This window comes from Pleurodeles waltl, chromosome 5, assembly GCF_031143425.1.
Source record: "Pleurodeles waltl isolate 20211129_DDA chromosome 5, aPleWal1.hap1.20221129, whole genome shotgun sequence".
Classification (NCBI taxonomy): Eukaryota; Metazoa; Chordata; class Amphibia; order Caudata; family Salamandridae; genus Pleurodeles; species Pleurodeles waltl.
In genome coordinates, this window is record NC_090444.1 from 50,747,272 (window position 1) to 51,323,987 (window position 576,716).

Sequence of the window (576,716 nt, forward strand, 5' to 3'; positions counted from 1 at the left end):
CCAGCCTTCCTCCACCGTTCAGCTCATCCTGAATACCCCATACCCATGGGTTGGAGAGAAATCACCCTCCCTCCTAATACTAGGCCAATCACAGCAGGAGTCACACTTAGGGCCTGATTATGACCCTGGTGGAGGTGTTTACTTCATCACAAACAGATATCCGTTTCGCTGTATTGTGATCGTCATTAAATATTATAGGATCATAATACAGTAGATGGGCTATCACCTCCACCAGGGTCATAATCAGGCCCCAAGTGTGACTCCCACTGTGATTGGCCTAGTATTAGGAGGTTGCACAGTCTCCTAACTCGTTTCTGATTGCTCTTGGAAGTACTCCTTCAACCCAGTCAATTACTTTCACCACCCAGGCCCGGTCTGGACAATACTACCTGGCAACATGGTGTCATTGGGATCTGGGTGAGGAGAGGGTAGGTAGTTTGCCACAAGAAGGGCTCACAAGGAAATAACAATGAAGGGGAGCCTAGCAGGCTTCCTAACACTTTGGAAGAGGAGGCACCCCATCACGTACACGTTGATCAGAGTAGCACCCAGGCAACCCAAGCACAACGCCTAACACCTGTTGATCTGGGTCGCACCGGGCTGTTCCAGTCACACACAATGAAGAGTTATAAATTCTGTGCCTTCCTGAAAATGAAGCACACCACCTGGTAGGTGTTGATACGGGTCTCACCAGACAGTTAAAGTTCAGCAATGCCACACGAGGTAGAATGAGGCACTACTATGGGTGTACCCTCACTTTCGAGGGTCGCCCCCTGTGAAATGGACACTGGACTCAGCAGACAGCATGTCACACGAGAAAGATGTGGCACGTTTGATGAAGCAGGGCATGTGGGGTCCTGCAACCAATGAATCCGCACACCATCAACAAGATGCTTATGAGTATTGAAGCCCCACGATGTGGGGAACGCACTCTTTTGATGCGAGCAATGCTCTTGGGCATCCAGGCAATCCAGTCTCCAGGCACAGTTCTTAGTTCCACGCTCATGCCACACTTTCAGTTGGGATTCAGATGATGATGTGGGCACTTATGAAGGCACTGCTCTCCATGTGTCACAAGTAGTCAGTGTGGGTCCCTCACATGACATCTTTGATGTCCCTGAGACCTCCACAAGAGAATAGGGGGCAAGCAAACAAGCCCCTGGAAAGCACACTTCAGGGTGCCACACAGCAGCAGGTAGCCTGGCCAGGCAAGGGTGCACAATCTTTTCCAATGGCAGTAATCCTCCTTGTGCACAATAGATTCCTCTGTCAGTGTGCACTGTGTGGAGTGGACCAGGTTCTCCGGTCCTACATCCCAGTGTATCTCCGCACTGCTGAAGTATGGCACCAGTAGTTATACTGTAACGTGCCTTTGAAGTTGGGTGGTTCAGATGTTCTCCATTGGAACCATAGAGATCTCCCTAAATGTTAAGTCCCATCTGCATTGGGACCGTGGAATGCAGATCTTAATCTTTAGTGGGGCAATGATCTGGCTCCCAGAGGCCAAGTGTCAAAAACTACTCCCTCTAATTTTTGCAGCCTGGCCCTCAAATTGTAGGGGTCTGTCATTCCAATTGCATATCTTGTGTTTATAGCTGTCGCTGGGGAATGCACAGACATTCTTCCCCAGCCTCCAGTTTGGATTAGAGCCAAGTAGGTGGCACCACAGTTGGTAACCTCATTAACCTTGTTGAAATAACGACATCAAGCAACTCTGCAAATGAACAGACCCAAAACAAAGGCTCTACTCTTGACGTGCTAACTACCGGAATTGATCTTGCATCTCTTTAATCCATCATGCCCATAGACTGGTCAGACCACCACCTAATACTGTTCAGTTTCAAGGCTCACTGCAGATCCTACCCAGCCCCATCCAATAAGCACAAGTACTGGTCAGGCAATATCAAACAAGTTCCACTAAAGGAGCTGGAATCCAGGATCAGCTCCCAATTACATTCTCAATCTCTCCGTAGATGTCCTTACTGCCCAATATAACTCAGCAAAGACAGATGTACTTGACCAAGTTGCCCTGCTCAAACTAAAGAGAACTAGAAACACCCAATCTAGATTCTGGTTCAACTCAGACCTAAACTTAGAAAACATTGAGAGGAGGCAACTAAGACTGACCAAAAGGCTACGAAGACAGAGCGCCCTCACCTAAACACCTCTCACTCCTCAGATTGGAATGGCTCTCCTACAAGAAACACATCTTTAGGGAAAAAGCTGCTCCCTTTGGTAATCAATTGACCGCGCGAAGAACAGACCGAGGGAGATCTTCAACTTAATAAAACAACAAACGACTCTTACCTTCCAACATGAAAGAATAGCCACCAGTGAATGCAGTAAAGAAATAGCCAACTTTTTCACTGAAAAAGTTGTGAAAATTGAAAATTTTCTTATTCATGATACAAGTCTGACATTCCAGCCTCCCTGCTCCATTGACACATTTCATCATGGAAACTCCCACCGAAGATTTGACTACAGACCGGAGTGGCCCACAAAAAACTAAAGAAAATATCAACCTCCTCCAACTGCAAAGCAATGCTAGGTGGACAGATTTCAACCCTATAACAGAAGGAGATGTCTTTGAGATAATTAAAAACTTGAAGCCCACATCACATACTATCGATCCCCTCCCCACCACCCTCGTACAGAACCTCAGCCACATAATTCCTCTGTTTTAAACTAAAACCCAAAAAACCTCTATCTCATCAGGCTGTGTACCTGATTTCCTCCAACTAGGCCAAATCACACCCATTCTCAAAAACCAGGGGTGGGCCCCAACGACCTTAGTAACCTCAGACCACTCACCGACCTTCCTGTCCTAGCTAAAGTGATCGAGAAGTGCAACCTGTTACAACTCAACCAACACATAGATGAATTCAACCTCCAGAATACTTTCCTATCAGGATTCAGGAAAGGCTGTAGCACAAAAAACTGTTTTGCTCAATATATCTGATGACATTCTCAAAACCTTAGATGAAGGTGACTCCTGCCTACCAATCCTACTCGACTTATCAATGGCATTCTACACAGTAAATCATTCAGTTTTTCTTGACACCCTCAAGAATCACACTGGTATCAATGGCACAGTCCTGAGTTGGTTCATGTCCTATCTGCAACATTACACTCAAAAATACCCCTTGCAGTTATTCAAACCAAATGGGATTCAAATATCACGTATATGCTGACAATACACATCTGACATCTGAACGTCACACTAAATAAGATACAAACCTGGTTAACTACCAATCACTTTATACTGAATCCCACGAAGACTGAACTACTAAATATGGCGACAGAACAAGGATCTCTGGAATGCAGAACAATTAATCTGCAATACATTGAAGAACAGGACTGAAGTATGGAGGCAGACCTATGAACTCTGAAATACAGGACTAAGAATCTATGATACAATGAAGAACAGGACTAGAAGTATGGAGGCAGAAAAAGGAGCTCTCGAATACAGGACATGGAACAGGCAATACAAAGAAGAACAGGACTGGACACATGGAGGCAGAACAACAAACTCTGGAATCAGGCGCGGCCCGTCCTTTAGGGTGGAGGGGCCAAGCCCCCCCTCACCTTTTGCCACTCATGAAGAGTGTCTGTCAGGCTGAGCAAAGGTCAGCCTGACAGACACTCTTCATGTTCAGGTCATGCAGCCAGGAGCAGACATGCACGATTTGCGCAGACTCCTGGCTGCCTGAGCTGAATTTTGCTGGGCTGAGGAGATCACAGCTTCTAAGGACGGGACCTCCTCGGCTCAGCAAAGGTGCCTCGAGGCCCTCCCCTGGGTGACGAGGAAAGTATCACCCATTGACTTCGACCTAGGCGCTTCAGGTTCAAGCCCTGAAGTGCCCAGGGCGAGTGTCAATCAGTGCCACTTCGTCACAGAGTAGGGTGTGGTCAGAAGTCTCACTGACCCGTTCCCACTCTGTGACGAGGCTGGGACTGCTGCCTTCCCTCATTGGCTGAGGGAAGGCAGCAGTCCCAACCCTCCTGGGACCTCCAAGGCTGAAGGTAAGTATATGTGTGTGTGTGTGATGTTTTAAAATGAATGTTTGGTGCGTGCGTGCATGTTTGATTGTTATGAGTGTTGTTAATGGATGTGCGTGCAGGCGTGCGTGTGTAAAAGAATGAGTGTGTGTGATCTTTTAAAATTACTGTTTGGTGGGTGCGTGCATGTTTGAATGTTATGAGTGTTAATGGATGTGCGTGCGTGCGTGCATGTGTGAAAGAATGAGTGTGTGTGTGTGTGCGTGTGTGTGTGTGTGATGTTTTAAAATGAATGTTTGGTGAGTGCGTGCATGTTTGAATGTTCTGAGTGTTGTTAATGGATGTGCGTGCATGTGTGTGTGAAAGAATGAGTATGTGTGAGCTTTTAAAATGAATGTTTGGTGCATGCGTGCATTTTTTAATGTTATGAGTGTTGTTAATGGATGTGCGTGCATGCGTGTGTGTGTGTGTGTGAAAGAATGCGTGTGTGTGTGTGTGCTTCCCACCCGCCCCCCACCCTCGAAATCTACAATACAATGTAGAAAAGGACTGGAAGTATGTCCAAACCCATCAGCACCTTTAGGATACATTTGCTGACTGGACCTTTGTAACCTGAGTGATAGGTCTGTTTCTAGGCCCGTGATAGCTCTCTAAGTTGAGGGATATCCCTACTCTCTGCAGGTTCAGCATCAACTTTCATTTCTAAACTCTGCGTCCTACAAGTAGCTGTTCATTGATAAAGGCAGCAGCTGTGCTGAGACTGGGACTTGAATATCTGACAGAGAGAGCTTGCTTCCTGCTGAGGGGATACCACTCAGGGAGAGGGTGTTAGCATATTATGGGAGCACCTGAAGCCAAAATTGTGGAAGACAGGACTGGACCTGAAATCCAGAGCAAGTTAGAGCAGGCTGTGTTCTGAAGATTGGACTGCAATAGGTTAATGCCTTGGAAAGATTAAACTAAATGCTTGGCACAAAGGGAATACATGAACCAATGAAATAGCTAATACAGTACACAATAAAAAATATACAGGTAGAAAACAATAGACTAATTATCATAAAAAGCTTGTCTGCTCATGGAGAATGTTCTCTTTGTAATGGAAAAGAAATCATAATAAGGTACGGAACATGTATTCTTAAAGAGTCTTGAGAGACATCTAGCAACTCCTATAAAAGGGAAGTGCTCAGTATGTTTCTGTGTATCAGGCACCAAGCCCTGGAACTCACTAACACCTTCTGGTAATAATAAACACTTTCTTAACACAAACACAACCGAGGACAAAGTGAACAGGGCAAGGGGAGCAATATAGAGGGACAGGCTCCAGGTAAGGGAAAAATATAATTTAAAAAAACAACTCCTGTATACACATCAGTCTCTTAATTGAAAATAAAAAAGGAAGAAAAAGTCTGTGCCTGTATGGCAAAGAATCCTGACCACATGCAGAAAGAAGGGGCGGCAGAAAAGCAAGAACAAACCAAATACAGGTGACTTGAATGTTTTGTGCAGCACCATATGGAAAGACGGAAAGTCCATGCAATAACACAGAAGATACCATGTGAATGAATAAAGATATAACATGAACAGTACAAGAAATAATGAGACCTAATATATGGTGAACACCCAAGGAACAGAATAAGAGCAAGAAGTAAGAAAAGAGAAAAATAAATCACTAGTGAACTGTTAGACTTGGCATCCTTGGTGTGGTTTCCCCTACCTTTTGCCTGTTTCCCAGGTTGTTGATGTATGCTGGACTCTGTGTTTGCTGTTTATGTTACTCTGGGCACTTTACCACTGCTATCCAGTGATAAAGTGCAAGTACTCCTATGTAAAATGTATGTGTAATTGACTTTCCATGATTGGCATATTTGATTTACTAGTAAGTTCCTAGTACAGTGCACTAGAGGTGCCCAGGGCCTGTAAATCAAATGCTACTAGTGGGCCTGCAGCACTGGTTGTGCCACTCACATAAGTAGCCCTGTAACCATGTCTCAGACTTGCCACCGTAGTGTCTGTGTGTGCAGATTGTAGACTGCCAATTCGACTTGGCAAGTGTACCAACTTGCAGGCCTAAACCTTCACTTTTTGTACATGCAAGGCACCCCTAAGGTAGGCCCTAGGCAGCCCCATGGGCAGGGTAAAGTGTATGTGAAAGGTGGGACAAGCACTTATGTGTTTTACATGTCCTAACGGGGTAATACTGCCAAATTTGTTTTTCACTATTGCAAGGCCTATCTCTCTTATAGGTTAACATGGGGGCTGCCTTTAAATATTATTAAAGCGCAAATTCCCTTTGGGAGAAGACAGAAATGTGGAGTTTAGAGTCTCTGAACTCACAATTTAAGAATACATCTTTTAGTGAAGTTGTTTTTTAGATTGTGTGTTTGAAAATGCCACTTGTAGAAAGTAGGCATTTTCTTGCTTAAACCATTCTGTGACCCTGCTTGTTTGTGGATTCCTTGTCTGGGTCAGTTTGACATATGGGCTGTTTGCACCTCTCTCTAGACAGTGACACAAAGGGAGCTGGGGTGTAGCCTGCATATCCTGATGAGCCATCTGCGCAGGGAGGGAGGGGAGGAGTGGTCACTTACATTTGAAAGGACTGTGACTGCCCTCATACAATGCAGTCTCCAACCCAATGGTGTGTGCCTGGGGCCTGGCCTGGGCAAGGCAGGAGTTTGAAAACAACAGAGAGCTTCTCTTTGAAGTAAGCCTACTTCAAAGGCAGAAAGGGGTATAAGAAGAGCACCCAAAACCCCTGAAAATTAGATCACTTCTGGAATCAAGAGGAAACTCTGCCAAGGAGAAGAGCTGAAGAACTGAGGAGAAGTGCTGCCTGTGCTTTGTTGGGCTATCCTGCAGTTGCTGCTTCTGCCTGTGAAAGGGGACAAAGACTGGACTTTGTTGTGCATTACTGCTTGAGAAAAAGAAACGCTCTACCAGCATCACGGCAGGAAGATCGACGCAACGCGGCTGGAGAAACGTTGTGCAACATCCACTAACGAAGGCTTATAATGATGTAAAAACCATGCAGCGCGGTTTACTGATACCGTGCAACTGGATTTTCCACGCATTGTCCCTGGGCGTCAAAGTCAACCCGACTCTGCACGGATTCGAGGTGCCCCACCCGGAAATCAATGCATCGCTCTCTTGCGGGAGAAAAACTACGCATCGCCAATCCGAACGGAGAAGGAAACAATGCACAGCCTCTCTTGCGAGTAAGGAATCGATGCATTGCTACCCTTTTCCAATGCACGCTCGCCTGTGCTGCTTTATTTTTTACGCTAACTAGATACTTTGTGTAACAACACCATTCTCACTGTTTTCTAAAGATTAAGACTCTTATTCTTTTGAAAATTCATAACTTGACTTGTGTATGTTGGATTTTTGTCGTTGTGGTCTTATTTTGTTTAGATACAAATGACTTATTTTCCTAAGCCTGTGTTGTGTAATTTTATAATGTTTTCACTGAGTTACTGTGTGTGGTGGTACAAAAATACTTCATACATTGCTTCTGAAGCTAAGCCAGCCTGCTCATACCAATCTACCAAGGGGATAAGTGGGGGTTAGCTGAGGGTGATTCTTCTTTACCCTGACTGGAGTGAGGGTCCTTGCTTGGACAGGGGTAACCTGATTGCCAACCAAAGACCCCATTTCTAACATGAACTATTCCAGAAAACACAAAACTAGTGGTATTGTTGTGGAGGCCACAATATAGACTTCAATATTCTGGGTCTCCTAGTGGTCTCATGAGATAGCAAATATCAAGCAAACTATCCTCCCAATCTAGGCAAAGATAAGACGAGAGTCTAAGCAAACAGAAGAAAGAAAAAACAAACCCACCAATCAGGTTATAAGTAACCATAATGTCAAAACCTGTTTTAATGCATGGAGAAACTTTCCAGCAAAACTCACTAAGTATAGTGATGGTGAGAACCAGTGGGAGAATTTGAGGTTCACCTGATGGATAGGCACCAAATTGATACAATATCAGTCCATCTATGTTATCCATCTTCGTAGTGAGAAACCTACTCGTAAGAAATAATGTAATAAAGCATGTCGTGCATAAACATACACTTTCAGTAGTTGATAATCTTGTCACAAATCTACACTCAAAATGCCAAACTGTAATAAATGTGTACTCTATTCACAAACAACATAACACACATACTACTATTAACTCATATAATAATGCTCCATGTACGAGCATTGGTGGACTCGAATAAGTTTAATTTCCACCAAAGTGTCAGAGTATTCAAGAAACTGTGCCATGCCCACCTGAAGTCCAACCCGTTCACAAAGTGACGTCCATACAAAAGTAAAGGGGAGAAAAAATGGACCAGATTATAACCTGTATTAGTAACATTCCACATTACTTACAATGCAGACTTGTCTGGATCTAGTGAGGAAAGAAAGTGGCAGCCATTTTGAAAGAGAGTCAACCAAAGAGCCCTAAGCCAAAATGTAATGGACTGGTGCAGAAACTGGACACAAATTGTACATAAGTGCAAAATCACTGTCAAACATTATCAAAAGGTTCCAACAGCCCTACATGGGTAAATACATAGATTTGACACAACAAAAGCAGAAAGTAAGGATGTATTTGTCAAATGTCCAAGCAAAGTCGGTGCTAAACACACATTAACAAGCAAACGTTGTACTTAAAACTACATAACGACAAGGAACCTGTGATACAAAGAAGAACAGGACTGGATGTATGGAGGTACAACAAGGAGCTCTGGAATATAGCACTAGGAACAGCAACAGATGTAGTACAGCGTCAAAGAGCCAGGAATGCAAAGAGATTAACTGTACAAGCAAGACAACTACTCACAAATCAAGAAATAACGAATGTACAAAGCTCACAGAGAGTCTCACTGGCCACAAAATTGTGCCAATACTGAGTGCTGACATCATTGGCATGGCTGCCAAGTTTAATGGAATGAACATGAGTACAAGTTCCAGGATTTAAAGACAAAACCTGTACTTGAACAAGGACCTGGGATTCTTAGCAGTGCTGGATTGGAGGATTCAATTGGCAGCCCTGGTGCAGGGAGCGAGAGTGCCAAGGGAGACAGCCTTGAGGTAGTATTCAGACAGGTGCCGGGAATCAAAGCTCCACCGAGAGAGGGGATACTGCACTGGGGCTTAGAGAAGCAAAGATTAAAGAAGCCTGAAGGCACAACAAAAGAAACCAGAAGTGGAGTGTGTACGGTCCAAGAACTACAATAACAATCAGGCTCCCTCCAGAACATCGTCTTGGTAAAGAACCGAAATTCATCAGTTTGGTGATGCGAACACCAAGACTGGAAGGAGAAAAAGTAAAGTGGTGACCAAGTGAAGGAATCCTGACAGATAATCCATGACTGCACATCTACTGGTAATGGGTAGGGGGAAGGTAGGAATCATAAATTAGATGGAAGATAGATGAGAAGGAAAATGAAAAAAGGTATCTGTTCATGTTGAAAATAGTACATACTAGAATATTGAACAGAGGAAAGCCCATAAACATCTGGGGAAACAGGAACTTGTCTGCTGCACCAAAAGTATTGAAATATTTCACACTAGCCCTTCAGAACTGCCTGTAAAATCTTTGGCTATTTTCCCAGTTAGTAGTAAAAATGGTGATGTAAAATTCAAAGTGTGGTCCAATTTTCTTGGGAAGGAGTGACTCTCCTATCTTATCTGGGAAAGGTCTGCTTCAGCATGCAACTATTGATGTTTTACATTATTTAATGACAGTCCACATAGAACTTCCAGGACCAACTTTAGTCTTATGATTATCTATATAAATTGAGCCATGAAAAACATGATGTGGCCTTATTCTTTTAAACATGTCCGCAAGGAGGACCAAAGAGCTGCAACCCACCAGACCTTACTCAGAAATGCTGGACAATGGCTTGCTCAGTGTCATGCACAGTTTGGGTCAATGCGTCGATATATCAATACATAACAATGCATAACCATGCATCAAAAGGGCAATACATTCAGGTTATTCCTAGTAAGGCTTTTGCTACATAGGGGGTCATTCTGACCTCGGCGGTAAAAGGCGCTTACCGCCGGTCAGAAGACCGCCATAACACCGCCGCGGCCGCGGTAAACCGCCAGGGTCATTCTGACCTGCAACTTGCAAACTGCCAAAAACCCGACATCCACAAAACTCCGCCATACCAAAGGTCAGCGAAAAAATGGCGATGACCAAACCTCCACCGTCACGCCAACAGAAATACGGCCACACTATCACGACACGCGAATCCACGCGGCGGTCTTTCAAACGCGGTATTCCATTGGCGGTAAATACACACACACATAGAAAACTCAACCACATTGGCCACATTTTGAAACACACACACCTGATACACATACTAACACCACTCCCACACACCCAACACAATATAAAACACACACCCACATCACCCACAAACCCCTACGACCCGAAATTATTGACGAAGGCTAGAGAGAGAGCAAAGAATAGACAATCCCACAACACAGAGGCACACAACACCATCACCCACACAGAATCCACTCACCAAACACCACCCACCACACACCACCACACGCACCACACTCATCACCACAAACGCACCCCACACCTCATCCACACCACCCCATGGCACCCCAAAGACACCCCAGGTTCAGTGACGCAGAACTCAGGGTCATGGTGGAGGAAATAGTCCGTGTAGAGCCCCAGCTCTTCGGGGCACAGGTGCAGCATACCACAATTGCCAGGAAGATGGAGCTATGGCAAAGGATAGTGGACAGGGTCAACGCGGTGGGACAGCATCCACGCAATCGGGATGACATAAGGAAGCGCTGGAACGACTTACGGGGGAAGGTGCATTCCATGGTATCAAGGCACAACATTGCGGTGCAGAAGACTGGCGGCGGACCCCCACCTACGCCCCAAGAATTCACAGCATGGGAGGAGGAAGTCTTGCACATCCTGCATCCTGAGGGCCTCGCAGGAGTAGGCGGAGGAATGGACTCTGGTAAGTCAAATCTTCACTACTTCATTCCCCCACCCCACCTGCATGCCAAATCATACCCCCACCCTCACCCCCACCCCCATCACACCAACTCCTTGCAAATGGCTCACCATCACAACCCACCCATCCCAACACCAAGCCCTGCATGCGACCACAAAGCATGGACACCCATCACCAAAGCATGCCCACTGCACACACACATCACCCCCACAAGCCACCCTCACAAAAGCCCCCACAAGGGAATGCCTGCACTTGGGTACATGGACACCCACCCATCACACGAAATGCCACACACAGAAGCAATAACCATACCTTTATACCCCTGCAGGACCTGAACGCCACCACACCGCCACGGAGGGTACAGAGATGTCCATCCCACCCCCAGAAGAGGCCCCCAGCGATGACAGCAGCTCTGTCTCCCTGGACCCAGATGACCAGCCCGGCCCATCGGGGACCTCTGGACAGTCGGTTCCCCACAGACAGCCACAGGCTACACCAGACCCAACCCCCTCTGGGAACACCAGCAAAAGCTCCCACCCAGCGGGCCCATGCCTCTGTCTCCAGGACATGTCAATCAGCGGTGTGTCCACCACTGCAGGGCACCCAGGTTGACCCACCACCCCAACAACAACAGGGACCTGGGGGCAGTGGTAGTGGGCACACCGTCCAGGGGACAGAGGCCCAGGAACACAGGGGAACTGGGAGGGCTGCTGTGCGACAGGAGGGGGACAGGCCCAGGGAACCCACTCTCCAAGAGGCCCTCTCCTCCATCATGGGAGCGTACCACCACTCCCACGATGGCGACGGTACTGGCCAGGTTCCAGGAGATCCAGGCACTGCAGGAGGAACGGTACATGGGGTTCAGAGAGGAACTGAGGAACATCGGTTCCGCAATGGGGACCATCGTCGTGGCCCTTAACCAGATAGTCACCACATTGCGGGACCATGTGGCACCCCAAAGGGCCCCTGTCACTAGCCCAGGCCAGGAACAGCCTACCACCTCCGCCGGCGCTAGTGGACAGGAGGCCCCCACACAACAACAGGCCACCAGAACCCCACCTCCTGCAGAAGAAGAACCACCCCGCAAGCGGATACTGAGATCTCACAAGAAGACAGAGTAGGATTGCAAGACCCCCGCCAGCATAAGATACCCCCTGATGTCATCCCACTGTCCCACATTGTCACCCTGTCCAACCTTTAACTGCCCCTGCACCATCCTTCCACAGGCATATGGACAATGCACCTGTGTGTCTGAGAACTGGACTCTGCTATGGACATTACTCCACCCCCACCCATCACCCTTTTACAATCATGTACCTATATGTAGCACTTAAAATAAATCACTTATTGCACTTAAAATAACAGGAGTCTGCTTGTATTCTTAACAAATGTATTACACATAACGGTGCAATAATGTCCAGTTACTTTGTGATGACAACATACCAATTTCAATAAGCTTTAGTCCATGGGCAAACAAAGCAGAAGTCACGCAGTGGGTCATACAGCTCTGAAAAGGGAAGGGAAAGTCACAAATCAGTTAACAGGAACTGGGGGGAAACACAGACAGTAGAGACGCATGAGGCCTTAAGTAAATGTAATATGGCGTGGGTGATTCTTACCTGTGTGCTACTGAAAATATTGTTGTATGACTGTATCCCTGTTATCCGTGTCGTCCCCGTCGTCTTCCTCCTCTTCACTCTCGACAGGCTCCACAGCTGCTACAACACCACCATCTGGACCATCCTCCTGCAGAAAAGGCACCTGGCGTCGCAAAGCAAGATTGTGAAGCATACAGCAGGCCACGATTATATGGCACACCTTCTTTGGTGAGTACATTAGGGATCCACCTGTCATATGCAGGCACCTAAACCTGGCCTTCAGGAGGCCGAAGGTCCTTTCTATGATCCTCCTAGTTCGCCAATGGGCCTCATTGTACCAATCCTCTGCCCTGGTCCGGGGATTCCTCACTGGGGTCAGTAGCCACGACAGGTTGGGGTAACCAGAGTCACCAATAAGCCACACACGGTGTCTCTGTAGCTGTTCCATCACATAAGGGATGCTGCTATTTCGCATGACATACGCGTCATGCACTGACCCAGGGAACTTTGCATTTACATGGGAGATGTACTGGTCAGCCAAACAGACCACCTGGACATTCATCGAATGATAACTTTTACTGTTTCTGTACACCTGCTCACTTTCTTTGGGGGGAACCAAAGCCACATGCGTCCCATCAATGGCACCAATGATGTTGGGGATATGTCCAAGGGCATACAAATCACCCTTCACTGTAGCCAAATCGCCCACCTCAGGGAAAATAATGTAGCTCCGCATGTATTTCATCAGGGCAGACAAGACTCTGGACAAAACCTTTGAAAACATAGGCTGAGACATCCCAGATGACATGCCCACTGTTGTCTGAAAAGACCCACTTGCCAATAAATGGAGTACTGACAGAACCTGCACCAGAGGGGGAATCCCTGTGGGTTGGCGGATGGGGGACATCAGGTCTGGCTCCAGCTGGGCACATAGTTCATGTATAGTTGCTCTGTCAAGCCTGTATGTAAGTATGATATGTCGTTCTTCCATTGTCGACAGGTCCACCAGCGGTCGGTACACGGGAGGATTCATCCTTCTCCTCGCAAGTCCCAGCGGACGGTGCCTAGGAAGGACAACATGGAGCACAGAGTCAACCAACCCACAGGTTCGTTCACACAGCTTGCACAGTACACGAATCGCTATTCATTGAAAGGCTTGTATGAGTGGCAATGCAAGGCCTAGGCCTGTGTGACGCAGTAGAAATTATGCCATGTGGGCCCTTGAAATGGCGGCTGCCTGACCTGTGAAGTGTGACAGTGGGATGTGAGGTCAATGCGCTGGCGTGGCACACCGTGGCGGTAGGCGGTCGAAGACCGCGGTGCTAAGCCGCATTGGTTAACATTGAACCCTATGGGTTTCAGTAGGCAATGATGATGTGTGCCGGCGGTCGCGGTACACACCGCGGCGGTACGCACCGCCGCGGGCTTGACCGCCATTTTCTAACTGATTAATCACTCGAGACCTGATCATCCACAGGAGAGGACCTATACTATAGTGCTGCTGTGACCTCGGTCTGGGAGATACAATGGCTGCTGCGACTGGGGAAAGGGCCCCTGCCTTCACTTCTGAAGAATTGGAGAAACTTGTTGATGGGGTCCTCCCCCAGTATGCGCTACTCTACGGTCCTCCAGACCAACAGGTTAGTACACAGGGTGCACGTTGAATGGGCTATGCCTGTGTTGAGTGGGGTGTATGTAAGATGGTGGGGAGGGGAGCGAATGAGGAGTGCAACGCACAAAAGATGAGAGCATGTGCCACATGGAAAGGTTGGGGAGGGGGGGGCCACTCACATTGACCAGGCAGAAAAGTAATGAGATTTCCTTTACCACCCTGTACATGTCACATAGGTCAGCGCCCATCAGAAGATCGACATTTGGCGTGCCATCGCCAAGGACATCCGGGCCCTGGGGGTCCACAACAGACGGGGCACCCACTGCCGAAAGAGGTGGGAGGACATCCGCCGCGGGACCAGAAAGACCGCCGAGTCTCTGCTGGGGATGGCCTCCCAACGTAGGAGGGGTGCCAGCCGCCAATTGACCCCCCTGATGTCCCGGATCCTGTCGGTGGCCTACCCCGATTTGGATGGGCGCGTGAGGACATCACAGCAGACACAAGGTGGTGAGTATCAGCACATTCTGCTATCTTTGCGCGCAGTGAAGGTGACTGGGTGGGGGAGGAGGGCTGTGGCTATCTCTAGGCCAGGGCGCATTCTGTAGGCTAGGCCCCTCCGTTAGGCATGGCCCTGTGCCCCCGCCCCCCACCTCTGTAGGGTGCCAAGTACAGCTATCCATGGTCCGGCCTCACCCATGTGTGCATTTGTCGTCCATAGACCTGTAGGCCTAGTCACAATAATTGAGTAGTGTACCCCGATTGCGCGGCCTAGTGCAGGGGGCTTCTGTGTCTGTCCTCTCCGACAACGGTGTTGCCAATGCATGCACTCAACCTGTCTTCATTTCTCCCCCCCCATTTTCTTTGTCTTCCTGTTCATGCGTGCATTAGCGTCATCAGGCGGAGGAGAAGTGGCATCGGCGCACGAGGGAGCTGCATCTCACATGGCCCCGGAGGGCCATGCAACAGACTCCGAGTACACCAGTGAGACGAAGGGCGAGTGGAGCTCCACAACGGGGACCCGTGGAGACGTCAGCGACACTGACACGTCCTCGGAAGGGAGCTCCCTTGCGGTGGCGGCAACATCCATGCCCACCGCCACAACAGGTACAGCCGCCACCCAGCGCACCAGCGCCGCCCTCCCAGCAGCCCCTCAGCCTTCGCTCCGTGCCCGCTCGCCCAGGAAGGCCGGCATCTCCTTCGCTCCAGGCACCTCAGGCCCTGCCCCAGTTACCCCTGCTGCCCTCAGCGAGGAGGTCATTGACCTCCTGAGGACGCTCATTGTTGGGCAGTCTACCCTTTTGAATGCCATCCAGGGTGTAGAAAGGGAGGTGCATCGGAGCAATGCATACCTGGAGGGCATTCATTCGGGTCAGGCTGCCCATCAGCGATCGTTCAACGCTCTGGCCTCAGCACTGACGGCAGCCATTGTCCCTGTCTCCAGCCTCCCTCTTCTGACTCCCTCCACCCAGTCCCAGTCTCCTGTTCCTCTGCCTATCCCATCCACACCATCAGACCAGCCTGCACACACCTCTACACCCAAGGGCAGCTCATCCAGACATAAGCACCACAGATCCCACAAGCATTCACCCAAGCAACATCCAGATGCAGACATGCCAACAGTCACTACCACCTCTGTGTCCCCCACCTCCTCATCTCCCTCCTTGTGACGTCTCCACTCACACCTGCATGCACACCACCATCAGCCAGTACTTCCATCACCAGCACACCCTCCATTACAGTCCGCACACGTGCAGTCACCACCGCCACTGCCATTTACACGTCCCCTGTGTCCTCTCCCAGTGTGTCTGTCACCCCCTCTTCCAAACCACACAAACGCAGGCAGCCACCCACCCAACAGCCATCCACCTCAGGACAGCCTCCGTCACAAGCACCTGCACCCAAAGACAGCACACTTGACTCTCCTACAACCACATCCTCTTCCTCCACTCCCATACCACTACACCTACCCGTCCCTGTCCTTCCAAAGTGCTTTTCCTTTCCAACCTTGACCTCGTTCCAACCACTGACCCACCCCCTCCATCTGGTAAGAGTATAAAAAGCACCTCAGCCACCACCAGCCCTGCATCTACTATGACCATAGTGCAGGGCTATTGGAGTCCCCCAGCTCCTAGGGCAGGAACATCGGCCAGCAGCAAGGGGCCAGCCAGCCCACCCCCTGGGAAGAGGACAAAAAAAAATAAGGGCCGGCGCGACAAGCCTGAGACGGCTGCCACCAAGGACAGTAGCCTTGCCCCGTCACCTGCCACATCATCAAAGGGAGGCAAGGGCCACAGAGCTTCAGCGAAGGAGGGCAAGGGCAGCAGGGCGGAGAAGTCAGGCAGCAGGCGAGCTGCCCAGGAGGGCCCCACCAGCCCCATTCCGGTTGTGACGGACGACACCCACGGGCCCAGGACTCCATCACAGGAGGGCCCCGCGACCGCAACGTCGGATGGCGAGTGAGCGGGAAGTCTTGGCCAGGTCTGGCTCCCTAGAAACACAGGACAAGCACCGCTGAACAGGGCCCGCCGTGAGAAGCATCGATGAACAGGGCCCCGCCGTGAGAAGAACCGCTGAACAGGGGCCCGCCGTGAGAAGAACCGCTGAACAGGGGCCCGCTGTGACAAGCATGGCTGAACAGGGGCCCGCCGTGACAAGAACCGCTGAACAGGGGCCTGCCGTGACAAGAAACGCTGAACAGGGGCCCGCCGTGACAAGAACCGCTGAACAGGGGCCCGCCGTGAGAAGAACCGCTGAACAGGTGCCCCCGTGACAAGAACCGCTGAACAGGGCCCCGCCGTGAGAACCGCTGAACAGGGGCCCGCCGTGAGAAGAACCGCTGAACAGGGGCCCGCCGTGACAAGCACCGCTGAACAGGGGCCCGCCGTGACAAGAACCGCTGAACAGGGGCCCGCCGTGACAAGAACCGCTGAACAGGGCCCCGCCGTGACAAGAACCGCTGAACAGGGCCCCGCCGTGAGAAGCACCGATGAACAGGGCCCCGCCGTGAGAAGAACCGCTGAACAGGGGCCCGCCGTGAGAAGAACCGCTGAACAGGGGCCCGCCTCGACAAGCACCGCTGAACAGGGGCCCACCGTGACAAGAACCGCTGAACAGGGGCCCGCCGTGACAAGCACCGCTCCGCTGTGCCCTTCCTGTCAAGCACCGCTCCGCTGGGCCCTTCTTGTCAAGCACCGCTCCGCTGGGCCCTTCATCTCAAGCACCGCTCCGCTGGGCCCTTCCTGTCAAGCACCACTCCGCTGGGCCCTTCCTGTCAAGCACCGCTCTGCTGGCCACCGCCGTCTCAAGCACCGCTCCGCTGGGCCCTTCCTGTCAAGCACCGCTCCGCTGGGCCCTTCCTGTCAAGCACCGCTCCGCTGGGCCCTTCATCTCAAGCACCGCTCCGCTGGGCCCTTCCTGTCAAGCACCGCTCCGCTGGGCCCTTCCTGTCAAGCACCGCTCCGCTGGCCACCGCCGTCTCAAGCACCGCTCCGCTGGGCAACCCACCCACTGTAGAGACTTGTGAGACTGTGGCTTTGCACTTCCCAGGATGGTACAGTGGGCAAGCCACCCACTGTAGAGACTTGTGAGACTGTGGCTTTGCACTCCCCAGGATGGCACAGTGTGCAAGCCACCCACTGTAGAGACTTGAGAGACTGTGGCTTTGCACTCCCCAGGATGGCACAGTGGTCATGGAGGCCCCTCGTGGATCTGGCGTCGTGGACTCATGTGGCTGAGGTGCCCCCCCTTCCCTTCCCCCTGAGGTGCCTGTAGTTTTATCATCTGATGCCCCAGCAGTGTTCTCTCCAATGGTATCTGGTCTCCTGTGTGGGCTTTGCCCCTGTGTTTGTGCACATTGGCCCACGGACTATGGAACTTTGACAGAATGGGCAGGACTTATTGCCTATGTATATATTTTTAACTATGTTCATTCCTTATTTTGTATCTTTCATATTGCATATTTCCCATGACTTCAATGGAGCTATATTATACATATATTTTAAAGATCATTGTATTTGTGTCTTTGCATTATCCCGATGGGTTTGGGGGGTGTCACTCTGACTTTTTGCTCTGCATTGGTGTGTAGGTATTTGGGGTGGGGGGGTGGGTGTATGGCGTATGTGTGTGCCCGTAAGCTTTCCTCCTCCCCCCTCCCCTGTGTCGTAGGTGCAGTACTCACCGTTGTCCTCTGCGCCGGCGTTCGTACTCGTGGTAGATGAGCAGGTAGACAATAGCTGGTAGGATGTTTAATTCGGGTTCCATGCTGTCCTCCGTCCTCGTGGCGTGTGTATAGGTGAGCGTTTTCCCGTTCGTAGTCTGTTTCCGCCGTGTTTTTATCGGCGGGGCTCCCGCCCCGGAAAAGGTGGCGGATTGGTGAGTTGTGATAGGGTGGGCGGTACATTGTCTGCCGCCTGCCTGTTGGCGGTGACCACCGCGCTGTTTGTCTGTCCCGCCGTGGCGGTCGGAGTGTTAAAGTGGCGGCCTGTGTTGGCGGTTCCCGCCAGGGTCAGAATCCCATTTTTTTGACCGCCTGCCTGTTGGCGGGTTGGCCGCCGCTTTATCACCGACCGTCAGGGTTGGAATGACCCCCATAGTGTCCTTGGGACATATAAGCTGTACACAGTCTTCCATCACATACAGGTAGTAACTTTATTCAATACTTCGTACCACAGCTGTAACAATTACTAAGCGCTCCAAGTTGTCACTGTTTCTTATTTTATGGCATTCAGAGAGTATATGTTGGGTTACCTCACCTGTCATTGTCCATATTTTTTGTGAAAATTACAGTGGGTAAACAAAATATAAAAGCTACAGTCTCTCCAAGATTGAGCAAGGGACTTCCAGTAACCATACCATCAATTCCCACTTAAAAAATAACACTAGAAAATCTGGGTTTTGTCGGCTTTTGAGGTTATCTTGCAGGTACTGGAGAGAGGACACGGGAGGCATGGTAAGCTGCTAATCAGAGCGTTTGGGGGATCAAGATGGGGACATTGCCAGGGCCCTAAAAGAATGGGCCCAGGTGCAGTTGCCCTCCTTGACAATGCCTGTGAACACCTGATCACAGGCAAAGGAAACAATGTTTGCTTGGGGACCCCAGCCTGTTTTCGCAGACCTGCTCCCAACTTTCGATTCATCAGTAAACATACGTGAATGCTCTGGTGACTGCGCAATGACTGACTTTATTTTCCCATTCAAACCTCTTGAGACATTTTAAAACAGGGATATCTGCTATTGCACCTGTTGTTGTTGGAAGAAGGTACAATAACCAACAAAAGAGATAAGTTGCCAGGAAAATGGTGAAGGCTGTGACATGGACAGTCATTAAACCATGAATGGCTGATGCCTGTGTTCAGTGGGGTCAGTTTTCCTTCCTTCCCCACCTGTAAAAACCCATAAATCCCAGACACAAGTGAAGCAGAGATTCAGATACCGCTGTATATGCCATGATGAAGCCTTCAGGCCCCATCTTGCTCCTTGCTGATTACCTTTAGCTCTGTATAGTGCTTCCAGTAAAGGGACAGGTCTCTCTTGTATGTGAGTATACAGTGTTTGGCCCTTTAGGTCTCCCAGTATCTCTTTGGAGATTTTGTTTCTTTTTCTAGATTACCTGAAATAATTGTCTTGGGTTCAGACCAGGGTCTAGGGTGGGGTGTTGGGGGGCAGTAGGGCAAGCCTTTACAAAGTACCCGCTTGCCTCTTCCAATGCCGGTTTTCTATTGGAAAAACATTTTATTGTTATTCATGGTAATGTAAAACTTGCAAACTATGGCCTATTTCAAGTCTCTTGGATAGGTGTGAAATCTGTAGGTTTGGTGGCTGTTATCAGGCTACCTGTGACACTCCCTTTATAGCAACCTCCCTTAACACAGTACTTAGAAGTATACATATGTGTGTGATACTTGTGTGTGTGTCTGTGTGAGCATATTCCATGAAAAAATCAAAGGTTAGGGATAACTTAAGGTTATGAAAGCTGTATTTATTCTTTCTATTCTAACTTAATTTAAACACAAACATTAGAAATTCAGAAGTTATAGTGATAACTGAAATTTATAATTCATGAAGGATATGTCACGCACTTTCAAGTACACAGTTACTCAAACTTACAATTCTAATTTACGCACCTCCTTCAAATTACTTTAAAATGTGGACCTATGTATACAGTATTAACCAAATCACTCGCCAAACTACATTAACTATAACTCGTCACTCTACCATGTACTCTGTTCTGACAAATCATTTCATTTGAGATGTCATAAGCGTTGTTATGAAATCTATGATTTCACATGATATAAGTGATGCAATATGTGAGGGTATAACCAGTGCATAGAGAACGTACAAGGTATGGTTAATGTACACAATGTTGCTCTGGCACTAAACAGTACAAATGAAAGTTATTTTCCCTGGTGTGTGTCAGGTGAATATTACAGAACATTTCTATTTATAGTTCCATTAAAGACTATGTCGAGGTAGCACCAATGAACTCTTCAATTGACATATCTTACAGTAAAATGTATTATTTTTTTGTCTGAGATAGGACAAACTATTCAGCAATTGATAGGCACACAAGACATGTATAAACAGCAGCCTAGCAGAAAATATAATTCACAACTGAGCTAAACACACATCTCCACAATTAAAATGCTACATGTGACATTTTCCATGAGAGTGTATCTTTTAAGCTATATTTATCACTCCCAAGTTATCACTACAGAGAGAAAGTAGGGTCATTTAGATGGACCCCCTGACCCTCCACCTCATAGTATATGAATAAATACTACCAAATGGTGCATTATGGAACAACATATCTGAAATATCTTTGCAAATTAGGTAAGGTTTTTGGATATTGTTCTGAAAAGATCACATGGAATATTTAATGCTTCAACATGAATAGGGATGTAACAAGGTCTAGTGACTTTCCACAAGGTTCCAGTGTCACCATCGCAGAACTGTCAAATTCAGCTCACAATGAACTGTCTCCGTTCTCAGGGCTCCCTGACTTATTCTTTGATCAGTGGGTTCTAAAAAAGAGACAAGAGCATAACATCTTGCAGATAGGAAGGTGGAAGAAGGAATTTGGGCTTAGAATAAGGGAGCAAAAAAGAGGCAAATAAAAAAGACAGACATGGAAAAGAAAGAGAAAAACTCAGGGGAAAGGTGGGAAAATAGAACAGATCTGGGACATAGTAAAGAGCAGTCAAAAAAGAGAGGCACGGGGAAAGGACACAGGGAGTGTTTAGGGACAGAAAGTGTGGCATCGAAAGGTAGAAGGGGATTAGTGAAGAAGCTGCAGTAAAAGAGAAATGAGGCCCAGAAACCAATGACACAAAGCTGAGAGAAGTAGGGCGGTGAGAGGAAAGAGGGCAAGCATCAAAAAGATAAAAGAAAGGAAGAAGAGTGGAAAGAGAAAGGGAGCAATGAAGAAAACAGAGGAGAGAGACACAAAGAAAGGAACTAAAGAAGGGAAAATAAAAGTAGAGAAAAACAAAGAAAAGAAAAAGAAGACAAATATGGGCAGATATGAAAGGAAAATAACAGACACGGAGGAGAGAGGACAAGGCTGTAATGTGAAAGAAAGGAGAAACTTTAGCGGCTAGACTTCATAGCAGTATAAATACATAAGTCACTGTTCCACACTGTACCAACTAGAATTTATTTCTGTGCCTTTCTTGTGTCTCACACACACAGGCATCTGCAGTAATCACATTACCCAACACAGGTTTCACATTTCCCACCAATTAGTTTTTTTTTTTTTTTTTTTTTTTTTAACCTTAAGGAATAGGGCCAGATATATCGAGCATTTTTCTGGTTGGAAACAGGCTGAGTTGCAGAACCAGGGCATTTCGGACTTGAAAACATGCTTTTTGGTGTGTATTAGCCCAAAGTGTGATTTGATAACATGTTATTTGGAATTGCGAATACATACAGATTCGGTATTTGAAAGAGTAGCCTTTCGGGCGTCCCTTCTAAATACTGCATGGGATGTGTAAAGGTTTTGCAACCAAATTACGGTCACAAAACAGTCACGCATTACCACCAACTCAAAGTTGGTGGTAACCCACTCGCAAATGAGAAGGGGTCCCCTTTGGACCCCTTCCCCTTGTGAATGTTAAATAAAACTTTTTTAAGAACAGGCAGTGGTGCCTACTTTTAGAAAATAAAAATTAACCTTTTCATTTTTTCTTTTCAAATGCATCACGTTTTCCTTTAAGGAATGCATTTGTGATTGCGTATTTTGAAGGGAACTGTTTAGAGCCTAATACTGAATCAGTATGGTTTTACTGTTTTGTGACTGAATTCTGGTCCCAAAACAGTAATACTTTACCACCAATTTAAAACTGGTGGTACCCCATTTGCAAAGGGGAAGAGGTCCCACAGACCACTGCCTACGCTTAGAAAATAAAAATTCAATTTTCATTTAAATCTTTTTATTTTTAAATGCATCACATTTTTCTTTAACTGTGATGGCTATGTTTCCTAATCTGTTGTAAAGTGCGACCTACCTCATTATTATTAATGGGGTAGGTCAATTTGCAACCCAAATGGAAACACCAAATAAAACTCAATAAGTTTCATACATTAGGCACACATGCACAAAATAGAAAAAGTTACGCTACCAAGCAATCTTCATTACAATTCTTGCTTAAGCATTTGACCCTCACTGGTAATGCAGCCACGGACCACAAGGAGGCCACAGTTTGTAGAATTCTACTCTAGCCTGATGCATGGTGTGCTATGGTATGAGTGAGATATGTTATAAGTCTAGTATGTTATATTACAGATAGTTTCTTCACACCATGTTTCTCAATGTTGGTGGATGCATAAACACACTATGGCCCTCATTACAACCCTGGCGGTGTTAAAGTGGCGGTAATACCGCCAACAGACCGGTGGTAAAAAAAATGGGATCACGACCATGGCGGAAACCGCCAACACAGACAGCCGTTTTAACACTCCGACCGCCACGGCGGTAGCAACAAACACCGCAGCGGTAACCGCCAACAGACAGACGGAAGACAATGTACCGCCCACACTATTACAAGGCACCAATCCGCCAGCTTTTCCGGGGCGGTACCAACACCATCAAAAGCACGGCAGAAACAGTACACAGAAGGGAAACCACTCCCCTCTCGACACCCAAGGAAGAACTAGGATGCCATGGAGCCCGAATTGCAGATCCTACCCATGTTACTGTATCTATTAATGCACCACGAAGTGGAATGAAGGCGGTGGCGGCGACAACAGTGAGTACTAAACCTAGCACACAGGGGAGGGGAGGAGGGAAAAGGGAGTGACACACACACGCGACACGCAACACCCTCACCCCCACCCACAACAACATACACACACACACATCCAATAACATCACAGATACACCCCGTCACCCCCTGGAAGAACGCAAGGACCAAACGAAATGAGTTTAACTAGTGTAATATTCGAACAATCAGATAGATCAAGAGAACAGCAAATAATCAGTATACACAAATATTTACAGCAAGTACACAAGTCCGTACACTGTCCCATGAAATGTCTGTGGACCAGTGGTCCCAAAAAGCATGGTCGAAGCCCACACATGACACCTGCCTCAAAACGGAGAGAACACTGCAGGGGCATTAGGTCGGAAAAAAAAAACAGGCACCTCAGGGGGAAGGGGGGTGCACCTCAGCCGGATGATGGTATGACGCCACTGCTCCTCGAGGGGGCTCCAAGCCCACTGCCTGGTCCTGGAGAGTGCAAAGCCACAGTCTGTCAAGCCTCTCAAGTGGGTGGTTTGCCAATCAGCTTGGTCCTGGGGAGTGCAAATCCACAGTCTCACAAGTCTCTCAAGTGGGTGGTTTGTCCACTGCTTGGTCCTGGGGAGTGCAAAGCCACAGTCTCCCAAATGGATGCCTTTCTCCACTGGTTCTGGAGGGGTCTTTGTGCCCAAAGTGCTTCATCCTGCCAAGGTCTGGGTGAGTGGATTGCTTTCTCCCCTGGTTCTGGAGGGGTCTTTGTGCCCAGAGTGCTTCATCATGCCCAGGACTGGGTGAGTGGATGTATCTCTCCACTGGTTCTGGAGTGGGCTTTGTGCCCAGAGAGCTTCATCCTGCCAAGGATTGGGTGAGTTGATGCCTTTCTCCACTGGTTCTGGAGGGGGTCTTTGTGCCCAGAGTGCTTCATCCTGCCGAGGATTGGGTGAGTGGATGCCTTTCTCCATTGGTTCTGGAGGGGGCTTTGTGCCCAGTCTGATTCATCCTGCCAAGGTTTGGGTGAGTGGATGTATCTCTCCACTGGTTCTGGAGGGGGCTTTGTGCCCAGAGTGCTTCATCCTGCCAAGGACTGGGTGAGTGGATGCCTTTCTCCACTGGTTCTGTAGGGGGCTTTGTCCCCAGAGCGCTTCATCCTGCGAAGTATTGGGTGAGTAGATGCCTTTCTCCACTGTTTTTGGAGGGGGCTTTGTGCCCAGTGATGCTGCACCTGGGATGTGGCAGTTTACTTCGTCTCACCTGGGTGTCTCAGCCACGTGATGTACCTGGAACAGGTAGCATGATACTCCATGGAGGCAGAGCCACATGCCATCCTGCGGCGACTTAGGCTGCCAATTGCTGGTTCGTGTCAATACTGGAGGTGGTGTCTCAAGTGGAATGTCCAGGACGTCACCTGCAGACTCTGACGGCTGCACACTGGGGATGGGGCTGATGTCCGACAGAGTGGCATCGGCTGTGCACCAGGCGGTGCTGATGGTGGGGCAGGTGGCGGTGTCTGTGGCGGAGATGCTGCCAGTGCTGGCCGTAGTGCAAGTGTCTGTTGTGGTGGAGGGAGACACCATACCATCTCAGGCAGCCTCAGATGGCTGATCCTTGGGGAGGATGCTGCAGACTGACGTTGTGGCAGCGGCGGTGCAAGTGGCAGTGCAGGTGGCGGTGCAGGTGGCGGCGCAGGTGGCGGTGCAGGTGGCGGTCAAAGAGGCGGTGGTGACTGTGGTGCATGTGGCTGCCATCCCATATAATATGGTGGTCACAAGCCCCTCACAAGGAGACATCGTGCCCAGAGGTGATGTGCCCTTTGGCTTGTGGCCCTTCCCCATCTTGACAGTCACTGTAGGGACCTTGGCACTGTCCACTCAGTGTTTGGGCGAGGCCTTGCTGGGTGGGTGGTGGGCCTGTCCCCTGCTGGAAGCCAGCCCCTTTTTGACCTTTGCAGGTGGTGGAATAGGGTGGTCCTTCTTTTCTGTATGTGGCTCACTGGCAGCTCTGACGGGTGCCCCCTTAGACCGTACTGGATTAGCAGGGACCACAGCGGATGCAGATTTGGTGGCTGAGGTGCTGGGCTGGCATCTAGACATCCTGGCCCTAGGAGAAGGATGGGGGGGGGAGGTGTAGGGAAGAGGTTAATGTTTGCTGGGAAAACTGGGACGGAAAGATGGAGGGGGTGTGGGAGTGGAGGAAGAGGTAGTGGTTGTAGGAGGTGTACGTCTGCTGAGTTTGGGTGAAGGTGCATGGGTTGGAGGCTGTTGTGAGGTGGATGGCTGTTGAATGGGTGTGTGCCTGCATTTGTGTACTTTGGGAGGAGGGCTTACAGACACACTGGGAGAGGACACAGGGGACATGTGAATAGTAGTGGGGGTGGTGATTGCACGTGAGCGGTGTGTAGTGATGGGCGTGCTGGTGATGGAGGCAGTGGCTGATGATGTAGTGCATGCAGGTGTGAGTGGAGACGAGAATGGGAGGGAGGTGGAGGACATGGAGGAGGGGGACACAGTGGAGGAAGTAAATGTTGGTATGTGTGCATGGGTATGGTGCTTGTGTGAGTGTCTGTCGGATGTGTGGTGCGTATGTTTGCCTGAGACACTTTTGTGTGTTGATGTGTGTGCATGTTGGTCTGATGGTGTGCTTGGGATAGGCTGGGGTAGAGGGGACAGGGGCTGGGTAGTGGAAGTTGCAGGGGGAGGCTGGACAAAGGGACAATGGCTGCCATCAGTGCTGAGGCCAGAGCCTGAAATGCTCTCTGTTGGCCCCCTACGTCAGAATGAATGCCCTCCAGGTATGCATTTGTTTGCTGCAAATGCCTCTCGACTCCCTGGATGGCATTCAGAATGGTTGACTGCCCAACAGTGAGGGATCCCAAGAGGTCAAAAGCCTCCTCACTGAGGGCAGCAGGGCTAACTCGGGCAGGGCCTGAGGTGCCTGGGGTGAAGGAGATGCCCACCCTCCTGGGTGAGCGGGCACAGGCAACTCGCTGAGGGGCTACTGGGAGGGCGATGCTGGTATGGGAGGTGGCGGCTGTACCTGCAGCTGGGGTGGGCACAGAGGTGTCCGCACCACCAGGGAGCTTCCATCAGAGGAGGTATCAGAGTCTGTGTTGTCCGCTCCAGTCCCCGCCGTGGTGCTCCCCTCGCCCTCCATCCCACTGGTCCCCTCTGTGTCGGTGGACTCTGCCTCTTGGGTCCTGTGGGATGCAGCTCCCTCTGTCACCGGTGCCCCTGCTCCTCCGCCACATGATGCTAATGCACACAAGGACAGGATAACATAACAAGAAAGTGGGGAGAGAGACAAAGGATACACTGGGTCAATGACTGCACCAACATCCCCACTGGCGTACACAGCACCCTCACACACAGGGAACAGGCCTACACAATATGCATTGCACTACCAGTGATATGGCTAGTCACCCAGGCATGATGAGAAGCACACACTGCCAACTGCAGCACACCTGGAACTCACGGAGCCCTGTCTAAAAGTGACTACTAACAAGCTAGGTTACCTGTATTTGCCATGCAACCATTACCCTTCAGAGGACCCATGCTGCAATGTCAGGCCTGGCCTTAGGGGCACCCACTAACACACAACCACCAGTCAGAAACCACCCCACCAACACAAACATTTGTAATGATACCCACTGTACTCACCCCCTTGTGGCTGCTGTGATTCCCTCAAGCGCCCATCCAGCTCAGGGTACACCACCACCAGTATGCGGGCCATCAGGGGGGTCAGGGTGTGACGGGCACCCCTTCCTCATTGGGAGGCCATCCCTAGCTGGGCCTCCATGGTCTTCCATGCCCAGCGTCTCAGGTCCTCCCACCGTTTCCGACAGTGGGTGCTCCGCCTGCCGTAGACCCCGAGGGTCCACACATCCTTGGCAATGGCATGCCATAATCCCTTCTTTTGATGGGCGCTGACCTGCAGAGGCAATAAAGACAGGAGTACACCATTAAACTAACAGTCCAGGCTGTCACACACATGGCCCACTATACCCGTTTCCATCACCATTGGCACACACATTTCCCAGCGCACGACATGTACACCACTGACAGATAATTCCCCCTTTACACAATGTCTTCACACACATCTCCATGCATCCATGCCACATGTATCATGCCCACAGTGTACTTACCTGTTGGTCTGGAGGCCCATACAGCAGTCCATACTGGGGTAGGACTCCATCCACCAGTCGCTCCAACTCCTCCGATGTGAAGGCTGGGGCCCTTTCCCTAGTCACATGAGCCATGTTTGGTTCCAGACACAAGTCACAGCAGCACATGCAGTGTAGGTGTTCTCTAGAAAAAAGTGAGGAATGATTTAGAAAATGTCGGTCACATCTGCAGTGGTGTACACTGTCAGCGCCGGCATACATACCCATTGGCCACTGTCTCCATAGGGCCCAATATTATCCACCGAGGAATTGACCGCCATGACGCCCAATGTCGGCGGAATGACCTCACTTCCACCTGTCCCTTCACACAGGACAAGCAGTCGCCATTTCAAGGGGGGTACAGGCCTATCGATAATTGCTGCATCACAGGATAAATAGGCACATACTTTGAAATTTACACTGTCCCAATACATAATTGCACGATGTGGACTGCTGTTGTTGTTTAGATGTTCAAATTGTGACAGCCTACTCACTCTTGTGTCCCTTAGATACCTACCGCTGTGAATAAATAGGAGATGGAGACATACTCCTGTGTACAGATCCCTGGGGGACTTAACTACACTCGAGGACAGGCACATTATACTCACCTATAGAGTGGACATGGCCACAATCACAAAGCTGTGTGCCCAGTTAGAGCCTGATTTGATATCAGCTATCCGTCATCCCACTGGGATCCCCCCTCTTGTGCAAATTCTATCATTGCTCCATTTCCTGGCAACTAGTTCTTTCCAAGTGACAGTGGGCTTGGCAGCAGGAATGTCACAGCCAATGTTCTCAATCGTGCTGGCAGGAGTCTTGTCTGCCCTGATAAAACACATGTGCAGCTACATTGCTTTCCCCAGGTGCAAGATTTGGCCACTGTGAAGGCCGAATTCTATGCAATGGGAGATATCCCCAATATTATTGGGGCGATTGATGGGACACATATTGCGTTTGTCCCCCCTGCCAGAAGGAACAGGGGTACAGGAATCATAAAAGTTTCCACTCCATGAATGTGCAGATGGTGGGCCTGGTGGACCAGTACATCTCCCATGTCAATGCTAAATATCCTGGGTCGGTGCATGATGCCTTTGTCCTGATGAATAGCAGCATCCCAAATGTGATGGCACAACTACAGAGGCACAGGGTGTGGCTTAAAGGTGAGCCTTGGTCCCCACCAGGTGTATGTTAGTGTATGCCTCTGATGTTAATCTAATAGGATAGTGTGTGGCTCAATGTTGTCCCCCAATGCCTGCAGGTGACTCTGGCCACCCAAACATAGCTACCCACGATAGTGGCTGCTGACCCCGGTGAGGAATGCTAGGACAATGGCTTAAGAACCTTATAATGAGGCACATGGGCGAACCAGAATGATCATTAAGAGGACCTTTTGCCTCCTGGAGGCCAGGTTCAGGTGCCTCCATCTGACAGGTGGATTCCTGTGCCGCTCACCCAAGAAGTTCTGCCAGATAGTAGTGGCATGCTGATGTTGCACAACCTGGCCCTCAGACGCCATATATCTTTTCTGCAGGAGGAGGTGATTGGAGATGCCCCTGTGGAAGCAGTGGACCCTGAGGACAGTCAGGAGGAGGAGGCAGAGGACGAGGATGTGGACAACAGAACATCAGTTATCCATCAGTACTTCCAATGACACACAGGTGAGACAGTGCAACCTCACATTTCCATGACTAGTGGTGTATTCTGTGTGGCAGTGGCATGCTGGCATTACCCACTTGTTACCTCGACTTACTGTAACCTATGGATTATCATTTTACAGATGTTGGTGATATGACAACAATGTCCTGATGTGATCACTACAGCCAGCTACAGGTTATTCTTTCTATGCTCTCACAATGTACAGTTCATTTACAGTGGATGTACCTGTTTCCATTATTACAAATTTTCAATACATGAAAGACTAGTAGTCGAGTTTTTTCCAAGGGTGTTTATTGTAGTGCTAAGAATTAGAGGGGGAAGTGTAATGGAATGGGGTGATGATGAAGGAAAGCCCAGGGTATTGTTCCAGTCTGTTTGTAGCACAGGTGCAGTGTCCAAGGGGCCATAGGAAAGGAAGCAATGGCAGTTCAAGGTGGACAAGGGGACTGAGTGGGACACAAGGGGGACAATCAGGAGAGTCTCATTTCCTGGCGGTGGTCTTGGCAAGTGTCAATGGCTTCTGTCTGGGTTGCAGGGAACGTTTGTGGGGTGGTTCACATTCTGCAGGGGCAGGGATGCTGGTGGCCTGTGGGTCCTGTGGTGGGGCCTCCTGGCCACTTGCGGCAGCAGAAGTTGAGGGCTGTTCAGTTGACTGGCTAGTGGTAGGGGCCAGCTGGTGTGCTGTTGCCTCCCTCATAATGTTGGCCATGTCTGCCATCACCCCTTCTATGGAGATCAGGGTGTTGTTAATGGCCTGCAAGACCTCCCTGATCCACTGATACTGCCCCTCCTGCAGCAACAGTTCTCCTGCACGTTGTCAAGGATCTGGTCCATCGTCTCCTGGGAATGTTGGTAGGCTCCCAGGATCTGGGAGAATGCCTCCTGGAGAGTCGGTTCCCTGCTCCTGTCCTCCCCCTGGTGAACAGCAGTCCTCCCAGTTTCCCTGTTGCCCTGTGCCCCTGTCCCCTGAACAGTGTGCCCACTGGCCTCAGGTCCCTGATTGTCTTGGGTATGAGGTGTGGCCTGGGGTCCCTGTTCAGGTGGGCACACTGCTGATTGATGTGTCCTGGGGACAGAGGTTTGAGTACGCTGGGTGGGTGCTTTGGTGTTGGTTCCTGGTGGGGGAGGCTCTGTGGTGGTCTGTGAATGGGCCTGGTTGTCCAGTGGTCCCTGATGGGCCAGGTAATTGATCCAGAAGTCCAGAGTTACTGTCATCATTGGGGGCCTTTTCTGTTGGGGGACTGGATAGTGGTGGCACCTCCTCTCCAATGTTATTGGCTGGGGTACCTGTGGGGATGTAAGTGATGTGTTATGCTTCAAGTGTATGACATTTGTACTTCCCTAGCTTCCCTAGGTTGGTGTTGCCCTGCCAGCTTTTGCTTTTGTGTGGTTTTGTATTGTGGGATTGTTAGTTTCCCCATACTGTGCATGCTTTAGTGATGGGTCTCCATGCAGGGATGGGAGGGGTGTCCATGCATTGGTATGGAATGCAGGGCTTGGCATTGGGGTTAGTGAGATTTGTATGTGCAGCTTGTGGGATGGAGTGGAGTGATGGGAGTGAGGGTGAGGGTGTGAGATGGCATGCAGGTAATGGGAGAGTGATAGGTAGTAAATGTTGACTTACCAGTGTCCAGTCCTCCGGCTACTCCAGCGAGTCCCTCAGGATGCAGTATTGCCAGTACTTGCTCCTCCTATGCTGGGAGCTGTGGGGGAGGAGGTGGGGGTCCACCGCCAGTCCTCTGTATGGCGAGCTAGTATGTTGCTGCTATGGAACGTACCTTCCCACTTAGGTCCTTCCACCTCTTCCTGATGTCATCCTTTGGTCTTGGGTGCTATCCCACGGTGTTGACCCTGTCCAAGATTCTCCACCATAGCTCCATCTTCCTTGCAATGGATATCTGCTGTACCTGTGCTCTAAAGAGCTGTGGCTCTACCCTGCCAATTTCCTCCACCATGACCCTTAACTCCTCCTCAGTGAAAAGGGGGTGCCTTTGTGGTGCCATGGGTGTTGTATGATGTGTGTTGGTGAGCTTGTGTTCGGTAATGTGGGGTGTGAGATGTGGAGGGCATGAGGGATGTATGGGTGTAAGTGGTGTGTGCCTAGTTATCTCTGTGCTCTTCTTCTCAGTCTCCTGGTGGCAATTGTTGTTCGTAAGGGGTTGTGGGAAATGTGGGTGGGTGTTTTATAGTGGTGTGGGTGTAGTGTGTGTATAAATGTCAGGTGTGTGTTTTTAGTATTGGCCAATGTTGTGTTGTTTTGTTTGTGGGTGTCCATTCTGTGCGCAGCAGTATGTACCGCCAATGGTTTACCGCTGTTGAATGTCCGCTGTGGTGATTTGTGGGTCATAATGTGGTGGGTGCTGTTTTGTTGGTGTAACAGTATGGGTTTTGGGACCGCCACTTTATCACTGACCTTTGGGCTGGCGGATGTGTGTATGTGGCTGTATTTTGTGGGATTGGTGTGTGTGTCATAATATGGTGAACAGATATCCGCCACTGCAGCTGTATGTTGGCGGCCGTCAGCATGGCAGTAACTGGGATTTTCCGCCAATGTCATAATGAGGGCCATAATGTTTTAATTAAAGACTTTAACCCCTTCTGTGCCGCGGACGTAGTGGTTACGTCCTGCGGCACAGTGCTGCTGTGCCGAGGACGTAACCACTACGTCCTCGGCACACAGCCCAAAGGGAGCGCTCTCACTCCCTCTGTGTGCTTCCCCCCACCCCCCCAAAGTCAGGGATGGAAGGGGAAGCCCTTCCCCTCCCACCCCCGACCCCCCAACCCCCCCTGTGACGTCAGTGTGCGAGTGCGCGCTGATTAGTCACAGGGTCTCCCCCATCGCGCTGGAAGCAGAGCTTTTGCATTTCTCTTTCAATCCCATGGGGGAGGCCCCGAGAGGCTTCAAAGGGAAGGAAATGTATTTCTTTCCCTTTGAAGTCTCTCACAGGGTTTCAAAAGCCGGATTGCTTGCAATCCGGCTTTTGAAACCCCACTAGACACCAGGGTTTTTTTTTTAATGAAATTGTCAAAAGGGAGCGACCCCTTGGGCAATGGTCGCTCCCAGGGGGGGCATTTTTTTGGGAAGGCAGAAACCTCTAGGCACCAGGGATCATTTCTTTTTTTTTTTCTTTTTGTTATGTTTTCTTTTTTTTTTTGGTGGGGAGCGACCCCTTAGGCAAGGGTCGCTCCCCTAGGGGGCAAATTATATTTAGGCCAATCTGCCCCCAAGGGGGGCAGAAACCATTAGACGCCAGGGAGTTTTTATTTTTGCGTGAATTTCACGCAAGGGTCGCTCCCTGGGGGGGGGATTATTTTAGGCCATTTCTATTTTGATTCGGCTGATCTGCCCCCAAGGGGGGCAGAAACCACTAGGCACCAGGGATTTTTTTGTTTTTTTGTTTTACAGATGGGGAGTGACCCCTTGGACAAGGGTCGCTCCCCTGGAGGGGCAAAATGTATTTAGGCCATTTCTGCCCGCTTTTGGGGCAGATCGGCCGATTTTAGGTCAATCTGCCCCCAAGGGGGGCAGAAAACACTAGGCACCAGGGATCTTTTTTTTGCGCCGTCACGCAAGGGGAGCGACCTTGTAGGCAAGGGTCGCTCCCTGGGGGGGGGTAGGGGGGGCAACATTATTTTAGGCCATCTCTGCCCCCCCTGGGGGCAGATCGGCCTATTGGTATTAGGCCGATCTACCCCCAGGGGGGGCAGAAACCTCTAGGCGCCAGGGCAAATTTTTTTTGTGTGGTTTTTTTTTTTTTTTTTTTTTTTTTAGAGATGGGGAGCGACCCATCAGTCAAGGGTCGCTCCGCTGGGGGGAAAACGGTATTTAGACCATTTCTGCCCCCCTTGGGGGCAGATTGGTCGATTTTAGGTCAATCTGCCCCAAGGGGGTAGAAACCACTAGGCACCGGGGATTTGTTTTTTGGCACCAATGTCACGCAGGGGGAGCGACCCCGTAGGCAAGGGTCGCTCCCGGGGGGGTTGGGGGTTCGGGGGGGAAATTTATTTTAGGCCATTTCTGCCCCCCCTGGGGGCAGATCGGCCTATTATTAGGCCGATCTGCGACCAGGGGGGGGCAGAAACCTCTAGGCGCCAGGGCAAATTTTTTTTGTGTGTTTTTTTTTTGTATGTTTGTTTTTTTAGAGATGGGGAGCGACCCATCAGTCAAGGGTCGCTCCCCTGGGGGGCAAACTGTATTTAGAGCATTTCTGCCCCCTTTGGGGGCAGATTGGTCGATTTTAGGTCAATCTGCCCCCAAGGGGGCAGAAACCACTAGGCACCGGGGATTTGTTTTTTGGCGCCAATGTCACGCAGGGGGAGCGACCCCGTAGGCGAGGGTCGCTCCTGGTGGGGGGGTGGGGGTTGGGGATGCAAATTTATTTTAGGCCATTTCTGCCCCCCCTGGGGGCAGATCGGCCTATTATTAGGCCGATCTGCGACCAGGGGGGGGCAGAAACCTCTAGGCGCCAGGGCAAATTTTTTTTGTGTGTTTTTTTTTTTGTATGTTTGTTTTTTTAGAGATGGGGAGCGACCCATCAGTCAAGGGTCGCTCCCCTGGGGGGCAAACTGTATTTAGTCCATTTCTGCCCCCCTTGGGGGCAGATTGGTCGTTTTAGGTCAATCTGCCCCCAAGGGGGCAGAAACCACTAGGCACCAGGGATTTGTTTTTTGGCGCCAATGTCACACAGGGGGAGCGACCCCGTAGGCGAGGGTCGCTCTTGGTGGGGGGTGGGGGTTGGGGATGCAAATTTATTTTAGGCCATTTCTGCCCCCCCTGGGGGCAGATCGGCCTATTATTAGGCCGATCTGCCACCGGGTGGGGCAGAAACCTGTAGGCGCCAGGGCAAATTTTTTTTGTGTGTTTTTTTTGTTTTTGTTTGTTTTTTTAGAGATGGGAAGCGACCCATCAGACAAGGGTCGCTCCCCTGGGGGGCAAACTGTATTTAGAGCATTTCTGCCCCCCTGGGGGGCAGATTGGTCGATTTTAGGTCAATCTGCCCCCAAGGGGCCAGAAACCACTAGGCACCGGGGATTTGTTTTTTGGCGCCAATGTCACGCAGGGGGAGCGACCCCCTAGGCAAGGGTCTCTCCTGGTGGGGGGGTGGGGGTTGGGGATGAAAATTTATTTTAGGCCATTTCTGCCCCCCCTGGTAGCAGATCGGCCTATTATTAGGCCGATCTGCCACCGGGTGGGGCAGAAACCTCTAGGCGCCAGGGCAAATTTTTTTTGTGTGTTTTTTTTTTTTGTTTTGTTTTTTTAGAGATGGGGAGCGACCCATCAGTCAAGGGTCGCTCCCCTGGGGGGCAAACTGTATTTAGAGCATTTCTACCCCCTTGGGGGCAGATTGATCGATTTTAGGTCAATCTGCCCCAAGGGGGCAGAAACCACTAGGCACCGGGGATTTGTTTTTTGGCACCAATGTCACGCAGGGGGAGCGACCCCGTAGGCAAGGGTCTCTCCTGGTGGGGGGGTGGGGGTTGGGGATGCAAATTTATTTTCGGCCATTTCTGCCCCCTCTGGTAGCAGATCGGCCTATTATTAGGCCGATCTGCCACCGGGTGGGGCAGAAACCTCTAGGCGCCAGGGCAAATTTTTTTTGTGTGTTTTTTTTTTTTGTTTTGTTTTTTTAGAGATGGGGAGCGACCCATCAGTCAAGGGTCGCTCCCCTGGGGGGCAAACTGTATTTAGAGCATTTCTACCCCCTTGGGGGCAGATTGATCGATTTTAGGTCAATCTGCCCCAAGGGGGCAGAAACCACTAGGCACCGGGGATTTGTTTTTTGGCACCAATGTCACGCAGGGGGAGCGACCCCGTAGGCAAGGGTTGCTCCCGGGGGGGTTGGGGGTTCGGGAGGCAAATTTATTTTAGGCCATTTCTGCCCCCCCTGGGGGCAGATCGGCCTATTATTAGGCCGATCTGCCCCCACGGGGGCAGAAACCTGTAGGCGCCAGGGCAAATTTTTTTTGTGTGTTTTTTGTTTTGTTTTTGTTTTTTTTAGAGATGGGGAGCGACCCATCAGACAAGGGTCGCTCCCCTGGGGGGCAAACTGTATTTAGAGCATTTCTGCCCCCCTTGGGGGCAGATTGGTCGATTTTAGGTCAATCTGCCCCCAAGGGGGCAGAAACCACTAGGCACCGGGGATTTGTTTTTTGGCGCCAATGTCACGCAGGGGGAGCGACCCCGTAGGCGAGGGTCGCTCCTGGTGGGGGGGTGGGGGTTGGGGATGCAAATTTATTTTAGGCCATTTCTGCCCCCCCTGGGGGCAGATCGGCCTATTATTAGGCCGATCTGCGACCAGGGGGGGGCAGAAACCTCTAGGCGCCAGGGCAAATTTTTTTTGTCTGTTTTTTTTTTTGTATGTTTGTTTTTTTAGAGATGGGGAGCGACCCATCAGTCAAGGGTCGCTCCCCTGGGGGGCAAACTGTATTTAGTCCATTTCTGCCCCCCTTGGGGGCAGATTGGTCGTTTTAGGTCAATCTGCCCCCAAGGGGGCAGAAACCACTAGGCACCAGGGATTTGTTTTTTGGCGCCAATGTCACATAGGGGGAGCGACCCCGTAGGCGAGGGTCGCTCCTGGTGGGGGGTGGGGGTTGGGGATGCAAATTTATTTTAGGCCATTTCTGCCCCCCCTGGGGGCAGATCGGCCTATTATTAGGCCGATCTGCCACCGGGTGGGGCAGAAACCTGTAGGCGCCAGGGCAAATTTTTTTTGTGTGTTTTTTTTGTTTTTGTTTGTTTTTTTAGAGATGGGGAGCGACCCATCAGGCAAGGGTCGCTCCCCTGGGGGGCAAACTGTATTTAGAGCATTTCTGCCCCCCTTGGGGGCAGATTGGTCGATTTTAGGTCAATCTGCCCCCATGGGGGCAGAAACCACTAGGCACCGGGGATTTGTTTTTTTTGGCGCCAATGTCACGCAGGGGGAGCGACCCCGTAGGTGAGGGTCGCTCCTGGTGGGGGGGTGGGAGTTGGGGATGCAAATTTATTTTAGGCCATTTCTGCCCCCCCTGGGGGCAGATCGGCCTATTATTAGGCCGATCTGCCACCGGGGGGGGGTAGAAACCGCTAGGCGCCAGGGCACATTTTTTTTGTGTGTTTTTTTTTTTTGTATGTTTGTTTTTTTAGAGATGGGGAGCGACCCATCAGGCAAGGGTCGCTCCCCTGGGGGCCAAACTGTATTTAGACCATTTCTGTCCCCCTTGGGGGCAGATTGGTCGATTTTAGGTCAATCTGCCCCCAAGGGGGTAGAAACCACTAGGCACCGGGGATTTGTTTTTTTGGCGCCAATGTCACGTAGGGGGAGCGACCCCATAGACGAGGGTCGCTCCTGGTGGGGGGGTGGGGGTTGGGGATGCACATTTATTTTAGGCCATTTCCGCCCCCCCTGGGGGCAGATCGGCCTATTATTAGGCCGATCTGCCACCAGGGGGGGGGGCAGAAACCTCTAGGCGCCAGGGCAAATTTTTTTTGTGTGTTTTTTTTGGGTATGTTTGTTTTTTTAGAGATGGGGAGCGACCCATCAGGCAAGGGTCGCTCCCCTGGGGGGCAAACTGTATTTAGAGCATTTCTGCCCCCCTTGGGGGCAGATTGGTCGATTTTAGGTCAATCTGCCCCCAAGGGGGCAGAAACCACTAGGCACCGGGGATTTGTTTTTTGGCGCCAATGTCACGCAGGGGGAGCGACCCCGTAGGCTAGGGTCGCTCCTGGTGGGGGAGTGGGGGTTGGGGATGCAAATTTATTTTAGGCCATTTCTGCCCCCCCTGGGGGCAGATCGGCCTATTATTAGGCCGATCTGCCACCAGGGGGGGGCAGAAACCTCTAGGCGCCAGGGCACATTTTTTGTCTGTTTTTTTTTTTTGTATGTTTGTTTTTTTAAAGATGGGGAGCGACCCATCAGGCAAGGGTCGCTCCCCTGGGGGGAAAACTGTATTTAGACCATTTCTGCCCCCCTTGGGGGCAGATTGGTCGTTTTAGGTCAATCTGCCCCCAAGGGGGCAGAAACCACTAGGCACCAGGGATTTGTTTTTTGGCGCCAATGTCACGCAGGGGGAGTGACCCCGTAGGCGAGGGTCGTTCCTGGTGGGGGGGTGGGGGTTGGGGATGCAAATTTATTTTAGGCCATTTCTGCCCCCCCTGGGGGCAGATCGGCCTATTATTAGGCCGATCTGCCACCAGGGGGGGGCAGAAACCTCTAGACACCAGGGCAAAATTTTTTTGTGTGTTTTTTTTTTGTATGTTTGTTTTTTTAGAAATGGGGAGCGACCCATCAGGCAAGGGTCGCTCCCCTGGGGGGCAAACTGTATTTAGACCATTTCTGCCCCCCTTGGGGGCAGATTGGTCGATTTTAGGTCAATCTGCCCCCATGGGGGCAGAAACCACTAGGCACCGGGGATTTGTTTTTTTGGCGCCAATGTCACGCAGGGGGAGCGACCCCGTAGGTGAGGGTCACTCCTGGCGGGGGGGTGGGGGTTGGGGATGCAAATTTATTTTAGGCCATTTCTGCCCCCCCTGGGGGCAGATCGGCCTATTATTAGGCCGATCTGCCACCGGGGGGGGGGCAGAAACCTCTAGGCGCCAGGGCACATTTTTTTTGTGTGTTTTTTTTTTGTATGTTTGTTTTTTTAGAGATGGGGAGCGAACCATCAGGCAAGGGTCGCTCCCCTGGGGGGCAAACTGTATTTAGACCATTTCTGTCCCCCTTGGGGGCAGATTGGTCGATTTTAGGTCAATCTGCCCCCAAGGGGGTAGAAACCACTAGGCACCGGGGATTTGTTTTTTTGGCGCCAATGTCACGTAGGGGGAGCGACCCCATAGACGAGGGTCGCTCCTGGCGGGGGGGGTGGGGGTTGGGGATGCACATTTATTTTAGGCCATTTCTGCCCCCCCTGGGGGCAGATGGGCCTATTATTAGGCCGATCTGCCACCAGGGGGGGCAGAAACCTCTAGGCGCCAGGGCAAAATTTTTTTGTGTGTTTTTTTTTTGTATGTTTGTTTTTTTAGAGATGGGGAGCGACCCATCAGGCAAGGATCGCTCCCCTGGGGGGCAAACTGTATTTAGACCATTTCTGCCCCCCTTGGGGGCAGATTGGTCTATTTTAGGTCAATCTGCCCCAAGGGGGCAGAAACCACTAGGCACCGGGGATTTGTTTTTTGGCGCCAATGTCACGCAGGGGGAGCGACCCCGTAGGCAAGGGTCGCTCCTGGGCAGGAGGGGTTTGGGGGGGTGGGGGGGTCAAATTTATTTTAGGGCATTTCTCCCCCCCCCCCCCCCCCCCCGGGGCCGGCTGAGCTAGAGGCCAAAATCCACAGGTAGGCACTTTGCAAAAAACACCTCTGTTTTCTGTGAAAAAATATGTTGTGTCCACGTTGTGTTTTGGGCCATTTCCTTTCGTGGGCGCTAGGCCTACCCACACTAGTGAGGTACCATTTTTATGGAGAGACTTAGGGGAACGTTGGGTGGAAGGAAATTTGTGGCTCCTCTCAGATTCCAGAACTTTCTGTCACCGAAATGAGAGGAAAAAGTGTTTTTGGGCCAAATTTTGAAGTTTGCAAAGGATTCTGGGTAACAGAACCTGGTCAGAGTCCCGCAAGTCACCCCATCTTGGATTCCCCTAGGTCTCTAGTTTTCAAAAATGCGCTGGTTTGCTAGGTTTCCCCAGGTGCCGGCTGAGCTAGAGGCCAAAATCCACAGGTAGGCACTGTTTTCTATGAAAAAATGTGATGTGTCCACGTTGTGTTTTGGGCCATTTCCTGTCGCGAGCACTAGGCCTACCCACACAAGTGAGGTATCATTTTTATCGGGAGACGTGGGGGAACGCTGGGTGGAAGGAAATTTGTGGCTCCTCTCAGATTCCAGAACTTTCTGCCACAGAAATGTGAGGAACATGTGTTTTTTTAGCCAAATTTTGAGGTTTGCAAAGGATTCTGGGTAACAGAACCTGGTCCGAACCACACAAGTCACCCCATCTTGGATTCCCCTAGGTCTCTAGTTTTCAGAAATGCACAGGTTTGGTAGGTTTCCCTAGGTGGCGACTGAGCTAGAGGCCAAAAGCTACAGGTAGGCACTTTGCAAAAAACACCTCTGTTTTCCTTAAAAAATTTGTTTGTGTCCACGTTGCGCTTTGGGGCGTTTCCTGTCGCGGGCGCTAGGCCTACCCACACAAGTGAGGTATCATTTTTATCGGGAGACGTGGGGGAACGCTGGGTGGAAGGAAATTTGTGGCTCCTCTCAGATTCCAGAACTTTCTGCCACAGAAATGTGAGGAACATGTGTTTTTTTAGCCAAATTTTGAGGTTTGCAAAGGATTCTGGGTAACAGAACCTGGTCCGAGCCACACAAGTCACCCCATCTTGGATTCCCTTAGGTCTCTAGTCTTCAGAAATGCACAGGTTTGGTAGGTTTCCCTAGGTGGCGGCAGAGCTACAGGCCAAAATCTACAGGTAGGCACTTTGCAAAAAACACCTCTGTTTTCCTTCAAAAATTTGGCTGTGTCCACGTTGCGCTTTGGGGCGTTTCCTGTCGCGGGTGCTAGGCCTACCCACACAAGTGAGGTATCATTTTTATCGGGAGACGTGGGGGAACGCTGGGTGGAAGGAAATTTGTGGCTCCTCTCAGATTTCAGAACTTTCTGCCACATAAATGTGAGGAACATGTGTTTTTTTAGCCAAATTTTGAGGTTTGCAAAGGATTCTGGGTAATAGAACCTGGTCCGAGTCACACAAGTCACCCCATCTTGGATTCCCCTAGGTCTCTAGTTTTCAGAAATGCACAGGTATGGTAGGATTCCCTAGGTGGCGACTGAGCTACAGGCCAAAATCTACAGGTAGGCACTTTGCAAAAAACATCTCTGTTTTCCTTCAAAAATTTGGATGTGTCCATGTTGTGCTTTGGGGCGTTTCCTGTCGCAGGCGCTAGGCCTACCCACGCAAGTGAGGTATCATTTTTATCGGGAGACATGGGGGAACGCTGGGTGGAAGGATACTTGTGGCTCCTCCCAGATTCCAGAACTTTCTGCCACAGAAATGTGAGGAACATGTGTTTTTTTAGCCAAATTTTGAGGTTTGCAAAGGATTCTGGGTAACAGAACCTGGTCCGAGCCACACAAGTAACCCCATCTTGGATTCCCCTAGGTCTCTAGTTTTCAGAAATGCACAGGTTTGGTAGGTTTCCCTAGGTGGCGGCTGAGCTACAGGCCAAAATCTACAGGTAGGCACTTTGCAAAAAACACCTCTGTTTTCCTTCAAAAATTTGGCTGTGTCCACGTTGCGCTTTGGGGCGTTTCCTGTCGCGGACGCTAGGCCTACCCACACAAGTGAGGTATCATTTTTATCGGCAGACGTGGGGGAACGCTGGGTGGAAGGAAATTTGTGGCTCCTCTCAGATTCTAGAACTTTCTGCCACAGAAATGTGAGGAACATGTGTTTTTTTAGCCAAATTTTGAGGTTTGCAAAGGATTCTGGGTAATAGAACCTGGTCCTAGCCACACAAGTCACCCCATCTTGGATTCCTCTAGGTCTCTAGTTTTCAGAAATGCACAGGTTTGGTAGGTTTCCCTAGGTGGCGGCTGAGCTACAGGTCAAAATCTACAGGTAGGCACTTTGCAAAAAACACCTCTGTTTTCCTTCAAAAATTTGGCTGTGTCCACGTTGCGCTTTGGGGCGTTTCCTGTCGCGGACGCTAGGCCTACCCACACAAGTGAGGTATCATTTTTATCGGGAGACGTGGGGGAACGCTGGGTGGAAGGAAATTTGTGGCTCCTCTCAGATTCTAGAACTTTCTGCCACAGAAATGTGAGGAACATGTGTTTTTTTAGCCAAATTTTGAGGTTTGCGAAGGATTCTGGGTAACAGAACCTGGTCCGAGCCACACAAGTCACCCCATCTTGGATTCCCCTAGGTCTCTAGTTTTCAGAAATGCACAGGTTTGGTAGGTTTCCCTAGGTGGCGGCTGAGCTACAGGCCAAAATCTAGAGGTAGGCACTTTGCAAAAAACACCTCTGTTTTCCTTCAAAAATTTGGCTGTGTCCACGTTGCGCTTTGGGGCGTTTCCTGTTGCGGGCGCTAGGCCTACCCACACAAGTGAGGTATCATTTTTATCGGGAGACGTGGGGGAACGCTGGGTGGAAGGAAATTTGTGGCTCCTCTCAGATTCCAGAACTTTCTGCCACAGAAATGTGAGGAACATGTGTTTTTTTAGCCAAATTTTGAGATTTGCAAAGGATTCTGGGTAACAGAACCTGGTCCCAGCCACACAAGTCACCCCATCTTGGATTCCCCTAGGTCTCTAGTTTTCAGAAATGCACAGGTTTGGTAGGTTTCCCTAGGTGGCGGCTGAGCTACAGGCCAAAATCTACAGGTAGGCACTTTGCAAAAAACACCTCTGTTTTCCTTCAAAAATTTGGCTGTGTCCACGTTGCGCTTTGGGGCGTTTCCTGTCGCGGGCGCTAGGCCTACCCACACAAGTGAGGTATCATTTTTATCGGGAGACGTGGGGGAACTCTGGGTGGAAGGAAATTTGTGGCTCCTCTCAGATTCTAGAACTTTCTGCCACAGAAATGTGAGGGACATGTGTTTTTTTAGCCAAATTTTGAGGTTTGCAAAGGATTCTGGGTAACATAACCTGGTCCGAGCCACACAAGTCACCCCATCTTGGATTCCCCTAGGTCTCTAGTTTTCAGAAATGCACAGGTTTGGTAGGTTTCCCTAGGTGGCGGCTGAGCTACAGGCCAAAATCTACAGGTAGGCACTTTGCAAAAAACACCTCTGTTTTCCTTCAAAAATGTGGCTGTGTCCACGTTGTGCTTTGGGGCGTTTCCTGTCGCGGGCTCTAGGCCTACCCACACAAGTGAGGTATCATTTTTATCAGGAGACGTGGGGGAACGCTGGGTGGAAGGAAATTTGTGGCTCCTCTCAGATTCTAGAACTTTCTGCCACAGAAATGTGAGGAACATGTGTTTTTTTAGCCAAATTTTGAGGTTTGCAAAGGATTCTGGGTAACATAACCTGGTCCGAGCCACACAAGCCACCCCATCTTGGATTCCCCTAGGTCTCTAGTTTTCAGAAATGCACAGGTTTGGTAGGTTTCCCTAGGTGGCGGCTGAGCTACAGGCCAAAATCTACAGGTAGGCACTTTGCAAAAAACACCTCTGTTTTCATTCAAAAATGTGGCTGTGTCCACGTTGCGCTTTGGGGCGTTTCCTGTCGCGGGCTCTAGGCCTACCCACACAAGTGAGGTATCATTTTTATCGGGAGACGTGGGGGAACGCTGGGTGGAAGGAAATTTGTGGCTCCTCTCAGATTCTAGAATTTTCTGCCACAGAAATGTGAGGAACATGTGTTTTTGTTAGCCAAATTTTGAGGTTTGCAAAGGATTCTGGGTAACAGAACCTGGTCCGAGCCACACAAGTCACCCCATCTTGGATTCCCCTAGGTCTCTAGTTTTCAGAAATGCACAGGTTTGGTAGGTTTCCCTAGGTGGCGGCTGAGCTAGAGGCCAAAATCTACAGGTAGGCACTTTGCTAAAAACAGGTCTGTTTTCTGTGATGTGTCCACGTTGTGTTTTGGGGCATATCCTGTCGCGGGCGCTAGGCCTACCCACACAAGTGAGGTATCATTTTTATCGGGAGACGTGGGGGAACGCTGGGTGGAAGTAAATTTGTGGCTCCTCTCAGATTCCAGAACTTTCTGCCACAGAAATGTGAGGAACATGTGTTTTTTTAGCCAAATTTTGAGGTTTGCAAAGGATTCTGGGTAACAGAACCTGGTCTGAGTCACACAAGTCACCCCATCTTGGATTCCCCTAGGTCTTTAGTTTTCAGAAATGCACAGGTTTGGTAGGTTTCCCTAGGTGGCGGCTGAGCTACAGGCCAAAATCTACAGGTAGGCACTTTGCAAAAAACACCTCTGTTTTCCTTCAAAAATTTGGCTGTGTCCACGTTGCGCTTTGGGGCATTTCCTGTCGCGGGCGCTAGGCCTACCCACACAAGTGAGGTATCATTTTTATCGGGAGACGTGGGGGAACGCTGGGTGGAAGGAAATTTGTGGCTCCTCTCAGATTCCAGAACTTTCTGCCACAGAAATGTGAGGAACATGTATTTTTTTAGCCAAATTTTGAGGTTTGCAAAGGATTCTGGGTAACAGAACCTGGTCCCAGCCACACAAGTCACCCCATCTTGGATTCCCCTAGGTCTCTAGTTTTCAGAAATGCACCGGTTTGGTAGGTTTCCCTAGGTGGCGGCTGAGCTAGAGGCCAAAATCTACAGGTAGGCACTTTGCTAAAAACAGGTCTGTTTTCTGTGATGTGTCCACGTTGTGTTTTGGGGCATATCCTGTCGCGGGCGCTAGGCCTACCCAGACAAGTGAGGTATCATTTTTATCGGGAGACTTGGGGGAACATAGAATAGCAAAACAAGTGTTATTGCCCCTTGTCTTTCTCTACATTGTTCCCTTCCAAATGTAAGACAGTGTGTAAAAAAGACGTCTATTAGAGAAATGCCCCGTAATTCACATGCTAGTATGGGCACCCCGGAATTCAGAGATGTGCAAATAACCACTGCTTCTCAACACCTTATCTTGTGCCCATTTTGGAAATACAAAGGTTTTCTTGATAGCTATTTTTTACTCTTTATATTTCAGCAAATGAATTGCTGTATACCCGGCATAGAATGAAAACCCACTGCAGGGTGCAGGTCATTTATTGGCTCTGGGTACCTAGAGTTCTTGATGAACCTACAAGCCCTATATATCCCCGCAACCATAAGAGTCCAGCAGACGTAACGGTATATTGCTTTCGAAAATCTGACATTGCAGGAAAAAGTTACAGAGTAAAACTTAGAGAAAAATTGATGTTTTTTTCACCTCAATTTCAATATTTTTCTTTTTCGGTTGTTATTTTCTGTAGGAAACCCTTGTAGGATCTACACAAATTACCCCTTGCTGAATTCAGACTTTTGTCTACTTTTCAGAAATGTTGCGGTTCCTGGGATCCAGCGTTGGTTTCATGCCCATTTCTGTCACTTACTGGAAGGAGGCTGAAAGCACAAAAAATCGTAAAAATGGGGTATGTCCCAGTAAAATGCCAAAATTGTGTTGAAAAATTGGGTTTTCTGATTCAAGTCTGCCTGTTCCTGAAAGCTGGGAAGCTGGTGATTTTATCACCGCAAACCCTTTGTTGATGCCCTTTTCAGGGAAAAAACCACAAGCCTTCTTCTGCAGCCCATTTTTCCATTTAAAAAAAAAAAAAAAAAAAAATCACAGTTTTTTGGCTAATTTCTTGGCCTCCTTCTGGGGAACTGTAGTGCTTTTCCTCTTATTTAGTTTCTAAGCACTAACATAACACAACAGAAATGCACTTCTGAGGTCAAAGAAGACTTTTATTGTTATTATATGAATGACGAATTAGTAGCTTTCAAGTCCGCGTTAATCAAACAAAATATATCAGTTTGCAATATACACAGCAGGTTATATTTATAAGATATTGAATGCAAAGCAAAACAAATACTTCACCGTGTAGGAACTATTCACAGCTTCATCTTTCTAAGGTCTGCAAGCTGAGGACCCCTGTCAGCCGCAAGAAAGAGAGATTCATCTACCCACACGGGATTGCTGGCAGCCTGCGCCAAGCTCCAGCACGAGGTCCGGCAGATTCGAATCTGACTCTCTGCAGCCTGTTACATTCGTTACAAAGGTGTGCCCCCTCCTCTCAGACCTGGGAAACTGAGCAAGCCTTTTGGAGACTGGCCAGGTCTCCAAGACTACTCCTGTTCCCAAGCTCAAGCGAGGAAAAACAACGCCCATGTACCCTCTCTTATCAGGTCTAGTCTACTGTGAGAGCAAAACATCTTGGTTCATCTGGTGCAAAAACACAGCTTGGAAAAATACAGCTTGGATTCTCAACTGCAATGTCTAACTCCACGTTAAAGGCAATGGGCAGCTAACCTAAATATCAAATGCAATGTCATGTTAAAGGCAATAGGCAGCTAACCTAAATATCAAATGCAATGTCTAGTGTCATGTCAAAGCCAATAGGCATCTAAGCTGAATACAAAATGCAATGTCTTATATCATGTCAAAGCCCATAGGCAGCTGAGCTGAATACAAAATGCAATGTATAATATCATGTCAAAGCCAATAGGCAGCTGAGCTGAATACAAAATGCAATGTATAATATCATGTCAAAGCCAATAGGCAGCGGAGCTGAATATCATGTCAAAGCCAATAGGCAGTTAAGCTGAATACAAAATGCAATATATAAATCATGTCAAAGCCCATAGGCAGAATATCTAATAGCATGTCAAAGTCAATAGGCAGCTAAATTGAATACATCATGTCAAAGTCAATAGGCATGCAATGTCAAAGCCAATAGGCGGCTAGACTGGATACAGCATGTCAAAGCCAATAGGCAGAATACAGAATGTAATGGCTAATGCAATGTCAAAGCCCATAGGCGGCTCAACTGAATACAGAAAGTAATGGCTAATGCCATGTCAAAGCCAATAGGCAGAATACAGAATGTAATGACTAATGCAATGTCAAAGCCCATAGGCGGCTCAACTGAATACAGAAAGTAATGGCTAATGCCATGTCAAAGCCAATAGGCGGCTAAACTGAACAAAACATACAATGTGCTACTGGTGAACATTGAGCAACTAATATGCGCAGTGGTGAAACACAAAGTAATTGGTCAAAACAAACTCCATCAAATAGCAGGACAGGAACCCACAAAGTCTGGGTACCTCTGGAATCCCTAGGATGTTGGAAAAAAAGGACGCAAATTTGGCGTTGGTAGCTTACGTGAACAAAAAGTTATGAGGGCCTAAGCGCGAACTGCTCCAAATAGCCAAAAAAAGGCTCGGCACAGGAGGGGGAAAAGGCCTGGCAGCGAAGGGGTTAAAAAATAATTATAACTATGAAATTTCAAAGGTTTATGTAGTTTAAATGTGCTGGGTAGTAGGTTAGTATAATAAAATCTCCTAACTAAGGCTTACTTATAAAATTGCTTTTGGTGAATTTCATGGGTTTTAGAAGTTGGTAATTTTTTTAACATGTGTCCCTGTCTTATTAATTGCATTGTATATATATCTATATATATATATATATATATATATATATATATATATATATATATATATATATATATGTACATATATATATATATATATATCTCAAAGTTAATATTATAGCGACTGTGGCCCATATTTATACTGTTTGACGCACAACTGCGCCAACGCAGTTGTGCGTCAAAAATTTTACCGCCGGCTAACGCCATTCCAACCCGCCATGCGGGCGCCTTATTTATGGAATGACGTTAGCTGGCGCTGCGGACTGGTGTGCGTCAAAAAAAATTACTCCCACCAGGCAGCGCCGGCGTATGGGAAAAAGGGGGTTGTGCATCAAAAAATGGGGCAAGTCAGGTCTGAGGCAAAATTCAGGCCTCAAACTGGATTTGCGCCATTTTTTTTTACGCCCAACCTCCATTGACATGACTCCTGTCTTAACAAAGACAGGAGTCATGCCCCTTCCCAATGGCCATGCCCAGGGGACTTATGTCCCCTGGGCATGGTCATTGGGCATAGTGGCATGTAGGGGGCCCAAATCAGGCCCCCAATGCCACAAAAAAATTCTGAAAAAAATACTTACCCGAACTTACCTTTACTTCCCTGGGATGGGTCCCTCCATCCTTGGGTGTCCTCCTGGGGTGGGCAAGGGTGGCAGGGGGTGTCCCTGGGGGCAGGGGAGGGCACCTCTGGGCTCCTTCCGAGCCCACAGGTCACTTAACGCCTGCCCTGACCCAGGCGTTAAAAAACGGCGCCCATCAGGCTGTGCGTCGTTTTTCAAGGCCCACCCCCACCTGTGCGTCAAAATGACGTCAGAGTATAAATATGGGGCACAGGCCTTAAAGTCATTTTTTGGAAGGGAATGCCTACCTTGCATATAATTAACGCAAGGCTGGTTCCCCCTTCCAAAAAATGATGCACATGGTGGAATTTTGACGCCCGTGAGGTCAGACGTCAAAGTATAAATATGGGGCAGGGTTTGCGCCAATTGTGCGTCAAAATTTTTGACGCACATTCGGCGCAAACAGAGTATAAATATGCCCCTGTGTGTTTTTGGGTTTGTAAGTCTTGTTATGTTTTTATTGAAAATAAAATTGTGTTTGGAAGGACGGGTGGGGTTGTGTAGTATGAATGTGCACTATATTTGTTTAATTTTGGATTTTCATTTTTATTCAGAAAACATAGATAACTAAAAGTGTACAAAGACTTTGATGAGTTTTACTCTGTTATATCATCTCAAAATGATGTGTAAAGCAGTAAACAATTATATTTTGAAACACTAATATAAGTAATCAATAACAACAAAATATACATTATCATTTATATGTTTTCTGAATTATATTTGTTTTATGTGTTGTCTGGTGTGTGGCTGTCCTGACTTTTTGTTGTATTGTCACTAGCAAGAATTTGTCTAATGGTAGATGTCTTTGTCATAGTACATTTATATTTTAGCTTTGTCTTAATATTATAATAAAGTTGACATTTTTTCTATTCATTAGTATTATTTATATTTATTGTTATTTATATGAATGTAGGAGGGTTCCTCTTCTTACTTAATCATTACAATTAAGGGCCTGATTCAGATCTTGTTGAACTTGTAACTCCATCACAACAGTGATGGCTATCCCGTCCGCTGAAATATAAATCCCCTTCTATCCTATGCTCTCCATTGGGGTTTATATTTCGCCAGATAGGATATCAGGCCCTAAGTTAGTAATCCGTGCTACTATATATCACCCAAAGAACACCAACAGGATTATTACAACTTTGGAGGAGGTGTTAATCCGTCCCAAATGTGACGGATATACCACCAGCCGTATTACGAGTTCCATAGGATATAATGGACTCGTAATACAGCTGGTGGTATATCCGTCACTTTACCGCCACTTTTGGGACGGATTAACACCTCCTCCAAAGTTGTAATAACCCGCCAAATGTGATAGGGTTTTATTTTGCAATACATCTACACACTGGCAGTAGCATGGTGTACCACTCCAACCAATCGTTGTTTTGCTGACCATGCCCTTCAGTTTTGCCATACCCACGTGCATTTAAATGTTGGCCCTGCTCCTCATAGGAACAGTCCAGCCCAAACTGCCAAGCCACGTCCTACCACAGAAGTAAAACAACCCAGGACTCGGTTCCCCCTAGGTATGGGCTCACCAGCCAGGTACAGCTTGTTTCAGGTGACATAGTTAACACTTGACCAATGTCTGGGCATGCCCATGCCAGTTAGGGTGGGATATCAACCACAAAAAAGGTGATGGAAACTTCTTGCAATAAGTATAATCACTGGAAACAGCTCAGGGTAGCACTCAAACATATTGTTTTGCTCAGCATGCCAACTCTGTTTGGAAACAGCAATATCCAAATTAGTCTTGAACCTGCTACTCATGAGAACAATCCAGCCCAAGCTATTAACCTAGGTGTTCCCTGATCCAGAACACAAGCAACTCAGCATTGCTTTCACTGTAATTTAGGGCTCCTCAGCTGGGTACAGTTTGGTTACTGTGACACTGTGAGCAATGGAGCCATGTCTGTGCTTAGCCATGCCACCTAGGGCGAGACATAAAACTCAGAGAAGGTGACGGTAGTCTGCTTACAATACATGAAACCCCTGGCAATAGGTCAGGGTAGCACTTTAATCCATTGTTCTTTTGCTGCTCCTTACTTATGGTCCATCAGGGTGAAGAAAGACATATGTTTTAGTTCTTCATCAAACACTGCCAACAACCACAAATCAAATGTAAAGAGAAAAGTCCTATTTTAATACTGTTCTTTTTTAACAATGAACTCTACATAAAATCCAAATCTAATTCATAATAACTAACTACATTTTGTACCTAAATCTTGCTGTTGGTCTTGCAATGTGTTTTGGTTCCTTAATATTGTCCATTTTCTGATACTAAATGAAATGGCATCATTTGATTTATATTTTACAAACTGTAGTATATCTCTTATTGCTCGATTTAAAAGTCCATTTTCTACTTCGAAAGTGTGTGGCAACATTTTTAGTGTATATATATATATATATATATATATATATATATATATATATATATATATATACTGTTTACATAATTCTACAATTATTGGTCTACATTTTCAGGCTAGTGGAAAATATATTTGAAAAGCAATATGTGTTGCAGCTGAGTTGTGCTTGTTAGTTTTCATATTATTACTTTATTTTATGAGTAAACTTACAGCCTGATTTAGATTTTGGCGGATGGGTTACTCTGTCACAACCATGACGGATAGCCTGTCTGTTGTAATCTTAATACCATAGGAAATAATGGGATTTCGATTTTGTCCGACAGGGTATCCATCACCGTTCTGACGGATCAACTTATCTACCAATATTTAAATCAGGCCCATAGTCTGTATTTCACATGTTGTTTCTACAAATCACCCAGTACGTAACATATAAATGTTGGTCTTCCTTTGTAATCCTGTTCTCTATTGATTATACATGGTCACCTGACCTTAACGGTCACTGAAACATTTGTAGATAGACTATAGTATTGTTAAAGTCTGTGGTTTAGTCTATTTGCTCTATAATGTGCTTCTTTATTACTGTTTGGGCTATGTTAGTAGCCCGATGATACATATAACCAAGCACAAACTTTCTTTTACACTTGTAATATCTTCAATAGTATCTAAATGGACAGTGTTTTAGGCCACTACATTCATGTTTCACTTTCCTACATCCAGTCAGTGTTTCTTGATGGTTTGTGGTACTCTTCAAAGAAGAGGGTTCTTGTGTGGATCATTAAACACAGTTATATCTTTTAGACTAAAAAGTATGCAAAGAAACATGGAATTGGGCATTAAAGAAACATGGAATTGGGCATTATTTAGGGTTGCCAAAGGTGGAACCCCCATAAGCGGCTGCACTCAACATGCAGTCTGCAAAAGAAAATGTATTCTTGGCTCTGAAGTGAGCCTATCTGCACTTCTCAGTTTAAGCAAAGCCTTGGTCACAACAAGTGATGCCATTTACCATGTACACAGCTTACTGTGAAATGGACAAACTATACAAAATAGAAAAAATATTCTTAGACAACCTTATGATATATGTTGCAACAATTAGAACTGATCACTATAAAATAAATACACTGGCCAACAATAATAGCCCATTGTGTACAGGCTAAAGTAGTAACATAACTACAAAATCAATTCTGTTGTATACATATGTTTCATTATATTTTTGTGGTAATAGTATATTATAAAAAATCTATTCATATTATTCAAAAACAACTCTAGTACTTTTGCCTCAACCTAATTCTTTATTGCACATACATCTTAATTATTGCATCCATACCTTTTATCTTATTTCTTTATCTTTCATCAATGAATTGCCTGTGGTATACCACAACCCAGCCCCAGAAGTCCATGTACCTAGGGTATATTTATACTCTGTTTGTGCTCAATTAGTGTAATTTATTTTACGCTAATTCAGCGTAAACTTAACTCCATATTTATACTTTGGCGCTAGACCCGTCTAGCGCCAAAGTTTTGGAGTTAGTGTCATTTTTTTGATGCAGGAATCTACCTTGCATCAATGAGATGCAAGGTAGTCGTTCCCATCCAAAGAATGTCTCTATGACCTTAGCGCCATATTTACCCCGTGCTAAAATCACGCACAGGGAGGCAGACCTAAATAATGGCGTTAAGCTTGCTCAGCACCATTATTTAATGCCTAGGTCAGGGCAGGTGTTAGAGGACCTGTAGACACATTTCCATGGTGGAACACCATGGAATGGGCCCACAGGTGCCCATGCTAAGCCCTAGGGCCACCCCACCCACACCAGAGGGACACCACGGGATTGGGGACCCATCCCAGGTAAGTCCCGGTGAGTATTTTTAATAATAACTTGGGACCCCCTGCATGGGACTGGGCTCTATGGCCATGCCCAGGGGACGTTGGTCCCCTGGGCATGGCCATTAAGGTGGTGGGCATGACTCCTGCCTTTTCTAAGACAGGAGTCATTTTTGTGGGGGTTGGGCGCCAGGAAATGGCACTAGGCTGGTTAGAGGCATTTTTTGCCTCTAAACAGACTAGCGCCATTTCTTGATGCGCACCCTCCCTCTTCCCTACCGCCACCCCCACCTGGCTAGCATTGTTTTTCTCGACGCTAGCCGGGTCTTACTGCCAGCTTGCATCATTCCAAAAATATGACCCCTGGCCGGTGTCTTGGAATGGTGCAAGCCGGTGGTAAACTCTTTGACGCAAAACTGCATTAGTGCAGTTTTGCATATAAAAGTATAAATATGGGCCCATGTTTCATGTGGTAATTTTGTCCAATCCGTTCATTCTGTTCAGAATCAAATATGATTCTGCCTCCTCATTATTCCTTTTTACTATTACAATGGGATAAACCTAATTCCTAGGGGTGGGTGGAACTCACAGAATGTCACTTAGTGGAATTCAGCATAGTCACTCTGTGGGCAGAATTAGGCATGTTATGCTACTCACATTGATTTTCAGCGCTGGGAGCTTGTTCCGCAATGATTTTTTAGCACCTTGGGGGTATGTCAGAGTCAGAGGGCTCTACTTCTCAAGGTAATGTTGCTTCTGCTGGAGTATATTTTCTACTCCAGCAGCAGCTTTCTGTGTACCTGTAGGGTAGCACTCTCTATGTATAATTTTGGACATGGACATTTGAGAATGTAGACTCTGTGATCAGGTTTTCAAGTCAAATGGCCTTTAATATGTAACTGTTTGTTAATATATGGATTGGCACACTACTAGCACTCTCCCCAAATCAACATACTCTATATTTCTGGCATTTGGTAAACCCTTTAACCATGTCTGCTTTTCAATTTTATGTTACTTTTGATCAGTTTGTTCCTCATTGATCTAGCTCTCCAATAAGTGTTCTATGCTCTCCTGTCGATTTTATTACAAATCAATGGATCACTCTTGAGTAAGTGCCAACATTTGTTCAAAGTTACTCTTAAAGCTCCTTGTTTTCTACAATATAGGGTAATAAATCTCATACTGGTATCTTGCACTTTGGTTTCCCGATTATTATTCAGAGCTTGTTCTCTTTTTTATCTCAGCTACTCTATTTTGAGCTGTAATCAATATTTGCTTGTTCTATATCCTTGCTTTAAATCTTCCCAACAGATATTTTTCCAAGGTTTCATCCTCTTCCTGCAAACTACAAATCATTTTATAATTTTATCACTAAGGGGTTCACCATATGGTATGCTGGTCTTAAGAGGTTCAAGGTGGAAACTGTTAGTGTGCAGGGTGCCGTTACCTGCATTAGGTTTCCCATACAAGGTTTATGTTTGTTTGTTACCCTTGTTTCACCACTAGCCTAACATCCAAGAACTCTACCCCTTCTCTATTGCTTTTGTTGGTAAACTGCAGGTTGAGTTCACAAATTACTTTGCCAATTCTCACTTTCCTTTCAGATCACAAAAGTGTCATCTATAAAATGAACCTACACAGTAATGTGTTTGCTTCATATTTCTTTATCTGAACCTTAGAGTACCTGTTCCTCCCACCAGCCCATAGACAAATTAACCTAGCTGAGGGTGAAACAGGTACCCATCACTTTCTTCTTTTTTGTTTGTACAACAAGTCGTTGAACGTAAAGATATTTTTCTTCAACCACTAATATAACATCCCTAGTAGTATTTCCATATGTCTCAGGCACTTGATGAGTCTAGATCTCAAATAATAAATAACTGCCCTCATTCCATCCTCATGGTGTAAACTAGTATACTGAGGAGATACATCCAAGGTCATCCAAAGCATCTCATCATCCCATCTCACATCAAATATACATTTCAGAAAATCAGATGTATCCTTTATGTGTAAAGTTAAGTGTGACACATAAGGTCTGAGAAAGTAGTCTAGATATGTTGAGGTTTTTTCAAATTTCCCTTCTTGGGCTGCAATTATGGGCCTGCCTAAGGGTGTTTCTTAAAATATTTTGATTTTACTTTTAAATAGTATGCTTTATCAATCTTTTTATAACACCTCACATTTAAGTATCTCTTTTACACGATTAGGAAACTAGAAATGCTCTTCCAAGTAAAAAGTGGTAAAATGCATGCTGAAAAGCTATCACAAAAAGTTGATGTTATTCCACTGGATTCAAACTTAACATAAGAATTTTAAACTCCAAAGAGTCCCTAAACACAACAAAGTAAGTTAATAAAAAGTCACCAGATAAGACATATACAAACATATATTTAAATAATTATAACAAATATTACAACTACACTCTACATTTATTCATCAAAGATGCAGGAACCTCCACTTCAAGAAGACAAAAGTAAAAAGGGCAAATGAAAATCAAGGCACAAACAACTACAATCCAAAGAACAAGAAAGACAAACTCAAAAGTTAATATTATGACTATAGCATACAATTAAAATGTATTGTACAATGACATGTATAGAAATATTTTTAAAAAGAATAAACTCAACGTTAAAAATAAAATGTAATAATAAAATCACTTAACTAAAAAGTATATTCTTGTCACCAGACTTCAACAAATGTTAGCTTTCACCAAACTCAGAACAAACTCAGAACAGAAAACATTCTTGCAACATCCAAAATATAAGTAGAAATTTGTAACTATAATATAAAAAGGTTAAGATACATTTTAATGCATATAATATGCAAAAGAAAATGAATACGTATTTTTTGTTCGGAAAATCCTAAAAGAGGTAGCTTTTAAAACATTATAGTGCATATATGTATAGTAAAGAAAGCACAACCAATGAAATAATACTGGAAATACACCAACGAATATTAAAACACATGCTAAGACAGAGCTACCTCTAAAAATGTCATCATGCAGAGGAACTTATGAACCTGGCGAGAAAGACCGTCCCACCGGCGGTAACTACCGCCAACAGGCTGGCGGTCCTGACTGCCATATAATGAAGCACATGAGAATCAGCCAGTGGCCGAGCCACTCATCGCCATTTTGGTATCGCCGTCGATGACGGCGGAGGCTATGTTTAGCCGTGCGGAAAGGCCCTACCCACCCACCATATAATGAAACACCACACCACCATCAGTTCCGGGTTGGGAACCACCACCACGTAAAGCTTGGCAGAAATGACCCATATAAAGGGAAACACTCACCGGAGGCACACAGAACACACCAACGCCGACCTGGAGTGAGAGTTGGAAATAATTCCAGTGCTTCTCCTTGCCATATTTCTCCAGGACCTTGACCGCTGATGAAGATGACGATGGTGAGTACCACAGCCTAGCACACATGGGAGGAAAGGGCACAATTACACACCCACCCCACCCACACAGTAACGCACACCCAACCCCTCCCACCACCCGAAGCCATACATACCCTAACAAAATGTACTTACCAGGCATAAGACAACAAATACATGCACCAAAGCACACACATGTGCACACCCCCACAGTCAAACGCTGCACAACAGGTCAATGTTGCACCAACGTCTGCTGGGCACTAAAATGTATTTTAAACAAATAATTATTAATGTCCAGACAAGGGCTTAGGCCAGCCCACATTGAAGTCCTGGAGGACAAATATAGCCCACACTTGACTCCTATGATGAAACAATCCTCCAATCCTCCACTTAGAAGGGGCATCAATGGAGCAGCCAGGCACCTCAGGGATCAGGAGCAGGGGGTGGCAGGGGTGGGGACTCAGGTTTGGAAGGGGGGCTCTTGGGCTTAGGTTTTGGAGGTGGAGAGGATTTGGGCTTGCCCTTGGAAGGAAGAGGAGTGGGCATGGACCCGGGGGTGGCAGAGGGACCTTCTTCCTTCCTGGGGAAGAGGCACGGGAATGGGAAGAGTGGACTGGGGAGGACTTTGAAGATGGAGGAGTGGATTTGGGGAGGCCAAGGGAACATTTAAGGACAAGACGGGGTGGGCCAGTGGGTTCAAACAGGTCAACACAGGAAAGGAAAAGATTTTTAGGTGCAGCCGGAGGGGTTCTGGAGACAGGTTTGGGAGTGGAGATTGGGGGGGGTGGTGGTACGAGGTGCATGTGTGCTGGACATGGATGCAGGTGCCTGTTTAGTATGCTTATGTTTGGTGGATGTGTGTGGAGTGGATGAGTATGCACGTTTATTTGTTTTGGGAGGAGGGGGTGGACACAGTGGGAGAAGACAGGCTGCCAGTGTATATGGATGTTGGGTGGTTGTCTGCAGGTCTGGTGACTGTGCTGCAAGCGTCTGTGAATGTAGTCTTGGTGAGTGCAGGTGTGGTGTCTGGGGTGCATGAATGGATGTCAGCTGTTGTGGCAACTGCAAGAATGGGGGCAGCAGCAGTGACTGAGGGTGCAGTGCATGTGGCTGTGCTTGGTGAGGTGACTGACAGGGAGGAGGTGGAGGGCGACACAGTGGGGGAGGTGGATGTTGGTGTGTCTGCTTTGGTATGTTGGGTGTGTGCCTGCATGTGATGGGACATGTGTTGCATGTGTTTCTCTTTGTGCTTCTTGTGTGTTGATTTGGGTGCATGGCTGTATGTATGTGTGCTTGGGATGGGTGAAGGGAGTGGGGTGCTGGATGGGGTAGAGATGGTGGGAGACGGGACGGAAAGACCAGGGACACTGGCTGCCATCAAAGAGGAGGCCAGAGCCTGAAAAGATCTCTGTAGGCCAGACATGGCACCGTGAATGCCTTTCAGGTAGGCATTGCATTGGTGCATCTCAGATGCCAGCCCCTGGATGCCATTCACAATGGTTGTCTGACCTACAGAAATGTTTCTCAGGAAGTCAATAGCCTCCTCAGAGAGGGCAGGAGGGCTGACTCAGGTAGGGGAAGAGGTGCCTGGGGCGAAGGAGACGCCCACCCTCCTGGGTGAGCGGGTACTGGCAACTCAGTGGGTAGCTACTGGGAGGGCGGTGATGGTATGGGTGGCAGAAAATGGCAAAGAATGGGTGGGCCCAGTAGGGTCTGCCACCACCAGGGAGCTGCCATCGGAGGAGGTGTCAGAGTCCCTACCTCCAGTGCTAGTTGCCTCCCCGTGGTACTCCTCTCGCCCTCCAACCCACTGGTCTCCTCAGCCTCGATGGACTGTGCCTCCTAGGTCCCGTGGGCTGCAGCATCCCCACTCGCCGTTGCCTGAGCTCCCTCCCCAGATAATGCTAAACCACACAAGGACACAAGAGGACAAGGGGGGACAAAACAAGAAAGAAGTGGGTCAATTCCAGGAAAAATATATATGTTGGGACACATACACTGCCACCCATCTCAGGCACTAACCCTCAGCAGACACAATATATGATATGAATGTGCCCCTGACTGGTAGGCATGATCCCACAGTACACTACAGTACCATCCTGGCCTTCTACTCTGCTACACTTTGCAATGGAAACCACTGAGAGATGATGCCAAGACATCAAATCTGCAAATCCATGAGGCTAAATTAAAACCAATACTCCGGGGGACCCCTCACAGGCCTACATTCCCAGCCATCTCTACCTAAGGATACTATCCCATGGATGTAGGGGGGGGCAGGACTGCAGGGACACACCTGTTTTTGGGCCTGGCACCACAATAAGTGCACCCCATAGCATCTAACTACACTCATCATAGTAGCATCACAACAATGTTGGTACTCATCCCTTTGTGGCTGCTGTGCTGCTTTCAAGCGCCCATCCAAATATGGATAGGCCACTGCCAAAATGCAGGCCATTTGGGGGTCAGGGTCTGACGGGCACCCCTACCTCGTTGGGTGGACGTTTCTAACTGTGCCTCCCCGGTCTTCCGGGCCCAGCGCCTCAGGTCCTCCCACTGCTTCCTGCAGTGGGTGCTCCACCGGTATAAGAACCCCAGGGTCTGCAATTCCTTGGCGATGGATTCCCACAATCCTTTCTTCTGATGGGCACCGACCTGCATGGGACGCAGAGTAAAGAAGGAGATGTCAGTGTGGGTGCGCCATACACAAATGCCATGCCAGTTCAACCTGACATAGCCCATGGAGACATACATTTAGACAATATCCAAACCAAAAATTGGCAGACACACTGCGGTTAAGCATTCACACAGCCAACAAAAATGCGCACAAGCATTTGCCACATTCACACACATTCAAGGAGGACAAATACCAACTCACCTGGTCCTCTGGTTGCCCATATAGCTTTGCATACAGGGGTAGGACCCTGTCCACCAGCTTCTCCAGCTCCTCCGTGATGAAAACCAGAGTCAGGACAAAGCAGCACACGCAGTGAAGTTCTTCCCTACTTGAAGTGCAGGAGCCAACTGACAAGGGCATAGCAAAATGGCGGTATGTACCGGGGCAGTGTGCACCGTCACCGCTGGTGGTGATCATGATTGGCCCTGCTTCACCATTGGCAAAAATGTTATCCAATGATCAGTCGCATGGTGGTGAACACCTCCTACCACCATGATGACAAACGCCAGCAGAATGAGGTCACTTCCTACACCACACTACCTGTAGGGCAGGAGGCTGCCATTTTGCATCCACATTGCCTTCATTGTCTATGCCTTCATAGTCTGGCCGGGGTCCTAGTCTATGGCTCCATTCCCTCTCCCCTTCATCAAATACTGTTATAATTACTGGTCCTCATCATAGAATCAAGTGTGCCTACACTGTGATGCAATATAACATACACACCTCACTACACATTACCCTGACAGGATTACAACGTTCTTTGTGTCTGTGTGAGGGACAATTGTGACGCATGTACAACATAAATAGAGGAACCTTGTTATGGAAGCGTATGTCCCAACTCAATGTGTCTCTCTTACTCCCCATAGATACAGACCCATGTGGCGAGGGAGGGCCCTATCTGTTTACAGACCCCTTGTAGATCTGGCCATCATGAAGGAACGTCACATCATCATCATTAACCACCTTAATCGAGCCACAATCCGGCAACTCTGTGCACAAATGGAGCCTGATCTGATGCCAGGTAATAGGAATCCCCATGCCATACCTACAACTGTGCAGGTTCTATCTGTGCTACATTTCTTGGCCACAGGCTCATTCCAAGTGACAGTGGGCATGGCAGCCGGTGTATCTCAGCCAATGTTCAGCCACACCCTGTCTAATTTTTTGAATTAATTCGTGCAACACCTGCAAAGGTATGTCCAGTTTCCCCAAAGGGCTGATCTCACCACCATCAAATCAGAGTTCTATGCTTTTGCAAATATCCTCTATGTGATAGATGCCATTAATGGTACCCACATAGCCCTCATACCCCCAAGAGTAAATGAACAGGTGTTTAGAAATCGTAAAAACTTTCACTCAATTAATGTCCAATTGGTGAGTCCTGCTGATTAGTACATTTCTCATGTCAGTGCAAGGTTCCCAGGATCAGTCCACGATTCCTTTGCCCCGAGAAACAGCAGTGTGTCACACATGATGGGACAACCACAGAGGGACGGAGCTTGGCTCATAGGTGAGTGTGTATGATACTCCATTAGTGTCATACGTGACAGACAGGCTGCATGCAAGTAGAAAGTGTGTGTTTTAACCCCATTTCACCCACTTTTCCAGGGGATTCTGGCTACCCAAACATGCAGTGACTCCTGACACCTGTGAGAAATGTCAGGACAGATGCAGAAATCCATTATAATGAGGCACATGGTCACACTAGGAAGGTGATTGAGCGGACCATTGGACTCTTGAAGGCAAGATTTTGTTGTCTGCATCTCTCTGGAGGATCCCTCTACTATGGCCCTGACAAGGTGTGTCAGATAGCGGTGACCTGCTGCATGCTGCACAACTTGGCTGTGAGGAAAGCTATCCCATTTCTGGAAGAGAAGGATGCTGTCCATCCACCCCTGCCACCTCAGAGGATGGTTGAGAGTAATGGCGAAGAAGAGGGGGAAGACATCAACCCCAGAACCCAGCTGATCTGGCTATACTTCCAGTGACTCTCAGGTACATTTTCTATTATGCAAATGGGTTGACTGCATTGTTTCAGAGTGACTTATGTACCAAGTACCAACACAGTGCTGTGTGTCCTTTGGTAGGTTTCACTAAGGTGTTTTTGGAGAACCACCCGTGGGGCACATTCCTGTATTGTAATGTGTGTAATGTTACTGAGGACACCTCATAGGTACCTGTTTGCAGCATTGATAGTGGTTAGAATCATCATTACTCAGACATGGTACTTGTCTGGAATAGGTCTGTGTGCTTCATTATGAGATACAGTGTTGTTTAGGCAGGGGCACACTATTCTTCTTGCAAGTTGCCATGTGTCTACACTCTGGTGATGGATGCAGAAAGCACTTTTCAGGTGCCAATCTACATCACTGTATGATAGAAACTGTGCTATGTCATATTTTGATAATATTATTGAGGACCTACGTGATACTTGTGCACTCTCCCCCATGTTGCAATTGGTGAATCGTGTGTGTCTGTACATCAGAAATGGAAATTGTGAAGTATTGTGTTTGAACAGTGCAGTACTGATATGTTGCATTTACCTTGCAAACAAATGCTGCTGTGGTGTCCGTTGACAGTGATGTGGCAACTTTATTAATGAAGAAACAGATGTGTGTTACAGCAATGGAATGTACAGTGTGACATACTTCAAACACTACAGTCTGTTACACCCCCTCCTGCAATAAAAGCAGCATGATGATGGAAACTAACTAATACATACACATTAACATTTGATTGCTTATATTAAATAGGGACAGATATTTTGTGTGTGCAAGTGTATTTATTTGAAGATAAAACATACATGAGTGATGGGACAGTGGAAGGGAGTGGGCACATGGTGAACAATATACTCAGATACATTTCCACAGCTGTAGGTAGCACAGAGGCCGGGTCCATGGGGCCATAGGAAGATGATGAGAAGGCAGTGGCATGTCAACAAGGTAGCTCAAAGGCACACAAGGGAGACAGTTTGGGGCAGAGTCACTTCCTGGCGGTGGGCTTGGTCTTGGCTGGTGTTTCACTGGGATGTCTTTGTCTGCGGCTACGTTTGCAAGGGGAACCTGGGCTGCAGGGGAAGGGGTGCTGGTGTCCTATGAGTCCTCTGGCAGAGCCACCAGTCCATTAGCTGCAGCAGATGTAGATGGCAGGGCAGTGCCCTGGCTAGAGGAAGCGGCCTGGAGGTGGGTGGATGTTGGTCTGGCGCTACAGCACCCCTGCAATGGAGGCCATGGTAGCATTGAGCTGTTTCCATTGCTCTATGGCCTCCTGGTGGTGTGCTACCTGCAGCCTCTGATTCTCCTCCAACGTGGCCAGGATCTGGGCCATCCTGTCCTGAGAATGGTGGTATCTCCCAGGACCTCAGCAATGGCCTCCTGGGCAGCAGCATCCCTCCTTGGGTCACCCCCTGGACCACTGATATCCTCACACTGGCCCTAGCACCCTGTGCCTGTGTCCCCTGCACAGGTATGGCAGTCCCACTTGCACTGGGCCCTTTATCATCCTGCCTGGTGGTGAGTAAAGACTCGGGCCCCTGTACAGGTGGGCAGACAATCTGTGGCCTGGTGACACTGGTGTGGGGGTGTTGGGCCTGAGCTGATGGTGGAGGCTGAGAGGTAGGAATGTCAGTTGTATCCTGAGTGGGGCTTCTAGTGGTTGACTGTCCAGGACTGTGGGATGGCCCAGGGATTTCCTCTGTGTCCAGAAATCCCTCAGTACTCTCCTGAGTGGGGTCTTCATCTTCAGGTGGCGGACTGTCACTCCTTGACTTCTCCATCCGGGTGGCATGGGTGGTGGTGGCTGTGTGTGAGGGAATAGAGATGTGGGTGTCCTGCACTTTCTTGTACATAATGATGTCTGTTTTTGTATAGTGGCAGTGCTGTATGGGATATGGCATTGGCAGTACTGTCCCTTGGTCTCATAGGGGTAGTTTGGGTATTTGTCTGGAGGTTGATTGCATTTGTCTTGCATGTCTCCTGTCTATTGCTCCCTATACAGTCATTGCCATAACCCTTGCAGCACTGGTCACCAGTAATTGGTGGTTATATTCCCATGTAGTATTTTTGATGCATTTAGTGAGGGGGTGGTGATGCGTTCTGGGTGTTGTAGTGCTCCTGAAATTACATGCATGGGTTGGTGACTGTGCACAGGGGGGTGAATAGTGATTTGTATTGGGGGTTGTGGGTATGAAGGAAACATGGATAGGAGTATCTGGGTGCTGTGGGCTGGGTAGGGGATGGAGGCCTGGTGGTAGTGAGAGGGATAGGGTTTAACATGCATTACAGGTGTGGTGACTGTTAGGGTATTGTAGTTGACTTACCCGAGTCCAGTCCTTCAGGGAGCCCAGTGAGGACCTCAGGATGCAGGATAGCCAAGGCCCTTTCCTCCCAGTCGGTCTATTCGGGGGTAGGAGGTGGGGTACCACCGCCAGTCTTCTGCACCATGATGTTGTGTCATGATACCATGGAATTGCACCTTCCCATGCAGGTCATTCCATCTCTTCCTGATGTCATCCCTTGTGCATGGATGGTTTCCCACAGCATTGACCTTGTTGACTATCCTCTGCAATAGCTCCATCTTCTTGGCCAAGGGCATCTGCTGAACCTGTGCTCCGAATAGCTGTGGCTCGACCCTGAGTATTTCGTCCACCATGGTCCTTAGCTCCCTTTCGGTGAAGCGGGGTTGCTTAGTGGTGCCATGGTGTGTGTTGTATGTGTTGTGCTGAGTTCGTAACCGTGATGTTGTGTGGTTGGATGTGTGTTTTGTGATGGTGGGTGTGCAGTGTTTGAGTTTCGGTGGTGGTTTTGATTGTGTGACTTGTGTGATGGTTAGTTCAGTGTATGCATGTTGAGATGTCAATATCTGTCGTTCTATTGGCATTGCAAAGGATTCTGGGGTGTGTATGTGTGTGTTTCATAGTGGTGTGGGTGGGTGTGTAAGGTGTGTGGCTGTGTGTCGGGTGTGTGCTTTTCAAATTTGCCAATGTGTGCTTTTGTTGTTGGCGGGTCCCATTGCTGACTGCGGCGGTCCATACTGCCAATGGTCGCTCAACATTCACTGTCCGCCGTGCTGATTTGTGCATCATTATTTGGTGGGTGGGGAGTTTGTATGCGTGGCGGTGGTGGGGTGATGTGTACTGCGTTTCTGCCATCGTTGGCCCTGGCGGTGGGTGGAGGTTGTCAATTTTTTGTCGGTCTGTCTTTTTGGCATCATTATACGGCGGTATGCAATCCGCTGCCACTGGCGGTCATTTGTTGGCCTTCAGCACGGCGGTCGGCGGTGTTTGCCGCCAAGGTCATAATAAGGGCCTAAATCATCCCCCTAATATTACAGAAATAGAAGGAACAAATGTTCTACATGACTCAAAAGTGGCTAGAGCCAACAGGAACGATACTTATAAATAGAATTCCAAATGTTTCAGAACAAACAGGCCAACTCCCTGGAATACGAAACTTGAAAAGATTAATTGCCGAACCATGCAACAGTAAAGGAAACGCCAATAGCACGTAAACACTGTGAAGGAATAGACATATTCAGCCCCACATAAAAAAGACACCAGCAGTTTATAAATGTTAACACCATATAACACATGAATGATGGACAGCATGGATGATGGGTGGCATATTTAAGTTGTGTCTTTCAATATTCAGTCACATATACACAATAGAGGGCTAGTAGCTAAATGCAGATACCCCATTAGATTATGCACGTTTACCTAACAAACTAAGTACAACTGACTAACACAAATGAGACAAATAACTTTCAAGGGCATCCCTAAAATAATCAACATGAATTTTAAACATCCAATGATTTCCACTATGTTAAAACCTACATACAAACTTCAATTCAGGGGTGCTACTATCCCTTTAACAAGCATGGCGCAAGGGTGCCTTTATTTGCGCTAGGCAACACATAATGTGACAGCGCTAGGAGGCAGCAGAAATGCACCATATCTTATTAAATGTGGTGCATTTCTGCTGTCTCCATTTCATACAATGCAGTGCAGCAAGTTGTCTTGTTGTGTTTCTTGAAATGTTAGTATATCTGTCCCTACTAGTTTTAGCATACACCCCTGTAATAAAAGTCATAAAGCATTATGATATTCAATTTTAATCCCCTATTAAGTGTGAATCAAAACTAGCTCCCCTTATGGATTATTTTAAGATACTCAGGTGGGCCACCTGCACTAATCAGGACACAGATGCCAACCCAAGTATCACAATTCCATAGTGGAATGTCTATGACAGCACTATGTGAAACGAAGAGAAGACAACTAACACAGTGAAAAGGTTGTACGATTCCCTCCAAGGAACAATTGGAAGCCACCCTGTACACAAATATTTTCTAGAAATACTTAAAAAGAACAAAGGGACCAGAAAATAAAAAAAATAATAATCCCTGACCCAAATTAACACATAAATAGCTAAACAAACTGAAGACAGGCATCAGATCCTAGCATGCAAAGTATTAATACTTTCTAACAATAAAGGCCTATCATACCTAGTTTCAGTAACAAAAACCCTACTTAAAAAATATCACACTAAAGAACAACTTTGTTTTAATTTCCCAAAAAAGAAAACACATGCTAATACTTTTTATCGCTAAGTAATATTAAAACAACTTCTATGTATCAATCTAAAAATAAAATTAACATTTAATTCATTTATTCATGTTGATAATTAAAAATTGTATTAAGAAAAGTAATCAAACATTTCTTTCACCTATAACAATATGAAGGATAATTATACAGGGTAAAATAACACACATGACATCAACAAATTAATATTGCCCACCGGAAAATATACGCCTCAGATTTACCATGACTTCACATCTGGTTTGCATTACTTTTGTTGCCAAACCGACGCAAAGTATACTGGTAAAATTCACCATCCAAGGCAAATCGAGTGTGCTTTGGATTGTAATGCACTGCACTGCAATACTTTGCACTAGGGGGACGATCCATGGGTGGTGATGGGCGTTCCTGGGCAACCACCTTTGAGCTCTGACACAAAACCCTAACTTCAAAAAATTGTAGACATAGTAATAAATATTTAAAAAATTATACATTTTAAAATAAACATGGTAAAAATGTTAAACTGTATTTGTTTGTTGAACACGTTCAGAATTCATATAGATAGATAGTTAGATAAATAGATAGATAGATAGATAGATAGATAGATAGATAGATAGATAGATAGATAGATAGATAGATAGATAGATAGATAGATAGATAGATTGCAAACTACTGATTAAACAAATACTAATAATTTATATTATGGTACCGCCTAAGGAGTTATACTATATAACAACCAAAAGTAATATGCTAAATTACTTTTAGGTTGCCCAGACGAAATTCAGAGCATGACCTTTATTATGCATGGATCTGAATATGTGTTGGCTAAAATGTAAAGAGACTCCATAAATTCTCAATCTTTGGAGCCGACTTTTAAATCACTGACCGAATAATTGAAATCGTGGGTTACAAAGGGCTACTATGATAACCATTAATAAGCAGATCATTTGATAGAATTGACTAGAGAATGTTGCATTATATTGTAGAGAGTGATGTGTTAATAAGCAAACAAATGAACTGCTGAAAATAGCAATTCTTAATAGCAATTTTAGGAAAGTTGAGTATTATGCAGTAATGGCTCATCGTCGGCTCTGCATGTTCCAACGCTAACAATAGAGCTTTGAGCTCAGCCAGCTGTGCCGTACAATCTCCCAAGGTTTTAGTATAAGTATGTCGGGGGCAGAACATGTCCCCCTCCATCGCGCCACTCACCACCGCACATGCAGCAGAATACTGCTGTTTAGTCCCCACCGCTGGCTGTGCAGAGCCATCAGTATACATGACCACCTGGTACTGGTCAATAGGCAATGTGCCAGCAGGAACTGGGTATTCTATTTCATATTGTAGAAATTCTTGAGTCGGCAGTTTTGGGTCAAATACGTAATCTACATCAGAGGCTGTTAAAGACGTAGCCCATTGTATCCATCGCGGGTGTAAAGCTTTTGAATTAGGAACACTCGCTTTAGTAACAGCCTCTAGGGCCGGTACTGGGGAAACGACAATGATGCGTTGTCCCTGGGCAAGCGGTCTTTCTTTAATCACAGCCATCTGTACTGCAGTGAGTATTTTTTCGGTTTGTGCAAAGCGTTGTTCTGCAGAAGAATACAAGTGAGACTTGTATGCTATCGGGACTGTCTCACCTTCATTAAAAGTGACATACGTAAAACCCAGAGCCCCAGGTATTACCCTGATGACTAAATGTGTCTTATTGTCCCGTGTATGTAAGTGTTTTACTGATAAAAGATCAGCCTGTAATTCTCGTAATATTTGTGTATGCTCAGTCGTCCAAAATCTACTTGAAAAATTCGGACGAATCAATTCGTACAGGGGTTTTATACGCATAGCATATTCAGGAATGTACGTTCTGCCAAAATTCAGAAACCCCAACAATGACTGGAGTTTCCGAACCGTATTTGGAGGCTGCAATAGAGCACACTTCTCCAGAAAATGTGGTGCTAAGCTCTTGCCCTCACTTGATAACTCATATCCCAGGAAAATGACACTGAGGAAGGCAATGTTTGATTTTTTTAAATTAAATCTGTATCCTATATCTGCAAACCCCACAACAATGCGCGATACACACCTTAGATGCTGTAGAATCTCATCGTCCGTAAGATATATGTCATCAACATATGATAACGCTTCAGGGTCCAACTCGTGCAGTATTTCTGTCACACGAGCCGAAAACAGTCCTGGGCTGTTTTTATACCCCTGAGGCAAACGACAAAATTTTTTCTGGGAGCCAAACGCACTGAAACTGGTATAGTCCCGACTTTCGGGTGCTATATTTTGGCAGAAAAACCCATTCGAGATATCCAAAGTAGTTTTGTATTTTTTACGCACTATATTGTTCATAAGCGCTGCACTATGTGAATTTTGTATCGCATATGTGCGTGTATGACTATTCAAATGTCTGTAATCCACCACTATCCTATATGAATGGTCCGGTTTAGAAACTGGAAATAAGGGATTATTCATCGGCGAGACACAGGGCTGAATTACACCCTGGTACTCTAATTCTATCAGAATTTGCCTAACCGATGCCCTAGCCTCAAATTTGATAGGATACTGCGGTTGTGGCTGAGGTTCGCCCTTTACTGGAATTACGTGATACGGTGATTGTTTATCCCACCCCACGTTATTTCTATACAAGGCGGGGGCTTGTGCCAGAGCCCACAATTTACTATAGGACTCCGCCAGTTCTCTTGGAACAAGTGGTGAGAAGGAAGGTATAAAAACATCCTCTCCAACCGAACAGTCGCGAACAAAGTCAGGTGGCCAATCCTGTTCGGCCAGTAGAACATCATATGATTTTACCATATGACCCCAAACCTCTCTCACTTCTCTTCTCTGAGGAGCCCTGAAAGGAACGAGATTGGCGTGTATCAGTATTTTGATATCTATCAGGCGTTTTCAAATTATCCCTATTCCTGAGATTATACCTATTCTGCGGGGTCTCCGGTTGCGGAGACTGTCCCTCATTTTGTTTAGGTTGCTGTTTCTTTTCCCAGCGCTTTTTTGTACCCTCAGATTGCTGTTGTTTAGCATTATCTTTACTATTTTTACTCTGCAACTGAGGTTTTTGCGGTCTAGCCCCTAGGCTATCGCGACCGATACTAGAATAGGTTTCTGCTATTATTCTCGGAAGTTCCCGCTCTTGATTAATCTGTGGAACATCCCGAAGACGCATTCGCACTGCTAGCGCTACTGCCTCTCCTTTGAGATTACTCAAAATAATATAAGAAACTGTGGCAAAATTGCCTAACAACTGCATACCCAAATCCAAGGCTGGTGCAGCTCCATATTCATCTTGAATTTGTTTAATTACGTCCGGTAAATTAGCTAATGTCGGCGTACCATGTGCCGTTGTGTAGAGCGCGGCAAAAACCGTGCCCCATGTATTACAAAGGTCCATCGGAGGAACCATCCCATACGGCAAACACATCGTTAATATTCTATGTTTATCCTAAGGGCCCGTATGGGGAAACACTGCTTCCAGCGTATTAATTTTTTGCGCCAGCCAAAATGGAGTTTCCTCTCGCTTAGCTGGTATCTTACCCATAACTGAATGCACAGTGGCCGGATTAATACCCGGAACCATTGCCTGTGGGTGCGCTGGAGCAGCTCGCGCTGCATTTGTATTCATGCTTTGCATTACAAACTGAACTAACCTTCTATATATATTTGTTAACTCTCCATATAAACGACGGACATCAACCACTGCCAAATTACCAACCGCAGGATATGGTGTATAAGTGGCCAATAAAGGCCAGGTCGGACCATCATTACTTAAGGGACCTAGCCTAACTTGTGCCACTGTGTGTGGGAGGGCGCCATCAAGCCAATTATGGTGTTTTTGATAAGAGAGAGGTATCTCTAAATATGCATATGCCCTGTATTGTCCAGGGGCATTCGCAACTGTATATTCATGAAACGTATTCGTACCCCCATCAACTGCTGGAAAAACGACCCAAGAATAAAAAAGTTCTGTTCTATAGGCTGCATGGGCATCTACCACAAAAGTGACCGGACCCCCTTGGACAGTTAGTCCATTTGCCAGCAAGTGTCCTGTGAGTGGGTGACGCATATTGATAGCTATATTAACTACAACAGGGTTCGCCATTTGTCCAAACTAGCCCGAGATCCAAAAAGGGCCAACCAATATCGGGATTTTTTTCCTTTCAAAGTTCAAGCTTGAACAACCAACCACTTTCGTGGTGGCGGAAACCCTCAGCCCACGGACGTCTCAGTTTACGGAACCGAGGAGTCAAATTATATATGAGATCGAGAGAGTCAGTCAGACCTAAACATTAGAGCCAGACCAAACGTTGGCGGCGCCATGTCGCGTTGGCTCTCATTATCTGAAATGAGACTACTGGATTTCTAGGCGGCAGGATCTATAACGGTGTGGGGGACAGAGTCGGACCCACGTGTAAAGAAATATGTCACCCTAAATCCGGTTTTGCTCCGGCTAACTAGCAGTGCCTCATTTCTCCCATGGGGAAGAGATGATTGGGCAGCCGAGCGCATGACATCTTTGGAACTTCTCAGGGAAGTCGTGGTGACTCAGATCCAGACAAACTCTCTCATTTACAATATGATCTCATATACAAATGACAAAGACAGTATAAGTTTTATACAATGCTTTAATAAAACGACTGTATTTTAGAGAATAAGGCATGAGCCGCGATAACCAGAACCATACAACACAGTAGGATTGAAATAGTTACCAGGAGAGTAAAACATAAAAATAAAGCAATCATTGTATATTAGAATTTCTACTCTCCCTCTGCTTAATTTATTTAGAGCACAGCATGTTAAGTGTCTAACTTGCCTATCTGTATCACTGCGGAGACATTAGTCTTCATACCTGAGCAAAGGCCTGTGATCTTGGTTCAGCATCTGCAACGAGGCAATCGGCATCTAGTTGTGGTTCCCTGGTAGGAATCTCCCTCTAGCGTGTATTGGGACAGAGAAGTTATTTTATAACCTATATGTCAAAGTGATCACCAAATACGCAGAAATACCAAGTCTAAACCTCAACCACGTCTATCGGCAATGTACCAGACTATATCCTTGACTGAAGCACAGAGTGAGTGTGTTATGAAGAACATCAGTGCTGAAGTATGCAAAACAGTGTGATATGAATAAAAAACAACACCGTAGAACTGGCTATCTGAAAATAACAGTACTTAGAAAAATAAAAGCACGCAGAGCAAAGTGCACAGAGGCTCTAGGCTACTAGCAAATTAAATAAAATACATCCAGGGCAAAATGCACAAAGGCCTAATGCCCAAAGCTAACACATAAAACCAACCATACTACATGGGCATACACTTCCCACGTAGGGCAACAAAAGCATAGGTCAATACCTATCTCCAGCTACAAAATGGTAACTCCGAATATGGTCATGTTTGGTATCAAACATGTTGGAATCATACCCCAAGGCTTCTGCAAGCAATGGTTGTATAATTCCATGTACTCTGGGGGCTCCTTACACGACCCCCAGTATTGCCATATCAGCCTTCTGAGGTTTTCCAGGCAACCCCAGCCACTGCCACTTCACAGACAGCTTTCTGCCCTCCTGCCGCTTGAACAGCTCAAGCCCTGGAAGCCAGAACACAGGATTTCCTTTGGGAGTGGGATGTTACACCCTCTCCCTTTGAAAATAGCTCCTCCAGAGGGTCTCTGGGTTTTGCCATCTTGGAAACAAGTTTGGCAGGGAACTCTGGGAGCACCTGAGTGGCCAAGCCAGACAGGTGACATTAGAGCCCCCTCCTGATGGGTGCTTATTTGGTTAGGTGACCAATCCCCCTTTCGGGCTATTTAGGGTCTTTCTCTTGGGTGGTTCCCCAGATTCCGCTTGCAAGACTCCAGCAGCGTTCCTCTGCAGCCTCTACTTTGAATTCTGGCTGAAGAATATGTAACCAGTTGCTCCAGGACCCGACAAGCTGCAACAAAGAAGCAAGACTGCAACATTGTATCTCTGGCTCCTGCCTGCAACTGCAACATTTTCCCGGTTGTGCATCCTCTGAAGACAGCCCGTCAACAGTCTGCACAAGAAAAAAGAAGGAATCTCCCTGGTGTGAAGGAGTCACTACCCTGCATCAGCGGGCACCAACTGCAATGACGACTGGCTGCATGGATTCCCTCTCCTGACAAGCTGCATAGATCCTGCAACATGGGTGGTGGACTAAAGTGGTCCTGACGGTCCTGTCTTTGAAATGTCTAACTTTGGTGGAGGTGAGCCCTTGTCTTCTCACGTAGGACAGTACCACCATGTCCATTGCCATTTGCAGCTGCCAAGGCTTGTTGGCATCCTTTCCACTGGATGTTCAGGCATCTTGAAGCTCCAGCCCCCAGCACTCCTTCCTGCCACGCACAGCTTCCTGAGTGATTCTCCTGCGGCGTGGGATCCATTTTTATAGTGCTGCATGGGCTCCTTCTTCGATTTCTGTGTCCAATCCTCTGGGACTCCTGTGGGTGCTGCCTTTGCTTCTATTGGCTCTCTGAGTTGCTGAGAGTCCCCTCTGACTCACTATCCTGGATAGAGTCCACCTGGGCGTTGGTGGTCCCCGGCAGCACCACTTTCCACCAACTACGAGTTTTGCGTGTACTAAGGCTTGTTGGTGGAATCGAAAGAAGACACAAATCCAACTGCAATCCTCCTTCCAGCTTGGGACATCACTTGCATCCTTCAGGAACTTGACTTCAACTTCTGGGGTGCAGCAGTGATTCTTCATCCTCACCGTTGACTTACTTCTTGCACCTTGAGTCTGGTGGATATGGGCTCATGCCCTTCCTAAACTCTCCTGCGCTTCTGGACTTGGTCCCCTTCTTCCACAAGTCCTCTAGTCCAGGAATCCACTGTTGTTGTCTTGCAGTCTCTTCTGGTCGGTGCATTCTTCTCCTTTTCTTCTAAGTGGGTGCTCTAGGGAAACTTCACTGTTTTACTCCTGCTTTCCCAATCCCTGGGGGTGTTGTGGTACTTACCTTTGGGTTTTCCTAGTACTCCCAGCTACCCTCTACACACTCCACTTACCTAGTTGGGGGACCAACTTTCGCATTCCATTTTTTATTGTATGGCTTGTGCTCCCCCTAGGCCAATTATTCCCTAAGTGATTTTCACTATATTGCACTGTTTTCTAACTGTCCTATGCCTATTTCTGAATACTAGTTGTAGGAGGCTGGCCTGGCTTGTAGTGGGTACCAAGGGTACTTACACTCTGTACCAGGTCCAGTTATCCCTTATTAGTGTAGAAGAGGTGTTTCTAGCAGCTTAGGCTGATAGAAGGTAGCTATAGCAGAGCAGCTTAGGCTGAACTAGGTGACATGCAAAGCTCCTACTGTACCACTGGTGTCATATGCACAATATCATAAGAAAACACAATACACAGATATACTAAAAATAAAGGTACTTTATTTTTATGACAATATGCCAAAAGTATCTCAGTGAGTCCCTCAGTATGAGGATGCCAAATATACACAAGATATATGTACACAATACCAAAAATATGCAGTAATAGCAAAAGGAAGTAATGCAAGCAGTGTAAAGTTACAATAGATTGCAATAGGAGCACATAGGTATAGGGGCAACACAAACCATATACTCCAAAAGTGGAATGCGAACCACGAATGGACCCCAAACCTATGTGAGCTTGTAGAGGGTCGCTGGGACTGTAAGAAAACAGTGAGGGTTAGAAAAATAGCCCACCCCAAGACCCTGTAAGGTAGGTGTAAAGTGCACCTACAACCCCCAGAGAGCACAGAAGTCGTGATAGGGGGATTCTGCAAGGAAAATCAAAACCAGCAATGCAACAACAGTGGATTTCCGGACCTGAGTACCTGTAAGACAAGGGGACCAAGTCCAAGAGTCGCGACAGTGTCGAAAGTGGGCAGATGCCCAGGAAATGCCAGCTGAGGGTGCAAAGGAGCTGCCACCGGATGGAAGAAGCTTGGTGTTTTGCAAGAACGAAGAGGACTAGGAACTTCCCCTTTGGAGGGTGGATGTCCCACGTCGTGAAGAAGCTTGCAGAGGTGTTCCCACGCAGAAAGACCACAAACAAACCTTGCTAGCTGAAAGGGTCGGGGTTAGGGTTTTTGGATGCTGCTGTGGCCCAGGAGGGACCAGGATGTCGCCACTTGGATGAGGAGACAGAGGGGGCACCCAGCAAGTCAGGGAGCCCTCACAGAAGAAGGCAGTACCCGCAGAAGTACCGGAACAAGCACCTAGAAGAGGAGTGAACAGGAGTCCACCCGAAGTCAGAAAAGGGAGTCCCACGACGCCGGAGGACAACTCAGAAGGTTGTGCACTGCAGGTTAGAGAGTCGGGGACCCAGGCTTGGCTGTGCACGAAGGAAATCCTAGAAGAATGCACAGGAGCCAGAGCAGCTGCAAATCACACAGTACCCAGCAATGCAGTCTAGCGTGGGGCGGCAAGGATTTACCTCCACCAAACTTGGACTGAAGAATCACTGGACTGTGGGAGTCACTTGGACAGAGTTGCTGAGTTCCAGGGACCACGCTCGTCGTGCTGAGAGGGGACCCAGAGGACCGGTGATGCAGTCTTTTGTTGCCTGCGGTTCAGGGGGAAGATTCCGTCGACCCACAGGAGACTTCTTCAGAGCTCCTGGTGCAAGAAAGGAGGCAGGCTACCCCCAGAGCATGCACCACCAGGAAACAGGCGAGAAAGCCGGCAGGATGAAGCGTTACAAGGTTGCAGTAGTTGTCTTTGCTACTTTGTTGCGGTTTTGAAGGCGTCCTGAGCAGTCAGCGGTCGATCCTTTGGCAGAAGGTGAAGAGGGAGATGCAGAGGAACTCTGATGAGATCTTGCATTCGGTATCTGAAGAATTCCCCAAAGCAGAGACCCTAAATAGCCAGAAAAGGAGGTTTGGCTACCTAGGAAGGAGGATAGGCTAGTAAGAAAGGCAAGAGACTATTAGAGGGAGTCTCTGATGTCACCTGCTTGCCCTGGCCACTCAGAGCAGTCCAGTGTGCCAGCACACCTCTGAATCCAAGATGGAAGAGGTCTGGGGCACGCTGGAGGAGCTCTGGGCACCTCCCCTGTGAGGTGCAGGTCATGGGAGTGGTCACTCCCCTTTCCTTTGTCCAGTTTCGCACCAGAGCAGGGCTGGGGGATCCCTAAACCGGTGTTGACTGGCTTATGCAGAGATGGGCACCATCTGTGCCCATCAAAGCGTTTCCAGAGGCTGGGGGAGGCTACTCCTCCCCAGCCCTGACACCTTTTTCCAAAGGGAGAGGATGTAACGCCCTCTCTCTGAGGAAGTCCTTTGTTCTGCCTTCCTGGGCCAGGCCTGGCTGGACCCCAGGAGGGCAGAAACCTGTCTGAGGGGTTGGCAGCAGCAGCAGCTCCAGTGAAACCCCGGGAAAGGCAGTTTGGCAGTACCCAGATCTGTGCTAGAGACTCGGGGGATCATGGAATTGTCTCCCCAATGCCAGAATGGCATTGGGGTGACAATTTCATGATCTTACACATGTTACATGGCCATGTTCGGAGTTCCCATTGTGACGCTATACATAGATAGTGACCTATGTATAGTGCACGTGTGAAATGGTGTCCCCGCACTCACAAAGTCCGGGGAATTTGCCCTGAACGATGTGGGGGCACCTTGGCTAGTGCCAGGGTGCCCACACACTAAGTAACTTTGCACCCAACCTTCACCAGGTGAAGGTTAGACATATAGGTGACTTAAAAGTTACTTATGTGCAGTGTAAAATGGCTGTGAAATAATGTGGGCATTATTTCACTCAAGCTGCAGTGGCAGGCCTATGTACGAATTGTCAGAGCTCCCTATGGGTGGCAAAAGAAATGCTGCAGCCCATAGGGATCTCCTGGAACCCCAATACCCTGGGTACCTCAGTACCATATACTAGGGAATTATAAGGGTGTTCCAGTATGCCAATGTGAATTGGTGAAATTGGTCACTAGCCTGTTAGTGACAATTTGGAAAGCAGAGAGAGCATAACCACTGAGGTTCTGGTTAGCAGAGCCTCCGTGAGACAGTTAGTCATCACACAGGGAACACCTACAGGGCACACTTATGAGCACTGGGGCCCTGGCAGGGTCCCAGTGACACATACACTAAAACAACATACATACAGTGAAATATGGGGTTAACATGCCAGGCAAGATGGTACTTTCATTCACAACCCCCCTTCCCCCCTCCCAAACGAAGGACAATAAGACTAGCCATGACCTGATGAGTCTTCATTGTCTACGTGGAAATATCTGGAGAGTCCATCTGCATTGGAGTGGGTACTCCCAGGTCTATGTTCCACTGTATAGTCCATTCCCTGTAGAGATATGGACCACCTCAACAATTTAGGGTTTTCACCTTTCATTTGTTTTAGCCAAAGTAGAGGTTTGTGGTCTGTCTGAACAATGAAGTGAGTGCCAAACAGGTATGGCCTCAACTTCTTCAGTGCCCAGACCACAGCAAAGGCCTCCCTCTCTATGGCAGACCAACGCTTTTCTCTAGGGGTCAACTTCCTGCTGATAAAACCAACAGGTTGATCCTGGCCCTCAGAATTGAGTTGTGATAAGACTGCCCCTACCCCTAATTCAGATGCATCAGTTTGAACAATGAATTTCTTGGAGTAACATGGGCTTTTTAGGACAGGTGCAGTGCATATGGCCTGTTTGAGCTCCTCAAAAGCTTTCTGACAGCTAGCTGTCCACAATACCTTTTTAGGCATCTTCTTGGAAGTGAGATCATTAAGTGGGGCTGCAATGGAGCCATAGTCTTTAATGAATCTCCTGTAAAACCCAGTGAGGCCTAGGAGGGCTCTCACCTGGGTCTGTGTTGTAGGGGGAACCCAATCCATGATTGTCTGGATTTTCCCCTGAAGTGGTGCAATCTGTTCTCCACCTACCAGGTGTCCCAGATAAACCACTTCCCCCTGCCCTATCTGGCACTTTGAAGCCTTGATAGTGAGGCCTGCCTTTTGCAGGGCCTCCAAAACCTTCAACAGGTGGACCAGGTGATCATCCCAGGTGGAGCTAAAGACAGTTATATCGTCCAGGTATGCTGCACTAAAAGCCTCCAACCTTTGCAGGACTGTATTCACCAACCTCTGAAAAGTGGCAGGTGCATTTCTCAAACCAAAGGGCATTATTGTGAATTGGTAGTGCCCTCCAATAGTCGAAAATGCAGTTTTTTCTTTAGCATCCTCTGATAACTTGATCTTCTAATACCCTGCAGTCAAATCAAAGGTGCTTAGATACTTGGCAGATGCCAGTGTATCTATGAGCTCATCTGCCCTGAGTATAGGGTGAGCATCAGTTTTTGTTACCTGGTTGAGACCTCTGTCATCTACATAAAACCTCATCTCCCTTTTTCCATCTTTTGAGTGAGGCTTTGGTACAAGTACCACAGGAGAGGCCCATGGGCTTTCAGAATGTTCAACCACTCCTAGTTCAAGCATTTTCTGAACTTTTTGTTTTATGCAGTCCCTGACATGGTCAGGCTGCCTATAGATTTTACTTTTGACAGGCATGCTGTCTCCAGTATCTATTGTGTGCTCACACCAAGATGTGGTGCCTGGCACAGTTAAAAAGAGTTCAGAAAACTGACCTAGGAGATTTATGCAGTTGTCTTTTTGCTCAGCAGTAAGACAGTCTGCTAAAACTACACCTTCCACTAGAGCATCCTGTTCTGTGGAAGAGAAGAGATCAGGGAGAGGGTCACTCCCTTCTTCCTGTCCTTCATCTGTTGCCATGAGCAGGGTGAGATCAGCCCTGTCATAGCAGGGTTTTAGGCGATTGACATGGAGCACCCTAAGGGGACTCCTGGCAGTGCCCAGGTCAACCAGGTAGGTGACCTCCCCCTTTTTTTCAACAATGAGATGGGGTCCACTCCATTTGTCTTGGAGTGCTCTTGTTGCCACAGGCTCCAATACCCACACCTTCTGTCCTGGTTGGTACTGAATCAGAACAGCCTTCTGGTCATGCCATTGCTTTTGGAGCTCTTGGCTGGCCTGAAGGCTTTTACTGGCCTTTTTCATGTACTCCACCATTCTGGATCTTAGGCCAAGTACATAGTCCACTATATCTTGCTTAGGAGCTTTTAAAGTTGTTCCCAACCCTCCTTCACAAGTGTTAGAGGACCTCTTACATGGTGCCCAAATAGTAATTCAAAGGGGCTGAAGCCCACTCCTTTCTGGGGTACCTCCCTATAAGCAAAATGGAGGCAAGGTAACAGGACATCCCATCTCCTCCTGAGATTTTCAGGGAGTCCCATTATAATTCCTTTGAGAGTTTTATTAAACCTAGCTACCAGTCCATTTGTTTGTGGATGATAAGGTGTGGTGAATGTGTATGTTACACCACATTCCTTCCACATAGCCTTCAAGTATGCAGACATAAAGTTGCTACCCCTGTCTGATACAACCTCTTTTGGGAAGCCCACCCTGGAAAAGATTCCCAGGAGGGCTTTTGCCACTGCAGGTGCTGTAGTGGTCCTTAGAGGAATAGCTTCAGGATATCTTGTGGCATGGTCCTCTACCACCAAGATAAACCTATTGCCTGAAGCAGTAGGAGGGTCAAGGGGCCAACTATGTCAACCCCTACCCTTTCAAAGGGAAACCCAACCAAGTGGCATAAGGGGAGCCTTTGGAGTGCCACCAGTCTTGCCACTGGCTTGGCAGGTCACACAAGACTTACAAAAATCTTTTGTGTCCTCTGACATCCTAGGCCAGTGAAACAGGGGGACAAGCCTTTCCCATGTTTTAATCTGACCCAAATGTCCAGCCAAAGGAATGTCATGTGCCAGAGTTAGGAGGAACTCTCTGTACTGCAGGGGAATGACCAATCTCCTGGCTGCTCCAGGTTTTGGGTCCCTTGCCTCTGTGTACAAGAGGTTGTCCTCCCAGTAAACTCTATGTGAGTCACTGACATCCCCATTTTGCTGTTTGACAGCTTGCTGTCTGAGACCCTCTAATGTGGGACAGGATTGCTGTGCCACACTCAGCTCTTCCCTGGCAGGCCCCCCTCCACCCAAAAGCTCAGCAGTGTCTGCTGCCAGCTCATCTGGTGAAGGTTCTGCACAGGGAGGAAATTCTTCTTCCTCAGAAGTAGAATCATCTGTAGAGGGAGGGATAGTGGGTAGGGATTTACCCTTGCTACCCCTAGCTTTAGGGAGCACTTGGTCCATTGTTCCAGGATCCAAGTCACCCTGTCCTTTTTGCTTTTTGGCCTGAGCCCTTGTCAAAGCAAAAATATGCCCAGGAATGCCCAGCATTGCTGCATGAGCCTCCAACTCCACTTCTGCCCTAGCTGATGTCTCTAAATCATTTCCTAGTAGACAGTCTACAGGTAAATCTGAAACAACCACAACTTTCTTTGGACCAGTAACCCCCCCAGTTGAGATTCACAACAGCCATAGGGTGGCTAAGAGTGTTGTTATGAGAGTCTGTCACTTGGTACTGGTGACCAAGTAGGTGTTGTTCAGGGTGTACCAGTTTCTCTATTACCATGGTAACACTGGCACCTGTGTCCCTGTAGGCCTGAACCTCAACACCAATGATTAGGGGAAGTTGCTTGTACTTATCCATATTAAGGGGACACGCAACCAAGGTGGCCAAATCAATGGCACCTTCAGAGACTAGCACAGCCTCTGTGGTCTCCTAACAAAACCAACCCCAACTAAATTACCAAAAGTGAGCCCAGCTACTCCCTTGGATTGGCTATTAGTAGGTTTGCTCCCACCACCACTGCTATTATTAGGGGCTCTAGAGGTTGCAGTAGGGGTTGTGGTAGTGGGAGGTTTGGTGCTTTTCTTTGGACAACTGGCATCAGTTGTCCAATGGCCTTTTACTTTACATAAATAGCACCAAGGCTTTTTAACTTGATTAGAACAGGATTTGGACCCCCCCCATCAGAGTGTTTTTGTGGGCCTGATTAAGACTCAGTTTTAGATTTGTCCCCACCCTTGTCTGAAGACATACCATCCTTCTTCTTGCCATCCTTGTCACCCACTGTATGAACTTTTCTGTTCACTCTTGTTCTGACCCATTTGTCTACCTTCTTTCCCAATTCTTGGGGAGAGGTCAGATCTGAGTCCACTAGATATTGGTGTAGCAAATCAACACACAGTTATTCAGAATATGCTCTCTCAGGATTAGATTGTACAGGCTTTCATAGTCAGAAACTTTACTGCCATGTAACCACCCCTCCAAGGCCTTCACTGAATAATCAACAAAGTCTACCCAGTCTTGTGAGGACTCTTTTCTGGTTTCTCTTAACTTAAACCTGTATTGTTCAGTGGTTAAGCCAAATCCATCCAAGAGTGCATCCTTCAAAACTGCAAAATTATTGGCATCACTTTCTCTAACAGTAAGGAGCCTATCCCTACCCTTTCCTTTGAAAGATAGCCATAGGATAGCAGCCCACTGCCTTTGAGGGACCCCCTGTACCATACAGGCCCTCTCAAGTGCAGAAAACCACTTGCTAATGTCATCCCCCCCTTGTAAGGGAGAACTATCTTGTGCAGATTCCTGGAATCATGCTCTCTCACAGGATTATTATCAGGAATACTGCTGCTTCCACCATGGGGTCCAAACCCCAACCTCTGTCTCTCCTTCTCCAGATCTAGGGATTCCCTGTCTAGAGCCAGCTGTTGCTGTTTAAGCTTCAGTCTGGTCTCTTCCACTCTCAACTTATTGAGTTCCCTTTCTAACAATTTGTCTTGAAGGTCTGTGGGTTGGGAATGCTTGGACACAGAAGAAATATTGGATTCAGCAGAGGGAGACCTGCCTCTAACAGATTGCACTCTAACAACCTGGCCTTCAGGAACAAAACCATCCCTACTATGATGGGAGCTTCTATTACTACCAGCATTGCTAGGTGGTCTGCTAAGGGGCAGATTAGGAAGAGAACCCTGTACCACTCCCACAAGGGGCTCCCCTGAGTCTGAGTGTGAGCTATCTACTAACTTTTCTGATGAAGTGCCACCCTGGGCCTTATCATTCTCTATGAGCATGTTAGACAGAAATTCTCTAGAAGGGTTCTTTCCTACCACTAAACCTTTATCAATGCAGAGACTCCTTAGACTCTTAAAGTTAAAATTGTCATATGTTGTATTGACCATTTTAAGAGAAGTTCCTACATCAGACATGATAGGAGAAGGTTTAGGGACAGAGAGAAGAGAGAAAAAGTTTCAGGACTTTTTAAAGAACAGGAAAAAAAAAAGGTTTTCAAACTTTTTCAAACTTTTTGAAAGTTTTAGGAGTACTTTTCAGCACTTAGCAGAAAGTGTAAGAGAAGAAAAGCAAAACTTTTTGGTTAGGTGTACATACACGGAACTTGTTTTGTATATTTTTCTCTTATGAAAAGTACAATATGACAAAGTGGTAAGTAGTTACAAGTACTTATCCCATCGCTGCTGCCAATGTAGGAGGCTGGCCTGGCTTGTAGTGGGTACCAAGGGGTACTTACACTCTGTACCAGGTCCTGTTTTCCCTTATTAATGTAGAAGAGGTGTTTCTAGCAGCTTAGGCTGATAGAAGGTAGCTATATCAGAGCAGCTTATGCTGAACTAGGAGACATGCAAAGCTCCTACTATACCACTGGTGTCATATGCACAATATCATAAGAAAACACAATACACAGATATACTAAAAATAAAGGTACTTTATTTTTATGACAATATGCCAAAAGTACCTCAGTGAGTACCCTCAGTATGAGGATGCCAAATAAACACAAGATATATGTACACAATACCAAAAATGTGCAGTAATAGCAAAAGGAAGTAATGCAAGCAGTGTACAGTTGCAATAGATTGCAATAGGAGCACATAGGTTTAGGGACAACACAAACCATATACTCCAAAAGTGGAATGCAAACCACAAATGGACCCCAAACCTATGTGAGCTTGTAGAGGGTCGCTGGGACTGTAAGAAAACAGTGAGGGTTAGAAAAATAGCCCACCCCAAGACCCTGTAAGGTAGGTGTAAAGTGCACCTACAACCCCCAGGGAGCACAGAAGTCATGATAGGGGGATTCTGCAAGGAAAACCAACACCAGCAATGCAACAACAGTGGATTTCCGGACCTGAGTACCTGTAAGACAAGGGGACCAAGTCCAAGAGTCACGACAGTGTCGAGAGTGGGCAGGTGCCCAGGAAAGGCCAGCTGAGGGTGCAAAGGAGCTGCCACCGGATGGAAGAAGCTTGGTGTTTAGCAAGAACGCAGAGGACTAGGAACTTCCCCTTTGGAGGATGGATGTCCCACGTCGTGAAGAAGCTTGCAAATGTGTTCCCACGCAGAAAGACTGCAAACAAGCCTTGCTAGCTGCAAGGGTCGCGTTTAGGGTTTTTGGATGCTGCTGTGGCCCAGGAGGGACCAGGATGTCGCCACTTGGATGAGGAGACAGAGGGGGCAACCAGCAAGTCCCGGAGCCCTCACAGAAGCAGGCAGCACCTGCAGAAGTACCAAAACAGGCACTTAGAAGAGGAGTGAACTGGAGTCCACTCAAAGTCAGAAAAGGGAGTCCCACGATGCCGGAGGACAACTCAGAAGGTTGTGCACTGCAGGTTAGAGTGTCGGGGACCTAGGCTTGGCTGTGCATGAAGGAAATCCTGGAAGAGTGCACCGGAGCTGGAGCAGCTGCAAATCACGCGGTACCCAGCAATGCAGTCTAGCGTGGGGAGGCAAGGACTTACCTCCACCAACCTTGGACTGAAGAATCACTGGGCTGTGGGAGTCACTTGGACAGAGTTTCTGAGTTCCAGGGACCACGCTCGTCGTGCTGAGAGGGGACCCAGAGGACCGGTGATGCAGTTCTTTTGTTGCCTGTGGTTGCAGGGGGAAGATTCCGTCGACCCACGGGAGATTTCTTCAGAGCTCCTGGTGCAAGAAAGGAGGCAGGCTACCCCCAGAGCATGCACCACCAGGAAACAGGCGAGAAAGCCGGCAGGATGAAGCGATACAAGGTTGCAGTAGTCGTCTTTGCTACTTTGTTGCGGTTTTGCAGGCGTCCTGAGCAGTCAGCGGTCGATCCTTTGGCAGAAGGTGAAGAGGGAGATGCAGCGGAACTCTGGTGAGCTCTTGCATTCGGTATCTGAAGAATTCCCCAAAGCAGAGAACCTAAATAGCCAGAAAAGGAGGTTTGGCTACCTAGGAAGGAGGATAGGCTAGTAAGAAAGGCAAGAGCCTATCAGAAGGAGTCTCTGATGTCACCTGCTGGCCCTGGCCACTCAGAGCATTCCAGTGTGCCAGCACACCTTTGAATCCAAAATGGCAGAGGTCCGGGGCACGCTGGAGGAGCTCTTGGCACCTCCCCTGGGAGGTGCAAGTCAGGGGAGTGGTCACTCCCATTCCCTTTGTCCAGTTTCGCGCCAGAGCAGGGCTGGGGGATCCCTGAACCGGTGTAGACTGGCTTATGCAGAGATGGGCACCAACTGTGCCCATCGAAGCATTTTCAGAGGCTGGGGGAGGCTACTCCTCCCCAGCCCTGACACCCTTTTCCAAAGGGAGAGGGTGTAACGCCCTCTCTCTGAGGAAGTCCTTTGTTTTGCCTTCCTGGGCCAGGCCTGGCTGGACCCCAGGAGGGCAGAAACCTGTCTGAGGGGTTGGCAGGAGCAGCAGCTGCAGTGAAACCCCGGGAAAGGCAGTTTGGCAGTACCCGGGTCTGTGCTAGAGACTCGGGGATCATGGAATTGTCTCCCCAATGCCAGAATGGCATTGGGTTGACAATTCCATGATCTTAGACATGTTACATGGCCATGTTCATAGTTACCATTGTGACGCTATACATAGGTAGTGACCTATATATAGTGCACGTGTGAAATGGTGTCCCCGCACTCACAAAGTCCGGGGAATTTGCCCTGAACGATGTGGGGGCACCTTGGCTAGTGCCAGGGTGCCCACACACTAAGTAACTTTGCACCCAACCTTCACCAGGTGAAGGTTAGACATATAGGCGACTTATAAGTTACTTATGTGCAGTGTAAAATGTCTGTGAAATAATGTGGGAATTATTTCACTCAGGCTGCAGTGGCAGGCCTGTCTACGAATTGTCAGAGCTCCCTATGGGTGGCAAAAGAAATGCTGCAGCCCATAGGGATCTCCTGGAACCCCAATACCCTGGGTACCTCAGTACCATATACTAGGGAATTATAAGGGTGTTCCAGTATGCCAATGTGAATTGGTGAAATTGGTCACTAGCCTGTTAGTGACAATTTGGAAAGCAGAGAGAGCATAACCACTGAGGTTCTGGTTAGCACAGCCTCAGTGAGACAGTTAGTCATCACACAGGGAACACATACAGGGCACACTTATGAGCACTGGGGCCCTGGCTGGCAGGGTCCCAGTGACACATACACTAAAACAACATATATACAGTGAAATATGGGGGTAACGTGCCAGGCAAGATGGTACTTTCCTACACTAGTTATATAATTTGTGTATTACATACCTCCTAAGGGAGTATAGCCTCTATGGTATTTTTAGGTATTTGTGTCACCAAAATAAAGTACCTTCATTTCATGTGTGTGAGTACTAAGTGTGACTACAGTGGTATTGCATGAACTTTGCATCTCTCTTAGATAAGCTTTGGCTGTTCATCCACAGCTACCTCTAGAGCACCTGGCTTCTAGACACCGACTTTACTACACTAATAAGGGGATACTTGGACCTGGTATAAGGTGTAAGTACCACAAGTACCCACCACACACCAGGCCATCTTCCTACATTCATTTATTCCATACTTTACATAATTGTATTATATTTTCATTTGACATTTATTGACATGTTTTATATTTTTGTAACGTTTTGCACATTTTTAATTCATTTTATAAACATTTTTATTTTAAGTGCCATTGCTTTCAATAGGGAGGCAGTCATTTTTTTTTTTTTTCATTTAGCACCATTTTTTTAATGATGACATTTTTTAGTTCTATCTATCTATCTATCTATCTATCTATCTATCTATCTATCTATCTATCTATCTATCTATATATCTATATATACTTATATATATATGCCAGGTGTTGGAGAGAGCAGGTACTTCAGTGCCAGTGGAATGCACAATGAGTCTGCTGTGAAAGAGTGATTGAGTACTGAAGTGTAGGCTGTGCAGATGGCTATGCGTTCTTTAGCCATGGCAAAGGTCCCTACCATATGGGGTTCAAATCGTAGAGGACTGCATCAGAGTTGTAAATCAGGCAGTGGTGGATGAAGAACCAGGGATGCTAGGTGAGAGTGGAGCATGGTCCAGATATCCACTGACCTACTGGGTACAAATTACAGACTTATTTTAGATTAGCTGCCTAGAGCACCCCCAATATTGCCATTAAAGCCTTCTGAGGTTTTCCAGGCAGCCCAAGCTGCTGCCACCTCACAGACAGGTTTCTGCCCTGCTGTTGCTTGAGCAGCTCAAGCCCAGGAAGACAGAAAAAAGGATTTCCTTTGGGAGAGGAGTTCTACACCCTCTCACTATGGAAAAGGGTGTTACAGGCTTGGGAGGGGTAGCCTCCCCAAGCCACTTGTATGCTTTGAGGGGCACATTTGGTGCCCTTCTTGCATGAACCAGTCTACACTGTTTCAAAGACCCCTGCTCTGGAGCAAAATAGGACAAAGGAAAGGGGAGTGACCACTCCCCTGTCTATCACCACCTTTGGCCAGTGGCAAGAGAGGTTGCACTCCAAAGGCCCCATTAGTTCTACTGCCAGTGCTTGGGGTACCCTTTGAAAGGGTAGGGGTTGATATTGTTGGCCTCCCTAAAGCCTCCCACAGCTTCTGGAAACAGATTTATTCTGGTGGTGGTGGACCATGTCACCAGATATCCAGAAACCGTACCTCTGATGACCACTACAGCTCCTGTCATGGACAGAGCACTCCTTGGAATCTTTTCCAGGGTGGGCTTCCCAAAAAAGGTAGTATCACACAGAGGTAGCAACTTCATGTCTGCATACTTAAAGGCTATATGGAAAGACTGTGGTGTAACTTATAAGTTCACGACCCCTGACCATCCCCAAACAAATGGGTTGGTTGAGAGGTTTAACAAAACCCTCAAAGGCATAATTGTAGGACTCTCTGAAAAACTCAGGAGGAGATGGGATGCCCCAATTCCATGCCTCCTTTTTGCCTACTGGGAGGTACTTCAGAAAGGATTCCTCTACAGCCCCTTTGAGCTCCTCTTTGGTCACTCTGTTAGGGTTCCATTTGCACTTGTGAAGGAGGGATGGGAAAAACCTCTCAAACCCCCTAAACAAGACACAGTGGATTATGTACGTCTCCTAAGATCAAGGATTGCTGAGCACATGAAGAAAGCCAGTAAAAACCGTCAGGCCAGCCAAGAACTACAAAAACACTGGCATGACCAGAAGGGTGTCCTAACTGTGTATCAACCAGGACAGAAAGGGTGGGTCCTGGAGACTGTGGCTCCCAAGAGCCTCCAGGACAAATGGAGTGGAATACACATCATAGTGGAGAAGAAGGGTGAGGTTCATTTATTTAGTAGACCTTAGAACTCCAAGAAGTTCCCTCAGGATACTTCATGTGAACCGCCTAAAGCCCTACTATGACAGGGCTCACTTAACCCTGCTCATGGCCACTGATGAAGGACAGGAAGAAGAGAGAGACCCTCTCCCTGGCCTCTTCTCAAATTCTGAAGCTGATGGCTCCGTTGAGGGAGTAGTCTTAGCAGGTTGCCTTTCTTAGTCTGAAAAGAAAGACTGCAAAAATCTCTTAGGGCAGTTCTCAGAACTGTTTTCCCTTACACCTGGACAAACCACATGGTGTGAACACACCATAGACACAGGGGACAGTTTACTTGTAAAGTGTAAAATCTACAGACAACCTGACCATGTAAGGAACTGCATCAAAGCAGAAGTGCAAAAGATGCGAGACTAGGAATCATTGAGCACACTGACAGCCCCTGGGCTAGCTCAGTGGGCTTGGTCTGAAAGCCCCACTCTCAAAATGGGAAAAGAGAGAGGAGGTTTTCTGTGGACTACTGAGGGCTCAATAAAGTAACCAAGACTGATGCTCAGCCTATCCCCAGGGCAGATGAGCTCATAGATATACTGACATCTGCCAAGTATCCTAGCACTTTTGACCTTACTACTGGCTATTGGCAGGGGCGAGATTTCATCACTTTGGTACTGTAAACACGAAGACTGGGGGTGAAACAATGACTTGGGATTGGTGTGTGTCAGAAGAGGCTAAACCTACCCATTCACACTAATGCACTTTGGTTTGAAAAGTGCACCTACCACTTTTAAGAGGTTGGTGAACACAGTCCTCCAAGGTTTTGAAGCCTATAGTGCAACATATCTAGATGATATAGCTGTCTTTAGCTCCACCTGGGATGATCACTTGGTCCACCTCTGGAATGTTTTGGAGGATCTCTAAAAAGCAGGCCTCACTATCAAGGCTCCAAAGTGCCAGATAGGGCAGCGGAAAGTGGTTTATCTAGGCCACCTGCTAGGAGGAGAACAGATTCAGCCACTACAGGGGAAGATCCAAACTATTTTACATTGGACTCCCTGTACAGCACAAACCCAGGTAAGAGCCTTCTTAGGCCTCACTGGGTACCACAGGAGGTTCATTAAGAACTATGGCTCCAATTTTACCCCTCTTAATGACCTCACATCTAAGAAAATGTCTAAAAAGGTATTGTGGACAGCCAGCTGTCAGAAAGCTTTTGAGGAACTCAGACAGGCCATGTGCTCTGCACCTGTTCTAAAAAGCCTTAACTACTCCATGAAGTTCATAGTACAAACTGATGCTTCAGAGGTAGGGGTTGGGGCACTTCTCTCTATGGGTGCAGCCCATAGGAAACCCCTGGTACCCCAATGCCCTAGGTACCTATGTACCATATACTAGAGACTTACATAGGGGCACCAGTTGTGCCAAATGGGAGAGAGAGCATAATCACTGGGGTCCTGGTTAGCAGGATCCCAGTGAACACAGTCAAACACACTGACATCAGGCAGAAAAGGGGATAACCATCCCAAGAAAGAGGGTACTTTCCTACACAAGCCCCCCCCAAACGAAGGAGAAGAAAGCTAACCTTGTTCAGATGAGTCTTCATTGTCTAAGTGGAAATATCTGGAGAGTCCATCTGCATTGGAGTGGCTACTGCCAGGTCTTTGTTCCTCTGTGTATTCCATCCCCTGTAGGGAAATAGACCACCTCAACAATGTTGGCTTTCTACTTTCATCTGTTTAAGAGAGGTTTGTGGTCTGTCTGAACAATGAAGTGAGTACCAAAGAGGTATAGTCTAAACTTCTTCAAGACTCAGACCATGTTCAGAGTTACTGTTAGGTAGCTGGACATAGGTAGTAACCTATTTCCAGTACACGCATAAAATGGTGTTCCTGCACTCACGATGTCTGAGAAAATAGTGCTGGAGTTTGTGGGGGCACCTCTACTAGTTGGCTAAGAGGGCCTGCCATAGGGGTGACGTGTAGTGACCTTGTGCAGTGAACTTGCAGTGAAAGGGTGCATGCACCTTTTTACGCAGGCTGCATGGCAGGCCTGCAGAACACTTTGCAAGGGCTCCCTATGGGTGGCATGGTGTATGCTGCAGCCCATAGGTATCCCCTGGTACTCCAATGCCCTGGGTACCTGGGTACCGTATACTAGGGACTTATATAGGGGCACCAGTGTGCCAAATGTGGTATAAAATACAGTTCCAACCACCATGTTTAAAAGGAGAGAGCAGAACCACTGGGGTCCTGGTTAGCAGGATCCCAGTGAACACAGTCAAACACACTGAGAAACAGGCCAAAAGTGTGGGTAACCATACTAGAAAGAAGCTAGTTTCCTACAGTCTTTCCTTATGGGTTAAGGATCAGTAGGTGCAGTATAGGTTGTTTATCCATTTTCCTGCCAATCATTTATCTGTCCTGTTAATCTAAGAGTGTAATTGTATTTTTCTGGCCTGATTATTTTGTGTTTGAATTTTTGGAGAACTTCCTGATTGCTGTAATTTTATCTTTTGTCCTGTTGTATTTTTACTTGTTTTTTTCTGATGGGAAGAAATGTGTTGTAACCTGATGTTGTTATAATACATCCTCTGCATGGTTAGGTATTGCCCTGCTGCTCAGCTAGTGTGTGTGATGTTGATGAGGGCTGGGGTAGGGAGGGTGATCAATAGGATGCTGCTCCTGGTGGAGCATTCATCCCTTTTACTTATTAACTTGTAATTTAAGAGACTTCGGCCCATATTTATGAAAAGTTTGCGCGGCCTTTGCGTCATTTTTTTATGCAAAAGTGGCACAAACACAAAATATAATTATATTTTGTACGTTTGCGCCACTTTTGCCTCAAAGAATTATACAAAACCGGCGCAAACTTTTCATAAATATAGGCCTTCATGTTAATAATACTACATCTTTTAACTACATGACTGGCAACCTTACTTTCTGCCTACAAGAGAGGTATTTTGATTTACAACAGTAAATCAAGAAATTAGAGTACAGAGCTCAAGGAGAGTCTCAGTAACATGATTGTGACAGCTCTGAGCGCTGACTTCATTTGCATTACTGCCAAGTGTAATGGAATAAACATGATTTCAAGTTCCAGGAATCGAAGTCGAAACCTGTACTGGAGCAGCATGTCCTGCAAGTACCTGGGATTCTTGGCAGGGCTGCACAGGGAAGATGTAATTGGCAGCTGTGGTGAGGGGAGAGAGATTGCCAAGAGAGGCAGCCATGTGTAAGTAATCAGAGAGGTGCTGGAATGAGAGCTCCACCTCGAGAGGGGAGGCTGCACTGGGGCTTGGAGAAGCAAAGACTAAAGAAACCGTAAGCCACAGCAACACAAACAATGAAACAATGAAGGAGCGTGGAGCAGAGCTCAATCGGAAAACCATCTATGGATCAGTCCGTGCATCTGTGCAGTCCAGGAACCATGGTAACAATCAGGGCTCGGGTCCAGGAGGTCTTCTTGGCAAGGGCGAGATTTCATCATTTTGGTACTGGAAGCGCCAAGACTGGCGGTGAGACAATGACTTAGGATTGGTGTGTGTCAGGCAGTCTTGTGCTGGAAACTGAGGTGAGGGGAGGAGCTCACTTTGCTTGCTCGGTGCCGTCCACAATATGGTCCAACCTGCTCTAGGTATCGATGCATTGTAATCCATGCGCATGTTTGAGGGCAGTACAGTAAGTGTGCATCACTGTTCTGTAATAAAGCTATTGCACATATGAGCAGTACACTGTCTTCTGTCGCATACACGCAATACCCTTACTCAGTGCTTCATTTCAGAGCTGTAATGATTTCTAGGTGCTGTAATTTTCTATTGTTATCCTATTTTATGGTATCCACTGAGAGTGCATGTCGTATTACCTTGCCTAGCACTGGCCAAATTTTGTGAACATTGTATTGTATTTAAAAGCTACAGTCCCGCCAAGATTCAGTAAAGAACTTGCAGTAATCATACCTTCCATTCCGACTTATAAAATAACACTAAAACAATCTATGCTTCATCAACTTTTGAGGTTATCCGGCAAGCCCTGGAGGGAGGCCACGGGAGGCTTGATAAGGTACTAATCAGGCAATGAATTGGGATGTTCTTTGTCGGGGGGATTGCTGGACCCTAAGAGAGTGGGGCCTGGGGCACTGCCCTCCTTTCCCATGCCTGTGAACATTGTAAACGGCCACACCCAGCACTGTAAATGACTACACGGAGACTGTGCTTACTTGCAAACACGCGTGGAACTGCGTCACCCGCAGTTCCTTCTTTATTTATACCCTCGTGCTCCGTGCCCCTCCCAGGCACGCAGAGCACGTTAGACACACAGGGAGAGCCCGCGTGGCTCTCCGTTAACTCTTTACATCCCCCCCATGTTTTACTCCACATGGGTACTGGAATTAACGAAAACTTAACCCAAAATTAACACATAACGGAATAGAGTCACTTAGTGATCGTTCTTAAGAAAACACACGTGAACAGTCCACCACAACGAAAACACTGTCCTTATGAAACAGCCGGAGATCTCCCCTCGGTATCCTATTATGATCACATGGCAACGAAACTCCAACTATGAGCACCCTATATTCCAGACGAAGTCTTTCAACTGACTACTCGGTACAGGATTGGGACGTAAATCATCTCTGTTGCTTCTTGTGCCCAAGCTTTCCTGCCCCGGGGCACAAACAGGTCGAGTTTGTTCAGTCAGCACTGGCCTCCTGACACTTTCCATCTCATTAGCCACCACTGATGACCCGCCGGGAACATCATCAAACTCTCCTTCTTCATCCGTCGGTGCCCTCCGTCCAGCTTTCTTAAAATGCGACACATTTCGTGTCACCCTTTGTCTTCCTCTTGCTGCAGTAATCATGGACCCCTTCACACCAATAACCTCCCATACCTCAGGTTCAAACGGAGTTATAAACTTTCCTCCTCCTCTCTGACATTTCACCACCACTTGGTCTCCTTCTTGAAACCCTCGATACTTTGCTCGTCGTTGGGCACTCGCCCTCTGATTAGTAGCTCGCCGTCGGTTTTGAGTGGCTTTAACATCCAACACAGGAGGTTTCCATTTAGGACCTGATGGAATACAGTCACGTGGAGATACTTTGAACATCAAAGAGGAGGGAGCATAACCAGTGGTACTATGGGGCGTTTGACGATAAGCACTCAGGAATTGGTATAGACACTGTTCGCTATCTTCCTTTTTCTCTACTCCAATTCGAAGAGCCCTGTTCAAAGTTCGCATGAACCTTTCCACGTCTCCATTTGCCTGAGGCCTGTAAGGCGTTATCTTCCGATGACGAATTGCCAAACCCTCAAGGTATAACCGAAACTCTTGGCCTTGGAATGGGGGACCATTATCCGTTCGAATTTCATCTGGCAAACCAAACAAAGCAAATGTCTTTTGTAGAACTGGCCGCACATTCTCAAACGCCGTCGACGACACCACCTCAACCACCGGGAATTTAGTATAGGAGTCGATCAGAACAGCAGTTAACCTCCCATCTGGAAAACTTCCGAAGTCCATGCTTACTTTAGCCCATGGTTTCAGAGTAGCCGGCTCGGTTATCACTGGACAATTCGGAGGTTCCACTGACGTGATGATACAGGAGTGACACCGTCCTACCATCTCATCAACCTGGCTGTCCATACCTGGGAACCATACCTTGGCACGTAATCTCGCTTTGGTTTTAGCAGCCCCTTGATGTCCTTGATGTGCCAGCTCAATCACTCTAGACCAGAGACTTTGTGGAAGTACAATCCTTCTTCCCCTTAGAACCAATCCTTCATTATCAGTAGATAGTTCATCTCGCACTTTCCATATGCTTTGCATGGCCACTTTCTGTTCAGGGCGAGACGCATGTGTTTTTTCTAGGAAATATTTCCACTTTTTGTGGCTCAATGCGTCTTTGACATGGCCCAATATGATATCTTCCTGCGTGGCACTTACAATCTCTGGTACGAGAAGGGCGTTAGGACACGCCGACTGCACGACCATGCTTACAAAGACTTCCGTACTCTCCTCATCTTGTTCTTGTTGCGCATTCGACACCTGCGAACAAGGGTGGCGAGACAAATAGTCTGCCGGATTGTTCGCCCCTGGCCGGTAAACGACAGTGAACCTATAAGGCTGAAGGAGAACGGTCCACCGCTCAATCCTCGGAGGTGCAAGACGCGGGCAACCAGCGAACAACGGAACTAAAGGTTTGTGGTCAGTCACTACTTGAAATTCGTGCCCATACAAGTACAAGTGAAAATGGCGGCATGCCCACCGGATGGCTAGAGCCTCACGCTCAATTTGCGCATACCTAGTTTCAACGGCCGACAACGCTCGGCTGGCATACGCGACCGGGACCCATTCCTGATACCTCTGTTCTTGCAAGAGGACGGCTCCAAGCCCAATGGGGCTCGCATCTACCACTACTTCGGTCTTTCTGCTGGGGTTGAAATAAGCCATAGTTGCCTTGTCTAGCAACGCCTCCTTAACATCCATGAAGGCCTGTTGTGCCTCGGGAGTCCAGTCCCAACGGTGTTGCCCTTTTGTTAGCCGCCGGAGAGGTTCAGACATGGTGGCTAGATGTGGTATAAACCTTCCGCAATACGTGGCCATCCCTAGGAAACTGCGAACCTCTGTGGAATTTTGCGGAACAGCAGCCTGACGGATAGCCTCAGCCTTCCGTGGGTCCACTTGCAGGCCTTCTTTCGAAAATACATAACCGAAGAACTCTACCGAATTTTGGTAAAAGGCACACTTCTTCTTGTGAAGCGTTAGTCCTGCTTCAGACAGCCGCTTCAACGTTGCACGGAGATGACAATGATGCTCCTCTCTCGTCTTGGAGTGTATTAGGATGTCATCACTCAAGTTGATTACTCCTGGTAATCCTGACAAGGTTTCCCTAATCGCATTTTGAAACACCTCCGCCGCAGAGGACACTCCAAAGCTCAGTCTCTTATATCTTCTCAGCCCCACATGTGTCGAAAATGTGGTAATATTCCTGCTTTCCGGGTCTAGCTCTAGCTGATGATACCCCGCATTGAGATCTAGCTTGGAGAACCACTGTGCCCCATTTAGATCTGCAATGATGTCGTCCATGGTGGGCGTGATGTGTCTCTCCCTTCGAATAGCCTTATTTGGCAGGCGCATATCAACACAGAGGCGAATCGCTCCTGGCTGCTTGGGTTTTGGCGCAATCACCAGCGGCGACATCCACGGCGTAGGCCCATCCACCTTCTCTATGACCCCTTGGTCTTCCAACAGCTGCAGCTCTTTCTCAACGACAGGTCTCAGATGAAAGGGTACCCGACGATGTCTTAATGCCACCGGAGCCACGTTGGGATCTAAGTGCAACTTGATGCGTTTTCCTTTCAACCGGCCTAACCCCTCAAATAGCTGCGGAAACTCGTTGAGAAGGCGTTCCACTTGAGTATCATACACTTGTCGTGCAAAAAATACTAGTCCCAACTCTTCTGCCGTGTGACATCCTAGCAGAGTGCCACGATCCCCCGCCACCACATAGAACTTGGTTTCTGTTGATTTGTCCCCACTGCTTACAGCCACCTGCACGGTTCCCTTGAGGGGAAGAGGGTCTCGCCCTCCATAATTGTATATCTTAGTAGCTGTCGGGGTCAGTGGCGGGGCAGGTACTAGTTTGTGGAAGAGTGTTTCATCCATGACATTGACCGACGCTCCTGTGTCAATGAGTACGGATACAAGCATGCCATTAACATGAACGTCACTCATGGGCGGCGGTCTCATTTTCCGTGTCTTACCCCCCGTGAAAGATATTACAAATATGTCCTCTTCTTCATCTTCCTCGAAGACCGGGCCACTCGCCGTCGCCTGGTCTCTCACCTCCTCCGTGTTTTTGGATACAGCTCTAACATTTGTATCCCGTCCCTTCTGCTCTCCTGGCTTATTCCTCCTAGACCTACACACTTTGGCAAAATGATTTGACTTGCCACACCGATTGCAGGACTGTCCTTTTGCCGGGCATCCCATGTTCGGCCGGTGTTCATACCCACAGCTTCCACAGGCCCTGTCACTGGGTCTGGCAGTGCTTGTCTTACGCTGCGCTGCTGGACGTGTTTGAATCGCATCCACTTGTTCCTCTTTCACCTGGACTACACGAGACGATGACGCAGCAGCTAGTGACTGACCTCTTACTGCCGCCATCGCATCCGCAAGAATCTTGCAAGAATCAGAATGTCATCGAGGGACATGCCCTGCTGTCGCAAAATCAGCTTCCTCAAAGCATTAGACCGGCACCCTTGAATGACTTGCGCTCGGATCTCCTCTTGTTGGTTGAGACCTGTGCACGAGCTCGCCAGCTTTCTCAACCTCGCGTAGAACATATCCATCGACTCGAGTTCAGTCTGCTGGGCCTGTCGCAGTTTAAACCGTTCATAATCCGAATTAAGTTCAGGGTCGAAGTGCCTGTTCAGAGCAGTTACCGCTGCGTCAAAATCAGCCTTGTCTCCTGTGTCAGGAAGCGAGTCAAAGAGCTCCTGTAGTTCATCTCCACCCATCAACAGCATTACCGACCTCCGCACTTCCCCATCCGTTTCCCTGGTTGCACGAAAGTAGTTTTCTAACCTGTTCATCCACAAGCGCCACCTGGGTGCAGCGGTAGCCGGGTCAATCAGTTGGCTAAACGGTGGTAACGAAACGATCGAGGAGTGAGCCCTGTTGTTCAACTGTGCTGGGAGCTGGGGGTTCCCTGGTGGCGGTGGAGGATTGGCATCATCTTGTGGTGGGGCGCTCATCTTTGCCCCTTCTCACTCCTGTGATGTACACGAGGTGCTGCTGTCTTTCCTTTTTTTTTCCTTCACTGTCTCTTGGTGCAGCTTCTCCCCCTTCACCCCCTTTTCTTGCACTTTTGCCTGTGTGGAGGTCTTCGTTTTCCCTTTTTTTTCCTTTAATTTATTGAGCTTTGTTTTTCCGTTTTTTTTTTTTGGCCCCCTAGCCTCGGGGAAAACGCACGTGCACCGCGCGTCGCTTCTTTCCTCTTTTTTTTTGACCCCCTAGCCTCGGGGGAAGACGCGCGTGCAGCACGCGTCGCTCCTTTCACTTTTGATGATTTTTTTCAGGCCCTCCGGCCTCGCGGGAGACACGCCGCGCGCCCGGCTGCCCTGCCGCAGCACAGCGGCGCTTAGCAGCCGCGCGCCTGGCCAGGGAAGCACGCGTCTGCTTCAGCTGCTCTCGGGCAGCGAGGGACGCCCGGGGGTGGAGTGCTGGAGCTCCACGTAGTCCTTCTCACGTGGGGGCGGGGCGCGGGGCGCGGCTCACCGTCTTTGGGCTTCCCGGTCGGGAGACCGGCTACAGTTACTCCTGCGCTCGCCGCGAGACAGTCTCGCGCCACCAGCCTCTTTCGTGGTTTTTTTTTCCTCGGCCACCGGCCCGGCACCAGGATCGCGGCAGCCGACACTGCACCGCACTCCTCCCGGTACGTTCTCTTCAGCTTAGCATCGACACGCTCCTGTCGTGAAGCATGTACATCCCGCTCGTCGCCAATGTAAACGGCCACACCCAGCACTGTAAAAGACTACACGGAGACTGTGCTTACTTGCAAACACGCGTGGAACTGCGTCACCCGCAGTTCCTTCTTTATTTATACCCTCGTGCTCCGTGCCCCTCCCGGGCACGCAGAGCACGTTAGACACACAGGGAGAGCCCGCGTGGCTCTCCGTTAACTCTTTACAAACATCACCGACCACAAGCAAGGTACTGCTTGCATGTAGATCCCAGGCTGTTTTTGCAGAACTGCTCCCAACAAGTCAGTAAACATAATTGTATACTTTGGTGATTGAGTATTCACTGACTTGTTTTCTCGTCTAAATCTGTTGAGCAACTTTAAATCAGGGATATCTGATATTGTTGTAGTCTACAAGGGGAGGAGGAGGGTGCAGTCGCTGAAGAAAACTCATTGGTTGAGGCGCATTGTCAGGAAAAAGCTGGAGGCTGTGACATGGACAGTTATTAAACCATGATTGGCTGATGCCTGTGTTCATCAGCACCAGGTTCCCCTCCTTTCCGTCTGTAATAATCCATAAATCCCAGACACAAGTGCAGCAGAGATTTAGATACCACTGTCCGTGCCATGATGGAGACTTCAGGTGCCATTTTGCTCCTTTCTGCCTTCCTTTGGCTCTGCACTGCCTTTCCAGAGGAGGAAGATGGCCCTGATGTGGGTGAGTGTGCAGTGTTAGTGACTCTCTGCATCTATTTGGATGTTCTGTTACTTTCTCTAGATTCCCAGAAATAATTATCTTGTAATCAGTCATGTGTTTGTGTGTGTGTATGTGTGTGTGTGCGATTGATGCAAAGTCATATGTCATCAATAAAATCAACAAACACGAATTGGCTCATAAAGACTGGATTCTAAAAATGTGCAAAATGTAAAGCTTGTGAATATGGGGTGAACAAAAAAGTATGAGCTGTATAACGATAAACAACAGAAAATTAAATAATGGATTACATGTGAAATAGACTACGTTTTCTATGTCCTACAATGTACTTGTATCAAAAATGATGTAGGCAGCACAACAAACAAAGCAAAACTCAGAATTCTCCAACGTATATATGCCACAAAGAGGAAAAAATGAGAGTGGAGATCACGGTGGTTTAAAATTAAGAAGAACAGAGTTTGTACTAATTACAGTTATGAGAAATGAGGCTCCTTTCGGTGACAATTTAGATGCAGAATTACATGCTCATTCATAAGACAGCAGTGCTAATATATGAAATGAAGATCTTTCTCCTTCCTTCTTGGTATTCAGGCTCATGAGATTAATGCACATAAAATAAGACGAGCCTGGTTAGAAGAACTGAGAGTAACTGATGTATTTTAATATCTTGGAACTCAAATTTGAAAAGAGATTTGACATGCATTTTACTTTTTAAATCACTTTAGTATTCTAGGACACAGATTCTGAAAGGTGGCACACAGCAGAGAACAGCAGCCAAAAAAGCAGCGCTGCGTGACAATGGATAGCGCCATACTGACACAAATATGGCACTTTCCTCCCCTCTCCCTAGTGCCTGCACTGATTTCAGCTGTCGCGCCTCACACACACACCTTTGCACCATTTTGCTAGGGTGTGTGTGTGTGTGAGTCTAGCATAGGTTTTGCTAAAAATGTGTATTTATGAGGATGCAAAGGACTAAAAAACATTTTTTTTTTAAATGTCACCACGATTCGTGGCAGACCGGTGAATTTTTTGTTTTTGTTTAAAGAGTAATCCTGAAGCCCCCATATGGGCCATTGCTTATATAATGCGGGTAGCCACTCGCCCCTTCCCAGCAAGGCCCAAGGACCACCACCTCCTATTTTAAGAGAAAGGAGTAATTCCAACTGTATATCAATCAAAATTACTTGTTCGGGATTTGCTGATTTTAGTAAAACCGGGACAGACCGGAGTTTTCTCTTATTATTTTTAGTTATTTTCTTTCGTAAGCACTGGCCATTTCTGCTGAATGGGTGTTAAGTTGTTTTCCAAGTTCACAACTTGGCCAGATCACACAGTTTAATTCAAGTGGGTGAAGCCGGGAGTAAGATGTTGGATCCAAAGCACGCGCGTCAATCCTTTGGCCACACTGAGTTTCAGGAGTCACGGGCTCAATGGTTGTTAATGTTTGCAAGTATTCCCAAACATGCCCCTCTTTAGTGATGACACCCCCTCCAGCCCCAACCGCTCCATCGCCCACCCACCGCCCACTGTACCTTCAGCAGGTGTCGGTACAGGATCTCAGGGCCTCAGCTGGAGCAGATGTTCTTGCCGGCGGAAGGCACGGATGAGGAGGACGAGGGGGCGGGCAGACGGAGGGACTGGAGGGTGGGCTGGTGCTCCCCCTTGTCAGCGCCGCTGGCCAGGGTGACCCCTTAGCCTGGGACATACCCCGATGTGTTCGCAATCTGGAAATCCTGCAGTTTACACAATTGGCGCTCAAAATGTAATACAAATACACCGACCTCTAGTGCCCCCTCCTGCCGTTTCTACAAACATCCAGGTCAGTAGCAGTTTTCACAAGTCTAAAAACCTTATAACTATGTGACCAATGAAACAGCGAGGCAAAAAAACTTCCCAGACATATCCAGTAAATAAAAGGAGCGAACCTAATAAACATCTCAGCATGACCAATAAAATGACAGAGCCCAGAATCATCTCATGCGTGACCAATAAAAGGAGCGAGCCTAAAACCCTTCCCACTTATAATCAACAAACGGGCCGAGCTTAAAAACTTTCCCACGTATAATCAACAAAAGGAGCGAACTTGAAAACTTTCACACATATAATCAAAAAAGGACGAGCCAAAAATCTTTCCCACATATAATCAACAAAAGGAGAGAACCAAAAAAATACAAATACGATCATAAAAAGGACCGAAACTTAAAACTCTCCCATCCATGAACATAAAAACTCTAAAGGGATCCCACTTAAAATCCCTCCCACACATACTCAACAAAAAGGAAGCTAGCTTAGAAACCTGTCCACGTGTGATCAAGGAAAGGCGCAAGCCAAAAGTCTATCCATTAAGAGGGACAAAACAACAAGGCCCATTTTTATACTTTTTGACACAAAACTGTGCAAACGGCTTGCGTCATTCTCAGGCGCATGCTGGGTGCCATATTTATAGAATGGCACAAGCCGGCGCAAAGTCTGGGCTAGCGCTGGAAAAAACGACGCTAGCCGGGTGGGGGTGGCGGTAGGGAAGAAGGAGGTTGTGCGTCATAAAATGCAGCTAGGCTGGATAGCGGCAAAAAAAATGCAGTTAACCAGCCTAGCGGCATTTCCAGATGCTTAACCATACAAAAAATGACTCCTGTCTTAGACAGGAGTCATGCCCACCACCCCAATGGCCATGCCCAGGGGGACAGTAGTCCCCCTGGGTATGGCCATTACACCCTGTGCAAGGCAGGGGACCCCATGTGAGTGCCCCCAATGGCATTAAAAAAAAAGTAGAAAAGAATACTTACCAAAATGTACCTGGGATGGGGTCCCCTATCCTCTGGTGTCCCTCTGGTGTGGGTGGAAGTGTCCCTGGGTCTTGGAGTGGGCACCTGTGGGCCCATTCCATAGTGTTTGACCATGGAAATGGGTCCACAGGTACCTTAACACCTGACCCAGGCATTAAATAATGATGCTAAGCAATCTTAGCATCATTATTTAGGTCCACCTCTCACCCATGTGTCATTATAGCACAGGGGCTAAACACAGCGCTAAGGGCTTAGCGCCATTTTTTGGACGGGAACGCCTACCTTGCATCTCATTGACGCAAGGTGGGTTTGTGTATCCAAACAATGATGCTAACTCTAATATTTTGACGCTAGACGGGTCTAGCGTCAAAATATAAATATGGAGTTAAGTTTGTGCTGTTTTAGCGTAAAAACAAAATGATGCTAAAACAGTGCCAACAGAGTATAAATATGCCCCCTGCAGTATTGTGTCTTGCCTGAGGCTAAAAAACCCTTCAACTGACACTGGATAGAGAGAGGGAGAGCCAAAGGTGGGAGGTGGGAGGAGAGAAGTAGAGAGGGAGAGAGAGAGGGAGGGGTTGATAGAGAAATCATTGAAATTGAGAAATTTCACTTTAACAAGGGGCCCCTTAAAAGATGGGGGCCCTGGCGGGGTTACACACTTTCCTTATATCTTAACATGTTTTTGCCAGGCATAATGTATGCAAAGTGGGCGTTCCCCCGTTAGGGGCGCCAAAAAAATGGCGCAAGGAAATCTTTGAGATTTCCTTGTGCCATTTTTACGGCACTTTGAACGCCTGCTAAAAGGGGGCTTCCATTCTTTATAATGGGATCCTATGTACTCTGCAGGAGTAGCGGCAACATGGCGCTACTCCTGCAGAGTACATCAATAACGTCATAAATAATGATGCTATTTCCCCCTACCGTGCGTCATGGTGCGCTGTATTGTAAATTCAGCGCACACATGATGGCGGTAGGGGGTGCTAAGTGGTGCAGGGAAAGTGGGGCTGCACATAAATTTGGCCAGAAGTTTCTATGCGCTAGAAAACATTCATTATTAAAAAATTCATATCTCAATTTACCCTTATCCGATTTCTATCATTTTGGTGTCATTTTAAAGATAAAAATGCTGTATTTGTATAAATTGGTGTTGGATTTTTATTGTGTTTTACTTATTCAATGTTTCGTGATTTTTAAATGCTTTATACACCTGTCTCCTAAGTTAAGCCTTGTCGTTCATTGCCAAGCCACCAAATGTTGAGCAGGGATTCATTTCTAGAGATCTGACTGGACTTATGGGGGTTAGTGGCCTATTGCTAAGTGTAGGTACTTACCTGCCCTTGCCAGTAATGCACTTTCCAACAATGCATCCCCCTGGCTGTGGGGGCGCTGCTCCCTGGGGATGCCTACTGCCTCGAAGTGATATGTTTTGGCTCGGTTTGGCTCAGCCTATAAAGCGTTGCGCCGGATCACACAGAGGAGGGGTCAGAGATCAGCGCTGCGCAATCAATTATCAGTTTAAGTGTTAATAATTTGTTCTGGAAAATATGTATTCATTTCCTTCCCCTAATCCTATGCATCAAAGTGCACACCCACACTGTGACCTTTTAGGCTCTGAGGTAGCTGCTGCCTCTGGGGAGTGTTAGTGTTAAACCAGCTGGAAGTAAGGGCCTCGAAGCGCTGCAGAAGATGTGTGGCTCAGGGCTTGTCATCTCCCGTTGTTATCAGTGCGGACAGTTGACGCAATAGCGCATCGGCTGCAACAGCAGCGTTCAGTCTCAGAATAGAATATATATATATATTTGGTGGAGCAGGTGCATATATTAGATAACAAACCCCTTCTTGCTGGAGGAATGAGGGGTGCTTCTGGACTCCAGCTGATGACCTGGCACACCAGGATAGGGGACTAAAAATGTACAGACATCACTGACACAACAGCATCATGGAACAGGGGCCCTCTCATGCCAGCACAGAAAGATCCCGGCTTCCAGTACCCGGGATATAACACCCTGTTTCATTGCATCCCTGGCTCAAGACATATAGGTTCATAACATCTCCCGATATAACACCCTGGTTCATTGCATCCCTGGCTCAGGACATCCTGGTTCATAAGATCTCTCGATATAACACCCTGGTTTATTGCATCCCTGGCTTAGGACATCCCGGTTCATATCATCTCCCGATATAACACCCTGGTTCATTTCATCCCTGGCTCTGGACATCCCGGTTCATAACATCTCTGGAGATAACAACCCGGTTCATTGCATCCCTGGCTCAGGACATCCTGGTTTATAACATCTCCCGATATAACACCCTGGTTTATTGCATCCCTGGCTTAGGACATCCCGGTTCATATCATCTCCCGATATAACACCCTGGTTCATTTCATCCCTGGCTCAGGACGTCCCGGTTCATAACATCTCTGGAGATAACAACCCGGTTCATTGCATCCCTGGCTCAGGAAATCCCGGTTCATAACATCTATGGATATAACACCCTGGTTCATTGCATCCCTGGCTCAGGACATCCCGGTTCATAACATCTCCCTATATAACACCCAGGTTCATTGCATCCCTGGCTCAGGACATCCCGGTTCATAACATCTCTGGAGATAACAACCCGGTTCATTGCATCCCTGGCTCAGGACATCCCGGTTCATAACATCTCCCGTTATAACAACCCGGTTCATTGCATCCCTGGCTCAGGACATCCCAGTTCATAACTTCTCTGGATATAACACCCTGGTTCATTGCATCCCTGGCTCAGGACATCCCGGTTCATAACTTCTCTGGATATAACACCCTGGTTCATTGCATCCCTGGCTCAGGACATCCCGGTTCATAACATCTATGGATATAACACCCTGGTTCATTGCATCCCTGGCTCAGGACATCCCAGTTCATAACATCTCTGGATATAACACCCCGGTTCATTACGCCACTGCCTCATTAATATCCCAGGGTCACAATATCCCGGTCCCAGGTCATAACATCCCGGGTGATAACATCCCGGGTCACTAAATCACAGACTCATAACAACCCGGATGATAACATCCCAGCTTATAACACCCTGGCTCATGACATCCCAGCTCATTACAACCTGGCGCATAACCAGGACCGGCTTTTGGGCGGTGCGAGCGGTGCGACCGCACCAGGCGCTGACCTCCGGGAGGCGCTGTGTTTAGCAATAACTTCAGAAAATTGCTATTTAAAAGCACCTATTGAAAAGTTCCTTGTGCGTTTAGCCTTCAAGAAACAATTGAAATGTCAGATGCCTCTTGTGATTAATGTTCCTGCTAGAGAGAGAGATGGGAGTTTTGCCTGTTGGCAGCTTTGACTCAACATAAAGTAGCAAAGAGGGTTAATAAGCCTGCTGCAAAATTTAAGAAAAGTGGTGCTGCACACAGTGCAGCGCCACTTTTCTTGCACCCCTAACGCCACCATGTGTGCATCATATCTAAAATACGATGCACCATAGCGGTAGTTAGGGGACTAGCGTCAGAAATGTTTACGCTAGTCTGCATTTTGCAGGATTAGCATAAACATTTTTGACGCTAATCTTGCAAAGCACCCAGAGGCCCATTGTAACCAATGGAAGCCTCCCTTTAATGCCTGCTCTGACTAGGTGTTAAAAGAGCCGGAAACAAATGACGCAAAGAAATCTGAAAGATTTCTTTGCATCATTTTTTGGCCTTCCTAACAGGGGGATACCCCCTTTGCATACATTATGCCTCATGCAAGCATAATGTAGCGCAGAGGGTTACAAAGTGGCGCAATGCATGCATTGCGCCCCTTTGTAAATATGGCGCAGGATTTTTGGCCTTCTAACACTACATTAGTGTAATAAATTGACACTAATGTGGTGTTAGAATGCCACTAGGGGTTCTTAAATATGCCCCTATTGCAGTGCTTAATTTGTGCTTGATGCTTCTGGTGCAGACCACCACCACATATTTTTGAGGGCCAGCGCTTATTTTTCTGCCTCAAGCATTTACTGCGAGAAAAAGACACATATGGGACAGATGGAAGAAGAGAAAAACGAAAAAGCGTCACAATGGGAAAAAGCAGAAATCCGCAAGAGTGAGCTGAAGGGGCAGAGAGAGCCTGTAAATGGATTGAAGAGGCCCGAGATGGCTTCAGGACTACGCTGCCTCTGTATTCCGTGTTCACAAATATATATTTGCAGCAGACTCGTGTTTAAGAGGAGGGCTTTGAGCACCGGCACCTTTTTATTTACAAATTAAGTGCTGCCCTATGGGGCATATTTGAAAAAATTGGCGCTGCACACAGTGCTGCACCTCTTTTCTAGTGCCCATTAGCACCCCCCCAACGCCACCATGTGTGTGTCATATTTAAAACATGGTGCACCATGGCGGTAGTTAGAGGACTAGCATCATAATTCTTTACGCTAGTCCGGCACTTTGCAGGATTAGCATAATTATTTTTTTACGCTAACCCTGCAAAGCACCCAGAGGCCCGTTGTAACCAATGGGAGTCTCCTTTTAATGCCTGATCTGAGTAGGCGTTAAAAGTGCCGGAAAACAATGAGGCAAAGAAATCTGACAGATTTCTTTGTGACATTTTTTTGACCCCCCTCACGGAGAGATGCCCCCTTTGCATACATTATGTCTGGCGCAGCCATAATGTAGCACAGAGGGTCACAAAGTGGCACAATACATGTATTACGCCTCTTTCTAAATATGGTGCAGCATTTTTGGCCTTCTAACACCACATTAGTGTAAAAAAATTACACTAATGTGGCATTAAAATGGCACTAGAGGCTCTTAAATATGCCCCTATGGCAGTGCTTAATTTGTGCTGCTAGTTTCCGGTGTGGAGCACCAGCACTTATTTTTGAGGGCCGGCTCTTATTTTTCTGCCTCAAAAATTTGCTGCACATATAGGAAAGACGGAGGAAGAGAAAAACCAAAAAGAATCACAATGGGGAAAAGCAGAAATCCGCAAGAGTGAGCTGAAGGGGCAGGGAGCGCCTGCAAATGGATTGAAGAGGCCCGAGATGGCTTCAGGATTACGCTGCCTCTGTATTCCGTGTTCACACATTTAATTGAAGCAGCCGCATGTTTAAGAGGAGGGTTTTGGGCACCGGCACCTTTTTATTTACAAATTAAGCACTGCCCTATGGGGCATATTTGAAAAAAGTGACGCTGCACAGGGCTGTGCCACTTTTTTTGTGCCCCTTAGCTCACCCCCAATGCCACCATGTGTGAGTCATATTTAAAATATGGCACACCATGGCGGTAGTTAGGGGACTAGAATTACAATTTTTCATGCTAGTCCGGCGCTTCGCAGGATTAGCAACAAAAACGCTAATCCTGCAAAGTACCCAGAGGCCCATTGTAACCAATGGAAGCCTCCTTTTGATGCCTGCTCTGAGCAGGCGTTAAAAGTGCCCAAAAAAAAATTATGCAAAGAAATCTGTCAGATTTCTTTGTTCCATTTGTTTGGCCCCCCTAATGGGGGGACGGCCCCTTTACATACATTATTTCTGGTGCCGGCATAATGTAGAGCAAAGGGTTACAAAGTGGCACAGCGTTTTTGGCCTTCTAACGCCACATTAGCCTAAATTTATTTTACAATAATGTGGTGTTAGACTGGCACTAGGAGCTCTTAAATATTCCCCTATGGGACATATGTGAAAAAAATTGCGCTGCACACAGTGCTGCACCACTTTTCTCGCGCCCCTTAGTGCTCCCCTAACGCCACCATTTGTGCACTGTATTTAAAATACCGCACCACATGGTGGTAGTTAGAGGACTAGTGTCAGAATTTTTTACGCCAGTCTAGCATTTTGCAGGATTAGCTTAAAAAATGTTGATGCTAATCCTGCAAAGCACCCAGAGGCCCATTGTAACCAACAGAAGCCTCCTTTTAATGCCTGATCTGAGCAGGCGTTAAAAGTGCAGGAAAAAAATGACGCAAAGAAACCTGTCTGATTTTTTTGTGCCATCTTTTCGCCCCCCCTAATGGGAGAATGCCACCTTTGCATACATTATGCCTGGCGCAGGCATAACGTAGCGCAAAGGGAAAGAAGGTGGTGCAATGCATGCATTGTGCCACTTTGTAAATATGGCATGGCATTTTTGGCCTTCTAACGCCACATTAGCATAAGAAAAACTACGCTAATGTGGCGTTAGAATGACTCTAGGGGCTCTTAAATATGCCCCTATATTTTAAGTGGCTAGCTGAGTGGATTAGTAAAGCCAGCCTTTACAAGTGCTTTAAAACACATGAATGTACAGTATGTGAAAGGGGAGCGATAGAGAGATGAGGGGCATATTTGCCCAGTGTAGTGAGTGAAACCGAGGAGAAGGTCATGGGGTGGGGGGGCACCACAATAAACTGTTGCACAGGACGCCACCAGTCCTAAAGCTGGCCCTGCGCATAACATCCCGGCTAATAATACCTTGGCTCATAACATCCCAGCTCATAACACCCTGGCTCATAACATCCCAGCTCATAACATCCTGGCTCATAACATCCCGGCTCATAACAACCCGGCTCATAACATCCCGGGTGGTAACATCCCACCTTACTACATCACAGGCTCAAAGCATTCCGGCAGAAGAACAACCAAGTTCTTAACATCTCTGGCTCTTAAACACCCCCTGTTCATTATCATCCCTGGCTCATTAACATCAGTGGTTCATTATCATCCCTGGCTCATTATCATCCTTGGCTCATTAACATCAGTGGCTCATTATCATCCCTGGGTCATCATCATCCCTGGCTCATTCTCATCCCTGGCTCATTAACATCAGTGGCTCATTCTCATCCCTGGCTCATTCTCATCCCTGGCTCATTAAAATCAGTGTCTCATTATTATCCCTGGCTCATTAACATCAGTGGCTTGTTAACATCAGTGGCTCACTATCATCCCTGGCTCATTAACATCAGTAGCTCATTAACATCCCAGTCACAAAAACAGTCCGGCTCAACCATAACCCAGGTAATAATACCTCGGATTATAAGAACCGCTGTTAATTACATTACTGGCTCACAACACTTTCGCTCATGAACACCCCTGGCTCAAAAAATCCCAGGCCCAGAACATACCTGGCTCATAACATCCCTGTTTTTAACATCTCATGTTATAACATCCCTGGTTATAACTCCTCAGTTCATTACTGGTTGATAACATCCTAGCTTATAACACTGGTTTATAACACCCTAGTTCATTACATCAGTGGCTGATAATGTCCCGTGTTGTAATATTTCAGGTTATAACATCCCGATTTATAACATCTCATGTTATGACATCCCAGGTTATAACTTCCCAGGGTTTCTCCCTGGTTCATCGCATCCATAACACATGACCGGTTTAAAGTATAACACCCCAGTTTTTATCATGCCTGGCTGATTCACAACCAGGAACAGTAACATCTTGGCCATATCATAACCAAGTTATAATATCTCGGCTCTAGGCCTCCTGGCTCTGAACAACCTGGCTCATAACATCCTGGCTCATAACACCCCGGCTCATAACATCCTGGCTCATAACAACCTGACTCATAAGAACCTGGTTCATAACTTCCTGGCTCATAACATCCTGACTCATAACACACTGGCTCATAACAACCCGGCTCATAACACACTGGCTCATAACAACCCGGCTAATAACTCCCCGGCTCATAACAACCCTGGCTCATAACACACTGGCTCATAACAACCCGGCTAATAACATCCCGGCTCATAACACCCCAGCTCATAACACCCTGGCTCATAATAAACCAGCTCATAACATTCCGGCTCATAACACCCTGGCAATAACAACCCGGCTCATAACAACCCAGCACATAACACCCCAGCTCATAAGAACCTGCCTCATAACATCCCAGCTCATAACACTCTGGCTCATAACATCCCGGCTCATAACACCCTTGGTCATAACAACGCGGGTCATAACAACCCGGCACATAACACCCCAGCTCATAAGAACCTGGCTCATAAGAACCCGGCTCATAATATCCTGGCTCATAACAGCCTGGCTCATAACAACCCGCTCATAACTGACCCGACTCATAACATCCCGGCTCATAACATCCTGGGTCCTAACATCCCGGCTCAAAATAACCTGGCTCATAAGAACCTGGCTTATAAGAACCTGGCTCATAACATCCCAGCTCATAACAACCTGGCTCATAAGAACCTGGCTCAATAACACACCGGGTCATAACATGCCTGTATTATTAACATACCGTTTCATTGATACTACAACTCATTAACTGTTCATTAACTTTATCACATATTAGCATTCCGGCTACAAATATCCCATATTATTATTAATGTTATTTTCTTGTTGATATTTTTATTATTGTTGTTGTTATAATATCACAAAGTGCACAACTGTATTTCACACTGTAAATATTAGTAAGGGAGGTGTTCCCCTCGCACTGTGGAGTTAACGGGACACCTTGGTTTCCTGTCCTCTCTAAATTACATGATGGCCCCCACTGAGCAGTGAAATAAGCCCTGTATATTTCTGAGGTGGGGTGAAGGGGTTGAAGCTGGCCACAGCCATTAACCCCTTCGTTGCCAGGCCTTTTCCTCCTCCTGTGCCAAGACTTATTTTGGCTATTTGAGATAGTTTGCACTTAGATCCCAATAAGGTTCAGATAAAGGCAGTAACATTTCCTGAGGCTCAAGTAATAATGTGCACTTGGTTGGGAGCATCTGCTTCCAAAAACAACTTTTAAACTAATATGGAAGCAGCAGGGGTGTACTTTTTCAAAACAAGGTGGCTGATTATGTTTAAGAAGTGATGACAATCTGAAATCAAAAAGCCTTATTTTTCATGATTTTGATATGTCTAGTCAGGTCTGAATGAAATAGGTGATAGTTTGAGTAGAAACTTGGGAGAACCTGGAACTTACTTTTCCTGCCTGTTTTTTCAAATTCAGGGCAATTAAACCAGAGCTCATTCACTAATTGTAAAAAAAAAAGCAGGAGATGTAGCCTAGTGGCTGGACTTTCTCACTTCCTGCACTGGAGTAAAAATGTGTGGTTCTGGCAAATAACTTGTGACCGGAGTTACAATTCACGATCACAACCCTTGTAATTCACAAAATCACAAGGTGTGCAATTGCTGAAGAGGGTTTTGAAACGTATAAAACTAAAAAAAAATATTTTTACCAGTCAGAAATGATTTTCCACTCATGGCAAACCACATCTAGAAGAGTGTGTGAAAGGGGGATCCTTCTCCAATTTGAAAGACACATTGGGGTGTATCAATGTGTTATTACTGCAACTGACACCATTCATCAGATAAGGGCGCTGCAAAGGGGTAGGTGTCTTATTCAGCTTCCCCTTCCTTTCTGAATCAGGTCCAACCATGTTAAAGAAGAACCTATCCCTTCAATGGACACCAGCTGCTTTAAAAAAAGATCTTTCCTGTTTTGAAAAGCAGATATAAGGACAATGGTATTTTGTTCCTTGCCGTCTATCATCCCTGCATTTGCACAGATATACAGGGAATCAAACATGACAATCTATATAATTAATATTCATTAGGCAGGTCATTTTGTGACCCCCTACAATTCACCAATTTGTAATGCAACTCGTTAGTATATAGGCTGCATCCCATTACATACTCACACCCAAAGTGATGCCCTCTGGGTTACACTCAGCACTCTATTTTTTTTATTATATGCCTGAACATACATGTGTACTTAGAGATTTTTATTCAGTGTCTTCGGAGTACGGAGGTGTTGATTTTAGAAATTTTGCTGGTTATGCTGCTGTTTGTTTGTGGCAGAGGGGATACAGTTCTTTGGCGGGCAGGGGTACTGAGAACAAGGTGCTGTGTTGATAAAGATAAAGGGGTGCGTGGACGGACAAGTGCACTCTTTTAATAAAGGCTGTGAGGGCTGGCCTGTCAAGAAGAGGGGGGTCTGACTGCCAGTGATCGGTTGGAGTTGGGTGAGAGTCAGACACCGGGCTGAAGCAGATAATGTTGAACTGAAGGCCAACGACCCTGGGTTGATGAGCAGAGAGTTCAGGGGGAGAAGGACTGGATGACGATGCAGAGCAGGGGTTTATGATGGGGGGCAATCTAATGATCGGCAGATCCTTCAGGAGAGGGCGTTAGACCCAGGGTTTATGACCACAACTCAGGAAGATTGGAAAAGAAGGGGTTCAGATGGGGGGGGGCAACTGGGAGAGTGGTGCTGGTACAGGAGGTGGTGGAAGATGATGTAGCTGGGGTGGTGGGTCCATCACCACCAGGGATCTTCCATCAGAGGAAGAATCAGAGTCAGTAGTATCAGCTCCTGCCTCCCCCGTGGTGCTCCCCTCGCCTTCCAACCCACGGGTCCCCTCAGCACTGGTGATCTCTGCCTCCTGGGACCCCACTCGCCGGTGCCCCTACTCCTTCACCTGATGATGCTGATGCACACAAAGACAGGATGAGAAAAGGAGAGAGGGTGGTGGAGAAAGAAAGGGAGCACAGTGTCAATTTCAGCAAAAACAGCACATATGACATACACATCACAATGACTCACTGGGACTGTGCATTATGAACCACAATACCAAACCATTGCCCGGTAACAACAGCAGAAATGAACTCAAATACTACCAACTACACACCTACTGTGACTCACTAAGCCATTTCTGCCATGGTATGCCAGCTACTTGCCCAGAAAAAATGCACATACCACTCTATATTGCTAAGCAGGACTCTACAAGATTAGCTAAACAGGTAAAGCCTGTGGTAAAGCCACTGACTAGAACCGTGCATCCATACAACATAGAAAGGCCTCAAGAAAGAATTCCACACAGTGTGTACTCACCCCCTTGTGGCTGCTGTGCTGCCCTCAACCGACCATCCAACTCCGGATTGGCCACCACCAGTATGCGGGCCATTAGTGGGGTCAGGCTTCGACAGGCATCCCTCCCTCATTAGGAGGACATCCCCAGCTGGGCCTCCGCGGTCATCCGGGCCCAGCGCCACAGATCCTTCCTTCTCTTTCTGCAGTTGGTGCTCCGCCGGATATGTACCCCCAGGGTCTGCACGTCCTTGGCGATGGCACACCATACCCTTTCTTCTGATGGGCGCTGACCTGCATAGGAAACATAGAGGAAAGGACACCATGAACTCCACACTACATTCTGTTACAGCAATGGCCTACATACTGCACAGATCCCACATAAACCTCACACATTACTCGTACGTCTACGTACACATTACATGCAGCAAAAATACACTCACCAAATGACACACTGCCTGCACACACATACATCTACATACAGCCAGGTCGCATCCAAAGTATACAAAAGGGCTCACCTGTTGATCAGGAGGCTGATTTACCTGTACATACAAAGGTAGGACCCCATCCACAAGCCTCTGGAGTTCCTCAGATGTGAAGGCTGGGGCTTCATCCCCTGTAGCATGGGCCATCGCGGGTTCCAGACACAGGACACAGCAGCATGTGCAGTGGATGTGTTGATGTGTTGAGAGTCAGGAATCAAGCGAAGTGGGATAGAGAAACTGGCGGTCACGTCCACACAGGTGAACACCATCACCTTCGGCGGTGATCATCATTGGTTCCTGTGCTCCGTAGACCTCCATGTTAACCAATGAGGAGTTGCATGGCGGGTCAAACCGCCTACCGCCATGACGCCAAACTCTGGAGGAGTGAGATCACTTCCACCTGTCCCTGCATACAGGACAGGCGGCTGTCATTTCCTGATGCTGGTACTGATGGCGGTCAATTTAATGTGCGTCATAGGTACGGATTGTAGACACCAAGGCACTTCCAGTCCGCCACATACTTTGGTTTGGTTGTAGACTCTGGCACTCACATTAGATCTCATACTAGTGCACTGCTTGCAGATAAGTAGTTGACAGAACATTTCAAATGGGATGCTACTAATCACAACACACAACTCCGACTACATCTGGGAGACACAATGGCAAATGAAAAGTATTGGTATTTTTGAGATAGTCCGTTTTCATGTAGGGGACACCAGTGCAAATTCCAATCATTGTTTGTGTAAATTGGATGTGACTGCTCTATGTACTGTGATATTGTGTGTCCATCCTTCCTGTAGTCACATACTTCTGATGTTTGGTTTACTTAGTTACCAACCACTACGGAGGAGGCAAGCACCCGTGTACTGACCCCTAGTCGACTTGGCTACACTGGAGGTATGGCACATTATTATGACCTATTATTTGGACAGAGACACAATTACTGAACTGTGTCAATAATTGGAGCCTGATTTGATTCCTGCTATTCGTAGCACTACAGCAACACCCCCAGCAGTACAGGTACTGTCAGGGCTGCACTTCCTGGCTAGTGGTTCTTTCCAGGTGGCTGTGGGATTGGCTGCACAAATGTCACAGCCAATGTTTTCACATGTGCTGAGTAGAGTTTTGGTTGCCTTGCTGAAACACATGAGCAGCTATATCTCATTCCCCCACAATGATGATCTGCCCATTGTGAAGGCTGCATTCTGCACCATGGGACACATACCACATTGAATTGGAGCCATTGACAAGACCTATATTGCCTTGGTCCCTCCGAGGACAAATGAGCAGGTCGAAAGAAATAGGAAGAGTTACCATTCAATAAATGTCCAGATGGTGTGCCTTGCAGATCAAAACATCTCCCACATTATTACCAAGTTTCCTGGATCTGTGCATGATGCCTATGTATTGAGGAACAGCAGCATCCCGCAGGTGATCGCACCACTACAGGGAGAGAGAGTGTGGCTCATAGGTGAGCTTGAGGTTTTACCCAATGTATGTCACTGTATGCCACCTGAAGTTGTAGTCTGTGCTGTTGTACATGAGTAATGTGTGTATCTCACTACTTCCAGGTGACTCCGACTATCAAAACCAATCCTGGCTGTTGACACCAGTGAGGAATCCGAGGACAGGGACAGGATATCGGTACAATGAAGCACATGGTCGTACCAAAAGGGTAATTGACAGGACTTTTGAGCTACTGAAAGCCAGGTTCCAGTGCCTCCATGTATCTGGTGGATCCCTACTCTACGCCCCTGGGAAGGTCTGCCACATAGTGGTGGCCTGCTGCATGCTGCACAATTTGGCCCTCAGACGACATGTGCCATTCCTACAGTAGGAGGGGGGAGACAATGCACCTGTATCAGCTGAGGACACTGAAGAGAGTGATGAGGATGGGGAAGAGGAGGATGTGGACAACAGGACACATCTGATACAGCAGTACTTCCAATAACACTCAGGTAAGACTGTACTTCTGTTCATATCTCCATTACTGTACTTCTGTCCATACCTCCATTACAGTTAAGTGATGTGTGGCTGCTGTGTTGTGCCAAGCACAAATGTGTGCATTATGTGACCTGACACTGTTCCATCTGTGGTCAGTCATCCCAGTGTTATGGTGATGCTGTACAAGCTTATTCAGCCCATGCAATGTGTCAGTAGTTTAGCTTTCTCAAATATATGCCCACTGCAAACTGTGTCCTCATCCAATAAAGTATGTAGCATATGTTGCTAGGAATGTCAACTGACTTACAATGTGCTTACACAACCGATCTGTGACTTAATTTTCCCTGACAGTGTGGCCCAGACTAGGTGGTCCAGAGGAGAGATTGGCATGCAGACAACATGGCATTGCTAATAATGTGGTATCTTGTGTGAGGGCCTGAAATGAGTTGTTTCTCCTCACTTATGGTGTTATGAGTCAATTGCTGTACACATTACTGAGTAGAAGTGACCAGCTGAATGTAGGCTGTTATGTTACAGGGGCTCATGTTGCTCTACTTCCTTTACCTCTCAGTTTACTGTCACTAATGGTTTCCATTTTTGCAGATGTTGGTGCGGTCACAATTGTGAAGTAATGAGATGACTGCTGACTGCTTTCACACCCTTTAGTGGATGGTGACTTGTGGCATTCTCACACACTGTTTATGTGTACCCCAAACTGACTGTCCATTGGATGGATTCACGTTATACATGACATTTGCACGGGATATTACAGGTCAAGACATTGCCTATTGTTGTAATTTAAGCACAAAAACTTCAGTTGTGTTCAAGTGTGTTTATTGAAGTGACAAAAAGGAAGGGATAGTGCAATAGAGTGGTGTGATGGTGGACAAAAACTTCAGTGTAGTGGCCCAGTTGGTTTGTAGCACAGGTACAGTATCCATGGGACCATAGGAAAAGGAGCAATGGCAGTCCTAAGTGAACAAGGTGTCTCAGTGGCACACAAGGGAGATATTCAAGAGGGGCTCATTTCTTGGCAGTGGTTTGGGTCTTGGCTCCAGTCTCTGGTTTCTGTCTGGGTCGCAGGGAACGTGGTGGTTCTTCTGCTGCAGATGGAGAGGTACTGGTGGCCTGTGAGTCGTGTGGCAGGTGTTCCTGTCCACTAGCTGCAGCAGATGTGGATGGCTGGCGTGTACACAGGCTAGTGGAAGGGGCCTGCTGGTGTGTTGTGTACTCATGTATGATGTTCACTATGTCACCCAGCACCCCTACAATGGAGGCCATATTGGAATTTAAGCTCTGCAACTGCTGCTTGACCTCCTGGTGGTGTACTCCTTGCAGCTGCTGGTTCTCCTGCAAGATGGTCATCACCTGGCCCACCCTGTCCTGGAATGTCTAGTAGGCTCCCAGGACACGTGCCTCCTGGGCAGTCGGTTCCCTGAGTTGAGCCTCCCCTTGGTGCACATCTAACCTCCCACTGGCCCTGCCTCCCTGTGCTTGTGTCTCCTGAACTGTGTGCCCACTCCCACTGACACCAGGATATTCTTCGTCTTGCCTATGTGATGTTGACTTGGTCCCTGTACAGGTGGGCACACTGTTGAATGATGTGTCGTGGGGACAGACGTTTGGGGACATTGGGTGGCTGCCGTGGTATTGGAGCCCGATGGGGTGGGGGCCTGTGGTGGACTGGGTGTTGGCTGTGGTGTCTGACTGACCAGTGGTCCCAGATGGACCAGGGAGATCATCCAGATCGTGACATCCAGAGTTGCTGTCATCACTGAGGGCTTCTTCTGGTGCAGGATTGGGTTGCTGTGGCACATGCTAGCCGCTGACATTGGCTGGGGTACCTGTGGACATGTATAAGATTTGTTACAGTCATTGTCAGTTACATATTCAGTATTTCTGGCTTTCCCTATGGGATGGGTGTTGTCCTTCTACCTTTGGTTAGTGTATGGTGCTGGATTGTGGGATTGGTAGTGCTACATGGTGCCCATGCATTACTGTTGTGTGTGCAGGCAGAGCTGAGAGGGGTGTGCTTGCAGTGGGTAGGGCATGCAGGGGTTCACAGTTGAGGGTGGTTATGAGGGTGGTTCTCTGGGATGGAGTGGGGTGAAGGGAGTCAGGGTGAGGGGGTAACATGCCATGCAGGTATCGGTGGTGTTGAAGTGGTAATGGAGACTTACCAGTGTCCAGCCCTCCAGTGACTCCAGTGAGGCCCTCAGGATGCAGTATTGCCAAGACTTTCTTCTCCCATGCTGTCAACTGTGTGGGAGGAGGTGGGGGTCCACCGTCAGTCTTCATTATAGCAAACGTGGTACCTTGAGGCCACTGCACACACCTTCCCCTGTAGGTCGGTCCACCTCTTTCGAATGCCATCCCTTGTGCGTGGATAGGTTTCCATGGAGTTCACCTAGTCCACGATCCTCTACCATAGCTCAATCTTCCTGGCAATGCATATATGCTGGACCTGTGCACTGAACAGCTGTGGCTCTAACCTGATGATTTCTTCCACCATCACCCACAACTCCTCATCAGTGAAATGGGGGTTCTTTTGTAGGGACATGCCTATTGTGTAGTGTGTGTGTTGTGAAGAGGGTGTTAGGTGTTGAGGTATGGTGTGTGGTGTGTGATGCATGATGGTTGTATAGGTGGTTGTGGTGTGTGTGTGCAGTTCTGTCAATGTATGCGCTGGCTACGTGTAGCAGAATTGTCGAGTTTGCCAAGATTTGTGGGTTGTGTGGGGGAGTGTTTTATAGTGCTGTTGGTGGGTGTGTATGGTGTGTGTATATGTGTCAGGTGTGGGTTTTTGCAATCTGCCCTATGTTGGCTTCTGTTGGTGTGGAGTGGGCAAAGCGACTGTGGCGGTCCGCACCACCAATGGCTAACTGCCGTTGAGTGTCCGCTGTGGTGATTCATGGTTCATAATTTGGAGGGCAGTGTGTTGCTGGCGTAGCATTTTCCACATTCATTTTTCCAAAGCGATCTTGAACAGCGATAGCACCCAAACCACTGGAAGGATTTACACCAAATTTGTCAGAAAGGTAGCTCTTGGTCCAGAAGGAACACTTTTTGCTATTTGGTGTAAATCCGCTCAGTAATTTGGAGAAATTGAAGGAAATACAAATTAGTATACATAGGGATGCAAAGGATACGGGATGTCTCTCGATCTCGTGCTGAGATCTGATTGGTTGCCAACACTTCAACAAGGAAGTGTTGGCAGCCATGTTGGGACTTGGATTCAGCTGAGTCCCCACCAAAAAAGAATTTAAAAAAACAAAAGGGGCCAGGGAATGGACACCCTGACCCCTTAGCTCTGGTGCTGAACACAAAGGGACCCCCCAGGACTGAAAAGCATTTTACAAAACGTTTTGCCACGATTCATGGATCTGGTGAACATTTTTTTTTAAAACAAAGTGTGGGCTCCCGTGCTTCATAATCCTGAAGCCTCCGGGTAGACCAAGTCCCGGGGGCATTGCTCATATAATGTGGGAGAGGCCACCCGGTCCCTAAGGAACCTGTGTACCACCACCCCGGGGCTAAAAACAAAAGTAATGTGCGGGGCCGTCCGCCCCTTCTGCAGAACCGAGGACCACAACCTCCCCTAGCTTGAATTTAGTTATGTGCGGGGGTGTGCAACCTCCTCCGCAGCCTGGGGACCATCACCTCCCTGGGGCTTAAATCTGATTATATGCTGGGGGCCGTGTGCAGCCTCGCAGCTCCAGAGACCATCTACTCTCTGAGGCTGTTAACAAAAGTAATGCAGGGGTCACCCAGCCCTTTGCAGCCCTGAGGACCACCACCTCCCCGTGGTTTGAATCTAATTATATGTGGTGGGGGTTGTGCAGCCTCCTTCCAGCTCTAGGGACTGCCATGTTCCTGGGGCTTGAATCTACCTATATACGGGGGGCCACAGAGCCCCCCACAGCCCCAGGGACCATCACCTCCCCAGGGGTATTAACAAATTACATGTGGGGGGTCGTGTGCCCCCCCCAACCCTCTCGCAGCCCCGGAGACCATCACCTCCCTGTGGCAGATTTCAAACAAAGAGATCAGGGGTCCATGTCAGACCCCCTGCAGCCCGGTTACCACGACCTTCCTGAGGCTATGAATGTTGGAGGGGAGCTGTGTGGCCCCCCTCATGAAGCCACTAATGGCCCTAGGGGCAGTCACTGCAAGGGCCGTTTCCTGCTATGTCTAGGGCGACTCAGCCCTGGGACATAGCTGTTTGCAGAGGCTTGGTAGCAGCTTTGAAACTATTGCCAAGCCACAGCAAACACTCCTCTCCAATGAAGGGAGAACTGTTAAACAGCTCTCCCTTCATTGGAGTGGACTTTCCTCTGTCTGCCTGCTGGCAGAGATACAGGCAGACAGACAGAGAAATCAATTGCTATCTCTGTGACAGCAATGCTGGCTCCCACAGGAGGTGGGGAGTCAGCTGGGACCGTGGGGACCTTGAGGCTTCCCCTACTGTTGCCAACTTTGTGTCTTGGTATGGCTGGGCCCCGGGGGATGAGTCACTGGGGTAAGACTAGCCCCACTGAAGGGGGGGGGCACATGGCCCCCTACCCAAAAAAACATAGGCTGGGTCCTAAAGGATGGGGTCCTTGAGGCCGAGATTGGCTTTGGGAGGGAAGCTCCTCCCCTAAAAAACCAGGCCCTGGGAGATTGGGGCCGCAGGGCTGAGCGCCTAGGGAGAGGGCCATGATCGACCTGGGGAAGGGGTCTGCGCGGTCACCCTCCTAAAAAAAAAATGTTTAGGCCAGGCTCAGGGACAGGGGGTCCCCGGGTCCAAGAATGGCCCTGGGAGGGGGCCATGCACCCCCCTTCTACCAAAAAAAATTAGGCTGGGTCTCAGGGGATGGAGTCCCCTGGGTCGAGATCAGCCTGCAGAGGGGAGGACATGCAGGGTTTGGTTGGTCTAGGGGTTGGTCGCATACATGGTTTTTGGAAATGCAATAAGTGCATGTAAGAAGCTGGCCTGGTGTGTAGTGGGTACCTATGGTACTTACACCTTATACCAGGTCCAGGTATGCCCTTATTAGTGAAGTTTGGTCAGTGTCTAGAAGCCAGGCTCTCTAGAGGTAACTGTGGATCAGCAGCAAAGGCTTATCTAGGAGACATGCAAAGCTCATGCAATATCACTGCAGTCACACACAGTACTTGCACACATGAAAGAATACAGTCAGTGTTACAAAAATAAAGGTACTTTATTTTGGTGACATAAATACCAAAAATACCATAGAGGATGTACTCCCTTTGGAGGTAAGTAATACACAAGTTATGTACACTAGTATGCAGAAATAGACATAAAAACAGTTAGAAAACAGTACAAATCGTGAAAGTCCCAAAAGATAGAAATGGCCCTCGTGGGAGCAGAAACCATATACTAAGAAAGTGGAATGCGAAAGTCGGTCCCCCACCTAGGTAAGTGGTGTGTGTTGAGGGGAACTGGGAGTACTAGGAGAGCCCAAAGGTAAGTACCACAACGCCACCCAGCAACCAGGAAAGCAGGAGTAAAACACTGAAGAACACCCACTTAGAAGAAAAGGAGAAGAATGCAAAGACCAGAAAAGACTACAAGACACCAACAGTGGATTCCTGGACAAGAGGACCTGTGGAAGAAGGAGACCAAGTCCAAGAAGAACAGCAGAGTTCAGGAAGGGCAGGAGCCCCTACCCACCAGACTGAAGGCGGAAGAAGTAAGTCGATGGTGATGAAGGAGAGTCGCTACTGGACCCCAGAAGATGGAGTTGAGTTCCAGAAGGATACAAGTGATGTTCCACGCTGGAAGGAGGATTGCAGTCTGGTTTGCGTCTTCTGATTCCACCAACAAGCCTTGGTACATGCAAAAATTGTGGTTTGGAAAATGGTGCTGCGGGGGACCAGGAAGGCCCAGGAGGACTCTGCCAGGAGGAGGAGTCAGAGCATACTCTCAGCAACACAGAGAGCCCACAGAAGCAGATGCAGCACCCTCAGGAATCCCATAGGATGGGGACACAGAAGTCGAAGAAGGAGCCCATGCAGCATGCCACAATTCAGTGGTTCCAGTCTCAAAGTCCCACTCTCAAAATGGAAAAAGAGAGATGAGGTTTCGTGTTGACTATAGAGTGCTCAATACAGTAACCAAGACTGATGCTCATCCTATCCCCAGGGCAGATGAGCTCATAGATATACTGGCATCTGCCAGGTATCTTAGCATTTTTTACCTTACTGTTGGCTATTGGCAGATTAAGTTGTCAGAAGAAGCTAAACCTAAAACTGCATTTTCAACCATTGGAGGACACTACCAATTCACAGTAATGCCATCTGATCTGACAAATGCATCTTCCACTTTTCAGAGGTTGGTGAATACAGTCCTCCAAGGTCTGGAAGCCTTTAGTTTATAAAGGCTTCAAAGTTCCTGATAGGACAGGAAAAGGTTATGTATCTGGGACACCTAGTAGATGGGGAACAGATTCAGCCACTCCAGGGGAAGATCCAAACCATTTTGAATTGGGCTCCCCCTACAACACAAACCCAGGTCCCAACCTTCTTGGGCCTCACAGGATATTACAAGAGGTTCATTAAGAACTATGGGTCCATTGTAGCCCCTCCTAATGACTTCATATCTAAGAACATGCCTAACAAGTTATTATGGACAGAAGGCTGTCAAAAAGATTATGAGGAACGCAAATAAGCCATGTGCTCTGCACCTGTTCTAAAAAGCCCTAACTACTCCAATAATTTTGTAGTACAAACTGATGTGTCAGAGGTAGGGGTTAGGGCAGTTATCTCACAACTCAATACAGAGGGCCAGGATCAACCAGTAGCTTTCATTAGCAGAAGGTTGACCCCCAGAAAAAAGTGATGGTCAACTACAGAGATGGAGGCTTTTGCTGTGGTCTGGGCCTTGAAGATGTTGAGACCATGCCTCTTTGGTACTCACTTCATTGTTTAGACAGATCACAAACCTCTCTTATGGCTTAAACAGATGAAAGGAGAAAACCCTAAATTGTTGAGGTGGTCCATTTCCCTACAGCGTATGGACTTTACAGTGGAACGTAGACCTGGGAGTAACCACTCCAGTGCAGATGGACTCTCCAGATATTTCCACTTAGACAATGAAGACTCATCTGGGCAAGGGTAGCCTTCTTGTCCTTCATTTTGGGGGGGGGAGGAATTTGTAGGAAATACCCTCTTTCTTGGCATGGTTACCCCCATTTTCTGCCTGATGTCAGTGTGTTTCACTGTGTTCACTGGGATCCTGCTACTCAGGACCCCAGTGATTATGCCCTGTCTCCCACAATCAGCACACTGGAGCCCCATTATAAGTCCCTCGTATATGATATCTGGGTACCCAGGGCATTGGGGTTCCAGGGGATCCCTATGGGCTGCAGCATATCTTTTGCAACCCATAGGGAGCCCAAGAAAAGGGTTCTGCAGGACTGCCATTGCAGCCTGCGTGCAAAGGTGCAAGCACCCTTCCACTGCCAGTTTATACTGCACCAGGGGCCAGATGTAGCAAAGGTTTTTACCCATTCTGTGTCTATGGGAAAAAATGTTTGTACATATAGCCCCCAGGTCACTTATAAGTCACCCTTATGGCAGGCCTCCTAGCCCATAGAGCAGGGTGCACAGTACCTGTGTGTGAGGGCACCCCTGCACTAGCAGAGGTGCCCCAACAAACTCTAGGCCCATTTTCTCACACTTTGTGAGTGCAGGGATGCCAATTTATGCGTGTACTGGACATAGGTCAATACCTATGTCCAGCTACATAATGGTAACTCCGAATATGGTCATGTTTGTATCAAACATGTTGGAATCATACCCCAATGCTTTTGCAAACATTGGTTGTATGATTCCATGCACTCTGGGGGCTCCTTAGAGGACCCCATATTGCCATTTCAGCCTTCTGAGGCTTTCCAGGCAGCCCCAGGTCCTGCCACCACCCAGACAGATTTCTTCCCTCTTTCTGCTTGAGCAGCTCAAGCCCAGGAAGGCAGAACAAAGGATTTCCTTTGGGAGAAGGGTGTTACACCTTCTCCCTTTGGAAATAGGTGTTCCAGGCTTGGTAGGGGTAGCCTCCCCAAGCCACTGGTAATACTTTGAAAGGCACATTTGGTGCCCTCCAGGCATAAACCAGTCTACACCAGTTCAGGGACCCCAGTCCCTGCTCTGGTACGAAACTGGACAAAGGAAAGGGGAATGACTACTCCCCTTTCCATTACTACCCCATGGGTGGTGCTCAGCGCTCCTCCAGAGGAGCCCTGGGTTTTTCCATCATGGAAGTTAGGTTGGCAGGGAACTCTGGGAGCATCTGAGTGGCCAGGCCAGGCACGTGATGTCAGAGCCTTCTCCTCATAGGCATTTATCTGGTTAGGTGATCAATCCACCTTTCAGGGCTATTTGGGGTCTCTCTCCTGGGTGGTTCCTTATATTCAGCTTGCAAGACTCCAGCAGGATTCCTCTGCAGCCTCTACTTCGACTTCTGGCTGAAGAAACTGTATCCAGTCGCTCTAGGAACCAACAAGCTGCAACAAAGAAGTGTAAGGACTCACCATTGGACTCACCATTGGAGATACAGGGAACAACCACGCCACCAGGGAACCAGAACTGCAAGTTTTTACTATGATATTTTAAGTTCTCCTCCACCACGAACACCAACGCTGGCGAAGACGATGACAGTGAGTACAGCCACCTAGCACACAAGGGAGTGGGGGAGGAAAACGACAGTGACACACACAGGCACCATACATCCCCACACACACCATACACCCAACCAGCTTCACAAGAAAACAAGTTAATACCCCTAAATCGGCTGAATAATGCAAGGACAACAAGAATGCCCCAAAGTGATTATAATAAGATCAACACAGTATAAATAATAATTTAGCCAATGCTACAGATATGTACAGATGTACAGAAAAAGGGACACTGCCCAGTCCTCAGTTCGCGTGGGCCACATGACCAAAGGGCAAAGTCCAGGGCCCCACTTGTCACCTATATCAATACGGAGAGAACACTGCATGGGCAATATTTGTCAAATAGGCAGGCACCTCAGGGGGAGTGAGGGAACCTCAGCGGGAAGCAGAAACAAGACCATTAGTTCTGGAGGGGGCAACATGCCTTGTGCTTTGTCCTGGGTAGTGATAGGCCACAGTCTCTTGAGAGTTGTGTCTTCCCCACTGGTTCTGGAGGGGGCAACATGCCCTATGCTTTGTCCTGGGGAGTGATAGGCCACAGTCTCTCGAGTGGGTGTCTTCCCCACTGGTTCTGGAGTGGACAGGCCGCACAGCAGCCCATGGAGGCAGGATCACATTGCGTCTGCCGGTGGTGACGGCTGTACTGTAGTGGTGGTGGTGGTGGAAGGCTCCTGCACAGCCCCTGCACCCTCGGATGGCTGCACTGTGGTGGTGCTGGTGGTGCTGGTAGGAGGCTCCTACACAGCCCCTGCACCCTCAGATGGCTGCACTGTGGTGGTGCTGGTGGTGGTCGTGGGTGGTTCTGGTGGTGGGAGGCTCCTGCATAGCTCCTGGACCCTCAGATGGCTACACTGTGGTGGTGCTGGTGGTGGTTGTGGGAGGCTCCTGCCCAGCACCTGGGAGAGAACACAGAGGACATGTAAATGGCTGTTGTGCAGGTGTCTGCCAGTGAGGTATGTGTTCTGCTTGGTGTTGTGATGATGCAGGTAGTGGATGAGGATGTAGTGCATGCAGGTGTGAGTGTGGACGTAACTGGGTAGGAGGTGGAGGAGAAGGCAGAAGGGGAGACAGTAGAAATAGTAGATGTTGTTGTGTCTGCAACTGGATGGTGTTTGTGTGAGTGCCTGTGGGATGAAGTGTGGTGCTTGTGTTTGCCTGTGACACTCTTAGGTGTTGTCCTGTGTGCATGCTCATCTGGCTGTGTGTTTGGGATGGGTTGAGGTTGAGGGGAATGGGACTGGGAAGTGGTAGTTGGAGGGGGGGCGGTAGAAACATGGACAATGGCTGCCATCAGAGAGGAGGCCAGAGCCTGGATCGATCTCTGTTGGGCCACCAATCCAGTGTGAATGCCCTCCAGGAATGCATTAGATTGTTGCATCTGGGCTGCCAGCCCCTGGATGGCATTCAGAATGGTTGACTGCCCTACAGAGATGGATCTCAGGAGGTCAACAGCCTCCTCACTCAGGGCAGCTGGGCTCACTGGGGCAGGGCCTGAGGTGCCTGGGGCAAAGGACATGCCCACCCTCCTGGGTGAGCGGGCACGGCAAACTCACTGAGGGGCTGCTGGGAGGGCGGTGCTGGTACGGTGGTAGCGGCTGTACCTGTAACTGGGGTGGTCACAGAAGTGTCCGCCACCACCAGGGAGCTTCCATCGGAGGAGGTATCTGAGTCTGAATTGTCCCCGCCAGTCTCCGCTGTGGTGCTCCCCTCGCCCTCCGTCCCACTGGTGCCCTCAGCATCAGTGGACTCTGCCTCCTGGGTCCTGTAGGATGCAGCTCCCTCCATCGCCTGTGCCTCTGCTCCTCCACCAGATGATGCTAATGCACATAAGGACAGGATAACAAGAATGGGGTGAGAGAGACAAAGGATACACTGGGTCAATGGCTGTACCAACACCACTGGTGGCGTACACAGCACCCTCACACACATGGAACAGGCCTACGCACTGTGGCGAGGCTCTGTGGTGGTCTGTGACTGAGCTTGGGTAACCGGCTGTCCAGTGGTCCCTGATGGGCCAGGTAGATCGTCCAGATCCTGAAGACCAGAGTTACTGTCATCACTGTGGGCCTCTTCTGTTGGGGGACTGGATAGTGCTGGTGTGTGTGTGTCATAATATGGTGGACGGATATCCATCTGCCTAAGTGGGAACCTCACATTCGCATTCCACTATTTTAGTATATGGTTTGTGTTCCCCCAGGCCCTTTGCAGTCTATTGTGATTTTCACTATTTGCACTGTTTTCTGATTGTTTACTTACCTGTTTTTGGTCACTAGTGTATATATTGTGTATATTACTTGTCTCCTAAGGGAGTATAGTCTCTAAGGTATTTTTGGCAATTGTTTCACCAAAATAAAGTACCTTTATTTTTGTAACATTTAACATTTTCTTTCATGTGTGAGAGTACTGTGTGACTACAGTGGTTTTGCAAAAGCTTTGCATGTCTCCTATATCAGCCTTGGCTGCTCAGCTACAGCTACCCCTAGACACCCTGTCATCTAGACCCTGACTATATTTCACTAATAAGGGGTAACTGGACCTGGTATAAGGTGTAAGTACCTTTGGTACCCACTACAAACCAGGCCAGCCTCCTACAGCCCCCTAGACCCATCCACTGCCTCCGGAAACAGATTCATACTGGTGGTGGTGGACCATGCCACCAGGTATCCAGAAGCTATACCTCTAAGAACCACTACAGCTCCTGCAGTGGCCAATGCCCTCCTGGGTATTTTCTTCATGGTGGACTTCCCAAAAGAGGTGGTATCAGACAAGGTTACAAACTTCATGTCTGCACACCTCAAAGCCATGTGGAAGAAATGTGGTGTAACGTACAAGTTCACCACCCCTTACCACTCCCAAACCAATGGTTTGGTAGAGAGCTCTAATAAAACTCTCAAAGGCATGATCATGGGACTCTCGTAACAACTCAGAAGGAGATGTGATGTCCTATTGCCATGCCTTCCTTTTTGCCTACAAGGAGGTTCCTCAGAAGGGAGTGGGTTACACTCCATTTGAACTTCTGTTTGGACACCCTGTCAGGGGTCCATTTGCTTTTGTAAAGGAGGGCTGGAAACAACCTCTTAAACCCTCTAAACAAGATAGTGTGGATTATATACTTGGTCTAAGATCCAGAATGGCCGAGCACATGAAAAAGGCCACTAAAAACCTTCAGGCCAGCCAAGAACTACAGAAGCAGTGGCAGGACCAGAAGGCTGTCCTAACTGTTTACCTGACAGTGTGGGTCCTGGAGCCTATAGCTCCCAGCGTACTCCTAGACAAGTGGAGTGGTCTCCACACAATAGTGGAGAAGAAGGGTGAGGTCACATATTTGGTTGACCTGGGTACTCCTACAAGCCCCTTTAGGGTGTTTCATGTGAATCGCCCCTTTAGAGTGTTTCATGTGAATCGCCTTAAACCCTACTATGACAGGGCAGACATGACCCTGCTCATGGCCACTGACGAGGGCCAGGAAGAGGAAAGTGACCCAATCCCTGACCTCTTCTGTAACACTGCAGCTGATGGCTCAGTGGATTGAGTCATCCTAGCAGATTGCCTTTCTGAATCCCTGAAAGAGGACTGCAGGAATCTCATGGGGCAGTTCTCAGAACTGTTTTCTCTGACACCTGGTCAGACAACATGGAGTGAGCACACCATTGATACAGGGGACAGTTTGTCCATCAAACTATAGAGGCAACCTGACCATGTCATTAACTGCATCAAAGCAGAGGTGTAACAAATGCTTGATCTGGGAGTCATTGAGCATTCTGACAGCCTTTGGGCTAGCCCAGTGGTGCTGGTCCCAAAACCTAATTCACAGAATGGGAAAAAAGAGATGACACTGTCACCAATACAGATGCTCACCCTATTTCTAGGGCATATGAGTGTATAGATACACTGGCATCTGCCAAATATCTAAGCCCCTTTGAACTGACCACAGGATATTGGCAGATCAAGTTGTCAGAGTATGCAAAACCAAAAACTGCCTTCTCAACCATTGGAGGGCATTATCAATTTACTGTTGTACCCTTTGGTTTGAAGAATGCACCTGCCACTTTTTAGAGGCTGGTAAATACTGTCCTCCAAGGATTGGAAGCCTATTGTGCAGCTTATCTTGATGACATAGCTGTCTTTAGCTCCACCTGGGATGACCACCTGGTCCACCCCTGGAATGTCTTAGAGGCTGCGCAAAAAGCAGGCCTCACTATCAAGGTATCTAAGTGCCAGATAGGACAGGGGAAGGTTGTATATCTGGGACACCTGGTAGGTGGAGGCCAGATTCAACCACTGAAGGGGAAGATCCAAACTATTTCAGATTGGACTCCCCCTACTACTCAAACCCAGGCAAGAGGCTTTTTAGGCCTCACTGGGTACTACAGGAGGTTCATTCAGGATTATTGCTCCATTGTAGCCTCCATTAATGACCTCACCTCAAAAAGAATGCCAAAGAATGTTTTATGGACAGCTAGCTGTCAAAAAGCTTTTGAAGATCTGAAACAAGCCATGTGCTCTGCACCTGTGTTAAAAAGCCCAGACTACTAAAGAAAATTCACAGTCCACACAGATAGGGGTTGGGACATTTCTATCCCAACTTAATACTGAGGGTCAGGACCAACCAGTTTCTTTCATAAGCAGAAGGTTGACCCCCCGAGATAGGGCTGGTTAGCCATAGAAAGGGAAGCCTTTGCTGTGGTCTGGGCCTTGAAGAAGCTATTCAAACCGACCACAAGCCCCTTCTTTCGCTCAAGCAAATGAAAGGAGAAACCCCCAAACTGTTAAGATGGTCCATATACCTATAGGTAATGGACTTTACAGTGTAACATAGACCTGGGCGTAACCTCTCCAATGTAGATGGACCCTCCAGATATTTCCACTTAGACAATGAAGACTCATGTGGGCAAGGTTAGCCTTCTTGTCCTTCGTTTGGGTGTGTGTGTTGGAAAGTACCATCTTTCTTGGCATGGTTACCCTCTTTTTCTGCCTGATGTCAGTGTGCTTGACTGTGTTCACTGGGGTCCTGCTAACAAGGACCCCAGTGATTATGCTCCCTTTCCAAAAACTTGGTATTTCACTCTACAATTGACACACTGGTGCCCCCCTATAAATTCCTAGTATATGGTACCTAGGTACGCTGGGCATTGGGGATCCAGGGGATCCTTATGGGCTGCAGCATATATTTTGCCACCCATAGGCAGCCCAAGCCAAGTGTTCTGCAGGGCTGCCATTACAGCCTGCATGAATAGATGCAAACATCCTTTCACTGCCATTTTACACTGCACCAGGTCACTTATAAGTCATATGGCAGGATGCAAAGTAACTGTATGTGAGGGCACCCCTGCACAAGCAGAGGTGCCCTCATGAACTCCAGGCCCATTTTCATGAAATTCGGGAGTGCGGGGATGCCATTTTATGTGTGTACTAGAGATAGGTCAATACCTATGTCCAGCTACATAATGGTAACTCCGAATATGGCCATGTTTGGTATCAAACATGTTGGAATCATACCACAAGACTTTTGCAAGCATTGGCTGTATAATTTCATGCACTCTGGGGGCTCCTTAGAGAACCCCCACTATTGACATTTCAGCCTTCTTAGATTTTCCAGGCAGCCCAAGCTGCTGCCACCTCACAGACAGGTTTCTGCCCTCCTGTTGCTTGAGCAGCTCAAGCCCAGGAAGGCAGAAAAAAGGATTTCCTTTGGGAGAGTGGTGTTACACCCTCTCCCTTTGGAAATATGCGTTACAGGCTTAGGAGGGGTAGCCTCCCCATGCCACTGGTAATGCTTTGAAGGGCACATTTGGTGCCCTCCTTGCATTAACCAGTCCCTTCTCTGGTGTAAAACTGGACAAAGGAAAGGGGAGTGACCACTCCCATATCCATCACCACACCAGGCGTGGGGCGCAGAGCTCTTCCAGAGGGTCCCTGGGCTTTACCATCCTGGAAACTAGGTTGGAAGGAAACTCTGGGTGCATCTGACTGGCCAGGCCAGGCAGGATACGTCAGAGTCCCCTCCTGATAGGTGCTTACCTGGTTAGGTGACCAATCCCTCTTTCAGGGCTATTTAGAGTCTCTCTCTCTCAGATTCGGCTTGCAAGACTCCAGCAGGATTCCTCTGCAGCCTCTACTTAAACTTCTGGGTGAAGAACCTGCATCCAGATGCTCCAGGACCCGACAAGCTTCAACAAGAAGCATGACTCTGCCTGCAACATTGTATCTCTGGCTCCTGCCTGCAACTGCAACATTTTCCTTGCCGTGCATCCTCTGAAGACAGCCTGTCAACAGTCTGCACAAGAAAGAAAAAGGAATCCCCCTTGCGGTGAAGGAGTCACTCCCCTGCATCAGCAGGCACCATCTGCAATGACAATTGGCTGTGTGGATCCCCTCTCCTAACGAGCTGCACGGATTCTGCAACTCGGGTCGTGGACTGAAGTGGTCCCGATGGTCCTCTCTTCCAACTGTCTGTCTTTGGTGGAGGTAAGCCCTGACCTTCCCACGCAGGATAGTACCCACATTTCCATCACCATGTGCAGCTGCCAGGGCTTGTTGGCATCCTTTCCATGGGACCTTCAGGCATCTTGAAGCTCCAGCCCCCAGCACTCCTTCCTGTGATGCACAGCTTCCCGAGAGGTTCTCCTGTGGCGTGGGATCCCTTTTTGTAGTGCTGCATGGGCTCCTTCTTCGACTTCCATGTCCCTGTCCTGTGGGACTCCCATGGGTGCTGCGTCTGCTTCTGTGGGCTCTCTGAGTTCCTGAGAGTCCCCTCTGATTCCCCCTCCTGGGTCCTCTGGTGACTTCCTGGTCCCTGCCAGCACCACTTTCTACCAACCGCGATTTTTGCATGTACCAAGGCTTTTTGGTGGAATCCGAAGACGCAAACCCAACTGCAGTCCTCTTTGCAGTCTGGGACATCACTTGCATCCTTCAGGAACTCAACTCCTTCTTCTGGGGTGCAGCACTGACTCTTCATCCTCACCGTCGACTTACTTCTTGCACCTTCTGTCTGGTGGGTATTGGCTCCTGCCCTTCCTGGACTCTGCTGTGTTAGATGGACTTGATCCCCTTCTTCCACAGGTCTTCTTATCAAGGAATCCACTGTTGGTGTCTTGCAGTCTCTTCTGGTCTTTGCATTCTCCTTCTTTTCTTCTAGGTGGGTGTTCTGGGTACTTCAGTGTTTGACTCCTGCTTTCCTAGACGTTGGGGGTGTTGTGGTACTTACCTTTGCGCATTAATAGTACACCCAGCTCCCCTCCATACACTCCATTTACCTAGGTGGGGGACTGACTTTCGCACTGCATTTTTTTAGTATATGGTTTGTGATCCCCGTAGTCCTATAATTCCATATGTGATTTTCTCTAAATTGCACTGTTTCCTAGCTATTTTTATGCCTATTCCTGCTTACAAGTGTATATAATTTGTGTATTACTTATCTCCTAAAGGAGTATAACCTCTATGGTATTTTTGGTATTTGTGTCACCAAATAAAGTACCTTTACGTTTGTAACACTGAGTATATTCTTTCATGTGTGTGAATACCAAGTGTGACTACAGTGGTATTGCATGAGCTTTGCATGTCTCCTAGATAAGCCTTGGCTGCTCATCCACAGCTACCTCTAGAGAGCCTGGCTTCTCGACACTGACTACACTAGTCTAATAAGGGGATAACTAGTATAAGGTGTAAGTACTACAGGTACCCACCACGTATGAGGCCAGCTTCCTACAGGCTGTTTTTGAATCTCCACTAGACAGTGACACAAAGGGAGCTGGGGTGTAGCCTTTATATCCTGATGGGTCATCTGGGCTAGAGTGGAGGGAGGAGCTGACACTTACACCTGAATGAACTATGCCTGCCCTCACACATTGCAGTCTCCAGCCCCCTTTGTGTGTCTGGGGCCAGGCCTGGGCAAGGTAGGATCTTGTGAACAACAGAGACCTTCCTTTGAAGTTTGCCTACTTCAAAGGCAGAAAGTAGTATAAGGAGTGGACACAAAACCCCAGATTTTTAGATTACTTCTGGATTCAAGAGAAACCTCTGCCAAGGAGAAATGCTGGAGGAGGAATACTGCCCCTTTGACTGTGACTGTGTCGTGGTTTGGACTCTTGCTCTGGGAAAGACTGCTGGTTAAAGGATGACAGTACTTTTGTTTGTTGGCGACTACGCCTTTCCTACACCAAGTCGCAACTGTTGTCCCAACCTTACTGGCTCACTAGAAGCACCTCACCAGAAACACAATAGTAAAGGGTGATTTGTGGCAGCCTTTACGCATGGACTCAAGAATAAGACATCTCAGGGAGTGTCGTGGTTAAACGGAGATTACCCCTTTCTCAAAGATATATCATGTCTCATTCAAACACAGGCAATGACAAAAATGCAGTAAAGTTTTAAATAGTTTTCATTTTAACATAACTGCAATTTGCGATAAGTTGCATGGGCTGCAATGATTAGGATAATGAATAATGCAAGAAACAGAATTGTGAAGATGAGAGTCATTATTACAAAGACCCCCACCATCTTGCAATGCATAGAAAAGACATACAAGATGTAATATGCCCTAATACCCTAATGTGAAATGCCTAACCTCCTACCTAAAGGAGAGCTGGGTTTGCTAAACCTAACCTGCCAATGCCATGTCCATGAGAGGTGCCCCCAACCCTCGTTATCTTTGAATGAGGTCTCTATCTCAGACTCCGCAGGGACACGAAGACTGGGCCAGCATCAAGACGACTGCAGCATCGATATCAGCGATGGTGGCGATGCCCTCTGGTCGGAATCCCTCTGATTATCTGTCTAAAGTGCGATGTATTTATACAGATCTACAAGGACCCCTGACGTAGGTGTGTTCCGAAACAATAGATAACAGACATGCTTGGGACGGCAATTAATATAAACAATCCCTCGAAAGTATAGAGAGGGAAAATCCCTAAGTGTGAACACCTACTGTTTGTTTGTCTTTGTTGCTTGATCTTGACGCCTTAGCGCGGTGACACTGATACTGTAACTCATAACAAGTGGCCTACCTATAAACAAGACAGCTATCTTAGAAGAAATAAATAATTAAATGGGCTAAGACAGAGCAAGCTAAGTAGGTTAAATGTCACTTGGTGACGGGGGCACGAGTCTGCAAGCCAAAGGCTAAGCTAACTCCTGTTATCCCATTAAAAACAAAGTAGGATTCACTACAACTGTGCTTTTCTGCGTTGGACTACAGTTGCTGCTTCTGCCTGAAAGAGGACAAAGGCTGGACGTTGTGGTATATTCCTGCTTGTGAAGTGTCTCCAAGGGCTTGGACTGAGTGTGCCTCCTGTTTTAAAGTCTCAGGGCCATCAAAGACTTCCTCTGCCAGCACCTGGACTCTCTCCTGAGACTCCTGCCCTGCAAAGTGGTGTCCTATCCTGTCCCTGGGCCTTTTAAAGGTGAAGATGATAGAACAAGGACTGAAATCCACACAAAGGACGCAGTGCAGGGAAAATTTCGACACACCATCTGCAATTGCTCTGACTAGAGTGAGGGTCCCTGCTTGGAAAGAGAGCAAACTGACTGCCAACCAGAGACCCCATTTCTAACATACAAAAACTGTTGGACTTCGCCGACATTTTCCTGACAAATAGGAACCTGTGAGTAGCTGTATAGGTATTCCTGCATGCCCTCAGACAACACAGCATTTACAGCACAGATGCACAAAATGTCACTGAAACACCGTTGGTGCCATCGCCAAGCAAGTGTGGACCCTGGGGGTCCACAGCCGGCAGATGACCCACTGTAGGAAGCGGTTGGGGGACCTGGGACGCTGGACCCGGAAGACTGCTGAGGGTCAGCTGGGGATGTCCTCCCAACAAGGGAGGGTTGCCCTTCAGACCCTGACCTCCCTAATGGCCCCCATTTGGTGGTGGCCTACCCCGATGTGGATGGGCATTTTAGGGCAGCACAGCAGCCACAAGGGGATAAGTACTGACAGAACCCATGTACTTTCCTCTGATAGGTTCGAATATACTGTCTCAGTATTGCAGCTTTGACAATGTTGTGGGTGCTACAGGTATGTTGACAACTGGGAATACATTATACTCCAGTTACCAATATGCAGACAGAGATCTGGCTTTTGGATTGTGCATGGAAACATGTTGATCACCTGTGTCAAGCAAAATGTATTAATGCACATGGAGATGCACATGTGACTGTGCCACATGTGTGACTCTACCCAGGCATGTATGTCGGTAAGCTGCTGTGTCATCCTTCCCACCTAGTATCTCCGGGTCCAATCATTCAAATAATGTGTTATGTAGCTCTAAGGTGTCAGACTATTCATATTTAAATGGATCTGCTGTATGTGCAACATTGAGCCTGACATATTAGTTGCATGGCCTACTTATCCTGTGTCCTGAAACTGTTGTAGACTTCATGTGCGTCTGGCATCTAATTCAGGCAATTGGTATGGCCAATATGGTGCTCTCCCTATGAGGTTTGAGGAGGTGTCCTCATTGACATCTCATAATCATACAATGGATATGTGAAGTTTGTAAAGGATGGACATCTCACAATGGGGGACTCATGTTGTCTATTAGCTCTTTACATTTCTTGACATTACATTGACATGTGGACAAATAACTTGTATCCCAATGCGTTTGTTGTAGAGAAGGCAAACGGCTAGGCTGTTTGACCCTTTCCCCATATGCATTGTCCATGATATGCCAATGTCATACCTATAAGAGTGCTACATATGGTATTGGCTGCCGACACCATGTCTCAATGGATACTTTGTGGCTGATCATATATAGTAGGCTGTTTTTTTCCTAAACTTACCTTAGCTGATCTGGGCTATTTGGACAGGTTTGGTTTTGGCTCTGCTCATATTAGCCTGATTTAATAGTGTAGCAGAAGTTCTATTTGACATACACCTGTTGGTGTTGTCAGTAAAATAGCTGTCGTGTAGGTGCATCTGCCATTCATGGGTACATTGGTTTTCAATTGTATAAGTGCTTAGTCAGGACTTACCTTGTGGGAATCACATGTCAGGACAGCTGTAAGTGATGTAGGTGTACACATGTTGTCATGTAGTGGCTCTGAATCAGCATGTCAGGTGCAATTTTATGAGCCCTCCTGTCTGTGGATGTATCATGTGTGCTAGGTAGCCCCCAATTGCATTGTATTTGACAATGTCTCTGATTAGCAACTGCAGAAAATCCTGTAAAATCTTTTACAACTATTCACATAGCTTTTTTCCAGATATGGAATATCACATTGTGATGGCCACTGTATGAGACTGCCACATGTTGTGTATTTATCAGAGACTGTTGCCATTGCGTGACTTATGTACAGAATGATCAGCTAGGCATGTGATTAGAAGGCAAGGTGATGTGTCATACGTGAAGTGAGATGACTTTCCTTTCTCGGAACATGACTCTGGTTGATGGACTGAGCAAGTGTGAAGTCGGAGTAGGCATGATATTGTGTTATCTGTCACCTGCATTTCCTTAGACTGATGAGATGATGGACAGTGATGAGCTGCATGCGGGTGGAATATTTGCTTTGGCCGGGCCATGATGAGTGTGATGATGGGTTGGTCAAGTAGTACTCAAATACTTGTTTTATGATGGGGAAAAGACAGATGACAAATGGGGTAGTTGGAAGAATCATATTTTCACATGATGTAGCCTCTAAAGGGTTTTTAACTGGGACTTCCCTAGCAGGAGATGAATACCTACTGTTGTGCATGTTGTAATATGTGTGTGTGTGTGTTTGTGAAGAAAGTGATGATACTCTCTCTCCCTCTGTTTCTCTTTCCCTGTTTGTGTGCATTAGCATCAGCAATTGAAGGAGACGGGGCAGAGGCAAGTGGGGAAGCTGCCGGGCACAGGGCCCGGAGTGCTGAGACCACTGACAGTGAGGGATCCATTGGCCCGGAGGGCGAGTGGAGTACCACAGGGAGCCAGGACCGACATCATAATCCTCAGAATCCTTCTCCAGCAGACACTACCTGGTGGTGGCGGACCCATTTGGGACCACTCCAGCAACATTACTGTCACCACCCCCTTTCTATCACCGCCCTCCCTGTAGCATCCCATCCAGTTGTCCGTGCCCTCTCACCGTAGAAGGTGGGCTTCTCCTTTTCGACAGGCACGTATGCCCCAGATCCTGTCAGCCCTGCTGCCGTCAGTGAGGAGGCTATTGACCTCCTGAGGTCGATCTTTGTGGGTCAGTCAATGATCGTGAATGCCATCCAGGGACTTGCAACTCAAGTCCAACAGAGTAATGCATTCATGGTGCACTGGCTGGCCTACAGAGATCCTTTCAGGCTTTGGCCTCTACACTGATGGCAGCCAGTCACCCTTCGTCTTCAGTCCCCACTCTACCTTCGTCTTCCCAATCCGAAACCCCTCGTCCCCAGCCCAGCCAAGGCACACAGACAGACAAGCATGCATCCACCTCTACATCCAAGAGTAGCTCAGACAAACCACAAGACACACCACTGACATGGACATAAGCAACATACACCTGCAGACAAATCAACAGTCACAACTGGCTCTAACATCCCCACCACCCCAGCATCACAGACACAACACCTGACACACCTGCAGACATCACCCCAACAGTCACAGATCCAGCCACTATACCTATCTTACCCACAGATGTCACAACAGCAAACACTCAGACATCCACCCAAGTCACCACATCTGCAGACACCACAACCACAGACATGTCTACATGCAGCACATCCACCATACCTGCAGTCACCATCCCAACCGACAGTCACCCATCCACCATGGCATCTCCCATCACCACCACGGCCCACCTTCCAAAACACATAACCGCCCACATTCACCCACCCTACAGACACCCACCACCCACAAGCATACCTAGCACACACATGCACCCAAGACATCCACATCAACAACTCAGACAACCACTCTCTCTCCCTCCACACCCAAACCCTTTTGCCATGACTGTCCCTGTGTGTCAAAGAAATCTTTCCTCTCAGAGTTTGCCCTTTCCCCTACTCCTCTCCCACCAAGTGATACCCCTAAACATTCTGTATCCATTTCCAAGTCTGGTCCTTCTACTTCCAAGACCTCCCCTGACCCCTTGCAAGTACCGATGCCCCTCCCCCAGCTAAGAAGTCAACCCCTCCCAAGAGCACCAAACCCTCCCCTGAACTTTGACCCAAGCCCCCCCAAGCCAAAACCAAAATGTCCCTCTCCCAATCCAAAGCACTAACCCCTCTCGAACCCCCTAATCCCTGAAGTGCCTGCCTTCCCTCTTGATGCCTCTACCTGTGGAGGTAACATGGCAGTCAGGAATCAAGTTGAGAGCATACACATGTGCTTTGTGTGCATGTTGCACATTAATTTATTGGACTGGTCTCTGGCCTTGGACATTTTTACTATATTTATGCTCATATTATATATTTGGACCAACCTGTTGTTGATTTCAATGTTATATCTTTGTCCTGCTTTTCGTTACTTAGGGCATATTTAGTATCTATTGGCTGACATTGTGTGTGAGCATTTGTATGTCAGGGGTGGTTGTGCTTGTAGGAGGCTGGCCTGGTTTGTAGTGGGTACCACAGGTACTTACACCTTACACCAGGTCCAGCTGTCCCTTATTAATGTATGTAGTCAGTGTCTAGAAGCCAGGCTCTCTAGTGGTAGTGTGGATGAGCAGCCAAGGCTTATCCAGGAGACATGCAAAGCTCATGCAATATCACTACAGTCATACCATACTTACACACATGAAAGAAAATACTGATACAAAAATAAAGGTACTTTATTTTGGTGACACAATTGCCAAAAATACCTTAGAGACTATGGCCCTCATTATGACCTCAGCAGTCTTCAGTGAAGACCACTGAGATCCCGCCGGACCGAAGACCGCCAGTATTGGCGGTCTTCCGCCAACCATATTTTGACTAATGATGACCCTCTGCCGTTTTTTGGTCGGAGAGCAGCCAGCAGCCATACTGGCAGTCAGCGGTGCAGTGGAGGTTGCTCCTCCATCCCTGCCACGTCATCAGAACACTGCCCACCGAATTATGCTTCTGTATTCAGCGTGGCGGTGTTCTGGTGAGGGGGTGCTGGCGATGAAGCAGCCCCCATGGAACCTGTTCCCTCCAGGACGACCACTGAGGCAGGAAAGGTGATTGTCCGACAGGGGAGGGGGTGGGGGGGTGTTGTGTGGTGTGTGTGTGTTTGGGGGTGTGAGTGTGAGTGTTTAGAAGGGGTATGTGTGTGCGTGTATGTTTGCGGGGGGTGTGATGTGTGTAGTGGGGATGTAACATGTGTGCATGTGTGCATGTATGTGCACGTGTATGTGTGTGAGTGGTATGTGCGTGCATGAGTGGGGTAGTGGGGGGTATGTCTGGGGGGGGCATGGAGGTCAGGGGACAGGGAGGGGAGGGGGCTCTACCACTTTTAGGGGGTGGTAGGGGGGTCGTGGGTATTCAGGGTGGACTCTGGGGAGGGGGAGGGGGGAGGAGGGGGAGACCCCTATCAGTGCCAGGGAAAGAATTCCCTGGCACTGATAGTGCCTACCACCATGGTTTTCGTGGCGGTTCAAAAACTACTAAATCCATGGCGGTATGAGGCGTCATGATCCCGCAGGCGGACTAGTGATGGCCGCCGGGCTGGAGACCATTGTCTCCAGCCTGGTGGTTGTTACCGCTGTGGTGGACGGTGTGGTACATTGGTGGTTTGGCATGTGCCAAACCGCCAATGTCAATATTTGGCGTTAATTACCGCCAGCCTGTTTGCGGTACTGCCGCAAACTTTACACCATCCACCAGGGTTGTAATGAGGGCCTATACTCCCTTAGAAGATAAGTATTAAACACAATATATACATCAGTGACCAAAAACAGGTAAGAAAACAGTCAGAAAACTGTGCAAATAGTGAAAATCACAATAGTCAGAAATGGGCCCGGGGGAACACAAACCATATATGAAAATAGTGGAATGCGAGGTTGCATACAAGCTTTGGCAACTGCAAATCACATGGTGCACGGGGTACTGTCTTGCGGGAGAGGCAAGCGCTTACCTCCACCAAAGTGGGACGTCTGGACCGCCGGGACCACTTCAGTCCACCACCCGTGATGATGGATCCACGCACTTTTTGAGGAGAGGAGACCCAAGCCACTGGTCATCGCTACAGAGGGGTGCCTGCTGAAGCAGGGAAGTGACTCCTTCACTTCAAGGGAGATTACTTCATTCTTCTGGTGCAGGCTGAAGACAGGAAGTCCTCAGAGGATGCACGAACTGGAAACAGTTGCCGTTGCTGGCAGGCGCTGAAGATACAATTTTGCAGAAGTTGTCTTTGCTTCTTTGTTGCAGTTTGTAAAGAGGGTCCAGATGTAGTTCTGTTGCAAAGAAGGTGAGGTAAAGGATGCAGAGGAGTCCTGCTGGAGTCTTGCAATCTGAATCTGAGGAAATCCCCAGACATGAGACCCTAAATAGCCCTGAAAGGGGGATTAGCCAGCTACACAGGTAAGCACCTATCAGGAGAGGGCTCTGACGTCACCTGCTGGCACTGGCCACTCAGATGCTACCAGAGGGCCCTGCCAACTTGGAATCCAAGATGGCAAAATCCGGGGACACTCTGGATGAGCTCTGATGGACAGGGAAGTGGTCACTTCTCTTTCCTTTGTCCAGTTTCATGCCAGTGCAGGGTCTGGGGGTCCCTGAACCGGGGTAGACTGGATTACACAAGGAAGGCACCATCTGTGCCCTTCAAAGCATTTCCAGAGACTCTCTGAGGCTACCCCTTGCAGGCCTGTAACACCTATTTCCAAAGGGAGACACCCCTCTCTCAAAGGAAATCCTTTGTTCTGCCTTCCTGGACTCGAGCTGCTTAAGCAACAGGAGGGCAGCAGCTCGGGCTGCCTGGAAAACCTCAGAAGGCTGGTATGGCAGTACTGGGGGTCCACTGTGTTGCCCCCAGAGTGCATCGAATTATACAACCAATGTTAGAATCAGCATTAGGGTATAATTTCAAGATGTTAGACACCTTACATGGCCATATTCGGAGTTACCATTGTGAAGCAAGATATAGGTATTGTCCTATGTCCAGTGCACATGTAAAATGGCATCCCCGCACTCATGAGGTCCAGGAAAATGGTCCTGGACAATGTGGGGGTATGTCTGCTAGTGCAGGGGTGCCCTCACACACAGTTACTCTGCACTTAGCCTTCAGGGCTGGAAGGCCTGACATATAGGTGACTTATAAGTGACCTGGTGCAGTGTAAATGGCAGTGAAAGGGTGCATGCACCATTTCATACAGGCTGTAATGGCAGTCCTGTAGCCTTTGCATGGGCTCCCTATGGGTGGCAAAGAAAATGCTGCAGCTCATAGGGATCTCCTGTAACCCCAATGCCCTGGGTACCTAAGTACCATATACTAGGGACTTATTGGGGAGTACCAGTATGCCAATTATGAGTGGAATACTGTGTTAGCAGTTTCCAACAACCACATTTAAAGGGGAGAGAGCATAAGCAGTGGACCCTGGTTAGCAGGATCCAAGTGACACAGTCAAACACACTGACAAACAGGCCAAAAATGGGGGTAACCATGCTAGATAGAGGATATGTTCTCACAGTGCTAACTGCTTTGTGTGGGCAACACTATGGTTATGTGAAGAGCATCTGTCTCCCATTGATGGGTGTGTGTTATGTGATGGGCATGTGTATGTTGGGGACATGTTCTTGTTATGGTATTGAGTGGTGTTTGTGTGGACATGTGTTAGTTGCAGTGTTGTGTGCCTTTGTGTGGTTGGACTGTGTGAGTGAGTGTGTGTGGAGAATGGTATATCAGATACGTTGTGATGTTTGTTTGCAGGGTATGTCATATGCTGCGTGGTATGTTTGTGTGATTGTGTGTGCTCAATCCTTGGTGTTTGCAAGTAGTGTTGTATGTCTGATTTGTCAACTGGTAGTGTCTATTGCAGGTGCTTGACAATGCTTTGCTGGTGTTGCAATTGTGGTGTAGTAGTGTTGTTTGGTGGTGTTGTGTGTTGTGTGTGACTGTGCCGGGGCTGTGTATCTGGGGGTTGGTGTATGTTTATGATGTGTATGTGTGTGTGAGATGACTGTAGTATGTGTGTACTATATATGTGTTGGTGTATATGTGGTTGTGAGTGTGCGTGTTAGTGTGAGATTACGTGTGTGTGTGTTGCTCTCGCCACCCATTCCCGATTTGCATGTTGTGTTCACATGGGTACATTTTACAACAGTGACAGGTAAGTGTGTGTACTCACGGTTGCCGTGGTCGTCGTCATTGGTCGAGCAGCGGGAAGATGGGTAGTTCAGGTTCCACGGAGGCTCCGGACGAGTTTGGCTTCCTGAAGGTGAGTGTCTCCTTTTGTACAGTTGGTTTCTGCCAGGGTTTCTGTAGTGGTGCTACCGCAGTGGAAAACCTGTCAGTGTGCAGCCTTGTAATCTGGCTGACGGAAACATGGTCTACGCCAGCCTGAAGGTAGATACCATCGTCTGTGGCGGTGCCCGCTGTAGTTTGGCTGTATTCTGTTGGAAATACCACCATGGCATAATTTGGTGGTCTTCTCTGCCAGCCTGTTGGCGGTACGACTGCCACCACCAACATGGTGGTCCTCACACCGCCAAACTCGTAATGAGGCCCTATGTGTGTTGCAGAATGCCAACTTGCCATTATTGATTGTTTACGTGCAGGAAGGGACACCTGAGAGCCCCTCTGGCCCAACAGCTGCCTGCTTGTGGAGAACCTGAGGCAGGGTAGCCAGGGCATCATGCCTGTAGCGCAAGGCCATTGCAATTATGCCATTCTGTAATATTTTATACATATTTATGGATTTGCCACATAATCCATCTTCTAGTACATAATCTACAGAGTTTTGTACAAAACATTTTGTAGCTCAAACAGGTGAAAGTTTACTCAAATTTCATCTACAGTCTCTACACGTGTTGCAACACAGTGGAAAGCCCAATCCAAAGGCTACCTGGTATTTCCATTACAATGTTTGAATGGTTAAACTGGTTCTAATGATGTGAAACATGTGCCCACACTGCGCTTTCCTATTTAAAAATGACAAAATTAAAAAGTTATACTGTTATAAAATGTGTGGAGTTAGGTTGCATACGTTTTCTAATTTGCTGCATAATTTAGTCAATTCTGACACACAATTTGGTTATCTCTTGCTGCATAACTCCAGTGGCCCTGTGGGGAGATCCAGTTGCTGTTGAGACAGTCCTCCTAGGGCTTCTGAAAGCTCGGCAGTTTTATATGCCTGACACTTTCCCTGCTCCATTGCCTTGAGGTCACTTTTTATGGACAAGCACTAGTCATTCTCTAGTATGCCTCCTGTGAACTGTCATAATTGGTACCCATGGTGTGCCGCACTCCGACACCTCCAGCTCACTCCACCGGACCAAGAACTATGGGCAGAATGCCGGATGCTACCACTGAATAAAGTGACTATAGCATTCATACATTCAATGGCATTGATCCCGGTTGTCAGCTACCAACCACAATTTCTCCTTTCCAGTGCCGTACTATTAGAACGATTTGTGGAAATTACAATATTTTCCCATTTTAACCCATTTTTTACCATGTGGCCATTTGCCTCATATAAAAGGTTTTTATTTCTAGGTAAATGGTCTGCCTGGACACCCTTTGTGTGTTTGGTGTTGAACTGCTATTTGTGGTATATTTGATGCTACCTCAGCACCTCCTGCGCACTTTGGCACTGACTTGGGCCCAGCGCTGCCAGAAGGAAGCCTCTCTCAGCTGCCTGGCTCCTACCCTTCCTTGGCCTGGATTTTCTTTACCAAGTGTGCCTTCCTGTGTGCTGAGAGCAAAGGCGGAGGATCGCTTATAATTGCTTATTGCCAGCTCTACCAGGGCTCCACAGTGCTTAGAGATAGTGCCCACTTCTGCTCCATACTGGGATCCCACTCGCAACTCTCTCAGTGCACCTTAGTTCACACACTCCAAGCCCTCAATCGTGTCAGTGCCTGGAACCCCACACACGCTGTCTGCCAGAGCACCTTAGTCCGTACACTCTGCTGTTCCAGTATTGGGATCTAGGGTGCAGCTCCATCAGTGCACCACTGTTCATACACTCCAAGCCCTCTGCCATGCCAGTGCCAGAAACCCCACTCACACTGTCTGCCAGAGCAACTCAGTTCCTACAGTCAGTACACTCTGCTGTTTCAGTGCTTGGACCTTGGGCGCAGCTCCATCTGTGCACCTCAGTTCTACCCCGGCAAAGTCACTTCCTTTCCTATACTGGGACCCTGCTCACATACAGTTCCATAACAGCAGCTCAATTCTAATATTCAGTCCCACTGGCAAGTCAATACTAGACCCAAAAGAGCAAAACACAGCTCAGCCAGTGCACATCAAATCTAACATCCAACGCCACTGTTGATGGGAACCACCACAGCTCCCCCAGAATCCATCAATTCTAACATTCAGTGCGCATTTCTTCTCAGTACCAAAGCTCACACACACGCCCTTCAGGACTCCTCGTTTCTGTGGCTCAGAGGCAATGCCACTCCCGTACTGTGCCCCACTCGCAGCTTCACCAGGGCACCTCCAGGCTAACACTCAGCAACACTGGCACGGCAATACTAGGTTCCACACATAGCTCCATTAACATACCTCACTTCTGATCTTGTGTATTCGTTATGGCTGTCTCTATACCCCCAACTCTGATCTGAAGCGCCTCAATATTGCTGTATTGGTGTTAACATACAACTCTGTGAATGCACCTCCTACTGTGCTGCAGTGTCCCTAACTGTTCCTCACTCAGACTTCTGTTTGAGGCCAATTCAATCTATTCTTAGCTGCCATCTTTATTTGGGAGGGTCAGTTTTACCTATATCACTCTGTTCTTTCCTTTACTCTATTTACTCTCAATGTTTTCTTTCTCCCCCACTTTTCTCTTTCACTTTTCTCTTTCCAGCTCTTAAAATCCACACTTTAACATTTTCATTCTTTCTTTCAACTGTGTATTTCTACTCCTCTCTCCTTTTTATTGCCCTCTTCCTCTTGCTACCTCCTCTTTCAAACTTGCAAAAACGTGGTTATTTCTTTCCTTGCTTCTTCTCTTTTTTCTTCATCAGGCATACATACTGTCACTATGTTTTCTCTTCCCTTCATTCTTTCTATGTCTTTTTTATTTGCTCTTTCCTTTGACTTGGTATGCAGCCCTTCTCTTTTTTTTTAGACCTTTCTTTCTTCCTTCCTCTGGTGTTTTTCTTATCTTTATCTGTCAATTCACGTTTTACAATAAATCCCTCTTTTTCCTGTCTGTATGTGGAAGCCACAAGTTACTTGTCTGGACCTGATGTGTCAAAGTGGTTTTCCCATTCTGTGTCTGTGTGAAATGTGTCAGTGCATACAAGCCCTGGTTCTTTCGCTGCTTGTTTCTCTTACCATCTCTCTTTTTTCTCTAATGTTCATTTTTCTCTTTCGTCTCACACTTCTTTCATTATTGTTTCCACTATCTTTCATTGGTTAGCTTCCTTCCCTTTTTTCTTTTTATCTCACACGTTTGCTCTATTTCTTCTCTTAGTTGTGTTTTAATTTTCTCGTTCTTTCTTTCTTTCCCTTCTTTCTTTTATTTCTTTGCGACCCCTTCTCTTTCTTCCTTTTGTCTGTTGTATTACTCTCGCTTCTCTTTTTCTGCCCCATCCGCTTTCTCTCCTGAGGCCTAGTTACTAATGGCGCAACAGGTGCAGTGGCACCAGAGCCCTGAGACCTATGGACCTCACTCAACTCTAATTAATGCTGTATTTTCCTGCCGAAATTGCAGTCAACCATTTTCCTTTCTTACTCCAGGTCCCGTGACACCGTTACTACACCACTAGTCCTCTCCATCTTTACTCCAAACTCCCTCTTTCCTCTCACCCTCCAATCTATCCCAAATTATATTTTTGTTATGGTGTTTTGAGCCTTACACGCTAATGCCAAACGTTTATTTCTGATACTTGTATATGTGTTAAGATAGAGAAAGAAGATAAATAGAAATGCTTAAGTTAAATGCTGGGCCACTGGAATTATATGGCAGGAAAAGACGAAATTATGAGGTAGGGTTACCCAATTTATGTACCAGGGAAAGTCTAGTTATGAATTTACAATGCCAATAGCTCTAACTCAAGAAAATGCATTGCAAATGCTTATTTTAATTCACTTTGATCACTGGAACAGAGACAGGTCTGGAAGGCCACACATGGAAGCAGATACTCTATGAAGCAGATCAGGGGAGACGCATTATTCCGACCCGCCACACGATGGCGCTGTGGCACTAACCAGGGCAAACAATAGTTATCCTCCCTGGTGCGTCCCAGGTGAATATTACAACACACGCTTCTATGGAGAGCATCATTAACGGCTATGTCGAGGAAGCGCCAATGAATTCTCCCACTGACATATCTTGTAATAAATGTTCTATTTTACTGCACTATTACAGTCTATTCAGAAATCACTAGCCGCACAAGGCGTATGGACAGAAAGAGCAGACAATGTAATTCAGTGCTGAGATAAACACACATCTTGTCGATGAACTTCTACAGGAGACATTTTTACCTGGGGCGGATCTTTTAAGCTTCGTTTATCGCTGCTCAGGGCATCTGCACAGAGAGAAAGCAGTATATTGATAAATACCACCAAATGGTACATTCTGGAGCACCATAATTAAAATCATTTTCACAAATGAGGTACGGGTTTTAGAGATTGTTCTGAAATGATCCCACGGGATATTTGATATGGCTTTCCACAAGGCACAGGAACGAGTGATAGAAACTGAGAGAAGTAGGGCGGTGAGAGGAAAGAGGGCAAGATTAAAAAAGATAAAAGAAAGGAAGAAGAGAGGAAAGAGAAAGGGAGCAATGAAGAAAACAGAGGAGAGAGACACAAAGAAAGGAACCAAAGAAGGGAAAATAAAGGTAGAGAAAAACAAAGGAAAGAAAAAGAAGACAAATATGGGCAGATATGAAAGGAAAATAACAGACACGGAGGAGAGAGGACGAGGCTGTAATGTGAAGGAAAGGAGTATCTCTAGCAGCTAGACTTCATGGCACTATAAAGACAAAACTCAGGCCCATATTTATACTTTTTTAGCGCCGCATTTGCGCCGCTTTTTGACGCAAAACGGCGCAAACTTACAAAATACAATGGTATTTTGTAAGTTTGCGCCGTTTTGCGTCAAAAAGCGGCGCAAATGCGGTGCTAAAAAAGTATAAATATGGGCCTCAATATTTCACACTGCACCAAGTAGGATTCAATGTTGTGCTTTTCTGGTCTCACACTCACACACAGACATTCGTAGTAATCAAATTACCCAACAGAGGTTTCACATTTCCCGGCAATTAGATGTTTTTTATTATTATTTTATTAAGTATTTAAGTATTGGAGTGCTTTTCATAAGCACTATGTACCTCCAACAAGGATACGTTCATATTTCAGGCCACATAGACTTTTTAGGCATGAGGAGATTTAGGATCTGATTTAGACCTTGGAAGTAATGGTCCTGCAGTCCACTTTTAGAATGGAAACCCATCCACAGCTATGACCGTTTGACCGCTATATTTAGCAGTCCCGTAGACGAAAGCTTGCATTTGAACCACCGTCTCTACTAAGAAATGCCACTCGCATCAATGGCGGGGAAGGGAAAAGGGGATGCCAGTGAAAACTCAGACACCCTTCCAGCCGTGCATATTTGGAGGTGCCTTGTCGCCCAGAAAAAAATGGCGGTAAGGTCTCCATGTCTTAGTTGGCAGATTGGGGAGAAGGGGTGAAAACTCACCTTTTTCCCCCTTTCCACCCCTGTCTTTTACTGGACACGACTGGACAACACCTGCCATCACTGCTGCCACCAACCCACAAAGAAAACACAACCCTCCTATCACCAGACTTGAAGGTAAGGATGCTACATTGCCAGGGTTCGCTGGGTGGGCACTGCATGGGAGGTCTGGACCACTGCAGGAATATGCATGTCACAGTAGTTTTTTTTAATCACTGTGGCATGCATATGTCGGGGACATTTGTGGGTCAGACACAGATGGGGACACATTGGTACATAACACATATCGCACACATACACAACTGTCATTATGGTGCCAGTATTCATAGGCTAATGAATGCTGACACCACAATGGTGGTACATTCACACATGTCAACTCTGTCCATGTATGCACATTGCCAGGGGATCTGTACCTGTCATGTGGTGCTGCGAGTTGTCTGAGTATGTGTATGTGTGTATGTGATGCAATAGTCTGAGTGAGGGGGAGGGTGCTGGAATATGTGAGGTGGTTTTGTCTGTGTCTGTGTCACTTTCATGTAAGACCGATGTTGTTGTGTATGTTGTGTTGCCTTGTGACACATTCAGGTGAGTGTGGTTGTTGTGTGGTAGATGTTGTGATGTGTGTAGTTGTGCATTTGTGTATCAGTGTGTTTGTGTGGCTGAGTGTGTAGTTGTGTTGTTTGTTGTGCTTGAGTCGTATTTGGGTGCAATATCAATGGTGTTTGCATGCTGTGTCATTGATGTACAGTTTGTGTTATCAAAATGGCAATGGGTTATTGTGTGAATGTGGTGTGTTGTGTATTGTGTAATGAGGGGGTACACTTATGGCTAAGGTAGAGTGTGTGTGTGTGTGTAGGAAAGTACCCTCTTTCTTGCATGGTTACCCACTTTTTTCTGCCTGATGTCAGTGTGTTTGACTGTGTTCTCTGGGAGCCTGCTAACTAGGACCTCAGTGATTATGCTCTCTCTCCCAAAACTCTGCATGTCATCCCACATTTGGCACACTGATCCACTATGTAAGTCCCTAGTATATGGTACATAGGTACCCAGGGCATTGGGGTACCAGGGGATCCCTATGGGCTGTAGCATATATTATGCCACCCAAAGGGAGCCCATATAAAGTGTTCTGCAGGCCTGCCATTGAAGCCTGCGTGAAAGAGTGCATGCACCCTTTCACTGCCAATTCACTGCATCAGGTCACTGTAAGTCACACCTATGGCAGGCCCTCCTAGCCCAGAAGACAGGGTGCAAGCACCTGGTGCGAGGGCACCCCTGCACTAGCAGAGGTGCCCCCATGAACTCCAGCTCCATTTTCCTGGACTTCTTGAGTGCGGGGATGCCATTTTATGCATGTGCTTGAAATAGGTCACTACCTATGACCAGCTACATACTGGTAACTCCGAATATAGGCATGTTTGGTATCAAACATGTTGGAATCATATCCCAGTACCTCTGCAAGTATTGGTTGCAGTATTCCCTGCACTTTGGGGGCTCCTTAGAGGACCATCAGCATTTCTCCTACAGCCTTCTGAGGTTTTCCAGGCAGCCCAAGCTGCTGCCACCTCACAGACAGGTTTGTGCCCTCCAGTTGCTTGAGCAGCCAAGCCCAGGAAGGCAGAACAAAGGGTTTCCTTTGGGTGTTACACCCTCTCTTTTTGGAAATAGGTGTTTCATGGCTTGGGAGGGGTAGCCTCCCCAAGCCACTGGTATGCTTTGAAGGGCACATTTGGTGCCCTCCGTGCATAAACCAGTCTACACCGGTTCAGGGACCTCCAGTCCCTGCTCTAGCACGAAACTGGATAATGGAAAGGAAAGTGACCACTCCCCTGTCCATCACCACCCCAGGGGTGGTGCGCAGAGCTCCTCCAGAGGGTCCCTGGGTTTTGCCATCTTGGTACCAAGATTTGCACGGAACTCTGGGAGCATCTGAGTGGCCAGGTCAGGCAGATGATGTCCGAGCCCCCTCCTGATAGGTGGTCACCCAGCTAGGTGACCAATCCCCCTTTCAAGGCTATTTAGGGTTCTTTTGGGTGGTTCCTCAGATTTGGCTTGCAAGATTCCAACAGAATTCCTCTGCAACCTCCACTTTGACTTCTGACCGAAGAAACTGCATCTGTATGCTCCAGGACTGGACAAGCTGCAACAAAGAAGCAAGACTCTGCCTGCAACATTGTTTCCAGTGCTCCTGCAAGGTTCTGCAACATTTCCCCGGTCGTGCATCCTCTGAGGACAGCCCATCTTCAGTCTGCAGAGGAAAGAAGAAGGAATCTCCCTTGGAGTGAAGGAGTCAATCCCCTGCATCTGCAGGCACCAACTGCAACAACGACTGGCTGCTAGATCCACTCTCCTGCTGAGCTGCATAGACCCTGCAACACGGGTGACAATCTGACATCATCCTGACGGTTCTCTCTGGCAGCTGTCCAACTTGGGTGGACGTAAGCTTTGCCTTCCAACACAGGACAGTACACCATGCACCTTCTCATTTGCAGCTGCCAAGGATTGTTGGCATCTTCTCCCAGGGACCTTCAGGCACCATGAAGCTCCAGCCCCCAGTACTTGTCCTGTGACGCACAACTCCCTGAGTGGCCCTCCTGCGGCGTGGGACTCCTTTTCGTAGTGCCGCATGGGCTCCATCTCTGACTTCTGTGTCCCCATCCTGTGGGACTCCTGTGAGTGCTGCCTGTGCTTCTGTGGACCCTCTGTGATGCTGAGGCCTCCCCCGACCTCCCCTTCAGGGTTGAGTTCTCCTGGGCCTTGCTGGTCCCCGGCAGCACCACTTTCCACCAACCACAACTTTTGCTTGTGCCAATGCTTATTGATGGAATCCGAACATGCAAACCCGACTGCAATCTTCCTTCTGGCGTGGGACTTCACCTGCATCTTCCAGAAACTCAACTCCGACTCCAGAGCTGCAGTACTGACTCTTCTTCCTCACCATCAACCAATTCCTGCATCCTCAGCTTTGTGGGTGCGGGCACTTGCCCCCACTGGAATCTGCTCTGACTTCTGGACTTGGTCCCCTCTTTCTATTGGTCTTCCTCTCCAGGAATCCACTGTCTGTTTCTTGCAGTCTACGCTGGGTCTTGCAATTTTCTTCTTAGTGGGGGAATTACAATGATTTACTCCTGCTTTCCTGGTCGCTGGGGGGTGTTGTGGTACTTACCTTTCGGCCTTCTTAGTACCCCCAGCTCCCCTCTACACACTCCATTTACCTAGGTGGTGGACCGACTCTTGCATTCCATTTTTCTTTGTATATGGTTTGTGCTCCCCCTAGGGCCACTATTCTCTATTGTGTTATTGTGGGAAAGTACCATCTTGCCTGGCATGTTACCCCCCATATTTCACTGTATATATGTTGTTTTAGTGTGTGTGTGTCACTGGGACCCTGCCAGCTAGGGCCCCAGTGCTCATAAGTGTGCCCTGTATGTGTTTCCTGTGTGATGACTAACTGTCTCACTGAGGCTCTGCTAACCAGAACCTCAGTGGTTATGCTCTCTCTGCTTTCCAAATTGTCACTAACAGGCTAGTGACCAATTCAATTTCACCAATTCACATTGGCATACTGGAACACCCTTATAATTTCCTAGTATATGGTACTGAGGTACCCAGGGTGTTGGGGTTCCAGGAGATCTCTATGGGCTGCAGCATTTTTTTTGCCACCCATAGGGAGATCTGACAATTCTTACACAGGCCTGCCAGTGCAGCTTCATTGAAATAACGTCCACGTTATTTCACAGCCATTTACCACTGCACTTAAGTAATTTATAAGTCACCTGTATGTCTAACCTTCACCTGGTGAAGGTTGGGTGCAAAGTTACTTAGTGTGTGGGCACCCTGGCACTAGCCAAGGTGCCCCCACATTGTTCAGGGCAAATTCCCCGGACTTTGTGAGTGCGGGGACACCATTTCACGCGTGCACTATACATAGGTCACTACCTATGTATAGCGTCACAATGGTAACTCCGAACATGGCCATATAACATGTCTAAGATCATGGAATTGTCACCCCAATGCCAGTCTGGCATTGGGGAGACAATTCCATGATCCCCCGGGTCTCTAGCACAGAACCAGGGTACTGCCAAACTGCCTTTCCCAGGGTTTCACTGCAGCTGCTGCTGCTGCCAACCCCTCAGACAGGTTTCTGCCCTCCTGGGGTCCAGCCAGGCCTAGCCCAGGAAGGCAGAACAAAGGACTTCCTCTGAGAGAGGGTGTTACACCCTCTCCCTTTGGAAATAGGTGTCAGGGCTGGGGAGGAGTAGCCTCCCCCAGCCTCTGGAAATGCTTTGATGGGCACAGATGGTGCCTATCTCTGCATAAGCCAGTCTACACCAGTTCAGGGATCCCCCAGCCCTGCTCTGGCGCGAAACTGGACAAAGGAAAGGGGAGTGACCACTCCCCTGACCTGCACCTCCCAGGGGAGGTGCCCAGAGCTCCTCCAGCGTGCCCCAGACCTCTGCCATATTGGATTCAGAGGTGTGCTGGCACACTGGATTGCTCTGAGTGGCCAGGGCCAGCAGGTGATGTCAGAGACTCCTTCTGATAGGCTCTTACCTTTCTTACTAGCCTATCCTCCTTCCTAGGTAGCCAAACCTCCTTTTCTGGCTATTTAGGGTCTCTGCTTTGGGGAATTCTTCAGATACCGAATGCAAGAGCTCACCAGAGTTCCTCTGCATCTCCCTCTTCCGCTTCTGCCAAAGGATCGACCGCTGACTGCTCAGGACGCCTGCAAAACCGCAACAAAGTAGCAAAGACGACTACTGCAACCTTGTATTGCTTCATCCTGCCGGCTTTCTCGACTGTTTCCTGGTGGTGCATGCTCTGGGGGTAGCCTGCCTCTTTCTTGAACCAGGAGCTCTGAAGAAATTTCCAGTGGGTCGACGGAATCTTCTCCCTGCAACCGCAGGCAACAAAAGACTGCATCACCGGTCCTCTGGGTCCCCTCTCAGCATGAAGAGCGTGGTCCCTGGAACTCAGCAACTCTGTCCAAGTGACTCCCACAGTCCAGTGACTCTTCAGTCCAAGTTTGGTGGAGGTAAGTCCTTGCCTCCCCACGCTAGACTGCATTGCTGGGTACCGCGTGATTTGCAGCTGCTCCGGCTCCTGTGCACTCTTCCAGGATTTCCTTCATGCACAGCCAAGCCTGGGTCCCCGACACTCTAACCTGCAGTGCACAACCTTCTGAGTTGTCCTCCGGCGTCGTGGGACTCCCTTTTTGGACTTCGGGTGGACTCCGGTTCACTCCTCTTCTAAGTGCCTGTTCCGGTACTTCTGCGGGTGCTGCCTGCTTCTGTGAGGGCTCCCTGACTTGCTGGGCGCCCCCTCTGTCTCCTCATCCAAGTGGTGACATCCTGGTCCCTCCTGGGCCACAGCAGCATCCAAAAACCCTAACCGCGACCTTGCGGTCTTTCTGCGTGGGAACACCTCTGCAAGCTTCTTCACGACGTGGGACATCTATCCTCCAAAGGGGAAGTTCCTAGTCCTCTTCGTTCTTGCAAAACACCAAGCTTCTTCCATCTGGTGGCAGCCTCAGCTGGCATTTCCTGGGCATCTGCCCACTCTCGACACTGTTCGGACTCTTGGACTTGGTCCCCTTGTCTTACAGGTACTCAGGTCCTGAAATCCACTGTTGTTGCATTGCTGGTGTTCGTTTTCCTTGCAGAATCCCCCTATCACGACTTCTGTGCTCTCTGGGGGTTGTAGGTGCACTTTACACCTACCTTACAGGGTCTTGGGGTGGGCTATTTTTCTAACCCTCACTGTTTTCTTACAGTCCCAGCGACCCTCTACAAGCTCACATAGGTTTGGGGTCCATTCGTGGTTCGCATTCCACTTTTGGAGTATATGGTTTGTGTTGCCCCTATACCTATGTGCTCCTATTGCAATCTATTGTAACTTTACACTGCTTGCATTACTTCCTTTTGCTATTACTGCATACTTTTGGTATTGTGTACATATTTCTTGTGTATATTTTGGCATCCTCATTCTGAGGGTACTCACTGAGATACTTTTGGCATATTATCATAAAAATAAAGTACCTTTATTTTTAGTATATCTGTGTATTGTGTTTTCTTATGATATTGTGCATATGACACCAGTGGTATAGTAGGAGCTTTGCATGTCTCCTAGTTCAGCCTAACCTGCTCTGCTATAGCTACCTTCTATCAGCCTAAACTGCTAGAAACACCTCTTCTACACTAATAAGGGATAACTGGACCTGGTACAGAGTGTAAGTACCCCTTGGTACCCACTACAAGCCAGGCCAGCCTCCTACAGTTATACACTATTTCTCACTGCTTTCTAACTGTTTTATGCCTATTTCTGCATACTAGTGTACATAACTTGTGTATTAATTACTTACTTAATAGAGAGTATTGCCTCTATAGTATTTTTGGTGTTGTGTTACCATAATAAGGTACCTTTGTTTTTGTAACACTGGGTGTTTTCTTTCATGTGTGTAAGTACTGTGTGTGACTACAGTGGTATTGTATGAGCTTTGCATGTCTCCTAGATATGCTTTGGCTGCTCATCCACAGCTACCTCTAGAGAGCCTGGTTTCTAGACACTGACTATACTACACTAATAAGGGATACCTGGACCTGGTAGAGGGTGTAAGTACCTTAGGTACCCACCACACACCAGGCCCGCCTCTACAGTGTGTCTCTTGCCTCTCTTCCATTGTCTGAAGTCCATTGGGTCCCGCCGCTGTCTTCCTCCTGTAGCAATCAGTCAGCAGACATCCAAATACGGTGGGCTGTCAACCTGATGGTCTTTTCAGGTCCCCAGGCGATGCAGCTTGTGGGTGGGACTGCCAAGATTTAAATCAGGCCCTAAGTAATTTTCAAAGATTCATTGAATGTTTAATTTGCATTATTTCTTCTTTTCACTGTATGTGTGTGTTATTGTGAAGGCAAAAAAAGCAGAATGTTTTGTTCTTTTTAGACTCCTATTTGACTCTGCCACCAGACTCAATGACTCACCGCAGCACCCTTGATCACAGTTCCCATGCACTTTTAGACACTTCAAGGCCTGTTTGTATATGAAGGTAGCCTGGAAATGGCACCAAATAAAGAAGGTCAGTTTTCCAAGAAACCTTCATTTGCACTTATTGCTGAGGCAATTGTGCCCCCTGGGAATTAAGCCATTGAAACCCTGGGGTGGGGGCGCACCACAGTTGAAGACATCTGCTCTAGCCTGATGCATGGTGTGACCTGGTACAAATCTGTTATTTGTGTTACAGAGAGCTGTTCACACCATGGCTTCCAATGTTAAGGGGCTGGTGGGGGCTGCATTACGACACTATATCATTTATAGTGCATAGGGACTGGCACTTGACCAGTGTGTCAAGGGTGCTAGATCAAGGAATGGAATATTGAAGGGGCTGGTCCAGAAAGATCTGGGATGAGACCTGATGAGATTGAATATATTTGTAGTACTGTATGTAGGCCTTTTTCATGCACCAGTTAGAATGCTGGTGACTTTGGGTGCAATATGCAGAAAAGGCAAAGAGATACACACAGAAGTGTTGTGGTGCCATCCGTTGTGGCAAACACAGCAATGCTATTAACTCAGCCCCATTATTTGAGCAGTCTCTCAATCTCTCTTTGACACTGCTGCCCAAAAAAGTATAACATTTAACCTTCTGTGAGAGATCAACCCGATCCCAAATGAGTGAGAGTCACTCACAATGAGTGAGACATGAAGTTTATGAAAACGTCATCATCACAATCCTTACACATTCTCACTGGATAACAGATACCATCTCCCACAGGAAGCCCTATGTTCTGCAATCCATCCTGTTATATGTTATATGTTAAATGTGATACAGTTTTTCCCCAAGGGCATAAGGTTGACTGTCCATAAAGAGCAGAGTAAAACTAACAGGCCTTATAGCTTTCAGTGGCTTTCACAGAGTTTTATTACTTGTGTGAAATGGTAGTTCTATGGACATGCCTGGCCCAATCACTACATTGTGTTCACACAATTGTATCTGCAGCTGTTTAAAAATCCTAACATGAGGAATACAATTCAAAATTGTGCACATCCTGAAATGTTTATAGCCCAGCACTTCCAGATGCACAGCATAAAAACACAAACTCAACTACTATTGGGGCTATGATACTGAGCCCTGATGAGCTGTAAAAGATGGAGGATGTTGCTGAAGCAAATACAAAGATCAAGAGGAAACCTTCAGCAGAGGTACTCAAGCTTGAAGAATCTGCTCAAGGATATGATGGGGCCACTTCTTGTGTCCAAAGGAAAGCTCATCTTGGGGGTTTACGTGGAAGAAGAGATCTAGCACAGCCACACAAATCCCAATTTCCTTCATACAGTTGAGATCTTCTAGGTAGATGATCAGTTTTAGTAATAGATGCATGCGGAAGCTGACTGATGACCTGTGCATAACTCTGCCTTTATATTTTCCTCAAAGGAACTGGTTCTATGTTTCTAAGATGGGTAAACCCCAAAGGGGAGATTTACAAAGGATTGTGCCACTTTTATGACGTTCTGTGGTTGGACCATGGGTGTTCCCATGTATCCTCCTATAGATTTTGGAATATTTTCTGGTTTACAAAGACTTGCAAATCTGGGAATGGGTCAAATGCTATATCTTCCCAAGGGAGATGAGAAGAAATATATTTATTTCTCCTCTTTAGTTCTTCTCTTCATGTGTGTTGCAGAAGGAGGCAAATGCATTAAAGGTTGTTTTTGTGCAGGGTACCTGCTTTGGTGCTGGGCAGCACACAGAGCACCAGCACAAGGAAACAGATTAAATGTGCCATAACTTAGTAGATTTGGTGCATTTCTGCTCTCTCCTTTTTATTTAACGCAGCACAGCAACTTTGTTGCACTGCATTGCATGAAATGTAATTAAAGCATTAAAGCTGCCCCTTACTGAATATAATGTAGGTTGCAGTGCCTCCTGATGACAAGTGTATCAAGGTCATAGTTAAAAGAACTTACGCAGCCATGACATTCACCTGCAAGGTACTATTTATTCTGCATACCATATCCAATATCGCCTAGGAATTTTCAGACTTTATTCAAAAACATTCAGGATTAGGATTTCATTTGCTGCTGGACAAAGAACATCAGAATGTTTTTTGCCTATCATTTCTTGTGATATTTGGCATCTAATTTCTCCCTGTCAGCTGAATGTGCCAATAAATATGAAAGATGGACATTGCCCAAACTATCAGGGCCTCCACTGTTGTTTCATGGGAAACACTTCAGTGAGATGTCAAAGAACACTTCTGAGAGCAGGACGACTTAAGATCTGATGCCAAGCAATATCTGATTCTTTCTGAATGAAAAGACTAGTTAAGAGATCATGAAAAACAGCAAAGGAATCATCAACAACACCTAAATGATATGAAGAAATAGACACTCTCAAACACTTGTTAATCACACATAAAAAAGACATGATTGTACTTTGCAGATATGAGAATGATAGAAGAACAATAATTTATGCCACTAACAGAGGTTTACGAATGTTAACATCGTGTAACACATGGATGATAGATGACATTGTTAATGGATCACACATTTAAGAGTGCCCTTCACTATTGACAACCAGTTATATATGCAAAATACGGGGTTAATAGCTAAATACAAATGTCCCATTTGAGTATGCACTTTTGCCTAACAAACAAAGTGCAACTCACTAAAACATAAAAAAAACAAAAAACGAACAAATACATCCCTCACCTACACACATACCCTAACGTAATGCGAAAAGAGAAATATTAATGGTAAAATAGCATACATGACATCAACAAATTAACATCGAGCACCAAATATTGTTCATTCTAGATTTACCATGACCTTGCATCGTGTTTGCATTACTTTTTTAACAGAAACTGATGCAAAGTCTATTGGTAGAATTTGCCATCCAATACAAGTAGAAAAATTTCAGTGTGTTGTACCCCAAAGTAACTACAGAGTACAATGCTTTTTTTTTTGCTTTGCTTTGCATCGGGGGACATTCCATGGGTAGTGATGGGTGTTTCCATGCAACCACCTATGAGCGCACATCACTATCCACAAACAATTGTAGACAGGGATTTGTGCCACATTACTTACCTCCTTGAGGCAGGTGTAACAAGAAGAAATGGTTTCAGTTCTCCTTGTTAAAAAATTAAGTATAGCTTCTGTGAAAAAACTATGCTTACAAGAATGCAGACACCCATGCACCATGGCCCAATGATATCTCCAGTGGCCATGGCAGTCAAAATTGCACCAGTGCAGGAAGAGATAGAACAGTAGTTATGGAACTGTGCTACTCTCTCGGGTTCATGCAATGCAGTGCAGCAACTTTACTTCCTATGCTGGGTTGTGTGATTTCTTTGTATATTTGGTCATAAATATATAAAATAAAATTACACATTAAAATTTATACCTGAAGTCCTGTTTAGCAATATCATGAGTCCATACTAACTATTCTAAAATAGTATACTTAAAAGAGATCCCATACAAATGCTAAAATAAACAAGCCATAAATAAACGTCCAGTACAATTTGAATTCACGAAATCCATCCAAATCTCACAAAAAGTAAACGGAAAACTGACAAACCATGGAAAAAGAAAAACATATTTTGGACTAAAGATAACAAGCTATTTTCCCTTGAAAAAAACCAATACGCATATCGAGGTTAAAATATGAACTCCGATTTCCAAAAATAAAACCTGTAAAGCAAACTACATGCAACGCCAATCAAGCAAAAAATCAAATTGTTATAAAAATCACATACAAAATATACAATAAAATTAAAAAGACAATAGGCTCTGCCACATTAACCAAAAGTAGCTAATTCATACCAGAATACAACAAATAATGTGTTAAAATATATGTCATTGTAATTGTAATTGCAATTAAAATGACATTAACTAAAAGACACTGGCCTCACTAACTCTCAACACCTCCTCTAAGTATTAAACTCTTAGAAAATAACTTCAAAATAATCTTACTTAAACCACGTACAGTAAAGTGAAATCGAAAGAGCAATATCTACGTACAGCCTATAGTGATGGAGACAGACTAAAAAAACAAGGATTATTTTTATACATTCTAAAAAACATGATAAGAATATTAAAATGTATTTGCTTGTTGAACAAAATGCAAATATATACAATATGTATTTCAAACTACTGAAAGAACAAATACTAATAATCTCTTTTACAGTACTTCTTGATGTGTCATAATCTATAAACATTTATGTTAAAAATACTTTTAAGTTACAAATCACTATATATTATTAGAAAGTTTTAACAATTAAAAATGATATTTACTATTCTCGTCCATTTCTAAATAGACCAACACTGGTGAAAGTGTTGCACTTTTTGAAAGCCAGGTTTACTACTTCCATACCAAACTCTGCTATATTGGAGATAGTGATGTACTTTAGGAAGGTAAGATATACTATTCCATCTTAAAACAGCCCTTATTGGGGAAAGTGTTATCTGGGGGTTGGGTGGGTCTAATTTACTATTCTACTTAAAGGTTAACCATATTAGGGAAGGTTTTGGATGGATCATCCACATGTTTCACTATTTTAAATCAAATGAAATAATAAAAAAATAAAAAAATAACATCACTCACAAAAAATTACCTAAAAATTTATTAATCCCAAAAAACATATTCCCAATGTCTTTCTTGTTAAACCCAACATCCTGCTCCTAAAGGTATGTTTCAAATTATAAGCTACATTACAAAGGTTAAAACAATATTTATAAAAAAATAAACAACATGAAACAAATACAAATTAAACACTGGTATAGATAACAATACTGAACACAACGTTTTTAACAGCAGTAGTAAAAATATGTGAAAAAATGATTTTACCTATCCCTGAACTGCATTTTGTAGTTTGCTCAGTGGAACTACATTAGCACTACTAATATACAAAATAAAAAAATGTGGTCACAAACCTACCTGTGGAGGTTCTGTCTTCATCTCCTCTGTCTTTTGTGTGGAGCCCTGGCAGCAGAGTCTCCATACAAGTAAAGATACATTTGACTAATAATCATGAGGGGGACAGGAAGGAATGGCTGGAAAATGTATTATTAAAAAAGTATCTAAAATATATTTTTTCTTTTAACATATTTTGATAAACTTTTTGAATTGAAAATAATTGAATGTAACATTATGTTTATTAAACTGGAATGACACTTTCAGTTAAGTCTATTCATCCTTATTTTAATAAACAGTAATGTATAATAAAATATATCACTTTAATTTAGGTGGGACTTTTTGGTTTATACATCTTTAAACAAATATTTCAATTTAGACTAATTAAGTTTTTAATTCAAAATTAAATGTATAGTACTGTGCCAATGTTCTTTATAGCTCCCTATACTACAATATAATGGAAATTAAAAATGTTTATTAAACTTGAAAAAAATAATAATTCACTATTAACATAAAGGACCGTTACCGCTGTGGAGGTCTGACTGCCACATTTAGACCCTGCCTCCAGGGTTCTGATGTTTCCGGCGGGATCGGTGAGCCCAACAGTTTAACGGCAGGTGCAGGTCGCAATCCGCCGGAGATTCCTGATTACAACCTTTTCTCTGCCAGCCTTTTCATGGCAGTTTTGTCACCATAAAAATGCTGGCAGAGAACAGGTGCAGGGGCCCACAGTGCGCCTCTGCACAGCCCATGCACTTGGCATGGGCAGTGCAGGGGTCACCCTGCCCAGCACCCTTGCAATGTTCACTCTCTGCTATGTAGACAGTGAACATTGGGAGGATGCTGGTGCAACAGCAATGCAGTCGGCCCGATTTTGAACTGAAGACAATGCTGCCACCTGTTTCCTGCTAGGCTTATGAGGGGAAACCTCAGTTGTACATTTGTAATGTAACAAACCATACCATTGGGTGGGGTGTGCTAGGGGCTGTATGCACAAATAACAGCACATTGACATACACACTCACATACAACATCAAGGAATGCAACACATACACAACACCGACATGTCAGCCTGCACATACACACATGTTACACATCAATACTACAAATGTATGCCCTGAAACACAACAATGGCTAAGGGTCGCACAACCCCACACAAAATGCAAACTCAGAACAACAACACAACTACTGCACACTTACAAATACAATTCTCATTCTAACTCACATTGGCCACGACCTGGACGCACATACAATACCCAGAAACATCCATGTGCCATCATTGACAGAAAACACTTCCATCAAACCACACAGTAATTGACACACACATCACACACACAGCACATAGAATCAACTAGGTAATGCACAATACACACACACAAACATACAAAACACACAAAGAGACACACCACAACAAGGCCGGTACAGCAGCAAGACCACACATGGAAGGAGCCCGTACTGGGACACATGCCATGTACAACAAGGCCCAAATAGCATATCCACACTGTGAGAAAGTAGCCTCTTTCTAGCCTTGTTACCCCCACTTTTGGCCTGTTTGTGAGTATATGTCAGGGTGTTTTCACTGTCTCACTGGGATCCTGCTAGCCAGGGCCCAGTGCTCATAGTGAAAACCCTGTGTTTTCAGTATGTTTGTTATGTGTCACTGGGACCCTGCTAGCCAGGACCCCAGTGCTCATACGTTTGTGGCCTATATGTATGTGTTCCCTGTGTGATGCCTAACTGTCTCACTGAGGCTCTGCTAACCAGAACCTCAGTGGTTATGCTCTCTTTACTTTACAAATTGTCACTAACAGGCTAGTGACCAATTTCACCAATTCACATTGGCATACTAGAACACCCTTATAATTCCCTTGTATATGGTACTGAGGTACCCAGGGTATTGGGGTTCCAGGAGATCCCTATGGGCTGCAGCATTTCTTTTGCCACCCATAGGGAGCTCTGACAATTCTTACACAGGCCTGCCACTGCAGCCTGAGTGAAATAACGTCCACGTTATTTCACAGCCATTTACCACTGCACTTAAGTAACTTATAAGTCACCTATATGTCCAACCTTCACCTGGTGAGGGTTGGGTGCTAAGTTACTTAGTGTGTGGGCACCCTGGCACTAGCCAAGTTGCCCCCACATAGTTCAGGGCAAATTCCCCGGACTTTGTGAATGCGGGGACACCATTACACGTGTGCACTGTACATAGGTCACTACCTATGTACAGCGTCACAATGGTAACTCCGAACATGGCCATGTAACATGTCTAAGATCATAGAATTGTCACCCCAATGCCATTCTGGCATTGGGGAGACAATTCCATGATCCCCCGAGTCTCTAGCACAGACCCGGGTACTGCCAAACTGCCTTTCCCGGGGTTTCACTGCAGCTGCTGCTGCTGCCAACCCCTCAGACAGGTTTCTGCCCTCCTGGGATCCAGCCAGGCTTGTCCCAGGAGGGCAGAACAAAGGACTTCCTCAGAGAGAGGGTGTAAAGGTGTCAGGGCTGGGGAGGAGTAGCCTCCCCAGCCTCTGGAAATGCTTTGATGGGCACAGATGGTGCCCATCTCTGCATAAGCCAGTCTACACCGGTTCAGGGATCCCCCAGCCCTGCTCTGGCGCAAAACTGGACAAAGGAAAGGGGAGTGACCACTCCCCTGACCTGCACCTCCCAGGTGAGGTGCCCAGAGCTCCTCCAGTGTGCTCCAGACCTCTGCCATCTTGGAAATAGAGGTGTTGCTGGCACACTGGACTGCTCTGAGTGGCCAGTGCCAGCAGGTGACGTCAGAGACTCTTTCTGATAGGCTCTTACCTGTGTTGATTTGGGGAATGGAAGTGCTCATCCGAGTTCCTCTGCATCTCTCTCTTCACCTTCTGCCAAAGGATCGACGGCTGACTGCTAAGGACGCCTGCAAAACCGCAACAAAGTAGCAAAGACGACTACTGCAACCTTGTAACGCTTTTCCTGCCGCTTTCTCGCCTGTTTCCTGGTGGTGCATGCTCTGGGGTAGCCTGCCTCCTCTCTGCACCAGGAGCTCTGAAGAAATCTCCCGTGGGACGACGGAATCCTCCCCCTGCAACCGCAGGCAACAAAAGACTGAATCACTGGTCCTCTGAGTCCCCTCTCAGCACGACGAGCGTGGTCCCTGGAACTCAGCAACTCTGTCCAAGTGACTCCCACAGTCCAGTGACTCTTCAGTCCAAGTTTGGTGGAGGTAAGTCCTTGCCTTCCCACGCTAGACTGCATTGCTGGGTACCGCATGATTTGCAGCTGCTCTGGCTTGTGCACTCTTCCAGGATTTCCTTCGTGCACAGCCAAGCCTGGGTCCACAACACTCTAACATGCAGTGCACAACCTTCTGAGTTGTCCTCCGGCGTCGTGGGACTCCCTTATGTGTCTTCGGGTGGACTCTGGTTCACTCCTCTTCCAAGTGCCTGTTCCGGTACTTCTGCGAGTGCTGCCTGCTTCTGTGAGGGCTCCCTGACTTGCTGGGCGCCCCCTCTGTCTCCTCATCCAAGTGGCGACATCCTGGTCCTTCCTGGGCTACAGCAGCATCCAAAAACCCTAACCGCGACCCTTGCAGCTAGCAAGGCTTGTTTGCGGTCTTTCTGCGTGGGAACACCTCTGCAAGCTTCTTCACGACGTGGGACATCCATCCTCCAAAGGGGAAGTTTCTAGCCCTCTTCGTTCTTGCAGAATCCACAGCTTCTACCATCCAGTGGTAGCTTCTTTGCACCCTCAGCTGGCATTTCCTGGGCATCTGCCCACTCTCGACATTGTCGCCACTCTTGGACTTGGTCCCCTTGTTCCACAGGTACTCAGGTCCGGAAATCCACTTTGGTTGCTTTGCTGGTGTTGGTCTTCCTTGCAGAAACCCCCTATCACGACTTCTGTGCTCTCTGGGGGTTATAGGTGCACTTTACACCTACTTTTCAGGGTCTTGGGGTGGGCTATTTTTCTAACCCTCACTGTTTTCTTACAGTCCCAGCGACCCTCTACAAGCTCACATAGGTTTGGGGTCCATTCGTGGTTCGCATTCCACTTTTGGAGTATATGGTTTGTGTTGCCCCTATAGCTATGTGCTCCTATTGCAATCTACTGTAACTTTACATTGCTTGCATTACTTCCTTTTGCTATTACTGCATATTTTTGGTATTGTGTACATATATCTTGAGTATATTTGGCATCCTCATACTGAGAGATACTTTTGGCATATTGTCATAAAAATAAAGTACCTTTATTTTTAGTATATCTGTGTATTGTGTTTTCTTATGATATTGTGCATATGACACCAGTGGTATAGTAGGAGCTTTGCATGTCTCCTAGTTCAGCCTAAGCTGCTCTGCTATAGCTACCTTCTATCAGCCTAAGCTGCTAGAAACACCTCTTCTACACTAATAAGGGATAACTGGACCTGGTACAGAGTGTAAGTACCCCTTGGTACCCACTACAAGCCAGGCCAGCCTCCTACACACACAAACTAGGCACATTCACAACTCAGAGACAAACATTGCCAATAACAAAGGTACTGCACAGGCACATATGTGGGTGAAGGGAAGTATACAAAGCATACACCACTCCGGACACCATACAAAACACCAGACAGCCCTGAGGGACACACTTCTGAACAGTTACATGCACACAAAGGCAAAGCAAAGAAGCAGAACTCAACACACTCTGTGCCTGCATTGACAAAACTTCACAACCCACACCAAGTGGATACAATAGCCACATCAGGGTACAAGGCATACACCATAGATGTCCTGTTTGCACATGACCACAACAAACACATACCACTACAAATATAAACCATACCATGACAACAACATCTATGATACCTACACAAACATAATACACTACATACACCCTTTACTTGGGGACCACAGCACTGCACACAAACCCACATACATCAAACCACCACACATAGATCTGCAAGCAGCAAACACACACAAATACTTACACTCAACCAATGTCAGCCAGGAACAACATACACCTAGGGAATCAAATGAAGGACAAAGATGTAACCAAAAAAACAAGAACTGGTTGTCTTTATTAGCATAGATATTGCACATGTCATAGTCCAAGGCCATTAGCCAGTCCACAATAATGTCGTAAGCACCAAAGGCACATAAATGTGCCCCAATTTGACTCCTGACTACCATGTAACCTCCACAGGATGGGGCATCAAAGGGACAGCCAGGCACTTCAGGGGACATTGGGAGGTGGCGGGGGAGGGGCTTTAGGTTTGGGCTTGGGTTCGGGAGGAGAGGGCTTCATGAATGTTGGTGTGGTGTTTGTAGGTGTGCCTGGTGTTGTGTCTGTGATGCTGGGGGCAGAGCTGGTCCCAGGGCACGTTGTGATGTTGATGTATCTGCAGGTGGATGTTATTTGTGTGCATGCCTGTGGTGTGCCATTTGGTGTTTGTGTGTGCTTCCCTTGTCTGTTGAGGTGAACGACTGCAAATCTGTCTGTATGCTTTGGCTGGGTTGGGGAAGGGGGGATTTGGACTGGGAAGAGGAAGGTGGAGGGGGACGGGAGACAATGGGTAACTGGCTGCTGTCAGTGTGGAGGCCAGAGCATAAAAAGACCTCTGTAGGCCAGCTATTGCACCATGAATGGCCTCCAGGAACGCATTGCTCTGTTGGATCTGGATTGCCAGTCCCTGGATGGCATTCACGATGGTGGACTGACCCACAGAGATGGACCTCAGGATATCAATACCTCCTCACTGAGGGTGACAGGGCTAACAGGGGCTGAGGCAGAGGTGCCTGGGGCAAAGGAGATGCCCATCCTCTTGGGTGAGTGGGCATGGCCTACTTGGCAGAAAGCTATAGGGAGGGAGGTGATACAATGGGGGTGGTGGACAGATATGGAACTGAGGGGGTCCCGATGGGTTCGCCACCACTATGGAGTGGCCACTGGAGGACAATTCTGAAGATGAAGAGGAAGGTCTGGTCTCCCGTGTGGCACTCCCCTAGCCCTCCGGGCCACTGGGTTCCTCGCTGGCTGTGGTGTCTTGACCGGAGGTTCTGTGGCCAGAAGCTTTCCCCTCGGCTGGTCCCCATCTCCTTTGACTGCCAGTGCTGATGACAGATAGTGAAGTACGGTCAGCACATACACATAAGAACATTTCCATCATGATGCAGATGTACAAAACATATCCTAGGAACAATTGACCCCACATAGGAAGTGTCAACATCATGTAACAACACAAAACAATGCATGTGTATCAAATTCATTAGGGAAACACACCATCAGAGCTACCTATCTGAAAATCACATTAGAACTGATTACGTAGAACAACCACACTAACTAAACTATCCCTAGTTGACCTATCTACTAATAATGGGTGTCATATGCAAGAAAAAAGAAGCACTTAACATGCGATGGGTTCCCATTGCAGGTAGCTAAAGATCCACTGCCATCCTCACTAAGACCTTGCCCTGAAATCATTTATCAAATCATTACATAGATTCCCAAGTAAAGGCAGGCAACCCTGATATAAGCAAAGCATACCTACATCAAGTGACATTAGATAATACAAATCACCATGGACACATACCATCATACGACATATTAACATGTAATACCTGCCCAATCCAATAAGAGAAAAGTATCCTTGGTCTATGTATCACATTGTGAACAGCATTGTGCAGGAGGAGAGAGACATAGCCTGCTATCACTACATGGAATACACCTAATGTCAGCAGAATGAAAAGCAACATCAGTACCCACAAATCAGACGTGGTAAGCATGGCATCCTTCAGTGGAGTTAACCCAGACTCGCTACATCAGTAAGATGAACACAGTTGGAACACAGTCCATGATGGGAAGCCACACTTAGTGGACACATCCCAAATTATAAACAGGTGTATTAGAACCAACACAACAGCCGCACTTACAGTAAAATTCAAACAAAATGTGGCCAAAAACCATGGTCTCATGCGTTAGATCATTCATAGCTATAGCAGGAACATATTACAAAATGCAATCAGTGAGGTATAATCACAGACGGCAGTATAAACATGATGTTGACACATGACTGTCTGGTCCATTGCTGTTATTGGACATCTATTGCCTATGTACCATTCCTACTAATTATGTCAGAAGGACACCATTGTCAGAAGTCTCATGCATGAGGACCACATCATGGCTGTCACATGCTTACATCTCATACTCATTACCGTGTCTCAGTGGAAAAGTAGCCAAAGCACACATACATTCAACCTGCATTAGGCAATTGTGGTGTAACATTCCACGTGGCTATGTACATAACTCACTTACCAAGGGGAATAACCCTGCAACAGATGACAAGAGTTCATCTCTGCAAATCATGTAACATGTATGATGGACACAAATGCATCATAGAAAGATGTGACACACCAGTGAGCAACATACAGACAAGATGCCTTGCCCATTTCTTCAACAAGCACTCACATAGATGTATCCTATGATACATAATAGTGGGCAGTGTGCTAGAACCTACCCACCCTCTAACTGTAACATTAGTGCTGATCTACCTGTTTGTGTGGTTATACTGACTTAGGGAGTAACAGCTGATCATACTAAGACAATACGAACTCAAATGTTAACCATGGTGTGGTACAGGACTGAGGGGAATCCATGGTATGTACGAGGTCCAGAGCCCAAATGGATGTGCACACATGTTGGCAATACTTGACCCAAGTACACTAATGTGGGCACAGAACAGCTATGATACATGACACTTCCCACATACTCAGACATATAATTCAGTCCCTCACTTATTGACCTGGTAAGTGGTCAAACATTGGTTAGGACTGCACTTACTCCCTTGTGGCTGCTGTGCTGCCTTCAAACCCCCATCCAACTCAGAGGAGACCACCACCAATATGTAGGCCATTAGTGGGGACATAGTCCGACAGGCACCCTGACCTTGTTGGGAGGATAGTCCTACTGGGCCTCTGCTATCTTCTGGGCCCAGCGTCTCATGTCCTCCCACCTCTTTTAACAGTGGGCGCTCCACCAGCTGTGGACCCCCAGAGTCAGCCCCTTCTTGGCGATGGCACGCCATATCCCCTTCTTCTGATTAGCGTTGTCCTGCAGGGATGCAGAAGACAAGAAAGAAAATCATGTTCACAAGTCCCACACAAGAACAGCCAGTTTCATATTCTACTAATGGCAACAAATCAATGGGAACCTGACCAGAACATCCTGTTCACCTGTGGCACATAGTAGTCATTGGATAGAGGGAAATCACTGAACACACTCACCATAAGGGTGCCATTCACACACCTTAGCTACACACGCGTATCATTTCCATGGTGGGTCAGAGAACACTCACTGAACACTTTACATGTTGTCTCTGGACTCCAAACCTGTCACCCCGTGTAGATGCATGCACAGTAATTCTACCATGTATGCACACTGATAACACCTACAGGGATTAAATGACACCATCTAACTTTTAACTCATACACCGGGGCAGGACTAACTAATGGAGGTGAGCAATTGAAACAGATCTGCACATGGTGCTCTTCCCTGCTCCTCTGGTGCACCACAGAACTGTCCATACAGGGGATTGACCTCCTCCACAATCTTCTCCAGCTCTTCTTGTGAGAAGGCAGGGGCCCTTTAACCTGTAGGACCTGGCATGATTGCTGCTGGCAGCAGTGTCAGGAGTCAAGTGAGAGATTCAGCAGGAGAAGACAGTCATGTCTGCCACAAATGCGACCGTCTCTGCCGGTGGACACTGTTGTTGGCCTAGGACGGCCACATGCACTAATGTTATCCAATGGCTATGCCCGCCATGGTAGCAGCTGCCTACCGCTATGATGACTTCTGCCGGCAGTCGTTTCCCATTGTCCAGTGGAGTAGGTCAGGCAGTCGCCATTTTAATGCCTTTCAATGGTACGGAAATTGATTTTTTGATGTGTCACAATGTTGAAAACAGTACTACATCCTACACTTTTGTGTTGACCTTGACTACAAGTATGTGTATTTACTGATAGACGGGTCATGTTGTTATGTTGGCATGCTAGTCTCAAAGTAAACAAGGGGGTACTGTCACATGTGTTTTGGACAATTGACCATAGCCAATGACTGGTGTAAATTTCACTTACTATCGGTGTGGTATGATGTCAGGGATATATCTTTTTTTTTAACAATGTAAAGAAATATCACTATGGTGCCACTGTTTCCATTTGTATGGTATGTGTGACATGTTTTCACTGTTTCAATTGGCATGTCAACATTTTTATTTGACACATGTATTGTCACATGCAAATGACTCAATGATTGATGGAAATACCTTCTTATTTCCTCTCACATAGTTACCCTGGAATAAGAAGAGTCAGACAACTCCTGTGTACCGTCCACTAGCAGATTTGCAGACAATGGAGAATCGTCATGTGATTCAAATTTACCGCCTGGACAGGCAGATCATCAAGGATCTCTGCAGTTAGTTGGAGACAGATCTAATGCCAGCCATCAGTTATCCAAATAGCATACCACCCATTGCGTAAGTCATGCCTGTGCTGCATTTCCTGGCTACAGGTTCTTTCCAAAATACAGGGGCACTAACTGATTGGATGTCCCAGCCTATGTTCAGTCTTTTCTTGAAGGATGTATTAGCTGCATTGGTAAAACACCTGAATAGCTACATCAGTTTTCATAAATGTGAAGATTTTTTGCCCATATGAATGCAGATTTACATGTTTTGGCATAACTCCCACATGTAGTGGGATCCATAGATGGTACCCATGTAGCCTTGGTTCCTCCACATGGCAATCTACAGGTCTATCGGAGCAGGAACAACTTCCATTCCATAAATGTCCAGGTAGTTTGTCTGGCAGACCTCTACATCTCCTACGTATGTGCCCGGTAACACCAGTCAGTGCATGATGCCTTCATCATGCGGAACAGGCTTTTCCCCAGCTGATGACACAACTGTACCCAGAGAGGCCCTGGCTGTTGGTGAGTCACATATGTCATGTGTGTTAGTATGCTATGTCTGCTGGCACATGTGATGATGCCCTGAATGTATGTTTGTTTCATGTTGCATTCCCCCACTGAGGACTCTGCAAACCCAAATCATCCCTGGTTCTTGACACCAGTGAGGAACCCACCACACCAGGAGAAGTCCACTTCAATGAGGCTCATGGAAGGACAAGGCGTGTTGTGGAGGGGCTTTTGTGCTCCTGAAGGCAAGATTTTGCTGCGTCAATACATCTGCTGGAGCCCTCCTCTACTCACCTGCTTAAGTGTGTCAGATCATTGTGGCCTGCTGCATGCTCCACAACCTTGCCCTGAGGGGACAGATACCATACATCCCAGATGAGAGGGAGCTAGCAGTGCCACCGGGTGAGATTGCAGAAATGCCAAGTGAGTATGACAGTGATGGGGATGAAGGTGGAGACATAAGGGCAGATCTCATCAATCAGTACTTAACCTTAGTGTAATGATCTATGATTTCACTGATTCCTAGGAGCACTATGGGGTTCATGGTTGTATGAGAAGGGTCTCTGTGTTAATCATCTGACAGAACATTTGATGCTATGCAGTATGCAGCAGAAGTTGTCTAGACTTTACTGACTTGCACTTGTGACTTTCATGAGGAAAACCTTAGTTTGGGGCATTACAAAGCGCAGTCTAAGTTAACTGACAAATTGAAATGGAAACTCGTAGGTCATGTAAGCCTTCACCTGGCTAACAGTCATGTGTTACTTTTTTTTTCTTTCCAGGTCTCTTCACTATGCCATCCTCATGTGGATATATCTGAGATGTGTTATTGGAAGATGGATGGAACTGGTCTGACATGTGAAGTGGACATGAATTGATGCAGGTACTGTCTTAAAACAAATTGGGGTTTAAGAGTCTCATGCCCATGCTGCCAGGATAATGGGAGGGCAGAGACTTGTGCTGCACAATGGACTTTTTTGCCATGGTAAGTGGGTACAATAGTGTCATATTTTGTGATTTTGTGTCCCTATCACATGTAATCCAGTGCAAATCATTCCCTAAACCTTCACACTGTGTTGCCAGTTATCTTGTGTCACTGGTATATAGCTATCATTGTGTTCCCTCATTGCAGGCCACAGTGCCTGTGCCACAACACTGAAGTAGGTGTGTCACATACCTACTGATGTCTGGCCATTGTACATGGAACGACCTCTAAATAGGGACTGCAGTACTGTTCTCTGTCTGTACAATAGGGTATGTAGTTTGGGTAGGCATGGTGTAGGTATGTGATAATGGTGAATTTCATCCATTCTATTGGCCTATTCTGTCTGACACAGCCTGACGTGTTGATGACTTCAGTGGCCAGTACGATGGTACTTACAGAAAAGTGTATATTTTTTGGACAGACTTGACTATAACAGGCCTGACAATTGTGCAGCCTGTGTGCTGCACAGTGTAATGAAAATAGTTATTGGGAAAGTTTGACTTGGGTCTCTTGGGTTGTTAGTGATCCTCAGTATGGCATTACCTGTGACATGCCCTTCCTGACATCATCATATTATATTTGAATCATGAGCATGTAACACAATTTACAAACATCAACTTACATTGGTGAAAAAAGCTTACAATACAGAGGGCCTCATTATGCTGTTACAGTGGTCCAACCGCCACATTACAACCCTGGTGGTCAGACCGCCAGGAACTGCCGGCACCACCAGTATCCATGATCCTGGTGGCCTGGCAGTGGCAGAGATCGTATTCCACCAGGGCAGTGCTGCATGCAGTGCTGCATGCAGTGCTGCCCTGCAGATTACGATCTTGTTCAATTATGACCCGGAGACAATGCAACCCGGAGACAATGCTGTAGCATGTTTCCTGCTACGCTGGCGGGCGGAAACTGAGGTTTTCACCCTTCAACCTTGCAGGAAACTCTTATAACTCTGGCGGGGTGGTTGCCATGAAGGTGGCAACCACCTTGTCAGGAGTTTTGCGGACAGGCTTTCCCGTCTCCTTAACTCGTAATGAGGGCCATGGGTGGTGTTTTAGTAGTGTTTCTTTACTTGTGTACAAGATATTGGCTGAATGTGTGTGAAAAAATAAAGTAAAAGAGTGAAGGGAATATTCATGGTGGATGTGATCATCATAGTAGCAGCTACAGCATTTGTAATCCCATGTCTAGTGTCCCACTATCATGGAACATAGAAAGTGGTTTAAGAAAAGTCAACAGAGTGCATCTGTGGCAGACAAAGGGGTTCCATCAGGCAGAGGTTACTTCCTGGCAGTGGTTGGTGTCTTGGCATCTGCACCTCCTGGATTTCTTGGTGGACATCTATGCTTGTAGGCGGGTTCTCCAGCTACAGAGGAGTGGTGTCTGAGGCAGATCCTTTCAGTGGCAGGACCTCCCTTCCACTGATTACTACAGAGATAGTAGGGGCGGGTGTAACTTGGGCGATTGAATGCATGCAGTATTGTTGTTTATCCCTTCTCAGGGTGTTGTTCATGTCTCTCAGTACCCCTGTGAGGGAGGCCATGTGGCCATTGAGGGCTGGCCACTGTTGCATGACCTCCTAGTGGTTGTCCTTCTGCATCTGTTTGATCTCCCCCAGCATGGCAAGTATCTGGCCCATCAAGCCTTGGGAATGTTGGCAAGCTCCTAAGACTTGGGAGATTGTGTCCTGGCCAGAACTCTCCCTAGCAGTCTCATGGCACTGACCCAAAGCATCCCTCCCACACCCCTACCCCCATATGCCTTTGCACTTGACACAGTTTGGCCACTGCCACTAGTGCCAGGTCCATCATTGTAAGGCATTTGGAGTTGAGACTCTGGTACCTGGTTTGGGGGGCACAAGATGGTGGTAACTGTCCTCGGGACACAGGTTTGGGAGTGACTGGCTGCCTGAGATGTCGATGCAACAGGGCTTGGAGGAGTCAGTGAGGGCAGGGTGAGGCTGAGAGTTGTTGTCTGACCAGGTTCCCCAGATGGGCCAGATTCGTCCTCAACATCTACACACCTAGTATTTGTGTACTCAATGAGGTCTTCATCCAGGGAGAGGTGGTAGTCTCAGGAGTGGTTTTAATGATTCCAGTGGCAGGTAGACCTGTTGAAGATGCAAAACAGACTGTTATTGGTTATGTGACAGGGATCTCAACTTTCAATATCACGGTGCTGCCCTTTTGGGTGCAGAGGATTTTTTTTCAGGTCACCTTGCTACAGGATGTCTGGGTATCTTGACAATTGTATGTCTGCTCATAGACCCATATCTTGGCAGCAGTGGATCATCATCAGTTTCATGCTATCTCCCAGTTAGGTACACTACATTTTGAGTTAACAGACAGCTGCTCATTGTCATGTGGCCACTGATGTGGACATCAGATTTGGGTTGACCATTCAACCTGGCTATATGGGACAGGTTACATCAAGTACAACACACTGCTTAACCGTGAGATTCCACCAGGTGAGTACAGTTCCACAGGTGATGGGAGTTAGAAGGGCGAGAGTATCAGTGGACACAGTAGTAGCAGAGTCTAAGTAGTATCCCAGTTGCAGCTGTACTTAGTATTCCTGTCATTAGGTGTCTTATGCCCACAGACTACACAATTATCATTCCCCCCAAGTGAGTACAGTTCTATGGGTCATGGGAGTTAGAAGGGCCAGAGTAGCTGAGGACACAGTTGTAGCAGTGTATAAGTGGTTTTGTATTAGTAGTTGTCCATTGCAGTGTTGGCATTTCCTGTCCTATACCCACAGTGTATACTGCTATGTACCATTCAAGTGGGTATACTCCATTGTTTTCTGAGTATGACTATTACAAATTGGTACACAGTTGTGGTTTTCTTATGGTGAAACAGTGCCTGCTGGGAGTAGTAGTACTATTAGGCCTTTCAATACCAACACAACACTCAGATACTGTGCCCCCAGGTGAGTTCTCTCCACATGTGAGATGACAAACAGGGGTCTTTGGGGTGGTGAGTGGTGTGACAGTGAAGTTGGCAAAGGGTGATCTGTGAGCATGCAGGCAAATATATTTAGGTGACATTGTTGGTGTATGGATTTACCTGACTCTACTCTCCCAGGTATTCCTGTCAGTCCCTCAGGATGCAGGATGCCCAAGACCTTCTCCTCCTATGGTGTGAACTGTGGGGGAGGAGGTGAGGGATCGCCGCCAGTCTTGTGTACTGCCAGCTGGTGACTGGTGGCCTTGGAATGTAACTTCCCCCTGAGGTCACTCCACCTCTTCCTGATGTCATCCCTTGTGAGTGGGTAGCTGCCTACAGAATTCACCTTGTCAAATATCCTTTGCCACATTTCCATTTTCCTAGCGATAGCGGTCTGCTTGATTTGTGCTCCAAACAGTTGTGGCTCTACTCTGATAATTTCAATCACCATGATTTATAACTCATTATCTGTGAAACGTGGATGTTTTTGTGGTGACATGGTGGTCGATACAAGACAAATGTTAAGCGATGGGGTGTAGGTGCTATTTGGTGAGGGGGCTAAATGCTGTACCCTGGGGTGTAGAGGTGCTATTGTGTTTGGTGGGTGTATTGTGCCGGTGTGGGATATGTGGTTGACAAAGTTGGAGGGGTGCCTAATTTTTGTTTTGGGTATTGTTTCTTGCCTGTATCTGTTTGTGTGTGGCATTGTAGTTGCAAAGGATTGTAGTTTGTGAAGGGGTGTGTTTCTTAGTGTGGTTTGTAGGTCTGTCAGGTGTGTGTATGTATATGAGCTGCTTTGTTTTCAAATCCATCCAATGTGTTGTTGTGTTGTATGGGAATGACCACAGATCACCATTGGATGACCACCATTGAAGAACCATCATTGTGATTTGTGACTCGTAATAGGTTCAGTGGTAGGTTGACAGGCTGGCAGTGCTGGTGGCTGGACTGCCTATGTGCCGCTCTCCTGAGTCCTGACAGTTTCCGTTTTTTGGCTGGGTTTTGGTGGTCCTGGCTCTGTTACTCATAATACAGTGGTCTGTGTGACCGCCTACATGACAGTCTTTTGGTGGTCACCACCATGGCATTCTGGCAGTCAGACTGACAGACTCATAATGAGGCCCTTTGTCCCTTAAGTTAAGCCTTGTTGCTTGTTGCCAAGCTACCAATGGTTGAGCCAGGGTTAATTTATTGACAACCACATTGCACTAAAATGCGAGAGTTGTGGCCTATTGCTAAGTGTAGGTACCTACCTGTCCTTACCAATAATCTACTTTCCAACATTTTTCATGCGCAGTGATTATAGGAGGCTGGCCTTCTATGTAGTGTGCAAAGCTAAGCAAACTGTGCAGGGGGTCAAGGCAACCACATGTTGATTTCCAGAGATAAAAACTAGATCACTTAGGCCCTCATTACAACATTGGCAGTGAATGCCGCTTACCGCCATGCTGACGGCCGCCAACATACTGTGACCACGGTGGTATGCCGCTACAGGTATTATGACCCACAAAGAGAAATCCGCCACTATACAGACACCCACACAAGTCCGCCAGCCCAAAGGTCAGTGATAAAATGGCGGTACCAAAAGCCACACTGTTACGCCAACAGAAATTCAGCCACAGCATCATGACCCACGAATCACCGCAGCGGGCATTCAACTGCGGTAAACCATTGGCGGTACACATCGCCGCGCTCAAAATACACACACACTAACAAAACTACACACAATGGACTATTCAAAATACATACACAGACACACATACACACACCACACCCACACACCCAATCCAATATAAAACACCCACCCACAATACCCACAACCCCTTACAATGAAAAAAAATATTGGCAACTGAGTGAAAGACAAGCCAGGAGCACCCACTGAATCTGAGCCACATAACACCATCACCCATACACCATCCACACACCTCACAGCACACACCCCAACTCATCACCCCACACACCCTCACACATATCACTCACACTACACCCATGGCACCACAAAGACACCCCAGGTTCTCAGAGGAGGAGCTAAGGGTCATGGTGGAAGAAATTATCTTGGTAGAGCCACAACTATTCGGATCACAGGAGCAGCAGACGTCCATTGCTAGGAAGATGGAGCTATGGTGGAGAGTCGTGGACTGGGTCAACTCCGTGGTACAGCACCCAAGAACAAGGGAAGACATCAGGAAGAGGTGGAACGACCTACGGGGGAAGCTGTGTTCCGTGGTTGCAGGATACCAGGTAGCTGTACAGACGACTGGCAGTGGACCCCCACCTCTTCCACCACAACTAACAACATGAGAGGAGCAAGTCTTGGAGATCATGCATCCTGAGGGACTCGCAGGAGTAGCAGGAGGACTGGACTCTGGTAAGTCAAATCTTTACTACTCCCCCCACCTTGCCATTACAAACTCCTACCCCTACCCTCACGCCCATCACTCCACCACCTCACATATACCCCACCATCACAACCCATCCATCCCAATACCAAGCCCTGCATGCAACTCCAATGCATGGACCCCAAACACAGACCTGCATGGACACCCATCCCCACACTCACACAAGCCAAAGCTGCCTTGCTAATACCAACCATACAGGGAAACATATCCATGCACAATATATTCCAAAATGGAAATGAGAGTCCAAGGTTTAATCGATGGTGTTTTTCAAAGAAATAAGGAATATTCCTTGTGGGTATATACATTCCCCAAACAGCCAACACGTGTTTCGTTCAAAGGACTTTTTCAAGGCTGTGGATCAGAAATCATAAACACAGAATGTAATGATCAGAAATATAGTAGAGTATATTGGAAATTGGAGACACTGGGTAAAGAGAAGAGAGAAAAAGTATATGAGATAGAAGTATACAGGGAGAATAAACTAGGTGAGCGGAAGGAAGAAGAATGGGTGAGGAAGCAAGTGAGGGTGTGCCGTTGAAAAACCCAGATCGCCGGATTTCAATGAGGAAGAAGAAAGGGATTAAAAAATGTGAAGGAGTGAAATAGATATAAAAATAAGACAGGGTTCGGGAGAAGACTATAGTTGGTGAACACCTAGGTCATACAAATGTGCTCTAAGTAAGAAACGTGAACCAAGCACAGATGAAAGTAGGTGAGATCATAGCTTGCTAGGAAATCCAAAAAGCTGAATAAGCTTGTTCATGTGCCTCTGTAACCATAAATTAAAATATTATGTCAGAATATCCACACCCAGTGGGGAGGTGATGTAATCATGCCACAGAGGTAAGGAGGCAACGTACACAAATTGTAGGTAAAGTAGGTTCACATATAAGAGGTTGAGGAAATCATATAATCCATTGGTGTTCCTGTGGTGATCCAGGTAAGTTATTCCGGTTTAGTGAAAAATTTAGTAACCAAAATATGTCGTTTTGGCATCATGTGTCCAAGGTGAGGTATTGGAGGAAAGGGCCATGATAAGCCCATGGAAAACTAAACATAAAAAAATTAGGTATATGAAGTAAGTTACTATTGAAGATCAAAAAGTAGTGATATGACGATATTGAGAGAAAAAAAGAAGGGGGGTCAAGAAGCATGGTTGATATTAAATATATTGGAGGACAACCTGTGTTTCAGTGAACGTATTTCCATAATGGCCGTAATGACGAAGTTAGCACAAGGAAACAGATAAGAGATCTACTAATGAGTGCAGACAAATAATGAACAACGATGCAGTGTGATATAATTAAAAGGGTGTCCGAGGAGCAATCTACCAAGCAAGTAGTTTACAAGGATGTTAAACTTACAAATGCGTGGGGGTGTGAATCACCGATAACCGCATAGACAGTGGGACGTATGTCGTGCGGATGGGAAAGTTAAAACACAGCATGTAAGATGCCATAAAACGTGAGTTGAAGTGGGGAATCGGCTGTAGGAGGCTGGACTGGCTTGTAGTGAGTACCAAGGGGTACTTACATCTTGCACCAGGCCCAGGTATTCCTTATTAGTGTAGAGGGGTGTCTAGCAGCTTAGGCTGATAGAAAAGGTAGCTTAGCAGAGCAGCTTAGGCTGAACTAGGAGACGAGGGAAGCTCCTACAGTACCACTAGTGTCATATGCACAATATCTTAAGAAAAGACAATACACAGATATACTAAAAATAAAGGTACTTTATTTTTATGACAATATGCCAAAAGTATCTCAGTGAGTACCCTCAGTATGAGGATAGCAAATATACACAAGATATATGTACACAATACCAAAATATGCAGTAATAGCAATAGAAAACAGTGCAAACAATGTATAGTCACAATAGAATGCAATGGGGGCACATAGGGATAGGGGCAACACAAACCATATACTCTAGAAGTGGAATGCGAACCACAAATGGACCCCAAACCTATGTGACCTTGTAGAGGGTCGCTGGGACTGTAAGAAAACTGTGAGGGTTAGAAAAATAGCCCACCCCAAGACCCTGAAAAGTGGGTGCAAAGTGCGCCTAAGTTCCCCAAAGAGCACAGAAGTCGTGATAGGGGAATTCTGCAGGAAAGACCAACACCAGCAATGCAACAACAATGGATTTCCAGACGAGAGTACTTGTGGAACAAGGGGACCAAGTCCAAAAGTCACAATCAAGTCGGGAGTGGGCAGATGCCCAGGAAATGCCAGCTGTGGGTGCAAAGAAGCTGCCACTGGATGGTAGAAGCTGTGGATTCTGCAAGCACGACAAGGGCTAGAAACTTCCCTTTTGGAAGATGGATGTTCCACGTCGTGAAGAGTCGTGCAGAGGTGTTTTCGTACAGAAAGACCGCCAACAAACCTTGCTAGCTGCAAAGGTCGCGGTTAGGGTTTTTGGATGCTGCTGTGGCCCAGGAGGGACAAGGATGTCGCCAATTGCGTGATGGGACAGAGGGGGTGCCCAGCAAGACAAGGAGCCCTCTCAGAAGCAAGCAGCACCCGCAGAAGTGCCGGAACAGGCACTACAAAGTGGAGTGAACCGGAGCTCACCCGAAGTCACTAAAGAAGGTCCCACGACGCCGGAGAACAACTCAGGAGGTCGTGCACTGCAGGTTAGAGTGCCGGGGACCCAGGCTTGGCTGTGCACAAAGGAAATCCTGGAAGAGTGCACAGGAGCCGGAGTAGCTGCAAAACATGTGGTTCCCAGCAATGCAGTCTAGCGTGTGGAGGCAAGGACTTACCGCCACCAAACTTGGACTGAAGAGTCACTGGACTGTGGGAGTCACTTGGACAGAGTTGCTGAGTTCAAGGGACCTCGCTCGTCGTGCTGAGAGGAGACCCAGAGGACCGGTGATGCAGTTCTTTGGTGCCTGCGGTTGCAGGGGGAAGATTCTGTCGACCCACGGGAGATTTCTTCGGAGCTTCTAGTGCAGAGAGGAGGCAGACTACCCCCACAGCATGCACCACCAGGAAAACAGTCGAGAAGGCGGCAGGATCAGCGTTACAAGGTCGCAGTAGTCGTCTTTGCTACTTTGTTGTAGTTTTGCAGGCTTCCAGCGCGGTCAGCAGTCGATTCCTTGGCAGAAGGTGAAGAGAGAGATGCAGAGGAACTCTGATGAGCTCTTGCATTTGTTATCTAAGGAATTCTCCAAAGCAGAGACCCTAAATAGCCAGAAAAGGCGGTTTGGCTACTTAGGAGAGAGGATAGGCTAGCAACACCTGAAGGAGCCTATCAGAAGGAGTCTCTGACGTCACCTGCTGGCACTGGCCACTCAGAGCAGTCCAGTTTGCCAGCTGCACCTCTGTTTCCAAGATGGCAGAGGTCTGGAGCACACTGGAGGAGCTCTGGGCACCTCCCAGGGGAGGTGCAGGTCAGGGGAGTGGTCACTCCCATTTCCTTTGTCCAAATTCGTGCCAGAGCAGGGCTGAGGGATCCCTGAACCGGTGCAGACTGGCTTATGCAGAGATAGGCACCATTTGTGCCCATCAAAGCATTTCCAGAGGCTGGGGGAGGCTACTCCTCCCAGCCCTGACACCTTTTTCCAAAGGGAGAGGGCGTAACACCCTCTCTCTGAGGAAGTTCTTTGTTCTGCCTTCCTGGGCCAAGCCTGGCTGGATCCCAGGAGGGCAGAAACCTGTCTGAGGGGTTGGCAGCAGCAGCAGCTGCAGTGAAACCCCGGGAAAGGTAGTTTGGCAGTACCTGGGTCTGAGCTAGAGACTCGGGGGATCATGGAATTGTCTCCCCAATGCTAGAATGGAAAGTAGTTTGTCCATGATGTAATAACAAATGTTACAATGGCCACATTTGTATGAGCCATGCAGTGGTTTAGGTAGCCACGTGTTATTAATCTCAGGTGGTATGAAACTGTGATAGAGATGATCACGTAATGAGCGACCTCTCCTGAATGTGATACTGGGTTTATCAGTCAAACCCCTCTGTAAGGTATTGTCTGCTAGAAGGAAGGGCCAGTGCCTCTGTACAATTTTTAATATGTGGGTGCTGAGAGCATTGTGTGTCATGATTAAAGACAGCTTATTGTGGGTCCTGCCTTTTTTTTGGGTGATGAGGAGGTCTGCTCGTTTCATTTTTTTTAACCTATTACTGGCCTGTTGGAGGGTGTTGGGATGGTAACCTATCCGTTTGAAACGTTGTTCCATGTCTTAAAGTTATTTTAAGAAAACATTGTCCTCACTACAATTCAGTCTAATCCTTGTGCTTTCTCCGAAGGGAATCTCTTTAATGTGTGAGTGGGGATGGGAGCTGGTGGCATGTAGGATTGCATTACAGGCAGTGGGTTTCCTAAAAAGCTTTGTCCGCACTTTGTTGTGTTTGATGTATAGTGTTAGGCCCAGAAAGTTGATTGTTGATGTACTTGACTCGTAGGTAAATTTCATGTTGTATGTGTTGAAATTGAGGTGTTGGAAGAAGAGTTCTAGGGAATGTGTATCCCCAGACCAGAAGAGGAGGATGTCATCAATATACCTCTCCCGCTCACCTAATTTATTCTCCCTGTATACTTCTATCTCATATACTTTTTCTCTCTTCTCTTACCCCAGTGTCTCCAATTTCCAATATACTCTACTATATTTCTGATCATGACATTCTGTATTTATGATTTCTGATCCACAGCCTTGAAAAAGTCCTTTGGACAAAACACGTGTTGGCTGTTTGCAGAATGTGTATACCCACAAGGAATAAACCTTATTTCTTTGAAAAACACCATTGATTGAACTTTGGACTCTCATTTCCATTTTGGAATATACTGTTCGGACTACTTTCTGGAGCACCCTGTTTTTTTTCCTTCAACAAGTTTCTAGCACAGCTCAATTCTCTTTTGATCAGTGCACTGTACACCTGCGTTGGTTGGGTGTTACACCCGGTCGTCACCCACAAGAATTTCAGTGGCTCTGGACCTACTAGTCATTCACCTGAGGTGGTTGTGCGGACACTAAGCATTAACCACCATTTTTGCTTTAATACAATATCCATGCACAAGATGGCAGACGCAGATACATTAACACTGCATTTATATCCCCACAGGACCCCCACTCAACGTCACCATAGAGGAGGTGGCAGCCACATCCAGTCTCCCCACAGAAGAGGCCCACAGTGATGACAGCAGCTCTGCACGCCTGGATCAGGATGACCAACCTGGCCCATCAAGGACGTCTGGACAGTCTGTGACCCAGGCACATTCCCAACCCACTACTGGGCCTCCCCCCTCAGGAAACACCACCACAGCACCCATCCAGCGGGCCCATCTCTGTGTCCCCAGGGCATGTCAATCAGCAGTGGGTCTACCACTATAGGGACCCCAGACAACCCCACAAACACAGGACGATCAGGGACCTGTGGTCAGTGGCAGTGGGCACATGGATCAGGGGACAGAGGCACAGGACAACAGGAAAGCTGGGAGGACTGCTGTGCGACAGGGGGAGGACAGGCCCAGGGAACCGACTGTCCACGAGGCACTTGCAGGGATCCTGGGAGCATACTGCCATTGGCCAGATACTGTACAAGTTGCAGGAGACCCAGCGGCTGCAGGAGGGACAGTACCTGGGGATCAGGGAGGACCTGAAGTACATCCACACCACCTTGGTCACCATTGCAGTAGTGCTGGCAGACATGGCCAACACCATGAGGGAAGCAGTGGCACACCAATGGGCCCCTGACACTAGCCACACTGAAGAACAGCCCTCCACCTCATCAAGCGCTAGTGGACAGGAGGCCATGCCACAGGACCAACAGGCCACCAGCGCCCCACCCCCTGCAGAAGGAGAACTACCCCACAAAAAGTCCCTGTTATCCAGGCAGAAGCCAGAGAACATTGCCAAGACCCCTGCCAGGAAATAAGACTCTCCTGATTGTCACCCTTGTGTTCCACTCTGTCACCCTGTCTACCTTGAACTGCCATTGCTCGCCTTCCTATGCCCCCTTTGGACAATGCACCAATCATACAAATAGACTGGGCTTTCCTCCATCAGCAACATAGCCCATTGCAATACCCCCTCCACTTATTAGCACCTAAATAAACACCTTTTGAATAAATCCAAGTATGGAGTCTGTGGATTATATGACAAATGTATTATTGTCACAAACTGTAAACGTTGCAATTCTAATCTACTGTAACATTAACATAGGCATGACCTGTAGTGGGCAGCAGTAAACACACCAAGAGCCAGAGTGGGGCACAGAGATCTGAAAATAGAGATGCCAAAGGGTACAGTAAGTGGCCATAGAAATAGGGAAATCAGGCTGCCATGTTCAATGTCAAACACAATACTACAATGGAAGGTGAAGTTACAGTGTCTTACTTGTGTGTCACTGGAAGTACTGTTGAATGAGTGTACTTCTGTTGTCCACATCTTCTTCCTCTGCCTCCTCTTTGTCACTGTCCACAGGCTCCACCACTGCCACATGACCATCTCAGGCTCATCTTCCTGCAGAAAAGGCACCTGGCGTCTCAAGGCCAGGTTATGCAACATGCAACATGAAACGATGATCTGGCACACCTTCTTAGGTCAGTAGTACAGGGATCCACCTGTCAGATGGATGCACCGGAATCTGGTCTTCATGAAGCCAAAGGTTCTCTCAATGATCATACTTGTTCGCCCATGTGCCTCATTGTAACGTTCCTTTGCCCTTGTCCTGGCATTCCTCACTGGGTCAGTAGACATGGGAGGTTGGGGTAACCAGAGTCACATGTAAATATTGAGGGATACCTGTTAGCCACACACTCACCCTTAGGGCCAAACCCACACCCATATACCTACATGAACTGGGTGGGGACCATGGGCTCACCTTTTAGCCACACCCGGTGCCTCTGGAGTTGAGCCATCACATATGGAATGCTGCTATTTGTAGGAAAGTACCATCTTGCCTGGCATGTTACCCCCATTTTTACTGTATGTATGTTTGTTTTTGCCTGTGTCACTGGGATCCTACTAGCCAGGACTCCAGTGCTCATAAAATGTGCCCTGTATGTGTTCCCTGTGTGGTGCCTAACTGTATCACTGAGGCTCTGCTAATCAGAACCTCAGTGTTTCTGCTCTCTCTGCTTTTAAAATTGTCACTGCAGGCTAGTGACTAATTTTACCAATTCTTATTGGCACACTGGAACACCGTTATAATTCCCTAGTATATGGTACCCAGGTACCCCGGGTATTGAAGTTCCAGGAAATCCCTATGGGCTGCAGCATTTCTTTTGCCACCAATAGGGAGCTCAGACAATTCTTACACGTTGTTTCACAGTCATTTTACACTGCACTTAAGTTACCTATATGTCTAACCCTCACTTAGTGAAGGTTAGGTGCAAAGTTACTTAGTGTGAGGGCACCCCGGCACTAGCCAAGGTGCCCCCACATTGTTCAGGGCAAATTCCCCAGACTTTGTGAGTGCAGGGAAACCATTACATGCGTGCACTACATATAGATCAATACCTATATGTAGCGTCACAATGGTGACTCCGAACATGGCCATGTAACATGTCTAGGATCATGGAATTCTCACAATTCCATGTATCCCCGGGGCTCCAGCATAGAGCCCGGGTACTGCCAAACTAACTCTCTGGGGTTTTCTCTGCAGCTACCGCTGCTGCCAACCCTCAGACAGGTTTCTGCCCCCCCTGGGGCCTGGGCAGCCCAGTCCCAGGAAGGCAGAACAAAGGATTTTCTCTGGGAGAGGGTGTTACACCCTCTCCCTTTGGAAATAGGTGTGAAGGGCCTGAGAGGAGTAGCATCTCCTGGCCTCTGGAAATGCTTTGAAGGGCACAGATGGTGCCCTCCTTGCATAAGCCAGTCTACAATGGTTCAGGGATCCCCCCCAACCCTGCTCTGGCACGCAACTGGACAAAGGAAAGGGGAGTGACCACTCCCCTCACCAGCACCTCCCAGGGAAGGTGCCCAGAGCTCCTCCAGTGTGTCCCAGACCTCTGCCATCTTGGAAACAGAGGTGTTGGGGGCACACTGGACTGCTCTGAGTGGCCAGTGCCAGCAGGTGACGTCAGAGACCCCCTCTGATAGGCTCTTACCTTTCTTGGTAGCCAATCCTCCTTTCTTGGTAGCCAAACCTCCTTTTCTGGCTATTTAGGATCCTCTGGGTAATTCGTCGGATAACGAATGCAAGAGCTCACCAGAGTTCCTCTGCATCTCCCTCTTCGACTTCTACCAAGGATCGACCGCTGACTGCTCAAGGACGCCTGCAAAACCGCAACAAAGTAGCAAGACGACTACCAGCAACATTGTAGCGCCTCATCCTGCCGGCTTTCTCGACTGTTTCCTGGTGGTGCATACTCTGGGGGTTGCCTGTCTTCACCCTGCACCAGAAGCCAAGAAGAAATCTCCCGTGGGTCGACGGAATCTTCCCCCTGCTAACTCAGGCACCAAAAAGACTGCATCAACGGTCCTCTGGGTCCCCTCTCATCATGACGAGCATGGCCCCTGGAACACAGGAACTCTATCCAAGTGACTCCCACAGTCCAGTGATCCTTCAGTCCACGTTTGGTGGAGGTAAGTCGTTGCCTCCCCACGCTAGACTGCAAACCTGTGTACTGCATGATTTGCAGCTGCTCTGGCTCCTGTGCACTCTTCCAGGATTTCCTTTGTGCACAGTATAGCCTGGGTCCCCAGCACTCCGTCCTGCAGTGCTCAACCCTCTGAGTTGGCCTCCAACGTCGTGGGACCCTCCTTTGTAACTCTGCATGGACTTTGGTTCACAAATCTTCCAAGTGCCTATTTGGGTACTTCTGCAGGTGCTGTCTGCTTCTGTGGGAGATCCATGAGTTGCTGAGCGCCCCCTCTGTCTTTTCCTCCAAGGGGTGACATCCTGGTCCTTCCTGGTCCTCAGCAGCACCCAAAAACCTCTACCGCAACCCTTGTAGCTAGCAAGGCTTGTTTGTGGTATTTCTGCATGGAAACACCTCTGCAAGCTTCATCGTGACATGTGACATCTTCCTTCCAAAGGAGAAGTTCCTAGTCCTCTTCTTTCTTGCAGAACTCCAAGCTTCTTCCATCTGGACGCAGCTTCCTTGCACCTTCATCCGGGGTTTTCTGGGCTCCTGCCCCCCCTGGACACTATTGTGACTATTGGACTTGGTCCCCTTGCTTTGCAGGTCCTCAGGTCCAGGAATGTGTTTTCAGTGCACTGCTGGTGTTTGTTGTTCTTGCAGAATCCCCCTATAACGACTATTGTGTCCTTTTGAGGTAGTAGGTGTACTTTACTCCTACTTTTCAGGGTCTTGGGGTGGGGTATCTTGGACACCCTGACTGTTTTCTTACAGTCCAAGCGACCCTCTACAAGCTCCCATAGGTCTGGGGTCCATTCGTGATTCGCATTCCACTTTTGGAGTATATGGTTTGTGTTTCCCCTAGACCTATGTTCACCTATTGTAACCTATTGTAATTCTACATTGTTTGCATTACTTTTCTGACTTACTTACCTATTTTGGGTTTGTGTACATATAACTTGTGTATATTACTTACCTTCTTACTGAGGGTACTCACTGAGATACTTGTGGCATATTGTCATAAAAATAAAGTACCTTTATTTTTAGTAACTCTGGGGGTCATTCCGACCGCGGGGGCATTCCGACTTTCCCGCTGGGCCGGCAGGCGATCTGCAAAAGATCGCCCGCCGGCCCAGCGGGAAAGCCCCAGCAAAGATGAAGCCGGCTCCGAATGGAGCAGGCGGCTTTGCTGCGGTGCGACGGGTGCAGTGGCACCCGTCGCGATTTTCAGTGTCTGCCAAGCAGACACTGAAAATCTTTATGGGGCCCTGTTAGGGGGCCCCTGCACTGCCCATGCCAGTGTCATGGGCAGTGCAGGGGCCCCCAGGGGCCCCACGACACCCGTTCCCGCCAGCCTCTTCCTAGCGGTGTAAACCGCCAGGAACAGGCTGGCGGGAAGGGGGTCGGAATCCCCATGGCGGCGCTGCTTGCAGCACCGCCATGGAGGATTCCTTTGGCCAGGGGAAAACCGGCGGGAAACCGCCGGTTTCCCTCTTCTGACCGCGGCTTTACCGCCACGGTCAGAATTGGCCAGGAAGCACCGCCAGCCTGTTGGCGGTGCTTCCACGGTCCCCGGCCCTGGCGGTCATGGACCGCCAGGGTCGGAATGACCCCCTCTGTGTATTGTGTTTTCTTATGATAGTGTGCATATGATATAAGTGGTATAGTCAGAGCTTTTCATTTCTCCTAGTTCAGCCTAAGCTGCTTTGCCATAGCTATCTTCTATCAGCCTAAGCTGCTAGAAACACCTCTATTCTACTAATAAGGGATAACTGGACCTGGCACAAGGTGTAAGTACCATTGGTACCCACTACAAGCCTGGCCAGCCTCCTACAATGAGGCCCTGACTTGCAGGGGAAGGTCATTCCACACTTTAGTAGTGATGTATGAGAATACTTGAACTGTGGCTTTGTTTCTGTGTGTGCTTGGGAAACTAGAGATTTGGAGAATGGTTGAAAGGAGTTTTTTGGTTGTTTAATGGAAGGAGATGTGACTGTTGAGGAAGCCTGGGACTGGCTTGTGTAATTCCCTGAATGTGTGTGTGAGGAGTTTCAACTAAGCACAGTTGTGTATTGGGATCCATGGGACCTCTCTGAGTTGTGGGGTGATGTGATTCCTAAGTGGTAGGTTGACAATGAGTCTGGCTGCTGTGCTCTGGATATTTTGGAGTCTTCTGATGAGTTGCTTGGATATTCTGGCATAAAGGAAGTACCCATAGTCCAGCCTGCCAGTGACATAGTTGTAAATGACTTTATTCGGGGGTTGCCCTGGAGCCATTTGAATATCTTCCTCATCCTCCTCAGGCAGTGGAAATAGGATGCTGGGACAGAGTTAACCTATGTAGACATGTCTAGCTTGTTGTCAATGATGATCTCAAGGCTCCTTGTATGGGAGCTGTGGGTGGGTGTCGGTCCGAGTTTGACTGTTCCCAGGTGGAATCCCAAGGTGAGGTGTTTTCACCAAAGATCACTATACCTGTCTTGTCGGTGAGGAACTTGAGACAGTTGGAATTCATCCAGGTTGCGACCTCGATCATGGACAGCAAACGTCTTCCTTTATTGGGGAGTTTGTCTGAAAGGGACAGTTTGAGTTGCTTTCATCAGTCTAGGAGAGGATGTTCATTTTGTGGGAGTGGATGACGTTGGCTAGTGGAGTCACAAATGTGTTGAAGAAGGAATAGCTTAGATGTATGGTGTTAGGCTGACCGTTTGAGTTTTTTTCAGGAAGGATCAGATTCAGTGCAGAGCAGGTTCTTGAATGCTGATCTTGTGTAGTCATCTGATGAGGATGGGGTGTGATACCTTGTTGAAGGTTACTGAGAGGTCCAGTAAGATAAGGGCCACAGTCTTTACTCTGTCCATGATCATGTGGAGTACATGTGTTGCCGCAATGACTGCTGTTACTGTGCTGTGGTTGTGTCTCAATTTGAACTGTGACGTTGATAAGATGAAGGTTGATGAGGTTGTCCATGAAATGTCTGTTAATGAGTTTCTCTAAAATGTTGTCCAGGGTATGATCGGAGGAAGCCTGTAGTTACAGAGCTAGGTAGGGTCTGCAGGGAGTTTCTTAAGTAGGTTGGTGACAGCAGCATGTTTCCAAGCTTCTGGAAATGTGACTGAGTCAGTGGAATCATTGAGGATATGAATGAGGGTATTCCTGGTAAGGGTGAGTCTATTTTTGAAGTCCACCTTTAGGATGATTTTCCAGCAGTGGATAGCAGGTTCAGAGGTAGTGGGTCTGCTGTAGTTCGGGAAGGGGATGGGGAAGCTGACGAGAACGTCATCTATCGAGGTCATAGGCATTGGTTGCCAACAGTGATGTTGCTAAAGGAGGGGGACATCGGATTAAGGAGATGTCCAGCAACCAAGGATTTTGAAATTTTCACAGAGCATGACTGAGTTGTGGTTGGTGTGATCTTTGAGGTTAAAGTTCAAGTCTCCTAAGAGAATGAAGGTGCTGTAGTTGATGATGAGGGGTGCAACAAAGTTTGTAATACTGCTGGTAAAGTTAACCCCTTAGCTGCTGGGCCTCCACCCCCAACCCCCAGTGCTGAGCCCATTTTTGGCTATTTGGGGTAGTTCGCGTGTAGGTCTTCATAACTTTTTGTCCACATAAGTTATCCACGCCAGATTTGCGTCCTTTTTTTCCAACATCCTAGGGATTCTAAAGGTAACCAGAGTTTCTGGGTTCCCCTGGAGGAGACCAAGAAATTAGCCAAAATGCAGAAGAATGTTTTTTTTTCTTCAGAAAAATTGGAAAAAGGGCTGCAGAAGAAAGACTATGGCCCGTATTTATACTTTTTTAGTGCCGCATTTGCGTCGTTTTTTGACGCAAAAACGGCGCAAACTTGCAAAATACCATTGTATTTTGTAGGTTTGCGCCATTTTGCGTCAAAAAGCGGCACAAATGCAGCGCTAAAAAAAGTATAAATACGGGCATATGTTTTTTTCTCTGAAAATTGCATCAACAAAGGCTTTGCAGTGCTAAAATCACCAACTTCCCAGCTTTCAGGAACAGGCAGACTTGAATCACAAAACCACTTTTTCAACAGAATTTTGGCATATTACTAGGACATGCACCACTTTTACTATTTTTTGTGTTTTTAACCTCCTTCCAGTTAGTGACAGAAATACGTGTAAAATCAATGTTGGACGTTTCTGTAAAGTAGACAAAGTTCTGAATTCAGCAAAGGGTCATTTGTGTAGCTCCTACAAGGTTTTCCTACAGAAAATTACAGCTGAAATAATAAAAAAAAGAAATCATGTGAAAAAAACAGCCATTTTTCTCCACGTTTTACTCTGTACCTTTTTCCTGTGATGTCAGATTTTCAAAAGCAATACCCCACTATGTCTGCAGGAATCTTCTGGTTGTGGGCATTTATTGGGCTTATAGGTTCATCAAGAATCTTAGGTATCCAGAGCCAATAAATCAGCTGCACCTTGCAATGAGTTTTCATTGTACACCGGGTATACAGCAATTCATTTGGTGAAATATAAAGAGTGAAATGTTTGAATTTCCAAAATGGGCACAAGATAAGGTGTTGAAAAGCAGTGATTATTTGCACATCTCTGAATTCGGAAGTTCCCATACTAGCATGTGAATTACAGGGTATTTCTCAAATACACTTCTTCATTACACACTGTCTTACATTTGGAAGGAGAAAATGTAGAGAAAGACAATGGGCAGTAACACTTGTTCTTCTATATTGTGTTCCCCCATGTCTACTGATAAAAATGGTATCTCACTTGCCTGGTTAGGCTAGTTCACACGACAGGAATAGATCACACAAGGGTCAATGGTAGTTCTTGCATGAGGGCTACTGTTAACCCTGGAGTGATCCATTCCTGATGCAGGCACTGTGCACAAGCACACAAGTGGGGTTGAGTTTTTATCGGGACAAGTGGAGAAACACAGGGTGGTAGGAACTGTGTAGATCCTTGCACATTCCTGTAGTTTCTGTGATGAAAAAGCAAGGAAAGATTGTGTTTTTAATCAATGTATCACTTTTGCAGGGTATTCTGGTTAAGAAAACTTTGTGAAATCCAAACACGCCACACCTCCATGGACTGCCTCGGGTGTCTGGGTTTGGTAGGTTTCCCTATATGGCCGCCGAGCCCAGGACTAGATACTCAGATGACTGTCTTACAAATCAAGGCTGTTTAGTGGCAGGTAATTTTGATGTCTCCACAATTCGTTTTGGGCTCTTCACTGTCGCAGTCACTTGCCCACACACACAAGTGAGGCAGCGTTTTTCTTTGGCGACTTAGTGGAGCGCCGGGTGGTAGAAAATTTGTGGCTGCCTGCAGATTCCAGGACTTCCCCTCACTGAAGACACTGAAGGCAAAGTTTGTGAGACTGGTGATAGCAAAGCAAGTCTTTCACCCTTGGACTTTCCTGGTACTAGTATGTTAAAGTTAATCCACCACTCACACTGGTTGGTTTTAGCACATCCAAAAATTATGGTTTCAAAGCATGAATACTTATCAAAGTATCTGAATATTGAAACCAAGCCTTCTGAAGGTAGGCCATAAAGCCGCATCCAGGCACCAACCTCTTTATGGTCTATTCACACGCCTTTAACACACAACAAACAACACTTTCATACCGCTGGCCACGGCCCAATCCAACCAATCACTGCACTCACATTAACTTACCGCTGCCAGACAAGGGCCCATCACATTCATACGCCACAGGACGGAATACGTTTGACTACATTTTACCACCTGTCAAGTAACTGCCTCCTTCTTCCTCAACATTACCGAAGGCATGCATAACGAACCTTTACTAATGACTCCCATAACAGCCACCCGAGGCTCAGGAAGACATGTTTTTTATGCACCTTTAGCGCACTCACTGTGCTAAATCCAACTCCTTCCAGTTTGTGGATGCAAGCTGGGGGTGCCCAAGTATGCTGTGCGAATTGATTCCTCGAACTGAGCAAGCATATCTACCTTTGAAACTAAGACAGACATGCTGGGGAATTCTTGTGATGTTCCCTAAAGAGAAGGTCATAGGCTATGAAAAAGAGTAGTGTTTGACACACAGGGGAGTCCGTGAGAACGTAGCATATGCCCCAGCTAACATGATGTGCAGTGCTGTGACTGTAATGCATGTATCATACAGCAAATTGAACATCTACTAAGTTCCAATGGAGGATGAACATGGAAAGCAGGTCAAACACTGACCCTTACGTGTCATTGTCCTTCAGTGCTGGGATGGCACCAGTGGGTTAGAACCCATTGGTATAGATGATGTACATCTGTACTACCTATATTATCTGCCTTCTACTTGTGCAATATCCCTGTGAAGGCACACCTACCCTAAGCTTTCCTTACCCATTCATGTCTGTCCTCATCAGAGTCCTGACTAAGCCTGTATAATTGTCAAGTGAACCTATATTAGTTTGTGGATGCAAGTTGGTGGTGTTGAGTATGCCTTGGGAGGCCTATGCCCCAAACTGAGGAAGCTACCATTGAAACTAAGGCAGACATGCTGGTGAAGAAATCCTAAGGTCTCTAAAGTAAAAAGTCAAACAAATATCCTGTGGGACTCATTCACCAACACTTCTACTTTTGCTTTGAAAGTGAAGCTACAAATTGAGTTTGCACACTTCAAACAAGTAGAAATTCTGGTGAATTTGTCCGACAGGACATTTGTTTGACTTATTAAACTTTCTCTGGTTCTCATTGGCAATCCTGGAGGCCCTTGTGTAGCATACATAAGTTCCCTGACAAGTACTTCAAAATGCAGTCACACCTTTAACATTTTGCCACACAGGGTACTCCGTGACAATGTGGCATAAATTCTGTCCACTAGTATGTGCAGTATGGGGATTATAATGCACATTAATTGAACAGAACATCTACCACATTCTGATGGTGGATATAGGTGTCAAGCAGGCCATAAGGAAGTCCATGATTTCCTGAAGTAGATGAAGTAAAATTCTGTGGCTGCTTGCCTAACGAAGCAGTGGCACATGGACGTTCAGTATCCATGCACAGACACTGAAAGGATTACCTAACGGCAACTCCACCTCAGTCGATTTCCCAGAACTTTGCTTTAGTATGATACAATGTAAAGCAAGTAGGGACACAGAGGCCTGGTTGAGATGGGCACTGGGGACAGTAATACTGACTCTCTTGCCGCTCTCCATGCTTCGAGCACACTTTACAGCAAAGACATGGATGATCCTTTTTGGGTGTTTTAGGAATGCGATCAGCAAAGTGTTGCTCCTGCAGCCTTGCCTCATCCTCCAGAACATATGAGGTGGAGGCTACTGCTGCTTCTGTAACAGCAGTGAGGCATTAAATAACAGTCAACTGGAAGTCAAGGAAAGTCATGAGTCTTTTTGTGGTTGTCTCACGGTAAACAACATACGCATTGTATGTTGCCATCTGGATCAGGTGGGTAAACAGTTTCTTGTACCAAGTGGGAGTTTTACGACACGCATTGTATGGTTGAAGAACCTGGTGGTTTTTGTCCACGCCGCCCATGTATCTATTGTACTCAAGTATACAGATGGGCTTGTGCACTTCGGCCATCTGACCCCAAACCGTGATCGGAGAAGTGCTCTCATCATGAATTGTAGTGAGCACGTATACATCATGCCTGTCCAAGAACATGACTGCGAGCAGTTCGTTGGAACGCAACGCAGTACTCTGGAATTGCTGGAGCTTCTTGCAAACAAGTTCCTGCGGGAATCCTTTGTGGTTACAATGAACTGTACCACAGGCCACAGTGCCAGCTTTGTAGAGCTCACTGAACAGCTCTACTCCTGTATAGAAATTGTCCACATAAAGGTTATAACCTTTGTGAAGGAGTGGCTGGACAAGTTCCTATACAATCCTACCTGTGACTGCTAATGCAGGAGGGCAACCTACAGGGTTTAGGGTGGAGTCCTTCCCTGTATACACTCTCAAGCTGTACACATAGCCAGAAGAGCTCTCACATAGCATGTATAGCTTTATGCCATAGCGAGCTCTTTTGCTCGCAATGTACTGCCTGAACAGCAGCCGTCCTTTGAACAGGATCAAGGACTCATTGACTGCTATAGTCTTTCCAGGAGTATAGATCTCTGGAAACCTTGCAGACAAATGTTCCACGACAGGCCGAATTTGGAACAACCTGTCATGGTCTGGATGGTCCTGGGGCAATGCAGCAGAATTGCCATTGAAATGCAGCATGCGCTGCAATAGCAAAAAACGATCTCTGCTCATGTATAGTGCGAAGATGGGCGTTACTCAAACTGTGCGACTCGTCCAGTAGGACTGTAAGGTGGGTTTCTGCACTAACCCCATTTTGAGCGTAAAGCCCAAAAATATCTTCAACTCCGCCAGCGAAGTGGGAGTCCACTGGCGTGCCCTGGAACAGGGCCCTAGAGTTCCTCTATGCTCCCTCAGAAATTGGTCGGCACGCAAATTTGTTTGCTGCACAATTTCCTGAAGGAAGTCAACATCCAAAAACAGATGGAAGTAGTTGACTGGCAAAAAGTTGTCCGTATCGACTTTACATCCAGTGTCACCAGTAAAAGGTGGAATTTGGGGCTGAACTAAATTGGGGGGCTGCCAAGAGAGCACTCTCTCTGTGCTTGCGGCCACACGCACCTGCTCTCTGGGTTCGGCCATCCCGCTGTTGGCCCGCTGCGCAGACTGTGCTTGCAAAGGGACAGCACGACTGTTGTCACCGTCTCCCTCTGAATCACTGGAAGAAGTGTCTTTGGATAGGACTCCGCTGACTGAAAAATCACTCCCAGATTCTGGCCCATTGTCCTCTCCCTCAGATGCTGTCTCAGTCTCTGATACTGCCTCAGAGCTATCCTCCATAACCTAAGTTAGGGCTTGAGCGGCAGTCATCCAACGAGACGCGATCTCCGCTACTGGCTAAACTGCCCTCCTGATTTCGTGCTGAGATCTGATTGGCTGCCAACACTTCAAACCAGGAAGTGTTGCCAGCCATCTTGGGACTCAGTTTGAGCCGAGTCCCAGAAAAAAAGAATAAAAAATCCAAAAGGGCCCAAGAAACGGACACCCTGCCCCAGTAGCTCTGGTGCTGGGGTCCCAAAGTGACCCCCAGGGCTAAAAGGCATTTTTTAAAAAACCTTTTACAGCAGAATCATGATGGGGTCACAAATCTGTGGTAAAAATTGAAAAAAAACAAGTGCGGGCACCTACACTTTTTATAAAATAAAAAAAAGCCCCTGAGTGGGCCAGGTCCTGGTGGCACTGTTTTCTTTTTAATAGTGGGGGCTAATGGCCCCCTTACAGCCCTGGAGATCACAACCTCCCTGGAGTACATAATAATGAGCGGGGCGTGTGACCTCCACAGCCCAGGGGCCACCACCTCGCTGGGGCTTTATGAATTATAAGTAGAGCAGCCATGCCCCAGGCTATACGTTAAACAAACAAGAAAATTCACTGAAAAAAAGCAAAGGTTAAGGGGACATTATAATTAAGAGATAGTATAAAAAAAGACATAGAAATTCACTTAAAAAGCCAAAGGTTACTGGTACTTTATAGTTAGGCTCACACTTTAAATGTACAAAACCATAGAATTTCACGAGTTATAGTCAGAGTTACCACAAGTAACTATAATTCGTGCCCTAGGTTAACTATAACTCACACTGCTGACACTGAAGCACCCACTAAGACACTGATGCATGCACTCTCACGCCCGGACAGAGGCTCTCAGAGCCACTCTCACACCCAGATACACTCTCAGCACTTATTCTCTCACCTAGAGAAATAGGCTGTGACAAACTCCCACTGTGCATGGCCAAAGAGCCGTGTGCAGAGTAGGGTTAGGCGGTTAGGGGTGTTGTCTGCAGGAACTGGCCGCAGGCTAAGCCTTGCCGGCAACCTCTGCTGCACATGGGCGAAAGATGTCCACATTGCAAGGTTGGTGCTTATAGGGGATTGGCCTCAGGGTCTGGCTGCAGGCCAGGCCCTGTGGCCAACCCCCACCGCTCATGGCCGAACGCTGTGCGTGGCAGTGGTTGGGTTTACGTATAGTAATGAAAATTACTATACATTAAAATAACTATAGAAATTCACTGAAAAACTATAATGTCCCAGTAAACCAAAGGTTACTGGGACGTTATAGTTAGAAAACTGAATTTAAAATAACATAGAAACCCACAAAAACAAAACGTAGGTTACAGGGACGTAACATTTTAAACGTATAAAGCCATAGTTAGAGTTATCTCAAGTAACTATAACTCGTGCCCTAAGTAGCTATAACTTGTGCCCTCACCATGCACTGCTAATTATGCCACAAATGACGGCACCCATGACATCTTTGATAATATCATTTACAATATTAATGTAATATTAACAGTAACATTTTTGATGAAAAAACGCGAGTCATAGTTTCCTTAGGGCATGAGTTGTAGTAAAGTGAGATAACTATAACTATAACAGGTGAATTTCTATGCTATTGTATGTTTAAAATGTTATATCCCTGTAAACTTTGGCATTTTCAGTGAATTTTTATGTTTTATTTAAATTCTATTTCCTAACTACAACATCTCTGAAACCTTTTTTGTGTGAATTATATATGTATATATATATATATATATATATATATATATATATATGCACACACATACTCCTTCTTGAAGTATAAAGTGTAATCCACTTAGCAAAAAGGGGAACAGAAATATGTTTTGGCACTTTCTGCCTTACTCAACTTGCTTAACCCCATATTTAACTGACTTTTAACCCCACATGTAACCCTTACTAAACAGTTTTAAAACTCAAATTCCTTTTTCTTTTCATAGCCTGTACACCCATAATTACCACCATTTACACCAATCCATATGGTAAAAATTGAAAAAAAACAATTTATATGATCTTTGCAATATTGATCATTCAGCCCAAACTTCACATAACGATATGGACCGGTTACAGGACGATTGTTTGCTACATTACTATGATGATTATCATTTCAATATCCTTTGTTTAAAATCCATATTCCACACTTTGGATAACAAATGACATTCTACATAGTGCCTCATGTTTTAATGTTCTGTATACCATAATTCCATATATGAATTCCATATGCATATTGTCCTTATCTTTCATTATCCAATGAAGCCCTAGTGGGCATTTACATACCATATATCTGGACCCCAGAACATCAATCAAATTATAATATGTAAATCTCTTTAGCTTCTGCTTATTATTCTCATTCACCAACCCTGAAAAAACAATTAAGGGCATCATTAAAAACATTGACAAAATCCCCTATAAACCTCTTCCCAAATAGGAGCAGAGATGCATTTTGACAATATTCAAATTTTTACAGATGGTCATGCAATTCCTCACTACAATTTAGTGCATTAGGTTCCTAAGTATCAAAGGGTATTATGAATTTGGACTCCAACTTTCTCAACTTATTTCTCTGTTGCCTCCTCTCACACTATACTCGAGAATATTTCGCAAATATTTCTGGCCACTGGATACGTCACATCATTATTTTGTAAGGCTCTTAGATGTTGTAGAATTCGCTTGTGGACTTGTATTATAGTATTTCCCACATATAATTTTGGGCAGCTGCACTTTAGATTATAAACTACAAAATGACTCCTACAATTATACTGTTCATTAATCATATGTACCACCTTATCTCCAATCACGACTCTCTATTTGTCTTCCATATTACTGCATGCTTTACATTTGGAACATTTGAAAAATCCATCCTCTTGTTGTTACCATGTATTCCGGCATCTACTTTGTCTAATATCACTCCTTACTAACATATCTTTCATTGACTTCCCACTGCGGAATGTTATCTGGGGGCTTTTGCTTATATCCCTACCTATCACTGGATCACTTCTTAGTCGGTGCCATTGTTTCTGCAAAACTGCTCTAACTTTGGAGTGTGCACTACTGAAAGGTGTTATATATCTCTGTCGGGACTCCTTTGTAGATCTCCCTTGCTGATATTTGAACTGCATACTCTCTCTAAATCTTGTCTCCACTTTTCTACGTGCTTTGATAAGTGATGTCTCTTTATATTCTCTCATACTTAGGGCCTGTTTTCGACTTTGGTGGGCAGCAGAGGCTGCCCCCAAAGCTGCACATCCGGAAGACTGCCAGTTCAGTCGTCCTTCTGCTGGCCCTATTACAAGTTGCCTGCTGAGCCAGCAGGAAACTTCTGACAACATTGATGCCAGCTCGTAATAGAGCTGGCGGCAATGTTCTGGAGCATCGGGTGTGACAACACCCATCACGCTTTTCACTGCCTGTCATCAGGCAGTGAAAAGAGCGACAGGGCGGCCATTGGGGGCCCCTACACTGCCTATGCCAAGTGCACAACACCACCATCCCCTGTCGGACAATCACCTTACCTCTTCCAGGGAGAAGGTCGTCAGGCAGGGAACAGGAAGGGGTTCTGCTATCGCCGGCAGCGCCCCATCAGCAGGACACTGCCAGACAGTACTAATGGTGTTACTATGGTTGGCGGTGTCCTACGGGGGCGGTGCTGGGGGTAGCAGCGTCAGGACAGCACCATCCGCCAGCATGGCTACTGCCAGATTGCGGCCCTGATTGTGGCAGAAATCCAGCAGTACCCATAATATGGCAGGCGGAAGACCACCAGCACTGGCGATCTTCTGGCACATTCGAATACCGCCGATGTCATAATGACCCCTATGTCTTTTGCCAAGTGGATTAAATGTGATTTCACTCACAACACGGACTGCCTGTGTTCTTTGTACTTCAAGGAGTGTGTATATTTACTTGGTGGCATGCGCCAATACAAGCCCCACTGGTGCTTTGTTCATGGGAGGCACCACCAAAGCAAGGAATGAAGGACATTTATATTCACTGAAAGACAAAGGTTACAGGGATATTATAGTTGGGAATACATTTCAGACATACAAAGCCAATCAAATTCTGCAGTTATAGTGACCTCATCTAACCACTTACTCACCCATATACCCACTCACACATCAACTCCCACATTGATAAAACCAGTATACTAGGGGCTTATAAGTCACCCCTAAGGTGTGCCATTGGGTGCAGTGTAACTATAAGCAGGGACCTTGTAAAATATGTTTTATAAGCCCTGGTGAGGAAAACCAGCCAAATTTGTTTTTCCCTCTTTGTAGTGAATGGCCTCCATAGGCTAACTTGGAGAGAGTTTATTTAAATTAATAAAGTCCCCATAAGTCTGATCGAGGCCTTCTGCTGACTGTAGCCAAGCAGGGCTCTATCTGGTTTGGCCTGAAAAGTTGACTTTGTCCCGGTGGAGGTGCGACCAGATATCCTGAGTGGCGCTTTTGTTTTCTAGACGATTGAAAACATTAATGTTTTTTAATTTCATATCTCCAGTTCCCCTTATCCAAATGTTTTCATTTTTGTGTCATTTTAAAGATAGGCACATAAACTATTTGTATAAATTAGTTTTGGATTTTTATTGTGTTTTGTCTTTTGCTTTTTTACGGTTTTGTGATTTGTGAATGCTTTACACACTTGTCTCCTAAGTTAAGCGTTATTGGTTAAATGTATTGAGACCTAACTGGACCTAAGTGGGGGTTAGTTTCCTGTTGCTAAGTGTAGGTACTTACCTGCCCTTACCAATAATACACGTCCCAACAAACTATTATTTCAGTTTTTTTTCTTTAATACAGTTCCAGTGACACATTTTTAGGACAAACAAACGTAAGTAGGTACTTGTTGCTTCATTGGTATACAAACCATACATATACTTATTCACCCAGTCACTCACTCTTAGAGCCAGATATCCACCCATTCACTCACTCATACAAGCTCTCACGCACTCTGTCACTCACCTATACACCAACTCACAAGTGCAGACTCTCACTGATAGCAGCAGTCATGGACCCAGATACACACCCATTCACCTATCAGATATGCAGTCACTCACTCATTCATACAATTACTCAACCAGACACTCACCAATAAGGGGAGTGCACACAGCCACTCACTCACCCATGCAGCTGCTCATACTCTCACTCATTCACCTATCCAGGCATACATGCAGCTAGTCGCTCACCCGTAGAGCCACTCACACAGCTAATCACTTACCCATTCATCTACTCATGCACTTACTCAGTTACCAATACACCAACTTATGCACCCAGACACTCACCCATAGAGGTTTACATACAGCCACTCAATCCCCCATGTACCTGCCCATACACCCAGTCATTCACCTATACAGGCATACATGTAGTGAGTCACTCACCCATACAGCCACTCGTGCTCACAGGCACACACCCATACAGCTATACACACAGCTAGTCAGTCACCCGTAAATCCCCTCACACAGCAGGTCACCCAGATGAACAACCAAACATATACCCAGTCACTCAACCATTCATCTACTCCTGCACCCATTCAGTCACCCATCCACCCACTTATGCACCCAGACACTTAACCATTCAGCCACTCAATGATGCAGTCGCTCACCCATGCTGACATTCATTGAACCTTTCACCCATCCACACACCCAGACACTCAACTATTCAGCCGCTCATGGACCCATTCACTTGTCCATACAGCCTCTCATCGACCAAGTCACTCACCAATACATCTACTTGCAGATGCAGTCACTCTCCTATACATGCTGTCAGTCACCTATACAAGCACTCAGGAACTCTGTCATGCCCCTATACACCAACTCACGCACCCAGTGATTCACCTGTACACCAACTCACAAGCTCAGTCTCTCACTGATACTCACTAATCCACCCAATCAGAAATGCAGTCACTCACTCATGCATCCACTTACTCAACCAGACACTCACCCATAAGGGGTGTGCCCACAGCCAGTCACTCACCCATGCAGCTGCTCATATACTCACTCATTTACCCATCCAGACATACATGCAGCCAGCCACTCAACCAAAGAGGCACTCACACAGCTAGTCACTAACAGAAATTAAAAGACAACCACACCATACCAAGTCACTCACCCCTTCATCTGCTCATGCACGAACTCAGTCACCCATATTCACACTTATACACCCAGACACTTAACCATTCAGCTACTCCAGATGCAGCAGCTTACCCATGCAGATGCTGCATGCGCTTACTCACTGAACCATAACCCATTCACATACCCAAACACTCACCCATTCAGCCACTCATGCACCGATCCACTCATCCATACATCTACTCATTGACCAAGTCACTCACCTATAGATTTACTTGCAAATACAGTCACTCACTTATACAGACACTCATTCACACTGTCACTCACCTATACAGGCACTCATACACTCTGTCACTCACCTATACAACCACTCACACACCCAGTCATTTGTCTGTATATCAACTCACACACCCAGTATCTCACTGATACCACCAGCAACGGACCCAGACACTCACTCATTCCCCCAATCAGACTTGCAGTCACTCATCCACACAGTCACTTACACACCTAGTCACTCACCTCTACACTCTACAGCCATTAACACTCAATCACTCGTTCATGCAAGCACTCACAAACCCAGGCATTTACCCATGAAGACACTCCTGCAGCCAGAAACTAACCATTTAGACACTCACACATACAGTTACTCATCCATATAATCATGCCTACAGCTAGTCACTCAACCATATGGTCATTGATACATCCAGTCACTCACCTATACAGACACTCATGCACTCAGTCATTCACCTGTATAGCCAGTCACACACCTAGACTCTCACCCATCCAGCCAGTCAACTACCCATACAGCCATTCATAACCCAACTCACTCAGTCGTACATCCACTTGCACATGCAGTCACTCACCTATACAGACACTCATGCACCTAGTCACTCACCCATAGAGCTACTCACACACTCTGCCACTATTCAAACTAGTCAACATATTTGTATTTTAGAAATAAATAAATGGTCCTTACAAGGACCTTTTTTCTTTTTTGAAAGTTTTTGGGTGTTTTTCAACTGTTGTTTAACATTTTGCGCATGTTGCACTTTTTTGCAGAAAATGGCAACTTCATCAAACTCAGAAATGCTTGGAGGAATATCTGATGGCACGTCTCCAGCAGATGTTTCTGCAACCTGTCCTCCAGGTGTACCAGCACCACCTTCAGTTTCCAACCTCTCCATTTCCACACGAGCCAACCACATCAAGTGCATAGTACTTAAATGTTTGTACATGCTGGAGGTTCAGCAAGAGTACTTGAGCTCACTTCACCAGGAAAATTTTTTGTGCTTTTTTATACAGGCTGCATGTAACTTTCCTTGCATTATCTTTTTTCAACTTCTGTAATCGTGAGGATATGCAACACAGTACTCTCTTTTCTTTTTGGTGACACCTCCTCTTCTTCATCCAAAAGGATATGATCTTCAACCTCCTGGTCCTGCTGTGAAGCTGCCATGATGTGTGAAAAAGGAAAGCAAGCTAGAAATGCAGAAGCAGTAACTGTGTCTGAGCTAGACAAGTGTAAAATCACACAGCCACACCCTGAATTAGTTGGAATAGGTGGGACCTGTCACAACTTCTAGAAAAGCATTTAAATGTTGTTAAAAATGTATTTAAGTATAAAAACATTAGTTTAAAGGGCATTGTAGTGAACCCCTGTATACAATACAAACATAAAAAAGAGTAAACAAGTGCTTTAGGCGATTTAAAAAAATACTGGATTCACACACCCAACGTGAATCCAAAAATACGTGCACACACGCTGCGCAATGCCATAACGACTTTCAAAGAAGTGTTTAAAACTTTTTAAAGCAATTGACAGTAGTATGAAATTTAAAGAAAAATGTTATTAATGCACCAATCTAAAACGGCGTTTTCTAAATTTACAATTCACGGTAGAGTTGCGCACTATGTGCAAAGTTTTGCATATGGTGCGCAAATCCTAATTTGTGTTTGAAAAAATAGTAAGAATTTAGGAACAAAACATACTAATTCAATGAAAAAATTAAACATTATAGGGTTGTTATAGATAGCTAATCAACTTGAAAAAAAACATAGAAATTCACAGAAGACAGGCAAAGGTTACAGAGGCGTTATAGTTAGGTGATGGACTATAAAAACATACTGATGCACTAAAAAAACAAAGGTTACAGGTAAGTTATAATTAGGAATACATTTCAGACAGACAAAGCAAGTGAAATTCATAGATACGGAGAAATACAAAGCAGTGCAAGTTGCTGCGTTGCCTTATTCTGCGCCAGAGAGGTGGTCCATGGAAGTTACAGTGGGATTTCCCAGGCAACAACCATGGTTATTGAGGCTGCTCCAGAATTACATAGTCACGTAAAACTGGGGCAGTGCCAAAACCTTATGCCTCCCCAGAGGAGAAATATTGGTATTTTGCCTAATTTTTTCTCTTTCCATGTGTGCTGCAATCTGCACCACCCATCTAAAGAGGAAAATGCCTCTTGCAAATGTTTTTGTGCAGGAAGGTGCCCATTCATGCACAAAATCGTGCAACACGGGCACCCATGCTTGGTGCATGGGTGCATGTGTTGGTGCTAGGCAGTAAATTGTGCACAGTGCAGGGGGAAAGGAAACAAATGCAAAGTGTCACGTGCCAAACATGGATGACAATTCACCAAAATGCCCAGGGGTAGCGGAAGTGATATCACATGACTTTTGACCCCAGGACATCACAGGAATGGACATCATTTGACCTTTGTCCTGAAGTTATCCTAGGAAGTGATTTCACCAGAGTTCACGACCACGAAATAAGTGCGGGGTCCATTTTTTGAAAAAATAAAGAAGTATAAATTTCCCAAGCAAGCCTATCGACTGCTCTGGCATTCATCATTATTACTCTGCATCATCATGCTAGAGAGCTGTACAACCATCATACTGTGATGTATTTTTTTGCTGGAGGAAATGACTGCTTTTCTTGCCCTGTCTACCTCTTTTATCTCTCCCCTTCTCTGATTTAAAATCTCTCTCTCCCTTATCATATATATATATATATTACATTTATCTCTGCAGTTCTTCACATCTCTCTTGTCCTCTAATATCACCACTCTCTTCAGCCCGGCTCATTCTCTTCACTGTCACCTTTTCTCCTGTTTCTCCATATTGTCATCGGCCTCTTCAACCTTTTCTATATAATTTGACTCTTTTTCCCATCTCCCTCTTGCATCTATCCTTTTTTTACCTGTCTCCACTATTAGCCATCTGTTTCCCACCTGTCGATCTATTTATCATCTCTGACATGTCTCCTTTGCTCTCAGTTACATTTCTCGCCTCTCTTTCTTTTTACTCTCTCCTCTGTCTGTATCTCCTCTTTATACTTCATCTGTCCTTTCTTGACACTTCCCTTTCTCAGCTGTTTTTGTAGGTCGAGCGTTAGAATTCGGCCTGCTGTATACTTTTAGTATACTATAGAGTGAGTTTCAGCGTTTCCATTTGTTAGTTGCAGTGTCCTTCAAAATTCCTTGCTTGCTAGTGGTCAGTTCTGCCTCTTTGTCCTGCCTTTTTTCACTTTGGCAGCAGTACAAAGTACAGTGTATTATCTCTTCTGTAAGGGACTTTTCTTTGGCATTTGCCTGTTTCACCTCAACAGTGTGGATGCTTGTTCAGTTACTCCTCCCCACCAGGTCCCTCTGTAAACATAAACCAACAGCAGAGGTGGACTTTTCCAGGGCCAGCTCACCCTTGCTCTCTTCCTTTTGTTATTTTCAGTCTGTGTGGCAATAAAAGTCCAGTCAGTAATTTACAACGCTATGCTCTCTAACTAGAGCAAACACGAGACTATTGCATCATGCCAGGGACATTCATACATTTCACTGAGGCATTTGCATTTTCAGAGAAACTGGGCTCGCATTTGCTCGAGTTAGAGCTATTAGCTTTTCTTCTGACAGCATTCTGCCTGTATGCCCGGCAGTAAGCAAGCAAGGGTTTTTAGAAAGCAGGGACTTTAGTTGGCTCCATTCAGCTGAAGCTTCTCTCCTACATAGAGGTCTGTGTGAAGGTGAGAGCAGCCCACACAGTACAGCTGTGCAAAAACCCTCCTGGCATCCATTGCCACAGCTGCACTCAGCTTAATGCATGGGTTGCATTTACAGAGATTTTAGCTTAAAAACACACAGTTCTTTGCACCAAGCCCCCAGGTATGAATTTGAACCCCGCCCAAAGGATTTGCCACACACATAACCTTTCAGTTCACCTAGGAGCCAAAATATGCATTTTTCATTTCTAGAAGCTTTGGCCCCTTCCAGTGCCAATGGCCTTGATATTAATGCTGCTGCAGGGCTATTTTCTATGGAAACACACCTTTGTCATGCTGAATAATCCACTGTGAGGGCATTAAACACTTGGACGCCATACAGAGAAATGATTCCTTTGAACTCTACGCTGTAAAGTGCTCACCCTTCAATAATGGAAAAATGTTGACTGTAGGAAGTGAAAATAAGTAAAGGCAAAATTCAAAGGGGAACGGCGCGACTCTGATCTTGCCAATAAACAGAATAACAAGTTGGTAGGACTGCTAACATTTTGAGAAATGTTGAGGCTGGTTACACCACAGCATTTCACGGGAATTTCAAATAATATAGTGACATAGTTGTAAAGTAAAGAAGGGAATGCTTTGCATGCAGGTTAGCGTTGTTGTCCTCGGGTAAGGGCGAGGCTTGGATGTTGGCCATGTGTTTGGATAATTGTCTTTAGAGATTTTGGAGATTTCTTTACCTTCCATATCCAAAGTACAGACGTGCAAAATTGTGTGATGTTCTTTTCACAAAATTCTATGAAACTTGTAAAATTACAATTTCAGAGCGTAATGTAGTTCGCTGTATCTTCCATGCAGTATCTTGCATGACTTTTCAAGTGCACCCTGAGCTGGACTGAAAATCAAAACCTACTTTGGCAAAAATACTGAAACCTTCCAGCTCTCTTCGTCTCCTTGTGCAGTCTCTTTCCATCCATAGATTCTCTTTCTACTCTCCTCTCTATTCTCCCTTGAACCATTTCTCTGTCTCCTCCTCCCCCAACCTACCCCTTCCGTTGTTTACAAAACCTACAAGTAGTTTGAAATAGAACAGTTTGCATTGTTTTTAGTGCACCATGTACAACTCATGATGCTCCTATCCAGCAACTGCACTGGTTGCCAATGGAGCGTCGTATTGAAGTCCTGTTGCATGGTATATAAGGCAATTACAGGTGTGTTCCCTGCCCGATTAAGAAGATAGTGTCCTGCAGATACTCTCCTCACGATCCCCTAGTTCTGTTAGTCAAGGATTGGCAACTGTTGCATTTTTTTAGGGTTGCACACGCAGGCAATCTAGTCTGCTGTAATCTCTGTGGGCTTTTGACCACTCCCACTGCATGCCCATCAGTTCCGTTGGCTTGTGGGCTTGCCTTTTAAAAATCGCTTGATTTCATTTGTGAAAGCCATTTATACATCATGCCTTTTCCAGGGTTTATCCCTCCTCGAGAGCACTGGCCACCTACTGAAAACATACAAGGCTCCATGTTTTTGGCATGGCTTCTGGACTACTTTTTTCTTTTTATTTCCTACCCAGTGTGATTTCGCTGGGCAGTAGTTGAGTGCTTTGCATGACATCAACCCTGTTACATTAATAATTGCTGATATGTTTGAATACGAGCAAACTTCTGTTTCCTTTTTTGTGCTCCTTCACGCTCATGGCGTGGCGCTTTAAATCGGCTTGGTTATGTAAAACTGTATTACTTTTCAATTTCAATTTATGTGGCAATAAAAGTCCAGTTTGGACTTTCCAATGCTAATAGCTCTAAGTCGAGCAAATGCCAGACCTATTGCATTGCAAATGCTTGTTATCCTTTTTTACTGTACAAGTTGCAGATAATCTTAGGGGCACCTCACAAAGGAGCCACCAGGTTATTTTTACTGAACGTGCTTTACACGGTTAAGGCAACAGAAAGTAAACAAGTTTCCCGGAGCAATGTTTAATTTCTGTTCCTTGCACCGCCTTCACTACCTTTGAGGTTAGGGGCGCAGAGGCAGTGCCAGAGGTCGCTAGGGGCAAGCTAGCGGTCGCAGCTGTGACCTCTGGCGGCCCCTCGATGACATCCATGGTGCCGACTTCTCCAAAAATCTAATTCCGAAAAGGAGCAGTGCATCTTCTTTCGGCTGACCTAATAAATTAACAACTAAGCTGCAAAGTACTCCTGCCCATATGTGGACAGAGGATGCCAATCTAACAATTTACATGTGGGACTTTCTAAAGCCAAAAGTGGATTTAATTTAGATTCCTCCCTCCCCACATCTATACAAGTAGTATGGGAAAATATAATCCCCAATTGTTGGGGCACCTTTGGCTCTGGGAAGATGCAGCCCGCTTGTTTTAAGAAGCGCCCAGTAGCAGGACTGTTTCAATTACCAGAGCACTAATCTTGAAAATGGGACTGGCACAACAGGAAGTCAAACTTTAATAAACCATCAAAACACTTCACACTTTTATCCCTCTCCCAGAAGTGCTCTGCAGCCACCCAATGTCACCTTCAATGTTCACACATCTGACTAATACATCCATTACCTAAAACTGTATGACCTCACCTTCATCCTTCTGCGGTTGATAAAATGGTTACCATTGACTTGTGTAACAATAAACACCTGTTATTTAGCACCAAGATCCCAAAGGGTGAAGGTGCACTTTACAAACTCAAGTTTAGGCTGTGGTGTGCTACATTTAGTTCTCAGCTGCTCACCCTAAGCCATCTCCCTGAGTAAGGCATGAGTAGCTCTGCTTTACTTCCCTGAGTATCGAATGCTAAAAGGGGGACCTTGGTGCTACCACTTGGGTTCACTAGTTTGAACAGCCACAGGACCGCAGAGTAAAAAGGTCTCAGTTTGCACCCTAGCAGCCCAGCTCTCCCTGCCATTGATGAAATGTATTCCCATGTTGAACGGTGGAGTTCCCAGCTGCTGTATATTATGATTCTTATAGCTTTTATTAAGATTAATGTATTATCTAAGCATTTTATTAGCTATCCTATAATGTTGACTATTTCATTTTTAATAGCTCAGGGTGTATTTCGTTTGGTTAATATAAGCCTCCAACCTCCTGTGAAACAGGAAGGGTTGACATGGCCATACAAGAAAGAGGGTTTAGCAGTCCCTATTTATGGATTATTAAGGGAGTAGGGAGGATGTGTACCGCCTGGTAGATGGTAAATGGTATCACATTCCCATGTTCTTAGGCTTACCTTGACACATCTTTTATTCCATAGTATGTCATCCATCTGACTTTAGTCTGTTGCATACATGTTTCCCCTATGCTCATTGCATATCACCCCTGCTGCTATGTATAGGTCCACATTACACTGAACTACTGTATGCAATGTGTATGCTATCTCATGCATTTGAAGCACATAAGGCTTTTATTGCTCAATCTTTTGGAGGGGTGTAATTATTGGTGTCAATGAAAAAACAATAAGCTAAGGGACAGAGAGAAGAGAGACAGAGAGAAAATATGTATAGAACAGAGTCAGAGAAGTAGTAATTGATTGATGAAATGGTGAATTTGATATGCAAGGTGTGAAGTATTCATTATCTACAGTCAATCTATTTTCCTTGTTACAGCTCAATCTGATCTCTGTCCCCTCCTGACTTCTGCTGAACTCAACAAGTGCGATGAGGTTGTAATAGGCTGCCAGAGTGACTTTGAGTGTCTCACAGATGAGAGGTGCTGCTTCAGCATGTGTGAAGACAAATGTGTAAAAGGTATTCTATCAGCATTACATCATTCATCCAATCAGTTGATTAATTCTCCATACTTATGTGGAATTTGTCAGTGAAAAGCTTTATAGGGGCTAAAGCAGTAGTGCTGGAAATGCAGCAGTAACTAGATGAATTTATGTGTTCATCGGATATCAGATGACATGACAAGGCAAGTGGAAATCCTGGCATGGAATCACCATTCCATGTTGTAAGGCTCAGGTGGGTGCAGAGTGGGATAGGTTGAGATGGGATAAGAATTGGATAAAGTCAGCCTGCAATTGGATCAGAATGAGACAGGGTGAACCTAGGTTTTATTGGCGTGAGGGTGACATGGGATCAGAATGTGAGTAGGTGGGATTAGAGATGGGTGGAGTGAGGCTGACGTGGGATCTGGGTGACATAGGATGCAGCCAGGTGTGATCAGAGTTGCTGCAGAAGAGGGCTGCACATATGGATGCATGAACTGGAGACGAGTGACTCAAGCCTGGGGAGGACTCTGAGCTACATAAAGCCTGCTATGTTATGTTTCTGATCCTTGTTTAGTCCTATCGGCCACTGATAAGGCCTCCTAGTACTTGTGGGTGTCTGAGTATGTGTTGACGCTCTGTACATGGAAGGTATAGTAGGTGTGGTGGTCTGGTTCTTACAAGGGAGCTGGTGCTTGCATGCTGGTGAGTAGAATAAGGATTGGTAAGGTGTTAGGGCCAGGAAGATGTAGGTTGGTAGGTGAAAGGAGGAATATGATTGAAGTTAGGTGTTATTTTCATGTGTCTTTTATAGAGTTGGTGACTTTGGGATTAGGAGTCTGAGAGCACAGAGTAAAACACAGACATACTCTCCCGCCATCCATTGATTTTTCACAAGTATAAAACCAGTAATGCTATTAATCTCCCTCCAAGCTAGCTGCAGTCATCAATAAATCACAGTGAGCGTCTCAAGGCACTGAAAAAGCAGAAAGAAGACAGATGCAAGAGTGATGCAGCAGAATATGGAGCACTTCACCTGGGACCTGTTCAATGAGGTCGCCCTGTGTCCTCCATTAAGTAGATCCTGGGAGGAGTGAGGGGCCCTGGGAGGTGGTCGGTGGGTCTAGGTTGGAGGCAGAAAAATAACAGATGGCAAGGAGAAATCAGTGAAAATGAGGGAAAAGAAATGCAAAGGCACACAAAAAAACTGAGAAAAAAACGAAGGAGAAAGCAGTGAAAATTAGGGAAAGCAAGGAGAAAGCACACAAAAAAGGGAAAAAGCAAGGAGAAAGCAGTGAAAATGAGGGAAAAACAAGGAGAAGGCACTTAAAAAAAGGGGAAAATGCAAGGAGAACGTAAGCAAATAAAATGGGGAAAAGAAAAGATAAAACCGTCAAAACTAGGGAAAAGAAATGAGAAGGAACACAAAACCTAGGTGAAAAGCAAGGAGAAAGCAGTGAGTACAAGGGAAAGGCAAGCAGAAGACACTCAAAAAATGGGGAAAAAAGCAAGGAGAAGACAGAAGCATGAGCGATGCAGCAGAAAGGGGAGAGCTAGGCCTAGGCCTCTGGGTCATGGAAGCCTCTATCATCACTGCTGCCTCAACCAGAAGAATAGTAGCAGGAATAATAGGACTTTGAATAATGATTACACCTAGTAACCAGGTCATGGCCATCTCACGCCAACTCTGAATGAAATGAGGAAGCACCCAATCTCATATATGAGGCAGACACTGTAACCAAACAATAAAAATATAACCAGTGTGATGTTTAATACCAAAATATGGATTTCACAAGTCACCTGAGCTCCAAAATAATCATGTATTTTCAGCATGTGTGCCGTTAATATACGAGGAGACCTATAACCTTTTTTTTTTTTTTTTAATATTTTTATTAACAATTTGCTGTTATACAAATACAGAATGATTTTGTATGGTAGTTGAGGTTTCCCATGCAACTCAGGCTGTTACATACGTTTGGTCAAATATCACATACTTTCTTTTACCTTTACATCAATTTGAATTGCTTATGGTCTAATTCTGAAGCCTTGCCTGTGCACCACATGAGAGCTATGCCATTGATCTGATTGTTGTACATCTAAAACAGTCTTTAACTGAAATTAAACAGGCTAATGGTGCAATGGAACTTGTATGGGCAGGTGGTACCATTGTCTGAAGTCAACCTCTTTTCCGTTACCCTGGAGCAGGGTTGGCACTTTTCATGTTATCCATCCCTATTTTAATCCCAAAACGGTAATTCCCTCAAATAATGCCCGTTCCCTCTAACCCCACTCGGTCATTTCTGTGCCCTTTGCTGTGCATTCCATGTTTGTCTTCGTTTCCCTTCTAGTGTCTTCTAGGTTCCATACCCTGGATTTATCCTTCCCTACCCCAGGAGTTGTGTCACAGCCAACCTCTATCTTGGTCCTTTAGTTTTTATTTTTATGTCAGTCCCTCTGTGGTTGTGTCCGTACGCCTCAGCATCCCTTCCCACTTTGTCAGTATCTCCTCCCATTCTGGAGCGATGGGGGTCTGGCGGAGTCCACGCTCCTCCTCTCTCTTCAGTATCTGCAGTTCTGCTCTAGCCCACTTCTCTACTTCCCATCTCCATTCTGTCGGTGACGGGCATCTGGGGGATTTCCACCACAAGGTGATCAGTCTCCGGTATAAAATCAGAGCAAGGTTCAGAAAATGACTCCTCACCTTCCCACGTGGGAGTCCGGGTCCAAGACCCACTAGGCACACATTGGGAGGTAGGGTCAAATCCCTTTCAAGCAGTCTAGAGAGGTCCGCCAACACACTGCCCCAGCCCTGACACAGGTCTGGGCAGCTCCACACCATGTGGTCGAAGTCTGCGTTCACGTCACTGCACCTGGGGCATGCCCTGGGGACCCCGCGTACATTAAGGATAAGCGGTGTGGGGTGAGGTACGTCCTGTGCGTGTAATTATATTGAGTATATCTCAGTCTCGTGTTTCTCGACACTTCCTTTGGGTACGCTAGCACTCTACTCCACTCTGAGTCTGTTATTTCATTTTCCAAGGATCTCTCCCACCCCTCCTGTAAGGATTGCATTGGGTCAAGGGCTCCTTCCTATTGGGCTCCATACAGTCTTGTGATGCGGTGTGCATCATCCCCCAATGTTAGGAGGAGGTGTAATATCTGATGGGTGGCAGGCTCTGCATTCACTGTTTCCCAGAGTTCCCATAGATTATGTGTTAACTTTTGGTACAGAAGGAATTGTCCCAGATGGAGTCCCCTATCATTCACTAGATCAGTGAAGGACCTCAACACCTCATCCCGGAATAAGTCACCTACCGTCTCTACTCCTGCCCTTTTCCAAATCCCGAGCCCTGTACCCACCAAGCCATCCTCCCCTAGATCTAGTATTAGGGCGGTCAGTGGCAAGGCCGGAGAATAAGGGGATCCCACCCCCACTCGTCTTGCACACCTCTTCCAGCAAAGAATGGCTACTTTCATCATCATTTCATTTGGCGTGCACCTTCTTATTAATCAATTGCTCTATGACTCGGTCCGTACCTCTATCTCCCACTGTAATCCATCTGTCCAGGTATCCCTTTCCAACTAACCAACTGGTGACCCATTGCGGTTGGCATGACAGGTAGTAGGCCTCAAAATCTGTAACCCCCAGGCCTCCTGCTAAAGTTGGTCTACACAGGGTCGGGAGTGCTGTACGTCTGCGGTCATCATCCCAGATAAGCTCCCTAATAGAGTATTTAACTCTCAAAACCACGCTGAAGGAATCGATAATGGTAGGTTAGCAAAATAATAGAGGAGGCGGAGGAGCATGATCATTTTAGATAAATAAATTCTGGCCATGATGGATAGTTTTAATGTGCGCCAGAAACAATGGCCCGTATTTATACTCCGTTTGCGCCGAATTAGCGTGGTTTTTTTCGACGCAAATTCGGCGCAAAACTAACGCCATATTTATACTTTGGCGTTAGACGCGTCTAGCGCCAAAGTATGGGCAAATAGCGTCATTTTTTTGCGTGAACGCCTTCCTTGCGTTAATGAGATGCAAGGAAGGCGTTCCCGTCTAAAAAAATGACGGCGACGCAAATGCGTCGTATTTATACTCCCGGGCAAAAATCACGCCCGGGAGTGGTCGGGTCAAAAAACCCCGCATTTGCGCCACTTTTTAACGCCTGGGTCAGGGTAGGCGTTAAGGGGCCTGTGGGCTCAAAATGAGCCCACAGGTGCCCTCCCATGCCCCCAGGGACCCCCCCTGCCACCCTTGCCCATCCCAGGAGGACACCCAAGGATGGAGGGACCCATCCCAGGGACATTCAGGTAAGTTCAGGTAAGTATAATTTGTTATTATTTTTTTTTTTTTTTGGTGTCATAGGGGGGCCTTATTTGTGCCCCCCTACATGCCACTATGCCCAATGACCATGCCCAGGGGACATAAGTCCCCTGGGCATGGCCATTGGGCAAGGGGGCATGACTCCTGTCTTTACTAAGACAGGAGTCATTTAAATGGCGTCTGGGCGTCGAAAAAAATGGCGCAAATCGGGTTGAGGCGATTTTTTTGCCTCAACCTGACTTGCCCCATTTTAAGACGCCCAAACGCCATTTTCCCCCTACGCCGGCGCTGCCTGGTCTACGTGGTTTTTTTCCACACACACCAGGCAGCACCGGTCTGCTAGCGCCGGCTAACGCCATTCCATAAATACGGCGCCCGCATGGCGCTTCAGAATGGCGTTAGACGGCGCTAAATTTTTTTACGCTAAACTGCGTTAGCGCAGTTTAGCGTCAAAAAGTATAAATGTGGGCCAATGTTTCCATCTCTCCGATCCCCAGTCTCATGGTATACCTGTATACGCAAATACTTAAAAGTGCATGGAGCCCAAACTATGTCCCCAGGGCAGGAGGAGGGTTGCCCATAAGTTTGTGTTAGGGGAAAAATGAATGCCTTGCTTCTGTTGAGGCATAGACCTGAGAGTGCACCGTAATAGTCCAGCGTCTGCAAGACCCAAGGTAGGCCCGACTCTCCATCATTGAGGTATATGAGTATATCATCAGCATATAGTGAAATTATATGTTCTGATTGACCCCATTTTACTACCTTGCCAATGCCCTTGCTTCGCATTTCAACCACCAGTGGTTCTATGGCCAGAGCAAATAGAAGCGTCGATAGCGGGCACCCCTGTCGCGTCCCACGGTACATAGGGTAAGTATCCGATATCATTCTGCCCGTCCTCACCCTCGCCAACGGGGACATATACAGTAAGTCCACCCATTTTATCCAGCCTTCTCCCATTCCCATCTGCTGCATCACTGTTCTCAAATAGTCACATCTAACCGAATCAAAAGCTTTCTCAAAATCTACTGCAAGCAGCACTCCTGCCCTGGGCCTCTCTTCTTCGGGCATGTGCAAGATGGCGAACAAACGCCTCAAGTTCAAAGAGGTGCTGCGGTTTGTGACAAAGCCATTTTGATCGGTATGCACTAACCCGGTGATGTGGCATAGGAGTCTATTGGCTAAGGCTTTACTGAGGATTTTAAAATCGTTATTCAACATCGACAGAGGTCCGAAGTCCGTTACTGAGGCCTCTCTCTACTTCGTTTTGGGCAGAGGAACCACCAGTGCCTCCCTAAGTGAGTCCGGTAGCATTCCGCGTTGCAATGCCTCCGTGTACATCTCCACCAACTGGGGGGCTAACAGTGCAGTATATTTTTTGTAAAAGTCCATGGGAAGTCCATCCATCCCTGGGGTCTTACTGGAGGCCAGCTGTGCAATAGCCTTCTGTACCTCGTCTACAGTCAGCGGGCCTCCTAAACTATCCTGTTCCTTGGGTGCTAGCGTGGTCAGAGGGAGTGGACGCAAAAAATTGTCGAGGTCATCTGCTCTAAGCTCTCCCGGAGCCCCGCAGAGATGGGAGTAGTACCCTTTGAAGGCGTCATTTATGGGTCCCGGCATACACTGATGTTTCCCCCCTTTATCATAGACACTTGTAATGGGTCCACTGTCCCCTTCGGCCCTCAATCACCACGCCAGCATTCTACCTGAGCGGCCCTCCTCAGCCTGGATTGATGCCAGATATTACCGAAAGGTTGTGACAGCGGAGCTGCTCTTCCACCTGGGCATATGACTTCCGTGCCTGAACATATCTTTCCTGTACTGCATCCCCATTCTCCCTACCTCGTTCCCCTTCGTGTAATATCTCTCTAAACTATTCAGTTTGCGTTCTAGAGTGCGTCTCACTCCGACTGTCTGACCTAGGCAAAAACCTCTAGTTGTCACCTTGAGGGCCTCTCATTCCAAGAATCTTGAAGAGACTGATCCTTTATGTAATGACGCGCTTGAAACAGGATAGTTTTAAGCCTTTATTCCGTGTATAACAAACCCCACACACCATGAAACGTCCTTCTCTCCTCCCAGGTTCCAACTGTCCACTTCCCCGTGTTCCAATTGGAACCCTGCACAATACATTCTAATCCAACCCGTCACTACACACCTTCCCTCTGAACATACAAAAACATATATATTTTGAAACTATACAACACAGTAAATCCACTAGTGAAAAAGAAACATTTTGAAATAGAACATTGTATCACAATCACGTTCACTTTATATGGCGTAACAGATGTAAAACTAATGTACATAATCTCTCAATTTCAGTGGTGTTCTGATATTCCTTCCGAATCTTCCCCTTCTACCACCGGAATTAACATCCAAGAATTCATTCTCAATTCTAGCTCCATTCTCATTTCTTACTTCTCGACTTCCCACATCACCTCCAATACTATTCCCATCACGCTCATCATCCATCCAGTCATAATTCCTTCTGCCCTTATCACACACATTTTTACATTTAGCCAAGCGACTTAGATGCCACACCTTCCCATCACTCAATAGTGCCGAATTACAAAATAACTGAGTAACTTTCCAAGGTTCACTGAACTTGCTTTCATTCTTACGCACTTTACCATTCTTTTTAACTCTTACCCAGTCACCCACAATCACAGGAACTATTCTCGCATTCTGTTTCCGATCATAATTTAACTTGTACATTTTTTTTGCCTCTAATAATTTTTTTTTTACATTTTCCAAAGACCATTCAGAAAGTTTTCCTTCCCGAATCCATGCACACTCCTTGCTAACAGGTTCCCTGCCTCTCATGATAACAAACAGACTTTTACCAGTGCTACTATTGGGTGTTATCCTGTAAGCCCAAATCATTTTGTATACTTCCTTTTCCCAGTTCAAACCGCTACTAGCTGCCAATTGTAAAGTGCTTTTAATTACTCGGTTAAAACGCTCAACTAAACCATTGCCTTCTGGATGATATACCGAAGTTAATTTATGTAAAATTCCATTCCTTTTCAATAATTTTTTGAAAATGTCAGCAATAAATTGAGGGCCGTTATCAGAAATTACACATCTTGGTAGCCCCTCCTTAATAAACAACTTATCTAGAAACCTCACGACATCCTCACTCTGTATGTTATCAGTGATTTTCACCTCCGGCCATTTAGAAAAGTGATCCATGGCTACAATAATGAATTTCTTTTCAGCCTGAATGTTATCTACCGGTCCCATGATATCTATACCAATTTTGTCCCATGGCATATTAGGACATGGGATGGGAAACAACGGTGGGATGAAAGTCTTCTGTGTTTTGTCAGCATTCTCACACATGGAACATTCTCTTACTAATCTCTCCACCTCAACATCCAAACCTGGCCACCAGTACATATTCTTCACTCTCGCTTTGGTTTTAGAAATGCCTAAATGCCCTTCATGACACACTACCAAAAATTTTGTACGAAGTGACTTTGGTGGAACAAACCTACCGCACCTCAGGAGGATATTTTGCTCCTCACTCAGCTCATTGCGAACTTCCCAAAAGCTACGCTCTGTTTCACAGAGAATCTTTTTGTTCGGCCACCCAAAACGCACATACGTCAATATTTTCTGTAAATCTTTATCAGTTTCCATGCCCTTTTTCTATTCATCTATGTTGACTCCATCATGTCCCTCATCAAATAACAAAGCAACCTGTTCATCCTCGACAAACTCCTCATCCGAATCCTTCCTAGAATCAAAAGGTAATGGTAAACGACTTAGAAAATCTGCAACCCTATTCTTTGTACCTGGTATGTACTGTACCTCATAATTGAAATCCAATAGTTTCACCGACATTCTGGCTAATCTAGGAGAAGCGTTCTGTAACCCCTTACTGGTTAGAACTTTCGTCAAGGGCTTGTGATCCGTTCTTACAATCACTTTAAGTCCCCATATATATTGCCTGAAATGTACTAAAGCCCAAGAACACACCAACATCTCCTTTTCTATTACAGAATATTTAATCTCTGCATCCGATAATGATCTGGAAGCAAAACCAACAATCCATTCCTCATTTTCATCATTCTTTTGTGATAACACAGCCCCTAAACCTTTTGCGCTGGCATCAGTGGTGACAAATATTTTACTTAAAGGATCAAAACCCTTCAAGAAAGGAGCTTTACTAATTTCAACTTTTAGTTTGTCAAATTCCTCCTGACAATTTCTGGACCATACAAGTTTAACTCGAGTCTTCAATAGTTGTCTTATGGCAAATGTTTTTTCAGAAAAATTTTCTATGAATTTTGAAATAAACTCCACCAGACCAAAAAAGCTAGGACTTCGTCCTTATTGTGGGGAACAGGTGCCATCATGAATGCTTTCACCAATTCTTCCTTGGGTTTTATGCCGTCCTCACTGATTTCATGACCAGGATATTTAACACTCCTACTAGCAATTCTGCACTTTCCAAACTCCACAGTCAAACCTTTCTTTTCAAACACATCCAATACCAGAAGTAATGTCTCATCATGCTCATCCTTAGTCTTACCCATTATTAAAACATCGTCTTGAAAGAACATAACACCATTAATACCAAATAGTAAGTCACTCATGATTCTCTGGAACATTGCAGCGGCCGAAGCCAACCCAAATGGTACCCTCGTGAATTGATAGCAACCAAATGGCGTTATGAACGTTGTTAATTTCTTGCAATCCGAATTAAGCTTAATTTGGTGATAAGCTGATTTTAAATCAAGAGTAGAAAACCAACTCATACCCTTCGTGCATGCAAACATCTAATTTATCTTTGGTAGAGGGTACTGATCAATCATTATGCTTTCATTCAGACTTCTTAAGTCGATACACAATCTGATTTTACCATTCGTACGCTTAACTACAACCAGGGGAGAAATCCACTCTGCTGATTCTACTCGCTCTATTATGCCCTCATTCGTGAGTCTTTTAAGTTCACATAAAACTTCGTCTCTGACCGAGAAGGGCACATAACGAACTTTGTGAACCACTGGTTTGACTCCACTTTTCAACACAATTTTGTGTCTAAAATCGTTCAAACACCCCACTTTTCCTGAAAACACTTTAGGATATTTGTGAACAATTCCATCATAATCAACGCAACTAACAGTTGATAATACTGGCTCAGAGCTATTGGGGTTAAGGATTATCCCTAATTTCCCTTGGTCAACCCACCCCAAAACAGATGGTCCTTTTTCCGATATATACAATTTGCACATAGCTTTTTTTCCTTTAAATTCAAATTCCATATTTTTGTACCCTACAAAATTAATTCTCTCCCCAGTATAACTTTTTGCTTTCACCTCTGTTCTATCAAGTATGTCACCATATGTTACTTTGAATTTTTCTGACCAAATTTTTTGTTCAATTATTGAGAAAGGTGAACCCGAATCAACTGTTACATCGACATCTATACCACCCATTCTCAGCACGCATACAGGTTTTTTATTCCCTCCTTGTTCAATATCCAGCAAATCATATTCAATGCAAAAGACCCCATTCTCATCATCCTGATTCTCCTGACACACCAAATCATTCTCTTCTTCGATAAACGTAATATTTCCTTTTCTTGCACTTTTGCAAACTCTTGCGAAATGCCCAATTCGACCACATAATGAACATTTCTGATTTTTAGCAGGACACTTCTTGTTATCAGCAAAATGGTCAGTGCTTCCACATCTAAAACATTTTTTTATATTGTGTTTATCTCGCTGATCCTCCTGTTTGTAGCGTGTAATATTGTGTTGATCTCGCTGATCCTTCTGTTTGTAGCGTGTACTTTTCGTGTCGAATTTGCTAGTAGAATTTCCTTGGGTAACCAAAACTTGCTTTACCTCTTTCATATCCTCTTCCATGGCTTTGACACATCTACCAGTAAGTTCCGCTTTTTTAACTAGCACTATAACTTCCCTCAACGGTGCTTCTCCATTTACCCATAATTTATCTTGAATATTAGGATTACTGGTATGCATTACAATTTGATCACGTATGAATTCATCTTGCAATCCACCAAATCTGCACGTTTTAGCTAAGATCCTAAGAGCTGACACATACTCTTCTACAGATTCTGACTTAGATTGTTTTCTTAGAAAAAATTTGAATCTGTCCACCGCTACACAGACCGTCGGAGAAAAATGAGCGTCTAAATCCTCTAAAGCATGAGTAAATACATCCCCACCATCAGAATCACTCCTGGATTTTTTTTCCATCTCATTGTACAAGCCCCCAGGACCAATACAATGCAATAGAATTTTCTTTTTCTTTTCCGCAGAAAATTCTTCATCTTCAAAAATTTCAATGTAATTTCAGAAATATTCTTTCCATTCTTGCCATTGTATGACAGGCTCCCCTTTTGCTAAAAGAAATGGTTGTGGTGCATGTAAATTCAAAGTAGACATTGGCCCTCATTCCGACATTGGCCGGCGGCGGTCGCCGCCGGCCTGTCGGGGGCCGCCAGAATACCGTTCCGCGGTCGAAAGACCGCGGCGGTGATTCTGACTTTCCCGCTGGGCTGGCGGGCGGCCGCCTTCAGGCCGCCCGCCAGCCCAGCGGGAAAGAGGCTTCCACGATGAAGCCGACTCGGAATCGAGCCGGCGGAGTGGAAGCTGTGCGACGGGTGCAGTTGCACCCGTCGCGTATTTCACTGTCTGCAAAGCAGACAGTGAAATACATTTAGGGGCCCTCTTACGGGGGCCCCTGCAGTGCCCATGCCAGTGGCATGGGCACTGCAGGGGCCCCCAGGGGCCCCGCGACCCCCCCTACCGCCATCCGGTTCCCGGCGGGAGAACTGCCGGCAACTGGATGGCGGTAGGGGGGGTCGGAATCCCCTCGGCGGCGCAGCTAGCTGCGCCGCCTTGGAGGATTCCTATGGGCGGCGGTACACTGGCGGGAGACCGCCAGTGTTGCCGGTCCGACCGCGGCTTTACCGCCGCGGTCGGAATGCCCATTGGAGCACCGCCGGCCTGTCGGCGGTGCTCCCGCGGTCCTCCACCCTGGCGGTTTGAAACCGCCAGGGTCGGAATGAGGGCCATTGTCTCAATAGAAAGATGAATAAACCGTAACTAATGTATTAGAATTGTAAACTTAAGATTCTTTCCTTTCAATTTTCTCCGTTTACTTCCAGATTCAAAGATCAGTAAACAAATACCTCCTGGGCGCTGCCTTAAACTTGACAGCTGCAGTACACAATACTTCCTGTGCGCAGTCTTCGCACGCCCTGGAAACACTGCTCCCAAACTGATTGCTGCCACAGCGAGTGCAGCCTTCGTACGCACTGCCTTTGCACAATCTCGAGCTCCGAATATAGCTTAGTTTTCAAAGTTGCGAAACGAAAGTACCATGAAAATCCTAAATTAAGTTTGGTTAACAGAAATAAATCAGCAGACTCATTAGTATGTTACACATATTTGCTTGAATATGTGTAATTGTGAAGACAATCATTTAGCTGTGCCTGTCAGCGTGCTTAACAGGCTTCGTTTGCGCTTTGAGCTCAGTGAAAGAATTGTGTGGAACGCCTTTCAGATGCGTGCCACGCTGACTGACTTGAAGGAATTTTTTTTTCCTCAGAGAAAGATTAAAAGCGTTCGTTCTCCGGTTAAAAAAATATGCTTAAAGCTTAAATTGAAAACAGTGCGAGCCCGCCATCTGCTGTTGATATTAGGCTAACGCGTACTCTCTGCGACGCGCGCACTCGCGGAAAGGTTACCTTAGATCAGTGTCAAACGGAGTTCTCACCGCCAGCTGCTCAGTCCTTAAAATGTACAGCGACAAAATTCTAATTCACGAAGTCTCCAGACAGCAATTGAATAATACTGGAAAGAGGGGTGAAGATGGCATCACACACGGCATCACACACCGACTCGTCGCCTCGAAGTAAACCGGAAGACTTCCAGTCAGAATACGTGAAGAAGGATCCACTCCAGTCGAAGTAAACTGGTGTGGGGGCTGTTCTTTACCTCGTCGCCAATTCCTGTAATGACGCGCTTGAAACAGGATAGTTTTAAGCCTTTATTCCGTGTATAACAAACCCCACACACCATGAAACGTCCTTCTCTCCTCCCAGGTTCCTACTATCCACTTCCCCGTGTTCCAATTGGAACCCTGCACAATACATTCTAATCCAACCCGTCACTACACTTTATTGGTTTTAATATGGTCTGAAAGGTGTAGGCGAAGGGATTCTCTGTATGCTTGGTCCTCTAACGAGCCGGGGGTCAGTCTCCATGTCGGGGCAGGAGGCCTATCCATTGTCACTTTCCAGGTAACCAGTAGGGAGTTATGGTCTGATAATGTGCGAGCAAGGTATTCTGTGCGGGTCATTCCCTGTGCGATATCTGCTGTACACACCAGCCTATCTATTCTGGTATGTACTTGGTGAAGTCTTGAATAGAATGAATAGTCCCTCTCAGTGGGGTGTTGGACCTGCCGTACATCCTCTAGGCTCCACACATTCATCCATTCTCTCAATTTTCTCGCCACTCTATGTGTTGCTGCCCCTGTTACCGGTGGAGAGGATCGGTCTAAGTCCACGTCTAATATTCTGTTAAAGTCTCCCCCGATTGAGATACCCCCGGTTTGTTGGCGTGTGAGATGACTCCACAGTTGCGTTATAAAGGGGACCTGATCTTGGTTGGGTGCGTAGACACTGCCCAGGACAATTGGAGTTCCATGAAGCCTCCCCTCCGCTATCACAAACCTACCCTCATGGTCTATGTCCTTAGATATGACTTCAAAGGGAACCCCCGCTCGTATCCAAATCAAGGCACCCCTCGCATACACTGAATAGCCAGTGGCAAACACCTGCTCTCGCCATTTACACCTCAATCTCTCCACCTCTCCTGTGGTTAAGTGGGTTTCTTGTAGCATTGCCACCTGCACACCCCTTCTTTTCAAAGAGGACAGTATTCTGTGACGTTTGGATGGGGAGCCCATGCTGCATACATTCCATGTTAGTATATCATATTCCGCCATGGGGTTGTCTTATTAGCAATCCAGGTTGCCCACCCCTGCCCTGGGTACAGTCTCCCCGTGTTTTGGAATGTGTAGATAATTATTTCTCTCCACCCTGCCCATCGCACCTGCGAAAGTTGTAAGTGTAAAACCCAACTCCCTAACGCCAGGGCGCCTCGCAAACAGTAGGTTGCCCAATAAACTGTGCAACAGTGCAACATGTTCAACAGAGTATCTAAAATTCTCGCCAGTCTGATTGGTTGGACGAGAACTCGTGTTGTTGGCATAGTCCGGAGGGGCCACAAGTAAATACAATTCACCTTGCCCCAGGGTTGTGGTATCCTATCTGTTACACAAGTTCATCTGATGTCTGGGGGTCACCTTCGGAGCCCGCGGCGAGGACTCCGTGCATCCTATGGAGGACCCCGCTGTGCCATCTGATTCTACCCCGGAGCCTCCTGGGGGGGATGCCTCTCTGCCCATGGACACCACCGCCACAAGGGCCGCTCGCATTCCAAGTTCTTTCTGTGTCTGCGTTGGTATCCCACATGAGCGGTCCCTGTTCCTCCGCCTCCCTAGGACTCTGCGCTTTCCAGTCTCTCTTACGTTAACTTTTGCGCTCTGTGCCGACTGGCCTCCATTAGCTTCATACCATTCCCAGGCCTCCTCAGGGTTCTGAAAAAACAAAGATTTACCCTCGTGTGTCACTCTCAAGCGAGCCGGGAAGAGGAGCGAATACTGGATTCCTTCCGCTCTGAGGGCCTTTTTGACTGCCATGTACGAGTTTCGCCTGGTCTGGACCTCAAAGGTGAAATCTGGGAATAACGTCACCTCTCCATTCGCAACTCTGAAGGGGCCCGTCTCCATGGCCCTCTGGATGAGGGCATCTCTGTCTCTGTAATGCAGAACTCTGGCTATCACCGCTCTGGGTGGTCTGCCCAGGGCAAGGGGTCTCGAGAGCACTCGGTGTGCTCGTTCAAGCGTAAAAAACGGAGTCAAGTTGTCTGCTGCTACAACCGTGCGCAACCAATTTTCCAGAAATACCACCATATTCGTCCCTTCCGCTCCCTCCGGCAGGCCAACCACTCGGATATTGTTCCTTCGGTTCCTCCCTTCTGCGTCCTCAGCTCTCTGTTCCAGCCACTTCACTCTGTCGTTGAGATTCTCTACCATAATTGTTGTGTCTCTTTGTTTGGGAGTGATATCCGCCAATGCGGTCTCCGCCTCTTTAACTCTGTCAGTTAGTTTTTGATGGTCTTCCCTCAGAAGTCCTACCTCTACAGCCACTTGATTGATATCGTGCTGTAGTGTAGCTTTGGTGCCTTCGATTTCCCCTAGGATCTTGTCTAGGGTATCCTGCACTCTAGTCTGCGAGAAGTTCAGAGGTTCCCCCTCTTTAGGGTCAGTGTGTGTTGGACGGTTCATAACTTTGGTCTTGTGCCGCCTTTTGGATGACATAGGCTTGCAGTGCTTCACTTCGGTGTTAACAGGAAGGTGAGCTGGACTGTTATATTTCACTCACTCACGTAAGCTCAAAGGCTTATCTTGGGCCAGTCAGTTGCATCCAGCAGTCCAACTCAGCTCTTTCACTCAGTAGTATTGTGGTTCTCTTAGAGTGTTCCCCCTCTTTCACCTGGTTCTCTCACTCCCAGGGGCCTAGCTGATCCTTCTTATTGTTGCCCTAAGCACCAGGCCCAGGTCTTTACTGCTCTCCACTTCCAGCATTTCCTCTATCGGGTGCAGTACACCACCCAGGGCAGCAGCGGCTATTACAGGCCTTCTCATTTCCACCTTCAACTTAGTCCAAGTGCGCTCCCTCCTTCCAGCTAAGTTTGGTAGGACTCACCCCCTCACTTCTGCTTTATGTACTTATGGGGAGCTGGGCTCACTCCTGGTGTCTAAAGTTCGTGCGTAGTGTGAGATTGCTCTGCCCACCAAGGTGTTTCACTTACTTTCGGTCCTCGTTCCCCAGTGTCCCTTCCCTGTTGTGGGCGCCAGGTCTGCACCGACACCGCCGGCTGACCACGTACTCCACCACACCCTCAGAGTTTACAGGTGCTTTATCCGATGCACTGCAGCATGTTCTCTGCTAGGCCAAGGAGGGACCACCCTTCAACGTCCACTACAAGTGCTGTGGGGTTGTGCTCTGCACCTCGGGCCTTGTTATCCAGCGTTACTTCCTCGTTATGGGTGCCGGGCCTGTACCAACACCGCCGACGGCCCGCACACTCTGTCGCGCCCTCGAGCGTTTTATCCGGTGCACTGCAGCGTATTTTCCGCCAGGCCGGGGTGAGACCGCCCTTCAACGTCCTCTGCAAGTCCCCTGGGGGCGCACTTCGTGCCTCGTTCCTTGTTCCCCAGTGTTACTTCCTCATTGTGGGTGTTGGGCCTGCATCGACACCGCCAGCGGACCGTGCTCTCTTTCGTGTCCTCAGCGCATGTGGGCGCTTTATCCGATGCACTGCAGCGTGTTCTCTGCCAAGCCGAGGGGAGGCCGCCCTTCCAGGTCCTCTGCAAGTCCACTGGGGCCCTGCTCCGTGCCTCGTTCCTCATTCCCCAGCGTTACTTCCTCGCTGTGGGTGCCGGGCCTGTGCCGGCATCGCCGGCAGCCTGCTCACTCCATTGCGCCCTCAGCACACACGGGCGCTTTATCCGGTGTACTGTAGCGTGTTCTCTGCTAGGCCAAGGCGAGGCTGCTCCTCGATGTCCTCTACAAGTCCCCCGGGGCTGTACTCTGTACCTCGGTCCTTGTTCACCAGCGTTGCTTCCTCGTTGTGGGTGCTGGGCCCGCACCGACAACGCGGCGGACCGCGCACTCCGTCGCACCCCCAGCGCACACGGGCGCTTTATCCGATGCACTGCAGCGTGTTCTCTGCCCATCCGGGGGGAGACCGCCCTTCAATGACCTCTACAGTTCCCCTAGGGGTGCGCTCTGTACCTCGATCCTTGTTCCCCAGCGTTACTTCCTTGTTGTGGGCACCGGGCCGGCACCGACACCGCCGGTAGATCGCGCACTCCGTCGCGCCCTCTGTGCACACGGGCACTTTGTCCTATGTACTGTAGCGTATTTTCTGCCAGGCCGGGGGGAGACAGCCCTTCAACGTCCTCTACAAGTCCCCTGAAGGCCTGCTCACCGCCTCGTTCTGCATTCCCCGGTGTTACTTCCTCATTATGGGTGCCGGGCCCCCACCGTTACCGCCGGCGGACCGCGCTCCCAGCGCACACGGGAGCTTTATCCAATGCACTGCAGCGTGTTCTCTGCCAAGTTGGGATGAATCTGCTCTTCAATGTGCTCCTCTGGCAAGCGCTGGAGCCGCCGGCAGGACCGCATCACTACGCAAGGCCCCGGTCTCGACCACGGCCGCAAGCCCCGTGGCCCTGGCTACAGCGGGGCCCCCCACGCTCCAGGATCAGACTCCCCCTCGTTCCTCTGGACCCCCTGGCGCCCCCGAGTACCGACTCTACAAGTCAATGGTCCCCGAGAGTGGGCTATTTTCAAGGATTAATTGTAGACCCCTCCGGAGCCACGTTCTCAAGCATGCACCATCTTGGCTGCTTGGCCCCGCCCCCCGCTCCCATTCGTCGCCCCGCCCCCAGCTGACCCCTCCTCCCTCTTATGGCGGCCGCTGCGCGGCAGAGTTAGCGACCCTTGACCCAAGGGTAGGTCACTCCCTCTGCCGCTACAGCTCCACCAGCCCAGGCTCCTGGCACCTCCCAGCAAGACCTGCTAAAAACAGTATGTACTCCCCCGGCCCAGCCCCGCGCTACTCACCTCTCTTCTCCTGTACCTCTGTCTTCTGCCTTCCGCTCCCTCCTCCAACCTCTCTCCGCACCTCTGCTGTCCTTCTTCCCTTCGCTCTCTGCTCCTCTTCTGCAGCCCTCTTGCTGCGTGTTCTGCTCTTCCTCGGCCCACTCCTCTTCCTCACCGCGTTCTATTCCTGCTTCTTTCTTCTTCCTTGGTCTTCATCTGTGTTCTTCATCTGTGTTCTTCTCTCCCCTCTGCACCCCATCCTGCGTGTTCTCTCTTCTTCTGTGTCCTCCTTCTGTGTTCTTCAATGTGTTCTTCATCTGTGTTTCTTCTTTCTCCTCTGCACCCCGACCTGCGTGTTCTCTCTTCTTCTGTGTCCTTCTTCTGTGTTCTTCATCTGTGTTCTTCATCTGTGTTCTTCTTTCTCCCCTGCACCCCGACCTGCTTGTTCTTTTATTCTTTCTTCATCTGTGTTCTTCATCTGTGTTCTTCTTTCTCCTCTGCACCCGACCTGCGTGTTCTTTCTTCTTTCTTCATCTGTGTTCTTCATCTCTGTTCTTCTTTCTCCTCTGCACCCCGACCTGCGTGTTCTTTTCTTCTTTCTTCATCTGTGTTCTTCATCTGTGTTCTTCATCTGTGTTTCTTCTTTCTTCTCTGCACCCTGACCTGCGTGTTCTCTCTTCTTCTGTGTCCTTCTTCTGTGTTCTTCATTTGTGTTCTTCATCTGTGTTTCTTCTTTCTCCTCTGCACCCCGACCTGCGTGTTCTCTCTTCTTCTGTGTCCTTCTTCTGTGTTCTTCATCTGCGTTCATCTTTCTCCCCTGCACCCTGACCTGCGTGTTCTTTTCTTCTTTCTTCATCTGTGTTCTTCATCTGTGTTTCTTCTTTCTTCTCTGCACCCCGTCCTGCGTGTTCTTCTCCTCCTCTGTGCTTTTCTCTGCGTGTTCCTTCTCTTCCTCCGTGGTCTCCTCCCATCTTCTGGACGCTTCCCCTCTGCTTCTCAGGTCTCTCCTCTTCTGCCTGACTCCTCTCCTTGACACACAAGGACTCTTCTCTCGTCTTCTTCTTTACCCTTCTTCTTGACTCTTCTCTCTTCTGGTCTTGACTCTTCTCTCTTCTGTTCTTCACTCTTCTCTCTTCTGTTCTTCACTCCTCTCCTCTCCTCTTCTGTTCTCCCATACTCCCCTCCTCCTCTGTTTTTCCTTATTCCCCTCTACCTCTGTAAACCCCCTCCCCTATCTTTTCTCCCCTCCCCTCTACCTGACCCCCCCACCCTCCGCTTTCCTGCCGCCACCTCCTGCTCGGCCCGCCCCCCCAGCTCCCATTTGTTGCCCCCTTCCCGCCCCCAGCTGACCCCTCCTTCCCCCTCTTATGGCGGCCGCTACGTGGCCGCGCCGATGGCGCGCCAAAGGCAAGCCCGTCTGCGCCCGTCCGTGCCTGGACTGCGCCACGACCCCTGGCCCCCAGCACTCCGAAACCCCACAGCACCGCTACGACCCCAACACCCTCCACGCCCTCAACCCGTGGCGCTCCAGCACCTGCTTCCTAGCCAACCCGAAACGTACTAACGGACCCTTCGCATGCCACACCTGCAAACTCACCTTCCACCGCGAAACCACCCCGGCCACCAGCCCTCGCGACAACAACCACCTCAAATGCATCCTGATCAACGCACGCTCCGTCCACAAGCACGCCATTGAACTATGGGACCTCCTGGACTCCACCGCACCGGACGTCGCATTCATCACTGAGACCTGGATGAACGCCTCTTCTGCCCCCGACATTGCCATAGCCATCCCCGACGGCTACAAGATCTCCAGGAGAGACCGCACCAACCAAGTCGGCGGAGGAATCGCCATCGTCTTCAAGGACTCCATCAACGTCACCACCTCCACAGAAGACAGCCCCCTCGCCGCCAAACACCTACACTTCCAGACCAACACAGATCCCAGGACCACCCTCAGAGGAACTCTCATCTACAGACCCCCTGGACCTCGCGCCCTCTTCAGCGACTCTATCACTGACTTCATCTCTCCGCACGCCCTTGCCTCGCCGGACTACATCCTCCTCGGTGACCTCAACTTCCACCTGGAACAGAACAACGACCCCAACACCACCGCCCTGCTCGACAACCTCGCCAACCTCGGTCTCAAGAAACTGGTGAACACCCCCACCCACATCGCCGGACACACGCTCGACCCCATCTTCTCCGCCAGCAACCTCGTATCCTTCAGCCACTCCTCCGTTATACACTGGACCGACCACAGATGTGTCCACTTTACCTTCAGACGCGAGACTCGCCACCTCCGCACCCAATCCATCCCATGCCGACATTGGAACAAAATCTCAGCGGAACAGCTTCTCTCCACTCTCAGCGACAACCAACCCACCTTCCCCACCGACCCAAACGACGCAGCCCTCAGCCTCACGCACTGGATCACCAACTGCGCAGACAACCTCGCTCCCCTCAGACGCCTCCCAAGACAGGCCAACACCAAGAAACCTCTCTGGTTCACAGACACCCTCAAGGAATCTAAAAAAACCTGCTGCACCCTCGAGAAAGCCTGGCGCAAGGACCACACCGCAGATAACATGTCTGCCCTCAAGAACGCCACCCGCGAACACCACCAACTGATCCGCGCCACCAAAAGAAATTCCTTCACAAACAGACTGGACAAGAACACTCACAACAGCAAAGAACTCTTCAACATTGTCAAAGAGCTCTCCAACCCTAACGCCAACGCCATCACGCCCTCTCAAGGCCTCAGCAACTCCCTCGCCACTTTCTTCCATCGTAAGATCACCGACCTATACAACAGCTTCGGACACCAGACCCAGCCAACCACCACAGAACCTACAACCCCAGCCATCACCCTCAACGCCTGGACTCACATCAACACGGAAGAGACCAAAGCCACCATGAACTTCATCCATTCCGGTGCCCCCTCGGACCCCTGCCCACACTTTATCTTCAACAAAGCCAACGACATCATCGCCCCGCGTCTCCAGACAATCATCAACAGCTCATTTGCTTCTGCCACCTTCCCCGAGAGCTGGAAACATGCAGAAGTCAACGCCCTACTGAAAAAACCTACGGCGGACCCCAGCGACCTGAAGAACTTCCGCCCCATCTCGCTCCTCCCCTTCCCCGCCAAAGTCATAGAGAAGACCGTCAACAAGCAACTGACCAACTTCCTGGAAGACAACAACCTACTCGACCCCTCTCAGTCCGGATTCCGAGCCAATCACAGCACAGAAACCACCCTAATCTCAGTCACAGACGACATCAGAACTCTGATGGACAACGGAGAAACAGTCGCCCTCATCCTCCTCGACCTCTCGGCTGCCTTCGACAACGTCTGCCACCGAACCCTAATATCCCGCCTCCGCTCCACCGGGATCCAAGGACAGGCCCTGGACTGGATCACCTCCTTCCTCTCCAACCGCTCCCAAAGAGTCTACCTCTCACCTTTCCGCTCAGACCCCACCAAGATCATCTGCGGCGTCCCACAAGGCTCCTCGCTCAGCCCGACTCTCTTCAATGTCTACATGAGCCCCCTCGCCGACATCGTACGCAAACACAACATCAACATCACCTCCTATGCCGACGACACTCAGCTGATACTTTCCCTCACCAAGGACCCCACCAGCGCCAAGACCAACCTGCAAGATGGAATGAGAGACGTCGCAGAATGGATGAAACTCAGCCGTCTGAAACTGAACTCCGACAAAACGGAAGTCTTGATCCTCGGAAACACCCCGTCCGCCTGGGACGACTCCTGGTGGCCCACGGCCCTTGGCACCGCACCAACCCCCTCAGACCACGCACGCAACCTCGGATTCATCCTGGACCATCTTCTCACCATGACCAAACAAGTCAATGCCGTATCATCCTCCTGCTTCCTCACCCTCCGCATGCTCCGAAAGATCTTCTGTTGGATCCCCGCCGACACCAGAAAGACCGTGACCCACACCCTCGTCACGAGCCGCCTGGACTACGGCAACACCCTATACGCAGGAACCACGGCTAAACTCCAGAAATGCCTGCAGCGAATTCAAAACGCCTCCGCCCGCCTCGTCCTCGACATACCCCGCAACAGCCACATCTCTGCCCAACTGAGACACCTGCACTGGCTTCCCGTCAACAAAAGGATCACCTTCTGGCTCCTCACCCACGCACACAAAGCCCTCCACAACAAGGGACCCGAATACCTCAACCGTCGCCTCAGTTTCTACACTGCCTCCCGTCAGCTTCGCTCCGCCAACCTCGCACTCGCCGCTGTCCCTCACATCCGCAGCACCACGGCAGGTGGGAAATCCTTCTCCTACCTAGCGGCCAAGACATGGAATTCCCTCCCCACTAACCTCAGGACCACCCAGGACCACCTCGCATTCCAGAGGCAACTCAAGACCTGGCTCTTCGAGCAGCAGTAACCCCTTCCCCCTAGCGCCTTGAGACCCTCACGGGTGAGTAGCGAGCTTTATAATTGTTTTTGATTTGATTTGATAACCTTGACCACAGCCCCTCCAAATGTGCCCAAGAAACAGCCACTCCTGAGGAGTACTCCTGTGCTCAAGACCCAGTAATACTTCCCCTACTGAAGACTAGGCTAGAGACATTGTAAATCACAACCAACCACTAAGCATCACTAAGGATGGCTTAATACCCAGTTTCAATAGACCAAAAGTCAAAAACATGGTATCAATTTTCGTGAAAGAGGCTGTATATTCTAAATAGATAGGTGGGACTCTATGTACGTCCATGATATGAAGGGGTTTCTCTTCCTCAGGGGAAAGAAATAGGGAAAAACAACTCAAGGTTATATATTCTAACCACATTGAGAAATGGATGGAACTTAAGCCAAAAGGATAGACCTAGCTTGAGAACAACTGTCCTGAAAAAAAATAATATATATGAAAAAAGGAGGAATAGAGGTATGAGTCAGAGTTCAAATTCAATTCAAGTACAATATGGCTTTCTGAACAAATGACTAGTAGGAATAATACCTTAGTTGAAAGTTATTTCAGATCAACTGATTTTTGACAGTCAAAAGGAGGGACCAGCAATACCTCTAATGTGAATCACGTATCCCAAGGTGGATAGGACAACAAAATACTTGGCAGTAAAGGAAAAAATTCTAATCAGTCATGAAGCAACTCTGAAATTGATCCAACATCTGCATCTCGAAAGGCTTGAAATGCTTCCTATTGGCTTTTTTGCTTCAATACTTAGGGCCAGATATAGATCTAGGTGGACGAGTTACTCCACCATAACCATGACTGATATCCTATCTGCCTAAATATAGATCTGATATATTTAGAAATATATTTTGGCAGGTGGGATATCTGCCAACGTTATGACGGAGTAACTCATCCATCAAGATCTAAATCAGGCCCTTAGTGTGACTCCGTCATGAAGAAAATTAAAAACTTTGAAAACAATGGCACCCTTGAAAGGTTTTCAATGAACATCACCTTGTAAATTTCTAAAGTGCTGTGCTTTCAGCATAATGGAGTGGAGTGGCAACTTTGTTTGATACTATTCCTTTGAACATCTTTGAGCCTTGATTCTTAGCATAACAAACTTCATACCATCAACAGAAAGCCTCTCACTTCCACCGGCCCGACCCTGAAACAATAAAAACGGTCGCTCGGACCGTGCAACTTATTATGGACTTTGCTTGAATCGTATTACTCATATTCTCTCGGCAGCTCACTTCTTGCTGTACCATTGTCGATTACTGTGACTGACTGGATATCATCTTGCCCTGAAGAAGCCCCTTTGTTGATGGGCGAAACGCGTTGGCTGTCAATTTTCTGTCCTACGTTCTGCAATAAGAACATGAGAATTGTGTGAATACCTTACATTGGAATTAAAAAGAACCAAACTGAAGATTTGCTTCGTCTCTGCTACTGGAGTATTGGACTGTTTTCTTACTGTATTTAACGACTTGCCTTCTCAGTGGTGCACCGCCTGTTTGAGTCTACCATCAAACTGGCTTAAATGTCTCAATGCATCCTTAACTAATCAGAAGTTGAGGCATCTATTTTTTCAAACAGATTGTTTTTGTCTTCTTGACATATATAGAAACACCTGACTAAGGTCTGTACAGAATTTTGCTTCAATGTGTTGTAACTCCTGCGTCAGATACAGGTTGGTCTTCTGATGGTTGGGAAGAAAGATGTTTTACTGGAAAGTGGTACACAATTATTGAGCATTGATGCATCCCTTTGAAAAAGAATAGGAACAAATTATCAGTGGATTAGGTTTGGATTTAGGTATCAATATACTTGTACACCCTGGAGAGAAGAATACTCACCAATGATGCATTGGTGAACATTCTTGGTGCAGGTGTTATGCTAACTGGAAGAACTTGAAACTGAAAATATTCCCTCAGGATTCAAAATGTAGAGACTTGGTAAATTGACACATGTAGCTATACATCCAACAGGTCTAGTGATGTTAGAAAATGTATTATAGATTAGAGAGTATACAGTTTATAGTCTGGAGTCCCTTGAAAGGTAGTGATTCTTTTCATATCTAGCACAGGTCAATAATCCTGAGGATGTTTCTGCACAGGCAGTGGTACTTCAAATCAGATTAATTAAACAGAACTTGCAATCTGCAGTGCATAGTTGTCTAGAACTATGGATATTGCAGAATTCACAAAGCTACAAAATTCAAGAACCTACCCCCACCCCCCAACTTCTAAGCATTGTGTTGGCTAGTCTGGGCTTGGAGGGAGTAGATGCATGTAAAACAGATTCTTGTCAAATTTGACCCTCCAGCCATTATTAATCCTTATACAATCTGATTTGCTCTCCTTAGACATAGAAGAATGACCAAAACTTTTCTTGTAGCTATCTACCCACCACATGCAAAAGAGATGCATTGGAATAGTGCACTTGTGATATTTAAAATGTTTTTTTTTTAAAGTTCAAATTGACAACCAAATAATCTTGGTCCTGAGAAAGGGAGGAGCAGGAAGAAGGCTTTATGTTGATCACCCTCCTTCCGGTCATGCATTCTCATATGCCTCCTGGCTGTAAGTGAAGCACTCACAGATGCCACTGATGCACATAGTGTCAATGGAAATATCAAACAAAATAACAAACGGTTGTTCAATTATTAATAGTGGGGAGAAACAGTGGGGTTTGAAATTTCTTCATATGTTTGAAAAGTATAAGCTGATTAAGTATACTTTTTCTAGCTTTCATAGAAAAATTTGAATTGAAGTACAGCCACCTGTAACTTCCAATCCACAGAATCTGATGGAGATGAAAAGTGCTCATAACAATATATGTTTAAGAAAAATTTCAGAAAGCTAGCTCACACAACGTCTGTCCACTCTTGAGTCAGCACTTTATGTGCAGTGGAAGTAATTCTAGACCTTCTCTTCTGTAGCACTGAAAAAATATAATCTTCTTCCTGCTGTGATACAGGATTTGGAAACGACAAATGTTTGTGCCAGTTGTATAGTTCCTCAATTAAATTGGCTCTGTAGAAAAATAGAATCCTTAACATTATTCTTCCTCATGCTCCATGCTCTCCTCCTGAAGGATGACCTTCCGCTTCCATAGGGTTTCTGGGCATTTCAGTGCTGTTGTTATCTTTTATACTACAGATAAGGAAGGAACCTCTTTGTCTCATTGTTTTCAGCCAGATCCAAAACTTGCGCTTAAGAAGAAGCTCATGATGGCACACAATACCTTTTTCTGAAACATTTGTGAGGCTCTATATTCTTAACAATTCTTAACACACCAACTTGCTGGCCCATGCACAGAAATGGACAGATGTTTATGAGCACTGATTGGTTTCCAATGAAATAGAGTTTCTTATGCCCCTTTGAGTCCAAACATTTCTTTATGTCTGCTTAGCAAGCAAACAAAGACATATGCTGCACTGGTAAGGAATTTAAGGTTAGTAAATAGAATGCCTCAGTTACTTACCAGTAATCTTCATTAATCTGAGTCCTGGTCTTCCTTGCCCCAGTATTTTCGTTATGAACTTTAGCCTCCCAACAGAAGCTCCAAAGTCAAAAAAGTTAATAGAGGGTTCACTCCAAATGGTATCTTTAGAGAAGAATCTGTGTGGCGTGCAACGATTATCGTCACCTCTTGGCTGATATTAAACTTGTTACAACACCTGCTACAGCACAGAGCACAGGAACAGATTGTGATGACAACAGGACCAATACAGGTGGAACTTTACAGCCAATACTCCCTCATTGGATCTCCTTATCCCAGTTAACATGACATGAATCGGCCCACTAACCACAGGTGTATAACATGGTAAAGTCCCAATTCTATGTCCATGATTTGCATGTACTTAAAACTCCTGTTCCCCTTTCTCTGTGCTTTTTCATGTCTTCCACAGGTAAGATACTGCTCTGTAACATACTGTATTTTTAAAGATATCATTAAGTTCTGCTCCTTGGATTTTTACTTACTTGGATGTGCACTCAGCGCACAGTGGATGTTCTGCACCACTCATGGTTGCAATCCCCAACCATATGCAATCCTAGAGTGGAGAGGCATGAACAGTGCAGGCAACTGCACAATTGTGCGCTACATGCACAGGAGGCTGTAGGCTGGGTGTTTTTAGCTACCTAGTCTTGTGTGTGATAAGCAACCAGTATACATAGGAAGGCTAGCTTGGCTAACCTTCTTCTTCTTATGGTCACTGGAACCTGTTGGCTCAGGGAGGAGAGCTAAAATTCTTCACATTATCAATGCAATGGAGGAGGAAGATCACCTCCAGACTTTAAAAGCAGATTTATAAACAATGACTAAACAAGCAGTGGATAAATCTGTGAATGATCATCAAATAAAGAGAAACAGACTGGATGATGATGATGATCTGGATGTCTCACCAAAGGGGAAATATGTACAGGGGAAAACTTTGACTGAAACTCTCTGTCATATTGTAGGAAGCTGGCCCGGTGTGTAGTTGGTACTTACACCTTATACCAGATAGACCCTTATTAGTGTAGTGTAGACAGTGTCTAGAAGCCAGATTCTCCAGAGGTAACTGTGGATGAACAGCTAAGGCTTATCTATGAGACATGAAAAGCTTATGCAATACCACTGGAGTCACTCACAGTACACACATGAAAGAAAACACTTAGGCCCTCATTATGACATTGGCGGTAAATGCCACTTACCACCACGGTGACGGTTGCCAACATACTGTTGCTTTGGCGAATATCCGTTCGCCATATTATGACACAAATACACAAATCCGACAGAATACAGCCACATACACAAATACGCCAGCCCAAAGGTTAGTTGGAAAGTGGCGGTCCCAACACCCATACCGTTATGCCAACAAAACAACGCCCATCACATTATGACCTACTTATCACCACGGTGGACATTCAATGGAGGTAAACCATTGGCTGTAGATACCACCAGGCCTAGAATGGACACCCACATACAAAACAACACTACATTGGCCAATATGAAAAATACAGACCTGATACTCATAAACACACCACACCCACAGCACTATAAATCACACACCCACTTTACCCACTACCCTTTACGAATGCAAATTATTGCCACAAGACTGACACCAAGACCACTGCAACAACTAGACACACACCACTTACACCCATACATCCCTCACTCACCCCACATCACACACCCCACCACATTACTCAACACACTCTCACCAGCACACACCACACAACACCCATGTCCCCACAAAGGCACCCCTGTTTCACTGATGAGGAGTTGAGGGTCATGGTGGAGGAATTTGTCAGGGTAGAGCCACAGCTCTCTGCGCACAGTACAGCAGACATCCATTACAAGGACCTGCCTGTCACCAGGCAGGTCGCTCCCCCCATCTGCCATGCAGCCCCCTGTGGGTTGAACCTCCGTTGCCGCTTTTGCCACCTGACTACTCACCCACCCTTTTTTCTATACCCCTGTGCTTGGCTTCTGTGCCACTTCGTTTTTTCATTCTGTGCCCCTGTGTTTTGCTTTCTGTACCCCATGTGCTCTGTTGTCCCTCTCGCGCCGTCTTTTCCCGCTGTTTTTTCCCCGGGTTTTCCCCCGGGTTTTTCCCTTGCTGCTGAGCCCCTGCTGCCCCGCCCCTTCACTCCCATTGGCGTCGAACTTTGGGACCTCCTAGACTCCACCGCCCCGACGTCGCCTTCCTGACGGAGACCGGGCTGAACGCCACCTCAGCACCAGACATCGCCATAGCCATCCCACAGGGCTACAAGATCTCCCGCAGAGACCGCACCAACGGAGGGGGAGGAGGAATCGCCATCATCCACAAAGACTCCATCAAAATCTCAACGAACACCGATGACACCCTCACCACCGCTGAGCACATACACTTCCACATCCACACCGACCCCAACACCACCCTCAGAGGAACTCTCATCTACAGACCTCCCGGACCCCGCCCACAGTTCAGTGACACCATCGCCGACCTCATCAGCACCCACGCCCTCGCTTCCACGGACTACATCCTCCTCGGGGACCTGAACTTCCACCTCGAAAACAACAACAACGCCAACTCCACCGCCCTGATTGACAACCTTGCCAACCTCGGACTCAAACAGCTCGTAACGACACCCACTCACGCCGCTGGACACACGCTCGACCCCATCTTCTCCGCAAGCCCCCACGTCTCCTTCAACCACACCACCGAACCACACTGGACCGACCACAGATGCGTCCACTTCACCTTCAGAAAACCCACCACACACCACCGCACCCAACAGCTACCACGCCGCTGCTGGGGCAAGGTCACCGAGGAGCAACTGACTACCGCCCTCGCCCTGAGACCACCAACCCACCCAGATACCGCCGTGACCAATCTCACACAGTGGATCAACAACTGGGCCAACACCCTCGCCCCTCTCAAGACCTTTACAACCAACCACACCAACAAGAAAGCCGCCTGGTTCACCGAGGACCTCCGGACCTCTAAGCACACCTGTCAGAAGCTGGAGAAGAAATGGCTCCACGACCGAACACCAGACAACCACACAGCCCTCAAGAGCGCCATTCGCAGACATCACCAACTCATCAGGACCGCCAAGAAGACCGCCTTCAAGGACCACCTAGACAACAACGCACACAACACCAAAGAGCTCTTCAGCATTGTGAAAGAACTCTCCAACCCCAGCTCCATCACCAACGACATCCCGCCATCTCAAGACCTGTGCGACTCCCTGGCCACCTTCTTCCACCGCAAGATCACCGACACCCACGACAGCTTCAACCCCGACCCCCCCGCATCCACCACCGAGTCCACCACCTCTGTGACTACCACTCGCACCAGTCACCTGACCGCCTGGTCCAGCGTCAGCGACGAAGACACCATCAAAACCATGAACTCCATCCACTCCGGATCTCCATCGGATCCTGCCCTCACCACGTCTTCAACATAGCCAGCGCAGCCATCGCGTCCCACCTCCGGAAAACAATCAACTGTTCCTTCGAGACAGCAACCTTCCCAGAAAGCTGGAAGCACGCTGAGATCAACGCCCTTCTGAAGAAGCCCAAGGCGGACCCCAAGGACCTCAAGAACTTCCGGCCCATCTCCCTGCTCCCTTTCCCGGCAAAAGTGACCGAGAAGATTGTCAACAAACAGCTGACCCGCTACCTTGAAGTCAACAACATCCTTGACCCTTCCCAATCCGGTTTTCGCAGTAACCACAGCACCGAGACCGCCCTCATCGCCGCCACTGACGACATCCGGACCCTGATGGACAAAGGAGAAACAGCCGTCCTCATCCTCCTGGACCTATCAGCAGCCTTTGACACAGTCTGCCACTGCACCCAATCAGCACGCCTCCATGACGCCGGTATCCAAGAGAAGGCCCTGGCCTGGACCACATCCTTCTTCTCCGGCAGAACCCAGAGCGTCCGCCTCCCACCCTCCCACTCTAAAACCACAGAGATCATCTGCGGCGTCCCACAGGGATCCTCCCTCAGCCCGACCCTTTCAATATCTACATGGCCCTCCTCGCCCACGTCGCACAACAACACAACCTCAACATCATCTCCTACGCCGACGACACCCAGCTGATCATATCCCTCACCGAAGATCCCCACACCGCCAAAGCTACCCTCCACCGAGGAATGAAGGCCGTAGCGGACTGGATGAAGGACAGCAGACTGAAGCTGAACTCAGACAAGACGGAGGTCCTCATTCTCCGACCCACCCCATCAGCCTTGGATGACTCTTGGTGGCCCACGTCACTTGGCACAGCCCCGGAACCCACGGACCACGCATGCAACCTGGGGGTCATCCTCAACTCCACTCTCTCCATGACCAGGCAAGTCAACGCCGTCTCCGTGTCCTGCTTCGACACCCTCCGTATGCTCCGCAGGATCTTCAAATGGATCCCCCTCGACACGAGAAAAAACGTTACCCAGGCCCTCATCACCAACTGACTCGACTACGGGAACACCCTCTACTCAGGAATTACAAACAAGCTTCCACACCCCCACCCGAAGCCTCCGCTCAGCCAACCTCGCCCTCGCCACAGTCCCCCGCATCTGAAAAACCACCGCCGGGGGCAGATCCTTCTCCTACCTCGCCGCCAAGACCTGGAACACTCTCCCCACAATCCTACAACAGACCCAGGACCTACTGGCCTTCAGAAGACTCCTCAAGACCTGGCTCTTCGACCAGTAGCACCCCCCTCCCCAGCGCCTTGAGACCCTCGCGGGTATGTAGTGCGCTTTACAAATGCAGTGATTGATTGATTGATTGAGCTATGGTGGAGAATCGTGGACAGAGTGAACACCGTTGGACAGCACCCAAGAACAAGGGACGACATGAGGAAGAGGTGGAACGACCTACGGGGGAACCAGGCACCAGCTCGCCATACAGAGGACTGACGGTGGACCCCCACCTCCTCCCCCACAGCTCACAGCATGGGAGGAGCAAGTCTTGGCATTACTTCATCCTGAGAGACTCGCTGGAGTAACCGGAAAACTGGACACTGGTAAGTCAACATTTACTACTTATCACCCCATACCTGCATGCCATCTCACACCCTCACCCTTAATCCCATCACTCCATCCACATCCCACATACTGTACCAACAGATATGACTAACCTTAATGCCAAGCCCTGCATGCTATACCAATGCATGGACAGCCCTCCCAGCCCTGCATGGACACCAATCAAAAAAGCATGCACAGCATAGGGAAACTAACAATCCCACAATACATCACCATACTCTAGCAAAAGGTGGCAGGGCAACACCAACGATAGAGGGGAAGCCAGGGATGTACAATATGAAACACACATGAAGCATAATACATCTCTTACATCCCCACAGGTACCCCAGCCACTGTCAGCGGCGAGAGAGTGCCACGACTATCCAGTCCACCAACAGAAGATGCCCCCAGTGATGACAGTAACTCTGGACTTCTGGATCTGGGTGACCTACTTGGCCCATCATTGGCCACTGGACAGCTGGTCACCCAAGCCCACTCACAGCCCACCACAGAGCCTCCCCCTTCAGTATCCAACACCACAGCACCCACCTAGCGTACCCACACCTCTGTCCCCAGGTCACGTCATTCAGCAGTGTGCCCACCTGTACAGGCACCCCAGTCCACACCTCGCCCCCAAGACAATCAGGGACCTGAGGTCAGTGGCAGTGGGTGCACCGTTCAGGGGACAGAGGCACAGTCCAAAAGGGAGACTGGGAGGACTGCTGTGCGCCAGGGGGAGGACAGGACCAGGGAACAGACTCTCCAGGAGGCACTTTCCCAGATCCTGGAAGCCTACCAACATTCCCAGGAGATGATGGGCCAGATCCTTGACAACGAGCAGGAGAACAGGCGGCTGCAGGAGGAACAATATCAGGGGATCAAGGAGGACTTGCAGGCCATTAACACCACCCTGATCTCCATAGCAGGGGTGCTGGCAGTCATGGGCAACATCATGAGGGAGGCAACACCACACCAGCGGGTCCCTACCACTAGCCAGTCCATTGACCAGCCCTCCACGTCCGCTGCAGCTATTGAACAGGATGCCCTGCCACAGGACCCACAGGCCACCAGCACCCCTCCCCCTGCAGAAGGTGAACCACCCTGCAAAACATTCCCTGTGACCCAGACAGAGGCCAGAGACACTTGCCAAAACCCCCACCAGGAAATGCGACTCTCCTGATTGTCCCCCTCGTGTCCCATTCAGTCACCGTGTCCACTTTGAACTGCCGTTGCTCCCCTTCCTATGGCCCCTTGGAGACTGCACCTGTGCTAAAAACAGACTGGAACAATACCCTGGACTTTCCTCTACCATCACCCCATTCCATTGCACTTTTCAGTCAATTATTTGCACTACAATAAATACCCTTGAACAAAACTTGACTGCTAGTATTTAATGTGTTGACAATTTGTATATATGGAAACAGTCACATCCATTGCAAAGGAACTGTACACTGTGAGAGCAAAGAAATAATGACATGTAGCTGGCTGTAGTCAGCCCATCAGTACACAGTTGTTATATCACCAACATCTGTAAAATGACAAACTATAGGTGACAGTAAGTTGAGATAAAATTAAGTTAATGCCATCATCCTACAGCCACACAGAATACACCAATAACCGTAGAAATGTACAGTTGCACTGTCTAATCTGTGTGTCATTGGAAGTACTGATGGATAACTGATGTTCTGTTGTCCTCATTCTCATCCTCAGCCTCAGCCTCTTCATCCTCACTGTCCTCAGGGTCTACTGTTGCCAAAGGGGCATCTCTAGTCTCCTCCTCCTGCAGAAAAGGTGCATGGCGTCTGAGGGTTAGGTTGTGCAACATGCAGCAAGCCACTACTATCTGGCAGATCTTCTCGGATGAGTAGCACAGGGACCCACCTGTCAGATGGAGGCACCTGAACATGGCCTTCAGGAGGCTGAAGGTCCTTTCGATGATCCGTTTGGTTCCCCCGTGTGCCTCATCATAACGTTCCTCTGCCCCTGTTCTGGCATTCCTCACAGGGGTTAGCAGCCACGATAGGTTTGGGTTACTCACAGTCACCTATAAGTATCGAGGGAGCACATTTAGCCTCACACAATCCTATGGGGTTAACACCAAAGGCATACACTAACATACAGTGGGTGGGGACCAAGGCTCACCTAACAGCCACACGCTGTGCCTCTGTAGTTGGTCCATCATATTTGGGGTGCTGCTATTCCTCAGAACAAAGGTATCATGCACCGACTCAGGATACTTAGCATTGATGTGGGAGATGTACTAGTCTGCCAGGCACACCATCTGCACATTCATTGAGTGGAAACTCTTACGATTCCTGAACACCAGTTTATTCTGGTAGGGGTGGGACGAATGCAATATGTGTACCGTCAATCGCCCCAATAATATTGGGGATATGTCCCATTGCATAGAATCCAGCCTTCAAAGTGGCCAAATCTTCCACCTGGGGGAAAGCAATGTAGGGCAGACAACACTCTTACCAGCATGTTTGAGAACATTGGCTGCGACATTCCTGCTGCCAAGCCCACTGTTACTTGGAAGGAACCAGTTGCCAAGAAATGGAGCACTGATAGCACAAGAGGGGGGATCCCAGTTGGATGACGGATAGATGAGATCAGGTCTGGCTCCAATTGGGCACACAGCTCTGTTATTGTGGCCCTTTCAGTCTATAGGTGACTGTAAATTGCCTGTCCTCCAGTGTAGCTAACTCCACCAGGGGTCTGTACGTGGGGGTATATCTCCACCTCCTATTCATCCACAGTGGTAGGTATCTAAGGGACACAAGTGTGAGTAGGCTGTCACAGTTTGAACAGTGATACCCCAATTGCAGTCTACATGGTGCACTTATGTAATGGGACAGTATTAATGGTGAAGTAAGTGCCAATATAATCTGGGACACAGTTATTGACGATATTACTGCCCCCCCCTCAAATGGCGACCGCCTGTCCTGTATGTAGGGACAGGTGGAAGTGAGGAAATTCCGCTGACGTTGGGCTTAGTGGCAGAAGGTGGACTTGCACTGCCGTGCAATTACTCATTGGACAATATGGGGCTCTATGGAGTACAGTGGTCAGTGGTGATCTGCGCCGTTGGTGACGATGTACACTACCGCGGACGTGACCGCAATTTTCTATCTGATTCCTCACTTGTTTCCTGACCTTCAACAGGAGAACACCTACACTGTGTGTGCTGGTATGACCTGTGTCTGGAACCTACCATGGCCCGTGTGACTGGGGAAAGGGCCCCTGTCTTCACTTCAGAGGAGTTGGAGCAACTGGTGGATGGGGTCCTACCCTGTTACGGACAGCTGTATGGGCCTCCAGACCAACAGGTGAGTACAGTTTGGGTACGGTGTATATGGGAAGGATACATGAAGATGTGTGTTCTCCTGTCTGTATTGCCTCTGCAGGTCAGTGCCCATCAAAAGAAGGGAATATGGTGTGCCATCACCAAGGGCGTGCGGACCCTGGGGTCTATGGCAGGCAGAGCACCCACTGTCAGAAACAGTGGGAGGACCTGAGATGCTGGGCATGGAAGACCGGGGAGGCCCAGCTGGGGATGGCCTCCCAACGAGGAAGGGGTGCCCGTCGGACCCTGACCCCCCTGATGGCCCGCATACTGGCGGTGGCCTACCCTGAGCTGGATGGGTTCTTGAGGGAATCACAGCAGCCACAAGGGGGTGAGTACAGTGGGTATCATTAAATATTTTGGCAGGTAGGATGGTATCCAGGTGGTGTATGTGTGTTAGTGGGTTCCCCTAAGGCCAGGCCAGACATTGCAGCGTGGGTCAACTGAAGGGTAATGGGTGTATGGCAAATACAGGTAACTGAGCTTGTTAGCAATCCATTGCAGACAGGGCATTGTGGGTCCCAGGAGTGCTGCAGTTGGCGGTGTGTAGTCCTCATCTTTCCTTAGTAACAAGCCATATCACTGGTAGTGCAGTGCATAGTGCTTAAGCCTGTTCCCTGTGTGTGATGGAGATGTGTATGGCAATAGTGGTGTTGGTGCAGGCACTGAACCAGTGTATCCTCTGTCTCTCTCCCCCACTTTCTTGTTTTGTCATCCTGTCCTTGTGTGCATTAGCATCATCTGGCAGAAGAGCAGGGGCACCAGCGACAGAGGGACTGCATCCCACTGGACCACCGACGGCAAGGGAACCAGTGGGAGGGAGATCGAGGGGAGCACCACGGTGGAGACTGGAAGTGACAACACAGACATAGATACCTCCTCCGATAGGAGCTCCCCGTACCAGCACTGCCCTCCCAGTAGCTCCTCAGTGAGTTGCCCGTGCCCGATCACCCAGGAGAGTGGGTATCTCCTTCACCCCCTGTACCTCAAGCCCTACCCCAGTGAGCCCTGGTGCCCTGAGTGAGGAGGCTATTGACTTCCTGAGCTCCATCTCTGTAGGGCCATCAACCATAGTGAGTGCCATCCAGGGGCTGCATGCAATGCATTCCTGGAGGGCATTCACGGTGGATTGGCGGCCCAACAGAGATCGAGTCAGGCTCTGTCCTCCTCTCTGATGGCAGCCATTGTCCCTGTTTCTACGACCCTCCTCTAACTACCACTTCCCAGTCACATCAATCCCAACCCATCCCAGGCACACATGGAGACGAGCATGCACACAAGGCAAACATAAGCACCACATTTCATCACACAAGCACTCAGGCAAATACCATACAGCTGCAGACACAACAACATCCACTACCTCAATGTCTACCCCTCCTCCTCCTCCTCCATCCCCCTCCCAGTCATGTCCACATTCACAACTGCATGCACTACATCAACATCCACCACCAGCATCACCACACCAACAGCACACACACCTCATTAGCAGACACCTCCACAACAGCCATGCACACGTCCCCTCTGTCCTCTCCAACCCTGTCTGTTCCCCCCTCCTAAAGGACTCAAACGCAAGCACTCACACACCCAACAGCCAACCACCTTACATCAGCATACTGACCATGCACCTGCACCCAAATCCAGCAGACATACACCTCCTACAACCACTCCCTCTACCTCCACTCCTATCACTCCTCCCTCCTGCTGCCCCAGTGTCCCTTAACAGCCTTCCTTGCCCAACGTGACCTCTTCCCTCCCCCCATCCTGCCCGTATGAGCAGGGTACCAAAGACCCAGCCCAGCACCTCAGCCAAACAGTCCACGGGGACAGAGGTGGCACCACCTACTCGTGATGGTAAGGATACAACACCTCCAGGCAAGAAGGGGAAGGAGCCTGCACCTCCAGGCAAGAAGGGGAAGAAGCCTGCACCTCCATCCAAGAAGGGGAAGGAGCCTGCACCTCCATCTAAGAAGGGGAAGGAGCCTGCATCTCTAGGCAAGAAGGGAAAGGAGCCTGCACCTCCATCCAAGAAGGGGAAGGAGCCTGCACCTCCATCCAAGTGGGGGAAGAAGCCATCCACCCCTGCCAGGAAGGGTAATGAATCCACACCCCATGTAAAGGAGGAGATGAAGCCCTCTATTCCAGCGGAGGCTGTCAGGGTGACACCTCCACCACCACCAGCGGTCATGGGGCCCACACCACCAGCTGAAGAAGTGCAGCCATCATCAGCTGCATAGGCTGCCCAGAAGGCACCACCATCCACCAGCACACTGCAGCCATCACCAACTGCAGAGGCTGCCCAGGAGGCACCTCCATCCAACAGCACACTGCAGCCATCACCAACTGCAGAGGCTGCCCAGGAGGCACCTCAATCCACCAGCACACTGCAGCCATCACCAACTGCAGAGGCTGCCCAGGAGGCACTTCCATCAACCAGCACACTGCAGCCATCACCAGCTACATAGGCTGCCCAGGAAGCACCTCCATCCACCAACACACTGCAGCCATCACCAACTGCAGAGGCTGCCCAGGAGGCACCTCAATCCACCACCACACTGCAGCCGTCACCACCAGCGGACACCATGTAGGCCACCCTCCAGGGGCTGCTGTACGAGGGTCCCCATTCAGAACCAGTGGGGAAGTCACCCACCTGAGAGACTGTGGCCCTGCACTCCCCAGGACAGAGCAATGGGCATGTTGCCCCCTCCAGAACCAGTGGGGAAGTCACCCACTTGAGAAACTGTGGCCTTGCTCTCCCAAAGACAGAGCAGTGGGCATTTTTCCCCCTCCAGAACCAGTGGGGAAGTCACCCATCTGAGAGACTGTGGCCTTGCACTCCCCAAGACAGAGCAATGGGCACGTTGCCCCCTACAGAACCAGTGGGCAAGTCACCCACCTGAGAAACTGTGGCCTTGAACTCCCCAGGACAGAGCAACAGGCATATTGCCCCCTCCAGAACCAGTGGGCAAGTCACACACCTGAGAGACTGTGGCCTTGCACTCCACGGGACACAGCAATGGAGCCCCATCCAGAACCAGTAGGCTTGTTCCCAACTCCAGCTGAGGTGCCCCCCTGAGGTGCCTGCCCACTTGCAAACTGATGCCCCTGCAGAGTTCTATCTGGATGAAGTCAGGATTTGAGTTGGGCTTTAGACTGTACCCTGTGGGCTTGCGGGCCGTTTGAACATTGCACTGGGCAGTGTCTCTTTATGTACATATCTGTTTCATTGACATATAGATGTTGATTTGAATCCAATCACTTTTGTCCATTCCTGTTGTCCTTGCATTATTCTGCCGTGTATTGGGGGCAAATAGTTTTTCATGTACAGCTGTTTGTGTGTATGGTGTGTGTGTGTCGGGTGTGTGTCATGCATTGGTGTGTTTAACTCTTGTTTTCCTCCCTCCCTCCCTTGTGTGCTAGGCGGCTGTACTCACTGTCGTCGTCTTCGTAGGCGTTGTTATTCCAGGTGGAGCATAACGTAGAAGCTCATCAGGAAAACTTGCAGTTCGGGTTCCATGGCAGCGTTCTTCTTCCCTGTGTCTCTGATAGTGAGTCTCTTCTCTTCAGTGATGTGTTTCTGCCAGGCTTTTGATGGTGTTGGTACCGCCCTGGGAAAGGTGGCAGTTTGCAGTGTCTTAATATGGTGGGGGGTACTTTGTCTTCTGCCTGGCTGTTAACAACGGCTCCGCCGAGGTCAGTAGTGTTAACACCCTGGTGGTTGGTGTGTTACATTGGCTGTTGATGAGAGTTATCACCGCCATGGTCATAATTTGGCGGTAATTACCGTCAGCCTGTTGGCGGTATTACTGCCACTTTATCACTCACCACCAGGGTCTTAATGAGGGCCTTAGTGTTACAAAAATAAAGGTACTTTATTTTAGTGACTGTTTTGCTTTTCTAAGGACTGAGCTGAAAACAATCTCTGGAATTCACTTCTTAGTTTAAAGAAGACATTTATTATTACTTCACCACGAGATTCCTGAGACAAGAGATTAGTAGGTTGGAGGCACACGTTTAAAAGTAGTAACAGCAATGAAAGGAAAATATATCAAAGTACTTCTCAAATGCAATGTACACAGCAAATATATGTGATTATATTATAGCATAACTTCAAAGCAAAGAATAAAAGTCAAAATTAATCACCGTAGGGCCTATCACTGCTCTTCATCTTTCTTACGCCTGCAAGTTGATGACTCCTGTTCAACTGCAAAAAAGAGATTTTCCACCCATACATGAGGTCAGGCAGCTGACGTCCACTCCTGACTGAAGTCTTGGAAAATTCCCCCCTCGCTGCTGCCCAGGGACACCCCTTATAAGGAAAAAGCCTGCTAACAGGCCCTTTCCTCTAATAGTCAAATCATGCTGGCACTGTAAATCACAGTTGGAAAAGAACAAACTGGAGAGTGGCCAAGTTTCCAAAGCTCGCTCCTTCCCAAGGCTGGGTAGAGAGGAAAAATACAAAATATATGCTCCCTTATCACACTAGAGTTTGGTGAGAACAAAATATGAAAAACACAGCTTGGCCTACCATGTGGAAAACCACAGCTCATCTGCAATGTCTCAACTGCAATGTCTAACGCCACGATAAAACCCATAGGCAGCTAGACTGAATACAGAATGTAATGTCTAATGCCACGTTAAAGCCAATAGGAAGCTAACCTAAATACAAAATGTAATGTCTAATGCCACGTTAAAGCCAATAGGCAGCTAAACTGAATACAACATGTAATGTGCTACTGGTGAACATTGAACAACTATTATGTGCAGTGGTGAAACACAAAGTCAGTGGACAAAGACAATTAATGGCATAAAAGTGACACAAATACCAAAAATACTATAGAGGCCATATTGCCTTAGGAGGTAAATAATACACAAGTTATGTATAGTAGTAGTCAGAATTAGCATAAAAACAGTTAGAAAACAGTACAATATAGTGTAAAACACAATAGAGAATAATGGCCCTCGGGAGCACAAACCATACGCTAAAAAAATGTAATTCAAGAGTCCGTCCCCACCTAGGTAAGTGGAGTGTGTAGAGGGGACAGGGGAATACTAGAAAAGACCAAAGGTAAGTACCACAACACCCCCCGCGACCAGGTAAGCAGGAGTAAATCACTGTAGTTCTCCCCAAACATCCACTTATATGAAAAGAAGATAAATGCAAAACCCAGAAGAGATTGTAAGAAACCAACAGTGGATTGTGAAGAAGTAGACATGTGGAAACAGGGGGACCAAGTCCAGAAGACACAGCAGAGTCCAGTGGGGCAGAAGCTCCTACCCACCAAGCTATGGGTGCAACAACTTGGACGATGGTGAGGAAGAAGAGTCAGCACTGCATCCCTGGAGTCGGAGTCCAGTTCCTGGAGGATGCAGGTAATGCCCCATGCAGGAAGTAAGATTGCAGTCAGGTTTGCACGTCTGGATTTCACCAACAAGCCTTGGCAAAGGCAAAATTTGCGGTTGGCAGAAAGTGGTGCTGCCGGAGACCAGGAAGGCCCAGGAGGACTCTACCCAGGAGGGGGAGTCATAGGGTCCCTCAGCTTATCAGAGAAATCACAGATGCACAGGCAGCACTCACAGGAGTCCCACAGAACAGGGACACAGAAGTCAAAGAAGGAGCCCATGCAGCACTGTGAAAAGGAGTCCCATGCCGCAGGAGAACCACTCAGGTAGCTATGCGTCACAGGATGGAGTTCTGGGGGCTGGAGGTTCAAGATGCCTGAAGATCCCTTAGAGAAGATGCCAACAAGCCTTGGCAGCTGCAAATGATGAGGTGCATGGGAGTACTTTCCTGCGTGGGAAGGCAAAGGCTTACCTCCAGCCAAGTTGGACAGCTGGAAGAGAGGACAATTGGGACCACTTCAGTCTACCACCTGTGTTGCAGAATCTATGCAGCTCAGCAGGAGAGGGGATCAACACAGCCAGTTAACATTGCAGTTGGTACCTGCAGATGCAGGCAAGTGACTCATTCACTCCAAGGGAGATTCCTTCTTCTTTCCTGTGCAGACTGAAGACGGGCTGTTCTCAGAGGATGCATGGCTAAGGAAATGTTGCAGTTGATGGCAGGAGTTGTGGATACAATGTTGCAGGCAGAGTCTTGCTTCATTGTTGCAGTTTGTTGGGTCCTGGAGCATCCAGATACAGTTTCTTTGGTCAAAAGTCGAATTGGAGGTTGCAGAGGAATCCTGCTGGAATCTTGCAAGCCGAATCTGAAGAACCACCCAAAAGAGAGACCATAAATAGCCCTGAAAGGGAAATTTGGTCACCTAGCTGGGTGACCACCTATCAGGAGAGGGCTCTGACATCACCTGCCTACGCTGGCCACTCAGATGCTCCCAGAGCTCCCTGCCAACCTTGGATCCAAGATGGCAAAACCCAGGGACCCTCTGGTGGAGCTCTGAGCACCACCGCTGGGGTGGTGATGGACAGGGGAGTGGTCACTCCCCCCTCCTTTGCCCACTTTCACACCAGAGCAGGGACTGAAGGTCTCTGAACCGGTATAGGCTGGTTTATTCAAGGAGGGCACCTAATGTGCCCTTCGAAGCATTACCAGTGGCTTCGGGAGGCTACCCCTCCCAAGTCTGTAACACCAATTTCCAAAGGGAGAGGGTGTAACACCACTCTCCCAAAGTAAATCCTTTGTTCTGCCTTCCTGGGAGTGAGCTGCTGAAGCAACGGGAGGGCAGAAACCTGTCTGTGAGGTGGCAGCAGCTGGGGCTGCCCGGAAAACATCAGGAGGCTGTAATGGCAATACTGGGGTTCCTCTAAGGAGCCCCCAGAGTGCATGGAATCATACAATCAATGCTTGCAAAAGCCTTGGGGTATGATTCCAACATGTTTGATGCCAAACATACCTATGTTTCGAAGTTACCATTATGTAGCTGGACATAGGTATTGAGCTATGTCCAGTGCATGTGTAAAATGTCATCCCCGTACTCAAGAAGTCCCGAAAATCGTCCTGGAGTTCAATGGGGCACCTCTCACAAGGTTGCTCTCACACACAGGTACTTTGCCATAGGGGTGAGTTATAAGTGACCTGGTACAGTAAAAAGTTTTGGGATTTTCTCTAACTTAAAATTCAAATCGTACAGTAAGCACGTTTTCACCCCTGTTGGCCAGTGGCCTGTGACTCTTTGAAGGCTGAAGGTAATACATAATGAAATATATGTTAGAATGATTTACACATCAGCATAAAATCAGCTTCTTGTAAAAGTATTTGCACTAACTTGTATATGAATTCACACTGTGATTAACACTCAATGAAGCACAGCAAACTGGCAATATTAACATAGAAAGGAGGGATGAAAGACAAGATGACTGACCAGGTTTTTAGGACTATAAGAAAAGCTTTTCACACAAAGAGAAGAAGAGAGCAACATAGAAGACATGATAAGAAGCAATGGTTGAGTAGTCATAAACGGTTGTGATAACTTATGAATAATGTCCTTGGTTCTATATATGAGGACATCATAAGCAGGAGGATTCAAAATGATGGATTAGAAGACTGTTAGTGTTGGCAAGCTGTATAGTCAATACTGATGATATGTTACTCTAAGTGGTGGTGGCATTTGCTCTGGGTAGTGAGCCATGGTGTTTCTTAAGGAGTAGGCCACAGTAACAGTAATCTTTAATATGTAGAATTAGAAGTAATAATATCCTAGACACTGTGTTGTACGAGGGCTTGTGAATGTCCTGTCTCTTAGAGGTTTAAGAGTTAAGACTAAGGAACAAACAGACAGGGGAACAGTTTCACAGTGTGTGGTTTCTGAATGAGAGGCACGTATATGATTAGTTTAGAAAGCACTCATACGTGGTGGGGTCCACCGAGACAAAAGTAAAATAGGAATTGTTAGCTAAAAATGTGCTAAAAGAAAGAAAGTCCAAGGACAATTACTCAATAAGTGTGAGTTAAACCACAAGCATGACTGTTGTGATCACGTAAGGGTGCAGGAAGCACACCTGGATGTTCCTGAGGTCAGGTCCAGTATGCAGGATTCGAGTTGCAAAGGTCAAGAATGCGGTCTGGAACTGCAGGACTACAATGATGTATTCCATGTTTAGGATCTCCAGGCACTTTCTGAGTTTGAAGGTGCTGTTTTAGAATCTATGTCACGACCGAAGGCTCCATATGCTTCTCTTTCTTCACTGAATTTTTTTTAGCAGCCATTTAAACACAGTAAACACAAAACGTACATTTCCCATAAGTCCATCAGCCAATCTGGGATCTTAACCTCGTGCATCATGGCCAACCACAAGGATTCCTCCCCTGTCTTTGCTGCTGCAGCCAACAGTTGAGTGCCTCTTGTTTACCGGTATTTTGCATGTAAATGCACTTTTGGATGTGTTATTTTATTTTATTAATGTGTTGCTGCAGCACATGGATTCTCTGCGTCCTGATGTTTCCTGGTTTGCCACCTTTCTTGCTCCTGCCCCCAGTTAGGGGGGCTTATCCTTGTGCATGCGTACATGCGTGCTTACCTGGGCTCTTCCCTGCGCGGTGTGCTGTCAGTTGAAGGGCCTGTGCGGGAAGATCAGAGCAACTTTTCCTCACGCTGTCACCTTTATTCTTTAGCCACTCCTGGGCCCCAGTGGTATGCTTTCCTGCAGTATAATAGGTTGGTATCAGCTGCATGACTTGTCCCAGTCTGACCTACTTGATTTTGACACAGAGAGTGTTTTTCACCCCAGGTCTAGTGATTGGATTCTGCTACATGATGTTGTGGCATACCTACAGACCCACCTATACAAGGGGTGTGACAAGGATGTTCGGGGTAGGTTCAGGACAGAGTGCCCTGCAACTGACCTTAGATGACAAAGGCGGTCATTACAACATTGGTGGTAAATGTCGCTTACCGCCGCGCAGTAGACCGCCAACACACCGCCTCGCCCACGGAATTCCGCCACAGCTATTATGACCCACATCACGGAATCCGACAAAATTCAGACACCCACACAAGTCCACCACACCGAAGGTCAGTCATAAACTGGCGAAAACAAAACCTCCACCGTCACGCCAACAGAAATACGCCCACACTATCACGACCCACGAATCCACGCAGCAGTCTTTCAACCGCGGTATTCCATTGGCGGTACACACCGCTGCGCTCAAAATACATACACATATACAAAACACTGCCACATTGGACAATTTCAAATACACATACCTGATACACATACACACACCACTCCCACACACCCAAACCAATATAAAACACACACCCACATCACCCACAAACCCCAACGACCACAATTCACGACCGAAGGCAAGAGAGATACACCACCATCAACAAACTAGCATCCACAGGCACCCAACACCATCACCCACACAACTTCCACGCACCTCACACAACACACCACTACATATCACCACACGTATCACCACACACTCCACCCCACACATCACCTACACCACCCCATGGCACGGCAAAGACAGCCCAGGTTCTCGGAGGAGGAGCTCAGGGTCATGGTGGAGGAAATCGTCCGGGTAGAGCCACAGCTATTTGGATCCCAGGTGCAGCACACCTCAAATGTAAGGAAGATGGAGCAATGGCGAAGAATAGTCAACAGGGTCAACGCAGTGGGAGAACACCCAAGAAATCAGGAGTACATCAGGAAAAGGTGGAACGACCTATGGGGGAAAGTGCGTTCCGTGGTCTCAAGACACCACCAGGCAGAACAGCGGACTGGCGGCGGACCCCCACCTCCCCACCCACAGCTAACAACATGGGAGGAGCAGGTCTTGGCGATTCTGCATCCTGATGGCCTCGCAGGAGTCGGTGGAGGAGTGGACTCTGGTAAGTCAAATCTTAACTATTACATCCTCCACCCTACCTGCATGCCATCACATACCCCCACCCTCGCCCTCACCTCCATCACTCCAACTCCTCACAAATGCCCCAATATCACAAACCACCCATCCCAACACCAAGCCCTGGATGCAACAACAACGCATGGACACCCATCACTAAAGCATGCCCACTGCACATGCCCATACACCCCCCTAAACCATCATCACACAAGCTCACACACAGGAATGCCAGCACTGGGGTACACGTCACCCACCCATTGCACACCATGACACACACAGATGCAATAATCATGCCTTTCCACCCCTGCAGGACCACTACCCAATGTCACCAGACAGGAGGGTCCAGACATGTCACTCAACCCACAGAAGAGGCCCACAGTGATGACAGCACCTCTGTCCAACTGGATCTAGATGACCAGCCCGGACCATCGTGGGCCTCGGGACAGTCTGTTCCCCTCACACAGGCACAGGCCACCACAGACTTTCCCCCCTCTGGAAACACCAGCACAGCACCCACCCAGCGGGCCCATACCTCCGTCCCCAGGACGCGTCAATCAGCTGTGTGTCCACCACTACAGGGAACCCAGGATAACCCACCCCCCCAACAACAACAGGGACCTGGGGGCAGTGGCAGTGGGCACATGGTCCAGGGGACGGAGGCCCAGGAACACAGGAGAACTGGGAGGGCTGCTGTGCGACAGGGGGTGGACAGGCCAAGGGAACCCACTCTCCACGAGGCCCACTCCCAGGAGACGATGGCAACGGTACTGGCCAAGTTTCAGGAGACCCAGCGCATGCAGGAGGAACAGTATTTGGTCTTCAGGGAGGAACTCAGATCCATCAATTTCACACTGGGCACCATCGTAGGGGTGCTGAAGGAACTACTCAACACCAGGAGGGACACTGTGGCACTACAAGGGGCCCCTGACACTAGCATGGACGATGAACTGCCCACCACCTCCGCCGGCGCTAGTGGACAAGAGGCTCCGCCACAGGACCACCACACCAGCACCCCACCCCCTGCAGACAGAGAACCACCCCGCAAATGGTCCCTGATATCCAGGAACAAGACAGAGCACAATGCCAAGACCCCTGCCAAGAAATGAGACCACCCTAATTGTCATCCCACTGTCCCACTTTGTCATCCTCTCCATATTGAAACTGCCCCAGCTCCACTTCCTATGCCTGTTAGATTTTTCATTCTTGGCGTGGTCTCCCTTAACTTTTTGCCTCTGTTCCCCAGGTTGATGATGTGTGCTGGACTCTGATTTTACTGTTTTTGTTACTCTGGGCACTTTACCACTACTAACCAGGGCTAAAGTGCAAGTGCTCCTGTTTAAAATGTGTACATAATTGGTTCTCCATGATTGGCATATTTGTTTTACTGTTAAGTCCCTAGTAAAGTGCACTAGAGGTGCCCAGGGCCTGAAAACCAAATGTTACTAGTGGGCCTGTAGCACTGGTTGTGCCACCCACACAAGTAACCCTGTAATCATGTCTCAGACCTGCCACTGCAGTGTCTGTGTGTGTATTTTTACACTGTAACTTCAACTTGGCAAGTGTACCCACTTGCCAGGCCTAAACCCTCCCTTTTCTTACATGTAAGGCACCCCTAAGGTAGGCCCTAGGTAGCCCCAAGGGCAGGGTGCAGTGTATGGATAAGGTAGGACATATAAGGGGTTATTACAACTTTGGAGGAGGTGTTAATCCGTCCCAAAAGTGACGGTAAAGGGACGGATATACCTCCAGCCGTATTACGAGTCCATTATATCCTATGGAACTCCTAATACGGCTGGTGGTATATCCGACACTTTACCGTCACTTTTGGGACGGATTAACGCCTCCTCCAAAGTTGTAATAACCCCCATAGTAATGTGGTTTATATGTCCTGACAGTGAAATACTGCCAACTTCGTTTTTCATAGGATAACATGGGGGCTACCTTTAAATATGATTAAAGTGTAGATTCCCCTAGAGAGTAGATGGACATGTGGAGTTTGGGGTCCCTGAACTCACAATTTAAAAATACGCCTTTTAGTAAAGTTGATTTTAAGATTGTGCGTTTGAAAATGCCACTTTTAGAAAGTGAGCATTTTCTTGCTTAAACTATTCTGTGACTCTGCCTTGTTTGTGGATTCCCTGTCTGGGTCAGTTTGACAGTTGGGTTGTTTTTCACCTCGCACTAGACAGTGACACAAAGGGGGCTGGGGTGTAACCTGCATTTCCTGATTAGCCATCTCTGCTAGGAGGGAGGGGTGGAGTGGTCACTCTCATCTGAAAGGACTGTGCCTGCCACTGACAATGCTGGCTCCAACCCCCTGCGGTGTGTCTGAGGCCTTGCATGGGCAAGGCAGGATTTCACAAGTAGGTGTGAGTCCCCTTTGAAGAAAGGTGACTTCAAAGACTAAAATGGGTATAAGAAGGGCACCCAAATCTACAGACTTTAGAAACACTTCTGGAACCAAGAGGAACCTCTGCCTGGAGAAGAGCTGATAGCTGAGGAAGAAGTGCTGCCCTGCCTGTGACTGTGCTTTGTGGAGCTTTCCTGCAGTGCTGCTTCTGCCAGAGTAAGAGGGCAAAGACTGGACTTTGGGTGCCTTCCATCTTGTGAAGAAATCTGCAAGGGCTTGATTTAGAACTTGCCTCCTGTTTTTTGAAGTTTCAGGGACAGCAAAGACTTCTCTCTGCCAGCACCCGGAGTCTCTGGAGAGACTCCTGCTCTGACAAGTGGTGCCCTATCCAGTCCCTGGGCCCTTGAAAGGAAAGCTGGTGGAATCCAAGGAAATCAACTTCGGACGACTTCGGACCGACGCTGCTGCTGAATCCGGTAACGCCGCCTGCACCTGACGCCGTGACCTTCACTGGAACGCGATGCTCTTCGCAGGCCCGACGCCGCAGCAGCTCCGCTGAAGTCCCCGACTCCGTGGAAGTTGCCGCACCACGTCGTGACCGATGCTGCTCGAAGTGCACGGATTCAACGTTTCGCACAGACGCCGCGATCCCCGACTTCGCGCATCAGCTTGTTTTCACTCTTCACCAAAGGTTCCGTACTTGGGGGTCTACACGACTCCGTGTCCGGCGCCGCTGGTGTTGGCTTGTTGGGAACGACTCCGTCACGACGCCATGTTAACATCTTATCGAAGCATTATTGTTTCTAAGCGCTATTTTTTAGTTTAATATCTAAAAATTCATAACTTGACTTGTGTATGTCGGATGTTTGTCGTTTTGGTCTTGTTTTGTTTATATAAATATTTCCTATTTTTCTAAACCGGTGTTGTGTCATTTTGTAGTGTTTACATGAAGTTACTGTGTGTGTTGGTACAAATACTTTACACCTAGCGCTCTGAAGTTAAACCTACTGCTCTGTCAAGCTACCAAGGGGGTAAGCAGGGGTTAGCTAAGGGTGATTCTCTTTTACCCTGACTAGAGTGAGGGTCCTTGCTTGAACAGGGGGTAACCTGACTGTCAACCAAAGACCCCATTTCTAACATTGGTGATCAGTGGTTGGGATTTGGACTTGTATTTGTACTTGACATACAGGGGGTCATTCCGACCCTGGCGGTCATGGACCGCCAGGGCCGGGGTTGGAGGATGCACCGCCAACAGGCTGGCGGTGCATCAAGGGCAATTCTGACCGCGACGCTAAAGCCGAAGGCTCCATATGCTTCTCTTCCTTCACTGGCACAGGCCACCACAGACTTTCCCCCCTCTGGAAACACCAGCACAGCACCCACCCAGCGGGCCCATACCTCCGTCCCCAGGACGCGTCAATCAGCTGTGTGTCCACCACTACAGGGAACCCAGGATAACCCACCCCCCCAACAACAACAGGGACCTGGGGGCAGTAGCAGTGGGCACATGGTCCAGGGGACGGAGGACCAGGAACACAGGAGAACTGGGAGGGCTGCTGTGCGACAGGGGGTGGACAGGCCAAGGGAACCCACTCTCCACGAGGCCCACTCCCAGGAGACGATGGCAACGGTACTGGCCAAGTTTCAGGAGACCCAGCGCATGCAGGAGGAACAGTATTTGGTCTTCAGGGAGGAACTCAGATCCATCAATTTCACACTGGGCACCATCGTAGGGGTGCTGAAGGAACTACTCAACACCAGGAGGGACACTGTGGCACTACAAGGGGCCCCTGACACTAGCATGGACGATGAACTGCCCACCACCTCCGCCGGCGCTAGTGGACAGGAGGCTCCGCCACAGGACCACCACACCAGCACCCCACCCCCTGCAGACAGAGAACCACCCCGCAAATGGTCCCTGAGATCCAGGAACAAGACAGAGCACAATGCCAAGACCCCTGCCAAGAAATGAGACCACCCTAATTGTCATCCCACTGTCCCACTTTGTCATCCTCTCCATATTGAAACTGCCCCAGCTCCACTTCCTATGCCTGTTAGACTTTTCATTCTTGGCGTGGTCTCCCTTAACTTTTTGCCTCTGTTCCCCAGGTTGATGATGTGTGCTGGACTCTGATTTTACTGTTTTTGTTACTCTGGGCACTTTACCACTACTAACCAGGGCTAAAGTGCAAGTGCTCCTGTTTAAAATGTGTACATAATTGGTTCTCCATGATTGGCATATTTGTTTTACTGTTAAGTCCCTAGTAAAGTGCACTAGAGGTGCCCAGGGCCTGTAAACCAAATGTTACTAGTGGGCCTGTAGCACTGGTTGTGCCACCCACACAAGTAACCCTGTAATCATGTCTCAGACCTGCCACTGCAGTGTCTGTGTGTGTATTTTTACACTGTAACTTCGACTTGGCAAGTGTACCCACTTGCCAGGCCTAAACCCTCCCTTTTCTTACATGTAAGGCACCCCTAAGGTAGGCCCTAGGTAGCCCCAAGGGCAGGGTGCAGTGTATGGATAAGGTAGGACATATAAGGGGTTATTACAACTTTGGAGGAGGTGTTAATCCGTCCCAAAAGTGACGGTAAAGGGACGGATATACCTCCAGCCGTATTACGAGTCCATTATATCCTATGGAACTCCTAATACGGCTGGTGGTATATCCGACACTTTACCGTCACTTTTGGAACGGATTAACGCCCCCTCCAAAGTTGTAATAACCCCCATAGTAATGTGGTTTATATGTCCTGACAGTGAAATACTGCCAACTTCGTTTTTCATAGGATAACATGGGGGCTACCTTTAAATATGATTAAAGTGTAGATTCCCTAGAGAGTAGATGGACATGTGGAGTTTGGGGTCCCTGAACTCACAATTTAAAAATACGCCTTTTAGTAAAGTTGATTTTAAGATTGTGCGTTTGAAAATGCCACTTTTAGAAAGTGAGCATTTTCTTGCTTAAACTATTCTGTGACTCTGCCTTGTTTGTGGATTCCCTGTCTGGGTCAGTTTGACAGTTGGGTTGTTTTTCACCTCGCACTAGACAGTGACACAAAGGGGGCTGGGGTGTAACCTGCATTTCCTGATTAGCCATCTCTGCTAGGAGGGAGGGGTGGAGTGGTCACTCTCATCTGAAAGGACTGTGCCTGCCTCTGACAATGCTGGCTCCAACCCCCTGCGGTGTGTCTGAGGCCTTGCATGGGCAAGGCAGGATTTCACAAGTAGGTGTGAGTCCCCTTTGAAGAAAGGTGACTTCAAAGACTAAAATGGGTATAAGAAGGGCACCCAAATCTACAGACTTTAGAAACACTTCTGGAACCAAGAGGAACCTCTGCCTGGAGAAGAGCTGATAGCTGAGGAAGAAGTGCTGCCCTGCCTGTGACTGTGCTTTGTGGAGCTTTCCTGCAGTGCTGCTTCTGCCAGAGTAAGAGGGCAAAGACTGGACTTTGGGTGCCTTCCATCTTGTGAAGAAATCTGCAAGGGCTTGATTTAGAACTTGCCTCCTGTTTTTTGAAGTTTCAGGGACAGCAAAGACTTCTCTCTGCCAGCACCCGGAGTCTCTGGAGAGACTCCTGCTCTGACAAGTGGTGCCCTATCCAGTCCCTGGGCCCTTGAAAGGAAAGCTGGTGGAATCCAAGGAAATCAACTTCGGACGACTTCGGACCGACGCTGCTGCTGAATCCGGTAACGCCGCCTGCACCTGACGCCGTGACCTTCACTGGAACGCGATGCTCTTCGCAGGCCCGACGCCGCAGCAGCTCCGCTGAAGTCCCCGACTCCGTGGAAGTTGCCGCACCACGTCGTGACCGATGCTGCTCGAAGTGCACGGATTCAACGTTTCGCACAGACGCCGCGATCCCCGACTTCGCGCATCGGCTTGTTTTCACTCTTCACCAAAGGTTCCGTACTTGGGGGTCTACACGACTCCGTGTCCGGCGCCGCTGGTGTTGGCTTGTTGGGAACGACTCCGTCACGACGCCATGTTAACATCTTATCGAAGCATTATTGTTTCTAAGCGCTATTTTTTAGTTTAATATCTAAAAATTCATAACTTGACTTGTGTATGTCGGATGTTTGTCGTTTTGGTCTTGTTTTGTTTATATAAATATTTCCTATTTTTCTAAACCGGTGTTGTGTCATTTTGTAGTGTTTACATGAAGTTACTGTGTGTGTTGGTACAAATACTTTACACCTAGCGCTCTGAAGTTAAACCTACTGCTCTGTCAAGCTACCAAGGGGGTAAGCAGGGGTTAGCTAAGGGTGATTCTCTTTTACCCTGACTAGAGTGAGGGTCCTTGCTTGAACAGGGGGTAACCTGACTGTCAACCAAAGACCCCATTTCTAACATTGGTGATCAGTGGTTGGGATTTGGACTTGTATTTGTACTTGACATACAGGGGGTCATTCCGACCCTGGCGGTCATGGACCGCCAGGGCCGGGGTTGGAGGATGCACCGCCAACAGGCTGGCGGTGCATCAAGGGCAATTCTGACGCGACGCTAAAGCCGCGGTCAGAAAAGGGAAACCGGCGGTTTCCCGCCGGCTTTCCCCTGCCCTTGTGAATCCTCCACGGCGGCGCTGCAAGCAGCGCCGCCATGGGGATTCCGACCCCCTTCCTGCCAGCCTGGTTCAGGCGGTTTTCACCGCCAGAACCAGGTTGGCGGGAACGGGTGTTGTGGGGCCCCTGGGGGCCCCTGCAGTGCCCATGCCAATGGCATGGGCACTGCAGCAGCCCCCTAACAAGGCCCCACATTGATTTTCAGTGTCTGCCTATCAGACACTGAAAATCACGACGGGTGCCACTGCACCCGTCGCACACCAGCAACTCCGCCGGCTCCATTCGGAGCCGGCTTCATCGTTGCTGGGGCTTTCCCGCTGGGCGGGCGGGCGGGCGGCCTTTTGGCGGTCGCCCGCCCGCCCAGCGGGAAAGTCATAATGACCGCCGCGGTCTTTTGACCGCGGTACGGTCTTCTGGCGGTTCCCGCCAGGCGGGCGGCTTCCGCCGCCCGCTGGGCTCAGAATGACCCCCACAGTAATTAAGTGTACACTACTGTTTGAGTTCAGACCACTACGTGACCACATACTTGAGATTTTTGCTTTTTCTCTTTTTGTGGATTTTTCCCTACGTACACTTTGTTTTTTTCACTGATCCTTGATTGACTTTGAACTTCATTTGGGAACTTGTTTCTGCATTTGGAACTTTGCACTCTTTTTACCTTTCATCATGTCTCTACTTGGAGATGCATCAGTTGGAGCTGACTTTGACCTTGAGAAATTGGAGAGTTATACCAAAGCTCAGTTGAAGCAGTTCTGTAAAAGTTTTGACTGTCCCATTAAGAGCTCATCCAGGAAGGAGGAGCTACAAAAGGCGCTGAGGGCATGGGTGACAGCCAAGAGCACTGAAGGGCACACAGAGGATGAGGGAGATGAGGAGGATGAGGAAGAGTGTTCAGTACACAATGGTATTGTGGGTGGGCCTGTTATGTCCAGGGAGAAGGTCTCCAGGGCAGGTAGCAGTGTCTCATCCAAGGGTCTGACACCTGAGGAGTTGCAGGACAGACAGGCAGAGAGGGCATACCAATTGGAGCTGCAGAAGCTCAATCTGGAGAAAGAAAGAGATGAGAGAAGAGCAGTCCTTGAGGAAAGGAAGATGCAGCTGGCTCATGAGCTTAACTTAAAGGAGTTAGATCAGAGGAGCCAGTCCAGTAGGGATGGTGGCAGCAATCCTACAGTGCAGCCGGAGAGAAGGGTACATATCCCAAAATACCTTGTGAGGGATTATAAGAGGGAGGATGATATCTACTTGTGGTTCAAGGGTTATGAGTCAGCTCTCCACATGAACCTGGTCCCTGAAGCTCATTGGGGGGCAGCCCTGTGGAATCATTTTGAGGCAGAGGGGAGGTGCCACTTGACGGCCTTAGGGGATGCTCAGAGTCTCACCTACCCTGTCATGAAGGAGGCCTTACTCACCCGATATGGTCTCACTCCTGAGCAGTACAAGGAGAAGTTTAGATCCTACAAGAGAAAGGAATCCCAAACATGGTTGGAATGTGTTGATTCTTTTTGCAGGTCACTGGATGGTTGGGTGAAGGGCAGTAAGGTAAACACGTATGAGGGGCTTTACAATTTAATTGCTTGGGAGCATTTGTACAGTTTATGTTTTCCAGAGCTGCGCCAGCACCTCATTGACAGCAAGCTGACTGACCCCAGGAAGCTTGCGCAGGAAGCGGACCACTGGGAGAGCACCAGGGTCCAAAAGAGGTATGGGGGAGACCACGCCAAGGGTGGGCAGGGTCCCTCTCAGAAGAAAGGTAGTGGTAAGGGCAAACAGGGGGAGTTCTCTAAAGGGCCCCAAACTGATTCCCAGGGTAAGGATTCCCAACCCCCCAGTGAAAAGAAGCCATGGTTGTCCAAAGGGAAGCCAGTGGCAGGTGGTCCCCCACGTAAGTGCTATGCATGTGACCAGGTGGGTCATGTGAGGGGGGACCCCAAATGCCCCAAAAGTACACCGGCACCCACTGGTGCACCGTCCCAGGGTTTGGCCAGTGTAGCGCTTGGGGAGGAGTTGGTTTCAGGTGGGTGGGAACCAGCAGAAATTACCCTTATCTCACTAGGGGACAGTGAGATGGTCCAGAGAAACCTAGTGCCTGATAACACTAAGAAGTAGAGGCAATGGGGGACCATCAATGGACAGAGGGTGGAGGCTCTGAGAGACACAGGAGCCAGTGTGACTACAGTGAGGAGTCACCTGGTGTCTGAAGAGCAGATTGATCCCCGGGTACTTCACCAAGTAGTTGCGGTAGACAACTCTGAGCGCCTCTGCAGAGTGGCGCAGGTTCCCTTTGAATGGGGGGGGGTCTCAGGTTCCTGGAAAGTAGCATGCCTGTTGATTGTTTGCTAGGTACCGACCTGGAGGATTCCCCTTGGAAGGAGGTGGAACACAGGTCTCACTTGGAGATGTTGGGTCTGCCTGGGTGGGTATGCGTATCCACCCGGTCTATGGCAGCCAATCAGGGAAGTCAAGAGCCCCTGGAGCCTGAAACAGTGGCACAGGGGACCGCCAAGAAGAGGAAGGGCAGTGGGCGTGGGAAACCGGCCCCAAAATTTCCCACGGTCCGGGAGGAGGCAGAGCCTGAGGGTGATGCCCCGGAGCCTACAGGGGAACATGTGGCTGAACTGGGGGAGGTCCCTGAGCTGTCGCAGTGGCAGCAGGAAGGGGGACCCACCAGGGAAGCATTCTGCACAGCGCAGAAGACGTGCCCTACTCTTGAGAGGCTACGGCAGCAGGCTGCAGCCCAGGCAGCTGGCGAGGCACCAGGTACTCACCTGATTTATTGGGAGGATGGCCTCCTGTATAGTGAGCCTAAGGTTCCTGATCCTGGGTCAGCTCGTATGCTGGTGGTACCCCAGTGCTTCAGGGCCTTCCTACTGGGTTTGGCTCATGATGTGCCGTTGGCAGGACATCTAGGGCAGGACAAGACCTAAAAGAGGCTTGTCTCCCACTCCTACTGGCCCTTGATGCACAAGCAGTCAGCTGCTTATTGTAGGTCTTGTCAGACTTGTCAGGCAAGTGGCAAGAGTGGGGGAAATGCAAAGCTCCCCGCCAACCTTTACCTGTAGTCAGTACTCCCTTTGAAAGGGTAGGAATTGACATTGTGGGGCCTCTGGATCCCAAGACAGCCATGGGCAACAGGTTCATCCTGGTCTTGGTGGACCATGCCACTCGGTACCCAGAAGCCATTCCTCTAAGGACAGTCACTGCCCCTGTGGTGGGACGTGCCTTGATGGGAGTTTTTACCTGCATGGGGTTCCCCAAGGAAGTGGTATCCGATAGAGGTACAATCTTCATATCCACTTATATGAAGTCTCTGTGGAAGGTGTGTGGGGTAACGTACAAGTTCACCACACCTTACCACCCCCAAAGTAATGGTCTGGTTGAGAGATTCAACCGCACCTTGAAAGGCATGATTCAGGGCCTGTCAGAGCCCTTGAGGCGTAAGTGGGACGTCCTCTTGCCATGCCTTCTGTTCGCTTACAGGGAGGTGCCTCAAAAGGGACTTGGCTTTAGCCCCTTTGAGCTCATCTATGGCCACCCTGTGAGGGGACCGCTCAGTCTGGTGAAGGAGGCTTTGGAGAAAGCTCCTAGTAAACCACCCCAGGATGTATTAAGCTACATGCTGGCACTAAGAAACCAGACTGCCCGCTTCAGGAGTCTCGCTCAGGAGAATCTGGAAGCAAGCCAGGAGGATATGAAATGGTGGTACGACCAGAATGCCACTCTGGTTGAGTTTCAGCCTGGACAAAGTGTGGGTCATGGCACCAGTGGAGCCTAGGGCTCTCCAAGATAAGTGGACTGGGCCTTTTGAGGTGGTGGAAAAAAAGAGCGAGGTCACCTATCTGGTAGACTTGCAATCCCCCAGGAACCCTTTGATGGTCCTACATGTCAACCGGCTCAAACCACACTTTGAGCGAACTGAGCTATCCATGCTCCTAGCGACAGATGACGGGGTGGAGGAAGAGAGTGAGCCTCTTCCTGACCTCCTGTCTGCAGGAGAGAAAGATGGGTCTGTGGAGGGAGTGATCCTCTCCTCCTCCCTGACTGAGGAACAGCAGAGGGACTGTCGCCACGTGCTGGGACAGTTCGCCTCACTGTTTTCCCTGATCCCAGGAGTCACACACCTGTGCACACATGATGTGGACACTGGGGACAGTACACCTGTTAAACATAAAGTTTACAGGGTGACTGACAGGGTCAGGGCTTGCATTAAGGAGGAAGTCACCAAAATGTTAACCCTAGGGGTTATTGAGCACTCCAGCAGTCCTTGGGCCAGCCCAGTGGTCTTGGTCCCAAAGGCTGCTGCTCCTGGTGCCACTCCAGAACTTAGGTTCTGTGTGGACTACCGGGGTCTCAATGCGGTTAGCAAGACTGACGCACACCCCATCCCCCGAGCTGATGAGCTCATTGATCGGTTAGGAGCTGCCAAGTACCTCAGTACGTTTGATTTAATATCTGGGTACTGGCAGATTGCCTTAACTGAGGGGGCAAAGGAGAGGTCAGCATTCTCTACCCCAGATGGGCACTTCCACTTCAATGTGATGCCCTTTGGGATGAAGAATGCCCCTGCCACCTTTCAGAGGTTGGTCAACCAGGTGTTGGCAGGACTGGATGAGTTCAGTGCCGCCTACCTGGATGACATTGCTGTGTTTAGTTCCACGTGGGAGGAACACCTGCAACACCTCTGGAGAGTGTTAGAGGCCCTGCAGAAGGCAGGCCTCACTATTAAGGCGAGCAAGTGCCAAATAGGGCAGAGTTCTGTGGTGTACTTAGGACACCAGGTGGGGAGTGGCCAGGTGGCACCCCTACAGCCTAAGATTGACACGATTCTGGCTTGGGAGCCTCCCAAGACCCAGACTGAAGTGAGAGCCTTTTTAGGTCTCACAGGATATTACCAGAGGTTTGTTAAGGGATATGGTACCATTGTTACCCCCTTAACTGAGTTGACTTCTAAGAAGCAACCTAAGAAAGTGATCTGGACAGAGGCTTGCCAGAACACTTTTGATGCCCTGAAGACTGCCATGTGCACAGCACCTGTGCTGCAGGCACCTGACTACTCCAAGGAGTTTGTTGTGCAAACAGACCCTCAGAGCATGGTATTGGAGCAGTACTCTCACAGCTTAATGAAGAGGGCCTGGATCAACCCTTAGCCTTCATTAGCAGGAGGTTACTACCCAGGGAAAGTAGGTGGAGTGCCATAGAACGCGAAGCGTTTGCTGTGGTCTGGGCACTGAAGAAGCTGAGACCCTACTTGTTTGGGACTCACTTCCGAGTTCAGACCGACCACAGGCCCCTCAGATGGTTAATGCAGATGAGGGGTGAGAATCCAAAACTGTTGAGGTGGTCCATTTCCCTACAGGGGATGGACTTTACGGTGGAACATCGTCGTGGTACAGAGCACGCCAATGCTTTGACACAGTCTGCCACCGCACCCTATCAGCACGCCTCCATGACGCCGGTATCCAAGAGAGGGCCCTGGCCTGGACCACATCCTTCCTCTCCGGCAGAACCCAGAGCGTCCACCTCCCACCCTTCCGCTCTAAAACCACCGAGATCATCTGCGGCGTCCCACAGGGATCCTCCCTCAGCCCGACCCTTTCAATATCTACATGGCCCCCCTCGCCCACGTCGCACGACAACACAACCTCAACATCATCTCCTACGCCGACGACACCCAGCTGATCATATCCCTCACCGAAGGTCCCCACACCGCCAAAGCTACCCTCCTCCGAGGAATGAAGGCCGTAGCGGACTGGATGAAGGACAGCAGACTGAAGCTGAACTCAGACAAGTCGGAGGTCCTCATTCTCCGACCCACCCCATCAGCCTTGGATGACTCTTGGTGGCCCACGTCACTTGGCACAGCCTCGGAACCCACGGACCACGCATGCAACCTGGGGGTCATCCTCGACTCCACTCTCTCCATGACCAGGCACGTCAACGCCGTCTCTATGTCCTGCTTCAACACCCTCCGTATGCTCCGCAGGATCTTCAAATGGATCCCCCTCGACACGAGAAAAAATGTTACCCAGGCCCTCATCACCAACAGACTCGACTACGGGAACGCCCTCTACTCAGGAATTACAAACAAGCTCCTGAGACGACTCCAACGCATCCAGAACGCCTCGGCCCGACTCATCCTCAATGTCCCCCGCCACAGCCACATGCACAACACCGGACCCACCTACCTCAACAACCGACTCAGCTTCCACACCCCCACCCGAAGCCTCCGCTCAGCCAACCTCGCCCTCGCCACAGTCCCCCGCATCCGAAAAACCACCGCTGGTGGCAGATCCTTCTCCTACCTCGCCGCTAAGACCTGGAACACTCTCCCCACCATCCTACGACAGACCCAGGACCTGCTGGCCTTCAGAAGACTCCTCAAGACCTGGCTCTTCGACCAGTAGCACCCCCCCTCCCCAGCGCCTTGAGACCCTCGTGGGTATGTAGCGCGCTTTACAAATGCAGTGATTGATTGATTGTTTGAGCTATGGTGGAGAATCGTGGACAGAGTGAACACCGTTGGACAGCACCCAAGAACAAGGGACGACATGAGGAAGAGGTGGAACGACCTACGGGGGAACCCCTTGCCATACAGCTTGCCATACAGAGGACTGACGGTGGACCCCCACCTCCTCCCCCACAGCTCACAGCATGGGAGGAGCAAGTCTTGGCATTACTGCATCCGGAGAGAATCGCTGGAGTAACCGGAAAACTGGACACTGGTAAGTCAACATTTACTACTTATCACCTCATACCTGCATGCCATCTCACACCCTCACCCTTAATCCCATCACTCCATCCACATCCCACATACTGTACCTACACGTATGACTAACCTTAATGCCAAGCCCTTCGTGCTATACCAATGCATGGACAGCCCTCCCAGCCCTGCATGGACACCAATCACAAAAGCATGCACAGCATAGGGAAACTAACAATCCCACAATACATCACCATACTCTAGCAAAAGGTGGCAGGGCAACACCAACGATAGAGGGGAAGCCAGGGATGTACAATATGTTGCATACATGAAGCATAATACATCTCTTACATCCCCACAGGTACCCCAGCCACTGTCAGCGGAGAGGAGGTGCCACGACTATCCAGTCCACCAACAGAAGATGCCCCCAGTGATGACAGTAACTCTGGACTTCTGGATCTGGGTGACCTACGTGGCCCATCAGGGACCACTGGACAGCTGGTCACCCAAGCCCACTCACAGCCCACCACAGAGCCTCCCCCTTCAGTATCCAACACCACAGCACCCACCTAGCGTACCCACACCTCTGTCCCCAGGTCATGTCATTCAGCAGTGTGCCCACCTGTACAGGCACCCCAGTCCACACCTTGCCCCCAAGACAATCAGGGACCTGAGGTCAGTGGCAGTGGGCGCACCGTTCAGGGGACAGAGGCACAGTCCAACAGGGAGACTAGGAGGACTGCTGTACGCCAGGGAAAGGACAGGACCAGGGAACAGACTCTCCAGGAGGCACTTTCCCAGATCCTGGAAGCCTATCAACATTCCCAGGACACGATGGGCCAGATCCTTGACAACGTGCAGGAGAACAGGCGGCTGCAGGAGGAACAATATCAGGGGATCAAGGAGGACTTGCAGGCCATTAACACCACCCTGATCTCCATAGCAGGGGTGCTGGCAGTCATGGGCAACATCATGAGGGAGGCAACACCACACCAGCGGGTCCCTATCACTAGCCAGTCCATTCACCAGCCCTCCACGTCCGCTGCAGCTATTGAACAGGATGCCCTGCCACAGGACCCACAGGCTACCAGCACCCCTCCCCCTGCAGGAGGTGAACCACCCTGCAAAACGCTCCCTGTGACCCAGACAGAGGCCAGAGACACTTGCCAAGACCCCCACCAGGAAATGCGACTCTCCTGATTGTCCCCCTTGTGTCCCATTCAGTCACCGTGTCCACTTTGAACTACTGTTGCTCCCCTTCCTATGGCCCCTTGGAGACTGCACCTGTGCTAAAAACAGACTGGAACTTTCCTCTACCCTGGACTTTCCTCTACCATCACCCCATTCCATTGCACTTTTCAGTCAATTATTTGCACTACAATAAATACCCTTGAACAAAACTTGACTGCTAGTATTTAATGTGTTGACAATTTGTATATATGGAAACAGTCACATCCATTGCAAAGGAACTGTACACTGTGAGAGCAAAGAAATAATGACATGTAGCTGGCTGTAGTCAGCCCATCAGTACACAGTTGTTATATCACCAACATCTGTAAAATGACAAACTATAGGTGACAGTAATTTGAGATAAAATTAAGTTAATGCCATCATCCTACAGCCACACAGAGTACACCAATAACCATAGAAATGTACAGTTGCACTGTCTAATCTGTGTGTCATTGGAAGTACTGATGAATAACTGATGTTCTGTTGTCCTCATCCTCATCCTCAGCCTCTTCATCCTCACTGTCCTCAGGGTCTACTGCTGCCAAAGGGACATCTCTAGTCTACTCCTCCTGCAGAAAAGGTGCATGGCGTCTGAGGGTTAGGTTGTGCAACATGCAGCAAGCCACTACTATCTGGCAGATCTTCTCGGATGAGTAGCACAGGGATCCACCTGTCAGATGGAGGCACCTGAACCTGGCCTTCAGGAGGCTGAAGGTCCTTTCGATGATCCGTTTGGTTCCCTCATGTTAACACCAGAAGCATACACTAACATACAGTGGGTTGGGACCAAGACTCACCTAACAGCCACATGCTGTGCCTCTGTAGTTGGCCCATCATATTTGGGATGCTGCTATTCCTCAGAACAAAGGTATCATGCACCGACTCAGGATATGTAGCATTGATGTGGGAGATGTACTAGTCTGCCAGGCACACCATCTGCACATTCATTGAGGGAAACTCTTACGATTCCTGAACACCTGTTTATTCTGGTAGGGGTGGGACGAATGCAATATGTGTACCGTAATCGCCCCAATAATATTGGGGATATGTCCCATTGCATAGAGTCCAGCCTTCAAAGTGGCCAAATCTTCCACCTGGGGGAAAGCAATGTAGGGCAGACAACACTCTTGTCAGCATGTTTGAGAACATTGGCTGTGACATTCCTGCTGCCAAGCCCACTGTTACTTGGAAGGAACCAGTTGCCAAGAAATGGAGCACTGATAGCACAAGAGGGGGGATCCCAGTTGGATGACGGATAGATGAGATCAGGTCTGGCTCCAATTGGGCACACAGCTCTGTTATTGTGGCCCTTTCCAGTCTATAGGTGAGTATAAATTGCCTGTCCTCCAGTGTAGCTAACTCCACCAGGGGTCTGTACGTGGGGGTATATCTCCACCTCCTATTCATCCACAGCGGTAGGTATCTAAGGGACACAAGTGTGAGTAGGCTGTCACAATTTGAACAGTGATACCCCAACTGCAGTCTACATGGTGCACTTATGTAATGGGACAGTATTAATGGTGAAGTATGTGCCAATATAATCTGGGACACAGTTATTGACGATATTACTGCCCCCCCCTCAAATGGCGACCGCCTGTCCTGTATGTAGGGACAGGTGGAAGTGAGGAAATTCCGCTGACGTTGGGCTTAGTGGCGGAAGGTGGACTTGCACCGCCGTGCAATTCCTCATTGGATAATATGGGGCTCCATGGAGTACAGTGGTCAGTGGTGATCTGCGCCGGTGGTGACGATGTACACTGCTGCGGACGTGACCGCAATTTTCTATCTGATTCCTCACTTGTTTCCTGACCTTCAACAGGAGAACACCTACACTGTGTGTGCTGGTATGACCTGTGTCTGGTACCTACCATGGCCCGTGTGACTGGGGAAAGGGCCCCTGTCTTCACTTCAGAGGAGTTGGAGCAACTGGTGGATGGGGTCCTACCCCAGTACGGACAGCTGTATGGGCCTCCAGACCAACAGGTGAGTACAGTTTGGGTACGGTGTATATGGGAAGGATACATGAAGATGTGTGTTCTCCTGTCTGTATTGCCTCTGCAGGTCAGTGCCCATCAAAAGAAGGGAATATGGTGTGCCATCGCCAAGGGCGTGCGGACCCTGGGGGTCTATGGCAGGCAGAGCACCCACTGTCAGAAACAGTGGGAGGACCTGAGATGCTGGGCATGGAAGACCGGGGAGGCCCAGCTGGAGATGGCCTCCCAACGAGGAAGGGGTGCCCGTCGGACCCTGACCCCCCTGATGGCCCACATACTGGCGGTGGCCTACCCTGAGCTGGATGGGTGCTTGAGGGAATCACAGCAGCCACAAGGTGGTGAGTACAGTGGGTATCATTAAATATTTTAGCAGGTAGGATGGTATCCAGGTGGTGTATGTGTGTTAGTGGGTTCCCCTAAGGCCAGGCCAGACATTGCAGCGTGGGTCAACTGAAGGGTAATGGGTGTATGGCAAATACAGGTAACTGAGCTTGTTAGCAATCCATTGCAGGCAGGGCATTGTGGGTCCCAGGAGTGCTGCAGTTGGCGGTGTGTGGTCCTCATCTTTCCTTAGTAACAAGCCATATCACTGGTAGTGCAATGCATAGTGCTTAAGCCTGTTCCCTGTGTGTGACGGAGATGTGTATGGCAATAGTGGTGTTGGTGCAGTCATTCAACCAGTGTATCCTCTGTCTCTCTCCCCCACTTTCCTGTTTTGTCATCCTGTCCTTGTGTGCATTAGCATCATCTGGCAGAGGAGCAGGGGCACCGGCGACAGAGGGACTGCATCCCACAGGACCACCAACGGCAAGGGAACCAGTGGGAGGGAGATCGAGGGGAGCACCACGGTGGAGACTGGAAGTGACAACACAGACATAGATACCTCCTCCGATAGGAGCTCCCCGTACCAGCACTGCCCTCCCAGTAGCCCCTCAGTGAGTTGCCCATGCCCGATCACCCAGGAGAGTGGGTATCTCCTTCACCCCATGTACCTCAAGCCCTACCCCAGTGAGCCCTGCTGCCCTGAGTGAGGAGGCTATTGACTTCCTGAGCTCCATCTCTGTAGGGCAGTCAACCATAGTGAGTGCCATCCAGGGGCTGCATGCAATGCATTCCTGGAGGGCATTCACGGTGGATTGGCGGCCCAACAGAGATCGAGTTAGGCTCTGTCCTCCTTTCTGATGGCAGCCATTGTCCCTGTTTCTACCGCCCCCCTCTAACTACCACTTCCCAGTCACCTCAATCCCAACCCATCCCAGGCACACATGGAAACGAGCATGCACACAAGGCAAACATAACCACCACATTTCATCACACAAGCACTCAGGCAAGTACCATACAGCTGCAGACACAATAACATCCACTACCTCAATGTCTCCCCCTCCTCCTCCTCCTCCATCCCCCTCCCAGTCATGTCCACATTCACAACTGCATGCACTACATCAACATCCACCACCAGCATCACCACACCAACAGCACACACACCTCATTAGCAGACACCTCCACAACAGCCATGCACACGTCCCCTCTGTCCTCTCCCACCCTGTCTGTTCCCCCCTCCTAAAGGACTCAAACGCAAGCACTCACACACCCAACAGCCAACCACCTTACATCAGCATACTGACCATGCACCTGCACCCAAATCCAGCAGACATACACCTCCTACAACCACTCCCTCTACCTCCACTCCTATCACTCCTCCCTCCTGCTGCCCCAGCGTCTCTTAACAGCCTTCCTTGCCCAACTTGACCTCTTCCCTCCACCCATCCTGCCCGTATGAGCAGGGTACCAAAGACCCATCCCAGCACCTCAGCCAAACAGTCCACGGGGACAGTGGTGGCACCACCTACTCGTGATGGTAAGGATATAACACCTCCAGGCAAGAAGGGGAAGGAGCCTGCACCTCCAGGCAAGAAGGTGAAGAAGCCTGCACCTCCATCCAAGAAGGGGAAGGAGCCTGCACCTCCATCTAAGAAGGGGAAGGAGCCTGCATCTCTAGGCAAGAAGGGGAAGGAGCCTGCACCTCCATCCAAGAAGGGGAAGGAGCCTGCACCTCCATCCAAGTGGGGGAAGAAGCCATCCACTCCTGCCAGGAAGGGTAATGAATCCACACCCCATCTAAAGGAGGAGATGAAGCCCTCTATTCCAGCGGAGGCTGTCAGAGTGACACCTCCACCACCACCCGCGGTCATGGGGCCCACACCACCAGCTGAAGAAGTGCAGCCATCACTAGCTGCATAGGCTGCCCAGAAGGCACCACCATCCACCAGCACACTGCAGCCATCACCAGCTGCAGAGGCTGCCCAGGAGGCACCTCCATCCAGCAGCACACTGCAGCCATCACCAACTGCAGAGGCTGCCCAGGAGGCACCTCAATCCACCAGCACACTGCAGCCATCACAAACTGCAGAGGCTGCCCAGGAGGCACTTCCATCAACCAGCACACTGCAGCCATCACCAACTGCAGAGGCTGCCCAGGAGGCACCTCAATCCACCACCAAACTGCAGCCGTCACCACCAGCGGACACCATGTAGGCCACCCTCCAGGGGCTGCTGTACGAGGGTCCCCATTCAGAACCAGTGGGGAAGTCACCCACCTGAGAGACTGTGGCCCTGCACTCCCCAGGACAGAGCAATGGGCATGTTGCCCCCTCCAGAACCAGTGGGAAAGTCACCCACTTGAGAGACTGTGGCCTTGCACTCCCAAAGACAGAGCAGTGGGCATTTTCCCCCTCCAGAACCAGTGGGGAAGTCACCGATCTGAGAGACTGTGGCCTTGCACTCCCCAAGACAGAGCAATGGGCATGTTGCCCCCTCCAGAACCAGTGGGCAAGTCACCCACCTGAGAAACTGTGGCCTTGCACTCCCCAGGACAGAGCAACAGGCATATTGCCCCCTCCAGAACCAGTGGGCAAGTCACGCACCTGAGAGACTGTGGCCTTGCACTCCACAGGACAGAGCAATGGAGCCCCATCCAGAACCAGTAGGCTTGTTCCCAACTCCAGTTGAGGTGCCCCCCCTGAGGTGCCTGCCCACTTGCAAACTGATGCCCCTGCAGAGTTCTATCTGGATGAAGTCAGGATTTGAGTTGGACTTTAGACTGTACCCTGTGGGCATGCAGGCCGTTTGAACATTGCACTGGGCAGTGTCTCTTTATGTACATATCTGTTTCATTGACATATAGATGTTGATTTGAATCCAATCACTTTTGTCCATTCCTGTTGTCCTTGCATTATTCTGCTGTGTATTGGGGGCAAATTGTTTTTCATGTACAGCTGGTTGTGTGTATGGTGTGTGTGTGTTCGGGTGTGTGTCATGCATTGGTGTGTTTAACTCTTGTTTTCCTCCCTCCCTCCCTTGTGTGCTAGGCGGCTGTACTCACTGTCGTCGTCTTCGTAGGCGTTGTTATTCCAGGTGGAGCATAACGTAGAAGCTCATCAGGAAAACTTGCAGTTCGGGTTCCATGGCAGCGTTCTTCTTCCCTGTGTCTCTGATAGTGAGTCTCTTCTCTTCAGTGATGTGTTTCTGCCAGGCTTTTGATGGTGTTGGTACCGCCCCGGGAAAGGTGGCAGTTTGCAGTGTCTTAATATGGTTGGGGGTACTTTGTCTTCCGCCTGGCTGTTAACGGCTCCGCCGAGGTCAGTAGTGTTAACACCCTGGTGGTTGGTGTGGTACATTGGCAGTTGATGAGAGTTATCACCGCCATGGTCATAATTTGGCGGTAATTACCGTCAGCCTGTTGGCGGTATTACTGCCACTTTATCACTCACCACCAGGGTCGTAATGAGGGCCTTAGTGTTACAAAAATAAAGGTACTTTATTTTAGTGACTGTTTTGCTTTTCTAAGGACTGAGCTGAAAACAATCTCTGGAATTCACTTCTTAGTTTAAAGAAGACATTTATTATTACTTCACCACGAGATTCCTGAGACAAGAGATTAGTAGGTTGGAGGCACACGTTTAAAAGTAGTCACAGCAATGAAAGGAAAATATATCAAAGTACTTCTCAATTGCAATGTACACAGCAAATATATGTGATTATATTATAGCATAACTTCAAAGCAAAGAATAAAAGTCAAAATTAATCACCGTAGGGCCTATCACTGCTCTTCATCTTTCTTACGCCTGCAAGTTGATGACTCCTGTTCAACTGCAAAAAAGAGATTTTCCACCCATACATGAGGTCAGGCAGCTGACGTCCACTCCTGACTGAAGTCTTGGAAAATTCCCCCCTCGCTGCTGCCCAGGGACACCCCTTATAAGGAAAAAGCCTGCTAATAGGCCCTTTCCTCTAATAGTCAAAACATGCTGGCTACTATAAATCACAGTTGGAAAAGAACAAACTGGAGAGTGGCCAAGTTTCCAAAGCTCGCTCCTTCCCAAGGCTGGGTAGAGAGGAAAAAACACAAAATATGCGCTCCCTTATCACACTAGGGTTCGGTGAGAACAAAATATGAAAAACACAGCTTGGCCTACCATGTGGAAAACCACAGCTCATCTGCAATGTCTCAACTGCAATGTCTAACGCCACGATAAAACCCATAGGCAGCTAGACTGAATACAGAATGTAATGTCTAATGCCACGTTAAAGCCAATAGGCAGCTAACCTAAATACAAAATGTAATGTCTAATGCCACGTTAAAGCCAATAGGCAGCTAAACTGAATACAACATGTAATGTGCTACTGGTGAACATTGAACAACTAATATGCGCAGTGGTGAAACACAAAGTCAGTGGTCAAAGAAAATTAATGGCATAACAGTGACACAAATACCAAAAATACTATAGAGGCCATATTCCCTTAGGAGGTAAATAATACACAAGTTATGTATAGTAGTAGTCAGAATTAGCATAAAAACAGTTAGAAAACAGTACAATATAGTGTAAAACACAATAGAGAATAATGGCCCTCGGGGAGCACAAACCATACGCTAAAAAAATGTAATTCAAGAGTCCGTCCCCCACCTAGGTAAGTGGAGTGTGTAGAGGGGACAGGGGAATACTAGAAAAGACCAAAGGTAAGTACCACAACACCCCCCAGCGACCAGGAAAGCAGGAGTAAATCAATGTAGTTCTCCCCAAACATCCATTTAGAAGAAAAGAAGAGAAATGCAAAACCCAGAAGAGATTGTAAGAAACCAACAGTGGATTCGTGAAGAAGTAGACATGTGGAAACAGGGGGACCAAGTCCAGAAGACACAGCAGAGTCCAGTGGGGGCAGAAGCTCCTACCCACCAAGCTGAGGGTGCAACAACTTGGACGATGGTGAGGAAGAAGAGTCAGCACTGCATCCCTGGAGTCGGAGTCAAGTTCCTGGAGGATGCAGGTAATGCCCCATGCAGGAAGTAAGATTGCAGTCAGGTTTGCACGTCTGGATTTCACCAACAAGCCTTGGCAAAGGCAAAATTTGCGGTTGGCAGAAAGTGGTGCTGCCGGAGACCAGGAAGGCCCAGGAGGACTCTACCCAGGAGGGGAAGTCATAGGGTCCCTCAGCGTATCAGAGAAATCACAGACGCAAAGGCAGCACTCACAGGAGTCCCACAGAACAGGGACACAGAAGTCAAAGAAGGAGCCCATGCAGCACTTTGAAAAGGAGTCCCATGCCGCAGGAGAACCACTCAGGAAGCTATGCGTCACAGGATGGAGTTCTGGGGGCTGGAGGTTCAAGATGCCTGAAGATCCCTTAGAGAAGATGCCAACAAGCCTTGGCAGCTGCAAATGATGAGGTGCATGGGAGTACTTTCCTGCGTGGGAAGGCAAAGGCTTACCTCCAGCCAAGTTGGACAGCTGGAAGAGAGGGCAATTGGGACCACTTCAGTCTACCACCTGTGTTGCAGAATCTATGCAGCTCAGCAGGAGAGGGGATCAACACAGCCAGTTAACATTGCAGTTGGTACCTGCAGATGCAGGCAAGTGACTCATTCACTCCAAGGGAGATTCCTTCTTCTTTCCTGTGCAGACTGAAGACGGGCTGTTCTCAGAGGATGCATGGCTGAGGAAATGTTGCAGTTGATGGCAGGAGTTGTGGATACAATGTTGCAGGCAGAGTCTTGCTTCATTGTTGCAGTTTGTTGGGTCCTGGAGCATCCAGATGCAGTTTCTTTGGTCAAAAGTCGAATTGGAGGTTGCAGAGGAATCCTGCTGGAATCTTGCAAGCCGAATCTGAAGAACCACCCAAAAGAGAGACCATAAATAGCCCTGAAAGGGAAATTTGGTCACCTAGCTGGGTGACCACCTATCAGGAGAGGGCTCTGACATCACCTGCCTACGCTGGCCACTCAGATGCTCCCAGAGTTCCCTGCCAACCTTGGATCCAAGATGGCAAAACCCAGGGACCCTGTGGTGGAGCTCTGAGCACCACCGCTGGGGTGGTGATGGACAGGGGAGTGGTCACTCCCCCCTCCTTTGCCCACTTTCACACCAGAGCAGGGACTGAAGGTCTCTGAACCGGTATAGGCTGGATTATTCAAGGAGGGCACCTAATGTGCCCTTCGAAGCATTACCAGTGGCTTCGGGAGGCTACCCCTCCCAAGTCTGTAACACCTATTTCCAAAGGGAGAGGGTGTAACACCCCGCTCCCAAAGTAAATCCTTTGTTCTGCCTTCCTGGGCTTGAGCTGCTCAAGCAACGGGAGGGCAGAAACCTGTCTGTGAGGTGGCAGCAGCTGGAGCTGCCCGGAAAACATCAGGAGGCTGTAATGGCAATACTGGGTTTCCTCTAAGGAGCCCCCAGAGTGCATGGAATCATACAATCAATGCTTGCAAAAGCCTTGGGGTATGATTCCAACATGTTTGATGCCAAACATACCTATGTTTCGAAGTTACCATTATGTAGCTGGACATAGGTATTGAGCTATGTCCGGTGCATGTGTAAAATGTCATCCTCGCACTCACGAAGTCCCGAAAATCGGCCTAGAGTTTAATGGGGCACCTCTCACAAGGTTGCTCTCATACACAGGTACTTTGCCATAGGGGTGACTTAGAAGTGACCTGGTACAGTTAAAAGTTTTGTGATTTTCTCTAACTTAAATTTCAAATCGTACAGTAAGTACGTTTTCACACCTGTTGGCCAGAGGCCTGTGGCTCTTTGAAGGCTGAAGGTAATACATAATGAAATATATGTTAGAATGATTTACACATCAGCATAAAATCAGCTTCTTGTAAAAATATTTGCACTAACTTGTATATGAATTCACACTGTGATTAACACTCAATGAAGCACAGCAAACCGGCAATATTGACATAGAAAGGAGGGATGAAAGACAAGATGACTGACTGGGTAAGTAATGAAAACATGCAACTGTTTTCAATCCAGGTTTTTAGGACTATAAGAAAAGCTTTTCACACAAAGAGAAGAAGAGAGCAACATAGAAGACATGTTAAGAAGCAATGGTTGAGCAGTTATAAACGGTTGTGATAAATTATGAATAACGTCCTTGGTTCTATATATGAGGACATCATAAGCAGGAGGATTCAAAATGATGGATTAGAAGACTGTTAGTGTTGGCAAGCTGTATAGTCAATACTGATGATATGTTACTCTAAGTGGTGGTGGCATTTGCTCTGGGTAGTGAGCCATGGTGTTTCTTAAGGAGTAGGTCACAGTAACAGTCATCTTTAATATGTAGAATTAGAAGTAATAATATCCCAGACACTGTGTTGTACGAGGGCTTGTGAACACAGACAGGGGAACAGTTTCACAGTGTGTGGTTTCTGAATGAGAGGCACGTATGTGATTAGTTTAGAAAGCACTCATACGTGGTGGGGTCCACCGAGACAAAAGTAAAATAGGAATTGTTAGCTAAAAAATGTGCTAAAAGAAAGAAAGTCCAAGGACAATTACTCAATAAGTGTGAGTTAAACCACAAGCATGACTGTTGTGATCACGTAAGGGTGCAGGAAGCACACCTGGATGTTCCTGAGGTCAGGTCCAGTATGCAGGATTCGAGTTGCAAAGGTCAAGAATGCGGTCTGGAACCGCAGGACTACAATGATGTATTCCATTTTTAGGATCTCCAGGCACTTTCTGAGTTTGCAGGTGCTGTTTCAGAATCTATGTCACGACCGAAGGCTCCATATGCTTCTCTTTCTTCACTGAATTTTTTTTAGTAGCCATTTAAACACAGTAAACACAAAACGTACATTTCCCATAAGTCCATCAGCCAATCTGGGATCTTAACCTCGTGCATCATGGCCAACCACAAGGATTCCTCCCCTGTCTTTGCTGCTGCAGCCAACAGTTGAATGCCTCTTGTTTACCGGTATTTTGCATGTAAATGCACTTTTGGATGTGTTATTTTATTTTATTAATGTGTTGCTGCAGCACATGGATTCTCTGCGTCCTGATGTTTCCTGGTTTGCCACCTTTCTTGCTCCTGCCCCCAGTTAGGGGGGCTTATCCTTGTGCATGCGTACATGCGTGCTTACCTGGGCTCTTCCCTGCGCGGTGTGCTGTCAGTTGAAGGGCCTGTGCGGGAAGATCAGAGCGACTTTTCCTCACGCTGTCACCTTTATTCTTTAGCCACTCCTGGGCCCCAGTGGTATGCTTTCCTGCAGTATAATAGGTTGGTATCAGCTGCATGTCTTGTCCCAGTCTGACCTACTTGATTTTGACCCAGAGGATGTTTTTCACCCCAGGTCTAGTGATTGGATTCTGCTACATGATGTTGTGGCATACCTACAGACCCACCTATACAAGGGGTGTGACAAGGATGTTCGTGGTAGGTTCAGGACAGAGTGCCTTGAAACTGACCTTAGATGACAAAGGCAGTCATTACAACATTGGCGGTAAAAGTCGCTTTCCGCCATGCAGTAGACCGCCAACACACCGCCGCGCCCACGGAATTCCGCCACAGCTGTTATGACCCACATCACGGAATCCGACAAAATTCAGACACCCACACAAGTCCGCCACAGTGGTAAACTGGCGAAAACAAAACCTCCACTGTCACGCCAACAGAAATATGCCCACACTATCACGACCCACGAATCCACATGGCAGTCTTTCAACCGCGGTATTCCATTGGCGGTACACACCGCTGTGCTCAAAATACATACACTTATACAAAACACAGCCACATTGGACAATTTCAAATACACATACCTGATACACATACACACACCACTCCCACACACCCAAACCAATATAAAACACACACCCACATCACCCACAAACCCCTACGACCACAATTCACGACCGAAGCCAAGAGAGAGACACCACCATCAACAAACTAGCATCCACAGGCACCCAACACCATCACCCACACAACTTCCACGCACCTCACACAACACACCACTACATATCACCACACTTATCACCACACACTCCACCCCACACATCACCTACACCACCCCATGGCATGGCAAAGACAGCCCAGGTTCTCGGAGGAGGAGAGGCGGACAGGCCAAGGGAACCCACTCTCCACGACGCCTTCTCCTCCATCATGGGAGCATACCACCACTCCCAGGAGACGATGGCAACGGTACTGGCCAAGTTTCAGGAGACCCAGCGCCTGCAGGAGGAACAGTATTTGGGCTTCAGGGAGGAATTCAGAACCATCAGCTCGACCCTGGGCACCATTGTAGGGGTGCTGAAGGAACTACTCAACACCAGGAGGGACACTGTGGCACTACAAGGGGCCCCTGACACTAGCATGGACGATGAACTGCCCACCACCTCCGCCGGCGCTAGTGGACAGGAGGCACCGCCACAGGACCACCACACCAGCACCCCAACCCCTGCAGACAGAGAACCACCCTGCAAATGGTCCCTGAGATCCAGGAACAAGACAGAGCACAATGCCAAGACCCCCGCCAAGAAATGAGACCACCTTGATTGTCATCCCACTATCCCACTTTGTCATCCTGTCCATATTGAAACTGCCCCAGCTCCACTTCCTATGCCTGTTAGACTTTTCATTCTTGGCGTGGTCTCCCTTAACTTTTTGCCTCTGTTCCCCAGGTTGTTGATGTGTGCTGGACTCTGATTTTACTGTTTTTGTTACTCTGGGCACTTTACCACTGCTAACCAGGGCTAAAGTGCAAGTGCTCCTGTTTAAAATGTGTACGTAATTGGTTCTCCATGATTGGCATATTTGTTTTACTGTTAAGTCCCTAGTAAAGTGCACTAGAGGTGCCCAGGGCCTGTAAACCAAATGTTACTAGTGGGCCTGCAGCACTGGTTGTACCACCCACACAAGTAACCCTGTAATCATGTCTCAGACCTGCCACTGCAGTGTCTGTGTGTGTATTTTTACACTGTAAATTCGACTTGGCAAGTGTACCCACTTGCCAGGCCTAAACCTTCCCTTTTCTTACATGTAAGGCACCCCTAAGGTAGGCCCTAGGTAGCCCCAAGGGCAGGGTGCAGTGTATGGATAAGGTAGGACATATAGGCCCTCATTCTGACCCTGGCGGTCTTTGACCGCCAGGGCGGAGGACCGCGGGAGCACCGCCGACAAGCCGGCGGTGCTCCAATGGGGATTCCGACCGCGGCGGTAAAGCCGCGGTCGGACCGGCACCACTGGCGGGGTCCCGCCAGTGTACCGCGGCCCCATTGAATCCTCCGCGGCGGCGCAGCTTGCTGCACCGCCGCGGGGATTCCGACCCCCCCTACCGCCATCCAGATCCCGGCGGTCGGACCGCCGAGATCCGGATGGCGGTAGGGGGGGTCGCGGGGCCCCTGGGGGCCCCTGCAGTGCCCATGCCACTGGCATGGGCATTGCAGGGGCCCCCGTAAGAGGGCCCCTAAATGTATTTCACTGTCTGCTGCGCAGACAGTGAAATACGCGACGGGTGCAACTGCACCCGTCGCACAGCTTCCACTCCGCCGGCTCGATTCCGAGCCGGCTTCATCGTGGAAGCCTCTTTCCCGCTGGGCTGGCTGGCGGTCTGAAGGAGACCGCCCGCCAGCCCAGCGGGAAAGTCAGAATTACCGCCGCGGTCTTTCGACCGCGGAACGGTAACCTGACGGCGGGACTTTGGCGGGCGGCCTCCGCCGCCCGCCAAGGTCAGAATGAGGGCCATAGTAATGTGGTTTATATGTCCTGACAGTGAAATACTGCCAACTTTGTTTTTCACTGTTGCAAGGCCTGTCTCTCTCATAGGATAACATGGGGGCTACCTTTAAATATGATTAAAGTGTAGATTCCCCTAGAGAGTAGATGGATATGTGGAGTTTGGGGTCCCTGAACTCACAATTGAAAAATACATCTTTTAGTAAAGTTGATTTTAAGATTGTGCGTTTGAAAATGCCCTTTTAGAAAGTGGGCATTTTCTTGCTTAAACCATTCTGTGACTCTGCCTTGTTTGTGGATTCCATGTCTGGGTCAGTTTGACAGTTGGGTTGTTTTTCACCTCGCACTAGACAGTGACACAAAGGGGGCTGGGGTGTAACCTGCATTTCCTGATTAGCCATCTCTGCTAGGAGGGAGGGGTGGAGTGGTCACTCTCATCTGAAAGGACTGTGCCTGCCTCTGACAATGCCCCTGCGGTGTGTCTGAGGCCTTGCCTGGGCAAGGCAGGATGTCACAAGTAGGTGTGAGTCCCCTTTGAAGAAAGGTGAATTCAAAGACTAAAATGGGTATAAGAAGGGCACCCAAATCTACAGACTTTAGAAACACTTCTGGAACCAAGAGGAACCTCCTCCTGGAGAAGAGCTGATAGCTGAGGAAGAAGTGCTGCCCTGCCTGTGACTGTGCTTTGTGGAGCTTTCCTGCAGTGCTGCTTCTGCCAGAGTAAGAGGGCAAAGACTGGACTTTGTGTGCCTTCCATCTTGTGAAGAAATCTCCAAGGGCTTGATTTAGAACTTGCCTCCTGTTGTTTGAAGTCTCAGGGACAGCAAAGACTTCTCTCTGCCAGCACCCGGAGTCTCTGGAGAGACTCCTGCTCTGACAAGTGGTGCCCTATCCAGTCCCTGGGCCCTTGAAAGGAAAGCTGGTGGAATCCAAGGAAATCGACTTCGGACGACTTCGGACCGACGCTGCTGCTGAATCCGGTAACACCGCCTGCACCTGACGCCGTGAGCTTCGCTGGAACGCGACGCTCTTCGCAGGGCCGATGCCGCAGCAGCTCCGCTGAAGTCCGCGACTCCATGGAAGTCGCCGCACCACGTCGTGACCGACGCTGCTCGAAGTGCACGGATTCAACGTTTCGCACAGACGCCGCGAGCCCCGACTTCGCGCATCGGCTTGTTTTCACTCTTCACCAAAGGTACTGTACTTGGGGGTGTACACGACTCCGTGTTCGGCGCCGCTTGTGTTGGCTTGTTGGGAACGACTCCGTCACGACGCAGTGTTAACATCTTATCGAAGCATTATTGTTTCTAAGCGCTATTTTTGAGTTTAATCTCTAAAAATTCATAACTTGACTTGTGTATGTCGGATTTTTGTCGTTTTGGTCTTGTTTTGTTTATAAAAATATTTCCTATTTTTCTAAACCGGTGTTGTGTCATTTTGTAGTGTTTACATGAAGTTACTGTGTGTGTTGGTACAAATACTTTACACCTAGCACTCTGAAGTGAAACCTACTGCTCTGTCAAGCTACCAAGGGGGTAAGCAGGGGTTAGCTGAGGGTGAATCTTTTTTTACCCGGACAAGAGTGATGGTCCTTGCTTGAACAGGGAGTAACCTGACTGTCAACCAAAGACCCCATTTCTAACATTGGTGATCAGCGGTTGGGATTTGGACTTGTATTTGTACTTGACATACAGTAATTAAGTGTACACTACTGTTTGAGTTCAGACCACTACGTGGCCACATACTGCTTGTCTTGAGATTTTTGCTTTTTCTCTTTTTGTGGATTTTTCCCTCTGCCCTCTTAGTTTATTTCGCTGATCCTTGATTGACTTTGAACTTCCTTTGGGAACTTGTTTCTGCATTTGGAACTTTGCACTCTTTACCTTTCATCATGTCTCTACTTGGGGATGCATCAGTTGGAGCTGACTTTGACCTTGAGAAATTGGAGAGTTATACCAAAGCTCAATTGAAGCAGTTCTGTAAAAGTTTTGACTGTCCCATTAAGAACTCATCCAGGAAGGAGGAGCTGCAAAAGGCGCTGAGGGCCTGTGTGACAGCCAAGAGCACTGAAGGGCACACAGAGGATGAGGGAGATGAGGACGATGAGGAAGAGTGTTCAGCACACAATGATATTGTGGGTGGGCCTGTTATGTCCAGGGAGAAGGTCTCCAGGGCAGGTAGCAGTGTCTCATCCAAGGGTCTGACACCTGAGGAGTTGCAGGACAGACAGGCAGAGAGGGCATACCAATTGGAGCTGCAGAAGCTCAATCTGGAGAAAGAAAGAGATGAGAGAAGAGCAGTCCTTGAGGAAAGGAAGATGTAGCTGGCTCATGAGCTTAACTTAAAGGAGTTAGATCAGAGGAGCCAGTCCATTAGGGATGGTGGCAGCAATCCTACAGTGCAGCCGGAGAGAAGGGTACACATCCCAAAAGACCTTGTGAGAGATTATAAGAGGGAGGATGATATCTACTTGTGGTTCAAGGGTTATGAGTCAGCTCTCCACATGAACCCGGTCCCTGAAGCTCATTGGGGGGCAGGCCTGTGGAATCATTTTGAGGCAGAGAGGAGGGACACACTGACAGCCTTAGGGGATGCTCAGAGTCTCACCTACCCTGTCATGAAGGAGGCCTTACTCACCAGGTATGGTCTCACTCCTGAGCAGTACAAGGAGAAGTTTAGATCCTACAAGAGAAATGAATCCCAAACATGGTTGGAATGTGTTGATTCTTTTTGCAGGTCACTGGATGGTTGGGTGAAGGGCAGTAAGGTAAACACGTATGAGGGGCTTTACAATTTATTTGCTTGGGAGCACTTGTACAGTTTATGTCTTCCAGAGCTGCGCCAGCACCTCATTGACAGCAAGCTGACTGACCCCAGGAAGCTTGCGCAGGAAGCAGACCACTGCGAGAGCACCAGGGTCCAAAAGAGGTATGGGGGAGACCACGCCAAGGGTGGGCAGGGTCCCTCTCAGAAGAAAGGGGGTGGTAAGGGCAAACAGGGGGAGTTCTCTAAAAGGCCCCAAACTGATTCCCAGGGTAAGGATTCTCAACCCCCCAGTGAAAAGAAGCCATGGTTGTCCAAAGGGAAGCCAGTGGCAGGTGGTCCCCCACGTAAGTGCTATGCATGTGACCAGGTGGGTCATGTGAGGGGGGACCCCCAAATGCCCCAAAAGTACACCAGCACCCACTGGTGCACCATCCCAGGGTTTGGCCAGTGTAGCGCTAGGGGAGGAGTTGGTTTCAGGTGGGTGGGAACCAGCAGAAATGACCCTTGTCTCACTAGGGGACAGTGAGATGGTCCAGAGAAACCTAGTGCCTGATAACACTAAGAAGTACAGGCAATGGGTGACCATCAATGGACAGAGGGTGGAGGCTCTGAGAGACACAGGAGCCAGTGTGACTACAGTGAGGAGTCACCTGGTGTCTGAAGAGCAGATTGATCCCCGGGTACTTCACCAAGTAGTTGCGGTAGACAACTCTGAGCGCCTCTGCAGAGTGGCGCAGGTTCCCTTTGAATGGGGGGGTCTCAGGTTCCTGGAAAGTAGCTGTGAGTCCAACCATGCCTGTTGATTGTTTGCTAGGTAACGACCTGGAGGATTCCCCTTGGAAGGAGGTGGAACACAGGTCTCACTTGGAGATGTTGGGTCTGCCTGGGTGGGTATGCATATCCACCCGGTCTATGGCAGCCAATCAGGGTAGTCAAGAGCCCCTGGAGCCTGAAACAGTGGCCCAGGGGACCGCCAAGAAGAGGAAGGGCAGGGGGCGCGGGAAACCGGCCCCAGAAGTTCCCACGGTCCGGGAGGAGGCAGAGCCTGAGGGTGATGCCCTGGAGCCTACAGGGGAACAGGTGGCTGAACTGGGGGAGGTCCCTGAGCTGTCGCAGTGGCAGCAGGAAGGGGGACCCACCAGGGAAGCATTCTGCACAGCGCAGAAGGAGTACCCTACTCTTGAGAGGCTACGGCAGCAGGCTGCAGCCCAGGCGGCTGGCGAGGCACCAGGCACTCACCTGATTTATTGGGAGGATGGCCTCCTGTATAGTGAGCCTAAGGTTCCTGAGCCTGGGTCAGCTCGTATGCTGGTGGTACCCCAGTGCTTCAGGGCCTTCCTACTGGGTTTGGCTCATGATGTGCCGCTGGCAGGACATCTAGGGCAGGACAAGACCTATAAGAGGCTTGTCTCCCACTTTTACTGGCCCTTGATGCACAAGCAGTCAGCTGCTTATTGTAGGTCTTGTCAGATTTGTCAGGCAAGTGGCAAGAGTGGGGGAAAATGCAAAGCTCCCCTCCAACCTTTACCTGTAGTCAGTACTCCCTTTGAAAGTTTAGGAATTGACATTGTGGGGCCTCTGGATCCCAAGACAGCCATGGGCAACAGGTTCATCCTGGTCTTGGTGGACCATGCCACTCGGTACCCAGAAGCCATTCCTCTAAGGACAGTCACTGACCCGTGGTGGGACGTGCCTTGATGGGAGTTTTTACCTACATGGGGTTCCCCAAGGAAGTGGTATCCGATAGAGGTACAATCTTCATATCCACTTATATGAAGTCTCTGTGGAAGGTGTGTGGGGTAACGTACAAGTTCACCACACCTTACCACCCCCAAAGTAATGGTCTGGTTGAGAGATTCAACCGCACCTTGAAAGGCATGATTCAGGGCCTGTCAGAGCCCTTGAGGCGTAAGTGGGACGTCCTCTTGCCATGCCTTCTGTTCGCTTACAGGGAGGTGCCTCAAAAGGGACTTGGCTTTAGCCCCTTTGAGCTCATCTATGGCCACCCTGTGAGGGGACCGCTCAGTCTGGTGAAGGAGGCTTTGGAGAAAGCTCCTAGTAAACCACCCCAGGATGTATTAAGCTACATGCTGGCACTAAGAAACCAGACTGCCCGCTTCAGAAGTCTCGCTCAGGAGAATCTGGAAGCAAGCCAGGAGGATATGAAACGGTGGTGCGACCAGAATCAGAATGCCACTCTGGTTGAGTTTCAGCCTGGACAAAAAGTGTGGGTCATGGCACTTGTGGAGCCTATGGCTCTCCAAGATAAGTGGACTGGGCCTTTTGAGGTGGTGGAAAGAAAGAGCGAGGTCACCTATCTGGTAGACTTGCAATCCCCCAGGAACCCTTTGAGGGTCCTACATGTCAACCGCCTCAAACCACACTTTGAGCGAACTGAGCTATCCATGCTCCTAGCGACAGATGACAGGGTGGAGCAAGAGAGTGAGCCTCTTCCTGACCTCCTGTCTGCAGGAGAGAAAGATGGGTCTGTGGAGGGAGTGATCCACTCCTCCTCCCTGACTGAGGAACAGCAGAGGGACTGTCGCCACGTGCTGGGACAGTTCGCCTCACTGTTTTCCCTGATCCCCGGAGTCACACACCTGTGCACACATGATGTGGACACTGGGGACAGTACACCTGTTAAACATAAGGTTTACAGGGTGACTGACAGGGTCAGGGCTTGCATTAAGGAGGAAGTCTCCAAAATGTTAACCCTAGGGGTTATTGAGCACTCCAGCAGTCCTTGGGCCAGCCCAGTGGTCTTGGTCCCAAAGGCTGCTGCTCCTGGTGCCACTCCAGAACTTAGGTTCTGTGTGGACTACCGGGGTCTCAATGCGGTCAGCAAGACTGACGCACACCCCATTCCCCGAGCTGATGAGCTCATTGATCGTTTAGGAGCTGCCAAGTACCTCAGTACATTTGATTTAATATCTGGGTACTGGCAGATTGCCTTAGCTGAGGGGGCAAAGGAGAGGTCAGCATTCTCTACCCCAGATGGGCACTTCCACTTCAATGTGATGCCCTTTGGGATGAAGAATGCCCCTGCCACCTTTCAGAGGTTGGTCAACCAGGTGTTGGCAGGACTGGATGAGTTCAGTGCCGCCTACCTGGATGACATTGCTGTGTTTAGTTCCACATGGGAGGAACACCTGCAACACCTCTGGAGAGTGTTAGAGGCCCTGCAGAAGGCAGGCCTCACTATTAAGGCGAGCAAGTGCCAAATAGGGCCGAGTTCTGTGATGTACTTAGGACACCAGGTGGGGAGTGGCCAGGTGGCACCCCTACAACCTAAGATTGACACGATTCTGGCTTGGGAGCCTCCCAAGACCCAGACTGAAGTGAGAGCCTTTTTAGGTCTCACAGGATATTACCAGAGGTTTGTTAAGGGATATGGTACCATTGTTACCCCCTTAACTGAGTTGACTTCTAAGAAGCAACCCAAGAAAGTGATCTGGACAGAGGCTTGCCAGAACGCTTTTGATGCCCTGAAGGCTGCCATGTGCACAGCACCTGTGCTGCAGGCACCTGACTACTCCAAGGAGTTTGTTGTGCAAACATACGCCTCAGAGCATGGTATTGGAGCAGTACTCTCACAGCTTAATGAAGAGGGCTAAGATCAACCCTTAGCCTTCATTAGCAGGAGGTTACTACCCAGGGAACGTAGCTGGAGTGCCATAGAACGCGAAGCGTTTGCTGTGGTCTGGGCACTGAAGAAGCTGAGACCCTACTTGTTTGGGACTCACTTCGGAGTTCAGACCGACCACAGGCCCCTCAGATGGTTAATGCAGATGAGGGGTGAGAATCCAAAACTGTTGAGGTGGTCTATTTCCCTACAGGGGATGGACTTTACGGTGGAACATCGTCCTGGTACAGAGCACGCCAATGCTGATGGTCTGTCCAGGTTCTTCCGCCTTAGTGATGAGAACTCCCATGAGGTTGGGTAGTTGCTCCCCACTTTTAGCTGGGGGGGAGACGTGTTAGACTTTTCATCCTTGGCGTGGTCTCCCTTAACTTTTTGCCTCTGTTGCCCAGGGTGTTGATGTGTGCTGGACTCTGATTTTACTGTTTTTGTTACTCTGGGCACTTTACCACTGCTAACCAGGGCTAAAGTGCAAGTGCTCCTGTTTAAAATGTGTATGTAATTGGTTCTCCATGATTGGCATATTTGTTTTACTGTTAAGTCCCTAGTACAGTGCACTAGAGGTGCCCAGGGCCTGTAAACCAAATGTTACTAGTGGGCCTGCCGCACTGGTTGTGCCACCCACACAAGTAACCCTGTAATGATGTCTCAGACCTGCCACTGCAGTGTCTGTGTGTGCATTTTTACACTGTAAATTCGACTTGGCAAGTGTACCCACTTGCCAGGCCTAAACCTTCCCTTTTCTTACATGTAAGGCACCCCTAAGGTAGGCCCTAGGTAGCCCCAAGGGCAGGGTGCAGTGTATGGATAAGGTAGGATATATAGTAATCTGGTTTATATGTCCTGACAGTGAAATACTGCCAACTTCGTTTTTCCCTGTTGCAAGGCCTGTCTCTCTCACAGGATAACATGGGGGCTACCTTTAAATATGATTAATGTGTAGATTCCCCTAGAGAGTAGGTGGACATGTGGAGTTTGGGGTCCCTGAACTCACAATTTAAAAATACATCTTTTAGTAAAGTTGATTTTAAGATTGTGCGTTTGAAAATGCCACTTTTAGAAAGTGAGCATTTTCTTGCTTAAACTATTCTGTGACTCTGCCTTGTTTGTGGATTCCCTGTCTGGGTCAGTTTGACAGTTGGGTTGTTTTTCACCTCGCACTAGACAGTGACACAAAGGGGGCTGGGGTGTAACCTGCATTTCCTGATTAGCCATCTCTGCTAGGAGGGAGGGGTGGAGTAGTCACTCTCATCTGAAAGGACTGTGCCTGCCTCTGAAAATGCCGGCTCCAACCCCCTGCGGTGTGTCTGAGGCCTTGCTTGGGCAAGGCAGGATTTCACAAGTAGGTGTGAGTCCCCTTTGAATAAAGGTGACTTCAAAGACTAAAATGGGTATAAGAAGGGCACCCAAATCTACAGAATTTAGAAACACTTCTGGAACCAAGAGGAACCTCTGCCTGGAGAAGAGCTGATAGCTGAGGAAGAAGTGCTGCCCTGCCTGTGACTGTGCTTTGTGGAGCTTTCCTGCAGTGCTGCTTCTGCCAGAGTAAGAGGGCAAAGACTGGACTTTGTGTGCCTTCCATCTTGTGAAGAAATCTCCAAGGGCTTGATTTAGAACTTGCCTCCTGTTGTTTGAAGTCTCAGGGACAGCAAAGACTTCTCTCTGTCAGCACCTGGAGTCTCTGGAGAGACTCCTGCTCTGACAAGTGGTGCCCTATCCAGTCCCTGGGCCCTTGAAAGGAAAGCTGGTGGAATCCAAGGAAATCGACTTCGGACGACTTCGGACTGACGCCGCTGCTGAATCCGGTAACACCGCCTCCAGCTGACGCGTGACCTTCGCTGATTTCTTACGCTTCCACCAACATCCCCTAACGATGCCATGAATGCACTGTATTTGAAAGACAGAGCTCCATGGCGTATGTTTTCACAGATGCATCAGAAATTCTGACGCATCTGTTGTCAGTAAACGTGTGTCATTAAATTGATGCAACTCCAGCAATGCGAGGAATTTTCCATAGGGAAAAGCCCTGCATAGATTTCACACCTGCTCTAAGCAGGAGGTAAAATTTGAATGCAGTGAAGTCACAGAATGACTCATTGAAATGTTGCAAATTTCACTGTGTCTGTTCTGCGTGGCTTTTCCCGTGGGAATGCCTACTCTGAATACATTATACCTGGTGCAGGTGTAATGTGATACAGGGCTTTACAAACTGACGCATTAGTCCCAATGCAAACATGGAGCAGTGTAGTGCACTTCTAGCACCACTGCTACATCAAGATAAAATGATGCAGCGGTTGTGCAAAGGGCTTGTAAAAGAGGCCCTAAGAAAGGCATTAATAGGGCATGTGGTAATATCAGGATTGTCTGCTAGATGTTACTTGGGCACTCGCAACCACCCTCAAGATGGCGGTGGACACTATGGACTTGGGGAGTCCTGTTGATCCCGAGGTCTTGACGAGGTAGGACCAAAGTGCCATCTTCCAAGTTGCAAATTGTGTGTGCATTATTAGAGGCAGCACACTTAGGCATCCTACTCAAGATTAAGTTACACATCACTGCTACATGTGATTCTAAGAACGTTGTTTAAATGCTTAAATGTCCTTGTGGTTCTGCTTATGTGGGGAAAACAGAACCTAAGATCAAGACTAGAATAATTGAGCACAAACGTAATATTAAAAACAAAAATGAGAAGTCAAAGGTGGCTGTGCATTTAAATGTATTTGGCCATAACAACAGCTAACTGAGGTTTCTGGTGTTAGAGCTTGTACCAACTAAAGAAGCTGTTGACATAGTAAACGTGCTCAGGAGAGAATTGTTTCGGATTAGGAATTTGAACACCTTACAACCAAGGGGTTTAAATGACCATGTGGAATTTATTTGTCTTTTATAACAGATGGATACGAAGGAATTTTCTATTATTGCATTCTTTGTTTTGTGTTTTATTTTGAGGAGCAGCACACAGGGCTTTATTGGGGCGGGGTGGGGCGGTGTGGGGGGGGTGTGGGAGTGGAGGTGCGGAGCAAATAAAAAAACTATTTTTTTTAAAATCACTTACCTACTGTGTTCCAGTTCCGCGCCGCTCCTCCCCGTCACTGCAGGCAGGCACAGGCTGCCAGCCTGTCCCGCAGCAAATGCTGATAAGAACAGCATCAGGATTGGCTGGGAGTGCCCAGCCAGGGAGCTCCCAGGCAGACTGGGAGCCTGTGCATGCTCTCTCCAGCTGGAGAGAGCCTACTGCACATGTGTGTTTGGCCAGCCCAAGACAGCCGTCTAAACATACATGCGCAGTGAGGGGGGTGCACAGTGCACTCCCCTCATCTCTTCATCCCCAAAGCCCACTCCTTTGACAAACGAAAAGATAATAAACATTTATTTTCTTTTATTAAAGGTGATTTGCAGCGGCTGCTGCTGGCAGGGGAGGGGGCGTTCCTCCGCCCTAATGGAGGAGCTGCGCCTGTTTTCCTGTTTGGCTGAATGAGGGGTAATTTTTCACTTTGTCCTCATGTGCACGTTATTTACCCACTTGTAATCGTTTCGTCCTGCACTTATTTCACTCCACTTTGTTTATTTTGGTGATGAAGTAAGCACATAATGATGACCGTGTAGTCAGTTATTTACCATGAGCATTAACTGTTTACAGCCTTCAGAAGTGTCGGTTTGTTATGAACAAGGAAACAACATCAGGTTTTTACAAACTTGATCCAAATGTATGGTGGGGTCTGTATGTAAATAGTAGCTGCCATTTAGTTTTTTTTTTTCATTTGTTTTCTTCACCTTTGCATGTGGGGTATGAACTTATGGTTCTAGTGCACTAAGTCATATATTCATTGGTATGTTTTTGGTCTAGCTTTTTGTTTATTGCACTAAGTGGCATACAGCAATGGATGACATTTTTACTCGTGCTAACTATTATGACTTTGCTTAGAATGGATGCACTGGTATCAGCTTTTCACCTCATGCTTTCAAAAGTGGGAACACTGAGTGCATATGCACTGGCTCACACTTCAGTTGTTTTATTTTGTCACAACCATTTTTTTGTTGGTGGTCTCATACTTTGACCTTTTGTATTTGTGGTTTGGTACTTCACACTTCTTCCCATTATTACTTTTCAGGTTGGCAGCAGCCTCATTTCTCCTAAAACCTTTTCCCCTTCATGCCATTTCTTTAGGAAATGTTTACTTTGATGAAGGGCTGTCACCCGTAATGCACTGGGTCACAAATTTTAATTATATGAATAATAATATTTGAGGTGTGAAGGTATTTTGAAATAAGAATTTTCTATTGTGATTTATGTTGGATCTAAATTTCGAGGACTGATTAATACACTGCAATAAAAAGGATTTTCATGACCTTTGGTTCTTAAATGGATGACTGTTTGTGAACATTTGACTTTTTCATGAGTGCATAGGGGGAGGTCCCCCAGGTTGGAAGGATGCTTTTTTGTCTTGCATATGCTAACTGTGCCATTTCTTCGGAGCGCAGGAAGTCAATTCTGCTGTGTGTAGACACAAAGCTTCCCAAATTGGTTTCTGCAGAGGTGGGCCCTGTGGCAAACAGTCTCCTTATTGGGGGTCCTTTCATAAAGGATCTGGGTAAATTTTTCAATACGTTTACTGCCTTGAAAAAGACCCAATCCTTCCATAACCTTTTTGCCAGGGATAGGCATTTCCGATGCACTCACCCGGCTGTGGTTTCCACAGAGCCTTTCAAAGTGTGCTTGATGTCCATTGAAACTTCTCCTGGCAAGAATGCTGCAGTGACAATACCTTCTATTGTTCCCGATCCTGCTTCCGCAGGGCCATGCATGATAGAGGTGACTCCTGTGGTGGGGCGCATGCAGGAGCACAACTTTCAATTATAGATTAGCCAAATATTTCCTTCCCATGTTCCAATGGGACGGGGGGGTCAGATTTGTTGTTTTTCTCACAACTGGGCTCAGATTACTCAGGACTCCTGGGTTCTTTATACAGTCCTTGGTTATCAAAAGGTGTTCTACAGAATCCCTTCTCAGCGCATCCCTCCTCGACCCATATGTTTTTTCCTTCCTGACCTAGGGGTCATTGATGACAAGATTAGGAGTGTTTTGGCCAAAGGTGCCATCTCCTCCACATATCAACATCCGACAGGTTTTTGCAGCACCTTCTTTTTGGTTCCCAAATGGGGAGGTGGTCACAGGTTAGTCCTCAACCTCAAAGACTTCATTGGATTGGTTTGTTACCACCACTTCCAGATGGAGGCATTCAGTTACACAGAAATCTTCTCAGTGAAGGTGACTAGATGGTCTGACTCAGTCTGAAGGATGCTTATCTCACAGTTCCAATCTTCCCTCCCCACCATCATATCTAGAATTCCAATGGTGGAATTCCTGGTTTGAGTACTCAGTTCTTCCTTTCAGTCTATCCTCTGCTCCTTGGTGTTTCACCAAACTGAAATGAAGCCCATGGTGGGATTCTTATGCACATGTGGAGTATGTCTCATTATCTACCTTCTCCTCATGGCTCAGTAGCAGGAAGTCCTTCTGTCCCATTTGAACATAACTGTTTCAATTCTTTAGCAGTTGGGGTTCCTTCTGAATACGAAGAAGTACTGGTTGACGCCTTCACAGTTTATAGGGTTCCTGGGGTTCCAGACAGATTCAGTGATGGTGCAATTATTGTTGCCTTCTCACAAGATCAAAGAGGTCAAGAAGGAGCTGAGGTCCATTTTATCCAAGGGCACGGAGCTAATATCTCTGAGACAAGTGTCTCCGATTGTCGGCATACTTGCCATTTCTCTGGGTCTCCTTCATTATCGGGCTGTCCAACAGGTCAAGATTCACCAACTCCGGTAGGACCTGTCCTATCAGGAAGAAAGAATGGAGATGGAATGTTGGTTGAGCCACATGGAGGCCCCGAACGGCAGAGCAATTTTCAGTTCTCAACCAGACACGGTCATCGAGTCCAATGTGAGCAGTTGGAGTCTCATTTGGAGGAGACTATAACAGTGACTGATTGGTCCTCTGCCTCTACTTTCAAATGTTTTTGTTATAAACCTATTGTAAATGTTGCATCTGTGGTGGTGAATCAGCTTTAAACAAACACAATCGAGGCCTCTGGTCCAGATACAAAATTAAAAAATTTCAAGGATTTTCAATTCAATTAAGGACACAGGGGCAAGGATTATCTCACCCATTGAAGTGATTGTTTTATCATACTATAAGTATATGATGGTGAAGTCGTTCCCACCCTAAGTAATTAGTTGGTTTGATATGCAGAGATTACTCCTTTCTTGCTCTTGACAGGTTCAGACAGGCAGCAGAGTTTAGCTTTTTCTAGCTGAAGATCCGAGGTCTGGCTCCTGTTGGCAAAGTTCCTATTGATGGTTAAGGTTTTCTGCAATGGCCACCTTATGTTCGAAGAACTGTTAGATCCTTTGCTGGTTATATTTGTTAGGATATTTGGAGTTCTGTTGAGCTGTTTGGACTAGTTCTGCAAAGAAACAGGAGGAGTCCTCGTGTGTTATCCATGATGTAAGGGTTGGGGGGTTCCTAATTGGCTGGCAGACTTATGAGAAATGCAGTTTTTGTGCTTACTGTGTTTTGATTGGCTACTGAAAGTTTTGAAGTAAAGATAAAGATGCATAATCCTCATCTCGGTGCTATTAATAGAAGTGAAATTTCTTGACACAAATGTTTCCACATTTTTCATACTCGCTTAACTGAAACCTGAAGTAAAGGAGAGGAACAATTGGTCTCAATATGGTGGCCATATTGGTTGTGTCAAGGGCGGTATTAGATTTATAGAGATACATCTTGAAGATATCAGTAAAAGTAATTCCTTTGGAAAGAAATGTGCACAAACTTTCTGTGGAATAAGGGCTGGTAACTTGAGTGAAATAGCTTAGTATATGATGATAGCAAATCTGCAGCAATATTCTCTTGGCAGCAAGAAAACTTTTCAGTGATCTGCAGTGGCCCCTCAAAAAGAAATCAGAAAGGGTTTCATACCCTGTGAAGCAAAGTCTACCTGATTATTACCACTTTAATGAGGGATCAGGGCTTAAATATTTCACACAGACAAAGAGAGGAAAAGAGATGAAATGGGTGAACATAGGGGAGAGATTAAGAAAACACTGGAAAGTACAGAGAAAAGACAGAAAGAGAGGAAAAAGAGAGGAGAAAGGCAGAATGAAGAGAGGTAGTGGGAATAGTAGAATAGACAAGCATGGACAACAGAGGTATTGGGAAGATAGGAGAGGAAAGACACACAAAGCAGAGTGAACAGAGCAGAGTAGAAAGCAAGAAAGAAAATGGAGTTAGATGATCGACAACTAGAAGAGACACCAGAGAACCAGCACATAAAAGGCAGAGGGAAGAGAGGAAAGAGGGACAGTGAAGCTAGGGAGTTCTGTGCCTAGTATTTGTTTTATTGGGATTTGTACAGGACACACAGTAGTCTACATTTTTGTCTCTCCTTTTTTTCTCTCATTACAGTTCATGATAGTTTCTGCCCTTATCCTGGGATGGCCCGAACTGAGTGCTCTTTAAAGAACCAACAAGTCACATGCTATGACGACTCCAATTGTGCTGGTGATGAGAAATGTTGCTATGAAATGTGCAACAGGAAATGTATGAAGTCTGTGCCAGGTGCGTTACTGGATCGTTTTCCATTAATTTCATTCTTTCTGCTTGTTTGTAACTTTTTGTAAACCACTTCCTCAAGCTTAAATCAAAAGTCAGTAAATACAGCTGCAGTATATGAACCTTCATGTGAACCAACATTTGAATCTTCATATGAGCCTACATGTAGCAAAGAGCATATTGTCATGGACCATGAAATTCAAGAAAGTATTTGAGGCTAATGTAGCACAGAGTAGGTTACGATGAGGGTGACGTGGATTAGAGTGGGTGAGGGTCTTGTGGGATTAGAGTGGGTGAGAATCATGTGGGATTAGTGTGGGTGAGGGTGAAATGGGATTAGAATAGGTGAGGGTGACATGGATTAAAGTGGGTGAGGGTCATGTGGGATTAGTGTGGGTGAGGGTGAAAAGGGATTTGAGTGGGTAAGGGTAAAGTGGGATTAGAGTATGATGATGTGGGATTAGAGTGGGTGAGATTAAGAAGGGATCAGAGTAGGATCAGGTTAGGTTGATATAGAATTGGTATAAAATAGATTGAAGATAGGGTGAGGTTGTCATGTGGGATAGGGTGAAGGTATGTGGGGTAAGACTGACATGGGTTGGAGTAACCTGGCATTGGTCTGGTGTGGGATGGCATGGACTGGAGTGAGGATGAATGTGGGATGGGATGAGGGTATGTGGGGTGATAAGGCTGAACTCTCAGTGAGATGCAGCAGAATGTTGTGACTATTGAGGCAGCAGTTGGAGTTGACAAGAGTGACAGCAGCAAGTATTTGAACTGGTTCAGGTCCCATACTAACTGTAGCCCCTAAAGCCCTAAATGAAACCGTTGACTCAAAATAAGTTAAGTGGTGAGTGCCAGATGTCCATCGAGGGAGTAATCAGAAAAATAACATTTCAACTGGCACTGAGCAACTGAGCCCAGAAGTCACTTTGAAAGATTGTTTTTCCTGAGGAAATTCTGAGATCCCTTACTTCTCTCCTCACTTCTTTCAATCGTTAATTCTTTCCTTCTGCCCATCCTGCAGTCTCTTTTACCTTCCTTCTTTACCCCATCTTTCTGTTCTTTCCATATTGGTTCACCCTTCCATGCCTCCATCACTTTCTATCCATCATTCTTCATCCTCTTTATTCATTTAGCTTCCCTTTTTTCTTTCTGTCATTTCATCTATTTGCACATTCTCCCGATCCGTCCACAGTTCCCTTCAGCCATTTCACCATCCATTTTGTATCCATCCTTCTATATAAAGTCTACCTTTAATTGATCCGTCCATTTCTTCTTACACATATATATCTCCTGTTCATCATCCTAAATCTTCCATCCTTCAATCTATCCATCTCTGCAGCAATATGTTCACCTCCCCATTGTCTTCCCTCTATCCTTTTCTGAATCCATCCATTTTTCCATATCTTCATCAATGCATCCATCTCCCTTCCCATCCTCCAACTATCCTTTTTGAAATCCATCCATTCTTTCCATCTAATCATATTTCTAATCCATCTCTCTATCCATTCTCCCTCCATCCTTCTCTAAATCCTCTATCCTTCCATCTATCAATCTTTGCATCAAAACATCCATCTCCACATCCAGCTCTTCAATATCTGAGGCAAGCTAATTTGAGAGACAGAAGCTTAGGCTATCTCATTGGGCAAAATAAGAGAGGAGATGAAGGAAACAGGGGGAAGGTGCTTGGGGAAAAGAAATTAAGACAGCAGGGAGCAAAATTAGGAGAGCGGTAAGAGGCAAAGGAAAGAGAGAAGGTGAGAGAACATCTTGCCCTTGAGAATGAGGAGCTTAGGATAGCAGGAGTAACAATTCCACCTGGAAGACGTGACCTCACCTCCAGTTCAGGCCAGGTAGTGGCCCAGATAGAAACAGTGCATATATACATATATGTGGAAGGTCGGCATATCTTGAAATGGTTTCTGAACTTTGAGATTGTCTATAAGGTGCAGGCCTTAGATGAGGTGCACAAAGCAACTACTTCATGGGCTGCTTGCCATTCGAGAAGACACCTATCAATGGAAGGATGCCTGTGGCAGACCAGGTGTTCTGCGAGCAGATGAAGTAAGCTCTGAATAGGTGGTCTGGCTGAAGCCTGCTTAGTAGCTTCAGAAGTTCAAAGAATATGAGAGCGTGGATGGTGTTGCATTTAAAACTAGGATAGATTGTATATTACATGATTAGAACGAGTGGGAGAGAGGGATGGAGGCTAAGGAGTTATATTCTTTTAACCAGTTTATCATGACCGAGTGAATCAATGAGGAGTGCTCTACTTAGGAAATACCTGACAGATCTGACAGAGGGATCCAGAGAAACGTGAAGGGTTGGCTGACAAGTGGTTAGCTAGCTGGGTTAAAAAAAGGGATACAGTTGAATGGTTCTAATCCAAAAAAGGCCACAATACATTCTAAGGGCCCCAAGGAAGGCATAGACAAAATAAGAATGGTGTCCAGTATGGACATCACTAGAAGGGAGGATAGGAAGGTACTTCCAAGGTGGTGACTTGTTTTAAGCACCACCTGGTGGGACACAATAGAAGAGACAGTTAGGTAAAAAAAAACCTTTGCCAGCTACACCCGTGATAGCCAGTATGCTACACATGGGAGAAGGGGTCCGACAGGGCTCTTTTCTGCTCAACCTAGAAGCTATGGACATCTAGTGAGGGATCCAGATGCTCTGAAGCACATTCATCCTAACACAGTGGGGTTTGTGCAGGAAGTCAGTATCAGAGGAGATACCTCCCTGAGGGACAATGGAGCTTTCAGGAGTATGGCTGAGAGGAAGTATCTCAATCCCAAGGAAAGTCTCCCTGGTGCCAAGAATACAGGCTTAGTAGCTAGCAGTGAAGGTACTGAGTACCTGCTTCACCAAATTGAGGTAGAAATCAGAAGACTTTATAGCTTGGACAGCATCAGCTGTGTTGACCAGAGAACAGGCTGTGCGGCGGTCTCAGAAGGAAACTAGGACCATTCATGATTTGCAGAGACTAAACTATTTAGCAGGAAGTAGCAGACACAAGGAAGGCACTGGCCATGAAAGTCATTGCTTCTTCTCCTGAGAGAGAGGAGGGTGAGGCTCTTAAAGCAGGCTAAGGGGTGGAGCCTTAGTTGCTTCCAGAGCTGCAGTGTTTGCTAGCTTCTGGGAACCTCCACAAGATGGTTTCCACAAGGCAGAGGGGGGTGCCTTACACTTGCCAGACTTAATAAGGAAGCACAGGAACATGTCAGAAAAGAAGAGGTCAAGGAAACACTATGTTGGCTAGGACGATGACCTATTCCCGGCAAACATATCAATCAATCATTGAATCATTTGTAAAGCACGCTACTCACCGCTAGGGTCTCAAGGCGCTGAGAGGGGGCAGGGGGAGAAGTGCTACTGCTTGAACAGCCGGGTCTTGAGGCGTTTCCTGAAGGTCAGCAGGTCCTGGGTTTGTCATAAGTGGACGGGGAGGGAGTTCTAGGTCTTGGCAGTGAGGTAGGAGAAAGATCTGCCATCGGCTGTAGTTCGGTGGATGAGAGGGACGGTGGCGAGAGCGAGGTTGGCAGAGTGGAGTTGACGGTTGGGAGTGTGGAAGGTGAGTCGCTCATTGAGGTAGGCAGGGCCAGCAATGTGGAGTGCTTTGTGAGCGTGGATGAGGAGTTTAAAGGTGATCCTCTTGTTGTCGGGGAGCCAGTGACGGTCTCTCAGGTGGGCTGAGATGTGGTTGCGGCGTGGGATGTCGAAGATGAGGTGTGCAGAGGCATTCTGTATAAGCTGCAGTTTTTTCTGGAGCTTGGTCGTGGTCCCGCGTAGAGTGTGTTGCGGTAGTCCAGTCTGCTGCTGACGAGGGCGTGGATGATTGGCCTTCTTGTTTTGGTGGGGATCCATGTGAAGTTCTTGCGGAGCATGCAGAGGGTGTTAAAGTAGGAAGATGAAACAGCGTTGACTTTCTGGGTCATGGTGAGTGCTGAGTCTAGGATGAAACCTAAGTTGCGTGTGTGGTTGGTGGGTGTTGGTGTGGTTCCAATGCCGGCTAACAACCAGGAGTCATCCCATGTGGAGCAGTTGGAGCCGAGGATGAGGATCTCCGTCTTGTCTGAGTTAAGTTTTAGATGGCTCCTATCCATCAAGTTGGCAATGGCCTTTATTCCATCGTGTAGGTTGGTTTTGGCTGTGGTGGGGCCCTTGGTGAGAGAGAGGATCAGCTGTGTGTCGTTGGCGTAGGAAATGATGTCAAGGTTGTGGGATTGGACGATGTTGGCGAGCAGTGCCATGCAGATGTTAAAAAGGGTTGGGCTGAGCGAGGATCCTTGGGGAACGCGCAGATGGTCTTGGTTGCTTCATAGAAGAAGGGAGGGAGGCGTGTAGGAAAGTACCATCTTGCCTGGCATGTTACCCCCATATTTCACTGTATATATGTTGTTTTAGTTGTATGTGTCACTGGGACCCTGCCAGCCAGGGCCCCAGTGCTCATAAGTGTGCCCTGTATGTGTTACCTGTGTTATGACTAACTGTCTCACTGAGGCTCTGCTATTCAGAACCCCAGTGGTTATGCTCTCTCATTTCTTTCCAAATTGTCACTAACAGGCTAGTGACCAATTTCACCAATTTACATTGGCATACTGGAACACCCTTATAATTCCCTAGTATATGGTACTGAGGTACCCAGGGTATTGGGGTTCCAGGAGATCCCTATGGGCTGCAGCATTTCTTGTGCCACCCATAGGGAGATCTGACAATTCTTACACAGGCCTGCCAGTGCAGCCTGAGTGAAATAACGTCAACGTTATTTCACAGCCATTTACCACTGCACTTAAGTAGCTTATAAGTCTGGTAAAGGTTGGGTGCTAAGTTACTTAGTGTGTGGGGACCCTGGCACTAGCCAAGGTGCTCCCACATTGTTCAGGGCAAATTCCACGGACTTTGTGAGTGCGGGGACACCATTACACGCGTGCACTATACATATGTCACGACATATGTATAGCGTCACAATGGTAACTCCGAACATGGCCATGTAACATGTCTAAGATCATGAAGTTGTCACCCCAATGCCATTCTGGCATTGGGGAGACAATTCCATGATCCCCCGAGTCTCTAGCTCAGACCCAGGTACTGCCAAACTACCTTTCCCGGCGTTTCACTGCAGCTGCTGCTGCTGCCAACCCCTCAGACAGGTTTCTGCTCTCCTGGGTTCCAGTCAGGCTTGGCCCAGGAAGGCAGAACAAAGGACTTCCTCAGAGAGAGGGTGTTACACCCACTCCCTTTGGAAAAAGGTGTCAGGGCTTGGGAGGAGTAGCCTCCCCCAGCCTCTGGAAATGCTTTGATGGGCACAGATGGTGCCCATCTCTGCATAAGCCAGTCTGCACCAGTTCAGGGATCCCTCAGCCCTGCTCTGGCGCAAAACTGGACAAAGGAAAGGGGAGTGACAACTCCCCTGACCTGCACCTCCCCTGGGAGGTGACCAGAGCTCCTCCAGTGTGCTCCAGACCTCTGCCATCTTGGAAACAGAGGTGCTGCTGGCACACTGGACTGCTCTGAGTGGCCAGTGCCAGCAGGTGACGTCAGAGACTCCTTCTGATAGGCTCCTTCAGGTGTTACTAGCCTATCCTCTCTCCTAAGTAGCCAAACCTCCTTTTCTGGCTATTTAGGGTCTCTGCTTTGGGGAATTCCTTAGATAACGAATGCAAGAGCTCATCAGAGTTCCTCTGCATCCCTCTCTTCACCTTCTGCCAAGGAATCAACTGCTGACCGCGCTGGAAGCCTGCAAAACTGCAACAAAGTAGCAAAGACGACGACTGCGACCTTGTAACGCTGATCCTGCCGCCTTTTCGGCTGTTTTCCTGGTGGTGCATGCTGTGGGGGTAGTCTGCCTCCTCTCTGCACTAGAAGCTCCGAAGAAATCTCCCGTGGGTCGACGGAATCTTCCCCCTGCAACTGCAGGCACCAAAGAACTGCATCACCGGTCCTCTGGGTCTCCTCTCAGCACGACGTATGGGTGAAGGTGATGTGGTTGCTGGCGGAGAAGACCAGGTTGAGTGTGTGGCCGGCGGAGTGGGTGGGCGTTGTGACAAGTTGTTTGAGACCAAGGTTGGCGAGGGTGTTAATCAAGGCGGTGGTGTTGCTTTCGTTGGCATTCTCGAGGTGAAAATTCAGGTCGCCGAGGAGGCTGTATTCAGTAGAGGACAGGGCGTGGGTGCTGATTAAGTCGGCGATGGAGTCACTGAACTGTGGCCAGGGGCCAGGGGACCTGTAGATGAGGGTTCCTCTGATGGTGGTGTTGGCGTTGATGCAGATCTGGAAATGTAAGTGTGCGGCTGCGTCAAGGGCGTCCTCAGTGTTGGTCGAGAATCTGACGGTGTTCTTGTGGACTATGGTGATCCCTCCTCCCGGTCTGTTGGAGCAGGTCTCTGCGGGTTATCTTATAGCATTCAAGGATGGCTATGGTGATGTTGGGTTCCGAAGAGGGGTTCATCCACGTTTTGGTGAGGAAGGCGACGTCCGGGGATGATGAGGTGAGTAGGTCCGAGAGTTCCACGGTGTGCATGTGGACGGAGCGGGTGTTGAGGAGGATGAAGCTGAGGTGGTTGCGTTTGGTTCGGGTGAGGTGTTTGGCGGCTTGGGGGCAGGAGAAGCTGCAGTTCCTGCAGGTGAAGGGTCCGTGGGTGATCTTTGGGGTGGCTTTGAAGCAGGAGGCAGAGCGGCCTGTGTTGTGTTGAGGGCGAGGAGGTTGTTGGCATTGTAGCAGCGTTGGGCAGCGTGGGGGATGTGGGGGCCAGGGGTTCTGGCTCAGGGTGCGGTCCAGGCATGGACAGGCCCCATCAGGCTTGCCCCTGGCACTCCTCCAGCATTAGGTTGCCATTAAGAATGGGAGATGGTAGCGAGGTGCAGCTGGGAGGCAGTGCTGCGGGCGAATTGGGGCAAAGGGGGTGGGGCCGCAGGGGACGCAGCGGCAGGAATAGGGAATGGAGAGAGCATCAAAGAAAGCCGAAAATGGCAGAAAACAAGAGAAAAAAGGCTCACGGCAAAGGGAAAGGAGTCTGAAAACGGAGATACAGAGCAAAAAAGGCACAAAAAAAAGACAAATACAAGACAGACACAAAACTTACGGCAACCACTAGACACCAGGGATGAGGCGCAGGTGGGTGCCTGCGGGTGGTGGAAAGCCTCTAACTCGCAGCAGCAGTGAGGGCGGGGTAGAGGCCACGGACGCAGTCAGGAGGAGCTGCGCGGCGTGGGGAGTGAAACGCAACCTAAAATCAGGTCAGGGGTCACTCTTAGCACCGTGCAGTGGCCACCATTGAGAAGGGGAGGTGGAGGGAGGAGCATCTGGGAGGCGGGAGCGGTGGGCGAATGTGGGCATGAGGGGAACAGGGCTGCAGGGAATGCAGCAGCGGGAAAAGGGAACGGAGAGAGCGGTGAAGAAAGCCGAAAATGGCAGAAAACAAAAGAAAAAAAAGAAAAAAGGCTCACAGCAAAGGGGAAAGGAGTCTGACAACGGAAATACAGAGCAAAAAAGGCACAAAAAGAAAGACAATTACAGGGCAGACACACAATACTTACGGCAACCACTAGACACCAGGGATGAGGCACAGGCGGGGGCCTGTGGGTGGTGGAGTGCCTTGAACTCGCAGCAGCAGTGAGGGCGGGGTAGATGGCACGGACGCAGTCAGGAGGAGGTGCGTGGTGTGGGGCGCGAAACCCGACTTAAAATCAGAACATTCCACAATTGCTGTGCTTCTTGGATTGCAAATCACAGTGTATATTCACATAAAGGTGAGTAAAAGACTATTTCTATGAAAAGAAGCTCATTTTACACTGATGTGTTCATGGAGCGTAAATCACAGTGTATATTCACTTACAAGTGAGTAAAAGACTATTTCTATGAAAAGAAGCTCATTTCATTTGGATGTGTAAAACATTCCGCCTTGAAAATTCCCCAAGCCTGCCTTGCAATAGCGGTTAGAACACGTCTTGGATGTATTTTTTTTAAACAAAGATTGGAGAAAATAATGGCTATTTATCTTTATCAAACTTGTATGTTTTGTACTGTGAGTCCTAAGTCATATTCTAGCAGAAGGCTAGTGATTCCATTGGTGCACAGGAATATCCTATTGCCACTGGTCCATGAAAGCCCCTTGGAAAGACACTTGGACATTGAAAAAACCCAGGGTAGGTTAGAACCTCTGACCTACTTGCCAAGGATGCGGAGGTACTCAGCGAGGTTCCTTGGAGCCTGTTCCACTTACCAAGTGAGTGGCAAGTCAGCAGGAAGGACTAAAAGACTCTGCTAGTATCTCTACCAGTTGTGAGTATTCCATTTGAGTGGATGAAAAGAGATGCAGTAGGCTCTTTCGACTCCCCCTCACTATCAGGCAACAAGTATATCATAGTAGTGATGGACCATGCCAGCAGGTATCTTGGCACAGGATATCTGAGGAGGGAGACTGCAAAGGTGGTACCAAAAGCTCTTTTGGGGATCTTTTCTAAAATCAGACTTCCACAAACAATAGTCTCTGGCCAGGGGGCCAGCATTATCTCCTCATACATGAGAGGCATTTGAGAGCAAGCCGGTGTGACCTATCACATCTCCACAGACTTGTTAGAGCATTCAACAATACACTGATGAACATGATGGTGACTCTGCCAGAGAAACTAAGGAGGAAGTAGTATCACCTTCTGCACTGTCTTCTACTTCTCTGATCTTCTACTAAGGTTTTCCTCTGAATGGTGTGGGATTCAGCCCCTTTGAACTTCTATATGGACAGGGACAGCTAATTTAGTCAGAGATGGAGCAACCTTGGTGTCTCCACAGGAGAAGGGGGATGAACTGTGTGATTGTTTTTATGAACCTGATGGTGCAATCCATAAGTCAGGTGAAGGAAAACCTTCAGGTAGGCCAAGAGGTTATGAAGGACTGGTATCACCAGAAAGCTAATGCACGAAAGTGGATTATTATGTAGGATTCTGGTTAGGCTTCACTATGTAATACTTTCAGAATACCCCAAAGATGGTCCTTGGAGTCACAATAATAAATCCTTAGCTCAGTCTTGGTAGTGTGGCAAAGCGTAATCAGGCTTTACTAGAGGAACATGTGTTAAGCATTTTAGAGTACCAATATAATCAATAAATAATTGACATGACTCAAAAGTAATCTGACACAAATTAAAATAGAGCACATTCTTATATTAATTTATATACCAAAACAAAGTAAATCAGATACATATAACTTAAGTTGTGGAATTTCAAAGGAAGCATAAATCAGTGCATTACAAACTGCAAAACGTTATCTTTGCGGACAATGGAGAATGCAAGTAATGGAACTAATTTTACCTGGCTCGTTGAGCCTGTGTACAAAAGTGTCCTGGCTGACCTTGGTGCTAGACACAAGAGCCGTTGTTGCTGAAAAATGGCACTTGTGACACTCGATCACTTGCAGGTTGAGTTGTGGGAAGCTTATTGGGGGTTAAGCTTATGTGGGCCACCGGAACAGGAGTCACCAGGCAGAACAACCATACATAGCCTAGGTTTCCAACCTCTCCATTTCCACACGAGCCAACCACATCAAGTGCATAGTACTTAAATGTTTGTACATGCTGGAGGTTCAGCAAGAGTACTTGAGCTCACTTCACCAGGAAAAATGTTTGTGCTTTTTTATACAGGCTGCATGTAACTTTCCTTGCATTATCTTTTTTCAACTTCTGTAATCGTGAGGATATGCAACACAGTACTCTCTTTTCTTTTTGGTGACACATCCTCTTCTTCATCCAAAAGGATATGATCTTCAACCTCCTGGTCCTGCTGTGAAGCTGCCATGATGTGTGAAAAAGGAAAGCAAGCTAGAAATGCAGAAGCAGTAACTGTGTCTGAGCTAGACAAGTGTAAAATCACACAGCCACACCCTGAATTAGTTGGAATAGGTGGGACCTGTCACAACTTCTAGAAAAGCATTTAAATGTTGTTAAAAATGTATTTAAGTATAAAAACATTAGTTTAAAGGGCATTGTAGTGAACCCCTGTATACAATACAAACATAAAAAAGAGTAAACAAGTGCTTTAGGCGATTTAAAAAAATACTGGATTCACACACCCAACGTGAATCCAAAAATACGTGCACACACGCTGCGCGATGCCATAACGACTTTCAAAGAAGTGTTTAAAACTTTTTAAAGCAATTGACAGTAGTATGAAATTTAAAGAAAAATGTTATTAATGCACCAATCTAAAACGGCGTTTTCTAAATTTACAATTCACGGTAGAGTTGCGTACTATGTGCAAAGTTTTGCATATGGTGCGCAAATCCTAATTTGTGTTTGAAAAAATAGTAAGAATTTAGGAACAAAACATACTAATTCAATGAAAAAATTAAACATTATAGGGTTGTTATAGATAGCTAATCAACTTGAAAAAAAACATAGAAATTCACAGAAGACAGGCAAAGGTTACAGAGGCGTTATAGTTAGGTGATGGACTATAAAAACATACTGATGCACTAAAAAAACAAAGGTTACAGGTAAGTTATAATTAGGAATACATTTCAGACAGACAAAGCAAGTGAAATTCATAGATACGGAGAAATACAAAGCAGTGCAAGTTGCTGCGTTGCCTTATTCTGCGCCAGAGAGGTGGTCCATGGAAGTTACAGTGGGATTTCCCAGGCAACAACCATGGTTATTGAGGCTGCTCCAGAATTACATAGTCACGTAAAACTGGGGCAGTGCCAAAACCTTATGCCTCCCCAGAGGAGAAATATTGGTATTTTGCCTAATTTTTTCTCTTTCCATGTGTGCTGCAATCTGCACCACCCATCTAAAGAGGAAAATGCCTCTTGCAAATGTTTTTGTGCAGGAAGGTGCCCATTCATGCACAAAATCGTGCAACACGGGCACCCATGCTTGGTGCATGGGTGCATGTGTTGGTGCTAGGCAGTAAATTGTGCACAGTGCAGGGGGAAAGGAAACAAATGCAAAGTGTCACGTGCCAAACATGGACGACAATTCACCAAAATGCCCAGGGGTAGCGGAAGTGATATCACATGACTTTTGACCCCAGGACATCACAGGAATGGACATCATTTGACCTTTGTCCTGAAGTTATCCTAGGAAGTGATTTCACCAGAGTTCACGACCACGAAATAAGTGCGGGGTCCATTTTTTGAAAAAATAAAGAAGTATAAATTTCCCAAGCAAGCCTATCGACTGCTCTGGCATTCATCATTATTACTCTGCATCATCATGCTAGAGAGCTGTACAACCATCATACTGTGATGTATTTTTTTGCTGGAGGAAATGACTGCTTTTCTTGCCCTGTCTACCTCTTTTATCTCTCCCCTTCTCTGATTTAAAATCTCTCTCTCCCTTATCATATATATATATATATTACATTTATCTCTGCAGTTCTTCACATCTCTCTTGTCCTCTAATATCACCACTCTCTTCAGCCCGGCTCATTCTCTTCACTGTCACCTTTTCTCCTGTTTCTCCATATTGTCATCGGCCTCTTCAACCTTTTCTATATAATTTGACTCTTTTTCCCATCTCCCTCTTGCATCTATCCTTTTTTTACCTGTCTCCACTATTAGCCATCTGTTTCCCACCTGTCGATCTATTTATCATCTCTGACATGTCTCCTTTGCTCTCAGTTACATTTCTCGCCTCTCTTTCTTTTTACTCTCTCCTCTGTCTGTATCTCCTCTTTATACTTCATCTGTCCTTTCTTGACACTTCCCTTTCTCAGCTGTTTTTGAAGGTCGAGCGTTAGAATTCGGCCTGCTGTATACTTTTAGTATACTATAGAGTGAGTTTCAGCGTTTCCATTTGTTAGTTGCAGTGTCCTTCAAAATTCCTTGCTTGCTAGTGGTCAGTTCTGCCTCTTTGTCCTGCCTTTTTTCACTTTGGCAGCAGTACAAAGTACAGTGTATTATCTCTTCTGTAAGGGACTTTTCTTTGGCATTTGCCTGTTTCACCTCAACAGTGTGGATGCTTGTTCAGTTACTCCTCCCCACCAGGTCCCTCTGTAAACATAAACCAACAGCAGAGGTGGACTTTTCCAGGGCCAGCTCACCCTTGCTCTCTTCCTTTTGTTATTTTCAGTCTGTGTGGCAATAAAAGTCCAGTCAGTAATTTACAACGCTATGCTCTCTAACTAGAGCAAACACGAGACTATTGCATCATGCCAGGGACATTCATACATTTCACTGAGGCATTTGCATTTTCAGAGAAACTGGGCTCGCATTTGCTCGAGTTAGAGCTATTAGCTTTTCTTCTGACAGCATTCTGCCTGTATGCCCGGCAGTAAGCAAGCAAGGGTTTTTAGAAAGCAGGGACTTTAGTTGGCTCCATTCAGCTGAAGCTTCTCTCCTACATAGAGGTCTGTGTGAAGGTGAGAGCAGCCCACACAGTACAGCTGTGCAAAAACCCTCCTGGCATCCATTGCCACAGCTGCACTCAGCTTAATGCATGGGTTGCATTTACAGAGATTTTAGCTTAAAAACACACAGTTCTTTGCACCAAGCCCCCAGGTATGAATTTGAACCCCGCCCAAAGGATTTGCCACACACATAACCTTTCAGTTCACCTAGGAGCCAAAATATGCATTTTTCATTTCTAGAAGCTTTGGCCCCTTCCAGTGCCAATGGCCTTGATATTAATGCTGCTGCAGGGCTATTTTCTATGGAAACACACCTTTGTCATGCTGAATAATCCACTGTGAGGGCATTAAACACTTGGACGCCATACAGAGAAATGATTCCTTTGAACTCTACGCTGTAAAGTGCTCACCCTTCAATAATGGAAAAATGTTGACTGTAGGAAGTGAAAATAAGTAAAGGCAAAATTCAAAGGGGAACGGCGCGACTCTGATCTTGCCAATAAACAGAATAACAAGTTGGTAGGACTGCTAACATTTTGAGAAATGTTGAGGCTGGTTACACCACAGCATTTCACGGGAATTTCAAATAATATAGTGACATAGTTGTAAAGTAAAGAAGGGAATGCTTTGCATGCAGGTTAGCGTTGTTGTCCTCGGGTAAGGGCGAGGCTTGGATGTTGGCCATGTGTTTGGATAATTGTCTTTAGAGATTTTGGAGATTTCTTTACCTTCCATATCCAAAGTACAGACGTGCAAAATTGTGTGATGTTCTTTTCACAAAATTCTATGAAACTTGTAAAATTACAATTTCAGAGCGTAATGTAGTTCGCTGTATCTTCCATGCAGTATCTTGCATGACTTTTCAAGTGCACCCTGAGCTGGACTGAAAATCAAAACCTACTTTGGCAAAAATACTGAAACCTTCCAGCTCTCTTCGTCTCCTTGTGCAGTCTCTTTCCATCCATAGATTCTCTTTCTACTCTCCTCTCTATTCTCCCTTGAACCATTTCTCTGTCTCCTCCTCCCCCAACCTACCCCTTCCGTTGTTTACAAAACCTACAAGTAGTTTGAAATAGAACAGTTTGCATTGTTTTTAGTGCACCATGTACAACTCATGATGCTCCTATCCAGCAACTGCACTGGTTGCCAATGGAGCGTCGTATTGAAGTCCTGTTGCATGGTATATAAGGCAATTACAGGTGTGTTCCCTGCCCGATTAAGAAGATAGTGTCCTGCAGATACTCTCCTCACGATCCCCTAGTTCTGTTAGTCAAGGATTGGCAACTGTTGCATTTTTTTAGGGTTGCACACGCAGGCAATCTAGTCTGCTGTAATCTCTGTGGGCTTTTGACCACTCCCACTGCATGCCCATCAGTTCCGTTGGCTTGTGGGCTTGCCTTTTAAAAATCGCTTGATTTCATTTGTGAAAGCCATTTATACATCATGCCTTTTCCAGGGTTTATCCCTCCTCGAGAGCACTGGCCACCTACTGAAAACATACAAGGCTCCATGTTTTTGGCATGGCTTCTGGACTACTTTTTTCTTTTTATTTCCTACCCAGTGTGATTTCGCTGGGCAGTAGTTGAGTGCTTTGCATGACATCAACCCTGTTACATTAATAATTGCTGATATGTTTGAATACGAGCAAACTTCTGTTTCCTTTTTTGTGCTCCTTCACGCTCATGGCGTGGCGCTTTAAATCGGCTTGGTTATGTAAAACTGTATTACTTTTCAATTTCAATTTATGTGGCAATAAAAGTCCAGTTTGGACTTTCCAATGCTAATAGCTCTAAGTCGAGCAAATGCCAGACCTATTGCATTGCAAATGCTTGTTATCCTTTTTTACTGTACAAGTTGCAGATAATCTTAGGGGCACCTCACAAAGGAGCCACCAGGTTATTTTTACTGAACGTGCTTTACACGGTTAAGGCAACAGAAAGTAAACAAGTTTCCCGGAGCAATGTTTAATTTCTGTTCCTTGCACCGCCTTCACTACCTTTGAGGTTAGGGGCGCAGAGGCAGTGCCAGAGGTCGCTAGGGGCAAGCTAGCGGTCGCAGCTGTGACCTCTGGCGGCCCCTCGATGACATCCATGGTGCCGACTTCTCCAAAAATCTAATTCCGAAAAGGAGCAGTGCATCTTCTTTCGGCTGACCTAATAAATTAACAACTAAGCTGCAAAGTACTCCTGCCCATATGTGGACAGAGGATGCCAATCTAACAATTTACATGTGGGACTTTCTAAAGCCAAAAGTGGATTTAATTTAGATTCCTCCCTCCCCACATCTATACAAGTAGTATGGGAAAATATAATCCCCAATTGTTGGGGCACCTTTGGCTCTGGGAAGATGCAGCCCGCTTGTTTTAAGAAGCGCCCAGTAGCAGGACTGTTTCAATTACCAGAGCACTAATCTTGAAAATGGGACTGGCACAACAGGAAGTCAAACTTTAATAAACCATCAAAACACTTCACACTTTTATCCCTCTCCCAGAAGTGCTCTGCAGCCACCCAATGTCACCTTCAATGTTCACACATCTGACTAATACATCCATTACCTAAAACTGTATGACCTCACCTTCATCCTTCTGCGGTTGATAAAATGGTTACCATTGACTTGTGTAACAATAAACACCTGTTATTTAGCACCAAGATCCCAAAGGGTGAAGGTGCACTTTACAAACTCAAGTTTAGGCTGTGGTGTGCTACATTTAGTTCTCAGCTGCTCACCCTAAGCCATCTCCCTGAGTAAGGCATGAGTAGCTCTGCTTTACTTCCCTGAGTATCGAATGCTAAAAGGGGGACCTTGGTGCTACCACTTGGGTTCACTAGTTTGAACAGCCACAGGACCGCAGAGTAAAAAGGTCTCAGTTTGCACCCTAGCAGCCCAGCTCTCCCTGCCATTGATGAAATGTATTCCCATGTTGAACGGTGGAGTTCCCAGCTGCTGTATATTATGATTCTTATAGCTTTTATTAAGATTAATGTATTATCTAAGCATTTTATTAGCTATCCTATAATGTTGACTATTTCATTTTTAATAGCTCAGGGTGTATTTCGTTTGGTTAATATAAGCCTCCAACCTCCTGTGAAACAGGAAGGGTTGACATGGCCATACAAGAAAGAGGGTTTAGCAGTCCCTATTTATGGATTATTAAGGGAGTAGGGAGGATGTGTACCGCCTGGTAGATGGTAAATGGTATCACATTCCCATGTTCTTAGGCTTACCTTGACACATCTTTTATTCCATAGTATGTCATCCATCTGACTTTAGTCTGTTGCATACATGTTTCCCCTATGCTCATTGCATATCACCCCTGCTGCTATGTATAGGTCCACATTACACTGAACTACTGTATGCAATGTGTATGCTATCTCATGCATTTGAAGCACATAAGGCTTTTATTGCTCAATCTTTTGGAGGGGTGTAATTATTGGTGTCAATGAAAAAACAATAAGCTAAGGGACAGAGAGAAGAGAGACAGAGAGAAAATATGTATAGAACAGAGTCAGAGAAGTAGTAATTGATTGATGAAATGGTGAATTTGATATGCAAGGTGTGAAGTATTCATTATCTACAGTCAATCTATTTTCCTTGTTACAGCTCAATCTGATCTCTGTCCCCTCCTGACTTCTGCTGAACTCAACAAGTGCGATGAGGTTGTAATAGGCTGCCAGAGTGACTTTGAGTGTCTCACAGATGAGAGGTGCTGCTTCAGCATGTGTGAAGACAAATGTGTAAAAGGTATTCTATCAGCATTACATCATTCATCCAATCAGTTGATTAATTCTCCATACTTATGTGGAATTTGTCAGTGAAAAGCTTTATAGGGGCTAAAGCAGTAGTGCTGGAAATGCAGCAGTAACTAGATGAATTTATGTGTTCATCGGATATCAGATGACATGACAAGGCAAGTGGAAATCCTGGCATGGAATCACCATTCCATGTTGTAAGGCTCAGGTGGGTGCAGAGTGGGATAGGTTGAGATGGGATAAGAATTGGATAAAGTCAGCCTGCAATTGGATCAGAATGAGACAGGGTGAACCTAGGTTTTATTGGCGTGAGGGTGACATGGGATCAGAATGTGAGTAGGTGGGATTAGAGATGGGTGGAGTGAGGCTGACGTGGGATCTGGGTGACATAGGATGCAGCCAGGTGTGATCAGAGTTGCTGCAGAAGAGGGCTGCACATATGGATGCATGAACTGGAGACGAGTGACTCAAGCCTGGGGAGGACTCTGAGCTACATAAAGCCTGCTATGTTATGTTTCTGATCCTTGTTTAGTCCTATCGGCCACTGATAAGGCCTCCTAGTACTTGTGGGTGTCTGAGTATGTGTTGACGCTCTGTACATGGAAGGTATAGTAGGTGTGGTGGTCTGGTTCTTACAAGGGAGCTGGTGCTTGCATGCTGGTGAGTAGAATAAGGATTGGTAAGGTGTTAGGGCCAGGAAGATGTAGGTTGGTAGGTGAAAGGAGGAATATGATTGAAGTTAGGTGTTATTTTCATGTGTCTTTTATAGAGTTGGTGACTTTGGGATTAGGAGTCTGAGAGCACAGAGTAAAACACAGACATACTCTCCCGCCATCCATTGATTTTTCACAAGTATAAAACCAGTAATGCTATTAATCTCCCTCCAAGCTAGCTGCAGTCATCAATAAATCACAGTGAGCGTCTCAAGGCACTGAAAAAGCAGAAAGAAGACAGATGCAAGAGTGATGCAGCAGAATATGGAGCACTTCACCTGGAACCTGGTTAATGAGGTCGCCCTGTGTCCTCCATTAAGTAGATCCTGGGAGGAGTGAGGGGCCCTGGGAGGTGGTCGGTGGGTCTAGGTTGGAGGCAGAAAAATAACAGATGGCAAGGAGAAATCAGTGAAAATGAGGGAAAAGAAATGCAAAGGCACACAAAAAAACTGAGAAAAAAACGAAGGAGAAAGCAGTGAAAATTAGGGAAAGCAAGGAGAAATCACACAAAAAAGGGAAAAAGCAAGGAGAAAGCAGTGAAAATGAGGGAAAAACAAGGAGAAGGCACTTAAAAAAAGGGGAAAATGCAAGGAGAACGTATGCAAAAAATGGGGAAAAGCAAAGATAAAACCGTCAAAACTAGGGAAAAGAAATGAGAAGGAACACAAAACCTAGGTGAAAAGCAAGGAGAAAGCAGTGAGTACAAGGGAAAGGCAAGCAGAAGACACTCAAAAAATGGGGAAAAAAGCAAGGAGAAGACAGAAGCATGAGTGATGCAGCAGAAAGGGGAGAGCTAGGCCTAGGCCTCTGGGTCATGGAAGCCTCTATCATCACTGCTGCCTCAACCAGAAGAATAGTAGCAGGAATAATAGGACTTTGAATAATGATTACACCTAGTAACCAGGTCATGGCCATCTCACGCCAACTCTGAATGAAATGAGGAAGCACCCAATCTCATATATGAGGCAGACACTGTAACCAAACAATAAAAATATAACCAGTGTGATGTTTAATACCAAAATATGGATTTCACAAGTCACCTGAGCTCCAAAATAATCATGTATTTTCAGCATGTGTGCCGTTAATATACGAGGAGACCTATAACCTTTTTTTTTTTTTTTTAATATTTTTATTAACAATTTGCTGTTATACAAATACAGAATGATTTTGTATGGTAGTTGAGGTTTCCCATGCAACTCAGGCTGTTACATACGTTTGGTCAAATATCACATACTTTCTTTTACCTTTACATCAATTTGAATTGCTTATGGTCTAATTCTGAAGCCTTGCCTGTGCACCACATGAGAGCTATGCCATTGATCTGATTGTTGTACATCTAAAACAGTCTTTAACTGAAATTAAACAGGCTAATGGTGCAATGGAACTTGTATGGGCAGGTGGTACCATTGTCTGAAGTCAACCTCTTTTCCGTTACCCTGGAGCAGGGTTGGCACTTTTCATGTTATCCATCCCTATTTTAATCCCAAAACGGTAATTCCCTCAAATAATGCCCGTTCCCTCTAACCCCACTCGGTCATTTCTGTGCCCTTGGCTGTGCATTCCATGTTTGTCTTCGTTTCCCTTCTAGTGTCTTCTAGGTTCCATACCCTGGATTTATCCTTCCCTACCCCAGGAGTTGTGTCACAGCCAACCTCTATCTTGGTCCTTTAGTTTTTATTTTTATGTCAGTCCCTCTGTGGTTGTGTCCGTACGCCTCAGCATCCCTTCCCACTTTGTCAGTATCTCCTCCCATTGTGGAGCGATGGGGGTCTGGCGGAGTCCACGCTCCTCCTCTCTCTTCAGTATCTGCAGTTCTGCTCTAGCCCACTTCTCTACTTCCCATCTCCATTCTGTCGGTGACGGGCATCTGGGGGATTTCCACCACAAGGTGATCAGTCTCCGGTATAAAACCAGAGCAAGGTTCAGAAAATGACTCCTCACCTTCCCACGTGGGAGTCCGGGTCCAAGACCCACTAGGCACACATTGGGAGGTAGGGTCAAATCCCTTTCAAGCAGTCTAGAGAGGTCCGCCAACACACTGCCCCAGCCCTGACACAGGTCTGGGCAGCTCCACACCATGTGGTCGAAGTCTGCGTTCACGTCACTGCACCTGGGGCATGCCCTGGGGACCCCGCGTACATTAAGGATAAGCGGTGTGGGGTGAGGTACGTCCTGTGCGTGTAATTATATTGAGTATATCTCAGTCTCGTGTTTCTCGACACTTCCTTTGGGTACGCTAGCACTCTACTCCACTCTGAGTCTGTTATTTCATTTTCCAAGGATCTCTCCCACCCCTCCCGTAAGGATTGCATTGGGTCAAGGGCTCCTTCCTATTGGGCTCCATACAGTCTTGTGATGCGGTGTGCATCATCCCCCAATGTTAGGAGGAGGTGTAATATCTGATGGGTGGCAGGCTCTGCATTCACTGTTTCCCAGAGTTCCCATAGATTATGTGTTAACTTTTGGTACAGAAGGAATTGTCCCAGATGGAGTCCCCTATCATTCACTAGATCAGTGAAGGACCTCAACACCTCATCCCGGAATAAGTCACCTACCGTCTCTACTCCTGCCCTTTTCCAAATCCCGAGCCCTGTACCCACCAAGCCATCCTCCCCTAGATCTAGTATTAGGGCGGTCAGTGGCAAGGCCGGAGAATAAGGGGATCCCACCCCCACTCGTCTTGCACACCTCTTCCAGCAAAGAATGGCTACTTTCATCATCATTTCATTTGGCGTGCACCTTCTTATTAATCAATTGCTCTATGACTCGGTCCGTACCTCTATCTCCCACTGTAATCCATCTGTCCAGGTATCCCTTTCCAACTAACCAACTGGTGACCCATTGCGGTTGGCATGACAGGTAGTAGGCCTCAAAATCTGTAACCCCCAGGCCTCCTGCTAAAGTTGGTCTACACAGGGTCGGGAGTGCTGTACGTCTGCGGTCATCATCCCAGATAAGCTCCCTAATAGAGTATTTAACTCTCAAAACCACGCTGAAGGAATCGATAATGGTAGGTTAGCAAAATAATAGAGGAGGCGGAGGAGCATGATCATTTTAGATAAATAAATTCTGGCCATGATGGATAGTTTTAATGTGCGCCAGAAACAATGGCCCGTATTTATACTCCGTTTGCGCCGAATTAGCGTGGTTTTTTTCGACGCAAATTCGGCGCAAAACTAACGCCATATTTATACTTTGGCGTTAGACGCGTCTAGCGCCAAAGTATGGGCAAATAGCGTCATTTTTTTGCGTGAACGCCTTAGTTGCGTTAATGAGATGCAAGGAAGGCGTTCCCGTCTAAAAAAATGACGGCGACGCAAATGCGTCGTATTTATACTCCCGGGCAAAAATCACGCCCGGGAGTGGTCGGGTCAAAAAACCCCGCATTTGCGCCACTTTTTAACGCCTGGGTCAGGGTAGGCGTTAAGGGGCCTGTGGGCTCAAAATGAGCCCACAGGTGCCCTCCCATGCCCCCAGGGACCCCCCCTGCCACCCTTGCCCATCCCAGGAGGACACCCAAGGATGGAGGGACCCATCCCAGGGACATTCAGGTAAGTTCAGGTAAGTATAATTTGTTATTTTTTTTATTTTATTTTTGGTGTCATAGGGGGGCCTTATTTGTGCCCCCCTACATGCCACTATGCCCAATGACCATGCCCAGGGGACATAAGTCCCCTGGGCATGGCCATTGGGCAAGGGGGCATGACTCCTGTCTTTACTAAGACAGGAGTCATTTAAATGGCGTCTGGGCGTCGAAAAAAATGGCGCAAATCGGGTTGAGGCGATTTTTTTGCCTCAACCTAACTTGCCCCATTTTAAGACGCCCTAACGCCATTTTCCCCCTACGCCGGCGCTGCCTGGTCTACGTGGTTTTTTTCCACACACACCAGGCAGCACCGGTCTGCTAGCGCCGGCTAACGCCATTCCATAAATACGGCGCCCGCATGGTGCTTCAGAATGTCGTTAGACGGCGCTAAATTTTTTTACGCTAAACTGCGTTAGCGCAGTTTAGCGTCAAAAAGTATAAATATGGGCCAATGTTTCCATCTCTCCGATCCCCAGTCTCATGGTATACCTGTATACGCAAATACTTAAAAGTGCATGGAGCCCAAACTATGTCCCCAGGGCAGGAGGAGGGTTGCCCATAAGTTTGTGTTAGGGGAAAAATGAATGCCTTGCTTCTGTTGAGGCATAGACCTGAGAGTGCACCGTAATAGTCCAGCGTCTGCAAGGCCCAAGGTAGGCCCGACTCTCCATCATTGAGGTATATCAGTATATCATCAGCATATAGTGAAATTATATGTTCTGATTGACCCCATTTTACTACCTTGCCAATGCCCTTGCTTCGCATTTCAACCGCCAGTGGTTCTATGGCCAGAGCAAATAGAAGCGGCGATAGCGGGCACCCCTGTCGCGTCCCACGGTACATAGGGTAAGTATCCGATATCATTCTGCCCGTCCTCACCCTCGCCAACGGGGACATATACAGTAAGTCCACCCATTTTATCCAGCCTTCTCCCATTCCCATCTGCTGCATCACTGTTCTCAAATAGTCACATCTAACCGAATCAAAAGCTTTCTCAAAATCTACTGCAAGCAGCACTCCTGCCCTGGGCCTCTCTTCTTCGGGCATGTGCAAGATGGCGAACAAACGCCTCAAGTTCAAAGAGGTGCTGCGGTTTGTGACAAAGCCATTTTGATCGGTATGCACTAACCCGGTGATGTGGCATAGGAGTCTATTGGCTAAGGCTTTACTGAGGATTTTAAAATCGTTATTCAACATCGACAGAGGTCCGAAGTCCGTTACTGAGGCCTCTCTCTACTTCGTTTTGGGCAGAGGAACCACCAGTGCCGCCCTAAGTGAGTCCGGTAGCATTCCGCCTTGCAATGCCTCCGTGTACATCTCCACCAACTGGGGGGCTAACAGTGCAGTATATTTTTTGTAAAAGTCCATGGGAAGTCCATCCATCCCTGGGGTCTTACTGGAGGCCAGCTGTGCAATAGCCTTCTGTACCTCGTCTACAGTCAGCGGGCCTCCTAAACTATCCTGTTCCTTGGGTGCTAGCGTGGTCAGAGGGAGTGGACGCAAAAAATTGTCGAGGTCATCTGCTCTAAGCTCTCCCGGAGCCCCGCAGAGATGGGAGTAGTACCCTTTGAAGGCGTCATTTATGGGTCCCGGCTTACACTGATGTTTCCCCCCTTTATCATAGACACTTGTAATGGGTCCACTGTCCCCTTCGGCCCTCAATCACCACGCCAGCATTCTACCTGAGCGGCCGTCCTCAGCCTGGATTGATGCCAGATATTACCGAAAGGTTGTGACAGCGGAGCTGCTCTTCCACCTGGGCATATGACTTCCGTGCCTGAACATATCTTTCCTGTACTGCATCCCCATTCTCCCTACCTCGTTCCCCTTCGTGTAATATCTCTCTAAACTATTCAGTTTGCGTTCTAGAGTGCGTCTCACTCCGACTGTCTGACCTAGGCAAAAACCTCTAGTTGTCACCTTGAGGGCCTCTCATTCCAAGAATCTTGAAGAGACTGATCCTTTATGTAATGACGCGCTTGAAACAGGATAGTTTTAAGCCTTTATTCCGTGTATAACAAACCCCACACACCATGAAACGTCCTTCTCTCCTCCCAGGTTCCAACTGTCCACTTCCCCGTGTTCCAATTGGAACCCTGCACAATACATTCTAATCCAACCCGTCACTACACACCTTCCCTCTGAACATACAAAAACATATATATTTTGAAACTATACAACACAGTAAATCCACTAGTGAAAAAGAAACATTTTGAAATAGAACATTGTATCACAATCACGTTCACTTTATATGGCGTAACAGATGTAAAACTAATGTACATAATCTCTCAATTTCAGTGGTGTTCTGATATTCCTTCCGAATCTTCCCCTTCTACCACCGGAATTAACATCCAAGAATTCATTCTCAATTCTAGCTCCATTCTCATTTCTTACTTCTCGACTTCCCACATCACCTCCAATACTATTCCCATCACGCTCATCATCCATCCAGTCATAATTCCTTCTGCCCTTATCACACACATTTTTACATTTAGCCAAGCGACTTAGATGCCACACCTTCCCATCACTCAATAGTGCCGAATTACAAAATAACTGAGTAACTTTCCAAGGTTCACTGAACTTGCTTTCATTCTTACGCACTTTACCATTCTTTTTAACTCTTACCCAGTCACCCACAATCACAGGAACTATTCTCGCATTCTGTTTCCGATCATAATTTAACTTGTACATTTTTTTTGCCTCTAATAATTTTTTTTTTACATTTTCCAAAGACCATTCAGAAAGTTTTCCTTCCCAAATCCATGCACACTCCTTGCTAACAGGTTCCCTGCCTCTCATGATAACAAACAGACTTTTACCAGTGCTACTATTGGGTGTTATCCTGTAAGCCCAAATCATTTTGTATACTTCCTTTTCCCAGTTCAAACCGCTACTAGCTGCCAATTGTAAAGTGCTTTTAATTACTCGGTTAAAACGCTCAACTAAACCATTGCCTTCTGGATGATATACCGAAGTTAATTTATGTAAAATTCCATTCCTTTTCAATAATTTTTTGAAAATGTCAGCAATAAATTGAGGGCCGTTATCAGAAATTACACATCTTGGTAGCCCCTCCTTAATAAACAACTTATCTAGAAACCTCACGACATCCTCACTCTGTATGTTATCAGTGATTTTCACCTCCGGCCATTTAGAAAAGTGATCCATGGCTACAATAATGAATTTCTTTTCAGCCTGCATGTTATCTACCGGTCCTATGATATCTATACCAATTTTGTCCCATGGCATATTAGGACATGGGATGGGAAACAACGGTGGGATGAAAGTCTTCTGTGTTTTGTCAGCATTCTCACACATGGAACATTCTCTTACTAATCTCTCCACCTCAACATCCAAACCTGGCCACCAGTACATATTCTTCACTCTCGCTTTGGTTTTAGAAATGCCTAAATGCCCTTCATGACACACTACCAAAAATTTTGTACGAAGTGACTTTGGTGGAACAAACCTACCGCACCTCAGGAGGATATTTTGCTCCTCACTCAGCTCATTGCGAACTTCCCAAAAGCTACGCTCTGTTTCACAGAGAATCTTTTTGTTCGGCCACCCAAAACGCACATACGTCAATATTTTCTGTAAATCTTTATCAGTTTCCATGCCCTTTTTCTATTCATCTATGTTGACTCCATCATGTCCCTCATCAAATAACAAAGCAACCTGTTCATCCTCGACAAACTCCTCATCCGAATCCTTCCTAGAATCAAAAGGTAATGGTAAACGACTTAGAAAATCTGCAACCCTATTCTTTGTACCTGGTATGTACTGTACCTCATAATTGAAATCCAATAGTTTCACCGACATTCTGGCTAATCTAGGAGAAGCGTTCTGTAACCCCTTACTGGTTAGAACTTTCGTCAAGGGCTTGTGATCCGTTCTTACAATCACTTTAAGTCCCCATATATATTGCCTGAAATGTACTAAAGCCCAAGAACACACCAACATCTCCTTTTCTATTACAGAATATTTAATCTCTGCATCCGATAATGATCTGGAAGCAAAACCAACAATCCATTCCTCATTTTCATCATTCTTTTGTGATAACACAGCCCCTAAACCTTTTGCGCTGGCATCAGTGGTGACAAATATTTTACTTAAAGGATCAAAACCCTTCAAGAAAGGAGCTTTACTAATTTCAACTTTTAGTTTGTCAAATTCCTCCTGACAATTTCTGGACCATACAAGTTTAACTCGAGTCTTCAATAGTTGTCTTATGGCAAATGTTTTTTCAGAAAAATTTTCTATGAATTTTGAAATAAACTCCACCAGACCAAAAAAGCTCGGACTTCGTCCTTATTGTGGGGAACAGGTGCCATCATGAATGCTTTCACCAATTCTTCCTTGGGTTTTATGCCGTCCTCACTGATTTCATGACCAGGATATTTAACACTCCTACTAGCAATTCTGCACTTTCCAAACTCCACAGTCAAACCTTTCTTTTCAAACACATCCAATACCAGAAGTAATGTCTCATCATGCTCATCCTTAGTCTTACCCATTATTAAAACATCGTCTTGAAAGAACATAACACCATTAATACCAAATAGTAAGTCACTCATGATTCTCTGGAACATTGCAGCGGCTGAAGCCAACCCGAATGGTACCCTCGTGAATTGATAGCAACCAAATGGCGTTATGAACGTTGTTAATTTCTTGCAATCCGAATTAAGCTTAATTTGGTGATAAGCTGATTTTAAATCAAGAGTAGAAAACCAACTCATACCCTTCGTGCATGCAAACATCTCATTTATCTTTGGTAGAGGGTACTGATCAATCATTATGCTTTCATTCAGACTTCTTAAGTCGATACACAATCTGATCTTACCATTCGTACGCTTAACTACAACCAGGGGAGAAATCCACTCTGCTGATTCCACTCGCTCTATTATGCCCTCATTCGTGAGTCTTTTAAGTTCACATAAAACTTCGTCTCTGACCGAGAAGGGCACATAACGAACTTTGTGAACCACTGGTTTGACTCCACTTTTCAACACAATTTTGTGTCTAAAATCGTTCAAACACCCCACTTTTCCTGAAAACACTTTAGGATATTTGTGAACAATTCCATCATAATCAACGCAACTAACAGTTGATAATACTGGCTCAGAGCTATTGGGGTTAAGGATTATCCCTAATTTCCCTTGGTCAACCCACCCCAAAACAGATGGTCCTTTTTCCGATATATACAATTTGCACATAGCTTTTTTTCCTTTAAATTCAAATTCCATATTTTTGTACCCTACAAAATTAATTCTCTCCCCAGTATAACTTTTTGCTTTCACCTCTGTTCTATCAAGTATGTCACCATATGTTACTTTGAATTTTTCTGACCAAATTTTTTGTTCAATTATTGAGAAAGGTGAACCCGAATCAACTGTTACATCGACATCTATACCACCCATTCTCAGCACGCATACAGGTTTTTTATTCCCTCCTTGTTCAATATCCAGCAAATCATATTCAATGCAAAAGACCCCATTCTCATCATCCTGATTCTCCTGACACACCAAATCATTCTCTTCTTCGATAAACGTAATATTTCCTTTTCTTGCACTTTTGCAAACTCTTGCGAAATGCCCAATTCGACCACATAATGAACATTTCTGATTTTTAGCAGGACACTTCTTGTTATCAGCAAAATGGTCAGTGCTTCCACATCTAAAACATTTTTTTATATTGTGTTTATCTCGCTGATCCTCCTGTTTGTAGCGTGTAATATTGTGTTGATCTCGCTGATCCTTCTGTTTGTAGCGTGTACTTTTCGTGTCGAATTTGCTAGTAGAATTTCCTTGGGTAACCAAAACTTGCTTTACCTCTTTCGTATCCTCTTCCATGGCTTTGACACATCTACCAGTAAGTTCCGCTTTTTTAACTAGCACTATAACTTCCCTCAACGGTGCTTCTCCATTTACCCATAATTTATCTTGAATATTAGGATTACTGGTATGCATTACAATTTGATCACGTATGAATTCATCTTGCAATCCACCAAATCTGCACGTTTTAGCTAAGATCCTAAGAGCTGACACATACTCTTCTACAGATTCTGACTTAGATTGTTTTCTTTGAAAAAATTTGAATCTGTCCACCGCTACACAGACCGTCGGAGAAAAATGAGTGTCTAAATCCTCTAAAGCATGAGTAAATACATCCCCACCATCAGAATCACTCCTGGATTTTTTTTCCATCTCATTGTACAAGCCCCCAGGACCAATACAATGCAATAGAATTTTCTTTTTCTTTTCCGCAGAAAATTCTTCATCTTCAAAAATTTCAATGTAATTGCAGAAATATTCTTTCCATTCTTGCCATTGTATGACAGGCTCCCCTTTTGCTAAAAGAAATGGTTGTGGTGCATGTAAATTCAAAGTAGACATTGGCCCTCATTCCGACATTGGCCGGCGGCGGTCGCCGCCGGCCTGTCGGGGGCCGCCAGAATACCGTTCCGCGGTCGAAAGACCGCGGCGGTGATTCTGACTTTCCCGCTGGGCTGGCGGGCGGCCGCCTTCAGGCCGCCCGCCAGCCCAGCGGGAAAGAGGCTTCCACGATGAAGCCGGCTCGGAATCGAGCCGGCGGAGTGGAAGCTGTGCGACGGGTGCAGTTGCACCCGTCGCGTATTTCACTGTCTGCGAAGCAGACAGTGAAATACATTTAGGGGCCCTCTTACGGGGGCCCCTGCAGTGCCCATGCCAGTGGCATGGGCACTGCAGGGGCCCCCAGGGGCCCCGCGACCCCCCCTACCGCCATCCGGTTCCCGGCGGGAGAACTGCCGGCAACTGGATGGCGGTAGGGGGGGTCGGAATCCCCTCGGCGGCGCAGCTAGCTGCGCCGCCTTGGAGGATTCCTATGGGCGGCGGTACACTGGCGGGAGACCGCCAGTGTTGCCGGTCCGACCGCGGCTTTACCGCCGCGGTCGGAATGCCCATTGGAGCACCGCCGGCCTGTCGGCGGTGCTCCCGCGGTCCTCCACCCTGGCGGTTTGAAACCGCCAGGGTCGGAATGAGGGCCATTGTCTCAATAGAAAGATGAATAAACCGTAACTAGTGTATTAGAATTGTAAACTTAAGATTCTTTCCTTTCAATTTTCTCCGTTTACTTCCAGATTCAAAGATCAGTAAACAAATACCTCCTGGGCGCTGCCTTAAACTTGACAGCTGCAGTACACAATACTTCCGGTGCGCAGTCTTCGCACGCCCTGGAAACACTGCTCCCAAACTGATTGCTGCCACAGCGAGTGCAGCCTTCGTACGCACTGCCTTTGCACAATCTCGAGCTCCGAATATAGCTTAGTTTTCAAAGTTGCGAAACGAAAGTACCATGAAAATCCTAAATTAAGTTTGGTTAACAGAAATAAATCAGCAGACTCATTAGTATGTTACACATATTTGCTTGAATATGTGTAATTGTGAAGACAATCATTTAGCTGTGCCTGTCAGCGTGCTTAACAGGCTTCGTTTGCGCTTTGAGCTCAGTGAAAGAATTGTGTGGAACGCCTTTCAGATGCGTGCCACGCTGACTGACTTGAAGGAATTTTTTTTTCCTCAGAGAAAGATTAAAAGCGTTCGTTCTCCGGTTAAAAAAATATGCTTAAAGCTTAAATTGAAAACAGTGCGAGCCCGCCATCTGCTGTTGATATTAGGCTAACGCGTACTCTCTGCGACGCGCGCACTCGCGGAAAGGTTACCTTAGATCAGTGTCAAACGGAGTTCTCACCGCCAGCTGCTCAGTCCTTAAAATGTACAGCGACAAAATTCTAATTCACGAAGTCTCCAGACAGCAATTGAATAATACCGGAAAGAGGGGTGAAGATGGCATCACACACGGCATCACACACCGACTCGTCGCCTCGAAGTAAACCGGAAGACTTCCAGTCAGAATACGTGAAGAAGGATCCAATCCAGTCGAAGTGAACTGGTGTGGGGGCTGTTCTTTACCTCGTCGCCAATTCCTGTAATGACGCGCTTGAAACAGGATAGTTTTAAGCCTTTATTCCGTGTATAACAAACCCCACACACCATGAAACGTCCTTCTCTCCTCCCAGGTTCCTACTGTCCACTTCCCCGTGTTCCAATTGGAACCCTGCACAATACATTCTAATCCAACCCGTCACTACACTTTATTGGTTTTAATATGGTCTGAAAGGTGTAGGCGAAGGGATTCTCTGTATGCTTGGTCCTCTAACGAGCCGGGGGTCAGTCTCCATGTCGGGGCAGGAGGCCTATCCATTGTCACTTTCCAGGTAACCAGTAGGGAGTTATGGTCTGATAATGTGCGAGCAAGGTATTCTGTGCGGGTCATTCCCTGTGCGATATCTGCTGTACACACCAGCCTATCTATTCTGGTATGTACTTGGTGAAGTCTCGAATAGAATGAATAGTCCCTCTCAGTGGGGTGTTGGACCTGCCGTACATCCTCTAGGCTCCACACATTCATCCATTCTCTCAATTTTCTCGCCACTCTATGTGTTGCTGCCCCTGTTACCGGTGGAGAGGATCGGTCTAAGTCCACGTCTAATATTCTGTTAAAGTCTCCCCCGATTGAGATACCCCCGGTTTGTTGGCGTGTGAGATGACTCCACAGTTGCGTTATAAAGGGGACCTGATCTTGGTTGGGTGCGTAGACACTGCCCAGGACAATTGGAGTTCCATGAAGCCTCCCCTCCGCTATCACAAACCTACCCTCATGGTCTATGTCCTTAGATATGACTTCAAAGGGAACCCCCGCTCGTATCCAAATCAAGGCACCCCTCGCATACACTGAATAGCCAGTGGCAAACACCTGCTCTCGCCATCTACACCTCAATCTCTCCACCTCTCCTGTGGTTAAGTGGGTTTCTTGTAGCATTGCCACCTGCACACCCCTTCTTTTCAAAGAGGACAGTATTCTGTGACGTTTGGATGGGGACCCCATGCTGCATACATTCCATGTTAGTATATCATATTCCGCCATGGGGTTGTCTTATTAGCAATCCAGGTTGCCCACCCCTGCCCTGGGTACAGTCTCCCCGTGTTTTGGAATGTGTAGATAAGTATTTCTCTCCACCCTGCCCATCGCACCTGCGAAAGTTGTAAGTGTAAAACCCAACTCCCTAACGCCAGGGCGCCTCGCAAACAGTAGGTTGCCCAATAAACTGTGCAACAGTGCAACATGTTCAACAGAGTATCTAAAATTCTCGCCAGTCTGATTGGTTGGACGAGAACTCGTGTTGTTGGCATAGTCCGGAGGGGCCACAAGTAAATACAATTCACCTTGCCCCAGGGTTGTGGTATCCTATCTGTTACACAAGTTCATCTGATGTCTGGGGGTCACCTTCGGAGCCCGCGGCGAGGACTCCGAGCATCCTATGGAGGACCCCGCTGTGCCATCTGATTCTACCCCGGAGCCTCCTGGGGGGGATGCCTCTCTGCCCATGGACACCACCGCCACAAGGGCCGCTCGCATTCCAAGTTCTTTCTGTGTCTGCGTTGGTATCCCACATGAGCGGTCCCTGTTCCTCCGCCTCCCTAGGACTCTGCGCTTTCCAGTCTCTCTTACGTTAACTTTTGCGCTCTGTGCCGACTGGCCTCCATTAGCTTCATACCATTCCCAGGCCTCCTCAGGGTTCTGAAAAAACAAAGATTTACCCTCGTGTGTCACTCTCAAGCGAGCCGGGAAGAGGAGCGAATACTGGATTCCTTCCGCTCTGAGGGCCTTTTTGACTGCCATGTACGAGTTTCGCCTGGTCTGGACCTCAAAGGTGAAATCTGGGAATAACGTCACCTCTCCATTCGCAACTCTGAAGGGGCCCGTCTCCATGGCCCTCTGGATGAGGGCATCTCTGTCTCTGTAATGCAGAACTCTGGCTATCACCGCTCTGGGTGGTCTGCCCAGGGCAAGGGGTCTCGAGAGCACTCGGTGTGCTCGTTCAAGCGTAAAAAACGGAGTCAAGTTGTCTGCTGCTACAACCGTGCGCAACCAATTTTCCAGAAATACCACCATATTCGTCCCTTCCGCTCCCTCCGGCAGGCCAACCACTCGGATATTGTTCCTTCGGTTCCTCCCTTCTGCGTCCTCAGCTCTCTGTTCCAGCCACTTCACTCTGTCGTTGAGATTCTCTACCATAATTGTTGTGTCTCTTTGTTTGGGAGTGATATCCGCCAATGCGGTCTCCGCCTCTTTAACTCTGTCAGTTAGTTTTTGATGGTCTTCCCTCAGAAGTCCTACCTCTACAGCCACTTGATTGATATCGTGCTGTAGTGTAGCTTTGGTGCCTTCGATTTCCCCTAGGATCTTGTCTAGGGTATCCTGCACTCTAGTCTGCGAGAAGTTCAGAGGTTCCCCCTCTTTAGGGTCAGTGTGTGTTGGACGGTTCATAACTTTGGTCTTGTGCCGCCTTTTGGATGACATAGGCTTGCAGTGCTTCACTTCGGTGTTAACAGGAAGGTGAGCTGGACTGTTATATTTCACTCACTCACGTAAGCTCAAAGGCTTATCTTGGGCCAGTCAGTTGCATCCAGCAGTCCAACTCAGCTCTTTCACTCAGTAGTATTGTGGTTCTCTTAGAGTGTTCCCCCTCTTTCACCTGGTTCTCTCACTCCCAGGGGCCTAGCTGATCCTTCTTATTGTTGCCCTAAGCACCAGGCCCAGGTCTTTACTGCTCTCCACTTCCAGCATTTCCTCTATCGGGTGCAGTGCACCACCCAGGGCAGCAGCGGCTATTACAGGCCTTCTCATTTCCACCTTCAACTTAGTCCAAGTGCGTTCCCTCCTTCCAGCTAAGTTTGGTAGGACTCACCCCCTCACTTCTGCTTTATGTACTTATGGGGAGCTGGGCTCACTCCTGGTGTCTAAAGTTCGTGCGTAGTGTGAGATTGCTCTGCCCACCAAGGTGTTTCACTTACTTTCGGTCCTCGTTCCCCAGTGTCCCTTCCCTGTTGTGGGCGCCAGGTCCGCACCGACACCGCCGGCTGACCACGTACTCCACCACACCCTCAGAGTTTACAGGTGCTTTATCCGATGCACTGCAGCATGTTCTCTGCTAGGCCAAGGAGGGACCACCCTTCAACGTCCACTACAAGTGCTGTGGGGTTGTGCTCTGCACCTCGGGCCTTGTTATCCAGCGTTACTTCCTCGTTATGGGTGCCGGGCCTGTACCAACACCGCCGACGGCCCGCACACTCTGTCGCGCCCTCGAGCGTTTTATCCGGTGCACTGCAGCGTATTTTCCGCCAGGCCGGGGTGAGACCGCCCTTCAACGTCCTCTGCAAGTCCCCTGGGGGCGCACTTCGTGCCTCGTTCCTTGTTCCCCAGTGTTACTTCCTCATTGTGGGTGTTGGGCCTGCATCGACACCGCCAGCGGACCGTGCTCTCTTTCGTGTCCTCAGCGCATGTGGGCGCTTTATCCGATGCACTGCAGCGTGTTCTCTGCCAAGCCGAGGGGAGGCCGCCCTTCCACGTCCTCTGCAAGTCCCCTGGGGCCCTGCTCCGTGCCTCGTTCCTCATTCCCCAGCGTTACTTCCTCGCTGTGGGTGCCGGGCCTGTGCCGGCATCGCCGGCAGCCTGCTCACTCCATTGCGCCCTCAGCACACACGGGCGCTTTATCCGGTGTACTGTAGCGTGTTCTCTGCTAGGCCAAGGCGAGGCTGCTCCTCGATGTTCTCTACAAGTCCCCCGGGGCTGTACTCTGTACCTCGGTCCTTGTTCACCAGCGTTGCTTCCTCGTTGTGGGTGCTGGGCCCGCACCGACAACGCGGCGGACTGCGCACTCCGTCGCACCCCCAGCGCACACGGGCGCTTTATCCGATGCACTGCAGCGTGTTCTCTGCCCATCCGGGGGGAGACCGCCCTTCAATGACCTCTACAGTTCCCCTAGGGGTGCGCTCTGTACCTCGATCCTTGTTCCCCAGCGTTACTTCCTTGTTGTGGGCACCGGGCCGGCACCGACACCGCCGGTAGATCGCGCACTCCGTCGCGCCCTCTGTGCACACGGGCACTTTGTCCGATGTACTGTAGCGTATTTTCTGCCAGGCCGGGGGGAGACAGCCCTTCAACGTCCTCTACAAGTCCCCTGAAGGCCTGCTCACCGCCTCGTTCTGCATTCCCCGGTGTTACTTCCTCATTATGGGTGCCGGGCCCCCACCGTTACCGCCGGCGGACCGCGCTCCCAGCGCACACGGGAGCTTTATCCAATGCACTGCAGCGTGTTCTCTGCCAAGTTGGGATGAATCTGCTCTTCAATGTGCTCCTCTGGCAAGCGCTGGAGCCGCCGGCAGGACCGCATCACTACGCAAGGCCCCGGTCTCGACCACGGCCGCAAGCCCCGTGGCCCTGGCTACAGCGGGGCCCCCCACGCTCCAGGATCAGACTCCCCCTCGTTCCTCTGGACCCCCTGGCGCCCCCGAGTACCGACTCTACAAGTCAATGGTCCCCGAGAGTGGGCTATTTTCAAGGATTAATTGTAGACCCCTCCGGAGCCACATTCTCAAGCATGCACCATCTTGGCTGCTTGGCCCCGCCCCCCGCTCCCATTCGTCGCCCCGCCCCCAGCTGACCCCTCCTCCCTCTTATGGCGGCCGCTGCGCGGCAGAGTTAGCGACCCTTGACCCAAGGGTAGGTCACTCCCTCTGCCGCTACAGCTCCACCAGCCCAGGCTCCTGGCACCTCCCAGCAAGACCTGCTAAAAACAGTATGTACTCCCCCGGCCCAGCCCCGCGCTACTCACCTCTCTTCTCCTGTACCTCTGTCTTCTGCCTTCCGCTCCCTCCTCCAACCTCTCTCCGCACCTCTGCTGTCCTTCTTCCCTTCGCTCTCTGCTCCTCTTCTGCAGCCCTCTTGCTGCGTGTTCTGCTCTTCCTCGGCCCGCTCATCTTCCTCACCGCGTTCTATTCCTGCTTCTTTCTTCTTCCTTGGTCTTCATCTGTGTTCTTCATCTGTGTTCTTCTCTCCCCTCTGCACCCCATCCTGCGTGTTCTCTCTTCTTCTGTGTCCTCCTTCTGTGTTCTTCAATGTGTTCTTCATCTGTGTTTCTTCTTTCTCCTCTGCACCCCGACCTGCGTGTTCTCTCTTCTTCTGTGTCCTTCTTCTGTGTTCTTCATCTGTGTTCTTCATCTGTGTTCTTCTTTCTCCCCTGCACCCCGACCTGCTTGTTCTTTTATTCTTTCTTCATCTGTGTTCTTCATCTGTGTTCTTCTTTCTCCTCTGCACCCGACCTGCGTGTTCTTTCTTCTTTCTTCATCTGTGTTCTTCATCTCTGTTCTTCTTTCTCCTCTGCACCCCGACCTGCGTGTTCTTTTCTTCTTTCTTCATCTGTGTTCTTCATCTGTGTTCTTCATCTGTGTTTCTTCTTTCTTCTCTGCACCCTGACCTGCGTGTTCTCTCTTCTTCTGTGTCCTTCTTCTGTGTTCTTCATTTGTGTTCTTCATCTGTGTTTCTTCTTTCTCCTCTGCACCCCGACCTGCGTGTTCTCTCTTCTTCTGTGTCCTTCTTCTGTGTTCTTCATCTGCGTTCATCTTTCTCCCCTGCACCCTGACCTGCGTGTTCTTTTCTTCTTTCTTCATCTGTGTTCTTCATCTGTGTTTCTTCTTTCTTCTCTGCACCCCGTCCTGCGTGTTCTTCTCCTCCTCTGTGCTTTTCTCTGCGTGTTCCTTCTCTTCCTCCGTGGTCTCCTCCCATCTTCTGGACGCTTCCCCTCTGCTTCTCAGGTCTCTCCTCTTCTGCCTGACTCCTCTCCTTGACACACAAGGACTCTTCTCTCGTCTTCTTCTTTACCCTTCTTCTTGACTCTTCTCTCTTCTGGTCTTGACTCTTCTCTCTTCTGTTCTTCACTCTTCTCTCTTCTGTTCTTCACTCCTCTCCTCTCCTCTTCTGTTCTCCCATACTCCCCTCCTCCTCTGTTTTTCCTTATTCCCCTCCACCTCTGTAAACCCCCTCCCCTATCTTTTCTCCCCTCCCCTCTACCTGACCCCCCCACCCTCCGCTTTCCTGCCGCCACCTCCTGCTCGGCCCGCCCCCCCAGCTCCCATTTGTTGCCCCCTTCCCGCCCCCAGCTGACCCCTCCTTCCCCCTCTTATGGCGGCCGCTACGTGGCCGCGCCGATGGCGCGCCAAAGGCAAGCCCGTCTGCGCCCGTCCGTGCCTGGACTGCGCCACGACCCCTGGCCCCCAGCACTCCGAAACCCCACAGCACCGCTACGACCCCAACACCCTCCATGCCCTCAACCCGTGGCGCTCCAGCACCTGCTTCCTAGCCAACCCGAAACGTACTAACGGACCCTTCGCATGCCACACCTGCAAACTCACCTTCCACCGCGAAACCACCCCGGCCACCAGCCCTTGCGACAACAACCACCTCAAATGCATCCTGATCAACGCACGCTCCGTCCACAAGCACGCCATTGAACTATGGGACCTCCTGGACTCCACCGCACCGGACGTCGCATTCATCACTGAGACCTGGATGAACGCCTCTTCTGCCCCCGACATTGCCATAGCCATCCCCGACGGCTACAAGATCTCCAGGAGAGACCGCACCAACCAAGTCGGCGGAGGAATCGCCATCGTCTTCAAGGACTCCATCAACGTCACCACCTCCACAGAAGACAGCCCCCTCGCCGCCAAACACCTACACTTCCAGACCAACACAGATCCCAGGACCACCCTCAGAGGAACTCTCATCTACAGACCCCCTGGACCTCGCGCCCTCTTCAGCGACTCTATCACTGACTTCATCTCTCCGCACGCCCTTGCCTCGCCGGACTACATCCTCCTCGGTGACCTCAACTTCCACCTGGAACAGAACAACGACCCCAACACCACCGCCCTGCTCGACAACCTCGCCAACCTCGGTCTCAAGAAACTGGTGAACACCCCCACCCACATCGCCGGACACACGCTCGACCCCATCTTCTCCGCCAGCAACCTCGTATCCTTCAGCCACTCCTCCGTTATACACTGGACCGACCACAGATGTGTCCACTTTACCTTCAGACGCGAGACTCGCCACCTCCGCACCCAATCCATCCCATGCCGACATTGGAACAAAATCTCAGCGCAACAGCTTCTCTCCACTCTCAGCGACAACCAACCCACCTTCCCCACCGACCCAAACGACGCAGCCCTCAGCCTCACGCACTGGATCACCAACTGCGCAGACAACCTCGCTCCCCTCAGACGCCTCCCAAGACAGGCCAACACCAAGAAACCTCTCTGGTTCACAGACACCCTCAAGGAATCTAAAAAAACCTGCTGCACCCTCGAGAAAGCCTGGCGCAAGGACCACACCTCAGATAACATGTCTGCCCTCAAGAACGGCACCCGCGAACACCACCAACTGATCCGCGCCACCAAAAGAAATTCCTTCACAAACAGACTGGACAAGAACACTCACAACAGCAAAGAACTCTTCAACATTGTCAAAGAGCTCTCCAACCCTAACGCCAACGCCATCACGCCCTCTCAAGACCTCAGCAACTCCCTCTCCACCTTCTTCCATCGTAAGATCACCGACCTATACAACAGCTTCGGACACCAGACCCAGCCAACCACCACAGAACCTACAACCCCAGCCATCACCCTCAACGCCTGGACTCACATCAACACGGAAGAGACCAAAGCCACCATGAACTTCATCCATTCCGGTGCCCCCTCGGACCCCTGCCCACACTTTATCTTCAACAAAGCCAACGACATCATCGCCCCGCGTCTCCAGACAATCATCAACAGCTCATTTGCTTCTGCCACCTTCCCCGAGAGCTGGAAACATGCAGAAGTCAACGCCCTACTGAAAAAACCTACGGCGGACCCCAGCGACCTGAAGAACTTCCGCCCCATCTCGCTCCTCCCCTTCCCCGCCAAAGTCATAGAGAAGACCGTCAACAAGCAACTGACCAACTTCCTGGAAGACAACAACCTACTCGACCCCTCTCAGTCCGGATTCCGAGCCAATCACAGCACAGAAACCACCCTAATCTCAGTCACAGACGACATCAGAACTCTGATGGACAACGGAGAAACAGTCGCCCTCATCCTCCTCGACCTCTCGGCTGCCTTCGACAACGTCTGCCACCGAACCCTAATATCCCGCCTCCGCTCCACCGGGATCCAAGGACAGGCCCTGGACTGGATCACCTCCTTCCTCTCCAACCGCTCCCAAAGAGTCTACCTCTCACCTTTCTGCTCAGACCCCACCAAGATCATCTGCGGCGTCCCACAAGGCTCCTCGCTCAGCCCGACTCTCTTCAATGTCTACATGAGCCCCCTCGCCGACATCGTACGCAAACACAACATCAACATCACCTCCTATGCCGACGACACTCAGCTGATACTTTCCCTCACCAAGGACCCCACCAGCGCCAAGACCAACCTGCTAGATGGAATGAGAGACGTCGCAGAATGGATGAAACTCAGCCGTCTGAAACTGAACTCCGACAAAACGGAAGTCCTGATCCTCGGAAACACCCCGTCCGCCTTGGACGACTCCTGGTGGCCCACGGCCCTTGGCACCGCACCAACCCCCTCAGACCACGCACGCAACCTCGGATTCATCCTGGACCATCTTCTCACCATGACCAAACAAGTCAATGCCGTATCATCCTCCTGCTTCCTCACCCTCCGCATGCTCCGAAAGATCTTCTGTTGGATCCCCGCCGACACCAGAAAGACCGTGACCCACACCCTCGTCACGAGCCGCCTGGACTACGGCAACACCCTATACGCAGGAACCACGGCTAAACTCCAGAAACGCCTGCAGCGAATTCAAAACGCCTCCGCCCGCCTCGTCCTCGACATACCCCGCAACAGCCACATCTCTGCCCACCTGAGACACCTGCACTGGCTTCCCGTCAACAAAAGGATCACCTTCTGGCTCCTCACCCACGCACACAAAGCCCTCCACAACAAGGGACCCGAATACCTCAACCGTCGCCTCAGTTTCTACACTGCCTCCCGTCAGCTTCGCTCCGCCAACCTCGCACTCGCCGCTGTCCCTCACATCCGCAGCACCACGGCAGGTGGGAAATCCTTCTCCTACCTAGCGGCCAAGACATGGAATTCCCTCCCCACTAACCTCAGGACCACCCAGGACCACCTCGCATTCCAGAGGCAACTCAAGACCTGGCTCTTCGAGCAGCAGTAACCCCTTCCCCCTAGCGCCTTGAGACCCTCACGGGTGAGTAGCGAGCTTTATAATTGTTTTTGATTTTATTTGATAACCTTGACCACAGCCCCTCCAAATGTGCCCAAGAAACAGCCACTCCTGAGGAGTACTCCTGTGCTCAAGACCCAGTAATACTTCCCCTACTGAAGACTAGGCTAGAGACATTGTAAATCACAACCAACCACTAAGCATCACTAAGGATGGCTTAATACCCAGTTTCAATAGACCAAAAGTCAAAAACATGGTATCAATTTTCGTGAAAGAGGCTGTATATTCTAAATAGATAGGTGGGACTCTATGTACGTCCATGATATGAAGGGGTTTCTCTTCCTCAGGGGAAAGAAATAGGGAAAAAAAACTCAAGGTTATATATTCTAACCACATTGAGAAATGGATGGAACTTAAGCCAAAAGGATAGACCTAGCTTGAGAACAACTGTCCTGAAAAAAAATAATATATATGAAAAAAGGAGGAATAGAGGTATGAGTCAGAGTTCAAATTCAATTCAAGTACAATATGGCTTTCTGAACAAATGACTAGTAGGAATAATACCTTAGTTGAAAGTTATTTCAGATCAACTGATTTTTGACAGTCAAAAGGAGGGACCAGCAATACCTCTAATGTGAATCACGTATCCCAAGGTGGATAGGACAACAAAATACTTGGCAGTAAAGGAAAAAATTCTAATCAGTCATGAAGCAACTCTGAAATTGATCCAACATCTGCATCTCGAAAGGCTTGAAATGCTTCCTATTGGCTTTTTTGCTTCAATACTTAGGGCCGGATATAGATCTAGGTGGACGAGTTACTCCACCATAACCATGACTGATATCCTATCTGCCTAAATATAGATCTGATATATTTAGAAATATATTTTGGCAGGTGGGATATCTGCCAACGTTATGACGGAGTAACTCATCCATCAAGATCTAAATCAGGCCCTTAGTGTGACTCCGTCATGAAGAAAATTAAAAACTTTGAAAACAATGGCACCCTTGAAAGGTTTTCAATGAACATCACCTTGTAAATTTCTAAAGTGCTGTGCTTACAGCATAATGGAGTGGAGTGGCAACTTTGTTTGATACTATTCCTTTGAACATCTTTGAGCCTTGATTCTTAGCATAACAAACTTCATACCATCAACAGAAAGCCTCTCACTTCCACCGGCCCGACCCTGAAACAATAAAAACGGTCGCTAGGACCGTGCAACTTATTATGGACTTTGCTTGAATCGTATTACTCATATTCTCTCGGCAGCTCACTTCTTGCTGTACCATTGTCGATTACTGTGACTGACTGGATATCATCTTGCCCTGAAGAAGCCCCTTTGTTGATGGGCGAAACGCGTTGGCTGTCAATTTTCTGTCCTACGTTCTGCAATAAGAACATGAGAATTGTGTGAATACCTTACATTGGAATTAAAAAGAACCAAACTGAAGATTTGCTTCGTCTCTGCTACTGGAGTATTGGACTGTTTTCTTACTGTATTTAACGACTTGCCTTCTCAGTGGTGCACCGCCTGTTTGAGTCTACCATCAAACTGGCTTAAATGTCTCAATGCATCCTTAACTAATCAGAAGTTGAGGCATCTATTTTTTCAAACAGATTGTTTTTGTCTTCTTGACATATATAGAAACACCTGACTAAGGTCTGTACAGAATTTTGCTTCAATGTGTTGTAACTCCTGCGTCAGATACAGGTTGGTCTTCTGATGGTTGGGAAGAAAGACGTTTTACTGGAAAGTGGTACACAATTATTGAGCATTGATGCATCCCTTTGAAAAAGAATAGGAACAAATTATCAGTGGATTAGGTTTGGATTTAGGTATCAATATACTTGTACACCCTGGAGAGAAGAATACTCACCAATGATGCATTGGTGAACATTCTTGGTGCAGGTGTTATGCTAACTGGAAGAACTTGAAACTGAAAATATTCCCTCAGGATTCAAAATGTAGAGACTTGGTAAATTGACACATGTAGCTATACATCCAACAGGTCTAGTGATGTTAGAAAATGTATTATAGATTAGAGAGTATACAGTTTATAGTCTGGAGTCCCTTGAAAGGTAGTGATTCTTTTCATATCTAGCACAGGTCAATAATCCTGAGGATGTTTCTGCACAGGCAGTGGTACTTCAAATCAGATTAATTAAACAGAACTTGCAATCTGCAGTGCATAGTTGTCTAGAACTATGGATATTGCAGAATTCACAAAGCTACAAAATTCAAGAACCTACCCCCACCCCCCAACTTCTAAGCATTGTGTTGGCTAGTCTGGGCTTGGAGGGAGTAGATGCATGTAAAACAGATTCTTGTCAAATTTGACCCCCCAGCCATTATTAATCCTTATACAATCTGATTTGCTCTCCTTAGACATAGAAGAATGACCAAAACTTTTCTTGTAGCTATCTACCCACCACATGCAAAAGAGATGCATTGGAATAGTGCACTTGTGATATTTAAAATGTTTTTTTTTTAAAGTTCAAATTGACAACCAAATAATCTTGGTCCTGAGAAAGGGAGGAGCAGGAAGAAGGCTTTATGTTGATCACCCTCCTTCCGGTCATGCATTCTCATATGCCTCCTGGCTGTAAGTGAAGCACTCACAGATGCCACTGATGCACATAGTGTCAATGGAAATATCAAACAAAATAACAAACAGTTGTTCAATTATTAATAGTGGGGAGAAACAGTGGGGTTTGAAATTTCTTCATATGTTTGAAAAGTATAAGCTGATTAAGTATACTTTTTCTAGCTTTCATAGAAAAATTTGAATTGAAGTACAGCCACCTGTAACTTCCAATCCACAGAATCTGATGGAGATGAAAAGTGCTCATAACAATATATGTTTAAGAAAAATTTCAGAAAGCTAGCTCACACAACGTCTGTCCACTCTTGAGTCAGCACTTTATGTGCAGTGGAAGTAATTCTAGACCTTCTCTTCTGTAGCACTGAAAAAATATAATCTTCTTCCTGCTGTGATACAGGATTTGGAAACGACAAATGTTTGTGCCAGTTGTATAGTTCCTCAATTAAATTGGCTCTGTAGAAAAATAGAATCCTTAACATTATTCTTCCTCATGCTCCATGCTCTCCTCCTGAAGGATGACCTTCCGCTTCCATAGGGTTTCTGGGCATTTCAGTGCTGTTGTTATCTTTGATACTACAGATAAGGAAGGAACCTCTTTGTCTCATTGTTTTCAGCCAGATCCAAAACTTGCGCTTAAGAAGAAGCTCATGATGGCACACGATACCTTTTTCTGAAACATTTGTGAGGCTCTATATTCTTAACAATTCTTAACACACCAACTTGCTGGCCCATGCACAGAAATGGACAGATGTTTATGAGCACTGATTGGTTTCCAATGAAATAGAGTTTCTTATGCCCCTTTGAGTCCAAACATTTCTTTATGTCTGCTTAGCAAGCAAACAAAGACATATGCTGCACTGGTAAGGAATTTAAGGTTAGTAAATAGAATGCCTCAGTTACTTACCAGTAATCTTCATTAATCTGAGTCCTGGTCTTCCTTGCCCCAGTATTTTCGTTATGAACTTTAGCCTCCCAACAGAAGCTCCAAAGTCAAAAAAGTTAATAGAGGGTTCACTCCAAATGGTATCTTTAGAGAAGAATCTGTGTGGCGTGCAACGATTATCGTCACCTCTTGGCTGATATTAAACTTGTTACAACACCTGCTACAGCACAGAGCACAGGAACAGATTGTGATGACAACAGGACCAATACAGGTGGAACTTTACAGCCAATACTCCCTCATTGGATCTCCTTATCCCAGTTAACATGACATGAATCGGCCCACTAACCACAGGTGTATAACATGGTAAAGTCCCAATTCTATGTCCATGATTTGCATGTACTTAAAACTCCTGTTCCCCTTTCTCTGTGCTTTTTCATGTCTTCCACAGGTAAGATACTGCTCTGTAACATACTGTATTTTTAAAGATATCATTAAGTTCTGCTCCTTGGATTTTTACTTACTTGGATGTGCACTCAGCGCACAGTGGATGTTCTGCACCACTCATGGTTGCAATCCCCAACCATATGCAATCCTAGAGTGGAGAGGCATGAACAGTGCAGGCAACTGCACAATTGTGCGCTACATGCACAGGAGGCTGTAGGCTGGGTGTTTTTAGCTACCTAGTCTTGTGTGTGATAAGCAACCAGTATACATAGGAAGGCTAGCTTGGCTAACCTTCTTCTTCTTATGGTCATTGGAACCTGTTGGCTCAGGGAGGAGAGCTAAAATTCTTCACATTATCAATGCAATGGAGGAGGAAGATCACCTCCAGACTTTAAAAGCAGATTTAGAAACAATGACTAAACAAGCAGTGGATAAATCTGTGAATGATCATCAAATAAAGAGAAACAGACTGGATGATGATGATGATCTGGATGTCTCACCAAAGGGGAAATATGTACAGGGGAAAACTTTGACTGAAACTCTCTGTCATATTGTAGGAAGCTGGCCCGGTGTGTAGTTGGTACTTACACCTTATACCAGATAGACCCTTATTAGTGTAGTGTAGACAGTGTCTAGAAGCCAGATTCTCCAGAGGTAACTGTGGATGAACAGCTAAGGCTTATCTATGAGACATGAAAAGCTTATGCAATACCACTGGAGTCACTCACAGTACACACATGAAAGAAAACACTTAGGCCCTCATTATGACATTGGCGGTAAATGCCACTTACCACCACGGTGACGGTTGCCAACATACTGTTGCTTTGGCGAATATCCGTTCGCCATATTATGACACAAATACACAAATCCGACAGAATACAGCCACATACACAAATACGCCAGCCCAAAGGTTAGTTGGAAAGTGGCGGTCCCAACACCCATACCGTTATGCCAACAAAACAACGCCCATCACATTATGACCCACTTATCACCACGGTGGACATTCAATGGAGGTAAACCATTGGCTGTAGATACCACCAGGCCTAGAATGGACACCCACATACAAAACAACACTACATTGGCCAATATGAAAAATACAGACCTGATACTCATAAACACACCACACCCACAGCACTATAAATCACACACCCACTTTACCCACTACCCTTTACGAATGCAAATTATTGCCACAAGACTGACACCAAGACCACTGCAACAACTAGACACACACCACTTACACCCATACATCCCTCACTCACCCCACATCACACACCCCACCACATTACTCAACACACTCTCACCAGCACACACCACACAACACCCATGTCCCCACAAAGGCACCCCCGTTTCACTGATGAGGAGTTGAGGGTCATGGTGGAGGAATTTGTCAGGGTAGAGCCACAGCTCTCTGCGCACAGTACAGCAGACATCCATTACAAGGACCTGCCTGTCACCAGGCAGGTCGCTCCCCCCATCTGCCATGCAGCCCCCTGTGGGTTGAACCTCCGTTGCCGCTTTTGCCACCTGACTACTCACCCACCCTTTTTTCTATACCCCTGTGCTTGGCTTCTGTGCCACTTCGTTTTTTCATTCTGTGCCCCTGTGTTTTGCTTTCTGTACCCCATGTGCTCTGTTGTCCCTCTCGCGCCGTCTTTTCCCGCTGTTTTTTCCCCGGGTTTTCCCCCGGGTTTTTCCCTTGCTGCTCAGCCCCTGCTGCCCCGCCCCTTCACTCCCATTGGCGTCGAACTTTGGGACCTCCTAGACTCCACCGCCCCGACGTCGCCTTCCTGACGGAGACCGGGCTGAACGCCACCTCAGCACCAGACATCGCCATAGCCATCCCACAGGGCTACAAGATCTCCCGCAGAGACCGCACCAACGGAGGGGGAGGAGGAATCGCCATCATCCACAAAGACTCCATCAAAATCTCAACGAACACCGATGACACCCTCACCACCGCTGAGCACATACACTTCCACATCCACACCGACCCCAACACCACCCTCAGAGGAACTCTCATCTACAGACCTCCCGGACCCCGCCCACAGTTCAGTGACACCATCGCCGACCTCATCAGCACCCACGCCCTCGCTTCCACGGACTACATCCTCCTCGGGGACCTGAACTTCCACCTCGAAAACAACAACAACGCCAACTCCACCGCCCTGATTGACAACCTTGCCAACCTCAGACTCAAACAGCTCGTAACGACACCCACTCACGCCGCTGGACACACGCTCGACCCCATCTTCTCCGCAAGCCCCCACGTCTCCTTCAACCACACCACCGAACCACACTGGACCGACCACAGATGCGTCCACTTCACCTTCAGAAAACCCACCACACACCACCGCACCCAACAGCTACCACGCCGCTGCTGGGGCAAGGGCACCGAGGAGCAACTGACTACCGCCCTCGCCCTGAGACCACCAACCCACCCAGATACCGCCGTGACCAACCTCACACAGTGGATCAACAACTGGGCCAACACCCTCGCCCCTCTCAAGACCTTTACAACCAACCACACCAACAAGAAAGCCGCCTGGTTCACCGAGGACCTCCGGACCTCTAAGCACACCTGTCAGAAGCTGGAGAAGAAATGGCTCCACGACCGAACACCAGACAACCACACAGCCCTCAAGAGCGCCATTCGCAGACATCACCAACTCATCAGGACCGCCAAGAAGACCGCCTTCAAGGACCACCTAGACAACAACGCACACAACACCAAAGAGCTCTTCAGCATTGTGAAAGAACTCTCCAACCCCAGCTCCATCACCAACGACATCCCGCCATCTCAAGACCTGTGCGACTCCCTGGCCACCTTCTTCCACCGCAAGATCACCGACACCCACGACAGCTTCAACCCCGACCCCCCCGCATCCACCACCGAGTCCACCACCTCTGTGACTACCACTCGCACCAGTCACCTGACCGCCTGGTCCAGCGTCAGCGACGAAGACACCATCAAAACCATGAACTCCATCCACTCCGGATCTCCATCGGACCCTGCCCTCACCACGTCTTCAACATAGCCAGCGCAGCCATCGCGTCCCACCTCCGGAAAACAATCAACTGTTCCTTCGAGACAGCAACCTTCCCAGAAAGCTGGAAGCACGCTGAGATCAACGCCCTTCTGAAGAAGCCCAAGGCGGACCCCAAGGACCTCAAGAACTTCCAGCCCATCTCCCTGCTCCCTTTCCCGGCAAAAGTGACCGAGAAGATTGTCAACAAACAGCTGACCCGCTACCTTGAAGTCAACAACATCCTTGACCCTTCCCAATCCGGTTTTCGCAGTAACCACAGCACCGAGACCGCCCTCATCGCCGCCACTGACGACATCCGGACCCTGATGGACAAAGGAGAAACAGCCGTCCTCATCCTCCTGGACCTATCAGCAGCCTTTGACACAGTCTGCCACTGCACCCTATCAGCACGCCTCCATGACGCCGGTATCCAAGAGAAGGCCCTGGCCTGGACCACATCCTTCTTCTCCGGCAGAACCCAGAGCGTCCGCCTCCCACCCTCCCACTCTAAAACCACAGAGATCATCTGCGGCGTCCCACAGGGATCCTCCCTCAGCCCGACCCTTTCAATATCTACATGGCCCCCCTCGCCCACGTCGCACAACAACACAACCTCAACATCATCTCCTACGCCGACGACACCCAGCTGATCATATCCCTCACCGAAGATCCCCACACCGCCAAAGCTACCCTCCACCGAGGAATGAAGGCCGTAGCGGACTGGATGAAGGACAGCAGACTGAAGCTGAACTCAGACAAGACGGAGGTCCTCATTCTCCGACCCACCCCATCAGCCTTGGATGACTCTTGGTGGCCCACGTCACTTGGCACAGCCCCGGAACCCACGGACCACGCACGCAACCTGGGGGTCATCCTCAACTCCACTCTCTCCATGACCAGGCAAGTCAACGCCGTCTCCGTGTCCTGCTTCGACACCCTCCGTATGCTCCGCAGGATCTTCAAATGGATCCCCCTCGACACGAGAAAAAACGTTACCCAGGCCCTCATCACCAACTGACTCGACTACGGGAACACCCTCTACTCAGGAATTACAAACAAGCTTCCACACCCCCACCCGAAGCCTCCGCTCAGCTAACCTCGCCCTCGCCACAGTCCCCCGCATCTGAAAAACCACCGCCGGGGGCAGATCCTTCTCCTACCTCGCCGCCAAGACCTGGAACACTCTCCCCACAATCCTACAACAGACCCAGGACCTACTGGCCTTCAGAAGACTCCTCAAGACCTGGCTCTTCGACCAGTAGCACCCCCCTCCCCAGCGCCTTGAGACCCTCGCGGGTATGTAGTGCGCTTTACAAATGCAGTGATTGATTGATTGATTGAGCTATGGTGGAGAATCGTGGACAGAGTGAACACCGTTGGACAGCACCCAAGAACAAGGAACGACATGAGGAAGAGGTGGAACGACCTACGGGGGAACCAGGCACCAGCTCGCCATACAGAGGACTGACGGTGGACCCCCACCTCCTCCCCCACAGCTCACAGCATGGGAGGAGCAAGTCTTGGCATTACTTCATCCTGAGAGACTCGCTGGAGTAACCGGAAAACTGGACACTGGTAAGTCAACATTTACTACTTATCACCCCATACCTGCATGCCATCTCACACCCTCACCCTTAATCCCATCACTCCATCCACATCCCACATACTGTACCAACAGATATGACTAACCTTAATGCCAAGCCCTGCATGCTATACCAATGCATGGACAGCCCTCCCAGCCCTGCATGGACACCAATCAAAAAAGCATGCACAGCATAGGGAAACTAACAATCCCACAATACATCACCATACTCTAGCAAAAGGTGGCAGGGCAACACCAACGATAGAGGGGAAGCCAGGGATGTACAATATGAAACACACATGAAGCATAATACATCTCTTACATCCCCACAGGTACCCCAGCCACTGTCAGCGGCGAGAGAGTGCCACGACTATCCAGTCCACCAACAGAAGATGCCCCCAGTGATGACAGTAACTCTGGACTTCTGGATCTGGGTGACCTACTTGGCCCATCATTGGCCACTGGACAGCTGGTCACCCAAGCCCACTCACAGCCCACCACAGAGCCTCCCCCTTCAGTATCCAACACCACAGCACCCACCTAGCGTACCCACACCTCTGTCCCCAGGTCACGTCATTCAGCAGTGTGCCCACCTGTACAGGCACCCCAGTCCACACCTCGCCCCCAAGACAATCAGGGACCTGAAGTCAGTGGCAGTGGGTGCACCGTTCAGGGGACAGAGGCACAGTCCAAAAGGGAGACTGGGAGGACTGCTGTGCGCCAGGGGGAGGACAGGACCAGGGAACAGACTCTCCAGGAGGCACTTTCCCAGATCCTGGAAGCCTACCAACATTCCCAGGAGATGATGGGCCAGATCCTTGACAACGAGCAGGAGAACAGGCGGCTGCAGGAGGAACAATATCAGGGGATCAAGGAGGACTTGCAGGCCATTAACACCACCCTGATCTCCATAGCAGGGGTGCTGGCAGTCATGGGCAACATCATGAGGGAGGCAACACCACACCAGCGGGTCCCTACCACTAGCCAGTCCATTGACCAGCCCTCCACGTCCGCTGCAGCTATTGAACAGGATGCCCTGCCACAGGACCCACAGGCCACCAGCACCCCTCCCCCTGCAGAAGGTGAACCACCCTGCAAAACATTCCCTGTGACCCAGACAGAGGCCAGAGACACTTGCCAAGACCCCCACCAGGAAATGCGACTCTCCTGATTGTCCCCCTCGTGTCCCATTCAGTCACCGTGTCCACTTTGAACTGCCGTTGCTCCCCTTCCTATGGCCCCTTGGAGACTGCACCTGTGCTAAAAACAGACTGGAACAATACCCTGGACTTTCCTCTACCATCACCCCATTCCATTGCACTTTTCAGTCAATTATTTGCACTACAATAAATACCCTTGAACAAAACTTGACTGCTAGTATTTAATGTGTTGACAATTTGTATATATGGAAACAGTCACATCCATTGCAAAGGAACTGTACACTGTGAGAGCAAAGAAATAATGACATGTAGCTGGCTGTAGTCAGCCCATCAGTACACAGTTGTTATATCACCAACATCTGTAAAATGACAAACTATAGGTGACAGTAAGTTGAGATAAAATTAAGTTAATGCCATCATCCTACAGCCACACAGAATACACCAATAACCGTAGAAATGTACAGTTGCACTGTCTAATCTGTGTGTCATTGGAAGTACTGATGGATAACTGATGTTCTGTTGTCCTCATCCTCATCCTCAGCCTCAGCCTCTTCATCCTCACTGTCCTCAGGGTCTACTGTTGCCAAAGGGGCATCTCTAGTCTCCTCCTCCTGCAGAAAAGGTGCATGGCGTCTGAGGGTTAGGTTGTGCAACATGCAGCAAGCCACTACTATCTGGCAGATCTTCTCGGATGAGTAGCACAGGGACCCACCTGTCAGATGGAGGCACCTGAACATGGCCTTCAGGAGGCTGAAGGTCCTTTCGATGATCCGTTTGGTTCCCCCGTGTGCCTCATCATAACGTTCCTCTGCCCCTGTTCTGGCATTCCTCACAGGGGTTAGCAGCCACGATAGGTTTGGGTTACTCACAGTCACCTATAAGTATTGAGGGAGCACATTTAGCCTCACACAATCCTATGGGGTTAACACCAAAGGCATACACTAACATACAGTGGGTGGGGACCAAGGCTCACCTAACAGCCACACGCTGTGCCTCTGTAGTTGGTCCATCATATTTGGGGTGCTGCTATTCCTCAGAACAAAGGTATCATGCACCGACTCAGGATACTTAGCATTGATGTGGGAGATGTACTAGTCTGCCAGGCACACCATCTGCACATTCATTGAGTGGAAACTCTTACGATTCCTGAACACCAGTTTATTCTGGTAGGGGTGGGACGAATGCAATATGTGTACCGTCAATCGCCCCAATAATATTGGGGATATGTCCCATTGCATAGAATCCAGCCTTCAAAGTGGCCAAATCTTCCACCTGGGGGAAAGCAATGTAGGGCAGACAACACTCTTACCAGCATGTTTGAGAACATTGGCTGCGACATTCCTGCTGCCAAGCCCACTGTTACTTGGAAGGAACCAGTTGCCAAGAAATGGAGCACTGATAGCACAAGAGGGGGGATCCCAGTTGGATGACGGATAGATGAGATCAGGTCTGGCTCCAATTGGGCACACAGCTCTGTTATTGTGGCCCTTTCAGTCTATAGGTGACTGTAAATTGCCTGTCCTCCAGTGTAGCTAACTCCACCAGGGGTCTGTACGTGGGGGTATATCTCCACCTCCTATTCATCCACAGTGGTAGGTATCTAAGGGACACAAGAGTGAGTAGGCTGTCACAGTTTGAACAGTGATACCCCAACTGCAGTCTACATGGTGCACTTATGTAATGGGACAGTATTAATGGTGAAGTAAGTGCCAATATAATCTGGGACACAGTTATTGACGATATTACTGCCCCCCCCTCAAATGGCGACCGCCTGTCCTGTATGTAGGGACAGGTGGAAGTGAGGAAATTCCGCTGACGTTGGGCTTAGTGGCAGAAGGTGGACTTGCACTGCCGTGCAATTACTCATTGGACAATATGGGGCTCTATGGAGTACAGTGGTCAGTGGTGATCTGCGCCGTTGGTGACGATGTACACTACCGCGGACGTGACCGCAATTTTCTATCTGATTCCTCACTTGTTTCCTGACCTTCAACAGGAGAACACCTACACTGTGTGCTGGTATGACCTGTGTCTGGAACCTACCATGGCCCGTGTGACTGGGGAAAGGGCCCCTGTCTTCACTTCAGAGGAGTTGGAGCAACTGGTGGATGGGGTCCTACCCTGTTACGGACAGCTGTATGGGCCTCCAGACCAACAGGTGAGTACAGTTTGGGTACGGTGTATATGGGAAGGATACATGAAGATGTGTGTTCTCCTGTCTGTATTGCCTCTGCAGGTCAGTGCCCATCAAAAGAAGGGAATATGGTGTGCCATCACCAAGGGCGTGCGGACCCTGGGGGTCTATGGCAGGCAGAGCACCCACTGTCAGAAACAGTGGGAGGACCTGAGATGCTGGGCATGGAAGACCGGGGAGGCCCAGCTGGGGATGGCCTCCCAACGAGGAAGGGGTGCCCGTCGGACCCTGACCCCCCTGATGGCCCGCATACTGGCGGTGGCCTACCCTGAGCTGGATGGGTTCTTGAGGGAATCACAGCAGCCACAAGGGGGTGAGTACAGTGGGTATCATTAAATATTTTGGCAGGTAGGATGGTATCCAGGTGGTGTATGTGTGTTAGTGGGTTCCCCTAAGGCCAGGCCAGACATTGCAGCGTGGGTCAACTGAAGGGTAATGGGTGTATGGCAAATACAGGTAACTGAGCTTGTTAGCAATCCATTGCAGACAGGGCATTGTGGGTCCCAGGAGTGCTGCAGTTGGCGGTGTGTAGTCCTCATCTTTCCTTAGTAACAAGCCATATCACTGGTAGTGCAGTGCATAGTGCTTAAGCCTGTTCCCTGTGTGTGATGGAGATGTGTATGGCAATAGTGGTGTTGGTGCAGTCACTGAACCAGTGTATCCTCTGTCTCTCTCCCCCACTTTCTTGTTTTGTCATCCTGTCCTTGTGTGCATTAGCATCATCTGGCAGAAGAGCAGGGGCACCAGCGACAGAGGGACTGCATCCCACTGGACCACCGACGGCAAGGGAACCAGTGGGAGGGAGATCGAGGGGAGCACCACGGTGGAGACTGGAAGTGACAACACAGACATAGATACCTCCTCCGATGGGAGCTCCCCGTACCAGCACTGCCCTCCCAGTAGCTCCTCAGTGAGTTGCCCGTGCCCGATCACCCAGGAGAGTGGGTATCTCCTTCACCCCCTGTACCTCAAGCCCTACCCCAGTGAGCCCTGGTGCCCTGAGTGAGGAGGCTATTGACTTCCTGAGCTCCATCTCTGTAGGGCCATCAACCATAGTGAGTGCCATCCAGGGGCTGCATGCAATGCATTCCTGGAGGGCATTCACGGTGGATTGGCGGCCCAACAGAGATCGAGTCAGGCTCTGTCCTCCTCTCTGATGGCAGCCATTGTCCCTGTTTCTACGACCCTCCTCTAACTACCACTTCCCAGTCACCTCAATCCCAACCCATCCCAGGCACACATGGAGACGAGCATGCACACAAGGCAAACATAAGCACCACATTTCATCACACAAGCACTCAGGCAAATACCATACAGCTGCAGACACAACAACATCCACTACCTCAATGTCTACCCCTCCTCCTCCTCCTCCATCCCCCTCCCAGTCATGTCCACATTCACAACTGCATGCACTACATCAACATCCACCACCAGCATCACCACACCAACAGCACACACACCTCATTAGCAGACACCTCCACAACAGCCATGCACACGTCCCCTCTGTCCTCTCCAACCCTGTCTGTTCCCCCCTCCTAAAGGACTCAAACGCAAGCACTCACACACCCAACAGCCAACCACCTTACATCAGCATACTGACCATGCACCTGCACCCAAATCCAGCAGACATACACCTCCTACAACCACTCCCTCTACCTCCACTCCTATCACTCCTCCCTCCTGCTGCCCCAGTGTCCCTTAACAGCCTTCCTTGCCCAACGTGACCTCTTCCCTCCCCCCATCCTGCCCGTATGAGCAGGGTACCAAAGACCCAGCCCAGCACCTCAGCCAAACAGTCCACGGGGACAGAGGTGGCACCACCTACTCGTGATGGTAAGGATACAACACCTCCAGGCAAGAAGGGGAAGGAGCCTGCACCTCCAGGCAAGAAGGGGAAGAAGCCTGCACCTCCATCCAAGAAGGGGAAGGAGCCTGCACCTCCATCTAAGAAGGGGAAGGAGCCTGCATCTCTAGGCAAGAAGGGAAAGGAGCCTGCACCTCCATCCAAGAAGGGGAAGGAGCCTGCACCTCCATCCAAGTGGGGGAAGAAGCCATCCACCCCTGCCAGGAAGGGTAATGAATCCACACCCCATGTAAAGGAGGAGATGAAGCCCTCTATTCCAGCGGAGGCTGTCAGGGTGACACCTCCACCACCACCAGCGGTCATGGGGCCCACACCACCAGCTGAAGAAGTGCAGCCATCATCAGCTGCATAGGCTGCCCAGAAGGCACCACCATCCACCAGCACACTGCAGCCATCACCAACTGCAGAGGCTGCCCAGGAGGCACCTCCATCCAGCAGGACACTGCAGCCATCACCAACTGCAGAGGCTGCCCAGGAGGCACTTCCATCAACCAGCACACTGCAGCCATCACCAGCTACATAGGCTGCCCAGGAAGCACCTCCATCCACCAACACACTGCAGCCATCACCAACTGCAGAGGCTGCCCAGGAGGCACCTCAATCCACCACCACACTGCAGCCGTCACCACCAGCGGACACCATGTAGGCCACCCTCCAGGGGCTGCTGTACGAGGGTCCCCATTCAGAACAAGTGGGGAAGTCACCCACCTGAGAGACTGTGGCCTTGCACTCCCCAGGACAGAGCAATGGGCATGTTGCCCCCTCCAGAACCAGTGGGGAAGTCACCCACTTGAGAAACTGTGGCCTTGCTCTCCCAAAGACAGAGCAGTGGGCATTTTTCCCCCTCCAGAACCAGTGGGGAAGTCACCCATCTGAGAGACTGTGGCCTTGCACTCCCCAAGACAGAGCAATGGGCACGTTGCCCCCTACAGAACCAGTGGGCAAGTCACCCACCTGAGAAACTGTGGCCTTGAACTCCCCAGGTCAGAGCAACAGGCATATTGCCCCCTCCAGAACCAGTGGGCAAGTCACACACCTGAGAGACTGTGGCCTTGCACTCCACGGGACACAGCAATGGAGCCCCATCCAGAACCAGTAGGCTTGTTCCCAACTCCAGCTGAGGTGCCCCCCTGAGGTGCCTGCCCACTTGCAAACTGATGCCCCTGCAGAGTTCTATCTGGATGAAGTCAGGATTTGAGTTGGGCTTTAGACTGTACCCTGTGGGCTTGCGGGCCGTTTGAACATTGCACTGGGCAGTGTCTCTTTATGTACATATCTGTTTTATTGACATATAGATGTTGATTTGAATCCAATCACTTTTGTCCATTCCTGTTGTCCTTGCATTATTCTGCCGTGTATTGGGGGCAAATAGTTTTTCATGTACAGCTGTTTGTGTGTATGGTGTGTGTGTGTCGGGTGTGTGTCATGCATTGGTGTGTTTAACTCTTGTTTTCCTCCCTCCCTCCCTTGTGTGCTAGGCGGCTGTACTCACTGTCGTCGTCTTCGTAGGCGTTGTTATTCCAGGTGGAGCATAACGTAGAAGCTCATCAGGAAAACTTGCAGTTCGGGTTCCATGGCAGCGTTCTTCTTCCCTGTGTCTCTGATAGTGAGTCTCTTCTCTTCAGTGATGTGTTTCTGCCAGGCTTTTGATGGTGTTGGTACCGCCCTGGGAAAGGTGGCAGTTTGCAGTGTCTTAATATGGTGGGGGGTACTTTGTCTTCTGCCTGGCTGTTAACAACGGCTCCGCCGAGGTCAGTAGTGTTAACACCCTGGTGGTTGGTGTGTTACATTGGCTGTTGATGAGAGTTATCACCGCCATGGTCATAATTTGGCGGTAATTACCGTCAGCCTGTTGGCGGTATTACTGCCACTTTATCACTCACCACCAGGGTCTTAATGAGGGCCTTAGTGTTACAAAAATAAAGGTACTTTATTTTAGTGACTGTTTTGCTTTTCTAAGGACTGAGCTGAAAACAATCTCTGGAATTCACTTCTTAGTTTAAAGAAGACATTTATTATTACTTCACCACGAGATTCCTGAGACAAGAGATTAGTAGGTTGGAGGCACACGTTTAAAAGTAGTAACAGCAATGAAAGGAAAATATATCAAAGTACTTCTCAAATGCAATGTACACAGCAAATATATGTGATTATATTATAGCATAACTTCAAAGCAAAGAATAAAAGTCAAAATTAATCACCGTAGGGCCTATCACTGCTCTTCATCTTTCTTATGCCTGCAAGTTGATGACTCCTGTTCAACTGCAAAAAAGAGATTTTCCACCCATACATGAGGTCAGGCAGCTGACGTCCACTCCTGACTGAAGTCTTGGAAAATTCCCCCCTCGCTGCTGCCCAGGGACACCCCTTATAAGGAAAAAGCCTGCTAACAGGCCCTTTCCTCTAATAGTCAAATCATGCTGGCACTGTAAATCACAGTTGGAAAAGAACAAACTGGAGAGTGGCCAAGTTTCCAAAGCTCGCTCCTTCCCAAGGCTGGGTAGAGAGGAAAAATACAAAATATATGCTCCCTTATCACACTAGAGTTCGGTGAGAACAAAATATGAAAAACACAGCTTGGCCTACCATGTGGAAAACCACAGCTCATCTGCAATGTCTCAACTGCAATGTCTAACGCCACGATAAAACCCATAGGCAGCTAGACTGAATACAGAATGTAATGTCTAATGCCACGTTAAAGCCAATAGGAAGCTAACCTAAATACAAAATGTAATGTCTAATGCCACGTTAAAGCCAATAGGCAGCTAAACTGAATACAACATGTAATGTGCTACTGGTGAACATTGAACAACTATTATGTGCAGTGGTGAAACACAAAGTCAGTGGACAAAGACAATTAATGGCATAAAAGTGACACAAATACCAAAAATACTATAGAGGCCATATTGCCTTAGGAGGTAAATAATACACAAGTTATGTATAGTAGTAGTCAGAATTAGCATAAAAACAGTTAGAAAACAGTACAATATAGTGTAAAACACAATAGAGAATAATGGCCCTCGGGAGCACAAACCATACGCTAAAAAAATGTAATTCAAGAGTCCGTCCCCACCTAGGTAAGTGGAGTGTGTAGAGGGGACAGGGGAATACTAGAAAAGACCAAAGGTAAGTACCACAACACCCCCCGCGACCAGGTAAGCAGGAGTAAATCACTGTAGTTCTCCCCAAACATCCACTTATATGAAAAGAAGATAAATGCAAAACCCAGAAGAGATTGTAAGAAACCAACAGTGGATTGTGAAGAAGTAGACATGTGGAAACAGGGGGACCAAGTCCAGAAGACACAGCAGAGTCCAGTGGGGCAGAAGCTCCTACCCACCAAGCTATGGGTGCAACAACTTGGACGATGGTGAGGAAGAAGAGTCAGCACTGCATCCCTGGAGTCGGAGTCCAGTTCCTGGAGGATGCAGGTAATGCCCCATGCAGGAAGTAAGATTGCAGTCAGGTTTGCACGTCTGGATTTCACCAACAAGCCTTGGCAAAGGCAAAATTTGCGGTTGGCAGAAAGTGGTGCTGCCGGAGACCAGGAAGGCCCAGGAGGACTCTACCCAGGAGGGGGAGTCATAGGGTCCCTCAGCTTATCAGAGAAATCACAGATGCACAGGCAGCACTCACAGGAGTCCCACAGAACAGGGACACAGAAGTCAAAGAAGGAGCCCATGCAGCACTGTGAAAAGGAGTCCCATGCCGCAGGAGAACCACTCAGGAAGCTATGCGTCACAGGATGGAGTTCTGGGGGCTGGAGGTTCAAGATGCCTGAAGATCCCTTAGAGAAGATGCCAACAAGCCTTGGCAGCTGCAAATGATGAGGTGCATGGGAGTACTTTCCTGCGTGGGAAGGCAAAGGCTTACCTCCAGCCAAGTTGGACAGCTGGAAGAGAGGACAATTGGGACCACCTCAGTCTACCACCTGTGTTGCAGAATCTATGCAGCTCAGCAGGAGAGGGGATCAACACAGCCAGTTAACATTGCAGTTGGTACCTGCAGATGCAGGCAAGTGACTCATTCACTCCAAGGGAGATTCCTTCTTCTTTCCTGTGCAGACTGAAGACGGGCTGTTCTCAGAGGATGCATGGCTGAGGAAATGTTGCAGTTGATGGCAGGAGTTGTGGATACAATGTTGCAGGCAGAGTCTTGCTTCATTGTTGCAGTTTGTTGGGTCCTGGAGCATCCAGATACAGTTTCTTTGGTCAAAAGTCGAATTGGAGGTTGCAGAGGAATCCTGCTGGAATCTTGCAAGCCGAATCTGAAGAACCACCCAAAAGAGAGACCATAAATAGCCCTGAAAGGGAAATTTGGTCACCTAGCTGGGTGACCACCTATCAGGAGAGGGCTCTGACATCACCTGCCTATGCTGGCCACTCAGATGCTCCCAGAGCTCCCTGCCAACCTTGGATCCAAGATGGCAAAACCCAGGGACCCTCTGGTGGAGCTCTGAGCACCACCGCTGGGGTGGTGATGGACAGGGGAGTGGTCACTCCCCCCTCCTTTGCCCACTTTCACACCAGAGCAGGGACTGAAGGTCTCTGAACCGGTATAGGCTGGTTTATTCAAGGAGGGCACCTAATGTGCCCTTCGAAGCATTACCAGTGGCTTCGGGAGGCTACCCCTCCCAAGTCTGTAACACCAATTTCCAAAGGGAGAGGGTGTAACACCACTCTCCCAAAGTAAATCCTTTGTTCTGCCTTCCTGGGAGTGAGCTGCTGAATCAACGGGAGGGCAGAAACCTGTCTGTGAGGTGGCAGCAGCTGGGGCTGCCCGGAAAACATCAGGAGGCTGTAATGGCAATACTGGGGTTCCTCTAAGGAGCCCCCAGAGTGCATGGAATCATACAATCAATGCTTGCAAAAGCCTTGGGGTATGATTCCAACATGTTTGATGCCAAACATACCTATGTTTCGAAGTTACCATTATGTAGCTGGACATAGGTATTGAGCTATGTCCAGTGCATGTGTAAAATGTCATCCCCGTACTCAGGAAGTCCCGAAAATCGTCCTGGAGTTCAATGGGGCACCTCTCACAAGGTTGCTCTCACACACAGGTACTTTGCCATAGGGGTGACTTATAAGTGACCTGGTACAGTAAAAAGTTTTGGGATTTTCTCTAACTTAAAATTCAAATCGTACAGTAAGCACGTTTTCACCCCTGTTGGCCAGTGGCCTGTGACTCTTTGAAGGCTGAAGGTAATACATAATGAAATATATGTTAGAATGATTTACACATCAGCATAAAATCAGCTTCTTGTAAAAGTATTTGCACTAACTTGTATATGAATTCACACTGTGATTAACACTCAATGAAGCACAGCAAACTGGCAATATTAACATAGAAAGGAGGGATGAAAGACAAGATGACTGACCAGGTTTTTAGGACTATAAGAAAAGCTTTTCACACAAAGAAAAGAAGAGAGCAACATAGAAGACATGTTAAGAAGCAATGGTTGAGTAGTCATAAACGGTTGTGATAACTTATGAATAATGTCCTTGGTTCTATATATGAGGACATCATAAGCAGGAGGATTCAAAATGATGGATTAGAAGACTGTTAGTGTTGGCAAGCTGTAAAGTCAATACTGATGATATGTTACTCTAAGTGGTGGTGGCATTTGCTCTGGGTAGTGAGCCATGGTGTTTCTTAAGGAGTAGGCCACAGTAACAGTAATCTTTAATATGTAGAATTAGAAGTAATAATATCCTAGACACTGTGTTGTACGAGGGCTTGTGAATGTCCTGTCTCTTAGAGGTTTAAGAGTTAAGACTAAGGAACAAACAGACAGGGGAACAGTTTCACAGTGTGTGGTTTCTGAATGAGAGGCACGTATGTGATTAGTTTAGAAAGCACTCATACGTGGTGGGGTCCACCGAGACAAAAGTAAAATAGGAATTGTTAGCTAAAAATGTGCTAAAAGAAAGAAAGTCCAAGGACAATTACTCAATAAGTGTGAGTTAAACCACAAGCATGACTGTTGTGATCACGTAAGGGTGCAGGAAGCACACCTGGATGTTCCTGAGGTCAGGTCCAGTATGCAGGATTCGAGTTGCAAAGGTCAAGAATGCGGTCTGGAACCGCAGGACTACAATGATGTATTCCATGTTTAGGATCTCCAGGCACTTTCTGAGTTTGAAGGTGCTGTTTTAGAATCTATGTCACGACCGAAGGCTCCATATGCTTCTCTTTCTTCACTGAAATTTTTTTAGCAGCCATTTAAACACAGTAAACACAAAACGTACATTTCCCATAAGTCCATCAGCCAATCTGGGATCTTAACCTCGTGCATCATGGCCAACCACAAGGATTCCTCCCCTGTCTTTGCTGCTGCAGCCAACAGTTGAGTGCCTCTTGTTTACCGGTATTTTGCATGTAAATGCACTTTTGGATGTGTTATTTTATTTTATTAATGTGTTGCTGCAGCACATGGATTCTCTGCGTCCTGATGTTTCCTGGTTTGCCACCTTTCTTGCTCCTGCCCCCAGTTAGGGGGGCTTATCCTTGTGCATGCGTACATGCGTGCTTACCTGGGCTCTTCCCTGCGCGGTGTGCTGTCAGTTGAAGGGCCTGTGCGGGAAGATCAGAGCAACTTTTCCTCACGCTGTCACCTTTATTCTTTAGCCACTCCTGGGCCCCAGTGGTATGCTTTCCTGCAGTATAATAGGTTGGTATTAGCTGCATGACTTGTCCCAGTCTGACCTACTTGATTTTGACACAGAGAGTGTTTTTCACCCCAGGTCTAGTGATTGGATTCTGCTACATGATGTTGTGGCATACCTACAGACCCACCTATACAAGGGGTGTGACAAGGATGTTCGGGGTAGGTTCAGGACAGAGTGCCCTGCAACTGACCTTAGATGACAAAGGCGGTCATTACAACATTGGTGGTAAATGTCGCTTACCGCCGCGCAGTAGACCGCCAACACACCGCCTCGCCCACGGAATTCCGCCACAGCTATTATGACCCACATCACGGAATCCGACAAAATTCAGACACCCACACAAGTCCACCACACCGAAGGTCAGTCATAAACTGGCGAAAACAAAACCTCCACCGTCACGCCAACAGAAATACGCCCACACTATCACGACCCACGAATCCACGCGGCAGTCTTTCAACCGCGGTATTCCATTGGCGGTACACACCGCTGCGCTCAAAATACATACACATATACAAAACACTGCCACATTGGACAATTTCAAATACACATATCTGATACACATACACACACCACTCCCACACACCCAAACCAATATAAAACACACACCCACATCACCCACAAACCCCAACGACCACAATTCACGACCGAAGGCAAGAGAGATACACCACCATCAACAAACTAGCATCCACAGGCACCCAACACCATCACCCACACAACTTCCACGCACCTCACACAACACACCACTACATATCACCACACGTATCACCACACACTCCACCCCACACATCACCTACACCACCCCATGGCACGGCAAAGACAGCCCAGGTTCTCGGAGGAGGAGCTCAGGGTCATGGTGGAGGAAATCGTCCGGGTAGAGCCACAGCTATTTGGATCCCAGGTGCAGCACACCTCAAATGTAAGGAAGATGGAGCAATGGCGAAGAATAGTCAACAGGGTCAATGCAGTGGGAGAACACCCAAGAAATCAGGAGTACATCAGGAAAAGGTGGAACGACCTATGGGGGAAAGTGCGTTCCGTGGTCTCAAGACACCACCAGGCAGAACAGCGGACTGGCGGCGGACCCCCACCTCCCCACCCACAGCTAACAACATGGGAGGAGCAGGTCTTGGCGATTCTGCATCCTGATGGCCTCGCAGGAGTCGGTGGAGGAGTGGACTCTGGTAAGTCAAATCTTAACTATTACATCCTCCACCCTACCTGCATGCCATCACATACCCCCACCCTCGCCCTCACCTCCATCACTCCAACTCCTCACAAATGCCCCAATATCACAAACCACCCATCCCAACACCAAGCCCTGCATGCAACAACAACGCATGGACACCCATCACTAAAGCATGCCCACTGCACATGCCCATACACCCCCCTAAACCATCATCACACAAGCTCACACACAGGAATGCCAGCACTGGGGTACACGTCACCCACCCATTGCACACCATGACACACACAGATGCAATAATCATGCCTTTCCACCCCTGCAGGACCACTACCCAATGTCACCAGACAGGAGGGTCCAGACATGTCACTCAACCCACAGAAGAGGCCCACAGTGATGACAGCACCTCTGTCCAACTGGATCTAGATGACCAGCCCGGACCATCGTGGGCCTCGGGACAGTCTGTTCCCCTCACACAGGCACAGGCCACCACAGACTTTCCCCCCTCTGGAAACACCAGCACAGCACCCACCCAGCGGGCCCATACCTCCGTCCCCAGGACGCGTCAATCAGCTGTGTGTCCACCACTACAGGGAACCCAGGATAACCCACCCCCCCAACAACAACAGGGACCTGGGGGCAGTGGCAGTGGGCACATTGTCCAGGGGACGGAGGCCCAGGAACACAGGAGAACTGGGAGGGCTGCTGTGCGACAGGGGGTGGACAGGCCAAGGGAACCCACTCTCCACGAGGCCCACTCCCAGGAGACGATGGCAACGGTACTGGCCAAGTTTCTGGAGACCCAGCGCATGCAGGAGGAACAGTATTTGGTCTTCAGGGAGGAACTCAGATCCATCAATTTCACACTGGGCACCATCGTAGGGGTGCTGAAGGAACTACTCAACACCAGGAGGGACACTGTGGCACTACAAGGGGCCCCTGACACTAGCATGGACGATGAACTGCCCACCACCTCCGCCGGCGCTAGTGGACAAGAGGCTCCGCCACAGGACCACCACACCAGCACCCCACCCCCTGCAGACAGAGAACCACCCCGCAAATGGTCCCTGAGATCCAGGAACAAGACAGAGCACAATGCCAAGACCCCTGCCAAGAAATGAGACCACCCTAATTGTCATCCCACTGTCCCACTTTGTCATCCTCTCCATATTGAAACTGCCCCAGCTCCACTTCCTATGCCTGTTAGACTTTTCATTCTTGGCGTGGTCTCCCTTAACTTTTTGCCTCTGTTCCCCAGGTTGATGATGTGTGCTGGACTCTGATTTTACTGTTTTTGTTACTCTGGGCACTTTACCACTACTAACCAGGGCTAAAGTGCAAGTGCTCCTGTTTAAAATGTGTACATAATTGGTTCTCCATGATTGGCATATTTGTTTTACTGTTAAGTCCCTAGTAAAGTGCACTAGAGGTGCCCAGGGCCTGTAAACCAAATGTTACTAGTGGGCCTGTAGCACTGGTTGTGCCACCCACACAAGTAACCCTGTAATCATGTCTCAGACCTGCCACTGCAGTGTCTGTGTGTGTATTTTTACACTGTAACTTCGACTTGGCAAGTGTACCCACTTGCCAGGCCTAAACCCTCCCTTTTCTTACATGTAAGGCACCCCTAAGGTAGGCCCTAGGTAGCCCCAAGGGCAGGGTGCAGTGTATGGATAAGGTAGGACATATAAGGGGTTATTACAACTTTGGAGGAGGTGTTAATCTGTCCCAAAAGTGACGGTAAAGGGACGGATATACCTCCAGCCGTATTACGAGTCCATTATATCCTATGGAACTCCTAATACGGCTGGTGGTATATCCGACACTTTACCGTCACTTTTGGGACGGATTAACGCCTCCTCCAAAGTTGTAATAACCCCCATAGTAATGTGGTTTATATGTCCTGACAGTGAAATACTGCCAACTTCGTTTTTCATAGGATAACATGGGGGCTACCTTTAAATATGATTAAAGTGTAGATTCCCCTAGAGAGTAGATGGACATGTGGAGTTTGGGGTCCCTGAACTCACAATTTAAAAATACGCCTTTTAGTAAAGTTGATTTTAAGATTGTGCGTTTGAAAATGCCACTTTTAGAAAGTGAGCATTTTCTTGCTTAAACTATTCTGTGACTCTGCCTTGTTTGTGGATTCCCTGTCTGGGTCAGTTTGACAGTTGGGTTGTTTTTCACCTCGCACTAGACAGTGACACAAAGGGGGCTGGGGTGTAACCTGCATTTCCTGATTAGCCATCTCTGCTAGGAGGGAGGGGTGGAGTGGTCACTCTCATCTGAAAGGACTGTGCCTGCCACTGACAATGCTGGCTCCAACCCCCTGCGGTGTGTCTGAGGCCTTGCATGGGCAAGGCAGGATTTCACAAGTAGGTGTGAGTCCACTTTGAAGAAAGGTGACTTCAAAGACTAAAATGGGTATAAGAAGGGCACCCAAATCTACAGACTTTAGAAACACTTCTGGAACCAAGAGGAACCTCTGCCTGGAGAAGAGCTGATAGCTGAGGAAGAAGTGCTGCCCTGCCTGTGACTGTGCTTTGTGGAGCTTTCCTGCAGTGCTGCTTCTGCCAGAGTAAGAGGGCAAAGACTGGACTTTGGGTGCCTTCCATCTTGTGAAGAAATCTGCAAGGGCTTGATTTAGAACTTGCCTCCTGTTTTTTGAAGTCTCAGGGACAGCAAAGACTTCTCTCTGCCAGCACCCGGAGTCTCTGGAGAGACTCCTGCTCTGACAAGTGGTGCCCTATCCAGTCCCTGGGCCCTTGAAAGGAAATCTGGTGGAATCCAAGGAAATCAACTTCGGACGACTTCGGACCGACGCTGCTGCTGAATCCGGTAACGCCGCCTGCACCTGGCGCCGTGACCTTCACTGGAACGCGATGCTCTTCGCAGGCCCGACGCCGCAGCAGCTCCGCTGAAGTCCCCGACTCCGTGGAAGTTGCCGCACCACGTCGTGACCGATGCTGCTCGAAGTGCACGGATTCAACGTTTCGCACAGACGCCGCGATCCCCGACTTCGCGCATCGGCTTGTTTTCACTCTTCACCAAAGGTTCCGTACTTGGGGGTCTACACGACTCCGTGTCCGGCGCCGCTGGTGTTGGCTTGTTGGGAACGACTCCGTCACGACGCCATGTTAACATCTTATCGAAGCATTATTGTTTCTAAGCGCTATTTTTTAGTTTAATATCTAAAAATTCATAACTTGACTTGTGTATGTCGGATGTTTGTCGTTTTGGTCTTGTTTTGTTTATATAAATATTTCCTATTTTTCTAAACCGGTGTTGTGTCATTTTGTAGTGTTTACATGAAGTTACTGTGTGTGTTGGTACAAATACTTTACACCTAGCGCTCTGAAGTTAAACCTACTGCTCTGTCAAGCTACCAAGGGGGTAAGCAGGGGTTAGCTAAGGGTGATTCTCTTTTACCCTGACTAGAGTGAGGGTCCTTGCTTGAACAGGGGGTAACCTGACTGTCAACCAAAGACCCCATTTCTAACATTGGTGATCAGTGGTTGGGATTTGGACTTGTATTTGTACTTGACATACAGGGTGTCATTCCGACCCTGGCGGTCATGGACCGCCAGGGCCGGGGTTGGAGGATGCACCGCCAACAGGCTGGCGGTGCATCAAGGGCAATTCTGACCGCGACGCTAAAGCCGAAGGCTCCATATGCTTCTCTTCCTTCACTGGCACAGGCCACCACAGACTTTCCCCCCTCTCGAAACACCAGCACAGCACCCACCCAGCGGGCCCATACCTCCGTCCCCAGGACGCGTCAATCAGCTGTGTGTCCACCACTACAGGGAACCCAGGATAACCCACCCCCCCAACAACAACAGGGACCTGGGGGCAGTGGCAGTGGGCACATGGTCCAGGGGACGGAGGCCCAGGAACACAGGAGAACTGGGAGGGCTGCTGTGCGACAGGGGGTGGACAGGCCAAGGGAACCCACTCTCCACGAGGCCCACTCCCAGGAGACGATGGCAACGGTACTGGACAAGTTTCAGGAGACCCAGCGCATGCAGGAGGAACAGTATTTGGTCTTCAGGGAGGAACTCAGATCCATCAATTTCACACTGGGCACCATCGTAGGGGTGCTGAAGGAACAACTCAACACCAGGAGGGACACTGTGGCACTACAAGGGGCCCCTGACACTAGCATGGACGATGAACTGCCCACCACCTCCGCCGGCGCTAGTGGACAGGAGGCTCCGCCACAGGACCACCACACCAGCACCCCACCCCCTGCAGACAGAGAACCACCCCGCAAATGGTCCCTGAGATCCAGGAACAAGACAGAGCACAATGCCAAGACCCCTGCCAAGAAATGAGACCACCCTAATTGTCATCCCACTGTCCCACTTTGTCATCCTCTCCATATTGAAACTGCCCCAGCTCCACTTCCTATGCCTGTTAGACTTTTCATTCTTGGCGTGGTCTCCCTTAACTTTTTGCCTCTGTTCCCCAGGTTGATGATGTGTGCTGGACTCTGATTTTACTGTTTTTGTTACTCTGGGCACTTTACCACTACTAACCAGGGCTAAAGTGCAAGTGCTCCTGTTTAAAATGTGTACATAATTGGTTCTCCATGATTGGCATATTTGTTTTACTGTTAAGTCCCTAGTAAAGTGCACTAGAGGTGCCCAGGGCCTGTAAACCAAATGTTACTAGTGGGCCTGTAGCACTGGTTGTGCCACCCACACAAGTAACCCTGTAATCATGTCTCAGACCTGCCACTTCAGTGTCTGTGTGTGTATTTTTACACTGTAACTTCGACTTGGCAAGTGTACCCACTTGCCAGGCCTAAACCCTCCCTTTTCTTACATGTAAGGCACCCCTAAGGTAGGCCCTAGGTAGCCCCAAGGGCAGGGTGCAGTGTATGGATAAGGGGTTATTACAACTTTGGAGGAGGTGTTAATCCGTCCCAAAAGTGACGGTAAAGGGACGGATATACCTCCAGCCGTATTACGAGTCCATTATATCCTATGGAACTCCTAATACGGCTGGTGGTATATCCGACACTTTACCGTCACTTTTGGGACGGATTAACGCCTCCTCCAAAGTTGTAATAACCCCCATAGTAATGTGGTTTATATGTCCTGACAGTGAAATACTGCCAACTTCGTTTTTCATAGGATAACATGGGGGCTACCTTTAAATATGATTAAAGTGTAGATTCCCCTAGAGAGTAGATGGACATGTGGAGTTTGGGGTCCCTGAACTCACAATTTAAAAATACGCCTTTTAGTAAAGTTGATTTTAAGATTGTGCGTTTGAAAATGCCACTTTTAGAAAGTGAGCATTTTCTTGCTTAAACTATTCTGTGACTCTGCCTTGTTTGTGGATTCCCTGTCTGGGTCAGTTTGACAGTTGGGTTGTTTTTCACCTCGCACTAGACAGTGACACAAAGGGGGCTGGGGTGTAACCTGCATTTCCTGATTAGCCATCTCTGCTAGGAGGGAGGGGTGGAGTGGTCACTCTCATCTGAAAGGACTGTGCCTGCCTCTGACAATGCTGGCTCCAACCCCCTGCAGTGTGTCTGAGGCCTTGCATGGGCAAGGCAGGATTTCACAAGTAGGTGTGAGTCCCCTTTGAAGAAAGGTGACTTCAAAGACTAAAATGGGTATAAGAAGGGCACCCAAATCTACAGACTTTAGAAACACTTCTGGAACCAAGAGGAACCTCTGCCTGGAGAAGAGCTGATAGCTGAGGAAGAAGTGCTGCCCTGCCTGTGACTGTGCTTTGTGGAGCTTTCCTGCAGTGCTGCTTCTGCCAGAGTAAGAGGGCAAAGACTGGACTTTGGGTGCCTTCCATCTTGTGAAGAAATCTGCAAGGGCTTGATTTAGAACTTGCCTCCTGTTTTTTGAAGTCTCAGGGACAGCAAAGACTTCTCTCTGCCAGCACCCGGAGTCTCTGGAGAGACTCCTGCTCTGACAAGTGGTGCCCTATCCAGTCCCTGGGCCCTTGAAAGGAAAGCTGGTGGAATCCAAGGAAATCAACTTCGGACGACTTCGGACCGACGCTGCTGCTGAATCCGGTAACGCCGCCTGCACCTGACGCCGTGACCTTCACTGGAACGCGATGCTCTTCGCAGGCCCGACGCCGCAGCAGCTCCGCTGAAGTCCCCGACTCCGTGGAAGTTGCCGCACCACGTCGTGACCGATGCTGCTCGAAGTGCACGGATTCAACATTTCGCACAGACGCCGCGATCCCCGACTTTGCGCATCGGCTTGTTTTCACTCTTCACCAAAGGTTCCGTACTTGGGGGTCTACACGACTCCGTGTCCGGCGCCGCTGGTGTTGGCTTGTTGGGAACGACTCCGTCACGACGCCATGTTAACATCTTATCGAAGCATTATTGTTTCTAAGCGCTATTTTTTAGTTTAATATCTAAAAATTCATAACTTGACTTGTGTATGTCGGATGTTTGTCGTTTTGGTCTTGTTTTGTTTATATAAATATGTCCTATTTTTCTAAACCGGTGTTGTGTCATTTTGTAGTGTTTACATGAAGTTACTGTGTGTGTTGGTACAAATACTTTACACCTAGCGCTCTGAAGTTAAACCTACTGCTCTGTCAAGCTACCAAGGGGGTAAGCAGGGGTTAGCTAAGGGTGATTCTCTTTTACCCTGACTAGAGTGAGGGTCCTTGCTTGAACAGGGGGTAACCTGACTGTCAACCAAAGACCCCATTTCTAACATTGGTGATCAGTGGTTGGGATTTGGACTTGTATTTGTACTTGACATACAGGGGGTCATTCCGACCCTGGCGGTCATGGACCGCCAGGGCCGGGGTTGGAGGATGCACCGCCAACAGGCTGGCGGTGCATCAAGGGCAATTCTGACCGCGACGCTAAAGCCGCGGTCAGAAAAGGGAAACCGGCGGTTTCCCGCCGGCTTTCCCCTGCCCCTGTGAATCCTCCACGGCGGCGCTGCAAGCAGCGCCGCCATGGGGATTCCGACCCCCTTCCTGCCAGCCTGGTTCAGGCGGTTTTCACCGCCAGAACCAGGCTGGCGGGAACGGGTGTTGTGGGGCCCCTGGGGGCCCCTGCAGTGCCCATGCCAATGGCATGGGCACTGCAGCAGCCCCCTAACAAGGCCCCACATTGATTTTCAGTGTCTGCCTATCAGACACTGAAAATCACGACGGGTGCCACTGCACCCGTCGCACACCAGCAACTCCGCCGGCTCCATTCGGAGCCGGCTTCATCGTTGCTGGGGCTTTCCCGCTGGGCGGGCGGGCGGCCTTTTGGCGGTCGCCCGCCCGCCCAGCGGGAAAGTCATAATGACTGCCGCGGTCTTTTGACCGCGGTACGGTCTTCTGGCGGTTCCCGCCAGGCGGGCGGCTTCCGCCGCCCGCTGGGCTCAGAATGACCCCCACAGTAATTAAGTGTACACTACTGTTTGAGTTCAGACCACTACGTGACCACATACTTGAGATTTTTGCTTTTTCTCTTTTTGTGGATTTTTCCCTACGTACACTTTGTTTTTTTCACTGATCCTTGATTGACTTTGAACTTCATTTGGGAACTTGTTTCTGCATTTGGAACTTTGCACTCTTTTTACCTTTCATCATGTCTCTACTTGGAGATGCATCAGTTGGAGCTGACTTTGACCTTGAGAAATTGGAGAGTTATACCAAAGCTCAGTTGAAGCAGTTCTGTAAAAGTTTTGACTGTCCCATTAAGAGCTCATCCAGGAAGGAAGAGCTATAAAAGGCGCTGAGGGCATGGGTGACAGCCAAGAGCACTGAAGGGCACACAGAGGATGAGGGAGATGAGGAGGATGAGGAAGAGTGTTCAGTACACAATGGTATTGTGGGTGGGCCTGTTATGTCCAGGGAGAAGGTCTCCAGGGCAGGTAGCAGTGTCTCATCCAAGGGTCTGACACCTGAGGAGTTGCAGGACAGACAGGCAGAGAGGGCATACCAATTGGAGCTGCAGAAGCTCAATCTGGAGAAAGAAAGAGATGAGAGAAGAGCAGTCCTTGAGGAAAGGAAGATGCAGCTGGCTCATGAGCTTAACTTAAAGGAGTTAGATCAGAGGAGCCAGTCCAGTAGGGATGGTGGCAGCAATCCTACAGTGCAGCCGGAGAGAAGGGTACATATCCCAAAATACCTTGTGAGGGATTATAAGAGGGAGGATGATATCTACTTGTGGTTCAAGGGTTATGAGTCAGCTCTCCACATGAACCTGGTCCCTGAAGCTCATTGGGGGGCAGCCCTGTGGAATCATTTTGAGGCAGAGGGGAGGTGCCACTTGACGGCCTTAGGGGATGCTCAGAGTCTCACCTACCCTGTCATGAAGGAGGCCTTACTCACCCGATATGGTCTCACTCCTGAGCAGTACAAGGAGAAGTTTAGATCCTACAAGAGAAAGGAATCCCAAACATGGTTGGAATGTGTTGATTCTTTTTGCAGGCCACTGGATGGTTGGGTGAAGGGCAGTAAGGTAAACACGTATGAGGGGCTTTACAATTTAATTGCTTGGGAGCATTTGAACAGTTTATGTTTTCCAGAGCTGCGCCAGCACCTCATTGACAGCAAGCTGACTGACCCCAGGAAGCTTGCGCAGGAAGCGGACCACTGGGAGAGCACCAGGGTCCAAAAGAGGTATGGGGGAGACCACGCCAAGGGTGGGCAGGGTCCCTCTCAGAAGAAAGGTAGTGGTAAGGGCAAACAGGGGGAGTTCTCTAAAGGGCCCCAAACTGATTCCCAGGGTAAGGATTCCCAACCCCCCAGTGAAAAGAAGCCATGGTTGTCCAAAGGGAAGCCAGTGGCAGGTGGTCCCCCACGTAAGTGCTATGCATGTGACCAGGTGGGTCATGTGAGGGGGGACCCCAAATGCCCCAAAAGTACACCGGCACACACTGGTGCACCGTCCCAGGGTTTGGCCAGTGTAGCGCTTGGGGAGGAGTTGGCTTCAGGTGGGTGGGAACCAGCAGAAATTACCCTTGTCTCACTAGGGGACAGTGAGATGGTCCAGAGAAACCTAGTGCCTGATAACACTAAGAAGTACAGGCAATGGGGGACCATCAATGGACAGAGGGTGGAGGCTCTGAGAGACACAGGAGCCAGTGTGACTACAGTGAGGAGTCACCTGGTGTCTGAAGAGCAGATTGATCCCCGGGTACTTCACCAAGTAGTTGCGGTAGACAACTCTGAGCGCCTCTGCAGAGTGGCGCAGGTTCCCTTTGAATGGGGGGGGTCTCAGGTTCCTGGAAAGTAGCATGCCTGTTGATTGTTTGCTAGGTACCGACCTGGAGGATTCCCCTTGGAAGGAGGTGGAACACAGGTCTCACTTGGAGATGTTGGGTCTGCCTGGGTGGGTATGCGTATCCACCCGGTCTATGGCAGCCAATCAGGGAAGTCAAGAGCCCCTGGAGCCTGAAACAGTGGCACAGGGGACCGCCAAGAAGAGGAAGGGCAGTGGGCGTGGGAAACCGGCCCCAAAATTTCCCACGGTCCGGGAGGAGGCAGAGCCTGAGGGTGATGTCCCGGAGCCTACAGGGTGGCTGAACTGGGGGAGGTCCCTGAGCTGTCGCAGTGGCAGCAGGAAGGGGGACCCACCAGGGAAGCATTCTGCACAGCGCAGAAGGCGTGCCCTACTCTTGAGAGGCTACGGCAGCAGGCTGCAGCCCAGGCAGCTGGCGAGGCACCAGGTACTCACCTGATTTATTGGGAGGATGGCCTCCTGTATAGTGAGCCTAAGGTTCCTGATCCTGGGTCAGCTCGTATGCTGGTGGTACCCCAGTGCTTCAGGGCCTTCCTACTGGGTTTGGCTCATGATGTGCCGTTGGCAGGACATCTAGGGCAGGACAAGACCTAAAAGAGGCTTGTCTCCCACTTCTACTGGCCCTTGATGCACAAGCAGTCAGCTGCTTATTGTAGGTCTTGTCAGACTTGTCAGGCAAGTGGCAAGAGTGGGGGAAATGCAAAGCTCCCCGCCAACCTTTACCTGTAGTCAGTACTCCCTTTGAAAGGGTAGGAATTGACATTGTGGGGCCTCTGGATCCCAAGACAGCCATGGGCAACAGGTTCATCCTGGTCTTGGTGGACCATGCCACTCGGTACCCAGAAGCCATTCCTCTAAGGACAGTCACTGCCCCTGTGGTGGGACGTGCCTTGATGGGAGTTTTTACCTGCATGGGGTTCCCCAAGGAAGTGGTATCCGATAGAGGTACAATCTTCATATCCACTTATATGAAGTCTCTGTGGAAGGTGTGTGGGGTAACGTACAAGTTCACCACACCTTACCACCCCCAAAGTAATGGTCTGGTTGAGAGATTCAACCGCACCTTGAAAGGCATGATTCAGGGCCTGTCAGAGCCCTTGAGGCGTAAGTGGGACGTCCTCTTGCCATGCCTTCTGTTCGCTTACAGGGAGGTGCCTCAAAAGGGACTTGGCTTTAGCCCCTTTGAGCTCATCTATGGCCACCCTGTGAGGGGACCGCTCTGTCTGGTGAAGGAGGCTTTGGAGAAAGCTCCTAGTAAACCACCCCAGGATGTATTAAGCTACATGCTGGCACTAGGAAACCAGACTGCCCGCTTCAGGAGTCTCGCTCAGGAGAATCTGGAAGCAAGCCAGGAGGATATGAAATGGTGGTACGACCAGAATGCCACTCTGGTTGAGTTTCAGCCTGGACAAAGTGTGGGTCATGGCACCAGTGGAGCCTAGGGCTCTCCAAGATAAGTGGACTGGGCCTTTTGAGGTGGTGGAAAAAAAGAGTGAGGTCACCTATCTGGTAGACTTGCAATCCCCCAGGAACCCTTTGATGGTCCTACATGTCAACCGGCTCAAACCACACTTTGAGCGAACTGAGCTATCCATGCTCCTAGCGACAGATGACGGGGTGGAGGAAGAGAGTGAGCCTCTTCCTGACCTCCTGTCTGCAGGAGAGAAAGATGGGTCTGTGGAGGGAGTGATCGTCTCCTCCTCCCTGACTGAGGAACAGCAGAGGGACTGTCGCCACGTGCTGGGACAGTTCGCCTCACTGTTTTCCCTGATCCAAGGAGTCACACCCCTGTGCACACATGATGTGGACACTGGGGACAGTACACCTGTTAAACATAAGGTTTACAGGGTGACTGACAGGGTCAGGGCTTGCATTAAGGAGGAAGTCACCAAAATGTTAACCCTAGGGGTTATTGAGCACTCCAGCAGTCCTTGGGCCAGCCCAGTGGTCTTGGTCCCAAAGGCTGCTGCTCCTGGTGCCACTCCAGAACTTAGGTTCTGTGTGGACTACCGGGGTCTCAATGCGGTTAGCAAGACTGACGCACACCCCATCCCCCGAGCTGATGAGCTCATTGATCGGTTAGGAGCTGCCAAGTACCTCAGTACGTTTGATTTAATTTCTGGGTACTGGCAGATTGCCTTAACTGAGGGGGCAAAGGAGAGGTCAGCATTCTCTACCCCAGATGGGCACTTCCACTTCAATGTGATGCCCTTTGGGATGAAGAATGCCCCTGCCACCTTTCAGAGGTTGGTCAACCAGGTGTTGGCAGGACTGGATGAGTTCAGTGCCGCCTACCTGGATGACATTGCTGTGTTTAGTTCCACGTGGGAGGAACACCTGCAACACCTCTGGAGAGTGTTAGAGGCCCTGCAGAAGGCAGGCCTCACTATTAAGGCGAGCAAGTGCCAAATAGGGCAGAGTTCTGTGGTGTACTTAGGACACCAGGTGGGGAGTGGCCAGGTGGCACCCCTACAGCCTAAGATTGACACGATTCTGGCTTGGGAGCCTCCCAAGACCCAGACTGAAGTGAGAGCCTTTTTAGGTCTCACAGGATATTACCAGAGGTTTGTTCAGGGATATGGTACCATTGTTACCCCCTTAACTGAGTTGACTTCTAAGAAGCAACCTAAGAAAGTGATCTGGACAGAGGCTTGCCAGAACACTTTTGATGCCCTGAAGACTGCCATGTGCACAGCACCTGTGCTGCAGGCACCTGACTACTCCAAGGAGTTTGTTGTGCAAACAGACCCTCAGAGCATGGTATTGGAGCAGTACTCTCACAGCTTAATGAAGAGGGCCTGGATCAACCCTTAGCCTTCATTAGCAGGAGGTTACTACCCAGGGAACGTAGGTGGAGTGCCATAGAACGCGAAGCGTTTGCTGTGGTCTGGGCACTGAAGAAGCTGAGACCCTACTTGTTTGGGACTCACTTCCGAGTTCAGACCGACCACAGGCCCCTCAGATGGTTAATGCAGATGAGGGGTGAGAATCCAAAACTGTTGAGGTGGTCCATTTCCCTACAGGGGATGGACTTTACGGTGGAACATCGTCGTGGTACAGAGCACGCCAATGCTTTGACACAGTCTGCCACCGCACCCTATCAGCACGCCTCCATGACGCCGGTATCCAAGAGAAGGCCCTGGCCTGGACCACATCCTTCCTCTCCGGCAGAACCCAGAGCGTCCACCTCCCACTCTTCCGCTCTAAAACCACCGAGATCATCTGCGGCGTCCCACAGGGATCCTCCCTCAGCCCGACCCTTTCAATATCTACATGGCCCCCCTCGCCCACGTCGCACGACAACACAACCTCAACATCATCTCCTACGCCGACGACACCCAGCTGATCATATCCCTCACCGAAGGTCCCCACACCGCCAAAGCTACCCTCCACCGAGGAATGAAGGCCGTAGCGGACTGGATGAAGGACAGCAGACTGAAGCTGAACTCAGACAAGACGGAGGTCCTCATTCTCCGACCCACCCCATCAGCCTTGGATGACTCTTGGTGGCCCACGTCACTTGGCACAGCCTCGGAACCCACGGACCACGCATGCAACCTGGGGGTCATCCTCGACTCCACTCTCTCCATGACCAGGCACGTCAACGCCGTCTCTATGTCCTGCTTCAACACCCTCCGTATGCTCCGCAGGATCTTCAAATGGATCCCCCTCGACACGAGAAAAAATGTTACCCAGGCCCTCATCACCAACAGACTCGACTACGGGAACGCCCTCTACTCAGGAATTACAAACAAGCTCCTGAGACGACTCCAACGCATCCAGAACGCCTCGGCCCGACTCATCCTCAATGTCCCCCGCCACAGCCACATGCACAACACCGGACCCACCTACCTCAACAACCGACTCAGCTTCCACACCCCCACCCGAAGCCTCCGCTCAGCCAACCTCGCCCTCGCCACAGTCCCCCGCATCCGAAAAACCACCGCTGGCGGCAGATCCTTCTCCTACCTCGCCGCTAAGACCTGGAACACTCTCCCCACCATCCTACGACAGACCCAGGACCTGCTGGCCTTCAGAAGACTCCTCAAGACCTGGCTCTTCGACCAGTAGCACCCCCCCTCCCCAGCGCCTTGAGACCCTCGTGGGTATGTAGCGCGCTTTACAAATGCAGTGATTGATTGATTGTTTGAGCTATGGTGGAGAATCGTGGACAGAGTGAACACCGTTGGACAGCACCCAAGAACAAGGGACGACATGAGGAAGAGGTGGAACGACCTACGGGGGAACCCCTTGCCATACAGCTTGCCATACAGAGGACTGACGGTGGACCCCCACCTCCTCCCCCACAGCTCACAGCATGGGAGGAGCAAGTCTTGGCATTACTGCATCCGGAGAGAATCGCTGGAGTAACCGGAAAACTGGACACTGGTAAGTCAACATTTACTACTTATCACCTCATACCTGCATGCCATCTCACACCCTCACCCTTAATCCCATCACTCCATCCACATCCCACATACTGTACCTACACGTATGACTAACCTTAATGCCAAGCCCTTCGTGCTATACCAATGCATGGACAGCCCTCCCAGCCCTGCATGGACACCAATCACAAAAGCATGCACAGCATAGGGAAACTAACAATCCCACAATACATCACCATACTCTAGCAAAAGGTGGCAGGGCAACACCAACGATAGAGGGGAAGCCAGGGATGTTCAATATGTTGCATACATGAAGCATAATACATCTCTTACATCCCCACAGGTACCCCAGCCACTGTCAGCGGAGAGGAGGTGCCACGACTATCCAGTCCACCAACAGAAGATGCCCCCAGTGATGACAGTAACTCTGGACTTCTGGATCTGGGTGACCTACTTGGCCCATCAGGGACCACTGGACAGCTGGTCACCCAAGCCCACTCACAGCCCACCACAGAGCCTCCCCCTTCAGTATCCAACACCACAGCACCCACCTAGCGTACCCACACCTCTGTCCCCAGGTCATGTCATTCAGCAGTGTGCCCACCTGTACAGGCACCCCAGTCCACACCTTGCCCCCAAGACAATCAGGGACCTGAGGTCAGTGGCAGTGGGCGCACCGTTCAGGGGACAGAGGCACAGTCCAACAGGGAGACTAGGAGGACTGCTGTACGCCAGGGAAAGGACAGGACCAGGGAACAGACTCTCCAGGAGGCACTTTCCCAGATCCTGGAAGCCTATCAACATTCCCAGGACACGATTGGCCAGATCCTTGACAACGTGCAGGAGAACAGGCGGCTGCAGGAGGAACAATATCAGGGGATCAAGGAGGACTTGCAGGCCATTAACACCACCCTGATCTCCATAGCAGGGGTGCTGGCAGTCATGGGCAACATCATGAGGGAGGCAACACCACACCAGCGGGTCCCTACCACTAGCCAGTCCATTGACCAGCCCTCCACGTCCGCTGCAGCTATTGAACAGGATGCCCTGCCACAGGACCCACAGGCCACCAGCACCCCTCCCCCTGCAGGAGGTGAACCACCCTGCAAAACGCTCCCTGTGACCCAGACAGAGGCCAGAGACACTTGCCAAGACCCCCACCAGGAAATGCGACTCTCCTGATTGTCCCCCTTGTGTCCCATTCAGTCACCGTGTCCACTTTGAACTACTGTTGCTCCCCTTCCTATGGCCCCTTGGAGACTGCACCTGTGCTAAAAACAGACTGGAACTTTCCTCTACCCTGGACTTTCCTCTACCATCACCCCATTCCATTGCACTTTTCAGTCAATTATTTGCACTACAATAAATACCCTTGAACAAAACTTGACTGCTAGTATTTAATGTGTTGACAATTTGTATATATGGAAACAGTCACATCCATTGCAAAGGAACTGTACACTGTGAGAGCACAGAAATAATGACATGTAGCTAGCTGTAGTCAGCCCATCAGTACACAGTTGTTATATCACCAACATCTGTAAAATGACAAACTATAGGTGACAGTAATTTGAGATAAAATTAAGTTAATGCCATCATCCTACAGCCACACAGAGTACACCAATAACCATAGAAATGTACAGTTGCACTGTCTAATCTGTGTGTCATTGGAAGTACTGATGAATAACTGATGTTCTGTTGTCCTCATCCTCATCCTCAGCCTCTTCATCCTCACTGTCCTCAGGGTCTACTGCTGCCAAAGGGGCATCTCTAGTCTACTCCTCCTGCAGAAAAGGTGCATGGCGTCTGAGGGTTAGGTTGTGCAACATGCAGCAAGCCACTACTATCTGGCAGATCTTCTCGGATGAGTAGCACAGGGATCCACCTGTCAGATGGAGGCACCTGAACCTGGCCTTCAGGAGGCTGAAGGTCCTTTCGATGATCCGTTTGGTTCCCTCATGTGCCTCATCATAACGTTCCTCTGCCCCTGTTCTGGCATTCCTCACAGGGGTTAGCAGCCACAATAGGTTTGGGTTACTCACAGTCACCTGTAAGTATCGAGGGAGCACATTTAGCCTCACACAATCCTATGGGGTTAACACCAGAAGCATACACTAACATACAGTGGGTTGGGACCAAGGCTCACCTAACAGCCACATGCTGTGCCTCTGTAGTTGGTCCATCATATTTGGGATGCTGCTATTCCTCAGAACAAAGGTATCATGCACCGACTCAGGATATGTAGCATTGATGTGGGAGATGTACTAGTCTGCCAGGCACACCATCTGCACATTCATTGAGGGAAACTCTTACGATTCCTGAACACCTGTTTATTCTGGTAGGGGTGGGACGAATGCAATATGTGTACCATAATCGCCCCAATAATATTGGGGATATGTCCCATTGCATAGAGTCCAGCCTTCAAAGTGGCCAAATCTTCCACCTGGGGGAAAGCAATGTAGGGCAGACAACACTCTTGTCAGCATGTTTGAGAACATTGGCTGTGACATTCCTGCTGCCAAGCCCACTGTTACTTGGAAGGAACCAGTTGCCAAGAAATGGAGCACTGATAGCACAAGAGGGGGGATCCCAGTTGGATGACGGATAGATGAGATCAGGTCTGGCTCCAATTGGGCACACAGCTCTGTTATTGTGGCCCTTTCCAGTCTATAGGTGAGTATAAATTGCCTGTCCTCCAGTGTAGCTAACTCCACCAGGGGTCTGTACGTGGGGGTATATCTCCACCTCCTATTCATCCACAGCGGTAGGTATCTAAGGGACACAAGTGTGAGTAGGCTGTCACAATTTGAACAGTGATACCCCAACTGCAGTCTACATGGTGCACTTATGTAATGGGACAGTATTAATGGTGAAGTATGTGCCAATATAATCTGGGACACAGTTATTGACGATATTACTGCCCCCCCCCTCAAATGGCGACCGCCTGTCCTGTATGTAGGGACAGGTGGAAGTGAGGAAATTCCGCTGACGTTGGGCTTAGTGGCGGAAGGTGGACTTGTACCGCCGTGCAATTCCTCATTGGATAATATGGGGCTCCATGGAGTACAGTGGTCAGTGGTGATCTGCGCCGGTGGTGACGATGTACACTGCTGCGGACGTGACCGCAATTTTCTATCTGATTCCTCACTTGTTTCCTGACCTTCAACAGGAGAACACCTACACTGTGTGTGCTGGTATGACCTGTGTTTGGTACCTACCATGGCCCGTGTGACTGGGGAAAGGGCCCCTGTCTTCACTTCAGAGGAGTTGGAGCAACTGGTGGATGGGGTCCTACCCCAGTACGGACAGCTGTATGGGCCTCCAGACCAACAGGTGAGTACAGTTTGGGTACGGTGTATATGGGAAGGATACATGAAGATGTGTGTTCTCCTGTCTGTATTGCCTCTGCAGGTCAGTGCCCATCAAAAGAAGGGAATATGGTGTACCATCGCCAAGGGCGTGCGGACCCTGGGGGTCTATGGCAGGCAGAGCACCCACTGTCAGAAACAGTGGGAGGACCTGAGATGCTGGGCATGGAAGACCGGGGAGGCCCAGCTGGAGATGGCCTCCCAACGAGGAAGGGGTGCCCGTCGGACCCTGACCCCCCTGATGGCCCACATACTGGCGGTGGCCTACCCTGAGCTGGATGGGTGCTTGAGGGAATCACAGCAGCCACAAGGTGGTGAGTACAGTGGGTATCATTAAATATTTTAGCAGGTAGGATGGTATCCAGGTGGTGTATGTGTGTTAGTGGGTTCCCCTAAGGCCAGGCCAGACATTGCAGCGTGGGTCAACTGAAGGGTAATGGGTGTATGGCAAATACAGGTAACTGAGCTTGTTAGCAATCCATTGCAGGCAGGGCATTGTGGGTCCCAGGAGTGCTGCAGTTGGCGGTGTGTGGTCCTCATCTTTCCTTAGTAACAAGCCATATCACTGGTAGTGCAATGCATAGTGCTTAAGCCTGTTCCCTGTGTGTGACGGAGATGTGTATGGCAATAGTGGTGTTGGTGCAGTCATTCAACCAGTGTATCCTCTGTCTCTCTCCCCCACTTTCTTGTTTTGTCATCCTGTCCTTGTGTGCATTAGCATCATCTGGCAGAGGAGCAGGGGCACCGGCGACAGAGGGACTGCATCCCACAGGACCACCAACGGCAAGGGAACCAGTGGGAGGGAGATCGAGGGGAGCACCACGGTGGAGACTGGAAGTGACAACACAGACATAGATACCTCCTCCGATAGGAGCTCCCCGTACCAGCACTGCCCTCCCAGTAGCCCCTCAGTGAGTTGCCCATGCCCGATCACCCAGGAGAGTGGGTATCTCCTTCACCCCATGTACCTCAAGCCCTACCCCAGTGAGCCCTGCTGCCCTGAGTGAGGAGGCTATTGACTTCCTGAGCTCCATCTCTGTAGGGCAGTCAACCATAGTGAGTGCCATCCAGGGGCTGCATGCAATGCATTCCTGGAGGGCATTCACGGTGGATTGGCGGCCCAACAGAGATCGAGTTAGGCTCTGTCCTCCTTTCTGATGGCAGCCATTGTCCCTGTTTCTACCGCCCCCCTCTAACTACCACTTCCCAGTCACCTCAATCCCAACCCATCCCAGGCACACATGGAAACGAGCATGCACACAAGGCAAACATAACCACCACATTTCATCACACAAGCACTCAGGCAAATACCATACAGCTGCAGACACAACAACATCCACTACCTCAATGTCTCCCCCTCCTCCTCCTCCTCCATCCCCCTCCCAGTCATGTCCACATTCACAACTGCATGCACTACATCAACATCCACCACCAGCATCACCACACCAACAGCACACACACCTCATTAGCAGACACCTCCACAACAGCCATGCACACGTCCCCTCTGTCCTCTCCCACCCTGTCTGTTCCCCCCTCCTAAAGGACTCAAACGCAAGCACTCACACACCCAACAGCCAACCACCTTACATCAGCATACTGACCATGCACCTGCACCCAAATCCAGCAGACATACACCTCCTACAACCACTCCCTCTACCTCCACTCCTATCACTCCTCCCTCCTGCTGCCCCAGCGTCTCTTAACAGCCTTCCTTGCCCAACTTGACCTCTTCCCTCCACCCATCCTGCCCGTATGAGCAGGGTACCAAAGACCCATCCCAGCACCTCAGCCAAACAGTCCACGGGGACAGTGGTGGCACCACCTACTCGTGATGGTAAGGATATAACACCTCCAGGCAAGAAGGGGAAGGAGCCTGCACCTCCAGGCAAGAAGGTGAAGAAGCCTGCACCTCCATCCAAGAAGGGGAAGGAGCCTGCACCTCCATCTAAGAAGGGGAAGGAGCCTGCATCTCTAGGCAAGAAGGGGAAGGAGCCTGCACCTCCATCCAAGAAGGGGAAGGAGCCTGCACCTCCATCCAAGTGGGGGAAGAAGCCATCCACTCCTGCCAGGAAGGGTAATGAATCCACACCCCATCTAAAGGAGGAGATGAAGCCCTCTATTCCAGCGGAGGCTGTCAGAGTGACACCTCCACCACCACCCGCGGTCATGGGGCCCACACCACCAGCTGAAGAAGTGCAGCCATCACTAGCTGCATAGGCTGCCCAGAAGGCACCACCATCCACCAGCACACTGCAGCCATCACCAGCTGCAGAGGCTGCCCAGGAGGCACCTCCATCCAGCAGCACACTGCAGCCATTACCAACTGCAGAGGCTGCCCAGGAGGCACCTCAATCCACCAGCACACTGCAGCCATCACAAACTGCAGAGGCTGCCCAGGAGGCACTTCCATCAACCAGCACACTGCAGCCATCACCAACTGCAGAGGCTGCCCAGGAGGCACCTCAATCCACCACCAAACTGCAGCCGTCACCACCAGCGGACACCATGAAGGCCACCCTCCAGGGGCTGCTGTACGAGGGTCCCCATTCAGAACCAGTGGGGAAGTCACCCACCTGAGAGACTGTGGCCCTGCACTCCCCAGGACAGAGCAATGGGCATGTTGCCCCCTCCAGAACCAGTGGGAAAGTCACCCACTTGAGAGACTGTGGCCTTGCACTCCCAAAGACAGAGCAGTGGGCATTTTCCCCCTCCAGAACCAGTGGGGAAGTCACCGATCTGAGAGACTGTGGCCTTGCACTCCCCAAGACAGAGCAATGGGCATGTTGCCCCCTCCAGAACCAGTGGGCAAGTCACCCACCTGAGAAACTGTGGCCTTGCACTCCCCAGGACAGAGCAACAGGCATATTGCCCCCTCCAGAACCAGTGGGCAAGTCACGCACCTGAGAGACTGTGGCCTTGCACTCCACAGGACAGAGCAATGGAGCCCCATCCAGAACCAGTAGGCTTGTTCCCAACTCCAGTTGAGGTGCCCCCCCTGAGGTGCCTGCCCACTTGCAAACTGATGCCCCTGCAGAGTTCTATCTGGATGAAGTCAGGATTTGAGTTGGACTTTAGACTGTACCCTGTGGGCATGCAGGCCGTTTGAACATTGCACTGGGCAGTGTCTCTTTATGTACATATCTGTTTCATTGACATATAGATGTTGATTTGAATCCAATCACTTTTGTCCATTCCTGTTGTCCTTGCATTATTCTGCTGTGTATTGGGGGCAAATTGTTTTTCATGTACAGCTGGTTGTGTGTATGGTGTGTGTGTGTTCGGGTGTGTGTCATGCATTGGTGTGTTTAACTCTTGTTTTCCTCCCTCCCTCCCTTGTGTGCTAGGCGGCTGTACTCACTGTCGTCGTCTTCGTAGGCGTTGTTATTCCAGGTGGAGCATAACGTAGAAGCTCATCAGGAAAACTTGCAGTTCGGGTTCCATGGCAGCGTTCTTCTTCCCTGTGTCTCTGATAGTGAGTCTCTTCTCTTCAGTGATGTGTTTCTGCCAGGCTTTTGATGGTGTTGGTACCGCCCCGGGAAAGGTGGCAGTTTGCAGTGTCTTAATATGGTTGGGGGTACTTTGTCTTCCGCCTGGCTGTTAACGGCTCCGCCGAGGTCAGTAGTGTTAACACCCTGGTGGTTGGTGTGGTACATTGGCAGTTGATGAGAGTTATCACCGCCATGGTCATAATTTGGCGGTAATTACCGTCAGCCTGTTGGCGGTATTACTGCCACTTTATCACTCACCACCAGGGTCGTAATGAGGGCCTTAGTGTTACAAAAATAAAGGTACTTTATTTTAGTGACTGTTTTGCTTTTCTAAGGACTGAGCTGAAAACAATCTCTGGAATTCACTTCTTAGTTTAAAGAAGACATTTATTATTACTTCACCACGAGATTCCTGAGACAAGAGATTAGTAGGTTGGAGGCACACGTTTAAAAGTAGTCACAGCAATGAAAGGAAAATATATCAAAGTACTTCTCAATTGCAATGTACACAGCAAATATATGTGATTATATTATAGCATAACTTCAAAGCAAAGAATAAAAGTCAAAATTAATCACCGTAGGGCCTATCACTGCTCTTCATCTTTCTTATGCCTGCAAGTTGATGACTCCTGTTCAACTGCAAAAAAGAGATTTTCCACCCATACATGAGGTCAGGCAGCTGACGTCCACTCCTGACTGAAGTCTTGGAAAATTCCCCCCTCGCTGCTGCCCAGGGACACCCCTTATAAGGAAAAAGCCTGCTAATAGGCCCTTTCCTCTAATAGTCAAAACATGCTGGCTACTATAAATCACAGTTGGAAAAGAACAAACTGGAGAGTGGCCAAGTTTCCAAAGCTCGCTCCTTCCCAAGGCTGGGTAGAGAGGAAAAAACACAAAATATGCGCTCCCTTATCACACTAGGGTTCGGTGAGAACAAAATATGAAAAACACAGCTTGGCCTACCATGTGGAAAACCACAGCTCATCTGCAATGTCTCAACTGCAATGTCTAACGCCACGATAAAACCCATAGGCAGCTAGACTGAATACAGAATGTAATGTCTAATGCCACGTTAAAGCCAATAGGCAGCTAACCTAAATACAAAATGTAATGTCTAATGCCACGTTAAAGCCAATAGGCAGCTAAACTGAATACAACATGTAATGTGCTACTGGTGAACATTGAACAACTAATATGCGCAGTGGTGAAACACAAAGTCAGTGGTCAAAGAAAATTAATGGCATAACAGTGACACAAATACCAAAAATACTATAGAGGCCATATTCCCTTAGGAGGTAAATAATACACAAGTTATGTATAGTAGTAGTCAGAATTAGCATAAAAACAGTTAGAAAACAGTACAATATAGTGTAAAACACAATAGAGAATAATGGCCGTCGGGGAGCACAAACCATACGCTAAAAAAATGTAATTCAAGAGTCCGTCCCCCACCTAGGTAAGTGGAGTGTGTAGAGGGGACAGGGGAATACTAGAAAAGACCAAAGGTAAGTACCACAACACCCCCCAGCGACCAGGAAAGCAGGAGTAAATCAATGTAGTTCTCCCCAAACATCCATTTAGAAGAAAAGAAGAGAAATGCAAAACCCAGAAGAGATTGTAAGAAACCAACAGTGGATTCGTGAAGAAGTAGACATGTGGAAACAGGGGGACCAAGTCCAGAAGACACAGCAGAGTCCAGTGGGGGCAGAAGCTCCTACCCACCAAGCTGAGGGTGCAACAACTTGGACGATGGTGAGGAAGAAGAGTCAGCACTGCATCCCTGGAGTCGGAGTCAAGTTCCTGGAGGATGCAGGTAATGCCCCATGCAGGAAGTAAGATTGCAGTCAGGTTTGCACGTCTGGATTTCACCAACAAGCCTTGGCAAAGGCAAAATTTGCGGTTTTGCAGAAAGTGGTGCTGCCGGAGACCAGGAAGGCCCAGGAGGACTCTACCCAGGAGGGGAAGTCATAGGGTCCCTCAGCGTATCAGAGAAATCACAGACGCACAGGCAGCACTCACAGGAGTCCCACAGAACAGGGACACAGAAGTCAAAGAAGGAGCCCATGCAGCACTTTGAAAAGGAGTCCCATGCCGCAGGAGAACCACTCAGGAAGCTATGCGTCACAGGATGGAGTTCTGGGGGCTGGAGGTTCAAGATGCCTGAAGATCCCTTAGAGAAGATGCCAACAAGCCTTGGCAGCTGCAAATGATGAGGTGCATGGGAGTACTTTCCTGCGTGGGAAGGCAAAGGCTTACCTCCAGCCAAGTTGGACAGCTGGAAGAGAGGGCAATTGGGACCACTTCAGTCTACCACCTGTGTTGCAGAATCTATGCAGCTCAGCAGGAGAGGGGATCAACACAGCCAGTTAACATTGCAGTTGGTACCTGCAGATGCAGGCAAGTGACTCATTCACTCCAAGGGAGATTCCTTCTTCTTTCCTGTGCAGACTGAAGACGGGCTGTTCTCAGAGGATGCATGGCTGAGGAAATGTTGCAGTTGATGGCAGGAGTTGTGGATACAATGTTGCAGGCAGAGTCTTGCTTCATTGTTGCAGTTTGTTGGGTCCTGGAGCATCCAGATGCAGTTTCTTTGGTCAAAAGTCGAATTGGAGGTTGCAGAGGAATCCTGCTGGAATCTTGCAAGCCGAATCTGAAGAACCACCCAAAAGAGAGACCATAAATAGCCCTGAAAGGGAAATTTGGTCACCTAGCTGGTGACCACCTATCAGGAGAGGGCTCTGACATCACCTGCCTACGCTGGCCACTCAGATGCTCCCAGAGTTCCCTGCCAACCTTGGATCCAAGATGGCAAAACCCAGGGACCCTGTGGTGGAGCTCTGAGCACCACCGCTGGGGTGGTGATGGACAGGGGAGTGGTCACTCCCCCCTCCTTTGCCCACTTTCACACCAGAGCAGGGACTGAAGGTCTCTGAACCGGTATAGGCTGGATTATTCAAGGAGGGCACCTAATGTGCCCTTCGAAGCATTACCAGTGGCTTCGGGAGGCTACCCCTCCCAAGTCTGTAACACCTATTTCCAAAGGGAGAGGGTGTAACACCCCGCTCCCAAAGTAAATCCTTTGTTCTGCCTTCCTGGGCTTGAGCTGCTCAAGCAACGGGAGGGCAGAAACCTGTCTGTGAGGTGGCAGCAGCTGGAGCTGCCCGGAAAACATCAGGAGGCTGTAATGGCAATACTGGGTTTCCTCTAAGGAGCCCCCAGAGTGCATGGAATCATACAATCAATGCTTGCAAAAGCCTTGGGGTATGATTCCAACATGTTTGATGCCAAACATACCTATGTTTCGAAGTTACCATTATGTAGCTGGACATAGGTATTGAGCTATGTCCAGTGCATGTGTAAAATGTCATCCTCGCACTCACGAAGTCCCGAAAATCGGCCTAGAGTTTAATGGGGCACCTCTCACAAGGTTGCTCTCATACACAGGTACTTTGCCATAGGGGTGACTTAGAAGTGACCTGGTACAGTTAAAAGTTTTGTGATTTTCTCTAACTTAAATTTCAAATCGTACAGTAAGTACGTTTTCACCCCTGTTGGCCAGAGGCCTGTGGCTCTTTGAAGGCTGAAGGTAATACATAATGAAATATATGTTAGAATGATTTACACATCAGCATAAAATCAGCTTCTTGTAAAAATATTTGCACTAACTTGTATATGAATTCACACTGTGATTAACACTCAATGAAGCACAGCAAACCGGCAATATTGACATAGAAAGGAGGGATGAAAGACAAGATGACTGACTGGGTAAGTAATGAAAACATGCAACTGTTTTCAATCCAGGTTTTTAGGACTATAAGAAAAGCTTTTCACACAAAGAGAAGAAGAGAGCAACATAGAAGACATGTTAAGAAGCAATGGTTGAGCAGTTATAAACGGTTGTGATAACTTATTAATAATGTCCTTGGTTCTATATATGAGGACATCATAAGCAGGAGGATTCAAAATGATGAATTAGAAGACTGTTAGTGTTGGCAAGCTGTATAGTCAATACTGATGATATGTTACTCTAAGTGGTGGTGGCATTTGCTCTGGGTAGTGAGCCATGGTGTTTCTTAAGGAGTAGGTCACAGTAACAGTCATCTTTAATATGTAGAATTAGAAGTAATAATATCCCAGACACTGTGTTGTACGAGGGCTTGTGAACACAGACAGGGGAACAGTTTCACAGTGTGTGGTTTCTGAATGAGAGGCACGTATGTGATTAGTTTAGAAAGCACTCATACGTGGTGGGGTCCACCGAGACAAAAGTAAAATAGGAATTGTTAGCTAAAAAATGTGCTAAAAGAAAGAAAGTCCAAGGACAATTACTCAATAAGTGTGAGTTAAACCACAAGCATGACTGTTGTGATCACGTAAGGGTGCAGGAAGCACACCTGGATGTTCCTGAGGTCAGGTCCAGTATGCAGGATTCGAGTTGCAAAGGTCAAGAATGCGGTCTGGAACCGCAGGACTACAATGATGTATTCCATTTTTAGGATCTCCAGGCACTTTCTGAGTTTGCAGGTGCTGTTTTAGAATCTATGTCACGACCGAAGGCTCCATATGCTTCTCTTATATCACTGAATTTTTTTTAGTAGCCATTTAAACACAGTAAACACAAAACGTACATTTCCCATAAGTCCATCAGCCAATCTGGGATCTTAACCTCGTGCATCATGGCCAACCACAAGGATTCCTCCCCTGTCTTTGCTGCTGCAGCCAACAGTTGAATGCCTCTTGTTTACCGGTATTTTGCATGTAAATGCACTTTTGGATGTGTTATTTTATTTTATTAATGTGTTGCTGCAGCACATGGATTCTCTGCGTCCTGATGTTTCCTGGTTTGCCACCTTTCTTGCTCCTGCCCCCAGTTAGGGGGGCTTATCCTTGTGCATGCGTACATGCGTGCTTACCTGGGCTCTTCCCTGCGCGGTGTGCTGTCAGTTGAAGGGCCTGTGCGGGAAGATCAGAGCGACTTTTCCTCACGCTGTCACCTTTATTCTTTAGCCACTCCTGGGCCCCAGTGGTATGCTTTCCTGCAGTATAATAGGTTGGTATCAGCTGCATGTCTTGTCCCAGTCTGACCTACTTGATTTTGACCCAGAGGATGTTTTTCACCCCAGGTCTAGTGATTGGATTCTGCTACATGATGTTGTGGCATACCTACAGACCCACCTATACAAGGGGTGTGACAAGGATGTTCGTGGTAGGTTCAGGACAGAGTGCTTTGAAACTGACCTTAGATGACAAAGGCAGTCATTACAACATTGGCGGTAAAAGTCGCTTTCCGCCATGCAGTAGACCGCCAACACACCGCCGCGCCCACGGAATTCCGCCACAGCTGTTATGACCCACATCACGGAATCCGACAAAATTCAGACACCCACACAAGTCCGCCACAGTGGTAAACTGGCGAAAACAAAACCTCCACTGTCACGCCAACAGAAATATGCCCACACTATCACGACCCATGAATCCACATGGCAGTCTTTCAACCGTGGTATTCCATTGGCGGTACACACCGCTGTGCTCAAAATACATACACTTATACAAAACACAGCCACATTGGACAATTTCAAATACACATACCTGATACACATACACACACCACTCCCACACACCCAAACCAATATAAAACACACACCCACATCACCCACAAACCCCTACGACCACAATTCACGACCGAAGCCAAGAGAGAGACACCACCATCAACAAACTAGCATCCACAGGCACCCAACACCATCACCCACACAACTTCCACGCACCTCACACAACACACCACTACATATCACCACACTTATCACCACACACTCCACCCCACACATCACCTACACCACCCCATGGCATGGCAAAGACAGCCCAGGTTCTCGGAGGAGGAGCTCAGGGTCATGGTGGAGGAAATCGTCCGGGTAGGGCCACAGCTATTTGGATCCCAGGTGCAGCACACCTCAAATGCAAGGAAGATGGAGCTATGGCGAAGAATAGTCAACAGGGTCAACGCAGTGGGACAACACCCAAGAAATCGGGAGTACATCAGGAAAAGGTGGAACGACCTACGGGGGAAAGTGCGTTCCATGGTCTCAAGACACCACCAGGCGGTTCAGCGGACTGGCGGCGGACCCCCACCTCCCCACCCACAGCTAACAACATGGGAGGAGCAGGTCTTGGCGATTCTACATCCTGAGGGCCTCGCAGGAGTCGGTGGAGGAATGGACTCTGGTAAGTCAAATCTTAACTATTACATCCCCCACCCTACCTGCATGCCATCACATATCCCCACCCTCGCCCTCACCTCCATCACTCCAACTCCTCACAAATGCCCCACTTTCGCAAACCACCCATCCCAACACCAAGCCCTGCATGCAACAACAACGCATGGACACCCATCACTAAAGCATGCCCACTACACATGCCCATACACCCCCCTAAACCATCATGACACAAGCTCACACACAGGAATGCCAGCACTGGGGTACACGGTCACCCACCCATTGCACACTATGACACACACAGATGCAATAATCATGCCTTTCCACCCCTGCAGGACCACTACCCAACGTCACCAGACAGGAGGGTCCAGACATGTCCACTCCACCCACAGAAGAGGCCCACAGTGATGACAGCACCTCTGTCCAACTGGATCTAGATGACCAGCCCGGACCATCGTGGGCCTAGGGACAGTCGGTTCCCCTCACACAGGCACAGGCCACCACAGACTTTCCCCTCTCTGGAAACACCAGCACAGCACTCACCCATCGGGCCCATACCTCCGTCCCCAGGACGCGTCAATCAGCTGTGTGTCCACCACTACAGGGAACCCAGGATAACCCACCCCCCCAACAACAACAGGGACCTGGGGGCAGTGGCAGTGCGCACACGGTCCAGGGGACGGAGGCCCAGGAACACAGGAGAAGTGGGAGGGCTGCTGTGCGACAGGGGGCGGACAGGCCAAGGGAACCCACTGTCCACGACGCCTTCTCCTCCATCATGGGAGCATACCACCACTCCCAGGAGACGATGGCAACGGTACTGGCCAAGTTTCAGGAGACCCAGCGCCTGCAGGAGGAACAGTATTTGGGCTTCAGGGAGGAATTCAGAACCATCAGCTCGACCCTGGGCACCATTGTAGGGGTGCTGAAGGAACTACTCAACATCAGGAGGGACACTGTGGCACTACAAGGGGCCCCTGACACTAGCATGGACGATGAACTGCCCACCACCTCCGCCGGCGCTAGTGGACAGGAGGCACCGCCACAGGACCACCACACCAGCACCCCAACCCCTGCAGACAGAGAACCACCCTGCAAATGGTCCCTGAGATCCAGGAACAAGACAGAGCACAATGCCAAGACCCCCGCCAAGAAATGAGACCACCTTGATTGTCATCCCACTATCCCACTTTGTCATCCTGTCCATATTGAAACTGCCCCAGCTCCACTTCCTATGCCTGTTAGACTTTTCATTCTTGGCGTGGTCTCCCTTAACTTTTTGCCTCTGTTCCCCAGGTTGTTGATGTGTGCTGGACTCTGATTTTACTGTTTTTGTTACTCTGGGCACTTTACCACTGCTAACCAGGGCTAAAGTGCAAGTGCTCCTGTTTAAAATGTGTACGTAATTGGTTCTCCATGATTGGCATATTTGTTTTACTGTTAAGTCCCTAGTAAAGTGCACTAGAGGTGCCCAGGGCCTGTAAACCAAATGTTACTAGTGGGCCTGCAGCACTGGTTGTACCACCCACACAAGTAACCCTGTAATCATGTCTCAGACCTGCCACTGCAGTGTCTGTGTGTGTATTTTTACACTGTAAATTCGACTTGGCAAGTGTACCCACTTGCCAGGCCTAAACCTTCCCTTTTCTTACATGTAAGGCACCCCTAAGGTAGGCCCTAGGTAGCCCCAAGGGCAGGGTGCAGTGTATGGATAAGGTAGGACATATAGTAATGTGGTTTATATGTCCTGACAGTGAAATACTGCCAACTTTGTTTTTCACTGTTGCAAGGCCTGTCTCTCTCATAGGATAACATGGGGGCTACCTTTAAATATGATTAAAGTGTAGATTCCCCTAGAGAGTAGATGGATATGTGGAGTTTGGGGTCCCTGAACTCACAATTGAAAAATACATCTTTTAGTAAAGTTGATTTTAAGATTGTGCGTTTGAAAATGCCCTTTTAGAAAGTGGGCATTTTCTTGCTTAAACCATTCTGTGACTCTGCCTTGTTTGTGGATTCCATGTCTGGGTCAGTTTGACAGTTGGGTTGTTTTTCACCTCGCACTAGACAGTGACACAAAGGGGGCTGGGGTGTAACCTGCATTTCCTGATTAGCCATCTCTGCTAGGAGGGAGGGGTGGAGTGGTCACTCTCATCTGAAAGGACTGTGCCTGCCTCTGACAATGCCCCTGCGGTGTGTCTGAGGCCTTGCCTGGGCAAGGCAGGATGTCACAAGTAGGTGTGAGTCCCCTTTGAAGAAAGGTGAATTCAAAGACTAAAATGGGTATAAGAAGGGCACCCAAATCTACAGACTTTAGAAACACTTCTGGAACCAAGAGGAACCTCCTCCTGGAGAAGAGCTGATAGCTGAGGAAGAAGTGCTGCCCTGCCTGTGACTGTGCTTTGTGGAGCTTTCCTGCAGTGCTGCTTCTGCCAGAGTAAGAGGGCAAAGACTGGACTTTGTGTGCCTTCCATCTTGTGAAGAAATCTCCAAGGGCTTGATTTAGAACTTGCCTCCTGTTGTTTGAAGTCTCAGGGACAGCAAAGACTTCTCTCTGCCAGCACCCGGAGTCTCTGGAGAGACTCCTGCTCTGACAAGTGGTGCCCTATCCAGTCCCTGGGCCCTTGAAAGGAAAGCTGGTGGAATCCAAGGAAATCGACTTCGGACGACTTCGGACCGACGCTGCTGCTGAATCCGGTAACACCGCCTGCACCTGACGCCGTGAGCTTCGCTGGAACGCGACGCTCTTCGCAGGGCCGATGCCGCAGCAGCTCCGCTGAAGTCCGCGACTCCATGGAAGTCGCCGCACCACGTCGTGACCGACGCTGCTCGAAGTGCACGGATTCAACGTTTCGCACAGACGCTGCGAGCCCCGACTTCGCGCATCGGCTTGTTTTCACTCTTCACCAAAGGTACTGTACTTGGGGGTGTACACGACTCCGTGTTCGGCGCCGCTGGTGTTGGCTTGTTGGGAACGACTCCGTCACGACGCAGTGTTAACATCTTATCGAAGCATTATTGTTTCTAAGCGCTATTTTTGAGTTTAATCTCTAAAAATTCATAACTTGACTTGTGTATGTCGGATTTTTGTCGTTTTGGTCTTGTTTTGTTTATAAAAATATTTCCTATTTTTCTAAACCGGTGTTGTGTCATTTTGTAGTGTTTACATGAAGTTACTGTGTGTGTTGGTACAAATACTTTACACCTAGCACTCTGAAGTGAAACCTACTGCTCTGTCAAGCTACCAAGGGGGTAAGCAGGGGTTAGCTGAGGGTCAATCTTTTTTTACCCGGACAAGAGTGATGGTCCTTGCTTGAACAGGGAGTAACCTGACTGTCAACCAAAGACCCCATTTCTAACATTGGTGATCAGCGGTTGGGATTTGGACTTGTATTTGTACTTGACATACAGTAATTAAGTGTACACTACTGTTTGAGTTCAGACCACTACGTGGCCACATACTGCTTGTCTTGAGATTTTTGCTTTTTCTCTTTTTGTGGATTTTTCCCTCTGCCCTCTTAGTTTATTTCGCTGATCCTTGATTGACTTTGAACTTCCTTTGGGAACTTGTTTCTGCATTTGGAACTTTGCACTCTTTACCTTTCATCATGTCTCTACTTGGGGATGCATCAGTTGGAGCTGACTTTGACCTTGAGAAATTGGAGAGTTATACCAAAGCTCAGTTGAAGCAGTTCTGTAAAAGTTTTGACTGTCCCATTAAGAACTCATCCAGGAAGGAGGAGCTGCAAAAGGCGCTGAGGGCCTGTGTGACAGCCAAGAGCACTGAAGGGCACACAGAGGATGAGGGAGATGAGGACGATGAGGAAGAGTGTTCAGCACACAATGATATTGTGGGTGGGCCTGTTATGTCCAGGGAGAAGGTCTCCAGGGCAGGTAGCAGTGTCTCATCCAAGGGTCTGACACCTGAGGAGTTGCAGGACAGACAGGCAGAGAGGGCATACCAATTGGAGCTGCAGAAGCTCAATCTGGAGAAAGAAAGAGATGAGAGAAGAGCAGTCCTTGAGGAAAGGAAGATGTAGCTGGCTCATGAGCTTAACTTAAAGGAGTTAGATCAGAGGAGCCAGTCCATTAGGGATGGTGGCAGCAATCCTACAGTGCAGCCGGAGAGAAGGGTACACATCCCAAAAGACCTTGTGAGGGATTATAAGAGGGAGGATGATATCTACTTGTGGTTCAAGGGTTATGAGTCAGCTCTCCACATGAACCCGGTCCCTGAAGCTCATTGGGGGGCAGGCCTGTGGAATCATTTTGAGGCAGAGAGGAGGGACACACTGACAGCCTTAGGGGATGCTCAGAGTCTCACCTACCCTGTCATGAAGGAGGCCTTACTCACCAGGTATGGTCTCACTCCTGAGCAGTACAAGGAGAAGTTTAGATCCTACAAGAGAAATGAATCCCAAACATGGTTGGAATGTGTTGATTCTTTTTGCAGGTCACTGGATGGTTGGGTGAAGGGCAGTAAGGTAAACACGTATGAGGGGCTTTACAATTTATTTGCTTGGGAGCACTTGTACAGTTTATGTCTTCCAGAGCTGCGCCAGCACCTCATTGACAGCAAGCTGACTGACCCCAGGAAGCTTGCGCAGGAAGCAGACCACTGCGAGAGCACCAGGGTCCAAAAGAGGTATGGGGGAGACCACGCCAAGGGTGGGCAGGGTCCCTCTCAGAAGAAAGGGGGTGGTAAGGGCAAACAGGGGGAGTTCTCTAAAAGGCCCCAAACTGATTCCCAGGGTAAGGATTCTCAACCCCCCAGTGAAAAGAAGCCATGGTTGTCCAAAGGGAAGCCAGTGGCAGGTGGTCCCCCACGTAAGTGCTATGCATGTGACCAGGTGGGTCATGTGAGGGGGGACCCCCAAATGCCCCAAAAGTACACCAGCACCCACTGGTGCACCATCCCAGGGTTTGGCCAGTGTAGCGCTAGGGGAGGAGTTGGTTTCAGGTGGGTGGGAACCAGCAGAAATGACCCTTGTCTCACTAGGGGACAGTGAGATGGTCCAGAGAAACCTAGTGCCTGATAACACTAAGAAGTACAGGCAATGGGTGACCATCAATGGACAGAGGGTGGAGGCTCTGAGAGACACAGGAGCCAGTGTGACTACAGTGAGGAGTCACCTGGTGTCTGAAGAGCAGATTGATCCCCGGGTACTTCACCAAGTAGTTGCGGTAGACAACTCTGAGCGCCTCTGCAGAGTGGCGCAGGTTCCCTTTGAATGGGGGGGTCTCAGGTTCCTGGAAAGTAGCTGTGAGTCCAACCATGCCTGTTGATTGTTTGCTAGGTAACGACCTGGAGGATTCCCCTTGGAAGGAGGTGGAACACAGGTCTCACTTGGAGATGTTGGGTCTGCCTGGGTGGGTATGCATATCCACCCGGTCTATGGCAGCCAATCAGGGTAGTCAAGAGCCCCTGGAGCCTGAAACAGTGGCCCAGGGGACCGCCAAGAAGAGGAAGGGCAGGGGGCGCGGGAAACCGGCCCCAGAAGTTCCCACGGTCCGGGAGGAGGCAGAGCCTGAGGGTGATGCCCTGGAGCCTACAGGGGAACAGGTGGCTGAACTGGGGGAGGTCCCTGAGCTGTCGCAGTGGCAGCAGGAAGGGGGACCCACCAGGGAAGCATTCTGCACAGCGCAGAAGGAGTACCCTACTCTTGAGAGGCTACGGCAGCAGGCTGCAGCCCAGGCGGCTGGCGAGGCACCAGGCACTCACCTGATTTATTGGGAGGATGGCCTCCTGTATAGTGAGCCTAAGGTTCCTGAGCCTGGGTCAGCTCGTATGCTGGTGGTACCCCAGTGCTTCAGGGCCTTCCTACTGGGTTTGGCTCATGATGTGCCGCTGGCAGGACATCTAGGGCAGGACAAGACCTATAAGAGGCTTGTCTCCCACTTTTACTGGCCCTTGATGCACAAGCAGTCAGCTGCTTATTGTAGGTCTTGTCAGATTTGTCAGGCAAGTGGCAAGAGTGGGGGAAAATGCAAAGCTCCCCTCCAACCTTTACCTGTAGTCAGTACACCCTTTGAAAGTTTAGGAATTGACATTGTGGGGCCTCTGGATCCCAAGACAGCCATGGGCAACAGGTTCATCCTGGTCTTGGTGGACCATGCCACTCGGTACCCAGAAGCCATTCCTCTAAGGACAGTCACTGACCCGTGGTGGGACGTGCCTTGATGGGAGTTTTTACCTACATGGGGTTCCCCAAGGAAGTGGTATCCAATAGAGGTACAATCTTCATATCCACTTATATGAAGTCTCTGTGGAAGGTGTGTGGGGTAACGTACAAGTTCACCACACCTTACCACCCCCAAAGTAATGGTCTGGTTGAGAGATTCAACCGCACCTTGAAAGGCATGATTCAGGGCCTGTCAGAGCCCTTTAGGCGTAAGTGGGACGTCCTCTTGCCATGCCTTCTGTTCGCTTACAGGGAGGTGCCTCAAAAGGGACTTGGCTTTAGCCCCTTTGAGCTCATCTATGGCCACCCTGTGAGGGGACCGCTCAGTCTGGTGAAGGAGGCTTTGGAGAAAGCTCCTAGTAAACCACCCCAGGATGTATTAAGCTACATGCTGGCACTAAGAAACCAGACTGCCCGCTTCAGAAGTCTCGCTCAGGAGAATCTGGAAGCAAGCCAGGAGGATATGAAACGGTGGTGCGACCAGAATCAGAATGCCACTCTGGTTGAGTTTCAGCCTGGACTAAAAGTGTGGGTCATGGCACTTGTGGAGCCTAGGGCTCTCCAAGATAAGTGGACTGGGCCTTTTGAGGTGGTGGAAAGAAAGAGCGAGGTCACCTATCTGGTAGACTTGCAATCCCCCAGGAACCCTTTGAGGGTCCTACATGTCAACCGCCTCAAACCACACTTTGAGCGAACTGAGCTATCCATGCTCCTAGCGACAGATGACGGGGTGGAGCAAGAGAGTGAGCCTCTTCCTGACCTCCTGTCTGCAGGAGAGAAAGATGGGTCTGTGGAGGGAGTGATCCTCTCCTCCTCCCTGACTGAGGAACAGCAGAGGGACTGTCGCCACGTGCTGGGACAGTTCGCCTCACTGTTTTCCCTGATCCCAGGAGTCACACACCTGTGCACACATGATGTGGACACTGGGGACAGTACACCTGTTAAACATAAGGTTTACAGGGTGACTGACAGGGTCAGGGCTTGCATTAAGGAGGAAGTCTCCAAAATGTTAACCCTAGGGGTTATTGAGCACTCCAGCAGTCCTTGGGCCAGCCCAGTGGTCTTGGTCCCAAAGGCTGCTGCTCCTGGTGCCACTCCAGAACTTAGGTTCTGTGTGGACTACCGGGGTCTCAATGCGGTCAGCAAGACTGACACACACCCCATTCCCCGAGCTGATGAGCTCATTGATCGTTTAGGAGCTGCCAAGTACCTCAGTACATTTGATTTAATATCTGGGTACTGGCAGATTGCCTTAGCTGAGGGGGCAAAGGAGAGGTCAGCATTCTCTGCCCCAGATGGGCACTTCCACTTCAATGTGATGCCCTTTGGGATGAAGAATGCCCCTGCCACCTTTCAGAGGTTGGTCAACCAGGTGTTGGCAGGACTGGATGAGTTCAGTGCCGCCTACCTGGATGACATTGCTGTGTTTAGTTCCACATGGGAGGAACACCTGCAACACCTCTGGAGAGTGTTAGAGGCCCTGCAGAAGGCAGGCCTCACTATTAAGGCGAGCAAGTGCCAAATAGGGCAGAGTTCTGTGATGTACTTAGGACACCAGGTGGGGAGTGGCCAGGTGGCACCCCTACAACCTAAGATTGACACGATTCTGGCTTGGGAGCCTCCCAAGACCCAGACTGAAGTGAGAGCCTTTTTAGGTCTCACAGGATATTACCAGAGGTTTGTTAAGGGATATGGTACCATTGTTACCCCCTTAACTGAGTTGACTTCTAAGAAGCAACCCAAGAAAGTGATCTGGACAGAGGCTTGCCAGAACGCTTTTGATGCCCTGAAGGCTGCCATGTGCACAGCACCTGTGCTGCAGGCACCTGACTACTCCAAGGAGTTTGTTGTGCAAACATACGCCTCAGAGCATGGTATTGGAGCAGTACTCTCACAGCTTAATGAAGAGGGCTAAGATCAACTCTTAGCCTTCATTAGCAGGAGGTTACTACCCAGGGAACGTAGCTGGAGTGCCATAGAACGCGAAGCGTTTGCTGTGGTCTGGGCACTGAAGAAGCTGAGACCCTACTTGTTTGGGACTCACTTCGGAGTTCAGACCGACCACAGGCCCCTCAGATGGTTAATGCAGATGAGGGGTGAGAATCCAAAACTGTTGAGGTGGTCTATTTCCCTACAGGGGATGGACTTTACGGTGGAACATCGTCCTGGTACAGAGCACGCCAATGCTGATGGTCTGTCCAGGTTCTTCCGCCTTAGTGATGAGAACTCCCATGAGGTTGGGTAGTTGCTCCCCACTTTTAGCTGGGGGGGAGACGTGTTAGACTTTTCATCCTTGGCGTGGTCTCCCTTAACTTTTTGCCTCTGTTGCCCAGGGTGTTGATGTGTGCTGGACTCTGATTTTACTGTTTTTGTTACTCTGGGCACTTTACCACTGCTAACCAGGGCTAAAGTGCAAGTGCTCCTGTTTAAAATGTGTATGTAATTGGTTCTCCATGATTGGCATATTTGTTTTACTGTTAAGTCCCTAGTACAGTGCACTAGAGGTGCCCAGGGCCTGTAAACCAAATGTTACTAGTGGGCCTGCCGCACTGGTTGTGCCACCCACACAAGTAACCCTGTAATGATGTCTCAGACCTGCCACTGCAGTGTCTGTGTGTGCATTTTTACACTGTAAATTCGACTTGGCAAGTGTACCCACTTGCCAGGCCTAAACCTTCCCTTTTCTTACATGTAAGGCACCCCTAAGGTAGGCCCTAGGTAGCCCCAAGGGCAGGGTGCAGTGTATGGATAAGGTAGGATATATAGTAATCTGGTTTATATGTCCTGACAGTGAAATACTGCCAACTTCGTTTTTCCCTGTTGCAAGGCCTGTCTCTCTCACAGGATAACATGGGGGCTACCTTTAAATATGATTAATGTGTAGATTCCCCTAGAGAGTAGGTGGACATGTGGAGTTTGGGGTCCCTGAACTCACAATTTAAAAATACATCTTTTAGTAAAGTTGATTTTAAGATTGTGCGTTTGAAAATGCCACTTTTAGAAAGTGAGCATTTTCTTGCTTAAACTATTCTGTGACTCTGCCTTGTTTGTGGATTCCCTGTCTGGGTCAGTTTGACAGTTGGGTTGTTTTTCACCTCGCACTAGACAGTGACACAAAGGGGGCTGGGGTGTAACCTGCATTTCCTGATTAGCCATCTCTGCTAGGAGGGAGGGGTGGAGTAGTCACTCTCATCTGAAAGGACTGTGCCTGCCTCTGAAAATGCCGGCTCCAACCCCCTGCGGTGTGTCTGAGGCCTTGCTTGGGCAAGGCAGGATTTCACAAGTAGGTGTGAGTCCCCTTTGAAGAAAGGTGACTTCAAAGACTAAAATGGGTATAAGAAGGGCACCCAAATCTACAGAATTTAGAAACACTTCTGGAACCAAGAGGAACCTCTGCCTGGAGAAGAGCTGATAGCTGAGGAAGAAGTGCTGCCCTGCCTGTGACTGTGCTTTGTGGAGCTTTCCCGCAGTGCTGCTTCTGCCAGAGTAAGAGGGCAAAGACTGGACTTTGTGTGCCTTCCATCTTGTGAAGAAATCTCCAAGGGCTTGATTTAGAACTTGCCTCCTGTTGTTTGAAGTCTCAGGGACAGCAAAGACTTCTCTCTGTCAGCACCTGGAGTCTCTGGAGAGACTCCTGCTCTGACAAGTGGTGCCCTATCCAGTCCCTGGGCCCTTGAAAGGAAAGCTGGTGGAATCCAAGGAAATCGACTTCGGACGACTTCGGACTGACGCCGCTGCTGAATCCGGTAACACCGCCTCCAGCTGACGCGTGACCTTCGCTGATTTCTTACGCTTCCACCAACATCCCCTAACGATGCCATGAATGCACTGTATTTGCAAGACAGAGCTCCATGGCGTATGTTTTCACAGATGCATCAGAAATTCTGACGCATCTGTTGTCAGTAAACGTGTGTCATTAAATTGATGCAACTCCAGCAATGCGAGGAATCTTCCATAGGGAAAAGCCCTGCATAGATTTCACACCTGCTCTAAGCAGGAGGTAAAATTTGAATGCAGTGAAGTCACAGAATGACGCATTGAAATGTTGCAAATTTCACTGTGTCTGTTCTGCGTGGCTTTTCCCGTGGGAATGCCTACTCTGAATACATTATACCTGGTGCAGGTGTAATGTGATACAGGGCTTTACAAACTGACGCATTAGTCCCAATGCAAACATGGAGCAGTGTAGTGCACTTCTAGCACCACTGCTACATCAAGATAAAATGATGCAGCGGTTGTGCAAAGGGCTTGTAAAAGAGGCCCTAAGAAAGGCATTAATAGGGCATGTGGTAATGTCAGGATTGTCTGCTAGATGTTACTTGGGCACTCGCAACCACCCTCAAGATGGCGGTGGACACTATGGACTTGGGGAGTCCTGTTGATCCCGAGGTCTTGACGAGGTAGGACCAAAGTGCCATCTTCCAAGTTGCAAATTGTGTGTGCATTATTAGAGGCAGCACACTTAGGCATCCTACTCAAGATTAAGTTACACATCACTGCTACATGTGATTCTAAGAACGTTGTTTAAATGCTTAAATGTCCTTGTGGTTCTGCTTATGTGGGGAAAACAGAACCTAAGATCAAGACTAGAATAATTGAGCACAAACGTAATATTAAAAACAAAAATGAGAAGTCAAAGGTGGCTGTGCATTTAAATGTATTTGACCATAACAACAGCTAACTGAGGTTTCTGGTGTTAGAGCTTGTACCAACTAAAGAAGCTGTTGACATAGTAAACGTGCTCAGGAGAGAATTGTTTCGGATTAGGAATTTGAACACCTTACAACCAAGGGGTTTAAATGACCATGTGGAATTTATTTGTCTTTTATAACAGATGGATACGAAGGAATTTTCTATTATTGCATTCTTTGTTTTGTGTTTTATTTTGAGGAGCAGCACACAGGGCTTTATTGGGGCGGGGTGGGGCGGTGTGGGGGGGGTGCGGGAGTGGAGGTGCGGAGCAAATAAAAAAACTATTTTTTTTTAAATCACTTACCTACTGTGTTCCAGTTCCGCGACGCTCCTCCCCGTCACTGCAGGCAGGCACAGGCTGCCAGCCTGTCCCGCAGCAAATGCTGATAAGAACAGCATCAGGATTGGCTGGGAGTGCCCAGCCAGGGAGCTCCCAGGCAGACTGGGAGCCTGTGCATGCTCTCTCCAGCTGGAGAGAGCCTACTGCACATGTGTGTTTGGCCAGCCCAAGACAGCCGTCTAAACATACATGCGCAGTGAGGGGGGTGCACAGTGCACTCCCCTCATCTCTTCATCCCCAAAGCCCACTCCTTTGACAAACGAAAAGATAATAAACATTTATTTTCTTTTATTAAAGGTGATTTGCAGCGGCTGCTGCTGGCAGGGGACGGGGCGCTCCTCCGCCCTAATGGAGGAGCTGCGCCTGTTTTCCTGTTTGGCTGAATGAGGGGTAATTTTTCACTTTGTCCTCATGTGCACGTTATTTACCCACTTGTAATCGTTTCGTCCTGCACTTATTTCACTCCACTTTGTTTATTTTGGTGATGAAGTAAGCACATAATGATGACCGTGTAGTCAGTTATTTACCATGAGCATTAACTGTTTACAGCCTTCAGAAGTGTCGGTTTGTTATGAACAAGGAAACAACATCAGGTTTTTACAAACTTGATCCAAATGTATGGTGGGGTCTGTATGTAAATAGTAGCTGCCATTTAGTTTTTTTTTTTCATTTGTTTTCTTCACCTTTGCATGTGGGGTATGAACTTATGGTTCTAGTGCACTAAGTCATATATTCATTGGTATGTTTTTGGTCTAGCTTTTTGTTTATTGCACTAAGTGGCATACAGCAATGGATGACATTTTTACTCGTGCTAACTATTATGACTTTGCTTAGAATGGATGCACTGGTATCAGCTTTTCACCTCATGCTTTCAAAAGTGGGAACACTGAGTGCATATGCACTGGCTCACACTTCAGTTGTTTTATTTTGTCACAACCATTTTTTTGTTGGTGGTCTCATACTTTGACCTTTTGTATTTGTGGTTTGGTACTTCACACTTCTTCCCATTATTACTTTTCAGGTTGGCAGCAGCCTCATTTCTCCTAAAACCTTTTCCCCTTCATGCCATTTCTTTAGGAAATGTTTACTTTGATGAAGGGCTGTCACCCGTAATGCACTGGGTCACAAATTTTAATTATATGAATAATAATATTTGAGGTGTGAAGGTATTTTGAAATAAGAATTTTCTATTGTGATTTATGTTGGATCTAAATTTCGAGGACTGATTAATACACTGCAATAAATAAGATTTTCATGACCTTTGGTTCTTAAATGGATGACTGTTTGTGAACATTTGACTTTTTCATGAGTGCATAGGGGGAGGTCCCCCAGGTTGGAAGGATGCTTTTTTGTCTTGCATATGCTAACTGTGCCATTTCTTCGGAGCGCAGGAAGTCAATTCTGCTGTGTGTAGACACAAAGCTTCCCAAATTGGTTTCTGCAGAGGTGGGCCCTGTGGCAAACAGTCTCCTTATTGGGGGTCCTTTCATAAAGGATCTGGGTAAATTGTTCAATACGTTTACTGCCTTGAAAAAGACCCAATCCTTCCATAACCTTTTTGCCAGGGATAGGCATTTCCGATGCACTCACCCGGCTGTGGTTTCCACAGAGCCTTTCAAAGTGTGCTTGATGTCCATTGAAACTTCTCCTGGCAAGAATGCTGCAGTGACAATACCTTCTATTGTTCCCGATCCTGCTTCCGCAGGGCCATGCATGATAGAGGTGACTCCTGTGGTGGGGCGCATGCAGGAGCACAACTTTCAATTATAGATTAGCCAAATATTTCCTTCCCATGTTCCAATGGGACGGGGGGGTCAGATTTGTTGTTTTTCTCACAACTGGGCTCAGATTACTCAGGACTCCTGGGTTCTTTATACGGTCCTTGGTTATCAGAAGGTGTTCTACAGAATCCCTTCTCAGCGCATCCCTCCTCGACCCATATGTTTTTTCCTTCCTGACCTAGGGGTCATTGATGACAAGATTAGGAGTGTTTTGGCCAAAGGTGCCATCTCCTCCACATATCAACATCCGACAGGTTTTTGCAGCACCTTCTTTTTGGTTCCCAAATGGGGAGGTGGTCACAGGTTAGTCCTCAACCTCAAAGACTTCATTGGATTGGTTTGTTACCACCACTTCCAGATGGAGGCATTCAGTTACACAGAAATCTTCTCAGTGAAGGTGACTAGATGGTCTGACTCAGTCTGAAGGATGCTTATCTCACAGTTCCAATCTTCCCTCCCCACCATCATATCTAGAATTCCAATGGTGGAATTCCTGGTTTGAGTACTCAGTTCTTCCTTTCAGTCTATCCTCTGCTCCTTGGTGTTTCACCAAACTGAAATGAAGCCCATGGTGGGATTCTTATGCACATGTGGAGTATGTCTCATTATCTACCTTCTCCTCATGGCTCAGTAGCAGGAAGTCCTTCTGTCCCATTTGAACATAACTGTTTCAATTCTTTAGCAGTTGGGGTTCCTTCTGAATACGAAGAAGTACTGGTTGACGCCTTCACAGTTTATAGGGTTCCTGGGGTTCCAGACAGATTCAGTGATGGTGCAATTATTGTTGCCTTCTCACAAGATCAAAGAGGTCAAGAAGGAGCTGAGGTCCATTTTATCCAAGGGCACGGAGCTAATATCTCTGAGACAAGTGTCTCCGATTGTCGGCATACTTGCCATTTCTCTGGGTCTCCTTCATTATCGGGCTGTCCAACAGGTCAAGATTCACCAACTCCGGTAGGACCTGTCCTATCAGGAAGAAAGAATGGAGATGGAATGTTGGTTGAGCCACATGGAGGCCCCGAACGGCAGAGCAATTTTCAGTTCTCAACCAGACACGGTCATCGAGTCCAATGTGAGCAGTTGGAGTCTCATTTGGAGGAGACTATAACAGTGACTGATTGGTCCTCTGCCTCTACTTTCAAATGTTTTTGTTATAAACCTATTGTAAATGTTGCATCTGTGGTGGTGAATCAGCTTTAAACAAACACAATCGAGGCCTCTGGTCCAGATACAAAATGAAAAAATTTCAAGGATTTTCCATTCAATTAAGGACACAGGGGCAAGGATTATCTCACCCATTGAAGTGATTGTTTTATCATACTATAAGTATATGATGGTGAAGTCGTTCCCACTCTAAGTAATTAGTTGGTTTGATATGCAGAGATTACTCCTTTCTTGCTCTTGACAGGTTCAGACAGGCAGCAGAGTTTAGCTTTTTCTAGCTGAAGATCCGAGGTCTGGCTCCTGTTGGCAAAGTTCCTATTGATGGTTAAGGTTTTCTGCAATGGCCACCTTATGTTCGAAGAACTGTTAGATCCTTTGCTGGTTATATTTGTTAGGATATTTGGAGTTCTGTTGAGCTGTTTGGACTAGTTCTGCAAAGAAACAGGAGGAGTCCTCGTGTGTTATCCATGATGTAAGGGTTGGGGGGTTCCTAATTGGCTGGCAGACTTATGAGAAATGCAGTTTTTGTGCTTACTGTGTTTTGATTGGCTACTGAAAGTTTTGAAGTAAAGATAAAGATGCATAATCCTCATCTCGGTGCTATTAATAGAAGTGAAATTTCTTGACACAAATGTTTCCACATTTTTCATACTCGCTTAACTGAAACCTGAAGTAAAGGAGAGGAACAATTGGTCTCAATATGGTGGCCATATTGGTTGTGTCAAGGGCGGTATTAGATTTATAGAGATACATCTTGAAGATATCAGTAAAAGTAATTCCTTTGGAAAGAAATGTGCACAAACTTTCTGTGGAATAAGGGCTGGTAACTTGAGTGAAATAGCTTAGTATATGATGATAGCAAATCTGCAGCAATATTCTCTTGGCAGCAAGAAAACTTTTCAGTGATCTGCAGTGGCCCCTCAAAAAGAAATCAGAAAGGGTTTCATACCCTGTGAAGCAAAGTCTACCTGATTATTACCACTTTAATGAGGGATCAGGGCTTAAATATTTCACACAGACAAAGAGAGGAAAAGAGATGAAATGGTGAACATAGGGGAGAGATTAAGAAAACACTGGAAAGTACAGAGAAAAGACAGAAAGAGAGGAAAAAGAGAGGAGAAAGGCAGAATGAAGAGAGGTAGTGGGAATAGTAGAATAGACAAGCATGGACAACAGAGGTATTGGGAAGATAGGAGAGGAAAGACACACAAAGCAGAGTGAACAGAGCAGAGTAGAAAGCAAGAAAGAAAATGGAGTTAGATGATCGATAACTAGAAGAGACACCAGAGAACCAGCACATAAAAGGCAGAGGGAAGAGAGGAAAGAGGGACAGTGAAGCTAGGGAGTTCTGTGCCTAGTATTTGTTTTATTGGGATTTGTACAGGACACACAGTAGTCTACATTTTTGTCTCTCCTTTTTTTCTCTCATTACAGTTCATGATAGTTTCTGCCCTTATCCTGGGATGGCCCGAACTGAGTGCTCTTTAAAGAACCAACAAGTCACATGCTATGACGACTCCAATTGTGCTGGTGATGAGAAATGTTGCTATGAAATGTGCAACAGGAAATGTATGAAGTCTGTGCCAGGTGCGTTACTGGATCGTTTTCCATTAATTTCATTCTTTCTGCTTGTTTGTAACTTTTTGTAAACCACTTCCTCAAGCTTAAATCAAAAGTCAGTAAATACAGCTGCAGTATATGAACCTTCATGTGAACCAACATTTGAATCTTCATATGAGCCTACATGTAGCAAAGAGCATATTGTCATGGACCATGAAATTCAAGAAAGTATTTGAGGCTAATGTAGCACAGAGTAGGTTACGATGAGGGTGACGTGGATTAGAGTGGGTGAGGGTCTTGTGGGATTAGAGTGGGTGAGAATCATGTGGGATTAGTGTGGGTGAGGGTGAAATGGGATTAGAATAGGTGAGGGTGACATGGATTAAAGTGGGTGAGGGTCATGTGGGATTAGTGTGGGTGAGGGTGAAAAGGGATTTGAGTGGGTAAGGGTAAAGTGGGATTAGAGTATGATGATGTGGGATTAGAGTGGGTGAGATTAAGAAGGGATCAGAGTAGGATCAGGTTAGGTTGATATAGAATTGGTATAAAATAGATTGAAGATAGGGTGAGGTTGTCATGTGGGATAGGGTGAAGGTATGTGGGGTAAGACTGACATGGGTTGGAGTAACCTGGCATTGGTCTGGTGTGGGATGGCATGGACTGGAGTGAGGATGAATGTGGGATGGGATGAGGGTATGTGGGGTGATAAGGCTGAACTCTCAGTGAGATGCAGCAGAATGTTGTGACTATTGAGGCAGCAGTTGGAGTTGACAAGAGTGACTGCAGCAAGTATTTGAACTGGTTCAGGTCCCATACTAACTGTAGCCCCTAAAGCCCTAAATGAAACCGTTGACTCAAAATAAGTTAAGTGGTGAGTGCCAGATGTCCATCGAGGGAGTAATCAGAAAAATAACATTTCAACTGGCACTGAGCAACTGAGCCCAGAAGTCACTTTGAAAGATTGTTTTTCCTGAGGAAATTCTGAGATCCCTTACTTCTCTCCTCACTTCTTTCAATCGTTAATTCTTTCCTTCTGCCCATCCTGCAGTCTCTTTTACCTTCCTTCTTTACCCCATCTTTCTGTTCTTTCCATATTGGTTCACCCTTCCATGCCTCCATCACTTTCTATCCATCATTCTTCATCCTCTTTATTCATTTAGCTTCCCTTTTTTCTTTCTGTCATTTAATCTATTTGCACATTCTCCCGATCCGTCCACAGTTCCCATCAGCCATTTCACCATCCATTTTGTATCCATCCTTCTATATAAAGTCTACCTTTAATTGATCCGTCCATTTCTTCTTACACATATATATCTCCTGTTCATCATCCTAAATCTTCCATCCTTCAATCTATCCATCTCTGCAGCAATATGTTCACCTCCCCATTGTCTTCCCTCTATCCTTTTCTGAATCCATCCATTTTTCCATATCTTCATCAATGCATCCATCTCCCTTCCCATCCTCCAACTATCCTTTTTGAAATCCATCCATTCTTTCCATCTAATCATATTTCTAATCCATCTCTCTATCCATTCTCCCTCCATCCTTCTCTAAATCCTCTATCCTTCCATCTATCAATCTTTGCATCAAAACATCCATCTCCACATCCAGCTCTTCAATATCTGAGGCAAGGTAATTTGAGAGACAGAAGCTTAGGCTATCTCATTGGGCAAAATAAGAGAGGAGATGAAGGAAACAGGGGGAAGGTGCTTGGGGAAAAGAAATTAAGACAGCAGGGAGCAAAATTAGGAGAGCGGTAAGAGGCAAAGGAAAGAGAGAAGGTGAGAGAACATCTTGCCCTTGAGAATGAGGAGCTTAGGATAGCAGGAGTAACAATTCCACCTGGAAGACGTGACCTCACCTCCAGTTCAGGCCAGGTAGTGGCCCAGATAGAAACAGTGCATATATACATATATGTGGAAGGTCGGCATATCTTGAAATGGTTTCTGAACTTTGAGATTGTCTATAAGGTGCAGGCCTTAGATGAGGTGCACAAAGCAACTACTTCATGGGCTGCTTGCCATTCGAGAAGACACCTATCAATGGAAGGATGCCTGTGGCAGACCAGGTGTTCTGCGAGCAGATGAAGTAAGCTCTGAATAGGTGGTCTGGCTGAAGCCTGCTTAGTAGCTTCAGAAGTTCAAAGAATATGAGAGCGTGGATGGTGTTGCATTTAAAACTAGGATAGATTGTATATTACATGATTAGAACGAGTGGGAGAGAGGGATGGAGGCTAAGGAGTTATATTCTTTTAACCAGTTTATCATGACCGAGTGAATCAATGAGGAGTGCTCTACTTAGGAAATACCTGACAGATCTGACAGAGGGATCCAGAGAAACGTGAAGGGTTGGCTGACAAGTGGTTAGCTAGCTGGGTTAAAAAAAGGGATACAGTTGAATGGTTCTAATCCAAAAAAGGCCACAATACATTCTAAGGGCCCCAAGGAAGGCATAGACAAAATAAGAATGGTGTCCAGTATGGACATCACTAGAAGGGAGGATAGGAAGGTACTTCCAAGGTGGTGACTTGTTTTAAGCACCACCTGGTGGGACACAATAGAAGAGACAGTTAGGTAAAAAAAAACCTTTGCCAGCTACACCCGTGATAGCCAGTATGCTACACATGGGAGAAGGGGTCCGACAGGGCTCTTTTCTGCTCAACCTAGAAGCTATGGACATCTAGTGAGGGATCCAGATGCTCTGAAGCACATTCATCCTAACACAGTGGGGTTTGTGCAGGAAGTCAGTATCAGAGGAGATACCTCCCTGAGGGACAATGGAGCTTTCAGGAGTATGGCTGAGAGGAAGTATCTCAATCCCAAGGAAAGTCTCCCTGGTGCCAAGAATACAGGCTTAGTAGCTAGCAGTGAAGGTACTGAGTACCTGCTTCACCAAATTGAGGTAGAAATCAGAAGACTTTATAGCTTGGACAGCATCAGCTGTGTTGACCAGAGAACAGGCTGTGCGGCGGTCTCAGAAGGAAACTAGGACCATTCATGATTTGCAGAGACTAAACTATTTAGCAGGAAGTGGCAGACACAAGGAAGGCACTGGCCATGAAAGTCATTGCTTCTTCTCCTGAGAGAGAGGAGGGTGAGGCTCTTAAAGCAGGCTAAGGGGTGGAGCCTTAGTTGCTTCCAGAGCTGCAGTGTTTGCTAGCTTCTGGGAACCTCCACAAGATGGTTTCCACAAGGCAGAGGGGGGTGCCTTACACTTGCCAGACTTAATAAGGAAGCACAGGAACATGTCAGAAAAGAAGAGGTCAAGGAAACACTATGTTGGCTAGGACGATGACCTATTCCCGGCAAACATATCAATCAATCATTGAATCATTTGTAAAGCACGCTACTCACCGCTAGGGTCTCAAGGCGCTGAGAGGGGGCAGGGGGAGAAGTGCTACTGCTTGAACAGCCGGGTCTTGAGGCGTTTCCTGAAGGTCAGCAGGTCCTGGGTTTGTCATAAGTGGACGGGGAGGGAGTTCTAGGTCTTGGCAGTGAGGTAGGAGAAAGATCTGCCATCGGCTGTAGTTCGGTGGATGAGAGGGACGGTGGCGAGAGCGAGGTTGGCAGAGTGGAGTTGACGGTTGGGAGTGTGGAAGGTGAGTCGCTCATTGAGGTAGGCAGGGCCAGCAATGTGGAGTGCTTTGTGAGCGTGGATGAGGAGTTTAAAGGTGATCCTCTTGTTGTCGGGGAGACAGTGACGGTCTCTCAGGTGGGCTGAGATGTGGTTGCGGCGTGGGATGTCGAAGATGAGGTGTGCAGAGGCATTCTGTATAAGCTGCAGTTTTTTCTGGAGCTTGGTCGTGGTCCCGCGTAGAGTGTGTTGCGGTAGTCCAGTCTGCTGCTGACGAGGGCGTGGATGATTGGCCTTCTTGTTTTGGTGGGGATCCATGTGAAGTTCTTGCGGAGCATGCAGAGGGTGTTAAAGTAGGAAGATGAAACAGCGTTGACTTTCTGGGTCATGGTGAGTGCTGAGTCTAGGATGAAACCTAAGTTGCGTGTGTGGTTGGTGGGTGTTGGTGTGGTTCCAATGCCGGCTAACAACCAGGAGTCATCCCATGTGGAGCAGTTGGAGCCGAGGATGAGGATCTCCGTCTTGTCTGAGTTAAGTTTTAGATGGCTCCTATCCATCCAGTTGGCAATGGCCTTTATTCCATCGTGTAGGTTGGTTTTGGCTGTGGTGGGGCCCTTGGTGAGAGAGAGGATCAGCTGTGTGTCGTTGGCGTAGGAAATGATGTCAAGGTTGTGGGATTGGACGATGTTGGCGAGCAGTGCCATGCAGATGTTAAAAAGGGTTGGGCTGAGCGAGGATCCTTGGGGAACGCGCAGATGGTCTTGGTTGCTTCATAGAAGAAGGGAGGGAGGCGTGTAGGAAAGTACCATCTTGCCTGGCATGTTACCCCCATATTTCACTGTATATATGTTGTTTTAGTTGTATGTGTCACTGGGACCCTGCCAGCCAGGGCCCCAGTGCTCATAAGTGTGCCCTGTATGTGTTACCTGTGTTATGACTAACTGTCTCACTGAGGCTCTGCTATTCAGAACCCCAGTGGTTATGCTCTCTCATTTCTTTCCAAATTGTCACTAACAGGCTAGTGACCAATTTCACCAATTTACATTGGCATACTGGAACACCCTTATAATTCCCTAGTATATGGTACTGAGGTACCCAGGGTATTGGGGTTCCAGGAGATCCCTATGGGCTGCAGCATTTCTTGTGCCCCCCATAGGGAGATCTGACAATTCTTACACAGGCCTGCCAGTGCAGCCTGAGTGAAATAACGTCAACGTTATTTCACAGCCATTTACCACTGCACTTAAGTAGCTTATAAGTCTGGTAAAGGTTGGGTGCTAAGTTACTTAGTGTGTGGGGACCCTGGCACTAGCCAAGGTGCTCCCACATTGTTCAGGGCAAATTCCACGGACTTTGTGAGTGCGGGGACACCATTACACGCGTGCACTATACATATGTCACGATATATGTATAGCGTCACAATGGTAACTCCGAACATGGCCATGTAACATGTCTAAGATCATGAAGTTGTCACCCCAATGCCATTCTGGCATTGGGGAGACAATTCCATGATCCCCCGAGTCTCTAGCTCAGACCCAGGTACTGCCAAACTACCTTTCCCGGCGTTTCACTGCAGCTGCTGCTGCTGCCAACCCCTCAGACAGGTTTCTGCTCTCCTGGGTTCCAGTCAGGCTTGGCCCAGGAAGGCAGAACAAAGGACTTCCTCAGAGAGAGGGTGTTACACCCACTCCCTTTGGAAAACGTGTCAGGGCTTGGGAGGAGTAGCCTCCCCCAGCCTCTGGAAATGCTTTGATGGGCACAGATGGTGCCCATCTCTGCATAAGCCAGTCTGCACCAGTTCAGGGATCCCTCAGCCCTGCTCTGGCGCAAAACTGGACAAAGGAAAGGGGAGTGACAACTCCCCTGACCTGCACCTCCCCTGGGAGGTGACCAGAGCTCCTCCAGTGTGCTCCAGACCTCTGCCATCTTGGAAACAGAGGTGCTGCTGGCACACTGGACTGCTCTGAGTGGCCAGTGCCAGCAGGTGACGTCAGATAGGCTCCTTCAGGTGTTACTAGCCTATCCTCTCTCCTAAGTAGCCAAACCTCCTTTTCTGGCTATTTAGGGTCTCTGCTTTGGGGAATTCCTTAGATAACGAATGCAAGAGCTCATCAGAGTTCCTCTGCATCCCTCTCTTCACCTTCTGCCAAGGAATCAACTGCTGACCGCGCTGGAAGCCTGCAAAACTGCAACAAAGTAGCAAAGACGACGACTGCGACCTTGTAACGCTGATCCTGCCGCCTTTTCGGCTGTTTTCCTGGTGGTGCATGCTGTGGGGGTAGTCTGCCTCCTCTCTGCACTAGAAGCTCCGAAGAAATCTCCTGTGGGTCGACGGAATCTTCCCCCTGCAACTGCAGGCACCAAAGAACTGCATCACCGGTCCTCTGGGTCTCCTCTCAGCACGACGTATGGGTGAAGGTGATGTGGTTGCTGGCGGAGAAGACCAGGTTGAGTGTGTGGCCGGCGGAGTGGGTGGGCGTTGTGACAAGTTGTTTGAGACCAAGGTTGGCGAGGGTGTTAATCAAGGCGGTGGTGTTGCTTTCGTTGGCATTCTCGAGGTGAAAATTCAGGTCGCCGAGGAGGCTGTATTCAGTAGAGGACAGGGCGTGGGTGCTGATTAAGTCGGCGATGGAGTCACTGAACTGTGGCCAGGGGCCAGGGGACCTGTAGATGAGGTTCCTCTGATGGTGGTGTTGGCGTTGATGCAGATCTGGAAATGTAAGTGTGCGGCTGCGTCAAGGGCGTCCTCAGTGTTGGTCGAGAATCTGACGGTGTTCTTGTGGACTATGGTGATCCCTCCTCCCGGTCTGTTGGAGCAGGTCTCTGCGGGTGATCTTATAGCATTCAAGGATGGCTATGGTGATGTTGGGTTCCGAAGAGGGGTTCATCCACGTTTTGGTGAGGAAGGCGACGTCCGGGGATGATGAGGTGAGTAGGTCCGAGAGTTCCACGGTGTGCTTGTGGACGGAGCGGGTGTTGAGGAGGATGAAGCTGAGGTGGTTGCGTTTGGTTCGGGTGAGGTGTTTGGCGGCTTGGGGGCAGGAGAAGCTGCAGTTCCTGCAGGTGAAGGGTCCGTGGGTGATCTTTGGGGTGGCTTTGAAGCAGGAGGCAGAGCGGCCTGTGTTGTGTTGAGGGCGAGGAGGTTGTTGGCATTGTAGCAGCGTTGGGCAGCGTGGGGGATGTGGGGGCCAGGGGTTCTGGCTCAGGGTGCGGTCCAGGCATGGACAGGCCCCATCGGGCTTGCCCCTGGCACTCCTCCAGCATTAGGTTGCCATTAAGAATGGGAGATGGTAGCGAGGTGCAGCTGGGAGGCAGTGCAGCGGGCGAATTGGGGCAAAGGGGGTGGGGCCGCAGGGGACGCAGCGGCAGGAATAGGGAATGGAGAGAGCATCAAAGAAAGCCGAAAATGGCAGAAAACAAGAGAAAAAAGGCTCACGGCAAAGGGAAAGGAGTCTGAAAACGGAGATACAGAGCAAAAAAGGCACAAAAAAAAGACAAATACAAGACAGACACAAAACTTACGGCAACCACTAGACACCAGGGATGAGGCGCAGGTGGGTGCCTGCGGGTGGTGGAAAGCCTCTAACTCGCAGCAGCAGTGAGGGCGGGGTAGAGGCCACGGACGCAGTCAGGAGGAGCTGCGCGGCGTGGGGAGTGAAACGCAACCTAAAATCAGGTCAGGGGTCACTCTTAGCACCGTGCAGTGGCCACCATTGAGAAGGGGAGGTGGAGGGAGGAGCATCTGGGAGGCGGGAGCGGTGGGCGAATGTGGGCATGAGGGGAACAGGGCTGCAGGGAATGCAGCAGCGGGAAAAGGGAACGGAGAGAGTGGTGAAGAAAGCCGAAAATGGCAGAAAACAAAAGAAAAAAAAGAAAAAAGGCTCACAGCAAAGGGGAAAGGAGTCTGACAACGGAAATACAGAGCAAAAAAGGCACAAAAAGAAAGACAATTACAGGGCAGACACACAATACTTACGGCAACCACTAGACACCAGGGATGAGGCACAGGCGGGGGCCTGTGGGTGGTGGAGTGCCTTGAACTCGCAGCAGCAGTGAGGGCGGGGTAGATGGCACGGACGCAGTCAGGAGGAGGTGCGTGGTGTGGGGCGCGAAACCCGACTTAAAATCAGAACATTCCACAATTGCTGTGCTTCTTGGATTGCAAATCACAGTGTATATTCACATAAAGGTGAGTAAAAGACTATTTCTATGAAAAGAAGCTCATTTTACACTGATGTGTTCATGGAGCGTAAATCACAGTGTATATTCACTTACAAGTGAGTAAAAGACTATTTCTATGAAAAGAAGCTCATTTCATTTGGATGTGTAAAACATTCCGCCTTGAAAATTCCCCAAGCCTGCCTTGCAATAGCGGTTAGAACACGTCTTGGATGTATTTTTTTTAAACAAAGATTGGAGAAAATAATGGCTATTTATCTTTATCAAACTTGTATGTTTTGTACTGTGAGTCCTAAGTCATATTCTAGCAGAAGGCTAGTGATTCCATTGGTGCACAGGAATATCCTATTGCCACTGGTCCATGAAAGCCCCTTGGAAAGACACTTGGACATTGAAAAAACCCAGGGTAGGTTAGAACCTCTGACCTACTTGCCAAGGATGCGGAGGTACTCAGCGAGGTTCCTTGGAGCCTGTTCCACTTACCAAGTGAGTGGCAAGTCAGCAGGAAGGACTAAAAGACTCTGCTAGTATCTCTACCAGTTGTGAGTATTCCATTTGAGTGGATGAAAAGAGATGCAGTAGGCTCTTTCGACTCCCCCTCACTATCAGGCAACAAGTATATCATAGTAGTGATGGACCATGTCAGCAGGTATCTTGGCACAGGATATCTGAGGAGGGAGACTGCAAAGGTGGTACCAAAAGCTCTTTTGGGGATCTTTTCTAAAATCAGACTTCCACAAACAATAGTCTCTGGCCAGGGGGCCAGCATTATCTCCTCATACATGAGAGGCATTTGAGAGCAAGCTGGTGTGACCTATCACATCTCCACAGACTTGTTAGAGCATTCAACAATACACTGATGAACATGATGGTGACTCTGCCAGAGAAACTAAGGAGGAAGTAGTATCACCTTCTGCACTGTCTTCTACTTCTCTGATCTTCTACTAAGGTTTTCCTCTGAATGGTGTGGGATTCAGCCCCTTTGAACTTCTATATGGACAGGGACAGCTAATTTAGTCAGAGATGGAGCAACCTTGGTGTCTCCACAGGAGAAGGGGGATGAACTGTGTGATTGTTTTTATGAACCTGATGGTGCAATCCATAAGTCAGGTGAAGGAAAACCTTCAGGTAGGCCAAGAGGTTATGAAGGACTGGTATCACCAGAAAGCTAATGCACGAAAGTGGATTATTATGTAGGATTCTGGTTAGGCTTCACTATGTAATACTTTCAGAATACCCCAAAGATGGTCCTTGGAGTCACAATAATAAATCCTTAGCTCAGTCTTGGTAGTGTGGCAAAGCGTAATCAGGCTTTACTAGAGGAACATGTGTTAAGCATTTTAGAGTACCAATATAATCAATAAATAATTGACATGACTCAAAAGTAATCTGACACAAATTAAAATAGAGCACATTCTTATATTAATTTATATACCAAAACAAAGTAAATCAGATACATATAACTTAAGTTGTGGAATTTCAAAGGAAGCATAAATCAGTGCATTACAAACTGCAAAACGTTATCTTTGCGGACAATGGAGAATGCAAGTAATGGAACTAATTTTACCTGGCTCGTTGAGCCTGTGTACAAAAGTGTCCTGGCTGACCTTGGTGCTAGACACAAGAGCCGTTGTTGCTGAAAAATGGCACTTGTGACACTCGATCACTTGCAGGTTGAGTTGTGGGAAGCTTATTGGGGGTTAAGCTTATGTGGGCCACCGGAACAGGAGTCACCAGGCAGAACAACCATACATAGCCTAGGTTTCTCAGGTGAAGAGGTGTTCTTGCCCATTATTGGTGCTATAATGGGACCTTGGTTGCTGGTTTTACCACTCTGATGAGGTGGTTGTGGGGACACAGATACAAGAACTCGGTAACAGAGCTACTAGTGATGTTGGATGAAGGCGTTGTGGTGTGCACTCAGATTAGACTGTTGAGTGAAGGCAGTAGTGGCCAGATTGACCACAAATAAGCTTTGGCAGTGGAAAGGTAGGGGAAAAGTTATCTCCCCTTCTGTAGGTCCTGCAGAAAATGTTAGCTGGCTGAAACTTGGTGGAGAGCTGAACTACACTTCCTGCATTGCACTGGACTACTTCGTTTTTGGTGATCCTTTTCTTTGGTTCTGGTAAGTGCTTTTCACGTGAAGTTGTAGGGGACTAGCCCAAGGGAGTCTTTACTTGCTTTTAGCTCACTAAATGTCCCCTCTTGCTGAAGGACCCGAACATTGGTCTAGGACAAGTTGCAGTCAACCAGTTCTAGAAGGGTTGCTACAAGGTATCATGTCTTTCGTTTGTGCACGCTTCTGTTGTCGTCAATGTGGGGCTTCTTCGGTTCTTTCTTCACAAGTTGTTACAGAACCGAGGTTCTGGTTTTAGAGGTGTACTTTATATCCAAGATTTAGGGGTGTCATGTCTATTGGCCCCAATAGCTAGTCACCTCTAGCCTGTGGTGTTTAAGGGCTCTTGCTCCATAAAGGGGCTACACCCTTGTGAGGTTCTGACCTGCATGCAGTGCTTATGGTTTTTTGTAGGAGCTACATACTTACCTTTAGTTAATGTTTAAAGTAGTATCAGAAATATCAACAGTAAAAACAGCCTCACCAGACAATAAAACAGGGTCACAAACAGTCAAAAAGAAGGCAGCCACAGAGACCTGTGAGACTAGATGTTTGGTCACTGACTGATTGCACTGTAGGCTAGTCTGATCCTGGGGAGAGAGTAGAGAGCAGGCATGGCCAGAACTTGTGGTTGCATAAAAATCTGCAAGATTCCGTGGAGTTCCACCAACCGGCAGAAATAGGGACATTGTGTTGTTTGCGCTATGATTTAGCACCACAAGTGCGTTTGATACCGACAAATAAGTGCATACAGCATTGTGAGGAAGGGCCTCTTTTGCATGGTTAACCCCCCACTTTTTGCCAAGAACATGATGTGGTTTCGAATTGTAAGTACCCTGGGCCCCTGCTAAACAGGATTCCAGGGCCAGATCTCTTTCCCCAAAACTGTACCAAGCCTTGGCACTTCAGCCACCCTTGTAAGTCCCTAGTAAATAGTATCCCTGGTACCTAGGGCATGGGTACTGAAATGGGGCCCCCAGAGCAGCAGCACCAATTGTCCTACTCTGCAAGGTCCCACACCAGCCTTGTGCAGACTGCTATTGCAAGTGCATGGCAAGGTGCACCCCAAAATTACAAACTTGACATGGTACTCACCCTGAGTGTCATGCCCACTAACACTGTATGCAGTATAAGTAAGTCACCCCTCTGGCAGGCCTTGCAGCCCAAAGGTAGGGTACACTGTAATGCATGTGAGGGTACATGTGTACATGAGGAAATATACTCATACTGTGTCTTTGCAAAACCCTTAAGATATACTAAGTGTACAGGGAATCCTTAGCAAATGTATGTGCTGGGCACTGGCCACTACAAGTTCCCCAGCTACACAATGACTTCTCTGAACCCTGGGTTGTTTGGTATCAAACAACTCAGAATAATAAACCCACACTGAAGCCAGTGTGAGAAGTATCATGCAATGTACCCACATGGCACCTTAGAGGTGCCCTCAGAAAAGAAAAACCTAACAGCCCTGGCACGGTTGCTGACTGCTTCTATCCAGCCCGCCACTACCACACACGGGTCTGGATTCCTGGAGTGAAAGTCTTTGTTCTCAGGCGCCAGAACAAAAAGGCTTTCATGGGTGGTGTTACACATTTCCCCCCAGGCATTTACTATGCACCAGTGGTCAGCTTCAAAGGCTTTACCACCTTTGTAATCTGACCTCCACCTCTGCTGCTAGCAGCAGATGACTGCCCAATGGTTTCTCCCCCACTTTGGATAAAAAAACGTAGCAAAGGTAGGGGGAGTGACTTTTGGAAACTTTTCTAAGGCGTAACTAAGGGAAAGTATTTTTTAAATTCTAATCGCTAGTTTAGGGACCTAACCAGGTCCCTAGCAATTCATTTTTAAAAATTCAAAAAATAGTTCAATTGCAAAATACAACTAGGCTAAAGATAATTTTTTGTGTTATTTGTATGATCACTTAGTGATAAGGTAGTATCAGCAAATGCAAAGTCTTGTATCACACTACTGATACACCAAATGCAGAAGGCTGTCTATATAGAGTACAAAAATGGTGTGCACTGTGCAAAGAGTTCAAGCAACCCCACCTTAGTACCCAGAGGTAAAAAGCAGATCACCTAATGCTCTTTTTTGTGGTAGTTTGGCCAAGCAGTTAGGCTTATTTTGGAGATATGCTAAGCATTTGTTGTACTCGCAATAACAATAAATGTGAAGAATAGCTCAAGGCACCAAAGAACCACCCCCCCAGAGTGGCCCTGTTGACCTAAAAGCAACCCTCCAAGTGTCCTACTCCTGGCTCCAAGGACACTAACATGCACAACTCCTGGCGTATCTATATACACTACACCTGGCCTCCCTAGCTCTGGCATCAACAAATCAGCTGTGCTCTAGGGATCTCTAATCCCTTGTGACCTCTACACTCCTAGGGGACCCACCAGATTTACCTTTAAGTCCATCTGTGCAGTGTGTTTCCAAAAAGACCCCTTTCCCGTTGTGCACCAGCTCCAAGACGCTCAGCTGCTGCTCCTGTCAAAACTAGGAACCACCTAAACTTCTCCAGCTGTCCCACAGGACATCTCAATGACCTAGAAACAAATTGTGACACTTGTGAAAGCATTGCTTGATTTAATATGCAAGTTCAAAGTTTTTCCCGTCGATTCCTATGGTGCGTTATTACTCACAGAAACAGAACATTTTCGAAACTTTGAAAAAACATAACTTAAAAAGTTCTTACCCAATTTTGATGATCTTGGTCTTAAATATTACATACAAAATCTGAGGGAGTTTTGTAAATGTTTTCTCAAGTTATTCTTCTGAGTTTGTCCCCACATTTATTGATACTGTGTGTTTAAAAAATGATTATCAGATCTCCAAGATAAGCCTACCTGCTCAACTACACTACCACAAAAACCGAGCATTAAGTAGTCTGCTTTTTACCTCTGGTTACCAAGGTGTGGTTGCTATTACTCTTTGCACAGTGCACATCATTTTTATTGGGAAGCTGTGCCCTCTGGCATGCTGGAGAGCACAGCTTCTCAAGTTGATTTAACTGCTGCTCCTGTAGATTTTCTACTTCAGGTGCATTCTTCTGTCTGCAAACAGTCGCGACTGCCCACTTTGGAAAAATCTGGCTAGGTGTCCTCCCAGTGACCAAACATCGTGCTCTGTGACTCAAATTCTCGTTCACTCTCATCAACTTACTATTTTGGCACCTCCACCACATGGTAAATGACAGACTTTTACTGAAACTCTGCATTACAAGCATTACATGGAGATGCCAAAATTCTGCCAGTTCTGTCAGCGGAACGGAATGTATCACCCACACCTAGCAGAGATGTCTTGGAACTGTTGTTCAGCATTTTCTCACTGACTCCAGGGTTGACACCCATCGTTCTCATGGCATAGACACTGCTGACAGTCTGCCAGTGAAGGTCAGAATGTACAGAATGCCTGACCATGTTCGGGGATGCATTAAGGTAGAAATTGTCAAGATGTTGGACCTGTGAGTCATTACGACGTCCCATAGTCCTTGCTGTTGCCATGTGGACTAGCACCAAAGTAAGGGTCTATAGACGTGTGTGATGCTAGCAGATGTGCCAGTGAGCAGGTGCAAAGAACCAGGAGGTATGTGAAGCACTCACTTTTGGGCCAGGTTTGTGTGTGCTCACTTTTTGGAAAGATTTTAAAGCATTTGTAACTAAAGTAAATCCTATATTTACCCCTAAAACACACTAACACCTTTTAGATACAAACTATTCCTGAAATCATACAAGCAGAACTCAGTGCTATCCTCCCTCTCTTTATGGCATCCAGGGTCAAAAACTGTCAGGATGAACATCCATGCAGCAGGCAAACTTAGAAAGTAGTCATGTAAAAGAGGGAAGCTGAAGTTCCCTATTCTGAAGACCTAAATGAGCTTATGAACAGCTAATGAAGGCTGTAACTGAGGTGAGCAAGTACTTGTGACAGGCAGTCAAGGGCAAGGTCAATGTTGTCTCCACCTACCTATGGAGGTGGAAAACAGGAAACATAATGGAACAACTTGAAGCATAGAGGAAGGAGACCAGCGCTTGCCCTTACCGTACGAATCAGACCACCAGATAAGAACCACTCCAGAATTATATGTAAAGGTCTTGGAGAAAAAGTCAAAGGGTGATACATTTATGAACATCAAGGACATTGCAGGATGTGTGGAGGGCAGAGGCACCTAGAAACAAATAAACACAGCACTGACTTGAATGGCATGTGGAAACTATGCAAATAAATGGGTGTCCAATGTGAATGTGAGAGGAGGGGGAGGATGGTAAAGTTTACCTAGTAGTTTAGGAGGGTGTTAGGAGGCATTGGGTTTACATGAATATAGTCATAGTACAATACATAAGTGTTTGATAAAGATAAACAGGCATGACATAAAGAGGTCAATCAGTCAATCAATCAATGTTTTTTGTAGAGTGTGACTAGTCACCTTTTAGGGTCTCAAAGCGCTGGGGGTGGGGGGATGTGCAGTTCAGTCACAATCTCAGGTCTTGAGGTCCTTCCTGAATTGAGGCAGTGAGGGTGATTGCCTGCGATGTAGCGGTAAAGAGTTTCAAATCTGCACAGCATGGTAAGTGAAGGATCTTCATCTGGCTGAGGTTTTGCATGCCCTTGGGATAGAGGCCAGGGCCGAGTGGACGGAGCGAAGATGTCTGGTGGGTGTGTAGAAGGAGAGGGAGTGTTTGAGGTATGCAAGTCTGATGTTGTGGAAGGCCTTGTAAGCATGCGTGAGGAGCTTGAAGGTGATTCTTTTGCTGATCGGGATCCAGTGAAGTTCTCTCAGGTGACCAGAGATGTGGCTGCGGCGGGGGATGTTCAGTTGAACTTCTTTATTTTTTGTGATTTCTCCAATAAATCTTTGAAAAAAATACAGTCAACACATGCTCCACCCTCTATTGGTACACCGGCTGGGGATTGTCAAGGCTGGAATAATCATACATATGTTAGAATGTTTTACACATAAGTATAAACAGAGGTGGCATGATGGACAAAGGGCAATGGATTGGTATTCAGCATTGAGCGACTGCCAGTGGCTGAGATCAATTCAAACATTCTATCCATCACCTGTTGTTCTTGCATTTATTAACCTAAGGCCCTGATTTATACTTTTTGGTGCAAAACTGCACTAACGCAGTTTTGCACCAAAAGGTTTAGCACCGGCTTGCACCATTTCTGTGCACCAGCCGGGCACCATATTTATGGAATGGTGCAATCCGGTGCAAAGGGTAGGCTAGTGTGAAAAATAATGACATTAGTTGGGTGGGGCTGTGTAAGGAAATGCCTCCTTGGCATGGTTACCCCCTGACTTTTTGCCTTTGCTGATGCCAAGTTATGATTTGAAAGTGTGCTGAGGCCTGCTAACCAGGCCCCAGCACCAGTGTTCTTTCCCTAAACTGTACCTTTGTCTCAACAATTGGCACACCCTGGCATTCAGATAAGTCTCTTGTAACTGGTACCCCTGGTACCAAGGGCCCTGATTCCAGGGAAGGTCTCTAAGGGCTGCAGCATGTCTTATGCCACCCTAGGGACCCCTCACTCAGCACAGACACACTGCTTGCCAGCTTGTGTGTGCTGGTGGGGAGAAAATGACTAAGTCGACATGGCACTTGCCTCAGGGTGCCCTGCCAACCTCACACTGCCTATGGCATAGATAAGTCACCCCTCTAGCAGGCCTTACATCCCTAAGGCAGGGTGCACTATACCACAGGTGAGGGTATAGGTGCATGAGCACTATGCCCCTACAGTGTCTAAGCACAACCTTAGACATTGTAAGTGCAGGGTAGCCATAAGAGTATATGGTCTGGGAGTCTGTCATACACAAACTCCAAAGCACCATAATGGTTACACTGAAAACTGGGAAGTTTGGTATCAAACTTCTCAGCACAATAAATGCACACTGATGCCAGTGTACATTTTATTGTGAAATACACCCAGAGGGCATCTTAGAGATGCCCCATGCAAACATACCCGACTTCCAGTGTGGGCTGACTAGTTTTGCCAGCCTGGCACACACCAGACATGTTGCTGGCCACATGGGGAGCGTGCCTTTGTCACTCTGTGGCCAGTAACAAAGCCTGTACTGGGTGGAGGTGCTTCACACCTCCCCCTACAGGAACTGTAACACCTGGCGGTGAGCCTCAAAGGCTCACCCCCTTTGTTACAGCGCCACAGGACATCCCAGCTAGTGGAGATGCCCGCCCCTCCGGCCACTGCCCCCACTTTTGGCGGCAAGGCTGGAGGAGATAATGAAAAAAACAAGGAGGAGTCACTGGCCAGTCAGGACAACCCCTAAGGTGTCCTGAGCTGAGGTGACTCTGACTTTTTGCAGATGGAGGATTCCCCCAATAGGATTAGGGATGTGACCCCCTCCCCACCGGGAGGAGGCACAAAGAAGGTGTAGCCACCCTCAGGGCTAGTAGCCATTGGCTACTAACCCCCCAGACCTAAACACACCCCTAAATTGAGTATTTAGGGGCCCCCAGAACCGAGGAAGATAGATTCCTGCAACCTGAAGACGAAAAAGGACTGCTGACCTGAAGTCCTGCAGAGAAGACAGAGACACCAACTACTTTGGCCCCAGCCCTACCGGCCTGTCTCCCCACTTCAAGAAAAACTGCAACAACGACGCGTCCCCCAGGGTCCAGCGACCTCTGAAGCCTCAGAGGGCTACCCTCCATCTAAAAGGACCAAGAAACTCCCGAGGACAGCGGCCCTGTTCCACAGAAACTGCAACCTTGCAACAAAGAAGCAACTTTTAAAGACCACACGTTTCCCCCAGGAAGCGTGAGATTTTCCACTCTGCACCCGACGTCCCCGGCTCGACCTGTGGAAAACTAACTCTATAGGGAGGACTCCCCGGAGACTGCAAGCCTGTGAATAGCCAGAGTTGACCCCCCTGAGCCCCCACAGTGACGCCTGCAGAGGGAATCCAGAGGCTCCCCTTGACCGCGACCTGAAGGAACCGAACTCCAGTGCAGAAGTGACCCCCAGGTGGCCCTCTTCCTAGCCCAGGTGGTGGCTACCCCGAGGAGCCTCCCATTTGCCTGCCTGCATCGCTGAAGAGACCCCTGGGTCTCCCATTGAATCCTATTACAAACCCGACGCCTGTTTGCACTCTGCACCCGGCCGCCCCTGTGCCGCTGAGAGTGTACTTTCTGTGCCTGCTTGTGGCCCCCCCGGTGCCCTACAAAACCCCCTGGTCTGTCCTCCGAAGTCGCAGGTACTTACCTGCTGGCAGACTGGAACCGGGGCACCCCTATTTCCATTGAAGCCTATGTGTTTTGGGCACCACTTTGACCTTTGCACCTGACCGGCCCTGAGCGGCTGGTGTGGTAACTTTGGGGTTGCCTTGAACCCCCAACGGTGGGCTACCTTGGACCCAACTTTGAACCCTCTAAGTGATTTACTTACCTGTGAACCTAACAAATACTTACCTCCCCCAGGAACTGTTGATTTTTGCACAGTGTCCATTTTTTAAATAGCTTATTGCCATTTTTGCCAAAACTGTACATGCTATTGTGATGATTCAAAGTTCCTAAGATACCTGAGTGAAATACCTTTCATTTAAAGTATTGTTTGTAAATCTTGAACGTGTGGTTCTTAAAATAAACTAAGAAAATATATTTGTATATATAAAAACCTATTGGCCTGGAATTGTCTTTGAGTGTGTGTTCCTCATTTATTGCTTGTGTGTGTACAACAAATGCTTAACACTACCCTCTGATAAGCCTACTGATCGACCACAATACCACAAAATAGAGCATTAGAATTATCTCTTTTTGCCACCATCTTACCTCTAAGGGGAACCCTTGGACTCTGTGCATGCTATTTCTTACTTTGAAATACTATATACAGAGCCAACTTCCTACATGGGGGAACCAAGAAGAGCCAGGATGGCCAAAAGGCAAGGTTTATGATAACAAGCACAATAGGACAAAAAGGACTAGGACCTAAGGGTTCGGATGGCTGGTTAGCCAGGTCCATGAGCACCAAGCCCAGATGAAATCAAACTATAAGGACTTAGACGAGGAGGATCAGGACCAATGGGTAAATATTCTTGAGAAGGACAAGGATTATGAAAAGCAAAAAGCGTACAACCATGGCCAGGAGTGCCAGAAAGGTGAGACCAGGGCCAAAGGCAATCAGAGCCAGAAGGAAATGTTCTACAAGTACCAGGACAGAAATGACATGGAGAAACTAGGAATATCGGGGCAAAGGGGATCAAGACCTTGAATACCATTACTAGGAGGACAAGGGTGAGGAGGAAAAGAGTATTAGGACCAATAAGATCAGACCACATCCTGGATGTCCACCCCACAGGGCTACGAACAAGACGGCCAGAAAGAAGAGTAACAGGATGACCAGCACCAAAACCAAATAGAGCAAGGAAGACCATGATTAGTTGAGGTAGAAGCATGAGGGCAAAGAGAAGGAGGATCCAGACCAGATCCTGGAAGAGTAGGGTTTTTAGGAGCATGAGTATTATGTCCAATAGGACCAAAGGACCAGAACAAGTAAGGAAGACAAAAGGCCAGTACCAAGGATATCAGTGTGGCAAGGACCAGTAAGACCAGGACTAGAGAAAAGAGAATTAAAAGGATGTGAACAAAGAGGACCAGGGACAGGCCTAGGAGTTCCAAGTGGACCATGGGCTTAAACGGAGGGCCCAAAATATCATGTAGAAAAGAACATACCAGGCCCTGAGGTAGCAGGATCAGATTGAGGAAGATCAGGAGGACCAGAACATCTGAGCGAGGAAGACTAAAGGGACTGGATCTGAATGTGCAGGAGAACCAGGACCATAATGATGAGGCTCAGACAGGCCCAGACAAATAAAACCACGACCAAGAGGGCCCAGACCATTGGGTGCCATGCTGGAAGCACCATGAGGACAAGGCACAGGGCCAGGAGGACATGGATGACCCACACTAGGAAGTGAAGAGCTGAAAGGGGAAGGCCTAAAAGGGCTAGGGCACAAGAGGTCAGATAGAGTGAAGGCACCAGCAGGACCAGAAACTAATGAACTAGGAATCAGATGGGCAGGGTGTAAAGGATTGGTGAGACCAGATCAAATAGATGAGTGTCAAGTGGATCAGGAAAGAAAAGGAAGGTGCTTGGAGAAGGCCTGAAAAGCACCAGAGTGGCCAGGAGGACCAGAACACAGAGGATTAGGCGTGCAATGACACAAACAAGGAGGACAAAAAAAATCAAAAACGATCAAGTTGAGAGCAACAACTGTGAGAACCAGGAATAGGAAAAGCACTGCTGAGCAAACCTCATTGAGAGTGAGGAAGACGATGAGAACAGGACTTGAAAACTCATGAGGAGATAGTCAGGCAAACAGAGACAGCATAGCAAGAGCTAACTTGACCAATGCAAAGAGGACCTCAACCAAGGGGAAAAGGAAGCTCATGTCACAGAGACCCAGAAGAATTAGGACTGGTATACCAGGACAAGCAGGACCAGGAAAAGGAGGACCAAGAGAAGGAAGGCCACGGTGACAGTGGTTATGAAGACTGAGTGGGTGGTCAAGAACATGATCACCTAAACAAGGAGGATCAAGACAAAGTGGACATGTTAGTCAGAATAACAATGACCACGAGGACCAGGGCCAAGAGTTTCATGACATGTTGGAGGAGGAGTCAGAGGATTGGCTATCACAGGAGCAGGTAGAGACCATATGGGGAGGATTAGGAGGACTAGAAGAAGCAGAATATGCAGGACCAGGAACATGCCTAGGCGGACCAGAAAGGTCAGAACCTCAATAGTGGATCCACATCCCTTGTCTGCAAAATGAGTATTAAAGTTGAACTACGAAATGATCAATCTGTGGGTTGCATGAATAGGGGTAACAAAATGTATCACTATTTGTAATAAAGTCAAAGATTCAAAATAGCTATGAATTTCATTTTTTTCTATGTCATTGAAGGCTATGTTTCTTTCTCTGATTTACTGGGTAAATTCATTCATATTCCACTGACATTCAGTTCAATTAAGTATATTCCAGTTCCTTTGCTTGAGGGCCCTCAATGAAATGCTTCCACTGATGGCCCCACAGAAATGGGACTGTTGAAGGAAGGATTTTATACAGTGTACTCAATTTAGAGTAACACCTAAACAGGAAAAAAAAGTAATGACCCTCGTCATTCTGAAAAAAAAAGCTAGAGTGTGGGACCATTAGTTTTTTTTGTTTTTCAAAAACAAACACCCACATTGGGAGTCTGTTTTTTAAAAACAAAGAAAGTTTTAAAGGTTTGATGTCTGGCCTCTTGTTTTATGGTACTGTCCTTCAAATGTTTCATGCATAGACAAGAAACGCTATGACAGCAGTTCCTGTCAATGTAGAGAGTTATTCACGGGGCCAGCAGACAGCTCTAAACTTGGCGGGCAGAGGTTTCTAAGGATAGGGAGGGTACTGTCCTCCTATGACATCCTAACAGAGTTAATTTAATCCTAAAAACTCTAAATCAGGCCTATACATTGTCTTCCTTTTGTTATGAGATTGGAATTAAGCCTCTCAATTATGCTGGCTCTTTATCAGGTTACTTTATAAGGAACCCTATGTAACTGTTTCCATTTAAATAAAATCACATGACATATTAGATAGATCTATGTCACTGATGCAATTCCAGTTCTGGATTTTGATTTTACAAATCTTTGTTTTCTGGTATTTAAGTCTGATTTGTTTAATTGAGCTCAAGCTAAATTTTTTATTGCAGGATGCACTGAATTGCAGCAGAAAAAGATGTGTTCTGATAACACGGTCCCTCTAGTCTCATATTTTGCCCTGGGACATTTCCATGTATTTGTGAGTAAGATCGAGTACACAACTTTAGAAGAGTGAACAGCTTTAACTAGGCTTACAAAGATCCTAATCATTTTTATCAATAATCACCTCTGCAGGTAAACGCAAAGGGGTAGGGGCATTTCAGAAGCACAAGACAGATCAATAAAGTACCTGCCATGTCACTCTGTCTTGGCTCATGGTGTAACGGAGTAGCATTTTGTGCCATGTATGTCACAGACCTATAGGTTATTGCCTGAATTTAAGCCAATTTTAACAGTTAAGGTCTCAAGTTGCAAAATCACCGGGGTTTTGACCACGAAAATGCTTATCATTATTTACAAACCCTTTTTGTGGATGTAAAATTGGTTTGACTAAAAAATAACTTCTACAATGGCTCCTAAATTGCACAGAAGAGGAGTGTTCATTAAAAACATGTTTCCTTCCTCCCCTTCTCAGTTCCAACAGAAACTTATTGATATTTTATGACTGCAATTGCTGGTGCAAATCATTGATGAGCTACCAACCACAGAGTTGGGATAGTAACTAATTTACAAGTGTGAAGGGGCTCTCTGAGCTCTAATCTCACTTGGGAATCATGATGGCTGCCATAGGGGTGAGATTGTTTCTGAAACCAAAAACATTTTTTTAAACTAGCAGGTGTTAGTTTAAGGAACATGGGCTGCTTTGGAAAAAATCCAATTTGGAATGCAGTCATAGAGATGATGGTGTGCTGTCCCCTGCAGGCCACCATCTCAGTGATTACAGACAAACTCAGAGGGTCACAAATCGGCACCTGCCTGCTGAATGTTAATTAGAAAGGTTGTTCTATAACCCCCTGTGATTCAGTAATTTGTGAATCAACTGAACACTGCATACGCCAGTTTGCAAAATACTATTAATTTCACAAAATGTGCATGTAGAATTTGCAACCATGTTTGGCAAAAGATAGAAAGCAGCAGGACCCTAACTTTCATAGGAGTTAGAAGTCATCTGTGTTCAACCCTTATTTACCTTTGTGTGTCGGGTAAGTACCTGTTGAAATCTGGATAAGGCATAAGAAAACAAATGTAACCTGTTTAGACATCAGTGAGGTAAATCGTGAATTTCCCCTGCTGTTTTCCTGTCTACTGGCTGGTTTGTGCACACTGTCATCTATTCAGCCAGCAACCTAGTAATAAATATTCTACTGTTTAAAGAGCCAGAGGCAATACCCTTAACAAAGAACTAGAATTGCAGGTCAGTAACTTTATCTCACTCAGGACCATAGAATTATGGATAAAATTAAAATTCATCAGAGTCATGTGTTCAGAATAGGTTTGCATGAAACAACAGCTCTGCTGCTTCCATCTGTCCTGGTACATGTCCTCCCTGTGGTAGGAGTAACACGTGGTAAATGGAAGACATGTTAGGACACCTAAAATGACATAGACGTAAAACTTTGCCATTATTGTATTCCCATTCTTGGTAGACTGTGATCTCTTGATTGTCTGTCTCACGCAGGGGGATTTGAAATTAGTGATTATTTTAATAAAGTGGCCGGACCTACCTGTACCTCAGACCACTCTCTGCAGGTAGGAGCTAATTGCTAAAGAATGCAGCACCAACGGTAACTTGATGATTTAGGGGATGACGGTCTCTGTCCCAGAGTTTGTTTGCAGGTCATCTGCAGGAACAGACAGAAGGTGGTTTATGCATTCCATGTCCAGGAGATGGGACTGTGACACATTCAATGGATGTGTTCTTGACCTTGCACCTGTGCCTCAGACCTTCTTGTCTGGATTGTTCCTGCCCTTCTGTGGTGCAGCATCAGACGAAGGACTAACTGGCTCCTTCATGGCATCTGGGGCAGTTTTATGAAATGGGTGATCAGCACTCATCCCAGGTTGGTGCTTGCAAATGTCTGTTTGGAGGGCAGCATTCATCAGCCTTAGTGGTTAATTGGATTTCATTTATATATTATTGTCATTCTCTGTATGCTACTTTATGTTTTTGTTTGTAGCTAGCATTTCAAGGTAATTCACTGCTTCTTGCAGAGGGTGTTTTTACTTGAAAATGTCTGTTCCTCGTTGTGAATAATCCATGTGGTTACATTCTACCTCATTTGTAAATGTTTTACCCTAAACCATGTGATATTAGCACATTGGCTTGGATCGGAATCAGGGCTATCATATTTCATCCAGGCATAGAGAGACAGAGAAATGAAATGGAGTTAGAGAGGAGAAATACATGGATGATAGGCAGAGGGAATGGATTCACAGAGAAAAAAAGGCAGAGAACAGAGGAAGAGTGAAAGAGAAGCAAACAGCTGAGGCAAAAGGGGTATCATGAGTAGTGGAATGGGGAAGCATGGACAAGAGAGGCAGAGAGAGGAGACACAGTTAAGAGAAGAGAGGGGAACAAAGAAAATGGGGGCTCTGCAATCAACCCAGTGTTCTCACAAGAAAGGAGAGGGAAACAAAGAAAAAGGGATGGAGAAGGTAGGCAAAGAGAGGAGGTGGAGAGGAGCAGCAAAAAGAAGCAGGACAGTGACGAAGGGGGCAGAGGGAAGAGGCAGAGAAGCAGGATGGAAGAGACAGGCAGTAAAGAGCCGGTGGGAAATGATGAAGAGGGACAGTGAAGCTAGTAGGTTCTGAGTCTGGTATTTGTTTTATGTGGATTTAGATGGGGCACACAGTACTCACATTTTACCTTCTCCCTCTTTCCTCTAGATACAGTACATGCAGGCTTCTGCCCACCTCCTATTGCAGTGAATACATGCTTTGTACTGTTCCAACAAGACATGTGTGCCAGTGATTCAACTTGTGCTACTGACGAGAAATGTTGCTCTACATGGTGCAATAGGATGTGTAGGAAGTCTGTGGCAGGTGTGTTACCTTCTTAATTCATTTCTTTCTTTCTGCTTGTTCATGACTTTTTGTAAAGGCCACTTCCTGCAGTTTAAATGAACAGTTCAGCAAAAACAGCTGCACCATATAAACCTACATGTGAACCAACGTGTAAGCCTGCATTAGTAAAGAGCATTTTGTCTAGGAACAGGAAATTAAAAGAAAAATGAGACTGGTGTAGTACAAAGTAGGTTTGGGGTGAGAGTGATGTGGATTAGGGAGGGTGATGTATGATTAGAGTAAAGTGGTGTTGTGGGATTAGAGTGGGCTAGGTTGATGTGGGATTCGAAAAATAGTGGTCTGAGATTAGGGTGGTTGAGGCTGATCATTTTTATCCTTCAACTGATGCCCATGAGCAAGTCTATGTCCGAAACGTGTCGGGGGAAGCAGGTTCAATAAAAGTATGAGAAAGAAACCAAAGGTTACAGAGATGTTATAGTTAGGAAATAGAATTTTAAAAAACATGAAAATTCACTTACCATAGGCATTATGCCCACAAATGTAATATACACCTGGTATGACAGGGTCAAGTCCGTTCATCATGAATGTCCATTTGGCCTTAAAGATAAACGTATGTTTGCATTCACTCGCTCCTACGAAAATGTTATCATAATAAGATTCACCTCGATATATACAAAATTTCCCTACATGCCAAGCATCTAAAGCTATTCTCCCTTGTGTTTTTATTGCGGCAAAATCATAATGGTCTACTGAAGTCCTCTTACTTAGCTCTTTTTCTAATTTCGCATTCATTTGTGCCCTTCTATCATCTGTGCGATCTAAAAAGCTTATTTCTACTGCAGAGAGCGAGCAGGTAAGGTTTTCCCTATGAGCGTGAGCCGTTTCAAAAGGTTGCATTGGCTCGAAAAATTCCCTCATTATTTTAGCATCCCAATCTTTAGCAATCTGGCTTAGCTGCGCTATTATAGGAACATATGCAAAGGTAACATCATAATTTGAGTAAAAATACTGTATGTTGGTTTGACCATAAAATCTAGAAGTTACTATACTACATGTAATCCCGTATGTAAGAGGCATGTGGTGATAAGTCACCCCTTCCTTTACTGATGTCGGTATCTGTGTACACACATAACAATCTTTCGCATCCATAGTCTCAACATATTCTGTTAGCAAGCGATAGAAAACATTATACGAAAGTTCCTTCTTATCATGCAAGTGTCTCTCATCTAATTCTAGTCTTTTCAATGCGGTTAGTTCAGTGACAGTAACAGGAGCAAAAGTAGAAGCATCAATTCTCTCATTCTCACCCTTTCCACGTGTAGCAAGCACTATTGCTATTATTATTAGTACACATGCAGTTATTAAGCCTATACACACATATTTACAATATTTCATTCTACTGTTTTGTGTAGCCATGATCTGTATAGAATCAGAGAGCTAGAAGCACCTATAAAGAAACGATTTAGCACATTAGTTACAAAGCTGAACGAGCGCAATGTTCACACAGTTTTCTTCAGGAGCCCAGTCACTTTATCGGTTAGCAGCATTTGTCTCAATTCGGCAATAACTCAGTCTTTTATCAGTTCAGCAAGTGTCTCATCCGGTTTAGCAATGTCTCAGCTGGTTGTTTGTATCACGTTAGATTGTAACAAGCAATGTCATTTATCACCCTTTCAATCAACAGTGTCCATAAAACTTTTCTTTTCTATTGGTATCTCTTCTTCTTCGTTCTCGAGGCTTAGAGATACAAATTCGTCAGTCCAATCGTCATTGACTTCATATGCCCATTCTGGACCGGAATATCTCCTGTTTGGTATCCTTTTCCTTTTCAATTTTGCTTCTCTTTTCGATTCTGCCTCACTGGTACTTTCCTCTTTTGCCAAGTCTTTTCCTTCACTTGAGGTTGGTACCACGACAGACACTTCCTTTCTTTTTTCTTTCACTTTTGGCCTTTCTCTGTCGTTCAAATTTTCTTTAGTTCTTAGTTTTATTGGTGATATACTTAGTCTCCTCTTTGCACCGTGTCCACTTGATGGACCTGCGATCTTTTCTGTGGAAGCTTGAACAGTTTCGTTCTGTTCTGCCTTGTCCCCTCCTTCTGGGGAATCAATCAGGTTCCCTTTTTCTTTTCCTGTATCGTCTGCTTCTGGGAAAGCCCTCCTCTGATCAGGCTCTCCTGCTTCTTCACCTCTTTCGAGCCCTTCGTCACCGTTACTTTCGTCAGGCTCTTTATCACTTTCAGCTGCTTCAGGCTCTTTGTCACCTTCAGCTGCTTCAGGCTCTTTGCTACCCTCAGCTGCTTCAGGCTCTTTGTCACCTTCAGCTGCTTCGTCGCTGTCTGAGGTTTCTCCTTGGTCTTCCCCAAGTGAGTCGGTTGTTTCGTCCTCAGAGAATATTTCTCTCTCTCCTGTTCCTGCCTGTTCGCTTTCAGTTCGGTTTTGCTCTGTCTCAGCGCTCAGCACTGTTTTATCAAGCACTGGCAGTTTCAGCGCTTCAACTTCCTCATCTGTGGGACACAACACTTTCTTTGTGTGACTGGCGTGAATCCAGTTGGGAACTCCCGCACACTTCACAGCGGTAGTTGTCGTCAGGATCCCTTGGAAAGGGCCTTTCCAACGGGGTTCCAGACACAACTTCCTCACGTGCTTCTTTATCACGACCCAGTCACCTGCTTTCAGTGTGTGTCCTGGACCTTGGATCGGTGGCAAGGTGGTTGCTTCCACCTGGTGAGAGAAAGAGCGAACCACGTCAGCCAGACCTTTGCAGTAGTCTAACACCATATCATCTGTAATATTCAAAAGCGCGTTTGCGGGAACTGCAGGAAGTCTCATAGCCCTGCCCATGAGAATTTCGTGCGGAGACAATCCAGTCTTTCTGTCAGGGGTGTTTCTCATTGACATTAGCACCAAAGGCAATGCGTCAGGCCATTTCAAATTTGTCGATGCACATATTTTCGCCATTCTTGATTTCAGTGTACCATTCATCTGTTCCACCAGTCCTGATGCTTCTGGGCGATAGCTACAATGCAGTTTTTGCTCAGTGTTCAGCGCTGCGCAAAGTAACTTTATCACCTCGTTATTGAAGTGACTTCCTCTATCTGATTCTAAAGAGATCGGGAATCCGAAACGTGGTATCAACTCCCACAACAATAGCTTTGCAACTGTAAGGCTGTCATTTCTACGTGTGGGGTATGCTTCAATCCAGTGACTAAAAATGCACACAATCACCAACACATACTTCAGACCTCCATGCACAGGCATCTCAATGAAGTCCATCTGCATTCTGCTGAACGGGCCACTCGCCCTACCAATGTGGCTCGCGTTCACAACCGTTCCCTTCCCTGGGTTCATCTGCTGACAAATGACACATCGATGGCAAACTGCTTCTGCAGCTTGACGGAATCTGGGGTTAAACCAATCAGTTTTGAACAATCTTATCATGGCATCTCTCCCTAGGTGAGCCTGCCCATGATAGAACCGCGCTAGCTGCGATAAGAGACCATTTGGCAAAACAAATTTTCCCTCATTTGAAACCCATAACTCATCTGGTCTCTTTGTGCATTGTGACTTAATCCAGGAATCTCTTTCATCCTCCCTGACGCTATTCTGTAATGCTTTTAGTTCATCCATTGTATCCACGACCTTCAAGGCAAATGCTTCAGCTGGTTCGAGTTCTGGTTCACTTATCGAATTCCATTCATCCCTGAGTAATATACAGTTCAAGGCACAAAATCTTGCGACTTGATCCGCATATGCGTTTCCCAGAGAAACATAGTCCTGTCCTTTTGTATGAGCACTACACTTTACCACTGCAACTTCGGCTGGCATTTGAATGGCATATAACAATTCCCTTATTCTCTCCCCGTTTTTCACTGGGGACCCTGAAGAGGTCAGGAAACCTCTCTGTGACCATAGTTGCCCAAAGTCGTGCACAATTCCAAACCCGTACTGACTATCAGTGTAAATGGTGACTTTCATCAATGTAGACAATTGGCATGCTCTTGTAAGGGCTACAAGCTCTGCTACTTGTGCAGAATAGACTCCTTGGAGCCAGGATGCTTCCAATACACCTGTTACAGTACATACAGCATATCCTGCTTTCAAAATTCCCATCCCATCTCTTAGACATGAACCATCAACAAAAACAATTTGGTCATTTTCATCAAGCTTAGTATCCTTAATGTCAGGTCGAGGTTTTGTGCAAAATTCAGTCACCTGAAGGCAGTCATGCTCGACGTCCTCAGCGTTCTCAATTTCAGCATTTTCACCAGGAAGCAAGGTTGCTGGATTCAACGTAGTGCACCTTTTCAGCTGCACGTTCGGTGAGCCCAGAATTATTGTCTCATATCTTGTGAGTCTTGCTCCAGTCATGTGTTGCGTTCGGGAGCGGGTCAAAAGTATTTCAACTGAGTGAGGGACCATGACTGTTACTGGGTGTCCCATCACTATTCCTTCACTCTGAGTGAGGCTGATACCAACTGCTGCTACGGCGCGCAAACACCCTGGAAGTGCTGCTGCGACCGGATCCAAAGTAGCTGAAAAATACGCTACTGGTCTGTTTATGCCACCATGGGCTTGAGTCAAGACAGACAAAGAACATGCATCACGTTCATGACAAAACAATGTGAAAGGCTTTGTGTAATCAGGCATACCTAAAGCTGGAGCCCTGCACATGCATTCTTTCAATTCGATAAAGGCATCCATCTCATCTCCTTTCAGCTCAATTTGATCCAAGGCATCCTTCTGGGTCAGTTTCAGTAAAGGCTTTGCTAGAGTTGAGAAGTTGGGAATCCACTGACGACAGTAGCTCACCATCCCCAAAAACTTCCTCACCTCCCTCCTCGTCTTTGGTGGACTCATTTGTAGTACACTTGTTATTCTTTCCTTCATTATTCTCCGTGACCCTTTCTCTATCTGGTGACCCAAGTATTTCACTTTCTTCTGACAGAACTGCAACTTGGAAGGAGACACCTTGTGTCCATTCCTTCCCAAATGGTTCAGTAGAGCAATGGTATCGGCTGTGCAGCCACTTTCGGTCTTAGATGCAATCAGTAAGTCATCGATGTACTGTACTAGGGTTGACTCGAATGGCAACTCTAATGCTTCCAAGTCTTTCTTTAGAATCTGATTGAATATTGACGGTGACTCAGAAAACCCTTGAGGAATGCGACACCAACTGTAAACTCTGTCTAAGAATTTGAAACAAAAGAGAAATTGGCTGTCCTCATGAAGAGGCACCGAAAAGAATGCTTGTGACAAGTCAATGACTGAGAACCACTCGGCATCGCAAGGGACTTGAAACATTATCACAGCTGGATTCGGTACGACAGGGCAACATTTAACTATAATGTCATTTATTTTCCTCAAGTCCTGCACAATTCGGACCTTTCCACTCGGCTTTATTAGTCCCATGATTGGTGAATTACATGGACTGCTTAACACTTCTTTCAGTACCCCCTGTTTTACAAACTCGTCAATGAGTTGGGTGACTTTCATGAGGGTGTCTTGTGCCATGTGGTATTGTGGGGTCTGAGGAAAGGTTACATTGGGTTTTTACGGCCACTTTCACTGGTTCCACTCCTTTCATCAATCCCACCTCTTTTCCTGTCATATCCCACACTTCCTTTCCGACTGTTTCCCGTAATTCAGCTGGAATATCTTCTTCAGTTATCATCGGGAAAAGGTTAATCAGAGGATACTCTTCATCGACAGTTTCCATCTCATCCCCTTCTACACTGTCCTCTTCTTCCCCATCACTGCTCGTCTGAATTTTAATTCCATCGTTCGAACACATAATCGAACATCCCAATTTGCACAATAGGTCTCTCCCTAACAGTGCTATCGGGCTTGAGTCACATACCACAAATTTGCGTAACCCTTGATAGTTACCAATGCTGACTGGTACCGGATCTGTGATTGGGTTCGTCAGGTGCCTGTTTGCTACTCCCACCACTTGAACTGTCCTCCCTGAGAGTGGCAAATTTGGTACTTCAATGCTCCTAACAGTTGAACGTATGGCCCCTGTGTCGACCAAGAATTAAACACTATGACCCATAACTCTTCCCTCCACATATGGACCCTTTTGATCAACTTCCAAGGATGCTGCAAGCACACAATTTCCCTCCTCATCTGAACTTTCACTCTCCCATACATTGTTTATTCCATTCTCACTGTGTAATGGGAACTGTTGTACGGTGCCATTTGTATTCATTACCTGACCCGAGACCTGTGGAGGATCCATCACTTGCTGCTGACTCATTGGTGCCAAAGGTATTTGCATTTGCTGATTAGGTACCATGGGAAACTGCTGTTGCATTGGCTGCATTTGCGTCATCTGCATACGGGGCATCTGCATCTGCTGCGGCTGCATGGGCTGTAATCCCTGCAGCTGATTTATGGTCTGAAAATTTGGGTTTGGACCTCTCATTTTCGGTCCCCTCATTGTCTGAAATGCATTGACATCATTGTTTTGCTGACCAACACCTGCACCTTCCTGTACCACCATCGGGCACTCGCGTTTCCAATGACCGACGATTCCGCACACGTGACACGGCATCACCTTTTTCAATGCCTGCACACCATTCGGAGTCACAACAGTGTTCAAATCCGGACCATTATTCCCAAAACCTCCTCTGCCCCTGCCTCTCGCCTGTGGCTGAAACATCATATTTCCCTGCAACTGCGGCTGCGGTTGCGGTACCTGCTGTAGGAACCCTTGCAACCCTTGCAAACCTTGCAGACCTGTCTGAGCTGCTTTAAGTTGCATCATCATCACTTTCTCTTTCAACTTTTTCTGTTTCACTTCAATTTCGTCGCTACAGTATTTCGCATAATTCAACACCTCATCAATCGGTTTCAACTGCCAACAAATCAAATGCGTCTTTATCATCTGACTTATCTCTGGTCTCAGCCCTTCCACAAATCTAAACACGAAATGAAGCATGTCCTTCGCCTCTATTGTTTCCGTGCCACTGTAGTTCTTGAACGCCTTCAACAACCTCTCATAGTAACCATGAATCGACTCTTTAGCCTCTTGGGCAGTTCTATCAATCTTCTGCCAATCCACATTTTTCGCGGCAACCTTCGTCTTTAAATGCTCAATCACCTTATAGTACAAGCTCATCACCATAGGTGATGGTGCACCCGTATCCCTGTCTCTCTCTGGTTCACTTGTCGGCCAACCTACAGCTCTTTTGCAATCCTCCCACAATTCTGCCGGAACCACAATCTCAAAGAGGGTGTTCAGGTCTTCCCAAAGACATTTTGCAAGCTTCACAAACCTATCAGTCTGTTGATACCATTAAATCGGTTTCTCTCTCAGTTTGGGAAAATCATCCGTAAAAGACTGAATGTCGCTTCTGTGCCACGGTACATGTATTAATTTTCCCCCTGCTGTCTCCCTCATTGGTAACATGGTTATTGCATCACTACTCTGTGGTCTTTTCTCATCGTGCTCTGGGGCACTGTCTTTCTTCTTTTCCTTTCTCTTTACCCATCTGCTTTCCCATTTGTCTAAGCACCTCCACACTTGTGCACTCTGCAGCAATTCTCTAAGGTGCGCCTTCATGCCTGCTGACCTCATGTGTTCAAAGTCTGTGGTCCCGAAATCCAATCTATAGCTCCTGCTCAAGTGTTTTGTCTTGTCTATCTCAACCCCATTTTTGTCAGCTATTTCTTGCAACCTTCTATGTACCTTGTTCACTTCTCTCGTAATCCTAGGACATAGATACCTCAGCTCCTCTTCCGAGTAGGACTCTAGCCTATTCACACCCATAGTCCCTTCCACCAATTCTTGTGCTTCCATGTTCAACCTGACCCTATTCAGATAGTCTTCTCCATTCCCACTGGCTGAGCTTTGTGTGGAATTCAGACTGTTGAACCACTGCGTCAGCTGTTGCGCATTCAACCCCATCAGTGTAGCATTCACATCGACTGCCATTGAGGGTTGCGGCAACTTTTCAGTGTTCGATGATAGCGGTATCATTAGTGAGGGACTCGACCTCACCACTGTTGACTGAGCACATATGGGACTGAACTCCATCAAGGACCCAGATCCAGTTGGCAGAGCCGCTATCGGAGTTGTCTCTGGAGTGTTTTGTATGCACCTCCTTTCCATCCCACTCTGCACCATTGACCCTTGACCGCTCATACCTGAATTAGGCTGAATGTACAAAGGTACCGGTGGACCTACAGTAATGGGTAGGGATATCGCATCTGCGTTCTGTCCATTCCCCATGTTCTGAGACATGTTCATTCCCACACTATGGGTCATCATTGCCGGCAAGCCCGTCTGACTCCCCGTCATCTGAGCATGTGCGGTTCCCCCCTGCATCTGCTTTTGAGGCATCAAAAACTGGGTTGATTCAGCTTGTGCCAATGTTGGGTTGCGACCATTCTGTACTCCCATTACGGTCGGATCTAGAATCATTCCCGTACTGTTGTTACTGCTGTAGTACCTTGGGACCTGCGGCTGATACTTTTCTGCTGTTTTCAATATCGGCACATCTGGATATATTCTCCTAACCTGCGGTATCTGCGGGGTGAACAGTAAACTCGGGTCCTTAGATCCCGATGGCGTTTCTGAACTCTGAGTTTCATTATTCTGTACCGGTGCCGGAGGGGCAGAACTGGTACTTGGACCTTGTCCATTCTCTGCATAAGGTGGTGGACGGTCGTTCAGCAATTGCATGATTAACTCCTCATCCTCTAACTCCTCTTCTCTTCTCAACTTTTCCTCGTCCTCTCTATCTTTGGAACACCTCCTGTTTGTCTTACAGGTAACTTTCTTGCCTGTCGCCTCTTCTTCCTTAGCAATTGCGGGAAACAATTTTATCCCCTGCAATACATCTGACCTCCACACCTTCTGTGCATTATCCCACCTAGCGTCCGCTAGTGTCTTTTCTACCTTCCTTATCCTGGTCTCGAACTTATTTTGCTGTTGCTGTCTAGCCATCAGTTCCCAAATCGCTAGAGCCTCAAACTGTGCTGGCCTTGGAGGTACCTTCATGTCGTACATCGCGAATCTCAAATTCTCTAGGATCCTTATATTGAATGTCCCATGGATCGGGAACGCTACGCTCCCATGTTTCTCTGTCAGCTTGTGCCATTGCTTTAGCCAAAGACACGGAGCTACCCCTTTTTCCTCCATTACAATGTAAGCTGGTGTACCTTCGGGTGACGTCTCCTCTCCTACGCTCGCTTTAATGTAAGACTCCCCCTTCATCGCACTCTTTAATGCTTTAAAAAATTTCATTTTCTCGTCTTTTATTTCACAAAGCTTGTAATCAATAAGTGACTTTAATTCCCGGAATACTCTTCGCTTGCCTTTCCCCTTCCAATCGAGCCCCACGGACTGCGTCCAATCCGTGCGCGACCCTTCTTTGCAACCAACCTATCCCAGCGCGGCTCCTAGTGACGTCACACTCGCACACTCTGCGGCTGACAAAGCCTCGCGGCTTGTCCTCCTTCACTCAGCTCCTCTCGTAACAACTTCTGGCAGGTAACGCGAGCTATCAAAAAATTATAATAAAACAGATCTGTCGGTTTACTACAGAAAGGGTAACACAATCGCTTCAGGACCTTAGGGATTTTTCACTAGCCTCGGCAGTTATTCCATCTTTCTCGGTCCCCACTTTCGCAAGCAAATCTGACCCGCAGACTCTGCTCTCAACTTGTCAGTGATCTATTCTAGTGCACTTAGAATTTTGTCAAAGCCCGAAGTCAAAGTTTTCTTTCACTCCCTTAACACACGTACCGACTCGTTGACCACGCCCGGTCAATCTATTAAACCGACCAGACCACAACATAAAACAAGTGTCTCATACACTTTTCAACATACTCCGGAGTCTCTTGACCTCGCAGGGCCCGTCTCAACAACAACAACCACGTGGACCTTTTTCTGCACAAAGCGCCACATGCACATGAAGTTTGACGACTTCCCTATTCCTACACTCGGAGTCGCACCTCCGCTATTCTCTAAAATCCTCGCAACCTTTTCAAACAATCTGCGGCAATAAGCTGTGCAAGCGCAAAATCCTAACTTCACTCATATCATCACTAGTACCGCCAACGCCGATCTCACACCTCCATTCTCTCCATTCGCAAGCTCCGAGATCCCGGGAAAGTCGCGGGGGACTTAGCCCATCATCATTTTCTCAATCTGTTTTACCCAAGAAAAATCTAATTCAACACCATATACCTCTCGAGCGGGGTCCCAAAAGTCTAAACCATCCTCTGCTACCATCTACTGATAGAGCGTTCCGTACTAATAATTTACCTGTATTTGGACGCTCTTTAGGCTGATGAATCTTTTGACCAAGTGGGACTCTCTTCACCCGAGATCAGTCAATTTAATCCAATCAATAATCAATAACGAACATAAGCAATACCCTGATCAACATAACACTTCACAATTAATCCAGAATACATTTCGGCGAACCATGACCTTTCGGTCATGAATAACCACACCAATTTATTCAAAGTTAATGAATTTATTTCCCTATATTAACAAAGCTAGCACAATATAGATGTGTCTCAACACCAAATGATATATGTAAATGAACATTAATAGCTGTCCATAACGGCGGAAAAGATGCAATCTATGCAGCATTTGAATAACAATGCCTTCGATAATGGCAACGCAAACCACTAAAACTATAATCTGTAATGAGCTAATTGCATACATTAGTCAGCATAACAAGGTCTCAAATTGCATCGTGCAACAAAAGGAATCCTCATCTAACCTCAAATTAGCATCGGCATGTGGGACTTCATGCAAAAACAATTTAGCAACATTAATTTGGAAAACTCCTAGCTAGTGCTCTTATCAAAAATCAGCAGTTGGTTACCTAAAAGAAACACAATGCAATTGTACAATGTCCTTTCATATTTACCAATTTCAATCAGCATTCAAGGAAGTCTTCGTCTCACAGGTACCGTTTCTCGATCAGCATGGGACGGGGCAAAGGGGCAGGGGTGGACGGGGCAATTGCCTCACGGCGGCAAGATAAACTACTACTTCATGCAAAAGGGACAGATCAAAGTTAAAGTCTCTAAGGCGAGAATTACTTAAAGTCTCTTTCTCTCGATTAGAGAAAGCATCAGAGTCTCATTCAAAATGGCGTCGCAGCAAGGTGGGCCATAATAGCTGCAAGGTCCTGCAAAATGGCGGGTATCGGGCTCATAATGACTGGTAACGGCAATAATGGCTACTTTCTCCTTGTGCACCTGGTTTAAATAGACAACAGTTCAAATCCAGTAGGGTCTTCCATTGGAGGGTTCATAGGTTGGCTTCAAATTGTCCAATCAAAAACAACAGTTCTCAAGCTTCTACCTAGGCATACATTCTCCTTGGAGACGGTTACGTAAGTTGCAAATTTTATACCAATTAACTCACTTTCAGAGCTTCCATTGTCCGCACCTGCAGATTGACCTTGGAGCAAAGAAGAAGATGCCAGGCTGGCACAAAACCTTAAGATAAGCATGTGAACGATCTCAGTGGAAAAGTACAGCTTCAAGCAAGAATACACGTTTATTAGCACATTGGAAAAATACGAGCATCTAAATCATGAGACAAGGCAACTAGGCCGAAGCCTGCACTAAAGTTATGCTAAGCTAAAACGTTTCCAACAAGCAAATCGTAGTACACGTTTACGATTATGTCAGATTCGTACAATTCTAATACATCACGTTATATAAAGCACGTTTTTAAATGTTGGCATACTACTCTGAGGGCACATTTGTCCCCGTACAATCTTTATTCGTTCGATTAAAGTCACACTTGATTATTGCAGCACTACGTTTAAACGCTAATAAATGTAAAACCTTCATTTCTGCGTCATCAGTAGTTAGGGGGTTGGCGGCAGTGTGTGGCTGCAGGCCAGGCCCGGCAACCCACAGCTGCCCTGCATGCCTGAAGGCCGTGAGCACTGGTGATTGGAGTAATATATTTTTTTCACAAAGTTATTTTCATTGCTATACAATAATCCAACTACTACCGTCCATGGCCTTGGGCAGTGTGTAGCAGTAGTTAGCCGCAGAGCCTGACTTGCGACCAGGCCCTGTGGCTAACCCCTATAACAACCCAGCCCCGTGCTTCACATGGCATTTCGATGTGCGCAGCAGGGGTTGTCCTCAGGGCCAACCTCTGTAACCACACAACCGTGCACACACTTAGCCTGTGTGAGTAGCTGGTCGCACTATTTGTCTTCCGTTGCATTTAGTGCTATCTAGTGATGATAAAGTATCCTGTCATCAGTTTTGGAATCAAGGGGTCATTAATGGCATAAAAACTCTTCTTGAGGAATTCCACATAATTAACTTAATTCTACATGGTTATGCTAGACAGAATTATGGGAGGTGCTCCCACCCCTCAGTAGTCACTGCTAAGTATGTGTGGAGGTATTCTTTGACTATTCCCCCTTTAGAGAACAATGTAGTGCTCTATGGGAGAGGACGAGCACATCCAAAAATGCAAAACACATGAAAGGAGGCAAGATTTAATTCTAGAAAATCCATGAGGGACATTTAAAAAAATAAGCTTAAACCAGTTGGTTAGACATGTTCAGCAGGGAGCTGCATGAGGAACACTTTTCAGGGCTGTCATAAAGGTTGACTTCTGAGTGGAAGAGCTTGGCTTTGTGTGTGGAGACAGCAGATGGAATGTGGTTTTGGCATTAGGTGCAATATGCATCTTGAAGCTGAGGATGGTATTGAGGCAGAAGTTCATAGATCTGGTGCTGTTGATGAAGTGTAATGTGAAGCAGGTCAGCATTATCCTATTGACCCATGCCTAGACCCAATTATTGCTGGCACCTCCCATGAGGACAAATTATGTCTTAGGATCTGCTTGGGAAAGGAAAAATACCACTTTAGTTTGTAACACCTGAAACCCCATCTAACTTCCTTGTGCCACCCTACCCAAGTCCCCCCATGCCTCAGTTTCATTACATCTATGAACTGGGAGCACCTAGAAACAGGTGCAATCTCCTTATCTAGCAGTATGTAAGACAATTGACGTTTACTATTCTGTTTTCTTGATAGGGCTGCTGATGAATCCTGTAAATTCTTGCATGTTTATGAAAATCATTGAATATATATGTTATCTTAATCATGCTAATATTGCAAGTGTTGATGGGGCTGATGACTGACCTTGAAGAAACAAACATTTGAACAATGTTCCAGGGCGCTTCAATGAAGTCGGCTCCTAGAATTCTGTTTATTATAACTTATTACAAGCCCCTGTTAGGGAAGAGTTTCACACTGAGATTTTTTGTTGTGTGTTTTGCCTATGCACATTTCTAGATTTTTGTCTCTTTCACTCTTCTTTTTTGTTTCCTGTAACTTCACTTCCTGAATCCAGCCACAATTGATGTTCATGGTGTTCTCTTCAGTCCAGAAGGAGGGGGACCCTTCACTGCTGCAATAGGAGCTGCATCATCCATAGATAGAAATCATAGCATTCTTGAGTTTTTGGGGGTGGGCTTTGCTTAGAGTATCACACTGCTTCATAGGCTAGAATTATGAAAGGATAATGTCTTTGGAACTTGTTTGTCAACATGCCAGATCAGGGAAGTGCAGAGTGAGGATGTGAACAACATATCATGGGTATTATTGTCTTCGCATTGTGACTGGCTAGGACAGTAACTATTAGTATGTCATGATGTTCTCTCACTCAGGTGCTTCTGTCTTCCCTATGCTGTGCACATGTGTGTACATGCGCAGTAATCCCACCTACTTTTTAGTAGGCCAGTGACACATATTCCTCTGTAAATATACTATAACTGCAATTAAAATCATAATCTGCCCATTCCAGCAGTAATAATTGAATATGCACGTATTTAGTATCTTGGAATTTCAAACAATTTCATCATTTTAAAGATAATTTTCTTTTTTTCAGAGAGAACAGATTAAGTGATAGAAACGTTTACAACAACAACGCGTGCTGGATGTCCTGTAGTCCTCCTGCTCTATTTTATTGGTGCCAAACAACAGTGCATGTTAGATTGGGTCTGATGTTAGTAGCAAAAGTAAACAGATATTACTAGCATAATCACCCATTGTGCTGTCAATCTGCTTGTATTACTTCATGTCACTGATATGGTTTTGTATGTGCTCACTCTGTAAAATAAAAGATGACTAGGGCAATGCATCGCACATAAAGCTCTTACAATGAATACAAAATGTATTGTCTTTAATTTGTCAAAACCACCACAGTGTAATATACATTAAATACATACTCTAACATTTAGGTAACAAGCACTGGAAATCACAGTAGGTGTCGCTTGTAACTGAAAGCACTTCTACAGTCACTGGTGAGTTGAGCAATTTAATAACTCATCTGACATGCAATGTGTTACTCATCCTTGGGCCAGTGCACCCATATATCCGGCAACTAAGCTATTCTTTCATTCACCCACTCATCAATTCACAATAAAACACAACAGAAACTCAACACACATATGCAAAATAGATTTAATAAGAAGAAAGAGAATATATTGCTGTCTAAACATTGTGAACACATAGGCCCATATTTATACTTTTTGACGCAAACCAGTGCCGGCGCTAGTTTGCGTCAAAAATTTTACCGCCAGCTAACACCATTCCTACGCGTCAGGCGGGCGCCTTATTTAAGGATTGACGTTAGCTGGTGCTGCGGGCTGGTCAGAGTAAAATAAAATGACTCAAACCAGGCAGCACTGGCTTAGGGGAAAATGGGGGTTGTGCATCAAAAAATGGTGCAAGTCAGGTTTGAGTAGAAAATCATGGCTCAAACCGGACTTGCGCCATTTTTTGATGCACAACCCCCATTTTAATGACTCATGTCTTAGCAAAGACAGGAGTCATGCCCCCTTGCCCAATGGCCATGCCCAGAGGACATCTGTCCCCTGGGCACAGTGGCATGTAGGGGGGCCCAAATTAGGCCCCTCTATGCCACTTTAAAAAAATTTAAAAAATGATACTTACCCCAACTTACCTGTACCTACCCGGGATGGGTTCCCCCATCCATGGGTGTCCTCCAGGGGTGGGCGAGGGTGGCAGGGGTGTCCCTGGGGGCAGGGAAGGTCACCTGTGGACTGCTTCCAGGTCAGAGACCATGGAAGTGAGCCCACAGGTCCTTTAAAGCCTGCCCTCACCCAGGCGTTAACAAACAGCGCACGTCAGGCTGTGCGCCGTTATTTAAGGCCCGCCCCCTCCTGTGGGTCAAAATGACGTGGGAGTATAAATAAGGCACACAGGCCTTAAAGTAAATTTTTGGCCGGGAACGCCTACCTTGCACGTCATTAACGCAAGGCGGTTTCCCGCATCCCACAAATGACACACATGGAGGAATTTTGACGTCCGCGGGGTCCGGCGTCAAAGTATATATATGGGGCAAGGTTTGCGCTGAATGTGCGTCAAAATGTTTGACGTACATTCAGCACAAACAGTATAAATATGCCAAATAAAATAGGTAAAAAACTGAACATAGCAGTGAGTGTCCATCTTGGAATGGTATTGTGCTTAGTATATCATTGTTTTAAAGTTCCAGCATGGCCACTACATTTAAAAACAAAATGGGTGGACGGGATCAGAATGCATCATCTCTTTCAACAGTAACAACTTGGTGGCCTGAATCACACTTTGAAGTTGGATGCTATTTTCACATTACTACCTGCCTTTCTGACTCTGTGCTGATAACTGTTTTACCTCAAAACCACTAGACTGTATTTATATGAATGTTTCTTTTCACTTCTCCACTTGTCAATAATTCCTATAGCTTCTTTATTTGCATCTTTCTTTTTCTTTCCTTATTTCCTTTTTCCTCTATTTTCTTTTTCCCTAATAAAATGGTTCAGTAGGATGAAAACAGGCTGCATGTATCAAACAATTTGATGTGGTCTGTCAAGATAACAATTCTGATTGATTAATGCTAATTTGAGATGTATTGCACTAATATGTTTGTGGGGCTATCTTGTGATGCACTGTTGTAGTGGTCACCTGGGTTTTATTAAGTTAAGTAAAGATTACCGTGATCAAGGATGATTATATGACAGTATGAGGGTGCATTATTGAGATTTTTTCTAATCCACTTGTTCTCACCTATCATTAGTTTGGCATTATTTATTTGCTAATTGTTTATTAACTGGTGCCAGCTTTCAAAGTAGCAGGTTTTCTATAATGAGAACTTAATGTATTAGCAGTTGTTGTTCATCTTTCCTCTTTAGTATGTGTATTTTGCGTATTGCATTGAGGAAACTGGTTACAATAAATTAGTTTGAGCAAGTTGCATGGGAACATCGAAACACATGAGATTTTTTGGCCCGATATGTCATCAATTTAATATTTGCTTTGTGATGAGGATGGCCGTAAGCCAATTTAAATTAAGCGTGCATCTGTATGTATGTATTTTTTTCTTTTTTATATGGTATAAGTGATGTATTATGAAAGTATGAGTACTGAGCCCTTATAAGTTGACTAGGGACTCAGATGAGGACCCTGCCATCCAGTGACTCATCCTTAGGCCGGCAGTGCTGGGTACAGCCGTTAGCCCTACCTGCCAATGTATTAAAGACTGTGACCACTGTGGAGCTACTGGGGGAGATTTGATTGTCCGCTCGGCATCCGCTGGGAGAAACCCGGCTCCTCACAGCCCACGGTGGATGGATGAGTCATGGAGCACGTAGGGGGCTGCATCCTTCCATCCGGCCGACCTGATCTGGAACTGCCTTGTCCTTGGCCCTGCCTTGACCGGGAATTAATTACCTCCCATCTTCTTCCTCAGTGAGACTGAAGCCACAACCCTGTACAGGCGGCTGGGGGCTAAAGAAGACTTCTTTAGATCCAGGGACCCTTGCCAGTACTCAATTCTTACTCTATACCCTCTGTTTCAGGGAGGTTCGCAACAAATAGACAGACGATCTAAGCCCCCCTTGCAAAGCACATAGGCTTCCAGACCCGCAACCCTCATGCCCATGATCTGTTATTGGTACTGACACTGCCTTTGACGCCTGTGTGGCCCTGTGCACTGCTGAGTCACCCTGCCCCACTTTCCTGGCGTGTCGTAAGTGTCGACAAGTGACGTAACTCCATCTCACAGGTGCGGCAGGATCAAAGGGTCTGCTTAGCCTCCAGGATCACCACGACGAAGCCGCCCCTCTAACGTTAGGCCTTTGGACTTCTACGGCTCTCACGGTGCTGTTAGCCCTTTTCCCCATGGAGATGTCCTCAGGCAAAACAACTGTTAACTCTACATGCCAGCTGCTCTTTTCGGAGGCTATCTCACAGCCACAGCATGTGGCTTTACCCCCCGTCTCCTCTAGCCCCAGCCCTACAGACCCCTCTGTAAACACCCGCTCAGACACTGGCGTGGAGCGCATCCTACAGGAAATTGCCACAGTGGGCCGTCACCTGGAAGCCAGGGACTCCAAGATCACAGACTTATCTACAGATCCCAAGTCAATCTGGGTGCACATAGCAGGTTTCCAGGACAAAGTCACAGCACTGGACCACCGCCTGAATGCCATCAAAGGCAGGATAGCAGCCCTGCCGGACAGCAAATCAAAATTGCAATTTCTTTGACACAAGCTCACAGACCTAGAAGACAGGAGCTGAAGGGACAATGTCTATTTTTATTGGAATACCGGAGCACAAGAAGGGCACAGATGTGAGAGCTTTCCTTAAGGACTTTGTCCCTGCTCTCACAGACCTTACTTTTTCTCCCATACTGGAATTTCAGTGAGCCCACAGAATCGGTCCCCTCCACACGAACAGCGCTGGGAGACCCCGCCGCATCATGGCGTGCTTCCCCTGGCATGAACAAGTACACCAGCTGCTAATGGCTGCTAGAGCCCATAGACCATACAACCACAAAGGAAATGAAGGCCCTGATTTATACTTTTTGGTGCAAAACTACACTAACGCAGTTTTGCACCAAAAAGTTTATCACTGGCTTGCACCATTTCTGTGCACCAGCTGGGTACCATATTTATGAAATGGTGCAAGCCACTACAAACAGTAGGCTAGCATAAAAAATTATGACGTTAGTTGGGTGGGGCTGGCAATATGGAATAAGGAGGTTTTGCTCCTAAAAATGACATTAGGCAGGTTTGAGTAACAAAAAAAAAATAACTCTAATGTGCCCAGAGTCATTTTCTGATGCAAAACTATCCATACCAACATGACTCATGTCTTAGAAAAGACAGGAGTCATGCCCACCACCCCAATGGCCAGCACATGGGACCAGGGTCCCCTGGGAATGGCCACTGCACCCAGTGCCATGTAGGGGGGCCCATTTCAGGACTCCAATGGCACATAAAAATAAAAAAAAACATACCTGTACTTACCTATACTTACCTGGGATAGGGTCCCCCATCCTCCGCTGTCCGTCTCATTTGGGTGGGGGTGTCTCTAGGGCCTGGGGAGGGCACCTGTGGGCTTATTCCATGGTGTTCCACCATGGAAATAGGCATACAGGTCCCCTAACGCCTGCCCTGACCCAGGCATTAAAAAAAGGTGCAAAGCAAGCTTTGCACCATTTTTGACCCCTCCTCCCTCCCGTGTGTGATTTTAGCATGGAGGGATAAATATGGCGCTAAGGCCATAGAGTCTTTTTTTGCATGGGAATGCCTATTTTGCATCTTGTTGATGCAAAGTAGGTTTCCATGTCCAAAAAATGATGTTAACTCCATAAATTTGGCGCTAGACCGGTCTAGCACCAAAATATAAATATGGAGTTAGCTTTGCACCGAATTTGCGTAAACAAAAATTACGCAAATTTGGTTCAAAACAAGTATAAATATGCCCTGAAATCCGTGTGGCTGTGGACTTACCATGTTGAACTAATGAAAAGCGGAAGGCGTTCCTGGTACTCCGGCCTCAACTGAGAAACCTGAATGTGGCCCGAATGTGGATAACAAAGGATGGCAAATCCAGGGACTTTTTTAAGCCTGCGGAACTGTGCACTTTCCTGGACAGCCTCCTCGCCCATTCCCTGGACCGTGAACCCATGGAACTGCTGGCAAGATTCTCCCCATTGAGCGATTCTACCTCACACACGGTCACCGAACTTGGCGCCCCTCGTATCAACTCCACAACGCAGAAAAGAGGCAGGATTTTTTACCATCAACCAAGCTCCCAAGATGGCAGGGATACCGCCCTACAAGCAGTGGCAGCCCTCACTCAGGATTTGCACAGAGACAAATCAAAGTCCCCTTTGACTCACATGCTTTCTAGGGGGCAGCTGCCGGACCACTTGAGAACAATCAGATTGTCCACCCGCTGAACGCTAAGTATCATACTACATATACCTCCCTGTTGATTTTGCTATTATTGTTGTTACTGTTGCGGTACTTGACCAGTTGTAGATATCATCCTGTTCCATCTCTGGGCTTGCCTCGGGCCAGCTCATAGCGATGATAGTGATCCTACTGTTCTTTTTGATTCAGGACTAGTGTCTACGATACTGATATTCCATATATGCTATACTTTTAGGGTTTTGTACTCATGTAAGGAATGATGTTCATCAGGTCATTTGTTCCTGCTGGTCTATTTATCCCTGCGTCCTGCCTGACTGGGTGTCACAAGGAGCTCTCTTATGTTCTTATGTTCTTGTCTATATCTACGCATCTGTATTCATTTATAAATTAATATACATGTGTAAGGGTATCAATACCGCTCTGTGAGCACCTTTTGTAGCACCTCTTTGCCATGGAGTGACATAAATCCCCTTTTACCGCTGAGACATAGGGACCCACATGGTGAAGGAAATGAGCCCCCTTCTCTTTCCTCAGTCCCTCCTCCCTCCCCTCTACTCGTCACCATCACCCACTTCTCATCCCACCAATGCTTCACTCACCTGCGTTTTCCCATAGCTACCCCTCTCCCAATCCTAACATATGCTAAGTTTAACACTCCGACCTAGGGCCACCTCGCCAACCACAGCCCTTTTAGGACACCCAGAACCATCCAGCTGCCTTGCTGGTGAGTATCTCCAGTGGCTTTACGGAAACATGGGACCATGCATCCTCCAGGCCCTTTGATCTTTATGGCTATCGACATCACATATCTCCCGCTCCATAGGTCCAGGTAGGAACACAGGGGAAACTCTGTTGTTGGCATGTGGTCAGGAGGTATTGCTATTCGGTATCCTTGGCCAATGCCAGTACGCCACATGTTTATATCGTTTTACATGTCGTTCCCCCTTGCTGATGACCCTGATATCCTTGTGCAAGCTTGCTTGTAATACCCCACCCCTCAAGATGCACACCCCTCTACCTCCCCTCACAATGCATGCTATCTTCTCCCCCACCCTTCACCTGCCCCTTTCCTCCCCTATGTAGGCCTTGACTTGCCCTAGCTATTCTTTCCGTCGGCTCCCCTCCCCCCTTGCACACCCAGTCTTCAGGCTTCACAGGATTAGACCTGTGGATCAACAGGATTTAGCTTACACGAAGTTCCTCTCTTGGTTCTGAACTGAACCTAGACTACCTCTCCCATTTTTTTCTGAGAGCCTCATTACATTACTTTACTTTCTAATCCTCTCTCTCTGCTTCTTTCCTCCGCCCTCTCCCTCTTTTCCTCTTCCCCTTCCTTATCTTTTCTCTTTTCTGACTGGTCTGTCCTTCCCCAGTAAAACCACAGGTCCCCTCTTTACTCCTTACTCTGACCAAGAGAGGCTGGGCCGCCACTCCGTGTCTCATGGACCTGATAGCAGCTATTTTGTCTCTGTGGACCCTTATGCCCACTCCAGAAATGGGGACTACCCTCCCATTGAAGACCATATCATGGAATGTTCATGGCCTTACGCACTATATTAAGAGAAAGAGGGTCTTGTCCTATTTGCAATCCAAACATGCAGATATTGCCCTTTTGCAGGAAACACACCTCTCCCCTTTAGAATCAGAGAAATTGCACCGAGACTGGGTGGGTCGGGTGCTCTATAGTGGCAGACGGCCATCTTCGTTGGGCGATCAGGCTCCACGCTCAAATGCAGGATTGCGATTCTTCTCCTTAGATCCTTACAATTTAAAGTATGTGGTCTGACCAAGAAGGCCATTATATCCTCACCAAACTTAGACTCGGGGATCGCTCAATATGTGCTGGGTTCATGTATGCGCCTACAAGCTCTAAACGTCTATTATTCCTACTTCTCAATCGTCTCCTGACGGAGATGGGAGTCTCCCAATATCTCCTAGGTGGGGACTGGAACCTGGTTCGTAACTCGGTTCTTGACTGAACAGGCAGATTGGATATCGACAACTACGCGGAAAAAGCACTGCTATGGACCATACTATCGGACCATGGGCTGATAGACCACTGGCATATTTCACACTTGCTCGATCGGGAGTACACCTTTGTATCACCGGTCCACGGGACACAGTCTCGGCTAGTCTACTTACTCACTTCCCACAAAATGGTTCCCTTGGTCAGGGAGTCCCCGATATTGAAGGCTGCATTATCTGACCATGCCCCTATTTTCCTGGTGCTGGACTAGGGCCTTGCCTCTCCAGGGTGTAAACCATGGCGCCTAAACACATCACAATACCACTCGCCGCTGGGCAAGGACCAACTACACACCCACATTTCTGCCTACATGGCCAACAATAAGAGCTTGGACTCTTCCCCCCAGGTTCTGTGGGCTGTGGTGAAGGTGACAGTTAGGGGACATCTCATGAGAGATGCTGCCCTTGCTAACACCCAGAGATGTTCTCACCAGCAAGCGCTGGAGGGGACTTGTACCCGCGACTACAATGCAACACAATATGTGCTAAAGTCCATCCATGAGATTTAACTTTCCATGGTGTATTTCTGTACCATATACTATGGTCTCTTAGCAAAGTTAAACATGCCATTTAGGAGTTAGACAATTCAACCACATGTTAGGTGTCAGAGCACATGCACTGGGGCCTGTTTAGGAGTGTCCCAGTGCAGGGTCAAGGTTATAGTAGCATCAGTCAAAACAATTGGATGATCATGCCGAAAGGAACAATTTCTCACAGGGATACATTGGGATGCGAGCATATTTACTATTCTAACTCCAGACCAACAATCATTGGTGAAGGTGCCCACACTGTCGGGTAGGATAGGGGTGGGAGAAGGGGGGCAGATTTACTAGTCTAATGCCAGTTTAACAGATTTTAAGAGAACAATACATAGGGGGGGGGGGTTAGTTTCATTATGACCAAATATTGACAATACTGAAAAATAATAAATAGGATGACAGGGGGAGATTTATAGCCTTCATTTGATAAGTGCAATTTTCAATGTGACACCTGACTTGATAGATTATCAGAAGAGAGCAATACATATGAGATTGTGGTGGGCAGAGATCTTACAATTTATGACCTTACGAGCCAAGAAGATAAGAATTGTTTTTTGTGGGCATGAAGATCCATGAGTAGCACATTTCCACCATCTAGATGCATTAAAGCTACCCAAACAGAGACAAAAGGCATGATTTAGAGTTTGCTGGAGAGGGGTTACTCGTCACAAACGTGACTGATATGCGTCTGCCGTATTGCAATCACATTATAGCCAATTGGGATGTAATACGATGGACTGGCTATCTATCACATTTGTGACAGATAGCCTGACCACCCCAAATGAGTGCAGAAACCCTAGAAAGTGGATCTACACTCCCATCTGAAAAAAGGACAAACATGGGTTTCAAAAACTCTCCACTTTGTTTCACTTCCAAGTTCATCATAAGCAAGGAAAAAGTACTTCAAGGAATACCCAAAGAACTTTCTAGAGAAGCTGTGCATCTACCTGTCACCTAGAAGACTACCTGCCTATCAGAGAGGGCAGGAGAATGTCTGCCCCTTCAGGAGGAGAGAGTGACTAGAAGGAGAAGCGTAGCTGTCTCCTCAGTGAGTTGGTCACCCAGCAGAAGGAGTTGATTGTCTAGTTGTCCAGTTGTCACCTGTCTTCAGTAGTGGTGTTGTAGATGTGAGCTATGTGAAGAAGCATAACTACATAGCTCACTTCCTGCTTGCAGTTCTACAGTTAGAGAGTTTGTGTCGTGGCTGCCAGTGCGTTGCCACCATGAGGGTTCAGTCGCTAATGCCCAGACACCGGACCCACTAGCAACTGCCAACCTAGAGGAAGGAATTGCCAATGATGTCCGGCCTAGAGGCTGCATCTCTTGATTCCACTCAATTAAATTTTCCACTTCAGTGTAGCACCCTTATTGTTGTGTATTTAGTACATGAATGAGTAGGGGGGATAGACCAGCAGATTTCATTGTAAAAGTCAAGAAAGTTACTAAGCAGAGCCTGTCTGTTCTCTAATTGCCAACCAGGAAGCATGATGATAACCACTTGTAATATTTTGTAATATTTTGGTTATGGCCATTTAGACACAGCATTATCACAACATGCTTAAAGAGCCATAACCTTGCAATAAATACGCCATGAAAACCATGTCGGTAGGGCTACTGGTGACAGGGAATTCCTTCCTTGTCACCGGTAGACGGCCCCCCCCACCCCGCCAGCAAGCGCCTGACCCCTCCTACTGTCACAGCGCCCCACACTCAAATAGCGCCCCCACCCTCCACTCCCCCTACTTACATGACGCCCCTCACCCCCTCCATCCACACATGCACACTGCATACACCCATTCACCTACACTTCCAGACACGCATCTACTCACACTCATCCAGACACACATTCACTCACACATACTCTAACACATTCAGGCACGCATACACACAAACATCCAAACATGCATACTCACACGTATACACACTGACATGCAAACACGCAATCACTTCTACATTGATACATGCATTCACTCATATGCATACAACCATGCATACACTACAACACTCACAGTCGCATTCTCACACCCATAGACACATTCATACACACACGCAGACACCAAACACTCACACACAACAGCCCCCACCCTCCCACACCCCCTCCCCTGTCGGTCGCCTGACTTACCTTGTCCGGCACAGAGGTCGTCTGGCAGGGAAGGGGCGCTATAACCCAACACCTAGACAACTGCCTTGCTACTCAGAGGGGGAAGGAGATTGCCTGGCCCCTCATGAGTAGAGGGAGATTAGAAGAAGAAGCCTATCTGTGCTCTCAGTGAGTGGGACACCCAGCAAAGAAGTTGAATATCCAATGGCACCTGCACTTTGAGAGGTCATCCAATCCAGTAGCAGGGCTCTAGAGGTGAACTGTGTGAAGAAGCATAACTTTGTAACTCTGATCCTGCTGGACTTTCTGCACTCAAATGATTTGTGCTGTGGCTGCCAGTGTGTGTTACCACCTTGACGAATCAGCCACTGATAAACCGGAACATGTATTTCAGCCCGGAGGTCAACCTTCCCTTTCAAGTGCCTGATGACTGCAGTCAGACTGTAGAACCATAACAAGAGACAACGCAATACATCCACTGGACAGGGATGAACATCAATCAATCAGGATTTGTAAATGACTAATCACACCACAGTGTACGCAGGCTCTTGAAGGTCCCAGAATTCATTCATACTACCAAGTCCTGAGGGATTTTTGGAATTCTAGAAGTGGGGGTAAAAGCAAGGAGAAAGCAGTGAAAATGAGGGAAGAGCAAGGAGAGGACACACAAAACAGGGGTAAAAAGCAAGGGGGAGACAGGAGCCAGAGGGATACAGTAGCAAGGTGAGAGCTGGGCCAGGGACCTGCTCAATGGGTTTGCTCTGTGGCCTCCATTAAGTAGGTCCTGGGAAGACGAGGGGCCCTCGGAGGCTGTGGGCAGAGCTAAAATAAATCAATATGTAGAGAAAGTCATGTGGGACAAAGGTTAACCAGACAAACACTCAAGTCAAGGTAAGGCAACCAGGCCCTTTGCATGAAGTAATGACCAGGCAGCCAAGATTTACTAGGCTGAAAAAGGCCATGACATCATTAGTCCGCAAAGCCCTGTGAGCATCTTCCCCTGATGATGTAGGGGACGTCATTGATGGAATCAACTAATGATGCTTTACATTTCAAACCTGAAGTGTCCACGGATGACTGTCTGTCCCTGAAGCCTCACACTGCCGTTTCCCAGCTTGTCAGAGTAAGGAAGGATCAGCACGTCTTGCAGAATGTGACAAGTTAAGAAAGGTCCTCCTCTTATAGGCTGAATCTTTTGAAGGTCCTGCTGCCTTCTCCTATGGGCTGACGTTCAAAAGATTCAGCCTATGAGAGGAGGCCTTCCTGCAGCCTTTTGCTCCTTTGCAGTTTTTTTTTGCTGTTCCCTCCTACCATTCACTTGTTATGCCTCTCTGCCGCAGCCATCCAGGTAAGTGCTTAATGGTAATTTTTGATCAGTGAGTGAGCTATGAGTGTGTGTATATTCATGTGAAAGTGGTTGTCAATGGGTGGATGTATGTGTATGCATATATCCATTTGTGAATGCTTGTCAATGGGTGGGTGTGCACATGTGCACCTGTGTTTGCTTAGGGATGGGTGGAAGCAAGCATGTGCATGTGTGTGACCGTCCCACTACTTCTGCAAGTAGGTTGTGGCCCTGGCACCTTGGCTTTCATGAATGGGGTGACACATGGATTTAAGCATATTTGCCTGAAGGTCACATTGTTTCGCAACTACAAATTTGAACTCCAGAATTTAAAGGGGCTGGAAGAGAAGCAGCCAGATTCCAGGGTGCAGCAGCACACACTGCACATTTTGCTCCAGTTGGTGATGCCCTATATTTGCCAAGATGATTACCCTTGTGACACTCACCCTGCCTGCATCCTGCAGGAACCAATGGTGGAGTGAGGGTTCCTGGGCAAGAAGATATCCAGAGTAAATTGTGAAACAATTATATTTGAGGAGTAATGAAACCAATTAATGTGCAAGATCGAAATCACCAGACTGAAGACAGTCTGTTTTAACCAATAAGTTGCTTGCACGTTATGAACTGATGCAATTTATTTTTGTAATAATCATCACCTGCCCGCAGGCATGGCATTGGGATGAGCTTGAGGTCCTTTTTGAAGGTTGCTAGGCAGGTGGTTATTTGGAGTGAGGGAGGCAGTAAGTCCCAGACTCTAGTGGCACTACCAGAGAAGGACCAGTTAATGTATCATTCTCACCTGTAGGTGGGTGGGGGTCCAAGAGCAGGGACTGGGCATTTATGGAATCCCTATTTGCTCCAGAAATTTTCAGTTTCTAGTTTAGATAGGGAGTGAGGAGGAGTGCAGTGCACTGTAGGTAATGCAAGCAAATTTGAATTGGGCCTGCACATCAATGAAGAGCCATTGGAAGTTAGCAGGGCAGGGTAAATGTGATCACATTTCTTGAGGCCTAGGATGACGCATGCTGCAGAATGTGGTGTTGCTCTCACAGGGCCTAGGTGAACTTTGGGAATGCCTGAGAGAAGGGCACTTCTATAGTCTAGTCTATAGAGAACTAGAGACTGCACCACTGTTTTGAGATCTTGTTCTGGCATCAATTGTCTGATGTCCCAAAGCTCTCTAAGTTGGTGTTGTGTGCTGCTGGCCATGGCTGCTATGTGGCTGTGAAGACTGAAATGATTTTCAAGGGTGAGGTTGAGTGATATGGCACTTGTGACAATGGTAGGGCAGCCTTTGAAGGTAGGAAAGTTGGCCATACATTTTTTACTGCCATTTTTGATTTTGGGGGTGAGATCAGAAGACATTCTGTTTTAGTTGGGTTGGGTTTCAAATGGTGGTTGGACATCCAGTTTTGAATCTTTAAGAGTGTATTTGGAAGCAGGGGAATGACCTCCAGGGAGAATCCCGGAGTTTCTGAGAATCAAACTTAGTGGTTCTATAGGGTTGGTCTGAATCTCCGTTGTCAGCTTAGGAGGGTGTGTGGAAGGGCGCCCACTCACAGAAACCTGGTCCACTTTCAGGGATGGAGTTAGCCCTCAACCTATGAGTGGAAATCCATCCACTGGACCGAAATTGGCAGCTTACTTGATGTAACCCCTCTCTCTTGATTTATTGCTGGGCAGAGATGTATACCATCCTGATAGCTTGAGAGTAAATTTAATGTGTTGGTTTATTCCACATATACCACATAATTATCTCACCATTGTCACTGCTCATCAGGGCCCAGCTTTAGGATGGTGCGATTGGTGCAGCTGCTTTTGGTGCCAACTTGGTGGAGCCACTGTGTTTAAAAATAACTCATGGTAATAAAAATAGTTCCTTGAACATCCTGCACATTTCAGGTAACAATAAAAGTGTCAAGATGACTCTAATGATTAATGTTCCTGCTGGTGAGAGACTGGAATTGTGTCTTGTGGCAGGTGTGACTCATCATAAAGTAGCGTAGAGGGTTACTGTGCCTGCTGCAAAGAACTTGTACAGTGCAGATCAGAGAAGTGAGTGTGAGTGAACTAAAAGTAGAGCTATAAAAAATGTAAATGTAGGCCAGAGGGGGCTCTGGAGAGATGAGGGGCACTGTTGGAGAGAGGTAGTGAGGGCATTCGTTGAGAATGAGTTCATGGGGGGCACCAAAAAAGACCATTGCACTAGGCGCCATCGGTGCTAAAGCCAGCCTTGCTACCCATGCATTGCTTCTCCTGCTGTCGATGATGCCTGTCATGTGTAATGGTCTTTGTTCCTCTTGTTGGAAACTGTGTCTTGCTTAACAAAACAGGTTTATAACCAGTTTAAAGCAGAGATTTAAACAGAGGCCAGAACTATGTGCCTTCTTCCTTGTTATTGTCAGAACAAAGTTCTCACTGCACAATAGCATGAATGCAAAATTTAAAAAAACATGGATTTGGATGAGAGAAGAGGAAAAATAAATATCCTGTGATTCTCCAAAACAAAGGGCCTCATTTACAAGGTGTTGGCACAGGGCAGTGCCACAAGGATTCTTGCTGAACTGCCGTGCGCCAAAAGAAAAGGGCAGGAATTACCCCTGCACTGGTGCACAATTTGCTACCATTAACCAACACAGACAGCTTTGCACCAAGGGACACCTTCCTGCACAAAAACAATCACTGGAGGCAATTTCCTCTTACTATGTTTGCTGCAGAATGCAGCACACACAGAAAAAGGAAAAATGAGGAGAAATAAGGATATATATCCTCATTGCACCTCTCCTACACCTCCCCTGGGGAGGTGGTTTTTTTTAAGCATTTCAAGGTTTACAAAATCTTGTAAATCTGGAAATGCATCAAAATCCAAGGGTGCTGCATGGGAATACCCACCACAGCGCCTGTGGAAAAACTCTTTGATGCAAAATAGGGCAATATAGCGACTTGCACTTCGTTGCCTTACTCCATATCTACAAGGCCATGAAAAGCCACCCAAAGTGGCTTTTCATGGCCTTGTAGGTATGGGCCTGTGCTTCCTGTGCATCACAAAAAGTGACACACAAGCAGTGCAAACTGCTTATAAATAAGCTCCAAAGAGAGTAAACTTCACAACTGCAATCTCTGTAACAGAGGAACTTACAAACTGACATTAGTTTTCTGAGCTAGAAATGTTTAACAGGAAAAGGTGAAGATTTCTCAATTTTAGGAATTCTCATAGGATTGCAACAGCTATGTGCCAGCCAAAGGTCCGAAGAAATGACCCTCAAAGATTCTCATGAATTTAGGCCCAAATTTAAGAGGGCCTAGCAACATTCCAATGCTACATTAGCATCATTTTGTTATGCTAATGTGGCAATGAAAGGCCAAAAACGCAGCTCCATATTTTCAAATTGCCGCAATGAATGCATTGCACCACTTTGTAACCCTGTGTGCCACATTATGCCTGCCCCAAACATAACGTATGCAAAGGGCACATTTACCCGTTAGGGGACGTAGAAAAAAATGGCACAAAGAAATCTAAAAGATTTCTTAGCGTCACTTTTTGGGGGGATTTTTAATGCCTGCTCAGAGCAGGTGTTAAAAGGAGGATCACATTGTTTTCAATGAGCCTCTGGGTGCTTTGCAGGATTAGCATAAAAGTTTTACCCCAAATCCTGCAAAGTGCCGGACTAGCGTCAAAAATTCTGATGCTAGTGCCCCAATTACCACCATGGTGCGCCGTATTTTAAATACGGCGCACACATGGTGGCGTTTGAGTGGCACTAAGGGTGCAAGAAAAGTGGCGATTGTAGGAGGCTGGACTGGCTTGTAGTGAGTACCAAGGGGTACTTGCACCTTGCACCAGGCCCAGTTATCCCTTATTAGTGTATAGGGTGTCTAGCAGCTTAGGCTGATAGATAATGGTAGCTTAGCAGAGCAGCTTAGGCTGAACTAGGAGACGAGTGAAGCTCCTACAGTACCACTAGTGTCACTTGCACAATTTCATAAGAAAACACAATACACAGATATACTAAAAATAAAGGTACTTTATTTTTATGACAATATGCCAAAGTATCTCAGAGTGTACCCTCAGTATGAGGATAGCAAATATGCACAAGATATATGTACACAATACCAAAAATATGCAGTATAGTCTTAGAAAACAGTGCAAACAATGTATAGTTACAATAGGATGCAATGGGGACACATAGGGATAGGGGCAACACAAACCATATACTCCAAAAGTGGAATGCGAACCACGAATGGACCCCAAACCTATGTGACCTTGTAGAGGGTCGCTGGGACTATTAGAAAATAGTTAGGGTTAGAAAAATAGCCCACCCCAAGACTCTGAAAAGTGAGTGCAAAGTGCACTAAAGTTCCCCAAAGGACAAAGAAGTCGTGATAGGGGAATTCTGCAGGAAAGACACAAACCAGCAATGCAACAATGATGGATTTCCAGTTGAGGGTACCTGTGGAACAAGGGGACCGAGTCCAAAAGTCACAAGCAAGTCGGAGATGGGCAGATGCCCAAGAAATGCCAACGGAGGGTGCAAAGAAGCAGCTACTGGACAGTAGAATCTTAGGATTCTGCAGGAACGACAAGGGCTAGAGACTTCCCCTTTGGAACATGGATCCCCCACACCATGCAGAGTCGTGCAGAAGTGTTTTCCTGTGGAAATACAGCCAACAAGCCTTGCTAGCTGCAAATCGTGAGGTAAGGGTTTTTGCGGGCTGCTGTGGCCCAGGAAGGACCAGGATGTCGCCAATTGTGTCTGGGGACAGAGGGGGCGTCGAGCAAGACAAGGAGCCCTCTCAGAAGCAGGCAGCACATGCAGAAGTGCCGGAACAGGCATTTTGAAGAAGAGTGAAACGGTGCTCACCCGAAGTTGCACAAAGGAGTCCCACGCTGCCGGAGGACAACTTAGAAAGTCGTGCAACGCAGGTTAGAGTGCCGTGGACCGAGGCTTGGCTGTGCACAAAGGATTTCCACCGGAAGTGCACGGAAGCCGGAGTAGCTGCAAAAGACGCGGTTCCCAGCAATGCAGTCTGGCGTGGGGAGGCAAGGACTTACCTCCACCAAACTTGGACTGAAGAGTCACTGGACTGTGGGAGTCACTTGGACAGAGTTGCTGGAATCAAGGGACCTCGCTCGTCGTGTCCGGGGAGAGAGACCCAGAGTACCAGTAATGCAGTTCTTTGGTGCCTGCGGTTGCAGGGGGAAGATTCCGTCGACCCACGGGAGATTTCTTCGGAGCTTCTAGTGCAGAGAGGAGGCAGACTACCCCCACAGCATGCACCACCAGGAAAACAGTCGAGAAGGCGGCAGGATCAGCGTTACAGAGTTGCAGTAGTCGTCTTTGCTACTTTGTTGCAGTTTTGCAGGCTTCCAGCGCAGTCAGCAGTCGATTCCTTGGCAGAAGGTGAAGAGAGAGATGCAGAGGAACTCTGATGAGCTCTTGCATTCGTTATCTAAGGAATTCCCCAAAGCCGAGACCCTAAATAGCCAGAAAAGAGGGTTTGGCTACTTAGGAGATAGGATAGGCTAGCAACACCTGAAGGAGCCTATCAGAAGGAGTCTCTGACGTCACCTGCTGGCACTGGCCACTCAGAGCAGTCCAGTGTGCCAGCAGCAGCTCTGTTTCCAAGATGGCAGAGGTCTGGAGCACACTGGAGGAGCTCTGGACACCTCCCAGGGGAGGTGCAGGTCAGGGGAGTGGTCACTCCCCTTTCATTTGTCCAGTTTCGCGCCAGAGCAGGGCTAAGGGGTCCCTGAACCGGTGTAGACTGGCTTATGCAGAAATGGGCACCATGTGTGCCCATGAAAGCATTTCCAGAGGCTGGGGGAGGCTACTCCTCCCCTGTCTTCACACCATTTTCCAAAGGGAGAGGGTGTAACACCCTCTCTCTGAGGAAGTCCTTTGTTCTGCCATCCTGGGACAAGCCTGGCTGGACCCCAGGAGGACAGAAACCTGTCTGAGGGGTTGGCAGCAGCAGCAGCTGCAGTGAAACCCCAGGAAAGGCAGTTTGGCAGTACCAGGGTCTGTGCTACAGACCACTGGGATCATGGGATTGTGCCAACTATGCCAGGATGGCATAGAGGGGGCCATTCCATGATCATAGACATGTTACATGGCCATATTCGGAGTTACCATTATGAAGCTACATATAGGTAGTGACCTATATGTAGTGCACGTGTGTAATGGTGTCCCCGCACTCACAAAGTCCGGGGAATTGGCCCTGAACAATGTGGGGGCACCTTGGCTAGTGCCAGGGTGCCCTCACACTAAGTAACTGTGCACCTAACCTTTACCAGGTAAAGGTTAGACATATAGGTGACTTGTAAGTTACTTAAGTGCAGTGAAAATGGCTGTGAAATAATGTGTGCATTATTTCACTCAGGCTGCAGTGGCAGGCCTGTGTAAGAATTGTTAGAGCTCCCTATGGGTGGCAAAAGAAATGCTGCAGCCCATAGGGATCTCCTGGAACCCCAATACCCTGGGTACCTCAGTGCCATATACTAGGGAATTATAAGGGTGTTCCAGTATGCCAATGTGAATTGGTGAAATTGGTCACTAGCCTGTTAGTGACAATTTGGAAAGCAGAGAGAGCATAACCACTGAGGTTCTGGTTAGCAGAGCCTCAGTGAGACAGTTAGGCATCACACAGGGAACACATAGATATAGGCCACAAACTTATGAGCACTGGGGTCCTGATTAGCAGGGTCCCAGTGACACATAACAAACATACTGAAAACATAGGGTTTTCACTATGAGCACTGGGCCCTGGCTAGCAGGATCCCAGTGAGACAGTGAAAACACCCTGACATACACTCACAAACAGGCCAAAAGTGGGGGTAACAAGGCTAGAAAGAGGCTACCTTCTCACAGCGATGCACTTGGTGCAGCGCCACTTTTCATAAATCTGCCCCAAGTTTTTTGTATCTGCAAAGGGCTTTCCATGTAGCCATTTTAACATAGGGTAACGTTGATCCTTCAAAACAGCCTTTTCACAGTGAAACAGAACATTTCATACTTCCTTTTTTTTTACTACATTAGGAAACTCTTTTGTTCCTTCTAGAAGTACCTCATCCCCATTTTTGCATGTGTTCCCCGCCTATTTTCACCTTCTAAGTCTGGGCCATGGGCTGCTGCTGAAACCTCAGCCCCAGTGCTCAGTTGACAATTGCACGTATACACTCTCAGTGGGATAGCAGCTGCGAGAGAATTCATGGCTTTGGAAAAACACCTGTGGGACACATGTGGCAAAGAAAGGCACCCCACCCCTCTGCAACGTTGGAAGGTGAAAGCCAATCACACTTAGGCTCACATTTGCTAACATTTTGCCTCATGGTTGCACCACTTTTTTGGCACAGCCATTCCGCAAAATTTTAGGCATGATTTACAAAGCCACACAAATCTTGTGGTTGTGTGTCACACGTCTCCCAAAAAGTAATTTGTTGTTCAGGGAGGCATCACACAGCTTTGGCATGAGCGTTCACCTGCATCCACTCATGTATTTTGAAGCAAACTCGGATTTACTAACGTCACTAAGCCTGTATTTGCAGTAGATAGGTGTGCCTACCTGAAGCTAGGGTAACAAGGAGAAATATCTCTATTTTCACTTCCCCTTTCCATGTGTGCTGCATTCTGCCGCACATATGCAAAGAGTATTAAGCATCTAACAATTGTGTTTGTGAAGGAAGGCATTCCTTCCAGCACAAAAGCTATTCTGACTACAATGCAGGCGCTCTTGCACCTTGGTGCAAGACTGTTTGCATTCACACTTGTCTGCCACAAGTGTGTGTACCATAGATTAATAATTATGGTGCATTTCTGCTTCCGCACTTTCACCCAAAGCAGCGCAGGAAATATGGGACTTACTGCTGGATAGTGTTGGACCTGGCCCTTTTCACAGGGTCATTCCCCAAAGTTTTTGCCTTTTCCTCCTTATTTTTCTGAGACTTTTTGGCTGACGATTTGACTCTGAACAGTTTACCACTGCTGAACAGTGCTAAAGTGCATGTGCTCTCCCTTGTAAACTTGGTATGATTAGCTTATATCTAATTGGCATATTTAATTTACCTATAAGTCCCTTGTAAAGTGGTATCTCTATACCCAGGGCCTGTAAATTAAATGCTACCAGTGGGCCTGCAGCGCTGTTTGGGCCACCCAGTGAAGTAGCATTTCAAACCTGTCCCAGGCCTGCTAGCGCAGGCCTTGTAGGCGCAGTTTTCTGCCACAAAGACCTGGCATCTAAATTAACTTGCCAGGCCCAGAACCCCCCTTTTACTACATGTAATTAACCTGTAAGGTATGCCCTAGCTAGCCCCATGGGCAGGGTGCCATGTATGTAGAAGGCAGGACATGTGCCTAATAGCATGGCCTGTCCTGGTAGTGACAAACAGCCTATTTGGTTTCTCACTGCTGTGAGTGCTGCCTTCTCATAGGATTGCATTGGAAATGTCCTGCCTTATGTCTAGGGGGTATTGTCTGAGTTATGAGGGGTAGCTTAGGCATGTTTGGTATGGTTGTAATGGTAGTGAGAAATGTGATTACCGGTGTATGGGGATTTTTTATTATCATTACATAAATGCCGCTTCTAGAAAGTGGGCATTTTTTTGTGCTTATGACTGGTATTTTGCAGCTTGCCTCCAATCCACATCTGGGCAGAGTGACAGTTGGGCTTTGTGCATACTCTTCAGACAGCCTGTACACAGGGAGGGTGGAGGTGTCACCGAGGTGCATCTACATACTGAATAGTCTTCCTGGGCTGAGAGAAGGGAGAGACAGGACACATCTACATTTGTAAAGGCTGCGCCCTGGCCTCACACAATATGGTTGTTTACCCCCAACTGATGTTTGGAGCCTGTGCCGGAGGAAAGAGGGTGCACTCCCAGAACCAGTTGGAACTAGAAAGAACCTCCTCTCCCCTCTCTTTGTGAAACATACTGTAAACTGAGTATAAGTATAGGGGATTTTCCCAACAATGTAGACATTCTTGGAACATCTTCAGGACATAGAATGCTATTGAATGGACTCACCAGGACCCACATTGGGCTGCTGCTGCTGTGCTGACCTGTGACCTGCTTGGTCACTAGGAGGACCTGCCACTATCTGCATCCCTTGGCTGGCCTGTTTTTTAGGCCTGCTAGCCCTGTGTCCCCCCTTTTCTGTCTCCAGGGGAAGGGTGTTGTGGCCCCTAACCCCCTGTGACTGCCTGCCAAAGCATTTTCCTTTCCAGGGATTCTGCACCCTGTGAGAGCTCCTTGTTCATTCCTGAAGTGGTAGGAACGCGCTGCTTCATGGTCCTTGATTATTTATAGTGCCTGGAGAAGAGCACTTTACCTATTGCCCACTTTGCGTGAGAATAGCTCTTTGAGAGTGCTTGTCCGACCGGAGGGAGGCTCACTGCCGTGGCCCAGGCGGGGTCAAAAGAAAATCTAGAGCGCACAGAGAGCGCTTGAAAGTTTGTACTCCTGGGGCACATGAGTGCTGGAAAAGTGCCCCCAGGGCACCTGCTGGAACTGCTCCACGTGGCAGTCACCGCTGCAGCCGGGGGAAACTGATCAAGGCGTGCGGGAAGAACTGGAGGACTCGGGATGCACCCCTCTGAAGAGGAGAGAGGAGCCGTGACTCCTCAATTGCAGCTTGACCACGAAGACGCAGACCCAGGCTGTTGAGCCCCACCCCCGGGGCCCCCCCTTTCCAGCACTAACGATCGCGGGTGGGAGGAAGCCTTATCGGAGGCCCCCATACTACCCAGTCTCTCTCTCTGTCCCTGTGGTTCGAGGTATAGTTAACCAACTCAGGGTTAAAGTTACTTTCGGCCCCCTCCCCAGAAGGGTCAGTTGCGAGCCAAGGGGAGCCAACAGAACATGTAGGCACCCGTTTCAGGTGCGGGCCTCAGAAGGGGCCCGACACCACCAACCGGAGGGGGTGCATACGGTGCCCTCCCCCCCAGGATCAATACGAGTCCCCGTTTTCATGCATAGGAGCGCTGGGGGCTCCCCTTTTCAGGATCTTTGTGGCACTAGGAGTTCCTCTTCACCATAGTGCAGGTACTCTTTTGGGACATACTTGTTCGAAGGTTCCGAATGTGAACAGTACCGAGTGATTTGTTGACCTGCTTATTTTATAGTGTCCTACATATATGTTCTGATATTCCTTCTATGGGCATGACATGCTAATACGTGTTTTATGACTTGCCATAGGTTTTTAGAATGCTCTTAGTATAGGCACGTATTACACTTTCATGACAAGTGCATTTCTTTGATGTAATTCTTGACTACTGCTTATGTTGCAGAATCCTGAGTACTTGTGTGTTCTAATGTGACTACTGCTTATTCTTGCAGAGTATTTGTAACCTGTGTAACGTTCTGACAACTGCTAAGGTAGCAGGATATTCCTGACATGTAATATTTGGTCTAATTATGTTTTGTGCAATACAGTTTATTTTTACATGGCTCAGTGTTGTGTTTACTTTATGGAGAATATATTGTGTCATGTTTGTTGTGTGGGTTGTGCAAATGCCTTACACATTGCCTCCCGGTTAGGCCTGACTGCTCGTGCCAAGCTACCAAGGGGGTGAGCAGGGGTTATCTTGGATGTGTAACTCCCTTGCCTTGACTAGCGTGGGTGGGTTCTGCCTGGCTTAGGTGCATACCCTAGCCAACCAGAAACCCCATTTCTAACATTGGTTATCAGCGGTCAGGATAGGGCTTGCGCTCAGACCACTACATGTTCTAATTCTCTTTTTTTTAAATATATTCTCCGGTTCTCACCTGCCATTTTTATTTATTACTGCTGTGTCTTATACTTGCACTTTGGACTCTGGTTGTTTTACTCCTGTGTTGTGCTCTTATCAAAATGGAGTCTACCTTTGACATGGATGAGCTGTGGGAATACACTCTAGAAGAATTAAAGGGATTCTGCAGGGAGAGAGGTATACCTGTTATGTGTGGAGAATCCAATATGATGGTCCTCAATAGAGCCCTTTTTAATTTTGAGGAGGCACACTGGCTAGCAACAGGTAAAGGAGGCCCAAGGAGGGGACGGTTCTGAGGGAGAACCTAAAGAGACCCATGAGAGTAGTGAGGACTCTGAGTGGGAGGGTCCCCAGTCCAGATCCCAGGGGGACAGTGACCCCGGAGAGTTAGACATTGATGGAGAAGATGACTGTCCAGGGATGCCAGTAGAGAGAGAGGACCCCATACATAGGGAGACCCTTACTGGGTCCTTCCTTAGTAGCAGCGCCACCTCCCATTCCCTGTCGCCTCAGAGGACAGAGAAAGGTGGGAAGAGAGGGAACAGAGGCTTCAACTAGCCAGGCTGGCTGTGCAAGAGAGACGGGCTGAGGTAGAAAAGACCTTAGTTCAGGAAAGGATGGCAGAGGCTGAAAGGGCCTTTGCCAGGGAAAGCTAGTCTGACAAATCTGGACCCACCAGCGCAGCAGGTGAATTCCAGTGGTGGCAGCATTGATTGTAGTGTTGGGCACAATCCTTACCTACCCACAGACTTGCTGCCTGGGTGCAAGAAGGGGGACGACATATGTCAGTATCTGAGGGAGTTCCAGTTGCGCACAGGATCCTTGAGAGGGATTGGGGAACTGTCCTAGAGAGCTATATTCCTGCGGCAGGAAGGGATGCCCTTCTGGCCCCAGAAGGGAGAGACAGGCAGGGGTATCTCCTCATCAGAAAGGCCCTGATGGAAAGGTATGGTCTCACCCCTGAAGATTGCGGGTTGAGCTTCAGAGGCAGCAGAAAGCGGTCTCACCAGTCTTGGGAGGATTTCATGGGGAATTGTTGCAAAGCACTAGAAGTATGGGTGGAGGGTAGCAGAGCAACTACTTATGAAGGGCTGTCTGATCTCATTGTAAGGGCGCAAATGTTCTGTTGTTGTTTTCCAGAGCTACGCCAACACCAATCTTACAAAAAGACCGCCGAAGCGGCGGGTTCAACTATACCACCAGTGCTGGCGGTATTTGTGGCTCACTATTATGACTTTTCCGCTGGGCCAGCGGAAAAGTCACATCAACATTGCAGCCGGCTCATAATGGATCTGGCGGCAATGTTGATGTGCAGCGGGTGCAGCAGCACCCGTCGCGCATTTTACTGACCTGGGGATTTCACTGCTCTGGGACTTAGGACCACCTGGCGGAAGCCTGGCAGTCAGTTGCAGGGGCCAGCAGTATGGCCGTGGCTAATGCGCCACAGTCATACTACACTGCCGGTACACCACCAGCCTATTGGCTGTGTTACCGCCAGTGTACCACCGGCCACCAGGGACGTAATGAGGCCCATAATGTTAAATGTAGCCCATTCCTGCCCTCTCCCTTTCAGGCAGGGCAGCAAGCTGCCTAGTTGCTTTGCATTGTATGAAAATACCAGAAATAGATCTCCTAGTGAGCAATGACATGTATTGCAGTGTGAAAAGTAACATTGGTACTACATGAGCATTTTCACTTGTAAAAACATATGTTCTACACATCTTTATGTACCTGACAGTGAAGGCAAATACTGTCCCAATGTAGAGCCGAGGGTATAGTGTTACTGAAGGATACAAATAACTCTGTTGGAGACACAGGCCCTCATTACAACCCTGGCGGTCGGTGTAAAAGCGGCGGTAAGACCGCCAACAGGCCGGCGGGAAAAAAAATGGAATCACAACCGTGGCGGGAACCGCCAAAAAAGACAGCCACTTTAACACTCCGACCGCCACGGAGGTACAAACAAACAGCTCGGCGGTCACCGCCAAAAGACAGGCGGAGGACAATGTACCACCCACAGTATCATGAGAGGCCAATCCACCACCTTTTCCGGGGTGGATGCACCGCAAACAAAAACACAGCAGAAACAGGACTTCGAAGGGAAAACGCTCACCTCAACACACCCCACGAGGAATCCGGTCGCCATGGAATCCGAGCTCCAGATCCTGCCAGCCCTTATCTTCTTGCTTCTCTCCCAGGATCATGAACGCCGGCACCTATGACACAGGGGAGGGTGGAGGGAAAAAACAGTGACACACACACGCAACACGCAACACCCCCACCCCCACCCTCACCCACGAAAACACACACACTAATACAACATGATACATTACAGGTACACCCCCCCAAATGCCCTAGAAGAATGCAAGGACAAAAGGAAATGAGTGTAACCATTGTAATATATTAAAACCCAGTACGCAAAAATATATATACACTATAAACAAATGTATACACCAAGAATAGTAGTCCAGGTAGTGCTCCATGGAAGTCCGTGGAACACTGGGCCCACATGGTATGGGCGAGGCCCACACTCAATCCCCGAACATGACGGAGAGAACACTGCAAGGGCATCAGATAGCAATAAAACAGGCACCTCAGGGGGAAGGGAAAGGGGGGGCACCTCAGCCGGTTGAGTGCACAACGCCAAATCCACGAGGGGGCCACATGCCCACTGTTCCATCCTGGGGAGTGCAAAGCCACAGTCTCCCAAGTCTCTACAGTGGGTGGGTTGCCCACTGTTCCATCCTGGGGAGTGCAAAGCCACAGTCTCTCAAGTCTCTACAGTGGGTGGGTTGCCCACTGTTCCATCCTGGGGAGTGCAAAGCCACAGTCTCTCAAGTCTCTACAGTGGGTGGTTTGCCCACTGTTCATTCCTGGGGAGTGCAAAGCCACAGTCTCTCAAGTCTCTACAGTGGGTGGTTTGCCCACTGTTCATTCCTGGGGAGTGCAAAGTCACAGTCTCTCAAGTCTCTACAGTGGGTGGTTTGCCCACTGTTCAATCCTGGGAGTGCAAAGCCACAGTCTCTCAAGTGGATAACAGTCTCCACTGGTTCTGGAGGGGGTTTGGTGCCCAGAGTGCTTCATCCTGCCAAGGACAGAGGTAGTGGATGCCTTTCTCCACTGGTTCTGGAGGGGGCCTTGAGCCCAGAGTGTTTCATCCTGCCAAGGACAGAGGTAGTGGATACCTTTCTCCACTGGTTCTGGAGGGGTCTTTGTGCCCAGAGTGCTTCATCCTGCCAAGGACAGAGGTAGAGGATGTAAATCTTCACTGGTTCTGGAGGGGGCTTTGTGCCCAGAGTGCTTCATCCTGCCAGGGGACAGAGGTAGTGGATGTAAATCTCCACTGGTTCTGGAGGGGGCTTTGTGCTCAGAGTGCTTCATCCTGCCAATGACAGAGGTAGTGGATGTAAATCTCCACTGGTTACGGAGGGAGCCTTGTGCCCAGAGTGATTCATCCTGCTCATGACGGACTCAGTAGCGTCAGTGCCCTTGGCGCTCATGGGCCAGCGGTGCTTGTTGCGGCGGTGTCCTTGGCAACGGTGCTTGTGGCGGCAGTGTCCTGTTCATCGGTGCTTGTTGCGGCAGTGTCCTTGGCAGCGGTGCTTGTGGCGGCAGTGTCCTGTTCAGCGGTGCTTGTGGCGGCGGTGTCCTTGGCAGTGACGCAGCTGCTGGCGGTCGTTTATGGCCCAGCGGGGCTGGTGCTGGCGGCCCTTTATGGCCCAGCGGGGCTGGTGCTGGCGGTCCTGTCCTGGGCAGCAGGGCTGGTGCTGGCAGTCCTGTCCTGGGCAGCTGGGCTGGTGCTGGCGATCCTGTCCTGGGCAGCAGGGCTGGGGCTGGCGGTCCTGTCCTGGGCAGCTGGGCTGGTGCTGGCGGTGGCCTCCTGGGCAGCGGGGATGATGGCGGTGGCCTCCTGGGCAGCGGGGATGATGGCGGGAGCCTCATGGGCAGCAGGGCTGGTGCTGGCAGTAGCCTCCTGGGCAGCGGGGATGATGGCGGTCTTCTCCGCTGTGCTGCTCTTCCCAGACTTGCTGAGTTTCTTGTGCCCCTTCCCCACCTTGGAAGGTGTTGCAGCTGAATCCACACTCCCACCTGTACCCCTGGGAGCGGCTTTGGTGGCTAGAGTCACTGGCCAACTTTTGATGCTTGACAGGTGGGGGACTGTCCGTGCTGTGGCTCCGTGCCACACTGGCTGCCCTGCTGCCCGGTGCACTCCAGATTCCAGTGACTACAGGCACCACTGGTCCCGGAGATGCTGTGGCTGAGGTGCTAGGTTAGGACCTGGAGAGTCGGGCCCTAGGAGACTGACGGGGTGGGGGAGGTGAGGGAAAGAGGTCAAGGCTGGACAGGAAAAGTTTTTTGGGAACACTGGGACGGGTAGCTGGAGGGGGTTTGGGAGTGGAGGAAGAGGTTTTGGTTGTAGGAGGTGTTCGTTTGGTGACTTTGGGTGAAGGTGCATGCACTGTAGGCTGTCGTGAGGTGGATGGCTGTTGGGTGGGTGTGTGGCTGCGTCTGTGTTTCTTGGGAGGTGGCGTCTCAGACACACTGGGAGAGGACACAGGAGACGTGTGAATGGTAGTGGGGATGGTGACAGCACGTGAGCGGGGTGTGGTGGTGAGTGTGATGGGGATGGAAGTAGTGGCTGTAGATGTAGTGCATGCAGGTGTGAGTGGAGATGAGATTGGGACGGAGGAGGGAGGCGAGGAGGAGGGGGACACAGTGGAGGCAGTGGATGTTGGTGTGTCTGCATGTGTGATGCTTGCATGAGTGCCTGTGGGATGTGTGATGCTTATGTTTGCCTGAGCTTCCCTTGTATGTTGAGGTGTGTGCATGCTGGTCTGAAGGTGTGCTGGGGATAGGCGGAGGTACTGGGGATTGGGTCTGGGTGGAGGAAGTTGAAGAGGGGAGGCTAGAGACAGGGACAATAGCTGCCATCAGTGCTGAGGCCAGAGTCTGAAAAGCTCTCTGAAGGGCCACCTGGCCAGAATGAATGTCCTCCAGGAATGCACCCTGGATGGCATTCAAAATGGTAGACTGCCCAACAGTGAGGGACCTGAGGAGGTCAATAGCCTCCTCACTGAGGGCAGCAGGGGTGACTGGGGCAGGGGCTGAGGTGCCTGGGGCGAAGGTGATGCCCACCCTCCTGGGTGAGTGGGCACAGTGCAAAGGCTGAGGGGCTGCTGGGAGGGTGGTGCTGGTAGGGAGCTCCCTTCAGCGGACGAGTCCGTATTACTGGTGTCAGCTCCTGTCCCCGCCGTGGAGCTCCCCTCGCCCTCCGTTCCACTGGTGAAATCCGTGTCCATAGTGTCGCCCTCCAGGGCCATGTGGGATGCAGCTCCCTCCTGCTCCGGTGCCACTGCTCCTCCGCCTGATGATGCTAATGCACACAAGAACAGGGAGACCACAAAAAGGGGGGGGGAGACAAAAGAAAGACATGTTGAGTGCATGCATTACCGCTACCGTTGGTGGACATGACAGACACAGAAGCCCCCTGCACTATGCCGCGCACTTGGGGTCCACTCTTCAATCCCTGGGACATGGCCTACATGGCTATACCCGACATCTGCACAAATGGATGTCACAGGTGGGGTGGGATGCCACAGGGTCTGCCAGAACAAGGGGACCTAAGTAGCACACTTGCCCTGTCCTCGGGAAAGCCACAGCCCACCTCCCCCACCCAGACACCTCCACTGCATGCAAAATCAGCAGAATGATAGTGTACTCACCCCCTTGTGGCTGCTGTGATGCCATCAAGCGCCCATCCAACTCGGGGTATGCCTCCACCAGGATCCTGAACATCAGGGGTGTCATGGTGCGACGGGCACCCCTCCCACGTTGGAAGGCCATCCCCAGCTGGGCCTCCGCCGTCTTCTTGCTCCAGCGGGGAATGTACTCCCATATTTTATGGCAGTGGGTACTCTGTCTGTGGTGGACCCCAGGGTCCGGACTTCCATGGCGATGGCACGCCAAATAGCCTTCTTCTGGTGGGCGCTGACCTACAGGAATAGTACATGGGAAAAGGAGAAGGTATAACCGTCCGCACCGTCACAGTCATTGGCCCCCTTCCCTACCCTTGCCATGTGGCACATGCACTCACTGTTGTTTCATGCACGCCTCAATCTTCTCCCCATCTTTCATCCACCCCACTCCACTCAGACTTAGCCCATACAGCATGCTCCAAGTGTACTTACCTGTTCGTCTGGAGGACCGTCATCCACGAGTTTCTCCAACTCCTCCGATGTGAAGGCAGGGGCCCTTTCCCCAGACGCACGAGCCATTGCCTCTTCTAGACTGAGGTCACAGCAGCTCTTGCAGTGTAGGTCCTCTCCTGTCGAAGATCAGGTATCGAGTGATTGAACAGATAGAAAATAGCGGTCATGTCCGTGGCAGTGCTGACCGTCACCGCCGGCGTACATCGACATTGGCTCCTGGGACCCATAGGGTCCAATGTTAACCAATGCAGAATTGCGCCACGGTCTTCGACCGCCTACCGCGACGGTGTACAACAGCAGCGCAATTACGTCACATCCCATTGTCCAACTTTACAGGTCAGGCAGCCGCCATTTCAGGGGCCCACATGGCTTAATTTTTAACTGCGTCACACATACCTAGGCCTTGCCTAAAACACTCATACAGGCCAAATTTCGGATTATGATTTGTGTTCTGTGTAAGCTGTGGCTACGTATCTCTGAGTTGGTTGACTGTGCTCGCTGTTGTCCTTCATAGGCACCGTCCGCTGGGACACGTGAGGAGATGGCGGCATCCTCCGGTGTACAGACCGCTGGTGGACCTGTCGACAATGGAGGAAAGACATGTGATTATCACCTACAGGCTTGATCGTGCATCAATCCTGGAACTGTGTGCCCAGCTGGAGCCAGACCTGATGTCAGCTATCCACCAACCCACAGGAATCCCCCTCTAGTGCAGTTGCTGTCAGTGCTCCATTTCCTTGCGAGTGGGTCATTTCAAACAACAGTGGCAATAGCATCAGGGATGTCCCAGCCTATGTTTTCCAACATGTTGTCCAGAGTGTTGTCTGCCCTACTGAAACACATGCGGAGCTACATCGTTTTCCCTCAGGTGGAGGGTTTGTCTACAGTGAAAGGTGACTTCTATGCCCTGGGACATATCCCCAACATCATAGGTGCCATTGATGGGACACATGTGGCTTTGGTCCCCCCCAGCAGGAGTAAACAGGTGTACAGAAACTGGAAGAGTTATCATTCCATGAATGTGCAGATGGTGTGTTTGGCAGACCAGTACATCTCCCATGTGAATGCCAAATTCCCTGGCTCAGTGCATGACGCTTACATCCTGCGGAATAGCAGCATACCTTATGTGATGTGGCAACTCTAGAGGCACCGTGTGTGGCTATTAGGTGAGCACCTGGAAGCAAGTCAGTGGGAATGGTTGGCTGGGTCTGGGGATATCCCTACAGGTTAGTGTGTGTCTAACAGTTGCCCTCGCCATTTGCAGGAGACTCTGGTTACCCAAACCTGTCATGGCTACCGATCCCAGTGAGGAATCCTAGGACAAGGGCAGAGGAATTCTACAATGAGGCCCATGAGCGAACTCGGCGTTTTATAGAGCGGACCTTCGGCCTCCTGAAGGCCAGGTTCCGGTGCCTCCATATGACAGGTGGATCCCTATTCTACTCACCAAAGAAGGTGTGCCAGATCATCGTGACCTGCTGTATGCTTCACAACTTGGCTTAGCGACGACAGGTGCCTTTTCTGCAGGAGGATGGTCCAGATGGTGGTGTTGTGGCAGCTGTGGAGCCCGTGGACCGTGAAGACGAGGAAGCAGAAGAAGAGGACATCGACAACAGGAACTCGGTTATCCTGCAATACTTCCAGTGAGACACAGGTAAGAAGACAAACCTACCTACTACATGTACTTTAACACTACTACCTCTCTACTGTCTGTTGTTTACACCCAGTGTATGGTCACTGAGTTGTCACTTTCCCTTACGATTTCACAGATGTGGGTCCCACTGTGTGACATCTGCTTTGTTTCCTCATGGACTAGAGCTGTGTGACATAGGTATGTTGACATTACATTTGAAAGAGCATTTTGTCACTGTAATTGCTAATACACTATTTTGAAATCACAGACAGACTCCAGATTGTTTTGTGCTTTAAGGGTGTTTATTTAAGTGCTCAATATTGGAGGGGGTTGTAAAATGGTGAGGGGTGATGGTGGAGGAATGTCCATGGCAGAGTCTAGTCTATTAGTCTCACAGGTGCATTGACCGAATGGGCGTAGGAAGTGGAGCTGGGGCAGTTTGAGGATGGACAGGGTGACAAAGTGGGACAAAAGGATGACATTCAGGGCGGTCTCATTTCTTGGCGGGGGTCTTGGCATCGTTCTCTGTCTTTGTCCTGGATCTTAGGGACCATTTGCGGGGTGGTTCTCCCTCTGCAGGGGGTGGGGTGCTGGTGTGGTGGTTCTGTGGCGGTGCCTCCTGTCCACTAGCGCCAGCGGAGGTGGTGGGCAGTTCATCGTCCAGGCTAGTGTCAGGGGCCCCTTGTTGTGCCACAGTGTCCCTCCTGGTGTTGAGTACTTCCTTCAGCACCCCTACGATGGTGCCCAGTGTGGAATTGATGGATCTGAGTTCCTCCCTGAAGCCCAAATACTGTTCCTCCTGTAGGCGCTGGGTCTCCTGAAACTTGGCTAGTACCGTTGCCATCGTCTCCTGGGAATGGTGGTAGGCTCCCATGGTGTTGGAGAGGGCCTCATGAAGAGTGGGTTCCCTTGGCCTGTCCTCCCCCTGTCGCACAGCAGCCCACCCAGTTCCCCTGTGTTCCTGGGCCTCCGTCCCCTGGACCGTGTGCCCACTGCCACTGCCCCCAGGTCCCTGTTGTTGTTGGGGTGGTTGGTTAGCCTAGGTTCCCTGTAGTGGTGGACACACTGCTGCTTGACGTGTCCTGGGGACAGAGGTATGGGCCCGCTGGGTGGGTGCTGTGCTGGTGTTTCCAGAGGGAGGAAACTCTGTGGTGGCCTGTGACTGTGTCAGGGGAACCGACTGTCCAGAGGTCCCGGATGGGCCGGGCGGGTCATCTAGGTCCAGTTGGACAGAGCTTCTGTCATCACGGTGGGCCTCTTCTGTTGGTGGTGTGGACATGTGTGGACCCTCCTGTCCGGTGACGTTGGGTAGGGGTCCTGCAGGTGTATAAAAGGATGTTTATTACATCTGTGTGTGCCATGGTGTGCAATGGGTGGGTGACCATGTACCCCAGTGCTTGCATTCCTGTGTGGGTCCTTGTGTGGTAATGGTTTAGGGGGGTGTATGGGTATGTGCAGTGGCCATGCTTTCGTGATGGGTGTCCATGCTTTGTTGTTGCATGCAGGGCTTGGTGTTAGGATGTGTGGTTTGGGATGTTAGGACATTTGGGAGGAGTTGGAGTGATGGGGGTGAGGGTGAGGGTATGTGATAGCATGCAAGTAGGGTGGGGGATGTAATAGTTAAGAGTTGACTTACCAGAGCCCATTCCTCCATCTATTCCTGCGAGGCCCTCAGGACGCAGAATCGGCAAGACTTGCTCCTCCCATGTTGTTAGTTGTGGGGGAGGAGGTAGGGGTCCGCCGCCAGTCTGCTGAACCGCAAGGTGGTATCTTGATACCACGGAACGCACCTTCCCCCCTAGGTCGTTCCACCTTTTCCTGATGTCATCCCTATTTCTTGGGTGCTGTCCCACTGCGTTGACCCTGTCCACTATTCTTCACCATAGTTAAATCTTCCTAGCTATGGAGGTGACGATTTCCTCCACCATGACCCTGAGCTCCTCCTCAGAGAACCTGGGGTGTCTTTGCCGTGCCATGGGGTGGTGTGGGTGATGTGTGGGGTGGTGTGTGTAGTGATAAGTGGGGTGATATTTAGTGGTGTGTTGTGTGAGGTGCGTGGAAGTTATGTGGGTGATGGTATTGTGTGCCTGTGGATGCTTGGTAGTTGTTTGTGGTGTCTCTTTCTGGCCTTCTCTCGGTCATTTTGTCGTAGGGGTTTGTGGGTGATGTGGGTGTGTGTTTTATATTGTAATGGGTGTGTGGGAGAGGTGTTTGTATGTGTATCAAGTGTGTGTATTTTGAATTGTCCAATGTGGCTGTGTTTTGTATATGAGTGTTTATTTTGAGCGCAGCAGTGTATACCGCAAATGGAATACCGCGGTTGAAAGACTGCCGCGTGGATTCGTGTGTCATGATAGTGTGGGCGTATTTCTGTTGGCGTGACAGTGGAGGATTTGTTTTCGCCAGTTTATCACTGACCTTTGGTGTGGCGGCCTTTTGTGGGTGTCCAAGCTGTGGGTCATAATAGCTGTGGTGGATTTCCGCTGCCGCAGCGGTGTGTTGGCAGTCTTATGCATGGCAGTAAGCGGCTTTTACCGCCAATGTTGGAATGAGGGCCTCATCAATGTTTTCTTTGGTATTAGGGTTATTTATTTTCACGTTTATTAAAGTCCCTTAGTTTCTCAGAAGTCCTACACAGTCAGTGTCCTCTTTGTTTTGGATTTCTTTCTTTTGGGTTCTTCTGTCCTCTGTGTTTTTTTCTTTCTTATGTTCTCTCTGTTTCTACTTTTTTCTTTAAGTGGTCTTCTTCTTCTTCTGGATGCTCGCTGACGTCCGGAGAGAACCGGAGGGACAACCGGTGGGAAAACAATAACAGAAAAAAAATAAAGAAAGGTAAGTGGTTTGCTCAGGGGCTTTTGGTAAGGGTGAGAAGGGAAAGTGCAGCGTGGTGGGTGATGGGACAGAAAGAAAAACTTAATAGGTGCCCAACGTCTCACCAGGGTGTTCTGGTGTATTTCTATATTCTTAAAGGTTTTCCTTCTTGAATCTATAAGTGAGGCTGTTAATCTCACAGCCCTTGTTTTGTGCAGGTTTAGTGCGAAGTTAAAACAAGGAATCGAAAATGAAGAGAAAAATACAAATCAAATGTTTTTACTTGTCAAGTCACTGGCGCTGGCTTAGCTTCGTTATCTCTCCCCAGCGCTTGTCCCAACACCACCCACCTTCCCTTCCCGCCCGAAAAGTAGGTTATGGGGTCCCCAGAAGCAGGCACGTACCTGCGATAGCCACGTCATTCCAGGGACGTGGCACGAAATCGCTTCCAAACTTTGTTCCGCTATCGCGTATCTGTGCATTGGTCACAGCTTGGGCCGCGGATTCCTGGAGTTCCTGTCTCGTCTTCCAAGTCCAGACGCTCTCCTTGATACTCCGGCCCGCCCCCGTCTTCTGTGCTTTCCTCCGGCGCCGAGCGTGCCAGTAGTCCTTCTTTTAATTTCTTTGTAACCCGGATGTCCGGGTTTGTGAGGGACTTTTCCGACTCTGTTCTCCCGACGGTGCCCCGGGGTATAGGTTGATTGGGCCAGAGTCGATATTTTTAACCAGGCCCCTCGCGATCCAGTTACAGTAATATAAATCAGTTCTGTCATATCCAATCAGGGAATCTTTGTGACATACCCCTATTATTTTTTAGAGAGACAAAGAACATCTCCTGGAAATCAGCCTGTCCGTGATGTTCAACCTTTTGATGACACCATCCTGCCCCCAAAACAACAGATTCTAGACACATTTGAAGCATCTCCTTCAGTTTTGGCAGGGGTAGACAACATTGTTGGATATCCAGATGAACCGACCCAGACTGGACACTGAACAGCAACCTATCATATAACAACGGAAGCCTCTGAGACCCCTTAAGTTACATTTCAACTACTAGTGGCAGGAGTCAAGCAGCGATTGGTGGATGAAGTAAGGTTGGGGATGAAAGCTATATCGGACACTCTTGAAGGAGTCAGTAGGTGTCTTAGCCCCAATAAGGGGTTGACAAAGGCCATTATAGACAGCTACTTTTGGCTCTGCATAATTGATGACTCTCTAACTGACATGCCTAGTGTCATGATGCACAATGAAAAACAACACCAGACTTCAACATCTGATACCAGTGATGCTATCAGGCAGTTGGGAGTCACACTTTCATCCATCCAGTCCTTAGTCATCATTTGGAGGCCAAGATGGATTCCTTCATGGCATCAACGAGTGCCCTCAATAGAAAGGTCATCTCTGTGTTGTGCAGCTAGCAAGCCTTTTCCAGGGACTACCATGCTGTCTTACTGAAATTCATTAATGTAATTGTAACCTTGAGAAATAGATGTTCTGCTTCTGACGTTTGTGTTTCAGAGGCAAGTAACATCCCTCATCTGCTCCCCCATTCCAACACCACAACTTCCAGGGGAAGCAGAACACTCACCAGAGGAAGATGTACAGTTCCCCAGTTTCTGGACTAGAACTTCCTGATAAGGATTTGTGAATGTCCCTGGCCAGTTGTATGCTCTGTCCTGGGTAGGACTTCCTGCCGCCTTCTTTGAAACCCAGTACAGTACTCTATGTTTGCTCAGTATTTGATCTTGTCCACCTCTTCTCATCAAATATCTTTCACAATGGCAATTTGTTCCTCTACACTTTTCTCATGTAACGGGCGTTAATGTTAAGTCACATATCAAGCTAAATGTATTTGGAAGCACTAAACATTGTAATTTGGCACTACGTGATGACAGTGAAAAAGTAAACTTTTTCACATGATGTAATGTGAGAATCTAAACCTGATTAATAATAAAACATGTAAAAATGTAAAAACCCAGTACAGTTGAATCTCAAAAGTCTTCATATATATTGTGAAAAGACACAAAAAAACTTTCTTTAACCTGAAGAAGAGGGGCCTAAAGTATATAGCACATGCTGTCTTTGTATTTGAAACCACAACAATGACATTCATTACAATGGCATAATAAGTAATGGGTAGTAAAGTTAGAGTGAATCAACAAGCAGCATCGTCTTTATGGACTCACAGTGACAATATTGAAAGTACACAAATACTTACCACTTATAAAAGGGATATGTGACCACAAAACACTTCTACTGATCCATATAAATGCTGCTAAGAAAATATCCCAATATTGTTACATAATTTGAATACCTTACTGCTCACACAAAATGCTATAATTAATGCATTACTCTGGATTTTTGTACTAATACTAGCCAGATACTCATGGCTATATTCCTCACGGATTTGCATTGTATTTGTTCTGCAAAAAGATGCACAAGGGCAACACAACACCTTGAATGACAGTTTACCTAAACATGCAGGGCCATTGTGCCTGGCGCTGTGCGTCCTCGTCATTGTGGAGTAATGCAACAGAGACCACAATTTTGTTACTCTCCCCCAGCGAGGCATCACATGTGTTGCGTGTGAGTGCCTCCACATTAAATCATTAGCACACACAGATTTTGCATAAGTGGCCGACCAGAGAACCTGTAACATTGCTGCATCTCCCCAAAAAGGGGAAATGTGTTGTATACTCTTTCAAGGTAGGCTGAATTATTCAGCACACTTAGCAAGAAGTAAATGCCTATGAGGATTTAGGTTGTTCAGGCAGGTGCGAATTCTGTACAAAAATAATCAAGGCAACAACGCAGGCCTCCTTGCATTACTGTGCAAGTGTGTCTGAATTCGCGCTAGGCAGCAGTTTGTTTGCCAGTGCAGGCGGAGATAAGCGATCTGTAGTATCCTGTCAAATCTAGCACTTTCCCACCCTCTCCTTTTCATGCAGAGCGCTACACTAAGGAGACTACCTGTGTTGTGTTGTGTGTAAAATCAACTACTGAGCATCATTTCTAGTGTCTAAAGTATAGATATGGATCCATAGATTACTTTAATGAGGTAGACCAACAGGTGTTCAGAGGAGTCTGACAGTGTAACATTTTCATACTATATAGTCAAGACTATTTGAAAATCATGTACTCACCTAATACATTGGTAGGAATGTAAAACAAATAAATAGCATTGACTTAAAGAAGAATTAATAATTTATTTAAATTGAAAACATATTATCTAATAACACTACCTAACGCAATCAAACTTGCACTAACTTTCATTAAAACTTTCCTACCCTTCCTAATCTACCACTTAATCTATCTGAATCACTATAAACACATGACAATATAACCTTCAACCCTCTGCCCCACTTAATACAGATAGGTCAGTACAATACAAACATAAACTACATCCTAAACATGTACTAACTACAAATATATCTCCAAACAAATACATGTTTTTAATAGATGATTACATATTGTGGAACACAAAGCATTCACCCCCACCACTAAAACGTGTAACGTTTTAAAAAACTTACAGAAGAACCTACATTAAAACATCTTACTTAACTATTTCTAACCTATACTGCACAACAACTAACGTCAAACATGTATAATAGTAACTAAAAAGGTATAAAAGACAGGGAATGGGATGTTCAGAGGGAGAGTCCTGGCTCACATCTGGGTTGCGATGTTCATGAGTGCCTCTTGGCACTACAATAAGATCTCACTCTATCTTTGTTTTGTTCTTTAGCCTCCTTGCCATAGGTACACCCCATCATCGCGAAGGCATGGATGATTTTCTGGATGCCGCCATATTGTGCCCTTCACAAGGCTACAGTCTTGTCATATCTGCTGATGGGAGCTTGGGATGAAAGTGCACATCACACTATGCCAAGTTTTGCATGTACATCCATTTTTACACAAAGTTATGAAATTATAAGGTCCAGTCCATATATACACCTCATATTGGTACAGTAAAATGTTAAATATACCTCAATTGCAATGACATTTGCAATTAAAATATGTCAGTGTAGGTGGGCAAAATTCTCTTTAGTTACAATATGAAACCACACATTTCACTACTACCAGTGATCCCCACACATACTGATGTTTTAATGGAAAAATAATACAGATCGGATGGTTACTTAAAGGTTTTGGCCTTGCATCATGCAAAGTGAGAGAAGGTCAAGGCAAACTGTAACTGAGATGTGTCAGGGTAAAGAAGGGCAGACCAAAAGTCTAACTTTACTACTAGTAAAGTTAGACTTTAAGTCAAAACTTAGACTTTTGGCCTATCTTTGTGAATCGGGCCCTATATGTTGAAAATTATATATAGCCTAACTAAGTTACTTGACTACAAGGTGATGGTAAATTGATACATACTAACAGGACCTTTAATCTCCGAACCCAGTAGGTTTACCACATCGGCCTTGAGTGAAATAACATCTGCCTGTCAATGCTTAAGCTGTGACACTTTAAACATGTGCTTCCGCACTTGCTCCCTTTGGTCTATCTGATCCTTAGGTGGGTAGCCTTGGATGACCCTCACCACAGGAGCAGGCATCCTTGCCAAGTAGTGCACTGTTAACCAAATTAGTGTACCAACTTTCCTCTCTGTTGAGTTTCGTACTCAACCTTTCCCAGACCTGGCCACAATGGCACAAGCCCAACACAAAAAAATCTGTACAAACAAAAAAACTCTTAAAATAAGACAATAAAAAGTTCAAAACACAAACGTAGGCATAAAAGAAACCCATAGAAATACTTTACGGGGACATAACCTACACAGATTCCACTAGATATAGTACAGAATTCACCAAACACCTGCCAAACTTCTCAAACATGCTGAGCAAAAATCAGCAGACACTAAGGACACAAAGGCTCCTTTCTCGACTTTCGTGTCCCCGTCCAGTGGGACTCCTAAGGGTGCTGCCTGTGCTTCTGTGGGCTCTTTGTGTTGCTGAGGGCCCTTCTGACCCCCCTCCTGGGAAGAGTCCCCCTGATCCTTGCAGGTCAAGGGCAGGTCCACTTTCCGCTAACAGTGAGTTTTGCGTGTACCAAGGCTTGTTGGTGGAATCCAAAGACGCAAACCCAACTGCAATCCTCCTTCCGGCGTGGAACATCACCTCCAGAATCTCAACTTCATCGTGCTGGGTGCAGTGCTGACTCTCCTTCACCACCGTCGACTCATCTCTTGCACCTGTAGACTGCTGGGTGGGGGCTACTCCCCTTCCTGGACTCTGCTGTGCTTGTCGGACTTGGTCCCCATCCTCCACAGTTCCTCTTGTCCAGGAATCCACTGTTGGTCTCTTGCAGTCTCTTCAGGGCTTTGCATTTTTCTTCTTTTCTTCCAAGTGGATGTGCTGGTGATTTACTCCTGCTTTCCTGGTCGCTGTGGGGTGTTGTGGAACCTACCTTTGAGATTTCCTAGTACTCCCAGCTCCCCTCTACACACTCCACCTACCTAGGTGGGGGACGACTCTTGCTTTCAATTTTTTTAGCATATGGTTTGTGCTCCCCCTGGGGCTATTTCTCTCTATTGTGATTTTCATTAATTGCACATTAAAACCACATACTAGGCCAACCCTCCTACATGGGTGTTACAGCTGTGGGATAAGTACTTGCAATTGCCTTATCACTCTGTCACGTGGTGCTTTCCACGGAAAGACCACTTCTTACCTAGAGGTACACATAGTACATAGTGTAGAAAAGCTAGTCTCTAAAGTTTAGGTAAGCTAGGGTCTAGGCATAGCCCTTGCTCTAACCTTCTTTCTGAGAGACTAGGAGTTAGGTAGGTTAGGCACACCCTACACTATCCATGGACACACCTCTGAGGTCATGGGCTCTCGCTCTGAGAACCTGACCTTCAAGGAATTGAAGGGATTGTGTGCAGAGAGAAAGTTAGACATGGGAAGGAACCCTAATAAGAGTCTGCCCTCAGGCCTTCTCCTCCAGGATGACCAGGATCAAGAAGGTAGCCAGGGAGAGGAAGAGGAAGAAATAGACCTTAACCACGCTGAGTTAGAACAGGACATTCTAGGCCTAGGAGAGTGTACCTCAAACGATCATCATATTCCTAGTGGACCTAATAGTATAGCTGGGAGTGGGAAGGGAAGTCATACTAGTAGGGCCCCCTTTACACCCCGAGGGCAAGTTTAAAGGGTTACTAAGACTAGGAATAAATCCACCTCTGCCCACTCTTATGTCACTTCAGTGTCTGAGGGATCACACTGCACAACTCCAGGAGATGACTCTATAGATAGGATAGGGAGCACAGGAAACTGAGACTGGAGGAGGCCAGGCTGAGGCTGCAGCATCAACAGCTACCTCTAGGTAGGAAGGCATTGGCATTGAAGAGAGAGAGGCAGGGGTTGGGGCTAACACCCCATGGTGGCAACCGCATGGGCTTCAGGAATCACAGGACCAGGGAGGACTCCTTTGATTCCAGAAACCTGCACAAAATAGTTCCCTCATACAGTGTGGGGGATGACATCTATATGTGGTTTGCTGCACTTGAGAGGGCCTATAAAGTTCAGAGGGTGCCTCAAAGGCAGTGGGCTGCTATCCTCTGGTTGTCCTTCTCTGACAAAGGGAGGGATAGACTTCTCACTGTCAGAGAAGAGGATGCAGACAATTCAACTATTCTCTAAACTGCACTCTTAGATGGTTTTGGTCTCACCATTGAACAATATAGAATAAAGTTCTGGGAGACCAGAAAAGAGTCTTCACAGGATTGGGTAGACGTTGTGGACTGTTCTGTAAAAGCTTTTGAAGGCTGGTTATATGATAGCAAAGAGTCTGACAATGAGGACTTGCACAATTTACTACTGAGAGAGCATATTTTGAATAATTGTGTGTCTGATTTGTTGCACCAATACTTGGTAGACTCAGATCTGACCTCTCCCCAAGAATTGGGAAAGAAGGCAGGCAAATAGGTCAGAACACGGGTGAGCAGAAAGGCTCACACAGGAGGTGACAAAGAAAAGAAAAAGGAAGCAGGTAATTCTCATGATAAGGGTGGGGACAAAGATAACAAAGAGTCTTTATCAGGCCAACACACTGTTCTGGGGGGGGTCTAAATCCTCTTCCAATAACAATCAGATCAAAAAGCCTTGGTGCTATATTTCTAAAAACAAAGGCCGTAGGGCAGGAGACAGCTCCTGTCCTAAGAAAAACACCAAACCTCCCACCATTAAAGCCCCCACTCCTACAAACACTGCCCCTAGCAATAGCAGTAGTGGTTGGACGACTAATACTGCTAACAAACAGTCCAAGAGTTTAGCAGGGCTAACTCTGAGAAGTGTAGCGGGGGCTGGATTAGTTAGGGAAACCACTGAAGTTGTTTTAGTCTCTGATGGAGGCATTGACATTGCCACCCTTGTTGCTTTCCTCCTTAATATGGATAAGTACAAGCAACAACCCTTAATCAATGGGGTTCCGATTGAAGCCTACAGGGACACGGGTGCCAGTGTCACCATTGTGACTGAAAACTGATGTCTCTTGAGCAACACCTACTTGGTCACCAGTACCAAGTGACTGACACCCACAACAATACTGTGAGTTACCCCATGGCAGTTGTTGATCTCAGCTGGGGAGGGTTACTGGTCCTAAAAAGGTTGTAGTGTTAACAGATCTACCTGTAGACTATCTACTAGGGAATGACCTGGAGACTTCAGCTTGGGCTGAAGTAGAGTCGGAGGCCCATGCAGCAATGCTGGGCATTCCTGGGCATATCTTTTCTTTGACCAGGCCAAGAAGCAAAGAGAACAGGAAAACCTGGATCCTGAAAGTATGGACCAAGAGCTTCCTAAAGGCAGGGGTAGAAAGGGTAAGAAATTATCCCCTATCCCTCCCTCCACTGATGATTCCTCCTTAGAGGAGGAGGAATCTATTTCTTGGACAGCACCTAAACCTAAAGGACTCACTCCAGGCTGACACAGGTGAGCTCTTACGCGCAGGGGGGCCTGTCAGGGAGGAGTTAAGTGTGGCTCAAAATTCCTGTCCCACAGTTGAGGGTTTGAGAGAGCAAGCTGACAAAGAGGAGTCAGGTTATGTCAGTGGCACCCTCAAGGTATACTGGGAAGACAACCTCCTGTATTTAGAGCATAGGGAACACAAGCCTGGTGCCACCAAGAAGTTGGTAGTACCTCTGCAATACAGAGAGTTTTTGTTAACCTTGGCACATGACATTCCGCTAGCTGGTCACCTGAGGCAAGCAAAACTTGGGACAGACTGGTCCCTCACTTTCACTGGCCCCACATGGCTGATGACACAAAGGAGTTTTGTCACTCGTGGGTCATCTGCCAAGCCAGTGGCAAGACAGGTGGCACCCCAAAGGCCCCCTTAATTCCACTTCCAGTGGTTGGGGTACTGTTTGAAAGGGTAGGGGTTGACCTTTGTTGGCCCTCTAGACCCTCCCACAGCTTCTGGAAACAGATTTATTCTAGTGGTGGTGGACTATGCCACCAGGTATCCAGCCAAACCTCTTAGGACCACTACAGCTCCTGCAGTGGCCAAGGCACTACTTGGAATCTTTTCAGGGTGGGTTTCCCAAAAGACGTGGTATCAGACAGAGGTAGCAACTTCATGTCTGCCTTGGGGTAAAGGAGTCACTCCCTTGCATCTGTAGGCATCAACAGCAACGACGACCGGCTGCGTAGATCCCCTCTCATGCTGAGCTGCATGGATCCTGCAACACGTGTAGTAGACTGAAGTCGTCCCGACGGTCCTGTCTTTCAGCTGTCTATCTTGGATTGGGCTAAACTCTTGCCTGCCAACGCAGGACAGTACCCACATGCAGTGCATCATTTGCAGACGCCAAGGCTTGTTGTCATCTTTTTCAAGGGATCTTCAGGCACCTTGAAGCTCCAACCCCCAGCACCCCAACCTGCGACGCACAGCTCCCTGAGTGGTTCTCCAGCAGTGTGGGATCTCTTTTTGTAGTGCTGCATGGGCTCCTTCTTTTACTTTCATGTTGCATCCTGTGGGACACCTCTGGGTGCTGCCTGTGCTTCTGTGGGCTCTCTGTGTTGCTGAGGGCCCTCTCTGACTCCCCCTTTTGGGTAGAGTCCACCTGGTTCTTCTTAGTCCTGGGCAGCTCCACTTTCCGCTAACTGCAAGTTTTGTGTGTGTTAAGGCTTGTTGGTGGAATCCGAAGATGCAAACCCAACTGCAATCCTCTTTCTGGCATGGGACATCACCTGCATCTTCCATGAATTCGACTTTATCTTCTTGGGTGCACTGCTGGCTCTCCTTCATCACCTTCAAATCATCTCTTGCACCTTCAGTCTGGTGGGTAGGGCTCCTGCCCTTCCTGGACTCCGCTGTTCTTGTTGGACTTGATCTCCTTCTTCCACAGGTTGTCTTGTCCAGGAAACCACTGTTGGTGTCTTGCAGTCTCTTCTGGGCTTTGCATTATTCTTCTTTTCTTCCAAGTGGGTGTTCTGAGGAATTTACAGAGATTTACTCCTGCTTTCCTGGTCGCTGGGGGGTGTTGTGGTATTTACCTTTGAGATTTCCTAGTACTCCCAGCTGCCCTCTACACAAGCCACTTATCTAGGTGGGGGACTGACACTTGCATTCCACTTTTTTAGTATGTGCTTTGTACTTCCCCTAGGGCTATTTCTCTCTGTTGTGATTTTCACTAATTGCACCGTTTTCTAACTGTTGTATACCTATTTCTGAATACTAGTGTATACATCTTGTTTATTACTTATCTCCTATGGAGGTATAGACTCTATTCTATTTTTGGTATTTGAGTCACCAAAATAAAGTACCTTTATTTTTGTAACACTGAGTGTTTTCTTTCATGTGTGTAAGTAAGTGTGACTACAGTGGTATTGCATGAGCTTTGCATGTCTCCTTGATAAGCCTTGGCTGCTCATCCACAGCTACCTCCAGAGAGCCTGGCTTCTAGACACTGACTACACTACACTAGTAAGGGACACCTGGACCTTGTGAAAGGTGTAAGTACCTTGGGTACCCACCACCACCAGGCCAGCCTCCTACAATTTGTTACTTCTACATCACTAAATGTGTGTATTATGTATGCAGGCTTAATCGTACACATTTCGTTTAGTTTAAACTGATATGTCTTAGTTATTGCAGACCGTTGCTTTACACATGAATTTTCAACATATATGGGTCATTGCACAAATTGTACAGAGTGTTAGACATATAAAACTTCGTCATTACAATTTTGAGGTTTAGCCAGAAGATTCATATTATAAGTGAATTATATATTTGTACCAACTATATGAGCATTGCACTCAATAGCGCACATTATCTTGTATATATTATGAGACATATAGGTAGGGACAGTGATAGCCACTTTGACATTCACACATACATTTGACCTATTTTCACCTTTGATGTCCTTGCTTGGCTACATTATAGTTACACAGCCTTAGATTAGTTGACTTACATTTGCATTTATAGTTGACTAGTAAATGTACCTATTAGTCAACATGTAACATGGACATTTAAATTGGGATTCTTCTTGTTTGGGCTAATGCTTTTTGCATAGCAAGATGTCGATGAACTTGGAATGAGACATAGGTATTGCAATATTGCCTGTTTTCTTAAGAATACAAATAATGTTGCAAAAAGCAACGTTGTCTATAGACATGTACACAACACGTTCTGTATAAACATGTAGGTATTTGATTTTCCATTGTTTATGAATCTGTACTTACATGCCTTGATTCTTATACCATTTCTACACCATTTATTTAGCATGAAAAGGTTCTAATTTTGATTGTAAGTACACTGCAATACCTTACCTTGTTTACATTTTCATATAGGCTATTTTCTATTATATAATATCTTTGTATGCCTATTTGTTGGGTCATTATTACTTTGAGCAAATGAGAAACAGGAAATATAGGCAACTAAATGGAAGAAGTTAGTTATCTATACCGTTAATGAAGTCTTTCAATGCAGATTATTATTTATGTGTGTATTTTGACTTTGAATTATGTAATACCTGGGAATTAGCTGCACCTTTATCTTTTGGTATCATATGTGTACCTAAAGTATGAATTTATTTAACAATTGTACACTGCATTTACATTGTATTTTGATGTTCTTTTTACATTTGTGCTCCTAATAGTTTGATCAGTTACAGATATACTGCTATGTGTGATGCATATTTTTAGGATTAAAAGATTTGTTCAACCGCATGTATTTTAGTTAGAAGTTTTCTATTATTCCTGACATGACACACCATTGCACATGCACCGATCCCAAGCATTTCTAAGATTATGGCACTGGTTATGACTTTGGCGGTCTGCACCGCAGCCCGTCAAAGCAGTTGATGAGCAGAGTTAGAAATGGGGTCTCTAGTTGGCAGTCAGTTTGCATTCTGTCCAAGCAGGGACCCTCACTTTAGTCACTCCTAAGACAACCCCTGTTCACCCCTTGGTAGCTTGGCACAAGCAGTCAAGCTTATCTCAAAGGCAATATGTAAAGTATTTGTAGTAACACACAGTGTAATACAGTCAAAACACTACAAGAGGGACACAACACCAGCTTAGAGAAATAGACAATATTTATCTAAATCAAAAAAGACCAAAACGACAAAAAAAACAACTTACACAAGCAAAGTTATGAATTTTTTAAATTAAAAAATAGTCTTAATCCATAGAAATCACTGAATGCGTTGTTTTTACACAAAGCACCTGGTTTGCATGAAAAATAAAGCTGCACAGGTGAGCGTGCATCGGAAAAGGCAACGATGCATCAATTCCTTACTCGCCAGTGATACCGTGCATAATTTCTTCTCCGTTCGGGTAGGCGATGCATCGTATTTCTCTCCTGCAGAAGAGCGGTGTCGATTTCCGATGGGCAACCTTGGATCAGTGCAGGTTCACTTTGGTTTCGACACCCAGCAATGATGCTTATGAAATTCCGGCACACGGTGGTGAAAAGACATGCTGCGTGGGTGATACGTTGATTTTTGCAGCTGCACACAGGTGTTGCGTCAATTTCCCAGCTGCGATGCAGGTGGTGCATCAATTTTACAGCCATGAAGCAGGTGCTGCGTCGATTTTTCTCCCGCATGGCTGTGGTGCGTGGATTTCAGTCTTGGTTCCACCAGCTTCTCCTTTCAAGGGCCCAGAAACTGGATTGCTCACCACTTGGCAAGGTAGGAGTCTCAGCAAGAGAGTTCAGGAGCTGGCAGAGGATGTTTTTGATGGCCCTGAGACTTCAGAACAGGGGGCAACCTCAGTCCAAGTCTTTGGAGACACTTCACAAGCAGGAACATACCGCAAAGTCCAGTCTTTGTCCTCTCAAAGGCAGAAGCCGCAACTGCAGGCCAACCCAGCAAAGAACACTCACAAGCACAGGAGCAGTACTCCTCCCCCAGCTCTTCTCCTTGGTAGAGGTTCCTCTGGATCCAGAAGTAATCTAAAAGTCTGGGGTTTGGGGTCTGCTATTTATACCCATCTCTGCCTTTGAAGTAGGCAAACTTCAGCCAAGTCCGGAAGTCGCAGAAGATCCCAGGAAGAACAGGAGCCCCTGCCAACCTAGAAGATGGTGCAAAAGAGGATTCTCCAGTTAGAAGAAGTCTGCAGAAGAGCAACAAAGAAGATGGCTGCAGGTTTCTGCGTGGTGCAAGGGATGTCCCACGTCGAGAAGTTGGATGTAGGTAGTTTGTGTCGCTGGATTCGTCCAACAAGGCTTGGTTCAAGCAAGGTTGCGGTTTGCGCTGCCTGGACCTAGGAGGGACCTCAACTCAGACTGAGGAGGCAGAGGGGGTTCCCAACACTGGAGAGAGCCCACAGATGACCAGGCAGCACCCACAGGAGTCCCAGGACATGGGGACAAAGAAGGTGCAAATTGGGGTTGGTGCAGCACAACAAAAGAAGGTCCCACAACGCCGTAGAATAGCTCAGCGAGTTGTGAGTTGCAGGATGGAGTGCTGGGGACCTGGGCTACACTGTTCTCAAAGGATTCTTGGAAAAAGTGCACAGAAGCCCAAGGCTAGCAGGATCCCAGTGAGACAGTAAAAATACACTGACACACACTCACAAACAGGTGAAAAGTGGGGGTAACCATGCCAGAAAGAGGCTACTTTCTCACACTCAGCTCCCTTTGTGTCACTGTCTAGTGGGAATTCAAACACGGCCCAACTGTCAGTCTGACCCAGACATGGATTCCACAGGCAAGCAGAGGCACAGAATGGGTAAGCAAGAAAATGCTCTCTTCCTATAAGTGGCATTTTCAAACTGACAATCTAAAAAACAACTTTACCAAAAGATGTATTTTTAAATTGGAAGTTCAAAGACCCCAAACTCCATATCCCCCTCTGCATTTAAAAGATATTTAAATGCATTACCCATTTTAAACTATGAGAGAGATAGGGCTTGCAGTAGTGAAAACTGAATTTGACAGTATTTCACTATCAGGATATGTAGAACACTTCAGCACATTACCTACCTTAAATAAACACTGCACCCTCTACATGGGGCAACCTGGGGCCTACCTTAGGGCTGGCTTAATTGTACCAAAAGGGAAGGTTTGGGCCTGGCAAGTGGGTACACATTCCAGGTCAAATTGGAAATTTAAAACTGTATACACAGCAGTGGCAGGTCTGAGCCATGTTTGCAGTGCTACTCATGTGGGTGGCACAATCAGTGCTGCAGGCCCACTAGTATCATTTTACTTACAGGCCTTGGGCACCTCTAATGCACTTTACTAGGGACTTTCTAGTAAATCAAATATACCAACCATGTTTAAAACAATCACCAATACAATTCATACAGAGATCATATGCATTTTAGCACTGGTTAGCAGTGGTAAAGTGCCCAGAGTCCTAAAGCCAACAAAAGCTTGTCAGAAAAAATAGGAGGAAGGAGGCAAAATGTTTGGGGATATCCGTGCAAAAATGGCTAGGTCCAACAAGAGGCAGCTGCAAGGCTGCTGGCCTCTCCCCCACCCTATTTGGAAGGCCCTGCCATGCTGGCGGAGGGAACATCCATAGCTGCATTGTCTTGACTCCTCATGGTGACAAGTCCAATGCAACCGCACAGAGGGGGCCGTGCAGACAGTGCACATTCCATGGGTCCTTCATGAGGGGCCCCTGCACTGGCCCTGGCAGCTGCTGGTGGATGCCACTGGAGGCCAGGGCACCAGGATCATAATCAGGCCCTTAGCCTTAGTTCTTAGATTAAAAATAATCCTGGTCCACATCATTTGTCAGTTGATGTCTATGGCATTGCCGTTATTGTGATTCTGTCTGCTCACACAGTGTGACATGATACAATACTTCTCACTGTGGGATTTTTTTTTAACTTCCTTTGCAGAGTCAGTGAGAGAATCACACAGAGGCATAATTGGCTATGTGTGCATGTGACGCAGAATCCAGCCACAAACACAGAAATGGCAATCATGTCATTCCTTACAATTTAGTACATGGACAAATTCTGCTTTCCTGTCCGATGAGTAGGCCATTCCCATATCTGCCATTCTCAACCCGCTCACAGATGGTAGTTTGGCAAAATAAATATGCATCATGGGCACTTCCTGGATACTTGTAATGAACATTGATGACAGTCCATTGTGATCCACTATAGCTTTAACATTGATTGAGTAATTCTGCTTGTGGTTTCTTTATAGGTGGCTGCAGAGGGGACAAATTGCACATGTGCTCAATAAATGGCACCAAACATGTGAGGGAAGCTAGAAGTGTTGTAGAAGGCGTGGTTGGTATCTAATTGTTGTTAGGTAGTTTTGGGGAAGAGGAAGTGCTGTAGTGTGGGTTTTATGATGGCATCCAACACAGGTGGGAGATTTGCTTCCTGAGAAATGCCAGCCAGTCATGCCGAAGTGCTTTGGAAGAATCCTTAAGGCAATGTACAGCACTATTGCTAGCGTTGTTAAGTTCTTCCCTCAGCAAAAACAATTCCCCTTCTCCTTGTACTCCCTGTGGCTGTTGCGGAGGCTGTTCTTAGAACTAGCTTCTTCAGGTTTAACTGCCACTCCAGGTGGTGGCCGCAAATCCTTGTGAGGTCAGCGTTCTAGTGTTTCTACCTTAGTCTTATGTTGAAGTTCCCCTCCAGCTGTTTCTCCCTGGGAGCCCTGCACTTCAACTGTCATCCTGAGGAGAATGAGCAGTGTTACTGAGGTATTATTTTTCTTGTTACGGTGTGCACACCAGCTGCTTTTACCATTTTGAAGAAGCTGAATTTTTTCCTTCTTCAAACAACTGGCTATTGGCTTTCTGAGGAAAATTTGTTTTGGCTTAACAGAACTTCAAGCAACTGCAGTAAAGAATCCTTAGTATGATTCCAGACTTGCCAATGTATATATGTACATTTATATTCAAGAACTCTTTGCTTTGCAGACTTGTCAGTCTTAGAGACAAACCTCAGTGCTCAGTCTATTTCCTAGAGACTGTGATTGAGAAAACTGAACCTTGAGAAGGAGTTTTTGTTTCCTGTAAAAGACATTAGTAGTTTGTATATTTATGAACTTGTGAACTGTTCTCCAAAGAACCTTGGAAGCCTGGAGAAAAGAAGATATAAAGTTAACATTGTTCTCTTATAGAGAGGCTAGTCTCTCGATAGATCAAGGTTAGGAGACCAATATAATTGGGTGAATGTGAATGGCTAAACAGTTGAATGCGTAGTAGGAATGCACTTATCTATGATCTTATCAACTGACTGGAGTTCCTTCCTTTAAAGAAATCCCAATAAGAAGAAAGGAGCAGTTTTTCAGAGACACACACTGAATATCCTATCTTCAAGTGGGAAACACAGGCCTGAACTGGATCTGGAGGCGGTCTATCTTTTTCTATTCCCATTCCCCTTTCCCCCAGTGGATACAAGGTTCAGATAATCAGTTAAAGTCTGAGCACGCATCTGTTGAAGGGAGTTGGGTAAAAGGCATCTGCCCCAGTGGAAGTTTGATTTAATGGGTAATCTTCTGACACACAGACATCAATTATATTTGGGATGGGATTGTAAAGGGCCTTGTAGATGCTGGCTGGAGACATGGTGCTATCTTCTCAACCATTCCATGATAGACTTCTTCTCCAGTCTGTAGAACTGTATGACCCCCTCCTCCCTCTAGTCAATGAGCAATATGCCCTGATGGAAAACATGTTCTTTCCTCCTTCACTGTCTACATGGTTGTCTCCCACCTACTCCCAATTGCAACATGATGACTCCCATGACAGAGTTGAACTTTCCAAAGTGTACTGTGATGGTGTGAATTTTATAATACAGCCGCTGCATCATTTCCCACATCGGCATTGGCAATGCACAGCAATCTGAAGCCTTTCTATCACTGGTTTACACTACCCCACGATACGTGATACAGTGATATGTTACTAAATAATATCGCATTATGTTTCCATTTAATTTTACACTGGAATGCCTACATTGCATAAAATAATCCCTGCTTGACACTTCTAGATTCAGCACAGCAGTTGCACCACACAATTGTCAAAAAAACATGTATTTAGCCTCTTGCATCGATTGTAAAACTTCACTTACTGTTTACGTTTTGATGCAAGTCAGATGCAAGTTGATAAATGTGCCCCTAAGTATCCATTTCTCACTTTCATTCATTCCAGTGTTGTTGTGCATGTCTTGCAGTCACCCCATCCCATAAATAATGCAAGCACATATAATTGTTTATAGTACATAGCTACTTTTGCATGTAAAACAGTTCATAACTTTGATTGGTGTCCCTGTGGCTGGATGCAAGTGAACATGTCCCATAAAAATAACAGTAATTCCAACAAGGAGTGAGTGCTGTTCTCTTTGAAAATCAATAACGTTTGATTGTCAATAAATAGATACATCTGAGTGTAGACTGTCGTATAATGTCCAAGTTTCTAAACCAATACATGTTTCTTCTGAAACTGAGTATTGCATTTTTTTCCATTTGAATATCTTCCCACTCTTTAAAATGATCTAGAAGGGTTTAGATATTGTTCAGTGTTTAATGAAAAATGTAACTTCCACTGTCAGACTGTGTGCCCCCGGGTGAATATTTAGGCCCATATTTATACTTTTTGACGCTAAACTGCGCTAACGCAGTTTAGCGTCAAAAAATTTAGCGCCGTCTAACGCCATTCTGAAGCGCCATGCGGGCGCCGTATTTATGGAATGGCGTTAGCCGGCGCTAGCAGACCGGCGCTGCCTGGTGTGCGTGGAAAAAAACCACGTACAACAGGCAGCGCCGGCGTAGGGGGAAAATGGCGTTAGGGCGTCTTAAAATGGGGCAAGTCAGGATGAGGCAAAAAAATTGCCTCAACCCGATTTGCGCCATTTTTTACGACGCCCAGACGCCATTTAAATGACTCCTGTCTTAGTAAAGACAGGAGTCATGCCCCCTTGCCCAATGGCCATGCCCAGGGGACTTATGTCCCCTGGGCATGGTCATTGGGCATAGTGGCATGTAGGGGGGCACAAATAAGGCCCCCCTATGCCACCAAAAAATATTTAAAAAAATAAAAAATTATACTTACCTGAACTTACCTGAATGTCCCTGGGGTGGGTCCCTCCATCCTTGGGGGTCCTCCTGGGGTGGGCAAGGGTGGCAGGGGGGGGTCCCTGGGGGCATGGGAGGGCACCTGTGGGCTCATTTTGAGCCCACAGGCCCCTTAACGCCTGCCCTGACCCAGGCGTTAAAAAGTGGCGCAAATGCGGGGTTTTTGGCCACGCCCACTTGCGGGCGTGATTTTTGCCAGGTAGTATAAATACGACGCATTTGTGTCGCCGTCATTTTTTTAGACGGGAACGCCTTCCTTGCATCTCATTCACGCAAGGAAGGCGTTCACGCAAAAAAATGATGCTATTTGCCCATACTTTGGCGCTAGACGCGTCTAACGCCAAAGTATAAATATGGCGTTAGTTTTGCGCCGAATTTGCGTCGAAAAAAACGACGCAAATTCGGCGCAAACGAAGTGTAAATACGGGCCTTACTCTTTAAAAAAGAGGAAGCTACCTAGCAACAGCAATAGCACAGTCCTCATTAAAAAGTAGAAGTCTTTTAGGCATATTTGATATTCTGAGTACAGCCAAGAAGTTAAAGCTTTACCTAAGAGACAGCATGTAGAGTGAATCTAGCTGCTTTGCAACACACTAATTCGACTAACTATTATGTATAAATGTCCAGCCAATGGACATGCATACAAGAATCTTCTAATAGTATCTTGTGTTTGAAATAAAAATACATGTGTGAGGAGTTTGAGCTGGCAGCACTTCTGGATGAGGAGTAGGTGGAGTTGTCTAATGAGTGGTGTGGTGTTGATTTGGCACAGGAGTTTGAGGCTGAGTCTGGCGGTGGTGTTGTGAATGTTTTAAAGTTTGTGAAGAAGATGGGTGGGGATACTGGCGTAGAGTGCATTGCCTAAGTCCAATCTGCTTGAGTTTAGGGCCTCCATGAAAGTATGGCGTGCATCCAGTGGGAGCCACTTGAAGATTTTACGTAACATGCAGAGGATGTGTTGACCTGGGACCTGGGACTTCATTATGAGGTTGGTGTCCAGGATGAGGTTCCCATCTTGGTTGGCTGGGGTGTGTGTGTGGGTTCAAGTTTGATGGACAACCGGGTGGAGTTGCAAGGTGTGCTTTTATTCCCAAAGATCAGCATTTCAGTGTTTTCAGTGTTGATCCTGAGGCAGTTTTCTTTCATCCAGTTGGCCACACTGGCCGTGCATTGTTTAAAGTTTGTCTTGGTCGTGATGGTGTGTTCTGAGGTGGAAAAAATGAACTGGGTGTCGTCAGAGTAGATGATGATGTTTATTCTATGACAATGTTAGCCAGAGGTCATGTACATGTTGAAAAGCGTGGGGCTGAGTGATGATCCTTGTGCGACTCCACAGATAAGGTCCTTGGGTACTGATGTGAACAGGGTGAGTCTTCTGGAAAGGAAGGAGGCTATCCTTTTTAGAGCGGGACACTCTCAGCCCACAGTGTGTTGTCTGGTGATGGGTGCACAGTGGGAGACATCTTGAAGATGGCAGAGAGGTCAAAGAGGATACAGGTGGTAGTCTGTCCATGGTACAGGATGGTGCATATGGTATCTGTTGCAGAGATGAGGACTGTTTCAGTGCTTTGGTTGTTTTGGAATCCTGATTGCAAGTTGTCCACCAGTTTGCGGCAGTCTAGGTAGTCAGAGATTTGTCTGCTGGTGGTCTTTTTGATGACTTTGGCTAGGAAGGGGAGCAGCGAGATAAGTCAGCATTTGCTGAGTAGTTAGAGGTGGCTGAGGGTCTTTTGAACTGGTTTGTGTCTTTGCGGTGTTTCCATCTATCTGGAAAGGTGGCTGTCTTGAGGGAGGTATTGATGATGGGAGTGATTGCAGTACAGATCGTTGCTGTTCCCAGGTTGTAGATATGGTGGGGCAGTGGTCTGTAGGCACTGCTGAGTGGACTGTGTTATTTATTGCTGCAGTGCCCTTGATGCATAAAGGGCTCTATGCTGTCAGTTTGTAGTCTTTGGTTGGTGAGGTTAGCACATGGAAAGGTCGATGAGGGGTAGCTGCAGTTTGAAGTTGCATTAGATTTTGGTGATTATTTTGTGGAAGAAGTTGAAGAGGTTGTTGTAGAGTTCTTGTGTAGGTGTGAAGGTATAGGTTGTAGCTGTAGGGTTGGTGAATTTCTTAACAATGGTAAAAATTTCCTATCAGTTATAGGAGTTGGCTTTCATTCTCAGATAAAAGTTTTTTTCTTGATCTTATTCACTTGACGGTGATAGGGTCTAAGTGTGGCCTTGCAGGTTTTTTTTTTGCAGCAGTTCCTCTGGAGGTTTTCCATTTCCTTTCAAGTTGTTTGCAAACTCTCTTGGATTCTCTCTTGGATTCTCTGAGGTCAGTGATGTACCAATTCATTTGTTTGTTGGATCATTTGTGTTTGGTGTTTTCAAGGGGCACCAGGGTATTAGCACAGGTTGTGATCCAGTTGTTGAAGTGTTTTGTGTCATTGGTGGGGTCTGGGTAGTTTATTTGGAAATGTTTGAGCCATTTCACTTCTGTAACTTTCTTCCAGCAGCGGCTTGGGGTATTGCTAGATTCCATAGGGGTGTTTAGTGGCCCTGTTATGTGGAAGTGAACAATGGAGTCGTCTGTTCATGTTAGTGGAGTGATGTGGCTGACTTTCACAATGTCACTGGAGGTGAAGATGAGGTCCACAGTGTGTCCGGCGATGTGGGTAGGGCCGTGTATGAGCTGGCTGAGGCTGATGTTCTGTAGACTTTCCAACAAGTCTGTGGAGCTGGAATTTGTGGGGTCATCAGAATAAAAGTTGAGACCACCTAGGAGTATGAAGTCTTTGGTGCCCAAAACGAGGGGTGCCATGAGGTTGGTAAGGAGGTTGCTAACTTGGTGTGAGGTCCTGGGGGCAAGTAGGTGAGGGTGACTTTGATAGTGGTTTTACTGTCTGTCTGAAGCTTGAAGTGCATGTGTTCCATAAAAGTGCCTTCCTGGGTCAGAGTAAAAGGTACATTTGATGGTGTCTCCTTGTTTAAAGGCTAAGTCCTGGTGCAAGATTTTATAACCTGTAAGGACGGCTGCAGAGGTGTCTGACACTGATGTGGGGTATAACCAGGTTTGGGTGAGAAATAGGAGGTCCAGTGCATTGGAGTTGCTGAGGTCCTAAAACTTTATGGAGTGCTTGCTGAGTGAGCCTGTATTGAGTGAGTGGTGTTGTACACAGTGGTTATGTGGTGCTGTGCGAGTGCAGATCTTGAGTTCTGACTTTGTGAGGGGTGTGGTGAGTGTGTGTGTGGGTAGAGGGAGCAGGTATGTGGAGGCATGTTAAAGTGGCAGTTCGAACAGGCAAAGGTGCCCACTGTGGACTGAGATGCAGCTCGGCAGCAGCCTTTGTGGTGTCATCTAGGGTTGAGCAGGTACAGTTTGCTGGTAGTGCAGCTCTGGGAGAAGTTTGGACAAGGGTTCGTGGAGCTCAGAGTGGTCCTGGCATGGATAGGCAGAGATGGGCTAGCCTTAGCGTGCCTTTGGTACACCAGTGGCACAGCCACACTGAGGCCTCCATTAGGTGGGGCTCAGAGAGTAGGATGAACATAGGGGCAGTGGTGGGCTCAGCAAGAACGGGGAAGTCCGGCAGGGAGAGCGGGAAAGTTCACCAGGTAGAACAGGAATGTCTGGTAGGAGCAGCAAGGCGGGGAAACACGATTGATAGAGCAAGTCAGAGGGGAAAAATTAACAGAAGAGACAAGATGCAAAATGGAGCAGTAAGAGAAGCAGCATATGCAAAAAGGAGCAGATAAGAGAAATAAAGGCTGTAAAAAGGAGCAGTTAAACAGAGACAAGATCAGACAGAACAAATGGCACCAAAAAGAGAGACTGGGGCAGAATGTTCAGGTAACAGGATAAACAGCAGGAGACAGACACCAACACAAGTCAGAAGGGCAAAGCGAGGTCAAGGTCACGTTAAGCAGAAGAGAAAAGTAGTCTATATAACACTTAACATTTATAGAATTGCATGATGGTGAATTATTTGTTTTTCACACAAATACATGCTGTGTTTGAGGCAGGTTTGAGGCCTCCAATGTAAAAGATCAATGGGTATCTTCATGCTCAGAATTCCCACACTGAAAGTGAAGGTGACCGTACCACTCTGACACTGTGAAACTGAAGACTAGGGTATATGCAGCAAGGAACACATGTTGATTTCCAATAAGAAGCTAACTTTCCTCTTCACCTCAACTGTTCCTTCCCCCTCCTGCCATTGCATGGTTATAGATCTCTGACACTCAGGCATAAGTTATACACATGCTCAAACACATTCCCATAATTAATTTCTTTACATATATGTGAAGTAATTTTCTCTCATACTTTACAGGTAACTGTCATGTACCACTGAATGAGTACATAATTCTTATTGTTTCACCTTGGTGTGCACCATTATGTGTCCCACCGCTTAGAATATTGGGGCCAGTATTTTCACGTGCTCCATGTTGGCCCGAATCACTGGCTATGACCTTAGTAATCAACCTCTCTCTAATTTGACCACACCATACACATTCTAACTTATGGGGTTATTACAACTTTGGAGGAGGTGTTAATCCGTCCCAAAAGTGACGGTAAAGTGACGGATATACCACCAGCCGTATTACGAGTCCATTATATCCTATGGAACTCGTAATACGGCTGGTGGTATTTCCGTCACTTTTGGGACCCCTTTAATTATGTAATTGTTTCAGATGCCCTATAGTACTAATGTCATAATATGACTCTTGTACCATGCAAAGAGTCAAATGAATGATAGCCCGGTGTACACTGCAAATGGACTAATAAACATGAATAAATATTTGTTGTAAGCATGTAGTTTTTTATTTTCTTACCACTTCTGATTGTCTTGATGTTGTGGTTTTCTTTTTCTTCACCTTAGGAACATTAAACCTTTGTTCAAGAATTATAAAAACAGTAATTAATCAAGTACTTTTTATTAAACACCACTTACATATAAACAAGAGGAGTGATGGTCATATATTTTGACACAAGAATGTATGCCATATAATGATTTCACTAATTGTTATGAACTGGTTAAATTATACCAATGAGTACCACTGATTATTTGAAATAATTACATATGCAGGTTCCCATGAGTTTATGGGTTGCTCTTGTTGTCCACATATGGAGAGGAATCCTGACTGCTGACTCCAGGCTCCTACTGGAAGAAGAGGACTTACCAAGGACTTATGAACTCCTGCCTTTCACTGACACCTAGGAAATCAAACTGCTCCCCAAAGAGATTGTGGTTGGTGTGCTGTTTACCTGCTTCAGCCATACAAAAAGCAGGGGTCCTGTCTCCAAAAGGGCACAGATGACTAAAGAGGACTAGGTCCTGAAAGAGACCAGGATAGAGAGAGAGACCTGGTGCCCAGAACCCTGTCCTGAAGTGTTAGGTGATGTAGGACTGAACAGAAGAGGTTTTTCCAACAGCTAGAGAGTATAGGGACCACTTAAGAATTCAGAGAACCTGATTTATTATATCTGGATAATGGAGTAAAATACCCTGCTGCCCTGAATGATTACATGTTCTCTGAATTTAGAGTTGTTAGAGTTGTTTGCTGCTTCAACTGACAACTCTAGTCATTGACAGTAACTGCCATCCCAGAGGTTCCTGTAAGTGAGTTAAAGGTTTAATGGACTGCTCCTTCAAGCATGACGGCTACCCTTCAAACTTTTAAATTCTGTTTGTTTCTTCAAAAATTATGAAAAAAACAAAACTTATTGCCCTCAAAGCATGGGTGTTTTCCCCCATTGGGTGAGCACTGCTTAAATGTTTTTACTGCCCCTCACTGTCAGATGTTTCACAAACATAGGGGATAGTAATAAACTGTCTAAACCTCTGATTGGCTCTACTTTGTCAGACTATTCAGAGGAATATGTCAACAAAGGTGATATATTAGGCTCTGTATTTGACACACTTAAGTTCTACCCAAATAAAAATTAGGCGAGCGGACATTTATTGGAGTAGAGTGGAGTGGTGTAGAGTGAAGTGGTGTATTGAGGAGTGGTGTAGAATAGAGATGCATAGAGTCAAAAAGCGTTGAGTGGCATCAAGTGGTGTGTCACAGAGTGAAGTGGCATAGAGTGTTGTGGCATACATTATCATGGTGTAGAGTAGAGTGGTGTAGAGTATATAGGCGTAGGGTAGAATGATGTAGAGTAGAGTGGCATTTCTTGTCATGGCATTGAGTACAGTGGAGTAGAATGGAGTGCCGCTGAGTGGAGTGACATGGAGTGGAATAGCATAGAGTGGAGAGGCGTAGAGCAAAGTGGTATAGAGTAGAGTGATGTGTCGTAGAGTGGAGTGCCATAAATTGGGGTGGTGTCATACAGTTGAGTGAAATGTCATGTTATGGAGTGGCATGTTCGACAGTGTGTTACAGTGGAGGGGTGTAGAGTAGAGTGGCATAGAGTGGAGTGACATAGAATGGAGTGTAGTACAGTGTTGTGTCATGAAGTGCTGTGTTGTAGATGATAGTGCAGTACAGTATCATGGAACAGAGTGTCATGGAATAAATTGGAATGGGGCAGAGTATTGTGGCATAGAGTCTTGTGGCCTACATTTTCAGATTGCTTCTGGAATCAAGAGGAACCTCAGCCAAGGAGAAAAGCTGAAGAGCTGGAGGAGGAGTACTACACCCTTTGCCTGTGTCTGTGATTTGCTGGATTAGCCTGCAGTTGCTGCTTCTGCTTGAAAGAGGACAAATACTGGACTTTGTTATGAATTACTGGTTGTGAAGAATCTCCAAGGGCTTGAACTAAGCTTGCCTCCTATTTTGAAGTTTCAGGGCCATTAAAGACTTCCTCTGCCAGGACCTGGACTCTCTGCTGAGACTCCTGCCCTGCCAAGTGGTCCCCCATCCAGTCGCTGGGCCCTTGAAAGGTGAAGCTGGTGGAAAAGGACAGAAATCCATGCACAAATCGCTGTGCAGGGACATTTTCGATGCACCATTTGCAATGTGGCTGATAAACGACGCAGCACAACTTTGCGGCTAAAATTGACACTGCACGCATCACGGCTGGGAGATTGACATATCTCAGCTGGAGAAATGACGCAAAACCTGCTTGTGGCTTCTGATAATAACGCAAACCCTACGCAGCGTGGTTTTCCAACACTGTGCAACCGTATTTCTCACGCATCATCGCTGGGCAACAAAATGCCTGCGCAGATCCGAGGGACCCGCCTGGAAATCGATGCATCACTCTCTTGCAGGAGAGAAAAACAACGTGTCGCCGACTCTACTGGACAAAAAACAACAAACGGCCTCACTTGTATATAAGGAATCGACGCATCACTGATTGTTCCGATGTACACTCAGCCATGCGACTTTATTTTTGACACTAACCAGGTACTTTGTGTAACAAAGTTTCCAATGTTTTCTATAGAGTAAGACTCTTATTATTTTAAAAATTCATATCTTGACTTGTATATGTTCGATTTTTGTTGTTTCTGACTTGTCTGATTTAGATAACTATTACCTATTTTTCTAAACTGGTGTGGTGTCCATTTTGTATATTACTTTGTGTGTGTTGGTACAAATACTTTACCCATTGCTTCTAGGGTTGACCAGGGGTTAACCAGGTGTGTTGCGCCTTTACCCTGACTAGAGTGAGGGTCCTTGCTTGGACAGGGGTAACCTGACTGCCAAGCAAAGACCCCATTTCTAACAACATGGCATGCAGATCCTTATCTTTAGGGGGCAATGATCTGGCTCCCAGAGGCCAAGTGTCAAAAACCTCTCCCTTCAATTTATCCAGCCAGGCCCTCAAATGGCAGAGGTATGTCATTCCAGTTGCATGCCCAGTGTATATGGCTGTCACTGGAGAGTGCACAGATATGTTCTCCCACGCCCACTGTGGATTAGAGCCAAGCAGAAAGGTACACAACAAATTTTGGAGCAAAGAAATGACCACTTTTAAAAGTAGCATTTCTAGGCTAGTAATGCTAAAACCACTTTTACCATGGGAAGAGGTGTGTCATTACAAAACCAATGATAGAAAACATAGTGAGGCTGCTCCACTGCAATCATTCAGTCCTCCATGTTAGCCTTATGGGAAGAGCAACCCTCAAAGGTAGGGAAAGCACACTTGTGTATTCTTCATTACCTAAGAAGAGAACACCTCAGTGTACCTGCCTTGCCTTTCACCTACCCCTCGCTTCATCCCATCAGGACTTACCCTATTGGTGCCTATTGGTACTGAAAGGTCTCCTCAGGGTTGGCTGGGGATTTAGAAAGGCCAACCTGACCATACGTGTAATGGCGCTCACACAGGCCTGCAATGGAAGGCTGGACACATGCTTTTAACACCATTGGCAGGCTTAGTACATGTTTAAAAACACCTTTGGTGCAAGTGCGCACATAATGCTAATCACCACTTCTTAAAATGTGTAGGATAGGCCTGTGTACTTTGACACTGTATTTACAGTGAGCAAGTGTTCAGAGCCCTACAGCCACTAAAAAAGAATTAGCCAAACCTATGAGAAGAGCTGATCTGTCAGGTAGGGAAATCCCATGTGGGGGTTCTTCACTACCGGGAAAAAGAACATCCATGTGTCCCTTCCCAGCCTTTCATCTACCACCTGCTCCACCCTTCAGGGGGTGCTCTAGGGGTAGTGGATGGCCCAGTCTGTTTTGGCTAAGGAGTGAGTCATGCCAACTTAAGTACAAGCTCAACTGTGTCTCCACAGGCCTGCAATGGTGGGCCTGATACATGTTTGACAGGCTATTCTGGTGGTGGGCACACTCATACCACCCCAGGGTATGTGGTGCACCTTTTTACTGGGCACTCCTGGCTACAGCACCTAAACCAATCATGTAAGCGTCTCACCCTGGCATGTATAGGAAGGGCATGCACACTTTCCCACTACAGTATAGGAGAAATGTGCCCAGAGTACTACGACTACCCAAAGAGAGTCAGCAAACAAACAGGAGCAAAAAGCAAAAGGTTTTAGAAAAATCCCCTAAGAAGGGCCATGTCCACCAGTCATTGCCAGAGGATCTCAATGTTACATGGTTAAGGGGGATCTTCCCTCTTCCTCACCTTTCACCATTATTTGCGAAGGTAAAGATGAAACTCTTTGTTTTTCTTAATGTACAATATTCCTGCTAATCAAGGAAAGCAAGATGTATTCTAACATCTTGGCTTATGATTTTACACCTCTTCTTTCAGGTCTAGTGTAGAAGGAGCAACACAAGTGTGTTCCCTGGTGGAATACAATTAACTATACAACAGTGCGTAGTGCCTATTCGACACTGCGTAAGAGGTCAGCACTACCTTGGTGGTTGTACTTACCCCAGAATGACCATAAGTTATGCTACCTGGCATTGTTTCAGTTGACCAGCTCATATTTGTAATCAGTGAAATCTCACATCCAGCCTCCTTCATTTTATGAGAGCAAATAAGGACTGGAAGGGCTGAAAGCTGTCCTGCTGCCCTGAATACACATGGGAAAAGGCTAGCAGGTTAGCTTCTCACTTCCATGGAGGTGTGTTTTCTGTCACTCCTGTCAGCACTCAAGCCTGTGGCTAGGCTGGGGGAGGGGGGTACAGTGCAAAGAGTACAATGTAACATCACAATGTACTTTTCCCTTGGGCCAAGTGGAGGGCCAGGATCTAACCTCTGTACTAGGGCAATCCATATAGGTAAAGGGAGTAAGTACTTCCTGATCCTCATGCAAGGCTGGAGTAAGGGAGCAAATCTTCACCCCCTATTCTAAGTTAAGGCATGGTGTGCAAAATAGTATAATACATGCCCCTGTACAGGTAATTAACCAAGATGGAAGGATTGTCATCTTCCTCTATGCCCAGGAGCAAGGCAAGGGGTTTGAAATGGCCCCCACATACACCTGGTCACAGCTGGGTATGTGTTACAGCACTGTGAAAGCTTCACTGATTTGCACAAAGTTCTCAGCCATGTAGGTTGCACCATGAAGCCTCTCCACTGACCCTTTAGGGAAGATAGAAAGTGATTGAAACTGGACACAGAAACTGCCCTTGATTGGGTCTATGACAGGGAGCTCCCAACTGTTTCCTGTTTGAAAAGGCTCCCTTGAGCCAGTGAGCAGATGAGCTCTGTATGGAGCACCTGCGTGCGACTGAGTGGTACTGGGACCTGAGAGGACTTTTGGCAGTGTGTCCAGCTACCTGAGAGATAGACCTGCTGCTTTCTGCTGATGAAGGGCTAAACCCAGAAACATGTGTCCAGAGATACACAGCACTAGCTGTACAAACTTGTTCTGTATTTTTCATGATGCAATGCGCTTGACTGCTTGGTGGTGCATGAGGCAGGGTGCTCCCAACTGCTTACAGCGCAACCTTATAATAATCTCACCCAGCGCAGCAGGCCAGCCATGCTACACCACCAACCACAACATCACAAGATACCTCCTCCTGCGTCAAGGGCCTCAGCTGTGCACTCACAGCCCCAGACTAGTGAATGAAGGCAGTCCCAGGTAGGAGTGTACTTATTGGGTCCTGCTATTATAGTGTGCACTACATTTCCCCTGTCCTCAATGCAGGCCTGTTCTCTGGTTCCCATAAAAGTTTTGAGCCCCAAAGTCAGGACTGTCACCCTACAATCTGCCGTCAGCAGAGTAGTGAAACATGAAGAAACTCAACAACTGGCACTTCTCACTGCTCCTGTTGCCCCTTACATCACTGGGGTGGTCATGCCTGACTTTGGGTGCAGCTAGAAAGTCCTGCACCTCATGACTGTCTCTCAGTTGTGACCCACCATTAGTGATGTCATCACTGGCACACAAGGAGAGTTACCATTTTAAGAGAAGATGGGAGGACCCCACATTCTTCTAGAGCCCAGATGTGGAGCAACAACAAGCACATGTGGGTTTCCTGTCGCAGGCCCTGAGGCACAGTTTACCTGAGTTAGAAGGATCACCCAATCCACCTTCACCCCACCAGCATTGCAAAATCTCTACAATGCTCTCCTCAGTGTGTACTCTGCCACGTTTCCACACCATTTTGGCTTCTGTTGACTTTGCAGCAGACGTCATTAAACCAATTGGGTTAATATTTGGCAGATTGTTTTAAAAACACTTGCCTAATTTTTGATGTAAGCATCCAAGTCTTGCTTTATTTACCCAACAGAATATCAAAACTCTTCTTTCGCTGTTTAAAATGGAGATATATTTACATACCAAAATGTGTATCTATCAGTGGCAGCTGGCCCAAATATCAAGGGGAGAGGTTGGGGGGGCAACAGGGACGGGGGAACAAATAATACAATTTAAAATAGACTTACCATTCCCGCCGTCATCTCCTGCTGCCTCACTAGCCGCTCCTTTCCTGTTCTGGTGTCCCAACATTTATGGGACACCAGAACAGGCTCCCCAGCAATCCTGGTGCTGCTTTCATGCTAAACCTAGCATGAAAGCAGCATCAAGATTGGTCTGAGCGGCTTGGCCTGCCGCTCAGACACACCCCTGGTGCTGTGCAGTTTCTCCAGCCCGGCTGTTCAACACAGCCTAAGCCGCCGGCCAAATATACATCCGCACTTAGGTCACTCCATTCCTCCTCATGCCTCCCATGGCCCAGCCCTGCCCTTTCCTTCACATGCTGGGTGAACCAGCAGCAGAAAAATAAAAGGATAATTAAGTGACATTTTATTTTTATGCTGATGGCTCTTAGCCAGGGGGTTGACACTACTCTGCCATTGCAAAGGAACTGCCCCTGGTATCTATATATGTTCATGATGTTACTTTTTGCTGAACACTTTGCACCATGAGGGTGGCGCCATCTTCACAGCCCAAGTAAACATCATTTGTGGGCGCTCCTTTCACTGTTATGGTCTGATGCGTAATATGGGGAGGTATTGTTTGGACAATATGTGGAGTATATTGAATTTTAAAACACAGTGAACGCGCAACATTTATTTCAGCAAAACATTTACAATGTCTTTAGGCTGTTTGCTCAAGGATTTTTTAGCAGAAGGCATTAAGGTGTTGCATTCTAAAATTCTTTGGACCTGTGATCCTAGTTGGATCTGGAATGTAGGGCAAAACTGGAAAATGGTGTATTATAAAGCACTCTGGGACCATTGTGTAGGCCTCAGTATAAACAAGCTTAATAAAAACAACATTCCGAAGATATTTGATTACCCTGCACCCAAATCAAGGTTTGTAATGATGGCAGAAAATGGTCATGAATCATTCGGAAGGGATTACAGTTTTCACACCTAATCCCTGGGGAGTGCAACTTTCACACCTAATTCCCCACACGTAACATGTACCTTTGCAAATTTTCAAGTAGGGTAGTAATTGGAAAGGGATCAACACTGCAGCAATTGGAGAATAAAGGGGAATACTTACTAAGGACTTGCCTTGTGCATGTGTGATGCAAATCATTGCAAGGCAAAGCAAGTCTTTATATACAAGTTGTCAAAGCCACACAAGGAGTGATTTGTGCCTCCTTATGTGAATTTGTAAAAAATGCAACTCAATATAGTGGATTGAACTGTGTTGTATTACATTTTGTTGTAGTAGGCGTTCCATGTTGGAGCATGAGTGTTCCTGTTCATACATCCATTGAATATGATACAATACCAAACTTACCAAAGGCAATAAACCTGGGATTTCTCCCACAGGGAGGAGCAAAAAAGAAAAATATCTTGATTTTACTTTGTTATTTCCTCTTTCCTTGTGTGCTGCATTCTGCTTTCGATACTTTCAAGAAGAACTTTTAAAAGCTCTACATTCAGGGATTTTGGCAATGTGTCAAAAATCCTATCAGTGGAGACTTGTTGGCAATTTTAGCAACAATCTAGCCCTTTTCCCTGTCAGCTATGATTAAATATTTTGATTAGGATCATATTGTTCCACAGTGGAGTAGATATATTAACATGTATTACCTTAAATGCTTGTGCATATGATGTCAGAATCTGAGAAAAGCCCTTAACCTATCAAATTTGACTTTCTTCCATTCATCTGGATCCATGACTTTCAACAAATAAGGATCTCTTCTTCAGTCTTCCAAGGGAACAAAGATAGAAAATCATTAACAGATTCCCTACCTCAGATGATGGTGTTCGGGTCATAAGATTTACATTTTTAAATTTCTATGGTGCCATTCTGCTCCCCATCCAGGAATTAACAGAAGTCTAAAAAAATGCCAAAGTATCACAAGGACTCCAATACCCAACTGAAGATGGATATTGCAATCTCTAGTTGTTTTAAGACAAAATATATTAATCTTAGTTCTATACCAACATCTGTGACGAGGGCAGTACCAAGAACTTACCAGAGACTGCTTGAGATTAGACAAAGGAGGCCCACTGCATGTGCATTCCCATAGTGCACTGCAAGACACTGCACTCAGCCAAAGACTGAGTGTCCTCATTGCCAGGATTTATCATGCTCTTTGCCCTTACTGCAAACTAGAGGGATTTTCTGTGACTTATGTGGAGTGTAAAAGGTGGCAGAGGGACACTAAAATCCAACATGGCAAACAGAATGCCAAACCGTGGCTTCTTGTATTTTGTTGAATGAACATCTTGACTTCCTAAAAAAGGGGCAATAACTAAATTATTAACAGCCCTCCCTAGACAGTGGTCAGTCCAGTGGAGGGAATCTGAGTTCCCCCATCCAAGCTTTAGGACAGTCTTTTCCTGTGATGGCTTTTTTTGTTTGGCACAGACAAGGTTGTGCTTTCAAAGTAAGTTTATTTGAATTAAGCAGAACGATACAAGTGAACATCCTTCCCACATGAGCTTCTCTCCCAGCTGCCCCTCTCCTGTCATCCACATTCTATACCCTGACATTCCATTGATTCTCGTGCTCATTCATATGTCAACAAGCATGAGACCCAATAGCACATAGGCCTAAGACCCAACACATCTTCCTCGTAACATAACAGCGAACACAATATGAGGATTATTAAAGAACCAAAAATGACATAATAATAAAATAAAACATTTAAAAAAACCATAAGAATGTTCATATATGTGTGAACACATTTACCTTGAAAAAGAAACATTGAATTGGCACTCCAATAGCAAGCTATGAAACAAGTTAAGCAAATAACTCATAATCTCGATATTTGTTAGGCAACTTCTTATCCCTTGAAGATGCTCTTGGTTTTAGACCTTCCACCTTGTCTTCCACATTCTCGACGTTGCTAGTACTTTTTGTTTTTATTCTTAAATTCCACCTCATGAGCCTTATTCCACCAATTTCCGTCACTCAATCTAACTGCATTTTTGCAAACTCTCTCAACTACCTTAGGTGCAGAAAATCTTGACTCTCCTTTCTGAATGATACGTGCACTTTTAACTTTTACATATTCTCCACCTTCACACAAGTTGTCTTTCTCGGTTCCTCTTTATACTTATTCTGAGCTTGCTCTCTCCTTTCACTTACCCTCTCAATCATGCATCAATCAATGGCAAACTCACCCATCCACTGTCTTGTTAATTTGATTGCTGGAACCCTACCTCTCAATAATACAAATGGAGACACCCCTGTATCTGTGTTGGGAGTAGTATGCACCGCCCATAACAATTTCTTTAGTTCTACTTTACAATTTAAACCACTGGCCTTAGCTAATTGCAAATTCTCTTTAATGACTCTATTGAATCGTTCCACAAGACCATTGCTTCTAGGATGATACAACAACGTTTTGACATGCTTAATGCCCATGTGTACCAGATAACTAGCAAATTGAGTTGAAATAAACTGACTGCCATCATCCATCAAAATTTAATCAGGGATTCACTCCCTATTAAAAACTGATTGTAGGAATTTGATAATTTATTTTAAATTTGTCACCCTTACGAATTTGATCTCCGGCCAACAGATGTAAAAATCTATTTATACCACACCATATTCAACCACACCACTCTACAGCACCATAGGACCAATAATATCAACAGCGGTTTGTTAGGCATTCTTATTGCCTCAACAGGACTAGGTAATGTGACTTGAGACTTTTCACTTACTACACTTTATCTAACCTTGGCCCCCAAAAATTCTTGCGGATTCTCCTCTTCATAGCCAGCATTGCTATATGTCTTCATGGGAAAAGGTTAGTACCTTGTTCCTCATGGTCTCCGACACAACTAGAACATTAGACCTCATTAGAATTTGATTGACAACTGATAACTCATCAAAAACTTGTTTGTAAGCCTCACTTACTTTTCCATTGGGTTCCACTGAGATCATCCTTGAAGAATACCTTGTTTAACTTCACTTGTTTGTTTATCATTGTCACACACTTCCGTCCACTCACCTTCAGTCACAGCACCTTCCAGGTGGCAATCTATAGTACACACCAATTCATCATACTCTTTGACCCCTTCTTAATCCTCATTATTTATGCACACTCTAGGAAGATAAGAAAGACAATCTGCAAGTAAATTCCTAGATCTAGGCACATATTCAATGTGTAATCTGTACTGCCATTTTGATATTCTGATATTCTGATATTGCGCAGCTCTGGTAGAGGCCAAACCAAATGGCATCCTTTCAAATTGGAACAAACCTTCAGGTGTAATAAACGCTGTTTAATGTCTTGAGTCAGGATTTTGATTGATATGATGGTACATAGAAGCCATATCCAACAAACTAAATCTACTGGTATCCTTAAGGGTGGGTAACATCTCAGTGATGTTAGGTAAGGAATGACAATCTATCCAAATTTGTGCATTAAGATTCTGCAAGTCCACACACATACACCCGTTGGCTTTGTGAGTAATTATTCTTGGCGCAACCCAATCAGAAGCCTCTATTATTTCAATAACATCCTGTTCACACAACTTGTCAAGCTCTTTCCTTAACTCTGCTCGTAAAGCTAAAGATACTCTTAACAGAAAGCACCTGCCTGTAATCCCTGCTTAAAATTACTTGGGCAGGATTGTTTGGATCAAGTAAAATTCCCAATTTCTTTTGATCGTTGCACCCCAACAAACATGTATCATCTTTTGTAATGTACATAGTTGCGTTCGACATACTTCCTTGAAAATTGAATTCAGCTTCATATTCACCCAATACTTCTATAGGTTTTCCTCCAAAACCAACAGGTCTTATGCAAGAATCCTTAAGGTTTATGTGATCAAAACACTCTTTTCATTTTTTCTCACTCAAAAGAGTAAACGGCGAACCTGAATCAGCCGTTAACCTTATCTCTTTTCCATTCATAAATAAGTTGCAAAAAAGGTCTTCTAGCTCTATTAGAAGTTACACCACATATATTTTCCTTACACGAGTCAGATATGCTAGTAACAGTTAGAATTTCATCTTCCTCACTGGTGGTTGCCTCATTACCATAAACATTATCATTAAGTACCCTGAGAATTTTGCTACGTGTGCTAGGCGCAGATTTGCCTTTTGCTTTACATACTCTAGTGAAATTACCCTTTTTTCAGCACTAGGAAAACTTTTTATCCAATGGCGGACACACACTTGCATTTCCTAAATGGAACATGCTACCACACCTATAGCATTCAGATGTTCGACAATTTTACTTTTTGCTAAATTTCTCTGGCCTATCTTTGGTATAATTTTCCTTAGTCTTCCGTTTAACCAAGGATACACATTGTTGTGACAACTTTGCATCAGAAATGCTCATTGTTCCATATAAGATGTTGTGTCCATTCTAGTAGCTATCTCAACTGCTTTTTCTAATGTTAAATTCAGAGTTGATAAAACAGTTTCTTGCACCTTCCTGTTGTTCATTTTTTCAACAAGTTGATCCCATATTATTTCATCTTCACATGTTTTATAATCGCATGGCACAGCTATAATTCTCAAAGCACCCACAAAACTCGGTTCACCTGAAATTTGAGCTCTTTTGTAAAACTTGTGTCTCTCCATAATGACATTCTTACATGCTTTAAATCTAGAATCAAGAGACTTTATGGCTGAAGAGTATTCATCAATTCATCCATCTGCCTCTCCTTTTCCTAAAGGAACAACTTCTTGGGGAATGTGTTTCAAAATCTTCTGACCTTCTGATCCTAAACAATGTCAAAGAATGGCAAACTATTTTTTATGAGTAAAAGAATTGCAGTCCAATGCATCAAGATACGATTCAAACCCCTCTTTCCACAATTCCCAGTCTGATTCTGAAGAAGCAGGGTCCGGTGTAAAAACATGTGGTTTGTATAATCCAGTGTTGCATGACGTAAAAATACCAAGAGCTATAGAAGAGAGACAACACAACAGCAGAAAATGTGCTCAAGAAGTAATACCACTCTTAGATGTGAGACACAATATGACACGCTCAATATTTTAGGTTGTGTGTGTCACCGTTTGTATGATGGCAAAATGTCAAAGCATCAAAATGATAAAGTACAGAGTAAGACTCAATTTAAGATGGTATATGTCACAGGAAAAATGGATGCCTCCAGGAGCATGTGTAATTGACCAACAGCACAGAACAATAAACGCTTAATGCAATATGGTGTGCATGTCATAGTTAACACTGAGAACGCTGTGAAACACTTTGATCGTGCTGCGTTGCCAAGCAACCACTGAACCAGTCTGCACTCCTCTAAGACAATTGCCGAACAACCGATGACATGGTACGCGCGTTGACAGCATGTACCGTAATGAAAACGACAAAGGAGCTGCTCTGACGTCTGCACGCAGAGTAAATCAGTTCAGTAGATTTCCACGGCAGCAAACGTGCTGCTCTATCGTGCGCGCGCTGCCGCTTTGACATGCACATGCACACAGACCTCGCGCCCCCTTGCTCTTGGGACTCTCGGGCTCTGAGTCCCTACCTCCAACCACAGCGCCTTTGGTTGCCGACACTGCTGATACTGACCGGTGGTGTCTGGACTCCAAGAAGGCATTCTTCACTCCCGGAGGACTCCAAATGGAGGGAACACACTTTCAGCCCAAGGTGCCTCACCTTGAAAAGGAAAGACTGTCCACACCTCGGCAAGCTGCATGCGTGGATAGAAGGATTGTCCTGCCTTCTGACGCTCGTTGCCAATACAAGTTTGTGCTTTCAAAGTAAGTTTATTTGAATTAAGCAGGACGATACAAGTGAACAGACTTCCGACACCAGCTTCTCTCCCAACTGCCCCTCTCCCATCATCCACATTCCAAACCCCGACATTCCATTGAGTCTCTTCCTCCTTCATGTGTCAACAAGCACAAGACCCAATAGCACATAGGTCTAAGACCCAACAGCACATAAACAAAAGAAACATTACAAGAGGGAGATACATTTAAATGTATCTCTTTTCCTGATATTGTGTTGCAGTGTTTGTTTAGTTTCTACTTTTGATTTTGCTTGTTTTTTTTCTCTTTCTTAATGCCAGCAGGGGTTTGGTCCCTTGCTGAGTACTCCAGTGTCATCTTCATGTTCAATCAAATACTAGAAGATTGTTAAAGGAGTTTTTTTAACCCTTTCAGCTTTTTCCTCCAAATAGGACATTATTAAGGGGATACTTAATATCTTTCACATGTCCTGGATCGCACTGTGGTCATTGGAAAGTGTCGCCCTTCCTTCAGGTAATCAAGAAAAATATTCAACAGACCTCCAAGTCCTGTCCTCGGCAGGAAAGTATAAAGGGGTAAAGGTGAAAGCATTCAAGATCTTTATGATGTTGACCCTCCCAATCTAGGAGAGAAAGAGCTTTTCTCATTACTTCTTTGATAGGAATGTGAGTTAACATATATTATCTCCACCTCTTTAGATCTCAGTATCTCTCTAGGTTTACTGCATCCTGTACCCTGACTGGAATATTCTAACAGCCTCCCTTTGATAATAAGACTTGAGCCGGTAATATGAGCCCCACACAAATTCCTTGACTTCCCTATACATTGCTGCCAACTGTGCCATTGGTGCTGTTATTTAAACAACCAGGTCATTAGCTTACACCATTCATTCAAATTCTTTATGAATAATTGTGCCACATGCAAAAATAATGTTTGTGATATGGTGATGAATATACAGCATTGATTAAGGGGTAAAGTGAGCATTCTTTCCTCGGGCCATAGTGGCTAGTTCATGTTAGAGTACATGTGCTTGCATTTTATATGAAAAAGGTCTGAAGACTGGAAATAACGAGGAATGTCTACAAAATTGTCAATGAAACCAGAGGCCTTTTTACTTTGAGTTATATAATAGCAAAATCTGTCATAGTGGTTTCACCATTACCCAACAAATCCAGTGCATAATATGTAATAAATGCTGAAGACTCCCAAACAGGGGTAAAACCATGTTGTCAGCAGGAGACTAATTAGGAAATAAGTCCACATAAGTAAGGGTTAGGTCTACAAATACTCTTTCACAGACCAAATAGTTTGAGAATGGGTGTACGATTTGAGATGGATCCTGTCTACTAATTGGTTGCATTACAAGTTGTCCATTTGCAAAGGAATGCAAAATGAGCTGTCTATTGAATATTGCTTAGGCAGGTCGCAACTTGCTATAGTGTGTGATTGGCTGGAAATGCAGGGGTGTAAGGGACCTCATACATCATCCTCTGTATTTAAGTTACTATGGTGGTCGTTACAACCCTGGCGGACGGTGTTAAAGGTGGGGTAATACTGCAAACAGGGCGGCGGATAAAAAAAGGGAATTATGACCCAGGCGGAAACCGCCAACAAAGACAGCCACTTTAACACACCGCCTGCCACGGCGGTACAGACAAGCAGCGTGGCGGTCACCGCCAACAGACAGGCCCTGGGCTGTGACTCCGGCGTGGCGGGGGTCTCCTGACCAGTGACGACAGTACTGTCTCAACCGCCGGGAATTATGGTGTCCTTCTCCGCCGTGACACACACAACAGGCTGGGCAGACTTCCTCTGGCCCTTCCCCACCTTTGGTGGAGTCACAGCTGACTCTCCAATCCCTCAAGGTCTGCTGTATGTCCTTCAGCACCCCTACAATGGTGCCCAAGGCAGAGCTGATGGTCCTGAGCTCCTCCTTGAACCCCAAATACTGTTCAACTTGTCCAGGACCGTCGCCATTGTCTCCTGGGAGTGGTGGTATGCTCCCATGATGGAGGGGAGGGCCTCGTGGAGAGTGGGTTCCCTTGGCCTGTCTGCCCCCTGTCGCACAGCAGCCCTCCCAGTTCCCCTGTGTTCCTGTGCCTCCGTCCCCTGGACCGTGTGCCCACTACCACTGCCCCCAGGTCCCTGTTGTTGTTGGGGTGGTGGGTTATCCTGGGTTCCCTGTAGTGGTGGACACACCGCTGATTGACCTGTCCTGGGTAGGGAGGTTTGGGACCGCTGGGTGGGTGCTGTGCTGTGCTGGTGTTACCACAGGGTGAAAGGTCGGTGTTGGGCTGTGTCTGTGCAAGGGGAACCGACTGTCCTGAGGCCCACAATGGTCCGGGCTGGTCATCAGGATCCAGTAGGGCAGAGCTGCTATCGTCACTGTGGGCCTCTTCTGGGGGTGGAGTGGTGTTGTCTGGACCCTCTGGTGTGGTGACGGTCCTTCAGGTTCCTGCAGGGGCATAAGAGCATGATTATTGCATGTGTGTGTGTAATGGTGTGCAATGGGTGGGAGAGTGTGTACCCCAGTGCAAGCATTCCTGTGTGGGAGCTTGTGTGATGTGGTTTAGGGGGTTGTATGGGTATGTGCAGTGGGCATGCTTTAGTGCTGGGTGTCCATGCTTAGTTGTGTCATGCAGGGCTTGTTGTTGGGATGTGTGGTTTGTGTTATTAGTACATTAGTGAGGAGTTGGAGTGATAGGGGAGGGTGTGAGGGTGGGGGTGTGTGATAACATGCAGGTAGGATGGGGGATATGATAGTTAAGATTTGACTTACCAGTGTCCTATCCTCCACCGACTCCTGCGAGGCCCTCTGGATGCATGATTGTCAAGACTTGCTCCTCCCATGTTGTTAGTTGTGGGGGAGGAGGTGGGGGTCCGCCGCCAGTCCGCTGAACCGCGATGTTGTGCCTGGAGACCGTTGAACGCACCTTCCCCCGTAGGTCGTTCCACCTCTTCCTGATGTCCTCCCTATTTCTTGGGTGCTGTCCCACGGCGTTGACCCTGTCCACGATTCTTCGCCATAGCTCCATCTTCCTGGCTATTGATGTGTGCTGTACCTGTGAGCCAAATAGCTGTGGCTCTACCCGGATGATTTCCTCCACCATGACCCTGAGCTCCTCATCGGAGAAGCGGGGGTGTCTTTGGCGTGACATGGAGTTTTTTCCCAAAGTTGCTCCAAACTTCTCCAAACTTCTGGATCTTCATCCTTTAGGAGTCCACAACTCACCCCAAGGTTCCAGAAGCTCTGAGTTGCTCCTTGAAGGTTAGGACTCCAACTCCCAGAATGCACATGGCTCAAATCCAAAAATGACCACTGGACAGTGGTCAGCTGGTCAGCTTCTTCAGACTTTGATGCTGGGGACTCTGGTAAGCTATTTTCTACCTGTAGCAAACAGGGAGTCCCTTCTTGAACCAGTTGAAGACAGGCAAAGTCCTTTCTGTGGTGAAGCCCAAGTACAGCTGTTGCAGTCCTTCGGAGTGCAGTGTCCAGGTTCAGGTCAGGGATCCAGCAGGGTAGTCCTTCTTGTTGTTGTTGTTCCTTGTAAGGATCTGAGGTGCGGATGCAGATCTGCCATATTTATCCTTGCTCCTGGGGTGGAGATCAGGCAGTTCCAACTGTCTAATCACAGGCAGGCTATCACCCTTTTGGGTGACCACTTCCTGGGAAGTGTGGCAAAAATCAATCCCACTGGTGTGGCTAAGTACCCTTTACACACCCCTTTCTAGCCCTCTCCTAATCTAATTGGGGGACACCTGGCTGTCTGGTATTGCAGGAAATAGGGGAGGTCCACTTGCAGGACCAAATGCCCTTCTGTCCTTTGAAGTCAAGTTTGGCTGCTCTCCTCCTGTGGTGTTTCACCATCTGCTGAGGCAGTTTTCCTCCCCCAGGCACTTCCTTTGTGTTCAGCCCAGGCCACTTCACATCTCATTAAGGCAGCCTGGCCAGGCTGCCAGAGGCTGGCCACTCAGAGAAGGGCACTACAGAACTGAAACTGATATATTTGAGAAAGAGTTCTAAAACTCTTTCTAGGTGCAGGTTATATTAAATTCAACAGTGGCAAGTTGTTACATTTATCAACACATGATGTTTGATACCAGACTTGAAATATATAGCTCCTCTTGAGACTTTATTAATTAGAAAAAGTCCCCCCATGTTAGCCTGTGGAGCCCATTCACTACAATGAGGGAAAACAAATGTAGCTATTTTTCCCTCACCAGGGCGTATAAATGATTTTCTATCTAGGGCACACCTTAGGGGTGGCATATGTAAAAAATAAGATAGTTTAAGACTTTGGTAGTACTTTTAATTCCAAAATCCAATTTGAAGGTAACTTTAATGTAAAAGCAGCCAGCAAGGCACGCCTGCCTTTAAAAAGACACTGGGCACCTCAGCAGTGCAACTATGGGGGTGCTACTCACGCTGCGGGTCCCTAAACCTACATGCCCTACCATAAACTAGGGACTTATAGGTAGGTTGACACAGCCAATTATAATTAGACTAGTTTGCATAAACATTTTAATCAGAGCACAGGCCCTGGGACTGTTTAACAGTGCCCAGGGCATCATAAGGTTCAGGTAAACACCAGCATAAGTGACAAATGGGGGCTCAAAGTTAGGGAGCTTCTGCAATGAGCCCAGTTTTACCAAATCATCTATATGCAGATGACACATATTTGACATCTGAACACCACACTAACTAAGATACAACCCTGTTTAAACACCAGTCACCTTAAACTGAACCCCAAAAAGACTGAACTACTAAGTATGGAGACAGAACTAGGATCCCTGGAATAGAGAACAAATAATCTGCAATACATAGAAGAACAGGACTGAAAGTATGGAGGCAGAACTAGAAACACTGGAATACAGGACAAGGAATGTACAATACAAAGAAAAACAGGACTGGAAGTATGGGGACAGAACAAGGAGCTCTCAAATACAGGACAGGAAACATGCAAAACAAAGAAGAACAGGAGTGGTTGTATGGTGGCAGAACAAAGAACTCTGGGATACAAAGAAGTGGAAGTATAGAGGCAGAACTAGAACGTCTGGAGTACAGGACAAGGAATCTACAATGCAAAGAAAAAACAGACTGCAAGTATGGAGGAAGAACAAGGAGCTCTGGGATACAGGACAAGGAACCTGTGGTACAAAAAAGAAGAGGACTGCACAAAGGATGCAGAACAGGAACTCTGGACTACATGACGAGAAATCTGCAAAACAAAAAAGAACAGGACTGGAAGGATGGAGACAGAACAAGGAGTGCTGGTATACAGGACAAGAAATCTGCAATACAAAGAAGAACAGTGCTGGAAGTATGGAGGCAGAACAAGAAGCTCTGGAATACAGGGCAAGGAACCTGTGATGCAAAGAACAGGACTGAAGTATGGAGACGGAAAAAGAAACTTTGGAATGCAGGACAAGGAATCTTCAATACAAAGTAGAACAGGACTGGAAGTATGGAGACATAAAAATGAGCTCCTGAAAACAGGGCAAGGAATCTGCAATACAAAGAAGAGTGGGACTGGAAGTATGGAGGTAGAACTACGAACTCTGGAACACGAGGCAAGAAACCTGCAATACAAGTAGAACAGGACTGGAAGTGTGACCAAACCTGTCAGAACCTTGAGGATGTGTTTGCTGACTGGACCTTTGTAACCTGAGTGATAGGTGCTGCTTCCCAGCCTGTGAGAGCTCTCTAACTTGAGGGATATCCCTATTCCATGCAACTTCGGCATAAACGTTCATTTCTAAACCCTGCTTTCTACAAGTACCATCTCATTGAGAAAGCCAGGACCTGTGCTGAGACTGGGACTTAAATAGTTGACAGAGAGAGATTGCTTTCTGCGTAGGCAAGATCACTCAGGAGGAGCGTGTTAGCATGGTATGGGAGCACCTGAAGCGAGGCCTGTGAAAGACAGGACTGCACCTGAAATCCAGAGCAAGTTGGAGCAGCCTCTGAACCTCAATAGGTTAATGTCTTGTGAAGACTAAACTAGAGACTTGACACACAGAGTATACAAAAGCCAATGAAATAGCCAAAACAGTAAACAATAAATAATATACAGGTAGAAATCTGTAATTGAAAAACTCACAATAAGGTATGAAACATTTATTCTTAAAGAGTCTTGAGATACATCCAGCAGAACCTATAATAGAGTCATGCTAAGTATGTTTCTGTGTATCAGGCACCAAGACCTATAACTCACTAGCACCTTCTGGTAATAATAACTACTTTTTAAACACAAACACAAGTGAAGACAGAGTAAGAGAGCAAGGGGAGCAATATAGAGAACCAGGCTCCAAGAAAGGGAGGGCTGGAGTTCGTGAAGCAGGAAATGGTGCAAGAGTGAAAACATAGAAATAGAGCTGATGAAAGGCAGGACTGGATTCCAACAAAGATGGAATGAGGAAATCATGACACAATACAGAAAGGTGAAATAGACCAATCTAACTAACTCAGAAAATAGGGTAGACATAGGAAATTAAGAAACTAAGGAGCAAGGATGGTTAGCAGCCACATAGAACAAGTGGCTCTGGAGGTCAGGTCAAGGAAACTACAATATGAGCAAGGACAGAAGAAGAAACTCTTCAATACAGAACGAAGGCAGAACGGGACTAGATGTAACAGAAGTTGGAGCTCTGGAATACAGGAAAAGGTATCTACAATACAAACAAGAAAATGACTGGAAGTATGGAGGCAGAAGAAGGGGTCCTGGAAGACAGGACATGGAACCTGCGATACAAAGAACAGGACTGGAAGTATGGAGGCAGAACAAGGAACTTTGAAATACAGGACAAAGAATCTACAATACAAAGTAGAACATGACTTGAAGTATGGAGACAGAACAAGGAGCTCTGGAGTACAGGACAATCATTCAATCAACCAATCAAACATTTATAGAGCACTGCAAATCACCCGTGAGGGTCTCGAGGTGCTGGATTTGTATGTTGCTGCAAGAGGAAAGATTATTCGAACAATCAGGTGTAGGAGGCTGGCCTGGTTTGTAGAGGGTACCTAAGGTACTTACACCTTATACCAGGTCCAGTTAACCCTTATTAGTGAAATGTAGGCAGTGTCTAGAAGCCAGGCTCTCTAGTGGTAGTGTGGAGGAGCAGCCAAGGCCTAACTAGGAGACATGCAAAGCTCATGCAATACCACTGTAGTCCTAAAGTACTCACACACATGAAAGAAAATACTCAGTGTTACAAAAATAAAGGTACTTTATTTTGGTGACACAAATGCCAAATCTACCATAGAGGCTATACTCCCTTAGGTAAGTAATACACAAATATATACACTAGTATGCAGAAATAGCTATAAAAAGAGTTACAAAACAGGGCAGATAGTGGAAATCGCAATCCAAGTCAGCGTTATCTGAGAAGGATAACACCAATTGGGTGTCATCTGCGTAAGACACCATGGATAGACCAAAGGATTCCACTAAATCCCCTAGAGGTGAAATATATATATTAAAAAGCGTAGGGCGAAGCGATGAGCCCTGAGGCACACCACACTTGGAATGAAGTTTGTCAGAGAAATAGGATCGATCAAGGACCTGAAATGATCTGCCGTCTAAAAAGGATGTAAGCCATGCAAGAGCGAACCCCTCAATTCCGATGTTCCTCATCCTTATACTCAGCACCTGATGGTCTACAGTATCGAAGGCAGCACTCAAATTCAAAAGTATAACGGCTTTTGTATGACCCTGATCCATGGCCTTACTTGCCTTTTCCAGGACTGCAATCAATGCTGTTTCTGTGCTGTGATGGGGTCTAAAACCCGTTTGTGTAGGATGAAGACAGTTATGTGTTTCCAGAAAGGTGGAAAGTTGAGTGTTAACATACTTATCTAGTATTTTGGCCAGCGTCGGAAGTGGAATTTGAAAGTCGGTTTCCCACCTAGGCAAGTGTAGTGTGTAGAGGGGGCACTGGGAGTATTAGAAAACACCAAAGGTAAGTAATAGAACCCACCCTAGAGCCCAGGAAAGCAGGAGTAAATCACAGTAACTCTCCTAGAAAACACAAGATCACGAGAAAGAAGATTATGCAAGAACCAGAAGAGACTGTAAGACACCAATGATGGATTCTTGGACCTGAGGACCTGTTGAAGAAGGGGACCAAGTCCAAGAAGCACTGAAGAGTCCAGGGAGAACAGGAGCCCCGGCTAACCCGCCGAGACCACTTCAGTCCATCACCCGTGATGCTGGATCCATACACCTCGTCAGGAGAGGGGACCCAAACCACTGGTCGTCTCTGCAGAGGGGTGTCTGCTGAAGCAGGTAATTGACTCCTTCCCTTCAAGAGAGTTTCCTTTGTTCTTCTGGTGCAGGCTGAAGACTGGCTGTCTTTTGAGGATTTACAACCAATAAACAGTTGCAGTTGCTGGCAGGAGCTGAAGATACAATGTTGCAGAAGTCGTCTTTGTTTCTATGTTGCAGTTGTAGAGTTCCTGGAGGGTCCAGGTGCAGTTTCTTCGGTAAGAAGGTGAAGAAAAGGATGCAGAGGATTCCATATGTACCCTTCAAAGCATTTCTAGAGGCTCTGGGAAGCTACCCCTCCCATGCCTGCAAAACCTATTTCCAAGGTGAGAGGGTGTAACATCCCTCTCCCAAAGGAAATCCTTTGTTCTGCCTTCCTGGGCTTGGACTGCTCAAGCAACAGGAGTGCAGAAACCTGTCTATGAGGTGGCAGCAGCTGGGGCTGCCTGGAAAACCTCAGAATGTTGTATTGTCAGTACTGGGGGTCTTGTAAGGAGCCCCCTGAGTGCATCGAATCATACATCTAATGCTTGCAAAAGCCTTGGGGTATGATTCCAACATGTTGGATACCAAACATAGCCATATTCGGAGTTACCATTGTGAAGTTGTACATAGGTGGTGACCTATGTCCAGTGCACACATAAAATGACTTCCACGCACTCATGAAGTCTGGGAGAATGGTTCTGGAGGCCCCTTTGCTAGTGCAGTGGTGCCCTCACACACAGGTACTCTGCACCCAGCATTCAGGGTTGGAAGGCCTGCAATATAGGTGACTTATAAGTGACCTGGTGCAGTGTAAATGGCAGTGAAAGGGTGCATGCACCATTTCACACAAGCTCAAATGGCAGTCATGTAGAAGCCTTTGCATGGGCTCTGTATGGGTGCCAAAAGAAATGCTGCAGCCCATAGGGATCCCCTGGATCCCCAATGCCCTGAGTACCTTGGTACCATATACTAGGGCCTTATAAGGGGTGACCAGTATGCCAATTGTGGGTGAAATACAGGGTTACCAGTATGCAGTGACAAACGTTAGAGGAGCGAAAGCATAATCACTGGGGTCCTGGTTAGCAGATAGAAACTGGGGGTAACATGCCAAAAAGAGATTACTTTCCTACACCAGGTCTTTAGTTCACTTCTGAATTGCTGGAGTGAAGGTGCAGTCCTGAGTTGCAGGGGAAGGTTGTTCCAAGACTTGGCTGCCAGGTGCGAGAAGGAGTGTCCTTTGCTGTTGGCTCAACGGATCCATGGGGCGTCTGAGAGGGAGAGGGAAGCTGATCGTAGCTGTCTGGTCGGATAGTGGAAGGTCAGGCATTTGGTGATGTATGCGGGTCCTTTGTTTTGCAGGGCCTTGTAGGCTTGGGTCAGCATCTTGAACTGGCATCTCTTCTGAATCAGGAGCCACTGTAGTTTTTTGAGATGGGATGTGATGTGTGTCCTCCGGGGGAGGTCGAGTTTGAGTCTTGCTGCTGAGTTTTGTATTGTTTGGAGTCTCTTCAGAAGGTGTGCTGCGATTTCTGCTTAGAGCTTGTTTCTGTACTCTGCTGATGATGAGGGCCTGCGTTATGGTCCTTCTGGTGTCTGCTGGAAGCCACGAGAAGATCTTGCGGAGCAAGCGAAGGGTGTGGAAGCATGCTGATGAGACTGCGTTGACTTGTTGCTTCATAGATAGCTTGATATCCAGGATGATGCCAAGGTTGTGGGTGTGGAGTGTTGGGACAATGGCCACCATGTTTCTGTCCTTGGTGAGGTGTTGTTCACAAAGATGCGGACTTCCATTTTTTCATGTTGTGTTTGAGACAGCTGTCCTTCATCCAGGGGGCTGCGTTCATCATGCATCTGTGGAAGTTAGTTTTTGTGGTGGAGGGATCTTTGTGCAGTGAGAGGATAAGCTGTGTGTGTAAGAAAGTGCCATCATTCTTGGCATTTTGATCTGTATGTCAGTGTGTTTTTGCCTCTCTCACTGGGATCCTGCTGGTCAGAGCCCCAGTGCTCATAGTTTATGGCCTAATGTGTGTGCGTGTATAGTGCTTAACTGTGTCACTGAGGCTCTGCTAATCAGAACCTCTGTGCTTATGCTCTATCTGCTTTTATATTTTTCACTATAGGCTAGTGACTTCATTTACCAATTTTAATTGGCTTATTGGACCCCCCTTATAAGTCCCTAGTATATGATACCTAGGTACCCAGGGCATTGGGGTTCCAGGAGATCCTTATGGGCTGCAGCATTTCTTTTGCCACCCATAAGGAGCTGAGACAAACCCTTTCACAGGACTGCCACTGCAGCCTGCGTGAAATAGTGCACGCATTATTTCACAGCCATTTTCACTGCACTTAAGTAACTTATAAGTCGCCTATATATTTAACCTGCACTTAATGAATGCTAGGTGCAAAGTTACTAAGTGTGAGGGCACCCTTGTACTAGCAAAGGTGCCCCCACATAGTTCAGGGACAATTCTCGGGAATTTGTGAGTGCGGGGACCCCATTACACGCTTGCACTACATATAGGTCAATACCTATATGTAGCTTCACAATGGTAACCCCGAATATAGCCATGTAAGGTGTCTAAGATCATGGAATCGTCCCCCAATTCCAAATCTGGTATTGGGGAGCCAATTCCATGTATCCTGTGGCCTCCACCATGGACCCCCAGTACTGCCAAACCAGCTCTCTTAGGCATGCAATGCAGCTACAGTTGCTGCCACCTCACAGACAGGGTTCTGCCCTCCTGGGGTCTGAACAGCTCAGTCCCAGGAAGGCAGAACAAAGCATTTCCTTTGGGAGCAGGGTTTTACACCCTCTCCCTTTGGAAATAGGTTTTACAGGCTGGGGAGGGGTAGCCTCCCCCAGCCTCTGGAAATGCTTTGAAGGGCACAGATGGTGCGCTCCTTGCATAAGCCAGTCTACACCGGTTCAGGGACCCCCAGTCCCTGCTCTGGCACAAAACTGGACAAAAGAAAGGGGAGTTACCACTCCCCTGTCCATCACCACCCCAGGGGTGGTGCCCATAGCTCCTCCAGTGTGTCCCAGACTTCAGCCGTCTTGTTTTCCAAGGTGTGGGGACACTCTGGAGGCCTCTGAGTGGCCAGTGCCAGCAGGTGATGTCAGAGACCCCTCCTGATAGGTCCATACCAGATGAGGTAGCCAATCCCCCTCTCAGGACTATTTAGGGTCTCTCCTGTGGGTTCTCTTCAGATTCTACTTGCAGGTTTCCAGCAGGAAGCCTCTGCAACTACTACTTCATCCTCTGACCTCAGATCAACCTCAGACTGCTCCAGGAACCGCTGTAACAGCAACCAAGTATCCGGAAGGATTACTTTTCCTCTGCAACTTCAGCTCCAGCCAGCAACTGCAACAGGTTCCACAGTGTGCACACTCTAGGGACTCCCTGTCTTCACCCTGCACCAGAAGGAATGAAGAACTCTCGAGTGGAGTGACGGAGTCACTCTCCTGCTCAAGCAGGCACCTTCTAAGTTGAAGACCGGTTCTCTTGGACTCCTCTCCTGGTGACAAGCATGCTCCTTGGAACACAGAGGGTGGACCCCTTCAACACAGACTGTCCTGAGGGACTGCTGTCTTAATTTGGAGGAGGTAAGATCTTGCCTTCTCCGAGAACGACATACCCCTGTGCACTGCGTCTTCTTCACCTCCTGAGGCCTCTGTGCACTATTTGCAAAATTCCTTCATGCACAACCTGGCCCAGGTCCCCATCACTCTATCCTGTGATGCTCAACTCGCTGAGTTGACCTTCGGCAGCGTGGGACCCTCCTTTGTAGTGCTGCACCAACCGCATTTTGCACCTCCTTTAGCCCCGTGTCCTGGGACTCCAGTGGGTGCTGTCTGATTTTCTGAGGGCTCTCTGAAGTGCTGAGAGCCCCCTCTTCCTCCTCATACAGAGTTGAGGCCCCCAGATCCCTCCTGGGTCCAGACAGCGCTACTTTGACGCAAAACGCAACTTTGCTGGAACCAAGGCTTGTTGGAGGAATCCAGTGCCAAAACTCACCTGCTTCCAACTTCTCTTCGTGGGACATCCAGTGCATCATGCAGGAACCCACTGTCATCTTCCTTGGATGCATTTCTGCAGTCTTCGTCCAAATGGGGACTCTTCTTTTGCACCGTCTTCTGGGTTGACAGTGGCACCTGTCCTTCCTGGAACTTCTTTCGACTTCTGGACTTGGTCTCCTTCCTTTGCAGGTCTTCAGGTCCAGGAATCTACCATTTGTTGTTTGCAGTCTTGCTTGGTCCTTGCAATAACTCTAATCACGACTTGTAGTGTGTCCTAAGAAAACTTGCAGTACTTTACTCCTACTTTCTTGGGCTCTGGGGTGGGGTATTTTACTTACCTTTGCTGTATTCTTACTCTCCCAGCAATTTTCTACACACTACACTTGTCTAGGGGGGAAATCGTGATTCGCATTCCACTTTCTTAGTATATGGTTTGTGTTGCCCCTAGACCTATTTTCTCCCATTGCATTCTATAGCTGTGTGTCATCGGCATATGAGATGATGTTGAGTCCGTGTGATCTGATGGTCACAGCCAGGGGGTCATGTAGGTGTTGAAGAGGGTCAGGCTGAGGGACGACCCTTGGGTGACTCCACAGATGATCTTCTTGGGTTCTGAGGTAAACAGTGGGAGACTGATTCTTTAAGGTTCTGCCGGTGAGGTACGAAGCAATCCATTTGAAGGTGCTTCATTAAATCCCGATGTGGTGGAGTCTGTTGATCAGGATATGATGAGAGATCGTCGCAAATGTGGCAGAAAGGTCCAAGAAGATGAGGACTGCTGTTTCCCCACAGTCTAGGAGGGCTCTGATGTCATCTGTGGCCACAATCAGGGCTGTCTCAGTGCTGTGGTTAGTTTGAAATCCAGACTGAGAGGGGTCCAGTGCTGGTAGGGAACAAGAGAGATGAGCCAGTACAGTTTGGCTCAGTTGGTGGATGTTTTTTCAAGAGGGGCCTCACTTCAGCACATTTCCAGACCTACGGGAAGGAGGCCCTGGTGATGGTGGTATACAGGGTCTTCCTGAGCTCATTGCGAATTTTCTTGCTTCTGAGGTTGAAGACGTGGTGGGACAAAGGTCCGGGGGTGCTCCCAAGTGTACGGAGTTCATAATGGAGATAGGGGGTCATTCCAACCCTGGCGGTCAGTGATAAAGCGGCGGCCAACCCGCCAACAGGCAGGTGGTAAAAAAAATTGAATTCTGACCCTGGCGGGAACCGCCATCACAGCCCGCCACTTTAACACTCCGACCACCACGGCGGGACAAACAAACAGCTCGGCGGTCACCGCCAACAGGCAGGCGGCAGACAATGTACCGCCCACCCTATCACAACTCACCAATCCGCCACCTTTTCCGGGGCGGGAGCCCCGCCGATAAAAACACGGCGGAAACAGACTACGAACGGGAAAACGCTCACCTCTATACACTCCACGAGGAATCAGGACAGCATGGAACCCGAATTAAACATCCTACCAGCTATTATCTACCTGCTCCTCTACCAGGAGTACGAACGCCGGCGCAGACGACAACGGTGAGTACTGCACCTACGACACAGGGAAGGGGGAGGAGGGAAGGTTGCGGGCACACACATACGCGATACACCCATCCCCCACCCCCACCCCAAATACTTACACACCAATGCAGAGCAACAAGTCAGAGTGACACCCCCCAAACCCCCCGGAAGAATGCAATGACAAAATAAAATGATCATTAAAATTGGAGTATATTATAGCACATATGAAGTAATGTGAAATATGAAATATATAAATAAAATAAATAACATCATGAACAATATATACATAGGCCAAAAGTCCGGCACATTTTGGCAACCTTCCATTGTTCGTGGGCCAATGTGCATAAACACATGGGCAAAGCCCACACACGAGACCCGATTCCATTGGAGAGAACACTGCTGGGGCATCAGATAATAAAACTACAGGCACCTCAGGGGGAAGGGAAGGGGGGGCACCTCAGCCACATGAGTCCACGACGCCAGATCCACGAGGGGCCTCCATGCCCACTGTACCATCCTGGGGAGTGCAAAGCCACAGTCTCTCAAGTCTCACAAGTGGGTGGGTTGCCCACTGTACCATCCTGGGGAGTGCAAAGCCACAGTCTCGCAAGTCTAAACAGTGGGTGGGTTGCCCACTGTACCATCCTGGGGAGTGCAAAGCCACATTCTCTCAAGTCTCTACAGTGGCTGGGTTGCCCACTGCTGCATCCTGGGGAGTGCAAAGCCACAGTCTCTCAAGTCTCCACAGTGGGTGGGTTGCCCACTGCTGCATCCTGGGGAGTGCAAAGCCACAGTCTCTCAAGTGGATGACAGTCTCCACTGGTTATGGAGGAGGCATAGTGGCCAGAGTGCTTCGTGAAGCCCTGCCCGACACAGATCCGGCCCTGCCAATGGGCCAGCGGTGCTTGTGATGAAGGGCCCAGCGGAGCGGTGCTTGACAGGAAGGGCCCAGCAGAGCAGTTCAGAGACGGCGGTGCCCAGCGGAGCGGTGCTTGAGATGAAGGGCCCAGCGGAGCGGTGCTTGAGATGAAGGGCCCAGTGGAGCGGTGCTTGACAGGAAGGGCCCAGCAGAGCAGTTCAGAGACGGCGGTGCCCAGCGGAGCGGTGCTTGAGATGAAGGGCCCAGCGGAGCGGTGCTTGACAGGAAGGGCCCAGCAGAGCAGTTCAGAGACGGCGGTGCCCAGCGGAGCGGTGCTTGAGATGAAGGGCCCAGCGGAGCGGTGCTTGACAGGAAGGGCCCAGCAGAGCAGTTCAGAGACGGCGGTGCCCAGCGGAGCGGTGCTTGAGATGAAGGGCCCAGCGGAGCGGTGCTTGACAGGAAGGGCCCAGCAGAGCAGTTCAGAGACGCCGGTGCCAGCGGAGCGGTGCTTGAGATGAAGGGCCCAGCGGAGCGGTGCTTGACAGGAAGGGCCCAGCAGAGCAGTTCAGAGACGGCGGTGCCCAGCGGAGCGGTGCTTGAGATGAAGGGCCTAGCGGAGCGGTGCTTGACAGGAAGGGCCCAGCAGAGCAGTTCAGAGACGGTGGTGCCCAGCGGAGCGGTGCTTGAGATGGAGGGCCCAGCGGAGCGGTGCTTGACAGGAAGGGCCCAGCAGAGCAGTTCAGAGACGGCGGTGCCCAGCGGAGCGGTGCTTGAGATGAAGGGCCCAGAGGAGCGGTGCTTGAGATGAAGGGCCCAGCGGAGCGGTGCTTGTGATGAAGGGCCCAGCGGAGCGGTGCTTGAGATGAAGGGCCCAGCGGAGCAGTGCTTGAGATGAAGGGCCCAGCGGAGCAGTGCTTGAGATGAAGGGCCCAGCAGAGCGGTGCTTGTCTTGCCGGGGCCCTATTGAGCGGTGCTTGTCTTGCCGGGGCCCTGTTCAGCGGTGCTTGTCACGGCGGGCCCTGTTCAGCGGTGCTTCTCACGGCGGGACCCTGTTCAGCGGTGCTTGTCACGGCGGGCCCTGTTCAGCGGTGCTTGTCTTGGCGGGGCCCTGTTCAGCGGTGCTTGTCTTGGCGGGGCCCTGTTCAGCGGTGCTTCTCACGGCGGGCCCTGTTCAGCGGTGCTTGTCTTGCCGGGGCCCTGTTCAGCGGTGCTTGTCACGGCGGGCCCTGTTCAGCGGTGCTTGTCTTGGCAGGGCCCTGTTCAGCGGTGCTTCTCACGGCAGGCCCTGTTCAGCGGTGCTTGTCTTGCCGGGGCCCTGGTCAGCGGTGCTTCTCACGGCGGGCCCTGTTCAGCGGTGCTTGTCTTGTGTTCCTAGGGAACCAGATCTGGCCAATATTTCCCGCTCAGTCGCCATCCGACCTTTCGCTTGCGGGGCCCTCCTGTGCTGGAGTCCTGGGCCCGTGGGTGTCCTCCGTCACACCCCAAATGGGGCTGGTGGGCCCCTCCTGGTCAGCTCGCCTGCTGCCGGACTTGTCCACCCTGCTGCCCTTGCCCTCTTTCGCAGAATCTCTGGGGCCCTTGCCTCCCTTTGTGGATGTGCCAGGTGACGGGGCAAGGCTAGTGTCGTTGGGGGCAGCCGTCTCAGGCCTGTTGCGCCGGCCCTTCACTTTTTTGGTTCTCTTCCCAGGGGGTGGTCTGGCTGTCCCCTTGCTGCTGGCCGATGTTCCTGCCCTAGGAGCTGGTGGACTCCAATAGCCCTGAACTATGGTCCTAGTAGATGCAGGGCTTGTGGTGGCTGAGGTGCTGATTGGACTCTTACGAGATGGAGGGGGTGGGTCAGTTGTTGGAACGAGGTCAAGGTTGGAAAGGAAAATCAATTTAGAAAGACAGGGACGGGTAGTTGTAGTGGGTATGGGAGTGGAGGAAGAGGATGTGGTTGTAGGAGAGTCAAGTGTGCTGTCTTTGGGTGCAGGTGCTTGTGACGGAGGCTGTCGTGAGGTGGATGGCTGTTGGGTGGGTGGCTGCCTGCGTTTGTGTGGTTTGGAAGAGGGGGTGACAGACACAGTGGGAGAGGACACAGGGGACGTGTAAATGGCAGTGGGGGTGGTGACTGCACGTGTGCGGAGTGTTCTGGAGGGTGTGCTGGTGATGGACGTACTGGCTGATGGTAGTGTGCATGCAGGTGTGAGTGGAGACGTCACAGGGAGGGAGGAGGGAGACGAGGAGGAGGGGGACACAGAGGAGGCAGTGGCTGTTGGCATGTCTGCATGTGGATGTTGCTTGGGTGAATGCTTGTGTGATCTGTGGTGCTTATGTCTGGATGAGCTGCCCTTGGGTGTTGAGGTGTGTGCAGGCTGGTCTGTAGGTGTGGCTGGGATAGGCAGAGGAACAGGGGAGTGGGACTGGGTGGAGGGAGTTGGAGGAGGGAGGCTGGAGACAGGGATAATGGCTGCCGTCAGTGCTGAGGCCAGAGCATTGAACGATCGCTGATGGGCAGCCTGACCCGAAGAATGCCCTCCAGATATGCATTGCTCCGATGCACCTCCCTTTCTACACCCTGGATGGCATTCAAAAGGGTAGACTGCCCAACAATGAGCGTCTGGAGGAGGTCAATAATCTCCGCACTGAGGGCAGCAGGGGTAACTGGGGCAGGGCATGAGGTGCCTGGGGCGAAGGAGATGGCCGGCTTCCTGGACGAGCGGGCACGGGGCGAACGCTGAGGGGCTGCTGGGAGGGCGGAGCTGGTGCGCTGGGTGGTGGCTGTACCTGTTGTTGCGGTGGGCACGGATGTTGCCGCCACCACAAGGGAGCTCCCTTCCGAGGACGTGTTGGTGTCGCTGACGTCTCCACGGGTCCCCGTTGTGGAGCTCCCCTCGCCCTCCGTCTCACTGGTGAACTCGGAGTCGGTTGCATGGCCCTCCGGGGCCATGTGAGATGCAGCTCCCTCGTGCGCCGGTGCCACTTCTCCTCCGCCTGATGATGCTAATGCACACATGAACAGGAAGACCAAAAAAAAGGGGGGGGGAAGAAATAAAGACATGTTGAGTGCATGCATTGGCGACACCGTTGGCGGAGAGGACAGACACAGAAGCCCACTGCATTACGCCGCGCACTTGGGGTACACTACTCAATCACTGGGACATGGCCTACAAGCCTATGGACGACAACTGCACACATAGATGACACAGGGCTATGAATAGCTGTACTAGGCACACTACAGAGGTGGGGGGCGGGGGCACAGGGCCATGCCTCACGGAGGGGCCTAGCCTACAGAAATCGCCCTGGCCTAGGGATACCCACATCCCTCCTTCCCCACCCAGGCACCTCCACTGCGCGCAAAGATAGCAGAATGTGCTGGTACTCACCCCCTTGTGTCTGCTGTGATGTCCTCACGCGCCCATCCAAATCGGGGTAGGCCACCGCCAGGATCCGGGACATCAGGGGGGTCAAAGTCCGACTGGCAGCCCTCCTAGGTTGGGAGGCCATCCCCAGCAGAGCCTCGGCGGTCTTTCTGCTCCCGCGGCGGATGTCCTCCCACCTCTTGCGGCAGTGGGTGCCCCGTCTGTTGTGGACCCCCAGGGCCCGGACGTCCTTGGCGATGGCACGCCAAATCTCGATCTTCTGATGGGCGCTGACCTATGTGACATGTACAGGGTGGGAAAAGAAACATCATCACTTTTCTGCATGGTCGATGTGAGTGGCCCCCCCTCCCCAACCTTGCCATGTGGCACATGCTCTCATCTGTCATGCGATGCATTCCTCATTCGCTCCCCTCACCACCATCGTTCATTCACCCCACTCAACCCAGGCATTGCCCACTAAGCATGGTCCCAGTGTACTCACCTGTTGGTCTGGAGGACCGTAGAGTAGCGCATACTGGGGGAGGACTCCATCCACGAGTGTCTCCAACTCTTCTGAAGTGAAGGCAGGGGCCCTTTCCCCAGTCGCAGCAGCCATTGTCACTTCCAGACCTAGGTCACAGCAGCACTTGCAGTATAGGTCCTCTCCTGTGGATGATCAGGTCTCGAGTGATTAAGCAGATAGAAAATGGCGGTTACTCCCATGGCGGTCCGTACCGCGGCGGTGCGTACCGCGACCGCCGGCGCACATCGTCATTGGCTCCTGAAACCCATAGGGTTCAGTGTTAACCAATGCTGCTTTGCACCGCGGTCTTCGAGCGCCTACCGCCACGGTGTGCCACGTCAGCGCAATGAGCTCACATCACATTGTCACACTTCACAGGTCAGGCAGCCGCCATTTCAAAGGCCCACATGGCTTAATTTCTACTGCGTCACACAGGCCTAGCCCTTGCATTGCCACTAATACATGCCATTCAATGCATAGAGAATCGTGTACAGTGCAAGCTGTGTGAACGTACCTGTGGGTTGATTGACTCTGTGCTCCATGTTGTCCTTCCTAGGCACCGTCCACAGGGACTTGTGAGGAGATGGAGGGCTGTTCCCGTGTACCGACCGCTGGTGGACCTGTCGACAATGGAAGAACGACATGTCATACTCACCTACAGACTTGACCGTGCCACTATACAGGAACTGTGTGCCCAGCTGGAGCCAGACCTGATGTCACCCATCCGCCAACCCACAGGGATTCCCCCTCTAGTGCAGGTTCTGTCAGTACTCCATTTTTTGGCTAGTGGATCATTCCAAACAACAGTGGCCATTTCATCTGGGATGTCTCAGCCTATGTTTTCTAAGGTTTTATCCAGAGTGTTGTCTGCCCTGATGAAATATATGCGGAGCTACATTGTTTTCCCTGAGGTGGAGGATTTGGCTACAGTGAAGGGTGATTTCTATACCCTTGGACATATTCCCAACGTAATTGGTGCCATTGATGGGACCCATGTGGCTTTGGTACCCCCCAGAGGAAGTGAACAGGTGTACAGGAACAGAAAAAGTTATCATTCGATGAATGTCCAGGTGGTCTGTTGGCTGACTAGTACATCTCCCATGTAAATGCCAAGTTCCCTGGGTCAGTGCATGACGCGTACATCATGCGAAATAGCAGCATCCCTTATGTGATGGAACAGCTACAGAGACACCGTGTGTGGCTAATAGGTGACTCTGGTTACCCCAACCTGTCCTGGCTACTGACCCCAGTAAGGAATCCCACGACAAGGGCAGAGGAACGGTACAATGAGGCCCATGGGCGTACTAGGAGGGTGATTGAGCGGACCTTTCGGCCTCCTGAAGGCCAGGTTTAGGTGCCTGCATATGACAGGTGGATCCCTAATGTACTCACCAAAGAAGGTGTGTCATATCATCGTGGCCTGCTGTATGCTTCACAACCTGGCTTTGCGATGCCAGGTGCCTTTCCTGCAGGAGGATGGTCCAGATGGTGGTGTTGTGGCAGCGGTGGAACCTGTGGAGAGTGAAGAGGAGGAAGACGACGGGGACGACACAGACAACAGGGACAGAGTGATACTACAGTATTTTCAATGACACACTGGTAAGAATCAACACCGGCATTTTACAGTTACTTACAATCTCCTGCCTCTCTACTGTCTGACCTATTCCCCCAGTGTATGTTAACTGAGTTGTGACTTTCCCTTCCAATTTCAGAGATGTGGCCCCCACTGGTTGGCCTCTGCTTTGTTTCCCCATGGACTACAGCTGTATGACAGTGGTATGTTTTCATCACTGTATAACTGGACATTTACGCAGCATTATGTTCAATACATTTGTTCACAATACACAGATTGTTTTTGTGCAATAAGTGTTTTTATTAAAATGCTGAATTTAGGGACATGGTGGGAAATAGGTGATGGGTGATGGTGGAGGAATGTCCATGGCAGAGTCCAGCTTTTCAGTCTCACAGGTGCATTGTCCATATGCCTGTGGAAGGTGGAGCAGGGGCAGTTAAAGGTTGGACAGGGTTACAATGTGGGACAGTGGGATGACATCAGGGGGTATCCTTTGCTGGCAGGGGTCTTGACATCCTACTCTGTCTTCTTACGAGATCTCCGGCCCCGCTTGCGGGGTGGTTCTTCTTCTGCAGGAGGTGGGGTTCTGGTGGCCTGTTGTTGTGTGGGGGCCTCCTGTCCACTAGCGCCGGCGGAGGTGGTTGCCTGTTCTTGGTCCATGCTAGTTACAGGGGCCCTTTGTGGTGCCACATGGTCCCGCAATGTGGTGACAATCTGGTTGAGTGCCCCTACGATGGTGCCCATTGTGGAACTGATGGTTCTAAGTTCTTCCCTGAACCCCATGTACTGTTGCTCCTGCATGACCTGGATCTCCTGGAACCTGGCCAGTACCGTCGCCATCGTCTCCTGGGAGTGGTGGTATGCTCCCATGATGGAGGAGAGGGCCTCGTGGAGAGTGGGTTCCCTTGGCCTGTCCCCCCACTGTCGCACAGCAGCCCTCCTAGTTCCCCTGTTTCCCTGGACCTCTGTCCCCTGGACGGTGTGCCCACTACCACTGCCCTCAGGTCCCTGTTGTTGTTGGGGTGGTGGGTTAACCTGGGTGCCCTGTAGTGGTGGACACACCGCTGATTGACGTGTCCTGGAGACAGAGGCATGGGCCCGCTGGGTGGGAGCTGTGCTGGTGTTCCCAGAGGGGGTTGGGTCTGCTGTGGCCTGTGGCTGTGTGAAGGGGAACCGACTGTCCCGAGGTCCCCGATGGTCCGGGCTGGTCATCTGGGTCCAGGGAGACAGAGCTGCTGTCATCACTGGTGGCCTCTTCTGGGGGGTGGGATGGACATTTCTGGACCCTCCTGGGCGGTGTGGTGGCGTTCGGGTCCTGCAGGGGTATAGAGGTATGGTTATTGCTTCTATGTGTGCCATATCGGTCAATGGGTGGGTGCCCGTGTACCCCAGGGCTGGCATTCCTGTGTGTGGGCGTTTGTGAGGGTGGGTTGTGGGGGAGATGTGTGTGTGCAGTGGGCATGCTTTGGTGATGGGTGTCCATGCTTTGTGGACGCATGCAGGTCTTGGTGTTTGGATGGGTGGGTTGTGATGGTGAGCCATTTGCAGGGAGTAGGTGTGATGGGGGTGGGGGTGAGGGTGGGGGTATGTGCTGGCATGCAGGTGGGGTGGGGGTGGGAAGAAGTAGTTAAGATTTGACTTACCAGAGTCCATTCCTCCGCCTACTCCTGCGAGGCCCCTTTAGGATGCAGGATGTGCAAGACTTCCTCCTCCCATGCTGTAAATTCTGGGGGAGTAGGTGGGGGTCCGCCGCCAGTCTTCTGCACCGCAATGTTGTGCCTTGATACCATGGAACGCACCTTCCCCCGTAGGTCGTTCCAGCGCTTCCTGATGTCATCCCGATTTCGTGGATGCTGTCCCACAGCGTTGACCCTGTCGACTATCCTTTGCCATAGCTCCATCTTCCTGGCAATGGTGGTGTGCTGCACCTGTGTCCCGAAGAGCTGGGGCTCTACCCGAACTATTTCCTCCACCATGACCCCGAGTTCGGCGTCTGAGAACCGGGGGTGTCTTTGGGGTGCCATAGGGTGATGTGGATGAGGTGTGGGGTGGTGTATGTGTTGTAGAGTGTGGTGAGTGTGGTGATGTGTGGTGTTTTGTGCGTGGATATTGTGTGGGTGATGGTGTGGTTTGCCTCTGTGTGGTGGTGTTGTCTGAGCAGTGCTGTCTATCTCTGGCTTTCTGTCGTTTTTTTTTTTCAAAGGGGTTTGTGGGTGTGTGTTTTATATTGTATTGGGTGTGTGGGAGTGTTGTTTGGATGTGTATCATGTGTGTGTGTTTCAAATTGTCCAATGTGGTTGTGTTTTGTAAGTGTGTGTGTATTTTGACCGCGGCGGTGTGTACCGCCAATGGAATACCGCGGTTGAAAGACCGCCGCGTGGATTCGTGGGTCGTAATGGCATGGGCGTTTTTCTGTTGGCGTGACGGTGGAGGTTTGGTCATCGCCATTTTTTCGCTGACCTTTGGTGTGGCGGACTTTTGTGGATGTCGGGTTTTTGGCGGTTTGCCAGTTGCGGGTCAGAATGACCGTGGCGGATTGCCGCGGGTGTGTTATGGCGGTCTTCTGACCGGCGGTAAGTGCCTTTTACCGCTGAGGTCAGAATGACCCCCATAGTGTCTTGCGTGGTGAGAAGTCCATAGTGGGTGAGAAGGTGAACTCCAAACTCCTCAGGACAGGAAACCTGTAATACAAATAAGAACAGGACAGAGTGTATCGAGACAGAACAAGGAACTCTGGATTACAGGACGAAGGTAGCTACAACATCAAATAACAGAACAGCAACAGAGGAACTGTAGAATCAAAGAACAAAGAACAGGAAGGGACCAAGGGCTAGATTTTTCAAGCTGTCACCCAACGCAGCATGGCAACCAAAAATGCTACTCTGCACTGCGTGGCAGGGCGGGAGCATGAGAGCACCATATCAACAGAGTTATCCCCCCCCACTTCCTAGGGTGGTGCAGATTTTAGCTGCTGTGCGTCATGCACACACCTTGCGCCACAGTGCAAAGGTTTTTATGAGTCTAGCATACAGTTCGTATTGGAAGTGTACCGTTCCTGCACACAATACTATGCCTAGACAGTTTACTTCTTTTCCTACTTTATATGTGTGCAAAGTAGGAAAAGAAAGGAGAAACCAAAAGTTTCTCATTTTCATTCCTGGTTTCAAAGGCCTTATTTATGATGCAAAACTCTGTCTCACATTTTTGGTAGCTAGGGTTTTGTGTCAAAAGGGTAAGTGGTTGCATGGGAACACCCATGTAACACGTCCTTGATGCTAAATAGTGCAAAACAGTGCTTCACACTACTTTGCGATACTTTTCGTCAATTTCAAGCTTTTTTGCGCTGGAAAGTAAATAAATAAAAATAGTAATAAAAAGAAATTGTACTGGTTTGCGTCACTTTCATGATGCAAACCCAGCTGATAATTTCAGTAAATCACCCCCATCTGTAAAAGCAACACAGCTACTGGGCAACCAAGACATAATGGTTGTGCAAATCTCATGGCGTGTCTCAGTAGCAACAGGATTGTAGCAGCATTGAGTGCTGACTTCATTGGCATTACTGCCAAGTTTAATGGAATAAACATATCTGCGAGTTCCAGGATTAAAAGCAGAAACCTGTACTGGAGCAAACATCATGCATGGACCTGGGATTCTTGGCAGGGCTGCACTGGGAAGATTTAATTGTCAGCACCGGTGAAGGGTGAGAGAGCGCCAAGGAGACAGCCATGTGTTAGTAATCAGACAGATGCTGGGATTGTGAGCTCCATCTCAAGAGGGGAGGCTGCACTGGGACTTGGAGAAGCAAAGTCTAAAGAAGCCAGATGGTGCAACAGTGAAAACAAGGAATCCAGGAACGAGTCTAGATCAGATTTAGGGCAGTAAAAAAAGCATAGATGCATCTTATGACCTGTACAGTGGAGAAACCATGAAAGGATCAGTGTTCCACCTCCAGGATCAGAACTCATCAGTTTGGGACTGAGAGTGAGAAAGTGAAGTGAGGACCTCAGGTGTCTGGTAGGATTCTGTTGTAAACCGAGGTAAGGGGAGAACATCGAAGGGCCTTCGTGAGTACCACATGGTGGCCAGATGATGGAATCCCGACAGATATTCCATTAATGCTACCTACTGGTAACGACTAAGGGGCGAGATGGGAATCCGGAAGGATTAGAAAAGCAGGAATGAAAAAAATGAGAAATTGTCTGTGTTGACTTAGGATTGGTGTGTGTCAGGCAGTCTTGTGCTGGAAACTGAGGTGAGGGGAGGAGCTCACTTTGCTTGCTCGGTGCCGTCCACAATATGGTCCAACCTGCTCTAGGTATCGATGCATTGTAATCCATGCGCATGTATGAGGGCAATACAGTAAGTGTGCATCACTGTTCTGTAATAAAGCTATTGCACATATGAGCAGTACACTGTCTTCTGTCGCATACACGCAATATCCTTATTCAGTGCTTCATTTTAGAGCTGTAATGATTTCTAGGTGCTGTAATTTTCTATTGTTATCCTATTTTATGGTATCCACTGAGAGTGCATGTCGTATTACCTTGCCCAGCACTGGCCAAATTTTTCTGAACATTGTATTGTGTTAATAAAAGCTGCAGTTTAAGGTCCTTCCAGTAATCATACCTTCCATTTCCACTTTTTGGAGGGAGGCCATGGGAGGCTTGATAAGCTGATAATCAGGGGATGACGTGGGGTGTTTTTTGGGAGTGGGCATTGCCTGGGCCCTAAAAGAGTGGGGCATGGGGCAGTTGCCCTCATTGCCCATGCCTGTAAACAACACCGACCACAGGCAAGGTACAAGTGTTTTCTTGGGGTCGGCCTGCCTGTTTTCACAGACCTGCTCCAAACCTTTGATTCATCAGTAAACATAATTGTATACTTTGATGCAATCACTGGCTTTATTTTCTCGTCCAAATCTCTTGAGCAATTCTAAGTCAGAGATATCTGATATTGTCTACAAGGAAAGGAGGAGGGTGCAGTCACCAACAGAAAGACACTGAAGAAAACACATTGGTTGAGGGGCATCGTCAGTAAAATGCTGAAGGGTGTGACATGGACAGTTAATAAACCATCATTGGCTGAGGCCTGTGTTCGTTAGCATCAGTTTCCCCTCCCTCCCCGCCTGTAACAACCCATAAATCCCAGACACAAGTGCAGCAGAGAATCAGATACCACTGTCTACGCCATGATGAAGACTTTAGGTGCCATTTTGTCCTTCCTACCCTCCTTTAGCTCTGCACAGCCCTTCCAGTGGAAGAAGAGGACGATGATGAGGGCGAGTGTGCAATGTTTGGGACTTCAAAACTCTCTGTATCTCTTTGGTTCTGTTTCTTTGACTAGATTCACAGAAATAATTGTCTTGTAACCAGGCCCGATTCTACGGTGCGGTGTTGAGGGGGAGGGTTGGGTGCGGCCCTTTCTCCCAAGGTCAATTTAATATTGCAAAAACATCCTTTGTTCTTCTTAGTAATAATACACATGGATGTTTTGACCTATTTCAAGGATCTGGAATAGTTATGAAGTCAAATGGATTTGTGTCTGTTTTCTAGTGAATATATATATGTGTGTGTGTGTGTGTGTTTGTGTGTGTGAGTTTGTGTGTGTGATACAAATTGGCTTATTAAGACTGGCTTTTAAGAATATTCAAAATGTAAAGCTTGTCAGTATGGGGTGAACAAAAAAACATATGAGATATATAATGATAAACAACAGAAAATTAAAGAAAGTATTACATGTGAAACAGACTACCTTGTCTATGTGCTACAATGTACTTGTAACAAAAATGATGTAGGTAGCACAACAAGAAAAGCAAAACTCAGAATTCTCCAACGTATACATGCGATAAAGAACTGGGAATTTCTAGGAGAAGCATAATGGGAACCCTCAATGAATAAAGCTACTTTGGAATCAAACAAATAAAGAAAAAAAGAAAGTGGAAGTGATGGTGGATTAAACTTAAGAGGAACAGAGTTGAAACTCTAGTGCCTCCTAGTGTCAGCTCCCGAGCGTCACGCAGACACATTTGCGCCATAGTGCTAGGGTGTGTGTGTGAGTCTAGAATAGGTTTTGTACAGGAAGAATACCCTTTCCATACAAAATACTATGCCTCTACAAGTGGAAATGCTTTTAGAACTTTGTACGTGTGCTGTACAGTGCAGCACACACGCAAAGTCGGGAAAGCAGGGAGAAATAAAAAAAATTCTCTGTTTAGCGCCTGCTTTTGAAAGGTGTTCATTTTTTGCACTAAACCCTTTCTTCTTTCAGAATAGGGTTCAGTGTCAAAAAGCATGGGTGGTAGCAAGGGTATGTCCATGTACCACCCATGCAAAGCCCCCTTGACGTGAAATGATGCAAAACAGTGTTTCGTGTTGCTTTTTGTTACTTTGCCACACAAACCAACACAAATACCTATTTGCATTGGTCTGTGAATGCCAAAAAAGTTTCGCGTTGGATTAGCATTACAAAAGCAATGCTAAACTAATGCTACACTTTTGAGAAACTGGGCCTAGGAGTTGGGGGCGAATGTGCACTTTATTATTTAAAGCACTTCAGGATCATGTGGGACCAGATCTAAGATGTACTTTTGCCAATAATACACTTTTTCAAAGGCACTTTTTGTTTGAATATTAAGATATCTTTGTTTGAAATAATGAATTGTTTAATTCTTCCAATGGCCCTGAAATGTCAGAACAATAATGGTAAAATTAATGTTATAGTTGTTCCTGCATTTTATTGTGCTTATTTACTTGTACATGTCACTTTACATGAAATTGTAGGAGGCTTGTAATTTATGGAATTCAAATAGTATTTGTTAAATAATATATGGATGACTTAGAAAATTACATTGGGAATTCTCAAAGTGTAATAATTATTTAACATGATCATTTGTTCACATTAAATATATGGAATAAGTTATCTCATCTGGGAAAAGAGAAGACAATAAAATAGTGAAGAATATAATATTTTCTGCCTGGCCTAAGCTTCTTTTGTCTGTGGTTGATGTGGAAATCTATTATTTCATTTAGGGACTTATGTAGGATGATGTACTTTACAGTGATTTTATTAGTTCCCAAGAAATGTTCATTTCACTTTAAATTAACTTTTCTCATTGTATTGGTGATTTTTAATAGGAGAAAGGCAGAATGTAACAAACTATTTTTTTCTTTGGTGAATCAAACACAATGAAAAAATGAAAAAGTGGAAAATATAAGTGCAATGAAATTAATACAATGGAGGCAGGAGATAGGTCATGTTTTGTATTTAGTTAGCATTCTAGTGGTTTTTAGAAAGAGTAAAAGGATTATTGCATTATGTTGCATTACAAAGGATGATGGCATTCATGAACTCTATTGTCCAACTGAAGGTGAAATGCTGAAATGCATCAGATGTTGAGTGCACGTGTACCCTTATGGTGAAGATTCAATAGACAATAAAGAAAATCATTGGCCTGCAAAGATTGTGGTGCCACTTTTCTTTTCTGGAGAAGAAACATAAAGGATATATATATATATATATATATATACATAGTACCTTGTGACGGTCGCAGGTTTCGGGGTGATCCGTCAAGCGTGAGCTGATAAAAAGGAGGGTGTTCCAAAGCCCATTTTCCATAGGGATTTTTAACAGTTTTGGCGCCCAAAGCACTGCACAGAATTACCCCAAATTTGGCAGAATGGAAGCTCTTGGTCCAGAAAGCACGCTTTTTTGTTATTTGGTTCAAATCCGTTCTATAGTTCTTGAGGAATTAAAGGAAATACAAATGTGTATAGAGTGACGCAAAGGATGTGCGGCCCCTCCCGATCTCATGCTGACATCTGATTAGCTGCCAACACTTCAACAAGGAAGTATTGTCAGCCATGTTGAGACAGCTTCAGCTGAGTCCCACAAAAAGGAATTAAAAAAACACAGGTGGCCAGGGTACAGACACCCTGACCCCTTAGCTCTGGTGCTGGGGTCCCAAAGCCCCACCGTGACCCCCCTCCCCACCCCTGGGCTAAAAGCCTTTTTTTTTTTAAATGTCACCCCGATTTACAACGGATTCTTGGATCCGGTTAATAAAAAAAATAAAAAAATAAAAACGAGTAAGCCTAAAAAATCCTAGTGGGCTGTGTACCGGGGACATTGCTCATATAATGCGGGGGCCACTTGAGGCCCAGGGACCACCACCTCCTATTTTAGGAGAAAGAAGTAATTCCAACTGGCTATCAATCAAAATTACTTGCTCAGGATTTGCTGATTTTAGTAAAACCGGGACGGACCAGTGTTTTCTCCTATAGTTTTTAGGTCGAGCGTAGCATTCGACGTATTGTAAATTTATAAGTATACTTATAATATGGGCTAAAGTGAATTCAAGTGATTCCATTTGTTGGTTCTAGTGTCATTCAAAAATCTTTGCTTGCTAGTATTGTCTTGCCTTTTTCACTTTGGAAGCAGCACCAACTACTGCCTAATTACGCTATGTCCTGTTTATCTCTTCTGTAGGGGACTTTTTTTTTTGTATTTGCCTGTTCATCTTGCACTGTGGGTGTGTGTTCAGTCCCTCCTCCCCACCAGCTCCCTCTGCAACCATAAAACCAACAACAGATGGGGGCTTTTCCAGGGCCAGCTCACCCTTGTTATTGATTTCCCTACACGTTGCCGATGTGTAGAGAAAATCACTACTGATCGAATTTTTAAAGTACTTTTCTCCAATTTAAGATGGCGGCCTCACGTCATGCGCGATGACATAATCATCGTCATGATGTGGCCGTCTGTTTTCCTTTGCCGTGGCTTGTTTTATTTTGCGGTGTTTTCTATCACTGTTGGTGTTGTTTCCCATGCTCTTGAAAGATGAAACGCCATCCCTGAGGCCTGACTGCAGTCTGCTCTGCCTCGTATGACGAGACAAGCGAACAAAAATACCCGCCCTCCCCCCTCTCACATGGCTTTGTTTGCAAACAGTGCAGAGCAGCCTCTGCCCGACAACTATGTGCACGACTAGGGCGTTAACTGCCAATCACTCAGCCAATGAACCGCCCCCTAGCCAGGGTAGGCGGTAACCAAAAATTGATTTCTATTACATCTGAGCACTGTGTGGCGAATTCAAGGATTACACAGTGGCATTGCACTTGTTTAAAAAAAAAAAAAAAAAAAATCCCTCGTCCCCATCCATGCCCCCTTCCCCCATCCCCTTGGGATTTGCGGCGGCTCCCCTCAAAACGTAGTCAGCATGCCGCAAACCATGCTCAAAGTCACCCGCTACGTTTTAATGAAGTACTGCACAGCTCAGAGAGCGTTCTTAGAATTAGGCGCATCCCTGGTTCAAGGTGCGGGACCCCCTTTTTAGGTGCACTTGGAATCAGCTTGCTTAAGTCAACTGGTTTACTTTTCATTTTTTCAATTTATGTGGCAAGAAAAGTGAGGTTAGGAATTTACTACACATAATAGCTCTAACTCGTGTTCTTTCGTAAGCACTGCCCATTTCTGCTGAATGGGTGTTGAGTGGTTGCCCAAGTTCACAGTTTGGCCAAGATTACACAGTTTAATTCAAGTGGTTGAAGCCGGGAGTAAGATGTTGGATCCAAAGCACACGCGTCAATCCTTTGGCCACACTAGGTTTCAGGAGTCACGCGCTCAGTGGTTGTTAATGGTTGCAAGTATTCCCAAACATGCCCCTCTTTAGTGATTACACCCCCTCCAGCCACAATCGCCCCATCGCCCACCCACCACCCACTGTACCTTCAACAGGATCTCAAGGCCTCAGCTGGAGCAGATGTTCTTGCCGGCGGAAGGCATGGATGAGGAAGACGAGGGGGGCAGGCCGTTGGAGGGACTGGAGGGTGGCTGGGGGATAGTAGCTGTTCCTTGTCAGCGCCACTGGCCATGGTGACCTCTTAGCCTGGGACATACCCCGATGTGTTCGCAATCTGGAAATCCTGCAGATTTACACAATTGGCGCTCAAAATGTAATACAAATACACCGACCTCCAGTGCCCCCTCCTGCCGTTTCTACAAACATCCAGGTAAGTAGCAGTTTTCACAAGTCTAAATACCTTCAAGCTAGCGACCAATGAAACAGCGAGGCAAAAAAAACTTCCCAGACACGGTCAGAAAATAAAAGGAGCCAACCTAAAAAGTATCACAGCGTGACCAATAAAATGAGAGAGCCCGGAATCATCCCATGCGTGACCAAAAAAAGGAGCGAAACTTAAAACTTTCCCGTCCATGAACATGGAAACTCTAAAGGGATCAAACTTAAAATCCTTCCCACACATACTCAACAAAAAGGAGCGATATTAAAAACCTGTCCACGTGTGATCAAGGAAAGTCACGAGCCAAAAGTCTATCCATTAAAAGGAACGAAACAAATAATCTGCTGCTGACACAAATTGCCTGCAAGTTTAGACTACACGAAACAGTACTAAAATCGTATCCACACCACCCTCGAGGTGCATCCAAGAAACTCCACATTGGTCAAGTTCCCTCCTTAAAATCTTCTGCATAATCTGCAGTACAGTGTTTTGCTTGAGGTGTGGTTCTAAAAATTCTGGACCCATGTAATTTACTTTGCCACAGCAGTACGATTTTAGTATCAAAAGACCGATAATGACTAGTACACTAAGCATGAGCATTTTCGCTCAATTCCAGCAGCGTTTTCACCTCGAAATCGCCATTTTCGTCCTGCACTCGTGGCTCCCATTTTATACACGGCAGCCATTTTTAAAAGTTGCCCTCACATAGGCTTATAATACAGTCAGATTTGATTCCAAGGACACGTACACCTTGATTGACTTTTCTCTGACCTGGGCAAGCTGGAACCATTGCCTCAGGCCAAACCTGTTTGGTCAGTCCCTCTCCCAGTGGCCGAATCAGATAGCATCAAGGCACACCATGCCATAAAACCCTTATTATCGCTCACACACCCTGCCTAATCTTGCTCACACCTGCACCTGCTCTTTTCTTCTTCTTACTTTACGAGGGGGAGGTGCCCGTTTTTATTGGGGGTCCACACTTATCTGATGTAAAATACTAGGCCTTGCCGGGTAATTTATTATGGGTTGGATGACATGAAATATGAGGTTTCATCATGACACTGTTTTTTCCTTTGTAGTGAAAACATGTGAATGACCAACCAAAATGTCAAGAATGTTTGCCTGAAGCTTAAAAAACTGTATATAAGGAAACCTGACTTTGCATTGAAACACAGTCTCCTGAGAACATACAAACCGTGCTGTTGTACTTCTAGGACGCTTGTTACTTTGCTGCAGCCAATAAATTCGATCTTTGACTTCACCTAGAAGACTCTGAGTTTCTGTGGTTTGAATCAGGAAAGTACCCGAGGTCTTTGGGTGTACCCTGGCACCGCTCGGTTACCGGATCAGTACCGGTTCTGAAAAACCCAGTACCTCAGTTGGCGCCCAACGTGGGGCGATACCAGCGGTACCGGTCCAAGCCTGAGGTCCGTGGGGAGCTTCGTGTGAAAATTCTGGAGGAAGGCCGCCACTTCATCGACCCCTGCATGTCGACGTGGTCCGAAAGTATTTGCTGCGAGGTTCCCCGCTTACCGACGGCTACGAAGGACTGCTGCCCTGGCTGTCGCCCTGATTTGGACCCTTGATGTTTGGTAGAGCGAAACGATAAGACGAGTCTTCTGGTGACGTCATCGATATTTTCAGTTAAGTATAAGTGGAGCGTCTCCCAGTCCTTAGTTGGACACTTGGTTTGGTCCTTAGTTGGACATTTGGTTTGGTATCCCTTCGGGATCACTTTGATTTGGAACTTGCAAGTACCAAAGCCGAAGGACTCGTGTATTCACGAGACTATCGTAAACGATAATCCTTTGAAGTTTGAAGCTAGACTAGTGAGCGAAGATGCCCGGTCTTAGCAGACTTGGAAATTTGTTTTGTCTTGGTTGTAAAAGGGACTCCCGGTTGGAGGACTCATGTCCGGTTCCTCCGATTGGAACTCCAACCTATGAACTATATGTGAAGCACGGAGTAGGCCCCATCACGTTTAATAAAGTATGGGTCCGCTATTCTTGGAAATAATTGAGAAAAGTTTTCTTTTTTTCTTGTAAATATGACTTACAACTAGGATCTGCAAACGGTTCTGTAAGTAAATTGCGACGGCGCTATTTATGAAAAATGGCTAAAGCGCGCTGTATTGTGTGTACTGAGTGTTTTCTGTTTATATCTGAAATGAGCTCAATGTGTGTTTGTGGGTCTTCTTGATGTTTACAGTTTGTTAAGTAAAATGTTGGTTAATTAATATTAAGTAGAAACTTAGAAAAAATCCAGAAATGAACCATGTGATGTGCTAACATAGCTATATGTTGCTCTTTAATTTATAGAATGAGCAATTGTGCACATATACAAAACTGCGTTAAATGCTTAATAAATTAGAAAACACATTCAAAAGATATAAATAGGGCCCCAAAAAAAAAAAAAAATTATCTATTTTTGCAAAAAAAAAAAAAAACATTTACAGCATTTTTCCTAGATGCATTGGATTAGATGTTCACAGGCAAACTTTTCAGCTGCAGTATATTTGATAGGAATGTTCAATTCAGCCAGCACTTTCCCAGGTAAACATGGGTGGAATTTTGCATAACCTTCATTTTAAATGAAAGTGGTGCAAAAATATGACGCATTTCAAGTTAGGCTTAGGCTTGTGAGTTAATGTATCCCAAATAATAGGCAAGGGATGCAGCTTGCTTTTATATGTGGAATTATCAGAAAAAAAAGAATAATTGGGTTTTTATTTTTATTTTTAAAAGAAAATTATTAATTATGGAAAAATTATTTAAAAAATAAGTGCCTTTCAAAATCGTTTTTTAATATTTATAAAGCTTAATACCTATACTATGACCTCCTAACATTAAAATTTAATTTAAGTTATGTTGCACCGCTAAAATGACATTTGTATGTGCAATTTTCCCTTGGCGCAGGAGCAAACAAGCTCATTTCTATAAAGTATAAGTTAATATTTTCAATGGCTGACTCATGGATTGTGTAATAGACATTCTGGTAATGCATATTATGCAAGAAAATTGTAGGATATTGATTTTTTAATGCCTAAAATATCAAAGTAGATTTTGGGCAAAAGTACTTTTTAAAGTGTCTCAGGCTTCATTAAATGCATACATTTAGGTTTGATATATATTTGCAGGTTGTGCCTTCTTATGATTCAATGAGTCAATGTGCCAGCACAAAGGCTTGTTTTAATATCAAGGTTGAAGGTTCTAACTTCAGCTTGGCCTACTGAGACGTTCATTCATTCGAGGTTGATGAAATATGTTCCATTGCATGGGATTGCAACAAGCATTTATTCTAACAACTGGTATGTGTGTTATTAAGGTTTGTGAATTATTCACAGTAAATGTAGTTTAATAATCTGGAAATAGAGATCATTTTTTTTAGCGCCTAAAAAGGAAATTTTTTTTTTTTTAAATAGAGTGAATCATTGCAGGTTAGAAGGAAAATAGGAAGGCCTACTGTCTTTGACAGATTCAGAGTGGCAGAAGCTAGGAGAGCTACAGAGGCTGGCTCAAGTCACGCTGCTGAGATGCTATCTTTAGTTTTCCCATAAACAATGGAGGAGGCTGTCATGTTGACACTTGTGACCTTTTAAATTAGGGCCTTGTCTCTGTGAAATGCAGAATGACCCTACGGGCCTCTAAAAGTGGGATTTCTGGTTTCTCCAGAAGAACATCAATACAATTAAAGAACTTAATTCCAAAGGGAAAATATAAAAAAAAGGTGTTTCTTCGAAAGTCCCAACATCATGTTAAATGCTCTGCAGAACTGATACATTTGTGTCTCCGCTCTAAAAAAATAAAATGATGCCTGCTAGTTGCTTTTATTTGACAGAAAACGAAGTGTTGCATTAAGTCTTAGACAGAAAATAAGATGCAGCCCTTTTCTAAAATTTTGAAGGCTACATGCCTTAATGAGAACGATTTGCCAATTAAGACTTATTTTTCACAGTGGAAATTATAGGTGTAATTAATATGGAGTGTCAGTGTAACAATTTTTACTTTTAGAAAGGTAAAACTAAGGTGGCTTGATGTTGCGAAGTAACTGACAAGAGGGTAACAGTTAAGTAATGGAAATTTATTTTCATGTATTTGGTCCTATCATGAATTGTTCTTGCTGGTCCTGTATGTTAGAAACAGTAAAGTTATATTTGACAGCAGATTTCCATTGCCTGGTGATCTACTGTCAAAAGGAGGGTAAAGATTTTAAACCTGACAAATTAAACAGGCCCAAATATTGGGTTTTGGGCTGCAGGTTTACAGTGCATAAAGTACATGACATGGTGTTGTGTGTCACCGCTTATTCACACATGCTATTGTTTTGTCTATGCTTTTTGTGGTTGATACACAGCAAGTATATCTGATGGCTTGACGTTTTGTGCGTTTTTATTATTTTTTATTTGTTTTTTGCATGTTTGTTGCTGCTTTTTGATACTATTACAAGCTCCCCTGTGTTGTGAGGGGATGGCCATGACGATGCCCATCGCTACTGATGAAGCGGAAATGAAGGTTTTACATTTATTAGCGCTTAAACGTAGTGTTGAAATAATCATGTGTGACTTTAACCGAACTAATAAAGATTGTACGGGGACAAAATGTGCCCTTAGAGTAGCTTGCCAACATTTATAGGCGTGCTTTATATAACGTGGTGTATTAGAATTGCACTAATCCGACATAATCATAAACGTATGCTACGATTTGCTTGTTTGAAATGCTTTAGCTTAGCATTACTTTAGTAGAGGCTTTGGCCTAGTTGCCCGGTCTCACGGTTTAGATGCTCGTATTTTTCCAATGTGCTAATAAACGTGTATTTTTGCTTGAAGCTGTATTTTTCCACTGAGATCGTTCACATGCTTATCTTAAGGTTTCGTGCCAGCTTGGCATTTTTCTCTTTACTCCAAGGTCGATCTGCAGGTGCGGACAATGGAGGCTCTGAAAGTGAGCTAATTGGCATAAAATGTTGCAACTTGCGTACCCATCTCCAAGGATAATGTATGCTTAAGTAAAAGCTTGAGAACTGTCGTTTTTGATTGGACAATTTGAAGCTAACCTATGAACCCTCCAATGGAAGACCCTACTGGATTCGAACTGTTGTCTATAAAAACCAGGTGCACGAGGAGAAATTACGGCCATTATTGGACATCCCGCCATTTTGTAGACTTCGTAGCTATTATGGCCCACTTTGCTGCGACGCCATTTTGAAAGAGACTTTGATGCTTTCTCTAATCGAGAGAAAGAGACTTTAAATGATTCTTGCCCTAGAGACTTTAACTTTGATCCCTTTTGCATGAAGTAGTAGTTTTACTTTGCCGCCGTGAGGCAATTGCCCCGTCCACCTTGCCCCTTTGCCCCGTCCCATGCTGATCGAGAAACGGTACCTGTGAGACGAAGACTTCCTTGAATGCTGATCGTAATTGGTAAATATGAAAGGAAATTGTACAATTGCATTGTGTTTCTTTTAGGTAACCAACTGCTGATTTTTGACAAGATCCCTAGTTAGGAGTTTTTCTAAATTAATGTTGCTAAATTGTTTTTGCATGAAGGCCCACATGCCGATGCTAATTTGAGGTTAGATGAGGATTCCTTCTGTTGCACGATGCAATTTGAGACCTTGTTATGCTGACTAAATGTATGCAATTAGCTCGTTACAGATCATAGTATTAGTGATTTGCATTGCTATTATCGAATGCCTTTGTATTCAAATGCTACATAGATTGCACTTGTTTCGCCGCTATGGACAGCTATTAATGTTCATTTATGTTTATCATTTGGTGTTGAGACACATCTATATCGTGCTAGCTTTGTTAATATAGGGAAATAAATGTAATAACTTTGCAATAAACTGGTGTGGTTATTCCTGATTGAAAGTTCAGGATTCGCCGAAATGTATTCTGGATTAATTGTTAAGTGTTATGTTGATCAGGGTATTGCTTATGTTCGTTATTGATTATTGATTTGAAGCAATTGGTCGATATAGAGAGTACGGAGAGTTCCACTTAGTCAAAAGATTCATCGGCCTAAAGAGCGTCCGAATACAGGTAAATTATTAGTACGGACCGCTCTATCAGTAGATGGTAGCAGAGGACGGTTTCGTCTTTTGGGACCCTGTACTCTTAAAGTACATGGTGTTGAATTAACGCTTACGCCCTTTCAGACCCTATTCGAGAAGTTGAATTAGATTTTTCTTGGGTAAAATAGATTGACAGAATGATGATGGGCTAGGTCCACCGCGACTTTCCCGGGATCTCGGAGCTTGCGAATGAACAGAATAGAGGTGTGGAATCAGCGTTGGCGGTACTAGTGATGGTATGAGTGAAGATAGGGTTTTGCGCTTGCACAGCTTATTGCCGCAGATTGGGTGAAAAGGTTGCGAGGAATTTTTCTTTTAGAGGATAGCGGAGGGGCGACTCCGAGTGTAGAAGTAGAGAAGTCGTCGAACTTCATAGAAATAGCGGAGGTGCGACTCCGAGTGCGAGAGTAGGGAAGTCGTCGAACTTCATGTGCGTGTGGCGCTTTGTGCATAAAAAGGTCCACGTGGTTGTTGTTGTTGAGACGGGCCCTGCGAGGTCAAGAGACTCCGGAGTATGTTCATCTATGTTGTGGTCTGGGCGGTTTAGTAGGTTGATCGGGCGTGGTCAACGAGTCGGTACGCGTGTCGAGGGAGTGAAAGGAACTTCGACTTCGGGCTTTGACAAGATTCTAAGTGCACTAGAATAGATCATTGACAAGTTGAGAGTAGGTCTGCGGGTCAGATTTGCTTGCGAAAGTGGGGACCGAGAAAGATGGAATAACTGCCGAGGCTAGTGAAAAATCCCTAAGGTCCTGAAGCGATTGTGTTACCCTTCCTGTAGTAAACCGACAGATCTGTTTATTTTTGGTAGCTCGCGATACATGCAAGAAGTTGTTACGAAAAGAGCTGAGTGAAGGAGGACTAGCCGCGAGGCTTTGTCAGCCGCAGTGTGTGTGAGTGTGACGTCACTAGGAGCCGCGCTGGGATAGGTTGGTTGGAGAGAAGGGTCATGCACGGATTGGACGCAGTCCGTGGGGCTCGATTGGAAGGGGAAAGGCAAGCGAAGAGTATTCCGGGAATCAAGGTCACCTATTGATTACAAATTTTGTGAAATAAAAGACGAGAAAATGAAATTTTTTAAAGCATTAAGGAGTGCGATGAAGGGGGAGTCTTACATTAAAGCGAGTGTAGAAGAGGAGACGCCGCCCGAAGGTACACCAGCTTACATTGTAATGGAGGAAAAAGGGGTAGCTCCGTGCCTTTGGCTAAAGCAATGGCACAAGCTGACAGAGAAACATGGGAGCGTAGCGTTCCCGATTCATGGGACATTCAATATAAGGATCCTAGAGAATTTGAGATTCACGATGTATGACATGAAGGTACCTCCAAGGCCAGCACAGTTTGAGGCTCTAGCGATCTGGGAACTGATGGCTAGACAGCAACAGCAAAATAAGTTCGAGACCAGGATAAGGAAGGTAGAAAAGACACTAGCGGACGCTAGGTGGGATAATGCACAGAAGGTGTGGAGGTCAGATGTACTGCAGGGGATAAAATTGTTTCCCGCAATTACTAAGGAAGAAGAGGAGACAGGTAAGAAAGCTACCTGTAAGACAAACAGGAGGTGTTCCAAGGATAGAGAGGACGAGGAAAAGTTGAGAAGAGAAGAGGAGTTAGAGGATGAGGAGTTAATCATGCAATTGCTGAACGACCGTCCACCACCTTATGCAGAGAGTGGACAAGGTCCAAGTACCAGTTCTGCCCCTCCGGCATCGGTACAGAACGGTGAAACTCAGAGTTCAGGAGCTTCATCGGGATCTAAGGACCCGAGTCTACTGTTCACCCCGCAGATACCACAGGTTAGGAGAATATATCCAGATGTGCCCATGTTGAAACCGGCAGAAAATTATCAGCCGCAGATTCCAGGATACTATAGCAGTGACAACGGTGCAGGAATGATTCTAGATCCAACCGTAAGGGGAGTACAGAATGGTCACAACCCGACATTGGCACAAGTTGAATCAACTCAGTTTCTGATGCCTCAAAAGCAGATGCAGGGGGGAAATGCACATGCTCAGATGACGGGGAGTCAGATGGGCATGCCGGCAATGATGACCCGTAGTGTGGGAATGAACATGCCTCAGAACATGGGAAATGGACAAAACCCAGATGCGATATCGCTACCCATTACTGTAGGTCCACCGGTACCTTTGTACAGTCAGCCTAATTTAGGTATGAGCGGTCAGGGATCAATGCTGCAGAATGGGACAGAAAGGAGGTGCATAGAAAACACTCCAGGGATAACTCCGATAGCGGCTCAGCCAACTGGATCTGGGTCCTTGATGGAGTTTAGTCCCATATGTGCTCAGTCAACACTGGTGAGGTTGAGTCCCCCACTGATGATACCGCTGTCATCGAATACTGAAAAGTTGCCGCAACCATCAATGGCAGTCGATGTGAACGCTACACTGATGGGGTTGAATGCGCAACAGCTGACACAGTGGTTCAACAGTCTAAATTCCACACAAAGTTCAGCCAGTGGGAAGGGAGAAGATTATATGAATAGGGTCAGGTTGAACATGGAAGCACAAGAGTTGGTGGAAGGGACTATGGGTGTGAATAGGTTAGAGTCCTACTCGGAAGAAGAGCTGAGATATCTATGTCCTAGGATTACCAAGGAAGTGAATAAGGTTCATAAAAGCTTGCAAGAAATAGCTGACAAAAACGGGGTGGATATAGACAAAACAAAACACTTGAGCAGGAGCTACAGATTGGATTTTGGGACCACAGATTTTGAACACATGAGGTCGGCAGGCATGAAGGCGCACCTTAGAGAATTGCTGCAGAGTGCACAAGTGTGGAGGTGCTTAGACAAGTGGGAAAGCAGGTGGGTAAAGAGAAAGGAAAAGAGGAGGGACAGTGCTACAGAGCTCAACAAGAAAAGACCACAGAGTAGCGAGGCAGTAACCATGTTACCAATGAGGGAGACAGCAGGGGGAAAATTAATACATGTACCATGGCACAGAAGCGACATTCAGTCATTTACGGATGATTTTCCCAAACTGAGAGAGAAGCCGATTGAATGGTATCAACAGACTGATAGGTTTGTGAAGCTTGCAAAATGTCTCTGGGAAGACCTGAATACTCTCTTTGAGATTGTGGTTCCGGCAGATTTGTGGGAGGATTGCAAAAGGGCTGTAGGTTGGCCGACAAGTGAACCAGAAAGAGACAGGGATACGGGTGCACCATCACCTATGGTGATGAGCTTGTACTACAAGGTGATTGAACATTTGAAGACGAAGGTGGCCGCGAAAAATGTGGATTGGCAGAAGATCGATCGAACTGCCCAAGAGGCTAAAGAGTCGATTCATAGTTACTATGAGAGATTGTTGAAGGCGTTTAAGAACTACAGTGGCACAGAGACAATAGAGGCGAAGGACATGCTTCATTTTGTGTTCAGATTCGTGGAAGGGCTGAGACCAGAGATAAGCCAGATGATAAAGTCGCATTTGATTTGTTGGCAGTCGAAACCTATTGATGAGGTGTTGAATTATGCGAAATACTGTAGTGACAAAATTGAAGTGAAACAGAAAAGGTTGAAAGAGAAGGTGATGATGATGCAACTTAAAGCAGCTCAGACAGGTCTGCAAGGTTTGCAAGGGATGCAAGGGTTCCAACAGAAGGTACCGCAACCGCAGCCGCAGTTGCAGGGAAATATGATGTTTCAGCCACAGGCCAGAGGCAGAGGAGGTTTTGTGAATAATGGTCCGGATTTGAACACTGTTGTGACTGGTGTGCAGGCAATGAAGAAGGTGATGCCGTGTCACGTGTGCGGAATTGTCGGTCATTGGAAACGCGAGTGCCCGATGGTGGTGCAGGAAGGTGCAGGTACAGGTGCAGGTATTGGTCAGCAAAACAACAATGTCAATGCATTTCAGACAATGAGGGGACCGAAAATGAGAGGTCCAAACCCAAATTTTCAGACCGTAAATCAGTTGCAGGGGTTACAACCTATGCAGCCGCAGCAGATGCAGATGCCTCGTATGCAGATGACACAAATGCAGCCAATGCAACAGCAGTTACCCATGGTACCTAATCAGCAAATGCAAATACCTTTGGCACCAATGAGTCAGCAGCAAGTGATGGTTCCTCCACAGGTCTCGGGTCAGGTAATGAGTACAAATGGCACAGTACAACAGTTCCCACTACACAGTGAGAGTGGAATAAACAATGTATGGGAGAGTGAAAGTTCAGAAGAAGAAGGAGATTGTGTGCTTGCAGCATCCTTGGAAGTTGATCAAAAGGGTCCGTACGTAGAGGGAAGAGTAATGGGTCATCGTGTTTCATTCTTGGTTGACACAGGAGCCACACGTTCGACTGTTAAGAGCAGTGAAGTACCAAATTTGCCACTCTCAGGGAGGACAGTTCAAGTGGTGGGAGTAGCAAACAGGCACCTGACAAACCCAATAACAGATCCGGTACCAGTCAGCATCGGTAACTATCAAGGGGTGCATCAGTTTGTGGTATGTGACTCAAGCCCGATAGCACTGTTAGGGAGAGACCTATTGTGCAAATTGGGTTGTTCGATCATGTGTTCGAACGAGGGAATAACAATCCAGACGAGCAGTGATGGGGAAGAAGAGGACAGTGTAGAGGGGGATGAGATGGAAACTGTCGATGAAGAATATCCTCTGATTTGTCTTTTCCCGATGATAACTGAAGAAGATATTCTAGCCGAATTACGGGAAACAGTCGGAAAGGAAGTGTGGGATATGACAGGGAAAGAGGTGGGATTGATGAAAGGAGTGGAACCAGTGAAAGTGACTGTAAAGCCCAATGCAATCTTTCCCCAGACCCCACAATACCACATGGCACAAGATACCCTCATGAAAGTTGCCCAACTTATTGACGAATTTGTAAAACAGGGGGTACTGAAAGAAGTGTTAAGCAGTCCATGTAATTCACCAATAATGGGACTAATAAAGCCAAGTGGAAAGGTCCGACTTGTGCAGGACTTGAGGAAAATAAATGACATCATAGTCAAGTGTTGCCCTGTCGTACCAAATCCAGCTGTGATAATGTTCCAAGTCCCTTGCGATGCCGAATGGTTCTCAGTCATCGACTTGTCACAAGCATTCTTTTCTGTGCCTCTTCATGAGGACAGCCAATTCCTCTTTTGTTTCAAATTCTTAGACAGAGTGTACAGTTGGTGCCGAATTCCTCAAGGGTTCTCTGAGTCACCGTCAATATTCAATCAGATTCTAAAGAAAGATTTGGAAGCATTAGAATTGCCATTCGAGTCAACCCTAGTACAGTACATTGATGACTTACTGATCGCATCAAAGACAGAAAGTGGCTGCACAGCCGACACCATTGCTCTGTTGAACCATTTGGGAAGGAATGGACACAAGGTGTCTCCTTCCAAATTGCAGTTCTGTCAGAAGAAAGTCAAATACTTGGGTCACCAGATAGAGAAAGGGTCACAGAGAATAATGAAGGAAAGAATAACAAGTGTACTTCAAATGAGTCCACCAAAGACAAGGAGGGAGGTGAGGAAGTTTTTGGGAATGGTGGGCTACTGTTGCCAGTGGATTCCCAACTTCTCAACTCTAGCAAAGCCTTTACTGAAACTGACCCAGAAGGATGCCTTGGATCAAATTGAACTGAAAGGAGATGAGATGGATGCTTTTGTTGAATTGAAAGAGTGCATGTGCAGGGCTCCAGCTTTAGGTATGCCTGACTACACAAAGCCTTTCACATTGTTTTGTCATGAACGTGATGCATGTTCTTTGTCTGTCTTGACTCAAGCCCATGGTGGCGTAAACAGACCAGTAGCGTATTTTTCAGCTACTTTGGATCCAGTCGCAGCAGCACTTCCAGGGTGTTTGCGCGCCGTAGCAGCAGTTGGTATCAGCCTCACTCAGAGTGAAGGAATAGTGATGGGACACCCAGTAACAGTCATGGTCCCTCACTCGGTTGAGATACTTTTGACCCGCTCCCGAACGCAACACATGACCGGAGCAAGACTCACAAGGTATGAAACGATAATTCTGGGCTCACCGAATGTGCAGCTGAAAAGGTGCACTACGTTGAATCCAGCAACCTTGCTTCCTGGAGAAAATGCTGAAATTGAGAACGCTGAAGACGTCGAGCATGACTGCCTTCAGGTAACTGAATTTTGCACAAAACCTCGACCTGACATTAAGGACACTAAGCTTGATGAAAATGACCAAATTGTTTTTGTTGATGGTTCATGTCTAAGAGATGGGATGGGAATTTTGAAAGCAGGATATGCTGTATGTACTGTAACAGGTGTCTTGGAAGCGGCCTGGCTCCAAGGAGTCTATTCTGCACAAGTAGCAGAACTTGTAGCCCTTACAAGAGCATGTCAACTGTCTGCATTGATGAAAGTCACCATTTACACTGATAGTCAGTACGGGTTTGGAATTGTGCACGACTTTGGACAACTATGGTCACAGAGAGGTTTCCTGACTTCTTCAGGATCCCCAGTGAAAAACGGGGAGAGAATAAGGGAATTGTTACACGCCATTCAAATGCCAGCCGAAGTTGCAGTGGTAAAGTGTAGTGCTCATACGAAAGGACAGGACTATGTTTCTCTGGGAAATGCATATGCGGATCAAGTCGCAAGATTTTGTGCCTTGAACTGTATATTACTCAGGGATGAATGGAATTCGATAAGTGAGCCAGAACTCGAACCAGCTGAAGCATTTGCCTTAAAGGTCGTAGATACAATAGATGAACTAAAAGCATTGCAGAATAACGTCAGGGAGGATGAAAGAGATTCCTGGATTAAATCACAATGTATAAAGAGACCAGATGAGTTATGGGTTTCAAATGAGGGAAAATTTGTTTTGCCAAACAGTCTCTTATCACAGCTTGCGCGGTTCTATCATGGGCAAGCTCACCTAGGGAGAGATGCCATGATAAGATTGTTCAAAACTGATTGGTTTAACCCCAGATTTCGTCAAGCTGCAGAAGCAGTTTGCCATCGATGTGTCACTTGCCAGCAGATGAACCCAGGGAAGGGAACGGTTGTGAACGCGAGCCACATTGGCAGAGCCAGTGGCCCATTTAGTCGAATGCAGATAGATTTCATTGAGATGCCTGTGCATGGAGGTCTGAAGTATGTGTTGGTGATTGTGTGCATTTTTAGTCACTGGATTGAGGCATACCCCACACGTAGAAATGACAGCCTTACAGTTGCAAAGCTACTGTTGAGAGAGTTGATACCACGTTTCGGATTCCCGATCTCTTTAGAATCAGATAGGGGAAGTCACTTCAATAACGAGGTGATAAAGTTACTTTGCGAAGCGCTGAACATTGAGCAAAAACTGCATTGTAGCTATCGCCCTGAAGCATCAGGACTGGTGGAGCAGATGAATGGTACACTGAAATCAAGAATGGCGAAAATATGTGCATCGACAAATTTGAAATGGCCTGACGCATTGCCCTTGGCGCTAATGTCAATGAGAAACACCCCTGATAGAAAGACTGGATTGTCTCCGCACGAAATTCTCATGGGCAGGGCTATGAGACTTCCTGCAGTTCCCGCAAACGCGCTTTTGAATATTACAGATGATATGGTGTTAGACTACTGCAAGGGTCTGGCTGATGTGGTTCGCTCTTTCTCTCACCAGGTGGAAGCAACCACCTTGCCACCGATCCAAGGTCCAGGACACGCACTGAAAGCAGGTGACTGGGTCGTGGTAAAGAAGCACGTGAGGAAGTCGTGTCTGGAACCCCGTTGGAAAGGCCCTTTCCAAGTGATCCTGACGACAACTACCGCCGTGAAGTGTGCGGGGGTTCCCAACTGGATCCACGCCAGTCACACAAAGAAAGTGTTGTGTCCCACAGATGAGGAAGTTGAAGCGCTGAAACTGCCAGTGCCTGATAAAACAGTGCTGAGTGCTGAGACAGAACAAAACCGAACTGAAAGCGAACAGGCAGAAGTAGGAGAGAGAGAGATATTATTGGAGGACGAAGAGACAAACTCACTTGGGGAAGACCAAGGAGAAAGTTCAGACAGCGACGAAGAAGCTGAAGGTGACAAAGAACCTGAAGCAGCTGAGGGTAGCAAAGAGCCTGAAGCAGCTGAGGGTGACAAGGAACCTGAAGCAGCTGAAAGTGATACAGAGCCTGACGAAAGTAACGGTGACGAAGGGCTCGAAAAAGGTGAAAAAGCAGGAGAGCCTGATCAGAGGAGGGCTTTCCCAGAAGCAGACGATACAGAAAAAGAAAAAGAGAATGTGATTGATTCCCCAGGAGGAGGGGACAAGGCAGAACAGGACGAAAAGGTTCAAGCTTCTACAGAAAAGGTCGCAGGTCCGCCAAATGGACACGGTGCAAAGAGGAGACTAAGTATATCACCAGTAAAACAAAGGACTGGAGAAGGTTTGAACGACGGAGAAAGGCCAAAAGTGAAAGAGAAAAGAAAGGAAGTGTCTGTCGTGGTACCAACCTCGAGTGAAGAAAAGGACTTGACAAAAGAGGAAAGTACCAGCGAGGCAGAATCGAAAAGAGAAGCAAAATTGAAAAGGAAAAGGATACCGAACAGAAGATATTCCGGTCCTGAATGGGCATATGCAGTCAATGACGATTGGACTGACGAGTTTGTATCTCTAAGCATCGAGAACGAAGAAGAAGAGATACCAATAGAAAAGAAAAGTTTTATGGACAGTGTTGATTGAAAGGGTGATAAATGACATTGCCTGCTACAATCTAAAGTGATAAAACCAGCTGAGACATTGCTAAACCGGATGAGACATTTGCTAAACCGATAAAGACTGAGTTATTGCCGAATTGAGACAAATGCTGCTAACCGATAAGTGACTGGCCTCTTGAAGAAGACTGTGTGAACATTGCGCTCGTTCAGCTTTGTAACTGAATTGCTAAATAGTTTCATTTATAGGTGCTTCTAGCTTTCTGATTCTATACAGATCATGACGCAAAACAGTAGAAAGAAATATTGTAAATATGTGTGTATAGGCTTGATAATTGCATGTGTACTAATAGTAATGGCAATAGTGCTTGCAATGCATGGAAAGGGTGAGAATGAGAAAATTGATGCTTCTACTTTTGCTCCTGTCACTGTCACTGAACTAACTGCATTGAAAAGACTAGAATTAGATGAGAGACATTTGCATGATAAGAAAGAGCTTTCAGATAATGTTTTCTATCGCTTGCAAACAGAATATGTTGAGACTATGGATGCGAAAGATTGTTATGTGTGTACACAGATACCGACATCAGTAAAGGAAGGGGTGACTTATCACCACATGCCGCTTACATACGGGATTACATGTAGTATAGTAATGTCTAGATTTTATGGTCAAACTAACATACAGTATTTTTACTCGAATTATGATGTTACCTTTGCATATGTTCCTATAATAGCGCAGCTAAGCCAGATTGCTAAAGATTGGGATGCTAAAATAATGAGGGAATTTTTCGAGCCAATGCTACCTTTTGAAACGGCTCACGCTCATAGGGAAAATCTTACCTGCTCGCTCTCTGCAGTAGAAATAAGCTTTTTAGATCGCACAGATGATAGAAGAGCACAAATGAATGCGAAATTAGAAAAAGAGCTACATAAGAGGACTTCAGTAGATAATTATGATTTTGCCGCAATAAAGACACAAGGGAGAATAGCTTTAGATGCTTGGCATGTAGGGAAATTTTGTATATATCGAGGTGAATCTTATTATGACAACATTTTCGTAGGAGCGAGTGAGTGTAAACATACGTTTATCTTTAAGGCCAAATGGACATTCATGATGAACGGACTTGACCCTGTCATTCCAGGTGTATATTACATTTGTGGGTATAATGCCTATTATCGTCTTCCAAAGGGATGGTGGGGGAGATGTTATTTGGGTATAGTGTTCCCAAAGGTTTATCAACTGGATGACCTATCGATGATTCAAAAGACATCTGGATCCCATCGTATCCAGAAAAGAGAGACCGCAGCTGCTGTGGTAGGAGATATATTTGGAGCCATGATTCCTTCATTCGGAGTTGTGCTGAATTCCATCAAAATAAGAAAGCTGTCTACTATAGTGGATAACATGTTGACAAAGTTTTCAGGTGCTATAATCCTGATAGATGCTGAGCTTGCAGCGGAAAGAGCTATGACTCTTCAAAATAGGCTTGCTTTAGACATTCTTTTAGCAAAGGATGGCGGCGTTTGCAAAATGCTTGGTGCACGACACTGTTGTACGTATATTCCCGACAATAGTGTGAAAATTAAAACTATGCTTGCTAATCTAACAAAAGAAAGTGCAGATTTGAAGGAATTGAAAGAACCAGGAGTGTGGGAGAAGGTTGGAAAAGGACTTGCTTCAGTGGGACATTGGATTGGGGGAATTTGGAATGGAATATTACAAAAAATAATACAGGGAATATTAATTGTACTGATTTGCATATTTGGAATTTGGGGAATAAAAAGGGGAATAATAATGATTATGGAAAGAATTAAAAGACGGAAGGAAGAGAAAATAATGAAAAGAATGGCAGAAGAATACAAAGCGAAAACTAGGGGAATTAAAAGGAAAAGAGAACTGACAGAATTTTAATGGAATAAAATTTGTGGGCATGGTTTGGTGTGATGACAGGTAGTGATCAGAGGAGGGATTAATGAAGCGGAAATGAAGGTTTTACATTTATTAGCGCTTAAACGTAGTGTTGAAATAATCATGTGTGACTTTAACCGAACTAATAAAGATTGTACGGGGACAAAATGTGCCCTTAGAGTATCTTGCCAACATTTATAAGCGTGCTTTATATAACGTGCTGTATTAGAATTGCACTAATCCGACATAATCATAAACGTATGCTACGATTTACTTGTTTGAAATGCTTTAGCTTAGCATTACTTTAGTAGAGGCTTTGGCTTAGTTGCCCGGTCTCACGGTCTAGATGCTCGTATTTTTCCAATGTGCTAATAAACGTGTATTTTTGCTTGAAGCTGTATTTTTCCACTGAGATCGTTCACATGCTTATCTTAAAGTTTCGTGCCAGCTTGGCATTTTTCTCTTTACTCCAAGGTCGATCTGCAGGTGCGGACAATGGAGGCTCTGAAAGTGAGCTAATTGGCATAAAATGTTGCAACTTGCGTACCCATCTATGTATGCTTAAGTAAAAGCTTGAGAACTGTCGTTTTTGATTGGACAATTTGAAGCTAACCTATGAACCCTCCAATGGAAGACCCTACTGGATTCGAACTGTTGTCTATAAAAACCAGGTGCACGAGGAGAAATTACGGCCATTATTGGACATCCCGCCATTTTGTAGACTTCGTAGCTATTATGGCCCACTTTGCTGCGACGCCATTTTGAAAGAGACTTTGATGCTTTCTCTAATCGAGAGAAAGAGACTTTAAATGATTCTTGCCCTAGAGACTTTAACTTTGATCCCTTTTGCATGAAGTAGTAGTTTTACTTTGCCGCCGTGAGGCAATTGCCCCGTCCACCTTGCCCCTTTGCCCCGTCCCATGCTGATCGAGAAACGGTACCTGTGAGACGAAGACTTCCTTGTATGCTGATCGTAATTGGTAAATATGAAAGGAAATTGTACAATTGCATTGTGTTTCTTTTAGGTAACCAACTGCTGATTTTTGACAAGATCCCTAGTTAGGAGTTTTTCTAAATTAATGTTGCTAAATTGTTTTTGCATGAAGGCCCACATGCCGATGCTAATTTGAGGTTAGATGAGGATTCCTTCTGTTGCACGATGCAATTTGAGACCTTGTTATGCTGACTAAATGTATGCAATTAGCTCGTTACAGATCATAGTATTAGTGATTTGCATTGCTATTATCGAATGCCTTGTTATTCAAATGCTACATAGATTGCACTTGTTTCGCCGCTATGGACAGCTATTAATGTTCATTTATGTTTATCATTTGGTGTTGAGACACATCTATATCGTGCTAGCTTTGTTAATATAGGGAAATACATTTAATAACTTTGCAATAAACTGGTGTGGTTATTCCTGATTGAAAGGTCAGGATTCGCCGAAATGTATTCTGGATTAATTGTTAAGTGTTATGTTGATCAGGGTATTGCTTATGTTCGTTATTGATTATTGATTTGAAGCAATTGGTCGATATAGAGAGTACGGAGAGTTCCACTTAGTCAAAAGATTCATCGGCCTAAAGAGCGTCCGAATACAGGTAAATTATTAGTACGGACCGCTCTATCACTACGCAACAGTTGGTTGAACTTGTTCTGGTTACTAAATTCCACAGATAATGATATTTTCATGCTGTGAACATAAGAGACAACACTTCACCAGTGCATGTCTATTTGGCTATAATGGTATTGAAGGAAAATAAAAAGAGATATACAGGATCAAAGTGTGTCACCTGCAGTTAGTCACGTTACTGCCCCTTCCCTTAAAGGAACAGGCAGCCCTACATTTATGTAGCCTTGATTGGACCTAAGGATGAAATTATAGATCTGTGACTCAAGGTGGCCTAATTTCTATATTACATTAGTTAATGATGTTCTGTTTCCTAAGTAGCATATGGCTTTCATTCCTTAAAAGAAAACCAGGTTTTCATTTTTTCCTGAAGAAGGAACTGAAACATTAGCTAGGAGTACCGTATATGGTGTAGTCGCCAACGGTAGAGTTAAAATTTGTGTAACTTTGGCCTTTGTGTATCACCCGTACTCTCGGTGTTGTGTCACATGCCTGACTATCACCCAAATAATTTTTTTTTGTTCTTCCTATAGATTTGTTTCTTTTGTTACTTCCCCTGACCAATGTCGCATCATGCTTAGTTATTGAGATTTTAGCTATGTCCTAGTCCCATTTCTCTTTTTCGAATTCCTTTCACCAGTCAGCCCTTTTATTATTATTGATGTATTGTTCAGGTTCACATTTCCAGACTGCAGTGATGTACCAGGGACCCCCATGTTAGGTATAATTCCCTTTGGTATGACCAGACTGGTTTTCAAGAATTTGCCTTAGGCCTGCTTCAATGTTTTCCAGCCTGACTGTCAGGGTAGCGATAGACTGGTTAACTGACTCAATATTATAGTAAGACAAGTTTTCCATTTCAATAGGAGATATCTTATGTTTACCTTTTTGAACATGACAAATTTTCAATGTCTATTTTAATTTGGTTTTCGGTTCCCTTCTGTTCCTACTACTTAAATTTTTGGTGGGATCAGATGTGTCCTAATCATGCAAATATCAGGACCCTCTAGTTCTTGTCTTTTTGTTTGCACATTTGACTATTAGCCTGTGTATTGCATAGTGCACCTGATGCACAGTTTTTAAAGGAAGGTTTCTACATGTCCCTGATAATCGGTATCATGTGATTTCTCTATTGAGATGTTCTAAGGTAAGGAGGAACACCTAGACTTAATCATTGAGGAAAATATGTGTTTACCCCATTAGACAATGCCACTGTGTGAGGAAATCCATTCAGATAGAATTCTCATGTAGCTATAGATGGCAGAGAATAATGGAGAGAACCCAATTAAAGATGCTAGAGACCCTGTTTTGCCCTTCTGCCTTTGTCTTTGTATTTTATGCCCATGGTGTATGGCTACTCCTTTGAAGATTGCAGACCACCTGCTTGCAGTCCCCTTGTTAAAAACCATGAACTGTTTTTTTTTACTAAATTGAAGGAAACTAACAACTGTGGCACATTTCCTACGTCACTAGATTCTGCGGGTATCAAGTCATAATAACCTGCAGGACATTGATTTAAGCCTAATTCCCATCAGTGACAGCTACAGATGAAAGACGGACGTCTTGGCCCTACAGTCTCAGCACCCAGAAAGTAGCAAAGCTGGACAGCGATCGCCAGCGCATGGTATCGTACTTGCTCCATCAGACGGCGTTGGACATCACAAAACCAAAGTTTCAGTGTAAAAGAGCTAAAGAGAAGGATTCCTGTTGTTGATAGCAGAGCTGTTTTGAGGTTTCATTTCTCTACCTGTCATGTGCTGGTAACCTCTGACAGTGTGCAATCCCTTGAGCCCCTTCGCCTGAGTTTTGGCCACACACCCCCTTTTCTTTGCTCCAACGGAAGAAGGGCAGTGCACCGGAGATTTCAAGTTTGGAAAAAGGCACTATATTGTGGTGCCCATGAAAGAGCAGTTTGAGCGTCCTCTGACACTAAATAATGAGTGTTGGAGTCTGAAAGTGCTGCTGAGCTTGAGCTATTTCCCAATTAATGGTGCTTGGGTCTGCACAAGATGATTTGTGCCTTTGATCAATGAAGAGCACATTGTTTGTAGTGTCTGGCACAGAGGAGAGACACTGGTGCATTGCTTTAAGACATTGAGACTTTCGAGTGAGCTGTGGGTGTTTGCCAGGAGGGCACTCCAACTAAGCAGTACTTTTCTCACGAAGAGGCCTGAATTGAGAGGCCCATGCGAAAGAAAACAACAAAAGACAATTTGATGGACAATAGAAGCCTGCCAGAGAGGCTTTTTGAACGGACTCTGGGCATAGTTGGTTTCACAAGAGGTTTCCGTGTGATTGTATAGACTAGGTGTTAGGAGACTGATTGTTTTGCTGGCATTGTTTTAAAGTACTAATCTGTTTAGTAAAAGCAGAATAAAGTCCATTTTCTGTGGAAAGAGTACCCCCTTTTCACCTTAGAGCATTGATGAGAGTCACCACTGTTCCACCTGAACATACACAAATTACTGAAATGCAGAGGAGCCCTAAAAATGTTACTAGATAATTTTAGGATTTGTAAGACAGTAAAAACACACTGACATACACTTACAAACAGGCCACAATTTGGGGTAACAATGCTTGAAAGAGGGTACCTTCTCACACACAGGGAGTAGACTCCTCTTCATCAAAAGGGGAATCTTCAGTGGAGGGAGACTTAGTGGATAAGGGTTTACCCTTTCTACCCCTAGTTTTTGTGCACACTTGGTCCATTGATCAAGGTTCCAAGTTTCCCTGTCCTCTTTGCTTCTTGGCCTGAGACCTTGTGAGAGCAAAGAGGTGCCCAGGAATGCCCAGAATTGCTGCATGAGCCTCCAATTCCACTTCAGCACAAACTGAAGTCTCCAAATCATTGTCCAGTAGACATTCTACATGTAGGTCGGTGGATACCACAACTTTCTTTGGACCAGTAACCCCCACGCTCCCTAGTTGAGATTGACGACAGGGGTGGCTAACAGTGTTGTTATGCGCGTCAGTCACTTGGTACTGATGACCAAGTAGGTGTTGCTCAGGGGCTACCAGTTTTTCCATGAACATAGTAATACTGGCACCTGTGTCCTTGTAGGCCCCAACCTGAATACCATTGATTAGGGGTTGTTGCATGTACTTATCCATGTTAAGGAGACAAGCAACAAAGGTGGCAAGGTCAATGCCACCATCTGAGTCTAAAATAGCTTCAGTGGTTTCCATAACTAAACTAACCCCCACTATATTAACCAGAGTGAGTCCTGCTACACCCTTGGACTAGTTATTTGTAGTATTTTTCCCACCACCACTGCTACTACTAGGGGCACTAGTGGAAGCAGTGGGGATTGTGGTAGAGGGAGCTTTGGTGTTTTTCTTGGGACAAGTGGGGTCACGTGCCCAATGGCCTTTGTTTTTACACATGTAACACTAAGGCTTTTTCTGTTGGTTGGAAGAGGATTTAGACGCACCCCAACAGGATTTTTGTAGGCCTGATGTAAACTCTTGCTTTCTTAACATCAGGCAGAAATTGGGGGTAACATGCCAAAAAGAGGGCACTTTCCTACATTGGTTTATAACATCTCATGTTATAACATTCCAGGTTATAACATCCTGGGGTTTCTCCCGTGGTTCATCGCATCCATGGCTCACAACATACTGGTTTACAGTATAATACCCCAGTCCTTCTCATGCCTGGCTGATTCACAACCCAGAAAAGTAACATCTTGGCCCATATCATAAACAACTTATAATATATCAGCTGACAGTCCCCCAGCTCATAACAATCTGGCTCATAACAGCCTGGCTTATAACATCCTAGCTCATGACACCCCGGCTCATAACATCCCGGCTCATAAAATCCCAGCTCATAGCAACCCGGATCATAACAACCCGGCTCATAAGAACCTGGCTCATAACATCCCGGCTCATAACATCCCAGCTTATAACAACCCGGCTCATAAGGACCTGGCTTATAATAATCTGTCTCACAACACCCCAGCTCACAACATTCTGGCTCATAGCATCCTGGCTCATAGCATCCCAGCTCATAACAACCTGGCTCATAACATCCCAGCTCATAACATCCTGGCTCATAACAACCTGGCTCATAACACCACAGCTCATAACACCCCAGTTCATAACAAACCGGCTCATAACAACCCGGCTCATTACAATCTGGCTCAATACACACCGGGTCATAACATGCATGTATTATTAACATACAGTTTCATTAATATTACAACTCATTAACTGCTCATTAACATTATCACTTATTAACATTCCGGCTCCCAAAATCCCATATTATTATTAAATCCTTTGGTGCAGGCGTCGGCCATTGGCTGACGCCCACACTACCTCCCTGGTGCAGGTCACGACCAGTGGCCGACACCAGCGACGGGGGGTAAAAGCATTGCACTGGAGGATTTCTTTTTATTTAACAATCCCCCAGGAGACACGGAAGAGATTCCCTGTCTCACCCCGATTCCCCACCTGCACCTTTGTGACGTCACTGACATCACACTTGTTTTCCCCACCGGAGGAGGAAGCAGCAGATAACGCCGCTGCCTGCTCTGGTGGAGAAAGCAGGCCCAAACGGGCCTCTCCACTGTTTGGGAAGGCCTCATTTGAAAGAGTAGATTCTCCCCTATCAGAGGAGGCCTTCCTGAAACGGTTTCCTGGCCATCGATTGCAGCACAGCTGCGATTGAGGACTTGGAAACCCCACTAGACACCAGGGAATTCACTTGGGGGGTTGACCCCTCTGGAAACGGGCACCCCCGGGGGAATATTTACAAAAAATAATACGCTTACCCCGGGGGGGGGGGCATGACTGTTATCCCCCGCACCCAGGAGTCAAGTAATGAAAACATTTTTTTTTTTAAACACAATAAAATTGGGGTCGCCTGTGGGGGCAATTTGTTTTTAATAGTTGTATGGTTTCCCTGGGGGCCACTACAGGGAAACCATACAGCTATTAAAAAATATAGATATATATAGGCATAGACAGTGGTAGCATATAAGTTATCTGTGGAGTCCTATTATTCTCTGCTCTCGGATGGGTATAATCATGACCTCCTCACAGATGATGAGTTGCAATTTATTACAGTAAAGAAACCAGTGGTACCCTGCTTTTACATGTTGCCAAAAATTCATAAAGACAGTATTAATCCCCTGGGAGGCCCATATTTTCAGTGAAAGGTAGCCTCCTTGAAAATACTTCTATACATCTTGTCCATTTTTATGTCCTTATGTACTAAGTCTTGCCTTATATTGTAGTGATGGTATGGATTTTATTACCAAGATACAGGATATCCCTTAGAAATCAAGCTATATTATTGCTACCATATACGTTGTATCTTTATACACATATATTAAACATGATCTAGGCATTAAGGCATGTGAACATTTTTCAGGGATAAACCATTAAGGCTATATGAGCACTCTAAAATGCTCTTGAAAATGTTGAGATTTTGTTTAGAGAATAATTATTTCCTATATGAGGACCAATGGTACAGAGAGGTTACGGCTATGGGGAGTTGTTTTGCTCCAAGCTATGCATTTTTATTCATGGGATGGTGGGAGACCCAGCATGTGATGTCTGAAGAGAATGGGAGATGGATGAAACATGTCATTTTTTAACAAGTCCATATAGATGATGTATTTAACATCAAGGATGGTCCAGAGAGAATATTATAATATTTTGTGGGCCGGCTATCGAACAATGACTTCAATTTGAGTTTTACATACAAGAGTGATAGATTCGTTATTGAATTCTTTGATGTTCTAGTGACAGTGGAAGGGGAGACATTCCATACTAGTCTCTTTAGAAAAAGTACCGCAGGCAGCGGCATTTTGCCTGTGAAAAGTCATCACCCACCAGAATGGAAGTGGAGTATTCCATATGGTGAATTACTCAGAGGCAGAAGGAATTGCAGTACGGCTCAGATTTTTCAAAAAGAACAAATGAACATGGTGGGGAGATTCTGATCAAGGGGGTATCCGGTGAAAGTTATTGAAGATGCCTGTGGAAAGGTTTCTAAGGTGCAACGAGATAGTCTCCTCATATCGAAAAAAGAGAAGAAAATATTGTGAGATGTATTACTACCTATAATTCAGATTCAGATCAATTGATGAGGATTTTGAAACAGTACTGGCATTTGATAAAAGCAGACAGAGTGATAGGTCAGTTGGTGAGCCCCTATCCCAGATTGGCATATAGAAAAAGTAGTTTATTGTGGGATATGCGGATACAGTTGTATGAGTAAAAAGGAGGGTACATTCTTTGGAAGTCAGCAAGGTCTTTATAGGTGTACCAAGTGTAAGGCCTGTACACACAGTGTCAATCGTAAGACATATGATTTATCCATGGGTAAATAAGTGAAGATTACAAAATTCATTAACGTTAGCTCTCATTTGACTGTTTATGTAATATCTTGTCCGTGTGCATATGTGGGAAGCACAATTTTTCCTGTGAAAAAACGTATCTTAGAACATTGGCGTGCCATGAAAAATAATGATGTGAACTATCCGGTGGCACAACACTATAGACAAGTACATTGCAGCAAGATCGATGGCATGTCTTTTTTCAGAATTGACAGGGTGTTGAAGACTCTGAGAGGAGGAGACAGGGAACGTACTCTCATGAAGATGGAATACGAGTACATAATCAGATTACACAGCAGATATCTGTGGGGATTGAACCAGGATGAAGAACGTTTTGTACCTGTGGGCTGAGAAATTGAATAACACTTTGAGTTTCAATGAGATATATCAAAGAATGGTGGCAATTTGTTCATGTTTAATATAATTTGAGTTCTTTCGTTCTATGTTTTGGTTTTGCTAAATAGGCTTTTTTGGAACTACTATCACTTTAGGAATTGTCTTTATATTTTTGCGTGAGGGAGATTGTAATTGCCGAAACATTTCTTCCATTATAAGATGTATCTGATGTATACAACAAGCAATGCCACTGGGCGCTGCCACTTGGCAAGATTTAATTTATGTTGAATTTTAATTTAAACCTTTGGCTGAGTAATTTAAATGTATTGTGAAATTATTGGCAGTAATTTGGTCAAATACTGGATAATATAGGTGTGAGAGAACAGGGCTGATTGCAGAGGCCCCCTAACTTTTTGCCCCCATTTTCCACTTTTGGCTGGTGTTTTCCTGACTCTGATGGTGCCCTGGGTACTGCTAACTAGTCCCAGGGCCTGTGCTCTGTGTAAAATCAGTATGCAAATTAGGATAATTATAATTGGCTAAGTCAACCTACCTATAAGTCCCTATTATATGGTAGTGCATGTAGGTTTAGGGACCCCAGCATAGGTAGTGCACCAATAGGTGCACTGCTGAGGTGCCCAGTGTCATTTTAAAGGCAGGCCTGCCTTGGTGGGTGCTTTTAAATTACAGTTATATGCAAATTCGACTTTGGAATTAAAAGTAGTTCCAAAGTCTTAAACTACCTTATTTTTACATATAAGTCACCCCTAAGGTGTGCCTTTGTGCCCATAGGGCTGGGTGCCATGTAACTATAAGCAGGAACCTTATAAAAATAGTTTTATAAGCCCTGGTGAGGTAAAAACACCCACATTCGTTTTTCTCTCACTGTAGTGAATGGCCTTCATAGGCCAGAATGGGGAAACTTTATTTTAATTTTAAAAGTCCCCTTAAGTGACAGATACAAAGAGTTTGGTATCAAATTAATTGTTATAATAAATCCCGCAACTTCCAGTTTTTGGATTTAATATAACTTGTTCAGGTAAAGAGTTTTAAACTTTACCTGAAAAGTTTCCAATTTCAGCCCTGCATTGTTTTTGCTGTTGTGCTCTGATTGGCCAGCCTCTGGCAGTCTGGCCAGCTGCCTTGAAGAGGTATGAAGTGGCCTGACTTCACACAAAGGGATGTGCCTGTGGGAGGGGATCTCCCCTCAGCAGATGGTGAGGCAAGAAGGGGGAGGGCTGCCAAACTGGTCTTCAAAGGCAGAGAAGGACATTTGGAGCAATCCAGCCAAACCCCCACATCCTGCAACCCCAGACAACTAGGTGCCCCCTTTATTTGATTAGGAGAGGGGTGTATTTATGATTTTTAGCCACACCAGTGGGTGGGCTCAGCCAGCTGTAACCTCCAAAAATCACTTTCAGCCATGATGGATTTTTGAGGAATGTTGCCTCCTGGGATTTATTTTTGCCACACTTCCCAGGAAGTGGTCATCACAGGGGAAGGGATCCTGCCCCTGATTGGAGAACCAGGGCCCCCCTGTTTTTCATCCAGGAACAAGGATAAAACTGGCAGACCTGCACCCACACCTCAGTTCCCTACCAGATCCTTACCGGGAAGAACTACAGGAGAAGGACTGCCCTGCTTCACCCCTGACCTGCACCTGGACACTGCACTCTGGAGGACTGCACCAGCTGCACATTTGGGCTTCACCACTAAAAGGACTTTACCTGTCTTCTACTGCTTCAAGAAGGGACTCCCTGTTTGCTACAGGTACAAAGGAGCTGCCCAGAGTCCCCTGCATCAAGTCCTGCAAGCAGAGCCCAGCTGACCAGCGTCCAGTGGCCATTTGAGGATTCTGAACAGATGCATTTGGTGAATTGTAGTCCCAACTCCCAAGGAGCAATTTGGAGCTTTTGGAACCCTGGATCAAGTTGTGGGCACTTCAAGGACACAAAAAGGACATTTGGAAGAAGATACAGAAGTTTGGAGACGTTTCGAGCAACTCATAAGTTGAGGTGCATTGTGGGAGTTGTAGTCCCAGACCCCAAGAGGCACACCAGAGCCTCGGAACCTTTGGCTGGTGCTGTGGACCACTTTCCTGAATCAAACACTTCTGAAAGTAAGTGTGACAGTGTTACCTCATGGGTGGCCTGAACTCTGGACTTTGTTCCTTTCCAGTGTGACGTTTTTAACCCTTTGAGCTCTAGTTGATTCTATGCGCTAGAAAGCATTAAGGGGGTCATTCTGACTCCCGCCGGCTGCGGTAACCGCAGGGCCGGCGGGAGCCGCCAGAATACCACTGCGCGGTCAGAAGACCGCCGCGGCTATTCTGAGTTTCCCGCTGGGCGGGCGGGCGACCGCCAGAAGGCCGCCCCCCCGCCCAGCGGGAAACCCCCTTCCACGAGGATGCCGGCTCCGAATGGAACCGGCGGAGTGGAAAGGGTGCGCGGGTGCAGTAGCACCCGTCGCGATTTTCAGTGTCTGCATGGCAGACACTGAAAATCTTGGTGGGGCCCTGTTACGGGGGCCCCTGCAGTGCCCATGCCATCGGCATGGGCACTGCAGGGGCCCCCAGGGGCCCCACATCACCTGTTACCGCCATCCTGTTCCTGGCGGCGAAAACCGCCAGGAACAGGATGGCGGTAAGGGGGTCGGAATCCCCATGGCGGCGCTGCAAGCAGCGCCGCTGTGGAGGATTCCCCAGGGCAGCGGGAAACCGGCGGTACACCGCCGGTTTCCCGTTTCTGACCGCGGCTGTACCGCCGCGGTCAGAATGCCCAGGGATGCACCGCCAGCCTGTTGGCGGTGCATCCGCGGTCCCCGGCCCTGGCGGATTTTACCGCCAGAGTCGGAATGACCCCCTAATTCTTTTAAAAAATCATATCTCCGGTTCCGCTTATCCAATTTTATTCGTCTTGGTGTCATTTTTAAGATAAAAATATAATCTATTGTTATAAATTGATTTTGGATTTTTAAACTGTTTCCTGTGTTATATATAATTATTGTTTTGTGATATTTGAATGTTTTACACTTTGTCTCCTAAGTTAAGCCTTGTCGCTCATTGCAAAGCTACCAAGGGTTGAGCTGGGTTTAATTTACTGAGACCTAACTGGACCTAAGTGGAGGTTAGTGGCCTATTGCTAAGAGTAGGTACTTACCTGCCCTTACCAATAACCCATTTTCCAACAATAGGAAAAACAAACATGTTCTGTTTCATATGACGAAAGTGGGTAGTATTTTCTTTATGTCTATCAAACTGCAAAATATATTTTCTAATGGTGGTGGGGCTTTGTTGTAAAAACAATTTGGGCTAAGAGTAACACCGCAATGGTTGAAAAGAGGCAGCCGGTAAAAAACAGCCGATGATGGATACAAAATAAACCAATTTTGGAAAGTAAGTTTGAAAATTCGTGGAAGGCAATTATTGATATTTGCAGGTCCTACGCCCGTTGCGGAGCGCCAAGCCCGTTAGGCAGTAGAAGTCAGGACGTACAGCAGGAAGTCTTGAATATATATATATATATATATACATATATATATATATATATATATTTATGTATATATGTATGTATACACACACAGATATATATATACTTTTTTGCAAGCACAGGGTTCTGGCGTTTCCCGGCTATATCCACCATATTGGGGTCAGTGCGAGATGCGGAAGCCTGCTACCGCTCAAACAATAACAACAAAAGTACTGCCGTCGCAGGTACTAAAAAACTCGCACTCCAAGGCTTGTTTTATGTAAAAAATAATTTAATGGTGATGCATTTCGATCTCAAAGAGATCTTTCTCTCAGCCAATACAAACATTGAGTGCACCACCACCCTTAAAAACCAATAGACTTCATTTAAAAATAGCAAAAAGACTACACCCCATTTACAAATTAAGGAGGAAAGACTACTCAAGGTTGTGATTTACAAATCACCTATGAAATAAATAAATCTCAAAATAGTGACAGATTATGAATTTCATAAAAAAATCATATAATACAGCTACTCAATTACAAACCAAACAGCTGGCATTATTTCTATATCCCTTAATAGAGAATACAATCATATTCAAATTATGTTATGTGAATGTCTATATACTAAAAAATAAATTATCAAGAATTTACATAAATTATCCAAAAATCACTTAAAGCATACTGGCCATGTGGCCATTTCATTTTGTGTGACCAATCCCATAATATCCTTTCCATATCATACAATTTGTACATAATGCCATTTTCAAATTATATACATATTCATGAATTCGATATTGACATACATTAATTATTTAAATTAAATACATCATTACATATACATACTAACCAATTGGCTGTTCCTTTATACTAATATCAAAAGCCTTAAAAGCGATGTATCCAAGACACTATCAATGAACAAAACATGATTTCATCACATAAATCTTTTCGATCAAGTATCACAAATGAAATATAAAGCCATCTCATGATCTATATTCAAAATCTCTGTAAATGTCAAACATCATGGTAGGTATCGTCTAAGTGGTCATTATGTCTTCCGTCTAGATTATAATCACAATGCACCCACACATGTCTATGTACAGTGGAATGCAGTGCTTCAAGGCACATTTAAACTCTACAGTGCAAAAAAGAAAATGAAAAATGCCTATAATAATCCTTATACACAAATGAAACAACAAATTATTATTATTTTTTTAAAATGAAAAAATAAATTCAAAAAGCGACAGAATGAAAATACCCTTGTGCCAATTACAACACTCATTGCTACATTAAATAAGGGCCCTCAACCAATATGTACAGAAAGTTCCTCAAAAAGATTCAAACCCTTAGGGCCATGCTGTTGAGACGCACAATATACTCAGACTCCATTATCCGAAGTTTCCTTTCCCTGTTGCCTCCTTTTGACAACACCACCACTCTGTCGATACCAAAAAAGGAAAGTGTGTCACGATTTTGAGAATGTACTTGTTCCCAGTGTCTCGCAACAGGATAACTGTGGTCACAGTTGCTGATTGCCCTTAAGTGTTCCAATATCTTTTTCTTAACGGGAAAGATAGTATTCCCAATATCCCGTAAACCGCACGGGCACTCAAGAACATAGACCCAGAAATCACTGTTACATGTAATCAATTTGTTGATCTGCCTACTCTGTCCATTGGGCATCAAATACGTTTTCATATTCCTGCTACTCCTACATGCTTTGCATTTTCCACACTTATAAAAAACCTTTCTGTTCCGCTAGCCAGCCACCCTGTTTGGGATCTGGCTTGATATCACTGTGAACCAGCATATCTCTCACTGACCTATACTTGCGAGAAGTGATCAAAGGATATGGCGAGACCTTATTGCCAATTATGGAATCAGATTTAACCACATGCCAATGCTATGAGATAGTTCTGCTGATTTCCCTTGCTTCGGCATTGTAACTGGTAACTAGTTTCACCCTCCCTTCATCAGTGGAGGCTTTGGGTTTTTTGATAAAAAGATCCTTTCTGGGAACTATTTTTGCTCTTTCTCTAGCTGCCAAAAGTACTTTATTAGGATACCCTCTTGCTTGAAACCTAATCATCATGATGGCCTCTTCCTTCTCATAATCCTTGATATTGTTGCAATTGCGTCTGGCCCTCAGAGGTTTCCTATAGGGGATACTCCATTTCAACTTATTTGGGTGATGACTTTGTACATGCAACAGACTATTGCCTGCTGTTTCATTGTGATGAATTCAAGTACACACTTTACCTCCTTTAATCTCTATATGCACATCTAAAAAATCAATTGTGCTATGTTGTATCTGATGGGTAAAAGCCAAAAGACCGTTGCTGCAGCTAACAGCCATCTGCATTATTATGACCACAGCCGGATTTCCGCCAGAAGGATGGTGGAAATCCGGCTGTGGCCATGCCGGCAGATGGCGGTAAGGTGGCAACGCCACGCCAGCAGACCGCCGCCAGCCATATTATGACCCATAATACAGTCTGGCGGTGTTCTGCTGGTGGATGCTGCTGGTGGCAGCAGTGCCCCATCCCGTCTCCTGCCGGAGGACCCCCTGACTACAGGTAAGTCGGGTCTCCGAAAGGGGAGGGGGATGTGTGTGTTGTGTGTGTATGTAGGGGTGTGTGTGTATGTTTGTGTGTGTGCGAATGTGGGTGTGTGTTGCGTGTTGGATGCATGTATGAAGGTGTGAGTGCATGTATATTGTGTTTTGTGACTGCATGTATGTTTCAAAGTGTGTGCAGGAGTGTGAGTGGATGTATGCATATGTGGATGTTTGTGGGAAAGGGTGTGTGTATGTGTGTGTGTGTGTGTGAAGGGGCGGGAATGTAGGGGAGGGTGGCGGGCTTTGGAGAGGCAGGGGGGTGGAGGGGTGACTGGAAAGGGAGGGGGGAACTCCTATGAGTGACAGGGTAGGAATTCCCTATCACCAGTGACAGGGAAGGAATTCCCTGTCACTGATGGCACCTACCACAATGGTTTTCATGGCGGTAAGGAAGCCACGAAAGTCGGTAGGTGGGCTAATAATCCCGCAGGTGGAACAGTGACGGCCACTAGGCTAGAGATAGATATCTCCAGCCCGGCAGCTGTTACCGCCGTGGCGGTCGGAGTGGTACATTGGGTCATAATATGGCGGTAAGTAACACCAGCCAGTTGGCATTATTTACTGCCATATTACCACCGGGGTCGTAATGACCCCCTATATGTCTTGTCCAAAACTCATTCTCATCAGTCCAAATATGTTCCCACCATCCCATAAAAATGCTGGCAAACCTTGGAGCAAAGCAACTGCCTATAGCAGTCCCGGTGATCTGTCTATACCATTTGTTGTTAAAAATGTAGAAATTGTTACTTAGACAGAAATCCAACATCTCCACAGGTTTCTGTACAAACAAAAACTGAAATTCTTCTGTAGTAAGAAAACCTCGTTCCCTCCAGTCACTAAAGCCCTGATTTATACTTTTTGATGCAAATCTGTGTTAGCGCAGGTTTGCGTCACAAAGTTTACCGCCGGCTAGCACCATTCCTGTATGCCAGCCGGGCGTCATATTTAAGGAATGATGCTAGCCGGCGGTAAGGCCCGGCTAGCGTCAAAATAAATAGCGCTAACCGGGTGGGGGAGGTGTAGGGGAAACAGGAGGTTGTGCGTCAAAGAATGACGCTAGTCAGGTTAGAGTCAGAAAAATGACTCTAACCTGAATAGCGTCATTTTGTGATGCACAACCCCCATGACTCCTGTCTTAGTAAAGACAGGAGTCATGCCCCCCTGCGTCAATGGCCATGCCCAGGGGACTTATGTCCCCTGGGCATGGCCATTGTGCACAATGCCATGTAGGGGGGCCCATTAAAAAATGTTTGAAACTTACCTGGACTTACCTGAAATGGGTCCCCCCATCCTTAGGTGTCCTTCAAGTGTGGGTCTGGGTGTCCCTGGGGGCAGGGAAGGGCAGCTGTGGACTGCTTCCATGGTCTATGACCATGGAAATGAGCCCACAGGTCCCCTAACACCTGCCCTGACCCAGGTGTTAAGTAATGGTGCTAAGTAGGCTTAGCACCATTATTTAAGGCCCTCCTCCTCCTGTGCGTGATTTTTGCACGGGAGGATAAATAAGGCGCAAAGGCCTTAGAGTCATTTGTTGCCCTGGAACACCTACCTTGCATCTCATTGACGCAAGGTAGTTTTCCGCAAGTAAAAAATTACGTTAACTCCAATATTTTGATGGTAGACGGGTCTAGCGTCAAATATAAATATGGAGTTAAGTTTACGCCGGATTTGCGTAAAAAAAATGACGCAAATCCGGCTTAAACAGAGTATAAATATGCCCCTAATTTTGCTATGGTAAAATGTAATAGACTGTTTATAGACTTCATAAGGATACATTCCCACCCTTGTCAGAGGGTTTATTCACAATGTTAGAATCTTCCGCTAATGATTGCAAAGCCAATTTCTGGGGTACTGTGAGATTTTCAGTAAAACAATTCTTACTTTTCTGCCACACCCTCAACAAATCCCTAGTTACTAACTCCTGAGATGTGTCAATATTGTCATGTGGGGTATTAGGATTACACTTGGACTTAGGTTCAAATGGATTGCTACTTGTCCAATCCAATTCAAGATTCATAGATAACAAAACAATAATTTCTTACTGAGAAGCCAGAACCCCATACTCTACATCATAAGGCCCTCAATGTCACTTAGACATAGATTGTCAAACTTATGATCCACACTAGGGACAAAAGCAGGGGTTCTTAAAGGTCTATTCTCTTGCTGTATGAAAATCCTATTAAATTTTAACTTTTGACAAAACAGGAAAATATCAATTTGATTCTGCAGTAATCCATATTAGCTACAGGACAAAACGACAAACCCAACTCCAAAAGGGATTGTTCCCCTTTATTGAGGTCATGAGATGACAAGTTAATGACAGTCAATTGGTTCTCACCCATTATTTTTTCTTTATTTGCCGTGTTGATTTCCCATTTGGCATTGCTGTGTTGTGTATCACTTTCCCACTTGTCCAGATTTTCCACCTTTGTCCCTGCTGGTGTCTTTTCCTCTTGGCTAGGATTTGTCTCGTGGCTGCCGGCTTTGCTGTATTGTTCACTTTCGTCAAGCGTGTGTGGTTTTCCTGGGAGCTGCGATCAGCCCCCAGGAAAACCACAGCCATATATAAAAGTGATCTCTTTATATATATATATATATATATATATATATATATATACTTGCCACCAGTTCTCATGCAGTTGCAGCTTGTTTCTTCAAAGCAATGCCCATTCTTCTACTGACGCGTTTCAACTGTAGCTTTTAGGTGCAATAAAAAAGTCAAGTAACTCTTGTGATTATGTTCCTGCTACAAAAGGATATGACTTTTGTCTAGTGACAGTTTTGAAGCCATAAAGTAGCGCAGAAGGTTTAAATGCCTACTGCAAAGATCAAATATGTATTTTATTTAAATAGCTGAGTGGATTAGTAAACCCAGCCATTACCTGCACTATAATACAAAAGAAATGTATGTGTTAGGGGGGCTATGGAGAGATGAAGGGCACTTTTGCTTTGTGGAAGTGAGGGAATTTGGAAGAGGAGGTCGTGGGAGCACCAATAATGATTGTTGGACTGGGTGCCAGAGGGGCTAAAGACTGTGACGATTGGTATTTGAAAAGGTGAAGTAATAGTGTGTTTTTTTTAGTTTTTTTTTAGGGTCTTGAGAGAGCGTGCTGATTGAGGGAAGAAGCAAAGGTAAGGTGACTGACCTTTACTGTTGCGTGCATCTCACACACACCCACCACCAATTTTGTGACTGTCTACATAGGCTAGTGTTTTAGAGCAAAAGTTTAGCCAGTAGAAAGAGATGGCATCTCGTTGGATGACTGCTGCTCAAGCCCTACCACAGGTTAGAAGGGACAGTTCTAACGTAGGATCAGAGACTGAGACAGTAGATACTGAGGCAGCATCTGAGGGATAGGACAATGATGCAGACTCTGGAAGTGATTTTTCCGACAACTCCTCTTTAAAGTGATTCTGAGGGAGGTGATGAGGACAGCCCTGCTGTCCCTTTGCAAGCACAGTCTGTGCAGCAGGGCACTAGTGGGATAGCCCAACCCAGAAAGCAGGTGCATGTGGTGGCAAGCACAGAGAGAGTGCCCTCTTGGGAAATCCCCAATTTAGATCAACCCCAAATTCCACCGCCCATATCGTATTGTGGATACATCAAAATTATCTGTCACAAAAGAACCTGGTTTTGTAAGGCAGGCACCTGCGTTTTTGGTCCCGGGATCAGTGGCCATATAGGAAAACCTAGCAAAACCCAGACATTTCTGGAAACTGGACACCGGGAGGAGTCCACAGAGGTGTGACTTGTGTAAATTCCCCAAATTTTTCTTACCAGATTATCCTGCAAAGATGAAATGTTGAATAAAAACTCAATTTCTTCTTGCATTTCTGTCACACAAACTACAGAAATATGTTAGAATCCGCAAAATTACTACCACCCAGTGTTTCCCCACCAGTTCTGATAAAAATGCTACCCCACTTTAGTGCCTGTACCTACTGCCTGCATCAGGAATGGTTCTCCCCAGGGTCAACAGTTGCCCTCATGTAAGGATTAACATTGACCATTGTGTGATCCATTCCTGACACAGGAACCAGGCCTACCCACACAAGTGAGGTACCATTTTTATCGGGAGACTTGGGGGAATGCTGGGTAAATGGAAATCTGTGGCTCCTCTCAGATTCCAGAACTTTCTCTCATCGAAATGTGGGGAAAAAGTGTGTTTTTGCCTAATTTTGAGGTTTGCAAAGGATTCTGGGTAACAGAACCTGGTGAGAGCCCTACAAGTCACCCCATTCTAAATTCCCCTATGTGTCTAGTTTTCAGAAATGTCCAAGTTTGCTAGGTTTTCCTAGGTGCCGGCTGAGCTAGAGGCCAAAATCCATAGCTAAGCACTTTGCAAAAAACAGGTCTGTTATCTTTGGGAAAATGTGATATGTCCACGTTGCATTTTGGAGCATTTCCTGTTGTGAGCACTAGACCTAGAGAGGTACAAGTGAGGTACCACACAAGTGAGGTACCATTTTTATTGGCAGACGTGGGAGAATGCTGAGTGGAAGGAAATTTGTGGCTCCGCTCAGATTCCAGAACTTGTCAGCACCGAAATGTGAGGAAAAAGTTTTTGTTGCCAAATATTCAGACTTGAAGCTCCTGAAAGAAACAATCACTCGAAGTACACATTTCCTGAAAAAGTTTACCGGCCACTTACATTGTCTGGTAGGAATTCTAGCCTACTTCTCTTTACAATGTTGCTTCCACTCCCTGATGCTTGTGGGTACTCGTTTATGGCCAGCCCTATTTAAATCCAACCATAGTCTTTCAATGGGGTTGAGGCAGGACTTTGACTTGGCCATTGTAAAATCCTGGTTCTGTGCTTTTTTTTACAACTCAGTCCTAGATTTTCTATTGTGTGTTGAAGTATATTCCTGTCACAGGGTGTACTTTTGGCTAAGCTTTAAATCTTGTAGAGATAGTCTCATACATTCCTGTAGACTGTGCTGGTAAAGAGAGACTCAGGGCCTGATTCTAACTTTGGAGGACGGTGTTAAACCGTCCCAAAAGTGGCGGATATACCACCTACCGTATTACGAGTCCATTATATCCTATGGAACTCGTAATACGGTAGGTGGTATATCCGCCACTTTTGGGACGGTTTAACACCGTCCTCCAAAGTTAGAATCAGGCCCTCAGTGATTGTAATGTATCCATGTCCTGTAGCCTCAAAGCCGGCTTAAAATATTTCCTCTTAAGCAGCATTCTTGATTGTTGTATGACGTTCTTTGGGTAAAATGCAATATTGAGTTTTCCCAAACATGTCTACACTACAAGAACACAACTCCACTTTGGCCTCATCTTTTCACAGGAAATTGGTCCTGAAATCTTGTGTTTCATTCAGTTGCTATTTTACAAACCTAAGCTGTGGAACAATGCTCTTTTTGGAGAGAAGGGGTTTTCTCCTGGCAAGCCTTCTACAGAAGTCTTTTCCTAATGGCAAACTCAGGAACTAATGGTTACTGTATTGAGAAATATCAGTAGATCGCTGGATGTAACTTTGGGGGGGTCTCTGATCTTGAGGCAAATTCACTTTGTCTTCCATCCCAAGAAATATTGGCAGCCATCTTCTACTTTTTCCATTTGTGAATAATCTTTCTCACTGTGGAGTGATAGACTTCATAAGTTTCAGATAAAGGCAGTCACATTCCCCAATGCTCAAGTAATAATGTCCACTTGTATGGGAGCATCTGCTTCTAAAACACTTCACAACGGATATGGAAGCATTAGAGGTGCACTTTTTCCAAACAAGTTGGCTGATTTTGTTTAAGAAATGATGACAATTTGAAATCTGCAAGCCTTATTTTTCATGATTTTTATGTATCTACTGTGAAGACTTGCCAGGAGTAGATGAAGATCAGATAATTTTAGTATTTTTCTAAAAACAATCAAAATATCTTTTGAGGGTGTGCTTCCTTTAGCACATCATTGTATTGTGTATCTTAACATCACATGCAAACATCCAGAGGCTTAATGTCTAGCAAAGGACTGTGGATACTCAGCAACACAATGAGACAGTAACATGCTATGAAACCCAGGCATACAAAGAAAAAAACGCAGAGAGGAGCTGGATACCACATCCATAATGTATGAATCTACAAGTCCTTGCAACTACTGTGTCTCTGTCAAGGAGTCCGGATCCTCAGGGTTTGCGCCTGTTCCCAATATGTCCACCTCTTGGCAGCTCCAAACTCTACTAGCCGTTATAGCACAGTGTTAATGAATGGTCAAGTGGGGGAAGGGGTTTTAGGTTGGGAACAGCATGGAAGGAGACCTGTGGAAGGAAAGGTTAAGACACAATAATCAGATAATTCACTTTGACTTTCATAAGCTTTGTTCAGGATAGCCATGGACTGATAACATGAATGATCAAGAGCCTTCATACATCATAACCTTATTAGCTCTGAATACCTGGAAAATAAATAAGGATTATGCAAACATCCATATGAGAGGTCTCTTTGAATACAATCTGAGGCTCAGAACCTTGAACTAAATCAAGTTATTTCTTTGAATATAAACTGCTTAACAACAGTGATCAATAAACATATTAGTTTTCAGGACTAATCTGCATTAGGATCATGAATGACTCTGCAAAGACACACTATAACAATAATCATTGAACAAATTAGTTGCAAGAATGCACTTTGTCTAGATCTTCAAGGTGCAATTGTTTAAGAATTATAACACACTTTAAATATCAAAAATGTGCATCAAGATTTCAATGTCTAGAAATGATTGCGTTTTCCGCTGATCTGAAACACAAGGGTTAAATGCCAGGAATGACTTTCACACTCTGTCATTGATTCAACCATCAGGATTCAAATGTCAAAATACGATTGCCCACTCTGCCGATCCGAACTGTGGAAGTTAAATGCCAAGAATGAATCGCGCACACTGCTGCCGATTCAACCACCAAGGTTTAAATGCCAGGATACGTTTGCGCACTCTGCCGATCCGAACTATGAAAGTTAAAGGCCAAGAATGAATCGCGCACACTGCTGCTGAGTCAACCATCAAGGTTTAAATGCCAGGATACGATTGCGCACTCTGCCGATCCGAACTGTGAAACTTAAATGCCAAGAATGAATTGTGCACACTGCTGCCGATTCAACCATCAAGGTTTAAATGCCAGGATACGATCGCGCACTCTGCCGATCCGAACAGTGAAAGATAAAGGCCAAGAATAAGTTGCGCACACTGCTGCCGATTCAACCATCAAGGTTTAAATGCCAGGATACGATCACGTACCCTGCTGATCCGAACTGTAAAACTTAAAGGCCAAGAATGAATCACGCACACTGTTGCCAATTCAACCATCAAGGTTTAAATGCCAAAATATGATTGCGCACTCTGCCGATCTGAACTGTGAAAGTTAAATGCCAAGAAAACCATTGCACACGCGATGTAACCCAAAGGCCCAAATCTCGAGTATTTCTGAAAACGGAGTCGGGGGCCTAATCCATCCTCTGTCTTACTGCCCTGCTTGAAGATCACCAAGGAAATGAAGCCAGGGCCTGGAAATCCTAGATAGGCCTTCGGAACAAGAGCTCAGGAAAATGCTGCTGCTCTGCACCGGGACCTCTGAATAGTGAGCACGTGGAGCTGTGCTGGGTCCCTTAAATAGACCCAGGCCCCGCCCACGTGCCACACCCAGCCAGGCTGCAGGAAGGGATTCTAGAAAGGCTTAGAATAGGGACCACACCCTAACCACATCTTGTAATACTCCAGCAAAGCCTTGAAAACGAGTAACACATAGTAAACAGCATGAATGATGTTTTAACATGAATCTCTGCAATGCAAAAGGTTAACATACTTCATTAATACATAATGCATGAATTATTACATTTCACAAGAGTCAGTTTATTGCATTACGTCGCCCGTAGAGCACGCACTGTCCTGATGTTGAAAGTCTCTACAACATGCAAAGGACTAATGGCTTCTACTGATGCACTCAGAGTATGTCATTGTAAGGGGTCCAGACATTAACGTGACTAGCCTGGGGCTTGCTGATTTATTGTGGGGTGTATTTTGGGGACATCTCTACCTGACATATTGTACAGTGTTCACTTCCATGCCACATGTGTGGCCAATCTGTATGAAATTGATACTACCTCCTGTAGGAGGCTGGACTGGCTTGTAGTGAGTACCAAGGGGTACTTGCACCTTGCACCAGGCCCAGTTATCCCTTATTAGTGTATAGGGTGTCTAGCAGCTTAGGCTGATAGATAATGGTAGCTTAGCAGAGCAGCTTAGGCTGAACTAGGAGACGTGTGAAGCTACTACAGTACCACTCAGTGTCATATGCACAATATCATAAGAAAACACAATACACAGTTATACTAAAAATAAAGGTACTTTATTTTTATGACAATATGCCAAAGTATCTTAGAGTGTACCCTCAGTGAGAGGATAGGAAATATACCCAAGATATATATACACAATAGCAAAAATATGCAGTATAGTCTTAGAAAACAGTGCAAACAATGTATAGTTACAATAGGATGCAATGGGGAAACATAGGGATAGGGGCAACACAAACCATATACTCCAAAAGTGGAATGCGAACCACGAATGGACCCCAAACCTATGTGACCTTGTAGAGGGTCGCTGGGACTATTAGAAAATAGTGAGAGTTAGCAAAATAACCCTCCCCAAAACCCTGAAAAGTGAGTGCCAAGTGCACTAAAGTTCCCCTAAGGACAAAAGAGTTGTGTTAGAGGAATAATGCAGGAAAGACACAAACCAGCAATGCAACAACTGTGGATTTCCAATCTAGGGTACCTGTGGAACAAGGGGACCAAGTCCAAAAGTCACAAGCAAGTCGGAGATGGGCAGATGCCCAGGAAATGCCAGCTGCGGGTGCAAAGAAGCTTCGACTGGACAGAAGAAGCTGAGGTTTCTGCAGGAACGAAAAGGGCTAGAGACTTCCCCTTTGGTGGACGGATCCCTCTCGCCTTGGAGAGTCGTGCAGAAGTGTTTTCCCGCCGGAACGACGCCAACAAGCCTTGCTACACGCAAATCGTGCGTTTGGCGTTTTTGGAAGCTGCTGGGGCCCAGGAGGGACCAGGAGGTCGCAAATTGGACCTGCAGAGAGAGGGGACGTCGAGCAAAACAAAGAGCCCTCACTGAAGCAGGTAGCACCCGGAGAAGTGCCAGAAACAGGCACTACGAGGATGCGTGAAACGGTGCTCGCCGAAGTTGCACAAAGGAGTCCCACGTCGCTGGAGACCAACTTAGAAAGTCGTGCAATGCAGGTTAGAGTGCCGTGGACCCAGGCTTGGCTGTGCACAAAGGATTTCCGCCAGAAGTGCACAGGGGCCGGAGTAGCTTGCAAAGTCGCGGTTCCCAGCAATGCAGCCCAGCGAGGTGAGGCAAGGACTTACCTCCACCAAACTTGGGCTGAAGAGTCACTGGACTGTGGGGGTCACTTGGACAGAGTCGCTGGATTCGAGGGACCTCGCTCGTCGTGCTGAGAGGAGACCCAAGGGACCGGTGATGCAGCTTTTTGGTGCCTGCGGTTGCAGGGGGAAGATTCCGTCGACCCACGGGAGATTTCTTCGGAGCTTCTGGTGCAGAGAGGAGGCAGGCTACCCCCACAGCATGCACAAGCAGGAAAACAGTCGAGAAGGCGGCAGGATCAGCGTTACAGAGTTGCAGTAGTCGTCTTTGCTACTATGTTGCAGGTTTGCAGGCTTCCAGCGCGGTCAGCGGTCGTTTCCTTATCAGGAGGTGAAGAGGGAGATGCAGAGGAACTCGGCTGAGCTCATGCATTCGTTATCTAAAGTTTCCCCAGAGACAGAGACCCTAAATAGCCAGAAAAGAGGGTTTGGCTACCTAGGAGAGAGGAAAGGCTACTAACACCTGAAGGAGCCTATCAGCAGGAGTCTCTGACGTCACCTGGTGGCACTGGCCACTCAGAGCAGTCCAGTGTGCCAGCAGCACCTCTGTTTCCAAGATGGCAGAGGTCTGGAGCACACTGGAGGAGCTCTGGACACCTCCCAGGGGAGGTGCAGGTCAGGGGAGTGGTCACTCCCCTTTCCTTTGTCCAGTTTCGCACCAGAGCAGGGGCTCAGGGGTCCCTGAACCGGTGTAGACTGGCTTATGCAGAATTGGGCACATCTGTGCCCAACAAAGCATTTCCAGAGGCTGGGGGAGGCTACTCCTCCCCTGCCTTCACACCATTTTCCAAAGGGAGAGGGTGTCACACCCTCTCTCAGAGGAAGTTCTTTGTTCTGCCATCCTGGGCCAGGCCTGGCTGGACCCCAGGAGGGCAGCTGCCTGTCTGAGGGGTTGGCAGCAGCAGCAGCTGCAGTGAAACCCCAGGAAGGGCAGTTTGGCAGTACCAGGGTCTGTGCTACAGACCACTGGGATCATGGGATTGTGCCAACTATGCCAGGATGGTATAGAGGGGGCAATTCCATGATCATAGACATGTTACATGGCCATATTCGGAGTTACCATGGTGAAGCTACATATAGGTAGTGACCTATATGTAGTGCACGCGTGTAATGGTGTCCCCGCACTCACAAAGTTCAGGGAATTGGCTCTGAACAATGTGGGGGCACCTTGGCTAGTGCCAGGGTGCCCTCACACTAAGTAACTTTGCACCTAACCTTTACCAGGTAAAGGTTAGACATATAGGTGACTTATAAGTTTCTTAAGTGCAGTGTAAAATGGCTGTGAAATAACGTGGACGTTATTTCACTCAGACTGCAGTGGCAGGCCTGTGTAAGAATTGTCAGAGCTCCCTATGGGTGGCAAAAGAAATGCTGCAGCCCATAGGGATCTTCTGGAACCCCAATACCCTGGGTACCTCAGTACCATATACTAGGGAATTATAAGGGTGTTCCAGTAAGCCAATGTAAATTGGTAGAATTGGTCACTAGCCTGTTAGTGACAATTTGAAAGTAATGAGAGAGCATAACCACTGAGGTTCTGGTTAGCAGAGCCTCAGTGAGACAGTTAGGCACCACACAGGGAACATATACATGCACACCTATGAGCACTGGGGCCCTGTGTGACAGGGTCCCAGTGACACATACATATAGGCCACAAACCTATGAGCACTGGGGTCCTGACTAGCAGGATCCCAGTGACACATAACAACCATACTGAAAACATAGTGTTTTCACTATGAGCACTGAGGCCTGGCCATCAGGATCCCAGTGAGACAGTGAAAACAGTGACAAACACCCTGACATACACTCACAAACAGGCCAAAAGTGGGGGTAACAAGGCTAGAAAGAGGCTACCTTCTCACACCTCCTTGACTCTATTGGGACAAATATCACTTGGAGAGGTGTACATTGTTCATATTTGACACAGACAAAAGGAGAAAGTCATGGACACATGCACCATACCAACAGGAGTGGTCAGTACACATCAGTCACAGCAAAAAGGCACTCATACCCAACCTCTTTGCTCTCACGCCTTCACATTAGGTCATCTGCATGTATCTACACCCTCACAAGTTCACATGCCTGATGCAACGTCACACACAACACCTATCACACATGGCTAGGGCATTGGACCCACCTGCTCCTCTGGTGCCCCACATAGCTCTTCATACAGGGGTAGGACCTCCTCCACTAGCCTCTCAAGCTCTCCCAGGGTGAAGGCAGGGTCCTTATCACCTGCAGGATGTGGCATGATGGCTCCCAGAGGCAGTAAACAGCAGCTCACCTTGTGGAGATCTTGTTGACAACAGTGTCAGGAGTCAAGTGAGCAATACTGCAGAAAATGGTGGATACGGCTGTCACGTACACAACGTACAGGACCGTCATGGTCATTGGCCCTAGTCCGCCAAAAGAAGCAATGTTAAACAATGGCAAGTTGCACGGCAGTTGAGACCGCCTACTGCCATGACAACTTCTGCCGGCAGACTTAGGTCACTTCTAACTGTCCACTACAGTAGGTCAGGCACCTGCCATTTTGGGCACATGTCATCAATGGATGTCCTTACTTATCTGGATCAATCACTTACTCCCCCAAAATGCTTTGTATCCGTATGTAGTGCCATCATGGTTGTACAACATATTGTGCTGAATTTAACAAAATTACATTTTGAGGGAGTATATATGGTGAGAACTATGTAAAGCTACTCTGAGGAACATAGGCCACGGGTAGATATTGGTAGAATCCAAAACATATGTGTATTAAGTGCAGTCTTACGTCTTACACATATGTACACTAACATTGGTTTCATATGTACAATCCAATTTACATGTTAGCCAATGTGCAGCAATGAGAGTCAATTAGATGCATATCTATGGCCTGTACTGTATATGTCAGAAGTGCTACGCATCTTCTACAGATGTTAAGTGTTAGGTAATATACAATGTGTTCTTTATGTGTGAATACTGCATGACTCATATTATATTCTCTTCTATCAACATAGTTATCCTGCCATGTGGAGAGTGAGACAACCACCAGTGTATCTTCACTAGTAGGCCTGGAAACCATGGTGGAAAGGCATGTCATCCAGACATTTCATCTGAATCGTCATACCATCATGTACTCAGGTGGAGTCAGATCTGATGCCTCCCATTTGCAATTCCTATGGCATATCTCCCATCTTTCAAGTCTTGTCAGTGCTACGCTTTCTGGCCACAGGTTCCTTTCAGAATACTGTCGCCTGAACAGCAGGGATGTCTCAGTCCATGTTCAGTCTGGTGCTAAAGGATGTACTGTGTGCATTGTTGCAACACCTGGACAGCTACATCAGGTTTCCACAATGATCCGAATTGGCCTATGTGAAGGCAGACTTTTATGAGATGGAACACATTCCTCATGTGGTAGGAGCCATTGATGGCACCTATGTAGTCCTGGTCCCTTCCAGTGCCAATGAACAGGTGCATAGGAACAGGAAGAACTACCACTCAATCGATGTACAGACGGCAGACCAGTACATCCCACACGTCACAACAAAGTTTTCAGGATCTGTGCATGATTCCTTCATCATGCGATCCAGCAATGTCCCACATCTGATCATCTGAAAGCACAACTGCAAACAGAGAGGGCCTTGCTGCTTGGCAAGTTTGCACTGTAGTGTGTGTTTGTATTTTTTTATCCTGTCATCACATTATAGCCAGTTGCAGGAACTAATTCTGAGTTGTTCTACCATTGTGTTCACAGGTGACTCAGTCTATCCAAACCGTCCGTGGCTGTTGACACCGGTGAGGTATCCAGCCATGCCAGGGGAACTCCGTTACAATGAGGCACACTGGAGGACAAGGCGTGTAATTGAGCGAACATTTGAGCTCCCGAAGGCAAGATACAGTTTTGCGTAAAAACGTTTAGCGCTGAATAGCGCCATTTTGTAATGCCACCCGGACATCATATTTATACCATGACACTGCGTGGCGCTAAAAATAGGTTAGAGTCAATTTGTTTTACATTAACAATGTCGCCTTGTCGTAAGGCAAAATGATGTTAACGCCGGAAAAATGACTAACGCTTTTTACAACACGTAAATATGTCGCAAAACGAAAATGCACCATTTTTACCCACATTAGCGACACATACAGACACTAACGGAGAGAACAGTGCAAAGGAGAGGCAAAATGGACCCAGAAAGCCAGGAGAGACCCCAGGGGGACCCCAATTAACCAGGAACAAGCCAGGAGGAGACAGACAAGATCCAGAGGAGGGAGAAGAAAAAGAAAAAGTGTTGTTTCAGTGCTGATGAGAGAGGTGACGGAGCATCAACATCAACTCTTTGTCACCTCACAATTGCCAATTGGCCAGAGAGAGGCAATTTGGCAGGAGATAGTAGACAAGATTAACAGTGTGGCAGAGGTCAGGAGAACCGTAACAGAGTGCAATAAATGCTGGCATAATTGTCCGCGAAGGACAAAGTAAAAAATGGCAAGGAAGGCAGCAATGCAAACTGGAGGTGGGAGTCCAGCACCACAAGAGGACTTGGATGAGATGGAGGAGATGGTTGCAGCGGTCATCCTGGAGAAATTGGTCACTGGAATTGTAAGACAGGACAGCGCAGACTACCAGAAAACTCCACAAATGCAGGGTAAGTTGCATGGGGGAAATTAATGTGGAATTGTGAAGTGCTAGAACTGGGAGGCACATAGGACTCACACAATGTATGTCAAAGGAGGGCAGAGGGACACATTGCACATTTAGCAAGTTGCACCATGCCGACGTAAGCTACACATGTATCTACACCTTGGTAGTGTCATGCACCATAACACATACACAACCTGGACACGTCAATCACCAGGCCTAAATACCTACATGTGCAAATGCAGCACATGTGATGGATGGCATGTATAATAACTGTGCCTCTGGTTGTGTAATCACAACATCCCTTGCGTATAGTCATACTAACTCTACCAACATGAACAAGACTTCAGAGACTAGGTAGTCAGTCAATGCAATACCTCGGGTCACGTCATGGTGGTGTCCCTTGCAATAACACCTTGCAACTGCTTTGCCTTCTTGCACAAACAAGTTTGCTGCATCTCACAGCACACAATTCATAGCAACTGTCCCAGACATGTGCTGGTAGCACCACCACCCCACACATTGATAACACATCCACATAAGGAAGCCACCACTCCATCATGCAGTTAGGATGCCCCCTGGGTGCAGGAAACAATAATCTGAGCAGGTGCTGGGGGAATAGCAGGGTGGTCCTGTATCACTAGAAACATGGCGCCACCAAGACCAACTAAACTGGTGTAGTGTGGAACCACACATCTTGATGCTGAACAGAAATGTGCCACTACAGAAAATATTTACCACTGATAGCAAACTATAAGGCACAACAGTTACAGGCTGAGTCCACAACTATTCTGACACAACCATGTGAGACACAGAGGAATGGGGAAATAAACGCACACATACAACACATGGCGTATGACTGTGTACATAATGCTGTATAATTCCTGTTAGACTTGGCATCATTGGCATGGTCTCCCCTAACTTTGTGCCTCTACTTTCCAAGTTGTTTCTGTGTTCTGGACTCTGTTTTTAATTGATTGGTTCGCTCTGGACACTTTACTACTGCTGACCATTGCTAAAGTGTAAGTGTTCCCTGTATAAATTGTATGTCTACATTGCCTTATCCATGATTAGCATATTTGATTTACTAGTAAGTCCCTAGTAAAGTGCAATAGAGTTGCCCAGGGTCTATAAGTCAATTGTTCCTAGTTGGCCTGCAGCACTGGTTGTGCCACCCACCTTAGTAGTCCTGTAAACATGGTTCAGACCTGCCACTGCACTGTCTGTGTTTGCAGTTTTAAACTGCCAATTCGACTTGTCAAGTATACCCACTTGCCAGGCCTAAACCTTCCCTTTTTATACATGTAAGGCACCCCTAAGGTAGACCCTAGGTGGCCCCATGGGCAGGGTTCAGTGTATGTTAAAGGTGGGACATGTACTTATGTGTTTTACATGTCCTGAAAGTGAAATACTGCCAAATTTAGTTTCTCTCTCATAGGTTAAGATGGGGGCTGCCTTTAAATATTGCTAAAGTGCAGATTACCTTTGGGAGCAGATAGAAAGATGGAGTTTGGGGTCTCTGAACTCACAATTTAAAAATACATATTTTAGTGAAGTTGGTTTTTAGACTGTGTGTTTCAAAATGCCACTTTTAGGAAGTAGGCATTTTATTGCTTAAACTATTCTGTGACTCTGCCTGTTTGTGGATTCCCTGTCTGGGTCAGTTTGACAGTCGGGCTGTTTGCACATCTCCTCTAGACAGCGACACAAAGGGAGCTGGGGTGTAGCCTGTATATCCTGATGGACCATTTGGGCTGAGGGGAGGGGAGGAGTGGTCACTTACACATGAAAGGGCTGTGCCTGCCCTCTCACATTTGCAGTCGCCAAACCCCTGGCATGTGTCTGGTGCCTGGCCTGGGCAAGGCAGGATCTTGAAAACAACAGAGACTTCTCTTGGAAGTAGGCCTACTTCAAAGGAAGAAAGGGGTATAAGTAGTGGACTCAAAACCCCTGAAAATCAGATTACTTCGGGAACCAAGGGGAACCTATGCCAAGGAGAAGAGCTAGAGAATCTGGAGGAGGAGTACTGTCCCTTTGCCTGTGACTGTGCTTTGCTGGGTTGGCCTGCAGTAGCTGCGTCTACCTGAGAGAGGACAAAGACTGAATTTTGTGTGACTTCCCACTGGTGAAGAATCTTCAGGGGCTTGAACTGAGCTTTCCTCCTGTTGATGAAGCCTCAGGGACATCAAATACTTCTCTCGGCCAGCACTTGGGCTTTCTGCTGAGAGTACTGCCTGCCAAGTGGTGCCCTAACCTGTCTCTGGGCCCTTGAAAGGTGCAGCTGGTGGAAAAGGCCAGAAAGCCACGCAAAGACCGCCGTGCGGAGAAACTTTCAATGCACCATCCGCCTTGTGGCTGAAAAATGATGCACCACCGGCCTCGTGGCTAAAATCGACACTCCACCTGCATCGTAGCTGGGAGATCAATGCAATGTGGCTGAAAAATGACGCACAACACCTGCAGCGGCTGCTGTTAACTATGCAAGCCCCACGCAGCGCGTTTTCTTGAAACCGTGCAACCGTATTTCGACGCAAAGCCTGCCCGTACCCGAGGAGCCCATCCGGGATCGATGCAGCGCTCTCTTGAGGGAGAGAAGAAGCGACGCACACCGACCCGACCGGAGGAGGAACGACACATGTCTCGCTTGCAATTGAGAAATCAAAGCTTTGCTGGCCTTTTTTGATGCACACTCAACTGTGCAGCTTTATTTTGATTCTACCCAGGTACTTTTGTGTTCTCACTGTTTTCTAAGGATTTAAGACTCTTATTCTTTTTAAAATTCATATCTTGACTTCTGTATGTTGTATTTTTGTTGTTTTGGTCTTTTTTCGTTTAGATAAATATTACCTATTTTTCGAAACCTGTGTTATGTCATTTTTTAGTGGGGTCACTGGGTTACTTTAGACATTGCTTCTGAAGGTAAGCCTGCCTGCTCGTGCGGAGCTACCAAGGGGGTAAACAGGGGTTAACTGAAAGTGATTCTCCTTTACCCTGACTGGAGTGAGGGTCCTTGCTTGGACAGGGGGTAACCTGACTGCCAACCAAAGCCCCATTTCTGACAATTTCACATTGACGGTGGGGGATTGTGCATGGCAAAGTCTGGTGTTGGTAAGACTGCCAGTGCAGTGTACCCTTTGCGGATGGCATGATTAGTCACATGTTAGGATGGCAGGTGGAAATCTGTCTACTCAAGGTAGCTCTGTGGGGCACTTAGCACAACATTGTTGATGGATCAAATTGGGTCAATGCCAGTCTTGGGGAGCATTGGGTGTGACAGGACACACTGCTCTTAGCTCTGCAAATCAGGCAGTGGAAAGGGCAAAGGGACAGGCCATAGGACCCCCTGCACTGCCCATGCCAGTTACATGGGCTGTGCAGGATTACATCACACCACATCACCACCAACCTTTGCATGGGGGTTTCACCACCATGCAAAGGCTGGTGAGAATGCGGGAACAGACCTAGAGTGTCCCGTTGAACGTAATACTGGTCTGGTGTCACGAGACAGGTGCTATTGCCAGTCTGTGAGATGCTAGAAACCTGCCAGTGATATGCCATTGGCTCATGGGGCATTCCCCGTTAACAACAGTTGGCACTACTTCCTGCGCTGTTGGGTGTGGTCATATAGACAATGGCAGTCAGGTGGTCGTAGAACTGCCGCGCTTGAAATGAGTGACCAGTATGACTTCCTGCAGAATCTCCATCAAACTAGCTTGAGGCCCTGACCTAAGTTCAACTCCGGTTAACTGGCCATGTCCATAAACTCATTTACTATCAGGCACTGTCACATACATAATCCTGTACACAGTGTAGAAAGGTAGCCTCTTTCTAGCCTTGTTACCCCCACTTTTGGCCTGTGTGTGAGTATATGTCAGGGTGTTTTTACTGTTTCACTGGGATCCTGCTAGCCAGGGCCCAGTGCTCATAGTGAAAACCCTCTGTTTTCAGTATGTTTGTTATGTGTCACTGGGAGCCTGCTAGCCAGGATCACAGTGCTCATACGTTTGTGGCCTATATGTGTTCCCTGTGTGGTGCCTAACTGTATCACTGAGGCTCTGCTAACCAGAACCTCAGTGTTTATGCTCTCTCTGCTTTTAAAATTGTCACTACAGGCAGTGACTAATTTTACCAATTCTTATTGGCACACTGGAACACCCTTATAATTCTGTAGTATATGGTACCTAGGTACCCAGGGTATTGGGGTTCCAGGAGATCCCTATGGGCTGCAGCATTTCTTTTGCCACCCATAGGGAGTTCAGACAATTCTTACACAGGACTGCCAGTACATCCTGAGTAAAATAATGTCCACGTTAATTCACAGCGATTTTACACTCCAGTTAAGTAACTTATAAGTCATCTATATGTCTAACCCTCACTTAGTGAAAGTTAGGTGCAAAGTTACTAAGTGTGAGGGCACCCTGGCACTAGCCAAGGTGCCCCCACATTGTTCAGGGCCTTTTCCCCGGACTTTGTGAGTGCGGGAACACCATTACACGCGGTAACTACAAATGGGTCAATACCTATGTGTAGCTTCACAATGGTAACTCCAAACATGGCCATGTAACATGTCTAGGATCATGGAATTGTCACCCCAATACCATTCTGGTGTAGGGGGGACAATCCCATGCATCCCCGGGGCTCCAGCATGGAACCTGGGTACTGCCAAACTAGCTCTCTGGGGTTTTCTCTGCAGCTACCGCTGCTTCCAACCCTCAAACAGGTTTGGTCCCAGGAAGGCAGAAGAAAGGATTTCCTCTGAGAGAGGGTGTTACACCCTCTCCCTTTGGAAATAGGTGTTAAAGGCCTGAGAGGAGTAGCCTCTCCTAGCCTCTGAAAATGCTTTGAAGGGCACAGATGGTACCCTCCTTGCATAAACCAGTCTACACCGGTTCAGGGATCACCCAGCCCCTGCTCTGGTGCGAAACTGGACAAAGGAAAGGGGAGTGACCACTCCCCTGTCCATCACCGCCCCAGAGGTGGTCCCCAGAGCTCCTCCAGTGTGTCCTAGACCTCTGCCATCTTGAATGCAGAGGTGTGAGGGCACAATGGAGACCTCTGAGTGGCCATTGCCAGCAGGTGATGTCAAAGATCCCTCCTGATAGGCTCTTACCTGGTTAGGTAGCCAATCCTCCTCTGAGGGCTATTTAGGGGCTCTCCTGTGGGTTTCTCTTCAGATAACGAATGCAAGAGCTCACCAGAGTTCCTCTGCACTTCCCTCTTTGACTTCTGCCAAGGATCGACCGCTGACGGCTCCAGGATGCCTGCAAAACTGCAACAAATAATCAAGATGACTACTAGCAACATTGTAGCGCCTAATCCTGCTGGCTTTCTCAACTGTTTCCTGGTGGTACATGCTCTGAGGGCTGTCTGCCTTCACCACCCTGCACTGGAAGCCAAGGGGAAATCTCCTGTGGGTCAACTGAATATTCCCCTTGCCAATGCAGGCACCAAACTTCTGCATCACCAGTCCTCTGGGTTCTCTCTCATCCTGACGAGCGTGGTCCCTGGAACACCGGAGCTGGATCCAAGTGACTCCGACAGTCCAGTGGTCCTTCTGTCCAAATTTGGTGGAGGTAAGTCCTTGCCTCCCCACGCCAGACAGTAATCCTGTGTACTGCGTGAACTGCAGCTGCTAGGGCTTCTGTGCACTTTTGCAGGACTTCGTTTGTGCACAGCACAGCCCAGGTCCCCAGCACTTCGTCCTGCATTGCCCAACTCGCTGAGTTGACCTCTGACTTCATGGGACCCTCTTTTGTTGTGCTGAGACAACCACCATTCTCAGATCTTCTGAATGCCTGTTCAGGTGCTTCTGCGGGTGCTGCTGCTTCTGCATGGGCTCTGTTAGCTGAGCACCCCCTCTGTCTCCTCCTCCAAGGGGCAACATCCTGGTCCTTCCTGAGCCCCGACAGCACCCACAATCCTCACCCGTGACTCTTGCAGCTAGCAAGGCTTGTTTGCGGTCTTTCTGCATGGAAACAACTCTGCATCCTCCAGCATGCCATGAGACATGTTCTGACCAAGGGAGAAGTTCCTGGCACCTTCTGTTGTTACGGAATCTTTGGCTTCTTCCACCCGTAGGCAGCCCTTTTGCACCTTCATCCGGGGATTAGTGGGCTCCTGGCCCCCCCACACACTTGCGTGACTCTTGGACCTGGTCCCCTTCCTTTGCAGGTCCTCAGGTCCAGGAATCCATCTTCAGTGCTTTGAAGTCAGTTGTTGCCTTTGCAGAATCCCCTATCTCGACTTTACTGTCTTTCTGGGGTATTAGGGTAATTTTACTCCTACTTTTCAGGGTCTTGGGGTGGGGTATCTTGGACACCCTTAGTGTTTTCTTACACTCCCAGCTACCCCCTACACACTACACTAGGCTGGGGGTCCATTTGTGGTTCGCATTCCACTTTTGGAGTATATGGTTTGTGTTGCCCCTAGGCCTATTTTCTCCTATTGCATTCTATTGTGTTCTACAGTGTTTGCACTACTTTTCTAAGTGTTTTACTTACCTGATTTTGGTTTGTGTATATATTTTGTGTATTTTACTTACCTCCTAAGGGAGTATATCCTCTGAGATACTTTTGGCATATTGTCACTATATATAGTGCTATATGATATAAGTGGTATAGTAGGAGCTTTGCATGTCTCCTAGTTCAACCTTAGCTGCTCTGCCATAGCTACGTCTATCAGCCTAAGCTGCTAGAACACTACTAATCTACTAATAAGGGATAACTGGACCTGGCACAAGGTGTACGTACCATCAGGTACCCACTATAAGCCAGGCCAGCCTCCTACACACAGCTAAAATCTTATACCCATGCTGGCAATCCCTGGGTCCACCCTTGTGCCTGTGTCAAATTAGCTGCACTGACACCATGCTGCATCTCGTGGATCATGGTGCAAGGATGCCTGCATTGAGGGGGAGATAATAGGTGTGTAGGAAGGCGCACCTACCAGCACAGACAAAAGATTAAATTGAACTCAGCTAGGTACATGTGTGCTCTGCAATGTAGCACACATACACCAACATAAGGAGCTATCAATGGTAGCAAGAGCATAGGCCCTCCATTATAACACTGGCGGTCGGTGGTAAAGTGGCGGTAAAACGGGCAACAGGCCGGTGAAAAAGAAAATGGGATTATGACCATGGCGGAAACCGCCAACATAGACAGCCACTTTAACACTCCAACCGCCACGGCGGTACAAACAAACAGCATGGCGGTCACCACCAACAGACAGGCAGAAGACAATGTACCGCCCACACTATTATGAGAGGCCACTCCGCCACCTTTTCCGGGGTGGATTCAACGTGAACAAAAACACGGCAGAAACAGGACTTGGAAGGGAAAACACTCACCTATGCACACCCCACGAGGAAGCAGGATGCCATGGAGCCTGAACTCCAAATCCTCCCTGCGATAGTCTTCCTGCTCCTCTACCAGGAGCACGAACAACGGTGGTGACGACCACGGTGAGTACTGCACCTACAACACAGGGGAAGGGGGAATGAAAAGAGAGTGACACACACACGCAACACGCAACACCCCCACCCTCACCCACAACAACATACACACTAATACATGCTACAACATTACATTTACACCCCCCAACCCCCCCTTGGAAGAACGCAATGACAAAAGGAAATGATTGTAACCATTGTAATCAAGAAAAATCCATTAGTCCAAAATGTATATACACTATAAACAATTATGTACACCAACAATTCAAGTCCAGGTACTGCACCATTTATAGTCCGTGGGCCACTGGGCCCAAAATACATGGGCGAGGCCCACACTCGATACCTGATTGAAACAGAGAGAACACTGCAGGGGCATCAGATTGAAATGAAACAGGCACCTCAGGGGGAAGGGAAGAGGGGGCACCTCAGCCGGATGAGTGCATGACGCCGGCTCCACGAGGGGGCTCCATGCCCATTGATGTATCCTGGGGAGTGCAAAGCCACAGTCTCTCAAGTCTCTACAGTGGGTGGCTTGCCCTCTGCTATATCCTGGTGAGTGAAAAGCCACAGTCTCTCAAGTGGATAACAGTCTCCACTGGTTCTGGAGGGGGCTTTGTGCCCAGAGTGCTTCGTCCTGCCAAGGACAGAGGTAGTGGATGCCTTTCTCCACTGGTTCTGGAGGGGGCTTGGTGCCCAGGGTGCTTCATCCTGCTGCCAAGAACAGGGGTAGTGGATGCCTTTCTCCACTGGTTCTGGAGGGGGCTTGGTGCCCAGAGTGCTTCATCCTGCCAAGGACAGAGTTAGTGGATGCCATTCTCCACTGGTTCTGGAGGGGGCTTGGTGCCCAGAGTGCCTCATCCTGCCAAGGAATGAGGTAGTGGATGTGATACTCCACTGGTTCTGGAGGGGG

General features: G+C 47.4%; 1 protein-coding gene across 6 annotated transcripts; it reads left to right on the plus strand.

The window, feature by feature from the left end:
• Positions 1 to 87,453: 87,453 nt before the first annotated feature.
• LOC138297205 (WAP four-disulfide core domain protein 8-like) lies at positions 87,454 to 427,469 on the plus strand. 6 transcript variants are annotated; one of them, XM_069236697.1, is made up of 8 exons: positions 87,455 to 87,699; positions 88,199 to 88,243; positions 200,995 to 201,135; positions 285,988 to 286,140; positions 302,083 to 302,223; positions 387,552 to 387,704; positions 411,037 to 411,192; positions 425,071 to 425,905. In XM_069236697.1, exons 3-8 carry the CDS (start codon positions 201,111 to 201,113, stop codon positions 425,082 to 425,084), a joined length of 642 nt encoding a protein of 213 aa, XP_069092798.1. In that variant the 5' UTR covers positions 87,455 to 87,699; positions 88,199 to 88,243; positions 200,995 to 201,110; the 3' UTR covers positions 425,085 to 425,905. The 6 variants fall into 6 exon arrangements, with proteins under 6 accessions (XP_069092793.1, XP_069092796.1, XP_069092798.1 ...); XM_069236692.1 differs by lacking the exon at positions 88,199 to 88,243 and having other exon boundaries at positions 87,454 to 87,699; positions 425,071 to 425,916; XM_069236695.1 differs by lacking the exons at positions 88,199 to 88,243; positions 411,037 to 411,192 and having other exon boundaries at positions 87,454 to 87,699; positions 425,071 to 427,469.
• The last annotated feature ends 149,247 nt before the right edge of the window (positions 427,470 to 576,716 follow it).

What these genes read in the sequence shown, in the direction of transcription:
- LOC138297205 (XM_069236692.1), top strand. Translation starts at nt 87,576, where the DNA reads ATGGATCAGTCCGTGCATCTGTGCAGTCCAGGAACCATGGTAACAATC. An exon ending in TGGAAGCGCCAAGACTGGCG is followed by an intron (nt 87,700 to 200,994) that starts GTGAGACAATGA and finishes TCCTTGTTACAG; the next exon opens with CTCAATCTGATCTCTGTCCC. An exon ending in ATGTATGAAGTCTGTGCCAG is followed by an intron (nt 387,705 to 411,036) that starts GTGCGTTACTGG and finishes TCTTTCCTCTAG; the next exon opens with ATACAGTACATGCAGGCTTC.